The 576,716-nt window shown below is 44.0% G+C and overlaps 4 protein-coding genes and 1 long non-coding RNA gene across 22 annotated transcripts; 3 read left to right on the top strand and 2 right to left on the bottom strand.

Moving 5' to 3' along the window:
• Window positions 1-10,638: 10,638 nt before the first annotated feature.
• Window positions 10,639-163,094, top strand: LOC132396945 (GRB10-interacting GYF protein 2-like). 8 transcript variants are annotated; one of them, XM_059975085.1, is made up of 33 exons: window positions 10,639-10,767; window positions 14,892-14,964; window positions 15,294-15,456; window positions 38,823-38,903; window positions 51,093-51,154; window positions 71,305-71,367; window positions 72,818-72,947; window positions 75,354-75,449; window positions 80,610-80,721; window positions 83,040-83,148; window positions 86,581-86,621; window positions 86,890-87,063; window positions 87,483-87,703; window positions 87,964-88,099; window positions 90,332-90,523; window positions 93,071-93,228; window positions 94,566-94,731; window positions 97,494-97,660; window positions 100,123-100,220; window positions 101,999-102,106; window positions 111,219-111,319; window positions 111,847-111,935; window positions 113,991-114,125; window positions 116,804-116,947; window positions 119,944-120,150; window positions 121,797-121,883; window positions 133,969-134,130; window positions 135,525-135,721; window positions 141,597-141,754; window positions 143,795-143,964; window positions 148,867-148,926; window positions 150,570-150,717; window positions 154,807-163,094. In XM_059975085.1, exons 6-33 carry the CDS (start codon window positions 71,327-71,329, stop codon window positions 154,872-154,874), a joined length of 3,675 nt encoding a protein of 1,224 aa, XP_059831068.1. In that variant the 5' UTR covers window positions 10,639-10,767; window positions 14,892-14,964; window positions 15,294-15,456; window positions 38,823-38,903; window positions 51,093-51,154; window positions 71,305-71,326; the 3' UTR covers window positions 154,875-163,094. The 8 variants fall into 8 exon arrangements, with proteins under 8 accessions (XP_059831068.1, XP_059831070.1, XP_059831072.1 ...); XM_059975087.1 differs by having other exon boundaries at window positions 51,015-51,154; window positions 86,899-87,063; XM_059975089.1 differs by having other exon boundaries at window positions 51,015-51,154; window positions 121,824-121,883; window positions 133,972-134,130.
• Window positions 163,095-177,672: 14,578 nt separating this feature from the next.
• pop7 (POP7 homolog, ribonuclease P/MRP subunit) lies at window positions 177,673-183,332 on the bottom strand. Of its 2 annotated transcripts, none has more exons than XM_059975082.1 (2): window positions 183,086-183,332; window positions 177,673-179,208 (listed from the first exon to the last, which is right to left on the bottom strand). In XM_059975082.1, exon 2 carries the CDS (start codon window positions 179,204-179,206, stop codon window positions 178,754-178,756), a length of 453 nt encoding a protein of 150 aa, XP_059831065.1. In that variant the 5' UTR covers window positions 179,207-179,208; window positions 183,086-183,332; the 3' UTR covers window positions 177,673-178,753. The 2 variants fall into 2 exon arrangements, with proteins under 2 accessions (XP_059831065.1, XP_059831064.1); XM_059975081.1 differs by having other exon boundaries at window positions 177,673-179,211; window positions 183,086-183,331.
• A 13,349-nt stretch (window positions 183,333-196,681) lies between these two features.
• Window positions 196,682-437,127, bottom strand: LOC132396359 (erythropoietin-like). Of its 3 annotated transcripts, none has more exons than XR_009512962.1 (7): window positions 437,042-437,120; window positions 431,715-431,771; window positions 330,728-330,858; window positions 322,896-322,982; window positions 306,788-306,949; window positions 206,850-207,525; window positions 196,682-197,406 (listed from the first exon to the last, which is right to left on the bottom strand). XR_009512962.1 is itself a non-coding variant. In XM_059973872.1 (7 exons), the coding sequence occupies exons 3-7, from the start codon at window positions 349,544-349,546 to the stop codon at window positions 207,376-207,378; spliced, it is 609 nt and encodes a 202-aa protein (XP_059829855.1). In that variant the 5' UTR covers window positions 349,547-349,980; window positions 431,715-431,771; window positions 437,042-437,119; the 3' UTR covers window positions 206,826-207,375. The 3 variants fall into 3 exon arrangements, 2 of the variants coding, with proteins under 2 accessions (XP_059829855.1, XP_059829856.1); XM_059973872.1 differs by lacking the exon at window positions 196,682-197,406 and adding an exon at window positions 349,468-349,980 and having other exon boundaries at window positions 206,826-207,525; window positions 437,042-437,119; XM_059973873.1 differs by lacking the exons at window positions 196,682-197,406; window positions 206,850-207,525 and adding exons at window positions 301,525-301,863; window positions 349,468-349,980 and having other exon boundaries at window positions 437,042-437,127.
• On the top strand, window positions 203,868-309,619 carry LOC132396360 (uncharacterized). The gene is made up of 3 exons (XR_009512963.1): window positions 203,868-203,935; window positions 205,869-205,944; window positions 309,503-309,619. It is a non-coding gene; the product is annotated as an uncharacterized LOC132396360 (long non-coding RNA).
• Window positions 437,128-437,183: 56 nt separating the features above from the next.
• Window positions 437,184-567,393, top strand: LOC132396942 (nucleolar protein dao-5-like). Of its 8 annotated transcripts, XM_059975078.1 has the most exons (32): window positions 437,212-437,248; window positions 441,633-441,750; window positions 453,788-453,877; window positions 457,605-457,667; window positions 462,949-463,063; window positions 468,079-468,167; window positions 472,672-472,783; window positions 475,717-475,832; window positions 477,629-477,749; window positions 481,988-482,115; window positions 486,271-487,561; window positions 491,849-493,852; window positions 497,442-497,545; window positions 499,092-499,230; window positions 502,513-502,636; window positions 504,721-504,848; window positions 506,429-506,518; window positions 510,674-510,733; window positions 511,510-511,575; window positions 512,656-512,727; window positions 516,185-516,253; window positions 518,908-518,976; window positions 519,895-519,972; window positions 530,628-530,690; window positions 537,133-537,259; window positions 547,889-548,016; window positions 551,215-551,335; window positions 555,311-555,426; window positions 556,521-556,644; window positions 557,850-558,067; window positions 562,635-562,746; window positions 565,635-567,393. In XM_059975078.1, exons 3-32 carry the CDS (start codon window positions 453,869-453,871, stop codon window positions 565,639-565,641), a joined length of 6,063 nt encoding a protein of 2,020 aa, XP_059831061.1. In that variant the 5' UTR covers window positions 437,212-437,248; window positions 441,633-441,750; window positions 453,788-453,868; the 3' UTR covers window positions 565,642-567,393. The 8 variants fall into 8 exon arrangements, with proteins under 8 accessions (XP_059831058.1, XP_059831059.1, XP_059831055.1 ...); XM_059975075.1 differs by lacking the exon at window positions 441,633-441,750 and having other exon boundaries at window positions 437,184-437,248; window positions 468,082-468,167; XM_059975076.1 differs by lacking the exon at window positions 441,633-441,750 and having other exon boundaries at window positions 437,184-437,248; window positions 518,917-518,976.
• The last annotated feature ends 9,323 nt before the right edge of the window (window positions 567,394-576,716 follow it).

Below are 576,716 nucleotides of genomic sequence, written 5' to 3'. Positions count from 1 at the left end.
CACTAGAGCTTTTCTCTTTGGAGTGAAGGAGGCTGAGAGGTGATTTGATATAGGTATACAATATGATAAAAGGTATAGATCGAGTAGATAGCTACAGATCTTTTCCCAGGGTAGAAATGGCTAATATAAGGGGGCTTACAAGGGTGGTGATGAATCTGCTTACTGGAGGGGATTGAAAATTTGGTCTCCTGTACCTATCATATAAATAGAATTGTGAAGAAAGCACAACAGAGCCTCTACTTCCTCAGGAGTCTCTGGAGATTCAGCATGTCATCAAAAACCTTAGCAAATGTCTATAGGTATGTGGGGGAACGTGACTGGCTGCATTACTGCCTGGTACGGGAACACCAGTACCTTTGAGTAGAAAATCCTACAAAAGGTAGTGGATTCAGCCCAGTACATCATGGGTAAAACCCTCCCAACAATTGGACATATGAAACGTTGGCATAGAAAAGCAGCATCCATCATCAAAGATCCTTGCCACCCAACTCATGCTCTTTTCTCGCTGCTGCCGTCAGGTAGGAGGTGCAGGAGCCTCAGGACTCACACCACCAGGTTCAAGAACAGTTACTACCCCTCAACAATCAGGCTCTTGAACAAAAGGGGACAACTACTCTTGTTTAAGGACTCTTGTTTATATTGTTATTTCATGCTCATTATTTATTGCTATTTATTTATTATCTGCATTTACACAGGTTGTTTACAGTTTACATATCTTATTTACAGTTACTGTTCTATAGATTTGCTAAATATGCCCACAGAAAAAGAATCTCAGGGTTGGGTGCGGTGACATGTATGTACTCTGATAATAAATTTTACCTTGAACTTTGATCATTTTAAGGTGATTGGAGGAAAGTTGAGAGGAGGACGTCAGAGGGAAGTTATTTTACACTGATGGTAGTGGGTGTATGGAATGTGCTACCAGGGTGCTGGTAGAAGCAGATACATTAGTGACATTTAAAAGACTCTTAGGTAGACAAAAGGATGACAGAAAAGTTGAGAGCCGCGTGGGAGGGAAGATTTAGTTCGATTTTAGAGTAGACTAAAAGGATGGTACAAAATCATGGGACAAACTCCTGCACTATGCTGTAATGGTCTATGTCTATACTCTAAATATAGTCTGGATAATTGCTATCCAATAGTCTACTCTCAATATTCATCAAGATGATGAAAGATGTCATTGTCAGTGCTATCCAGTAACATTTACATAGCTGACACACAAGTTACTGTAGATACTGGAAATCTAGAGCGATACACACAATGTGCTGGAGAAGCTCAGCAGATCAGGCAGCATCTATGGATGGGAATAAACTGTTGCCAATTCAGGCCAAGACCCTTCATCAGGACTCACAACTGCTCCACCAACCGCTCAACAGACGACGCCATTGCCATCACCCTCCACCTGGCCCTAACCCACCTGGACAAAAAAGACACGTAAGGTTCGAATGCTGTTCATAGACTTCAGTTCAGCATTCAACACAATCATCCCTCAGAAACTGATTGGAAAGCTGAGCCTACTGGGCCTGAACACCTCCCCCTGCAACTGGATCCTAGACTTCCTGACTGGGAGACCTCAGTCAGTCCGGATCGGAAGCAGCATCTCCAACACCATCACACTGAGCACGGGGGCCCCCCAGGGCTGTTTGCTCAGTCCACTGCTGTTCACACTGCTGACCCATGACTGTGCTGCAACACACAGCTCGAACCACATCATCAAGTTCACCAATGACACGATCATGGTGGGTCTCATCAGCAAGAACGACGAGTCAGCTGACAGAGAGGAGGTGCAGCGTCTAACGGACTGGTGCAGAGCCAACAACCTGTCTCTGAATGTGAACAAAACAAAACAAAAAACAAAAGAGGAGGTCATGAAGCGACCACTCCCTGCTGAACATCGACAGCTCCTCATTAGAGATCGTTAAGAGCACCAAGTTTCTTGGCGTTCACCTGGCGGAGAATCTTAACTGGTCCGTCAACACCAGCTCCATATCAAAGAAAGCCCAGCAGCGTCTCTACTTTCTGCAAAGTCTGAGGAAAGTCCATCCCCCCACCCCCATCCTAGTTTTTGTACTGTGTCATGTAACACCATGGTCCTGAAAAACGTCTGGTTTTCACTGTGTACTATACCAGCAGTTATGGTCGAAATGACAATAAGAAGTGACTTGATTTGACTTGTCTAGCTTGGATTTAGCCAGAATTACTGAGCTGCAGAGCTCTTCACAGCCGTGTTCCAAACATGGACAAACAAGCTAAATTCCAGAGGTAAGGTGAGAGAGACCGACCTGGACGTCAATGCATCAAGGATTTCTGGTGGAACAGAAATGAACGGGCAAGAAGGAGAAAGCACTCAGCGGTTGAAGTTGTAGCTTGCACAAAGAAATTTGGTTGTGCTTATCAGAGTTAATCAGCCCAGCCCAAAGTTGCAGAGGCTCTTCAAGATCATTGCTGTCCATGAACCAAACATCTTCAGCTGCTTCATCAATGATCTTTCTTCCACCATAAGTAGGGATATTTGGCCCTCAATTGCACAGCATTCACTTCTACTCACAGCTCTCCACACCCACAGGCAATAGGACCTAAACAACTTTTCAGACATAGGGTGACAGCAGCAAGCAACATTGGGGCTATACAATTGTCAGGTTATGGCTATCTCCAACAAGAGAGACTCTAATCACCAACCTCTCCCCCCCCTTTTTTTGGGGGGGTTTTGTGGCTGCATGTTAGGAGACGAATCTCAACGTTGTATAACACATATATACTTTGAACTTTGACACTCAAATAGCATTACAATTGCCAAGCTCCTTATCGTTATCACCCTATGATTGTCCTTGGCCAGAAATTCAGTTTCACCAGCCAGAAAGTCTAGAGGATGTAGATGCATGAATGAAAAAGGGAACGAGGAAGGGAAACTGCTGAGAATATTGGGAGTTAACTCTCAAAAAGGTAAAAAGAACAAATTTATAGCCAGACAAAGCTTCATGCCCCAGGTACGGCTATTAAATGGTGGGAGGGGGTTGTGAGGTTGGTGATGTTAACATCAAGGAGGGTGAGGCAGTGTCCTAAGCATACCTTTACAAGGAGGAGGGGTACTTAGGGGTAACCTAAATATTCCCCATTGCATGAGTGCTTTACCTTCTGTTACATTTGTTTCATGTGGCATTTGATAGAATGTCTTTTGTCATTCCAAATACACTGTATCTACTGTGCCTTTTTATCCACCCTGCATGTTACAACAGAATTTCAGAAAGTGCCTGGCCTATGATTTGGAAACCAAGTAGAGTATTTGAAAATTGAGTCATAGCTGGAGAAAGAAACAACGTAGATCAGTGGGCACAGGGAACCGTGCATGAATCATCATGTAGTGCTGCAAAATTAACTGCCGGGTTTCAAATGGGATTGATTATAATACTTCCTAACCTCTGGTCTCAAACCTCCACTGCCTTGCAGCTTAGGGTGTCGAATTCTCAGAATCAGAATCAGGTTTATTATCACTGGCATGTGTCAAGAAATTTGTTAACAGCAGTTCAATGCAATCATAATATAGAAGAGAACATAATAAATAAATAGAATTCCGTATACATATAGTGAATAGATTAAAAATTGTGCAAAAACAGAAATAATATATAGTTAAAAAGTGAAGTAGTGCTCACGGGCAGAGGGGAAGAAGCTGTTCCTGAATCGCTGAGTGTGCGCCTTCAGGCTTCTGTACCTCCTCCCTGATGGTAGCAATGAGAAGAGGGCATGTCCCTGGGTGCTGGAGGTCCTTCATAATGGATGCTGCCTTTCTGAGACACTGCTCCCTGAAGATGTCCTGGGTACTTTGTAGGCTAGTACCCAAGATGGAGCTGACTAGATTTACAACCCTCTGCAGCTTCTTTCAGTCCTGTACAGTAGCCCCTCCTTACCAGACAGTGATTCAGCCTGTCAGAATGCTCTCCACAATACACCTATAGAAGTTTTATAAATATATCTGTGATGAATTACATATACCTGTCTGGACACGCCCCTCCCCCCCCTGCTGACTGCTCCTGTGGCTCCTCCCACAGACCCTGGTATAAAGGGGATTGAAGCCTGAGCCCTGTCCTCAGTCTCCAGGATGTAGCATGGTGGTCAATTGCTGCTTGTTCTTTCTTCCAGTCAATAAAAGCCAATATCTCACCTCACTTCTCAGAGAGTTATTGATGGTGCATCAATATCATAAATAAATAATATATTTTAATATAATTTACAGTACTGCAGAAAAGTCTTACACACACACACACACACACACACACACACACACACACACACACACTCCACCACCACCACCACCCCAGGTTCCGAAGACTTTTACACAGTACTGTAGTCATTTTATGTATTGTACTGTACCGCAGCTGCAAAAAAAGCTTCATGACATTTATGAGTGCTGATAAACCTGATTCTGATACAGGTCTCTATTGTGGACTGAGAGTGGGAAGGGGGCAGGGAGAGGGGAATCACGGTTGGGAAAAGGCGAAGGGAGAGGGGAGGGAGCTGGAAGCATCAGAGAGACATTCTGTAGTGATTACTAAACCCATTGTTTGGAATCAAATGGCCTTGTCTGTGTCTCCTGCTGCACCCACACCACCCTCCCACTCCGGGTACTCCTTCACTAACACCAGTCCCATACCCCTCCCTTGGCACTCTACCCTCACCATTCCCAACATTCTTTGCTCCTGCCTGATTTACAAACTCAATCTCCACATTGACAAATACAGTACTGTGCAAACATCTTAGATGCCCTAGCTATAGATATGTGCCCAAGACTTTTGCACAGTACTGTATATAATCATATAATATGTAATTGGTGAATTTTGCAGTAATCACTGTACAGTTGTTTCTAGAATCATCTTAGATTTCTTGAATTTGGCTCTTTTATAGGATAATTGTTGGCAGAATCTCAGAGATGAGAGGGCATAAAGAAACAAGATATATCAGCTAATTGAGTGATGTCACAGTAACAACCTTGCACACAATGTTGGTGCAACGAAAGAATTGGTTGTAGACTTCAGAATAGGTTAACACAAGGGAACACACACCAGTCCTCATAGAGGGAGTCAGAAGTGGGAACAGTAAGCAATTTTAAGTTCCTGGGTGTCAATATCCCTGAGGATCTATCCTGGACCCATGATGCAGCTACAGAGAAGGCACGACAGCGGGTATAGTTAATTAGGAGTTTAAGAAGATTTTGTATGTCACCAAAAACACTCAGAAATTTCTACAGATGTACCGTTGAGAGCATTCTGACAGGCTGCATCACTGTCTGGTATGGGGGAGGGGGCACTGCACAGGATCGAAATAATCTGCAGAGAGTTGTAACCTCAGTCAGCTCCATCATGAGTACAAGCCTCCATGGTATCCAGGACATCTCCAAGGAGCAGCGCCTCAGAAAGGTGGTGTCCATTATTACCCATCACCCAGATCATACCCTCTTCTCTTTGTTACCATCAGGTAAGAGGTACAGAAGCCTGAAGGCACACACTTAGTGATTTAGGAACAGCTTCTTCTCTCCGCTATTTGATTCCTAAATGGACATTAAACCCATGGAAACTACCTTACTTTTAAAAAATATGTATTATTTGTTTATGCACTATTTTTAATTTAACGATTTAATATAGAACATAAAGAACATAGAAATCTACAGTATATTACAGGCTCTTCGGCCTTGTGTCAACCATGTAACCTACTCTAGAAACTGCCTAGGATTTCCCTAGCACATAACTCTATTTTCTAAGCTCCATGTACCTATCTAAGAGTCTCTCAAAAGACCCTATTGTATCTGCCTCTACCACTGCCGCTGGCAGTGCATTCCACATACCCATCACTCTCTGTGTGAAAAACTTACCTCTGATATCCCCCTTGTACCTACTTCCAAGCACCTTAAAACTATGCCTCCTCGTGTTAGCCAATGTATCCATGGGAAAATGCTTCTGGCAATCCACATGATCAATGCCTCTCATCATCTTATACACCTCTATCAGGTCACCTCTCATCCTCTGTCACTCTAAGGAGAAAAGGCCGAGTTCACTCAACCTATTCTCATAAGTTACGTCCTCCAATTGAGGCAACATCCTTGTACATCTCCTCTGCGCTCTGTCTATAGTACCCATTTCCTTTCTGTAGTGAGGTGACCAGAAATGAACACAGTACTCCAAGTGGGGTCTGACGAAGGTCTTATATAGCTGTAACATTACCTCACAGCTCTTGATCTCAGTCTCACACTTGGCCAACACATCATATGCCTTCTTAACAATACTGTCAACCTGCGCAGCACCTTTGAGTGTCCTGTAGACACAGACCCCCACACTGCCATGAGTCTTACCATTAATATTATATTCTGTCTTCAAATTTGACCTACCAAAATGAACCACTTCACACTTACCTGAGTTGAACTCTATCTGCCACTTCTCAACCCAGTTCTACATCCTATCGATGTCCCGCTGTAACCTCTGACAACTCTCCAGACTATCCACAACAGCTCCAACCTTTGTGACATTAGCAAACTTACTAACCCACCCTTCTACTTCTTCACCCAGATCATTTATAAAAATCACAAAGAGTAAGGGTTCCAGAACAGATCCCTTCTGAACACCACTGGTCAGCGACCTCCACGCAGAATAAGAAGCATCTACATCCACCCTTTGTCTTCTGTGGGAAAGCCAATTCTGGATCCATAAAGCAAGATCTCCTTAGATCCCATGCCTCCTTACTTTTAGAAGGAGCCTTGCATGGGGAGCCTTATCAAATGCCTTATTGAAATCTATTTACACTACGTCCACTGCTCTACCTTCATCAATGTTTTGTTACATCCTCAAAGAATTCACTCAGGCTCTTAAGACATGATCTGATACCCACACACACACTTACTGCAGTTGATTTACTTATTTTTCTTCTATATTATCATGTATTCCATTGTACTGTTGTTGCAAAGTTAACAAATCTCACTATGTATGCTGATGATTTTAAACCTGATTTTGATATTTATTGCCCTTTTGAAGAAGGTGGTAACTCTTGACAGCAGCTGTGGCAGGTTGAAAATGACCTTGAATACTTCCACTAGTTGGTTGACACAAGTTTTCAGAGCCTTACCAGGTCCTCTATCTGGGCCTGCCACCTTGCAAGGGTTTACCCTCTTGAAAGACAGCCTGATCTCAGCCTTTGTGGCAGAGATCACTGGGTCACCGGATACAACAGGGAGCTTCACAGCTGTAGTTATATTCTTTCTTTCAAAGTGGTCATCCAAGGCATTGCACTCACGGTGGTAGTGAAGCATTGCTGCCATTCATGCTATTGGGTTTCGCTTTGTGGAAAGTAATGTCCTGCAAACCCTGCCATAGTTGACATCCATCTGATGTCACCTCCAACCTTGCTTGGAATTATCTTTTTTGTCCTTGAAATAGCCCTCAGCAAGTTGTATCTGTTTTTTTTTTGTACAGATCTGTGTCACTAGACTTAAGTGCCACAGTCTAGACCTCAAAAGACTCATGAAGTCTCGCTCTTGAGCAGGTAGAGCTGCAAGGCAGTGGAGGTTTGAGATCAGAGTTTTCCTTCTCTTAGAGAGCTGCCAATGGCAATCCTCATCTGCTCGAAGTGACTGGTTTTAAGGTGCCAGTAACCTGCTTTTGCCCCTTCCACTGTCAGTAGAAATGGTTCTGCCAGGCTAAGACACATGTGAAGGCCAGGAGTTAGACATGGTCGTCAGAGGCTATTTGAGATGCACACCATTGGGAGGATTTAATAGGCAGTGGGAGCTTATCTCCACTTTTACCCCTGGCTAGAACAACCTCTTTGTAATGGGGCATCAAAAACAAGAGGGCATAGTTTTAAGGTGAGACTAAATACAGGTAGTTTTAAGGGGGATCTGAATAGGTAAGCTTTTTGACACAAAGAGTGGCTGATATCTGGAGCATACTGGTAGACGAGGCGATGGAAATGGGTACAATTACTTCAATTAAGAGGAATTTAGACTGGCATTTAAATAGGCAGGGCATACCATCCTAATGTAGATGGGCAGAAGAGCTAATATGGACATGGTCGGCCAAAGGTCACTTTTCTGTTATATGACTCAATAACTCCATACAGCAAACCTGTCATTCCGGGACCAGATTGGTGAATCTTCAATAGGCTCCCACTTAAATGAAAAATATGAAGAAAGTTTACAATTGTGTATAATAACAAGGGGACTGCTAAGAGGATTCTCATGGAAGGGATAAGGAATATGAAGGAAACTTCAGAATAGATTGGAATAGTGGACTGGACAGGATGTGAGGCAAGGCTTGAAACAGAATGAGAAAAAAGCCCAAGGCCAAAGGGAAGCAAGATTTTTGGGAGGCTTCAGGCTGGGATTGAGAAGGTATGAGAGAGGAACTCTCAAGATTTCGGTGGGGTCAGTGATGATATATGATCTGAGAACCCTCCAGCCCTGGTGAGGGATGTTTCAAACAGGGTGTGGGTATTTTGTTCAGGGTTAGATGAATGAGGGAGGTCTTATGGTAACAGAAGACACAAGAGACTGCAGACTAAAGCAACAAACAATCTGCCGGAGGAACTCAGCAAGTTGACCAGCGCCTGTGGGAGGAAAGAAATTGCCAACATTTCAAGGTGAAACTCTACATAATGTTTTGAAGTAAGATGGAAGAAATAGATGAGGCAAGGCCTCAGGTCACTGTGTATGATAGGCGTGCCTTGGTTTGAGTTCGTCTGTGCCTTAATGCGCACGAGGGTGTTTTACCAATGCAAATTCCTTTATGCAGGGTCCTGGGGTGGAAGGTGTACTGTGCAATAGAGTTTTAAGTAGATTGACTGACACCTTATCCACTTATCCATACTGTGACTGGGAAGAGTCAGTGTACCATGCATACATGAAATGTGAAAGGTTGAATATCTGAAGGGGCTGCTCCTCAGGTTCTGGCTATATTTCAGCTCTGTGCTCCTTAAATATGGCACCCTCTACAGAAGGGGATGGGTTGCTTGGAGCATTTACTTGTAAGCTTGCTTCTGGACCTGGCCAAGATGGCCGTTTATGGGTCAAGATGGCAGAGAGAGGGATCTGCCAGGGCTGACTGCCTGCCCCTCTTCCAAGGATATGTTCATACCCGGATGTCCTTGGAGAGGGAGCATGTGGTCATGACAGGTATAGGGGGGAGCAGTGAAGCCCCCTTCTCAAAAAATAGAATGTTTTATAGTAATACTCACAATTTAATTTGAAGTTATTCACTGTCTGGTAAATATTTGATGTTTTTATTTAGTTTATTTTTGTGTAAATAAAATTTAGTAGTTTTGTAAAAAAGGATACCATCTTGGGCAGGATGTGTAGGGAGTCCAACATGGACTTAAGAATTTGATGGAAGCCACCTCAGGCTGTCACATGGAAGAGTCCATTGCCATATCAGCCATGATCTTATTGAATGACGGAGCAGGCTTGATGGGCCAGATGGCCGACTCCTGCTCCTATTTCTTCTGTTCATGATGTAACGGGCAGTGAGAGAGCAGGCTGGTTGTGGAAAGGCTGAGGAGTTGGGGTATGTCCTGTCACTGCGGAACACTGTTCAGGGTTCAATTCCTATGGGTTGTCTGTCAGGAGTTTGTATGTTCTCCCAGTGACTGCGATGGTTGCATTTCCACCCACGTTCCAAAGATGTACGGTTAGGGGTAGTGAATTGTGGGCGCACTTTGTTGGCACTGGAAAGCGTAATAACACGAGGGCTGCATCCAGGACAATCCGGGGACTGTGCTGGTGGTTAATGCAAATAATGCATTTCACGGTACGTTTGGATTTATGAACCGAGTAGAAGCAAATCTTTAATATTTTTATGGGGTGCCACAGCAGCATAGTGGTTAGCTCAACACTTTATTGTACTAGCAAACCAGGGTTCATTACCCACTGCTGCCTGTAAGGAGACTGTACGTTCTCCATGTGACTGCATGAATTTCCTCTGGTGTTCTGGTTTCCTCCACAGTCCAAAAGAAGTACAGGTTGGTAGGTTAATTCCTCATGAAAAATGTCCCGTGATTAGGCTAGGGTTAAATGGGGGGGGGGGTGTGATTACTAGGCTACCAGACTCCAAGGGTTGCAAGGGCCTACTCTGCCCAGTATCTCAATAAGTAAAAAAAAATCAATATACAAGCTGCAGATGAGATCGTGCAAGGTTCTGGCAACGTGAGGGAGGGAACTCGGGCTGAGGCTTAGAAAACATACAAAGGAATATGGGATCGACAGTGTACAAGGAGAAAACACGAGGAAATCTGCCGATGCTGGAAATTCAAACAACACACACAAAATGCTGGTGGAACACAGCAGGCCAGGCAGCATCTATAGGGAGAAGCGCTGTTGACGTTTCGGGCCGAGACCCTCCGTCAGAAACGTCGACAGCGCTTCTCCTTGTAGATGCTGCCTGGCCTGCTGCATTCCACCAGCATTTTGTGTGTGTTAAGTGTACAAGGAGACTTCAGGGCGGCGCGAAGCCGGTGAGGGCTCAAAGCCTTTGGGTGGTGGGGTGGTGGGGTGGCGGGGGCGTGGGCGGCAGGCGGGAGACGGCCCTTGCCCCCCACTCCGCTCGTTCCCGCGCGGCACGTGGCTCGGGACGGCCGACATCCGGGTCCCGGAGGCGGCTGCGCGTGGGGGTCACGTGAACGGGAGCGCAGCGGCCATCTTAGAATCGGAGAATCCGCAGAGAAGCGGCGGCGGCGATAGTGTGTGAGAGAAAGCGAGAAGGAGAGACGGAGGCGGACCACTCTGCTTTGTACCAGGTAATCAGTGCTCGCGTAGGTATCATCTTGGGCTCGGTGCGGAAGGGAAGAGCTGGAACCTCCATCTTGCTTACCCACTGGCCCGGCTCCGCCCCTTCTTTCTCCCCCCCCCCCTCTCTTAGGCCCCGTCGCATCCCCCCGACTCGAGTGACTGCGGCTCCCACTTTGGTCTTCAGGAGAGCTCGAGGCCTCCTACCTCTGACCGAGTGAAGCTCGTCGGAGCGAGAGAAGCAGCTGCCTGACAAGGTACTGGGCGGAGAAAGGGATGATAATCCCGGCCCTCAAGCCGCCGTTCAAAACTAACCCATTTCACCCCGAATTAATTCGGTTTGAATTTACTCGAACTAAAAATGAACGCGCAATAAATCTGGAGAGCGGTGGATGGAGATTAGACGTGGCAGCTCTGCTTCCAGGGTTGTTTGGCAACGAGGAACCTTCTCGCAATTTGAGATGTCAAATGTCGGGCTTTTTATTAATATTTCATTCATAATTAATAAACAACCCCCCCCCCCCGAAGAACGTCCCCGCTCCCACATCCAAACAGATGGCAGTTTGTGTTACTTGGGAAGTTCTAAATGGACATTTAACTTTTAAAAAATCTTTCTGAGATAATACATTGTATTATTATGCAAAAGGAATGGGTGTTTGCATTAGGCTGCCTGCAGACACTTTCTTCGGTGACCTTTGTCCCTGTATTTGAAGATGTCCCCATCCTTTTTCTGTTTGGGGTAGGTCCAAGTTACGACTTATTAACAACAGCGAGCGATCTTTGTGCGTTTTGATCACACCTCTCTTTGTATGACATTGATTTGTATATCTTTGGGGTGGGGTAGAAGGGGAAAATGTTGGTTTGTGGGAAGGTAAACACTTGTGCGATTTGAATCTTGTGCACTTGGGGAAATGTTTTGACGATCTGATACGGTCTTGTCAGTGGGGCGTGTTGCAGTCTTTGCAACAGACAAGGCCCAAAATAATATTGCATCTGTTTGTTATTGTTTTTGTGGGTCATGATGTGCTTTAAATTTAAAAAAAAATGCTAGCTTAACTGATATATTCTTTAACAGTTAATAGTCCATAGTCTGTTTGAAATTGAGAGTCATGTTTTGCACTTATTTTTGGCATTGCTCCATGTGACAGAGTATGCTTGTATGTTTAAAGCATTTTTCTTTTGTAATGTAATTGCCAAGTAAACTTTTGGAAATGCTATGCTGTTGAGCAAATTTTGTTTTTTTTTAAAAAATGTGGGCGTGCAATGATTTTGTGGTTTCAAAAGTGATATAGCAAAATGGCAATCCAAGCTGAATGGTTATTTGCCTGTTGTGTTAATGACGACCAGTAAGGTTTTTGTGTTTGTATTTGTTGTGCTGTCTTGTAGTTGTGAAATTGCAGTGCTAACCCATTTGAACCAGTGGAATTAGTTGCTTTTCTCATGGACCCGTTGTCCAAAGTGAAATACAAATGAACTGCTGGATATGTTCTGCAGAACTAGTTTTGACAAAGGGTCAATGATGTAAAATACTAACTTTCTTTTCTGCTTTAAAGATGATGTCTGACCAATTGAGATTTTTAAATTTCAGTTTTTAAGGTTTCTGGCAGCTGTAGTTTTTTTTAAAAGTTCAATGATTATCTCAAATGGGAAGTTGGTATATCTCATCACTTATAAGTGGGATGCTTGGTTTTGTGTATACTCTCACACATTACTGCCTGTTAACGCTGCTGGCATGTAGGTCCGTATTCTGCATTGCTGTTTCCGTCACAATTTTGTTTTATCAGTCAAGGTTGTTAGCCCTGAGTTGAACCTGGAGGAGGGACCACTCTTAGCCTGGCCTCTATCCTTTGACTTGTTTGGCATGGGTGACCCTACCAGGAGCCAAAACACAGGGCCCTGACTCCAGCCAACATAGCTCTCTGGGTCATTGGGGCATGCAAGCCTCCAAGTGCTACAAGGTTGTGGTCCTCTTGGAGGAAATTGATTTAGAGGAGCCGTGAATTTACTTGTTGATTTTGATGGAGATATTTAGAAACCCATAATCTCCAACCTGTCAATGACCCCTCAACAAACTTTCTCTTCTGTCCTTTCCTCCCTGTTCCATCCACTCTCAGTTCCCTGGAATTCCCTCCCTCTCCCTCCTTTCCATGCCACCATCTCTTGCCTCCACTCACTTGACAGCATCCCCCCTCTCCTTTCTCCCTCCATATTTCATCCATTTATTTTCTCCCCCTGCCTCTGCTTAGATACCATGGTTTCTGGTTTTCATTAGGTTTTGCATAATCCAATTTATAACAATGTTGCAACATTAAAGATGTATTATAGAACCAGAAGTACAGGTAGGATGATTCAGATACAAAAGGTTGTGTATCCCTATGATCCCATATGACTGAGGCACTAGTTGTCAAAGACTTGAAACAACCCATTCCTTCTTTGTAGGTGTCACTAGACAACGATGGTAATGTTTATTGTGTCTTGCACCTCCAGTTGAATGCACAAGTTGTTGAGGCCTTTCATTGATTCTATTATAGTTATTATTCTGTTATAGATTTACTGAGTATGTCCCCAAGAAAATAAATCTCAGGGTTGTGGATGGTGACATAGATGTACTTTGATAATAAATTCAGTTTCAACTTTTCAACTTTGGCTCTTTGCAGCTTGCCAAGACCTTTTGAGGCATTGGTAACATCAACATCTTTCCAATTTGCTTTGCCTTTAGACACTGACATTTATATAAACCCTTAAAATGGGGAAAATGACAAGTATAGAAGTATTAGGACCAATGATTAAAGTTTTGATATGATGGTAGGGTTTAATCAAGGATGAATTGAAGCAATTTTTCTTGTTCAGTGCCTTGGGGATCAGTGAACCAGAATCAGAGAGAGGCTATCTTGAAGAGTAATATAGTTGAAGAAATTTAACATTGAACATGGAAGAGTACAGCTGAGGAACAGGCCATTCAGCCCACAGTGTTGTGCTGAATCAGAATCAGGTTTATTGTCACTGGCATGTGTTGTGGAACCAGCTATAAAGCAAATCAAAAACACCCAAATGGTAATCTCTCTTATCTACACAATGTCCATACCCTCCATCTTCCTCACATTCAAGTGTCTATCCAAATGTCTCTTAAAAGCATCTAGTGTATTTGCCGCTTCCACCATACCAGGCATCCACAACCCTGAGTTAAAAAAAAACACCCTTCATATCCCCTTTGAACCTACCCCCTCCTCACCTTCAATGCATGCCCCTGGTATTAGACATTTCTACCATGGAGAACAGATGCTTCCCATTCACCCGATTTATGCCTCTTATAATCTTATAAGTCTCTATCAGATCTCCCCTCAGCCTCCACTGTTTAGAAAACCCAGTTTAGATAAAGCTGAGGCAAGAAAGGGTAGGGGGATGGGAGCTGTGAATTTGGGAATGAGGGTGGGAGTTTTAAAATTGTTTTGCTGTTAAACATCTAAATCTAGTTCAGCAAGTAAAGGAATTTAGGTGACCAGGAAATGTGCATGTTAATCTACAGTTGGCATAGTTTTACTGTTGAGAGGGGCCCTAATATCAGTCTGATTAAACTCTCCATGACTGAATAATTGAAACAATGGGGTCCATTCAAATGAAGTCTATTAGTCTTTCTCTCCTACTCTCCCACTCTGTTGCACTTAGTTTTCTTATCTGTGGGACTGTTTGATTACTGGGATAGTATTGCACAAGTGCCTGCAAGCCCTTGTAAGTTTTCTTTGAAGTGTGTGTGGGCTGTATAACAATGGAAAGTCCTACAGTAGTTGGCTTGTCCATTCAAATTAGGATGGTCTTGAGTCTGATTCTTGATCTATACTGCTATTTTGGGTAATCTGGCTGAATTAGTGACACCACTACCACCCAACCCACCCTACCCTTCAAACATCCTAACATCTCCTGAGTGTCTTTGGCAGCCTGCTGTGGTCAAACTGAAATATGGTGCTTAGGTTTGCAAATGAGAATGGCAGACATCTGTGATGTGCAACTAGATCCCGAGTTAATTTCGTGCTTTCAGAAGAACAAAAAAATCCCTCAGCTCAGGATACTGTTGGTTAAATTGCAATTTTTTTGGTTAGTTTGTAGGAAATAACATTTACTTTTGGGTCTCTTACAGATTTCTTTTAGGTGGTGGTGAGACATCAAGTCATCAGAATATACTCTGCATACCTATTCCTGTCTGTAGTACAGTAAGTTAATTTTAAATTTAGTTTTTATTGTACTAGCAAATCTTTAAATTCAGTATTATCAGTGGGAGTAGTGGAATGGGATTTTGTGAAATATTCATGGCTTGTACACTTAATTGAAAGCTTTCAGTTTAAGTTACTGCCTTTCCAAGCTTTGGGTTGTCACAGCAGCAAATACTTTGTAACACCATGATTAGTTGCATGGGAATAATTTTAATTTCTCCTCCCCATTACATGATGTACTTCATGGACCAGTTACGTGCATATATTTTAACCTGTGAAAGAAGAGAGTTCAAGCACATCTCATGAATTGTGTGTATTTCCTTTTAAAGGTTTCATTAACACTTGGAATACTGTCCTAATACAAGCTAAAAGGGCGCGGAGCTGGTATCCATAATCTTCTGATGTACTTGTCTCTATGGCTGCCAGCGCTAGACTTCGTGTCAGATGCTGTCCCCACCAATATCTGAACTAAAATACAAGCTACGAAAACACGTAAGTAGATATGGCTAAATTTCACAGTAAGATCAGTGCAGGCACATGACCAAATCTACAGTTGTTGTAACTTCACTAGTGTTCCATTGTCAAATAAACTCTTGGCTGGTTTCTGATTTTAAGACTCTCCGCCCCCACCACCTCTTTTACATGTGTTAAATTGACTGCTATGGATCAAGAGAACTTCTGTGGCCTGTCTCTTGATGAAATTTCATTCAGCAGCAGAGTTGTGTGGGCAGAGAATAAGCCAGGTTAATCCTTTTGCTGGGGTGGTGATAAGAAAAATTTGCAAAATTGAAAATGATGTGCTGTCATCTATAAATGAAGAAATGAGCAGCCTTCACTTGGCAGAAAAGGAACCTTTTATTTTTTTCCTTTTAATCTTATTTTAAAAAAATCACCCATGCTGAAACCAGACTCTGAAGATGTAAACACAGGTATCCTGCAAGTCCCTTGGATTCACATTTGGCATCAGAGCTACATGAGCAAGCTGTGAGTATGGAGAGTGATTTAGGGTACCTCATCATAGAAATTAAATGACAGTCATGGAGTTGCACAGCATGGATAAAGCCCTTCAGCCCAACTTATTCTCAGCTAGTCTCACTTGCTTGCGTTTCTCATATATCCCTGTAAATTAGAGGTTCACAACCTTTTTTTAATGCCATGGACCAACACCATTAAACAAGGCATCCATGGACTCGGGTTGGCAATTCCTGTCCAGATGTCTTTTAAGTGTTGTAATTATACCCACGTCCACCACTTCTGGCTGCCTGTTCCATTTTATTCACCATCCACTGGAAAAATTTGCCCCGCAGGTTCCCTTTAAAATCTTTCCTGTATCAACTGAAACCAATTCTCTGGAGTTTTTGACTCCTTCACCCTAGGAAAAAGACAAGTAGTCACCCACATGATCTGTGCCCCTCAGTTTTATAGACCTCTATGGTCACTTTCTCAAAGCAGTCCAAGCTTATCTAGTCTCTCCCTATGTCTTAAGCTCTCTAATCTCAGCAGCATCTTTTTGAATCTGGCTTAAATCACATTCTTCCAACAGTACGTGTTATTTATTATAAATTTTACATTTAAAGGTAAAGATTTTTACTCATGTATATGAAGGATGTAAGACAATTCAATTCAGTATGTTGACCCAGAACTGCTCACAGTATTCTAGAAGTGGGCTCAGTGGTGTCTGGTATAGATATAATGTGATGCCCCAGCTCTTTTATCTGATGGACTTTCTGATGAAGCCAAGTGTGCCACATGGCTTTTTCAGCACCATGTCTACCTATGTTGCCACTTACAGCAAACTGTAAACTTATACATGTAGGACTTTCTGTTCTGGAACACTCTCCAGGGCCCTGCCGTTCACTCTGTATGTCCTACCATGGTTTAACTTCCCAATATGTGGCACTTCACATTTGTTTGAGTGAAATTCCATCTGCTTTTCCTTTGCTTTCTTTCCCATTTCGTCTGTATTCTGGCAGCACAATAGTGTAGTGGTTATGGGAAGATTGGGGTGTATTTTCTGCTACTGTCTTTAAAGAGTTTGCATGTTCTCCTCGTGACCACTTCCTTTCCTCTGAGTGCTAGTTTCTTCCCACATTCCAAGAAGGGTTACGGTTAGTAAGTTGTGGGCGTGCAGTTTGGTGCTGGAAGTGTGGTGATATTTAGGGGTATTGGTCATTGATGTACAGGGTGCATTTTACTTTTAATTTTGACATGTAAAGCTACAGAAATCTGTTGTGACCCTGGACAACCTTCTTCACGCTGCACCATCAAGTTTGGTGTCATCCGCAAACTTACTAATCATGCCACTAATGTCCTCATCCAAATAGCTGATATGTATGACAAGCAGCGGGGCAGACAGCACTGATCCCTGCACATGCATCGGTCATAGACCTGCAATCTGAAAAACAGCCCTCCACTGCCACCCTTTGAAGTGCAAGCAAGTCACATTTCCCCCGTCTTGCAATCTCATTGCTGGCTCTCCCTTGCAGCTATGATAGAAGTCACATCCACTCAGAAAGCGGCTGGCCTATATAGGAGTCCCTTGATTGGGTTCAGAAATTGTGTGTCAGTCAACTGGCCACTGCCATTTTGAATTGTGAACCATGAGGATGTGAATTGTTCGCATGTAGAAGCCCTTTAAAGCAGTCAGATCACACCATATTACAAAGTACCTACTCTCCTGTCCCATCCCTGGAATAGTTTGTGAAGTTCCCTCAATGTCTTTATTAGTCACCTTAAAACCAGAGTGCAAGCAACCTTCAGGAATGTATAAGGAGTGGCAAAACAAGTGGGACAATGTAAAGAGCCAGCTCCTTTTCATGTTTATCTCAGTCTGATCCCAGATGTGGCATGGAGAAGTGAAAGTTGCTTAGAATTCTACCACAATTGTTATATATTGCCTTATTTCCTATTTCTTTGAACATGCTCAGTGCACTGTCATTGGGCAAGGACAGGGTGAAGTTTTGACTTTTGAGGTTTCATTAAAGCTTGGTAAGGAATGCCCACTTTTTCTCAGAGTTGTTGATGAGAGATTATTGGCTTGTTAGGGTAAGTATAAAATACCTTTAGAATTGATAGAACTGAGTTGAGTAGATTAGGAATCAGATCAGAAGATCATTCTCTTTTCCATAACTTTTTTGTACAAAATTAATCTTGTTCCTTGATGCTGTACCACAGCTGACCATAGGCTTCTGTAAAATGTCAGATTATTTAAAAAAAACACTCAAAGCTGCTGCATAGTTGCCTTTGTGGTTAAGAAAGCATATGGTGCGTTGGCCTTCATCAATCGTGGGATTGAGTTTAGGAGCCGAGAAGTAATGTTGCAGCTATATAGGACCCTGGTCAGACCCCACTTGGAGTACTGTGCTCAGTTCTGGTCACCTCATTACAGGAAGGATGTGGAAACTATAGAAAAGGTGCATAGGAGATTTACAAGGATGTTGCCTGGATTGGGAGCATGCCTTTATGAGACTAGGTTGAGTGAACTCGGCCTTTTCTCCTTGGAGCGATGGAGGATGAGAGGTGACCTGAGAGAGGAGTATAAGATGATGAGAGGCATTGATCGTGTGGATAGTCAGAGGCTTTTTCCTAGGGCTGAAGTGGCTAGCACGAGAGGGCACAGTTTTAAGGTGCTTGGAAGTAGGTACAGAGGAGATGTTAGGGGTAAGTTTTTTACGCAGAGAGTGGTGAGTGGGTGGATTGGGCTGCCGGCGACGGTGGTGGAGGTGGATACGATAGGGTCTTTTAAGAGACTCCTGGTCAGGTACATGAAGCTCAGAAAAAGAGGGCTTTGGGTAACCCTAAGTAATTTCTAAGGAAGGACGTGTTCGGCGTAGCTTTGTGGGCTGAAGGGCCTATATTGTGCTGTAGGTTTTCTATGTTCTATTTTTCTGTGTTCTATTGTTAGAAGCTGAAAAGCTGCTTCTGCTAAACACTTGATTTTTTATAAACTTGTCTCGTAAACTAGTTACTTTAGTGATTTATTTAAAACTTGTTATTACTCAAATGTTGTGTTTTGGGCATTAAAGTGTTTGGAAAATGTAACTCAGTTGCAAAATGCTTTCAAAGTCAGACTAATTCAAAGTAAGCTTTAAAACATGGTATGTATGCATCAAAATGTTAAGCCAGATGAAGCAGCGTTGGGATGTCACAAATCTGATGATAGTTTGCTCACGCAAATAAAATGCATAGTAAACCCAATCAGTTTCTTCTGCTCCACTTGTGTTTCATCTCGTTGTTTCTTCTCAGCTTATCCCTCTTCCCTTTAGTTTATTGAAGTTCATCTTAAATGCATCCATTCTTCTCGGCTATGTATGGCGCAGAAGCATGCCCGTACTTTTGACATGCACCAAGTAAAGAAACTTCTTAATCTGATTTGAAATTTTCTGGGAGTTCATCAAGATTCAAAAATTTTATTGTCATTCTAACCATACATCAGCTCTGCAGGGCAGAGTGAGACAGTGTTTCCCAGGAGCAGTGCAATCATAACATAACAAATGCACCACTAAATAGTAAAACACAACAGCCACATGTCAGTTAAAAACAAGTTATAAGTGTCCAGTGCAAGTTAAGTGTCCAAAACAGAGTCAGGTCGAGCAGCTATTTAGCAGTCTGACTGTCTGTAGGAGGAAGCTGTTTAGTAGCCTTGTGGTTTTAGTTTTGATGCTCCTGTAACATTTACCTGATGGCAGAACAACGAACAGTTCACGGAGAGGGTGTGAGGGGTCTTTAGTGTTGTTGGCCTTTGATTATTGTCTTCAAGAAAAACTGTTTGAGTGTCAATAGCAAATTCTGCAAGATCACATCTCAGACCCATTACTCAGTTCAATCCAATTGAGTTTGTCATTTCAACCTTGCATGAATACTTATGAATACAGCCTAAAGAAACAGAGTTACCAGACGGTCAAGGTGCAAAACATAGAACAGTAACATGTAGCACAAAGTGCCCAAAAAATAGTAACACAATCACAATAAAAAAAAAGAAAAAAAGTCACAAACCCGCGCCATCAATCCACTGTTGACTACAATAGAGCTAACTCCTCCAGCCTGGATGTGATTCAATTTTTGCAGGATAATGTGACTTTGTGGCGACCCACTTGCTGCGCAGGTGAACCGGCCCACAAATAGCCAGCGCGCCGGGGGAGACTTTGGTAATGCACCTCTGATGTCATTTCCACCCGGAGAGGGCGGGCGCTAGGGATTTAAATGCCAGCGCCGCGAAGTTTGAATAAACTAGTCTCGAAACGACTTACCGACTGTGTGTCGTTATTTCAGCGCTGTGTGTAGCACATCGCTACATTGGTGACCCTGATGGTCCGAACGGGATTTGGACCAAAGATGACCGACTCTTCATCTGTTCACGCAGTTTTGCTAAAACTGCTGACTTTCTGGACGCTGCGACCATGCGTGTGGTTTCGCCAAGCAGAAGCCCAGTTCCAGATTTTGCAGCTATCCTCTGATTCCACGCGTTACTCGTCACTACCACGTGGTGAGCGCCCTTGACCTGGAGATGGCTGCCCAGGTTGCGTATTTCATACAGTTGTCCCCAGAAGAAGGCAAATATGAAGCATTCAATGCGCTGCTCATTGGGACCTTTGGCCTCTCACGGCGTGAGCGGGGTGCCTGCCTGCTTCACCTGGATGGTTTGGGAGACAGACTGCCGTCAGCATTGATGAACGAGATGCTGTCCCTGGCCGACGGACACAAGCCCTGCCTCATGTTCGAGCAAGCGTTCCTAGAGCAACTGCCCGAGGACATACATCTGCTGCTGGCCTACGCAGATTTCAGCGACCCCCGGAAGGTGGCGGCCTGCGCAGTCGTGCTGTGGAAATCTAAGAGGGAGAGCGTGGCATCCATTGGTCAGATTACCAGACCAGGCCCAGCAGGGGGGTGCACACAACGTAGAGGCAGGAGTGAGGAGGCCAGTGAATAGTGGTGTTTCGCCCACCAGCGGTAGGGCACAAAAGCCCACTGTTGTCGCCTGCCCTGCAAGGGCCAGGGCCAGCTGCCGCTAATGACTATGGCAGCTGGCCACCGGGACAGCTTCTTGTACGTCTGGGACAAACAATTGGGATGCTGCTTCTCGGTCAACACTGGAGCAGAGATCAACATCTTGTTCCCGACGGGGTACGACACCAGCAACAGGAATCCAGGACCCACCCTGAGGGCTGCAAACGGCAGCACAATACGGACCTACGGCACCCGTACAGTGCAGCTGCAGTTCAGCGCCAGCTGGTTCACGTGGAACTTCACACTGGCCGCGGTGGCCCAACCGCTCCCGGGGGCGGACTTCTTTCAAGCTCACAACCTGCTAGTCGACTTGCAAGGGAAAAGACTGGTACATGCCGAGACTTTACAGACGTTCTCCCTGGGTGAAGCCAAGTTGCCGGCCCCACACCTGGACTCCATCTGGGTGGATGTCTCCTGAAATCCACTATCATCTCCTTTGTCTTGAGTGTGTTCAGCTCCAGATTGTTCCGACTGCACCAGAGCGCCAGTTGGTCCACCTGCTGTCGATATGCAGACTCATCACTGTTCTGGATGAGTCCGATGACGGTGGTGACGTCTGCAAACTTCAAAAGCTTCACATAGGGGTTGGAGGAGGTGCAGTCATTGGTATAGAGGGAGAACAGCAGTGGAGAGAGGACACACCCCTGGGGGGCGCCGGTGTTGGTGATTCGAGTATCCGAGGTGACCTGTCCCATCCTTACCTGCTGACTTCTGTTGGTCAGGAAGCTGTAAATCCAATCGCAGAGGTCAGGTCAGGAGATCTCCGCCAGCTCTACTCCCGCTTGAGTGATTTTGGCCTCACGATCAACCCGGCCAAATGCCAGTTCAGTCTTGATACCATCGACTTTCTTGGCCACAGGATTACCAAAGATGGGGCAACACCTCTGCCCGCCAAGGTAGACGCGATCCGCCACTTTGCCCGGCCCAACACGGTCAAATGCCTGTAGGAGTTCATTGGTATGGTGAACTTCTACCACAGTTTCCTCCCCTCAGCAGCCCGTATCATGCGCCCTTTGTACACCCAGATCTCGGGTAAAGGCAAGGACATTACTTGGGATGAGGAGGCTGCGGCCGCTTTCGTTAAAGCCAAGGAATCCTTGGCAGATGCCGCGATGCTGGTGGCATCCCAGAATGGACGTTCCGACTGCCCTCACGGTGGACGCATCCGACACAGCAGTCGGTGGGGTGCTGGAGCAGCTCATTGAGGGGCGCTGGCAACCCCCGGCATTCTTAAGCAAGCAACTATGACCATCCGAACTCAGGTACAGTGCTTTCAACCGGAAACTGTTGGCACTGTATCTGGCAATCCGGTATTTCAGGTACTTCTTAGAAGGCAGGCCGTTCACCGCGTTCACGGACCACAAACCGTTCATCTTCGCGTTCACGAAGGTGTCCGATCCCTGGTTGGCTTGCCAGCAGCGACATCTGTCCTACATCTCCGAGTACACGACGGACATCCAGCATGTCTCGGGAAGGACAACGTCGTGGCGGGTGCACTCTCCAGACCAGCTGTCCAGGCCCTGTCCCTGGGTGTGGACTATGCAGCACTGGCGGAGGCGCAGCAGGCAGACGACGAGATGCCCAGCTACAGGACTGCAGTCTTGGGTTTGCAGCTGCAGAACTTTCTCATAGGCCCAGGTGATAGGACCCTCCTGTGCGATGTGGCTACCGGCCAACCTTGCCCCATTGTCCCGGCAGCCTGGAGGCGGTGAGTTTTCGACTCCATACACGGTTTGGCGCACCCATCTATCAGGACAACCGTCCGGCTGGTCTCCAGCAAGTTCACGTGGCATGGACTTCGCAAGCAGGTCAGTGAATGGGCCAGAACGTGCGCGGTGCCAAACAGCCAAGGTGCAGCGGTACACTAAAGCCCAGCCGCAGCAGTTCGAACCCACCCACCGGAGGTTCGACCACATTCATGTGGATATCGTGGGCCCCCTACCAGTGTCCTGAGGAGTGCGGTATCTCCTAACTATGGTAGGCCAGTTCACGAGGTGGCCAGAGGTGGTCCCGCTCACTGACACATCTGCCGATTCCTGCGCCCGAGCACTGATTGCAACCTGAGTAGCACGCTTTGGGGTACCGGCCCACATTACCTCTGACAGAGGCACCCAGTTCACCGCCAGCCTGTGGTCAACTGTGGCCAGCCTGTTGGGAACGCAGCTGCACCACACAACTGCCTACCATCCACAGTCGAACGGACTGGTGGAACGTTTCCACCGTCACTTGAAGTCGGCTCTCATGGCCCACCTGAGAGGACCTAACTGGGTGGACGAGCTTCCCTGGGTCCTGCTTGGAATTCGTACAGTGCCCAAAGACGATCTGCACACCTCGTCGGCCGAGTTGGTTTACGGCACGCCCCTAGCCATCCCGGGAGAGTTCATACCAGCCCCAAGGGGGCAAGAGGAAGAACCCACAGCAGTCCTGGACAGGCTATGTGAAAGGCTCGGCAACCTGGCCCCCGTACCAACTTCACAGCATGGACGGATCCCGACCCATGTACCCAAAGATCTGCAGAACTGTAAGTTTGTGTTTGTATGAAGGGGTGGACCACTACAATGGCTGAACGAGGGGCCATTCAAGGTGATCAACAACAACGGGTCCAAGTACGTTCTGGACATTGGGGGGGAAAGAGGAGGTTTTCACGGTGGACCGACTCAAACCAACCCATGTGGACTTGGCGCAACCGGTCGAGGTTCAGGCACCGCGGCGCAGAGGCAGACCTCCCAAAGAGAGGCTGATCCAGACTGTGGGCATTGGGGATGTATTGACAGTTCTGGGGGGGGTTACGTGGCGGCCCGCTTTCTGCGCAGGCGAACCGGCTCACAAATAGCCAGTGCACGGGGGGAGACTTTGGTAATGCACCTCTGACGTCATTTCTGCCCAGAGAGGGCGGGTGCTAGGGATTTAAATGCCAGCGCCGCGAAGTTTGAATAAACTAGTCTCGAAACGACTTACCGTCTGCGTGTTGTTATTTCAGAGCTGTGTGTAGCACATCGCTACAACTTGACCAAAAAGCTAGAAGATAGCCAGTCTCTGGGGACTTTGCCTTTTTTCATTGTACTTTTGACTTGGGAAATATCTTGGGTTTGATTTTTTTCAAACTGATAGAGAGAAATCTCTGTCTAGTTTTGGTCCCATTTGTCATGTCTGAAATACTCATCTGCACTTTTATGTAGCTTAGTATTGAACAATGGAAACTCAAACCAAATGTATAATTCCCAAACTGCAGTATGAGATATTTGCACTTGTATCTAAGAAAATACAAGGGAGGCAAAAATTGCAGATGTTGGAAATATGAGCTAGTAAATGTGGGAATGTTCACTAGGTCATTTGGTGCTTTTAGCAATAAGCAACAATAATTTGGATTTATTACGTTTTGTCAGTGGCCCAAACTGGAGTAACCGAAAATTTAAAGTAAATTTTATTATCAAAATACATGTATGTCACCGTATACAACCCTGAGATTCCGTTTCCTGCGGGCATACTCAATAAAACTATAGAATAGTAATTTTAAAAGGATCGGTGACATATCAGCCAGTGTGTAGAAGACAGCAAACTCGTGTATACAAATATAAGTAATGAGAGCGAGATAGAGAGCCCGCAAAGTGAGATAATTGCTTTTGGGAACATTTCAGTGGTTGGGCAAGTGGGTGTAGTTATACCCTTTCATTCAAGAGTCTGATGATTGTGGGACAGTAACTGTGCTTGAATCAACTGTTGTGAGTCAGCAGTGAGAAAAGTGCATGGTCTGGGTGGTGGGAATCTCTGATGGATGCTTGTTTATAATGTAAATCAAGGTGATTTACTATTAAGCTGATTTTTGACTCCAGATTAAGAATAACAAAGTGCAGATATAGCAATGACTACTTGACTTGGACAATCGGAGAGTGGTTTTACAGCCAATTTGTCAATTGGCACGTTTGGTTGTGAAAGTGTGATCTCATATTTTAAATGATCAGCTGCAATTGTAGACGCCCATAACTTAGGCACTGGGAATTTTAATAGACCCATGGCTATGAATGTGGTAAACCTGAGTGTGTGAATGGTGATTGTGAGAAATTGCATTTTAAAGTTCAAAATAAATTTATTATCCAAGTGTTCACACCCAACTTTGAGTAGAGTGGACCTGTGTTTGAATCCAGACAGCTTATTGCACACTTTCCATCCATTCTGGGTTGAGTGTCGAGCTAGCAACTTGGCCTCGTAAAAAAAACCAGACAAAATGACAAGGAAACGGCAAAGGTTGTAGCCCTTTGCATCACAAGGCACAAAAAAAGAATGTGTTTGATACCGTATACTACCTTGAGAGGCATTTCCTTCCTTGCAGGCATTTACAGGAAAATAAAGAAATACAACAGAATTTACAAAAATACATAAACAAAGATTAACAAACAAATGTGCAAAAGGGGAAAAAAAGTGCAAATAAATGACAATAATACTGAGAATGAGTTGTAAAAGTGTCCTGGAAGGTGAGTCTGTAAGTTATAGAATCAGTTTAGAGTTGTGGGCAGTGAAGTTATCCATGCTGTTTCAAGAGCCTGCTGATTGTAGGTTCAAAGGGCAGACTGGCCTGCTTTTGAATCTGGTGGTATAGGACCTAAAGTGTGTCCACCTCCTGCCTGATGGTAGCAGTGAGAAGAGAGCATGTCTTGGATGGTGAGAGTCTTTGATGCATGCTTCTTTCCTGTGGCAGTGCTATAAGTGAATGAATTCAATGTGGAGAAGGCTTTGCCTGGGATAGACTAGGTTGTATCCACCACTTTTTGTAGTCTTTTCCATTCCTGGGTATTGATGTTCCATACCAGGCAGTGGTGCAACCAGTAAGGATACTCTGCACTGCATCTATAGAAATTTGTCAAATACTTTGGCTTGCCGAATCTTCATAAACATCTAAGGAAGTAAAGGTGCTGTTGTGCCTTTGTGCTGATATTTGCATGCTGATGCCAAGAAATATAAAGCTGCTGATGCTCTCCATCTCTGATCTTCTATGACTAGCTCATGCGCTTGTAGCTTCTTCCTTCTGTAGTTGTTAATCAATTCTCTGGTTCTGTTGATGTTGAGTTGAGAGTTTTTTGTTATGACACTACTCAAAAAGATTTAAGATCTCTGTCTTTTTATATATATGTGTGTGTGTGTGTATGTAAGTATGTTTAGATAGATCTCTGCCTGTAAAAATGCCTTTTTCTTCCAAATCTTCGAAGTGGCTCTGTTGGGGTTCTGTCTACAAACCACTACAACTGAAGCTTAATTCCTTTCTCTGTGTTAGATTTTCTGCCTTTATACTGCACATCTGACCTTGGAATTTTACCTAGTTCTCTTTGTTCTGATGAATCTTAGTTTATAGAAGGCAAGTAATAGTTTTGTTTGGAAGTTATTATTTTCTTTGCCTCCTAACACAACAATCCATGCTTATGGAGCAAGGACAACCCAGCCCCTTTGGGTGTTGTGCATTCTTCAGCAGATACTCCTGATGAGAATATCAGTCATCTTTAGCATTGGAGTCGGATGTAACTAAAAAGACTTGTCCTGATAGAATGCCTTTCACAACCTCCCTAACCGAGAGCATCAGGAATAGGAACAGACACTGGCAGTCCTTTACTGTGCTTCCTGCACCATTTATTGTGATGACAATATTCTATTTCATCTTTAGCTTTATATAGTTGAAAGCATTAGCTAGAGCATGAGAGAATTTTTCCTCATTCAAGGTAATGAAGAGTAACATAGGTCCTTTGTTAGTTTCTGAAAATAAGAACTGTTGAATGTTTCATCCAAAAAATGTACTGCTGTAAACTGTTGGTTTAGCACAGGGTTTCTTGACCTTTGTTATACCGTGGACCCTTTTGTCAGTCTGGTGAAACCTACAGACCCCTTCTGAGAATAATGTATTTAAATAAATAAAATACACAGGATTATAAAATAAACCAATTATATTGAAATAGTTATCAAAATAGTACTATAGCAGAAATTTGTCTTTAATGTGCTTCTTTATAACAAGACTATCTGTTTAAAATATAGGCACGTTTAAATTTTTTTTAAAGACGTATCAGTGTGAATGCTGTTGTTATTTAGCTCGGATAAGAACATTAACCTAGGGGTGTTCTTTGACAAAGCAACATGCATGTCATGTTGGACCTCCAATGGATTTTGATTACTTTTTTAAAAAAAATCTACAAGTGTCGAAAATCCTGATTCATAAATAGAATTAAAGCTTCCTTAGATGGTTTTACAAGGCAAGTATAGGCTTCTCTCAGGGAGCATCAGAATTCTCAAAGGCTTTTTGAGTTAAATTCCAATTGTAGTAAGGTTTTTTTGACCTAAGATCAATGAGTTGATCTTTGGCTAGAATGATCAACAGCTTTTGAATACAGTTCATATCAGAAAGAAAAGGATTATGAAATCCTTGGTTCAATTTAATGCCATTAAGCTGGAAATAACTTTTGAAAGAATTCTAACGTGTTTCCAGGAGTTTATAGTTGTCTCTCTTCAAAGTAATAAAGAATTACTTTATTGAATAGAGAACTCCATCTTGGTAGAGCACTCCCTCTAGCATTTGAAAATTTGCAAAGATGTCCTTCCTGTAATTTGGCTATTGTGCATGGAGTTGTGTGGTATTACAAAAGGTCATGTGGCTTTATGGAGAGTTAAGAATTCCCATTTGAACGGCCCAATTTTGCAAAACTTTAACAAACAATAAAAATGACTGTCCTCCTACTCGTTGATCAACAAGCAATTATAGATGGGGAATAATGTAGATGTCTGGGTCACAAATGTTAGTTCACACGACTTCACCATTTGGTGGCTGAACGGCTACTAGGCACAAGTCAGCTTGATAGTTGGCCAGCTACATCACACAAACATCTGCAGACAGGGAGACTGTACTTATGTTCGATCTAGCGACAGGTCTAATAACTACCATCATTTTGAAGTAAAGATGAGCATGCAGTAAACAATATTGAGATTTTTGTAACAACTGTAATGTGATATGAAAATATCTGATTTCTACTGGTGGCCAAGTCTCAGGTACTGCTAATAGTATTGTGGTTTGTCGCCTACATTCAGTCATCGACAGAAATGCAAAATTTCAGTTAGAGGTTAGTGAAAGTAGAGATGTAAATTTTTTTCCCCATCCAAGTTCACAGACCCCAGGTTAAGAACCCCTGGTCTAGAGTTTTGTGCTTGTATTTATTGGCTAAAACTCAGACCAGCAGCCTTATAAATTGGGTGGGCAAAAGAATGTCCACCATGAGCGTGTGGTCAACACAAGTATCCTAAAGCACTTCAGATAGTGAAATTCCGAAGGTTTAGTTGTTGATGTTACGTTCAACCCTTGGTACAAATAGTAATTTGGATTATTATCAGCTAATAACCATTAGTCCAAGCTGTAGATAAGATAAGTAAGTTTACCTGTAGGTAGTGATGGACATCAAATTTTTAAAAAAAGAAATTTTGAGTGGTCACTGATAGTATTGGTTTGTGTGGAGTTAGTTCAGCTTACTAGTTTCTGTGAAGAATTTTCACTTGCGTAGTGTAACTGGTGTGCAGTTGTACCTCGTGGTTGAAATAGGACTAAGTGAAATGTGTATCAGCTGGTGACCTTTTATGTTTCCTTTTTACTCGCGCTATTTTTATTCTAGTCTGTTTGTTCTTTGTAGCCTTGCCTGTAGCTGAAGCTAAAACATGATCTAAGGTACTTTCAAACTGGTGTTAGTATATTGCTCTAACCGGTGCTGTAAAACTGACTTGCCTCTGCTGAACGTGGTATGGGAATATGTCCTGCCTTTGTTTTGTTGATGTCTTTAAATGAAACCAAAAGTTTACACAGGCCTCATCTGTTTCTTAAAAAAAAGTCTCCTTCCTCCATTCCTCCTGCTCTGATTAACTATGACTCTTCCCCTCTATTGTGCTCCCCCCCCCCCACATTGTTGTGTAATGATTGTTTGTTTCCACAGTTGTTACTTTTTGATTTGTTCATGGGATAGGGGATGGTTATTAAGGCCACAATTTATTGCTTTTAAATTGCTCTGGCATAGGCTTCGTGAATGGTTGTTGACCTTGAGTGCAAGGATTTTGATCCAGTGGTAGCATTGACAACGTATTTCCAAGTCAGGATGCTGTATGCCTTGCACGTGGTGTTGCATTTTCTAGATGCTACATAACTGTATGTAATCTCATTATGCCAAAGGTGAAAAGATGTGATTGTTGGGTAACAGTGTGGATTGCTTGTTAGGGTTAAATTCAGCTCAACTTGACCTTACTTTGGCAATTTACTGTGAGCCTGTTCTCTGCAGTGCTACAAAGGTTTTGGGGAATCCTGAGGTGAATCACTCATGACAAACCTATTGAATGTTGAAAGGCCTCGACAGAGTGGATGTGGAGAGGATGTTTTCTATGGTGGCAAATTCTTAAGACCAGAAGGCGCAAACTCTGTAGAGGGATGTCCATTTAGAATTGAGATGAAAAATGTCTTTGGCCAGAGAGTAGTGAATCTGTGGTATTCTTTACCACAGGTAGCTATGGAGGCCAAGTCTTAGGGCATATTTAAGGCAGAGGTTGATAGATTCTTGATTGGTCAGGGCATGAAGGGATATAGGAAGAAGGCAGGAGATTGCGGCTGAGGGAGAAAATGAATCAGCCATGATGAAATGGAGGAGACTCCAAGGGCCAAATGGCCTAATTCTGCTCCTATATCTTGTGATCTTATGATAATGATACAAGATCAGCTAATTGGTTTAATCAGGGAGGGAAATGTTAGCAGGACATAAGGAGAACTTGCCTTTTTGACTAGTCTTTATTGTCTTGTATGTGAGCAAACAGTTGGACTCACGGTATGAAGTTTCATCCAAAAGCAGATACGGGTTCAAATTTCATTTCTAAATTCTTGAGTATACAGTATGCCTGAGATGACATCTTGCAGGTGAGAAGCTGTGTAAAGACTGTGCCTTCTTCAGTGGATAGAAACATAGAAAATCTACAGCACATTACAGGTGGCCTACTTTAGTAACTGCCTAGAATTTCCTTTCTGCATAGCCCTCTATTGTTCTAAGCTCCATGTACCTATCTAAGAGTGTCTATCTGTCTCTACCACCTTCACTGGCAGTGCATTACACGCAACCACCACTCTCTTGTGTGGAAAAACGTACTTTTGACACCCACCTTGTACCTACTTCCAAGCTTTTGTGTCATCAGCAAACTAACTTACTCATCCTACTTCCTCATCCAGGTCATTTATTAAAATTCCAGAGGAAGGGTCCCAGAACAGATCCTTGCGGAACACCACTGGTCACCGTCCTCCATGCAGAATATGAACCATCCACAACCACCCTTTGCCTTCTGTGGTAAAGCCAACTCTGGATCCACAAAGCAATGTCTCATAGGATCCCATACCTCATTACTTTCTGAATAAGCCTCACATGGGGAGCCTTATCAAATGTGTTATTGAACTCCATATGCACTGCATCCACAGCTCTACCTTCAATGTGTGTGTGTCTTTGGTGACATATCAAATTTCTCCAAACTCTTAATGAATTGTAAGTGCTTCATGTCACCTTTGTAACTGCATTGAAAAGTTGGGTCCAGGATGATCCTCAGATGTTGACACCCAGAAACTTGAAATTACTCACCCTTTCCACTTCTGATCCCTCTGTGAGGACTGTTGTGTGTTCCCTCATCTTACCCTTTCTGAAGTCCACAGTAAATACTTTGAACTTGCTGATACTGATGAAAGGTTGTTGCTGTGACACCTGTCAACCAGCTGAACAAATCACTCCCATATGCCCTCTCTTCACCATCTGAAATTCTACCAGTGATAGTTGTCTTATCAGCAAATTTATACATGGCATTTGAGCTGTGCCTAGCCACCTGCTGAAAATGCTGAAATCCTGCTGGAAAAAAATACTTCCCCTGTGATTTTGCAGCAGAATCATCAAGTTCTTTCTCCCGTTGTTACAAGAAGAAAAAATATCCATGAATTGCAGCCATCTATTATGTGTAGAATTTGTTGATCTGCAAGAGGTCTTTCATGTGAAAGGCAGGAATGGTATCCACGAGATCTGGTTGAATATTGCTCTCCAGAAAAAGATATTTTCCTTACTCTAGAAGTTCCATGTGAAATGAAGGCAGAGTGAGGATTAAATAATTATATTGTCTTGCGATTATAAGACATAGGTGTTGGCGCGTGGCCAAGTGGTTAAGACGTTCGTCTAGTGATCTGAAGGTTGCTAGTTTGAGCCTTGGCTGAGCTTGCATGTGTGTCCTTGAGCAAGGCACTTAACCACACATTGCTCTGCGACAACACCGATACCAAGCTGTATGGGTCCTAATGCCCTTCCCTTGGACAACGTCAGTGGTGTGGAGAGGGGAGACTTGCAGCATGGGCAACTGCTGGTCTTCCATACAACCTTGCCCAGGGTTGTGCAAATCCTTGGACTATCGAGACTAATGGAGGCCTATACTACACATAAGATATAGGGGCAGAATCTGGCCATTCAGATAATTGGGTCTGCTCCACAATTCCATCATGGCTGATTTATTATCCCTCTTAATCTGTAACCTTTGATGCCCTTACTAATCAAGAACCTATCAATCTATGTTAAATATACTAAGTGATTTGGCTGACTGTGACAACAAATTCCACAGATTAACCAACCTCTGGCGAAAGAAATTCCTCCTCATCTCTTCTAAAGTGCTGTCCTCCTATTTTGAGGCTGTGCCCTGTGGCCCTAGACTCTCACTATTGGAAATGTCTTCTCCAGATCTACTCTGTCCAGGCCTTACAATGTTTAGTAGGTTTAATTGAGATTTCCTCCTCCTCCACCCCCCCCCCCCCCCCAATTCTTCTGAACTCCAGTGAGTACAAGCCTAGAGCCATTAAATTCTCCTCCTGTTAACCCAAGAACTTCCTCTGGACATGCCAGTGCATCCTTAAATATAGAGATTCAAGATTGTTTAATGTCATTTCCAGTACACAAGTGTAAAAAGGAGCAAAATAATGTTTCTCTGGATCTGATGTGGCCCAAAAAAACACAATAAGATAAATATAATAAAAAGCACAAATATAAATAAATAGCTTATACTGATTGTATGTCCATAAAATGATGCTAGGCACAGGGGTATCTACACGTAAGATGACTCTGACAGGAAATGATAAAGTAGTGGTGGTGTGGATATGGAGAGGTAGGATAGTGGGTGGAGCTATAGATCAGCCTTCTGGAGAAACTGACAGTCTGAGTTTGGTGGTCCTGATGTGGATACTATGTAGCCTCCTCCCTGATGGGAGTGGGGCAAATGGTCTGTGTGTAGGCTGGATGGGATCCTTCATGACGTTACTAGCCCTTTTCTGGCACAGTAATGTGCAGTTTCTGTACCAAGCAATGATCAGCATGTTATGCTACTGTGCATCTGTAGAAGGACGTGTGAATAGTCCAGCTCTTTTCAGCCTCAAAGTAGAGGTGATCTTTCCCGGTTGTGTAGAATGTGTTTAGGGGTGTGCACTCCCAGGAGTTTGAAACTGCTCAGTTTCCACTATAGTGCTGTAAATGTAAAGAGGAGTGTGAGTTCTGAAGTCAATAATCATATCCTTTGTCTTATTGACATTGATGTTCTTTGACTGGCATCAGCCTTGAGCTCTTCAATTCCTCTCTGTAGGCTGTCTCATCGTTGTTGGCACACTTAATGAGATTAATCAAGTGTTTGGCTTTGCAATCGTGTGTGAGCAGCAGTGGGTTCAACACACAGAGGGCACCCATATTTAGAATGATGGAGAGGGAGAAGTAGTTGTGCATCATGACTATCTGGTTGGTTAGGAAGTTCAACATCCAGTTGCATGGTGGTACAGTGGTGGTAGAAAGTTTGAATTTTAGAAGTTTAAAATTTTCGCTATTTCTGCATAAGTATAACCTAAAATGTGATCAGATCTTCATGTAAGCCCTAAAATTAGTAAAGAGAACCCAATTAAACAAATAACACAAAAATATATACTTTTTCATTTATTTATTGAGGAGAAATGATCCAGGATGTTTCCAAGATGGCACAACATAATAAGGGCTTAAGTTTGTGGTTATTCGGCAAAGCCCAACAAGTACAAGTAGCTCCGCTATAAAGTGATTCAGAATCAGGTTTAATATCACCAGCATATACAGGCAGTCCCCGGGTTATGTACGAGTTCCATTCCTGAGACCGTCTTTAAGTCAGATTTGTGCATAAGTCGGAGCAAGTACATCCGGTATTATTTAGCGTCAGTTAGTCAAAAGTTTGTCTTGGTATATATTTTTACCTTTCTATGCATATAAAACACTTAAACATATGTGTTCCAATAATTAAACCACTGCATTGGTTAGTAATAATTGTAGCTTTCTTTGGGGCAGGGCCTTCACATGCTCCATTATTTTCACTTTATCCTTTAAAATTGTCCACATCGTTGACTGACTGTAGCCTAACACTTTTCCAATGATTGATGGCGTTTCAACTCTTTCCAATCACTTTATTGTTTCTACTTTATTTTCAATCAAGATCAGAACGGAAATGTGGCGGGTCCCGACCTCTGCTGGCTCCCGAGGTCCGCTGGGTGTTAGGGACCACCACACTGAATTCCCGGGTCCGAAACTCCACCGCACTGAGACAGGTTAAATGGGACAAGTGGGGGCTGTGCTGGGTTTGGGTACTGTATTTGATCCTCCACAATATTCCACGTGGGAATTTAAACTGGAGGTGGCAGTGTTTTTTTTACGAGGTCGAGTTGCGCACTGACATCAACCCGGCAGGGACGGTACAAGAGTCACTGGATCGACATCAACCCGGCACGGGAGTGGTCTGTCACTGGATCGAACTCAGGAACCTCCGTTATCCAGCCCGGCGCTGATCTCACTGCGCCACCAGCTGACCGGAACGGGGGAGGGCAGGGTCAGGGTGAATCTTGCTAAGAAAAATTTAAGCCAAATAGCAACGACTTAAAATGGCGGACAGCGTCGCGATCTGACTTAAAATGGCGGACGGCATTCTCCTTCCTCGGTTCATAAGAACGAGTTGTCTGTAAGTCAGATTTTTGTAACTCGGGGACTACCCATATCGTGAAATTTGTCTTTGCAGCAGTATAATGCAATACATAACAATAGAGGAAAAACATGAATTACAGCAAGTTGGTATATATAATAGCTGAAATTCATGTTAGATATACATTAAATAAGTGGTGCAAAAATAGTAATAAAAAAGTAGTGAAGTAGTGTTCATGGGTTCAATGTCCTTTCAGAAATTGAATGGCAAAGGGCAAGAAGCTGTTCCTGAATCATTCAGGCTTCTGTACCTCCTTCCCGATGGTAGCAATGAGAAGAGCATGACTTGGATGATGGGGATCCTTAATGATGGATGCTGCCTTTTCGTGGCATCGGTCCTTGAAAATGTCCTGGATGCTATGATGGAGCTAACTAAGTGTATAACTCTCTGCAGCTTACTTCGATCCTGTGTAGTCGCAACCCCCACCATCACCAGACATTGATGCAGCCAGTTAAGAATGCTCTCCATGGTTTTTCTTTGTAGCTGCATCGATATATTGGGTCCATGTTAGTTCCTCAGCGATACTGACACCCAGGAACTTGACATTGCTGGCTCTCTCCACTTCTGATCCCTCTGAGGACTGGTGTGCATTTCCTCATCTTACCCATTCTGAAGTCCACAGTCAGTTCTTTTGGTTTTGCTGATGTTGATTGTTGTATTCCTTGGAAACTTTGTGTTGTAGAAAGATAAAACCAAACAGGCTATAGTTGCTTTTAGAGTTTAGATTCAAGCTGGTTTACCCAATTGCAATCTTATTTGACCAATGCAGCCAGGATTATGCTAATAGTGTTCCTTATTCATTCATAATAAAACCAATTTACTTTATAGAAATGTATTATAGCAGAAGTATCTGAAATTATTTAGAACAGCTATTGTTTTAATGGATTTCCAGAGTAAGTCGCCTCAAACCACAAGTGCAGCTGGTTGGACAATGTGGTGATACAGTGGACACAAATCTAGAGAATCTTTGGCCTTTTCACTTTGGTTTTGTATGAGATGTCAAATCTTGGGGTGTAGAATAAGAACAGTAGGCTATGCATGCAGTATATTCCTCACTACCATGATACCCGTGTTCTGATTTGGGAGTTTGTAACCTTTTGGATGTACAGTAACAAATTGTTACACATGTTGCAAAGCCATTGAATTGGTGCCTGGTGTGTTCATTCAGATAATTTGTGCTAGGTAGCCTCAGTTGATTAGCATTCAATAAGTTCCCAAATTCTGGTTGATTTGTAGTAAAGCATCTTGACATTTTTGCCCTGAACCTACCAAAAGGATTGAAAGAAATTAGTATTCAATTGAGCTTTGGTACCTTTGTGTATGAATCACCGAGAGTAAATACAGGCAACTCTGCATTACTTTTTGTAGCAGAAATTTGCCCTTGCACCATTCATGAATCACTCCCCAGAAATTTAAGCTGCAGAATAGAATTCACTCTTAGAGAATTTACAGGAGGAAAATGTTATACTTTCATTAATTCTCTTGAAATGATGTGCATGCAGGTGACTTTACTTCAAGTCTTGGAAATTAGTGATATGCTCTGTTTTCTCAGAATGCCAACTTCTTATTGTAGGGATGGGAGGGTTGCCTATATTTCGATTAAGCAAGGAAACAGGACATTGTCTTCCACTGCAAGAAGAACGAGTATAAAAGAGATTGTGTGGTTACATATAGAGAACAAAGACAGCAACTGGAATATTGGGCACCTGGCTGGACTTCTGACTAAGGAAAGATCCCTGTCCCAGTTTGGCACATTGGGTGGCAACCTCGTTGTTTCTGCAGCGTTTGTTCTACGAGGCAGAGTTGTTAGCTCTACACTCAATGCAGCGGGCTGGATTTGAACCCAGGACCTCTCGTTCTGAAGTCTGGTGTAGATGTCACTGTACCACCAGTACAGGCAAAGAAAGATGCCGCTAAGATTCTCCAGGTTCCTTTCTGGGGTCGCAGGTTTATTATGAGAGAATAGACTGGGATTGCCTTGTAATGTTTAGAATAGTGATATGTGATCACATTGATGAAAGTGGTGGTGTGGCTGTAGTTGCAAAATAAGGAATGGCCTTTGTTGTGTAGAAGCAGGTTCACAGGTTTGTTGAGTGAGACAGAAGACACTGATTATGAATAAGCATATTAATCATTTATTTACTAACAGTAATAGATTCAGCCAAGATCTAAGTACAAAACTAAATATTCAACAAACATACTGAGTTAAGACTGCGCATGGGCCTTCAATGTCTGGAGCATGCTTTCCCAATGGTTCTTCAGCACTGGTCCCAATCTCAGTGTGATGCACACCCAGGGAACAAAAGGGGAGAGCGAGCCTTCTGCATGTGCTATTCTTGTACCCCAAGGTGTCGGTAACTGGACACCAGTTCAATGGCACACAACGCAACCATTGAGAAAGAGCTGCTCTATACGTCAAACCGGCCACTTGATAACCCACACAATTTCGACCGACAAGTAAACATTCTCATAACAGCCATTCAGGCAGCAAGGAGAATGTATGTTTGTTCACCCAGACTGAAGATGTGTTAACCAAAAGAGCTATAGAGACTGAATCACTGAATAGATAAATGGCATTCATGGATATTTAAATATTGTAGAATTGAAGGATGCGGCATTAGTGCAAGCAAGTGGAGATGATTAGCCTTGATATTACTGAATGGAAAGCAGGCATGCAGGACTTGAAAGCTGGTACTGGATTAACTTGATTTATCAGTGAATAATTCTGTTACTGACTGCTGTTCATGAACAGTGAATTCATGGAAGTACTGGCTTTGGAGTATTTAAGGGATTTCTGTGGTAGCAAAAATAACATGTAGGTTCTTCAACAACACACACAAAATGCTGGTAGAACACAGCAGGCTATGCAGCATTTATGGGGAGAAGTGATGTCGATGTTTCGGGCTGAGACCCTAAGTCAGGGTCTCGGCCCGAAACGTCGACATCGCTTCTCCCTATAGAAGTCCTGACGAAGGGTCTCGGCCCGAAACGTCAACATCGCTTCTCCCTATAGAAGTCCTGACGAAGGTCTCGGCCCGAAACGTCGACATCGCTTCTCCCTATAGAAGTCCTGACGAAGGGTCTCGGCCCGAAACGTCAACATCGCTTCTCCCTATAGAAGTCCTGACGAAGGTCTCGGCCCGAAACGTCGACATCGCTTCTCCCTATAGAAGTCCTTACGAAGGGTCTCGGCCCGAAACGTGGACATCGCTTCTCCCTATAGAAGTCCTGATGAAGGGTCTCGGCCCGAAACATCGACATCACTTCTCCCAATAGATGCTGCCTAGCCTGCTGTGTTCTACCAGCATTTTGTGTGTGTTGTTTGAATTTCCATCATCTGCAGATTTCCTCATGTAGGTTCTTCAGGCAGATTTTAATGTTCAGCAATTCAATAAAGGCAATGAATATGATTTCAACGTTGAGCTACAGTACATGGAGAGGCTAGTGTGTGTAGATCAACTTAATGTTTAGTATGGGAAATTATCTCATTGAGATATTCTAGGAGGACTTACCATGGTCACTACTTTATAATGTTAGCTATAAGCCGATAGCACATAGGCAAAGCTACTGTTGAATGGTAGAGCTGACCTGGGTGAAGTGGGGGGCTGAAAGCACTGGAGCTCAGTGCTACAAGGTTTACCTTGAATATGATCTTACTGCTAAATTACAAAATGGGCAGGAGGTTTGTCACAAATTTATCAACCAGGAAGAATATCACAGTGGGAGAAAATCTTGTTCAAAATTAATGGTCATTGCATGGGAAATTGCATGTTACATGTGTATTTTTGTAAATACAATTATAAAATTATACAATAAATAAAATTGGCTCATCATTGAGTAGCTGCGGGCCTACTGGTGATTTTAATTACTTGTGTCATTAGCTCCCAGTCAATCATTGGCCATTCAATACCTCCCATCTTCATTGTTCTCTGAAGTAGATGGTATGGTTGGAGTTCATCAACTCTTCTTCCCACTGTGCAGGGGATTGGCCTATATGGCTTCAGCAAAGTCCTGTTGACCAGCCTTAACTGTTTTCACCTCTCATGGTAGGTAGGGATGTAGCGTTGGACTTTGAAAGATTCTGATGATATTATGTTCAGCTTTTCTCATCTCTGCTGTATGTGTAGAAGAAATATCCATTTTCCCTATACAGTTTATTACTTTTTGAGATGTTTGTCTTACTGTTTTTGTTAGGGAATTGAACTTGGTAGAATTTTTGTTTGAAATTCAATTTGTTCCAAATATTTCCCAAACTATTCACTACTGGGAATTAAGAGTCAGTGTCAATTTTTAACACCCATGTCTGCCTTTAAAAGTTTTCCTCATTTTGTTACGTCATTGGTATTGCCTGACCCATGTTCTCAAGGTCCCTGTAGAACAGGGACCCCCTCAGTTATTGGTATGGGTCCATGGCTTAAAAGAAGTTGGGAGCCCCTGTTCTATAGTATAGAGTAAATAATGGGAGCGTTACATTATTTCATGTAATGATTTCTATTGGTTATTCAAGAAAAATTTCACTTTTTATAAAGCAAAGAATGCTATGACTTTTGACTGTTCTATTATGTGTTTTCACTTTTGAAAGTCCTGTTGTATATATCCCTTAGATCTTAAAATAGCAGTAATTTACACATTTTATTAATCTCTTATCCAAAATGTTTATAATTGTTTGCAGCTGAGTTAGCCTTCTCTGTTCCAATGTATTAACCTAGCTGCTTCACATGTTTCATTGCCAAACAACAATCTGCTTATTTGGAATTGCTTATTGTCCTGTTGCCAATATTTTTTTTCTTTCTCCAACCCAGTGATACTGAGACCAATTGTAGTATCCCTATCGCCATCCTAACTGACAAAAAAAATCCAGCTGAGCCTCTGGGGGAGATTGTGTGAGTATGGATTTAAATTCTTTCCTTTTAGAAAGAGAGAGTTGATTAGCTTTGCCATTGTTCCACAATATTCTTTTTGGCATTGTGTCAGTTACAAATTTCAGTGGAAATCTGCATTTAAGTTGCTTAAACCTTCTGCCATACGGCTCACTCTTCTTTACGCATGTAGTCTAATTTGACAACCTCCATATGTAGTTCTCCACCAATTCCTTTATAAGTGATTGGTTTTAGTTTCTTCCCTACCCCCATTCTTCTCTCTGTGTTATTGATAAATTGATTTGTAATCAAATTGAGGTATGTTAGTGCTCAGGGTGTTACTACTGTAATGCTTTCAGTACTTTTCAAACTGCAGGCATTCCTCATACTGAAAATTTACAGATCTTGTAGCTGTGTGTTTGAAGGTGCTGCATCTTTATGCTGAACATGCAGTTGAAGGTATTGACAAGGAAGGAAATGTCTCAATTTGATTTTCTGATGAATGCACCATTGATACGTATGCACACATGCATTTGCATACATACGCACAAGAAGCTTTTCCTGAATCGTTGAGTGTGCTTTCAGGCTCCTGTATTACCTTCCTGATGGTAACAATGAGAAGAGGGCATGTCCTCAGTGAATGGGGTCCTTAATGATCGATGCTTTTTTTTTTGTGGCATTGCTCCTTGAAGATGTCCTGGCTGCTGGGCAGGCTAGTACCCATGATAGATCTGATTGAGTTTACAAACTTACTGTGCCATAATATTCAAGGTTTAGAGCCAAGTACTGGAAAGTGAGATTATTGGAGCACCGCCACTAGTAGGTTCCCCTCTATCCTGAATTGGAAATGATCATTGCTGGAACTCTACTCAACAGCAATGTGAAAGTACTCTTGCCAGGGTTTCAGCTCTTTTAAGGGATTGTAATGAATGTTAGCTTCATCAGCCAGGCTCAGTGAATTTAAAAAAAAATTGTTTTATTAATCTTAATTGGCATCATGGTCATGTGTTGAATGGGCTCCTTCTGTTAATGCACAACAAAATGCTCTTGTTTGCAACACAAAGTAGATTCTGATCTCATTGCATAATATATAAGGTGATTGAAGACAGAACTTACGGTGCTTGTCCTTCATATTGGGGAAGGGGTTGGAGATGGGATGTTGTTGGATTATAGGTATCTTTTTAAAGTTGCTGATAATGTGAAGGAACTAATCAGACTGAAAACCCTATTCTTGGAGTTTCTGTGAGGTAAACTTGTGTGAGTTGCAAATGGGCATTCGGCTTGATGGGCTGAAGCTTGTTCTGATGGTCAGTGATTTTTTTAACTGCAGCTTGTGAGTGATTTCTCAATATTTTGGAAGGCTATAAGGAAGCAGAGTGCGTTGGAACTAGGAATATGGATCCACTTTGGTTGGAATGCAGTCAAACTTTGTATTCTAGCGTTATGCTGGCATGAAGCCATGAATGATCAGTTGGAGACCATAGGACTGTTTAGCTGCTTGGTGCTCTTGAAATGTGTTGTGTGATAGGCACACATTTGTTATGTCTCCCTGTTCAGGTAACGGAAATTCACACTCCTAGAATTCACAAGTCACCAGCGAAAAATTTGAGATGCAGGATAAAATTCAGAATCAATGTTTAATTTTTTTTCTGATCTCTAATTTCTTGATGCACACTCAGATGATGTGACTTCTTGTGTTAAGGAAAATTGCTATATGATGTTTTCTAGGAACCGTTTGCACCCTCCCCCGGGTAACGTGGTGATCACTTTTTTTTAATATAAGAATTAAGTCGAGAAATGTGGGCAGTTTCTCAACCAACCAAACGGTTCAAAAGGATTCAAAGTATATTTGTTATCAAAGTATGTATAAATTATACAATCTTCAGAGTTTGTCTGCTTGCAGGGAGCCATTAATGAAGAAACCCGAAAGAAACCAATTTTTTAAAAAAGAGACATACACCCAATGTGCAGAGAAAAACCCAAATCATGCAAACAATAGAAGCAAGCAACAGCATTTTGAACCAAATTGAGTGCAAAGGCTCAAATCCCTGGAGCAGCCAGAGTAGGCCCAAAGCCTTGGTCTCAGTTCATCATAGAGCAGGGCAAATCGCCGCAAAGCTTGCAGACATGAAGTGCATAGCAGCTGGAGTAGTCTCACAGCCTTAGAGCAGTGGTGAAAGGAGTGACTATCGTGGGAGAGGGAGCGAAATTGACCCGACCCTTAGCTCCAGTCCTGATACCATGTCTTTTCAGTCTTTCTTGTCCAAACACCAGGTTGTGTTACACAATGGGACCTGGGCCCAGCTGAAGTGATGCACTCTGGGCCTAGACTCTGCAACTCAACCTGAAGCCTTTCTCAACCCCTCCAAATTGGTGAAGCACTTAGAGCGATCCAACCGCATACCCACATTAGATGAATGGATATCAGAATTCTTCCGAATCGCCCACTTTTAACTCCATTGAGGACTAAGGGTTAGCAGAATCATGGAGGTAGTATGATAAGAATTGGTCTATGTTCCTTGTACTAATTTAACAATAAATCACGTCATCAATGAGGAACCAATTGTATAGGTGCATTTGAATTGTAACATTGTGTTGGCAGAGACATGAGGAACATCTCCCCATGATTTCATGAAATAAAGATGGTATCTAGTTTTGAGGTCTTTGCCTACTTTGTGTTTGGTGCTAAATTCTCTGAACAGAATCTGCTTTGCACTAGCACAGTTCATCCCTTGAGTCTGCCTTCACTTACTTCTTTGTTTGCAGTGATAGTATACCACAATTTACCTCCGAAAAGTGTTGTTAATGTTTTTAGTTGTATTTCTTTTGAACTACTAGTAAGCTGTTGCCCAACTTCCATAGTGCTGTAGCGGTATGCTACACGCAGCGCTAAAATTACGACATGGAGTCGGTAACTGCAGTCGAAGGAAAAAACTTTATTCGAAAACTTCAGCCTCACTTTTAAGCCTCTGTCAACCGGCCCCCCACGGCGCAGAGGCTCCAAAGCTCTGTGCTCGCAAACCCCCGTAGGCTATCTAATTGTGAGTCGGTTCGGATACGCTAGGAAATGTGTCGCCACATAACCCCCCCCCCCAGAACCGGCGATACACCCCCCAATGTCCACAGTCTGGGCCAGAACCTGCTTGGGAGGTCGGCCTCTGCGCCGAGGCGCCGGAAACTCGGCCGGTTGCGCCAGGTCCACATGGGCCGGCTTGAGGCGGTCCACCGTGAAAACCTCCTCCTTCCCCCCAACGTCCAGCACGAACATGGACCCGTTGTTCTGGAGCACCATAAACGGCCCCTCGTATGGCCGCTGCAGCGGTGGCCGATGCCCGCCCCTTCGTACAAACACAAACTTACAGTTCTGTAGGTCTTTGGGTACGCAGGTCGGGTGCCGCCCATGCTGTGAAGTGGGTATGGGGGCCAGGTTACCGAGCTTCTCGCGAAGTCTGCCCAGGACTGCTGCGGGTTCTTCCTCTTGCCCCCTTGGGGCTGGTAGGAACTCCCCGGGGACGACCAGGGGCGCGCCGTATACCAACTCGGCCGACGAGGCGTGCAGGTCGTCCTTGGGCGCTGTGCGGATGCCGAGTAGGACCCAGGGAAGCTCATCTGCCCAGTTGGCTCCTCGCAGGCGGGCCATGAGGGCCGACTTCAGGTAACGGTGGAAACGCTCCACTAGCCCGTTCGACTGTGGGTGGTAGGCAGTTGTGTGGTGCAGCTGAGCCCCCAAAAGGCTGGCCATAGCTGACCACAGGCTGGAGGTGAACTGGGCGCCTCTGTCAGAGGTAATGTGGGCTGGTACACCAAAGCGAGATATCCAGGTGGCGATCAGGGCTCGGGCGCAAGATTCGGAGGTGGTGTCGGTGAGTGGGACCGCCTCTGGCCATCTTGTGAACCGGTCCACGATAGTCAGGAGGTAACGCGCTCCGCGCGACACTGGCAGGGGGCTCACGATATCCACATGAATGTGGTCGAAACGCCGGTGGGCGGGATGGAACTGCTGCAGTGGGGCTTTGGTGTGCCGCTGCACCTTGGCCGTCTGGCAGTGCATGCACGTTCTGGCCCATTCACTGACCTGTTTGCGGAGTCCGTGCAAAACGAACCTGCTGGAAACCATCCGGACAGTTGTCCGGATGGAGGGATGCGCCAAGTTATGAATGGAGTCGAAAACGCGGCGCCGCCATGCTGTCGGGACGACCGGACGGGGCTTGGCCGGTGGCAACGTCACAGAGTAGGGTCCTCTCACCCAGGCCCACGGGGAGGTCCTGGAGCTGCAGACCGGAGACTGTGGTCCTGTAACTCGGAATCTCCTCATCCGCCTGCTGTGCCTCTGCTAGCGCCTCAAAGTCTACCCATTGGGAAAGGGCATGAACGGTAGGGCGAGAGAGCGCATCCGCCACGACATTGTCCTTACCCGAGACGTGCCGGACATCCGTCGTGTATTCAGAGATGTAGGACAGGTGGCGTTGCTGGCGGGATGACCAGGGGTCGGATGCTTTCGTAAACGCAAAGGTAAGCGGTTTGTGGTCCGTGAACGCGGTGAAGGGCCGACCTTCTAGGAAGTACCTGAAATGCCGGATTGCCAGGTAGAGCGCCAACAGTTCCCGGTCGAAAGCACTGTACTTAAGCTCGGGTGGTCGCAGGTGTTTGCTGAAAAATGCCAGGGATTGCCAGCGACCTGCGATGAGTTGCTCCAGCACCCCACCGACTGCCGTGTTGGATGCGTCCACTGTGAGGGCAGTAGGGGTGTCCATTCTGGGATGTACTAGCATTGCGGCGTCCGCCAAAGCTTCCTTCGTTTGAACGAAAGCGGCGGCGGACTCCTCGTCCCAGGTAATGTCCTTGCTCGGACCCGACATCAGGGCGAACAGGGGGCGCATGATCCGGGCAGCTGAAGGGAGGAAGCGGCGGTAGAAATTGACCATACCTACGAATTCCTGAAGGCCTTTGATCGTGGTGGGTCGGGGGAAGTGGTGGACCGCATCTACCTTAGCGGGCAGAGGGGTTGCCCCGTCTTTAGTAATTCTGTGGCCCAGGAAGTCAATGGTATCGAGTCCGAACTGGCATTTGGCAGGGTTGATTGTAAGACCGTACTCACTCAGTCGGGCGCAGAGTTGACGGAGGTGGGACAGATGCTCCTGACGACTGCCGCTGGCTATGAGGATGTCATCCAAATAGATGAACGCGAAGTCCAGGTCCCGTCCCACCGCGTCCATTAACCGCTGGAACGTCTGTGCGGCATTCTTCAGGCCGAACGGCATGCGGAGGAACTCGAAAAGGCCGAATGGGGTGACGAGAGCCGTTTTGGGGACGTCGTCAGGATGCATCGGGATTTGATGGTATCCCCGGACGAGATCTACCTTGGAGAAGATCCGTGCGCCGTGCAGGTTGGCCGCAAAGTCCTGAATGTGCGGTACAGGGTAGCGATCCGGTGTGGTAGCCTTGTTCAGCCTGCGGTAGTCGCCGCACGGTCTCCAGCCCCCCGTCGCTTTGGGCACCATGTGCAGGGGGGAAGCCCATGGGCTGTCGGACCGCCGGATGATCCCCAATTCCTCCATCCTCTGGAACTCCTTCGCCAGTCGGAGCTTGTCCGGGGGAAGCCGCCGAGCACGGGCATGGAGGGGTGGTCCCTGGGTCGGGATGTGGTGCTGTACGCCGTGCCTGGGCATGGCTGCTGTGAACTGCGGTGCCAGAACCGATGGGAACTCCGCCAGGACCCTGGTGAAGTCGTTGTCAGACAGTGTGATGGAGCCGAGGTGAGGGGCCGGCAACTGGGCTGCACCCAGGGAGAATGTCTGAAAGGTCTCGGCATGTACCAGTCTCTTCCTGGGCAGGTCGACCAGCAGGCTGTGAGCCCGCAAAAAATCCGCACCCAGAAGCGGTTGGGCTACGGCGGCCAGTGTGAAGTCCCACGTGAACTGGCTGGAGCCGAACAGTAGCTGCACCTGGTGGGTGCCATAGGTCCTTACAGTGCTGCCATTCACGGCCCTCAGGGGGGGACCCGGTGCTCTGCTGCGGGTGTCGTAACTCGTCGGAGGTAAAACGCTGATCTCAGCCCCAGTATCGACCAAAAACCGGCGTCCCAACCTTCTATCCCACACATACAGGAGGCTATCCCGATGGCCAGCCGCCGTAGCCATCAGCGGCGGCTGGCCCTGGCGTTTCCCGGGAACTCGCAGGGCGGGCGACAACGGCGGGCGTCTGCACCCCACTGCTGGTGGTAGAAGCACCAGTGTTCATTGGGCCGGGGGTTGGCGGGCTCTGCGGCCGGGCCTGGACTGGTTTGCTGCCGGGAGCGGGGCTGGGAGATCCGTGCGATGGACGCCCCGCTCACCTGTTTGGCATTCCACAGCAAGTCCGCCCGGGCTGCCTTTGAGGCAGGGTGTGTGTTCGCCGGCGAGAGACGACATATCATTCATTAAAGCCGATGGAGGTCTGTCGCTCAAGCCATCCAGGTGCAGTAAACGGGCAGCCCGCTCGCGCCGTGAGAGTCCGAAATTCCTGAGGAGCAGGGCTTTGAATTCCGTGTACTTGCCGTCTGCCGGGGGCGACTGTACGAACTCCGCGACCTGGGCCGCTGTGTCCTGGTCGAGGGAGCTCACCATGTAGTAGTAGCGGGTGTCTTCTGAGGTGATCTGGCGAACGTGGAATTGGGCTTCGGCTTGCTGGAACCATAGGTCCGGGCGCTGTGTCCAGAAACCTGGCAGTTTCAACGAAACCGCATGAACAGAGGCGGCGTCGGTCATTTCTGGTCCAAAAATCGTTTGGACCGTCGGGGTCACCAATTGTAGCGGTATGCTACACGCAGCGCTAAAATTACGACACGGAGTCGGTAACTGCAGTCGAAGGAAAAAACTTTATTCGAAAACTTCAGCCTCACTTTTAAGCCTCTGTCAACCGGCCCCCCACGGCGCAGAGGCTCCAAAGCTCTGTGCTCGCAAACCCCCGTAGGCTATCTAATTGTGAGTCGGTTCGGATACGCTAGGAAATGTGTCGCCACAGTGCCATATTAAACTGGGAGGAGCCAGTGTTTGTTGCTGCTCTATTTTGTCTCTGAAATCCATTGAGATTCCAGTGAGAGTGAATGGAGGCTGCCTGTTACCAACATCTGTTTCTCAGAGAGAGCTATAATTGGTGTATGGGTGAAGTGAGACTCCTCAGACTTCACTTGAGGGTGTGTTTGGTACAAAGTCTGGATTTTGAAAGTGAATTAAGAATGTGTGCTTGACCTTTCACTCTATTAATCTATCCAAAGCTAATGGTAATCTGCTTGATGCAAACCTTTCCTTTGTGTACCTTCCCAAAGTCAGTGAAAAAGGATGTAATGTGTTTCTGGCTATTTGAAGGTGCAGACACAACATTTTGATTTTGTTTTCTTCTTGCTCTTCTCCCTAACTGGTTTGATTGATAACTTACTGTGCCCATGAGTGAAATTTATTGCATGTTAAAGAAATTGCCAGCTTGTTTTTAAGCAGGAGTGAAATATCAGGCTTTCATTTTCTCTTCCTGCTTTTCTTCCCTCATCAAACCAACTCATTGCAGTAACTTTCTCTTTTTCCTGCCCCTCCCTTCCTCCCATTGCCAATCAGACTGAGACCAACAAACCCAGCAGAGAGCTCTTTTTAAATGCAAGACTTTCATGTCTTTATCGCCAAGGAGCTGCTACCTGTTGGTTAAGCACTTGATGAGGAGGGGACGTGGGAGGTGGCTTGTACTATTTTTAACTTCCCCTCTGGCTGATGCATCTATTTGACAGGTCTGCTAATGGTTCTGTAATGTGGGTGAATTGTGGGTGTGTTTGAATGGCCAGACCTCAATCCTTTATAAAAAGGAGTTGCTGACTCTAGTTTCATTTTTACATAATCAGTAATTTGTCTACTATGGAAAGTTGTATATACTATACTAAGTTACTTGGCCAGTTGTGTCCTTTGCTTATGCTCTTACTAAATGAGGCAAACAAAGGTCCGTGGCTTTCTGCCAGGCTTGGATAATTTCGCACAGCAACAGATTGCAGAATATCTGCTGATGTCATCTCAGCTTCTAATGCTTGCTATTTTAGTAAGAGCTTTTGGAGCTGTTTCCAAACTCAATTCCCGTGATGAAAAATTGCATGATTTTTAAAGTTCAAAGTAAATCTATTATCAAAATGTGTCTGTGTGTGTACGCACACAATAAATATTGAGAGTATGACATGAAGAATTCTTGAAAGTGAGTCCATTGACCATAAGACATGGGAGCAGAATTATGCTATTTGGCCCATTGAGTCTGCTCCATCCTTCAATCATGTCTTATCCCTTTTCTTCTCTCCTCAGCCCCACTTTGCGGCCTTCTCCCCATAACCTTTGATGTCGTGGCCAATCAAGAACCTACCAATCTCAACACTAAGTACACCCATTGACTACACAGCTGTTTGTGGTAACAAATTACACAAATTCACCATGCTCTGATTAAAGAAAATTCTCCATGTCTGTTTTAAATGATGCCCCTCTATCCCTCTAGTCCTGAACTCCTCAACCATGGGAAACATCCTTTCTGCATTTACTCTATCCAGGTCTTCAAAAGTTTTGAATGAGATCCCCCCTCCCCCCACCTTCCTAAATTCCAGCAAGTACATACCCAGAGCTGTCAAATGCTCCTCATGTGATAACGACTTTTATTTCTGGAATCATCCTTGTGAGCCTCCTTTGAACCCCCTCCACTGCCTGCACACCTTTTCTTAGATAAGAGCCCAAAACTGCTTGTAATATTCAAGGTGATGCCTCACCAGTGTCTTACGAGGCCTCAGCATCACATCCCTGCTCTGATATTCTAGACTTCTTGAAATATTTGCCTTCCTCACCACCAACTCAATTTGCAAGTTAACCTTTAGGGTGGTCTGCACAAGGACTCTCAAGTCCCTTTCCATCTTAATATTTTTAGAAAATAGTTTAACATTTATTTCTTCTACCAAGGTGCATGACCATGCATTTTCCAACATTGTATTTATTTGCCACTATCTTGCCCATTCTCCTAATCTGTTTTAAGGCCTTCTGCAGCCTTCCTGTTTCCCCTCCACTATTCTTTGTATCATCTGCAAACTTGGCAACGAAGCCAATCTATTCCATCATCTAAATCATTGATGTACAGCATAAAAAGCAGCAGTCCCAACACCGATCTCTACGGATCACCACTAGTCAGCTAACCAGAAAAGGATCCTTTTATTCCCACTGACTGCCTCCTACCAATCAGCCAATGCTCCAACCATGCTAGTAACTTTACTGTAATACCATGGGCCCTTAACTTGTTATATAGCCTGGTGTGACACCTTATCAAAGGTCTTCTGAAAATCCAAATGTACAATATCTACAGCATCCCTTTTATCTATCCTACTTGTAATCTCCTTAAAGAATTACAACAGGCTTGTCAGGTAAGTTTTGCCATTAAGGAAACCATGCTGATTCTGTCCTATCTTGCTCTGCATCACCAAGTACTCTGTAACTTAATCCTTAACAATTGACTTCAACATCTTCCCAACCGCCAAGGACAGGCCAGCTGGTGCCTCACTCCTTTCTTAAAGAGTAGAGTTAAATTTGCAATTTTCCAGTTCTCCGGAACCATGCTGGAGTCTAATGATTCTTGAAAGATCATTACTAATGCCTCCACAATCTCTACTGCTATCTCTTTCAGAACCCTAGGGGCAGTTCATCTGGTTTGAGTGACTTAATGAATCCTTGTGTCCTTCAGCTTTTTGAGCACTTTTTCCCTTGTAATAGAAACTGCGCTCACTTCTCTTGCTGCACACCCTTCACCTTGCACACTGCTGGTGTCTTCCATGGTGAAGGCTGATGCAGAATACTCATTTAGTTCATATGCCATCTCCTTGTTCCCCGTTATTATTTCTCCGGCCTCATTTTCTAGCGGCCCTATATCCACTGTCATTCTTTTTATTTTTTGTATACTTAAAGGCTTTTTCTATCCACCTTGATATTGTTTGTTAGCTTTCTTAAATATTTCATTGTTTCCCTCCTAATGATTCTTGTGGTTACTTTAGTTGTTTTTGTAGGTTTTTAAAAGCTTCATAAGCCGTTATCTTCCCATCTAATTTTTGCTTAGTTGTATGCCCTCTCTTTTGCATCAGCTTTGACTTTGCTTGTCAGCCATTGGGTTGTGGGAACAGTTCATTGATAGGGCTAGTGAAATTGAGTATAGTTATCCCTTTTGGTTCAAGAGCCTGATGTTTGAGAGCTAGTAACTGTTCCTGAACCTGGTAGTGTGAGTCTTAAGTCTCCTGCACCACTTACCCAACGTCAGCAGCTAGAAGAGCGCATGTTCTGGATGGTGGGGTCCCAGATGATGGATGCTGCTTTCCTGAGACAGCCCTTCATGTAGATGGGCTCAGTGATGGGGAGGGCTTTATCTATGATGACTGGACTGTATCCTCTGTTTTTCATAGGATTTTTCCCTTCAGATATGACACTGTTACGTGTAAAAAAAAATTTTCACCTCTTGGCAAGTCTGACTTTGTGGGATGTTCTTTAGGTGGAACCTGTACTACTGGGTTGTAGTTCATAGTTCATAACTCTCTGATCTGTTCAGTTCCACAACCACACTCACACTTTTGCTCCCAAACAAATCTCCAGTAGATACACAGCGACTCTAGCTTGGAATCTTGGTGGTTTGGCCTCATGCCAGGTTTGTACTTACGGTATTGCATGGAATGGAACATCTGGCCAAAGGTTTTTCCTCAGTTTTGCAGCAGCCAAGGCTGAAAATAATAGTGTGGAGAAAGAAGACTGTGTGTTTTATGAGCAACACACACACACAAAATGCTGGAGGAACTCAGCAGGTCAAGCAGTATTTGGGAATGAATAGATAGTAGACATTTTGGGCCAAGACAGTTTATCAGGACAAAAAAGGAAAGGGGAAGATGCCAGAATAAAAAAAGTGGGAGAGGGGAAGGAGGATAGCTTGAAGGTGCTAGGTGCAGCCAGGTGGGTAGGAAGGTCAAGGGCTAGAGAAGAAGGAATCTGATAGGAGAGGAAAATGGACTCAATGAAAAAGGAAAGGAGGAGGCTACTTCAGGGAGGTAATATGCAGATATTTACATAGTACCTTTTGTATGAATACATAGTCACTTAAGGCTGATTTATACTTGTGAATACGGGCTACTCCGTAGCCCTGATTTTTCACTTCTGCGTCGCTCTATGCTGTAGTGAGCATGCGTTGGTGTGCGCCAAAACGCTAGTTGGCGATGGGGTTTCTCTGCCACTGTGTTGAGTTTCTTTGTGAGAGACATGGACTAGGAAATGTGTTTCAAACATTTTTGCATGTCTGCAGGTAGGTTTGATGATTTGGTTCATCTATTTTGCATCAGTGCCCAGACATGGTGGAGAAGAAGCAACCAGAAATATGTAGGAGGAAATGCGATGCTACCAAGCGGACCAATCACAGTTGTTGCGGTCTGCGTCGCTGCGATGCGAGTTACTTTTCTGGGGAAGTGCACCTCATCCTACGGCATAGGGTACGTGGTACCTACAGTGTAGATGCGATGCACAAGTATAAATCAGCCTTTAGACTGTAGGACTTTTAGACAATTCTAAGATAAAATGGCAGACCTGTTTGTGTGGTATGTTATATACTAGTCATAGTCCTGACTTTGCATCAAACATTTTTGTAACATTCTGTGTGAGCTGGTTTTAATTTCTGTGCATTTTCCTTTGTACACATAACTGTTGGATCATTACCAGCCTTTGACCAGCAATTCTGTATAATTATGTTGCTAAATGAGTTCATCATTTCCTCTTCACGTATTTCATCTTGCTACTGGGTGGGTTGATTTAAGTTTTTCACTTGCATTGGATCTAAATGGTTGTTTCCTTACCTGCATCATGCCTCTGACAATTTGATGTCCCTACTTAAAACCTACCATATTCTATGTTCTCTCCAATGGTGCTGTAGAACTCTTACAGTTATTGAGTATTGATAGTTATAGATATTAATGTTTGCTGTCCCATCATTGGACAAGTTTGCTTGGATTTAAGAGGATGTGGTTACCATTAGTTTTATCTGGTGGTTTTTTAATTTCCATTTATAAATGTTTAGTAATGTAGGATGAGATGGGTTTGTTTCTAATTGAGAAATTTGTTCGTTTTTCAGTGAAGCAAGCAAGTATTTTTTTTTTTTTTGAACCATAAAAGGAATACAAGATTAATTCATCTATTGTTGACCTCTCAGAACAACATACCTTGGGAGTCTCCAACGCTGCTTGTAGGTTGGGGGCCTGACCGTGGGTCAAGGTACGTGACATTCTACTGTTACTTTAGTTTGTGGATTTTGTATGAATGTACTTGCATTGTCTGCGTAAACAAACTCAAAACGTTTTCCCCCCTTATTTTACAGCTCCTTCCTATTCCCCTGCAAATAAGTAGTGCATTTTGTAATTAAAGTTGATATGTAAGTTTGAAGTCAAACGTCGATCTTGTAGTTAAAATTTAAACATGGGGGCACTGCAACATACTGGTTGTGTTACTGAACTAGAAACCAGAGACTGGACTTTTGATCTGGAAATATATTTAAAACTCAGCACAACTGTGGAATTCAAGCTTGGTTATTGAATCTAGAATATAAAGTTACTGTTATGATGACAACTGGCGAATTATTCACTATTATTCAAGATAATTAATTTTACTCTTTTGAGTCATGTTATTATGTTTTATTGGACATGGTGCTTTTGAGGTTCCACTACTCTTTGCCTTTCTGTGCAAAAGTCTTAGGTAAATATGGAACTAATACAAAGCTAATTACCCTTATTTTCCAACCACCTTCGTATTTTAACCAATATACGGTACCATGCAAAGATCTTGGGCACCCTAGCTATATATATATATTTAAATATGACTTTTGCACAGTCCTCTATGCATATCTGATTTCAAATTTCCCCAGTATTCATCTCCTGTATCATCCTCAGTCTCTAGTTAATTTAACTGCTACCTTGCCTTGTTTTAATTAAAGTTTGCTACATAATCCAGAACATCCCATATTTTGATCAGATAACTCGGTTACTTTGTGGAGAAACATTGGCCCTTGGATTTACTAGTTCACTTCTAAAGGTCATTATACAACCACCTGATGTGTCATTCAAAATGTAAAACTTGCAAATCAGGCAGTGTCTGTAGTAAAGTAAAATGAAATTAGGTTGATGACCTCTGCAAGTTCATGCCCAGTTCTAATATTGACATTGTTTCCCTGACCATCTGTATTTCAATCTAGCATACACGATGTTTTGCTTTTGATGCTTTTCTCATATTTGGCAAATAATCTGTAGGAGGATGTTAAGGGAAGAATGTTTTATGTTGACTCTACTAGTGTTTTTACTTCCTTTATATTAAAACAAATGTAATAAACATCAGTAAAAGTTGAAGAAGATATTTGTGTTTGTATGTTAGCCCCAGAATCTCCAAAGTTTCCAAAATTAGAGCAACTAATTACTTTTGTAATGTGGTTAAATCTCTATCCAGCAACATTGATGGGAGTACCTGCAGCGCAATTAGACAATAAGATATAAGAACACAATTAGACCCATTGAGTCTGCTCTGCCATTTCATCACAGCTGATCCATTTTACCTCTCAGCCCCAATCTCCTGCCTCCTCCCCTAGGTCCCTTCATGCTATGACCAATCATGAAACTATCAGCCTCTGCCTTAAATATACATAAAGACAGCCTCCACAGCCATGTGGCAATGAATTCCACAGATTCACCACTCTCTGGCCAAAGAAATTCCTCCTCATCTCCCTTCTAAAAAGGATGCCCCTGGACTCTGAGGCTATGTCCTTTGGTCCTTGACTCTTCCACCATAGGAAACACCTTTCCACATCCACTCTCAAATGATGAAAGGCCTTGATATAGGTTTCGATTAGGTCATTCCTCATCTTCTGAATTGTAGTGAATACTGCACCAGTGCCATCAACTGCTCTTCATATAATAAACTGTTCAATCCTGGAATCATTGTCCAGCAAAATGGTTCACCACTTCTTTGTCTGGGATGATTAGGACTAGGCAATAAATTCTGACTTTGCATCCCACATATGAATTTTAAGTAAATGAATTATTGCAAAGCATGTTCCTCATTGTAGTCATCAGAAAAACAGGTAACTATTCTATTTCTGTGATGTTTAAAGTATTTGTATACTTTATATTTCTTTGTGACCTAGAAGGATGCTGTTTCAGGCCATTGAGCTTATGTTGGTTCACAGAGTTGTGTTCTCCCACTAATTTTCCTTGGACCCTATTCTTTCTAAATTCCAATCAACTGTTCCAAATTCTGGTTTTGATTGTCTTTCTCACCTCTAGATCTTTGTAACTGCTTGAGTTGATATTCATATTCAACCCTAAGGTGCTGTTCCTTAGTCTTGCACAGGAAAGCTAAATATAAGGAATAGAGGCAGCTCTAGGGCATTTGGCCCTATCATGGCGATTGGTTCTATCATTCAGTAAGATTGTGTCTGATCTTTTTCCTCAGCACTACTTTCTGGTATTAACATTTCGCTTGATTTCTAAAAATCTTATTTCTGTATTGATTAAGCCACTGACCAAGCCTCCATAGCCCAGTCTGGGAGTAAATTACAAATGTTCACTCATCCCTGGGTGAAGTAATTTCATCTAATTTATTGTGAGTGGATTGCTTTGATGTTGATCCCTTGGCTCTGGATGCCCAGCTAGGAAAGACCTCAACAAGCTGCTTAGAATCTTGTGCATTTTAGTGAGATCTTTCACGCTTAAGTGTAGGCTTAGTCCTATAACAAACCTGCTAGTTGGGTGAACCCTTGCAGCACTCACTCTGGTGAGAAAGATGTGATTGTGTGTGCGTCAGGCTTGGCACTCTGGGCAGTCAGAAGGTTAATCAACTGTAAAAGCTTGTAGTTGAAAAGGCCGCTTTGCTGGACAGGTCTGAATGAAATCTTGGGCACAATTGGTAACGCTTGAGGAGAGGTCAGCATTACAATTTATTTCTTGAATGAGACCCTGTCACCTCTGGTGCCACTCTGAAGCAGTGAAGAAATACTTTCTTGATTTCATCTTTCAGACCTGGAGCTTTGTTGGCCTCAAAGGTTCCATTTTGTTACTGTAAGAGCAGCAAGTTAATATTCCTGGTCAACTTCTCATCAATCGATGTGTATAAAAATAGGCTTTTCATTAATACGGTTGCTGCATTGTTGGGGCATTTATCCCTATAGCTCACTTCGGAGAATGAATCTCAGGAAATCTAACTCTTCCAAAGAGAATTTCTTGGCAAATATATTTTTAAAGGTTAACTTGTTTCACAAAATGGTTTGTTTTACTGCAACTCAAGGTTCTTTGTTCCATATGGATTTTATGTATTTGTGATGTGTTCAAGAGAATTATTTTTCTTCCATTCCCAGAATGCACCTGCCTCATGTCCTTTCTCCCCAACAACAATTTAAATAAAGCATTTGATTTTCTTGCCTTCAGACTTTGCATGGGTGGAGAAGTCTCAACTCAAATTTATTGTTATTTCACTGTATACATGTATATAACATGTATAACAACAGTGTATATAGAAACAAGACAATGTTTTTCCAAACTAGGTTGTAAAGCACAGTAGTACACATCACATGATAACTTATAAAGGTAAGAATAAAATCTACAGATGAATTGCACATACATAATAAACAAAAGTGCATAAATTAAATAGGTAAGAACAGATTAACCAGTGACTCTTTAAATGCAATGTAGCAGGGAGTTCAGAAGCCTTATGGCCTGAGGGGAAAAAACTGTTTTCCATCCTGACCATTCTTGTTTTAAATGCATCAGAGTCTCCTGCCTAATGGTAGAAAGTAAGAGATTGTTGGATGGATGTGTGGGATGGTTGACGATAGTAACAGCCCTGCTTATGCTGCACCCCTGATAAATGTCCCTTTTGGATGATAGGGAGATGCTGTGACCCTGTCAGCCAATCTCGCAGTTCTTTGGGGGACTTCTGATCCAGTGCTCGGCTACTCCAATAACAGATGGAGATGCAGCTTGTCAGGCACTCTCAGTGGTGCTCCTGTAAAATGCAATTAAGATAGTTAAAGTGGGGAATTTATTGTCGATGAGCTTTTTGAGTACTTTCCACAAGTTTTAGATTGGCCTTCATATCTTCGAGTCTGCTCCAGTGAAACACTGTTGGGTGGCAGAGAGGTTATTGCTTATCTCCCAGCCTTGTGACGTTTGTACTTTTGTCCTCTAGTTGCTGTCCAAGTTAAATATGTTTATCTTGACTACCTCTCTGTCATTCCTCATTTTAACTGCAGGTAATAATACAGCTATGGTCGGGGGCAGGGGCAACCCTTTCTGTCTGATTACTAGCATTCATGTAGCTTTTAACACTCAGAATGATGCAACACAGGGTGCTGCTAGAAAGTTATTTGCATGTGCATTTGTGTTTGGGAAAGGGTCCAATTTTGTTCAGTTTTGGTCACCTACCTACAGGAAAGATGTAAATAAGATTGAAAGAGTACAGAGACAATTACAAGTATGTTGCTGGATCTGAAAGAATTTAATTAGAATTTATTTAGATCTTGCATCTATCCCACAAAATCTCTTTTGTGTTATGACTCTGTCGCAATGTAAAAGCATGTGAATTTAAAGGTCTAATGGTTTGTAGAAAGAAGCTGTCCCATAGCCTGTTGGTTCTGGCTCTAATGCTGTGGTACCGTTTGCCAGGTGGAAGCAGCTGAAAGTGTGAACCCAATGATCTTCCAGGCATTCTTTCTGTACTTGCTGCTATAAATGTCCTCAATGGAGGAATGTTCACATCCACAGATGCACTGGGTTGACCATACCACTCTCTGCAGTGCCCAGCGATTAAGATTGGTGCAGTTCCGATACTAGATGGTGATACAGCCAGTCAGTATGCTCTCAATGGTACCCCTGTAAAGGTCTTGAGGATTTGGGGGCCTATGCCGAACTTCTTCAGTCACCTGAGGTGGAAGAGACAGTGTGCTTTTTTATTTGGCCACAAAACTGATGATATACAGTCCAGGTGAGATCATTGGTGATATGTATACCAGGGAACTTGAAACTATTTGTCCTCTCAACTGCAGACCCATTGATGTTGATCGGGGCAAGCCTGTCTCTGTTCCGCCTGTAATCCACAACCAGCTCTTTTGTTTTTTGCACATTGAGGGAGAGGTTATTATCCTGGCACTACTCTATCAGGACATCAGCCTCCCCTCCTGTAGGCTGTCTCATCACCACTAGAAATAAGGCCAATCAAAGTCACATCACCTGTGGATTTGATCAGAAGATTGTTGTATGTGGCAGTAAGTCGTGGGTTTAAAGCGAGTAGAGAAGGTGAGCCCATCCTTGTCACCTTTTGGCGATCTGATTTAAAAAGTCTAGGATCCAGCTGTACAAGGTGGGGTGCAGGTCGAGGTCTCTGAGCTTCCTGTCAAGACTGGAGGGAATTGCAGTGTTGAATGCTGAACTGTATTCCAGGAGCAACACTCTGATATGTATATCCCTCGTCTCCAGGTGAGTGAAGACGATGTGTAGTACTAGGTGCCTATGATGTTATCGGAAGACTGGTACCATCAGTAGGCAAGTTGTAGGGGGTCCGGTGTGGGTGGTAGCATACTGCAGGTGTAGTCCTGAGTTAGAAAGAAAGATTGAATGAGTTAGGACTTTATTCCTTGGAATGTTGAAGGTTGAGAGGAAATTTGAAAGAGGTATACAAAATTGAAGGGGTATAGGTGGGTAAATGTGAACAGACTTTTTCCATTGAGGTTGGGTGGGATAACCAGAGGACATGGGTTAAGGGTGAAAGGTGAAAAGTTTAAGGGGAATGTTATGGGAAACTTCACTCAGAGGATCGTGGGTGTGGAACGGCCTACAAGCTCTACTTCAACAGTTGCGAAGTTTGAAAGGGTACACAGATGATAGGGATATGAAAGGCTATGGTCCCAGTGCAGGTTGATGATAGTAGATAGTAGGCAGTTTAAATGGTTAGCTGAAGGGCCTGTTTCTGTGACAATTTTCTGGGGGGGATGATTGAGGAATTTCCCAAGTTCCTCTCTAAGCTTATTCATTTTGTAATGTATAAATAACTACAGTAGTTTAAATAAAACAAATGCTCAGCATTAGAGTGAAAAATGTGTAATTGAAACAACAGGTGACCAAGACTGATAAATGCAGAGCTTGGTGTGGGGTTGGTCGCTTCATTCGTCACCTTCCCCATGGGCAGTTTATGAAAATACACGTATTGTAGTTAAAATGTGCTTATCTTGGTACTTGTTCAAATCATGGATGAATTTGGATATCAGATATGTGTAGTATTTGATATGGTACCATCATCTCCAGCTAACTGCTTATGTTTGTAAGTGTCCAGAGGTTTAATAGCCTCTGTCCCTTCTGGAGAACCTGTCACAAGTTGCAAAAGGTGTTTTTTTTTGCAGTTATCTCTTTATTGCCTTGCAGCTTTTTCCTGATTATGCTTCCTTTAACATTCTCGTGGGGGGGGAAAGTAGGAAGTTATCTAATGCTTCATTTGCAATCCCAAATCCCTTGGGCAATTTGTTTAGAAATACTTTCAAATAGGAAATCTTAAACCATACTGCTGAATGGAGAGGTTGTAATTAGATCTGGTGACTGACATGTAGTTTTGAGTGCAGTAGTGGCCGGATTAGAATCCAGTTGATTGCATTTGTTATCCTGAACCATTGTGTGAACATTGGAGTCTTCTTGTTTCGAGTGGCTCAACACAGAACTGGACCCTGTGGCTTAACACTTTGTGCACCACCTCTTCCTATTCTGTAAGATATAGAAGCAGAATTAGGCCATTTGGTCCATCGAGTCTGCTCTGTCATTTCATCATGGCTGATCTATTTTCCTCCTTAGCCCCAATCTTCTGTGTTCTCCCCGTTAATTGCAAATCTTATCAACCTTAATGACTTGGCATCCTTTAATGCCTTAAATGACTTGGCATCCACAGCCATCTGTGGTAACAAATCCCACAGATTCACCATTCCTTGGCTCAAGAAATTCCTCCTCAACTCTATTCTAAATGCACACCCCTCTATTCTGAGGCTGTGTTCTCTGATCCTAGAGTCTCCCACCATCGGAAACATCCTCTCCACATCCAAGAAACTGCAGTCAGCTTCGATGTATCCCTGAAGAATGACAACTTTCACAATTACTAAAAGGATTGAATTTCTTAGCTCCAGTGCACAACCTTTATTGACTGCTGGTTCAAAAGCAGACTGGAGATCTGGAAATGTTCAAAAAGAGATGGTCAAAAAAAAACAATCATTTTGTATGGCTGCAGAGTTTGATGCATATTGCTTGATTCTCTTGTCACTTACCCAGTCAGCACTAGTGGGAAATTTCATCTGCTTGAATTTGGCTGGTGGAGTGATGTGGAGAATGTGATACTGAATGGTAGTTAACAGTGGATGCAGAAATACAGCATGGTATAATAGCACTTTTTTTATAACAAGAAAGGTCCATGTTCCTTGTCTGTCCATTGTAAGAGCTGTGGAGTGTAGGATTAACTGCACTTGGAGGATTTTGAGTAGTTTTGGGCCCGTTATCTAAGCAAGGTTCACAAGAATGATTCCAGGAATAAAGGGATTAACGTAAGAATAGCATTTGATGGTTCTGGATTTGTACTCACTGAAGTTTAAAAAAGTGAGGGCAGAATCTCATGAAGGCTTAGATAGAGTGGACGTGGAAAGGATGTTTCTTATAGTGGGACCAGAGGGTACAGCCTCAGAATAGAAGGACGTCCATTTAAAACAGATCTGAAGAGGAATTTCTTTAGTCAGAGTGGTGAATAGGTGGAATTCATTGCCACAGACAGCTGTGGAGGCCAACTCATTGGAGGCTGAGGGGTTCTTGATTACTAAGAACCTCAAAGAATATGTGGAGAAGGCAGGAGAATAATAAGGCTGAGAGGAATAATAAATTAAGCATGATGTAATGGTGGAGCAGATGCAAATGTCTTATGGTCTTGTCGACTGCTGGTAGAAAATTTAGTTCTGTTAAATGCAAGTTTGTTTCAATGCATGTTAATGCAGGAGCTTAGTACCAACACATTTGTGACAACTGATTAAACTAATGCTCAAAGCAGATATTTACTGTGTGATACAAATTCCTTATGTATGATTCAAAGGTCCCTCAGTAGGACCTGGAGTAACCAGAGATTTTTAATATCAGGACTGATATTTGCCCATTCCAAAATTTCACTGAAAGTTCATCTCCACTGTCTGCTGGTGGTGTTGCATTTCTCACAAAGCACTGAACTTAGTTCAGAATTAATTTACTGCACATTACCCTTTAGTGTGAAAGATGCCATATAAATGCTCACCTCTTAGGATTTAAATCGGGTGTACAGAATCCCATTAGAATGGTCTGTTGCATGTTCTGTGGCTGCAGCTGATATTCTATTCTGAAAGTGCTAATATGTTTTGTGTAGTACTTTTGACTTCAACCTCTGTTTTTTAACCAGCACTGGCTTTTGTATTCCACTGATACAGCCATTGTGGTCACCCTTTGCATACAAGCTATTTGAGCTTTGCAGCTCTTCCTCAGCTTTTTCCTGCTTTAGTGCCCTTACTAGTGCCTTAATTTCTGTTGTATTTTGCTTAGTAAATTCAGTTTGACTTCACTTGAAATTGCAATCTTCTCTTCTCCATTTATTCTCTGTCACTGGAGGCCTAATATTGAAAATATGGGGGGGGGGGGGGGGGGACCGTCACGTGTTGACATAGGATCGAGGCGTGGAAATCCAGCTCTCCCTTTTAAAAAAAAAACAAGTAAAATAATGTTTAAGTGAAGAAAAGTTAGTAAGTACTTTTTAAAAATTACTTATAAACTACTCAGGATTGTCTTAAGATATGTCTCCTAAACAGAAGCAGAAGAAAACTACTACTTTGAAGACAACACAAGTTGGAAAAGAATCAAGACCGGCCGCCATGAAAGAGCCTCGGGCTCAAGTGCATTTTACCTCCGGCGATACAGAACAGGAAACTGCGGCAATGTCAACCGTTGCAAAAAAAAGAGCAACAGGAATTGCGCATGCGTGAAGGAAGGGGCATGTGCAAACACGAGCAATCCAAACTACAAATCCCAGCTATGATCGGAACTGAAAGTGAATATGAGGTGGAATCAGATTCTCTGGATAAATCAGACGAGGATGAAGAGACAAACAAAGAAGAGCAACAGGAAGAGGTTGGAGGTGATATTGGAGACAAAAAAATCTTTGGTGCGAGTAATGAATGAATTAAAAGTAATTAAAAAATAAGATTATGTTTGATAAAATGATGAAAAGACAGGACAAAATGGACAAGAAAATTAAAAACTTGGAAGAAACAACGGGAGACACCATTGATAGAGTGAATAAAATGGAAGATAATATTTCTGCCTGGATATCAGAAAGAAAACGGTTGTTGGAAAAAGTGGATGTACTTGAAAATTTTAGCAGACGAAATAATATTAGGATTGTTGGACTTAAAGAAGGTATAGAGGGAGAGGATCCAATAAATTTTTTTCAGAAATGGATTCCGGAAATTTTGGAAATGGAAGAAGGAACCCAGTTAATTGAAATTGAAAGGGCTCACGGAGCCTTAAGATCAAGACCTCAAGTTGATCAAAACCCATGATCAATCTTGATAAAATGCTTAAGATATCAAGATAAAGAAAAGATCCTGAAGACGGCTGCCCAATGTGCCAGAAAGAGAAATGAGCCATTGGTGATAGAAGGGAAAGCAGTTCTTTTCTATCTTGATACAAGTTATGACCTTTCGAAGAGAAAGAAGGAATTTAACCAAGCGAAAAAAGTTTTATGGGAAAAGGGTTATAAATTTATATTGTGCCACCTGGCAACCCTGATAATTTTTTTGGATGACGGAAAAAGAATATCTTTTACTGATCATCGGGATGTGGAAGAATTTGCACAAGAACTCCCAAATATTCGCTAACCACAGCCAAAGATCTAAAAGTGAAACGGATTAAAGATGAAGACAGGGACAGTGAATGGAGTTGATGGATGTTTAAGGACAGAAGAATATTTAAATATATTCTTAATTATATGATACGGGGAGAAAGGTAAAAATTAGTCAAGAGTAGTGATGTTACTTTTTCTTCTCTTATATATACTTTTTTATGATACGGGGAGCTGGGGGAACTTCAGATCGATTGCTACGGGATTCACGTGTGTAATCATGGCGATTGCCATGACCCGTACAACGGAGGGGGTTAATGTGTTTTTTTTATTGACAACATTAGTAGGGGGGTATTTTGTTATTTTTTTTCTTTATCTATTTTTCTTTAATCTTTTTTTCTTTGCCTAGACAATCGGGGGCGGGGGGGGGGGCGGGGAGACACATATCAACACAGAGAATTTTAAAAAGATACCCTAAGGTACTACGAAAGTTGAAAAGTTAGGTATTACTATAGACTGGATTAACCCTGTTAAAAATAATGACTAATTTACTGAATTTTTAAAGTTTTAATGTTAATGGGTTAATGGACTGGTGAAAAAAAAAGATTTTTAACATACATTAAGAAAATGAAAATAGATATAGCTCTTAGCTGCATTCCACTTGAAAAAATTACTTTTAATTTAAGAGATAAATATGAAATATTTCTGAAAATTTGGTGCCCTTATATACAGAAGATAGGATTAAATATATAGGTGCTCCGAAGATAAAAATTATTGGTTATTTGGGGAAGAAAGAAGTATATATACTCAAGCTATTATGAACACCATGGAGCATGTGGGGATCTTCTGATATCCAGGCATTCTTCCTTTCTTTTTTTCTCTTTTTTTCCCTCTTTCTACAGGGATATGTTAGGGGGGAGGGGGGAAGGGTTGATAATTTTTTTTTCTTCTGTAACCATTTGAAAATTCAATAAAAAAATTTATATATAAAGAAAATATGGGTGATGCAGTAATCTGAAATTCAGGGTGTAAACTGAATTCACTTCTGTTTTCAGGTAGAAGATCCTCTTCTGGAGTCCTAATCAGCGATGTTCTGTTTTTAAAAAAAAATCAGTGAGAACCATTGTAATGCACGTAGAACCACAACAAGCTGGGTTTTTTTGTACGTTCCCATACAAGATGATGAATTATTGTATTCAAGTTTGTGGCACACTAGAGAAAGAAACCTGTGGAATAATGCTGGTGATGGCTATTATGCTTTATTTCCCCTATAGTGTAAAGTGGCACCTCTTGTGTATTTTTATTTGGCTCAGTAAACAGTATTCTTGACAATGAATCATACAGTAATAGAATTGGAAAAGGTTATTCATAGCCGGGTCTTTGAGGCAGCTACTAACAAGCCCTTCTGCTCTATTCTCCTTAGTTCTGTAAATTTATTCTTTAAAATAACAATCACTTTCTATTTTGAAAGTGTTATCTTTCTTCCATGTGAAAAATTCAAAAGTACATTTATTTATCAAAATATGTGTGCAGCATACAACCCTGAAATTAGTTTTCCCCACAGGCAAAGAACCATGAAACCAACTTGTTCAAAGAAAAACATCAAATCACCCCTCCCTGCACAAATAACAACACTGCTCACCCTTCACCCACTTCGATTTCTGTGTTCCTCAGCGCTTTAATTAGCGTAAGACAGAGTCGATCATAGGCTCATGCCCTGTCTTGTCTTCCTGGTCTCCATGTCACACGCTTTGCTTGCAGCCTGTACAACCCTCTTGGAGACAGCAAAGTGCTAGATCACCCAGTCAGCCAGGGAACACCAGAATGTAGATAACAGGCTCCAACAGTAGCAGAACCACATCTGAAGTACAAAGAAGATGTGAAAAAAGGTTGCTTCATAAGAATGTAACTTACGGTAGAGTTGTTTGTTGGTGTCATCTTCCTCCAAACTTTCAGGATTCTGTTTCAGTTTGCAGTACTGCATGATGTTCGTTTCCCTGGTTCTTTGGTAATTTAAGATCAGAAACAGTTGTCTAAATGTCCTTTCCAAGGAGAACAACCTCAACTTCTCATGGCAGCTTCCTGTCATTATCCCTATATCTTCATTTTCACAAGCTTCCTCAAGTACCGTGCCCTGAATTAAGTATCACGAATTTGAGAAATCATACATTACTGTTATATTAAATATTACCAGAAAACAGAGGTCTCTATTGCGACTTATGTGAAATTGAAGATCTCAAGAAGGCAGTAAGTTTACCTGATAGGCATCTATGGTTAGTGTTCCCCTCTCAATCCATTGCTATCCCCAAAGCACATGTGACTTACTATATCTAGTCATTGCTATCATTGTTTAGTGAACATTGTGACTTGGTTGTTTTTACTATATCACTGTACTAATACTTGTATTTATTGAATAGTTCAAATTTGTGTACCTCATGAAGGAGGTACAGGAGCCTTGGGTCCCATACCACTGTGTTCAGGAATAGTTATAACCCCTCAACTGTCAGGCTTCTGAACCAGAGTGAATAATTTTGTTCACCCCAACACCGAGCTGAATTCCAAAACCTGTGGATTCACTTTCAAGGACTCTACAACTCATGTTCTCAATATAATTATTACTTATTTATCTATTATTTTGTTTTCCTTTATTTGCACAATTTATTGTCTTTTGCATATTGGTTGTTTGTTCATCTTCGTGTGCTTTTTCATTTAGTCAAATGTTTCTTTGTACTTAATGTGAATGCCCACAATAAAATTAATCTCGGTAGTATATGGTGACTTATGTGCTTTGATACCTTACATTGAACTTTGAATTTTAATTTTAGGCAAAGGATCTCAATATATTGCTGAAATTATTTAGAAAACTCATGGAACTTGATCTGTAAAATATTAACTGTAACAGATTTGAAAAATATATTGGAAATGAATTCAAGACTCATGATTGAAAATGAACAGTACAAGAACATTCAAGACTTGCATTGCAAATGTGCAGAATGTTTTAATATTAGTGCTTAAGGTATTAAATGTAAAGCACCACACAGAGTGCTGGAGGAACTCAGCAGGCCAGGTAGCATCTATGGAAAAGAGTACAGTCAGCGTTCTGAGTCGAGATCCTTCAGCTGGTGGATAAAAAAGATGGAGTCAGAGTTGAAAGGTGCGGGGAGGGAAGGGAGAAACCAAGGTGATAGGGGAAACTGGGAAGGGGTGAAGTAAAGAGCTGGGAAGTTAAATGTAAAGCACTATTTAAGTGACTGATTCCATCGGATAGCTTCTTGATACTCCATATTTTAACCAAGCATACAGCCATTGTTCAGGTCTGAGCCAAATGTGTAGGTGTCCTTAAGCATGTGGCATGTGTTACAGCACATGAAAATGAGCTATGTAATCAGGACAGTATTGCAAAGTCAGATGGAGGCAGATATCTCATGGTGCAGCCCTGTGGATGACCTGATTCTTCACTGGTGTCGCTGACTAAAGTGTCGCAGGAGATTGAAGCATTGAGACAGCAGTGTATGTTGCTGTTGAAATAAGTGACGCTGCAGATTGAAACAATGAGCTTTTTGGTCTCCCTCTTGCTGTGGCAGGAGCGATATACTTCGTTGTCTCGCTAGAGAGAGAGAGCCTGTCGATGAGATTTTGAAGTGTCAGGATGGGTAGTAGTTTCTTGATGGACTCTAGATCATGGTCTCAGAGGGTCTTTGCTATTGCTTGCATGGTTGGAGGGTGATTCTTTTACTGGAGCAAGTAGGGAAGGGGCAGGGTGATTTTGCTGTTTGTGCGTGGGGGAGGTCTGTGATGTTATGATATCTGTCAATTACTCTTTAGGTTTTGCTTCTGCTTCATGATGACAGCGAAGAGTAAGGATTTAGGTTGTATATTGTACATGTTCTCTATTAAATTAAACTATTGAAGTAGACAGTACCAGGTGCAAAGTACACAACAGAATTTGAATTTGAGGGCCACAGTGTTTCCCATCGGATCATTGGAATTCCAAACCTGGAGGTGATGTTGATCTAAGGCAGCACAGACACCAGCAGATTATCAGTGAGGAATTAGAAGTTGCTGTCTTCACAGCTTAAAAGCTCTGCTGGATGTGAGCAGGATGGTAAAAGTGCAAACTGCCCAGTTCACTAGGAAATTGCATGTATTTTCCTCTGATGTAATTGATATTCAGCTTGTAGATCTGCTTTGGGTCTATAAACTCTTGTGTCTGAATCAGATTATTGTGGGATCAAGCTACACTCCAGGGCTTCAGGGTAATGCTTCACTGTGGTATTGAAGGAGTACTACACTGTCAGAACACCAACATTCTGATCAAATATTAAACTATGCACAGGTTGTCCTAAGTATAATGCATAATTCCCATTTTCGGGAGTTCTGCTTGATGCTTTGAGCAATATTTAACAGATTAAAGGAGATTAAATGGTCACTGTCTCACTGTTATTTTGGGTGTTTGCTGTGTGTGTGTGTGGGGGGGGATAATTTGCTGTCTCTTCTCCCCCCCCCCCCCAAAAGAATGACTGAATTTTCAAAACATGTAAACTTGAGTTGTCCTGAATTGTGAATGGGCTGTAAGTGTAGCAGACTGTAGTGGCATGGTAGCATTGTGGTTGACATGACACTTTACAGTACCAGTGACCTGCTGCTGCCTGGAAGAAGTTTGTAGGATCTTCCTGTGACATATGGGTTTCCTCCCACAGCCCAAAGAAGTACTGTGGTTGGTAGGTTAATTGGTAATTGTAAATTGTCCCCTGAGTAAGCAAGGGTTAAATTGCTGGGTGGCATGGCTGTAAGGACCGGAAGAGCCCATTCTGCACTGTATCTCAAACAGTAAATGTCACTTTAATTAATTGAAGTGGATGGTAACTCCCAAGGTATGGATAGAGTTAGTATTTCTCGGTTCTGTTGTTCATTTCTTATTTTCTAATCCCACAGTCTCACATTGGAAACAGTTGCAGATTATATGGTGACTGTCCCATTACTCAGATTTTAAGCTTGCATTCTTTGAATAGTTAACCAAAATTGTTTATTTTATCTACTCTAAATCAGGAAGATTGAAGCAAGCTACTGATAGAAAGGACGTAACAAATTTGTCACTATTTGGCCATGTGAGGTAAAATATGATTACTGTAGTTCAGGGGACCCTGTAATTGGGGAATTTAACTTTCACTTTCATATTGGGTTGAAATCCTTGGTTGTATCAGTTTGCAACTTGGTGTCTGAGATTTCATTGGAAAGCAGGAAATTTCCTTTTGTACAACTGTATGTCCCCTGTCCTTTGCACTTCTATGTAAATTAGTGGTCGCCAAACTTTTTAAGCCCAAGATCCCCTACCTCAGCCTTAGTGAAAGACAAGATCGACTTACTGAATCGTTTAGATACACACATGCGCACCGGCAGAAGAGACCAGAAGTGGAGCCCTGCAGCCCCAGAAGCAGTCTCTTTGCAGGCAGCTTTCTGTAGTGGGAGTGTTGCTATGTTACCATCATCTTAATTGGTATTACTTATTTTTATAATGCTCACTTTACAACACCTTTAGTTCTATGTTTCATTATTTTATTTCAGCACAAAAAATAAATGAATAAAAATTGACTGTTGCACTCAGTGTGATGACTGGGGCTGAATACTTTTTGCAAGTGACCTGAAATTTGGCTCATAACTACAGACAGCCAGTTTGAGACAGTCTGTGAGGTGTCTGTCAGTAAGACAGCTCCTATACTTAGATTTATTAATTTTCATCTGTTGCAGCCCAGTGCCCTCGCAAACCTCCTGACAGGCTGAATATTTGAAAAGACAGTTTCCTTTGTTTGACTGAATGTTGAATCTGCCACATTTTGCAGGTGTTTTGTATTGGTAAACTGTTACTGAGATATTAGTATAAGTTTCAGAGGTATGCAAGCTAATGACACCACTGCTTTTTGTTTCCCAGTTCTTTTACATTTGGGGAATGTTGGAATTTAAAGGGGCAGAAGTGTTGTAATGTTAGCATTATAAAGATAGGTTGATGTGGATTGGGATAATGCTTATGTAGCGCTGCTCCCGCTGCGGAGAGCTGTTTGTGGGGAGAAGAGATTAAAAAAAAGATACTGGGCAGTTTCTTCATGCGAAGGATGTGTGTATTTGGAATGAGTTGCCAAAGATGGTGGTTGAGATGGGTACATAATCAACATTTAATAACCATCTAGATAAGTGTTATGGATAGGAGAGGTTTAGAGGTTCATGGGTCAAATGTAGGCAGATTGGGCTAGTTTGCCAGACCACACAGGAAGAATGATTTGGTCTAAAGGGCTTGTTTCCATGTTAAACAACTCTGACTCATTTACTACATTACTTTATGATTTGGAAGTTGCTTGGGAAGAATGGTGTGAAATATTCACATTCAGTTAGGGCACTAATCATTAGAAAAATTTGATTCTTTTGGCCTCAAGTTAAGGTGACTTTTGAGTCATTTATAACAATCTACTCTACTCGTGCCTTTTACCTGCATCTGCACCCCACCCTTTCATTTTAAAATAGTAACTTGTGCTTGGCAAAAGTCATTTGGATATTTGCTATACAGGCAGTCCCCGAGTTATGAACATCTGACTTATGGACGACTCGTACTTACGAACGGCCTGCCATAAAGCCTATTACATTGAAAATCCAAGTTACTATAAATACAGTACAATGATTCATAGTAACGAACACATGCACTACGTTGTGACTCTCATGAAAACATTGCGCGACTTCAGCAGTTCGTCACCTCATGGAAAGCTGTCCCGCCATCTTAAGTCGGATCACATTGCCGTTGACACTGTGCTGAGTGTGTGACTTTATATTTGGCTTAAATTTTTCTTGTAATTACCCTCGTAACCATGTCTTCAAAGCGTAAATCGAATGCAAGTGTTGATGATGCATCAAAGAAAAGGAAAATGATCACGATTGGGGGGAAAAAAGTGGAAATAATAAAGCCATCTGAAAGAGGTGAGATGCTATCGGTCATTGGAAAAGCGTTAGGCTATAGTCGATCAACTATCGGAACAATTTTAAAGGATAAAGTGAGGATAATGGAGCATGTGAAAGGCTCTACCCCAATGAAAGCTACAATTATTACTAAGCAATGCAGTGGTTTGATTATTGAAATGGAAAGGCTATTGTTAATTTGGTTAGATGATCAAAAGCAGCATAATATTCCTATTAGCCTTACTTTACTGCAAGAAAAGGCTTGAAGCCTTTTCCATGATTTAAAAGCTGTACATACAGCAAGTGAAGGTGCTTGTGATGACAAATTTATTGTGAGTAGGGTTCAGTCATTTCAAACTGAGGGAGGGCAAATTTACATAATGTTGAAGTGCAAGGTGAAACAGCGAATGCTGATGTTAAGTGCTGTGAGTGATTTTCATGAAATGTTTAAAAAATTATTGAGGAGGGAGGTTATTTGCCAGACTAAATACTTAATGTGGACGAGACTGGCTTATTTTGGAAAAAAAGTGCCTGAAAGGATCTACATTTTGAAAGAGGAAAAAAATGCACCAAGGCATAAGGCATCAGAGGATAGGTTAACGTTATTGCTTGGGGGTAATGCATCCGGGGATTTCAAGCTCAAGCCTTTGCTTGTGTATCGCTCCTTAAATCTGAGGGCACTTCATTAAGGCATTTCTTCCCATTATTTGGAAGGCAAATTCAAAGGCTTGGGTTACAATTACCGTCTTTGAAAATTGGTTCTTGAACCATTTTGTTCCTGCTGTTGAACGTTATTGCTTGGCCAAGAAAATTCCTTTCAAGATTCTCCTTGTGCTTGACAACACACCTGGACATTCAAGCACTTTAGATGACCTTCACCCCAATGCAAAAGTCATATTTTTACCCCCCAGCACCACATCGCTACTTTAGCCCATGGATCAGGGAATCATAGCCTTCTTGAAGGCATATTATTTATGGCGGACCTTCTCACAAGCAGTCAGGGCTACCGAAGATGATGTGATGAGCTTAAGGGAGTTCTGGAGGAATTATAACATCTATGATGCCATCAGAAATATAGCTGATTCTTGGGATGAAGTGAAGCAGTCAAATATGAAAGGAGTGTGGTTTAAATTGTGCCCCCAGTTTGCGCATGCTTCTCAGGGATTTACAGCTGATGACTTTGCCGAAGCCGGGCAATCTGTGGTTGATATTGGTAATGAACTGTGGTTAGACATAAGTGAAAATGATGTTGTAGAATTGCTCGATTCTCATTCCGAAGAACTGACCAATGAAGACCTTATGGAACTAGAGCAGCAGATGATAGAGTTTGAGATAGAAGAAGACTGTGACCTAGGAACACTGGAACCGAAAAAGTTTGTGACGAACAAGTTAGCTGAAGCCTTTCATCTCATTGAAGCAGGGATGGCAAAGTTTGAGGAGCAAGATTCTAATACAGAGAGGTTCGCCAAAGTTTACCGTGCAGTTACCGAGAACTTCAGCTGCTACAAGGCCACTTATGACGGTAAAAAGAAAAGCTCTGTACAAACCTCCCTTGACGCCTACCTCAAGAAATTGACTCCAGTAGTAAACCTGCCCTCTCCAGCAGCAGAATCAAAACCTGACTCTCCAGCACCTGGTCCATCATAATGTTACCCCACGAATGCCCCTTCCAGTATGCAAGACATCGATGCAACCATATGTAGTTACTTTTATTATTACGGTATTATGTACAGTATTGTATTATTTTGTTTAAGATGTTTTAGTGTATGTATTTGGGTCAGCACCGCCCCCATTTGTCCCATTTAACCTGTCGCAGTACGGTGGATTTTAGAACCCAGGGCAGCTCAGGTCATGTCATCCGTGGAGTACAGTACAGTATGTACTGTTCTGTATCTGTTCCATTGACGGAATACGATCATGGTTGAAAATACTGTAAGGTGGAAATAATGAAGCGATTGGAAAGAGCTGAGTTGTATTCAGTCATTGGGAAAGCATTAGGCTGCAGTCGGTCACCAATCGGAACAATTTTAAAGGATAAAGTGAGAATAATGGACTATAGGAAAGGCCCTGCCCCGATGAAAGCTACAATTATTATTAAGCAACATAGTGGTTTAATTATTTAAATACATACTGTACATTTCTTATGTGTTTTATGTGCATAGAAAGGTAAAATATATACTATATACCAAGACAACATTTGACTAACTGACACTAAATAATACCGGATGCACCTAATCTGACTTGCGTACAAATCCGACTTAAAGACGGACTCAGGAATGGAACTCGTACATAACCCGGGGACTGTCTGTATTTTACAATACTGCCCTGCTTTGGAGGCAGCTTGTGTTGTTTCTGCTCAAGTCCAAGTCCAAAGCTCTTACTTGGTTCTTTCAGCTGGCCATTTGTATGTTTTGCTACTAAATCTAATACTTACCAAGGCTAATAGCTCTAGGAATTAATCATAACTTGTCTTTATTCTTCTAGCATTGAGCATACTTGTGCAGGCTACATTGGAAGGCCACGTGATGAATAGGAACCAAATCTTACAACTCTTCTTTAAGCATTATCTTAGTATTTCTGCATAATTTGGAATAATGTGAGTGTATTATCTGGGTTCATTATTGCAGCCTCCCAGTACCTGCATAAAAAGCACAGTGGTCTATATATTCTGACTGGTTGCATCACCATCTGGTATGGGAGGAGGGGTTGGCATGGCTACTAAACAGGATTGAAGTAAGTTGCAGAAAGTTGTAAAATTAGTCAGCTCCATCATGGGTACTAGCCTGTGTAGTATCCAAGACATCTTCAAGGAGTGATTCCTCAGGAAGATGGCATCTATCATTAAAGACCCCTACCACTCAGGCATGCCCTCTTTTCTTTGCTACTGTCAGTAAAGAGGTACAGAAGGCGCACACTCATGGATTCAGGAACAGCTTCTAACACTCTGCCATCCAATTTTTAAATGGATATTGAACCCATGAACACTACTGCACAACTTTTTAAAACTTACTGTCTTGCTCTACTTATTTTAACTTAACTATTTAGTATACATAATTACTGTAGTTCAGTTTTCTATATTTAGGATGTTTTTCTAAATTCAGTATGTTTGCCGGTGATATTAAACCTGATTCGGATCTCTCTATTTTTTTTTTAAAAATAAAGAATTGTATTGTTGGTGTTTTTATGGCTTCTTTAACATTATATCTGTTAACATAGCTTATTCTAGGGTTCTTAAGCTTTTCCTTTCCAGTATTCCCATTCTATAGTAACCCTTTTCCAGAAGTTATTTTGTGGATGTTGACTGGCATCTGGTACATAAGTCAGTTTTAATAGTGCAGTGAGACTAGTTTTAATTCTTGACTCTAGTGCCATCTGTAGCACTGTTATAGGCAAGGGAAGAAGTGGAGAATAGATAGTGTTGCCCAGGTGATGAATGATTATTCCAAAAAACAGCTAATGCAAATGCTCAATCACCAAAATGGCTATTGAAGCATTGTATTAAAGCTCGTCAACTTGCCTAATTTCTTAATAGAAATGTTATCTTTGTGTTTCTCATTTTGTAGAACTGTTGTCAAAGACAAGGAAATGGCAGCAGAGACTCAGACACTCAACTTTGGACCAGAATGGTAAGGGGTATCCTTTCAATGCTGCAGTTAGGATTATTAATGGGTATATGGAGTCATTGAGAATATGCAACAATCTGTGTGTCTGATGCGTGTTACCTAAAGTGGCGTAGTGGCATCAGCATCGAGTGGTCCTGGGTTTGAATCCAGCTGGCTCCTTGCACACTTTCCATCCATGCTGAATTGAGCATCGAGTTAGCAACTCGGCCTAATTTTTTTTTAAAAAGTGACAAAATGTTAAAGAAACAACAAGGCTGCCAGCTGATGCAGATAGAAATGACAACAGTAAATGTGTTAGCTTAAGTACCTTGAGATTAATTGCAATGGATTTCAGCCTGATTTTTAAAGATTAATTGAGTTATTTCTGTACAATTTCATAACATAAAATTAGTACTGAATATAGTCCCCTACTCATATCATTGTGGCGTCTTACTGAATTAAGTTTTCATCCAATTATCTTTGTGCAACCTAACCTGAGTCCAACATAAGCCTTCCTTCCCCCTGCCACACCAACCTTCCGTTTTAACTGCTTATAATTGAACAGCAGACTCATTAGTTCTGCAATCACGTTCTTGTCTCAGATTTATCCAAATGAGTGTTGAGGCACTTGGGAAATGTTGATATGGAGGAAGAGACCCTTTGGCCTATTGTGCTTTTGCTGGCTCTCCAGTTTGATCCAATTCTCATGTTCTTTGATTTTGCAGGTGATCTTTTCAGTTCTATGATTCCATTTAATATTAGAGAATGTATACAATATACCACCTGAAATTCTTACTCTCCACAGACATCCATTAAACAGAAGAAAAACCCCAAAGAATAAATGACAGGGAAAGCAAGAATCCTAATCTCCCCCTCAGTTATTCCAACAAAAAGCATCAGCCACCATCAACCACCAAGCAAACAATAGCAAAACCCTTAAAGGGACCGTGATCTAGAATCCATCAAAAACCACTGTTCACATGACAGTTCGACATACCACAGGCTCTCTGACTAACAAGGGAGAGAGAGATGTTGCTGCTGCCACTTTCAGTGTTACAATCTGTTGAATCGCTTTTATTTTTGAGTTCTGTGGAGAAATATTTGATGGGCCCAGATATTTTCTTTGGAATAAGAAAGTTGGAAGTCATAGATTTGGAGGGAGGTGGGGGGGGGGGGGGAGGTGCTGGTGGAACAAATAGCCATGGAGCAGTTCTTTAAAGGTTTTACTTGTCCTGCTATAATCTCATTTTAATAAAGACGCCAAAGAATTAGAGAAAGGGGAGCAGTCTAAATTGTGCATTTCATTCCTTCTGAGTTGTAGCAATGATTATTGTTTAATAGTTTAACATTACTTCTGCTTGTTCACTCATTATTGGATGGAATTTGAGTTTTCTCTGTACACTTTATACTTTAAGTTTCAGGATTTTACTATTATATATGTATCTTTTTGAATGCCTTTTTCCCTCTACTATAGGCTTCGTGCATTGTCCAGTGGTGGAAGTGTTGCGTCCCCACCTCCTTCACCTGCATTGCCAAAATACAAATTAGCAGATTATCGTTATGGACGAGAAGAAATGCTAGCACTTTATATGAAAGATAATAAGGTAATCACAACAGGATTCTAGAAGTTTATAAGTCCCATTTGTTGTGTGTCACCAACTTTGTCCTTTGTGGATCTGACAATTTCTGTTGTAAAAAGGTAACTAAATAGCTGGCTGTGTTTGTCAGGTTTTCAGTTAGTATGTTGAATGAACATTCAAAGATTCAAAGTACATTTAGTAGCAATGAATGTATAAACTATACAACCTTGAGATTTGTTTGTTAATGAGTAGCCACAAAGCAAGTAACCTGAAAGAACCCAATTAAAAAATAAATGACCAACATAAGCGAAAAGGGGTAAAAAAACAAATCATGCAAACAATTGAAGCAAACAGCAACAATCTGAACCAAATTGAACCCTCAGATCTGAAACCCAGAGTAGGCCCAAGGCCTCAATTATCAGTTCATCATATTAGAGCATAGCAGCCAGGGCAGTCTTCATAGCCTCGGTGCCATGGAGAGAGGAGCAGCCATCACAGAAAGAGCGATAAATCGGCTCTTGCATCTGATTTAGGCCGGCATTTAAATTGACCAAACAATGGAATATCAAAAGGCTCTGGCGCCCAGGAGAGAGGAGTGAACATGGTGGAGAGCAAACAAAATCAGCTCTTGCATCTGATTTGAGCTGGCATTTAAATTGCCTAAACAACAGATTATACAATTATGATATCCAGGAAGTGGATGAAAATTGTTTCATGAATTATAAGGGCCAGAGACAAAGAGTAGCAAGTACTGTTTGATTTGGTTTAGTTGAATGCCTCTTCATTTATTTTGGCTAAACCTTCCTTCACATGGTTAATTGGAATTAAAATAAAAATGTCCTCAGTTTTTAATTTGTGCATGAGCTCTGGGATTTGTTTTGCATTTGAAGTAAGTTCCTTAACAGCAGCTCTCTATGATTGTGATATTGGGCCTTTCAATCTAGGAAGCCGCTACACTTCCTTCTTTAACTGCAGTCCCGTACCAGCTCATTTGTTTTTTAAATTAACATGAGTAAAACTATTATTCCTGGACTATCTGAATGTAGATTGAAAAGATACAGATTGATTTAAACTGTTTGGAACTTGACAAAATTAGTGATTTGAAGGCAAAGGACTCCTTGACTCCAACATAGGATGTCACATTCCATTGTGTCTTAAAGGAATTGCAGCTAAGTTTCAGTACTTATACAAAAACTTAAGAGTAAGACATAGGAGTAAGATGAACTCATTGACAAGTGGTATTGACTGCCTATGAAAGAAGGAAAGACTGCATCCATTTGGCAGTAACAAGTAAAATAGCTCCCTCCCATCAGCAATGGTTGTACAAGTGGTAAAGGGCAAGATAAGTACAGAAATTAAAATGGATGACACAAAATATGGTTGAAGGTGCATTTTTGGATGTTGGCAATCTCCTTTGTGTATTGATGTACTTGCTGTGGAAAAATATTCCAATCATGTGCATTGGGTGAAGATCCAAGGTTGTAAGCTATATAACGCATTAGCACAAGTGTCCTTGGAAACCTCATATTGCAGGACGCTCTGACCCTAGAGGCCCTGGAGAATCTTTTGGTGTAACACAGTGATTCCTTACTGGCAACAAGTTAAACTACTAATTACTTTATTTATTCCGCTTTTTCTGGAGAACGATCAGTGCAATAATAGACTTTAACTTCCCTTTTGGAGTTGAGCTCTTGAACTATCTATATGACTTGGTAATTTTATGGTTTGAACTGAAGTCTGTAAGGTACAGGGTGGTCGTGCCATGGTGTGTACAGGCTGAATTGAGGCAGTGAGGCACAGGCCCTGAGAGTGCATCAAAGTGGTGGGGCCCAGGTCTGAGTGAGGAATGAGCCAATGAGGGATAGGCTGATTTTCTCATCTCTGCACTGCCCTGAAGCTGTGGCCTGCAACTAATGGGCTCCTGGACTGGCTATAGTGATGACTGGTTCGTGGCTGTGGACTCACTTTCGTGAACTTTTAGTTCAGAATGTTGTTTGGTTACTTTTCATTGTTTGCATGATTTACGCTTTGCTTTACATTGGGTGTTTGTTGGTCTTTTTTAAATGGGTTTTTATTGGGTTTCTTTGCCTGTAAGGTGACAAATCTCAAAGTTGTAAAAGGTATGCATTCTTTGATAATGTACTTTGAACTTGAAGGTTATTAGTTAAATTGTTTTACAACTGTAATTTTAATCTTCATCAGAACAGTAAAGCCACAGTATTGTTTCTCCATTCAATCTGCTGTTCTTAGTTTATCTCTAGACTCAGTGCATTTGCCTACTTGAAGCTTTGTGGTGCGAGGGGGCACTGAAAACTCTTCAGCCCTAGGACATGAGCGTGTAGGTCGTGCATTTCAAAGCAAATGAAACCAGAAGCAGGAGTTACATTAGCTTATATACAAATAACCAGATCCTCATTTTAATTTTACCAGGTTCCTGAAGAGTTGTCAGATAAAGAATTCCTGGCTATTTTACAGGATGAACCACTTCTGCCCTTGGCACTTGTACCTCTTACAGAGGAAGAACAGGTGGGTTATAATGTGGCTGATAGAAGGCTGCGGATATTGCTGGGTAAAGTGCTGAAATATTCTATATTTTTCCTGAGTGGAATTGATAATTGTGTAACAGCTAGACTTGCTGAAAGTCTCTTGTGTATTTAACCTAGGACATGGCTAATAAAACTTCAGCTATAAAAAAAAATGGAATAGAGGTAAACAAGTTGAGACATTCCTTCGTTTAATTCAATATATTGTGCACTTGAGCTGGAAGATTCCAGACTGCTGACAGCACAAACCTTCAAATAGCTTTTGATTGCTCTGGGCAAATACAAATGAAGTTTCTTTCCTACTTTTAGTGCACTTTAGGAAAGAATTAGGTTGCTCAATCTTAGTTATATTTTTGAGTATTTATTTAAATTCAAGCTGCCTGCGATTCATGGTATATAGAACAGTTACTATGCAAAAGATGATCTGATCAAGATAAAACTACATAATACGCAAAAAATGCTGGAAGAACTCAGCAGGTCAGACAGCATCTATGGAAAGGAATAAACAGCTGATATTTTGGGCCAAGACTTTTCATCAGAACTGAGAAGGAAGGGGGAAGAACCAAGGTGAGGAGGTGGGGGGGGGGGAAAGGTAAGGAGTACAAGTTGGGAGGTGATGTGTAGAAAAGGTAAAGAGCTGGAGAAGAAAGAATCTGATGGCAGAGGAGAGGAAAGACATGATGTAGTTTGAGGGAATGCTTTGTCGAGTATCTTCACTTCATCCACAAAACGCAGGATTTCCCGGTGGTCAGCATTTTAATTCCAATCTTCATTCCCATTTTGACGTGTTGGTCCATAGCCATCTCTACTGACAGGATGAGGCCACTCGGGTTGCAGGAGCAACATCTATCTGGGTAGCCTTCTACCTCATAGCATGAATATCGATTTCTCTAACTCCAGTCATTTCTTTATTTCCATTCTACACTCTGGCTCCACTCTTGCCTTTTTTCTTCTCGCCTGCCTATTACCACCCCCCATGCCCCTCCTCCTTTCTCCCATAATAACTCTCCTCTCCTATCAGCTTCCTTCTGCTGTCCTTTACTTTTCCATGTATCATCTCCAAACTTAATTCACCGCTCACCCCTCACCACCCATCATATCTTGCTATCAAAGTCTAGCCATTGCTCCTTCTCCTTCCCCTACCATCTTTCTGGCCTTTTCCTCTCTTCCTTTCAAGTCCTAATGAAATGGTCTCACCCCAAAATGTCAGCTGTTTATTCCTTTCCAGTATTGCTGCCTGACGCACCGAGTCCCTCCAATATTTTGTGCGTGTTGCTCTGAATTTCCAGCATCTGCAGTATCGCTTATGTTTACCATGGTTTTGTTCCACTCTTTGGAGAGTGGCGCAGTATCTTTTCCCCATGATTGATGAGTAGCAGGTTCAGAATTACAATCAAGTTCATTATCACTAACTTGTGCATCATGAATTTTGTAGTTTTTTCAGTTTTTTCATCTTTGGAAAGATGGGAATGTGTAGATGGGGATGTCTAGAAGCTTTGGAACTCTATCCAACTCGAGCTTTTTTTGGACATGTATTTAATTAGACATTTCTGTTCATTGCTGACCTTTATTTTTTGAGATTCACTGTGGAATTGGCCCTTTGAGCCAGGCTGCCCAGTAATCCTTTGTTTTATTGTAGCCTAATCATGGGAAATTTAGAATGACCAATTAACCTACCAACTGGTTTGTCTTTGGACTGTGTGAGGAAACACATGCAGTCATGGAGAATATACAAACTCCTTACAGGCAGCAGCAGGAATTGAACCCAGGTATCTGGTACAATAAAGCATTGTGCTAACTACTATGCTTTCATGTCACCCCACATTCTGCTTATTTTGCCCTTAATGAACAAATGGTGAATTCACTGTGATGTGATTTGGGATATGTTGAAGACTGTAGTTGAATGCTAATTTTTAAAGCAGATATCATTAATTGGAACTAGTACACCTCATCAGTTGATGACTCATGCCTCTGTAATTCCCTTTATTCCAGTGTAATGCTGATCAACTTTCAGGGTGAATTTGATCATTGCGATCACCTTCCCCTAAGGATTCTTTTACCTTAAGCTCTCTAATCAATTCTGGTTTATTGCACAACACCCAATCCAAAATAGCTGATCCTCTAATGGGTTCAACCATGAGCTGCCCTAAAAAGCCAACTTGCAGACACTATAAATTCCTCCTTCTGGAAACCAGCACCAACCTGATTTCCCCAATCTACCTGCATTTTGAAGCCCCCCGTAACTATTGCACCTTAGCCCTTTTGGCATGCGTTTTCTATCTTCTGTAATTTATAGGCCACATTCTTACTATTGTTTGGGGGTCTCAACTCTCATCGGGGTCTTTTTACCCTTGTAGTTCCTTAGCTCTATCCACAGTCATTCAACACCTTTTGACCTGATGTCACCTCTTTCCAATGATTTGATTTCATTTTTGCCCACAGAGCAACACCACTCCCTCTGCTTTTCTTTTTGTCCTTTCGATACAATGTGCACCCTTGGATATTAAGCTCTCAGTTATCTTCTTTTAGCCACTATTCAGTGATGCCTACAACCATACCTGCCCGTCCACAACAGTGCTGCAAGTTCATCTACCTTATTCTGTATACTGTATGCATTCAGATATAACACCTTCAGTCCTGTATTCACCCTTTTCAATTTTGTCCACCTTTTACATTGCAGCTCATCCTGTTGACTGCAATTTTACCCTATCAGCAGCCTTTCCTGACTACACATTGCGGGTTGTAAACCAGCTACCTCATCTTCAGCACTATTGTCTACCTTTCCTACGATACTATATATGCAGCTCAGGACACCAGTTGCACAATTCTCAACCTTTTGATTGCTAATTTTGAGGTCTTAACAGCATCTGCCTCCACAATGTCTTCACTAACTGTTCTGACACTCTGGTTTTCATCCCCCTGCAACCCCACACCATGCAGCATTAATAGACCTTCTGGCTAGGATGTTGTCTTCCCTTCTGTACAGCTCCTACCTTCCCTGGAAGGGAAAATCTTCCTAGTTCTGGCCTCACTAGCATGTGGAAGAGTTACCAATCCTGAGATCACTGCCCTGGAGGTTCTGCCTTTTAACTTAGCACCTACCTAACTCCCTGAACTCCCTATGCAGGACCTTGTCACTCTTCCTACATGGACCACGACTTCTGGCTGTTCACCCTCCCATTTAAGAAAGCTCAATCCAATACACCCTGGATCCTGGCACCTGGGTAGAAACTTGCCATCTGGGATACTTTTTTTCGCCCACAGAACCTTCTATCTGTTCCTGTATCACCTCTGTGTGCCTCTTCTTCCCCTTTCCCTTCTTAGTCATAGAGGCAGACTCAATGCCAGAGATCTAATCACTGTGACTTTCCTCTGTTAGGTCATCCCCAGCCCCTCTACCCTCCAACAGCATTCAAAGTGCTGCATAGGCTCCTTAACCCCTTTCCCCTTCCTGACTGTCATCCAGTTTTCTGTGTCCTGCACCTTGGGTGTAACTATCTCTCTGTATGCCCTATCACCCTTCAGCCTCCTGAATGATTTAGAGTCCATCCAATTCCAGCTCCAACTCCTTAATGCCGTTTGTTAGAAGCTGTAGCCTGGATGCACTTCTCACATTTGTGGTTGTCAGGGACACTGGAGATCTCCCTGCTTTCCCTGTCCCACAAGAAGAACATTTCGCTATCTTGCTTGTCATCCCTACTATTCTAGCTAAGCAGATATTTTGAGGTAAATGAAATGTGAGCAGGAATAAAATCTCAATTGTGGGAACTGGAATTATAACTAATGTTTCCAGGGCTGTAGGTTATCTTCACTTTTGTATTAATTTAATCCTTGCTGATGCTTACCGAATAGGGAAGTTTTTAATGAACAACTGTATCTCTTTTATACTTGTAAATCTTGGCTGTATGTAGTCAGGTTCATTGCATGCAAAGAATTAGGTGGGTGAGTGCTGGGACTTCGAGCAAAGAAGCATCGCAGTAGTGGATTCTGAACTTCTCACTCCCAATGGCAAAGCTTTAAACCTTAGGAGGAAGTGGCTGGATAGCACTACAAAAAAAAAACTAGTATTTGTAATAGCTTTGCATATCACTTTCAGGAAGTCTTGAGGCCAGTGAAGCACTTTTTGGGTGTAGCCACTGTTGCAATGCAATAATCTATGCCCACTTGATGGTGAAAGTGAGGTAGTTTGTCTTTCTTTTGAATGTTGAATTTGCACTTGTCCAATTAATTGCAGATTATTTTGTCATACTTCTGACTGTCCTCAAAAAGCTTCAGAAGTTTGGTCACTGTAGACACACCAGCCCCTGACCTGCACATAGAGCATCGGCATTATGTTGTTTCTGCAGTTCATCAGTGGTAATGCTATATTCAGAATGAGAATCAGGTTTAATACCACTGGCATATGTTGTGAAATTTGTTAACTTTGTGGCTGCGGTACAATGCAATACGATAAATAGAGGAAAAAACTGATTTTCAGTGTGTATGTATATGTGTGTATATTAAGTAGTTACATTAAAATAAGTACTGCAGAACAGAAATGAAAAAGAAAGTAGTAAGGTGGTGTTCATGGGTTCATTGTCCATTAAGAAATTGGGTGGCAGAGGAAAGAAGTTGTTCTTGAAAGTCTGAATGTGTGCCTTCAGTCTTCTGTACCTCCTTCCTGATGGAAGCAATGAGAAGAAGGCGTGTCCTTTGTTGTGGGGGTCCTTAATGATGGATGCTGCCATTCTGAAGCTCTGCTCCTTGATGTCATCTTGGATACTATGGAGGCTGGTACTGGATAGTGGGTTAGATGCTTGCTTTCTAAGGCAGAGGTTCCCAACCCGGGAACACAGTCCACATGGTTATTGATAGGGGTCTGTGACATATAAAAGGTTGGGAACCCCTGATCTAAAGTGATCCTTATTTGGTATTTTGTGGTGTGAATGCTACTTATTATGTACAGCCTTTGCTTCAGTATTGACTGAATTGTCTAGGTCCTATATATAGAGTGTTGGCAAATGTTTGGCTGAAATAGCATTCATTACTCGAGGAATTTATAGGTGACACCCCAGTATGATGCTGCTGAAAGATAGAGCTTGGTATTTGAAAGGACTTTTGAATTTCATTTTAACTGAGATCTTTTTTTTAAAATCCCATGCAGCGAAACTTTTCAATGTCTGTCAACAGTTCGGCAGTGATGAGATTGATGGGGCGGGGAGGAGGAGCCCCACCAGCAGGGGTGGTCAGAGGCCGAGGTGGTGCCAGGGGCCGGGGTAAGTAACCAGTTTATGCCAACCCAAACCTCCCAACAGTTAAAGCAATCTAAAAACCAGCTTAGAACCAAGGTTCAGAGTTGGTTCACAAGACCCCCTCATTAAATGAATTTATCCATTGTGTCATGTGGCTGTCCAGTTGATCTATAGCTCATCTTGTACACTAACAAATCACCTCTCATCCTCCTTCATGCCAAAGAGAAAAGCCCCCACATGTTCGACCTTTTCTTATAAGATGTGCTATCTTATCCAGGCAGCATCCTGATGAATCTTTTCTGCACCCTCTCTAAAGTATCTAGTTCATTTCTGGAGCAATGCAATGCCAGCATGTAAAGTTGTACATCTCTTCCCTTCTAGGTTGTTTGGTGAATTCCACCCCTCCCAACTCATTCAACACCCGTTTGATGACCTGGAACTTAGCACAGAGCAACATTCTGCAGCAGACTCTTGACTCTTATGTTCCAGGCTGTCTGATACAACCGTTAATGGTCTCTTTAAGATAAAAAGAAATTCAATGGTAACGGTTCACTTTAGGTTTATTAGGTTGATACCTGGAACGGGTAGATTAGTCTTGTGAGAAAAGGTCTAACAGGCTAGACTTTGAACCCCTATAGAGTTTAAAAACTGACATTGACATCTTTGGACATTTGACAAGGTGAATGAATGTGAAGAGGATGTTTCCTCTTGTGGGAGAATCTAGAAGTGGAGATTCATTGCTTTATAAAACACCCATCTAAGGCATGAAGAAAAATACTTATTGATGTCTGAGAGTCTTTGTAGCTTACAAAGGAAAGTAAATGGAGAATATTTGAATATTAAGGGAAAAAGATACAGTCAGCTCTCCTTATCCACAGATTCCGTATGCGTGGATTCAACCAATCACGGATCGGGAAAACCCAGAAGTTCTCTCTCCAGCACTCGTTGCTTGAGCACGTACAGACTATTTCTTCTTATCATTATTCCCTAAACAATACAGTATAACAAATAATTACATAGCATTTACATTGTATTAGGTATTCTAAGTAGTCTAGAAATGATTTAAAAGTACAGGCAGTCCCCGGGTTATGAATGAGTTCCATTCCTGAGTCTGTCTTTAAATCAGATTTGAGGTTGGAACAGGTACATCCGTTATTATTCAGCATCAGCTAGTCAAACGTTTTTCTTAGTATATAGTACATATTTTACCTTTCTATGCATATAAAACACTTGAGAAACATACGTATTCAATAATTTAACAACTGCATTGCTTAGTAATAATTGTAGCTTTCATCGGAGCAGGGCCTTTCACATGCTCCATTAAAATTGTTCCAGTCGTTGACTGACTGTAACCTAACGCTTTTCCGATGACCGATGGAGTTTCACCTCTTTCCGATTGCTTTATTACTTCCACCTTATTTTCAATTGCGATCGTGATGATTTTTGTGAACAGAAACACTACAGATTCAGAGCTGCACTGCCAGGTCCTAATGATACATGTTAAATAAGGGACTTGAGCATCCGCGAATCTTGGTATTCGTGGGGGTGGGGTGGTGTCCCCAGAACCAATTCCCCCGTGGATAAGGAGGGCCGATTATAGGTACTTGATTAACGAGGGCAGAAAGCTGTTAGGAGTACAGTTCACTTATCACCTTGTGTTTCTTCCCTCCCCTCCCCCCACCTTCTAATACTGAACTCGTTTTTTTCCTTCAGTCCTGATGAAGAGTCACGGCTGGAAACTTTGATTGTACTCTTTTCCATAGACGTTGCTTGGCCTGCTGAGTTTCTCCAGCATCTTGTGTGTGTTGCTAGGAGTACATTTGAGCTTGTATTTGAAGCAACCATGATCTTATTGAATGGAAGAGCAGGCTTGAGGGATTGAATAATTACTTTCTAATTGTTTTTAAGCACATTCATATGTTCCACAAGCAATTCTTAATTTACTATAAGCTGAATTTAATGCAAGAATCAATGACATTTAAATCAGAGGCTCAGAAGTTGACCAAAATAGATCAGTATGCTGCAAAATGTGAATACGTTTGATGTCAAATTATTTTTGGTTTTTTTTTGTTTTTATTGTCTTTAAACCTGGAGCTTGAAATTCAGTTTGTTTCAGTATCCTCTGCTCAGTTTCAGAAGCATTGTGTCCTGTTTGTTGCTCTACTGCAGACATTTCAGTGTAGCAAAAGTGGAAGAATATTGAGGTGCAACACAGTATTTTCAAACTCATTTGGGCTCGTGCTGAAGAGATCTTCAAGGAACACTTCTTTCATTTGTAAATGTATTTTGGCCATTGGTGTTCGATCTATCTGAGTACTTCTATCTTGCTCCTTTTCATGCAGGTCGAGGGAGAGGAGAAAGCGGTTATTACCAAAGAAGTTTTGAAGATGGAGAAGGGGGGTTTGGTCGTGGAGGACGTGAAATGCTAAGGAGTCAGAGCTGGGAGGAAAGGTAAGTTTCAGGGGGTTCAGTGTTTCATCTTGAGTATTAGAGCATCTATAACTTGGTGTTAAGGTGTAACAAGGTGTTGAAGCAGGATAGAAAAGTAATGCTTGATGTTGTTTAAACTTCACCTCTTAAACTGAAAGCTTTCCTTAGTATCTGTGGTGGTGGACTTGATGGACTACTTTGTTGTAAGAGAATAGGAAATTTTGGCTAGCATTTATTACGTGAGCAGCAAAGTATGTATTTGGGTGTCCATTGGGATTTTCTTCCAGGTTCAGTTGCCACTTGCATTTAACCCCTGATAAGGTCCAGCAAGCACAATACAAATGTTCATGAACAGTTTGTCTTTCGTCCTCAAAATAACCTCCCTTTTTTACGTTAATTTGTTGGTAGTGCCTTGTTTTCAAAAAGGTTACTGCCATTTTGATTTCTACATCTCTGGTAGCTCTTTTATAACTATAGCTATTCAGTTAGTAATGAGGTTGAATCAGAGTTGGAAAATGGAAGCCTTTCTTGCTATCCAGTAACAGTCAGTTCAAAAATTATGTAGAAGTCGAAGACCTACATCTTTTGATTTTTTCATTCATGGGATGTGGATGTTTTTGGCAAAGCTGACATTCATTGTCCATCTCGAAATGCTCCAGAATTAAGGCAGTTTAAAGACATCCTCATCAGTGGACCTGGATTCAGATTGAGTTGACACAGATGGCAGATTTCCTTCTTGAAGGGTATTAGTGAACTAGATGTAATTTTATGAGGCACCTTTAAGAGGCCGAGAGGTGATTTTGTAGAATTAAGGGGTACAGTTATATTTGCTGGCATTTATTGTTTGCACAGTTTTTTTTCACTGCATGTTTAGTGTTTGATTGTCTTTTTTTAAATGGGTTCACTTGGATCTCTTTGTTTCGTGGCTTCCTGTTAGGAGACAAATCTCAAGGTTGTATAATATATGCAAACTTTAATAAATGTACTTTGAACTAACCAAAAAGAAGCAGCAGAGTAAGTTCAATCTAGTGAATGACTGTCCAGACAATCTACTGTCAATCAGTGGCTAATTGCTATGAAGTATCATTGATAGGTCTCTTGGGTTCAGGAGTCCTGATGAAGGTTTTTGACTTGAAACGTCAATGATTCCTTTCCTCTCACTCAAGCTACTCAATCATTGAGTTCCTCTGGCAGATTGTTTATTTTATTGATTTTTCATTGGCTGCTTGGTTTTCATCTGCATAGGCTCGATGTTGGTAAGATCTGCAGGTCCCACTCCATGTCATTCTTTAGAACTTATTTCCTTATTGAGCTTTTTCTCATCTCTTGTTATATTCCTGACATGATTAGCATCAAATTCTTTGTTAACATTCATATGAAGTGCCTTGGAATATTTTGCTATATTAATGGTATAAATGCTAATTGTTATTTTGCATAATAATTTAAGTAACAGGACAAAAGTAAAAGAAAAATGAACATTTAATTCAATTATCTTGAATGTTTTGTATTATCAGGTAATAATTGCACAATATTATAAGTATTTTTAATTACCTGGAAATAATATTTGAACTTCATTGGTCCCACATAGACCTCAGCCAGGAGCTGTGCATTTAGTTGCCGTGCCTCGCTAGGCATTTCAACAACATTTCAAATAGTGAGGTGGTTCATTTTGGTAGGTCAAATATGATGGCAGAATATAGTATTAATGGTAAGACTTGGCAGAATGGAGGATCAGTGGGATCTTGGAGTCTGAATTCATAGGGCACTCAAAGCTGCTGCGCCGGTTGACTCTGGTTAAGAAGGCTTATGGTGTATTGGCCTTCATCAACCATGGGATTGAGTTTAAGAGCTGAGAGGTAATGTTACAGCTACATAGGACCCTGGATAGACCCCATTTGGAATACTGTGCTCAGTTCTGGTCACCTCACTACAGGAAGGATGTGGAAACTATAGAAAGTGCCCAGAGAAGATTTTCAAGGATGTTGCTTGGATTGGGGAGCATACCTTATGAGAATAGGTTGAGTGAACTTGGCCTTTTCTCCTTGGAGTGACTTGACAGAGGTGTATAAGATGATAGGCATTAATCACGTGGATAGTTGGAGGTTTTTTCCCAGGGTTGAAATGGTTAACGCAAGAGGGCACAGTTTTAAGGTGCTTGGAAGTAGGTACGGAGAGGATATCAGGAGCAAGTTTTTTATGCTGAGAGTGGTGAGTGCATGCAATGGGCTGCCGGCAACTGTGGTAGATGCGGATACAATAGGGTCTTTTAAGAGACTCCTAGACAGGTACATGGAGCTTAGAAAAATAGAGGGCTATGGGTAACCCGAGGTAATTTCTAAAGTCGGTACATGTTCGGCACAGCATTGTGGGCCAAAGGGCCTGCATTGTGCTGTAGGTTTTCTATATTTCTAAATAGTCAGAATCTTTTTGCCAGGGCAGGAGTGTCTAGAATTGGAAGGTGATTGAGGAGAAATTTAAAGCATATCTAATGGAGTAAGTTTTCCTCAGAGGGTGATGACAATCTTTAATAAACTGCAGAGGAGGTGGGTAGAGGGTTAGGGTTATAACAGTTTTAACCCTAACCCCCCTTACAAAGGTAGAGCATTCCTATGAAACCTTTCTTAAGCCGAAATAGCATAAAGCGAGGAACCATTTATTTATATGGGAAAAATTTTTGTAAAAGCAAAAATCCTCTTTGTAATTCAAAAACAGGTGACTAATGTAGGTCTGGTGTAAAAGTGAAGTGGCGTAAAGCGAACATTCATAAAGCGGGGGACACCTGTATTTAAAAGATGTTCTGGTAGGTAATTGGTTAGGAAATGTGTACGGGTAGTTACATGTGCCCAATGCAGGCACATGGGATTTACATAAGTCAGTGGGCTTGGATGAGGTGGAGTGGAAGGACATGTTTCTATGTTGTGCACTTCTGATTGTAACTGATGGTTCCATGATTACACTTGGCACTTATTTTTGTCACCAAGCTAATGGCAAAGGAAGAACTTCAACATAAAAAGGTTAAAATTTATACTAGAATGTATGATATCTAAATGACAAGTAAAAATGCAAAGTTTGATGGCAACACACCCCACCAAAGGAAATTCTGCTTAAAGGTGCCTCTCAGTATACTCAGAGAAGGAAGGGAGGTATCTCCAGACAAAGCTGAAGGTTCATTGATAAATGGCCAACAGTGTTACAGAATATTATAAAATATGGGAAGGAGAGATCAGCAATAGCCTAGTAAGTGCTGCTTAATATTAAAAGCCCAACGTTATCCTCAAACTATGTCAGTTTTTGAAAGCTGGTGTAAGTTTACATGTTTGCTGTGCAGACATCTTAAAAAAGACTTATTTCCTGTTAACTTGCCTGCTTGCATTGTGGGGGGGGGGGGGGTCCTTTACTTTCTCCGTTTCCTGTCTGTCTATTCACTAACCAACATTTTCTTACATTTTGCAGGGGTGACAGAAGATTTGAGAAGTCCGGCCGTAGAGATGGAGGTATGATTTGAAGTTTTAGGAAAATATGATCAAATCTAAAATTCTATTCCAGTAGTCAAATGGTGATCAGAAGCAAATTCTAACTTTCATTTTGAGGAAAACTAGTGCTATGGAAGTAATCACCTAATTTCAGTGAGCTAATACTAGGCAGCTAATTCCTTTGGGGGTGGGGTGGGGGGGGGGGGGGAGAAGTACCAAACCTGACATTTCTCGTTTTCCATTTCTCTTTCTCCTCTATCCTCCTCCCTTTTCTTTGCTTTCTGTTAAGTACGGGTAGGGTTTGAGGAAGTGGCTCCAACCTCGCGCAAGCAGGATTTTGCTCGCTCTGACAGTGAGAACTGGCGAGCCATCCGCGAAGAGCAGAACGGCGAAGATGAGGATGGAGGTTGGAGGACAGCTGGAGCAAGAAGAGAAGGTGATCGGTGGCGACCTCCTAGTCCAGGTGATTGGTCAAAATTTATTATGAAGTTATGCAGGGCCATTGAAGGAGCATTTTAGGGGGTGGGGAGGGGCGGTTTTTTAAAACTTTGAAGTGAATAAATGAGAAGGTAATTTGTAAAACGGAAAGCTTGAGGGATTAATGGGAAAAAGATGACACTGGTATTCATGACATGAGATTTCTTGAAGCTGACATCCATTTCTTGGAATTAAGTGTATTTGTTATGAAGAAATGTTATCATTTTGACTACCCTGAGTCTTCATTGAGCACCCTGAGCTTGTATGCTAAGATAGTGGTTTTGGCAAGTTCTTACTGGCTATAGCAGAGAGAAAAAGTTGCTTCCTTTGGTTTTGTTTATGAAGTGCTTATTGTGTCTCATCACTTGTATGTTCTGAAATTCTAAACCTCTCCCATTACTCCAGATGGTCCTCGCTCCGCAGGCTGGAGGGACCATGCTGATCAGCGGCGGCGCAGGTTTGACTTTGACTTCCGGGAGCGAGATGAAGAGCGTTCGTACAGGCGGGGCCGGACGGGCAGTGGCAGCTATGAAGACGAGAAGGATAATTTGCCCGAATGGTGCCTGGAAGATGCAGAGGAAGAGATGGGGACATTTGATTCATCTGGGGCTTTCATGTCTTTAAAGGCAAGGAGTGATTGTTCTGAAGTAAAATGGGCAGGAGTTTAGAGGAGGAACATGTTTTAGTGTGGGTAAGAGATTAAAAGAGAAACATGGAATTTTAATTTTTTTTCTTAATGTGATTCTGCTTTTCCAGTTATTACTTCCATTTCTACCCATCTGGAGATACTTTGGGCAGTGCAGGTTATTGAGTGATAAAATTCCTGATCAGTCATCTCCAGTTCTGTTTTTAATCCCCAACTTTTATTGATTGGTGCTTTAAGCAGAAGGGTTCCAAGGAGCCAATTCCTGAAGAACAGGAGCTGGAGTTCAGGGGAATGGATGAATTGGACGAGCGACCGGAAAATGAATACGATATGGAATTTTACAAGGAATCTGAAAGGACAGAAAATGGTGATGCAGGTAACTACAATCTCCATGCCTTTATCTTTACCAAACTAGTTTGATAGTATAGTTCTGATTTGTAGCAAACACTAAAAACACTTTTTAAAATTAAAAATAATGAGATGCTCGATCTTAAAATTTAAATCCTGGAAATCTGAAATACATAAATGTTGGGTTGAGTTGTTCTTTGATCTTGGCAATTTACTTGCAAGTGTATCATTACCAAGCGAGGAGACATTGTCAGTGCGCTGTCAATTGTGGTGTGTCTTTCAAATGCTTGGCCTTTATAGACTTTTCAATCCATTGTGGCAAGTATTATGTCAGCCAAACTAGGAGAGAAACTATCCACAAGGATCCATGAACATCAATAGGCTTTAAAGTGGCATGGCAAACTCCCCGTAGTCTCTACCCATGAAGATTGAGAGGGGCATAAATTCGACTGGGCATCACTGAAAGTTAGGGTGCAAATGAACATGTGGCATGCAAGAGAATTCTCGGAAGCATGTTTCCCACAAACAATTCTGTAAACCAATGTAGATCTCGATCCTATTTGTGAGCCGCTGCGGGCAAAATTTCTGACCACAATGCACAGAGTTTGCCATGCAACCAATCAGTGGTGCAATTTCTTCCCCACATTTCTTTTGAGTTTAGGAAATGATGTCTGATCAACTGATTCAAAAGTATGTAAAGAACAGGCATTTGGAAGGCTCGCCACAAACAGCGCACTGACAATGTGTTTCTCCCATGGTGACAAAATGTTTGCAGGTAAATTGCCAAGATCAGAGGACATCACAACCTGACCATCAAATACCCAAGCTACACATCTTCTGAATTATTTCCAACATAAATGTTGGATATACTTGGGTCAGTTATACATGAACTGTTTATTTACACAATTATTGCCTAGTGTTTCTGACATCTTCTGTTTTCATATTTAAAAATGTTTTTGCTCTTAAGGTGGTGAGTTCCCTGCTGGTGCATGAATACACAAGTGTATTCTTAGGAGAGAGGGAGAAATGCAGGCATCATGGTTGCCTGGCTGGAGGGCAGTCTAATGAAAATTGGACTGCAGTAAATGGGGATCTCTGATATACGTGATAAATACCAACGAATCTTTTTGACATAAACAATTCGTAATGCAATTCAGTGATAATTTGCTGAATTTCATTATATGAATTATGGCAAGGTATACGTTGGCAGGAAAAGGTTTCTTTCTATATCTGGTAGTGCTAATGTTTTTTTTTCCTAAGTGCATATCCAGTCCTTGGGCAGTTTTTAATATTGTTCCTGACCCCACCTTGACCTTTTGCTTTTATGGATTCATAGAATAATGCAGCATGGGAATAGGCCCTTTGGCCCAGGTAGTCACTGTCGACCATAGTGCCCAGTAAATGAGTCATTAGCCTATGTTTGGCTCATATCCTCTTAAACCCCTCACATCTATATACTTATCCAAATGTCTTTTGAATGTTGTTGCTTCACTTACATCAAATATTTTCTCTAGCAGCTCTTTTCATCTACACACCAGCCTATGAGTGAAGAAATTGTTCCTGGGCTGTTTTTTGAACTTTTCACTTCTCACCTTAAACCCTCTAGTTATAAGTTCCCCTTTCCTGGAAGAAAGTCAAAATTCATTCACCTTATCTGTGCCCTTGACTTTATTCACATCTGAGGTCTACCCTGAATCTCCCACACTCCAGTGAACAAAGTTCTACCTGCTCAACTTCTCCTATATCTCAGGCCCTCCAATCCTTGCAGCTTCCTTGTAAATCTTAAACACAAGAAATTCTGCAAATGCTGGAAATCTACAGTATTGCATACAGAATGCTTGAGGAGCTCAGCAGGTCAAGAAGTATCAACAGAAAGTAATAAACAGTTAACTCTTTGAGCTAGCACCTTGCTTGGCCTGAAATGACTGTTTATTCCTTTCCATGGATGCTGCTTAACCTGCTGAGTTCCTCCAGTATTTTGTCTGTTACTTATAAATCTTCTCTGCCCTCTTTCCAGTTTAATACTACCTTTCCTATAAAAGGGTGATCAAAACTACAAAAAGATGCAGAAGAGAGTAAGTTGGTAGGCACCTTGCTCAACCTTTTTCAGTTAGCCACTCTTGAGCACAAAGTTGGCTGACACCTGGACAGTGGTGTCCATGTTAGCTTTTCCACATGAACTAGGTTAAAAGCTAGTAGTTATTTTAAAATGCTTATTAAGTTTTAGATGTCAGTGACATTTTTTAAAAATCCAATATAGACAGAACAGATCTGCACACCGAAACATTCAACGGCAAGACCTCTCCATCATGCTCGTCTTCCTCTCCCTCGGAATCCCAGCCCCAGGAAGCATTCCTTCCAGTACCTGAAGAATGTGAGGCAGTTGTACATCGGGCTGAGACGGATGTGACTGATTCTGTGTCAGATACGCAAGGACACAAAGCTGTTGATGGTAGGGAAATGTCACTGGCACCTGTTAAATCATGCATGCATATTATAAGGAAACGTGTAGAATGTTGCAAATTGTGTGGCACAATAGAGTAGTGATCAGCACAGCACTTTACAGTCAGGAGACCTGGGCTCAATTCCCACTGCTGCCTGAAGGCTGCAGAGTCCTGTTCCTCACCATATTTTTATAAACAAAATAAATGAACGTAGAAATTGGAATTTGTGACTGCATATCTCATCCACATGAATTTTGGTAATTACTGCTCCATATTTCAAGCTGTATATCATCTTCAAGTCAAAATCATATAAAAATTGTAAGCCAATTCAGAGGGAAAGAACCACAGAAGGTTTCAAAACATTAAATGTAGTTGTTTCTGCACTTTTGTAAACAATATCAAAGTTAAACCTTTACTTTCCATATTGATTCTTTTGTGTATAGGAATAGCGTATAATTTCCCATGGTGTGCTTGTATCAAGCAATGCATGGTGTAATGTTTCTGTTTTAATGAGAAACTCAAAACATTTGCCTGATCTGGATATTTGGGAGACTGTCCTGAAGTTGGATGGATTGGCTAGTCAGTTGTATTTTCACCAAGCCATCAGCATTTGGCCTCGCCTCCCACTGTAGCACAGAAAAATAGGCAGCTGTGTTTCCTACAGTACTTGCGGAATATAAAGTGCTTTGAAATAGTCAGTGATCATAGAAGTCATCTTCTAAATGTCGGACTTTTCTTGAAGGGGCAGAAAGCATTATCTAATGCTACTAATAATCAGGGCTCTTAGAAACACTTCAGAAGTAGAAAATAAGATTCATGCAACACATCCAAAAGCACTTTAGAGTTAATTAGGTACTTCAGAGACAGTTGCTATTGCAATGTAAAACAAACAAAATGCTAGAGGAACTTAGCAGGTCAGGCAGCATCTCTATGGAAATGAATAAACAGTTAATGTGTCAGCTGAGACCCTTCATCAGGACTATTGTAAAGACTTGTTCTGGAGTAGGGCTACAGCATGGGATGTTCTGACCCAAAAAAAACCCCAGAGTATCTTCTGGCTATAAAGTGCTTTTTTGGTTTCAATTTCTCAACAAAAAAAGGATAATTTAATCTGAACGGTCATTTAAAATGTTTTTTCTTGCATGCTGCTTTTTAAAGCAGGGATTATTGGAGAGAATTTTATTCTGTGGATGGAGAATCGCAAGCTTCTGTCAAACAAAAGAAAGCCATTGGATCTATTGTCATTGTGCTGGTGTATTCAAAGAGCAGACAAATTGCTCTCCTGCTCCTGCAATTGCAGAAAGATTCTTGTACATAAAATTTTCAAGCAGTTACAGGGGCTGAGACCACATTAGCCCCTTTCTTTTCTTTAGATTGGGAGTGGATGATAAACAAGAACTGGAAGTAAAAGCAGGGCATGTGAGTCATACACCTTATTTAGTTCCATACCTGAAAGACTTCAGATGCACACTATTTATGACTGCTCTGATGAAATGCCCAAGCCAGAAATATATTGACTCTATTTCAGATAATGTGTCATTCTCTGATTAATTTTTCTTTCAATTGGGAGACTAACCTCAACAAGGAGATACAGATGCACTCTATTTAGAGCAGGGGTGGGCAAACTTTTTGACTTGAGGGCCACAAAGGGTTCTAAAATTTGACAGGGGGGCCGGACCAGGAGCAGATGGACGGAGTGTTTTGGTAATACACCTCATAAGAGAAAATAAAATATCATGGGATATGTAGAAAACATGTGCTTTAATTTCAATTGAAAATGAACAAATGCATTACAGCAAAATATCTGTCTTTGAAGTCCCATGGTATTTAGCTATTTATTGAAATGACTTTTAAAACACTGAAAATTAAATGAATAAAATACAGCTTTTTTAAATAGTAACAGTTATTATTTTAAAGCACTGAAAATTCTGTTATCCTTCAAGATATTATCATCATCATTCTCCTCCTGACTGTCTTTATTTCAAAAACGGTAGGAGATGCAGGTCTACTTGTCCTGCTCCTTCTTATTCAATTGTCCTCTGTGCCAAAACTCAACAACGACTTGCACAATGACAAAGTAGGGAGAGCGCGCTGGTATGCGGAGCTCTGTGCTCGCAAATCCCCGCAGGCGATCTCTCTTAGCCGGAACGCTGGCTAATTGTGAGCCGGTTCGGATGTGCCAGGAAATGGGTCGCCACAAGGTCACAAAGTAAAGTGCAAATGTGGAGTAATATGCTGCACCTCAACAAAGGTCAATGTATATAGAGTGCGTCATCTATTGGGAAAACGCCAGAATTGCGGGGAGAAAACATTAACAAGGTTTATTAATATAATTTCATCAAGTTCTGCGGGCCGGATTAAAAAGCTTAACGGGCCGCATATGGCCCGTGGGCCGTAGTTTGCCCATGCCTGATTTAGAGTGAAGTGTGTGATCACTGACTTGTGCAACTCTGCTGGTGTATTACTGAGCTGACGCTTGACTATGTTTCTAGAGTTGCTGGGTCACAGTGATTATTGAAACTCTTGACCCTTAATTCCTTTTTGCTTCCATGCAGAAGCTGTGAATTTGGGCCAGCCTGCTCAGCTGAGTCCAGCCACAGTCTCAACTTTATCATCCTCTTCACCTTCCTCATCTCCTCCATACCCTGGCACCGCTGCTGAATTCATACCAGCAGATAATGACGACGATGAAGGGATGAAACGGTTTGAGCAGGTAGCGATTAGAACATTTGTATTCTATTGAGATAACCGCTGTGATTTTTATAAAAGCAAGCCTTAGTCCATAAGCCTCTTGCTTTGGTTATGGTAACAGAATGAATAATGTGCAGCCATGTATTGTACTTCCGCCCTAATTGTTTGAAATTTTAGTCGTTCATTTTACTAAATATTATACTTCTATGGTTAACTTGATGTTATGGTGACTTTTCTGTAACTCTTCTATGGGGTTGCATTGCTGCAAGTTTAATTTTATAAGATGCTGGAAGGTTTCTAGTTTGTTTCTGTACATTCCATATGCTTGATATCAGAAGTGTACCTGCCTGCAGTGTAATGAAAATATCAGAATTTTAAAGAAAACACAAAGTACACTGCAGATGCTGGGGTTAAAGCAACACATACAACACGCCGGTGGAACACAACAGGCTGGGCAGCATCTGTGGAAATGAACAGTTAACGTCTCGGCTCGAAACGTTGACTGTTTGTTTCCACGGATGCTGCCCAACCTGAGTTCCTCCAGTGTGTTGTAAGAATTTAATAGACAGTCTAGAAATAACATCTACAGTCATAAAATAGTTGTGTTGAGTCGTTCTCCAATCTTGGCAAATTACTTGCAAGTGTTTTGTCACTATATGAGGAGACATTAGTGTGCTGTTAATTGGAGTGGCACAGTAGCGTAGTGGTTAGCATGACGCTTTACAGTACCAGTAAAGCACATTCAATCCCTGCCATTGCTTGTATGGAGTTTGTAGGTTCTCTCCGTTGCTGTGTGGGTTTCTTCTCACAGTAGGTTAATTGGTCATTGTAAAATTGTCCTGTGATGAGGCTGGGATTAAATTGGGGGATTGGTGAACGGCGTGGTTCGTAGGGCTGGAAGGGTTTGTTCCACACTGTATCTCAATAATTGTGGTGTGTCCTCCAAATGCTTGGCCTTTATATACTTATCAATCAGCTGATTATGGAAACTTAATTGTGATGTAAGGAGGAAATCTCATCCTTACATCCAAGCATTCTGAGGGCACACCACAATTAACAGCACACTGATGATGTCTCCTTGTAAGGGGTGAAAACATTTGCAAGTAAATTTCCAAGATTGGAAAACATCTCAACCCAACCATTGACCACCCAAACCATATATTTTCCAAATTGTTCATAAAATAACTTAAATCTATGGCCCAATAGCTGAGAGTCTATGCCAGCCCATGAAAAACTATCCAACTTATTCCCACTTCCTAGTTCTTGTTTTAAAGTATTGTAGGTAATGCCTTACTAAAATTGGTGCAGATTATCTTATAATTGGTATTTCTTTAATCTGTTGCTATTCCTCTGTGGTAGGAAGCTGAAAAAATGGTTGCATCGCTTCACGACAACTCATTAGACGATGAGCGGTTTGTCGAGATGATGCAGGATCAAAGGAGTCGAGCTGCTGCTGCTGCCTTGCCCCTCTCACATGAGGCAGCTATGAAATGGTTCTACAAAGATCCACAAGGAGAGATTCAGGGTAAGCTCAACCCACAGCATTCAGATGTGTCTGGCTGCACATGTTAGGATTGGGTGGACCTAATTGGAAGCAAAATTTTAACTGGTGACTAGAGTTGCAAAATCACAAGGGACAGTTGTTGAAATAATTATTTTGAAGTGGTTTTTGACAATAGAATCATAAGAAATTATTTTCATTGATTGACATAGTTTAAGTATTAGAGCTAGACCCTTACTGAAGTTGGGACATTGCAGTTGTAACTACAGTGACAGAAATGTGAATTGCTTTCCTCGAATGGCATTTGATGCCAGAATTGATCAATTTTGAACTGTAGTACAGATCTTTGCCAAAACAATTAAAGTAATGTGAACGTGGGTACAAGGAGTTGTACTGCAGATCAGCGATGGCAGATTTAAGGGCCTTAGATGGTGTTCTCCTGGCTCTGACCCATTTTTAACTTAAAGAGTAGGACAGTACAGCATAGGAATAGGCCATTCAGCCCACAATGTTGTGCCAAACCAGCTAAAAAGCAAATCAAAAAAACCCAAACAATATTCCCTCCTATCTATACAATGTCCATATCTTTCCATCTTCCTTGTATCTATGTGCCTATCCAAACGTCTCTTAATAGCCTACAATGTATTTTGCCTCTACCACCATACCAAGTAGTGCATTCCAGGCATCCACCACTGTTTATATATAAAAAAACTTGCTCCTCGCATCCCCTTTGAATCTAACCCCTCCCACCTTCAATTTCTACCCTGATTTTCCATGAAATACAAATTTCTATCAGATCTCCCCTCGGCTTCTGGCACTCCAGAGAAAACCACCCATATTTATCCAGCCTGTTGTAACAGCACATGTCCTCTAAACCAGGTGGTGTTCTGGTAAATCTCTTCTGTACCCTCTCCAAAACCTCAATATCCTTTCTATAGTGCGATGAGGACTGTATGTAGTACTTCAGATGTGGCCCAAACAGACTTTTATAAAGTTGACTGGCTTAATTGTAGTGTGTGATGTGCAAGAGCAAGCAATCTCAGGTGCCATTTCAAGCCGATGCTGAATGAGCTAATCTGGCCCAAGACAACATAAAAAGGGAGTTGGGAGTGATCCATAGCTTTATTGTCACTCAGAATGTGGAAGTGGTGAGGAGACTATAACTAGATTCTCCTTCCTTGGGATTCGGTGGAATAGTAATCTGCAGTTACCATTCCACCCCATTTCCAAGCGCTATATGATGATTGTTAATTGTAAACGCTCATAGTTGGATTGGTACTTGATTATTAAGTACAGGCAAAGGATATCTTTGTATGATTGTATTTACTCTTGTATTGGTGTTGGGGTGTGATGAAGAAGAATGAGGGCTATGAGTGTCTTGTTTTCTTTTTTTTTAAACTTTTTTTATTGCATTTTTAAATGATTACAAAGTATGAAAAAACAATGTATATAACCCTTACCCCCTCCCCTTAACCCCTCCCCCCTAACTGCCCTATAGAAAAAAAGAAAGAAAGAAAGAAAGAATGCCTGGTTGTTGGAAGATCTCCACATGCTCCATGGAATTCGTAATAACTTTAATATGTATATTTATTTCTTTCCCCTAATAACCAATTGTTTCATCTTCAGAGCATCTATATATTTAATCCTGTCTTTTGTAAATAAGGGCTCCAAATTTTCAGAAATGTTTCATATTTATCTCTTAAATTATAAGTAATTTTTTCTAATGGAATACAACCATAGATTTCTTTCTTCCAAGAATCTATACTTAAATGTGTATCCGATTTCCAAGTAACTGCAATAGCTTTTTTGGCTACTGCCAGTGCAATTTTTATAAATTCTTTCTGATACTTATTTAGTTTGAGTTTCGGTTTTATCCCTTCAATATCACCTAGTAAAAATAATATTGGATTATGAGGAAGTTGTGTTCCTGTAATTTGTTCCAGTAAAAGTCTTAAATTTGTCCAAAAAGGTTGAATTTTAGAGCAAGACCATGTCGAATGTAAAAAAGTACCAGTTTCCTGGTTACATCGGAAACACTGATCCGATAAATTTGGATTTAATTTTTTTATTTTTTGTGGTGTAATATATAATTGATGTAGAAAATTATACTGCACTAATCTTAACCGAACATTTGTATATAAAACCGAAGATTTTATATACAATTGGGAATCTAAATGGATACGGGAAAAGAAAGAATCTCCTATATTAAAACATTTGATTGATTTATGGAATAAGATAAATGTTGATGATGAGACAAAAAAATCTTTATTAGCAAAGAGATCTTTAATTCAAAATAGACTTATTCCTTTCACAATGGACAATCGACTTTTATATAATTGGATTCAAAATGGGATTAGATATATAGGGAATTGTTTTGAAGGAGGTATATTAATGTCATTTGATCAATTAAAGAATAAATATAAAATATCAAACAACACTTTATTTTGTTACTTTCAATTAAGGGCGTATTTAAGAGAAAAATTAGGTCAAACAATGTTATTGCCGAAATCTAATGAAATAGAAATTTTAATTCAAAAAGGAAATATTAAAAAATTTATATCTTGCATGTATAACTTGATTCAAAGACAGGTAATTAAACAAGGAGTCCATAAGTCAAGACAAAAATGGGAAAGTGATTTGAATATTAAAATTGAAGAAACAAATTGGTCAAGACTATGTCTTGATAGAGTGTCTTTTTTTCTTGATTATTTGCATTTTACCAAGAAGCCAGAGACTGAAAATAATTTCTCAATACTACATAAATAAATAATTTCTCATTTTTTAAGGCCCATTTACGACGCAGGAAATGGCTGACTGGTTCCAAGCTGGATACTTTCCCATGTCCCTGCTGGTCAAACGGGGTTGTGATGAGGGTTTCCAGCCTCTGGGAGACGTGATAAAAATGTGGGGAAGAGTGCCTTTTGCTCCTGGACCCTCCCCGCCACCATTGCTGGTATGTAACCCAATCATTGTCCTCTAGGCATAGTTATTAGCTGGGTCTGATTCTGACACTTTGTTGCCATCCCTTATTTTGCCCCGCTTGCAGCAGTTCTGGCCTGACACAGCCCCACACTTAAAATGTGGTTGGGATATACGTGTAGCCTAACCCAAATTCAGCGTTGTAGTCAGGGCATCTCAGGCACATAACCAGTCTTGTGCTGGTTTCAAGCTGTTACGCTTGAAATATAGCAATTTGTTAACAGTGACATGATTTGTGCCGAAAGGCCCTGAAATACAGGCTTTTTTTTTAAAGAGATTTATTTTTATATATAACTAAGTATCATAGATTGTTTCCAATGAAGCAGGAATGTGGGCCAGCCTAGCAGCATTCCTGCTTTGTCTATGCTCCTTGGGCAGAATACTTGGTGTTTTAGAATCAGAATCGGGTTTATTATCACTGGTTTGTTTCGTGAAATTTGCCAACTTAGCAGCAAAAGTTCAATGTAATACATAATCTAGAAGAAGGAAAAATAATAAGTCAACTACAGTATACGTATATTGAATAGATTAAAAATCATGCAAAAGCGAATAATATATATTTAAAAAGTGAGGTGGTGTTCACAGGTTCAATGTCCATTTAGGAATCAGATGGCAGAGGGGAAAAAGCTGTTCCTGAATTGCTGAGTGTGTGTCTTCAGGCTTCTGTACCTACTGTTAATCTGCCTGTTTTGTTTGGATGGGTTTGCGATGAAGATTGCCCTTTCGTAGCATATCCTGTTGAAGAAAAATGAACAATTTTTTGTGTATTGAAGTTATTAAAATACTAAGTTATTAAAATCATAGAGTAATCCCACTTTTAGATTGGAGGAAATATTACACCTTCTGTAAATACTGAAGTCACAATGAACTACAATGATTATAAAGGCTTGGCTTGCTCTAGTCATTATGTTTTAAGATTTCTCAACAAGCTTTATTGATAGAGCAGACTGGAATCAATGGTAAGGTTCTTAAAAGCTATCAAAAACAAAGCAATTTGTACCGAAGTCTGTCTTATCCCTTCCAGGTTTTACAGGCAGTGTGATAAAATGTTTGGAAGCAGATTCATATCTTTAATTCCTGTTAATTTTCAACCTACTTTCCCTTGCTGGATTTAATCAAAGTTCAGTTTTTCTTGACCTCTGCATTGATGCTCTCAGAGGCATTTGTGAAGTGAGCTGTCCTCCCATTTTACCTGTATTATTAGTGAGTGGTTGCTCTTTGATCGTCCCTCTGCCATAGTAGACAACCTGGTTCTTTCTCCATATCTGCAGTGTACTAAAGCATAATTATACTTATCTAAATCCCTTAAAACACTGCCTTTTAGTAATTTGACATTCTAAATTGTTACTTGATTAATGCATTTTTCCCACAAGGAGTTTAGTTAAGGATAAGATGTTTTGGGATCCTTGTCCACCCCTAACAGTTTGTCCCTGTATTCTCTAAGTGACCAACCAAGAGGGTGAACTCATGGAATTGTGATAGCCTCACCTTCAAGTGGGACGTACATGTCAGTAGTCTTTGTTTATTTTCTGATCTTTGGGGTTCTTCTGGGAGTCAGGAATGATGAGCAGTCTTAATTCTACCAATCGTTTATTTTAAAGTATAAACACACAAATATTAAGCAAACTAACTAAAGAGCTGAGAAACAATGCTAAGAGGTAAATGAATGGCAAAGAATGTAGAGGCAAAAAGAATAAAGATGGCACTAGTGAAAAATCCATCACGTTATCATTGAGGTAAAGAAAATTCCTTGGATAGAAATAAAATAGCAGGTGACATACTTAGCCAGTGAAAAGGAGAAAAGTGATAAACTGCTAGTTTAGATGCTATACCATTTTCTCTTAGTAATTGGGGATGAACCCCATGCTATGAAAAATACATGAGTTTGTTTTAAAAAGTACAAATCTTATAAAGTATTGTTTTTTTAAAAAACAGTGATTTTCAACAGTTGTAAACTAAAGTGTTAACATGTGATTGGCCACTTTACTCCAGAGATTAAAATTAAAGCTCTTCCCTGCTGTTCTATTTTAATTCAAAGAATGATTGCAAATGGAACTGGCTCTATACCTAGTGACTGGAATAAGGACATTGATTAGTGGGCTATAACTGGGCAACTTCCAAACTAGCGACCAAGGGAAATTCAGTCCTCTTTCCCTCCCATATTAGGTTTCACATTGAGCTCTAGGTGAAATTCTGACTTTTTTCAGAAGAATAGGTATGTATTACTGTTTGCCATTTTTTCATTTTATTTTTCTCCCTATTTGCATTTCACAGATGTCTCTCAAGATTAACCAGTGCAAATGTTTGTCTGCAGTTAAAACCTAAACGTAAAGGTGACCGAGCAGTCTATTTGCAGAATTGGTTTTACAGAGTACATGTTTATTTGAAAGTAAGAGAGGTCAGATTTTTTTCAAATGGTTTGTTTGGATTTGATAGGGCGATATGGACCAAGGGAGATTGAAAAAACAGCGAGAGTTGGCAGCTGCCCTGTATCATCAGCTTCAGTACCAGCAGTTTCTACAGCTCATAAACAGGTAAAGAACAAAAATACTCGCTCTCCGTGGACTACAAGAGGCACAGAGACCAGCAGTGCTTATTATCTTGCACCTCTCCTCTGTCCTCCCCCCAACAGCCCCCTCCCAGTACAAATCATGACCAAAGCACATTCCTTCCAACTCCAGTCATCAGTTTGAGGTGTTTTCTCCTTGAAGGTCAAATACTTGAAATATGTAAACCAACCAACCCAGACGCATCTGGTATGTGATGTGCTAGATTCAACCAGGGCCCACATTAGAGTCTGTTTTTTGTCTACTGTCTGCTTCCCCTTATCTGCTTCTACCCAATCACAGGTGATACCCTGTTTACGGAGCACATTAGATTCTTGGTCTCAGGTGAATTTCTGACAGGTCCCTACAAAATAATGTTATTTTCTCAGCAGTGTGCTTTGCGTTATTGTCCTGCTGAAAGACGAACATCCTTCTCAGTTTAAGCTCTCTGGCAGAGGCTAGCAGGTTTTTAATCCATGATCTCTCTAAATTTAGCAGCATTCATCTCCCCATCAATCCTGACAAGATTTTCACTCCCTGCTGTTGAAAAGCATTCCTGTACCATGAAGCTATCTCCATCATATTTTACGCTATGGATAGTGTTACCTGGCTAATGTGCAGTATTAGATTTACACCACACATACCCCTTATAGTTGAGGCCAAAAAGTTCCATATTGGACTCTGATCACAAGACCTTCTTCCATGCACACACTCACACACACACTCTCTCTCTCTCTCTCTCTCTCTCTCTCTCTCTCTCTCACTCACACACACACACACACACACACACACACACACACACACACACACACTCTCACTCACACAGAGTGATACTTTTCATTATGGGCAAGGATATGCGTTTTATTTAGCTGTATGTCTGGTATAAACTTAATACTGCACATCAGCCAGTTAACACTATCCCCATTGTAGTAGCTGTGAGAGGTGAGGTGGTTCATAGAGGGATGAATATTTCTGAACTGCTGACATATCAATTTCTAAATTTTTAGTTTTTCATGCTTTAGTTTCCCCTGTTTTTTTTTTGGGGCTCTTCTGGGGGTGGGGAGGAGCATGTCATTCACAAATAAAAATTCTCAGTTAAATTAATCAAATTACCTGGTTGTAATACTCACTCATTTATGTGAACTAAGGGCTGAGGGTTGAATACTCCTACAAGGAATTGTATATAGTTGGGTATCCATTACCAAGATCAAAATTCATTTATTACTAAATATTTTGTAAGAAACAGGTGGGAAACTCCTGTGTTTGCAATTTAGCTTGTGTCCAACCCAGATTAACAAACTAATTGTCTCAGAGTGGAGTGCTTCTGTGAATGTTTGCATTAGATAAATTTGTTAAAATAACTGATGTTGATAGACCATTGAGTTTTATAAGAAAGGATGGATGATTATTTCACTATTTGGTTCCTTTATTGTTTCATATTCCTTGCATTGGCCTTGTTTGGTGGCCATCTTTATTTGGCTAAAGCCTAGGAATATTTACATGCTGCTTTTGGATGTTTGTCTCATCAACCATCCTCAGCAATTGTAACCTGTTCCCAGTAGCCATGTACCTTGAATTGAGATTAATTGTACTCTTTGGCATTTGGGCTATTTTTTTTAATAGATTAAAGGGAATTTTACTTGTCAACCTAAAGTGATTTACTTGGCTATGTCATTTTGTGTGATCCAGAAATGACACCGAATTTCATGGAGCAGAAGTATAAATGATAATTGAAGACAAAATTCTAATTTCTCTTGTCTCTGTAGTCGGCAACAGCTCTTACAGTGTGCACTGCAGCAGAAGGCAAACATGACACCCCAACAGCAGCAACAACTTGTGCTGTTCCTGCAGCAGATCCAGAACCTCAAATCCAGGTGATGATGTTAATTCCCTTAAACATAAGTACACTCTGAAATAAATACAGTGGAACTACTGTCTTTCAAAAGTTAGTGTTGTCAGCTGATTCCAGTAAAATCAATAGATATGTCAGGAATTTGAATTTAATCCAGAGTTCTTCAACATGTGTTACCCTTAATTCATAAATGCAAGTGGAGTGGTTGTATCTTAAAAATATTGGAAGTGCTGGTCAGCAGGTCACGCAGCATCTCTCAACAATGGAGTCAGTGACCTTTTATCAGAATCCCACCGCTGTCTGTCAGGAGTTTGTATATTCTTCCTGTGACCACATGAGTTTTTTCCAGGTACTCTGGTTTCTGAAAACATAATGGCTTATAGGTTCATTGGTCATTGTAAATTATCCCGTGGTTCGGCTAGAGTTAAAGCGGGTTGCTAGACAATACAGTTCGAAGGGCCAGAAGGACCTATTCCAACCAGTGCCTCAATTAAATATAAACATTTTAAAAAATTGTTTAAGTTATTTCCAGCTCTTTGTTTCTGTTTTCTGTACAATAATGTAGTTTAATTTACCACCTACTTTGTAATGGGCCAGGCATTTTTGACATTGTATTTTATTCTTCCTCCCTCCAGTCCCAATCCCACTGAAGAAGAGGTTGAGGGTATATGACTACATTCTGGCAGAGGCATCAGGTCCTTAAGCAAATGGAAAAATGGGATAAATGAATATTTTCTCCTAATTTTGTGGAAACCGTATTCATGGTGGAAGTTGCATGTACAAAACCATGACCTCCCATTAGGATAATAGTACTCTGTTGTGATTGGAATTGAAGTGTTATTAAAAGAGAGGAAAATGCTCTTAACTAATTAGTAGGTTATGCAACAGAAATAGGGAAGGAAAAATTATCTTTCATGAGTAAGTTTGAAAGATGTTCTGGAAGGTCATCCACCTAAAATTCCTACAAACACAAGAAAATCTGCAGATACTGGAAATCCAAAGAAACATTCACAAAATGCCTGAAGAATTCAGCAGGCCAGGCAGTATCTATGGAAAAGAGTAAACAGTGAACGTTTTGGGCCGAGACCCTTCAGGACTGGAAAGGAAGGGGGAGAAGTCAGTCAAAACGTTGGGCGGGTGGTGTGGGTGGTGCAATTACTGGCCACAATGAGGCCACACTCAGGATGGAGGAACAATACTTTATCTTTCATCTTGGTAGCCTCCAACCATATAGCATGAACAGCTATTTTGCTAACTTCAGGTAATTGCCCCCACTCTCACTTTTCCCCCTCTCACCTTATCTCCTTGCTGCCCATCATCTCCCTCTAGTGCCCCTGCCCCTTCCCTTTCTTCCATGGTCTCCTATCCTCTCCTGTCAGTTTACTCCTCCTCCAGCCCTTTATATCTCTCACTAATCAACTTCCCAGCTCTTTACTTTACCCCTCCCCCCTTTTTCCTACTGCCCTGTACTACTTCCTTCCCTCCCCTCACACCCCCCCCTTACTTTGACTTTGCCTCTTCCTTTCCAGCCCTGATGAAGGGTCTTGACCCGAACTGACTCCATAGCTGCTACCTGGCTTGCTGAATTCCTCCAGCTTTTGTATATGTTACCTAAATTTCTCATTTATTTCTCATTCATAGATTCTGCACAAAACATGCACCATCTGTAGATAGAAATAAAAGTTCCAAGTTGATGACCTTTTTGAAAATCTTTCACAGAATCTTGCCTGTATATGTCTGTGTGTTCAAGGCTACTACTTCTCAGAACTTAGAAACTTAATGGTGATTTAGTCAAAGAAAAATTGAGTTAGAAACTCTCCACTAGATGAGGATGTGGCCTACAATCAATCTAGGGCTTCAGAAATTATGTGAGGAAATATTCTTTCAAAGAAGGTGGTTGGAAATTTGGGACACTTTCAGAACTGGTATTTTATGTTAAGAGGTGTTTGTTGTTTTTGCTGCCTTGTCAACTAAGTACTTCCAACATTTTTAACCAGCTGTTGAGTAATATGGGGAAATGGGTGTGTAGAATTGGATCACAGACCTTGAACTAAGTATCCCACTTCTGTCCATGTATGTCATGTCATGTACAAAAGGAAATGAATGGATAGATACAGAAGTCTATTGACTTTTGGGACAAAAAAAATCAGACTTTGATCATCCTCTGCCTGTGCCATTAGCTGCAATCCCACAAATTTAAAAAGCTTTTTATTTGGATCCTATTGCTGTGTATTTCTTATATCAGGATTCATTCATTGTGTGTTACAGCTATATTTGGATAGGCTTTTGGTCATTGTTAACATACATGATAAATTTTTCCTGAAGTTGAAACCAAGAATGAATGACCTTTTAAATGTTGCTTTGATATACTGCTAAGATCATCCAATAACACTGGACAGCAAATTTTTTCAAAAGTGTTGCTTTCTCAGAAATTTGTGTGATTATGATAGACTGCTTGAAGCTGAACAGAAATATAATTTCAGGTTACTTGCATCACATAGGAATTTGGAGAAACAAGAAATTAACTTTTATTGAATATAATGCATTTTATTTACACAACAGTGATGCTTTGCAAGAGTTCAACTAAGCTAAGAATGTTTTATTGATGATTTTCATTTGTACTCTGTGTCTGAGGCTTCTCACTTAAGTGTCCCAACAATAATCAGCCAGCATTGATGAATTCCAGTTGTCCTGATACAGTTTCTCCATGACTGCAATGTCCTGGTGAAACCTTTAACCGTGCTTGTCACTGATAGCGCCAAGATTTGCAAGAACTAAGTCTAAATGGGAATGTAGAAAATGAATCTTTAGTGACATGTTGCACCTCATGGTTTTGTCTGCTTGAAGCATGTTGTCAACCAGCTGCACGTAGTTTGTTGACAAGGACATTTTTAACAACGTCCTTGAACGACCATACAATTTTCTTCAGTCCCACTAGAAGTTTTTCGAATTGCCTGACATTGATGATCAGTTTTATTTGTGGGCCTGTGGCGACCCATTTCCTGGCACATCCGAACCGGCTCACAATTAGATAGCCTACGGGGGTTTGCGAGCACAGAGCTTTGGAGCCTCTGCGCCACGGGGGGCAGGTTGAGAGAGGCTTAAAAGTGTGGCTGAGGATTTCGAATAAAGTTTTTCCTTCGACTGCAGTTACCGACTCCGTGTCGTAATTTTAGCGCTGCGTGTAGCACACCGCTACAATTGGTGACCCCGACGGTCCAAACAATTTTTGGACCAGAAATGACCGATGCCGCCTCTGTTCATGCGGTTTCGTTGAAACTGCCGGGTTTCTGGACACCGCCCGGACCTATGGTTCCAGCAAGCCGAAGCCCAATTCCACGTTCGCCAGATCACCTCAGAAGACACCCGCTACTACTACATGGTGAGCTCCCTCGACCAGGACACAGCGGCCCAGGTCGCGGAGTTCGTACAGTCGCCCCCGGCAGACGGCAAGTACACGGAATTCAAAGCCCTGCTCCTCAGGAATTTTGGACTCTCACGGCGCGAGCGGGCTGCCCGTTTACTGCACCTGGATGGCTTGGGCGACAGACCTCCATTGGCTTTAATGAACGAGATGTTGTCTCTCGCCGACGGACACACACCCTGCCTCATGTTTGAGCAGGCATTCCTGGAGCAGCTGCCCGAGGACATATGCCTGCTGCTGTCCGACACGGATTTCAGTGACCCCTGGAAGGTGGCAGCCTGGGCGGACTTGCTGTGGAACGCCAAAAAGGTGAGCGGGGCGTCCATCCCACAGATCTCCCAGCCACGCTCCCAGCAGCAAACCAGTCCAGGCCCGGCCGCAGAGCCCGCCAACCCCCGGCCCAATGAACACTGGTGCTTCTACCACCAGCGGTGGGGCGCAGAAGCCCGCCGTTGTCGCCCGCCCTGCAAGTTCCTGGGAAACGCCAGGGCCAGCTGCCGCTGATGGCTACGGCGGCTGGCCATCGGGATAGCCTCCTGTATGTGTGGGATAGAAGGACGGGACGCCGGTTTTTGGTCGATACTGGGGCCGAGATCAGCATTTTACCTCCGACGAGTTACGACACCCGCAGCAGGGCACCGGGTCCCCCCCTGAGGGCCGTGAATGGCAGCACAGTAAGGACCTATGGCACCCGTCAGGTGCAGCTACAGTTCGGCTCCAGCCAGTTCACGTGGGACTTCACACTGGCCGCCGTAGCCCAACTGCTTCTGGGTGCGGATTTTTTGCAAGCTCACAGCCTACTGGTCGACCTGCCCAGGAAGAGACTGGTACACGCCGAGACCTTTCAGACGTTCTCCCTGGGTGCAGCCCAGTTGCCAGCCCCTCACCTCGGCTCTACCACGCTGTCGGACAACGACTTCACCAGGGTCCTGGCGGATTTCCCTTCGGTTCTGGCACCGCAGTTCACAGCGGCCATGCCCGGGCACGGCATACAGCACCACATCCCGACCCAGGGACCACCCCTCCACGCCCGCGCTCGGCGGCTTCCCCCGGACAAGCTCCGACTGGCGAAGGAGGAGTTCCAGAGGATGGAGGAATTGGGGATCATCTGGCGGTCCGACAGCCCATGGGCCTCCCCCCTGCACATGGTGCCCAAAGCGACGGGAGGCTGGAGACCGTGTGGCGACTACCGCAGGCTGAACGAGGCTACCACACCGGACCGCTACCCTGTGCCGCACATTCAGGACTTTGCAGCAAACCTGCACGGCGCACGGATCTTCTCCAAGGTAGACCTGGTCCGAGGGTACCATCAAATCCCGATGCATCCTGACGACGTCCCCAAAACGGCTCTCATCACCCCGTTTGGCCTTTTCGAGTTCCTCCGCATGCCGTTCGGCCTGAAGAATGCCGCACAGACGTTCCAGCGGTTAATGGACGCGGTGGGACGGGACCTGGACTTAGCGTTCATCTATTTGGATGACATCCTCATAGCCAGCAGCAGTCGTCAGGAGCATCTGTCCCACCTCCGTCAACTCTGCGCCCGACTGAGTGAGTACGGTCTTACAATCAACCCCGCCAAATGCCAGTTCGGACTCGATGCCATTGACTTCCTGGGCCACAGGATTACTAAAGACGGGGCAACCCCTCTGCCTGCTAAGGTAGATGCGGTCCGCCACTTTCCCCGACCCACCACGATCAAAGGCCTTCAGGAATTCGTAGGTATGGTCAATTTCTACCGCCGCTTCCTCCCTTCAGCAGCCCGGATCATGAGCCCCCTGTTCGCCCTGATGTCGGGTCCGAGCAAGGACATTACCTGGGACGAGGAGTCCGCCGCCGCTTTCTTTCAAACGAAGGAAGCTTTGGCGAACGCCGCAATGCTAGTACATCCCAGAGTGGACGCACCTACCGCCCTCACAGTGGACGCATCTAACACGGCAGTCGGTGGGGTGCTGGAGCAACTCATCGCAGGTCGCTGGCAACCCCTGGCGTTTTCCAGCAAACACCTGCGGCCACCCGAGCTCAAGTACAGTGCTTTCGACCGGGAACTGTTGGCGCTCTACCTGGCAATCCGGCACTTCAGGTACTTCCTAGAAGGTCGGCCCTTCACCGCGTTCACGGACCACAAACCGCTTAACTTTGCGTTTACGAAAGCGTCCGACCCCTGGTCGTCCCGCCAGCAACGCCACCTGTCCTACATCTCTGAATACACGACGGATGTCCGGCACGTCTCGGGTAAGGACAATGTCGTGGCGGATGTGCTCTCTCGCCCTACCATTCATGCCCTTTCCCAAGGGGTAGACTTTGAGGCACTGGCAGAGGCGCAGTAGGCGGATGAGGAGATTCCGAGTTACAGAACCGCGGTCTCTGGTTTGCAGCTCCAGGACCTCCCCGTGGGCCCGGGTGAGAGGACCCTACTCTGTGACGTCGCCACCGGCCAGCCCCGTCCGGTCGTCCCGACAGCCTGGCGGCGCCGTGTTTTCAACTCCATTCATAACTTGGCGCATCCCTCCATCCGGACAACTGTCCGGATGGTTTCCAGCAGGTTCGTTTGGCACGGACTCCGCAAACAGGTCAGTGAATGGGCCAAAACGTGCATGCACTGCCAGACGGCCAAGGTGCAGCGGCACATCAAAGCCCCACCGCAGCAGTTCCATCCCGCCCACCGGCGTTTCGACCACATTCATGTGGATATAGTGGGTCCTCTGCCAGTGTCGCGCAGAGCGCGGCACCTCCTGACTATCGTGGACCGGTTCACAAGATGGCCAGAGGCAGTCCTGCTCACCGACACCACCTCCGAATCTTGCGCCCGAGCCCTGATCGCCACCTGGATATCTCGCTTTGGTGTACCGGCCCACATTACCTCCGACAGAGGCACCCAGTTCACCTCCAGCCTGTGGTCAGCTATGGCCAGCCTTTTGGGGACTCAGCTGCACCACACAACTGCCTACCACCCACAGTCAAACGGGCTAGTGGAGCGTTTCCACAGTCACCTGAAGTCGGCCCTCATGGCCCGCCTGCGAGGAGCCAACTGGGCGGACGAGCTTCCCTGGGTCCTACTCGGCATCCGCACAGCGCCCAAGGACGACCTGCATGCCTCGTCGGCCGAGTTGGTATACGGCGCGCCCCTGGTCGTCCCCGGGGAGTTCCTACCAGCCCCACGGGGGCAAGAGGAAGATCCCGCAGCAGTCCTGGGCAGACTACGCGAGAAGCTCGGTAACCTGGCCCCCATACCCACTTCACAGCATGGGCGGCACCCGACCTGCGTACCCAAAGACCTACAGAACTGTAAGTTTGTGTTTGTACGAAGGGGCGGGCATCGGCCACCGCTGTAGCGGCCATATGAGGGGCCGTTTATGGTGCTCCGGAACAACAGGTCCACGTTCGTGCTGGACGTTGGGGGGAAGAGGAGGTTTTCACGGTGAACCGCCTCAAACCGGCCCATGTGGACCCGGTGCAACCGGCCGAGTTTCTGGCACCTCAGCGCAGAGGCCGACCTCCCAAGCAGGTTCTGGCCCAGACTGTGGACATTGGGGGGTGTATTGCCGGTTCTGGGGGGGGGGGGGGGTTATGTGGCGACCTATTTCCTGGCACATCTGAACCAGCTCACAATTAGATAGCCTACGGGGGTTTGCGAGCACAGAGCTTTGGAGCCTCTGCGCCACGGGGGGCAGGTTGAGAGAGGCTTAAAAGTGAGGCTGAGGATTTCGAATAAAGTTTTTCCTTCGACTGCAGTTACCGACTCCGTGTCGTAATTTTAGCGCTGCGTGTAGCACACTGCTACAGGCCAATAAAAATACCTTCCATAATTTTGGCATCAGTTACCCTGGGAAACATCGGTCTCAAATACTGAAATCCTTCATGGAAATTTTTGTGCCTGGTGACAGCAGATCCCATCATTGCAGTCTTGAACCCAGTAATTCTGCTTTTGCCTTTGACAAACCCAAGTCTCTGACCAGGTCATTTAACTCAGATTGAGTTATCAGATGAAGCTCACTTGACATAAAGGGTTCAAAATCTGTATCAGTATCTATCTTTTTCCATTCCTGGTTTGTGCATCATGACATCTTTGTCTGACTCCTCTAGACCCCATGTCTCTGGTGACTTTGGTACTGGAAGATTATCAACATGTGGCATGGGACTCATGGATGAAGGGGGATTGGGGTATTCAGTGGATTTCTTGTTTTTAGCAGAGAAACCAGACGCACTGGCCGGACAGAAGAGGCGGTCTGTCATATCACTGGGGCAGTGAATGACATTGACTTCTGAGTACCTTTGAGCCAAGGTCCAAGATCAACAGCGCATACTGCACAACAAATATGAGGTCCATGCTTTGTCTTGGACCCCAATTTTACACCCAAATTGGAGCTCATAGGATTTCTTAATATGAGGAGTCATGCTTCATCTTTGAGATTTAAGCAAATACTCGTCACAAATATAACAAAGTATTGCAGCTGCTGCAACACTGGTGAGACGTCTTACTGTCCCAAATACAGTTACTTTATTATGAGTACATACAATATGCTATGAGCGTAGAGCATGTGCATCACTGTGATCGCAAACTGATATACAAGTAAACGCAATGCACAGAACGGTGTGTGTGATGCTTTTATAGCCTTTCTAAAACCTGTCCTGCCATGCAGCAATCACCCTGCCTAAGACCACCCAGGAATGCCTGGACAGGACAGAAAACTTTTCAGTTTACATTGTGGGCAACATTTTAATTAACTTGAATTATGAGTTTAAATAATAAATATAGGTGATTTCAAAAAAAGGGGTGTAATGGGGAGATTTCATGGTGATTAGCAGCCCAAAATCCATAAGATAACTCCCAAGAGTATTCAGGAAGCAAAATGTTTGTTGTCCAGTGTAATTGGTCTCCTTATTTGAATTTAAAACATTTAATCCATCACATTTATGCTGGTCCATTTTTCCCTGTAACCAGTTCTTCCCATGTTTCCATGAACTCCCCACAGTTACTTCCGCTAACCCTCACTAGGCACAGTTTATATCAACTATTTAACCTATCAGCCTACATGTTGGAGGTAAGCAGGAGTATCCAGGAGAAGCCCATACAGTCACGGAGAAGATGTAAATTTCACGTGGATGGACATCCAGTTCACTGGAAATTTGAGGTCATTGTTCTGCTGGAATGAAGCTAGCAACATCTTGTAGTTTACAAGAATTCCTGACAAAGGGTACAGTTGTAAAGGGGAAGTTAGGAAGTCAAATTGTGAATTGCCAACTGTAGTTTCTGGTAGAAAAGTAATTTCCATTTGGTTAATGCTGTACCAGCAATGAGAGAGGGAATTTACATTAAGCAAATTTTAACATTTTATCTATGTTGTTGTTAGATTTTTGCTGTTGGGCTGTATGTGGGCGAGCCCAATATAATTAATGGGAAGCTTGAATAGCTTCCCAGTAAAGTGGAAGCTCTTAGTCTCCCAAGCAGGTTGCTGATTTGAACTGGCACCTGAGGATGGTGAAATACGATCCCAGATTTCAGTTGATGATAAAAAACCATTTAGTGCTTTCATTCACCATAAAAACCAGTGCAGATTATTTAGCTTTCAGTTTCGGCTTTAGAACTGTTTGCAATAAATGTATTTCTTGTTACTGTTTGGTACCTTTGTATATAGTGACTTCCCTCCCACTCTTCTACAAAAAGTAGAAATCACTGAAGATATTTCCCCCACAACTTTTGTCCCCCCAGGTGTGCAGAACAAAATTTGATTCCTCCTATCAACAGATCTGTGTCAGTTCCCGAAACTGGGTCCCTCTGGGACCTTCCAACCTCTGCTTCACAGCCCTCAGGTGAGGACCCACTTTTAACGCTTAGTGGTTCAGGTAGCAATTGCTCCAGATTGCTGTGGCCTAAACTGAAGAGAAGCAATGTAATAAGTGACATTGTAGACTGGTTTGGATAAGTATATGTATATTGGATACATGTTAACAGGATAATATTCATTGTGCAGTGATGTTCATTCTCTCTTTCTTCTGAAGCTTTCTCTTGCTATCCTTGTGTCTGGCACAGTTTTTATGCATTGACAACTCCTTCATGAAAGGGCTTACTGCATTTGTCTTTTATTTCCATTTTCAATAATCCAAAACAGTTTTTGTGTTACTGTATCTTTTAGAGGTTGCTTCCTAGAGCAATCAGTCACAGCTGCAATGTGATCTATAGGTCCCACTGTGTTCACAACAGTGCCTGTTTCAGGATGCATGCCAGTGATGGTTCAAGAGAAAAGCTTTGGTATTGCATGAGTCACCGTAATAGTTTGTTTAATGTGTGCTCTTCAGCTGATGATTTCCTCTAAAACGTGTGCTTTTTCTGTTTGTAGGCTGTGAAGCAAGTAGTTTGTGGGATTCAGCATCTCAGGGTCCGCTACTGGAACAAATTCAAAAGCTGGAGCGAGAGAAGGCTACAAAAGTAAGACTATTATTTTATTGATAATTTTATGATACTGTTCACCCACTTTCTGTATTGTTTCACAGTAGGAGTTGCATGAATTTCTACTAATGGTAGGTTTGCCCAGTGCGATTCCTGGACTGTCATTTCCCCAGGGATTTACAAGCATTCCTATTTCATGGAAGGCATTACATCGTGTCCTCAAGCTCCTCAGGCTCATGTCCCTATTACTTATGGGTTATTTAATAAATCAGATTTTGTCATCTCAGAAGGTTGAGTGTTCCAGATCTTAATGAGATGTAGTATGAAAACAATACTGCTCCCTTCAGGTATTTCAGTGATTTTAAACCTGTAACCTCTGGTTGTTGAACACTTGAATGAAAAAGCAGCATGGCTAGAGCATGCTGGGTAATGAATAGCTAATGTGTGGTGGCCACTTAGAGCAACTGGTCAACATTGGAACATGGGATCTTGTTGGCTCTGATGGTTAATTGCTACTTTAACAGTTGAACTAAATCAGTATGAATATATTTATCACTTCTACAAAAAAAATTGTCAGTAAAATTTTAATCTTATAAACTTAGATAAAATGAATGTGTAACAGAAATCAAATGCTTCAATTTGAAGTGCAGGTAAGGGAAGGACATCCAAGTACATTGATTATCCAATTTACAAGCTCAAAGGTATCTCTTTTTGCCCCCAGCATCCCCTGCCCCCTTTCTGATATCGTATCTCTAATGACAGGTGAAAGCAATTGGGCCTTTTGGGGTATATTTGGGAATTATGCATTATAGCAAATACTAATCTCCACGGCAATCAGTCTTCACATCTAATTGCAGATTGAGTTCAAAATGCAGCTCAAAATACTGGTGTTCTTGGAGCTCCAGACTGGGTTTAATTAAAGGCAAGAAATATTCATTGACCTGAGACATCTGTATCTGCATGAATTCAGCCCAGAGACAAAGATGATTAACATTCATTTTGGGTGTCTGGCGTGAAGGTCTAGGTGTTTGAAAATTGTAGATACATTCTAACTATGGAATTGTCCTGTTACCTTTTGATCTTTAGCATATAAAAATATCCTGTAATATTGGATCAGGGAGCCTCTTCTTAGAGTGTCGCCAATATGATGCCTAGTCGTGTGCTGAATAAAGACTTCTATATCATCAGCTTCAATGTCTCCCAGTGACCAATCACAAGGCCGAGCAGGTTTCTGCCAGTTCTCAGAACAATTTCGTTAGTTCTATTCCCTCAGCTGTTTCCCTGTAACCTATTTTCTCTCACATGACCATCAACTCTACCCTGGTTCTTCAACCTTCCTCCCATTCTCCAAGGGAAATTTACAATAGACAATTGATCTAGCAGCACATCATTGAATTTGGGCATTTAGGGGAGAGGGGGAAACATGCACAGTCACAGGGAGGACATGTCAACTCCGCTCAGACGGCTCCTGCGGTTAAGATTAAACCTGGGTTGTTGGAGCTGTAAGCAGCTGCATTGCTGAACTGTCATGCATATACTTAAACACTGCATTTTACAGCAGCCTGTTTTCTCTCTCCCTCCCATTCCCTCTAAATTGTGCATCATTCAGTGATTCATCAAAGACTATTGATACTCTGGCTGTACTAGAATTGTGCTCTTGGTCTTTGTTTTGCCAACTTTTAGTTGTGGTGCCATGTTGTGTAAAACAGACCACAGAGAGCAAAACTACCTTGCTTATCCCATTGTTTTTAGGTATGTACAGTTTTCAGAGGTAGAAACATAAACATAAGTGATTCTGGAAATCCAAATCAACACACACAAAATGTCTGTTCAGTCCTGGTAAAGCGTCTCTGCCTGGAACATCATCTATTTATTTCCCTCCATAGATGTTACCCAATTCATTGAGTTCCTCCAACATTTGTGAGAGGTAAAACATGCAAGTTTGATGTCAAATCTGAAAGGTGCTTTAGATCTGGGTGGCCTCCATTGCTTTGTTTTTATATCCTTGAGATGATGCTGGCTGTGGGCTCTGGGAATGGTGTAATAAACTAAGGTGCTCCCCAGGCAGTCTCAGGTAATTTGTTGTTCACTCAGCTGAAGCAGGACCGAAGAGATGTGGAGCTAAGGAACAAAAGGGAAGAGGATGATAGAAAGCGACAGGATGAAATCCGATGGCAAGAGGAAGAACGCAAACGTAGGGATGAAGATGAGCTAACAAGGAGGAAACAGGTAAAATGTCTGCGTAGTTCATCATTGCCTACTCTGACCCCATGTTCTTCACCCAGATTTCTTTTACACCAGTTAAGTGGTTTAGGAATCTTTCCACTTGTTTGATAAAACTTAAGCAATCCAAAGTATTGCATTCTTTGGAGATTTGTATAATAATATATGTGCAGCAGAATAATTACTGGGCTAGTAACGAGAAACCTGAGAATGATCCAGAGGAGCAATTAAAATCCACCATAATTCAGATTCGGTTTATTTGTCATTTAAAAACCACAAATGCAATGCAGTTAAAAAATGAGTCAACGTTCCTCCAGAATAATATCACAAGAGCATATGACAAAACAGACTACACCAGAAAATCGATATGACATTTGGCTATCCCCAATCCAGAGTCTGGAGAGGCTGCTGCGTATTAATATCGCGCTACCGTCTTGGCGCGTTCCCCGGAAAGGAGCTCCAAATCCACCAGACAAAACAAGACCAAAAACTAAAGCTACAAGACCTGCACAAAACCACATAGTTACAACAGTGCAAACAATAGCATAATTGATAAAAAAAAACAGACCATGGGCACAGTAAAAATAGTCCAAAGATGTTAAAAGACTAAGTTCAAAAGAAATCATCACAGAGTTTCCACAAGTCCCCAGGGTCCCGACAGACTCGCCATCCCACGCCGGCGGCAGAAGGGAATACCCCTGCTATGGACTTCACTGGTGCCGCCCAACTCAGCCTTGCAGATGCAGCACACAATGAAAGCTCTGTCGAACCCAGCCTTGCAGACGCACCACACACCGAAAGCGACCTGACCGCAGCGGACTCCGAGTCTGTCGAACCTCTGAGCCGACAGCCATCCCCTCTGGCACAACTTCTCCGAGCACCATCCTCTGCTGAACGTATTAAGATGGCCCCGCCAACGGCCATCGGCAACGAGACCCCGAGGACTGGGGGCCTGTTCTTCCCAGCAGAGTCCTCGACTTCACAGCAGCAGCAGCAACGAAGAAGGTTTTCCTGGACGTTTCCCGATGTTCCTCCATGCTCCCACGTCCGTTTTCAATTGATTATGATTGTGCATGGCACCCCATTTCACAAATAACAGATAATCAGCTCTGGAGTGGCCGCTGCAAGCTGTGTCACACCGCCATCTTGGAAATAAAAAAAATAGTTTGCAAATTTATGTTCAAGTAATTTAATAAATCTGCAAAAGAAATGGTTGGTTAAAAAAACCCACTTATGGTATGCTAATGTCATTCAGGGAGGAAAGCCTGCCATCTCTCCCTGATCTGTCATAAATGAGTCCTGGCCCAGCAATAAAGCCAATGCTTAATTGCCTTCCAATATGGCCCAGTAGTGGGTGATTAATAATGGGCAACAAGTACTGTTCTTAATAGCAATTTCCACATCAAATGAATAAATAAAATAATTTTAAGGCACAGAAATACAGTTTCACTGATTATTGGATTCCTGTAGATGAGTGAGAATGATTAAGTGCAAATTGTATGGAAACTGTTCTCCACTCCGTATGGCAAAATTTTCTTCTCCCATTTGAGAAAAGTTGCTGTACTTTGTCAAAGATTTATTTCCTCTGCTTTTTTGTTTAAACTGATTTTATTTTCTGTACATTCTTCTGTGATCCCCTCTTCTTAGTTCATTAGCTGACAAACTGGTCAGTAGAGTTGCAGTTGGAATATTATGTTGAAATCTTGCAGATTGGAATGCTGTCACCATGTTTCACAATAATTCATGGGCCAAATCCAGAAATAGGGCAGGCAGTTGAATGTATATAATTGATATTAGATTGGACTAGACTACTGAACTTTTTCAAATAGCCTGTTGATATTATTTTGGCCTGTTCCATGAGGACATGCTGCATTTCAGAATTCCTGTGGCATTTTTCCTCCTGGGGGGTGGGGGGGTGGAGGGAGAGAGAGTTAGAACTTGCGACCATGTAAAATGGAATCTAATGGTGATTGGAAATATTATTGAAAGAAAAATATACCCAGGGGATAAAAAGATGCAAGACCTTTTAGTTGGACTTTGGTGTTCTTTCTGTGTGACTGCAGTCTTTGAGCTGATGTCACTCTTGCAACAATGCTCAAGGATTGAAGTCCCAAAATTCTTGGGAGGCAAAATACCACAGGAATTCTGAAATGCAGCATGTTCTCATGGAACAGACCAAAATGATATCAACAGGCTATTTGATAAAGTTGAGCAGTTTGGTCCCAGGATACTGGTAAAAGACTGACAGTAAACTTGCAAATCTGGTTGATGTGTAATTTGGAAAGGAGCTTTCTGGTAGTGCTCCCATTGCATTTGTAGAGACGGTCTGGCAGTGCTCATTGGATGGCTGTACATGGCTTAAGCAGTACTGAAGTGAACTTGTCAAGTTTTCTGTGATGCATCATGTAAGCTACTTTTCCCCACCAAAATATCGAGTCGGTACATCTTATTTAATTTGTGGTCATATTGTTGCTGGATTTATGGCTTAGTTGAGTTATTTCACCGCAGTCTAACCTCACTCCCCAAGTTTCCTTGTGATTCTGTCACTTTATTGATTGGCTTTGTTTGTACCAAGGCTTCACTATACAGCATGTAAATATGCTTGTTGTTTGATTTCTGATCTGAAAGTCAGGTTTCCAGACTGTGTTCTCTAGCTTGAAATAACATGCTCTGTTTTCTTCCAGGAAGAGGTGGTCCGATTTCAAAGGGAGCAGCAAGAGGAAGCTGCCCGGCGCCAAAGAGAGGAAGAGGATCGAAGACAAGAGGAGGCCCTGAGAAGACGCGATGAGGAGGAAAGGCGGCAGATGGAGGACATCCTCCGAAAGCAGGTAACTTAAATCATTCGGATCTGACCATTTGCTCTGTGTGTGGCTCTTAGTTTGTAAAATAATTTATATATTTTCTTTTACAAGGAAGTTGATAACTGTTCTCATTGTATAATAATCCTGAGCAGTTTTTGATGCAATGTTGTGTATCTGTTTCTCTAGAGCACGGGTTTCCAGTTGTTTTATGCTGTGCACCCTACCATTAACCGCGGGGTTCCGTGGACCCCGGGTTGGGAGCCCTTGCTCTGGAGCTTCCCCTATTTTCACACTGTCTCCAACTCCTCTCCAGTTTCCCATCCTCTGCATTTCCAGGCAGTTTATTGAGGTGAATTAATGGTATAATTTGTACCACTATTTCATACTGTTTTTAAGGGTACACAAGCTATAATATCAAATGTACAATTGAATTTTGTAACCCTTGGATCTTTTGCCAATAATATTGGATCTGTGACTCCTGTTGGGTTGACTTACAAGCTGGAAGAAATGGCAGTGGTATAATGATTAAATTACTGAACAAGTAATCTGAAAACTTGGACTAACTTTCCTGTCTGTAAATCATAAAGTAACCTATCATCACTCTTCTCTGTGGCCAAACCAGTTTTGGATTTGATTTGCTAACTTTAAATAATTCAATGGCCCTAACCTTTAGAATCAGTCTCCCACGTGGTTCTAACCTACTGCACTGCCCTGGATACATGTAGCTATCTCCTCAAAGAATTAAATCAAGTTGGTCGAAGAGAATCTGCCTTTGAGAAGGCCAGTTTGGCTGTTTGATATTAGTCCTTGCAAGATGGAAGTGATCAGTTCTCTTTCCAGTATCTTCCTACTACTAATGCTAGGCTAGCAGGTTTCCTCTTCAAAATGTGAGCCACATCTACGATCCTGCAGTCACCTGCTACCTTGCTGTGTCCAGTTAAGATTTTAAAATTTCTGCCAAAGCCCCAATAATCTTGTTCCTTGCATACTGAGACACATCCAATGTAGTCTTGGGGATTTATCCACTTTTAAGCATGCCAAGTCACTGAGAATCTCCTTTATTTATGGAAACCTGCATTAGATTTTCCACTGAATTTTCAATTACTAAGTCTGTTTTCTTTATGAATACTAACTTGGAGATAGGTACTTGGAGTATTCATTTTGGACCTCATTTATACCCCTTGATCCACACACCAATGGCTCTGCTGCCCCTTATGGCCCCTACTCTTTTCTTTGTTATTCTTTAGTGTTTAATATACTTGCAGAAAGCCTTGAGGTTTACCTTAATATAGACTGCTATTGTTTTTTCCTATACCTCCCACAGCCTTTGTAATTTCCTTTTTTTATGTGTAATAAGCCTTCCTCACCCTTACTTCCATTTACCTGTCATAAATCTCCCTTTTTCTCAATGTCCCTTGATGTACCGTGTTCCCTATTCTTGTTATTTATTGTTTACTCTTATAGAAATGTGATGGCCATGAAGTCTTATTATTTCTCATTTAAATACTTCCAACTGCATGCAAGTAGAAGCTCCTAATCTATGTTTGCCAGGTCTTTGCCTATAGTAATAACATTGCCTTTCCCCAATTTAAGACCTTTCATTATTGGTCCATCCTTATCATCATCCATAACTAGTTAAAGTGGTTACTGGCTTCAACATGCTCCCCCCTCCCCCCCTGCAAACACTACCTCCACTTAGCCACCCAAAATTCCCCAAGATAAGACCCAGTAATGCTCATTCAATTGTTCGTGTAGTAAGATCAAAAAGTTTTTCTTTATGTGCCTCAATATTTGTTCCCTCTGAGCTATAACACTATTGTAACCCCAGTTAATATTTGGGAAATTGAACCCCAGCAGTTCAGTAACCTTATTGTTTTTTTATCTCTCTGGTATCTGCCTACACATCTTTTGTTGACTGTTGGGAAGATTGTAATCCACCCACAACAAAGTGACAACACCTGTTTAGTTTCTTGACTTTACCACCATAATATTGATTGCAGAGCCTTCTGATGTGCAGTTGTGTAAGATTTGATTCACTATTCTTTCCCCACCCCCATCCACTTCTCAGCTGAAAATTTCTACCCTGGGATATTGAGTTGCTAGTCCTGCCCATGCTTTAATTATGTATCAGTGTTGGCAACAATATTTTGGGCCCCTGTGTTCACCTACTAGTTATTATAGACATTGCATTAAAATAGATTTGATTGAGAATTTGGAACTAAAACCATTGGTTTTGATTTGAGGCAAATGATGCATTTCACTGTATGTTTCGAAGTACGTGTGACAATTAAAACTAATGTTTAATCTTTAAATGTGTAACTTCCAGCTGAGTGGTTTGACTGGTCTACGTTGTGGATTGGCTAAATTTTTATAGAGAAAAGACTGAAGCTGTAACTAGAGCAAAAAGAAAAAAAGCTAAAGGAACTCAAGGGTTCAGACAACATCTGTCAGCTCTGGGGGTCAGGCACTGTTAAGAACTATTATTTCAGTATAGAGGGAAGATATCTTGGGTTTCTCAATCTTTACCGCATGGGTAGAGATTAGGTTTTTTGTGAAAGTAAGTACCTTCTGTACTCGTACTGCTGTATTGTGTTTTATGCTCATATTCCACATTTTCAGCATGATGTGAGAGATTGGAATAGCTTCCCAAACCTCATTAATTGCTGCGCCTCATCTCAATGATGAATGACTTGGTGCTGTTTCAGTTTCCATCTGCTCCTGAAAAGGGTTGTTGATGTGAGGATGAGAGTTTATTTCACAGAGGGGATTGTTGCTAATTACCCCATACAAGCAGAAATCATAGGGTAAACATTTGCTTCAGGTATTGAACCCCTTTTAGTTCCTCCCAACCTGCTGAAAAATTACAACTTGCAGCAGAAAAACTGCCAGATCAGTCCAGTTGAATTGTGCTATTTTTCATGCTTGTCATAAGCAGTTTCATACCTAAATGCTGTTGACCTGCGCATGTGTGTGTATTCTCCTTGACAACATCCAAACCGCTTACTTCCCTGATGTCGTTGCAGGAGAAGGATCGGCGATGGATGGAGGAAGAGGAGAGCAGGCGCCAGCTGGAGGAAGAGGCCAGGCGCAGGCTTGCTGAGGAGGAGGAGCGGAAGCGCAAAGAGATGGACCTGCAGCTTCAGCGGCAGCAGGAAATGCTGAGGCACAGGCAGCAGCAGCAGCAGGAGACACTGAGGCGCTTGCAGCAGCATCAGTTGGCTCATATAAAGGTACTGTTGATGTGTTTTCATCTAGGTTTTTCTAGAGTAATTCTATAGCTGGTGATTTGCCTTGTCTGATGGATACAGATTTGTTTGCAACATTTAAGAGTATGTATGGGAGGAGATGGTCAGGTATAGGTTGATTGGACTCGCAGTTCAGCACAGACTTGATGGCCTGTTCCTGTGCTGAACTTTCTAAGTTTATTAGATTTTCAATTGAGTTTTAAGTACAGCATCATAGATTCCTGGGCTGGTGTCCAGACTGTTGGTTTGATTCCAGTCTACAACAGCTTGTAGATTTGTTCTGTTATTAAATTAAAAATGCCGCATCAGTAATAACCCACCTGAGTTACTGGCATCTTTACAGGAAGGATGTTTTGGTCTAAGTTGTGCAATATTCCATTTCGGGAGCAATGAAAGAAGAGCAAGCAAATGAAGCCCACATCCCATGAATTAATAAAAAAAAAATTGAATTTGACAAGTCCCACTCTAATGGAAATGTATCTTCATCTTTATGCGTGTTCCTTGGCAGAGGTGCTGTTAAAAATGTATTGCTGAGCCTCCATTTGTGGGTTTGCTTTCAGAGTTGATGTGGCGCTTCTCTGCAGGGCTGTGGATGTTCCAATTAACTTAGAACAAGAGAAAGTCTTGCTGTTCAAAGTCTTTTTTATTATTCTTTCTTCCTCCCAACCTCCCCCACCTCTTCCAGCTGGCTGCCCTCTTTCCTGGTAACTGTCTTTACAGTTCTGAGAATCTTGGTCTTGACTGTTAGAAGTGACTGGTGAAGTTTGCTGGATACCTTCTTTTGAACCTCCTTGTGTTGTTTGACATTAAGGCAACAGCATAGTACCTGAAACTATTAAAAAGCTGAGACAACTGATATGCTGTGCAAAAGCAGGCCCTTTGGTCGGTCAAGTCTGAATTGACCATCAAATCACCCATTTAGATTAATCTCAACATTTTTCTCTCTATTTTATCACCAGCTCCTCCCCAGAGTCTGACTTGAACTTGTTTCCCTAGTACTCTAAGGTTGTAGTTATACTGGCTGTGCCGTTACACCACTGATCTAGACATTGAATCAGACTCCGGTAGTTTGAAATCCCTAGGTTGTCACTGTTTCCTCTTTCTTCTTCTTTTGCACACAGTGTAGGTGTTCTAAGTTGTCCAATTGTTGGGCTCGGTAATGTACCGCCACCTCTCTATTAATACTTATTGCAATAGTGCCCATCAGAAATGCTAATCTGTCCAGTGTATCATTTTGGTGGTCTGCACATTTAAGTGTGAATGGGGGTGATGATATGAAGCAGTAGTAGGGACAATTCTCTGACTAAGCCCCATAGGATAGTGACATATCTAAAACTGCAATCTGTGGTAGATGCTTGGCTGTGGCTGAATGTGGAAGACCTCTTCCTCCTGGTCAAAAATGAGGGAGAATAAGATTGGGGGTATCGCTATTAGTTCATGTTAAATCCAGAAAGGAATTGGGTGAAATTTCTTTGAGAGTTTTTAAAGGCTTAATGACCACGACAGAGGGATATGGTGGGGATAGAAAGGAAAGTAGGAGAAAAAGCTATTAATGCCAGCATAGAATAGTTGAGATGAATGGCTGTGGTTTTTGGAAGTTGCAGAGCACAACTGAATTGTTTTTTCATTAGATCCCTTCTTCCACTACATGGGGGCAGCAATCCAACTCGGTACCACCTCTTCAGAAGTTGGAGGAGGAGCGGCAACGCAGGGAGGAGGTAAGTTCAACTTTGGGTTTTTTTAAACAAGAACAATATTTCCTTGTTGGTATAAGATTGAAGAGTATTAAGAAAATTTACAAGGATATTGCTGGGACTTAAGGACCAGAGTTATAAGGAAAGATTAAATGAGTTAAGACTTTATTCCTTGAAATGGAGAAGATTGAGGGGAGATTTGATAGAGGACTACAAAATTATGAGGGGTATAGATAGGTTAAGTGCAAGCAGGTTCTTCCACTGAGGTTGGTGGGGCTACAGCCAGAGGCATGGGTTAAGGGTGAAAGGTGTATAAGGGGAACATGATGGGTTTACTCGGAGTTGTGAGAGTGTGGATCAAGTTGCCAGTGTAAGTGGTGTACATGAGCTTGATTTCAGCATTTGAAAAATTTGGATAGCTACATGAGCGATAGTGTTATGGAGTGTGGGCAGTTTAAATGGCTTGGTGCGGTCTAGATTGGCTGAATGGCCTGTTTCTATACTGTTCATTTCTAAGACTCTACGGTACCATTCCATCTTGAAAATCTGTCTGTGACACTGCCTCTTATGAACTGAGAATTGTATGGCATCAGTTCCTGTCTGTCCTTAACATATCTGGTCCATCCATTTCATGTTGCAATGTGAATAGTGTGGTCAATTTTACTACCACCCTATTCTGTCCTGGCTTAGATTATGTAAATAACAGTGCAGGATGAATATCCAGAGGAGACTTCAGTGTTGTGCCAAGTGAAATACATTTTGGAGCGCTCTTAACCTTAATAAGGACTGCTGTACCTTCTAATGTATTCCTTGTTTGTAATTGTTTATAAAATCCTGAATTTCAGCCTTCAAGAATGTGGTTTAATTTCTGTTTCTTGGATGTGATGCTCTTGGGGTACTACAGATATTGTGCAGCCTGGCACAATGCTCCTTTGAATTGCTCCATTTTGCTCACCTAGCTCCATCCCTATTCTAAAATATTCTGACTGAGCACCAGTCCTCATGTCCCTGGCCTAAATCACAAGCACAAAAGAAGTCTGGACTCATGAACACTGAATTTCCTGTACTGAACTATGAAACTCTACTGTAGAATTAAAACAAATGGAAGTCGGTCACTTCATCTCTTCCTAATCCACCATTCTCTTAGACTTTGGTTGTTGAAAAGCAATCTCACCCTTCTGTATTTGGTATATTGTGAGAAATCTGGACTGGAAGAAGTCGTGTCATTTCCAGGCCTGACCCACACAGTTCGCTACTCTAGTACAGTGTCATATTCCCATCATCTAATCACACAGCGCAATTCCTGTGATTTAAGCTTGGCATTCCCCCATAGGGTAAGGTTCAGAATCTGCCTTTTCAAATGATCTTGACCAAACTTCTCTAGGCCACAGCCTAACCAAGATATTCCTGCCCTACTGCATGGCAGTAAGTCAGGTTTTACCAAAGCTATGGTGACATCCTAACTTTCTCCTTTTATTGATCACAGCATTTGAGAGTATACTTAAAAATAGGTGATTGACCACGGTTGTTAATCTATAACAAAAATGGTAGAGGCAAACTAAATGAAAATGAAGTATCGACAATAATAGTGTGGAGTATCTGAAAGATAGATTTACAGCAGCACCAAAAATAGCCAGTGTGTCTGTTGTGTGAGAAAGTTTTTTCAAATGAAGCAACGAGTCCATCCAGGCTCCTTGAACATTTGAAGAAAATACACTGTGATATAGCAAACAAGAGCTTGGCTTGTTTTCATTCACTTTATGAAAACTTTTAGAAATGTAAAGCACTTCAAAACAGGTTTGCCAGTATTTCACAACTAAACAGTGATTATTTGCATGCTTCGTACAACATTTCATTGCTCATTGCTAAATCTGGAAACCCCATACAATTGGAGATGAGCTGATTCTGCCAGGAGTAAGAGAGGTTCTGGTCGGGGGAAGTGGCGGACCGCATCTACCTTAGCGGGCAGAGGGGTTGCCCCGTCTTTAGTAATCCCGTGGCCCAGGAAGTCAATGGCATCGAGTCCGAACTGGCATTTGGCGGGGTTGATTGTAAGACCGTACTCACTCAGTCGGGCGCAGAGTTGACGGAGGTGGGACAGATGCTCCTGACGACTGCTGCTGGCTATGAGGATGTCATCCAAATAGATGAACGCGAAGTCCAGGTCCCGTCCCACCGTGTCCATTAACCGCTGGAACGTCTGTGCGGCATTCTTCAGGCCGAACGGCATGCGGAGGAACTCGAAAAGGCCGAAAGGGGTGATGAGTGCCGTTTTGGGGACGTCGTCAGGATGCATCAGGATTTGATGGTACCCTCGGACGAGATCTACCTTGGAGAAGATCCGTGCGCCGTGCTGGTTTGCTGCAAAGTCCTGAATGTGCGGCACAGGGTAGCGGTCCGGTGTGGTAGCCTCGTTCAGCCTGCGGTAGTCGCCGCATGGTCTCCAGCCCCCCGTCGCTTTGGGCACCATGTGCATGGGGGAGGCCCATGGGCTGTCGGACCGCCGGATGATCCCCAATTCCTCCATCCTCTGGAACTCCTCCTTCGCCAGTCGGAGCTTGTCCAGGGGAAGCCGCCGAGCACGGGCGTGGAGGGGTGGTCCCTGGGTCGGGATGTGGTGCTGTACGCCGTGCCTGGGCATGGCCGCTGTGAACTGCGGTGCCAGAACCGATGGGAACTCCGCCAGGACCCTGGTGAAGTCGTTGTCGGACAGCGTGATGGAGCCGAGGTGAGGGGCTGGCAACTGGGCTGCACCCAGGGAGAACGTCTGAAAGGTCTCGGCGTGTACCAGTCTCTTCCTGGGCAGGTCGACCAGTAGGCTGTGAGCCCGCAAAAAATCTGCACCCAGAAGCGGTTGGGCTACGGCGGCCAGTGTGAACTCCCACGTGAACTGGCTGGAACCGAACTGTAGCTGCACCTGACGGGTGCCATAGGTCCTTACGGTGCTGCCGTTCACGGCCCTCAGGGGGGGACCCGGTGCCCTGCTGCGGGTGTCTTAACTCGTCGGAGGTAAAACGCTGATCTCAGCCCCAGTATCGACCAAAAACCGGCGTCCCGACCTTCTATCCCACACATACAGGAGGCTATCCCGATGGCCAGCCGCCGTAGCCATCAGCGGCGGCTGGCCCTGGCGTTTCCCGGGAACTTGCAGGGCGGGCGACAACGGCGGGCTTCTGCGCCCCACCGCTGGTGGTAGAAGCACCAGTGTTCATTGGGCTTGGGGATGGCGGGCTCTGTGGCCGGGCCTGGACTGGTTTGCTGCTGGGAGCGTGGCTGGGTGATCTGTGCGATGGATGCCCCGCTCACTTTTTTGGCGTTCCACAGCAAGTCCGCCCGGGCTGCCACCTTCCGGGGGTCACTGAAATCCGCGTCGGACAGCAGCAGGCGTATGTCCTCGGGCAGCTGCTCCAGGAATGCCTGCTCAAACATGAGGCATGTGTGTCCGTCGGCCAGAGACAACATCTCATTCATTAAAGCAGATGGAGGTCTGTCGCCCAAGCCGTCCAGGTGCAGTAAACGGGCAGCCCGCTCACGCCGTGAGAGTCCGAAAGTCCTGAGGAACAGAGCTTTGAATTCCGTGTACTTGCCGTCTGCCAGGGGCGACTGTACGAACTCCGCGACCTGGGCCGCTGTGTCCTGGTCGAGGGAGCTCACCACGTAGTAGTAGCGGGTGTCTTCTGAGGTGATCTGGCGAACGTGGAATTGGGCTTCGGCTTGCTGGAACCATAGGTCCGGGCGCTGTGTCCAGAAACCCGGCAGTTTCAACGAAACCGCATGAACAGAGGCGGCGTCGGTCATTTCTGGTCCAAAAATCGTTTGGACCGTCGGAGTCACCAATTGTAGCGGTGTGCTACACGCAGCGCTAAAATTACGACACGGAGTCGGTAACTGCAGTCGAAGGAAAAAACTTTATTCGAAAACTTCAGCCTCACTTTTAAGCCTCTGTCAACCGGCCCCCCCATGGCGCAGAGGCTCCAAAGCTCTGTGCTCGCAAACCCCCGTAGGCTATCTAATTGTGAGTCGGTTTGGATACGCCAGGAAATGGGTCGCCACAACCCCATACAATTGGAGATGAGCTGATTCTGCCAGGAGTAAGAGAGGTTCTGAGTACAGTTTTGCATAAGTCATCAGACTAAACAATTAAAGAGATTCTGCTCAACAACAATTGTGTTTAAAGGTGAATAGATGAAATGCTTGAGAATGTGGAAGACACATTGTGCAACATACTTAGGGAACAGAATTTGTTGTGCTCTGCAGTTGGATGTGTCAACTTTGCTAGGCAACAAATCTTTGCTTCTTGGTTATATTTGCTTCATAAAAGATTGAAAGCATGGTTCGAGTTATTTGCCAGGAGACTAGAAACAGATACGAAGGGGGAGTCAATATTGCAGACTGATGTGCACTTTTTCAAAGGACATTTTGCTCATCAACATTCTTGCTTATGCAACATGTGGGGCATCATCAATGACAGGACACCACCGTAAGGTTATTAGTTTTTTGAAAAAAGCTTTACCTAACATATTTACCATTCACTGTGTAATTCACAGGCAGCATCTCTCAGAAACTCTTTGTGATCAATTGCACAAATTATTAAATACTGTTATCACAGCAGTAAATAAAATCCAGTGCCATGCTCTCAATTCTTGACTATTTCAGCAGCCTTGCTGTCGTGTACAAGAGGAAACTACCTGACCCTTTTATGCATTTTTTGAAACTGATTATAATTCTTTGATGATTCGAATGCTTCATTCAGTAATCAACTCAAGAATATTAGGCATGACATTTCTTATTTGTCAGAAATATTTGCAAAGTTTAATGAAATTATTTTTTGTTTACAAGGAAATGATGTGAATCTTATCAAAGGTAAAGCAATTTTCTCCACATTTCTGTCCAAGTTAACCCTATTAAAGTGTAATGTTGGTTGTTGTGACATTTTCCAATTTTCAAGTCTCTGAGTTGGACGAGAAAGCAAGAATCCTAAGTTTCCTCTGCCCACTTGAGTGAGCTGTATAAAAACACATCAGAGAGATTTCAGGGTTTTCTCTTAATCCAAACTCCAGATTGGGTAAAAATCCATTCCTGAACACTTGCAGTTGAGCAATTAACAGGAAGGATGAGGGGAAGATTTTATCTCGCTACAAAATAACTTTGCACTGAAGCGGAAGTTGAGAAAAATCATATCAAGACTTTTAGTTGCAGAGTGAAATCTCTAGTCACTATCCTGCACTGGAAAAAGCTCTAGGTATTCTTGTTTCCTTTTCTAACATATTTAGTGGAGCATGGTTTCAGTGCATTCATCCAGTTTCTTTCAAAGCAACGAAACAGATTGCAAATTAATTACTCAACGCGGGCATCTTAGACTCCTTCTGAATGACATTCAGCCTGTTGAGAAGCTGATAATCATCGCACCAAACACATCCATCTTATTGAAAGGTGAAAAAGCAATCAAGTCATGAATAATTGGACTATTAATGTATGCTTTAAAATTGTTGATAAAAATTGTTTTACTGTATTTAAATAAAGAAATGATTTTATTTGTAATTTTAAATAGATTTGAATAACTTTTACAATTACCTAAATTTTTTCACTATGCGTCATAAATCAAAATTCAAGATTTAAAGTATGTTTATTATCAAATAACGTATAAATTATAAAACCTTGGGATTTGCCTGCTTACAAGCAGCAACAAAGCAAGAGACCGAAAAGAACCCAATTTTAAAAATCAAAGACCAACAACCGGTGGGGGGGGGGGAACACAGATCATGCAAGCAATAGAAGCAAGCACAGCATTCTGAACCAGCTTGAGTCTTGGGTACAAATGTCCAGAGTAGGCCCAAACCTTGGTCTCAGTTATTAGCGGGGCAAATTGCCACGTAGCACAGCAGCCAGGGCAGTCTTGCAGCCTCAAGGTCAAGGAGAGGGGAGAGAAATTAACCAGAACCTCACCTCCAGTCCAGTCACTCTGCCCTTCCTGTCTGTCTGGGCCGACGTTTAAATTGTCGAAACAGTGGATCGTGCCTCGCATTAGGACCCAGGCCTTGCCATAATGAACTGCTCCCAGCGTAGCATACACCACCCAGCAATTCACTCTGGGCCTAGACTTCGTCACCCTGCCTGAAGCCATTTTCGACCTCTCCAAATGTGCTCAGTGCTTAGAGCGATCCAACAACCTCCTGCCTAGGTTAATTGGATGGCTATTGAAGCTCCTCTGCCTCAACAACCCCTCTCCTATAAAATTCTTTAGTTTTTAATGTAATGATTGGAAAGGGAGAGGAGGGCACTGAGGATGTGGTCTGGGATCCAAGGGAGTAGTAATCAAAAAAAGTTTGGGAACCGGCCATCTAAATGGTAAGAGATAGCAGAGGTCTGTTATGTCAAGAGATTAGGTGCCACTAGTGTACAATTCTCAAACTGAGAATGCAAGTGGATATGGAAAAAAGTTTGAATATGCTAGACTGGACTCCAAAGGAGTAGGAGAGGATGATTGACGTGAGATTGAGGGGTCTTGACAGGCAAACATGGAAAGAGTGTTTCATGGTTAAAAATCTAGAATAAGGTTATATTGTCTTAATAATGACTTGCCCTTTTAAGGCAAGTAAGAGACTGGTTGGGTTGAGTTACACTCCGATCTTTGCAATTTACTAGCAAACGTATTGTTAGTGCACTGTTGATTGTGGTGTGTCCTCCGAATGCTTAGCCTTTATGTACTTTTCAATCAGCTGGTCAGATGTCATTTCAGAAACTCATTTGTGATGTAGGGAGGAAATCTCATCACTGATTGGCTGTGTGGTGAAGGTCGTGCATTGTGATCAGGAACTTTGTCCACATCAATTCATAAATAGGATTGAGGTGTATGTGTTTGTTTACAGAATTGTGCACAGAAAACTATGCTTCTAGGAATAATCTTGCATGCCGTGTTCGCTTATGACATGACTTTCACTGATGCCCAGTCGAATCTGTGCTCTCAGTCTTCATGGTTAGAGACCAGTGAACTGGTCATGTCACTTTTCAGCCAGTTGATGTTCATGGATCCTTGTGGATAATTTTCTTCCAGCTTGGCCAGTGTAATATCTTGCTGCAGCTTGGTTTGTTCTTTTGATCTTGAAAGTACTGTAAATTGCGATTGGCTTGTGCATGGCTGAAATTCTAGTTATTGGAGCAGTCAGGCCAACGTTTCTGAGGTATTTCAAATGTATGGAAGGACAACCTGTTTGGCCACTTCTTGGTTGGTGTGTTGTCAGTCTGGTTGGCATCTTTGTATGAAGTACAGTGGCTATTTGTTTTGTGTAAATACGTTAAAGCGATGAGACTATTATTTTCTGAGCTTGGTGTCAATGTGTGATAGAAGCAGAATTTTGAATTTTTAGAAATGCTTGATAAATTGATTAGTTTTTGTACTGTTATGTAACACCATGGTCCTAAAAAATCGTCTCATTTTTACTGTGTACTGTACCAGCAGTTATGGTCGAAATGACAATAAAAGTGACTTGATAAGAGGTGAAAGTTTCCTGCGGGAATGCAGTTAATGATTGTCAGATCAGCAATCATCTTAAATGGCAGAGCAGGCTCAGGGCTTGAGTGGCCTAATTCACAGGTTTGTAGTTAGTTTGAACCTGCTGCACTGTTTGATGTGGGTTCCCTCCATGTTGCTTTTACAAAGCTGATGTGCAATTTTAATATTAAAGCTGCTCCTACGTCATTCAACGTGGCCTTTAATTTAGTAAAACATCCATGGTCCACTGCAAGAATGGCATGAGGCACAACATGATACTGAGTACAAAAGCTTGATTGATGGTGAAGTAAGGGGCAGGCAGTTATAGAGTGCACATTCTAATTCTTCGGGAGTTATCCACTGGTGGAATAGGCAAAATCAAGGATCCACTGGAAGTAGAATTAAAGGAAGACGACGACAATAATTGGGGGTGGAAGAAGATGACAGTGGATAACCAGTTAGGCTGTAGAGGGATATGAAAACTTGAATAACTAGATCCCAATGCCAATCCCAAAGCCACTTTTATTATCTTCTGAGGGAAGAATCTAGTCCATGATAAGAAAGATCTTTAAGTGTTGCTGAACAAAGACATCTTGGGTTCCAAGTTCATAACTCCTTGAAGGTGGCTAAGAAGGCTTATGGAATGCTTGCTTTTATTAGTTGTTGCATTGAGTTCAAAAGTCAAAAAGTTATGTTGCAACATTATAAAGTCTGGTGATTATTGCATACAGTTCTGGTTGTCCCAGTACAGGAAGGCTGTTGAGGCTTTGAAGAGGTGCAGAAGAGGTTTACCGGGATGCTGTTTGGTTTAGAGGGCATGTGCTCTCACGAGAGGCTGGATAAACTTGGGTTGTTTTCTCTGGAGTGCACAAGGCCGAGGAGAAATCTGGTAGAAGTTTGTAAAATTGAGGTGCATAGATAGAGTAGACAGGGAGTATCTGTTTCCCAAAGTGGAAATATCTAATACTAGGGGATATGCATTGGAGGTGGGAGGGGGTATGTTCAAAGAGGATGTGAGGGGTAAGTGTCTTTATTCAGTAGTGGATTCCTGGAATGCACTGCCTGCTATGATGGTAGAGGCAAATACATTAGAGGCTTTTAAGAGATGTTTGATAGGCACATGACTATGAGGGATATGGACGTAGTGTATAATTAGGAGCAAATAATGTTTGGGTGTTATTGATTTGCTTTTTAGCTGGTTCGGCGCAATGTTGTAGGCTGAAGGAACTGTTCCTGAACTGTTCTATAAAAGGTATTGAGTTGATCATAGTGAATTTTCTTGCCTGAAAGATTTGCTCCGTGGAATTGCTGCATTGTATAATGAGGATGGATGAAGGTTTATCCTTACAACTACCAACAAAAGTTCAGGTCTTTTAGGCTCTGTGTTGATTAATTTGCAAACCAGCATGAAGTATCGACAAATTTTGATAGGTATACTTGTAGGGATGACTGGAGAAGCATTCCTCCCTGGATAGCCTGCTGGAAATGACTGCATAAGTCAATAAGGTGGTAAAGAAGTCATATGGCATACTTTTCTTTATTAGTTGGGGCTCTGAGTTTGAATTGGAAAGTAGTGTTGAAGCTTTAAAAATTGTAGTTAGACTACATTTGAAGTATTTAATTCAATTCTGATTGCCCCAATATAGGAAACAAAAAACTGGTTTTTGAGAGGGTGCAAAAGAGGGCATGTGTTATAGAGAGAGGTTGAATGAACAAACTGGTTATCTCTGAAGCAGCAGAGACTGAGGGGACACATGGTAGATTATGAAAGGCATAGATTAAGACAGCTGATATTCCCAGGGATGAAATACCTAATACTAAAGGGCATATAAGGTAAGGGGTGTGTTCAAGGGTAATATGTGGGGCAAGGTCTTCTTTACATGGTGATAGGTGCTGGGAATGCAGTGCCAGGGGTGGTGGCGGAGGGGCAGATATAGTCGTGGTGTTAAAGAGTTTCTTAGATAGTTATATGTACAGTTGCAAAAAAAAAAGTTTGTAAAGCATAAATTGGGCACAGATGTTCTCAGGGAAATGTACGGCAGAAATGTGACAAATGTTCAGGGGATATTTCTGGCATTTTGCTTGGGTACGTTTTAAGGAGATGGAAAGGATGGTAGGGTACAGGAACTGCGGTGTACAAAGGCTGTTGAAAACCTAGTCAAGAAAAAAGAAAAGCTTACGGAAGGTTCAAAAGGCTAGCAAGAAGGAGCTCAAGGAAGAAATTAGGAGAGCCAGAAGGGGCCATCAGAAGGCCTTGACAGACAGAATTAAGGAAAACCCCAAGGCATTCTACAAGTATGGGAAGACTTGAGAGAATAGGATGAGTCAAGTGTGACAGTGGAAAAGTGTGTATGAAACCAGAGGATATAGCAGAGGTACTTAATGAATACTTCAATATTCACTACTGAAAAGGATCTTGGTGATCGAAGGGATGACTTACAGCGGTTTGAAAAGCTTGAGCATATAGACATTAAGAAAGAGGATGTGCTGGAGCTTTTGGAAAGCACCGAGTTAGATAAGTTGCTGGGACTGGACAAGATGTATCCTAGGCTACTGTGGGAGGCAAGCGAGGAAATTGCTGAGCCTCTTGCAATGATCTTTGCATTATCAATGGGGACAGGAGAGGTTCCAGAGGATTGGAGGGTTGTAGATGTTGTTCTCTTATTCAAGAAAGGGGGTAGAGATAGCCCAGGAAATTATTGACCAGTGAGTCCTACTTTAGTTGTTTGGCAGTTTGATGGAGAAGATCCTGAGAGGCAGGATTTATGAACATTTGGAGAGGCATAATATGATTAGGAATAGTCAGCATGGCTTTGTCAAAGGCAGGTCGTGCCTTACAAGCCTGATTGAATTTTTTGAGGATGTGACTAAACATGTTGATGAAGGTAGAGCAGCTGATGTAGTGCATATGGATTTCATCAAGGCATTTGATAAGGTAACCCATGCCAGGCTTATTGAGAAAGTAAGGAGGCATGGGATCCAAGGGGACCTTGCTTAATAGATCCAGAATTGGCTTGCCCACAGAAGGCAAAGAGTGGTTTTAAACGGGTCATATTCTGCATGGAGTTCGGTGACCAGTGGTGTGCCTCAGGGATCTGTTCTGGGACCCTTTATTGATTTTTATAAATGACCTCGAGGAGGAAGTGGAGGGATGGGTTAGTTAGCACAAAAGTTGGGGGTGTTATGAATAGTCTGGAAGGCTTTCAGAGGTTACTGTGGGACATCCCAGATAAGTGTGAGGTGGTTCATTTTGGTAGGTCAAATATGATGTCTGAATATAGTATTAATGGTAAGACTGTTGGCACTGTGGAGGATCAGAGGTATCTTGGGGTCCGAGTCCATAGGACACTCAAAGCTGTTACACAGATTGACTCTGTGGTTAAGAAGGCTTGCGGTACATTGGCCTTCCATCAACCATGGATTGAGTTTTAGAGCCGAGAGGTAATGTTACAGCTATATAGGACCCTGGTCAGACCCCACTTGGAGTACTGTACTCAGTTCTGGTCACCTCACTACAGGAACAATGGATCTTGCCTGGATTGGGGAGCATGCCTTATGAGAATAAGTTGAGTGAACTCGGCCAAAAAAGGAAAGAAGTCTTTGAGCGATGGAGGATGAGAGGTGACCTAATAGACGTGTATAAGATGATGAGAGGTATTGATCGTGTGGATAGTCAGAGGCTTTTTCCCAGGGCTGAAATGGCTGACATGAGAGGGCACATTTTAAGGTGCTTGGAAGAAGATACGGAAGAGATGTCGGGTAAGTTTTTTACGCAGAGAGCAGTGAGTGCGTGGAATGGGCTGCTGGTGACGGAGGTGAATACAATAGGGTCTTTTAAGAGACTCCTGGGTGGGTATATGCGGCTTAGAAAAATAGAGGGCTATGGGTAACCCTACGTAATTTCTAAGTAGGTACATATTTGGCACAGCATTGTGGGCTGAAAGGCCTGTTTTGTGCTGTAGGTTTTCTGTGTTTCATGTTTAACCGTATGCAATTGCCTGGTTTTCTGCATTAATTACTCATAAAATGTGGTCTGATCTTCATGTTAGTCACAATAATGGACAAACACTATCTACCTAAACAAGCACACAGAAATTGTGCTTTTCATTTCTTTATTGAATGCATTGTTTAATTATTCACAGTCTAGGTTGCAAAAATTATGTGAGCCCTTGTATTTAATAACTGGTAGAATCTTCTTTAGCAGCAATAACATCCACCAAACGTTTCCTATTGTTGCTGATCAAACTTGCGCAATGGCGAGGAATTTTAGACCATTCCTCCATACAGAACTGTTTCAATTCATCAATATTTCTGATATACTTTGCATGAGCAGCTCTCTTCAGGTCATACCACAGTATCTCCATTAGGTTAAGGTCAGGACTCTGACTTGGCCATTCTAAAGCACAAATTTTCTTCTTAAATCATTCCTCTTGATTTCCTCTTGTGCTTCTGTAATTGTAAAAGGTTCACAAACTTTTTCTTGCAAATGTATGTGCAAAGAATGGAGGAATGTGGGCATTGTGTAGCCAGATTAGTTAGGCAATTAACTACTGATTAGTTCAGCACATCATTGAGCACATTTTTTGAAAGAGTAAAAATGAACGTTGCTTGCTCCAGCAGTGTCGTCAGCAGCAGGAGATAATGAAGGCACTCCAGCAGCACCAGCAGAAGTCACCTGGCTGGAACAGTATTCCCAAGCAGTCTATGTCTGTAAAATCACTACTGGAGGTGCAGCAGGAACTACAGAAACAGCAGCAGCAAAGGGCGCAGGCACGAGCTGTAAGTATTCAGCATGACCAAATTCAGTTTCCACAATTTTTCCCTGTCAGAGTGACTCTTCCCTTTGATGCAGAATCAAGGTGCTTCCACAGAGGGGTTTGTATGACAATGAGGTATTCATCTTTGTGATCATTACATTTAACCCATTCTCTTCACAATTTCCCAGTCAAAGACACCAGTTGGTTGTCCACAGGAGTTGCCATCTGGAAAGATGTAGGGAAGTTTTTCCAGCAAATGTAATTTTTCTTCAGAAATCCAGCCAAATCCCTGAAAGATATTCATTCGTAAAACATTATCAGTCAGTACCTCTCCTCCAACTGCTCCCATGTCAACCTGACCCAAGATAAATCATAGCTGCCCCAGCACCGGCAGTTATATTCTCTTGTGGGATGGGATGTTATTGGTAATGCTGGCACTTTGTGTTAACTGAATACATAGATGAGAGTTTAACCTCATTAACCAAATTGGGACAGTAGTTTTCCTATAGTGAAGAACATTTAGCAAATCAGATGAGACTTGCAGCAATCTATTTCTATCCCAGATAACAGAATTTCATTTTGATTTCTTGGCTTCCTTGGTGATTCCTTCAAAGTGATGGATGTAGCTATATTTACAATGTTTAAAAGGGATTTAGATAGGTACATGGATAAGAAAGATTTAGAGGGATATATGCTAGACTCAGCAAATTTGGCAAACTCGGGAGGGCATGTTTCTCGGCATGGACGAGTTGAGCCTAAGGGCCTGTTTCCATGCTTTATGACTTGATTAACAGATATTAATGAACTACAGTGATTCTACAGAAAGAGCATACAGACTGATTTCTATTCTGCTTCTCTGGGCCACTTCTTCTTTTGAGTTCGTTATAGTAACTTCCTAATTTCAAAATTCAAAGTATTTATACGTTATACAACATTGAGATTTGTCTAATGTGCAACCATGAAACAAAGAAACTTAAATGAACCCATATATAAAATAAAGACCGAATGTTCAATGTTCAGAGGGAAAAAACACATGCCCATTAAAAAAATAAAAGAACCTATGAAAAAAGACCATCGAGCACCTAATGTACAAAGAGGAAAAAAAAACATATGCAGACAATAGCTGCCAGCAGATAACATTCTGAACTGAATTCTGCAAAGCGTCCCATAGTTCAGCGTAGAGCCAAGTTGTGGAATAGTGACTCCACTTGAGAGTTGATCTTTTTCGTCTGGACTTCTCCCATTTCTAACTGGGTATGCTCAAGATTGTTCCTGTAGTCTATTAAGTTGATCCACCCATGACAGTGACCAGGTATATTTATGACCTTATGGATAATGGCTAGGTTATGTTACCATGTTTTTAATCTGTCTCTGAAACATTTCCTCCTTTTTCTCCCCCCTCATGTCTGCCACTAGCATTCTAGTATACCTATCAACAACTCTTCAGTATGGGGATTGCCTGGTCAATGGGGATCTGACATGAACAGCATGTGGAGTGTGCACGAAACCAAGAACTCTAACATAAGCCTGTGGGGGGACGAAGCTGTGAAGAGCACAGGCCCTGTGATCAGGAATGCAGGGTTGAAGAACAGCAGGAGCAGTCCTTCACTAAGGTTTGTGCCTCCAATCTCCCAGGCTCTACTCAGTTTTCAGGTCTTTTTGTGTGTGGGTGTTCCTCTTATGGATGTTCGAAATTCAAAATTTATTATCAAAGTACATATATCACCATATACTACCTTGAAATTTATTTTTTTTCTGGGTATTCACAGTAAATACAAAGAAACACAATAGAATCAATGAAAACTGCACACAAAAGACAGATGAACAACCAAGGTGCAAGATAACAAACTGTAAACACAAAAAAGATAACCAAAATAATAATGAATACGCAATAAATATTGAGAACTAGAGTTAATGAATCCATAGTTTGTGAAATCAGTTGAGTGTTGGGCTGAGTGAAGATATCCCCTCTGGTTCAATAGCCTGATGGTTAGGGGGGGTAATAACTGTTCCTGAACCCGGTGGTGTGAGTCCTGGGGCTCCTGTACCACCTCCCTGGTGGAATCAGTGAGAAGGGAGCAAAATCTGGATGGTGGGGGTCCTTGATGCTGTTTTCCTGTGACAGTGCTCCTTGTATGTCTGCTCACTTGTGAAAGACTGAGCTGTATCCACCACTTTTTGTAGGTTTTTCAGTTCAAGTGAAAAGTTGGGGGTAAAAGAAAAGCTTGCAGTGTGTGGTTTCCTGTGAAGGGCAGTGCAGGATGAATGCACAGAGGAGAGTTCTGTATTGTGCTGTTGTGAAATAAATTTTGGAGTTTCAGAATATAGGACAGCTCTCTTAATAAGGACCAACCTATCCTCTGAGGATTACCTTACTTTTAATTGTTAGGAATCTTTTAATTTCACCCCTTGAGAATGGTATTCATTTGCAATTTCTTGATAATCAGAGAAATGAAAATAGTCCTCTTTGGGTTTCTCAGATCTTGTGAAGCCCTGCGTGGTGGCTCTTAGAATTACTAAAATTTGCTCACTTAGCTACATCCCATTGCTTAAATAGTCTGACAGCATGGTGTGACAGGAGCCCTCAAGCCCCTTGTCTGAATTGTAGGGTGATAAGTTCTTGATTAGTAAGTGTATTGAGTATTTCCTGCAAGTTCTCTTTTATTTGTACCTTCATACTTTGAACCTATTTCAAAAGCTGTTTATCTCTTGTGGCTTCCTTGAGATTCCATGGGTGGCCTGATGTTGGAATTCGATGTCAGCTAATCAATATAGAACTGTTCTGATGCCTCCATCTTCTCTGTGTGCCTGTGCCTTAGATGATTGCAATCTGAGATCTGTGTAAAACCTAGCTGCTTGTTCATAAGCACAGAAAAGCTTACGAAAGGTTCAGAGAGCTAGGTAATGTTAGAGATCTAGAAGATCATAAGGCTAATAGGAAGGAGCTTAAGAATGAAATTAGGAGAGCCAGAAGGGGCCATGAGAAGGCCTTGGTGGGCAGGATTAAGGAAAACCAAGGCATTCTACAAATATGTGAAGAGCAAGTGGATAAGATGTGAAAGAATAGGTCCTATCAAGTGTGACAGTGGGAAGGTGTGTACGTAACCGGAGGAATTAGCAGAGGTACTTAGTGAATACTTCATATTCAGTATGGAAGAGGATCTTGGTGATTATAGTGATGACTTGCAGCAGTCTGAAAAGCTTGAGCATGTAGATATTAAGAAAGAGGATGTGCTGGAGCTTTTGGAAAGCATCAAGTTGGATAAGTCACCGGGACCAGATGAGATGTACCCCCAAGCTACTGTGGGAGGCGAGGAAGGAGATTGCTGAGCCTCTGGCGATGATCTTTGCTTCATCAATGGGGACAGAGAGGTTAAGGCATTGCCGTCCCCTAACAATGATGTTGTGTATATCAGCGGGTCACCAGCGCTGGCAGTGGACCCCACTGCCATATCTTTTTCTGACCTTGGAGACATCTTTACTAGCTCTATAATCTGATCAACAGTCAGATTGGTTAGACTGGGCACCGATGAGGTGAGAGATTGTGTGTATGCTGTCATTCATATGTTTTCCTTTCAGGTTTTTTTGGACACTGCCTCCATCCATGTCCCAGCAGGCCAGGCCGCACCTGCAGCATATCAACTCCTTAACCCTCCCACATCAATTCCAGCGATTCCTTGCTTCGTGCTCTGGCAATCAGCAAACAAAATAAACACTGGGACATCACAACAGCTGCATACACTACAGCTACTTTATGATTTCTCTTGCACTTTCTTCAGTCTATCTCACTGGCCTACAAAACTATCGCAGAGTAGGTCGACCCCACCGTTATGCCTAAATCTAAATCTTACTGGTGGGCTGAGCTCAGTCCTTCTTTCGTTTACAGGAAGATGTGGTCATCCCTCTCTGGATTATCCAACCCACAATACTCTTCGTATGCTCAGTATTTATATTCTGCATAATCCATTGCTGTTTCATCAGTTATCATTATTGTTTCCCAGTTACTCTCACCTTGTCCCCCTGTCGCTGCCCCACTTCCCCTTTAAAAGAGCAATTGCTCTATTGCTGGCATTTCCAGTAGTTGCCCAGGTACCACCCTGCAGCCCCTGGGCCATCCTATCCCAAATATTCTTTGGGCACTTTGCTTTTACCAACACATGTATATCTTTAGGGTGCATCTGGTGAAATTCAACCATTTCCTTGAGCTTGCGCCGGAATTCTAAATTCCCATATGTGACTTTAAGTGAGGGCAACTCTGTCAAAATGCTCTTTCTTCTCGGGGGTGAAGGGCTTATAATCAGATTTATGGGCTGGCTCAGATCATCAGGGTTCTCGACCTGACGTTGCCTGACCTCGATAGGTGCCATCCTAACAGTTATCTCTGGGTAAAACCTTTCCCTGAAATATCTCCACACTAATTCCCACGCTATGCAAGATATATAAATTTTGTTAAACAGCAGATTATGTGCTCTGCAATCTGCCACTTTTGAGCACCTGAACTCATGATGCCTGCTCTATTCCTTTGCATCATGCCTGCAAAATGTGTATGCTCCTCTAACGAGTAGACTTGGTTCCCTCCCCCCCCCCCCAACATCCCAAACCGTGAAAGTTTCCTCTCTTACATAAACACACATGCACGCATACATGCCTACCAGTTCAGCTGTCCGTGTTCGTGATTGCTTGTGCTCCTGTGCAGCACTGACCTGAACAGATCCAAGTGTGAGTGCTAATTTTTAAAAATACCCTTTTAGTCTACTAAGCTTGCTGGCCACATGATCATGAAAGTATCCCACTTCTGACACCAAATGTTGTGTGAATTAAATCACCGGAGAAAATTACTGGTAGATGCAAAGCAGCTTTTTTATTTGGCAAAGCAAGGTATAAGCAGACATCATATGGAGATGCTTTTGGTGGAAAGGTCTCACTAGCCCAACATGGGGTTCAATATTTTATGTGCCAAACATTAAAGGATAACTCCGTATTTACAATGTATAGACAATGCTTTTTTTTGACACTACATTCATCCTTCATACCTTATTCAATTCCCTACCACAGACATGCAAATAAATTTTAATCAGTGTTGTCTGGACTGGGATTCACAGCTTTTAAGAACCCATTGTTCAGAGCTGCACTCAAAGTTAAATGCACAAAACATTTTCAGATGTGAACACTGGTAGCCAAAGTCAGTTGCTAAATGTATTTTGTCCTAAACCCAAAAATCACTGTAACAATCTGTAATAAAACTACAAAAATTAATTTCTATATATTTTTAAGAAGTGAAGATTTTTTCTTTGTACCCTGAAATAGTTTCTGTTGGACATCCAGTGTGTAGGAAAATGACCATTGTACAGTCTGACTTTTAATTCATTACTGTACTAAACCTTAATCCAAGACCTTCGTGTGTGTGTGTGTAGCAACACCACCCAGCAAACCATTTAATACTATTTAATACTAACCTAATCACAGGACAATTTACAATGACCAATTAACCTACTAACCAGTGCATCTTTTGGACTTTGGGAGCAAACCAGAGCACCTGGCAGAAACTCACATAGTCAGGGGGAAAAACATACATACTCCTTACAGATGGCTCCAGAATTGAACTGTGATGCACAGAGTTGTAATAGCATTGCACTTAGAATTAAAAGTCTTGGGGTGTCCGGGGGTACTGTCAGGGTTTAACCAGTGATAACACAGCGCTGCTGCCACATAGCTCTGGCATCTTGTGTTCACTCCTAATATCAGGTGCTGTGTGGTGTTTATGTGTTCTCCCTGTGGCTGTATGTGTTTCTGTGGGTTGCTCGGTTTTTCTTTCATATATTTCAAGCAATTGGTTGCTGTAAATTTACTCCTGAAGTCATAATAAGCAAGTAATTCCTACACAGGGACCAGTGCAGATTTCTGTTTTGCATGGTAGAGCATTTGTTTATAAGACTGTGTTGAAAAGTGTGGGTGACAGGACAGTGGAAAGGGTGAAGTTGATGTGCACGTGAAAGAGAATAGATTTTTAAGGAAGTAAATGGGAAATGGATCTGATATGAATGTACCAGAAGCCAGCACAGACTTGATGTGCAGACTGACTTCCTCAGTTTAATAGAAGTATGAGGAAGAGAAGACTTACTCCCCACACCCACATCCACTAAAAGTAACAAAAATGAAGCCAAATGAAAAGCAATTTCCAGCATCTAGTAGTGAACTAATAAAGGTTTTTAAGAGGCTTTGTTAGTTGAGATATTTTTGCCCAGTTCCAAAGGTCTGAAACGATTGCTGTCATCTGAAATGGTATCAGAATTTCATTTAATATTACTGGCATATAGGTAATTTGTTAACTTTGTGGCAGCAGTACAGAATGCAATACATAATAAATATAGGGAAAAGAATGACCAAGTATATGTGTATTAAATAAAATAAGTGCAAATTAGAAATAAATTTTGAAAAGTAAGGTAGTGTTTATGGATTCAATGTCCATTTAGAAATCGGATGGCAGAGGAGAAGAACGTGTTCCTGAATTGCTGACTGTGTACCTTCAAGCTTCTGTATGGTAACAATGAGAAGGGGGCATCTCCTTGGTAGTGGGGATCCTTAATGATGGATGCTACCTTCCTGAGACATCGCTTCTTGACAACGTCTTGAATACTATGGAGGCTAGTACCAATGATGGAGCTGATTAATTTTACAATTTTCTGCAGCTTGCTTCGAACCAATGCAGTAGCCACACCTCCCCCCCCCCCCCACCACTACCCCCAATACTAGACATTGATGCAGTCAGTCAGAACGCTCTCCACAGTACATCTGTAGAGGTTTTTGAGTGTTTTGGTTGACAAAACAAATCTCAAACTAATGAAATATAGCCACTGTCTTGCCTTTATGGCTGCATCAGTATGTTGGCATCAGGTTAGATACTCAGAGATGTTGTCACCCAGGAGCTTGAAGTTGCTCACTGTTTCCACTTCTAAACCCTCTGAGGATTGGTTTGTGTTCCCTTGTTCTACCTTTCTGAAGTCCACAATCAGCTTCTTGGTCTTAATAATTTTGAGTGCATGGTTGGTGATACGACGCCACTCAATTAGCTGGTATATCTCACTCTTGTCACATCACCATCTGGTATTCTGCCAACAATATTTGACATTCTGGGTGGGATCCCATCGGGGCAGGTGACAGGCCCCAGTGTTAGTGCCTGCAAGAGCTAGGGGAAGGTGGTTGCAGTGGTTCCAAACAAAGCTGCTCAGTACTTCCTGTATCTTTCTATGATCTGCTGCACTGTTGCTTTACACTGGTGAGTCAAGTTGATAAGCAGTTCCTTCTAGCAAGGGTTATTTTGAGTGCCATCTGCAAGTTGCTCTTCCAAAGTAGATTAAGGTGCCAAAAGTGTTGATCAAAATTTCAGTCACGTATGACCCTTCTTATACAAGAAATTATTTTTTAAAATCCAACCGTCACACTTTATTTTGAACTTTAAATTCTGATTTTGTTTATTATCTTGTGCAGTGACTCGTATGGAATTCCCACCCGACCAAGCAAGAAGAAGACTGAAGACGAGGAAAAGTTACTGAAGCTCTTCCAGGGAATGAGCAAAACTCAAGATGGCTTCACACAGTGGTGTGAACAAATGTTGCATGTCCTCAACACAGCCAACAACCTGGATGGTGTGTGTCATTTGAGTCGTCTCTTTAGTCTACTCCCATTTGAGGTTCTATGGAGCTTAACAAGATGTTGAGACTGCTTCATTTTATTGCATCCCTTAATTGAGGAACTGTTTTGTGACCTGTGGACATAGTTGTCTTTATACTGACAAATGAACGTACATGCCAGGTAGCAAAGATTGTTTCCCTGGTATCTTATTAGATTACTTCGAAGAATGGGTAACCTACATTTACCCTACACAACTTCACCAATAAGATAGTGTAATGGGAGAATTGGATTTGAACCCATTTGTAGCATATCATTCCATGCTTGTCTTCATATAAGAACACACGAAGAAGCAAGAGTATGCCTGTTGCCTTTCACTAAGATTGCAACTGATTTTTTTATTTCTGCATTAATTCCTTGTTTCCCATGGTATCAAAGAATCTTATCAGTTTATCTTGAACTACTCTGTGACTAAGCTTTTTTCAAATCTCTTGTGGAAGAATAGTTGAGTAATTGTCCTCTGGTTGAAGAAATTTCTCCTTGCTTCAATCATGAATAATCACCAATCCACCCCCATCCCCATTAATTTGAAACAATAACCCCTGGTTTTAGGCACTCCTGGTTTTTTCTCTCCTAATCAAGGGGAAATGCCTCTGCATTTATCCTATTAAGCCACACATGGTTTTTGTATATTTCAATGAGATCAGTTTGTTCTCCTAAACTCTCAACAATATAGGTCAGTCTTCTTAATCTTATTGGTGAGTATTCCAATGCCAGTGGTCAGTTTGATGAACCTTTGTTGTATGTATCTCCTTCCCTTGATACCGCATTGTTCCACGCAGGATTCCACCAGGGCCCTACATAACGTGTCTTTACTCTAGTATTCAAATCCTCCTTCAATATAGATTAGTGAATTGTTTGCCTTCCTAATTGCTTGCTTGTACCTACATGGAAGATTTCATTTCAATTCCTTTAATATTAAGAGACTGTATACAGTATACCACCTGAAATTCTTAACTTACTCTTCACAGACATCAGTGAAACGAGACCCCATAAGTGAATGAATGATATTTGGAACTTGATCCCCTTATCCAAATCATTTGGTTTTGAATGTGAGCTGCTAGAGCCCCAGCAATCCTACAGGTCACAGCCTTTGAACCTCAAGTTGACTCATTTCTCCTGCAGTTGGTTTTCTATCTATTAACATTGGTATATTGCCTGGAATCCTATGTTCTCATTTGCAACTGCTTATGTGGCATTTATTTTAAGGCTTTCTAAAAGACCAAATACTGCACACCCTCTAGTTTCCTTTTATCTCTTCCACTAATTTGAACATCTTAAAACTTTGTCAAATATATTTGCTTATCATAAGTATTTGTGCATGCTTGCTACTTCCAGCACTGGTAGACTCTTGCAGTTTTGCTGCTACAGATATCAAAGTAATAGATCAATCCCATTATCTCTATGCAACCTACAAGAGGTAATGTTTTGTAACCTCTGAAAGACCTTGGGTAGGATAGTATGGAATTCTAGCTAATGATTGCACAATAATCAAGGGATTGGCATTGATGAGGAAACATTTTTCCTTGGATTATTCCACCAGGTTTTCCTTGACTCTATAATTGCGACCTTCTCAAAGGGCATGTATTAAGGCCATGATGCATGTATTTAATTCAGGAGGAAAAAAATATTAACATCTGAAAGACTCGTTTGCACCCTTGTGTTTGAGACCATCAGTCCCTGGATCAAAAAAAAATCCTAAGCCTTTCATAAAGCAAAAGTTCGTATGCCTCAAAGCAACCTCTGAATACTAGATTTTCTGCTTCTAGCTGGTCTGAGTGAGGTGAGCTTAACTAGTTTTGATTGCATTCAGGGACTGGCTTGTGTTACTATTCCATTCCCACATAAAGTTGCCACTGGGGGTGGGGATGTTTAGATCAGAGTTTTTCAGCCTAGAAAGAGGAAACTTTCATATTTTTAAACACATCAAGCCAAAATACCTTAATTCAGTAATTGTATTGGTCTACTTCTGACTTCATTGCCTGGCTTTGTTGTAGTTCCTACGTTTGTGTCCTTCCTTAAAGAAGTGGAATCGCCATACGAGGTGCATGATTACATTCGTGCATACCTGGGTGACACCCCTGAGGCCAAAGAGTTTGCCAAGCAGTTCCTGGAACGTCGTGCCAAACAGAAAGCCAATCAGCAAAGGCAGCAGCAGCAGCAACAGGTAGTGTACAGATAAATGTGAAAGGCTTTGCACATACTTGTAATGAGGATGGATGCTAGGGCAGCATTGTGGTGCAGCTAGTAGAGCTGCTGCATCACAGGTCTGGAGGGTTGGTTTAATCCTGACCTATGGTGTTGTCTGTGGGGATTTAGCACGTTTTCCCTGTAGCCACGTGGGTTTCCTCCATGTACTCTAGTTTCCTCCCAAATCCCAAAGATATACTGGTTGATTAACAGAACACTGTAAATTGCCCTAGTGCGTGGATAAGTAGTAGATTTGAGAGGGGGTGTGGGGTTAGGATAGGATTCATGTGTATTATTTTAAACAAAGCTGAGTGATGGTCCAGACTTGATGGGCCAAAGAGCTTGGTTCCATGCTGTATCCCTGAGCCTACAGCTTTATGATCACAATGGCACAAATATCAATGTACATAAATCCACTGAGTTGACTTATAATTAATGTTCTTGTTATATTGAAACTACTTTCCCCTTCCATGCCATAAACTTTTGATGGGATACTCTTGGACTGGTTATCCATTCCTTGTTGAAATTACATCATTCCTTGAATCCTCATCTGATGCATATTACAAGAACGTAGAATATTTTAATGGTTTCCCAAGACACCCTGGTGTCAGTGTACATGCTCAGAATTATCAAGAAGCCTACAGTTAACACTCCCCTCGACTCCACCTGTTTGCTGTGGTTGTCAGGTTTGGGCTACAAGTCTATCACGGTAATCTATCCAGCATACTTTTGTTTTCTTAACAGAGTTGATGGCATTAACAAACTATTACTTATACCCAAGTGGCTTGGGTTAGCATAGAATAAGTACGCAAGTAGATTCTACAGAAACACTGCTGCAGCCCTAATCGTGCATTAATGAGAAGAACAGCTAATATTGGAATTACCCTCATGCACAACTGCATGTATGCACAGATGCAATGAAAACCTTACTTTCAATGCTTGACTATTCAAAGTAGTGTATGGTGATGTATACTGTACATAGTTTGATAATAAGATTATTGTGGCTTCGGCATCACATATCATATCATATTTTACATGGATGTACAAATTTACAAGGATGTTGCTGGGACTGGAGATCCTGAGTTATCAGGAAAGATTAAATAAGTTATGACTTAACTCCTTGGAATGTAGAAGATTAGGAGGACATTTGATAGAGGGATACAAAATTGGGGGCTGGGACTACAACTGGAGGTCATGGGTTAAGAGTGAATGGTGAAATGTTTAAGGGGATCATGAAGGGAAACTTTTTCATTCAGGGTTTTGAGAACGTAGAGTGAGTTACCAGCATAAGTGGTGCATTGGAGCTCTATTTCAGTGTTTCAGTGAAGTTTGGATAGGTACACAGATGGTTGTGCTTTTTGGTTCGGTGGAGTGCTTGAAAGGAAGCAGTTGTTCTTGAACTTGGTGGTGTGGGACTTTGGGCTTCTGTAGTTCCTGCCTGATGGTAGCTATGAGAAGATGGCACAGCCCAGATGGTAGAAGTACTTAGGTGTCACCTTGAGGTAGTTCCTCTTGTAAATGCTACCAGTGGTGGTGGGGGGGAAATGTGCCTATGATGTATTGGGCTGAACCCACTACTCTCTGCCGCAGCTTGCGTGAGACTCTACATTTAAATGGGATTTGAATGCTGGAACTGGGTTAAAATAAGCCCAATCCATCCAAGGTGGTTACTTGGTCCAGAAACGCAACCACCTTTGCAGTTTCATAAGGCAGAAATCAAGAAATTGCCCATATTTCCCTGAATGAGGGCAGCTGCAGCTGCATTGAGTTCAGCATCAGTCAGAGTAAAATGGCCTTAACCAGCAGCTGAACAGCACTGACAGACCAATCACCATGAGCTCTGTGCAGGGATCCACAGTAACTCACCAGAGCTGCTTCATAATGTCTCCCAGGCTTGATATTGGCAGTGGATGCACAGAAATATATTTGTTTCCAAGTGACACACCATGGTAGTGTAGACAACCCACTTCTCCACTATCAGAATCTTGATACTCATTGCTAGTAGCACCGTAGGATTACTTTCACCACACAGATTACAGATTCACAAATCTTCACCACCACTCTTTAGGGGGAGATAATATCAACGTGCTGGATATTTCAATCAATAATCCTAAATATTAATTAATTTAAAATTACATTGGTCAAACTTGTAAGTGTTGCTTCCTCAGAATTGTTTTTTGTTTAAGATAGACCACTGAAGCTAAACACAAATTTAATTTCAGACTACTTGTATTACAGAAGAATTTGGAAGAATGGGAAATTAACCTTTATTGAATATAATGTGTTTAATTGCATAATGGTGCTGATGCAATAATTTAACTAAGGTAAAAAAAAATTGTTTTTCGTTTGCACTCTGTGTACGAGTCTTCTCTCAAGTCTCCAACAATAATCAGCCAACATTGGTGGATTCCATTGTCCTGATACTCTTTCTCCATGAAACCTCTCACTATGCTTATCACCGACGGCACCAAGATTTGCAGAGAAGTAGTCTAACTGGGAATGCAGAAAATGAATCTTTAGTATCATGCTGCGCTTCATAGTTTTGTATGCTTGAAGCATGTTGTCAACCAGCTGCACATAGATTGGTGTTCTGTAGCTCCTGCAAAAGTTTTCAACAACATCCTTGATTGTCGTTGACTTGTTTGATTTGTGGACCAACATAAATTACTTCCTTAGTCTTGGCATAAGTAATTGACTTGAATTATGAATTGAAATAAAACATATAGGCAATTTTTTAAAAATGGTGTGTGATAGGGAAATTGTATGGTGATTTTCATGATCAGCAGCCCAATATCCATTAGATACACCTAAAAGTATTCAGGAAGCAAGATCTTTGTCCAGTTTAATTCCTCGAGGGACCTTAAAATATCTCCAAATAACTTCAAGCAACGCACACAAAATGCTGGTGGAACACAGCAGGCCAGGCAGCATCTATAGGGAGAAGCGCTGTTGATGTTTTGGGCCGAGACCCTTCGTCAGGACTTCCAAATAACTTCCTTCTCTAAGCCACCAAGACAGCAGAAACTTCTATACCAATAAATAAAGGTGTTCAAGGGCTGTCATTTTCAAATAAATAATGCACCTTTATTTTCTGTTGATGATAAAGTATTCTTAAGCTCGTCACCCCTACTCAGGCTTTGGACACCGTCAGCAGATCACCAGAGATCTGCTTTGGGCCAGTCTTTCCAGTAATGTAGCTCATCTTCAAAGATCACTCCTCTCCCAGGGATGAGGTCTTTGGAGCTTCTGTTGGTGTTTCTGCAGCACTGTGTTTTTATAGGATGGGGTTGTTAGCCACATGCCCAGCCTTCCTCTTGAGGGCTTGGGACTGTCAGTGGCAGAGTTAGATGAGGGATTACCAAGGATTATCTATTGTATCTTTATGCTTCAAAAGGTTTTTTGGAATCACTTGCTCAGAGCAATTCAAATCCATGCTCATGGTGGCAGCAAGTTTGTTTAGTTGATTGGATTTAATGGGCCTTGACTCTCTCAATATGTGGTAAAACAAAATATGAGAGTCACTTGACAGATCAGGTATTATCTGTGGAGAGGGAGCAAGTTAGTGTTCAGGATCTTGAACAGAGCTGTTCTCGTCTTTGACTTGTAACATGAGCTGACCCTTTTCTCTCCATAGATCGTACTAGTGAGCGAGCGTGTGTGTGTGTGTGTGTGTGTGTGTATATATATATAGAGAGAGAGAGAGAGAGTTATATATCACACTATAGAACTATGTATATGTTTATTTCTATAGTGAGCTTATGTACATCTATGCTTTGGTTGCTTGCTTTCCCACTTGTCAGTTTTATGCATTGGTAGTTTTTGTTTGATCTCAGTTGAAATAATTGGTGCAGCGGGGTCTTGACATATTCAGGGGTTAGGAGGCCCAGTTGTTTCCCTCCCCATTATTTATTCACTCAGCATCTGAGGTTTAGAAGAATGAAGACCAGTGAAGTGGAGAATCGGCACTGATACCACAATCTTGAGAGTTGGTTGTATTTTACTTCTGATTTCTGCTGTGCCCATGCATAAACTTTCCTGTCAAGTTTGTTCGAAATAACAACCAAAAAACAGGGTATAGTGTAAGTAATTACCTTTCCAATAGTGTCTCAGAGGTACAGCATGGATACAGGCCCTTTGGCCCACCAATTCCATGTCAACCTTCATGCACTCACTTTTACACCTGTTTTATTCTCCTCACTTTCCCATGGGTCCCCACCCTTAGATTCTGCCTCTGGAGCAATTTACCGTGGCATTTACTTTACCAACCTGAAAATCTATAAGATCTGGGAGGAAACCAGAATATCTGGTGGAATCCATGTAGCCACAAGTAGGATGTGCAAATGCCGCACAGACAGGACTGGAGGTTAAGATTGAACTCTGGGGGCCGGAGTTGCATATACTGCACTGAAGTACTAAGACATCAGCTTACCTTTGAATTTATCTGACTCTTTGGTATGGGATGGTTTGGGGAGCCGAGAGTAAAGTACTTGACCATTGGTTGGCTGTAAGTTACTGATGTCCTCATTCAAAGGCAGCTGTAATGTGCAACCTGACCAAATAAGTCACTGTGACAAATTACCTTGATATTGAAGGACTTTCTGATGGCCTTTTTCTGACTTTGTGAGACAGTGAACTGTGCAATTCATAAGTTTCAGCCACAAATAACCATAATAGCATAAGCCATGTTCCTTGACCATTTAAGAATGTAAAGATGAAAGCTGCAATTGAATGCAGAAGAGGAAGTTTCTCCTCTATATGTATTTATATCACAACTTTACCAACCAATAGAAAATGTGTCTTTTCTCAAAATCAGTGTTCTTGATTCATTTTGTATGAGGGTCCAGTTCTTGGTGATTTCGTTTTTCCTTTTTCTTCCCAGTTAACGAAGGAGCTTTTGGGCCTCACTGGGAATCTCTCTCTGCAGCCTGACAGATTACAGGTCAGTATAGAACTTTCCTGGTTCCTTTCGCACCATAAGAGCAGTAGTGAAGTGGTTGTTCACCAAAGGTTAAGAACATTGTAACAGAAGCACCAAGGTATAATCCATGCCTTTTTCCTATAATTCCTTTATTAGATACATACCAGTCTATTTTGGAGAAATATCTGATTAAACTGCGTAAAGAATTCTAAAGATTCAACAGCGTCTATGTGAAGAAATTTCTCCTTGTTTCTTCTTGATGGAAATGGTCCATCACTTATTCTAAGACTGTGGCCCTTGGTTATAGACTTTCAACAGAAGTACCCTCCCTGCATCTGGCCTTTTGGAGCTGTTGGAAGATAATGGTGATTCTTCTTAAATCTAGATAGCGCATTTCCAGTCTCTATCAAACCCCTTAAGTGGCTAATCCACCAACCCTGGAACTAATCCAATAAATCTGCTACTTCCTTCCTTTAAGTAAGAAAACTGGAACTGCAGCAGGTGTGCTTTTATCAAGATTGTATGGCTCACATGCTAAAATGATAGTGGAAAGAAAGTTACTGCTGTTCCAATTGCACTGATGTAGTACCCATCCCATCTCCAGTCTGAGTCCCATTACTATACCATACCACCTTTGTGTTCTTTTGTTTTGGCTCTCTTCTCAACAACTTTCCAGCTTACAATCCTTACTACTTTCTCTTCCACCTTTTCCATCTCTCCCACGAAATGCTTTGAGTTGCGTGCAGGATTCATGTTGAGAGGACTAAAACAGAAATGAATAGAACCAGAAATTCATTGACACAGATGGCTGTGGAGGCCAAGTCTGTGGACATATTTAAAGCAGAGTTTGATAGTTACAGAGAGAAGGCAGGAGAATGGAGTTGAGAGGGATAAGAAGTCAGCTGTGATGAAGTGGCAGAGCAGACTCGAGAGGCTGACTGGCCTAATACTGCTCTTATGTTTTGAAATCACTACAGGCACTAATCCCTATTCAAAGAAGAATTTGAAAGAGATACCCTAGAGCTAACTCACAAATACTAGGCACAAACAAAACTGCCCACCAGATTGGAATGTGCAAGGACGAAGTGTTAAAGAGAAGTTGCAGATGGTTTTTAAGGACTTAGGGTGGCACAATAGAGATTTTGCCACTTAAAGTGATACTGTTTCTATAATGGAAATTGGATTCAATACTATTTCTATAAATTGAAATTGGGGAATGGGGTGAGGCTAGTCCATTTGCCTTGTTACTGTTCAGTTGAGTTTTGCTTCTGGGTCCTGCAAGTGATATTTTGTATTGGATAGGAATTTTCACTGATTCCTCATCCATGGCCCACTCACCTCTTTACTTCTGTACTGAAGGTTCTGGATTGTGGTTCCATGTGAGCACGTGTTCCTTGAGTATTTTTACAAGGAGGCAACATAAGGGATGTTCTGAAGCCAAGACAATACATCTTGAGGTACACTTTCTGGTTGGAGATGTTGCAGTTGGGGGAGGGTGTGAGATTCAGCAGTTAGAACAGTAACTAGTTTTCCTTCTCTGAACCACTCTCAGCCCAGAAACACTACAGACATTTGCTGACTGACTTCTGCCCGGCTGGTGAGCCCGATTGCCTCTTCGAACATTATGGTAGATTAATTGTGTAATGGCTTCTCTTTATGTTCAGGACTCCATCTGGGGGCTCGGTTCAAACGGCTTACAGTCACTGTTCCAGGCTAATCACAATAGCGCACAACAGTCATCTTATGAGAGCTCCCAAGCTGGGAAAAAGAAAAAAAAGCAAAAGATGGTGAGGGCTGATCCTAGTATCCTGGGTGAGTCGCACTGCATTTTAACACCATTGTTATTTTTGTGGAATTACTGGAACATGCAAGGTCTCCTCTGTCTTCAGTTTATTGTAGTTTAGAGGGTCCAAAGCAGGCACTCAAGAATGATCTTGGGAATTAAAGGCTTAATTTCCTCTTCCCACCCTGTCATTTGCAAAAATGCCATCCCTTTCTATCAATTCCTCCTTCAAAGAAAGGGGCTTCCTTCCCTCCACCATCAATGCTGTCCTTAACCACATCTTTTCCATTTTGGACACATCTACCCTCATCTCATTCTCCCTCCACCCCACAGGGATAGAGTTCCTCTTGTCCTCACCTACCACCCTACCAGCGTTAACGTTCAGCATATAATTCTCCGTAACTGCCACTATCTCCAATGGGATCCCACCACCAAGTACATCTGTCCCTCGCCCTCACTTCCTGATTTCTGTAGGAATCGCTGCCTTCACTACAGCCTGGTCCATTCGTCCCTCCCACTGATCTCCCTCCTGGCACTTACCCTTGCAAGCGGAGTAATTGTCACACATGCCCCTATACCTCCTCCCTCACTACCATTCAAGACCCCCAAACGATCCTTCAGGGTGAGGCAACACTTCGCCTGTGAATCTTTTGGGGTCAGCTACTGTATCCAGTGTTCCTGGTGTGAGAGCCAATGTAGATTGTGAGACCGCTTTGCCGAGCACCTACGCTCCATCCACCAGAAAAAGCGGGATCTCCCAATGGCTACCCATTTTAATTCCACTTCCCATTCCTATTCCAACATGTCCATCCATGGCCTCCTCTACTGTCATGATAAGGCCACACTCAGGTTGGAGGAGCAATACCTTGTATTCCATCTGGGTGACCTCCAACTTGATGGGATGAACATTGATTTCTCGAATTTCCGGTAATCTTCCCTCACATCCCCTCACCATTCTCCATCCTTTTCCGTCTTATCTTATCTCCTTGCCTGCCTATTGTCTCCCTCTGGTGACCCCCTGCCTCTTTTCTTTCTTGCATGCCCTTCTGTCCACTTACATTTCCCCTTCTCCAGTCCTATATCTCTTTCACCAAACAACTTCCCAGCTCTTTACTTCACTCCTCTCCCCTCCCAAATTTACCTATCACCTTATTTCCCCCACCCCTCCACCTGCCTTCTAACTCTGAGTCATCTGCTTTTACCCAGTCCTGCTAAAGGGCCTCTGCCCGAAACATTGACTGTACTCTTTTCCATAGATGCTGCCTGACTTGCTGAGTTCCTACAGCATTTTGTGTATGTTATTTAGTTCATGAGAAGTATTTGTCGGCTCTGGGCCTGTATGCACTGGTGTTTAGAAGAATGGCGTGGGGAAGGGGAATCTTATTGAAACCTACCGAATATTGAAAGGCCTAGATAAAGTGGACATTGAGACTTCCCGATAGAAGTCTAGGACCAGAAGGAATAGCCTCAGAATAGTAGGGAGTTTCTTTAGAACAGAGATGAGGAGGCCAAGTCTGTGATGGCTATGGAGGCCAAGTCATTGGATTTGTTTAAAGTGGAATTGAATGGTTCTTGATTAGTAAGGTTGTCAGTGGTTACAGGGAGAAGGCAGGAGAATGGGGTTGAGAGGGATAATATATCAGACATGATGGAATAGTAGAGCAGACTTGATGGTCCAAATGGCCCATTGGACTCAAGACTGTGGCATGATTCCAGAGGGAGGCCACTGAAAGGGAATTATAGATCAGTTAGCCTAACCTCAGTGGTTGGGAAGATGTTGCAGTCGATGGTTAAGGCTGAGGTTATGAAGAATTTGGTGACACTGGATGAAGAACAAAGTCAGCACGTTTCCTTAAGGGGAAAACTGCCTGACAAACTGCTGTAATTATTTGAGAAGATTACAAGTAGGATAGATAAAAGTGAATGTTGTATACTTGGATTTTCAGAAGGCCTTTGACAAGGTGCCACCCATGAGGCTGTTTAAGAAGTTAAGAGCCCATGGTATTTACAGGGAAGTTACTAGCATGGTTAGAGCTTTGGCTGATGGTTAGGAGGCAGCAAGTGGGAATAAAAGGATCCTTTTCTCCTTGGCTGCTAGTGACTGGTGGTGTTCTGCAGTGGTCGGTGTTGGAACCGCTTCTTTTTATGCTGTATCTCAATGATTTAGATGATCGGCTTTGTTGCCAAGTTTATAGATGATAGGAAGATTGGTGAAGGAGCATGTAGTGTTGAGGAAACAGGAAAGCTGCGGGAGGACATACAAATTGGGAGAATGGGCAGGGAAGTGGCAAACGAAATACGGTGTCATCCACTTTAGTAGAAGAAATAAATGTGCAGACTATTTTCTAAACGTGGAGAAAATCCAAAAACCTGAGATAGAAGGAGACTTGGGAGTCCTTGTCCAGAACACTGTAAAGGTTAACTTGCAGGTTGAGTCGGTGGTGAGTATGGCAAATGCAATGTTAGCATTCATTTCAAGAGGTCTAGAATGCAAGAGCAGGGATGTGACCCTGAGGCTTTATAAGGCACTGGTGAGGCCTCGCCTTGAGTATTGTGAACAGTTTTGAGTTCTTCATCTAAGAAAAGATGCGCTGGCCTTGGAGAGGGTTCAGAAGAGGTTCATAAGGCTGATTCTGGGAATGAAAGGCTCATCATATGGGAAAAATTGATGGACCTGAGTCTGTACTTGTTGGAATTTAGAAGGATGGGGGGGGGGGGGGGCTGGATTTCATTGAAACATTTTGAATGTTGAAAGGCCAAGGCAGAGTAAATGTGGAAAGAATGTTTCCATTGGTAGGGTCTAGGACAAGAGGGTACAGCTTCAGGATAGAAGGATGTATCTTTAAAACAGATGCGGAGAAATTTCTTTAGCCAGACAGTGAATTAGTGAATTTATGGAATCTGTTACCACAGGCAGCTGTGGAGGCCAGGTCACATTTAGGGTGGAGGTTGATCGGTTTTTGATTGGCCATGGCATCAAAGGTTACAAGGAGTGGGGGGGGGGGAGGGTAAATGGATCAGCTATGATTGAATGGCGGAGCAGGCTCGATGAGCCAAATGGCCTAATCCTCCTATGTCTTAGTCTGTGACAGTTTCTCCTCCTATGTCTGCTCGCTTGTTCAGTGGTTATTCCATGAAACATTCCCTTCCTCTCAATTTACAGATTTGTTATGGGCTGTATGGAAAATGACACCTGGCTGAGGAAAGGCCTCAATTCAAGTGCCATATTATCCCCAAATATTATTATGAGCTTTTGTTTCCTTGTGAAAGCCAGTCCCATTGCTTCTGTTTTTCTGCCTTCGCTTCTCAACCCCTCTTTGTCTCTCACCTCCCATTGCCCCTTCCAGGATGTACGTATTTTTTGTACAGATGTTCGTAGTTTTGTCCTGAGCTGGCACCGTTGTGGTGCAATGTTGCCAATTTCTTTAGAGACTTGTTACTTCAAGTTTTATCAAAGGGCCTTTGAGAGTTATCTGGGGACTTGTGTCATATAAGCCAGACTAGGTAAGGCTGGCTCTTTCTTTCATTGAGACTTTGAGCCCATTGTCTTTTCGCAACACTCTGGCAGCTACTTGGTATTTTAATAATATTTTATAGTTATTAATTTGAAATTAGTTTCCTAAACTGCCGCTCTTAAATCTGAGCTCTCTTGATTAATATTGAACATCATCATAGTAGTTTACTGTATCTTTCCTGCCATGTCTTCATTGGCTGTTTGAAAGACATATAGTGTATCTACCCAAAATTTTCTTCATAACATTTAAATTCATCTTTGCAAGACCCTGTCCACAGGTATTTTTGTGTGATTTATGGAATTGGTTGAGAGCATTCCAAATCCTATTAACTCTTTGGGGGCTGGCAGGAGGAAATCCCTTCAGATCCTGAATGGCTTACTGACTCGTTCTTCAGAAGGAGTGATTTACTTCATTTAATGTAGAAAATACTCACTCCTTTCTCACAGGCATCTGGATCATAATGCCCAGTATCATTATTGCTGTATCCAACTGTGATTTTGCATTTAAGCTAGGGACGTAGCATTTAGAGCTCGGGGACCTCGCTAATTTATAGCTGGAAAATATCCCGTTTAATATGTGTCCTTTTTTTTTTAAACACAACAGGCTTCTCTGTGAACGCATCATCAGAGCGACTGAATATGGGAGAGATAGAGACGATGGATGATTTTTAAACAAGGTTTTTTTTTAAGTTCCTAAAAGCTGCCTTTGACTCCTTATTGACCGTACCTGGAACATGCTTCATGGTAGGCGTCCGCAGTGATGAATCCAGGATCTCCGCTCCCTGTGCTGGCAAGAAGTGTGAAAATTCACTTAATTTTTGTTTTGTGAACCCTCTGGGTACTTCTACTCTTCATTGGATGAAGCACCTTAATAACCATGCACTTTATCAGACATTGTACATAGACTGAAACTGGAGGTTTTCTTGAATATAAAGTTCCTTTTTTTTTGGAAATATATCTGCAAAACACTGTTACTGTTTTTAAAAAAAAGTGTTTTTTTTCTTTGAAAGGATGTGGAACCTGAAGAAATGCACTTAAAAGACTGAATCCAGAACTGGAACTTATGGTGTGCTATAGTTTGGACAATGTGATTTTTGAGTGTTTAGGTCCCTTTTTAAACAAAAAAAAAGGCAGAGAGGATCAGGAGGCCACTTACTCAGTTTTACTTTGGTTGCACATAAAGCACCGAGCTACATTGGACTAACCCGGACAGCACTGCGCAAGAGTGGATTTTCAGCATTTACGTGGTGCTTTATACAAGGAATGTATAAAAAAAGACAATAAATACATACTTGGACAGAGTAGTTCAAGTGGACTGCTGCGTTGACAGCTTTTTTTGTTTTTTATTTTTTAAAAGAAGCTATTTTCCCCACCCCTTTCCTAGGTTAAGTACTTGTTAACCCAGGAATCCAAGCTCACCGGCAGTAACGCAGAACTCATGCTGTCTTGTCAGCCACGTGGACTGCAATGCACCCGGAAACGGATGGCGGCTGACGAGTCGGAAAAAAAGAGGAATGGAGAGAGACCAGCCCTCCAGTTCGCTTTGTTCTTCAAAAGGTTGCGAGACAGCGGCAAACCGCTACAAAGAACTAGTTTTTTTCATCACCCCCCCACCCCTCCCCCCACCTTAGTCCACTGAGGTGACTTAACAGCTGTGCAAGGGCTGTACGCTATAATTACCACTATTCATGTGGGACCATTTCAGTCTTGTGTCTTTTTGTTTAAGAGGATAGTTGTACTTTGGTCTGTTTGTGTGTGTGTGTATTTTTTTTCCCAAATATAAACTTCTGTTCCCTTTCGGAATAGATCTAGAGTGGTAGGACTGAAGTGCATCTTTGAAAGTCAGCTGCTTTGTATTTGGACTCTGGTGGAATGGCTCCCACTGATAATGCATGTGTTTTTTTAAAATTCTTTGTTTTATCAAACCACAACTTGTCTTAAAGCTTTAAGAAATGAAGCAAACCACAAATTAGCATCCAGAAAGTCTGGGTGAAAAAGTGTGCATGCTTCACAGGTGACTCTTTGGGAAGATTGGAACCACAGCGATGTCTAGTTGACTTGTGACAAGACAGAGTAAAATCAATAAATGTTTGTAGAGTATATTTTTTAAAAAAAACCTTTGAGGAGAGACAACAAAAGGAACAGGGGTTCAGGTTTGATTTGAAAGCTACATCAGCTGGGCACAGAGCTTTACAGTGCAGAATTATCCCAGGTTGCAAACTCTGGTGCCTCCTGGCTAAGGCAGCAGTACATTTCTTCAGTTCCCCCCCCAAACCAAGGTCAACAGTTTCTGCTAGAATTATCCATTCTGCCCCAGTGGCTTCTGGTATATGGCATCCAGTGGATCTGGAAGTGGGATTAGATATGATTGCATGTCTGCTTTCCAGATTTATGGATGTTTGAATCAAGATGTTTGTGGGATATTGGAATGGGACCTGCAGAGAGTTTGTTTGCAGTACCAGAGAAGGGAACCTGGGTTGGACACAGTGGTTTGGAATTGATTGCACGTCATTTACTCATTGTGGTAACCATGGTTATAATGTAATTGAGTGTAAATGTAAAGACCATTTCAGTATTAACAGACCTCAAGTGTACTTTCACAACTCAGTGAGTGCATCTCAGAATTTGTTGGCGTGAAAAGGCTGTTTGCATCTCTCTAAAAGCTTTGTCTCTCATTCCCCCCCCACCCCCATCCCTTCATTAAATGCATTCAACTAGCAAACACACTCCAGAACACTGTTTAAAATAGGAAATGGGCATGAGGAAAGTAAATGTGCAACTGGTTACTGTGTCACCCACATATGCGTGTCCACTTTCCCTACAGCAAACAGAGGCAGCAGCTTTAAACCCTGGTGTCATCAGTTTTATGCCCACCCCACTCAATACACCAATGGTGCACCCGTGCATTGGTTAATTCCTGCAGTGGATGCAAGGAGGGAAAGTGAGTTTTGTTGTACATGATGGTATTTTCCTTTTCTAATTGAAAGCTTATGAACTACATTGTGCCTGCTTTGAGATTACTGATTCTGTTTTTCTTTTTTTAAAAAAACCCAAGCATTTGGGGAAAGAAATGTTATCCTCGTAATTGCCCTAAAGTAAGTTAATTGGATTGTTTGTTTTTAAGGCTAAATTTGTTTAAATTGGCATAAGTTAGAGGCGCTTTTTTTTATTGAATGGGCTGTGCTGCATTAAGTCTGAGTTGCACTTTTGAGAATCCAGTTTGTAAACAGTGTTTTTAATTGTGTGCTTATTCACAGGTCAGCACTTCCTTAATCGCATATGCTGAGGGAAATATACACACAAAATTAAGAAAGTAAGAAAGGACTGTAGCATTAGATGCAGCCAGAAGGCACAACTTGTCCTTTACCAAGGTACCCTGAATTTGAATTTATCCCCATGTAAATCTCCTGTTCCCCACACTCCCTGCATCCAAAGCCGGTAATTGTTGTAAGTGGTAACCTGGTTGGAGTATGCACACTATTCATAAGTTTACTTACCTTCTACATGTAGGTTAGCATTCAAGTGGTGTCTTTTGACAAGCAGGCTAGCACTACTTCCAAATTCGGGAAAATACGCACAATATTCTTTTCCAAGTGGGTTGGGCACAGTGAGTCAGTAACAGTCAGTGACTTCAAACCCACTAAAGATATTTTTTTTACTGTCCATTTCTCCCAGCAATCATAATGTATACTTTTTTTTAATATAAAGTTCTCCTGGGTAGACTGGTTGGTTGCAATTTGCAAAACGTGATCTTCCCTGTGAAAGAGTTCACTGCTGCCACCAAGCTAGTTTACTTCTAATTGTGGTGTGGTATGTTCTGAATTGGTTCCTTCAAATGACTCCACCTTCATCCACCATGGCAGTGTAACAAAGCTCGAGGCCCTTTCTTCCACCTGTGCCCCAGAGTTGAGATTGCAAAATAGGTATTTGTACTGGTGGGTGTTCCTCAGATGAATGTGCTTTTTCTGGTCATGGTTGAGAAACGTGTGGCCTTGGTTAATGTTCCTAGGTCTCAAGTGTGGTTTAATTTAATCCTGATGATAGCAATGTGGTCAATAGGATTGAAATCCACCAAGAGTGATGGAAAGATAAGCATAGGACAAATGCATCAGTTGCTGCAATGGTTGGACTCCAGAGCATTGCATTGACTCCTGGCTCCAGTGTGGTTGTTTTTTTTTAAAAAGCATACTCCCCTTCCCCAGGCCATGGCAGTCTGCAATGCTCATTTCGGGGTAAGCTTCACTGCAACACTTACTCATTTGTGCCCATTTGTGTTTGGCTGCTATTGAAAGGAACGAAGATTGTATGACTATAAAGCCATGAGCTATCTTATTCAGCCTAGGCTGTACTGGTCCAGATATGAAGCACCATTTATTGCATAAGCTAAATTAATTCTGCACTCTTCTCAGTGTAGATGTGTATATTTTAAACCATGTCGAGGTTTTTTCTTTTGCGCAATGCCACGTATTGCTTTCTGGAGAACATCCAGGAATGTAGGCAGATGAAGGAGGTATATTTTTTGGCTTGGGCAGGGAGGGACATTGGAAGAGTTATTGCAAGTTGGATGACTTATTTGCACAATTGTTTCATTTGATTTTACAACCAATATCTGTTGTTGGGAGGTGGGTTGGGTGGGGTATGGGTGTAATGTACTTTTTTTAATTGTTGTGCATAATCCCGAGCTTTGTAGATACTTTGCTTACCGTATAAATAACTTGTACTTTTGGTTGGAAGCCTGACTACAGAGTAAAATTTAAACCTCCCTCTGCTAAACACAAGATATTATTTTCCAGGTTGGGGAGCTCTGTGAATACTGCCTTTTCACAAGTCTTTCAAGCTTTGCATTCTTTTTGTGGATGTAATAAGGGGAGGGGCGGGTGGTTAAAATAAGACAAGTGTACATAGTTTGAGATGTAAAAAAAAACAGAATAAATTCGTACTGGGTTTCTGAACTGAAATGGCTTTTTTGTGGTTGTACATTTCTCACCTCATATTTAGATATCACTGAACCTTACACCCTTTAAACCGTTTACCTACAAATTGTTCCATTTTTAACCAGCTTCTACACCCCTGTGGTTATGGAGTCAAAATGTCTCTCAGAATACAGCCAACTCTGGAAGAGCCAGTTGAAGAATGACACCAGCTGATACTATTTCACTACATGGGAATGAAAAGAGAATGTCTTGTCCTTGAGCCATCTTTCAGGCGAGACATTACACTACATTGCCAGAGCAATATGGGTAATCCTCTCAGAAGGGCAGGTGAGATTTCTGTCCAGTTTTGGACTGTATTTCTCCAACACCATTGGAAAAAATTCACAAACGTGAAAATCTGCTGGAGATCCAAGCAACACACACAAAATGCTGGAGGAACTCAGCAGGTCAGGCAGCATTTATAGAAAAGAGTAATGTCGATGTTTCAGGCTGAAACCCAGCATTAGTCCTGCTGAAGGGTTTGGGCCTGAAACATTGACCATACTGTACTCTTTTTCCATAGATGCTGCCTTGCCTGTTGAGTTCCTTCAGCATTTTGTACTGGAAAAATATGATCTGGTCATTATTCCGTTATTAGCTGCCACATTCATGCATTGCAACACTGCACTTCAATTTATTGCTTGGTTGAAACACTTTGGGCAGCTTGGTTTCAGGAAAGCTACAGAAACGTGAGTCTTTTTTAAAGAAATGTTTAACTTTTATTTATCCTGTATCAGTATGATAATATCCAGGTTTTAATATCCCTTCTACCATCAAATTTCTGAAACGTCCAAGAACAGAATCTCAAAGTCCTCTTCTGCACTATATTTATTATGTTGTTCCTTTCTGTGCCTAATGATGCATCAGGCAGTAACCTTACCATGTCTTTAGCACTTTTTTTTATTGAGGCAAGGTTACTAGCTCAATGCTCAACCCAGCACAGATGGAAGGAGCTGGACAGATTCAAACCTGGGACCACTCTCCTTGAAGTTGGGTGTAGATGCCATTACACCACCGGCTGGCTCTATTTATTATACTTGCAATGATTTTTTTAATGTCATGCATTGTTAACTGCTACTACGAAAAATGCACGTTCAGACGGAGACATAATGTAAAGATTCTTACTCGAATGTATGTGAAGGATGTAAGAAATAAACTCAATTCAATTCAATTTTGTGACATATATCAGTGATAATTAACCTGATTTTGGTTACCTATGATGGATAGCTCTTAAGAAAGATATCCTTGTCTCATATCCCCACTCATGTTCGGTTTTAAAATGTAATTACTTTCAGTTTTCATAGTAGGCAAAAAGACAAGATCTTGATCATTTGGGTTGAGGGATGTTAACAATTCTGCATTAGTCATGGCATGGATAGTAAATGCAGTTTTAGAATTTTGTTACATTTTACAGATCAGTTTCTGGACTGAATCTGTCGATGTAGGAATAATAGAGTCCTTTCCAATAAAAAGATTTCTCCAGACTTGGATTTCCACTGACTAGGAAGAAATCTTTCTTGAAGAATATTAATTTAGTTTGCAGCTCCCTTCAAGTAGCAGAGTTGGTGAACAAAGCACTCAGGTAATGTGCATGTGCTGAGGTACTTGAGAATGAGTGAAATGATGGTAGCTGGAACTGCTGTCTGTTACGGTTAATTGCACACACAGTTCTGAATCACCTAATGGTGCAAGTCCTACTCTGAGACTTGAATACTTAATCCAGGCTGACATTACCCCCAAGGGACTATCACACTGCTGGTGATAAGGTTTATAAAAATGAGATGTGAACTCTCTCAGGTAAATGTTTTGAGGAATTCTGCTTCATTATTATCTGTGTTGACATTGCTAACATCTGCAGATCATGAAGACCCCTATATGTCTTGGAATGTAGAAAATCAGCAAAGATTCCTACTGCTAAGAGCAGGGAAGGTTCAGGCATAAAAGGGATATACTGCTTAGTAGAGCAGTCATCGACGTAGTGATCTGAGGCAAAGCAGTAGGACTTTGGCAATAACGGGTCAAGGCAAGGTAAGTTACCTGTGAGGAATGGACGCAAGAAATATGTTTGTGAGGCCGGTGTTCTGTGCCAGGTGCATTGAGTTGCAGGTCCTTAGGGACCGGGTTAGGGAACTGGAGATGCAGCTTGATGACCACCTTCTGGTCAAGGAAAGTGAGGAGGTGATAGAGAGGAGCTATAGGCAAGTAGTCACCCCGGGGACTTGGGAGACAAGTAAGTGGGTAACAGTCAGGAGAGGGAAGAGCAAGAGTCTGATACCAGAGAGTGTGCTAGAGGTGCGGCCACTGTTGCTTCCTGCAGGTAGCCCTCCCCCCAAACAGGGGTACTTAGTTAAGGGAGACAGCCACAGAGATACAGTCTGGCCCTGTGGCTCAGAAGTGTAGGAAAAGGAAGGAGGCGGCAGTGATAGAAGACTCTAACAGGCAGTTTTGTTGTTGCATGAAAGAAACAAGTGGTAGTTTGCCTCCCAGGTGCCAGGGTCCGGGATGTTTCTGATCACATCCACAGTATCCGAATGTATCAACAACATAGCTAGGAAAAGGGAGGAGGTATTGAAAACAGACTACCAGGAGTTAGGAAGGAAGTTGAGAAGCAGGACCTCAAAGGTAGTAATCTAAGGATTATTGCCTGTGCCACACAACAGTGAGTACTCTATAGGAATAGTGTGTGAAGGATAAATGCATGACTGAGGGATTGGAGTGGGGGCAGGGATTCAGAGTTCTGGATCATTGGGTCCTCTTGGGGCAGGTGTGACCTGTACAAAAAGGACAGATTGCACTTGAATCCGAGGGGGACCAATATCCTGGCAGGGAAGTTTGCCAAGGCGATTGGGAGAGTTTAAACTAGAATCGCTGGGGGGTGGGAACTGAACCGAAGAGACAGAGGAAGGGGCAGTTGGCTCACAAATAGAGAAAGCTTGGAGATAGTGCAGGAGGGAAGCTAGGCAAGTGATGGAGAAGGGATACATTCAGACCGATGGTTTGAGATGTGTATTTTAATACAAGAAGCATCACGAACAAAATGGATGAGCTTAGAGCTATGATGTCATTACAGAGACTTGGATGGCTCGGGCAGGAATGGTTAGAGTGCCAAGCTTTAGATGTTTGAGACAGGACAGGGAGGGAGGCAAAAGAGGTGCTGATCAGAGGTAGTGTTACAGCTGCAGAAAAGGAGGAAATAATGGAGGGATTGTCTACTGAGTTTCTGTGCACGGAAGTTAGAAACGGGAAGGGGTCAATAACTACTGAGTTTTTTATAGACCACCCTGTAATAACAGGGACACTGAGGAGCAGATAGGGGGACAGATTCTGGAAAGGTGTAATAACGGCTGTGGTAGGAGATTTTAAATTCTCAAATATTGATTTGCATCTCCCTAGAGCAAGGGGTTTAGATGGGGTGGAGTTTTTTTAGTTCAGGAAGGTGTCCTGACACAAAATGTAGATAAACCTATAAGCGGAGAGGCTGTATGTGATCTGGTATTGGGAAATGAACCTGGTCAGGTCTCAGATCTCTCAGTGTGAGAGCATTTTGGTGATAGTGATCACTATTCTATCTCCTTTACCACAGCATTGGAGAGGGATAGGAACAGACAAGTTAGGAAAGGGTTTAATTGAAGTAAGGGGAAATATGAAGTTATCAGGCAGGATCTTGGGAGCCTAAATTGGGAACAGATGTTCTCAGGGCAGAAATGTGGCAAATGTTCAGGGGATATTTGCGTGGTGTTCTACATAGGTACATTCCAATGAGACGGAAAAGGATGGTAGGGTATGGGATGGTGTACAAAGGCTGTTGAAAATCTAGTCAAGAAGAAAAAAGCTTACAAAAGGCTCAAAAAGCTAGATAATGACGGAGAGCTAGAAGATTATAAGGCTAGCAGGAAGAAGCTCAAGAAAGAAGTTAGGAGAGCCAGAAGGGGCCATGAGAAGGCCTTGGCAGACAGGATTAGGGAAAACCCCAAGGCATTTTACAAGTATGTGAAGACATGGGAGAATAGGACCATTCAAGTGTGACGGTGGAAAAGTGTGTATGGAACCGGAGGATATAGCAGAGGTACTTAATGAATACTTGGCTTCAGTATTCACTACTGAAAAGGATCTTGGCGATTGTAAGGATGACTTACAGCAGTTTGAAAAGCTTGAGCATATAGACATTAAGAAAGAGGATGTGCTGGAGCTTTTGGAAAGCACCGAGTTAGATAAGTCGCTGGGATTGGACAAGATGTATCCTAGGCTACTGTGGGAGGCAAGCGAGGAGATTGCTGAGCCTCTTGCAATGATCTTTGCATTATTGATGGGGACAGGAGAGGTTCCAGAGGATTGGAGGGTTGCAGATGTTGTTCCCTTATTCAAGAAAGGGAACAGAGATAGCCCGGGAAATTATAGGCCAGTGAGTCTTACTTCAGTGGTTAGTAATTTGATGGAAAAGATCCTGAGAGGCAGGATTTATGAACATTTGGAGAGGCATAATATGATTAGGAATAGTCAGCATGGCTTTGTCAAAGGCAGGTCGTGCCTTACAAGCCTGATTGAATTTTTTGAGGATGTGACTAAACATGTTGATGAAGGTAGAGCAGCTGATGTAGTGCATATGGATTTCATCAAGGCATTTGATAAGGTAACCCATGCCAGGCTTATTGAGAAAGTAAGGAGGCATGGGATCCAAGGGGACCTTGCTTAGTGGATCCAGAATTGGCTTGCCCACAGAAGGCAAAGAGTGGTTTTAAATGGGTCATATTCTGCATGGAGTTCGGTGACCAGTGGTGTGCCTCAGGGATCTGTTCTGGGACCCTTTATTGATTTTTATAAATGACCTCGAGGAGGAAGTGGAGGGATGGGTTAGTAAATTTGCTGATGACACAAAGGTTAGGGGTGTTGTAGATAGTGTGGAAGGCTTACAGAGTTTACAGCAGGACATCAGTAGGATGCAAAACTGTGCTGAGGAGTGGTAGATGGAGTTCAACCCAGATAAGTGTGAGGTGGTTCAATTTGGTCTGTCAAATATGATGTCAGAATATAGTATTAATGGTAAGACTGTTTGCAGTGTGGAGAATCAGAGGTATCTTGGGGTCTGAGTCCATAGGACACTCAAAGTTGCTGCGCAGGTTGACTTTTATAGAGCTTTATAGAGGACCCTGGTCAGACCTCACTTAGAACATTGTGCTCATTGCTGGTCATTTCACTACAGGAAGGATGTGGAAATGATAGAATGTTGCCTGGATTGGGGAGCATTCCTTATAAGAAAAGGTTGAGTGAACTTGGCCTTTTCGCCTTGGAGCAGTGAAGGATGAGAGGTGACCTGATAGTTGTGTATAAGATGATGATGAGGCATTGATCATGTGGATAGAGGCTTTTTCCCAGGGCTGAAATGGCTAGCATAAGAGGACGTATTTTTAAGGTGCTTTGAAGTAGGTACAGAGGAGATGTCAGGTAAGTTTTTTACGCAGAGAGTGGTGAGTGTGTGGAATGGGCTGCTGGCGTAGGTGGATGCAATAAGGTCTTTCAAGAGACTCCTGGACAGGTACATGGAGCTTCGAAAAATAGAGGGCTATGGGTAACCTTGGTAATTTCTAAAGTAAGTACATGTTCAGCACAGCATTGTGGGCCAAAGAGCCTGTATTGATTGTGCTGTAGGTTTTCTATGTTTTAATCAATGACCTCTGCTGGAAGCATCTATGTATCTGCCAAAGGTCAATTTATTAACGTTATATACGTAGGTGTGTGTGTGTCTATATATATATATATGTGTGTATATAAATATTTCCATCTTTTACAGTTCCAAAATCACAAAAACAGGAAAAAGGCCTGAAGCAAAAGTTCGGGCACCCTACATGGTCAGTACTTAGTAACACCCCCTTTGGCAAGTATCACAGCTTGATACTTGCTGTAGCCAGCTAAGTCTTTCAATTCTTGTTTGGGGGATTTTTGCTCACTCCTCCTGGCTTCTAGTTCTGTGAGATTCTTGAGCTGTCTTGCATGCACTGCTCTTTTGAGGTCTATCTACATATTTTTCAATGATGTTTAGGTCGAGGGACTGTGAGGGCCGTGGCAAGACCTTCAGCTTGTGCCTCTTGAGGTAGTCCATTGTGGATTTAGAGGTGTGTTTAGGATCATTATCCTGTTGTAGAATCCATCCTCTTTTCATCTTCAGCTTTTTTACAGACGGTGTGATGTTTGCTTCCAGAATTTGCTGGTATTAATAGAATTCATTCTTCCCTCTACCAGTGAAATGTTCCCTGTGCCACTGGCTGCAACACAAGCCCAAAGCATGATTGATCCACCCCCATGCTTAACAAATGGAGAGGTGTTCTTTTCATGAAATTCTGCACCCTTTTTTCTCCAAACATAACTTTGCTCTTTGCTGCCAAAATTCAGCATAAGAAGTTTGCAAAGGAACATCGAAACAAGCCTGATGCATTTTGGAAACAAGTCCTGTGGGCTGATGAAGTCAAAATAGAACTTTTTGGCCGCAATGAGCAAAGATATATTTGGAGAAAAAAGGGAGCAGAATTTTATGAAAAGAACATGTCTCCAACTGTTCAGCACAGTGGTGGATCGATAATGCTTTGGGCTTGCGTTGCAGCCAGTGACACGGGGAACATTCCACTGGTAGAGGGAAGAATGAATTCAGTTAATCACCAAGAAATTTTGGAAGCAAACATCATACAGTCTGTTCAAAAAAAAAAGCTGAAGATGAAAAGAGGATGGCTTCTACAACAGGATAAAGATCCTAAGCACCTCAAAATCCACAATGGACTACCTTAAGTGCAAGTTGAAGGTTTTGCCATGGCCCTCACAGTCCCTCGACCTAAACATCATCGAAACTCTGTGGATAGACCAAAAGAGCCAGTGCATGCAAGGCAGCCCAAGAATCTCACAGAACTAGAAGCCTATTGCAAGGAAGAATGGGCGAAAATCCCCCAAACAAGAATTGAAAGGCTCTTAGCTGGCTACAGAAAGTGTTTACAAGCTGTGATGCTTGCTAAAAGGGGTGTTACGATGTACTGACCATGCAGGGTGCCCAAACTTCTGCTTTGGGCCCTTTTCCTTGTTATTTTGCAACTGTTAAAGATGGAAATAAAAAGGTAATCTTGCTTATAATATTAAAGAAATGTGACATCTTTAACTTTATGCCTTTTGGAAATCAGGTCATCTTTAACTCACTTGACTATTCACAGTAACAGAAATTTTGACCAGCAGTGCCCAAACTTCTGCGTGCCACTGTATCTCATATAGTACCTTGAGATTGATTTTCTTGCAGGCATTTACAGGGGGAAAACAAATACAATAATAGAACTTTGTATTAAAATGACACAGTCAAAAGCACCCAACGTGCAAAAGGAGGTAAAGTACAAATAAAATACTGGAATCTGCATCATCAATGGGGAAGGGATAGGTTCCAGAGGATTGGAGGGTTGTGGTTGCTGTTCCTTTATTCAAGAAAGGGAGTAAAGATAGCCCAGGAAATTATAGACCAGTGAGTCTTACCTCAGTGGTTGGTGAATTGATGGAGTAGATTTTGAGAGGCAGGATTTATGAACATTTGGAGAGGCATAATATGATTAGGAGTAGTTAGCATAGCTTTGTCAAGGGCAGGTTGTGCCTTACTAGCCTGAATGAATTTTTTGAGGATGTGACTAAACACATTGATGAAGGAAGAGCAGTAGATGTAGTGTATATGGATTTCAGCAAGGCATTTGATAAGGTACCCCATGCAAGGCTTATTGAGAAAGTAAGGAGGCATGGGATCCAAGGGGACATTGCTTTGTGGAACCAGAACTGGCTTGCCCACAGAAGGGTCATATTCTGCATGGAGGTCAGTCACCAGTGGAGTGCCTCAGGGATTTGTTCTGGGACCCTTACTCTTCGTAATTTTTATAAATGACCTAGATGAGGAAGTGGAGGGATGGGTTAGTAAGTTTGCTGATGACACAAAGGTTGAAGGTGTTGTGGATAGTGTGAAGGGCTGTCAGAGGTTACAGCGGGAATTTAATAGAATGCAAAACTGGGCTGAGAAGTGACAGATGGCGTTCAACGCAGATGAGTGTAAGATGATTCATTTTGGTAGGTCAAATATGATGGCAGAATATAGTATTAATGGTAAGACTCTTGGCAGTGTGGAGGATCAGAGGGATCTTGCGCTCCGAGTCCATAGGATGCTCAAAGCAGCTGTGCAGGTTGACTGTGGTTAAGAAGACGTATGGTATATTGGCCTTCATCAATCGTGGAATTGAATTTAGGAGCTGAGAGGTAATATTACAGCTGTATAGGACCCTGGTCAGACCCCACTTGGACACCTCACTACAGGAAGAATGTGGAAACTATAGAAAGGATGCAGAGGAGATTTACAAGGATGTTGCCTAGATTGGGGAGCATGCCTTATGAGAATAGGTTGAATGAACTCAGCCTTTTCTCCTTGGAGAGAAGGAGGTTGAGAGGTAACCTGATAGAGGTGTACAAGATGAGAAGCATTGATCATATGGGTAGTCAGATGCTTTTCCCCAGGGCTGAAATGGTTGCCGCAAGAGGACACAGGTTTAAGGTGCTGGGGAGTAAGTAGGAGGAGGAGATGTCAGGGGTAAGTTTTTTTACGCAGAGAGTGGTGAGTGTGTGGAATGGGTTGCCGGCAACAGTGCTGGAGGCGGATACGATAGGGTCTTTAAAGAGGCTATTAGATAGGTACATGGAGCTTAGTAAAATAGAGGTCTATAGTAAGCCTTGTAATTTCTGAGTAGGGACATGTTCGGCACAACTTTGTGGGCTGAAGGGCTTGTATTGTGCTGTAGGTTTTCTATGTTTCTAAAAGTTGTAAAGAGACCTTGAATGAGAGGCTGAAAGTTGTAGGATCAATTTAGAGTAGTGTGGTTGAAGTTGGCCATGTTGGCTCAGGAAAATAATCGTTTTAGAGTAATAACTGTTCTTGAACAACACACAAAATTATGGAGGAACTCAGCATGGGAATGAATGAACAATTGACGTTTTAGGCCAAGACCCTTCTTCAGGACTGGAAAGAAAGGAAGAAGATACCAGACTAAAAAGGTGTGGAGGGGGAGATAAGAAGGCCAGCTGGAAGGTGATAGGTGAAGCCAAGTCAGTAGGAAAAGTAAAGGGCTGGAGAGGAAGGAATCTGAGTGGATCACAGGAGAAAAGGAAGGTGAAAGGGACACAGGGGCAGTGATGGGCAGGTGAGAAAAGGCCAAGGTGGGGAATAAAAGAAGAGTGGAGGTTTTTTTATATTGGAAGGAGAAATGAAAATTCATACCATCGTGTTGGAGGCTACTTAGACAGGATAGGAGAGCCATGGACTGACTTGGGGAATGGGAACTGGAATTAAAATGTTTGGCCATTGGGAAGTTCCACTTATGGTGGATCGTGCAGAGGTCCCCTAATTTATGATAGATGTGGCTAATGTGGAGTAGGCAGTATCAGGAGCACTGAACACAATAGACGACCCTAGGTGACTTGGAAGGACTATTCGAGATCCTGAATGAAGGCTAGGGAGTGAATGAACAGGCAGGTGTAGCACTTTGGCCATTTGCACAGATAAGTCCTGTGAGGGAGATCAGTAGTGAAGGACAAATAAATGAGGGAATCATGGAGGAAGCAATCCCTTTTGGAGATGATGGAAGTTGCAAAGAATGATGTGTTGGAAGCTGAGGCTCGTGGGTTGATGGGTAAGATCAAGAACTCTCACTGTTAATGCAACAGAAAGATGGGGTGGGCATGGATGTTCATGAAATAGATGTGGGGGAGGGCAGCATCAATGGAGGAGTGAGGGAGCCCCCATCCTTTAAAAGAGCCTAGAAAGGAAGGTGCCACCCTGGGAACAGATGCAGCAGAGATGAAGGAACTGAGAAAAGGAAATAGTATCTTTACAGGAGAGGGGGTGGGAAGACAAATAGTCGAGATAACCTTAGGAATTGGTAGGTTTATAAATGATGTTGGTTGGTAGTTTGTCTCCAGAGATCAAGGGGATGGAGGAGTCAAATGGGCCAAGGAATTTAAGGGTAGGGTGGAAGTTGGAGGCAAATGATGAAATTAATGAGCTCAGTAGGGTTGCATGAAACTGCACCAATGTAGTGGTGGATGAGTTGGGAAGCATCTGAACATGGACTATTCTACGTAGCCAATGAAGACAGGCATAGCTGTGGTCCATGTTATAGAAAGTGGAAACAGCCTGGGAAGAATTGCTGAGGACTGTTTATATCACACAGAGAAGGTGGTGGTTGAGGGAGACTGGTTGGTTCTTTTATTGAGAAAGAAGCAGAGTGTTCTAGGGTCTTTTTGAGGGGGGGGGGTGGGTAGAAGTGTATAAGGACTAGACAACCATGGTGAAAATGAGGCAGTCAGGGCCAGGGAGCTGAAAGTTAGTGAGAAGTATCACTGATGTAGGTGGGAAGGGTCTCAACCAAAGGGGATAGAATGGAGTTGAGGTATGAGGACTTGTATTCAGCTTGTCAAAAAAAGGCAGAGACAATGGGCCTACCTGGTCGGTCAGGTTTGTAGGAGGAAGAAGCAAACAGTGCAGGGTTTGGAAACTGAGTTTGGTGGCAATGGGTGGGAGTAGTCCATAGTTGATGGTGTCAGAGACAGTTTTCTGATGGTCTGGAGTAGGGTCCTCTTCAAGGGGTAGGTGTGAGGAGGTGTCTGAGAATGCCACCTGGTCTCAGCAAGGTGGAAGTAAGCCCACCACCCTACAACAGCAACCCTTTTACAGATTTGATGGTATGATTGAATGCACTGACCTCCATTCTCTGCACCAATTCCAGAGGGAGTAAGTTGAGGATTACTGAAGTCAAGCTGGTTGATGTCCTGTCCCCACAAAATGCTGGAGGTATTCAGCATTTATGGAAATAAATAAACAGTCAACATTTTGGGCTGAGATCACCTTCAGGACTGGAAAAGATAGGGAAAGAGGATAGCTAGAAGATGATAGGTGAAGCCAGGTGGGTAGGAAATGTAAAGGGGTAGATTGTTCCTGAACCTAATGGTGTGGGATCCAAGGCTTCTGTACTTCCTTCCTAATGGTAGTAGCAAGCAGGGAGCAAGATTGGATACTCTCCACTGTGCATCGAAAGAAGTTTGGCAATTTTTAGTGATGTGCCTTCTCTGTGCAAACTTCTAAGAACATAGAGACACTGTCAAGTAATGTTAATGCACAGGTTGGGAGCAGATTAAGTCCTTCAGCTCTGCTTTGCCATTCAGTTGGATTGTGATTGATGTACACTTACCCTCTCCCTGTACATAGTTTACATCGAGATATGAAATAAAATACTATCTCCTTAAATATACTCTGACTTTTGGCCTACATCCCACTGTAACCAAGTTCCACAGGTTCACCATCCTTAAAATCTCTGAGTTTTTGCTCTGTAACCCATATGTCATTCCAAAACCCCATAACCAAGAGAAGCATGCTCCCTGTCAAACTTTTGTAGGTTTTAATTAGAAGCTACTCACTTTTCTAAACATTGAAGAGAAATCTAATGGATTTTCTGAAGCGGTCCTTAAATCCTAGTCACCGGGTGGTGAGCTGCACTGCACTTACTGTATGAGGAGTGCCCTTTCTTCAGTTAGTAGAACAAAGGTTATCCATGTAATAATGTGGCATTCTTGCTCCCCTACCCACATTCTCATGATATATACAGACAGCTGCTGGAAAATCACGGTCATCCTCTGGGAGCTGGTCTACATTTGTAATGTCCTGATACACCTTTACAAACCAGCTACCCGTGCAGACTGAATGTTGAACAATGCAGAACAGGAACTGGCCTCTTGGCTCGTTTCCTGTGCTAAACTTGATGCTGTATTAAACTAATCCTTTCTGCCTGCACATGAGCCTTATGGGGCAGCACAATAGCATAGTGGTTAGCACACCACTTTGCAGTACCAGTAGCCCGGGTTCATTTCCCACCATTGTTTTTAAGGAAATTGTATGTTCTTCCAGTGACCTCCAGGTGCTGTGGTTTCCTCCAATAGTCCAAAGACATGGTGGTTGGTAGGTTAATTAGTCATTGTAAATTGTCCCGTGGTTAGGCTAGGATTAAATCAGGTTGCCAGGCAGTGCAGCTCAAAGGGCCAGAAGAGCCTATTCCATGCTATAATTCAATAAATAATTAATTTAATTCTTTGTATAAAGCAACACTGCTATCATAAGAGGGGTGATTGATAAGTCGTGGCCTAAGGTAGAAGGAGTCAATTTTAGAAAACCTAGCACATTTATTTTTCAACACAGTCCCCTCCTACATTTACACACTTAATCCAGCGGTCGTGGAGCATACGGATCTTGGACCTCCAGAAAGTGTCCACAGCAGGGGTGATTGATAAGTTTGTGACCTAAGGTATAAGGAGATGAGTTATACAGCTCTGGTTACATGCACATGCAGTTCAACTCTTTGATTATGCAGAAAGTTTGAAGTTAATAACTCAGGTGATTGATAGGTTCATGGCCTAAGGTAGGAGATGAGTTATTAACTTTAAACTTTCTGCATAATCACTCAAAGAGTTGATCTGTGTATGCATGTAACGAGAGCTGTATAACTCATATCTGCTTTCGTCAGCCCTTAATATTAGTTAAGCCATACTCGTGTAAGAAGAGAGGGACAGGACTTAGTACAGGGGGTGTGTGGACCTCAGGTTAGGGACCCCTCTCTTGAGAGGGTCCTGTTGTTGAGAGATTGGTTCTGGAGAATGATGAGAGAACAAAGTTTATGCAAACTCTCCTCAAAGAAAATGCCCTCTAATTGAGACATCTTACAAATCTTTTCAACACTCCATTTTCTGCTCTAAAAAGGATGTTCTTGTATATTATGAGGCTGTGCCGTCTGGTCTTAGACTCCCCCACAATAGGAAAAGTCCTCTTCACATCCATTCTATCTAGGTCTTTCAATATTTGATACTTTCAATGAGATTCCCCATCATTCTTCTAAACTCCAGTGAGTACGGGCTTAAAGCCATCAAATGCTCCTTGTACATTAACCCTTTTCTGGGATAATTCTTGTGAACCTCCTCTGGACCTTCCCCAATACCAGCACAACCTATCTTAGATAAGGGGCCCGAAACTGCTCACAATACTCCAAATGAGGTCTCTCCAAAGCCTCAAAACTACATCCTGCTTTTATATCCTATTTCTCTTGAAATGAATGCTAACAGGTTATTGGCATTTTACTGTAATTAACTTGGATGAAGGCACCTTCTGATCAGTACTGGAAAAAGACTTTGTGAAGAGGACGTAGAGGCAATTTCAAAATGTAGATGGTTCAAGAGATGAATGACTTGGCAAGAGGTGTAGAGTAGAGGAATTGCAAAATTGTCCATTTGATATAGACAGTCATTTAATGTGGAAAAATTTCAGAACTGTGAGATGCAGAGGAGTGTGTGTGTCCTAGATGTTTGGTATGTATGTGAAGCAAATAATTGTTAAAGTTTATGGCCAGAGGGATTAAATGCAAGTGCAAGAAGATTGTCCTTCATCTTGTAGGACATTAGTAAAACAACACCTGGTATACTACTGAGTCTTCTCATTCACCGATGTTAAGGTTTTCCACAATGGGGTTATTTTAATTAGCCTGCATCAAACCAAGCATCATTTTGCAGCATTTGTGACTGCTTTCAAGCTGGCACACCAGACTGAATATGTCTCTTAGCACATTAAACACAGTCACGGGATATAGTTGGGATGCTTGAGTACTCAGGATCCCTAACCCCACAAACTTTTAGGTCATCTGTGTGAATTACTTAGTCCTAGCAAAGGTGTCTGAAAAAATCATAAGTGTCTCCCATTGGAGATATGTAATTCAAAGGAAGCAGTTTCAACCCAAACTATTGAATCCCCTGCTGCTTTTAATCTTAAGGGTATAAAAATGTGATGTACTGTTCAGGAAACTCTTATCAAGAGGGTCTCCAGGAGAATGCCTGCTTGTCATAGTCAAAGAATCAGAGCACTTCAACACATAAACCAGGCCCGTTGGTTCATCTAGTCCATGTCAAACTATTATTCTGTCTAATTCCTTCAGCCTGCACCTGGACCATAACTCTCCAATCTTAAGCTGCAATTGAACCTGCATCCTCCACTTCTGCTGACAGTTCATTCCACTCTCTCACTACCCTATGAGTGAAGATGTTCCTTAAATATTTCATCTTTCACTCTTAACCATGACTTCTACTTCCAGTCTCGCCCAACCTCAGTGGAAAAAACCCTGTTTACATTCACCCTACCTATGCCCTTCATAATTCAACCTTGCCCTATAACTCAGGCTCTTAAGTATCAGCAACATCCTTATTGTCTGTTTTTCTTTCAATCATAGTCATATCTTTCCTGTAGATAGGTGACATCACACAGTAACTCAATTTGGTCTCACCTTACACTATTTCAACATGTATCCCAATTCTTGTACTCAGTACTTTGATTTATGAATGCCAATATTCCAAAAGTGCTCTTATCTACCTGTGATGCCACTTTCAAGGAATTATTGGTATGTATACCTAGATTCCTCTGTTCTACTGCATTCCTCAGTGCCCTATTTCTCTGCAGAAATCCTATCTGCTTTGACCTTTGCAAGTGCAACAAACAGATCATTAAATTCCTTCTGCCAATTTTCCGCCCATTTTCCCAGCTAGTCCAGATCTTGCCGTTAGCTTTGATAGCCTTTCTACCTGTCCACTCTTCCCCAATCTTGCACCATCCTTAAATTTGCTGATCCAGATCATTAGTATAGATGACAAACAACAATGGACCCAGCACCAGTCCCTGGGGCATGCCACTAGTCACAGGACCAACCATCTCAGTAACTTAGTGGTTAGCATGATACTATTGCAGCTCAAGTCATCAGACTTCAATTCTAATGTCTGTAAGGTGTCTATGTCTTCCACATGGAATACATGTGTTTTCTTCAGGTGCTCTGGTTTCTTCCCACAATCCAAAGACTTACTGGTTAGTAGTTTAATTGGTCATTGTAAATTGTGTCCCGTGATTATGCTTGGATTAAGTCACCTGTTGGATGATGCAGCACAAAGGGCTGGAAAGGTCTATTCTCTGCTGTATTCAACCACTCTGCCTTCTCCAGTAAAGTTAATGTAGAATCCTGAAAGGCAAGTGACTGAACCTTCTTGACCAATCTCCTATGTGGGACCTTGTCAAAGGTCTTCCTTAAAAAGCATGTTGTCGACATGGGCTTATCAACCTTCCAGGTATCCTCCTCAAAAAAAGTTGGTTAGACACAAAACCATGGTGACTATCCAAATACTTAGATATCTCATGTCTATAAGATCATAAGATATAGGAGCAGCAGTAAGCCATTCAGCCCATCAAGTCCACTCTGCCATTCAATCATGGGCTGATCCAATTCTTCCAATCATCCCCACTCCCCTCCCTATTCCATACCCTTGATGCTATGGCTAATCAAGAACTTATCTATCTCTGCCTTAAATACACCCAATGAATTGGCCTCCACAGTTGCTCACGGCAACAAATTCCACAGATTTACCACCCTCTGACTAAAGTAATTTTTCCAGAGGGATCTGTTCCACACTGTGTCTCAATATATTTTTTAAAAAAAAACAAACAAAATACTAGAGGAATTCGGCATCTACGGAGAAGGAATAACTAGACAATGTTTTGAGCTAAGATCCTTCATCATGAAAAGGTGACGAAGCTGTTCTCACTGTATTGTATACTTATGACCAAGTACAGCTACAATGTCATTTGCAAGTTTGTTCATGGCACCACTACCGGCTGAATCAAAGGTGGAGACAGAGGGAGATCGAAAACCTGGATGAGTTGTAGCACAACAGCAACCTCTCACTGAACATGAGCAGAAGAGTTAATTATTGACTACAGGAGGAAGAAATTGGGGGTTCATGGAGAGGCTCAGTAACTTTAAATGCTGGGGAATATATATGCCACTTCAAAGACAGAAAGCCCCTACTCTTTTTTTGAAGTTTGTGAAGATTTGCATGTTATTTAAAACTCTGACAAACTTGTATCAATGCAGCAGTGGAGAGTATCCTGATTGGTTGCATCACACTAGCCTGGCATGGAAACACTAGTGCCTAAGAGTGGAAAATCCTACAGAAAGTGGCAGATACAGCCCTCCGCAGCACTGAGCACGTGTACAAAGAGGACACTCACAAGAAAGCAGCCTCCATTTGCAAGGACTCCCACAATCTAGACCATGTTCTCTTCTTGCTGCCACCATCAGGAAGTTGGGGCAGAAGCCTTGAGTCCCACCCTACCAGGTTCAGGGATAGTTCAATCATCAGGCTCCTGAACCAGCATGAACATCTTCACTCACCACAACACCAAATGGATTATTGAACATAACCTAGACTCTCTTTCAAGGGCTCCACAACTCATGTTCTCAGTTTTATTTAACTACTCATTTATTTATTCTTTCTTCTGTATTTGCACAATTTGTCTGTGTAGTTTTCATTGATTCTATTGTACTTTGTTCTGTTGATGCCCACATGAAAATTAATCTCAGGGTAGTAATTGGTCACACACACACACTTTGATAATAAATTTACTTTGCATAAGTTGGGGCGGGGGGAGATGATGTGTAGACTGGAATAATCTACATGGTTTCACACCAGGAGAATGAAGCCTGTAGTTTAATCAGCTACAATGATTAAAAAGTTATACTACATAGAACAATATAGCACACAAATTACTCTATTTCATAGCATCTCTTGCAATATTTATTTTAGAACACTGCTGCAAATACATGGCTCCTCCATACTGAGAGTCAAGTGCACCAAGTTCCTGGGAGTCCACATCACGAACAAGGCACAGTAGCCTCCTATTCCTGAAGAGATTGAGGAAAATGTGGCTTCCAACAACCGCCCCCCCCACCAACCATCTTAACAGCATTTTACAGGAGCACCATTGAGAGCATCCTGACAAGTTGCTTCTCCATCTGGTATGGGAGCAGCTGAGTATCAGACCAGAAGTCCCTACATAGGGCTGTAAGAACAGTTGAGAGGATTATTGGGGTCTCCCTACCATCCATCAGGGACATTTATCAAGAGCACTGCATACACAGGGCTCTTAGTATTATTAAGGATCTCACCCACCCATTCATCATCCTCTTTGACTTTCTACCATCAGGCAGAAGCCTCTGATGCATTAAAACAAGAATGGTCAGGATAGGAAACAGTTTCTTCTCTCAGGCCATTAGGCTTCTTAACTTCCTACCACATCCCATTCAAAGTGTCACTGGTTAATAAGTTCTGTACCTTACAATATTTAATTTATGCACTTCAGTTTGTTATTTATGTGATTCACATGTAGATTTCACCCTTACTTTCATTAGTTATTGTATGTACTACAGTGCCTTATCCCTGGATCAGCAAAACTTCATCTCGTTTGACAGTATGCATGTATATAGTTAAATGACAATAAAGTTGACTTGACTTGAACCTCTCAGAATATCTTGAAGTGTTTGACAGACAAGCAGTACATTTGAAAATGTAAGGTGTGGAATGGTGCGCATGAAGATCCAGCAAACAGTAAGATAAATTACTAGATCTGGTTTATTGGCATTGATTCCTTAGCTGTGGGAAGAGTGGGCAACCTCATCAGCGTGCAGCACTCCTGTAGTGATGCAAGTCTCCCATTTCTTTGGAGCCAAACTTAACTAGAGAGGGCCAGCAGCTGAGCCAATTGTATACAAAGAGCATAGTTAAACCTGACCTAAGAGGAGGTGGAGCCTGAAGCTCAAAGGATAGTGACAGAACCAACCACTGGACTAATAAATTAATAGAACAGCTGTGGATTAATAACAAGGCAAAAAATAATGTCCTTGGCACGAACACAAGTCCCTACTTCCCTTAGGAAGATTTCTCAGTAGAGCCATGCCTGCATTTAACAGTTAAATCTACAGCAAGGAGAATCTGATACTTGAGAGTCAGGGAGAGATTTAATTGAGAAACTGCAAGTTAGTACAAAGAATCTAAAGCTTGAAGAGAAGAAAATTTTGGGAGCTGAAGTCTGTTTGAGTCATGGAGTCAAATGAATGGAAAAGGCCCTTTGGCCCACCAAATCTATGTTGACCACCAATTTACATTAATCCAGCAGATCTCCCCATTGTCTCCAAGTGCCCACCTGGACACAAGCAGTGATTCACAGTGTCCAATCAGCCTACTGACTGGTTAAAATTCCACAGAGGCTAAACTAGAAGAGCCAGGAGTGAGATCTGGTACCATAATGGGGGAGATTATAAACAACCTCTGTCAAGGGCAAACAATGAGCAGTGTAACACCCACAAAATAATGGAGGAACTGAGCAGGTCAAGCAGCATCTGTGGTCAGGAATAAACAATCAATGTTTCAGGCCAAGGCCCTTCATTAGAACTTGATGACATCAGGAAATGGATGATTTTAAACCTAAGACTAGAAATATTTGTTAACCAAGGACACAACGGAAGAGTACACAGGCAAGTGGAAAGAAATCATAGAGGCAGTGAAGACAATATAGGCACAGGCTCAAGGGGTTAAGGAGTTTATCGGTCAAGTTTACTAGTTGCATTGTCCCAAATAAATCAAAATATTACCGTTACCCATCTCACTCATGGTAAACAACAGTACATTGTACTTTCAAAACAGAAAATAATCTGAAGGAAAAGGATCTGGGCAAGTGGAAAGAGGTGTTAGAAGCAATGAGGACAATATACACTTAGTGGCCACTATTAGATACACCTGCTCATTAATGCAAATATCTAATTAGCCAATCACTAGGCAGCAACACAATGCATAAAAGCATGCAGACAGGGTCAAGAGGTTCAGATCAAACATCAGAATGGTGAAAGAAATGTGATCCAAGTGACTTTGATTGTTGATGCCAGGCAGGGTGGATTAAGTATCTCAAAAACTGACTTCCTGGGATTTTCTCACTCAAGGAGCAGTAGTTCGCAACCTGACCCCCTTAGTTACTGACAGGGGTCCAGGCATTAAAAAAAAGTCACTCTAGCGTTTACAGAGATCGGGGTAAAAAAAATCTCTAGTAAGCAATTCTGTGGGTGAAATCACCTTGTTAATGAGAGGTCAGAGGAGAATGGCCAGACTAGTTCAAGCTGACAGGAAGGCAACAGTAACTCAAATAACCGCATGTTACAACAGTGGTGTGCAGAAGAACATCTCTGAATGCACAACATGTCAAGCCTTGAAGAGGATGGGCTACAGCAGCAGAAGGCTACATCGGTTTGCACTCCTGTACCTAGTAAAGTGGCCACCGACTGTAATTTGAAGGAAAAGTACCCAGCCAAGTGGAAAGAGGCCACAGAGAAGCAACAAAGACAATATATGCATGGGCTTAATGGGTTAAGTACCTTCTCCTATTTCAATGTCTTAAATGATTTAAAATGCAAATCACTTCTACCCATTTCAGTCATGGTTTAAAATAAAACACATTGTACTTACAGAAAATAATTTGAAGCAAAACACCACACAAAAAAAATAAGTCAGTCTGGTCACATCTAGTGCACACTGAGCTGGTCCTGAATGAATTCATAGGGAGGTTCAGATTGGGGTGTGGTGTGGGTGAGTGAAAAGAACAATTTTCCGTGTCCCTCAGTTTCAGGGGTTAATTGCTTCAGCTTTCTCACCCTTGGGGAGCACCAGGAAGACCCGAATGTGGATGGCAGAGTTGTTCCTGGTGCGAGTCACTGCTTCACCCTCGTCCAGCTCAGGCTCCAAGTCATCGACTAGCTCAACGGTGGAGGTGTTGGCCGCAATCTGCAGCGCGCCAAAGCTGGCTGCCTGCAGCTGCAGGGCGATGTTGATGGCACGGTTGATGGCCAGCCCCAGGCCGTGGATGCAGATCTCGCTGAAGCCGCCACTCTCCAGCATCTTCTGGCAGCGCGCCAACTGCGCCTTGAAGTCCGTCTTCATGTTGATGTAGACGTCGTTCTTGCGCCTGGGCAACTTGTGGGGAAGGCGCTTACGGAGCGTGTACTCCACCGGGTCCATATCCACAGCGCTATCTGATACTGGCCCCAGGTGTGGAGTCCCGGTGGTTCGGTCCGCCATGACTGCTGGAAGGAGACAGGCTTAGTGAGTTGGACACAACATCCCATTTCCTGAAATATTTCTATATAAATGTACCAGGAGCTGGTAGAACAGTGCCAGAGACAGGGGTGGAGGGCACAATGCGAGCCTATAGAGGTGGGGTACAGGGATTTTGCTGGCTACTCATGCTGCAGAACCTACTCTCTCCTTGGATTTACAGGGGCTGCAAAGAAAAGAGCCATCAGTACCATTGGGCTGCAGAGCGAACTTCCAGATGGCTATCGATCTAGAGGTATGATCTGTGGACCAATGCTGCTGGGACACAAGCCAGGGCCTGATCAACCCTGACTGAGTCACATGGGCTGGGGAGTCTGATGTTGAAAAACCCCACGATACTGAAACACTAACCCCTCCTACCTACAAAATATCCATATCCCTCCATCTTCCTCACATCTATGTGCTTATCCAAACGTCTCTTAAAAACCTCGTGTATTTGCCTCTACCACCCTACCAGGCAGCGCATTCCAGACATCCATCACTTTCTGACCAGCAGCATTGGGTCATAGATCATACTTCTAGATCCTTAGCTATCTGGAAGTTCGCTCAGCAGCTTGAGTAAAAAAAACACTTACCCCTCAATCCCACTTCTCACCTTTAATGCATGCCCTCTGGTAATCAGAATTTCAACCCTGGGAAACAGATACTCTCTGTCCACTTTACCTAGGCCTCTCAAAATCTTATAAACCTCTATCAGCTCTCCCCTCAGCCTCTGCTAAGGGGTAAACCCAAGTTTATCCAGCCTCTCATGATATCACATGCCCTCTAAACCAGGCAGCATCTTGGTATAAACCTCTTCTGCACCCTCTCAAAAGCCTCAGCATTCTTCCTATAGTGGGGAGACCAGAACTGCATATAATACTCCAGATGTGGCCAAGCCAGAGTTACATCGAGCTGCAACATCACCTCTTGACTTTTGAACTCAAAAGAATCCCAACATCATAACAATTAAAATTAAATCTTTATAAGACAGGCAAGTCAGTGGAGCAACTCGAGCCTCAATCCATCAAAGACATACAACACAACAACTGGCTGCCCAGCCCACAGAATCCATGCCAATAAACTAACATGCCTATAGCCTGTCTAGGTCCAAACACATTGACACCATAGCCAAGAAAGTTCACTTCCTCAGGACAGAGAAAGTCAGCGCACGTGACCTTTGAACGGCGTCAATTTTTATTGATGCATCTTATCTGGACGCATCACGGCCACCTGCAGAGGGTTGTGGACACAGTTCAGCACATCATGGAAAACAGTCACTATAAGCACCCCATCCACCCTGGATGTTCTCTCTTCTATCCCCTCCCCATCAGGCAGAAGATTCAAAAGCCTGAGAGCGCCACCAGGCTCAAGGAGGCCGTGTACTCCACTGTTACAAGCTTACTGAATGATCTCCTAGTACAGTGAAAGGGAGTCTTGACATCGCACTCTGGTGCACCTTGTTATGATCATGCATGTTACTGTCTAGCTTTACTACATTTTCTTTGTAGCTGGTACACTTCGCCTGTTCTGTTAGTCTCTACCTTCTTCTACCTCAACCCATTATGTAACCATCTGAATTAACAAAACCATAAGATATAGGAGAACTAGGCCATTTGGTGCTCTGAATCTGCTCTGCCATTTCATCATGATTGTTCCATTTCCCTCTCAGCCCCAGTCTCCTGCCTTCTCCCCATATCCCTTCTTGCTCTGACCAATCAAGAATTTATCGACCTCTGTCTCAAATGCACACTATACCTGGGCTCCACAGCCGCCTTCAGCAACAAATTCCACATATTCACCACTCTCTGGCTAAGAGAATTCCTCAATATCTCCATCCTAAATGGACACCCATCTTTTCTGGCCTTTATAAATCAGAGCATTGAGTATAGGAGTTGGGATGTAATGTTAAAATTGTACAAGGCATTGGTGAGGCCGAATTTGGAGTATTGTGTACAGTTCCGGTCATCAAATTATAGGAAAGGTGTCAACAAAATAGAGAAAGTACAGAGAAGATTTACTAGAATGTTACCTGGGTTACAGAGAAAGGTTGAACAAGTTAGGTCTTTATTTTTTGGAGCATAGAAGGTCAAGGGGGGACTTGATAGAGGTATTTAAAATTATGAGGGGGATAGATAGAGTTGACATAGATAGGCTTTTTCCATTGAGAGCAGGGGAGATTCAAACAAGAGGACATGAGATGAGAGTTAAGGGGCAAAAGTTTAGGGGTAACACGAGGAGGAACTTTTTTACTCAGAGAGTGGTAGCTGTGTGGAATGAGCTTCCAGTAGAAGTGGTAGAGGCAGGTTCGATTTTGTCATTTAAAAAAAATTGGATAGGTACATGGACAGGAAAGGAATGGAGGGTTATGGGCTGAGTGCAGGTAGGTGGGACTAGATGAGAGTAAACATTCAGCACGGACTAGAAGGGCTGAGATGGCCTGTTTCCGTGCTGTAATTGTTACATGGTTATATGGTTATTCTGAGGCTGTGGCCTCTCGTCTTAGACTCCCCCACCATAGGAAACATCCATTCCACATCCACTCTATCGAGGCTTTCAACATTCGATAGGTTTCAATGAGGTTATCCCTCATTTTTCTGAATTCCACTCAGTACACAACCAGAACCATCAAACACTTCTCACATAAAAAGCTCTCCAATCAAGCATATCCCTTCTTAGATAAGGGGCCCAAAATTGCTCACAATACTCCAAGTGAGGCCTCACCAATGCCTTATAAAGCCTGAACATTACATCCTTGCTTTTATATTCTAGTCCTCTCAAAATGAATGCCAACATTGCATTTGCCTTCCTCACCACAGACTCAGCCTGCAAATGAACCTTTAGGGAATCCTGCATGGGGACTCCCAAGTCCCTTTGCACCTCAGAGTTTTGCACTTCCTCTCCATTTAGAAAATAGTCTACAACTTCATTCCTTCTATGAAAGTGCATGAACATACACTTCTCAACTCTGTATTCCACATGCCACTTCTTTGCCCATTTCCCTAATCTAAGTCCTTCTGTAGTCTCACTGCTTCCTCAACACTACCTACCCTCCACTTATCTTTGCAAGACAAACTTTTCACTGTATCTCAGTATATGAACATAATAAGCTAAAATTCTAAACATTTGCAAGGAAGTCTCTATCCTCAGTGAATATCCTCACTGCCACACTCTTTGTCACACTACCAAAGACTCCCTTTTCTCCCCTTCCCCACAACAAGCATCCAACGTTTCCCATTTCCGGACATAGGAGCAGAATTAGGTCATTCAGCCCATCAAGTCTGCTCTTCTACTCCGTCATGGTTATTCCCAGATCCCACTCAACCTCATACATCTGCTTTCTCACCTTATGATTTGATACCCTGGCCCATCAGATAACTGCCAACTTCTGTTTTAAATACACCCCTAGATTTGGCCTCCATCACAGTCAGCGGCAGAGCATTCCACCGATTCCCTACTCCCTGGCTATAAAAAAAATCCTCCTTACCTCTGTTCCACAAGGTTGCCCGTCAATTTCGAGACAGTGCCCTCTATTATCAATGGTTTGGTTTAATATCAGAGAATGTATCCAGTACATAACCTGAAATTCTTACTCTTCACAGGCATCCACGAAACAGAAGGGGGCACAAAAACAACGAATGAATGACAGAAAACGCTAAAACCCTGAAGCCCCCACCCCTCCCAGGGACAAGCAGTAGCAAAAACGTCAACCCTCCTCTCACTTGCCCCAGTAAACGCATCAGTCTGAAAATATCAACATTATCAACCCAGTTCCTCCCTGCACAGACACCACCGGCCCTGCCGAGTAGAAACAGCATTTGTCTCAGACTTTCAGCATCTTCGGGATTTTACTTTTCTTCCCACCTGATCACGTGACCTAGCAGCCGCCAGTCAGACTCCCGGTGAATTGGTGCCTTCAACTAACGAATAGCCAATGCCCACCGGAGACCAGTGATGCCTTCTGTAGACGATCGCAGCCGGATAACAGTCGACAGTGTACACAGTTCGGTCCGCGGAGTTGCCGGCCGGCCGGGCCCGCACTACCACCCGGGACTGCTCGCCTCCCCGCCGGCCCGTAGCGCGCCCTTAACAAGATGGCGGCAAGAAAAAGTCAGCCAATCAATTGCTGCGCGCCACACAAGACAAGGAGCACTGCAGCTCGACAAGAGAGCACCAACTGAATCTCTTGCCTACACTGCAGATCGGATGTTTGCAAATTGCTTTTCAGACTCTTTATGTGGAAAAAGATACCTAGTTTATCTTCTCCCAGCTCCACACATTATAGAAACATAGAAATACAATACAATACAGGCCCTTCGGCCCTCAAAGTTGTGCCGAACATGTCCCTACCTTAGAAATTACTGGGCTTATCCATAGCCCTCTATTTTTCTAAGCTCCATGTACCTATCCAAAAGTCTCTTAAAAGACCCTATCGTATCCGCCTCCACCACCATTCCTGGCAGCCCATTCCATGCACTCACCACTCTCTGAGTAAAAAACTTACCCCTGACATCTCCTCTGTACCTATCCCCCAGCACCTTAAACCTGGGTCCTCTTGCGGCAACCATTTCAGCCCTGGGAAAAAGCCTCTGACTATCCACATGATCAAGTTATTCAAAGAAATAATACCATATAGTGAAAATAAATATGAAAAAGCAAGACCTTTTCAAAAACAAAAAGACACAATAGGTCACAAGTCCAAGGTAGTAGAATGTTTGAAGTAGATTTATTATCAAAGTACGTGTATGTCAGCACATACAACCTTAAGATTCGTTTTCTTGCGGCATACTCAGCAATCCTATAGAAAGATAACCATAACAGAATCAATTAAAGACCGCGCAAACTTCAGGTTTAACTGGAGTGCAGAAGACAACAAACTCTGCAAATATAAAGAGTTTGAGCTGTCATTTCATCCTGACTAATCTACTTCCTTCTTGTTTTCTCCACATAATCTTTCACATTCTGACTAATCAACCTCTGTGCCTTAAGTACGCCCAATGGCTTGGCCTCGGCAAGGCATTTGATAAGGATCCCCATGCAAGGCTCCCTCAGAAAGTAAGGAGGCATGGGATCCAAGGAGACTTTGCTTTGTGGATCCAGAATTGGCTTGCCAAAGGGTGGTTGTAAATGGTTCGTATTCTGTATGGAGGTCGGTGACCAGTGGTGTTCCGCAGGGATCTGTTCTGGGACCCCTCCTCTTTGTGATTTTTATAAACGACCCTGGATGAAGAAATAGAAGGGTGGGTTAGTAAGTTTGCTGATGACACAAAGGTTGGGGGTGTTGTGGATAGTCTGGAGGAGTGTCAGAGGTTACAGCGGCACATCAATAGGATGCAAAACTGGGTAGTGGCAGATGGATTTCAATCCAGATAAGTGTGAAGTGGTTCATTTTGGTAGGTCAAAATCTGTAGACAGAATATAGTATTAAAGGTAAGACTCTTGGCAGTGTGGAAGATCTGAGAGATCTTGAGGTCTGTGTCCATAGGACACTCTGCTGCTGCCCAGGTGGACAGTGTTGTTAAGAAGGCTTATGGTATGTTGGCCTTTATCAATCGTGGGATTGCGTTCAAGAGCCGTGAGGTCATGTTACAGCTGTATAAGACCCCACTTGGAGTACCGTGTTCAGTTCTGGTCACCTCACTACAGTTGTCCCTCGGTATCCCCAGGAGATTGGTTCCAGGACCCCCCGCAGATACCAAAATCCGCGGATGCTCAAGTCCCTTATATAAAAAGGCGTAGTATTTGTATATAACCTACGCACATCCTCCGGTACACTTTAAATCATCTCTAGACTACTTATAACACCTAATAAATGCTATGTAAAATAGTTGTTATACTGTATTGTTTAGGGAATAACTACAAGAAAAAAAAGTGTGTACATGTTCAGTACAGATGCAACCATCGTAGCTCTTCTGGGAATGACTGATGAGTCGATGCCGATTCTCCCGTGATCTTTAAGTTCTTGAGGCTGTAGCGCTTTACATACCTAGCCAGCCATCCCTTACTAGCCTTAAACTCCTTCCTCTCGTTCACAGCACAAGTAGCGAATGAACGAGACGCGAGGCGAACTATGCTCAAACAATGAGTGCTGGAGAAAGACTGAGGATCTGTGAACTGGCGGGAGGCTACAGCAGGGTATGCCTACACATCACTTCATTCGCGTGGATTCAGCGTAGTGCTCGGCGCGCAGCAAATTCAAGTTTTGCTTTTTGGAACTTTCTGGAATCTTTTTTCGAATACTTTCGATCCGCGGTTAGCTGAATCCGCGGATGTGGAACCTGCAGATATGGAGGGCTGACTGTACAGGAAGAATATGGACACTATAGAGAGAGTGCAGAGGAAATATACGAGGAGCATGAGTGAACTCAGCCTTTTCTCCTTGGAGAGACGGAGGATGAGAGGTGACCTGATAGAGGTGTATAAGATGAAGAGAGGCGTTGAATGTGTGGATAGCCAGAGGCTTTTTCCCAGGGCTGAAGTGGCTAACACGAGGGGGCATAGTTTTAAGGTGCTTGGAAATAGGTACCAAGGGGATGTCAGATTTCCACACAGAGAGTGGTGGGTACATGGAATGCACTACCAGTGAAGGTGGTAGAGGCGGATACATTAGGGTCTTTTGAGAGCCTCTTAGATAGGTACATGGAGCTTAAAAAAGCAGAAGGCAATGTGCTAGGGAAATTCTAGGCAGCTTCTAGAGTAGCTTACATGGTCGACACAACATTGTGGGCCGAGGGGCCTGTAATGTACTGTAGATTTCTATGTTCTGTGTTCTTCCACAGCTGCCTGTCGCAATGAATTCCACAGATTCATCACCGTCTGGCTAAAGGAACTCATCCTCATCTCTGTCCAAATGGGCATCCCTCTATTGTCAGGCTATGCCTTCTGGTCCTAGACTAGAGGAAAGAATCTCTCCACATCCAGTCTGTCTATCGCTCTTCATACGATAACCCTTTCATTCCTAGAATCATTTTTTGTGAACCTCCTCTGAACCCTCTCCAATGTCAGCACATCCTCTCTTAAATGAGGGGCCCACAACTGCTCACAATACTTCATGTGACACCTCACCAGTGCTTTAGAAAGCCTCAGATTCAATGAGAGGTACACTCCCTGTATTATATGTCATCTCCAAGTTGCTGCTGTTGGGTTGGCCAGAGAATGGGACAACATTTATTCACCACAGAAAGTGGTGCTACTCTACCAAGAGCACTGTAGTAAGGCTTGTACTGAATATATCGATCACAAAGATCCTTCGATGTCGAAGCATTACAGAGGTTAGTATAACATATAACCATATAACAATTACAGCATGGAAACAGGCCTTCTCAGCCCTTCTAGTCCGTGCTGAATGCTTACTCTCACCTAGTCCCACCTACCTGCACTCAGTCCATAAAACCTCCATTCCTTTCCTGTCCATATACCTATCCAATTTTTTTAAAATGACAATATCGAACCTGCCTCTACCACTGCTACTGGATGCTAGTTCCATACAGCTACCACTCTCTGAGAAAAGAAGTTCCCCCTCGTGTTACCCCTAAACTTTTCCCCCTTAACTCTCAACTCATGTCCTCTTGTTTGAATCTCCCCTACTCTCAATGGAAAAAGCCTATCCATGTCAATTCTGTCTATCTCCCTCATAATTTTAAGTACCTCTATCAAGTCCCCCCTCAACGTTCCAAAGAATAAAGACCTAACTTGTTCAACCTTTCTTTGTAACTTAGGTGCTGAAATCCAGGTAACATTCTAGTAAATCTCCTCTGTACTCTCTCTATTTTGTTGACATCTTTCCTGTAATTTGGTGACCAGAACTATACACAATACTGCAAATTTGGCCTCATCAATGCCTTGTACAATTTTAACATTACATCCCAACTCCTATACTCAATACTCTGATTGATAAAGGCCAGCAAACCAAAAGCTTTCTTCACCACCCTATCCACACGAGATTCCACCTTCAGGGAACTATGTACCATTATTCCTAGATCACTCTGTTCTACTGCATTCTGCAATGCCCTACTATTTACCATGTATGTCCTATTTGGATTATTCCTACCAAAATGTAGCACCTCACACTTATCAGCATTAAACTCCATCTGCCATCATTCAGCCCACTCTTCTAACTGGCCTAAATCTCTCTGCAAGCTTTGAAAACCTACTTCATTATCTCAGTATCATTTGCATACTTATTAATCCAATTTACCACCCCATCATCCAGATCATTAATGTATATGACAAACAACATTGGACGTTAGTGTAGGACGGGGGTCGGCAACCCGCGGCTCCGGAGCCACATGTGGCTCTTTTACGTCTGTGCTGCGGCTCCCTGTTGCTTTGGGAAATAATTGGTTGTGGCGACCCTTTTCCTGGCACATCCGAACCGACTCACAATAAGATAGCCTACGGGGGTTTGCGAGCACAGAGCTTTGGAGCCTCTGCGCCATGGGGGGGGGGGGGGGCAGGTTGAGGGAGGCTTAAAAGTGAGGCTGAAGATTTCGAATAAAGTTTTTTTCCTTCGACTGCAGTTACCGACTCCGTGTCGTAATTTTAGCGCTGCGTGTAGCACACCGCTACATGGTCAGTATTTAATTAATATGTATTTTATGTTAGTTTGTTAGTTTTTGAAATGTAAATCTAAATTTGAAGATTATGGTGATCTTGTACAATCTAAATAAGACGTTGTGGCGACCCATTTCCTGACACATCCGAACCGGCTCACAATTAGCCAGCGTTCAGGCTAAGGGAGATAGCCTACGGGGGTTTGTGAGTACATGTCTTTTGCAGCATCCGCGCCCATGGGGGGCGGGTTGAGGGAGGCTTAAAAGCAAGGCTGTTTAGTTCGAATAAAGCTATCTTTGACTGCAGTTTACTGACTGCGTGTAGCAACCGCTACAACGTGTTTTTATCGCTGGCTGTCCAGAGAGGAGGTGCTGAAACGCTTTGTCGCGCGTCTGGAAGAAGTGAAAACTTTCCTGGGCAGCAAAGGGCTCAACTTTCCTGAGCTGGAACAGCCAGAGTGGCTGGAAAAGCTACACTTCATGGTAGACATGACAGCGCACCTGAACACGCTGAACACAGCTCTTCAACGGGGTAAGGACGTACAGCCCTGCACATGTTGGAGGATGTTTTGCATTCGAGCGCAAGTTGACGTTGCTTGCCAGAGATTTACAGAAAGGCACATTGTCTCACTTCCCCAATTTGAGAGAGTTCAAACAATGTCACGACATGATAAATTCGGAGTATTTACATTCTGCAATCATCGCAATGCAAACATCGTTTGGGAAACGCTTCTGTGAGTTCAGAGAGGAAAAAAACACATTATCCTTCCCGGTCACTCCCCTAAGCATCGATCCATCCCTACTGAATACGACTGCATTGTCAGGTGTGAGTCAACCAGAAGAAGTATGATAAATATTTTAATTGCGTATTATTTTACGTATATTCATATGTTTTCATTGTTCAGTGAAATAGTCCTTTTATTTTTCAGGTTGACAGCTGGCTGATGTTATTTTTGGTTTGCTGCTGGCGGCAAATTTAAGTTTGGCGTTTTTCATAAATACAAGAAGGACTCAAATAGACGTTGAGTATTTTACTTAAAAGTAACCTTCAACCCAACGTCTTTTTTTCGGAGTTCAAAATGTTTTTGTTGCATGCAGAAATGTAATTTCGTTTTCTCTGCAGGAGTTCATCAATTTCATAAATGCAACACATTATAGTTTATTTATACATAGCATAAAGGCAAAACAAAACGTTGTATGCAGTGTTATTTCATTTTAAATGTCAAACGGGTTTTGCGGCTCCCAGTGTTTTCTTTTCTGTGGGAAACGGGTCCAAGTGGCTCTTTCAGTGGTAGAGGTTGCTGACCCACCTCTTTTGATGGTGGGTGAGAGCCTGTCAGTCTTGTGTCGGGGGATTTGGAGAAGTGCCATGGCAGATTGTAAAATCGAAACAGCCATCACTTGATCTGCTCTCGTTTTTAGCAGGAGTGAGCTCTTTCTTTCTCGCTAGTGAGAGAGAGCTGCCTGAGATATCAGAATGTTGGGATGGACTGTAGTGTTTTGATGGACCCTTTGGGAACTTTGTTATTGCTTGCATGGTGGGGAGTGAAGAGGGGAGGTCACTACTTTTGCTGGGGGTCACTGCCTTTTTGAGACACCGCTCCTTGAAGATGCCCTGGATTCTGCAGAGGCTAGGGCCATGATGGAGCTGACTAAGTTTATTTCGATCCTGTTAACCCCCCCCCCCCATACCAGACACTGATGCAGCCAGTCAGAATGCTCTCCACTGTCCATCTGTAGGAATTTTTGAGTGTTTTGATGACACACCAACTGAATATAAGAACTGAACTGTGGGGCTGAATGGCGATAGTTTAGTCTTGTGGAATGTACCGTGGTACAGTAATTGCATCCCATTCCACATAAATCATTTCGAAACAGAAGCACAGTGGAAAAGCTGGAGCAGTGCAGAATGAAGTGTCACAGTGGCAGTGAAGTGCAGCAGGTTGTCAAAAAGGTTTTCTCGGGCTGTAGTTCCTATGCATAGAGTGGGTTTGTTGTGCCCAGGCTATAGGTGTTGGCAGCTGATGCCCAGACCGGCTGGCGAGATCTCAGTCACATCAGTGGTGGTGGGCAGAATGTGTTCGACCGCGTGGCACAAGATGTACTGCAGGTGCTGGAAATCTAGAGCAATGCAGCCAGTGAGCTGCAGGAACTCAGCAGGTCAGGCCGCATCTACAGATGGGAATAAACAGTCAGGGTTTCGGGACAAGGCCCTTCATCAGGAATGGAAAGGAAGTGGGGGAGTCAGAATAAGAAAGTGGGTGGAGGGGAGGAAGAAGTACAAGGTGGCAGATGATAGGTGAAACCGGGAGAGGGGGAGGAGGTGGAGTTGATTGGAGGAAGAGATAAAGGGCTGGAGAAGGCGGAATCTGATAGGAGAGGACAGAAGACCATGGAAGGAAGGGAAGTGGGGTGGAGCACCAGAGGAAGGAGATGGGCAGGTAAGAGAAGTGTGAGAGGGAAACAAGAAAGACCATGTGGTCTTTATACCTGCCGCTGGAGTTGTATTGGTGGGCAGTGTGGTGAACTACGTGTGCCTGTCTGGACACGCCCCCTGCTGACTGCTCCTGTGGCTCCTCCCACAGGCCCCTGTATAAAGGCGATCTGAGGCCTATGCTCGGCCTCAGTCTCCAGGACGTAGTATGATGGTCACTCACTTCTAGTTCCTTCTTCCTGTCAATAAAAGCCGATATCTCGCCTTATGTCTCAGAGTGAGTTATTGATGGTGCATCAGGCAGTGAGTCCCCTGTAACCATCTTCCTGCCCCTCCGCCCCTTAGCTGCATTCCTGAAATCTGCGGGTGGCAGGTAGGAGCCTTGGTCCGGGCCAGAGGGTGCAAGGTGGGGGTCCCAGCTTTCCACCTCCACCGGGAAGCCGTCAACATTCAGTACCCCTGCTGTCCAGTAGAGGGTGCTGCCTGACCAAAGTCGGCTGAGATGGCTCAGGGACCTTGAGGCAAGGGATTCCAGGAATTGCTCAGGAACGTTGCAGGGGTTAATATCCAAATCGCCCTTGGGCAAGTCTCCAGCGCCCACTGGGATGGAGGAGCACCGCCACTCCCACCTCTTCCTACCCCATCACCACCCTTCCTCGGAAATATCCCCCATTGATCCTTCGGCACATTTCCTGGAGCTCCTGGCCGACGCACCACAGTAGCTCCCTCAGCAGTAAGGAAGGGGTGACGGCGGTTCAAGATGACAGCTCTTTTTTTATTGCATTTTTAAATGATTACAAAGTATGAAAAAACAATGTATATAACCCTTACCCCCTCCCCTTAACCCCTCCCCCCTAACTGTCCTATAGAAAAAAAAAGAAAGAAAGAAAGAATGCCTGGTTGTTGGAAGATCTCCACATGCTCCATGGAATTCGTAATAACTTTAATATGTATATTTATTTCTTTCCCCTAATAACCAATTGTTTCATCTTCAGAGCATCTATATATTTAATCCTGTCTTTTGTAAATAAGGGCTCCAAATTTTCAAAAATGTTTCATATTTATCTCTTAAATTATAAGTAATTTTTTCTAATGGAATACAACCATAGATTTCTTTCTTCCAAGAATCTATACTTAAATGTGTATCCGATTTCCAAGTAACTGCAATAGCTTTTTTGGCTACTGCCAGTGCAATTTTTATAAATTCTTTCTGATACTTATTTAGTTTGAGTTTCGGTTTTATCCCTTCAATATCACCTAGTAAAAATAATATTGGATTATGAGGAAATTGTGTTCCTGTAATTTGTTCCAGTAAAAGTCTTAAATTTGTCCAAAAAGGTTGAATTTTAGAGCAAGACCATGTCGAATGTAAAAAAGTACCTCGAATGTAAAAAAAGTACCAGTTTCAAAAAGTTTAAAAAAAAAGATGACAGCTCTTTCTCCTCTTCAGGAGGCTGAGCTCTACGTTAGCAGTGGGCTCAGCCCAATGCATCACGGGCACACTCCTCCCCATCATCAGTAGTACCTGCAGGTACCGCTCATCACCGAAGACCCCCGCCATCTGGTTCATGTCATTTCACAGCTACCATCGGGCACGAAGTACAGAAGCCTTAGATCCCAGGCTTTATAGCTATACTTCTGTGTCTCAGTAAAGCAGCAAGCATAATCAAAGACCCCTGTCACCCCGGACAGGCTCCCTTCTGCCATCTCCCACCAGGCAGAAGATACAAACGCGTAGCACCGTAATCTACCTCGTTATGATATTTATTTGCACTGCACTTTTCCCTGTAAATACCTGCAAGGAAATGAATCTCAAAGCGGTATATAATAATCCGTATCTACTTTGATGATAAATTTACTTTGAACTTGTTAGACTTTTGCATTGTTGCTGTACCCTGTTCTACCTCAAAGCACTGTGTAATGATCTGATCTGTATGGACAATGTGCAGGACAAGCTTTTCACTGAGTCTTGGTGCACGTGACAGTAATAAACTATCAACATTCCAATTCCAATTCATTCTATGTTAAATTCACCTTACACAGTTGGGGACTGCAATTTGAGCTTTGAGGCTAAGTAAGGCTGCGTGATGTCAGAGATTGACTGGGTTATGGGGCAAACAATGAGAGACAAGCAGAGAGGCATTAGGTGGACTCTGTTCTCTGCTTCAGAAGACCTTGACTGTGCAGATGACCTTGTATTTCTATCACATACACACCAGAAAAAACTCAGCACCTGTGTACCCTTAGTGGACAGGTTGGACTCAGTCAGCCAGAGAAAGACTGAGACCACGACCCTCAATGTAGAGTCTCCTCCTCCCATATGGGATCGACTTACCCAGCAAAGGGAGACATACCTACCTGACCAGCATCATTCAGCAGGACACCATCCAGTGCAAACTCAGCCAAGCTAGAGACATCTTCAGGTCAATGAGAGACATGTGGGGATCAAACAAGTACAGCGTCCACACCAAGGTGAAGCTGTACCAGAGCTGTGTTCTGTCCACACTCTTGTACGGGTCAGAATGCTGGAGTATGACAGAGGACAACCTTGCTAAGCTGTCGTCATTCCACACCATGAGCCTCTGGAAGACCCTCCATATTTTCTGGCCAAGAAAATTCTCCAATCATGTCCTACTCGGTCAGTGACACCAAGAGGACACGGCCACAATCATCACGAGGAAATGTTAGAGATGGATTGGACACGTGATGAGCAGAGAGGCCAACTCCATCATTAAGACAGCACCTCACAGGATCCCTGAGGGATGGAGGAAACTCAGGAGACTAGAGACAACATGGCTCTGTACCATAGAAGCAGAAATTAGAACCCTGAATCACAATAGAGATGGACAACCTTCATTGCTGCCCAAGTACAGCAATTCCAATTCTATCTACTTCCAATTCCCTTCAACTGCTCAATCCTTGAACCAACCGGCACAACCCTAGTAACTACACTTTATCAACACAGTGAGCACTCTTTCATCACTTTGCACTGAAATGGACTTCGTTACTGTTATTCTGTCTTCTTTCTTGTAGTAATTGTACTATAATTTTGTTTTTCTCATGAATTGTGCTAAGTGCTTGTGTTGCTACTGTAAGTAATTCATTACATCTATGCATATATAAGACATAGGAGCAGAATTAGATCATGCGGGCTGATGTTTTTTAATCCCTCTCAACCCTATTCTCTTGCCTTTATGCCTTTATGCCTTGATTAATCAGGAATCTATTAGCTATAAATTATAAATTTATATAAATTATAAAATATAAATTAAAATTATAGTGAGGTGATCAGAACTGGATACAGTACTCCAAGTGTGGCCTAACCAGAGTTTTATAGAGCTGCATCATTACCCCGTGACTCTTATCCCTCGACTTATGAAAACTAACACTCCACAAGCTTTCTTAACTACCCTATCTACCTGTGAGGCAACTTTCGGGGATTTGTAGACATGTACCCCCAGATCCCCCTGCTCCTCCACACTCCCAAGTATCCTGCCATTTACTCTGTACTCTGCCTTGGAGTTTGTCCTTCCAAAGTGTACCACCTCACACTTCTCCAGGTTGAACTCCATCTGCCACTCCTCAGTTCACTTTTGCATCATATCAATGTCTCTCTGCAATCTCCAACAATCCTCTACACTATCCACAATGCCACCAACCTTTATGTCGTCTGCAAACTTGCCAACCCACCCTGCTACCCCCACATTCAGGTCGTTAATAAAAATCACGAAAAGTAGAGGTCCCAGACCCAATCCTTGTGGGATACCACTAATCACAACCCTCCAATCCAAATGTACTCCCTCCATACGACCCTCTGCTTTCTGCAGGCAAGCCAATTCTGAATCCACCTGGCCAAACTTCCCTGGATCCCATGCCTTCTGACTTTCTGAATAAGCCTACCATGTGGTTCCGTGTCAAATGCCTTCCTAAAATCCATGTAGATCACATCCACTGCACTACCCTTACCTATATGCCTGGCCATCTCCTCAAAGAACTCTATCAGGCTTGTTAAGTACGATCTGCCCTTCACAAACCCATGCTGACTGTCCCTGATCAGACCATGATTCTCTAAATGCCCATGGATTCTATCTCTAAGAATCTTTTCCAACAGCTTTCCCACCACAGATGTAAGGCAGATAGAAGTGGAGAGAGTGAACAATTTCAACTTCCTGGGGTCAACATCTCCGAGGATCCATCCTGGGCCCAATGTATCAATGCAATTACAAAGAAGGCATGACAGCAGCTATATTTCATTAGGAGTTTGAGGAGATTTGGTAAGACACTTGCAATTTTCTACAGATGTACTGTGGAGACCATTCTTGACTTCCAGTCAAGATGGCGCCAACAAACAACGATTCCTCAGGCAACAACTTCCAGGTAGGCAATCTCTTCAATTATTTCACTCTCTCTACGTCTTCTGCTTGTTTTTTTTTGTCTTGATTGTGTTACGGGAAGCCAGTGACATGCAGTTTGGAATTTGATCTGGCACTCTGCTGTGCTCGGAGAGGATTGGGAACATGAGCTGTCTCGTGAGAAGACCAGAGATAGGCTGCGGGGTCATGAACGACTCCATTTCGAAGCATCGAGGCCAATGTGGAGGATATCAGTGGTCGCTCTCAACGGAGGCCACAGTGGTTGGTAGCCGGGTCAGTGATGTTTGGACTCGGCGTGGTGGTCGCTCTTAGTGGAAGGACTGAGTTCATGTGGCCGCTATCCTCAAATGCTGACAGGAAGATATTTTTGAAATTCTGAAATGAATGTGGTAATTGGGCTGTACTTTACATTGGTCTGCTTCTGTCTTCGGTGTTATTTTTAACTTGTTCCTGATTGGCGGGTGGGTGATATGTGAGGGTGAGGGAAGGGGTTGGGGGTTTTGATGATATTGTTGCTGTTCTTACCTGCAAGGGAGGGGGTTGGGGGGATTTGATGTTTCTGTCGCTGTTCTTTTGCAAGGGAGAAGGTTGGGGCTTTGAGGTTTTTGATGTCAGCTGCCATTCTCCATGTGAGCGATCTGTTTGATTTTTCTGCAAGGTGGGGGTGGAGGGTTGGGGATTGTGAACTTTGTTTCTTTTTCTTTTTCATGCCGGGGAGGGAGGGAAGTTGATGTATTTTCTTTCAACAACCCCATGTGTTTTCTACTTTTCATGACTATCTGGAGAAGGAGAGTATCAGAGTTGTATTGTACACGCATAGTTTGTCAATAAGATGAACGTATGAACTGGCTGCATCACCATCTGGTATTGTGGGGGGGTGGTGAGGCCACTGCACAGGATGGAGGTAGGCTGCAGAGAGCTGTAAAATCAGTCAGCTCCATCATGGGCACTAACCTTCCCAGCATCCAGGACGTCTTCAAAGAGCGATGCCTCAAAAAGCTGGCATCCATCTTCACCCGGGACATGCCCTGCCTCAGGGCTTTTTTTAAAATCTCTTTTTGCACTACTTATTTAATTTAACTTAAAGATCCTTCTTACTGTAATGGCAAATACGAGTGGGAATAGTTTTAAGGTGATTGGAGGAAAGTATGGGGGGGGGGCGGGGATGTCCAAGATAGGTTATTTTGCAGCCCACTGTTGTAATGTGTGGTTATTTGAGTTACTGCATCATTTCTATTAACTTTAACCAGTCTGGCTATTCTCCGTAATCCAGATACAGGAGAAAAATTAGGCCATTTGGCCCATCAAGTATTCCACCATTTCATCATGACTGATCCATTTCCGTCTCAGCTCCAATCTCCTGCCGTTTCCCTGTATCCCTTCATGCCGTGACTCATCAAGAACCTATCAACCTCTGTCTTGAATACAACCAATAACTTGGCCTCCACGGCCGCCTGAGGCAACGACCTTTGGATCTCTGTCTTTAACAATGGATTTTCATTCACAGATCTGCCACTCACAGTATGCTTTTTGTTTTACACACCATTCTCTGTAAGTTCTGGAGACTGCTGTGTGTGAAAATCCCTGGAGATCCCTGGAGTACAGGGTTCTGAGTTGGATGATCAGCCATGATCATACTGAATGGCGGTGCAGGCTCGAAGGGCCAAATGACCTACTCCTGCACTTATTTTCTATGTTTCTATGAGATTAGTAGTTTCTGAGATACTCAAGCCACCCCATCTGGCACCAACAATCATTCCATGGTCAAAGACATTTAGATCACATTTCTTCCCCATTCTGATGTTTGGTCTAAACGACAAATGAACCTCTTCACCACGTTTGCATGCTTTTGTGCATTGAGTTGCTGCCACGTGATTGGCTGATCAGATATTTGCATTAAGGAGCAGGTGTACGGGTGTACCTAATAAAGTGGCCTCTGGATGTACGTTGTGAAATCAGTTGCTTTACAGCAGCAGTACAATGCAATACATAATAACAGAAAAAAAACTGTGAATTACAGTAAATATATACAAAGCATAAAAGTTAACGATGCTACAAAAGCAAACAAATAGTGTAAAAGAGGAACAGCGAGGCGCTGTGGGCTGCCCTGTGCCCATCCTCAGACCGTGTTGGTCGTTGACACAAACAACACATTTCATTGTACGTGTGACAAATAAAGCTAACTTAACCTAATCCAAAATTAGTTCAACCTGATGAAGCGTCTCAGCCAGAAACATCGACTGTTTATTCCCCTCTATAGATGCTGCTTAAGCTGCTGAGTTCCTCCAGCAATTTGTGTGCGTTGCTCTGGATTTCTAGTTTCCGCAGAATCTCGTGTGCACAGAATCAGAATCAGGTTTAAATTCACTGGGATATGTTGTGAAATTTGCTTATAGCAATTGTACAATGCAATACATAATATAGAAAAAAATGTGAATTACAGTGAGAACATATATTAAAAAGTTAAATTAAACAAAGTAGAAATTAAAAATTCATGAGGTAGTGTTCATGGGTTCAATGTCCATTCAGAAATCTGATGGCAGAGGAGAAGAAGCTGTTCCTGAACTGTTGAGTGCGTGCTTTCAGGCTTCTGTATTCTGTACCTGCTTCCTGACAGTAGCAATGAAAACAAGGCATGACCTGGGTGATGGGGGACCTTGATGATGAACTCTGCCTACTTAAGGAATCACTTCTTGGAGTTGCTCTTGAAAGATTCCATGTCACTGTGTTTGCAGTGGCGGGGGTTTCCCATGGTTCCATTGCTTCTGGCATGGATGGTAAACCAGTTGTTTCACATCTTCAGCAACCCTGGTTCGATCCCCAACTCTGGAAGAGAGAGAGAGAGAGAGAGAGAGAGAGAGAGAGAGAGAGAGAGAGAGAGAGAGAGAGAGAGAGAGAGAGAGAGAGAGAGAGAGAGAGAGAGAGAGAGAGAGAGTGTGTGTGAGTGATTTGCACACCCTCCCTCTGGCCATGTGAGTTCCCTGTGGCTGCTCCTCTTTCCTCCCACATCCCAACAACGTGATGGGTTGATGGGTTAACTGGCCACTGTAAATTTGCCCCGGTGGGCAGGTGAGCTGTGGAATCGAGGAGGGCTTGTTCGGAATGTAGGAGGATTGGATTAGTGCAGATGAGCACTTGGTGATCCAAAGATCCTGTTTCTCTTCTGTAAAACTCAATGGCCAGCCATCGGACCATAATACATAGGAGCAGAATCAGGCCATTTGGGCATTGACTCTGCTCTGCAATTCCATCTGGCTGACTTTATTATCCCTCTCAACCCCGATCTCCTGCCTTCTCCCTGTAACCTTTGATGCCCTGACTAATTAAGAACCTACCAACCTATCAAATATATCTGATAACTTGGCCTCCACAACCGCCTGTGGTAATGAATTCCACAGGTTCACCACCTCTAGATCAGGAGTTCCTAACCTTTTTTATGCCATAGACCCTACCATTACCCAGGGAGGCTGGGAATCCCATGCCCTGGCTAAAGAAATTCTTCCTCATCTCTGTTCTAAAGGGCCATCCTATTCTGAGCCTGTGCCCTCTGGTCCTAGACTCCCCCACTATAGGAAACATCCTCTCCACTTCCACTCTATCTAGGCCTTTCAATGTTCAATAAGTTTCAGTGAGATCCCCCCCCCCATTCTTCTAAACTCCAGCAAGTACTTGCCCAGAGCCACCAAACGTTTCTCATATATTCACCCTTTAATTTCCTACCCTACCGTACCCTACATCCCTCGCCAGCCAACATCACTGGGAGAACACTTCTCATCATTATTGCATTCCTTAGCATGAACAGGTGCCTGTTTTGTGCATTGCAACCATAACTTCATCAGATCAAAGTCCCAAAGGTCACTATATAAATGCAATTCTTTTCATTCTTGAGCCCCTTGTTTCTGTCCGTCAGCAAAACTATGGGTTCTCCTTCCAGACTGACTAAACCACCCCTTCCCTTCCAATGCCCCCCGGTGCTGGTGGGAAAGTTTGTCTAGCATTTTGTGTGTGTTGCTCAAGTTTACCAGCACCTTCAGAATCTCTTGTGTTTATGGTGGTGGGTGGCTGGGCTTGTTGCTGACTCGAGAAGGTCATCGCTTGCAGGACTTGTTTGTCTCCAGGACAAAGAAGTGGGCAGAAAAATCATTACGGACACTACCCACCCTGCAAGCTGCCTTTTCCAAGAGCTCCCTATTGGTAAGTGCTACAGGGCTATTAAAACAAAATGACTTCATGTCCAAATTCCATAAGATACACCCAAAAGTATTCAGGAAGCAAAATCACTCTTCTAAAATGTCAATACACCAATTTCAAATTGCTCTGCTTTGGATGGTAATTGACCTGAAATGCTCTTACCAGTCTCAGGGTTCTATATGGTGACATATATGTACTTAAGATAATAAATTTACTTTTAACTTTGAACTTTGGATGTTCCCTGACTGTTGAAAGTATCCTGACTGGTTGAATCACTGTCTGGTTTGGCAATTTGGATGTGCAGGAACAGAAAAGGATGCAGAGAGTGGTGAACACAGCCCACTACATCACAGGCACATCCCTCACATATCTACAGAAGGCTCTGCCTCAATGAAGCATCATCCATCATTTAAAGTCCCCACCATCCGGGCCATGACTTCTCTCAGCTACCATCGGGCAGGAGATACTGAAGCTTGAAGTCCCACACCACCAGGTTTGAGAGCAGTTATTTTCACCTGTTCGGTCTTAAACCGACCAGTAAAACCTGGTTCACCACTCCAATTTAGCAACACTTTGATCACTCTGACAATTCTGCCCTGGAGTGGACCTTGTCGCTTTGTTTTTTTTTCATGTAAAAATTGTGCATAAATTAGATTTATGTTTTTCTTGGAATCAGAATCAAATTTAGCTTTAATATCACCGGCAAATGTTGTGAAATTTGTTAACTTTCCAGCGACAGTACAATGCAGTACATGATAAATATAGAAAAAAACAAATGACAGTAAGTATATATATGTATATTAAATAGTTGAATTTAAAAAAGTAGTGAGGTGGTGTTCATGGGTTCAACGTCCATTCAGAAATCAGATAGCACAGGGGAGCGTGCTGTTCCTGAATCATTGAGTGTGTGCCTTCAGGCTCCTGTACCTCCTCCCTGATGCTAGCAATGAGAAGAGGGTATGTCCTGGGTGGGGGGGATGTTTAATGATGGATGCCGCCTTTTTGAGGCATCGCTCCTGGATACTATGGAGGCTAGTGAGCATTACGGAGCTGACTAATTTTACAACTTCCTGCAGCTTACTTCGATCCACTGATACGATGTGGTGTGCCTGTGAGCTGCTGCAAGTAAGGTTCAGGTTTAAATTTGTTTATTTATTGCATATACATGGAAATGGAGAGAAAATTCAAAAATCTGAGGTGCAAAGGGAATTCTTGTGCAGGATTCCCTAAATGTTAACTTGCATGTTGAGTCTGTGGTGAGGAAGGCAAATGTGATATGAGCATTCATTTTGAGAGAACTAGAATATAAAAGCAAGGATGAGGATGTAATGCTGATAAAGCACTGGTGAGGCCCCACTTGGAGTACTGTGAACGGTTCCGGGTCCCCTATCTAAGGAAGGACGGGCTGATATTGGAGAGGGTTCAAAGGAGATTCACCAAAATGACTGCAGGATTGAGAGGCTGCTTTTATGAGATGTGATTGATGGCTCTGGGACTCTACTTACAGTAAGTTCAGAGGAATGAGGGGTGGTCTAATTGAAATCTATGAAATATTGAAAGGCCTCGATAGAGTGGACGTAGAGAGGACGTTTCCTATAGTTTGGGATCCTAGCAAGCATCAGAGGACCCAGCCTCAGAATAGAGGGACGTCCTTTCAGAATGGAGATGGGAAGGAATTTCTTTAGCCAGAGAGTGGTGACTCTGTAGAATTCGTTGCCACAGTCAGCCATGGAGGCCAAGTCATTGGGTATATTTAAGGCAGAGGTTGATTGATCCTTGATTAGTCCAGGGATGAAAGGATCCAAGGAGAAGGCGAGAAATTGGGGCTGAGAGGGACAATGGATCAGCCATGACGAAATGGCGGAGCAGACTTGATGGGCCAAATGGTCTAATTCTGCCCCTATATTTTACAATCTTATAAAATGCAGTACCATCATTGACTCTTCCTTGTCGTTTAGGGATTATTCTGGAGTTATGAATGCAGTAGCTATTAATTCAAGTGAGAATCAGTTCTGAATGTAATGTAACGGCTGCTGACAAGCTTTCTTTATACCATCTGTACTTCCGTACCCATTCCCATTCCCATTCCTTTTCATTCGCAGGCCTGCTTCCATCATGAGTGGTCAGATGTGAGGCAATAGGCTGGTGTTCATCACTTAAATTCTCTGCAATAACATTGTTTTTGGGTGGACCTAGTCCCTTGTTCTGCCTGTGCCGGTGACCAGAAGCTGAGTCATACAATTTAACCTGAGTCCAGTGATTCCGCTTGCTGCCTCGCCAGATTTGCACACAAATACAACCGCTTGTGGTCCTGTCCACCTAGGAGAGAACCCTGTCTTTTCGGGCACTTCCCTCGTCATGGCTTGGCTGCCTGGTTGTGTGAGGTTTATCTTCTCTCCCTCTGGTCAGCAAACTGACCAATGCTGCTGCATTGCTCTCTCATAGTTGCAATGGTCCTTTGTATCTTCACACAATACCACTGCGTTCTAATTGGCTGCATCACTGTCTGGTATGAAGGGACCGCTGTAGACCCAGCCAGCTCCATCACTAACCTCCCCACCAGCAAGGACATCTTCAAATGGCAACGCCTCACTAAGGTCCCCCACCATCCAGGACATGCCCTCTTCTCATTCTTACCACCAGGGAGGAGGTACAGAAGCCTGAAGACACACCCTCAATGTTTTAGGAACAGCTTCTTCCCCTCCTCCACTCGAGCTCTGAAATGTCCATGAACACCACCTCACTGTTTTTGCTCTTTTTGCACTACTTAATTCATCTTAAAAATATGTATTTCTTATTGTAATCTATATATTTTATGTATTGCACTGTACAGCTCCCACAGAACAACAAATTTCATGACATACTCTTGGTGGCTAGTTTATCAGGTACACCTGCTCATTAATGCAAATATCTAATCAGCCAATCAAGTAGTAACAACTCATTGCATAAAAGCATGCAAATATGGTCAAGAGGTTCAGTTGTTGTTCAGACCAAACATCAGAATGGGGAAGGAATGTGAACTAAGTGACTTTGACCATGTTATTGGTGCCAGATGGGGTGGTTTGAGTATCTCAGAAACTGCTGACCTCCTGGGATTTTCATGCACAACAGTCCCTAGAGCAGGGGTTCCTAACCTTTCTAATGTCATGAGCCGAGAGGTAATGTAGCAGCTATATAGGACCCTGGTCAGACCCCACTTGGAGTACTGTGCTCAGTTCTGGTCACCTCACTACAGGAAGGATGTGGAAGCCATAGAAAGGGTGCAGAGGAGATTTACAAGGATGTTGCCCGGATTGGGGAGCATGCCTTATGAGAATTGTGTGAACTCGGCCTTTTCTCCTTGGAGCAGCAGAGGATGAGAGGTGACCTGATAGAGGTGTACAAGATAATGAGAGGCATTGATCATGTGGAAGTCAGAGGCTTTTCCCCAGGGCTGAAATGGTTGCCACAAGAGGACACAGGTTTAAGGTGCTGGGGAGTAGGTACAGAGGAGATGTCAGGGGTAAGTTTTTCACTCAGAGAGTGGTGAGTGCGTGGAATGGGCTGCCAGCTACGGTGGTGGAGGCGGACACGATAGGTTCTTTTAAGAGGCTTTTAGATAGGTACAGGGAGCTTAGTAAAATAGAGGGTTATAGGTAAGCCTAGTAATTTCTAAGGTAAGGATGTGTTTGGCACAGCTTTGTGAGCTGAAGGGCCTGTATTGTGCTGTAGGTTTTCTATGTTCTATGTTTCTAATACCAATCAGCAAGGGGTGTGTGAACACCAGGTTGGGAACCTCTGCTCCAGAGTTTACAGAGAATGGTGCAAGCACTAAAAGTATTTAGTGAGTGACAGTCCTGTGAGTGAAAATGCCTTGTTACTTTGAGAGGTCAGAAGAGAATGGCCAGACTGCCAGAGAGGTGACAGTAACTCAAATAACCACATGCTACAACAGTGGTGTGCAGAAGAGCATCTCTGAACGCACAATTCGTCAAACTTTGAAGTGGATGGGCCACATCAGCGGAAGACCTTTAGGTACATGGGGTACCTAAAAAACAACAGGCCACTGAGTGCGTATTTCTGATTATAATTTATAATATATTATGTATTGCATTGTACTGCTGCCACAAAACAACAGATTTCATGACATATGTCAGTGATAATGAACTTGATTCTGATTCGCTAAATTGGCCGTTATAGTTCCTTTTTCACATTTTCAATTTTTGTCATCTCAGGATCTCCAGTGCTTTCTTTGCCCCATGATCTGCCCACTCATTCCCTTTCTGTTTCACACTTTCCTCTTCTTTTACCGTAACTGCTGCCACCAGCTGCACTACTTTGATATCTCCCAGTTTGGCTCTCCGCCATGTTACCTGGTACTTCATGGGTCATTGACCTGAACAGATCTAAGCATGAAGTGACCATCTTAAAAATATTCACCCCCCTTAGACTGCTGAGGCCACAGGCCATATAGTAGATTGTTAATGTATCCCAGGCAAGCTCCCAGATGTTGTAACTGACTAAAACTGAGCCACACAGAAGCTGGGAAATATAAAAGTCTTCGTTTGCATAGCAGGAGAAATTAATAGAATAGGAAGGATGTGGAAGCTTTTAGAGGATGCAGAAAAGTTTCACCAGGATAGTATGTGGATTAGAAGGATGTGCTACAAGGAAAGGTTGAACAAACTTGTTTTCTCTGGAGCGGTGGAGGCTGGGGGAAGATCTGATAGAGGTTTACAGAATTATGAGAGGCATAGATAAAATTAGACAGGAAATATCTTTTTGCCCCAAAGCTGAAATGTGTGTTAACAGAAGGCAAGCATTCGAGGTGAGGGAAGAAGTGCAGGACAAGATTTTTTTACACAGGAAGTGGTGGGTGGTTGGAATGCAGCACTGGGGGTGGTGGTGGAGGCAAATACGGTAGAGGCATTTAAGAGGATCTTAGGCAGGCATATGAAAATGTTTAAAATGGTGCTTGTGAATCTCAGCAGCTTCTGGCTGGTGGCCAATGAAATGAGATAAACAACTAAATACTTTGTTAATCACTTTTTCTGGCAAATGATCATCGCAAACAATAGTCTGTAACTCCCTTTGGACTTGGAAACAAATCGATTATGGCAGAACTGAGGGGAGGCAAGGCAGCGGGCCTGAAACTGAGAGCGAGGAATACCCAGGTCAAATCCATGTAAGTGCTGGGCCAAATCAAGGCGGCGGGGTACTCTGAACTTTGAAAATGGAGAGCTATGGACATTGTGTAGACAGAAGGGGTTTTTAATGCTAGTTTGGCACAACATTGTGAGCTGAAGTACCTTTTCCTCTGCTGTACTGTTGCTTTGTTCTAAGACAAGTGTTGTCCACACTCTGATAGCAGGTTACGGGATCCTTCCAGGGCAGAACAGGACTGGGGATCTGCTTTGTGCCATCGCTGGGACTATCCCCTCCAACAGACTGCCGCTCAGTGGTGTGAAGCAATGCTTTAAAAGCCCAAGGCCACAACTCCCCGTTCGGAATAGATCAGAGCAAAAGCAGACATGGTTGGCAAACATTAACACTTCCGTCAAGTGCAAAGGTCATCATTGCCTAACCACAGGGTCACAGGGTCAAACCTATCCCAACTGACTGTTTGGAGGGGGGACTGACTCACTTTCTGAGAGGGTGTTGCATTAGCATTCAAGGTAGGCTCATATGCATTTCCCAAGTTGTGGGCTTTGGCTCTCTGCCGAGATGGGCGCAGAGTAAATTTCGGACAATTCCCTGCTGTAAGTATATCCTGGCACCTTCTGTGAACGTGCAACATTGAGGAGGAGTGGGCAGAGTTAAAGGATAAAACGGCTTCTGTTTAGAGGTCACAGGAGTTCATTTTCATTGGTGGAAAATGGATGATAGAGATATAGAGTCATAGAAAAGTACAGCACTTGCCAGGCCCTTCAGCCCATCTAGTCCATGCCAAACCATTTAAGCAGCCTACTCCCCTCAATCTGCACCCAGACCACGTCCCTCATACCCCTCCCATCCATGTACCTATCCAATCTTCTCTTAAACATTGAAAGTGAAATCGCTTGCAACACTTCTGCTGGCAGCTCATTCCACATTCTCACTAACCTCTGAGTTCCCCCTCAAGTTCCCATTAAACTTTTCACCTTGATGTTAGCTGGCCTCCAATAAATACATCCACCAACTATGGAGTTACATCAGAATAACTTTCAGCAGTTATCCCAACTAGTACAAAGTTCACGTTATTACTGAAAGACAAAATTATCTTACTCTCTCGACTGTTCCAAGGAGTCAATGAGAGAAATTATAAATCAGAGTATTGAGTACAGGAGTTGAGATGTTATATTGAAGTGGTATAAGATGTTGATGAGACCCAATTTAGATTATCATGTATAGTTCTGGTTACCTACCTACAGTAATATATCAATAAGATTGAAAAAGTGCAGAGAAAGTTTACAAGGATGTTGCCAGGACTAGAATAGATTAGGATTTTATTCCCAGGAGTGTAGGAGACTGAGACAAGTTTTTTTTAGAAGTATACACAATTTTGAGAGGTATAAGCAGGGTAAATGCAAGCAGGCCTTTTTGATTGAGGTTGGGTGTGACTGGCACTGGAGGTCATGGGTTAAGGGAGAATGGTGAAATGTTTAAGAACATGAGGGGAACACGACTATATCACCATCTGGTATGGGGGGAGGCTACTGCACAGGGTCAAAATATGCTAACGTTAGCCAGCACCATCATGGCATTAGCTTCCACAGAATCATCAAGGAGGTACCCCCATAAAGACAGCATCCGTCATTAAGCAACCCCTGGCCATGCCTTCTTCTTATTTCTACCACCATGGAGGAGGTACAGAAGCCTGAAGGCACATGCTCAACAATTCAAGAACAGCTTCTTCCCCTCTGCCACCTGATTTCTGAATGGACATTGAACCCATGAGCAATACCTCACTACTTTTTTATTTTTACTTTTGCACTACTTACTTAACTATTTATATATACTTACTGTAATTCACGGTTTTTCTATTATCATGTATTGCATTGTGTTGCTGCTGCAAAGACAACAAATTTCATGACATCTGCCAGTGCTATTATACCTGATTCTGATTCTGATTCACTCAGAGAGCAGTGCGAGTTGAGAGTGACCTGCCAGGAGAAGAGGGCAGTGTGAGTTGGGGATGACCTGCCAGGTGAAGAGGTAGATGTGAGTTTGATTTCAATATTTAAGAAAAGTTTGGGTAAGTACATGGATGGAGGGCTATGGTCCAGGTCCAGGTCAATGGGACTAAGTAGCATGGACTAGATGGGTTGAAGGGCCTGTTTCTGTGCTATAGTGTTGTATGGCTCTACAGACATTTTTTTTAGACTGTATGCATTCTCAATATAATGATTCCTCACAAATCCCTTTGCCCAACAGTTTCCCTCTTTACAGTTCCCAGTGTAAACCAATCGTGACCTTATTCATCTCCATTACACCTGGTAAACCTTTTCTGCAGCCTCTCTGGGACTTCCTTACCCTTCCTAATCTGAGGTGATCAGATTTCAACCTGTGGAATGCTTTCTGTACATTTACTAACCTCTAATAGACTGCAGGATGTGCCTGGGTTGGTCTAGCTCCCTGGGTAGTGAGGCATGGCTTTGAGAAAGCAGATTTAAAGCCAAATTTTGTGCTTCGGATCACCAAATAACAGGACCATGCCACTGGTGTATTTACATTGTAACCAAAACCCCTGTAATCCACTTTCAAACTAAGTTTACACCGCTCTCTTCCCACTCACTGAGACTCCAGTTGGTGCACTCCCAGAATTCCTTTTCTTATAATTCTGCGTTACATCTTTAAAAATAAACAAGTTAAAAGTGTGTTCATCTGACAGTGCTGAACATCTGCCAGCCCAATAGACCAAAGTCCTGAATGTTCCAGATTTTCAGAACTTTACTATACTGTGACGAGTGAACTACTGGCAAGTTGAAGGACTTACACTTAAGACAGAGAAATGAAACTGTTGAAAGTCAGAGCCTGGACAGATTTATGCTTAAATATATATAATATTTAATGTTCAGAGAGATGAACGTCAGTGACTTGGCAGCAGTGTTTGAACTCACCATCCTCACAAAACACTTGACTGAAGTCGCCCATTTTTATCAGGTTGCTGGTGAACTTTAATCCGCAAGCTAAGCAATAACAACGGCTTGAGGACTATTAGGTGACAGAGCTACAAACATTAAAATCTTACGTCCCATACTCACAGACACTCTAAAGAACAAAACAGCGCCCTCGACAGCAGATTGCGCCATCAATAAAAACAAGACACTTCCAGTCAGAGAGGTTTGTCACATTCAAATGGGTCCTCGGGTGCAGTTCTCTCTCTCGCTCTCTACTGAGCGCCTTTGAGTTCAAACCATTGTAAGTTTCTGAGCACTTAATAGAGTCTCTGATCAAGTTCCCCAGAGCTGGGTGTCTAGCTTTCCTCATCATTTCCCATAGGAACTAGCCATGCTCGTTTCCTTCTCCCTCTCTCACCATTCCTTGTTGGTGCTGTACATTTTTGTGCTCTTACTATGCAAAGGTTACAGTTTATAATTTGAATGGGAAGCGGCTGTCAGAGTCTTCTGGTGTTGATCTGGGCTGTCAGCTTGTGGCCAGATTACAAGCTTCTGTGTCGAGGAAAAACAATCTGACCTTCCCTTGTAAGAAGTTTAGGTAGACGTGAAAGATGGTTCTCACTGTCCTGCTGTTGAAGGTGGTCTGTACAGGAGGCTGTTCCCCATTAACGAAAACCTGCACAGAAGCAAGAGTATTACACACAGTGTCACCAAAGTAACGACTAGAAAGACTTAGTTTCCAACTTCCACCTCTGGTAACTGGCTTTTGTGTCTGACCCAAACTTGGCCTGGAAGGTTGGAGTGTTGGAAGCTTCACTCTCTGTTGGACAACAGAGTTAGTCCATATCCTGACATTCTGCCCCCTGGGTAATTTTACCCCGGGGTGCTTTGCTGCCATCTCTTTCTCTCTCTGCCTCACCACTGGTGATTCGGAATTCAGAGAGGGTTGCAACAGCAGTTTTAAGTGGCGGTGTTCAAATGTTGAACAAGAATGACAACAGATTAGGAAAATGAATACATTCTCTTCCCCGTACCAGTATCAGATTTATTGTCACTGAGTTATATCTCAAACTTAAACCTCTGGATCAGTTGTAAGCTCAGCGAGTTCCACCATGGGGACAAATCTCTCCACCATCTAGGATGTCTACAAATGCCTCTTACAATGTGTCAAAATGGCAGTATCCATCATTGCTTCCTTCTGGGCAGTGTCTTTACAAGACGGGTGACCCCAGCCATTATCACTACTCTTCAGAGATTGTCTGCCTGGCATCAGTGGTCGCATAACCAGGACCCGTGATATGCAGCAACTGCTCATACGACTACCCAGGACGTGCCCGCTTTTCATCAGGAAGGAGCTACAGGAGCCTGAAGGCACATGCTCAATGTTTTAGGAACAGCTTCTTCCCCTCTGCCATCATATTCCAAATGGACATTGAACCCATGATCACTACCTCACGTTTTTATTTCCTTTTCATGCTACTTTTGTTTATACTGTATATCTTATTATGACCTGAAGTTTTAAAAAAAAATATATATTGCACTGTACTGCTGCCATAAAACAACAAATTTCAGGACACAAGTCAGTGATGTAAACCTGATTCAGTTTCTTTTCCTGAATACAGCCATTATTTCTGTTTTGCTTCTCTGACCCTGAGTTTGGATTATTTATTCATTATGTTCTGTGTCATACGACGTGGGTGATCACAGTCTTTCCATGACCGTGGTTGTCCTTGGCAACCTTTTCTACAGCAGCAGTTTGCCATTGCCTTCATCTGGGCAGTGTCTTTTCAAGATGGTGACCCCAGTCTTCAGAGATTGTCTGCCTGGTGTCAGTGTCGCAGAACCAGGACTTGTGATCTACACCGGCTGCTCATACGACCATCCACCACCTGCTCTCATGTGACCCTGAATGGATGACTCAACACCTTGCCCAAGGGCGACCTGCAGGAATGCAGAGGGATGGAGAGTCTCACACCTCCTTTGGTAAAGATGTACCTCCAGCCTGCCACCGAGTTTGGATATTTCCTTCTGTAGCTGTGTGTGCGTGCGTGCGTGTAAGGGGTTTGTTTTGCTGCTGTTGTTGCTCTGCTGAACATTGTGGACATGTTATGTTGACGCTGGAACACAAGGTGACGCTTGTGGACTGCCCCCAGCGCACTCTTGGGTGCGTTGGTGGTTAAAACAAACAATGCATTTCACTGCAACACACACAAAATGCTGGAGGAACTCAGCAGGTCAGGCAGTATCTATGGAAAGAGTAAACACTCCACAGTTTGGGTTAAGACCCTGCTGAGTTCCTCCAGCGGTTTGTGCGTGTGTTGCTTTGGATTTCCAGTGTGCAGATTTTCTCATGTTTGTTATAATGCATTTCTTTTGAAATTCTGATGCACATGTGATAAATATATCAGAATTTGAAAGCTAAATTGTAACACAAGAGATTCTGCAAATGCTGGAAATTTAGGCTAACCCACACAAAATGCTGGAAGAACTCAGTAAGTCAGGCTGCACCTACGGAAAGAAATAAGCAGTCAACGTTTATGGCTGAGACCCTTCATCTGGACTGAAATTAAAATACGAGTTGTTGACTATTGAAAGTACGATAGACTTATACCAACTAATCAATCAAGTTTCAGTTTGTTTCATTCTGACACTACATACGAGGTCAAACCTGAGGTAAACAGGGAACAGTGAAATGAAAGCATAGACAGCAAAGTTGACGATGTGATGAAGAAGATCATTTGGTGACCTTTCCACCCTCCCATCACAGATCATTCAATTGTTTGTTCCGCTTCACAAACACGACAAAATCTAACGATGCTGGAAATGCAAAGCAACACACAAAAATGATGGAGGAACTCAGCAGGTCAGGCAGCAGCTATGGAAAAGAAAAAGAACAATACATATTTCAGGCTGAGACCCTGACAGGTTTCGGTCAGTATAAAGAAGGCAAAGGAAACAAGACCTTGATCAGTTGAATGGGGCATGAAAACTGGGAGTTGCAGCAAATGAGACAGGAGGCTGAGTGGAAATCTGATCCCGGAGACGTAGAGAGGAGTGTGGAAATCTGGTCCCGGAGACGTAGAGAGGAGAGTAGAAATCTGGTCCCGGAGAGTTAGACAGGAATGTGGAAATCTGGTCCTGCAGACTTGGAGAACAGTGTGGAAATTTGGGCCCGGAGACGTAGAGAGGAGTGTGGAAATACTGTCCCGGAGACGTGGAGAGGAGTGTGGAAATCTGGTCCAGGAGACGTAGAGAGGAGTGTGGAAATCTGGTCCCGGAGACGGAGAGAGCAGTGTGGAAACCTGGTCCCGGAGACTTAGAGAGGAGTGTGGAAATCCGGTCCAGGAGACTTAGAGAGGAGTGTGGAAATCTGGTCCCGGAGACTTATAGAGGACTGTGAAAATCTGGTGCCGGAGAATTAGAGAGGAGTATTGGAATCTGGTCCTGGAGACTGAGTGAGGACTGTGGAAATCTGGTCCCGGAGGCTTAGAGAGCAGTGTGGAAATCTGGTCCCGGAGGCGTAGAGAGGAGTGTGGAAATCTAGTCCCGGAGACTTCGAGAGGAGTGTGGAAATCTAGTCCCGGAGACTTCGAGAGGAGTGTGGAAATAAGGTCCCGGAGACGTAGAGAGGAGTGTGGAAATCTGGTCTGGGAGACGTACAGAGCAATCTGGAAATCTGCTCCCGGAGACTTAGAGGGGGTAGAAATCTGGTCCTGGAGACGTAGAGAGGAGTGTGGAAATCCTGTCCCGGAGACTTAGAGAGGAGTGTGGAAATCTGGTCCCGCAGGCTTAGAGGGGAGTGTGGAAATCTGGTCACTGAGACATAGAAAGGTGTGTGGAAATCTTGTCCCAGAGATATAGAGAGGTGGATATCTGGTCTTGGAGACGTAGAGGGGACTGTTGAAATCTGGTCCTGGAGACTGAGGAAGGACTGTGGAAATCAGTCCCGAAGGCTTAGAGAGCAGTGTTGAAATCATGCCCTGGAGTCTTAGAGAGGAGTGTGGAAATCTGGTCAAGGACACTTAGAGAAATCTGGTCACGGAGACGTAGATGGGAGTGTGGAAATCTGTTCCCGGAAACTTCGAGAGGAGTGTGGAAATCAGGTCCCGGAGACTGAGAGAGGTGTGTTGAAATCTGGTTCCCGAGACTTAGAGAGGAGTGTGGGAATCTGGTCCCGGAGACGTAGAGGAGAGTGTGGAAATCTGGTCCCGGAGGCGTAGAGAGGGGTGTGGAAATCTGGTCCAGGAGGCTTACAGAGGGGTGTGGAAATCTGTTCCCGGAAACTTCAAGAGGAGTGTGGAAATCCTGTCCCGGAGACGTGGAGAGGACTGTGGAAATCTGGTTCAGGAGACGTAGAGAGGAATGTGGAAATCTGGTCCCGGACACTTAGAGAGGAGAATGGAAATCTGGGCAAGGACACGTAGAGAAATCTGGTCATGGAGACGTAGAGGGGATTGTGGAAATCTGGTCCCAGAGACGTAGAGAGGATTGTGGAAATCTGGTCCCGGAAACGTAGAGAGGAGTGTGGAAATCTGGTCCCGGAGACTTAGAGAGGAGTGGGGAAATCTGGTCCCGGAGACTTAGTGAGGAGTGAGGAAATCTGGTCCCGGAGACTTATAGAGGACTGTGAAAATCTGGTGCCGGAGAATTAGAGAGGAGTATTGGAATCTGGTCCTGGAGACTTAGAGAGGAGTGTGGAAATCTAGTCCCAGAGACTTCGAGAGGAGTGTGGAAATAAGGTCCCGGAGACGTAGAGAGGAGTGTGGAAATCTGGTCTGGGAGACGTACAGAGCAATGTGGAAATCTGCTCCCGGAGACTTAGAGAGGAGTGTGGAAATCTGGTCCCGGAGACTTAGTGAGGAGTGAGGAAATCTGGTCCCGGAGACTTATTGAGGACTGTGAAAATCTGGTCCCAGAGTCTTAGAGAGGAGTGAGGAAATCGGGTCCCAGAGATTTTGAGAGGAGTGTGAAATCCGGTTCCGGAAACTTCGAGAGGAGTTAGGAAATCTGGTCCTGGAGACATGGAAAGGAGAGTGGAAATCTGGTCAAGGACACTTAGAGAAATCTGGTCACGGAGACGTAGATGAGAGTGTGGAAATCTGGTCCCGGAGACTCAGGGAGCAGTGTGGACATCTGGTCCAGGAGACGTAGAGAGGAGTTTGGAAATCTGGTCCCGGAGAAATAGAGAGGAGTGTGGAAATCTGGTCCCGCAGGCTTAGAGGGGAGTGTGGAAATCTGGTCACTGAGACATAGAGAGGTGTGTGGAAATCTTGTCCCAGAGATATAGAGAGTAGTGTGGATATCTGGTCTTGGAGACGTAGAGAGGATTGTGGAAATCTGGTCTTGGAGACGTAGAGAGGAGTGTGGAAATCTGGTCCCGGAGACTTAGAGAGGAGTGGGGAAATCTGGTCCCGGAGACTTAGTGAGGAGTGAGGAAATCTGGTCCCGGAGACTGATAGAGGACTGTGAAAATCTGGTGCCGGAGAATTAGAGAGGAGTATTGGAATCTGGTCCTGGAGACTGAGTGAGGACTGTGGAAATCTGGTCCCGGAGGCTTAGAGAGCAGTGTGGAAATCTGGTCCCGGAGGCGTAGAGAGGAGTGTGGAAATCTAGTCCCGGAGACTTCGAGAGGAGTGTGGAAATCTAGTCCCGGAGACTTCGAGAGGAGTGTGGAAATAAGGTCCCGGAGATGTAGAGAGGAGTGTGGAAATCTGGTCTGGGAGACGTACAGAGCAATGTGGAAATCTGCTCCCGGAGACTTAGAGGGGGTAGAAATCTGGTCCTGGAGACGTAGAGAGGAGTATGGAAATCCTGTCCCGGAGACTTAGAGAGGGGTGTAGAAATCTGTTCCCGGAAACGTAGACAGGAATGTGGAAATCTGGTCCTGGAGACGTAGAGAGCAGTGTGGAAATCTGGTCCCGGAGAAGTAGAGAGCAGTGTGGAAATCTGGTCCCGGAGACATAGAGAGGAGTGTGGGAATCTGGTCCAGGAGACGTAGAGAGCTGTGTGTAAATCAGGTCCCGGAGACGTTGAGAGGAGTGTAGAAATCCAGTCCCGGACACGTAGAGAGGAGTGTGGAGAACCGGTCGCGGAGACGGAGAGAAGTGTGGAAATATGGTCCCGGAGGCATAGAGAGCAGTGTGGACATCAGGTCCCAGAGACTGAGAGAGGTGTGTTGAAACCTGGTTCCCGAGACTTAGAGAGGAGTGTGGAAATCTGGTCCCGGACACTTAGAGAGGAGTGTGGAGAACCAGTCGCGGAGACGGAGAGAAGTGTGGAAATATGGTCCCGGAGGCATAGAGAGCAGTGTGGACATCAGGTCCCGGAGACTGAGAGAGGAGTGTTGAAACCTGGTTCCCGAGACTTAGAGAGGAGTGTGGAAATCTGGTCCCGGAGACTTAGTGAGGAGTGAGGAAATCTGGTCCTGGAGACTTATTGAGGACTGTGAAAATCTGGTCCCACAGTCTTAGAGAGGAGTGAGGAAATCCGGTCCCGGAGAGTTTGAAAGGAGTGTGAAATCCGGTTCCGGACACTTCGAGAGGAGTTAGGAAATCTGGTCCTGGAGACTTGGAAAGGAGAGTGGAAATCTGGTCAAGGACACTTAGAGAAATCTGGTCACGGAGACGTAGATGGGAGTGTGGAAATCTGGTCCCGGAGACATAGAGAGGTGTGTGGAAATCTTGTCCCAGAGATGTAGAGAGTAGTGTGGATATCTGGTCCCGGAAACGTAGAGAGGAGTGTGGAAATCTGGTCCCGGAGACTTAGAGAGGAGTGGGGAAATCTGGTCCCGGAGACTTAGTGAGGAGTGAGGAAATCTGGTCCCGGAGACTTATAGAGGACTGTGAAAATCTGGTGCCGGAGAATTAGAGAGGAGTATTGGAATCTGGTCCTGGAGACTGAGTGAGGACTGTGGAAATCTGGTCCCGGAGGCTTAGAGAGCAGTGTGGAAATCTGGTCCCGGAGGCGTAGAGAGGAGTGTGGAAATCTAGTCCCGGAGACTTCGAGAGGAGTGTGGAAATCTAGTCCCGGAGACTTCGAGAGGAGTGTGGAAATAAGGTCCCGGAGACGTAGAGAGGAGTGTGGAAATCTGGTCTGGGAGACGTACAGAGCAATCTGGAAATCTGCTCCCGGAGACTTAGAGGGGGTAGAAATCTGGTCCTGGAGACGTAGAGAGGAGTGTGGAAATCCTGTCCCGGAGACTTAGAGAGGAGTGTGGAAATCTGGTCCCGCAGGCTTAGAGGGGAGTGTGGAAATCTGGTCACTGAGACATAGAAAGGTGTGTGGAAATCTTGTCCCAGAGATATAGAGAGGTGGATATCTGGTCTTGGAGACGTAGAGGGGACTGTTGAAATCTGGTCCTGGAGACTGAGGAAGGACTGTGGAAATCAGTCCCGAAGGCTTAGAGAGCAGTGTTGAAATCATGCCCTGGAGTCTTAGAGAGGAGTGTGGAAATCTGGTCAAGGACACTTAGAGAAATCTGGTCACGGAGACGTAGATGGGAGTGTGGAAATCTGTTCCCGGAAACTTCGAGAGGAGTGTGGAAATCAGGTCCCGGAGACTGAGAGAGGTGTGTTGAAATCTGGTTCCCGAGACTTAGAGAGGAGTGTGGGAATCTGGTCCCGGAGACGTAGAGGAGAGTGTGGAAATCTGGTCCCGGAGGCGTAGAGAGGGGTGTGGAAATCTGGTCCAGGAGGCTTACAGAGGGGTGTGGAAATCTGTTCCCGGAAACTTCAAGAGGAGTGTGGAAATCCTGTCCCGGAGACGTGGAGAGGACTGTGGAAATCTGGTTCAGGAGACGTAGAGAGGAATGTGGAAATCTGGTCCCGGACACTTAGAGAGGAGAATGGAAATCTGGGCAAGGACACGTAGAGAAATCTGGTCATGGAGACGTAGAGGGGATTGTGGAAATCTGGTCCCAGAGACGTAGAGAGGATTGTGGAAATCTGGTCCCGGAAACGTAGAGAGGAGTGTGGAAATCTGGTCCCGGAGACTTAGAGAGGAGTGGGGAAATCTGGTCCCGGAGACTTAGTGAGGAGTGAGGAAATCTGGTCCCGGAGACTTATAGAGGACTGTGAAAATCTGGTGCCGGAGAATTAGAGAGGAGTATTGGAATCTGGTCCTGGAGACTTAGAGAGGAGTGTGGAAATCTAGTCCCAGAGACTTCGAGAGGAGTGTGGAAATAAGGTCCCGGAGACGTAGAGAGGAGTGTGGAAATCTGGTCTGGGAGACGTACAGAGCAATGTGGAAATCTGCTCCCGGAGACTTAGAGAGGAGTGTGGAAATCTGGTCCCGGAGACTTAGTGAGGAGTGAGGAAATCTGGTCCCGGAGACTTATTGAGGACTGTGAAAATCTGGTCCCAGAGTCTTAGAGAGGAGTGAGGAAATCGGGTCCCAGAGATTTTGAGAGGAGTGTGAAATCCGGTTCCGGAAACTTCGAGAGGAGTTAGGAAATCTGGTCCTGGAGACATGGAAAGGAGAGTGGAAATCTGGTCAAGGACACTTAGAGAAATCTGGTCACGGAGACGTAGATGAGAGTGTGGAAATCTGGTCCCGGAGACTCAGGGAGCAGTGTGGACATCTGGTCCAGGAGACGTAGAGAGGAGTTTGGAAATCTGGTCCCGGAGAAATAGAGAGGAGTGTGGAAATCTGGTCCCGCAGGCTTAGAGGGGAGTGTGGAAATCTGGTCACTGAGACATAGAGAGGTGTGTGGAAATCTTGTCCCAGAGATATAGAGAGTAGTGTGGATATCTGGTCTTGGAGACGTAGAGAGGATTGTGGAAATCTGGTCTTGGAGACGTAGAGAGGAGTGTGGAAATCTGGTCCCGGAGACAGAGAGGAGTGGGGAAATCTGGTCCCGGAGACTTAGTGAGGAGTGAGGAAATCTGGTCCCGGAGACTGATAGAGGACTGTGAAAATCTGGTGCCGGAGAATTAGAGAGGAGTATTGGAATCTGGTCCTGGAGACTGAGTGAGGACTGTGGAAATCTGGTCCCGGAGGCTTAGAGAGCAGTGTGGAAATCTGGTCCCGGAGGCGTAGAGAGGAGTGTGGAAATCTAGTCCCGGAGACTTCGAGAGGAGTGTGGAAATCTAGTCCCGGAGACTTCGAGAGGAGTGTGGAAATAAGGTCCCGGAGATGTAGAGAGGAGTGTGGAAATCTGGTCTGGGAGACGTACAGAGCAATGTGGAAATCTGCTCCCGGAGACTTAGAGGGGGTAGAAATCTGGTCCTGGAGACGTAGAGAGGAGTATGGAAATCCTGTCCCGGAGACTTAGAGAGGGGTGTAGAAATCTGTTCCCGGAAACGTAGACAGGAATGTGGAAATCTGGTCCTGGAGACGTAGAGAGCAGTGTGGAAATCTGGTCCCGGAGAAGTAGAGAGCAGTGTGGAAATCTGGTCCCGGAGACATAGAGAGGAGTGTGGGAATCTGGTCCAGGAGACGTAGAGAGCTGTGTGTAAATCAGGTCCCGGAGACGTTGAGAGGAGTGTAGAAATCCAGTCCCGGACACGTAGAGAGGAGTGTGGAGAACCGGTCGCGGAGACGGAGAGAAGTGTGGAAATATGGTCCCGGAGGCATAGAGAGCAGTGTGGACATCAGGTCCCAGAGACTGAGAGAGGTGTGTTGAAACCTGGTTCCCGAGACTTAGAGAGGAGTGTGGAAATCTGGTCCCGGACACTTAGAGAGGAGTGTGGAGAACCAGTCGCGGAGACGGAGAGAAGTGTGGAAATATGGTCCCGGAGGCATAGAGAGCAGTGTGGACATCAGGTCCCGGAGACTGAGAGAGGAGTGTTGAAACCTGGTTCCCGAGACTTAGAGAGGAGTGTGGAAATCTGGTCCCGGAGACTTAGTGAGGAGTGAGGAAATCTGGTCCTGGAGACTTATTGAGGACTGTGAAAATCTGGTCCCACAGTCTTAGAGAGGAGTGAGGAAATCCGGTCCCGGAGAGTTTGAAAGGAGTGTGAAATCCGGTTCCGGACACTTCGAGAGGAGTTAGGAAATCTGGTCCTGGAGACTTGGAAAGGAGAGTGGAAATCTGGTCAAGGACACTTAGAGAAATCTGGTCACGGAGACGTAGATGGGAGTGTGGAAATCTGGTCCCGGAGACTCAGGGAGCAGTGTGGATATCTGGTCCAAAAGACGTAGAGAGGACTTTGGAAATCTGGTCCCGGAGAAATAGAGAGGAGTGTGGAAATCTGGTCCCGCAGGCTTAGAGGGGAGTGTGGAAATCTGGTCACTGAGACATAGAGAGGTGTGTGGAAATCTTGTCCCAGAGATATAGAGAGTAGTGTGGATATCTGGTCTTGGAGATGTAGAGAGGATTGTGGAAATCTGGTCTTGGAGACGTAGAGAGGAGTGTGGAAATCCGGTCCCGGAGACTTAGAGAGGAGTGGGGAAGTCTGGTCCCGGAGTCTTAGTGAGGAGTGAGGAAATCTGGTCCCGGAGACTTATAGAGGACTGTGAAAATCTGGTGCCGGAGAATTAGAGAGGAGTATTGGAATCTGGTCCTGGAGACTGAGTGAGGACTGTGGAAATCTGGTCCCGGAGGCTTAGAGAGCAGTGTGGAAATCTGGTCCCGGAGGCGTAGAGAGGAGTGTGGAAATCTAGTCCCGGAGACTTCGAGAGGAGTGTGGAAATCTAGTCCCGGAGACTTCGAGAGGAGTGTGGAAATAAGGTCCCGGAGATGTAGAGAGGAGTGTGGAAATCTGGTCTGGGAGACGTACAGAGCAATGTGGAAATCTGCTCCCGGAAACTTAGAGGGGGTAGAAATCTGGTCCTGGAGACGTAGAGAGGAGTATGGAAATCCTGTCCCGGAGACTTAGAGAGGGGTGTGGAAATCTGTTCCCGGAAACGTAGACAGGAATGTGGAAATCTGGTCCTGGAGACTGAGGAAGGACTGTGGAAATCAGTCCCGAAGGCTTAGAGAGCAGTGTTGAAATCATGCCCTGGAGTCTTAGAGAGGAGTGTGGAAATCTGGTCAAGGACACTTAGAGAAATCTGGTCACGGAGACGTAGATGGGAGTGTGGAAATCTGTTCCCGGAAACTTCGAGAGGAGTGTGGAAATCAGGTCCCGGAGACTGAGAGAGGTGTGTTGAAATCTGGTTCCCGAGACTTAGAGAGGAGTGTGGGAATCTGGTCCCGGAGACGTAGAGGAGAGTGTGGAAATCTGGTCCCGGAGACTTAGAGAGGTGTGCGGAAATCTGGTCCCGGAGACTTAGAGAGGAGTGCGGAAATCTGGTCCCGGAGACTTAGAGAGGAGTGTGGAAATCTGGTCCCGGAGGCGTAGAGAGGGGTGTGGAAATCTGGTCCAGGAGGCTTACAGAGGGGTGTGGAAATCCTGTCTCGGAGACTTAGAGAGGAGTGCGGAAATATGGCCACGGAGACTTGGGGAGAATTGTGGAGAACCGGTCGCGGAGACTGAGAGTAGTGTGGAAATCCGATCCCGGAGACTTAGAGAGCAGTGGGGAAATCGTGTCCCGGTGATATAGAGAGTAGTGTGGGAATCTGGTCCAGGAGACATATAGAGGAGTGTGGAAATCCTGTCCCGGAGACGTGGAGAGGACTGTGGAAATCTGGTCCAGGAGACGTAGAGAGCAGTGTGGAAATCTGGTCCCGGAGACATAGAGAGGAGTGTGGGAATCTGGTCCAGGAGATGTAGAGAGCTGTGTGTAAATCAGGTCCCGGAGACGTTGAGAGGAGTGTAGAAATCCAGTCCCGGACACGTAGAGAGGAGTGTGGAGAACCGGTCGCGGAGACGGAGAGAAGTGTGGAAATATGGTCCCGGAGGCATAGAGAGCAGTGTGGACATCAGGTCCCGGAGACTGAGAGAGGAGTGTTGAAACCTGGTTCCCGAGACTTAGAGAGGAGTGTGGAAATCTGGTCCCGGAGACTTAGTGAGGAGTGAGGATCTGGTCCCACAGTCTTAGAGAGGAGTGAGGAAATCCGGTCCCGGAGAGTTTGAGAGGAGTGTGAAATCCGGTTCCGGACACTTCGAGAGGAGTTAGGAAATCTGGTCCTGGAGACTTGGAAAGGAGAGTGGAAATCTGGTCAAGGACACTTAGAGAAATCTGGTCACGGAGACGTAGATGGGAGTGTGGAAATCTGGTCCCGGAGACTCAGGGAGCAGTGTGGATATCTGGTCCAAGAGACGTAGAGAGGACTTTGGAAATCTGGTCCCGGAGAAATAGAGAGGAGTGTGGAAATCTGGTCCCGCAGGCTTAGAGGGGAGTGTGGAAATCTGGTCACTGAGACATAGAGAGGTGTGTGGAAATCTTGTCCCAGAGATATAGAGAGTAGTGTGGATATCTGGTCTTGGAGACGTAGAGAGGACTGTTGAAATCTGGTCCTGGAGACTGAGGAAGGACTGTGGAAATCAGTCCCGAAGGCTTAGAGAGCAGTGTTGAAATCATGCCCTGGAGTCTTAGAGAGGAGTGTGGAAATCTGGTCAAGGACACTTAGAGAAATCTGGTCACGGAGACGTAGATGGGAGTGTGGAAATCTGTTCCCGGAAACTTCGAGAGGAGTGTGGAAATCAGGTCCCGGAGACTGAGAGAGGTGTATTGAAATCTGGTTCCCGAGACTTAGAGAGGAGTGTGGGAATCTGGTCCCGGAGACGTAGAGGAGAGTGTGGAAATCTGGTCCCGGAGACGTAGAGGAGAGTGTGGAAATCTGGTCCCGGAGACTTAGAGAGGTGTGCGGAAATCTGGTCCCGGAAACTTCGAGAGGAGTGTGGAAATCTGGTCCCGGAGTCTGAGAGAGGTGTGTTGAAATCTGGTTCCCGAGACTTAGAGAGGAGTGTGGGAATCTGGTCCCGGAGACGTAGAGGAGAGTGTGGAAATCTGGTCCCGGAGACTTAGAGAGGTGTGCGGAAATCTGGTCCCGGAGTCTTAGAGAGGAGTGCGGAAATCTGGTCCCGGAGACTTAGAGAGGAGTGTGGAAATCTGGTCCCGGAGGCGTAGAGAGGGGTGTGGAAATCTGGTCCAGGAGGCTTACAGAGGGGTGTGGAAATCTGTTCCCGGAAACTTCGAGAGGAGTGTGGAAATCCTGTCCCGGAGACGTGGAGAGGACTGTGGAAATCTGGTCCAGGAGACGTAGAGAGGAATGTGGAAATCTGGTCCCGGAGACTTAGAGTGGAGTGAGGAAATCTGATCCCAGAGACTTCGAGAGGAGTGGGGAAATCCTGTCCCGGACACTGAGAGAGGAGTGTGGAAACCCCGTCCCGGACACTTTGAGAGGAGTATGGAAATCTGGGCAAGGACACTTAGAGAAATCTGGTCATGGAGACTTAGAGGGGAGTGTGGAAATCTGGTCCCGGAGACTGAGAGAGATGTGTGGAAATCTGGTCCGGGAGACATACAGAGGAGTGTGGAAATCTGCTCCCGGAGACTTAGAGAGGGTGGAAATCTGGTCCAAGAGACGTAGAGAGGAGTGTGGAAATCCTGTCTCGGAGACTTAGAGAGGAGTGCGGAAATATGGCCACGGAGACTTGGGGAGAATTGTGGAGAACCGGTCGCGGAGACTGAGAGTAGTGTGGAAATCCGATCCCGGAGACTTAGAGAGCAGTGGGGAAATCGTGTCCCGGTGATATAGAGAGTAGTGTGTATATCTGGTCCAGGAGACATATAGAGGAGTGTGGAAATCCTGTCCCGGAGACGTGGAGAGGACTGTGGAAATCTGGTCCAGGAGACGTAGAGAGGAATGTGGAAATCTGGTCCCGGAGACTTAGAGTGGAGTGAGGAAATCTGATCCCAGAGACTTCGAGAGGAGTGGGGAAATCCTGTCCCGGACACTGAGAGAGGAGTGTGGAAACCCCGTCCCGGACACTTTGAGAGGAGTATGGAAATCTGGGGAAGGACACTTAGAGAAATCTGGTCATGGAGACGTAGAGGGGAGTGTGGAAATCTGGTCCCGGAGACTTAGAGAGCAGTGTGGAAATCTGGTCCCGGAGGCGTAGAGCGGAGGGTGGAAATCTAGTCCCGGAGACTTCGAGAGGAGTGTGGAAATCAGGTCCCGGAGACTGAGAGAGATGTGTGGAAATCTGGTCCGGGAGACATACAGAGGAGTGTGGAAATCTCCTACCGGAGACTTAGAGAGGGTGGAAATCTGGTCCAGGAGACGTAGAGAGGAGTGTGGAAGTCCGGTCCCGGACACTTAGAGAGCAGTGTGGAAATCTGGTCCAGGAGATTTGGAAAGGAGAGTGGAAATCTGGTCAAGGACACTTAGAGAAATCTGGTCACGGAGACGTAGATGGGGGTGTGGAAATCTGGTCCCGGAGACTTAGAGAGTAGTGTGGAAATCTGCTCCTGGAGACTTAGAGAGGGTGGATATCTGGTCCTAGAGACGTAGAGAGGAGTGTGGAAATCCTGTCCCGGAGACGTGGAGAGGACTGTGGAAATCTGGTCCAGGAGACGTAGAGAGGAATGTGGAAATCTGGTCCCGGAGACTTAGAGCGGAGTGAGGAAATCTGGTCCCAGAGACTTCGAGAGGAGTGTGGAAATCCTGTCCCGGACACTGAGAGAGAAGTGTGGAAATCCCGTCCCGGACACTTTGAGAGGAGTATGGAAATCTAGGCAAGGACACTTAGAGAAATCTGGTCATGGAGACGTAGAGGGGAGTGTGGAAATCTGGTCCCGGAGACTTAGAGAGCAGTGTGGAAATCTGGTCCCGGAGGCGTAGAGCGGAGTGTGGAAATCTAGTCCCGGAGACTTCGAGAGGAGTGTGGAAATCAGGTCCCGCAGACTGAGAGAGATGTGTGGAAATCAGGTCCCGGAGACTGAGAGAGGTGTGTTGAAATCTGGTTCCCGAGACTTAGAGAGGAGTGTAGAAGTCCGGTCCCGGACACTTAGAGAGCAGTGTGGAAATCTGGTCTCGGAGATTTGGAAAGGAGAGTGGAAATCTGGTCAAGGACACTTAGAGAAATCTGGTCACGCAGACATAGAGGAGAGTGCGGAAATCTGGTCCCGGAGACTTAGTGAGGAGTGTGGAAATCTGGTCCTGGAGACTTAGAGAGGAGTGTGGAAATCTGGTCACGCAGACGTAGATGGGAGTGTGAAAATCTGGTCCCGGAGACTTAGAGAGGTTGGATATCTGGTCCTAGAGACGTAGAGAGGAGTGTGGAAATCCTGTCCCGGAGACGTGGAGAGGACTGTGGAAATCTGGTCCAGGAGACGTAGAGAGGAATGTGGAAATCTGGTCCCGGAGACTTAGAGCGGAGTGAGGAAATCTGGTCCCAGAGTCTTCGAGAGGAGTGTGGAAATCCTGTCCCGGACACTGAGAGAGGAGTGTGGAAATCCCGTCCCGGACACTTTGAGAAGAGTATGGAAATCTGGTCTCGGAGATTTGGAAAGGAGAGTGGAAATCTGGTCAAGGACACTTAGAGAAATCTGGTCACGCAGACGTAGAGGAGAGTGCGGAAATCTGGTCCCGGAGACTTAGTGAGGAGTGAGGAAATCCAGTCCCGGAGAGTTTGAGAGGAGTGTGAAATCCGGTTCCGGACACTTGGAGAGCAGTGTGGAAAGCTGGTCCCGGAGATTTGGAAAGGAGAGTGGAAATCTGGTCAAGGACACTTAGAGAAATCTGGTCACGGAGACGTAGATGGGAGTGTGGAAATCTGGTCCCGGAGACTTAGAGAGCAGTGTGGATATCTGGTCCAGGAGATGTAGAGAGGAGTGTGGAAATCTGGTCACAGAGACTTAGAGAGGAGTGTTTAAATCCGGTCCTGGAGACTGAGTGAGGACTGTGGAAATCAGTCCTGAAGGCTTAGAGAGCAGTGTTGAAATCACGTCCTGGAGTCTTAGAGAGGAGTGTGGAAATCTGGTCCCGGAGGCTTAGAGAGCAGTGTGTAAATCTGGTCCAGGAGTCATAGACAGGAGAGTGGAAATCTGGTCTGGGAGACAAACAGAGGGTGGATATCTGGTCCTAGAGACGTAGAGAGGAGTGTGGAAATCCTGTCCCGGAGACGTGGAGAGGAGTGTGGAAATCTGGTCCAGGAGACTTAGAGAGGAATGTGGAAATCTGGTCCCGGAGACTTAGAGCGGAGTGTGGAAATCTGGTCCTGGAGACTTAGTGAGGAGTGTGGAAATCTGGTCCAAGAGACTGAGCGAGGACTGTGGAAATCAGTCCCGAAGGCTTAGAGAGCAGTGTTGAAATCAGGTCCTGGAGTCTTAGTGAGGAGTGTGGAAATCTGGTCCCGGAGGCATAGAGAGCAGTGTGTAAATCTGGTCCAGGAGTCATAGACAGGAGTGTGGAAATCTGGTCTGGGAGACAAACAGAGGGTGGAAATCTGGTCCAGGAGACGTAGAGAGGAATGTGGAAATCTGGTCCCGGAGACTTAGAGCGGAGTGTGGAAATCTGGTCCCGGAGACTTAGTGAGGAGTGTGGAAATCTGGTCCAAGAGACTTAGAGAAGAGTGTTGAAATCTGGTCCTGGAGACTGAGCGAGGACTGTGGAAATCAGTCCCGAAGGCTTAGAGAGCAGTGTTGAAATCAGGTCCTGGAGTCTTAGTGAGGAGAGTGGAAATCTGGTCCCGGAGGCATAGAGAGCAGTGTGGAAATCTGGTCCCGGAGGCTTACAGAGGGGTGTGGATATCTGTTCCCGGAAACTTCGAGAGGAGTGTGGAAATCAGGTCCCGGAGACTGAGAGAGGTGTGTTGAAATCTGGTTCCCGAGACTTATAGAGGAGTGTGGAAATCCGGTCCCGGACACTTAGAGAGCAGTGTGGAAATCTGGTCCCGGACACTTGGAAAGGATAGTGGAAATCTGGTCAAGGACACTTTGAGAAATATGGTCCCACAGAAATAGAGGGGAGTGTGGAAATCTGGTCCCGGAGACTTAGAGAGGAGTGTGGAAATCTGGTCCCGGAGGCATAGACAGCAGTGTGGAAATCTGCTCCCGGAGGCTGAGAGAGCGGTGTGGAAATCCGGTCCCGGACACTTAGAGAGGAGTGTGGAAATCTGGTCCCGGAGACTTAGAGAGGAATGTGGAAATCTGGTCCCGGAGACTTAGAGCGGAGTGTGGAAATCTGGTCCTGGAGACTTAGTGAGGAGTGTGGAAATCTGGTCCAAGAGACTGAGCGAGGACTGTGGAAATCAGTCCCGAAGGCTTAGAGAGCAGTGTTGAAATCAGGTCCTGGAGTCTTAGTGAGGAGTGTGGAAATCTGGTCCCGGAGGCATAGAGAGCAGTGTGTAAATCTGGTCCAGGAGTCATAGACAGGAGTGTGGAAATCTGGTCTGGGAGACAAACAGAGGGTGGAAATCTGGTCCAGGAGACGTAGAGAGGAATGTGGAAATCTGGTCCCGGAGACTTAGTGAGGAGTGTGGAAATCTGGTCCAAGAGACTTAGAGAAGAGTGTTGAAATCTGGTCCTGGAGACTGAGCGAGGACTGTGGAAATCAGTCCCGAAGGCTTAGAGAGCAGTGTTGAAATCAGGTCCTGGAGTCTTAGTGAGGAGAGTGGAAATCCGGTCCTGGAGGCATAGAGAGCAGTGTGGAAATCTGGTCCCGGAGGCTTACAGAGGGGTGTGGAAATCTGTTCCCGGAAACTTCGAGAGGAGTGTGGAAATCAGGTCCCGGAGACTGAGAGAGGTGTGTTGAAATCTGGTTCCCGAGACTTATAGAGGAGTGTGGAAATCCGGTCCCGGACACTTAGAGAGCAGTGTGGAAATCTGGTCCCGGACACTTGGAAAGGATAGTGGAAATCTGGTCAAGGACACTTTGAGAAATATGGTCCCACAGAAATAGAGGGGAGTGTGGAAATCTGGTCCCGGAGACTTAGAGAGGAGTGTGGAAATCTGGTCCCGGAGGCATAGACAGCAGTGTGGAAATCTGCTCCCGGAGGCTGAGAGAGCGGTGTGGAAATCCGGTCCCGGACACTTAGAGAGGAGTGTGGAAATCTGGTCCCGGAGACTTGGAAAGGCGAGTGGAAATCTCGTCAAGGACACTTAGAGAAATCTGGTCACGCAGACGTAGAGGGGAGTGTGGAAATCTGGTCCCGGAGACTTAGTGAGGAATGAGGAAATCTGGTCCCGGAGACAGAGAGGAGTGTGGAAATCTGGTCCCGGAGACTTAGGGAGCAGTGTGGATATCTGGTCCAGGAGACGTAGAGAGGAGCGTGGAAATCCTGTCCCGGAGACGTAGAGAGGAATGTGATATCTGGTCCCGGAGACTTAGAGTGAAGTGAGGAAATCTGGTCCCAGAGACTTCGAGAGGAGTGTGGAAATCCTGTCCCGGACACTGAGAGAGGAGTGTGGAAATCGCGTCCCGGACACTTTGAGAGGAGTATGGAAATCTGGGCAAGGACACTTAGAGAAATCTGGTCATGGAGACGTAGAGGGGAGTGTGGAAATCTGGTCCCGGAGACTTAGAGAGCAGTGTGGAAATCTGGTCCCGGAGGCATAGAGAGGAGTGTGGAAATCTCGTCCCGGAGACTTCGAGAGGAGTGTGGAAATCAGGTCCCGGAGACTGAGAGAGATGTGTGGAAATCTGGTCCAGGAGACATACAGAGGAGTGTGGAAATCTGCTCCCGGAGACTTAGAGAGGAGTGGGGAAATCGTGTCCCGGTGATATAGAGAGTAGTGTGTATATCTGGTCCCGGAGACATATAGAGGAGTGTGGAAATCTGGTCCCGGAGACTTAGAGAGCAGTGTGGAAATCTGGTCCCGGAGGCTTACAGAGGGGTGTGGAAATCTGCTCCCGGAAACTTCGAGAGGAGTGTGGAAATCAGGTCCCGGAGACTGAGAGAGGTGTGTTGAAATCTGGTTCCCGAGACTTAGAGAGGAGTGTGGAAGTCCGGTCCCGGACACTTAGAGAGCAGTGTGGAAATCTGGTCCAGGAGATTTGGAAAGGAGAGTGGAAATCTGGTCAAGGACACTTAGAGAAATCTGGTCACGGAGACGTAGATGGGGGTGTGGAAATCTGGTCCTAGAGACGTAGAGAGGAGTGTGGAAATCCTGTCCCGGAGACGTGGAGAGGACTGTGGAAATCAGGTTCCGGAGACTGAGAGAGGTGTGTGGAAATCTGGTCCAGGAGACGTAGAGAGGAGTGTGGAAATCTGGTCCGGGAGACATAAAGAGGAGTGTGGAAATCTGCTCCCGGAGACTTAGAGAGGAGAGTGGAAATCTGGTCCCGGAGACTTAGAGAGGAGTGCGGAAATATGGCCAAGGAGACTTGGGGAGAATTGTGGAGAACCGGTCGCGGAGACTGAGAGTAGTGTGGAAATCCGGTCCCGGAGACTTAGAGAGGGTGGAAATCTGGTCCAGGAGACGTACAGAGGAGTGTGGAAATCCTGTCCCGGAGACTTAGAGAGGAGTGCGGAAATATGGCCACGGAGACTTGGGGAGAATTGTGGAGAACCGGTCGCGGAGACTGAGAGTAGTGTGGAAATCCGGTCCCGGAGACTTAGAGAGGAGTGGGGAAATCGTGTCCCGGTGATATAGAGAGTAGTGTGTATATCTGGTCCCGGAGACATATAGAGGAGTGTGGAAATCTGGTCCCGGAGACTTAGAGAGCAGTGTGGAAATCTGGTCCCAGAGGCTTACAGAGGGGTGTGGAAATCTGTTCCCGGAAACTTCGAGAGGAGTGTGGAAATCAGGTCCCGGAGACTCAGAGAGGTGTGTGGACATCTGGTTCCCGAGACTTAGAGAGGAGTGTGGAAGTCCGGTCCCGGACACTTAGAGAGCAGTGTGGAAATCTGGTCCAGGAGATTTGGAAAGGAGAGTGGAAATCTGGTCAAGGACACTTAGAGAAATCTGGTCACGGAGACGTAGATGGGAGTGTGGAAATCTGGTCCCAGAGACTTAGAGAGGAGTGTGGAAATCTGCTCCTGGAGACTTAGAGAGGGTGGATATCTGGTCCTAGAGACGTAGAGAGGAGTGTGGAAATCCTGTCCCGGAGACGTGGAGAGGACTGTGGAAATCAGGTTCCGGAGACTGAGAGAGGTGTGTGGAAATCTGGTCCAGGAGACGTAGAGAGGAGTGTGGAAATCTGGTCCGGGAGACATAAAGAGGAGTGTGGAAATCTGCTCCCGGAGACTTAGAGAGGAGAGTGGAAATCTGGTCCCAGAGGCTTACAGAGGGGTGTGGAAATCTGTTCCCGGAAACTTCGAGAGGAGTGTGGAAATCAGGTCCCGGAGACTGAGAGAGGTGTGTGGAAGTCCGGACCCGGACACTTAGAGAGGAGTGTGGAAATCTGGTCCCGGAGGCGTAGAGAGGGGTGTGGAAATCTGTTCCCGGAAACTTCAAGAGGAGTGTGGAAATCAGGTCCCGGAGACTGAGAAAGATGTGTTGAAATCTGGTTCCCGAGACTTAGAGAGGAGTGTGGAAGTCCGGTCCCGGATACTTAGAGAGCAGTGTGGAAATCTGGTCTCGGAGATTTGGAAAGGAGAGTGGAAATCTGGTCAAGGACACTTAGAGAAATCTGGTCACGCAGACATAGAGGAGAGTGCGGAAATCTGGTCCCGGAGACTTAGTGAGGAGTGTGGAAATCTGGTCCTGGAGACTTATTGAGGACTGTGAAAATCTGTTCCCAGAGTCTTAGAGAGGAGTGAGGAAATCCGGTCCCAGAGATTTTGAGAGGAGTGTGGAAATCCGGTCCCGGTGATATAGAGAGTAGTGTGTATATCAGGTCCCGGAGACATATAGAGAAGTGTGGAAATCTGGTCCCGGAGACTTAGAGAGCAGTGTGGAAATCTGGCCCCGGAGGCTTACAGAGCGGTGTGGAAATCTGTTCCCGGAAACTTCGAGAGGAGTGTGGAAATCAGGTCCCGGAGACTGAGAGAGGTGTGTTGAAATCTGGTTCCCGAGACTTATAGAGGAGTGTGGAAATCCTGTCCCGGAGACGTGGAGAGGACTGTGGAAATCTGGTCCAGGAGACGTAGAGAGGAATGTGGAAATCTGGTCCCGGAGACTTAGAGCGGAGTGAGGAAATCTGATCCCAGAGACTTCGAGAGGAGTGTGGAAATCCTGTCCCGGACACTGAGAGAGGAGTGTGGAAATCCCGTCCCGGACACATTGAGAGGAGTATGGAAATCTGGGCAAGGACACTTAGAGAAATCTGGTCATGGAGACGTAGAGGGGAGTGTGGAAATCTGGTCCCGGAGACTTAGAGAGCAGTGTGGAAATCTGGTCCCAGAGGCGTAGAGCGGAGGGTGGAAATCTGCTCCCGGAGACTTAGAGAGGGTGGAAATCTGGTCCAGGAGACGTACAGAGGAGTGTGGAAATCCTGTCCCGGAGACTTAGGGAGGAGTGCGGAAATATGGCCACGGAGACTTGGGGAGAATTGTGGAGAACCGGTCGCGGAGACTGAGAGTAGTGTGGAAATCCGGTCCCGGAGACTTAGAGAGGGTGGAAATCTGGTCCAGGAGACGTACAGAGGAGTGTGGAAATCCTGTCCCGGAGACTTAGAGAGGAGTGCGGAAATATGGCCACGGAGACTTGGGGAGAATTGTGGAGAACCGGTCGCGGAGACTGAGAGTAGTGTGGAAATCCGGTCCCGGAGACTTAGAGAGGAGTGGGGAAATCGTGTCCCGGTGATATAGAGAGTAGTGTGTATATCTGGTCCCGGAGACATATAGAGGAGTGTGGAAATCTGGTCCCGGAGACTTAGAGAGCAGTGTGGAAATCTGGTCCCAGAGGCTTACAGAGGGGTGTGGAAATCTGTTCCCGGAAACTTAGAGAGGAGAGTGGAAATCTGGTCCCGGAGACTTAGAGAGGAGTGCGGAAATATGGCCAAGGAGACTTGGGGAGAATTGTGGAGAACCGGTCGCGGAGACTGAGAGTAGTGTGGAAATCCGGTCCCGGAGACTTAGAGAGGGTGGAAATCTGGTCCAGGAGACGTACAGAGGAGTGTGGAAATCCTGTCCCGGAGACTTAGAGAGGAGTGCGGAAATATGGCCACGGAGACTTGGGGAGAATTGTGGAGAACCGGTCGCGGAGACTGAGAGTAGTGTGGAAATCCGGTCCCGGAGACTTAGAGAGGAGTGGGGAAATCGTGTCCCGGTGATATAGAGAGTAGTGTGTATATCTGGTCCCGGAGACATATAGAGGAGTGTGGAAATCTGGTCCCGGAGACTTAGAGAGCAGTGTGGAAATCTGGTCCCAGAGGCTTACAGAGGGGTGTGGAAATCTGTTCCCGGAAACTTCGAGAGGAGTGTGGAAATCAGGTCCCGGAGACTCAGAGAGGTGTGTGGACATCTGGTTCCCGAGACTTAGAGAGGAGTGTGGAAGTCCGGTCCCGGACACTTAGAGAGCAGTGTGGAAATCTGGTCCAGGAGATTTGGAAAGGAGAGTGGAAATCTGGTCAAGGACACTTAGAGAAATCTGGTCACGGAGACTTAGAGAGGAGTGTGGAAATCTGGTCCCGGAGACTTAGTGAGGAGTGAGGAAATCTGGTCCCGGAGACTTATTGAGGACTGTGAAAATCTGGTCCCAGAGTCTTAGAGAGGAGTGAGGAAATCGGGTCCCAGAGATTTTGAGAGGAGTGTGAAATCCGGTTCCGGAAACTTCGAGAGGAGTTAGGAAATCTGGTCCTGGAGACATGGAAAGGAGAGTGGAAATCTGGTCAAGGACACTTAGAGAAATCTGGTCACGGAGACGTAGATGAGAGTGTGGAAATCTGGTCCCGGAGACTCAGGGAGCAGTGTGGACATCTGGTCCAGGAGACGTAGAGAGGAGTTTGGAAATCTGGTCCCGGAGAAATAGAGAGGAGTGTGGAAATCTGGTCCCGCAGGCTTAGAGGGGAGTGTGGAAATCTGGTCACTGAGACATAGAGAGGTGTGTGGAAATCTTGTCCCAGAGATATAGAGAGTAGTGTGGATATCTGGTCTTGGAGACGTAGAGAGGATTGTGGAAATCTGGTCTTGGAGACGTAGAGAGGAGTGTGGAAATCTGGTCCCGGAGACTTAGAGAGGAGTGGGGAAATCTGGTCCCGGAGACTTAGTGAGGAGTGAGGAAATCTGGTCCCGGAGACTGATAGAGGACTGTGAAAATCTGGTGCCGGAGAATTAGAGAGGAGTATTGGAATCTGGTCCTGGAGACTGAGTGAGGACTGTGGAAATCTGGTCCCGGAGGCTTAGAGAGCAGTGTGGAAATCTGGTCCCGGAGGCGTAGAGAGGAGTGTGGAAATCTAGTCCCGGAGACTTCGAGAGGAGTGTGGAAATCTAGTCCCGGAGACTTCGAGAGGAGTGTGGAAATAAGGTCCCGGAGATGTAGAGAGGAGTGTGGAAATCTGGTCTGGGAGACGTACAGAGCAATGTGGAAATCTGCTCCCGGAGACTTAGAGGGGGTAGAAATCTGGTCCTGGAGACGTAGAGAGGAGTATGGAAATCCTGTCCCGGAGACTTAGAGAGGGGTGTAGAAATCTGTTCCCGGAAACGTAGACAGGAATGTGGAAATCTGGTCCTGGAGACGTAGAGAGCAGTGTGGAAATCTGGTCCCGGAGAAGTAGAGAGCAGTGTGGAAATCTGGTCCCGGAGACATAGAGAGGAGTGTGGGAATCTGGTCCAGGAGACGTAGAGAGCTGTGTGTAAATCAGGTCCCGGAGACGTTGAGAGGAGTGTAGAAATCCAGTCCCGGACACGTAGAGAGGAGTGTGGAGAACCGGTCGCGGAGACGGAGAGAAGTGTGGAAATATGGTCCCGGAGGCATAGAGAGCAGTGTGGACATCAGGTCCCAGAGACTGAGAGAGGTGTGTTGAAACCTGGTTCCCGAGACTTAGAGAGGAGTGTGGAAATCTGGTCCCGGACACTTAGAGAGGAGTGTGGAGAACCAGTCGCGGAGACGGAGAGAAGTGTGGAAATATGGTCCCGGAGGCATAGAGAGCAGTGTGGACATCAGGTCCCGGAGACTGAGAGAGGAGTGTTGAAACCTGGTTCCCGAGACTTAGAGAGGAGTGTGGAAATCTGGTCCCGGAGACTTAGTGAGGAGTGAGGAAATCTGGTCCTGGAGACTTATTGAGGACTGTGAAAATCTGGTCCCACAGTCTTAGAGAGGAGTGAGGAAATCCGGTCCCGGAGAGTTTGAAAGGAGTGTGAAATCCGGTTCCGGACACTTCGAGAGGAGTTAGGAAATCTGGTCCTGGAGACTTGGAAAGGAGAGTGGAAATCTGGTCAAGGACACTTAGAGAAATCTGGTCACGGAGACGTAGATGGGAGTGTGGAAATCTGGTCCCGGAGACTCAGGGAGCAGTGTGGATATCTGGTCCAAAAGACGTAGAGAGGACTTTGGAAATCTGGTCCCGGAGAAATAGAGAGGAGTGTGGAAATCTGGTCCCGCAGGCTTAGAGGGGAGTGTGGAAATCTGGTCACTGAGACATAGAGAGGTGTGTGGAAATCTTGTCCCAGAGATATAGAGAGTAGTGTGGATATCTGGTCTTGGAGATGTAGAGAGGATTGTGGAAATCTGGTCTTGGAGACGTAGAGAGGAGTGTGGAAATCTGGTCCCGGAGACTTAGAGAGGAGTGGGGAAGTCTGGTCCCGGAGTCTTAGTGAGGAGTGAGGAAATCTGGTCCCGGAGACTTATAGAGGACTGTGAAAATCTGGTGCCGGAGAATTAGAGAGGAGTATTGGAATCTGGTCCTGGAGACTGAGTGAGGACTGTGGAAATCTGGTCCCGGAGGCTTAGAGAGCAGTGTGGAAATCTGGTCCCGGAGGCGTAGAGAGGAGTGTGGAAATCTAGTCCCGGAGACTTCGAGAGGAGTGTGGAAATCTAGTCCCGGAGACTTCGAGAGGAGTGTGGAAATAAGGTCCCGGAGATGTAGAGAGGAGTGTGGAAATCTGGTCTGGGAGACGTACAGAGCAATGTGGAAATCTGCTCCCGGAAACTTAGAGGGGGTAGAAATCTGGTCCTGGAGACGTAGAGAGGAGTATGGAAATCCTGTCCCGGAGACTTAGAGAGGGGTGTGGAAATCTGTTCCCGGAAACGTAGACAGGAATGTGGAAATCTGGTCCTGGAGACTGAGGAAGGACTGTGGAAATCAGTCCCGAAGGCTTAGAGAGCAGTGTTGAAATCATGCCCTGGAGTCTTAGAGAGGAGTGTGGAAATCTGGTCAAGGACACTTAGAGAAATCTGGTCACGGAGACGTAGATGGGAGTGTGGAAATCTGTTCCCGGAAACTTCGAGAGGAGTGTGGAAATCAGGTCCCGGAGACTGAGAGAGGTGTGTTGAAATCTGGTTCCCGAGACTTAGAGAGGAGTGTGGGAATCTGGTCCCGGAGACGTAGAGGAGAGTGTGGAAATCTGGTCCCGGAGACTTAGAGAGGTGTGCGGAAATCTGGTCCCGGAGACTTAGAGAGGAGTGCGGAAATCTGGTCCCGGAGACTTAGAGAGGAGTGTGGAAATCTGGTCCCGGAGGCGTAGAGAGGGGTGTGGAAATCTGGTCCAGGAGGCTTACAGAGGGGTGTGGAAATCCTGTCTCGGAGACTTAGAGAGGAGTGCGGAAATATGGCCACGGAGACTTGGGGAGAATTGTGGAGAACCGGTCGCGGAGACTGAGAGTAGTGTGGAAATCCGATCCCGGAGACTTAGAGAGCAGTGGGGAAATCGTGTCCCGGTGATATAGAGAGTAGTGTGGGAATCTGGTCCAGGAGACATATAGAGGAGTGTGGAAATCCTGTCCCGGAGACGTGGAGAGGACTGTGGAAATCTGGTCCAGGAGACGTAGAGAGCAGTGTGGAAATCTGGTCCCGGAGACATAGAGAGGAGTGTGGGAATCTGGTCCAGGAGATGTAGAGAGCTGTGTGTAAATCAGGTCCCGGAGACGTTGAGAGGAGTGTAGAAATCCAGTCCCGGACACGTAGAGAGGAGTGTGGAGAACCGGTCGCGGAGACGGAGAGAAGTGTGGAAATATGGTCCCGGAGGCATAGAGAGCAGTGTGGACATCAGGTCCCGGAGACTGAGAGAGGAGTGTTGAAACCTGGTTCCCGAGACTTAGAGAGGAGTGTGGAAATCTGGTCCCGGAGACTTAGTGAGGAGTGAGGATCTGGTCCCACAGTCTTAGAGAGGAGTGAGGAAATCCGGTCCCGGAGAGTTTGAGAGGAGTGTGAAATCCGGTTCCGGACACTTCGAGAGGAGTTAGGAAATCTGGTCCTGGAGACTTGGAAAGGAGAGTGGAAATCTGGTCAAGGACACTTAGAGAAATCTGGTCACGGAGACGTAGATGGGAGTGTGGAAATCTGGTCCCGGAGACTCAGGGAGCAGTGTGGATATCTGGTCCAAGAGACGTAGAGAGGACTTTGGAAATCTGGTCCCGGAGAAATAGAGAGGAGTGTGGAAATCTGGTCCCGCAGGCTTAGAGGGGAGTGTGGAAATCTGGTCACTGAGACATAGAGAGGTGTGTGGAAATCTTGTCCCAGAGATATAGAGAGTAGTGTGGATATCTGGTCTTGGAGACGTAGAGAGGACTGTTGAAATCTGGTCCTGGAGACTGAGGAAGGACTGTGGAAATCAGTCCCGAAGGCTTAGAGAGCAGTGTTGAAATCATGCCCTGGAGTCTTAGAGAGGAGTGTGGAAATCTGGTCAAGGACACTTAGAGAAATCTGGTCACGGAGACGTAGATGGGAGTGTGGAAATCTGTTCCCGGAAACTTCGAGAGGAGTGTGGAAATCAGGTCCCGGAGACTGAGAGAGGTGTATTGAAATCTGGTTCCCGAGACTTAGAGAGGAGTGTGGGAATCTGGTCCCGGAGACGTAGAGGAGAGTGTGGAAATCTGGTCCCGGAGACGTAGAGGAGAGTGTGGAAATCTGGTCCCGGAGACTTAGAGAGGTGTGCGGAAATCTGGTCCCGGAAACTTCGAGAGGAGTGTGGAAATCTGGTCCCGGAGTCTGAGAGAGGTGTGTTGAAATCTGGTTCCCGAGACTTAGAGAGGAGTGTGGGAATCTGGTCCCGGAGACGTAGAGGAGAGTGTGGAAATCTGGTCCCGGAGACTTAGAGAGGTGTGCGGAAATCTGGTCCCGGAGTCTTAGAGAGGAGTGCGGAAATCTGGTCCCGGAGACTTAGAGAGGAGTGTGGAAATCTGGTCCCGGAGGCGTAGAGAGGGGTGTGGAAATCTGGTCCAGGAGGCTTACAGAGGGGTGTGGAAATCTGTTCCCGGAAACTTCGAGAGGAGTGTGGAAATCCTGTCCCGGAGACGTGGAGAGGACTGTGGAAATCTGGTCCAGGAGACGTAGAGAGGAATGTGGAAATCTGGTCCCGGAGACTTAGAGTGGAGTGAGGAAATCTGATCCCAGAGACTTCGAGAGGAGTGGGGAAATCCTGTCCCGGACACTGAGAGAGGAGTGTGGAAACCCCGTCCCGGACACTTTGAGAGGAGTATGGAAATCTGGGCAAGGACACTTAGAGAAATCTGGTCATGGAGACTTAGAGGGGAGTGTGGAAATCTGGTCCCGGAGACTGAGAGAGATGTGTGGAAATCTGGTCCGGGAGACATACAGAGGAGTGTGGAAATCTGCTCCCGGAGACTTAGAGAGGGTGGAAATCTGGTCCAAGAGACGTAGAGAGGAGTGTGGAAATCCTGTCTCGGAGACTTAGAGAGGAGTGCGGAAATATGGCCACGGAGACTTGGGGAGAATTGTGGAGAACCGGTCGCGGAGACTGAGAGTAGTGTGGAAATCCGATCCCGGAGACTTAGAGAGCAGTGGGGAAATCGTGTCCCGGTGATATAGAGAGTAGTGTGTATATCTGGTCCAGGAGACATATAGAGGAGTGTGGAAATCCTGTCCCGGAGACGTGGAGAGGACTGTGGAAATCTGGTCCAGGAGACGTAGAGAGGAATGTGGAAATCTGGTCCCGGAGACTTAGAGTGGAGTGAGGAAATCTGATCCCAGAGACTTCGAGAGGAGTGGGGAAATCCTGTCCCGGACACTGAGAGAGGAGTGTGGAAACCCCGTCCCGGACACTTTGAGAGGAGTATGGAAATCTGGGGAAGGACACTTAGAGAAATCTGGTCATGGAGACGTAGAGGGGAGTGTGGAAATCTGGTCCCGGAGACTTAGAGAGCAGTGTGGAAATCTGGTCCCGGAGGCGTAGAGCGGAGGGTGGAAATCTAGTCCCGGAGACTTCGAGAGGAGTGTGGAAATCAGGTCCCGGAGACTGAGAGAGATGTGTGGAAATCTGGTCCGGGAGACATACAGAGGAGTGTGGAAATCTCCTACCGGAGACTTAGAGAGGGTGGAAATCTGGTCCAGGAGACGTAGAGAGGAGTGTGGAAGTCCGGTCCCGGACACTTAGAGAGCAGTGTGGAAATCTGGTCCAGGAGATTTGGAAAGGAGAGTGGAAATCTGGTCAAGGACACTTAGAGAAATCTGGTCACGGAGACGTAGATGGGGGTGTGGAAATCTGGTCCCGGAGACTTAGAGAGTAGTGTGGAAATCTGCTCCTGGAGACTTAGAGAGGGTGGATATCTGGTCCTAGAGACGTAGAGAGGAGTGTGGAAATCCTGTCCCAGAGACGTGGAGAGGACTGTGGAAATCTGGTCCAGGAGACGTAGAGAGGAATGTGGAAATCTGGTCCCGGAGACTTAGAGCGGAGTGAGGAAATCTGGTCCCAGAGACTTCGAGAGGAGTGTGGAAATCCTGTCCCGGACACTGAGAGAGAAGTGTGGAAATCCCGTCCCGGACACTTTGAGAGGAGTATGGAAATCTAGGCAAGGACACTTAGAGAAATCTGGTCATGGAGACGTAGAGGGGAGTGTGGAAATCTGGTCCCGGAGACTTAGAGAGCAGTGTGGAAATCTGGTCCCGGAGGCGTAGAGCGGAGTGTGGAAATCTAGTCCCGGAGACTTCGAGAGGAGTGTGGAAATCAGGTCCCGCAGACTGAGAGAGATGTGTGGAAATCAGGTCCCGGAGACTGAGAGAGGTGTGTTGAAATCTGGTTCCCGAGACTTAGAGAGGAGTGTAGAAGTCCGGTCCCGGACACTTAGAGAGCAGTGTGGAAATCTGGTCTCGGAGATTTGGAAAGGAGAGTGGAAATCTGGTCAAGGACACTTAGAGAAATCTGGTCACGCAGACATAGAGGAGAGTGCGGAAATCTGGTCCCGGAGACTTAGTGAGGAGTGTGGAAATCTGGTCCTGGAGACTTAGAGAGGAGTGTGGAAATCTGGTCACGCAGACGTAGATGGGAGTGTGAAAATCTGGTCCCGGAGACTTAGAGAGGTTGGATATCTGGTCCTAGAGACGTAGAGAGGAGTGTGGAAATCCTGTCCCGGAGACGTGGAGAGGACTGTGGAAATCTGGTCCAGGAGACGTAGAGAGGAATGTGGAAATCTGGTCCCGGAGACTTAGAGCGGAGTGAGGAAATCTGGTCCCAGAGTCTTCGAGAGGAGTGTGGAAATCCTGTCCCGGACACTGAGAGAGATGTGTGGAAATCTGGTCCGGGAGACATACAGAGGAGTGTGGAAATCTCCTACCGGAGACTTAGAGAGGGTGGAAATCTGGTCCAGGAGACGTAGAGAGGAGTGTGGAAGTCCGGTCCCGGACACTTAGAGAGCAGTGTGGAAATCTGGTCCAGGAGATTTGGAAAGGAGAGTGGAAATCTGGTCAAGGACACTTAGAGAAATCTGGTCACGGAGACGTAGATGGGGGTGTGGAAATCTGGTCCCGGAGACTTAGAGAGTAGTGTGGAAATCTGCTCCTGGAGACTTAGAGAGGGTGGATATCTGGTCCTAGAGACGTAGAGAGGAGTGTGGAAATCCTGTCCCAGAGACGTGGAGAGGACTGTGGAAATCTGGTCCAGGAGACGTAGAGAGGAATGTGGAAATCTGGTCCCGGAGACTTAGAGCGGAGTGAGGAAATCTGGTCCCAGAGACTTCGAGAGGAGTGTGGAAATCCTGTCCCGGACACTGAGAGAGAAGTGTGGAAATCCCGTCCCGGACACTTTGAGAGGAGTATGGAAATCTAGGCAAGGACACTTAGAGAAATCTGGTCATGGAGACGTAGAGGGGAGTGTGGAAATCTGGTCCCGGAGACTTAGAGAGCAGTGTGGAAATCTGGTCCCGGAGGCGTAGAGCGGAGTGTGGAAATCTAGTCCCGGAGACTTCGAGAGGAGTGTGGAAATCAGGTCCCGCAGACTGAGAGAGATGTGTGGAAATCAGGTCCCGGAGACTGAGAGAGGTGTGTTGAAATCTGGTTCCCGAGACTTAGAGAGGAGTGTAGAAGTCCGGTCCCGGACACTTAGAGAGCAGTGTGGAAATCTGGTCTCGGAGATTTGGAAAGGAGAGTGGAAATCTGGTCAAGGACACTTAGAGAAATCTGGTCACGCAGACATAGAGGAGAGTGCGGAAATCTGGTCCCGGAGACTTAGTGAGGAGTGTGGAAATCTGGTCCTGGAGACTTAGAGAGGAGTGTGGAAATCTGGTCACGCAGACGTAGATGGGAGTGTGAAAATCTGGTCCCGGAGACTTAGAGAGGTTGGATATCTGGTCCTAGAGACGTAGAGAGGAGTGTGGAAATCCTGTCCCGGAGACGTGGAGAGGACTGTGGAAATCTGGTCCAGGAGACGTAGAGAGGAATGTGGAAATCTGGTCCCGGAGACTTAGAGCGGAGTGAGGAAATCTGGTCCCAGAGTCTTCGAGAGGAGTGTGGAAATCCTGTCCCGGACACTGAGAGAGGAGTGTGGAAATCCCGTCCCGGACACTTTGAGAGGAGTATGGAAATCTGGTCTCGGAGATTTGGAAAGGAGAGTGGAAATCTGGTCAAGGACACTTAGAGAAATCTGGTCACGCAGACGTAGAGGAGAGTGCGGAAATCTGGTCCCGGAGACTTAGTGAGGAGTGAGGAAATCCAGTCCCGGAGAGTTTGAGAGGAGTGTGAAATCCGGTTCCGGACACTTGGAGAGCAGTGTGGAAAGCTGGTCCCGGAGATTTGGAAAGGAGAGTGGAAATCTGGTCAAGGACACTTAGAGAAATCTGGTCACGGAGACGTAGATGGGAGTGTGGAAATCTGGTCCCGGAGACTTAGAGAGCAGTGTGGATATCTGGTCCAGGAGATGTAGAGAGGAGTGTGGAAATCTGGTCACAGAGACTTAGAGAGGAGTGTTTAAATCCGGTCCTGGAGACTGAGTGAGGACTGTGGAAATCAGTCCTGAAGGCTTAGAGAGCAGTGTTGAAATCACGTCCTGGAGTCTTAGAGAGGAGTGTGGAAATCTGGTCCCGGAGGCTTAGAGAGCAGTGTGTAAATCTGGTCCAGGAGTCATAGACAGGAGAGTGGAAATCTGGTCTGGGAGACAAACAGAGGGTGGATATCTGGTCCTAGAGACGTAGAGAGGAGTGTGGAAATCCTGTCCCGGAGACGTGGAGAGGAGTGTGGAAATCTGGTCCAGGAGACTTAGAGAGGAATGTGGAAATCTGGTCCCGGAGACTTAGAGCGGAGTGTGGAAATCTGGTCCTGGAGACTTAGTGAGGAGTGTGGAAATCTGGTCCAAGAGACTGAGCGAGGACTGTGGAAATCAGTCCCGAAGGCTTAGAGAGCAGTGTTGAAATCAGGTCCTGGAGTCTTAGTGAGGAGTGTGGAAATCTGGTCCCGGAGGCATAGAGAGCAGTGTGTAAATCTGGTCCAGGAGTCATAGACAGGAGTGTGGAAATCTGGTCTGGGAGACAAACAGAGGGTGGAAATCTGGTCCAGGAGACGTAGAGAGGAATGTGGAAATCTGGTCCCGGAGACTTAGAGCGGAGTGTGGAAATCTGGTCCCGGAGACTTAGTGAGGAGTGTGGAAATCTGGTCCAAGAGACTTAGAGAAGAGTGTTGAAATCTGGTCCTGGAGACTGAGCGAGGACTGTGGAAATCAGTCCCGAAGGCTTAGAGAGCAGTGTTGAAATCAGGTCCTGGAGTCTTAGTGAGGAGAGTGGAAATCTGGTCCCGGAGGCATAGAGAGCAGTGTGGAAATCTGGTCCCGGAGGCTTACAGAGGGGTGTGGATATCTGTTCCCGGAAACTTCGAGAGGAGTGTGGAAATCAGGTCCCGGAGACTGAGAGAGGTGTGTTGAAATCTGGTTCCCGAGACTTATAGAGGAGTGTGGAAATCCGGTCCCGGACACTTAGAGAGCAGTGTGGAAATCTGGTCCCGGACACTTGGAAAGGATAGTGGAAATCTGGTCAAGGACACTTTGAGAAATATGGTCCCACAGAAATAGAGGGGAGTGTGGAAATCTGGTCCCGGAGACTTAGAGAGGAGTGTGGAAATCTGGTCCCGGAGGCATAGACAGCAGTGTGGAAATCTGCTCCCGGAGGCTGAGAGAGCGGTGTGGAAATCCGGTCCCGGACACTTAGAGAGGAGTGTGGAAATCTGGTCCCGGAGACTTAGAGAGGAATGTGGAAATCTGGTCCCGGAGACTTAGAGCGGAGTGTGGAAATCTGGTCCTGGAGACTTAGTGAGGAGTGTGGAAATCTGGTCCAAGAGACTGAGCGAGGACTGTGGAAATCAGTCCCGAAGGCTTAGAGAGCAGTGTTGAAATCAGGTCCTGGAGTCTTAGTGAGGAGTGTGGAAATCTGGTCCCGGAGGCATAGAGAGCAGTGTGTAAATCTGGTCCAGGAGTCATAGACAGGAGTGTGGAAATCTGGTCTGGGAGACAAACAGAGGGTGGAAATCTGGTCCAGGAGACGTAGAGAGGAATGTGGAAATCTGGTCCCGGAGACTTAGTGAGGAGTGTGGAAATCTGGTCCAAGAGACTTAGAGAAGAGTGTTGAAATCTGGTCCTGGAGACTGAGCGAGGACTGTGGAAATCAGTCCCGAAGGCTTAGAGAGCAGTGTTGAAATCAGGTCCTGGAGTCTTAGTGAGGAGAGTGGAAATCCGGTCCTGGAGGCATAGAGAGCAGTGTGGAAATCTGGTCCCGGAGGCTTACAGAGGGGTGTGGAAATCTGTTCCCGGAAACTTCGAGAGGAGTGTGGAAATCAGGTCCCGGAGACTGAGAGAGGTGTGTTGAAATCTGGTTCCCGAGACTTATAGAGGAGTGTGGAAATCCGGTCCCGGACACTTAGAGAGCAGTGTGGAAATCTGGTCCCGGACACTTGGAAAGGATAGTGGAAATCTGGTCAAGGACACTTTGAGAAATATGGTCCCACAGAAATAGAGGGGAGTGTGGAAATCTGGTCCCGGAGACTTAGAGAGGAGTGTGGAAATCTGGTCCCGGAGGCATAGACAGCAGTGTGGAAATCTGCTCCCGGAGGCTGAGAGAGCGGTGTGGAAATCCGGTCCCGGACACTTAGAGAGGAGTGTGGAAATCTGGTCCCGGAGACTTGGAAAGGCGAGTGGAAATCTCGTCAAGGACACTTAGAGAAATCTGGTCACGCAGACGTAGAGGGGAGTGTGGAAATCTGGTCCCGGAGACTTAGTGAGGAATGAGGAAATCTGGTCCCGGAGACAGAGAGGAGTGTGGAAATCTGGTCCCGGAGACTTAGGGAGCAGTGTGGATATCTGGTCCAGGAGACGTAGAGAGGAGCGTGGAAATCCTGTCCCGGAGACGTAGAGAGGAATGTGATATCTGGTCCCGGAGACTTAGAGTGAAGTGAGGAAATCTGGTCCCAGAGACTTCGAGAGGAGTGTGGAAATCCTGTCCCGGACACTGAGAGAGGAGTGTGGAAATCGCGTCCCGGACACTTTGAGAGGAGTATGGAAATCTGGGCAAGGACACTTAGAGAAATCTGGTCATGGAGACGTAGAGGGGAGTGTGGAAATCTGGTCCCGGAGACTTAGAGAGCAGTGTGGAAATCTGGTCCCGGAGGCATAGAGAGGAGTGTGGAAATCTCGTCCCGGAGACTTCGAGAGGAGTGTGGAAATCAGGTCCCGGAGACTGAGAGAGATGTGTGGAAATCTGGTCCAGGAGACATACAGAGGAGTGTGGAAATCTGCTCCCGGAGACTTAGAGAGGAGTGGGGAAATCGTGTCCCGGTGATATAGAGAGTAGTGTGTATATCTGGTCCCGGAGACATATAGAGGAGTGTGGAAATCTGGTCCCGGAGACTTAGAGAGCAGTGTGGAAATCTGGTCCCGGAGGCTTACAGAGGGGTGTGGAAATCTGCTCCCGGAAACTTCGAGAGGAGTGTGGAAATCAGGTCCCGGAGACTGAGAGAGGTGTGTTGAAATCTGGTTCCCGAGACTTAGAGAGGAGTGTGGAAGTCCGGTCCCGGACACTTAGAGAGCAGTGTGGAAATCTGGTCCAGGAGATTTGGAAAGGAGAGTGGAAATCTGGTCAAGGACACTTAGAGAAATCTGGTCACGGAGACGTAGATGGGGGTGTGGAAATCTGGTCCTAGAGACGTAGAGAGGAGTGTGGAAATCCTGTCCCGGAGACGTGGAGAGGACTGTGGAAATCAGGTTCCGGAGACTGAGAGAGGTGTGTGGAAATCTGGTCCAGGAGACGTAGAGAGGAGTGTGGAAATCTGGTCCGGGAGACATAAAGAGGAGTGTGGAAATCTGCTCCCGGAGACTTAGAGAGCAGTGTGGAAATCTGGTCCCAGAGGCGTAGAGCGGAGGGTGGAAATCTGCTCCCGGAGACTTAGAGAGGGTGGAAATCTGGTCCAGGAGACGTACAGAGGAGTGTGGAAATCCGGTGCCGGACAATTAGAGAGAGGTATGGAAATCTGGGCAAGGACACTTAGAGAAATCTGGTCATGGAGACGTAGAGGGGAGTGTGGAAATCTGGTCCCGGAGACTTAGAGAGCAGTGTGGAAATCTGGTCCCAGAGGCGTAGAGCGGAGGGTGGAAATCTGCTCCCGGAGACTTAGAGAGGGTGGAAATCTGGTCCAGGAGACGTACAGAGGAGTGTGGAAATCCTGTCCCGGAGACTTAGGGAGGAGTGCGGAAATATGGCCACGGAGACTTGGGGAGAATTGTGGAGAACCGGTCGCGGAGACTGAGAGTAGTGTGGAAATCCGGTCCCGGAGACTTAGAGAGGGTGGAAATCTGGTCCAGGAGACGTACAGAGGAGTGTGGAAATCCTGTCCCGGAGACTTAGAGAGGAGTGCGGAAATATGGCCACGGAGACTTGGGGAGAATTGTGGAGAACCGGTCGCGGAGACTGAGAGTAGTGTGGAAATCCGGTCCCGGAGACTTAGAGAGGAGTGGGGAAATCGTGTCCCGGTGATATAGAGAGTAGTGTGTATATCTGGTCCCGGAGACATATAGAGGAGTGTGGAAATCTGGTCCCGGAGACTTAGAGAGCAGTGTGGAAATCTGGTCCCAGAGGCTTACAGAGGGGTGTGGAAATCTGTTCCCGGAAACTTAGAGAGGAGAGTGGAAATCTGGTCCCGGAGACTTAGAGAGGAGTGCGGAAATATGGCCAAGGAGACTTGGGGAGAATTGTGGAGAACCGGTCGCGGAGACTGAGAGTAGTGTGGAAATCCGGTCCCGGAGACTTAGAGAGGGTGGAAATCTGGTCCAGGAGACGTACAGAGGAGTGTGGAAATCCTGTCCCGGAGACTTAGAGAGGAGTGCGGAAATATGGCCACGGAGACTTGGGGAGAATTGTGGAGAACCGGTCGCGGAGACTGAGAGTAGTGTGGAAATCCGGTCCCGGAGACTTAGAGAGGAGTGGGGAAATCGTGTCCCGGTGATATAGAGAGTAGTGTGTATATCTGGTCCCGGAGACATATAGAGGAGTGTGGAAATCTGGTCCCGGAGACTTAGAGAGCAGTGTGGAAATCTGGTCCCAGAGGCTTACAGAGGGGTGTGGAAATCTGTTCCCGGAAACTTCGAGAGGAGTGTGGAAATCAGGTCCCGGAGACTCAGAGAGGTGTGTGGACATCTGGTTCCCGAGACTTAGAGAGGAGTGTGGAAGTCCGGTCCCGGACACTTAGAGAGCAGTGTGGAAATCTGGTCCAGGAGATTTGGAAAGGAGAGTGGAAATCTGGTCAAGGACACTTAGAGAAATCTGGTCACGGAGACGTAGATGGGAGTGTGGAAATCTGCTCCTGGAGACTTAGAGAGGGTGGATATCTGGTCCTAGAGACGTAGAGAGGAGTGTGGAAATCCTGTCCCGGAGACGTGGAGAGGACTGTGGAAATCAGGTTCCGGAGACTGAGAGAGGTGTGTGGAAATCTGGTCCAGGAGACGTAGAGAGGAGTGTGGAAATCTGGTCCGGGAGACATAAAGAGGAGTGTGGAAATCTGCTCCCGGAGACTTAGAGAGGAGAGTGGAAATCTGGTCCCAGAGGCTTACAGAGGGGTGTGGAAATCTGTTCCCGGAAACTTCGAGAGGAGTGTGGAAATCAGGTCCCGGAGACTGAGAGAGGTGTGTGGAAGTCCGGACCCGGACACTTAGAGAGGAGTGTGGAAATCTGGTCCCGGAGGCGTAGAGAGGGGTGTGGAAATCTGTTCCCGGAAACTTCAAGAGGAGTGTGGAAATCAGGTCCCGGAGACTGAGAAAGATGTGTTGAAATCTGGTTCCCGAGACTTAGAGAGGAGTGTGGAAGTCCGGTCCCGGATACTTAGAGAGCAGTGTGGAAATCTGGTCTCGGAGATTTGGAAAGGAGAGTGGAAATCTGGTCAAGGACACTTAGAGAAATCTGGTCACGCAGACATAGAGGAGAGTGCGGAAATCTGGTCCCGGAGACTTAGTGAGGAGTGTGGAAATCTGGTCCTGGAGACTTATTGAGGACTGTGAAAATCTGTTCCCAGAGTCTTAGAGAGGAGTGAGGAAATCCGGTCCCAGAGATTTTGAGAGGAGTGTGGAAATCCGGTCCCGGTGATATAGAGAGTAGTGTGTATATCAGGTCCCGGAGACATATAGAGAAGTGTGGAAATCTGGTCCCGGAGACTTAGAGAGCAGTGTGGAAATCTGGCCCCGGAGGCTTACAGAGCGGTGTGGAAATCTGTTCCCGGAAACTTCGAGAGGAGTGTGGAAATCAGGTCCCGGAGACTGAGAGAGGTGTGTTGAAATCTGGTTCCCGAGACTTATAGAGGAGTGTGGAAATCCTGTCCCGGAGACGTGGAGAGGACTGTGGAAATCTGGTCCAGGAGACGTAGAGAGGAATGTGGAAATCTGGTCCCGGAGACTTAGAGCGGAGTGAGGAAATCTGATCCCAGAGACTTCGAGAGGAGTGTGGAAATCCTGTCCCGGACACTGAGAGAGGAGTGTGGAAATCCCGTCCCGGACACATTGAGAGGAGTATGGAAATCTGGGCAAGGACACTTAGAGAAATCTGGTCATGGAGACGTAGAGGGGAGTGTGGAAATCTGGTCCCGGAGACTTAGAGAGCAGTGTGGAAATCTGGTCCCAGAGGCGTAGAGCGGAGGGTGGAAATCTGCTCCCGGAGACTTAGAGAGGGTGGAAATCTGGTCCAGGAGACGTACAGAGGAGTGTGGAAATCCTGTCCCGGAGACTTAGGGAGGAGTGCGGAAATATGGCCACGGAGACTTGGGGAGAATTGTGGAGAACCGGTCGCGGAGACTGAGAGTAGTGTGGAAATCCGGTCCCGGAGACTTAGAGAGGGTGGAAATCTGGTCCAGGAGACGTACAGAGGAGTGTGGAAATCCTGTCCCGGAGACTTAGAGAGGAGTGCGGAAATATGGCCACGGAGACTTGGGGAGAATTGTGGAGAACCGGTCGCGGAGACTGAGAGTAGTGTGGAAATCCGGTCCCGGAGACTTAGAGAGGAGTGGGGAAATCGTGTCCCGGTGATATAGAGAGTAGTGTGTATATCTGGTCCCGGAGACATATAGAGGAGTGTGGAAATCTGGTCCCGGAGACTTAGAGAGCAGTGTGGAAATCTGGTCCCAGAGGCTTACAGAGGGGTGTGGAAATCTGTTCCCGGAAACTTAGAGAGGAGAGTGGAAATCTGGTCCCGGAGACTTAGAGAGGAGTGCGGAAATATGGCCAAGGAGACTTGGGGAGAATTGTGGAGAACCGGTCGCGGAGACTGAGAGTAGTGTGGAAATCCGGTCCCGGAGACTTAGAGAGGGTGGAAATCTGGTCCAGGAGACGTACAGAGGAGTGTGGAAATCCTGTCCCGGAGACTTAGAGAGGAGTGCGGAAATATGGCCACGGAGACTTGGGGAGAATTGTGGAGAACCGGTCGCGGAGACTGAGAGTAGTGTGGAAATCCGGTCCCGGAGACTTAGAGAGGAGTGGGGAAATCGTGTCCCGGTGATATAGAGAGTAGTGTGTATATCTGGTCCCGGAGACATATAGAGGAGTGTGGAAATCTGGTCCCGGAGACTTAGAGAGCAGTGTGGAAATCTGGTCCCAGAGGCTTACAGAGGGGTGTGGAAATCTGTTCCCGGAAACTTCGAGAGAGTGTGGAAATCAGGTCCCGGAGACTCAGAGAGGTGTGTGGACATCTGGTTCCCGAGACTTAGAGAGGAGTGTGGAAGTCCGGTCCCGGACACTTAGAGAGCAGTGTGGAAATCTGGTCAGGAGATTTGGAAAGGAGAGTGGAAATCTGGTCAAGGACACTTAGAGAAATCTGGTCACGGAGACGTAGATGGGAGTGTGGAAATCTGGTCCCGGAGACTTATAGAGGACTGTGAAAATCTGCTCCTGGAGAATTAGAGAGGAGTGTGGAAATCTGGTCCCAGAGAGAGGAGTGTGGAAATCTGGTCCCGGAGACTTAGAGCGGAGTGAGGAAATCTGGTCCCAGAGACTTCGAGAGGAGTGTGGAAATCCTGTCCCGGACACTGAGAGAGAAGTGTGGAAATCCCGTCCCGGACACTTTGAGAGGAGTATGGAAATCTAGGCAAGGACACTTAGAGAAATCTGGTCATGGAGACGTAGAGGGGAGTGTGGAAATCTGGTCCCGGAGACTTAGAGAGCAGTGTGGAAATCTGGTCCCGGAGGCGTAGAGCGGAGTGTGGAAATCTAGTCCCGGAGACTTCGAGAGGAGTGTGGAAATCAGGTCCCGCAGACTGAGAGAGATGTGTGGAAATCAGGTCCCGGAGACTGAGAGAGGTGTGTTGAAATCTGGTTCCCGAGACTTAGAGAGGAGTGTAGAAGTCCGGTCCCGGACACTTAGAGAGCAGTGTGGAAATCTGGTCTCGGAGATTTGGAAAGGAGAGTGGAAATCTGGTCAAGGACACTTAGAGAAATCTGGTCACGCAGACATAGAGGAGAGTGCGGAAATCTGGTCCCGGAGACTTAGTGAGGAGTGTGGAAATCTGGTCCTGGAGACTTAGAGAGGAGTGTGGAAATCTGGTCACGCAGACGTAGATGGGAGTGTGAAAATCTGGTCCCGGAGACTTAGAGAGGTTGGATATCTGGTCCTAGAGACGTAGAGAGGAGTGTGGAAATCCTGTCCCGGAGACGTGGAGAGGACTGTGGAAATCTGGTCCAGGAGACGTAGAGAGGAATGTGGAAATCTGGTCCCGGAGACTTAGAGCGGAGTGAGGAAATCTGGTCCCAGAGTCTTCGAGAGGAGTGTGGAAATCCTGTCCCGGACACTGAGAGAGGAGTGTGGAAATCCCGTCCCGGACACTTTGAGAGGAGTATGGAAATCTGGTCTCGGAGATTTGGAAAGGAGAGTGGAAATCTGGTCAAGGACACTTAGAGAAATCTGGTCACGCAGACGTAGAGGAGAGTGCGGAAATCTGGTCCCGGAGACTTAGTGAGGAGTGAGGAAATCCAGTCCCGGAGAGTTTGAGAGGAGTGTGAAATCCGGTTCCGGACACTTGGAGAGCAGTGTGGAAAGCTGGTCCCGGAGATTTGGAAAGGAGAGTGGAAATCTGGTCAAGGACACTTAGAGAAATCTGGTCACGGAGACGTAGATGGGAGTGTGGAAATCTGGTCCCGGAGACTTAGAGAGCAGTGTGGATATCTGGTCCAGGAGATGTAGAGAGGAGTGTGGAAATCTGGTCACAGAGACTTAGAGAGGAGTGTTTAAATCCGGTCCTGGAGACTGAGTGAGGACTGTGGAAATCAGTCCTGAAGGCTTAGAGAGCAGTGTTGAAATCACGTCCTGGAGTCTTAGAGAGGAGTGTGGAAATCTGGTCCCGGAGGCTTAGAGAGCAGTGTGTAAATCTGGTCCAGGAGTCATAGACAGGAGAGTGGAAATCTGGTCTGGGAGACAAACAGAGGGTGGATATCTGGTCCTAGAGACGTAGAGAGGAGTGTGGAAATCCTGTCCCGGAGACGTGGAGAGGAGTGTGGAAATCTGGTCCAGGAGACTTAGAGAGGAATGTGGAAATCTGGTCCCGGAGACTTAGAGCGGAGTGTGGAAATCTGGTCCTGGAGACTTAGTGAGGAGTGTGGAAATCTGGTCCAAGAGACTGAGCGAGGACTGTGGAAATCAGTCCCGAAGGCTTAGAGAGCAGTGTTGAAATCAGGTCCTGGAGTCTTAGTGAGGAGTGTGGAAATCTGGTCCCGGAGGCATAGAGAGCAGTGTGTAAATCTGGTCCAGGAGTCATAGACAGGAGTGTGGAAATCTGGTCTGGGAGACAAACAGAGGGTGGAAATCTGGTCCAGGAGACGTAGAGAGGAATGTGGAAATCTGGTCCCGGAGACTTAGAGCGGAGTGTGGAAATCTGGTCCCGGAGACTTAGTGAGGAGTGTGGAAATCTGGTCCAAGAGACTTAGAGAAGAGTGTTGAAATCTGGTCCTGGAGACTGAGCGAGGACTGTGGAAATCAGTCCCGAAGGCTTAGAGAGCAGTGTTGAAATCAGGTCCTGGAGTCTTAGTGAGGAGAGTGGAAATCTGGTCCCGGAGGCATAGAGAGCAGTGTGGAAATCTGGTCCCGGAGGCTTACAGAGGGGTGTGGAAATCTGTTCCCGGAAACTTCGAGAGGAGTGTGGAAATCTGGTCCCGGACACTTGGAAAGGATAGTGGAAATCTGGTCAAGGACACTTTGAGAAATATGGTCCCACAGAAATAGAGGGGAGTGTGGAAATCTGGTCCCGGAGACTTAGAGAGGAGTGTGGAAATCTGGTCCCGGAGGCATAGACAGCAGTGTGGAAATCTGCTCCCGGAGGCTGAGAGAGCGGTGTGGAAATCCGGTCCCGGACACTTAGAGAGGAGTGTGGAAATCTGGTCCCGGAGACTTAGAGAGGAATGTGGAAATCTGGTCCCGGAGACTTAGAGCGGAGTGTGGAAATCTGGTCCTGGAGACTTAGTGAGGAGTGTGGAAATCTGGTCCAAGAGACTGAGCGAGGACTGTGGAAATCAGTCCCGAAGGCTTAGAGAGCAGTGTTGAAATCAGGTCCTGGAGTCTTAGTGAGGAGTGTGGAAATCTGGTCCCGGAGGCATAGAGAGCAGTGTGTAAATCTGGTCCAGGAGTCATAGACAGGAGTGTGGAAATCTGGTCTGGGAGACAAACAGAGGGTGGAAATCTGGTCCAGGAGACGTAGAGAGGAATGTGGAAATCTGGTCCCGGAGACTTAGTGAGGAGTGTGGAAATCTGGTCCAAGAGACTTAGAGAAGAGTGTTGAAATCTGGTCCTGGAGACTGAGCGAGGACTGTGGAAATCAGTCCCGAAGGCTTAGAGAGCAGTGTTGAAATCAGGTCCTGGAGTCTTAGTGAGGAGAGTGGAAATCCGGTCCTGGAGGCATAGAGAGCAGTGTGGAAATCTGGTCCCGGAGGCTTACAGAGGGGTGTGGAAATCTGTTCCCGGAAACTTCGAGAGGAGTGTGGAAATCAGGTCCCGGAGACTGAGAGAGGTGTGTTGAAATCTGGTTCCCGAGACTTATAGAGGAGTGTGGAAATCCGGTCCCGGACACTTAGAGAGCAGTGTGGAAATCTGGTCCCGGACACTTGGAAAGGATAGTGGAAATCTGGTCAAGGACACTTTGAGAAATATGGTCCCACAGAAATAGAGGGGAGTGTGGAAATCTGGTCCCGGAGACTTAGAGAGGAGTGTGGAAATCTGGTCCCGGAGGCATAGACAGCAGTGTGGAAATCTGCTCCCGGAGGCTGAGAGAGCGGTGTGGAAATCCGGTCCCGGACACTTAGAGAGGAGTGTGGAAATCTGGTCCCGGAGACTTGGAAAGGCGAGTGGAAATCTCGTCAAGGACACTTAGAGAAATCTGGTCACGCAGACGTAGAGGGGAGTGTGGAAATCTGGTCCCGGAGACTTAGTGAGGAATGAGGAAATCTGGTCCCGGAGACAGAGAGGAGTGTGGAAATCTGGTCCCGGAGACTTAGGGAGCAGTGTGGATATCTGGTCCAGGAGACGTAGAGAGGAGCGTGGAAATCCTGTCCCGGAGACGTAGAGAGGAATGTGATATCTGGTCCCGGAGACTTAGAGTGAAGTGAGGAAATCTGGTCCCAGAGACTTCGAGAGGAGTGTGGAAATCCTGTCCCGGACACTGAGAGAGGAGTGTGGAAGTCGCGTCCCGGACACTTTGAGAGGAGTATGGAAATCTGGGCAAGGACACTTAGAGAAATCTGGTCATGGAGACGTAGAGGGGAGTGTGGAAATCTGGTCCCGGAGACTTAGAGAGCAGTGTGGAAATCTGGTCCCGGAGGCATAGAGAGGAGTGTGGAAATCTCGTCCCGGAGACTTCGAGAGGAGTGTGGAAATCAGGTCCCGGAGACTGAGAGAGATGTGTGGAAATCTGGTCCAGGAGACATACAGAGGAGTGTGGAAATCTGCTCCCGGAGACTTAGAGAGGAGTGGGGAAATCGTGTCCCGGTGATATAGAGAGTAGTGTGTATATCTGGTCCCGGAGACATATAGAGGAGTGTGGAAATCTGGTCCCGGAGACTTAGAGAGCAGTGTGGAAATCTGGTCCCGGAGGCTTACAGAGGGGTGTGGAAATCTGCTCCCGGAAACTTCGAGAGGAGTGTGGAAATCAGGTCCCGGAGACTGAGAGAGGTGTGTTGAAATCTGGTTCCCGAGACTTAGAGAGGAGTGTGGAAGTCCGGTCCCGGACACTTAGAGAGCAGTGTGGAAATCTGGTCCAGGAGATTTGGAAAGGAGAGTGGAAATCTGGTCAAGGACACTTAGAGAAATCTGGTCACGGAGACGTAGATGGGGGTGTGGAAATCTGGTCCTAGAGACGTAGAGAGGAGTGTGGAAATCCTGTCCCGGAGACGTGGAGAGGACTGTGGAAATCAGGTTCCGGAGACTGAGAGAGGTGTGTGGAAATCTGGTCCAGGAGACGTAGAGAGGAGTGTGGAAATCTGGTCCGGGAGACATAAAGAGGAGTGTGGAAATCTGCTCCCGGAGACTTAGAGAGGAGAGTGGAAATCTGGTCCCGGAGACTTAGAGAGGAGTGCGGAACTCTGGTCCAGGAGGCATAGAGAGCAGTGTGGAAATCTGGTCCCGGAGGCTTAGAGAGGGGTGTGGACATCTGGTCCCGGAGACTTCAAGAGAAGCGTGGACATCAGGTCCCGGAGACTGAGAGAGGTGTGCTGAATCCTGGTTCCCGAGACTTAGAGAGGAGTGTGGAAATCCGGTCCAGGAGACGTAGGGAGGAGTGTGGAAATCTGTTCCGGGAGACGTAGCGAGCTGTGTGTAAATCTGGTCCTGGAGATGTAGAGAGGAGTGTAGAAATCCAGTCCCGGACACGTTGAGAGGAGTGTGGAGGTCAGGTCCAGGAGACGTCGAGAGTAGTGTGGAGAACCGGTCGCGGAGACTGAGAGAGGAGTGTGGAAATCTGGTCCCAGAGACTTAGAGAGGACTGTGGAAATCAGTCCCGAAGGCTTAGAGAGCAGTGTTGAAATCAGGTCCTGGAGTCGTAGAGAGGAGAGTCGAAATCTGGTCCCGGAGGCATAGAGAGCAGTGTGGAAATCTGGTCCCGGAGGCTTAGAGAGGGGTGTGGACATCTGGTCCCGGAGACTTCAAGAGAAGCGTGGACATCAGGTCCCGGAGACTGAGAGAGGTGTGCTGAATCCTGGTTCCCGAGACTTAGAGAGGAGTGTGGAAATCCGGTCCCGGACACTTAGAGAGGAGTGTGGAAATCTGGTCCCGGAGACTTAGTGAGGAGTGAGGAAATCTGGTCCCGGACACTTATTGAGGACTGTGAAAATCTGGTCCCAGAGTCTTAGAGGGGAGTGAGGAAATCCGGTCCCGGAGAGTTTGAGAGGAGTGTGAAATCCGGTTCCGGACACTTCGAGAGGAGTGTGGAAATCAGGTCCCGGAGACTGAGAGAGGTGTGTGGAAATCTGGTCCAGGAGACATAGAGAGGAGTGTGGAAATCTGTTCCGGGAGACTTCGAGAGGAGTGTGGAAATCTGGTCCTGGAGACTTAGAGAGGAGAGAGGAAATCTGGTCACGGAGACTTAGAGAGGAGTGCGGAAATATGGTCACGGAGACTTGGAGAGTAGTGCGGAAATAGGGTCCGGCAGACTTGGAGAGGAGTGTGGATATCTTGTCCCGGAGACTTAGAGAGGAGTGTGGAAATCTGGTCCCAGAGACTTAGAGAGGACTGTGGAAATCAGTCCCGAAGGCTTAGAGAGCAGTGTTGAAATCAGGTCCTGGAGTCGTAGAGAGGAGAGTCGAAATCTGGTCCCGGAGGCATAGAGAGCAGTGTGGAAATCTGGTCCCGGAGGCTTAGAGAGGGGTGTGGACATCTGGTCCCGGAGACTTCAAGAGAAGCGTGGACATCAGGTCCCGGAGACTGAGAGAGGTGTGCTGAATCCTGGTTCCCGAGACTTAGAGAGGAGTGTGGAAATCCGGTCCCGGACACTTAGAGAGGAGTGTGGAAATCTGGTCCCGGAGACTTAGTGAGGAGTGAGGAAATCTGGTCCCGGACACTTATTGAGGACTGTGAAAATCTGGTCCCAGAGTCTTAGAGGGGAGTGAGGAAATCCGGTCCCGGAGAGTTTGAGAGGAGTGTGAAATCCGGTTCCGGACACTTCGAGAGGAGTGTGGAAATCAGGTCCCGGAGACTGAGAGAGGTGTGTGGAAATATGGTCCAGGAGACGTAGAGAGGAGTGTGGAAATCTGTTCCGGGAGACTGAGAGAGGAGTGTGGAAATCTGGTCCTGGAGACTTAGAGAGGAGAGAGGAAATCTGGTCACGGAGACTTAGAGAGGAGTGCGGAAACATGGTCACGGAGACTTGGAGAGTAGTGCGGAAATAGGGTCCGGCAGACTTGGAGAGGAGTGTGGATATCTTGTCCCGGAGACTTAGAGAGGAGTGTGGAAATCTGTTCCTGGAGGCTTAGTGATGAGTGAGGAAATCTGGTCCTGGAGACGTAGAGAGGAGTGTGGAAATCCGGTCCAGGAGACGTAGGGAGGAGTGTGGAAATCTGTTCCGGGAGACGTAGCGAGCTGTGTGTAAATCTGGTCCTGGAGATGTAGAGAGGAGTGTAGAAATCCAGTCCCGGACACGTTGAGAGGAGTGTGGAGGTCAGGTCCAGGAGACGTCGAGAGTAGTGTGGAGAACCGGTCGCGGAGACTGAGAGAGGAGTGTGGAAATCTGGTCCCAGAGACTTAGAGAGGACTGTGGAAATCAGTCCCGAAGGCTTAGAGAGCAGTGTTGAAATCAGGTCCTGGAGTCGTAGAGAGGAGAGTCGAAATCTGGTCCCGGAGGCATAGAGAGCAGTGTGGAAATCTGGTCCCGGAGGCTTAGAGAGGGGTGTGGACATCTGGTCCCGGAGACTTCAAGAGAAGCGTGGACATCAGGTCCCGGAGACTGAGAGAGGTGTGCTGAATCCTGGTTCCCGAGACTTAGAGAGGAGTGTGGAAATCCGGTCCCGGACACTTAGAGAGGAGTGTGGAAATCTGGTCCCGGAGACTTAGTGAGGAGTGAGGAAATCTGGTCCCGGACACTTATTGAGGACTGTGAAAATCTGGTCCCAGAGTCTTAGAGGGGAGTGAGGAAATCCGGTCCCGGAGAGTTTGAGAGGAGTGTGAAATCCGGTTCCGGACACTTCGAGAGGAGTGTGGAAATCAGGTCCCGGAGACTGAGAGAGGTGTGTGGAAATCTGGTCCAGGAGACATAGAGAGGAGTGTGGAAATCTGTTCCGGGAGACTTCGAGAGGAGTGTGGAAATCTGGTCCTGGAGACTTAGAGAGGAGAGAGGAAATCTGGTCACGGAGACTTAGAGAGGAGTGCGGAAATATGGTCACGGAGACTTGGAGAGTAGTGCGGAAATAGGGTCCGGCAGACTTGGAGAGGAGTGTGGATATCTTGTCCCGGAGACTTAGAGAGGAGTGTGGAAATCTGGTCCCAGAGACTTAGAGAGGACTGTGGAAATCAGTCCCGAAGGCTTAGAGAGCAGTGTTGAAATCAGGTCCTGGAGTCGTAGAGAGGAGAGTCGAAATCTGGTCCCGGAAGCATAGAGAGCAGTGTGGAAATCTGGTCCCGGAGGCTTAGAGAGGGGTGTGGACATCTGGTCCCGGAGACTTCAAGAGAAGCGTGGACATCAGGTCCCGGAGACTGAGAGAGGTGTGCTGAATCCTGGTTCCCGAGACTTAGAGAGGAGTGTGGAAATCCGGTCCCGGACACTTAGAGAGGAGTGTGGAAATCTGGTCCCGGAGACTTAGTGAGGAGTGAGGAAATCTGGTCCCGGAGAGTTTGAGAGGAGTGTGAAATCCGGTACCGGACACTTCGAGAGGAGTGTGGAAATCAGGTCCCGGAGACTGAGAGAGGTGTGTGGAAATCTGGTCCAGGAGACGTAGAGAGGAGTGTGGAAATCTGTTCCGGGAGACTGAGAGAGGAGTGTGGAAATCCTGTCCCGGAGACTTAGAGAGGAGTGTGGAAATCTGGTTCCGGAGACTTCGAGAGGAGTGTGGAAATCTGGTCCTGGAGACTTAGAGAGGAGAGAGGAAATCTGGTCACGGAGACTTGGAGAGTAGTGCGGAAATAGGGTCCGGCAGACTTGGAGAGGAGTGTGGATATCTTGTCCCGGAGACTTAGAGAGGAGTGTGGAAATCTGGTCCCAGAGACTTAGAGAGGACTGTGGAAATCAGTCCCGAAGGCTTAGAGAGCAGTGTTGAAATCAGGTCCTGGAGTCGTAGAGAGGAGAGTCGAAATCTGGTCCCGGAAGCATAGAGAGCAGTGTGGAAATCTGGTCCCGGAGGCTTAGAGAGGGGTGTGGACATCTGGTCCCGGAGACTTCAAGAGAAGCGTGGACATCAGGTCCCGGAGACTGAGAGAGGTGTGCTGAATCCTGGTTCCCGAGACTTAGAGAGGAGTGTGGAAATCCGGTCCCGGACACTTAGAGAGGAGTGTGGAAATCTGGTCCCGGAGACTTAGTGAGGAGTGAGGAAATCTGGTCCCGGAGAGTTTGAGAGGAGTGTGAAATCCGGTACCGGACACTTCGAGAGGAGTGTGGAAATCAGGTCCCGGAGACTGAGAGAGGTGTGTGGAAATCTGGTCCAGGAGACGTAGAGAGGAGTGTGGAAATCTGTTCCGGGAGACTGAGAGAGGAGTGTGGAAATCCTGTCCCGGAGACTTAGAGAGGAGTGTGGAAATCTGGTTCCGGAGACTTCGAGAGGAGTGTGGAAATCTGGTCCTGGAGACTTAGAGAGGAGAGAGGAAATCTGGTCACGGAGACTTAGAGAGGAGTGCGGAAATATGGTCACGGAGACTTGGAGAGTAGTGCGGAAATAGGGTCCGGCAGACTTGGAGAGGAGTGTGGATATCTTGTCCCGGAGACTTAGAGAGGAGTGTGGAAATCTGTTCCTGGAGGCTTAGTGATGAGTGAGGAAATCTGGTCCTGGAGACGTAGAGAGGAGTGTGGAAATCCAGTCCCGGACACGTTGAGAGGAGTGTGGAGAACCGGTCGTGGAGACGGAGAGAAGTGTGGAAATATGGTCCCGGAGGCATAGAGAGCAGTGTGGATATCAGGTCCCGGAGACTTAGAGAGCAGTGTGGAAATCTGGACGCGGAGACTTTGAGAGGAGTGTGGAAATCTGGTCCCGGAGACTGAGAGAGGAGTGTGGAAATCTGGTCCCGGAGACTTATAGAGGACAGTGCAAATCTGGTCCCGGAGACTTAGAGAGGAGTGTGGAAATCTGGTCCCGGAGACTTAGAGAGCAGTGTGGAAATCTGGACGCGGAGACTTTGAGAGGAGTGTGGAAATCTGGTCCCGGAGACTTAGAGAGCAGTGTGGAAATGTGTTCCCGGAGACTGAGAGAGGAGTGTGGAAATCTGGTCCCGGAGACTGAGAGAGGAGTGTGGAAATCTGGTCCCGGAGACTTATAGAGGACAGTGCAAATCTGGTCCCGGAGACTTAGAGAGGAGTGTGGAAATCTGGTCCCGGAGACTTATAGAGGACAGTGCAAATCTGGTCCCGGAGACTTAGAGAGGAGTGTGGAAATCCCGTCCCGGAGACTGAGAGAGGAGTGTGGAAATCCGGTGCTGGACACTTAGAGAGAGGTATGGAAATCTGGGCAAGGACACAGAGAAATCTGGTCATGGAGACGTAGAGGGGAGTGTGGAAATCTGGTCCTGGAGACGTAGAGAGGAGTGTGGAAATCCTGTCCCGGAGACTTAGAGAGGAATGTGGAAATCTGTTCCCGGAAACTTAGAGAGGAATGTGGAAATCTGGACCTGGGGACGTAGAGAGCAGTGTGGAAATTTGGTCCCGGAGACGTAGAGAGGAGTGTGGAACTCTGGTCCAGGAGACGTAGCGAGCTGTGTGTAAATCTGGTCCTGGAGACGTAGAGAGGAGTGTAGAAATCCAGTCCCGGACACGTTGAGAGGAGTGTGGAGATCAGGTCCAGGAGACGTCTAGAGTAGTGTGGAGAACCGGTCGCGGAGACTGAGTGAAGTGTGGAAATCCGGTCCCAGAGACTTAGAGAGGACTGTGGAAATCAGTCCCGAAGGCTTAGAGAGCAGTGTTGAAATCAGGTCCTGGAGTCGTAGAGAGGAGAGTGGAAATCTGGTCCCGGAGGCATAGAGAGCAGTGTGGAAATCTGGTCCCGGAGGCTTAGAGAGGGGTGTGGACATCTGGTCCCGGAGACTTCAAGAGAAGCGTGGACATCAGGTCCCGGAGACTGAGAGAGGTGTGCTGAATCCTGGTTCCAGAGACTTAGAGAGGAGTGTGGAAATCCGGTCCAGGAGACGTAGGGAGGAGTGTGGAAATCTGTTCCGGGAGACTGACAGAGGAGTGTGGAAATCTGCTCCCGGAGACTTAGAGAGAGTGGAAATCTGGTCCTGGAGACGTAGAGAGGAGTGTGGAAATCCTGTCCCGGAGACTTAGAGAGGAGTGTGGAAATCTGGTCCAGGAGACGTAGAGAGGAGTGTGGAAATCTGTTCCGGGAGACTGAGAGAGGAGTGTGGAAATCTGCTCCCGGAGACTTAGAGAGAGTGGAAATCTGGTCCTGGAGACGTAGAGAGGAGTGTGGAAATCCTGTCCCGGAGACTTAGAGAGGAATGTGGAAATCTGGACCTGGGGACGTAGAGAGCAGTGTGGAAATTTGGTCCCGGAGACGTAGAGAGGAGTGTGGAACTCTGGTCCAGGAGACGTAGCGAGCTGTGTGTAAATCTGGTCCTGGAGACGTAGAGAGGAGTGTAGAAATCCAGTCCCGGACACGTTGAGAGGAGTGTGGAGATCAGGTCCAGGAGACATCGAGAGTAGTGTGGAGAACAGGTCGCGGAGACTGAGAGAAGTGTGGAAATCCGGTCCCAGAGACTTAGAGAGGACTGTGGAAATCAGTCCCGAAGGCTTAGAGAGCAGTGTTGAAATCAGGTCCTGGAGTCGTAGAGAGGAGAGTGGAAATCTGGTCCTGGAGGCATAGAGAGCAGTGTGGAAATCTGGTCCCGGAGGCTTAGAGAGGGGTGTGGACATCTGGTCCCGGAGACTTCAAGAGAAGCGTGGACATCAGGTCCCGGAGACTGAGAGAGGTGTGCTGAATCCTGGTTTCCGAGACTTAGAGAGGAGTGTGGAAATCCGGTCCCGGACACTTAGAGAGGAGTGTGGAAATCTGGTCCCGGAGACTTAGTGAGGAGTGAGGAAATCTGGTCCCGGAGACTTACTGAGGACTGTGAAAATCTGGTCCCAGAGTCTTAGAGGGGAGTGAGGAAATCCGGTCCCGGAGAGTTTGAGAGGAGTGTGAAATCCGGTTCCAGACACTTCGAGAGGAGTGTGGAAATCTGGTCCCCGAGACTTGGAAAGGAGAGTGGAAATCTGGTCAAGGACACTTCTAGAAATATAGTCACGGAGACGTAGATGGGAGTGTGGAAATCTGGTCCCGGAGACTTAGAGAGCAGTGTGGAAATGTGTTCCCGGTGACTGAGAGAGGAGTGTGGAAATCTGGTCCCGGAGACTGAGAGAGGAGTGTGGAAATCTGGTCCCGGAGACTTATAGAGGACAGTGCAAATCTGGTCCCGGAGACTTAGAGAGCAGTGTGGAAATCTGGTCCCGGAGACTGAGAGAGGAGTGTGGAAATCTGGTCCCAGAGACTTAGAGAGGACTGTGGAAATCAGTCCCGAAGGCTTAGAGAGCAGTGTTGAAATCAGGTCCTGGAGTCGTAGAGAGGAGAGTCGAAATCTGGTCCCGGAAGCATAGACAGCAGTGTGGAAATCTGGTCCCGGAGGCTTAGAGAGGGGTGTGGACATCTGGTCCCGGAGACTTCAAGAGAAGCGTGGACATCAGGTCCCGGAGACTGAGAGAGGTGTGCTGAATCCTGGTTCCCGAGACTTAGAGAGGAGTGTGGAAATCCGGTCCCGGACACTTAGAGAGGAGTGTGGAAATCTGGTCCCGGAGACTTAGTGAGGAGTGAGGAAATCTGGCCCCGGAGAGTTTGAGAGGAGTGTGAAATCCGGTACCGGACACTTCGAGAGGAGTGTGGAAATCAGGTCCCGGAGACTGAGAGAGGTGTGTGGAAATCTGGTCCAGGAGACGTAGAGAGGAGTGTGGAAATCTGTTCCGGGAGACTGAGAGAGGAGTGTGGAAATCCTGTCCCGGAGACTTAGAGAGGAGTGTGGAAATCTGGTTCCGGAGACTTCGAGAGGAGTGTGGAAATCTGGTCCTGGAGACTTAGAGAGGAGAGAGGAAATCTGGTCACGGAGACTTAGAGAGGAGTGCGGAAATATGGTCACGGAGACTTGGAGAGCAGTGCGGAAATAGGGTCCGGCAGACTTGGAGAGGAGTGTGGATATCTTGTCCCGGAGACTTAGAGAGGAGTGTGGAAATCTGTTCCTGGAGGCTTAGTGATGAGTGAGGAAATCTGGTCCTGGAGACGTAGAGAGGAGTGTGGAAATCTGTTCCTGGAGGCTTAGTGATGAGTGAGGAAATCTGGTCATGGAGACGTAGAGGGGAGTGTGGAAATCTGGTCCTGGAGACGTAGAGAGGAGTGTGGAAATCCTGTCCCGGAGACTTAGAGAGGAATGTGGAAATCTGTTCCCGGAAACTTAGAGAGGAATGTGGAAATCTGGACCTGGGGACGTAGAGAGCAGTGTGGAAATTTGGTCCCGGAGACGTAGAGAGGAGTGTGGAACTCTGGTCCAGGAGACGTAGCGAGCTGTGTGTAAATCTGGTCCTGGAGACGTAGAGAGGAGTGTAGAAATCCAGTCCCGGACACGTTGAGAGGAGTGTGGAGATCAGGTCCAGGAGACGTCTAGAGTAGTGTGGAGAACCGGTCGCGGAGACTGAGAGAAGTGTGGAAATCCGGTCCCAGAGACTTAGAGAGGACAGTGGAAATCAGTCCCGAAGGCTTAGAGAGCAGTGTTGAAATCAGGTCCTGGAGTCGTAGAGAGGAGAGTGGAAATCTGGTCCCGGAGGCATAGAGAGCAGTGTGGAAATCTGGTCCCGGAGGCTTAGAGAGGGGTGTGGACATCTGGTCCCGGAGACTTCAAGAGAAGCGTGGACATCAGGTCCCGGAGACTGAGAGAGGTGTGCTGAATCCTGGTTCCAGAGACTTAGAGAGGAGTGTGGAAATCCGGTCCAGGAGACGTAGGGAGGAGTGTGGAAATCTGTTCCGGGAGACTGACAGAGGAGTGTGGAAATCTGCTCCCGGAGACTTAGAGAGAGTGGAAATCTGGTCCTGGAGACGTAGAGAGGAGTGTGGAAATCCTGTCCCGGAGACTTAGAGAGGAGTGTGGAAATCTGGTCCAGGAGACGTAGAGAGGAGTGTGGAAATCTGTTCCGGGAGACTGAGAGAGGAGTGTGGAAATCTGCTCCCGGAGACTTAGAGAGAGTGGAAATCTGGTCCTGGAGACGTAGAGAGGAGTGTGGAAATCCTGTCCCGGAGACTTAGAGAGGAATGTGGAAATCTGGACCTGGGGACGTAGAGAGCAGTGTGGAAATTTGGTCCCGGAGACGTAGAGAGGAGTGTGGAACTCTGGTCCAGGAGACGTAGCGAGCTGTGTGTAAATCTGGTCCTGGAGACGTAGAGAGGAGTGTAGAAATCCAGTCCCGGACACGTTGAGAGGAGTGTGGAGATCAGGTCCAGGAGACATCGAGAGTAGTGTGGAGAACAGGTCGCGGAGACTGAGAGAAGTGTGGAAATCCGGTCCCAGAGACTTAGAGAGGACTGTGGAAATCAGTCCCGAAGGCTTAGAGAGCAGTGTTGAAATCAGGTCCTGGAGTCGTAGAGAGGAGAGTGGAAATCTGGTCCTGGAGGCATAGAGAGCAGTGTGGAAATCTGGTCCCGGAGGCTTAGAGAGGGGTGTGGACATCTGGTCCCGGAGACTTCAAGAGAAGCGTGGACATCAGGTCCCGGAGACTGAGAGAGGTGTGCTGAATCCTGGTTTCCGAGACTTAGAGAGGAGTGTGGAAATCCGGTCCCGGACACTTAGAGAGGAGTGTGGAAATCTGGTCCCGGAGACTTAGTGAGGAGTGAGGAAATCTGGTCCCGGAGACTTACTGAGGACTGTGAAAATCTGGTCCCAGAGTCTTAGAGGGGAGTGAGGAAATCCGGTCCCGGAGAGTTTGAGAGGAGTGTGAAATCCGGTTCCAGACACTTCGAGAGGAGTGTGGAAATCTGGTCCCCGAGACTTGGAAAGGAGAGTGGAAATCTGGTCAAGGACACTTCTAGAAATATAGTCACGGAGACGTAGATGGGAGTGTGGAAATCTGGTCCCGGAGACTTAGAGAGCAGTGTGGAAATGTGTTCCCGGTGACTGAGAGAGGAGTGTGGAAATCTGGTCCCGGAGACTGAGAGAGGAGTGTGGAAATCTGGTCCCGGAGACTTATAGAGGACAGTGCAAATCTGGTCCCGGAGACTTAGAGAGCAGTGTGGAAATCTGGTCCCGGAGACTGAGAGAGGAGTGTGGAAATCTGGTCCCAGAGACTTAGAGAGGACTGTGGAAATCAGTCCCGAAGGCTTAGAGAGCAGTGTTGAAATCAGGTCCTGGAGTCGTAGAGAGGAGAGTCGAAATCTGGTCCCGGAAGCATAGAGAGCAGTGTGGAAATCTGGTCCCGGAGGCTTAGAGAGGGGTGTGGACATCTGGTCCCGGAGACTTCAAGAGAAGCGTGGACATCAGGTCCCGGAGACTGAGAGAGGTGTGCTGAATCCTGGTTCCCGAGACTTAGAGAGGAGTGTGGAAATCCGGTCCCGGACACTTAGAGAGGAGTGTGGAAATCTGGTCCCGGAGACTTAGTGAGGAGTGAGGAAATCTGGTCCCGGAGAGTTTGAGAGGAGTGTGAAATCCGGTACCGGACACTTCGAGAGGAGTGTGGAAATCAGGTCCCGGAGACTGAGAGAGGTGTGTGGAAATCTGGTCCAGGAGACGTAGAGAGGAGTGTGGAAATCTGTTCCGGGAGACTGAGAGAGGAGTGTGGAAATCCTGTCCCGGAGACTTAGAGAGGAGTGTGGAAATCTGGTTCCGGAGACTTCGAGAGGAGTGTGGAAATCTGGTCCTGGAGACTTAGAGAGGAGAGAGGAAATCTGGTCACGGAGACTTAGAGAGGAGTGCGGAAATATGGTCACGGAGACTTGGAGAGCAGTGCGGAAATAGGGTCCGGCAGACTTGGAGAGGAGTGTGGATATCTTGTCCCGGAGACTTAGAGAGGAGTGTGGAAATCTGTTCCTGGAGGCTTAGTGATGAGTGAGGAAATCTGGTCCTGGAGACGTAGAGAGGAGTGTGGAAATCCAGTCCCGGACACGTTGAGAGGAGTGTGGAGAACCGGTCGCGGAGACGGAGAGAAGTGTGGAAATATGGTCCCGGAGGCATAGAGAGCAGTGTGGATATCAGGTCCCGGAGACTTAGAGAGCAGTGTGGAAATCTGGACGCGGAGACTTTGAGAGGAGTGTGGAAATCTGGTCCCGGAGACTGAGAGAGGAGTGTGGAAATCTGGTCCCGGAGACTTATAGAGGACAGTGCAAATCTGGTCCCGGAGACTTAGAGAGGAGTGTGGAAATCTGGTCCCGGAGACTTATAGAGGACAGTGCAAATCTGGTCCCGGAGACTTTGAGAGGAGTGTGGAAATCTGGTCCCGGAGACTGAGAGAGGAGTGTGGAAATGTGTTCCCGGAGACTTATAGAGGACAGTGCAAATCTGGTCCCGGAGACTTAGAGAGGAGTGTGGAAATCTGGTCCCGGAGACTTATAGAGGACAGTGCAAATCTGGTCCCGGAGACTTAGAGAGGAGTGTGGAAATCCCGTCCCGGCGACTGAGAGAGGAGTGTGGAAATCCGGTGCTGGACACTTAGAGAGAGGTATGGAAATCTGGGCAAGGACACAGAGAAATCTGGTCATGGAGACGTAGAGGGGAGTGTGGAAATCTGCTCCCGGAGACTTAGAGAGAGTGGAAATCTGGTCCTGGAGACGTAGAGAGGAGTGTGGAAATCCTGTCCCGGAGACTTAGAGAGGAATGTGGAAATCTGTTCCCGGAAACTTAGAGAGGAATGTGGAAATCTGGACCTGGGGACGTAGAGAGCAGTGTGGAAATTTGGTCCCGGAGACGTAGAGAGGAGTGTGGAACTCTGGTCCAGGAGACGTAGCGAGCTGTGTGTAAATCTGGTCCTGGAGACGTAGAGAGGAGTGTAGAAATCCAGTCCCGGACACGTTGAGAGGAGTGTGGAGGTCAGGTCCAGGAGACGTCGAGAGTAGTGTGGAGAACCGGTCGCGGAGACTGAGAGAAGTGTGGAAATCCGGTCCCAGAGACTTAGAGAGGACTGTGGAAATCAGTCCCGAAGGCTTAGAGAGCAGTGTTGAAATCAGGTCCTGGAGTCGTAGAGAGGAGAGTGGAAATCTGGTCCCGGAGGCATAGAGAGCAGTGTGGAAATCTGGTCCCGGAGGCTTAGAGAGGGGTGTGGACATCTGATCCCGGAGACTTCAAGAGAAGCGTGGACATCAGGTCCCGGAGACTGAGAGAGGTGTGCTGAATCCTGGTTCCCGAGACTTAGAGAGGAGTGTGGAAATCCGGTCCAGGAGACGTAGGGAGGAGTGTGGAAATCTGTTCCGGGAGACGTAGCGAGCTGTGTGTAAATCTGGTCCTGGAGATGTAGAGAGGAGTGTAGAAATCCAGTCCCGGACACGTTGAGAGGAGTGTGGAGGTCAGGTCCAGGAGACGTCGAGAGTAGTGTGGAGAACCGGTCGCGGAGACTGAGAGAGGAGTGTGGAAATCTGGTCCCAGAGACTTAGAGAGGACTGTGGAAATCAGTCCCGAAGGCTTAGAGAGCAGTGTTGAAATCAGGTCCTGGAGTCGTAGAGAGGAGAGTCGAAATCTGGTCCCGGAGGCATAGAGAGCAGTGTGGAAATCTGGTCCCGGAGGCTTAGAGAGGGGTGTGGACATCTGGTCCCGGAGACTTCAAGAGAAGCGTGGACATCAGGTCCCGGAGACTGAGAGAGGTGTGCTGAATCCTGGTTCCCGAGACTTAGAGAGGAGTGTGGAAATCCGGTCCCGGACACTTAGAGAGGAGTGTGGAAATCTGGTCCCGGAGACTTAGTGAGGAGTGAGGAAATCTGGTCCCGGACACTTATTGAGGACTGTGAAAATCTGGTCCCAGAGTCTTAGAGGGGAGTGAGGAAATCCGGTCCCGGAGAGTTTGAGAGGAGTGTGAAATCCGGTTCCGGACACTTCGAGAGGAGTGTGGAAATCAGGTCCCGGAGACTGAGAGAGGTGTGTGGAAATCTGGTCCAGGAGACGTAGAGAGGAGTGTGGAAATCTGTTCCGGGAGACTGAGAGAGGAGTGTGGAAATCCTGTCCCGGAGACTTAGAGAGGAGTGTGGAAATCTGGTTCCGGAGACTTCGAGAGGAGTGTGGAAATCTGGTCCTGGAGACTTAGAGAGGAGAGAGGAAATCTGGTCATGGAGACTTAGAGAGGAGTGCGGAAATATGGTCACGGAGACTTGGAGAGTAGTGCGGAAATAGGGTCCGGCAGACTTGGAGAGGAGTGTGGATATCTTGTCCCGGAGACTTAGAGAGGAGTGTGGAAATCTGTTCCTGGAGGCTTAGTGATGAGTGAGGAAATCTGGTCCTGGAGACGTAGAGAGGAGTGTGGAAATCCCGTCCCGGACACTTAGAGAGGAGTATGGAAATCTGGGCAAGGACACTTAGAGAAATCTGGTCATGGAGACGTAGAGGGGAGTGTGGAAATCTGCTCCCGGAGACTTAGAGAGAGTGGAAATCTGGTCCTGGAGACGAAGAGAGGAGTGTGGAAATCCTGTCCCGGAGACTTAGAGAGGAGTGTGGAAATCTGTTCACGGAAACTTAGAGAGCAATGTGGAAATCTGGACCTGGGGACGTAGAGAGCAGTGTGGAAATTTGGTCCCGGAGACGTAGAGAGGAGTGTGGAACTCTGGTCCAGGAGACGTAGCGAGCTGTGTGTAAATCTGGTCCCGGAGACTTCAAGAGAAGCGTGGACATCAGGTCCCGGAGACTGAGAGAGGTGTGCTGAATCCTGGTTCCCGAGACTTAGAGAGGAATGTGGAAATCTGGTCCCAGAGACTTAGTGAGGAGTGAGGAAATCTGGTCCCGGAGACTTACTGAGGACTGTGAAAATCTGGTCCCAGAGTCTTAAAGCGGAGTGAGGAAATCCGGTCCCGGAGAGTTTGAGAGGAGTGTGAAATCCGGTTCCGGACACTTCGAGAGGAGTGTGGAAATCTGGTCCCGGAGACTTGGAAAGGAGAGTGGAAATCTGGTCAAGGACACTTCTAGAAATATGGTCACGGAGACGTAGATGGGAGTGTGGAAATCTGGTCCCGGAGACTTTGAGAGGAGTGAGCAAATCTGGTCCCGGAGACTGAGAGAGGAGTGTGGAAATCTGGTCCCAGAGACTTCGAGAGGAGTGAGGAAATCCCGTCCCGGAGACGGAGAGAGGAGTGTGGAAATCCGGTACCGGACACTTAGAGAGAGGTATGGAAATCTGGGCAAGGACACTTAGAGAAATCTGGTCATGGAGACATAGAGGGAAGTGTGGAAATCTGGTCCCGGAGCAGTAGAGAGGAGTGTGGACATCTGGTCCCGGAGACGTACAGAGCAGTGTGGAAATCTGGTCCTGGAGACTGAGAGAGGTGTGCTGAATCCTGGTTCCCGAGACTTAGAGAGGAGTGTGGAAATCCGGTCCCGGACACTTAGAGAGGAGTGTGGAAATCTGGTCCCGGAGACTTAGTGAGGAGTGAGGAAATCTGGTCCCGGAGAGTTTGAGAGGAGTGTGAAATCCGGTACCGGACACTTCGAGAGGAGTGTGGAAATCAGGTCCCGGAGACTGAGAGAGGTGTGTGGAAATCTGGTCCAGGAGACGTAGAGAGGAGTGTGGAAATCTGTTCCGGGAGACTGAGAGAGGAGTGTGGAAATCCTGTCCCGGAGACTTAGAGAGGAGTGTGGAAATCTGGTTCCGGAGACTTCGAGAGGAGTGTGGAAATCTGGTCCTGGAGACTTAGAGAGGAGAGAGGAAATCTGGTCACGGAGACTTAGAGAGGAGTGCGGAAATATGGTCACGGAGACTTGGAGAGTAGTGCGGAAATAGGGTCCGGCAGACTTGGAGAGGAGTGTGGATATCTTGTCCCGGAGACTTAGAGAGGAGTGTGGAAATCTGTTCCTGGAGGCTTAGTGATGAGTGAGGAAATCTGGTCCTGGAGACGTAGAGAGGAGTGTGGAAATCCAGTCCCGGACACGTTGAGAGGAGTGTGGAGAACCGGTCGTGGAGACGGAGAGAAGTGTGGAAATATGGTCCCGGAGGCATAGAGAGCAGTGTGGATATCAGGTCCCGGAGACTTAGAGAGCAGTGTGGAAATCTGGACGCGGAGACTTTGAGAGGAGTGTGGAAATCTGGTCCCGGAGACTGAGAGAGGAGTGTGGAAATCTGGTCCCGGAGACTTATAGAGGACAGTGCAAATCTGGTCCCGGAGACTTAGAGAGGAGTGTGGAAATCTGGTCCCGGAGACTTAGAGAGCAGTGTGGAAATCTGGACGCGGAGACTTTGTGAGGAGTGTGGAAATCTGGTCCCGGAGACTTAGAGAGCAGTGTGGAAATGTGTTCCCGGAGACTGAGAGAGGAGTGTGGAAATCTGGTCCCGGAGACTGAGAGAGGAGTGTGGAAATCTGGTCCCGGAGACTTATAGAGGACAGTGCAAATCTGGTCCCGGAGACTTAGAGAGGAGTGTGGAAATCTGGTCCCGGAGACTTATAGAGGACAGTGCAAATCTGGTCCCGGAGACTTAGAGAGGAGTGTGGAAATCCCGTCCCGGAGACTGAGAGAGGAGTGTGGAAATCCGGTGCTGGACACTTAGAGAGAGGTATGGAAATCTGGGCAAGGACACAGAGAAATCTGGTCATGGAGACGTAGAGGGGAGTGTGGAAATCTGGTCCTGGAGACGTAGAGAGGAGTGTGGAAATCCTGTCCCGGAGACTTAGAGAGGAATGTGGAAATCTGTTCCCGGAAACTTAGAGAGGAATGTGGAAATCTGGACCTGGGGACGTAGAGAGCAGTGTGGAAATTTGGTCCCGGAGACGTAGAGAGGAGTGTGGAACTCTGGTCCAGGAGACGTAGCGAGCTGTGTGTAAATCTGGTCCTGGAGACGTAGAGAGGAGTGTAGAAATCCAGTCCCGGACACGTTGAGAGGAGTGTGGAGATCAGGTCCAGGAGACGTCTAGAGTAGTGTGGAGAACCGGTCGCGGAGACTGAGAGAAGTGTGGAAATCCGGTCCCAGAGACTTAGAGAGGACTGTGGAAATCAGTCCCGAAGGCTTAGAGAGCAGTGTTGAAATCAGGTCCTGGAGTCGTAGAGAGGAGAGTGGAAATCTGGTCCCGGAGGCATAGAGAGCAGTGTGGAAATCTGGTCCCGGAGGCTTAGAGAGGGGTGTGGACATCTGGTCCCGGAGACTTCAAGAGAAGCGTGGACATCAGGTCCCGGAGACTGAGAGAGGTGTGCTGAATCCTGGTTCCAGAGACTTAGAGAGGAGTGTGGAAATCCGGTCCAGGAGACGTAGGGAGGAGTGTGGAAATCTGTTCCGGGAGACTGACAGAGGAGTGTGGAAATCTGCTCCCGGAGACTTAGAGAGAGTGGAAATCTGGTCCTGGAGACGTAGAGAGGAGTGTGGAAATCCTGTCCCGGAGACTTAGAGAGGAGTGTGGAAATCTGGTCCAGGAGACGTAGAGAGGAGTGTGGAAATCTGTTCCGGGAGACTGAGAGAGGAGTGTGGAAATCTGCTCCCGGAGACTTAGAGAGAGTGGAAATCTGGTCCTGGAGACGTAGAGAGGAGTGTGGAAATCCTGTCCCGGAGACTTAGAGAGGAATGTGGAAATCTGGACCTGGGGACGTAGAGAGCAGTGTGGAAATTTGGTCCCGGAGACGTAGAGAGGAGTGTGGAACTCTGGTCCAGGAGACGTAGCGAGCTGTGTGTAAATCTGGTCCTGGAGACGTAGAGAGGAGTGTAGAAATCCAGTCCCGGACACGTTGAGAGGAGTGTGGAGATCAGGTCCAGGAGACATCGAGAGTAGTGTGGAGAACAGGTCGCGGAGACTGAGAGAAGTGTGGAAATCCGGTCCCAGAGACTTAGAGAGGACTGTGGAAATCAGTCCCGAAGGCTTAGAGAGCAGTGTTGAAATCAGGTCCTGGAGTCGTAGAGAGGAGAGTGGAAATCTGGTCCTGGAGGCATAGAGAGCAGTGTGGAAATCTGGTCCCGGAGGCTTAGAGAGGGGTGTGGACATCTGGTCCCGGAGACTTCAAGAGAAGCGTGGACATCAGGTCCCGGAGACTGAGAGAGGTGTGCTGAATCCTGGTTTCCGAGACTTAGAGAGGAGTGTGGAAATCCGGTCCCGGACACTTAGAGAGGAGTGTGGAAATCTGGTCCCGGAGACTTAGTGAGGAGTGAGGAAATCTGGTCCCGGAGACTTACTGAGGACTGTGAAAATCTGGTCCCAGAGTCTTAGAGGGGAGTGAGGAAATCCGGTCCCGGAGAGTTTGAGAGGAGTGTGAAATCCGGTTCCAGACACTTCGAGAGGAGTGTGGAAATCTGGTCCCCGAGACTTGGAAAGGAGAGTGGAAATCTGGTCAAGGACACTTCTAGAAATATAGTCACGGAGACGTAGATGGGAGTGTGGAAATCTGGTCCCGGAGACTTAGAGAGCAGTGTGGAAATGTGTTCCCGGTGACTGAGAGAGGAGTGTGGAAATCTGGTCCCGGAGACTGAGAGAGGAGTGTGGAAATCTGGTCCCGGAGACTTATAGAGGACAGTGCAAATCTGGTCCCGGAGACTTAGAGAGCAGTGTGGAAATCTGGTCCCGGAGACTGAGAGAGGAGTGTGGAAATCTGGTCCCAGAGACTTAGAGAGGACTGTGGAAATCAGTCCCGAAGGCTTAGAGAGCAGTGTTGAAATCAGGTCCTGGAGTCGTAGAGAGGAGAGTCGAAATCTGGTCCCGGAAGCATAGAGAGCAGTGTGGAAATCTGGTCCCGGAGGCTTAGAGAGGGGTGTGGACATCTGGTCCCGGAGACTTCAAGAGAAGCGTGGACATCAGGTCCCGGAGACTGAGAGAGGTGTGCTGAATCCTGGTTCCCGAGACTTAGAGAGGAGTGTGGAAATCCGGTCCCGGACACTTAGAGAGGAGTGTGGAAATCTGGTCCCGGAGACTTAGTGAGGAGTGAGGAAATCTGGTCCCGGAGAGTTTGAGAGGAGTGTGAAATCCGGTACCGGACACTTCGAGAGGAGTGTGGAAATCAGGTCCCGGAGACTGAGAGAGGTGTGTGGAAATCTGGTCCAGGAGACGTAGAGAGGAGTGTGGAAATCTGTTCCGGGAGACTGAGAGAGGAGTGTGGAAATCCTGTCCCGGAGACTTAGAGAGGAGTGTGGAAATCTGGTTCCGGAGACTTCGAGAGGAGTGTGGAAATCTGGTCCTGGAGACTTAGAGAGGAGAGAGGAAATCTGGTCACGGAGACTTAGAGAGGAGTGCGGAAATATGGTCACGGAGACTTGGAGAGCAGTGCGGAAATAGGGTCCGGCAGACTTGGAGAGGAGTGTGGATATCTTGTCCCGGAGACTTAGAGAGGAGTGTGGAAATCTGTTCCTGGAGGCTTAGTGATGAGTGAGGAAATCTGGTCCTGGAGACGTAGAGAGGAGTGTGGAAATCCAGTCCCGGACACGTTGAGAGGAGTGTGGAGAACCGGTCGCGGAGACGGAGAGAAGTGTGGAAATATGGTCCCGGAGGCATAGAGAGCAGTGTGGATATCAGGTCCCGGAGACTTAGAGAGCAGTGTGGAAATCTGGACGCGGAGACTTTGAGAGGAGTGTGGAAATCTGGTCCCGGAGACTGAGAGAGGAGTGTGGAAATCTGGTCCCGGAGACTTATAGAGGACAGTGCAAATCTGGTCCCGGAGACTTAGAGAGGAGTGTGGAAATCTGGTCCCGGAGACTTATAGAGGACAGTGCAAATCTGGTCCCGGAGACTTTGAGAGGAGTGTGGAAATCTGGTCCCGGAGACTGAGAGAGGAGTGTGGAAATCTGGTCCCGGAGACTTATAGAGGACAGTGCAAATCTGGTCCCGGAGACTTAGAGAGGAGTGTGGAAATCTGGTCCCGGAGACTTATAGAGGACAGTGCAAATCTGGTCCCGGAGACTTAGAGAGGAGTGTGGAAATCCCGTCCCGGCGACTGAGAGAGGAGTGTGGAAATCCGGTGCTGGACACTTAGAGAGAGGTATGGAAATCTGGGCAAGGACACAGAGAAATCTGGTCATGGAGACGTAGAGGGGAGTGTGGAAATCTGCTCCCGGAGACTTAGAGAGAGTGGAAATCTGGTCCTGGAGACGTAGAGAGGAGTGTGGAAATCCTGTCCCGGAGACTTAGAGAGGAATGTGGAAATCTGTTCCCGGAAACTTAGAGAGGAATGTGGAAATCTGGACCTGGGGACGTAGAGAGCAGTGTGGAAATTTGGTCCCGGAGACGTAGAGAGGAGTGTGGAACTCTGGTCCAGGAGACGTAGCGAGCTGTGTGTAAATCTGGTCCTGGAGACGTAGAGAGGAGTGTAGAAATCCAGTCCCGGACACGTTGAGAGGAGTGTGGAGGTCAGGTCCAGGAGACGTCGAGAGTAGTGTGGAGAACCGGTCGCGGAGACTGAGAGAAGTGTGGAAATCCGGTCCCAGAGACTTAGAGAGGACTGTGGAAATCAGTCCCGAAGGCTTAGAGAGCAGTGTTGAAATCAGGTCCTGGAGTCGTAGAGAGGAGAGTGGAAATCTGGTCCCGGAGGCATAGAGAGCAGTGTGGAAATCTGGTCCCGGAGGCTTAGAGAGGGGTGTGGACATCTGATCCCGGAGACTTCAAGAGAAGCGTGGACATCAGGTCCCGGAGACTGAGAGAGGTGTGCTGAATCCTGGTTCCCGAGACTTAGAGAGGAGTGTGGAAATCCGGTCCAGGAGACGTAGGGAGGAGTGTGGAAATCTGTTCCGGGAGACGTAGCGAGCTGTGTGTAAATCTGGTCCTGGAGATGTAGAGAGGAGTGTAGAAATCCAGTCCCGGACACGTTGAGAGGAGTGTGGAGGTCAGGTCCAGGAGACGTCGAGAGTAGTGTGGAGAACCGGTCGCGGAGACTGAGAGAGGAGTGTGGAAATCTGGTCCCAGAGACTTAGAGAGGACTGTGGAAATCAGTCCCGAAGGCTTAGAGAGCAGTGTTGAAATCAGGTCCTGGAGTCGTAGAGAGGAGAGTCGAAATCTGGTCCCGGAGGCATAGAGAGCAGTGTGGAAATCTGGTCCCGGAGGCTTAGAGAGGGGTGTGGACATCTGGTCCCGGAGACTTCAAGAGAAGCGTGGACATCAGGTCCCGGAGACTGAGAGAGGTGTGCTGAATCCTGGTTCCCGAGACTTAGAGAGGAGTGTGGAAATCCGGTCCCGGACACTTAGAGAGGAGTGTGGAAATCTGGTCCCGGAGACTTAGTGAGGAGTGAGGAAATCTGGTCCCGGAGACTTACTGAGGACTGTGAAAATCTGGTCCCAGAGTCTTAGAGGGGAGTGAGGAAATCCGGTCCCGGAGAGTTTGAGAGGAGTGTGAAATCCGGTTCCGGACACTTCGAGAGGAGTGTGGAAATCTGGTCATGGATACTTAGAGAGGAGTGCGGAAATATGGTCACGGAGACTTGGAGAGTAGTGCGGAAATAGGGTCCGGCAGACTTGGAGAGGAGTGTGGATATCTTGTCCCGGAGACTTAGAGAGGAGTGTGGAAATCTGTTCCTGGAGGCTTAGTGATGAGTGAGGAAATCTGGTCCTGGAGACGTAGAGAGGAGTGTGGAAATCCCGTCCCGGACACTTAGAGAGGAGTATGGAAATCTGGGCAAGGACACTTAGAGAAATCTGGTCATGGAGACGTAGAGGGGAGTGTGGAAATCTGCTCCCGGAGACTTAGAGAGAGTGGAAATCTGGTCCTGGAGACGAAGAGAGGAGTGTGGAAATCCTGTCCCGGAGACTTAGAGAGGAGTGTGGAAATCTGTTCACGGAAACTTAGAGAGCAATGTGGAAATCTGGACCTGGGGACGTAGAGAGCAGTGTGGAAATTTGGTCCCGGAGACGTAGAGAGGAGTGTGGAACTCTGGTCCAGGAGACGTAGCGAGCTGTGTGTAAATCTGGTCCCGGAGACTTCAAGAGAAGCGTGGACATCAGGTCCCGGAGACTGAGAGAGGTGTGCTGAATCCTGGTTCCCGAGACTTAGAGAGGAATGTGGAAATCTGGTCCCAGAGACTTAGTGAGGAGTGAGGAAATCTGGTCCCGGAGACTTACTGAGGACTGTGAAAATCTGGTCCCAGAGTCTTAAAGCGGAGTGAGGAAATCCGGTCCCGGAGAGTTTGAGAGGAGTGTGAAATCCGGTTCCGGACACTTCGAGAGGAGTGTGGAAATCTGGTCCCGGAGACTTGGAAAGGAGAGTGGAAATCTGGTCAAGGACACTTCTAGAAATATGGTCACGGAGACGTAGATGGGAGTGTGGAAATCTGGTCCCGGAGACTTTGAGAGGAGTGAGCAAATCTGGTCCCGGAGACTGAGAGAGGAGTGTGGAAATCTGGTCCCAGAGACTTCGAGAGGAGTGAGGAAATCCCGTCCCGGAGACGGAGAGAGGAGTGTGGAAATCCGGTACCGGACACTTAGAGAGAGGTATGGAAATCTGGGCAAGGACACTTAGAGAAATCTGGTCATGGAGACATAGAGGGAAGTGTGGAAATCTGGTCCCGGAGCCGTAGAGAGGAGTGTGGGAATCTGGTCCCGGAGACGTACAGAGCAGTGTGGAAATCTGGTCCCGGAGGCGTAGAGAGGAGTGTGGAAATCTGGTTCCGGAGACTTCGAGAGGAGTGTGGAAATCAGGTCCCGGAGACTGAGAGAGGTGTGTGGAAATCTGTTCCAGGAGACGTAGAGAGGAGTGTGGAAATCTGTTCCGGGAGACTTCCAGAGGAGTGTGGAAATCTGCTCCCGGAGACTTAGAGAGAGTGGAAATCTGGTCCTGGAGACGAAGAGAGGAGTGTGGAAATCCTGTCCCGGAGACTTAGAGAGGAGTGTGGAAATCTGTTCACGGAAACTTAGAGAGCAATGTGGAAATCTGGACCTGGGGACGTAGAGAGCAGTGTGGAAATTTGGTCCCGGAGACGTAGAGAGGAGTGTGGAACTCTGGTCCAGGAGACGTAGCGAGCTGTGTGTAAATCTGGTCCCGGAGACTTCAAGAGAAGCGTGGACATCAGGTCCCGGAGACTGAGAGAGGTGTGCTGAATCCTGGTTCCCGAGACTTAGAGAGGAGTGTGGAAATCCGGTACCGGACACTTAGAGAGAGGTATGGAAATCTGGGCAAGGACACTTAGAGAAACCTGGTCATGGAGACATAGAGGGGAGTGTGGAAATCTGGTCCCGGAGACTTAGAGAGGAGTGTGGAAATCCCGTCCCGGAGACTGAGAGAGGAGTGTGGAAATCCGGTGCCGGACAATTAGAGAGAGGTATGGAAATCTGGGCAAGGAGACGTAGAGGGGAGTGTGGAAATCTGCTCCCGGAGACTTAGAGAGGAGTGTGGAAATCTGTTCCCGGAAACTTAGAGAGGAATGTGGAAATCTGGACCTGGGGACGTAGAGAGCAGTGTGGAAATTTGGTCCCGGAGACGTAGAGAGGAGTGTGGAACTCTGGTCCAGGAGACGTAGCGAGCTGTGTGTAAATCTGGTCCTGGAGACGTAGAGAGGAGTGTAGAAATCCAGTCCCGGACACGTTGAGAGGAGTGTGGAGATCAGGTCCAGGAGACGTCTAGAGTAGTGTGCAGAACCGGTCGCGGAGACTGAGAGAAGTGTGGAAATCCGGTCCCAGAGACTTAGAGAGGACTGTGGAAATCAGTCCCGAAGGCTTAGAGAGCAGTGTTGAAATCAGGTCCTGGAGTCGTAGAGAGGAGAGTCGAAATCTGGTCCCGGAGGCATAGAGAGCAGTGTGGAAATCTGGTCCCGGAGGCTTAGAGAGGGGTGTGGACATCTGGTCCCGGAGACTTCAAGAGAAGCGTGGACATCAGGTCCCGGAGACTGAGAGAGGTGTGCTGAATCCTGGTTCCCGAGACTTAGAGAGGAGTGTGGAAATCCGGTCCCGGACACTTAGAGAGGAGTGTGGAAATCTGGTCCCGGAGACTTAGTGAGGAGTGAGGAAATCTGGTCCCGGAGACTTACTGAGGACTGTGAAAATCTGGTCCCAGAGTCTTAGAGGGGAGTGAGGAAATCCGGTCCCGGAGAGTTTGAGAGGAGTGTGAAATCCGGTTCCGGACACTTCGAGAGGAGTGTGGAAATCTGGTCATGGATACTTAGAGAGGAGTGCGGAAATATGGTCACGGAGACTTGGAGAGTAGTGCGGAAATAGGGTCCGGCAGACTTGGAGAGGAGTGTGGATATCTTGTCCCGGAGACTTAGAGAGGAGTGTGGAAATCTGTTCCTGGAGGCTTAGTGATGAGTGAGGAAATCTGGTCCTGGAGACGTAGAGAGGAGTGTGGAAATCCCGTCCCGGACACTTAGAGAGGAGTATGGAAATCTGGGCAAGGACACTTAGAGAAATCTGGTCATGGAGACGTAGAGGGGAGTGTGGAAATCTGCTCCCGGAGACTTAGAGAGAGTGGAAATCTGGTCCTGGAGACGAAGAGAGGAGTGTGGAAATCCTGTCCCGGAGACTTAGAGAGGAGTGTGGAAATCTGTTCACGGAAACTTAGAGAGCAATGTGGAAATCTGGACCTGGGGACGTAGAGAGCAGTGTGGAAATTTGGTCCCGGAGACGTAGAGAGGAGTGTGGAACTCTGGTCCAGGAGACGTAGCGAGCTGTGTGTAAATCTGGTCCCGGAGACTTCAAGAGAAGCGTGGACCTCAGGTCCCGGAGACTGAGAGAGGTGTGCTGAATCCTGGTTCCCGAGACTTAGAGAGGAATGTGGAAATCTGGTCCCAGAGACTTAGTGAGGAGTGAGGAAATCTGGTCCCGGAGACTTACTGAGGACTGTGAAAATCTGGTCCCAGAGTCTTAAAGCGGAGTGAGGAAATCCGGTTCCGGACACTTCGAGAGGAGTGTGGAAATCTGGTCCCGGAGACTTGGAAAGGAGAGTGGAAATCTGGTCAAGGACACTTCTAGAAATATGGTCACGGAGACGTAGATGGGAGTGTGGAAATCTGGTCCCGGAGACTTTGAGAGGAGTGAGCAAATCTGGTCCCGGAGACTGAGAGAGGAGTGTGGAAATCTGGTCCCAGAGACTTCGAGAGGAGTGAGGAAATCCCGTCCCGGAGACGGAGAGAGGAGTGTGGAAATCCGGTACCGGACACTTAGAGAGAGGTATGGAAATCTGGGCAAGGACACTTAGAGAAATCTGGTCATGGAGACATAGAGGGAAGTGTGGAAATCTGGTCCCGGAGCCGTAGAGAGGAGTGTGGGAATCTGGTCCCGGAGACGTACAGAGCAGTGTGGAAATCTGGTCCCGGAGGCGTAGAGAGGAGTGTGGAAATCTGGTTCCGGAGACTTCGAGAGGAGTGTGGAAATCAGGTCCCGGAGACTGAGAGAGGTGTGTGGAAATCTGTTCCAGGAGACGTAGAGAGGAGTGTGGAAATCTGTTCCGGGAGACTTCCAGAGGAGTGTGGAAATCTGCTCCCGGAGACTTAGAGAGAGTGGAAATCTGGTCCTGGAGACGTAGAGAGGAGTGTGGAAATCCCGTCCCGGAGACAGAGAGAGGAGTGTGGAAATCCGGTACCGGACACTTAGAGAGAGGTATGGAAATCTGGGCAAGGACACTTAGAGAAACCTGGTCATGGAGACATAGAGGGGAGTGTGGAAATCTGGTCCCGGAGACTTAGAGAGGAGTGTGGAAATCCCGTCCCGGAGACTGAGAGAGGAGTGTGGAAATCCGGTGCCGGACAATTAGAGAGAGGTATGGAAATCTGGGCAAGGACACTTAGAGAAATCTGGTCATGGAGACGTAGAGGGGAGTGTGGAAATCTGCTCCCGGAGACTTAGAGAGGAGTGTGGAAATCTGTTCCCGGAAACTTAGAGAGGAATGTGGAAATCTGGACCTGGGGACGTAGAGAGCAGTGTGGAAATTTGGTCCCGGAGACGTAGAGAGGAGTGTGGAACTCTGGTCCAGGAGGCATAGAGAGCAGTGTGGAAATCTGGTCCCGGAGGCTTAGAGAGGGGTGTGGACATCTGGTCCCGGAGACTTCAAGAGAAGCGTGGACATCAGGTCCCGGAGACTGAGAGAGGTGTGCTGAATCCTGGTTCCCGAGACTTAGAGAGGAGTGTGGAAATCCGGTCCCGGACACTTAGAGAGGAGTGTGGAAATCTGGTCCCCGAGACTTAGTGAGGAGTGAGGAAATCTGGTCCCGGACACTTATTGAGGACTGTGAAAATCTGGTCCCAGAGTCTTAGAGGGGAGTGAGGAAATCCGGTCCCGGAGAGTTTGAGAGGAGTGTGAAATCCGGTTCCGGACACTTCGAGAGGAGTGTGGAAATCAGGTCCCGGAGACTGAGAGAGGTGTGTGGAAATCTGGTCCAGGAGACGTAGAGAGGAGTGTGGAAATCTGTTCCGGGAGACTGAGAGAGGAGAGAGGAAATCTGGTCATGGAGACTTAGAGAGGAGTGCGGAAATATGGTCACGGAGACTTGGAGAGTAGTGCGGAAATAGGGTCCGGCAGACTTGGAGAGGAGTGTGGATATCTTGTCCCGGAGACTTAGAGAGGAGTGTGGAAATCTGTTCCTGGAGGCTTAGTGATGAGTGAGGAAATCTGGTCCCGGAGGCATAGAGAGCAGTGTGGAAATCTGGTCCCGGAGGCTTAGAGAGGGGTGTGGACATCTGGTCCCGGAGACTTCAAGAGAAGCGTGGACATCAGGTCCCGGAGACTGAGAGAGGTGTGCTGAATCCTGGTTCCCGAGACTTAGAGAGGAGTGTGGAAATCCGGTCCCGGACACTTAGAGAGGAGTGTGGATATCTGGTCCCGCAGACTTAGTGAGGAGTGAGGAAATCTGGTCCCGGTGACTTACTGTGAAAATCTGGTCCCAGAGTCTTAGAGGGGAGTGAGGAAATCCGGTCCCGGAGAGTTTGAGAGGAGTGTGAAATCCGGTTCCGGACACTTCGAGAGGAGTGTGGAAATCTGGTCCCGGAGACTTGGAAAGGAGAGTGGAAATCTGGTCAAGGACACTTAGAGAAATATGGTCACGGAGACGTAGATGGGAGTGTGGAAATCTGGTCCCGGAGACTTAGAGAGCAGTGTGGAAATGTGTTCCCGGAGACTGAGAGAGGAGTGTGGAAATCTGGTCCCGGAGACTGAGAGAGGAGTGTGGAAATCTGGTCCCGGAGACTTATAGAGGACAGTGCAAATCTGGTCCCGGAGACTTAGAGAGGAGTGTGGAAATCCCGTCCCGGAGACTGAGAGAGTAGTGTGGAAATCCTGTGCCGGACACTTAGAGAGAGGTATGGAAATCTGGGCAAGGACACTTAGAGAAATCTGGTCATGGAGACGTAGAGGGGAGTGTGCAAATCTGGTCCCGGAGACTTAGAGAGGAGTGTGGGAATCTGGTCCCGCAGACTTAGAGAGGAATGTGGAAATCTGGTCCCAGAGACTTAGAGAGGAGTGTGGAAATCTGGTCCCAGAGACTTGGAAAGGAGAATGGAAATCTGGTCAAGGACACTTAGAGAAATATGGTCACGGAGACGTAGATGGGAGTGTGGAAATCTGGTCCTGGAGACTTAGGGAGCAGAGTGGATATCTGGTCCCGGAGACTTTGAGATGTGTTTGGAAATCTGGTCCAGGAGACTTTGAGAGGAGTGAGCAAATCTGGTCCCGGAGACTGAGAGAGGAGTGTGGAAGTCTGGTCCCAGAGACTTCTAGAGGAGTGAGGAAATCCCGTCCCGGAGACGGAGAGAGGAGTGTGGAAATCCGGTACCGGACACTTAGAGAGAGGTATGGAAATCTGGGCAAGGACACTTAGAGAAATCTGGTCATGGAGACATAGAGGGGAGTGTGGAAATCTGGTCCCGGAGCCGTAGAGAGGAGTGTGGGAATCTGGTCCCGGAGACGTACAGAGCAGTGTGGAAATCTGGTCCCGGAGGCGTAGAGAGGAGTGTGGAAATCTGGTTCGGGAGACTTCGAGAGGAGTGTGGAAATCAGGTCCCGGAGACTGAGAGAGGAGTGTGGAAATCTGGTCCAGGAGACGTAGAGAGGAGTGTGGAAATCTGTTCCGGGAGACTTCCAGAGGAGTGTGGAAATCTGCTCCCGGAGACTTAGAGAGAGTGGAAATCTGGTCCTGGAGACGTAGAGAGGAGTGTGGAAATCCCGTCCCGGAGACGGAGAGAGGAGTGTGGAAATCCGGTACCGGACACTTAGAGAGAGGTATGGAAATCTGGGCAAGGACACTTAGAGAAATCTGGTCATGGAGACATAGAGGGGAGTGTGGAAATCTGCTCCCGGAGACTTAGAGAGAGTGGAAATCTGGTCCTGGAGACGTAGAGAGGAGTGTGGAAATCCCGTCCCGGAGACGGAGAGAGGAGTGTGGAAATCCGGTACCGGACACTTAGAGAGAGGTATGGAAATCTGGGCAAGGACACTTAGAGAAATCTGGTCATGGAGACATAGAGGGGAGTGTGGAAATCTGGTCCCGGAGACTTAGAGAGGAGTGTGGAAATCCCGTCCCGGAGACTGAGAGAGGAGTGTGGAAATCCGGTGCCGGACAATTAGAGAGAGGTATGGAAATCTGGGCAAGGACACTTAGAGAAACCTGGTCATGGAGACGTAGAGGGGAGTGTGGAAATCTGCTCCCGGAGACTTAGAGAGGAGTGTGGAAATCTGTTCCCGGAAACTTAGAGAGGAATGTTGGAAATCTGGACCTGGGGACGTAGAGAGCAGTGTGGAAATTTGGTCCCGGAGACTTAGAGAGGAGTGTGGAAATCTGTTCCTGGAGGCTCAGTGATGAGTGAGGAAATCTCGTCCCGGAGACTTAGAGAGGTGTGTGGAAATCCTGTCCCGGAGACGTAGAGAGGAGTGTGGAACTCTGGTCCAGGAGACGTAGCGAGCTGTGTGTAAATCTGGTCCTGGAGACGTAGAGAGGAGTGTAGAAATCCAGTCCCGGACACGTTGAGAGGAGTGTGGAGGTCAGGTCCAGGAGACGTCGAGAGTAGTGTGGAGAACCGGTCGCGGAGACTGAGAGAAGTATGGAAATCCGGTCCCAGAGACTTAGAGAGGACTGTGGAAATCAGTCCCGAAGGCTTTGAGAGCAGTGTTGAAATCAGGTCCTGGAGTCGTAGAGAGGAGAGTGGAAATCTGGTCCCGGAGGCATAGAGAGCAGTGTGGAAATCTGGTCCCGGAGGCTTAGAGAGGGGTGTGGACATCTGGTCCCGGAGACTTCAAGAGAAGCGTGGACATCAGGTCCCGGAGACTGAGAGAGGTGTGCTGAATCCTGGTTCCCGAGACATAGAGAGGAGTGTGGAAATCCGGTCCCGGACACTTAGAGAGGAGTGTGGAAATCTGGTCCCGGAGACTTAGTGAGGAGTGAGGAAATCTGGTCCCGGAGACTTACTGAGGACTGTGAAAATCTGGTCCCAGAGTCTTAGAGGGGAGTGAGGAAATCCGGTCCCGGTGACTTGGAAAGGAGAGTGGAAATCTGGTCAAGGACACTTAGAGAAATTTGGTCACGGAGACGTAGATGGGAGTGTGGAAATCTGGTCCCGGAGACTAAGAGAGGAGTGTGGAAATCTGGTCATGGAGACGTAGAGGGGAGTGTGCAAATCTGCTCCCGGAGACTTAGAGAGAGTGGAAATCTGGTCCTGGAGACGTAGAGAGGAGTGTGGAAATCCTGTCCCGGAGACTTAGAGAGGAGTGTTGAAATCTGTTCCCGGAAACTTAGAGAGGAATGTGGAAATCTGGACCTGGGGACGTAGAGAGCAGTGTGGAAATTTGGTCCCGGAGACGTAGAGAGGAGTGTGGAAATCAGGTCCCGGAGACTGAGAGAGGTGTGTGGAAATCTGTTCCAGGAGACGTAGAGAGGAGTGTGGAAATCTGTTCCGGGAGACTTCCAGAGGAGTGTGGAAATCTGCTCCCGGAGACTTAGAGAGAGTGGAAATCTGGTCCTGGAGACGTAGAGAGGAGTGTGGAAATCCCATCCCGGAGACAGAGAGAGGAGTGTGGAAATCCGGTACCGGACACTTAGAGAGAGGTATGGAAATCTGGGCAAGGACACTTAGAGAAACCTGGTCATGGAGACATAGAGGGGAGTGTGGAAATCTGGTCCCGGAGACTTAGAGAGGAGTGTGGAAATCCCGTCCCGGAGACTGAGAGAGGAGTGTGGAAATCCGGTGCCGGACAATTAGAGAGAGGTATGGAAATCTGGGCAAGGACACTTAGAGAAATCTGGTCATGGAGACGTAGAGGGGAGTGTGGAAATCTGCTCCCGGAGACTTAGGGAGGAGTGTGGAAATCTGTTCCCGGAAACTTAGAGAGGAATGTGGAAATCTGGACCTGGGGACGTAGAGAGCAGTGTGGAAATTTGGTCCCGGAGACGTAGAGAGGAGTGTGGAACTCTGGTCCAGGAGACGTAGCGAGCTGTGTGTAAATCTGGTCCTGGAGACGTAGAGAGGAGTGTAGAAATCCAGTCCCGGACACGTTGAGAGGAGTGTGGAGATCAGGTCCAGGAGACGTCTAGAGTAGTGTGCAGAACCGGTCGCGGAGACTGAGAGAAGTGTGGAAATCCGGTCCCAGAGACTTAGAGAGGACTGTGGAAATCAGTCCCGAAGGCTTAGAGAGCAGTGTTGAAATCAGGTCCTGGAGTCGTAGAGAGGAGAGTCGAAATCTGGTCCCGGAGGCATAGAGAGCAGTGTGGAAATCTGGTCCCGGAGGCTTAGAGAGGGGTGTGGACATCTGGTCCCGGAGACTTCAAGAGAAGCGTGGACATCAGGTCCCGGAGACTGAGAGAGGTGTGCTGAATCCTGGTTCCCGAGACTTAGAGAGGAGTGTGGAAATCCGGTCCCGGACACTTAGAGAGGAGTGTGGATATCTGGTCCCGCAGACTTAGTGAGGAGTGAGGAAATCTGGTCCCGGAGACTTTGAGATGTGTTTGGAAATCTGGTCCAGGAGACTTTGAGAGGAGTGAGCAAATCTGGTCCCGGAGACTGAGAGAGGAGTGTGGAAGTCTGGTCCCAGAGACTTCTAGAGGAGTGAGGAAATCCCGTCCCGGAGACGGAGAGAGGAGTGTGGAAATCCGGTACCGGACACTTAGAGAGAGGTATGGAAATCTGGGCAAGGACACTTAGAGAAATCTGGTCATGGAGACATAGAGGGGAGTGTGGAAATCTGGTCCCGGAGCCGTAGAGAGGAGTGTGGGAATCTGGTCCCGGAGACGTACAGAGCAGTGTGGAAATCTGGTCCCGGAGGCGTAGAGAGGAGTGTGGAAATCTGGTTCGGGAGACTTCGAGAGGAGTGTGGAAATCAGGTCCCAGAGACTGAGAGAGGAGTGTGGAAATCTGGTCCAGGAGACGTAGAGAGGAGTGTGGAAATCTGTTCCGGGAGACTTCCAGAGGAGTGTGGAAATCTGCTCCCGGAGACTTAGAGAGAGTGGAAATCTGGTCCTGGAGACGTAGAGAGGAGTGTGGAAATCCCGTCCCGGAGACGGAGAGAGGAGTGTGGAAATCCGGTACCGGACACTTAGAGAGAGGTATGGAAATCTGGGCAAGGACACTTAGAGAAATCTGGTCATGGAGACATAGAGGGGAGTGTGGAAATCTGGTCCCGGAGACTTAGAGAGGAGTGTGGAAATCCCGTCCCGGAGACTGAGAGAGGAGTGTGGAAATCCGGTGCCGGACAATTAGAGAGAGGTATGGAAATCTGGGCAAGGACACTTAGAGAAACCTGGTCATGGAGACGTAGAGGGGAGTGTGGAAATCTGCTCCCGGAGACTTAGAGAGGAGTGTGGAAATCTGTTCCCGGAAACTTAGAGAGGAATGTTGGAAATCTGGACCTGGGGAAGTAGAGAGCAGTGTGGAAATTTGGTCCCGGAGACTTAGAGAGGAGTGTGGAAATCTGTTCCTGGAGGCTCAGTGATGAGTGAGGAAATCTCGTCCCGGAGACTTAGAGAGGTGTGTGGAAATCCTGTCCCGGAGACGTAGAGAGGAGTGTGGAACTCTGGTCCAGGAGACGTAGCGAGCTGTGTGTAAATCTGGTCCTGGAGACGTAGAGAGGAGTGTAGAAATCCAGTCCCGGACACGTTGAGAGGAGTGTGGAGGTCAGGTCCAGGAGACGTCGAGAGTAGTGTGGAGAACCGGTCGCGGAGACTGAGAGAAGTATGGAAATCCGGTCCCAGAGACTTAGAGAGGACTGTGGAAATCAGTCCCGAAGGCTTTGAGAGCAGTGTTGAAATCAGGTCCTGGAGTCGTAGAGAGGAGAGTGGAAATCTGGTCCCGGAGGCATAGAGAGCAGTGTGGAAATCTGGTCCCGGAGGCTTAGAGAGGGGTGTGGACATCTGGTCCCGGAGACTTCAAGAGAAGCGTGGACATCAGGTCCCGGAGACTGAGAGAGGTGTGCTGAATCCTGGTTCCCGAGACATAGAGAGGAGTGTGGAAATCCGGTCCCGGACACTTAGAGAGGAGTGTGGAAATCTGGTCCCGGAGACTTAGTGAGGAGTGAGGAAATCTGGTCCCGGAGACTTACTGAGGACTGTGAAAATCTGGTCCCAGAGTCTTAGAGGGGAGTGAGGAAATCCGGTCCCGGAGAGTTTGAGAGGAGTGTGAAATCTGGTTCCGGACACTTCAAGAGGAGTGTGGAAATCTGGTCCCGGTGACTTATAAAGGAGAGTGGAAATCTGGTCAAGGACACTTAGAGAAATTTGGTCACGGAGACGTAGATGGGAGTGTGGAAATCTGGTCCCGGAGACTAAGAGAGGAGTGTGGAAATCTGGTCATGGAGACGTAGAGGGGAGTGTGCAAATCTGCTCCCGGAGACTTAGAGAGAGTGGAAATCTGGTCCTGGAGACGTAGAGAGGAGTGTGGAAATCCTGTCCCGGAGACTTAGAGAGGAGTGTTGAAATCTGTTCCCGGAAACTTAGAGAGGAATGTGGAAATCTGGACCTGGGGACGTAGAGAGCAGTGTGGAAATTTGGTCCCGGAGACGTAGAGAGGAGTGTGGAAATCAGGTCCCGGAGACTGAGAGAGGTGTGTGGAAATCTGTTCCAGGAGACGTAGAGAGGAGTGTGGAAATCTGTTCCAGGAGACTTCCAGAGGAGTGTGGAAATCTGCTCCCGGAGACTTAGAGAGAGTGGAAATCTGGTCCTGGAGACGTAGAGAGGAGTGTGGAAATCCCGTCCCGGAGACAGAGAGAGGAGTGTGGAAATCCGGTACCGGACACTTAGAGAGAGGTATGGAAATCTGGGCAAGGACACTTAGAGAAACCTGGTCTTGGAGACATAGAGGGGAGTGTGGAAATCTGGTCCCGAAGACTTAGAGAGGAGTGTGGAAATCCCGTCCCGGAGACTGAGAGAGGAGTGTGGAAATCCGGTGCCGGACAATTAGAGAGAGGTATGGAAATCTGGGCAAGGACACTTAGAGAAATCTGGTCATGGAGACGTAGAGGGGAGTGTGGAAATCTGCTCCCGGAGACTTAGGGAGGAGTGTGGAAATCTGTTCCCGGAAACTTAGAGAGGAATGTGGAAATCTGGACCTGGGGACGTAGAGAGCAGTGTGGAAATTTGGTCCCGGAGACGTAGAGAGGAGTGTGGAACTCTGGTCCAGGAGACGTAGCGAGCTGAGTGTAAATCTGGTCCTGGAGACGTAGAGAGGAGTGTAGAAATCCAGTCCCGGACACGTTGAGAGGAGTGTGGAGATCAGGTCCAGGAGACGTCTAGAGTAGTGTGCAGAACCGGTCGCGGAGACTGAGAGAAGTGTGGAAATCCGGTCCCAGAGACTTAGAGAGGACTGTGGAAATCAGTCCCGAAGGCTTAGAGAGCAGTGTTGAAATCAGGTCCTGGAGTCGTAGAGAGGAGAGTCGAAATCTGGTCCCGGAGGCATAGAGAGCAGTGTGGAAATCTGGTCCCGGAGGCTTAGAGAGGGGTGTGGACATCTGGTCCCGGAGACTTCAAGAGAAGCGTGGACATCAGGTCCCGGAGACTGAGAGAGGTGTGCTGAATCCTGGTTCCCGAGACTTAGAGAGGAGTGTGGAAATCCGGTCCCGGACACTTAGAGAGGAGTGTGGATATCTGGTCCCGCAGACTTAGTGAGGAGTGAGGAAATCTGGTCCCGGTGACTTACTGTGAAAATCTGGTCCCAGAGTCTTAGAGGGGAGTGAGGAAATCCGGTCCCGGAGAGTTTGAGAGGAGTGTGAAATCTGGTTCCGGACACTTCGAGAGGAGTGTGGAAATCTGGTCCCGGAGACTTGGAAAGGAGAGTGGAAATCTGGTCAAGGACACTTAGAGAAATATGGTCACGGAGACGTAGATGGGAGTGTGGAAATCTGGTCCCGGAGACTTAGAGAGCAGTGTGGAAATGTGTTCCCGGAGACTGAGAGAGGAGTGTGGAAATCTGGTCCCGGAGACTGAGAGAGGAGTGTGGAAATCTGGTCCCGGAGACTTATAGAGGACAGTGCAAATCTGGTCCCGGAGACTTAGAGAGGAGTGTGGAAATCCCGTCCCGGAGACTGAGAGAGGAGTGTGGAAATCCGGTGCCGGACACTTAGAGAGAGGTATGGAAATCTGGGCAAGGACACTTAGAGAAATCTGGTCATGGAGACGTAGAGGGGAGTGTGCAAATCTGGTCCCGGAGACTTAGAGAGGAGTGTGGGAATCTGGTCCCGCAGACTTAGAGAGGAATGTGGAAATCTGGTCCCAGAGACTTAGAGAGGAGTGTGGAAATCTGGTCCCAGAGACTTGGAAAGGAGAATGGAAATCTGGTCAAGGACACTTAGAGAAATATGGTCACGGAGACGTAGATGGGAGTGTGGAAATCTGGTCCTGGAGACTTAGGGAGCAGAGTGGATATCTGGTCCCGGAGACTTTGAGATGTGTTTGGAAATCTGGTCCAGGAGACTTTGAGAGGAGTGAGCAAATCTGGTCCCGGAGACTGAGAGAGGAGTGTGGAAATCCTGTCCCGGAGACTTAGAGAGGAATGTGGAAATCTGTTCCCGGAAACTTAGAGAGGAATGTGGAAATCTGGACCTGGGGACGTAGAGAGCAGTGTGGAAATTTGGTCCCGGAGACGTAGAGAGGAGTGTGGAACTCTGGTCCAGGAGACGTAGCGAGCTGTGTGTAAATCTGGTCCTGGAGACGTAGAGAGGAGTGTAGAAATCCAGTCCCGGACACGTTGAGAGGAGTGTGGAGATCAGGTCCAGGAGACGTCTAGAGTAGTGTGCAGAACCGGTCGCGGAGACTGAGAGAAGTGTGGAAATCCGGTCCCAGAGACTTAGAGAGGACTGTGGAAATCAGTCCCGAAGGCTTAGAGAGCAGTGTTGAAATCAGGTCCTGGAGTCGTAGAGAGGAGAGTCGAAATCTGGTCCCGGAGGCATAGAGAGCAGTGTGGAAATCTGGTCCCGGAGGCTTAGAGAGGGGTGTGGACATCTGGTCCCGGAGACTTCAAGAGAAGCGTGGACATCAGGTCCCGGAGACTGAGAGAGGTGTGCTGAATCCTGGTTCCCGAGACTTAGAGAGGAGTGTGGAAATCCGGTCCCGGACACTTAGAGAGGAGTGTGATGTGTTTGGAAATCTGGTCCAGGAGACTTTGAGAGGAGTGAGCAAATCTGGTCCCGGAGACTGAGAGAGGAGTGTGGAAGTCTGGTCCCAGAGACTTCTAGAGGAGTGAGGAAATCCCGTCCCGGAGACGGAGAGAGGAGTGTGGAAATCCGGTACCGGACACTTAGAGAGAGGTATGGAAATCTGGGCAAGGACACTTAGAGAAATCTGGTCATGGAGACATAGAGGGGAGTGTGGAAATCTGGTCCCGGAGCCGTAGAGAGGAGTGTGGGAATCTGGTCCTGGAGACGTACAGAGCAGTGTGGAAATCTGGTCCCGGAGGCGTAGAGAGGAGTGTGGAAATCTGGTTCGGGAGACTTCGAGAGGAGTGTGGAAATCAGGTCCCAGAGACTGAGAGAGGAGTGTGGAAATCTGGTCCAGGAGACGTAGAGAGGAGTGTGGAAATCTGTTCCGGGAGACTTCCAGAGGAGTGTGGAAATCTGCTCCCGGAGACTTAGAGAGAGTGGAAATCTGGTCCTGGAGACGTAGAGAGGAGTGTGGAAATCCCGTCCCGGAGACGGAGAGAGGAGTGTGGAAATCCGGTACCGGACACTTAGAGAGAGGTATGGAAATCTGGGCAAGGACACTTAGAGAAATCTGGTCATGGAGACATAGAGGGGAGTGTGGAAATCTGGTCCCGGAGACTTAGAGAGGAGTGTGGAAATCCCGTCCCGGAGACTGAGAGAGGAGTGTGGAAATCCGGTGCCGGACAATTAGAGAGAGGTATGGAAATCTGGGCAAGGACACTTAGAGAAACCTGGTCATGGAGACGTAGAGGGGAGTGTGGAAATCTGCTCCCGGAGACTTAGAGAGGAGTGTGGAAATCTGTTCCCGGAAACTTAGAGAGGAATGTTGGAAATCTGGACCTGGGGAAGTAGAGAGCAGTGTGGAAATTTGGTCCCGGAGACTTAGAGAGGAGTGTGGAAATCTGTTCCTGGAGGCTCAGTGATGAGTGAGGAAATCTCGTCCCGGAGACTTAGAGAGGTGTGTGGAAATCCTGTCCCGGAGACGTAGAGAGGAGTGTGGAACTCTGGTCCAGGAGACGTAGCGAGCTGTGTGTAAATCTGGTCCTGGAGACGTAGAGAGGAGTGTAGAAATCCAGTCCCGGACACGTTGAGAGGAGTGTGGAGGTCAGGTCCAGGAGACGTCGAGAGTAGTGTGGAGAACCGGTCGCGGAGACTGAGAGAAGTATGGAAATCCGGTCCCAGAGACTTAGAGAGGACTGTGGAAATCAGTCCCGAAGGCTTTGAGAGCAGTGTTGAAATCAGGTCCTGGAGTCGTAGAGAGGAGAGTGGAAATCTGGTCCCGGAGGCATAGAGAGCAGTGTGGAAATCTGGTCCCGGAGGCTTAGAGAGGGGTGTGGACATCTGGTCCCGGAGACTTCAAGAGAAGCGTGGACATCAGGTCCCGGAGACTGAGAGAGGTGTGCTGAATCCTGGTTCCCGAGACATAGAGAGGAGTGTGGAAATCCGGTCCCGGACACTTAGAGAGGAGTGTGGAAATCTGGTCCCGGAGACTTAGTGAGGAGTGAGGAAATCTGGTCCCGGAGACTTACTGAGGACTGTGAAAATCTGGTCCCAGAGTCTTAGAGGGGAGTGAGGAAATCCGGTCCCGGAGAGTTTGAGAGGAGTGTGAAATCTGGTTCCGGACACTTCAAGAGGAGTGTGGAAATCTGGTCCCGGTGACTTATAAAGGAGAGTGGAAATCTGGTCAAGGACACTTAGAGAAATTTGGTCACGGAGACGTAGATGGGAGTGTGGAAATCTGGTCCCGGAGACTAAGAGAGGAGTGTGGAAATCTGGTCATGGAGACGTAGAGGGGAGTGTGCAAATCTGCTCCCGGAGACTTAGAGAGAGTGGAAATCTGGTCCTGGAGACGTAGAGAGGAGTGTGGAAATCCTGTCCCGGAGACTTAGAGAGGAGTGTTGAAATCTGTTCCCGGAAACTTAGAGAGGAATGTGGAAATCTGGACCTGGGGACGTAGAGAGCAGTGTGGAAATTTGGTCCCGGAGACGTAGAGAGGAGTGTGGAAATCAGGTCCCGGAGACTGAGAGAGGTGTGTGGAAATCTGTTCCAGGAGACGTAGAGAGGAGTGTGGAAATCTGTTCCAGGAGACTTCCAGAGGAGTGTGGAAATCTGCTCCCGGAGACTTAGAGAGAGTGGAAATCTGGTCCTGGAGACGTAGAGAGGAGTGTGGAAATCCCGTCCCGGAGACAGAGAGAGGAGTGTGGAAATCCGGTACCGGACACTTAGAGAGAGGTATGGAAATCTGGGCAAGGACACTTAGAGAAACCTGGTCTTGGAGACATAGAGGGGAGTGTGGAAATCTGGTCCCGAAGACTTAGAGAGGAGTGTGGAAATCCCGTCCCGGAGACTGAGAGAGGAGTGTGGAAATCCGGTGCCGGACAATTAGAGAGAGGTATGGAAATCTGGGCAAGGACACTTAGAGAAATCTGGTCATGGAGACGTAGAGGGGAGTGTGGAAATCTGCTCCCGGAGACTTAGGGAGGAGTGTGGAAATCTGTTCCCGGAAACTTAGAGAGGAATGTGGAAATCTGGACCTGGGGACGTAGAGAGCAGTGTGGAAATTTGGTCCCGGAGACGTAGAGAGGAGTGTGGAACTCTGGTCCAGGAGACGTAGCGAGCTGAGTGTAAATCTGGTCCTGGAGACGTAGAGAGGAGTGTAGAAATCCAGTCCCGGACACGTTGAGAGGAGTGTGGAGATCAGGTCCAGGAGACGTCTAGAGTAGTGTGCAGAACCGGTCGCGGAGACTGAGAGAAGTGTGGAAATCCGGTCCCAGAGACTTAGAGAGGACTGTGGAAATCAGTCCCGAAGGCTTAGAGAGCAGTGTTGAAATCAGGTCCTGGAGTCGTAGAGAGGAGAGTCGAAATCTGGTCCCGGAGGCATAGAGAGCAGTGTGGAAATCTGGTCCCGGAGGCTTAGAGAGGGGTGTGGACATCTGGTCCCGGAGACTTCAAGAGAAGCGTGGACATCAGGTCCCGGAGACTGAGAGAGGTGTGCTGAATCCTGGTTCCCGAGACTTAGAGAGGAGTGTGGAAATCCGGTCCCGGACACTTAGAGAGGAGTGTGGATATCTGGTCCCGCAGACTTAGTGAGGAGTGAGGAAATCTGGTCCCGGTGACTTACTGTGAAAATCTGGTCCCAGAGTCTTAGAGGGGAGTGAGGAAATCCGGTCCCGGAGAGTTTGAGAGGAGTGTGAAATCTGGTTCCGGACACTTCGAGAGGAGTGTGGAAATCTGGTCCCGGAGACTTGGAAAGGAGAGTGGAAATCTGGTCAAGGACACTTAGAGAAATATGGTCACGGAGACGTAGATGGGAGTGTGGAAATCTGGTCCCGGAGACTTAGAGAGCAGTGTGGAAATGTGTTCCCGGAGACTGAGAGAGGAGTGTGGAAATCTGGTCCCGGAGACTGAGAGAGGAGTGTGGAAATCTGGTCCCGGAGACTTATAGAGGACAGTGCAAATCTGGTCCCGGAGACTTAGAGAGGAGTGTGGAAATCCCGTCCCGGAGACTGAGAGAGGAGTGTGGAAATCCGGTGCCGGACACTTAGAGAGAGGTATGGAAATCTGGGCAAGGACACTTAGAGAAATCTGGTCATGGAGACGTAGAGGGGAGTGTGCAAATCTGGTCCCGGAGACTTAGAGAGGAGTGTGGGAATCTGGTCCCGCAGACTTAGAGAGGAATGTGGAAATCTGGTCCCAGAGACTTAGAGAGGAGTGTGGAAATCTGGTCCCAGAGACTTGGAAAGGAGAATGGAAATCTGGTCAAGGACACTTAGAGAAATATGGTCACGGAGACGTAGATGGGAGTGTGGAAATCTGGTCCTGGAGACTTAGGGAGCAGAGTGGATATCTGGTCCCGGAGACTTTGAGATGTGTTTGGAAATCTGGTCCAGGAGACTTTGAGAGGAGTGAGCAAATCTGGTCCCGGAGACTGAGAGAGGAGTGTGGAAATCTGGTCCCAGAGACTTCTAGAGGAGTGAGGAAATCCCGTCCCGGAGACGGAGAGAGGAGTGTGGAAATCCGGTACCGGACACTTAGAGAGCGGTATGGAAATCTGGGCAAGGACACTTAGAGAAATCTGGTCATGGAGACATAGAGGGGAGTGTGGAAATCTGGTCCCGGAGCCGTAGAGAGGAGTGTGGGAATCTGGTCCCGGAGACGTACAGAGCAGTGTGGAAATCTGGTCCCGGAGGCGTAGAGAGGAGTGTGGAAATCTGGTTCGGGAGACTTCGAGAGGAGTGTGGAAATCAGGTCTCGGAGACTGAGAGAGGAGTGTGGAAATCTGGTCCAGGAGACGTAGAGAGGAGTGTGGAAATCTGTTCCGGGAGACTTCCAGAGGAGTGTGGAAATCTGCTCCCGGAGACTTAGAGAGAGTGGAAATCTGGTCCTGGAGACGTAGAGAGGAGTGTGGAAATCCCGTCCCGGAGACGGAGAGAGGAGTGTGGAAATCCGGTACCGGACACTTAGAGAGAGGTATGGAAATCTGGGCAAGGACACTTAGAGAAATCTGGTCATGGAGACATAGAGGGGAGTGTGGAAATCTGGTCCCGGAGACTTAGAGAGGAGTGTGGAAATCCCGTCCCGGAGACTGAGAGAGGAGTGTGGAAATCCGGTGCCGGACAATTAGAGAGAGGTATGGAAATCTGGGCATGGACACTTAGAGAAATCTGGTCATGGAGACGTAGAGGGGAGTGTGGAAATCTGCTCCCGGAGACTTAGGGAGGAGTGTGGAAATCTGTTCCCGGAAACTTAGAGAGGAATGTGGAAATCTGGACCTGGGGACGTAGAGAGCAGTGTGGAAATTTGGTCCCGGAGACGTAGAGAGGAGTGTGGAACTCTGGTCCAGGAGACGTAGCGAGCTGTGTGTAAATCTGGTCCTGGAGACGTAGAGAGGAGTGTAGAAATCCAGTCCCGGACACGTTGAGAGGAGTGTGGAGATCAGGTCCAGGAGACGTCTAGAGTAGTGTGCAGAACCGGTCGCGGAGACTGAGAGAAGTGTGGAAATCCGGTCCCAGAGACTTAGAGAGGACTGTGGAAATCAGTCCCGAAGGCTTAGAGAGCAGTGTTGAAATCAGGTCCTGGAGTCGTAGAGAGGAGAGTCGAAATCTGGTCCCGGAGGCATAGAGAGCAGTGTGGAAATCTGGTCCCGGAGGCTTAGAGAGGGGTGTGGACATCTGGTCCCGGAGACTTCAAGAGAAGCGTGGACATCAGGTCCCGGAGACTGAGAGAGGTGTGCTGAATCCTGGTTCCCGAGACTTAGAGAGGAGTGTGGAAATCCGGTCCCGGACACTTAGAGAGGAGTGTGGATATCTGGTCCCGCAGACTTAGTGAGGAGTGAGGAAATCTGGTCCCGGTGACTTACTGTGAAAATCTGGTCCCAGAGTCTTAGAGGGGAGTGAGGAAATCCGGTCCCGGAGAGTTTGAGAGGAGTGTGAAATCCGGTTCCGGACACTTCGAGAGGAGTGTGGAAATCTGGTCCCGGAGACTTGGAAAGGAGAGTGGAAATCTGGTCAAGGACACTTAGAGAAATATGGTCACGGAGACGTAGATGGGAGTGTGGAAATCTGGTCCCGGAGACTTAGAGAGCAGTGTGGAAATGTGTTCCCGGAGACTGAGAGAGGAGTGTGGAAATCTGGTCCCGGAGACTGAGAGAGGAGTGTGGAAATCTGGTCCCGGAGACTTATAGAGGACAGTGCAAATCTGGTCCCGGAGACTTAGAGAGGAGTGTGGAAATCCCGTCCCGGAGACTGAGAGAGGAGTGTGGAAATCCGGTGCCGGACACTTAGAGAGAGGTATGGAAATCTGGGCAAGGACACTTAGAGAAATCTGGTCATGGAGACGTAGAGGGGAGTGTGCAAATCTGGTCCCGGAGACTTAGAGAGGAGTGTGGGCATCTGGTCCCGCAGACTTAGAGAGGAATGTGGAAATCTGGTCCCAGAGACTTAGAGAGGAGTGTGGAAATCTGGTCCCAGAGACTTGGAAAGGAGAATGGAAATCTGGTCAAGGACACTTAGAGAAATATGGTCACGGAGACGTAGATGGGAGTGTGGAAATCTGGTCCTGGAGACTTAGGGAGCAGAGTGGATATCTGGTCCCGGAGACTTTGAGATGTGTTTGGAAATCTGGTCCAGGAGACTTTGAGAGGAGTGAGCAAATCTGGTCCCGGAGACTGAGAGAGGAGTGTGGAAATCTGGTCCCAGAGACTTCTAGAGGAGTGAGGAAATCCCGTCCCGGAGACGGAGAGAGGAGTGTGGAAATCCGGTACCGGACACTTAGAGAGAGGTATGGAAATCTGGGCAAGGACACTTAGAGAAATCTGGTCATGGAGACATAGAGGGGAGTGTGGAAATCTGGTCCCGGAGCCGTAGAGAGGAGTGTGGGAATCCTGTCCCGGAGACGTAGAGAGGAGTGTGGAACTCTGGTCCAGGAGACGTAGCGAGCTGTGTGTAAATGTGGTCCTGGAGACGTAGAGAGGAGTGTAGAAATCCAGTCCCGGACACGTTGAGAGGAGTGTGGAGGTCAGGTCCAGGAGACGTCGAGAGTAGTGTGGAGAACCGGTCGCGGAGACTGAGAGAAGTATGGAAATCCGGTCCCAGAGACTTAGAGAGGACTGTGGAAATCAGTCCCGAAGGCTTTGAGAGCAGTGTTGAAATCAGGTCCTGGAGTCGTAGAGAGGAGAGTGGAAATCTGGTCCCGGAGGCATAGAGAGCAGTGTGGAAATTTGGTCCCGGAGGCTTAGAGAGGGGTGTGGACATCTGGTCCCGGAGACTTCAAGAGAAGCGTGGACATCAGGTCCCGGAGACTGAGAGAGGTGTGCTGAATCCTGGTTCCCGAGACATAGAGAGGAGTGTGGAAATCCGGTCCCGGACACTTAGAGAGGAGTGTGGAAATCTGGTCCCGGAGACTTAGTGAGGAGTGAGGAAATCTGGTCCCGGAGACTTACTGAGGACTGTGAAAATCTGGTCCCAGAGTCTTAGAGGGGAGTGAGGAAATCCGGTCCCGGAGAGTTTGAGAGGAGTGTGAAATCTGGTTCCGGACACTTCAAGAGGAGTGTGGAAATCTGGTCCCGGTGACTTGGAAAGGAGAGTGGAAATCTGGTCAAGGACACTTAGAGAAATTTGGTCACGGAGACGTAGATGGGAGTGTGGAAATCTGGTCCCGGAGACTAAGAGAGGAGTGTGGAAATCTGGTCCCGGAGACTGAGAGAGGAGTGTGGAAATCTGGTCCCGGAGACTTATAGAGGACAGTGCAAATCTGGTCCCGGAGACTTTGAGAGGAGTGTGGAAATCCCGTCCTGGAGACTGAGAGAGGAGTGTGGAAATCCGGTGCCGGACACTTAGAGAGAGGTATGGAAATCTGGGCAAGGACACTTAGAGAAATCTGGTCATGGAGACGTAGAGGGGAGTGTGCAAATCTGCTCCCGGAGACTTAGAGAGAGTGGAAATCTGGTCCTGGAGACGTAGAGAGGAGTGTGGAAATCCTGTCCCGGAGACTTAGAGAGGAGTGTTGAAATCTGTTCCCGGAAACTTAGAGAGGAATGTGGAAATCTGGACCTGGGGACGTAGAGAGCAGTGTGGAAATTTGGTCCCGGAGACGTAGAGAGGAGTGTGGAACTCTGGTCCAGGAGACGTAGCGAGCTGTGTGTAAATCTGGTCCTGGAGACGTAGAGAGGAGTGTAGAAATCCAGTCCCGGACACGTTGAGAGGAGTGTGGAGATCAGGTCCAGGAGACGTCTACAGTAGTGTGGAGAACCGGTCGCGGAGACTGAGAGAAGTGTGGAAATCCGGTCCCAGAGACTTAGAGAGGACTGTGGAAATCAGTCCCGAAGGCTTAGAGAGCAGTGTTGAAATCAGGTCCTGGAGTTGTAGAGAGGAGAGTCGAAATCTGGTCCCGGAGGCATAGAGAGCAGTGTGGAAATCTGGTCCCGGAGGCTTAGAGAGGGGTGTGGACATCTGGTCCCGGAGACTTCAAGAGAAGCGTGGACATCAGGTCCCGGAGACTGAGAGAGGTGTGCTGAATCCTGGTTCCCGAGACTTAGAGAGGAGTGTGGAAATCTGGTCCCGGAGACTTAGAGAGGAGTGTGGAAATCTGGTCCCGGAGACTTAGTGAGGAGTGAGGAAATCTGGTCCCGGAGACTTACTGAGGACTGTGAAAATCTGGTCCCAGAGTCTTAGAGGGGAGTGAGGAAATCCGGTCCCGGAGAGTTTGAGAGGAGTGTGAAATCCGGTTCCGGACACTTCGAGAGGAGTGTGGAAATCTGGTCCCGGAGACTTGGAAAGGAGAGTGGAAATCTGGTCAAGGACACTTAGAGAAATATGGTCACGGAGACGTAGATGGGAGTGTGGAAATCTGGTCGCAGAGACTTAGAGAGCAGTGTGGAAATGTGTTCCCGGAGACTGAGAGAGGAGTGTGGAAATCTGGTCCCGGAGACTGAGAGAGGAGTGTGGAAATCTGGTCCCGGAGACTTATAGAGGACAGTGCAAATCTGGTCCCGGAGACTTAGAGAGGAGTGTGGAAATCCCGTCCCGGAGACTGAGAGAGGAGTGTGGAAATCCGGTGCCGGACACTTAGAGAGAGGTATGGAAATCTGGGCAAGGACACTTAGAGAAATCTGGTCATGGAGACGTAGAGGGGAGTGTGCAAATCTGGTCCCGGAGACTTAGAGAGGAGTGTGGGAATCTGGTCCCGCAGACTTAGAGAGGAATGTGGAAATCTGGTCCCAGAGACTTGGAAAGGAGAATGGAAATCTGGTCAAGGACACTTAGAGAAATATGGTCACGGAGACGTAGATGGGAGTGTGGAAATCTGGTCCTGGAGACTTAGGGAGCAGAGTGGATATCTGGTCCCGGAGACTTTGAGATGTGTTTGGAAATCTGGTCCAGGAGACTTTGAGAGGAGTGAGCAAATCTGGTCCCGGAGACTGAGAGAGGAGTGTGGAAATCTGGTCCCAGAGACTTCGAGAGGAGTGAGGAAATCCCGTCCCGGAGACGGAGAGAGGAGTGTGGAAATCCGGTACCGGACACTTAGAGAGAGGTATGGAAATCTGGGCAAGGACACTTAGAGAAATCTGGTCATGGAGACATAGAGGGGAGTGTGGAAATCTGGTCCCGGAGCCGTAGAGAGGAGTGTGGGAATCTGGTCCCGGAGGCGTAGAGAGGAGTGTGGAAATCTGGTTCCGGAGACTTCGAGAGGAGTGTGGAAATCAAGTCCCGGAGACTGAGAGAGGTGTGTGGAAATCTGGTCCAGGAGACGTAGAGAGGAGTGTGGAAATCTGTTCCGGGAGACTTCCAGAGGAGTGTGGAAATCTGCTCCCGGAGACTTAGAGAGAGTGGAAATCTGGTCATGGAGACATAGAGGGGAGTGTGGAAATCTGGTCCCGGAGACTTAGAGAGGAGTGTGGAAACCCCGTCCCGGAGACTGAGAAAGGAGTGGGGAAATCCGGTGCCGGACACTTAGAGAGAGGTATGGAAATCTGGGCAAGGACACTTAGAGAAATCTGGTCATGGAGACGTAGAGGGGAGTGTGGAAATCTGCTCCCGGAGACTTAGAGAGGAGTGTGGAAATCTGTTCCCGGAAACTTTGAGAGGAATGTGGAAATCTGGACCTGGGGACGTAGAGAGCCGTGTGGAAATTTGGTCCCGGAGACGTAGAGAGGAGTGTGGAACTCTGGTCCAGGAGACGTACAGAGTTGTGTGGGAATCTGGTCCCGCAGACTTAGAGAGCAATGTGGAAATCTGGTCCCAGATACTTGGAGAGGAGTGTTGAAATCTGATCCTGGAGAAGGAGTGAGGACTGTGGAAATCAGTCCCGAAGTCTTAGAGAGCAGTGTTGAAATAAGGTCCTGGAGTCTTAGAGAGGAGTGTGGAAATCTGGTCCCGGAGGCATAGAGAGCAGTGTGGAAATCTGCTCCCGGAGGCTTAGAGAGGGGTGTGGAAATCTGGTCCCGGAGACTTTGAGAGGAACGTGGAAATCTGGTCCCAGAGACTTAGAGAGGAGTGTTGAAATCAGGTCCTGGAGACTGAGTGAGGACTGTGGAAATCAGTCCCGCAGGCTTAGAGGGGAGTGTGGAAATCTGGTCACGGAGACATAGAGAGGTGTGTGGAAATCTTCTCCCGGAGATATAGAGAGTAGTGTAGAAATCTGGTCCCGGACGCTTAGAGAGCAGTGTGGAAATCTGGTCCTGGAGGTGTGGACAGGAGTGTGGAAATCTGGTTCCGGAGAATTCGAGAGGAGTGTGGAAATCAGGTCCCGGAGACTGAGAGAGGTGTGTGGAAATCTGGTCCAGGAGACGTAGAGAGGAGTGTGGAAATCTGCTCCTGGAGACTTAGAGAGAGTGGAAATCTGGTCCTGGAGACGTAGAGAGGAGTGTGGAAATCCTGTCCCGGAGACTTAGAGAGGAGTGTGGAAATCTGTTCCCGGAATCTTAGGGAGGAATGTGGAAATCTGGACCTGGGGACGTAGAGAGCAGTGTGGAAATTTGGTCCCGGAGACGTACAGAGGAGTGTAGAAATCCAGTCCCGGACACGTAGAGAGGAGTATGGAGATCCGGTCCCGGAGACTTCGAGAGAAGTGTGGAGAACCTGTCCCGGAGACTTAGACAGGAGTGTGGAAATCCATTCCCGGAGACTTACAGAGGAGTGTGGAAATCTGGTCCTGGAGACTTAGAGAGGAGAGTGGAAATCTGGTCCCAGAGACATACAGAGGAGTGTGGAAATCTGGTCACGGAGACTTAGAGAGGAGTGCGGAAATATGGTCACGGAGACTTGGAGAGTAGTGCGGAAATAGGGTCAGGCAGACTTGGAGAGGAGTGTGGATATCTTGTCCCGGAGACTTAGAGAGGAGTGTGGAAATCTGGTCCTGGAGACTTAGTGATGAGTGAGGAAATCTGGTCCCGGAGACTTAGAGAGGAGTCTGGGAATCTGGTCCTGGAGGCATACAGAGGAGTGTGGGAATCAGGTCCCACAGACTTAGAGAGCAATGTGGAAATCTGGTCCCAGAGCCTTAGAGAGGAGTGTTGAAATCTGATCCTGGAGAAGGAGTGAGGACTGTGGAAATCAGTCCCGAAGGCTTAGAGAGCAGTGTTGAAATAAGGTCCTGGAGTCTTAGAGAGGAGTGTGGAAATCTGGTCCCGGAGGCATAGAGAGCAGTGCGGAAATCTGCTCCCGGAGGTTTAGAGAGGGGTGTGGAAATCTGGTCCCGGAGACTTAGAGAGGAGTGTGGAAATCCGGTCACGGAGACTTCGAGAAGAGTGTGGATATCTGGTCCCGGAGGCTTAGAGAGGAGAGTGCAATTCTGGTCCCGTAGACTTAGAGAAGAGTGTGGAAATCTGGTCCCAGAGACTTCGACAGGAGTGTGGGAATCCCGTCGCGGAGAGTGAGAGAGGAGTGTGGAAATCCTGTCACGGACACTTAGAGAGGAGTATGGAAATCTGGGCTAGGACGCTTCGAGAAATCTGGTCACGAAGATGTAGAGGGGAGTGTGGAAATCTGCTCCCGGAGACTTAGAGAGGAGTGTGGAAATCTGGTCCCGGAGACTTAGAGAGGAGTGTGGAAATCTGGTCCCGAAGGCTTAGAGAAGAGTGTTGAAATCTGGTCCCGGAGTCTTTAAGAGGAGTGTGGAAATCTGGTCCTGGAGGCTTAGAGAGGAGTGTGGAAATCCAGTCCCGGAGACTTAATGAAGCGAGTTGAAATCTGGTCACGGAGACGTAGAGAGGGGTGTGGAAATCTGGTCCCGGAGACTTAGAGAGGAGTGTGGAAATCTGGTCCCGGAGACTCAGCGAGGAGTGTTGAAATCTGGTCCCAGAGACTTAGTGAGGAATGTGGAAATCTGGTCCCAAAGGCTTAGAGAGGAGTGTGGAAATCCGGTCCCGGGGAATTAGAGAGGAGTGTGGAAATCCAGTCCCGGAGACTTAATGAGGCGAGTTGAAATCTGGTCACGGAGATGTAGAGAGGAGTGTGGAAATCTGGTCCCGGAGACTTAGAGAGGAGTGTGGAAATCTGGTCCTGAAGGCTTAGAGAAGAGTGTTGAAATCTGGTCCCGGAGTCTTTAAGAGGAGTGTGGAAATCTGGTCCTGGAGGCTTAGAGAGGAATGTGGAAATCTGGTCCCGGAGAGTTAGAAAGGAGTGTGGAAATCTGGTCCCGGAGACTTAGAGAGGAGTGTGGAAATCTGGTCCCGGAGAGTTAGAAAGGAGTGTGGAAATCTGATCCCGGTGACTTAGAGAGGAGTGTGGGATTTTTCGGCATTGGGGAAATGGAAGGAAGCATAGGGACTAAGGCCTTGGCAAGTGGAAAGACATCAGGGAAAATCCAGGGCCATTGTGGATAGAAAGGATAACATTTCCATGTGTGCATGGGTTTCCTCTGGGTGCTGTGGTTTCCTCTCAAAATCTAAAGATGTATTGGTTTGTTGGTTAATTACTCATTGAAAATTGTCCCGTGATTTTGCTATGGTTAAATTGGTGGGTTGCACAACACAGCTAGATGGTCTGGTCAGTCCTCTTCTATACTGTATCTCTAAATAAATAAACAAACACTTCCAGATAAACCAGTTGCCAAACCACTGGGATATCCAAGTACTCAGATAGCAGAGAATCTTAGCTTAAACCATTTTCTTCTGCATCTTTCTTCTTCAGGAAAAGATCAGAAGAGACGGATATAATTCCAATGCCATCCACTGGACAAAATTATCAACAGGGAACTATTTTTACAGAGAATCTCCTTTGTGAATGTTTACACGGGGAGTCTATGTTTGATGCTGAGACTGCTCCTTATATATTAGCCATCTGAATGATGGATTTGTTGGCTTTGTGGCCAAGCTTGTGGATATACGAAGGTAGCTGGAGGGGCAGGTAATGTGAAGGAAGCAGGGAGTCTGCTAAAGGACTTGATCAGAGTGAGAGAATCGGCAAAGAAGTGGCAGATGGAATAAAGTGTAGGGAAGTGTATGGTCATGCTCTTTGGTACAAGGAATAAACAAATTGACTATTTTTCTAAATGGAGAGTAAATTCAAAGATTGAATATGCATAGGGAATTAGGATTTCGAGTGTAGGATTGTCAGCGGTGAGGAAGGCAAGTGCAGTGTATTGTTAGTATTAATTTCAATAGGAGTAGAATTTAAAAGCAAGGGTGTAATGCTAAGGTATTTGCACAGGTGAAAGTTCTGAGTAAGTTTATTATCAAACTACATATATGTCACCATATACAACTCTGAGATTCATTTTCTTGAGGGCATACTCAATAAGTCTACAGAATAATAACCATAATAGAATCAATTAATGAATTCGCAACTAGGGTGTTCAACCAGGATGCAGAAGGTAACAAACTGTAAATACAAAAATATAGAAATAATAATAATAAATAAGCAATAAAGATCACCTGATCACCTAGACAATCATAAGGTTTTTATGAAGTCACAAATTCAACTGTTTCCATGTACACTTTCACCCAAAGAGCATCAGCCTTATTGTATGATTTTATTTTTCTTTTCCATTTGTCCTTTTACCTTTCTTCATTGTTCTCAATATTTGTTTTGATTTGTACATCTTCAAAGTTTTTCTTCCATACAATTCAAGCCAAATGCAGAACATTTTATGTATCTGTAAACTAATGTGGCCATTCCTGTCTGCTTTACTTCCTCTTTCATCATGATTTTCTTTGTGTTCTTATTGTTATGTATACTATCTATGTCCATCCTGTTTACTTTTCCAGGACTGATTTGAAGTTTGCATGGCTCTCATCTTCATCTATCAATAGTCGCAATGTATTTGAGCAATGGCTGTACTTTGAATTTGAAATATGGTGAGTTACTCCTGTTTAATCTGAGCTCCCTGGGTGTCTGGATATACCTGAGTTGGTCCACCAGCCTTTCCTCCATTTCCTGGAATTATCTTTGCTGGCTATGTTTCTATGTCTTACAAGTAAACAATTGATATGCTCACCTCGTTCCTGCCCCAGGCTTGGAACTTAGAACATTTGGACTTTTGTGAGCAGTTTTGGACCCCATATCTAAGAAAGGATGTGCTGACATTGGAGGTGGTTCATGAGAAAGATTCCAGCAGTGAAAGGTGTGGGTTGGGGTGGAGGAAAGATCTCATTGAAAGCTATAGAATATTGAAAGGCCTTGATAGAATGGACGTGCAGAGGACGTTTCCTGTGTCTAGAACCAGAGGGCACCTCCTTAGGATACAAGGATGTCCCTTTAGAACAGAAACAAGAAGGAATTTCTTCAACACACACAAAATGCTGGTGGAACACAGCAGGCCAGGCAGCATCTATAGGGAGAAGCACTGTCGACATTTCGGGCCGAGACCCTTTGTCAGAATTTCTTCAGCCAGAGGGTGGTGAAACTATGGAATTCGTTGCCACAGTCACTTGTGGAGGCCGAGTCATTGGGTATGTTTAAAGTAGAGGTTGATAGATTCTAGATTAGTGAGGTCATGAAGCGATACAGGGAGAAAGTAGGAGACTGGGGCCGAGAGGGAAATGGACCAGCCATGATGAAATGGTGAATCTGTGGAATTCATTGCCGCAGACAGCTATGGAGGCTAAGTCATTGGATATAGTTAAAGCGGAAGTAGCTACAATAGGTTCCCAATTAATAAAGGACATTAAAGGTAAAGGCTGGAGATTGGGATTGAGAGATAATAAATTCATTATGATCAAATGACAGAACAGATTTGATTGTCCGAGTAACCTAATTCTGCTCTTGTGACTTCTGGTCTTTAATGGAAACGGAAGTTGGGCAGCATGGGGTTGGAGATTAACATAACTTAAGATTGTCCCTAGTGCAAAAACCATCAGCACGCAGCAACGTCACTCTTTTAACATTAAACACTTAACTTCCCAGCTGCACTGATATCTAAATCATTGACTAATTAAAACCATATTCTTAATTAAGTACTCCTGATCCCCTTTTGGCTTGGTTATGCATTCATCCTCAATTATTTTAAAACAATCAGTAATCACTGTCTAAACCTCCTTCAGGATAAAAGCCATCAGAGAGCTTTGGTCTTTAAAAGCTCATAATGATCACTGTTAATGAAGATTAAACAGTTCTCAGAGCGTTTGACATTTTACCATTTCTTATCTATGAGCTGTGTTCCATTAGAAAAGACGAGGTTTTCGAATCTTATCTAATGGTAAAAATGGATACAGTTTTGGGAAGTGTCATTGTACACACAGACACATTGTTCTCTCAGGCCTCCTCTAGCTCCTCCCTGTTGCTTTGCTCTTTCAATTTTATTGGTCTTTGATCCGTCAAAAATTCTCCACTGTGCCCATGTGCTGAACACCATCTCACGGCATTCTGCAGTGCTGCTATCCAATATCTGCATGCACCACACACAGTGTCATACAGTCACACAACACAGAGACAGGCCATTCAGCCCATCTAGTCCATGATGAACTAATTGTCCTGTCTTGTCCCATTCACCTTCACCCAGACCGGTGCCCTCCATACCTCCATATCATGCACCGATTCAAATTTCTCTTAAATGTTGAAGTCCAACCTGCATCCACCATTTCCACTGGCAGCTTGTTCTGCCCTCCTACTATCCTCTGAGTGAAGAATCTTCTCCCTCATGCTCCCCTGAAACATTTCACCTTTCACCCTTAACCCAAGACCTCTCGTTCTCATTTCATCCAAAACTTAATTGAAAAAACTTGCTTCCATTTACTCTATCTATACCCCTCCTAATTTTGTACACTGTTCTCAAATCTTCCCTCATTCATCTATGCTCCAGGGAATAAACCTTTCCCTATAATTCAGATCCTCAAGTCCTGGCAACATCCTCGTAAATGTTCCCTGCACTTTTTCAAGCTTATTCACATCTTTCCTGTAGGTAGGTGACCAGAACTGCATGCAATACTTCAAATCAGGCCTCACCAACATCTTATACAACTTCTACATAACATCCCATTTCCGGTAGCAATACTTTGGTTTATGAAAGTCAATGTGCTAATGTGGAAACCTCTAAACCAGGAAAACGCAGATAATAAAACCAAGACTGTACTCCAGCCATGTTCCAAGTATTCACAGCACCTCGTGTTTTATTTTTGCACTTATGTAAACTTGACCCAGTCAAGAGCTTCCATGCAAGTCAGACTGTTCCGTTCCACACTGGTTCCTGAGCATCAGATAGTGTTTGCTGATGGTAAACATGTTCTATACTATCAACTCACCAGTGACTTCAATAGGAGGATCAAGAAAATTGTGTGAAAAGGTTCATGGACACAGATCAATTTTATTCATCATATACATTTACATGTATTAGGAAGTTGCTGTGGTGCATTGGTCAGGGCACAACATGCAACAAAAACAATATTCAGTATCTGTGTACTTTTATTTACTTATTTATTGAGATATAACGTGCAGCCACATTGCTAAGCAGTCCCGCAATTTAATCCTGGCCTAATCATGGGACAATTTACAATGATCAATTACCTACCAACTGGTACACCTTTGGACTGTGGGAAGAAACCAGAGCACCCAGAGGAAACACAACTATAAAGAATAAAGAATTATATATAAGAACATAAGAAGATAATAATAGGAGGAGTAGGCCATCTGGCCCGTCAAGCCTGTTCCACCATTCAATAAGATCATGGCTGATCTGACCATGGACTCATCTCCGCCTACCCCCCTCTCCTCCGTAACCCTTAATTCCCCTACTATGTAAAAATCTGAAGTAAAACAAATAAGAACTGAGTAAAGTTAAAAGTTGAAGGACAGATATGGAATAAAATGCACAAATAAATACCAGCATGTACTTACAAAGTTAACAGTATTATAAAAAGTGCATTAAAGTGTTTACAGTGCAATGATGTGGATAATAGATAGAGGAGGTGGGAGCTAACAGGAATGGTTGATCAGATTAACTGACTCCAGTTCCAAAATACTGTAAGTGCTACATGCTAAAAGCCAAAGATGAATTTTTACTTCAAGCTCTTCAATGGCTTACTGAGGGAATCCAGAGATGCTGTTTACACTGGGACCTTGCTATGATGATTAACACAGATCTCTCTGAACTACACTAAGTATCTGAGCAAATACATCCGCCTCAACGTGCATCATTAAATAAGTACAACTTGTAACTTTTGCAATTTTGCTAGATCAAATATGGCTGCTAAGTGTTTCCTAAAACATTTAGGAATTTTTTCTAAACCTAAAACTAAAATATTTTTTGAAAAACAGTTCGCTTTTCTGAACTGTAACAGTTTCTTAATCATAATTAAAATTTCTAGAAGTAGTCAATTTATTACATTATCTGAATTACAGATTTTAAAAGCTACAATTCACTGACAAACCACAACAAGGTATTACGTTCTGAAGAGGAAACTGCAATGGGAGTGAAATTAACCACAGACTGAACTTCATCCTTAAACTCCATAAAGTTTGTCTCCCCTCTCACTGTGGAAGGAGAGACACCTCTCTCTCATATCAAAGTGCTGAGTTATGAACTGTGGTTTTTGATGGACCTAGATCATGGTCTCTTTTGGGCTTTTGCTATTGCTTGCATGGTGGGTGGTGAGGCCTGATGCTTCCAGCCAGAACAAGTGGGGGAGGGCTGATGTTTTGCTGCTGTTTGTGCTTGGGAGGGGGGAAGAGGGGCTTTGGAGTTCTTTCTGTCATTCATTCTTTGGGATTTTCTTCTGTTTTGTGGATGTCTGTAAGAGTAAGAATTTCAGGTTATATACATTCTCTGATAGTAAATGGATCCATTAACCACTGAAGTTGTCTCAAATTTTGCAACTGATATGGGAATGTTTTAAGATTTAGGACAATTAGTGCAAGTTTCAGTATTGTCCTGTAATGTTGTGACAGTTGGAATTTACTCCCTGTGAGCAGAGCTGTACAGCTTAGGAGGGGGAGCAAGTGGAATAAAACCAGGAAATCCATTGGACCTGGTTATAATCAGTAACACATAATAACATACACATTAGTTTGATTTGTCTAATATCTTTGTGTATGTTATTATACAGTATGTCTAATTAACTCCATGTCCTTGTAGGATTGTTTAGCAAATGCTAACACACAATTGACTACTTGTAGGAGTGGTGGAAACAGAATTTGGTGTACGTCACTAATGACTCTAGCAAATTTCTACAGACGTAGCGTCGAGAACATCCCAATTAGTTGCATCGCCCTCTGCTACGGAGGTACCAATGCACAGCATTGAAAGAGGCTGCAGATTGGTGTTCCCAGTGGGCGAAAGGTCCTCTTTCCATGCTAAATCACTGAACTAGTTGCGGTATTAATGAAAAGAGACAATGAGACTATTTAAACCAGGTGTAATAAATATTGCAAAGTACATCAGTAGGGATCATTGATGAGTTCTGTGAACTAATACCCTGAGGCTTGACACCTACATTCCGACACTGCATGAACTTCCTAAACCTCAAGAATCTCATTACAGTAAATCTAAAATTGACACAGAAAGTTGCTGTTCATCCAAAAAAAAATTGCCGTTTTGCATGTTAAGGCCAGTATCCTGTGACCTCGAGCAAACGACAGGATGGGATACGTGACAAAGAGCAGAAGGGAGCCTCATGATGTTTTACTTCGCTATCTTTCCCAGTGTTAATATTTCAAGATTGCTGCTGGTTTCAATGACATGATATAATTGGCTTTTATTAGAAACGGATATGGCAGAGTCACCGAAACAGGCTGCATTGTTGTGTTGCACTTGACGTTGGAAAGCCACTGAGATTTTTTAGGTCACCACATGCCTCCCCCCCCCCCCCCCCACCACCACAATCTTAGAAGACAAGAATCAAAACACTTTGGGAAACCATGCTACTCAATGATTTTTCCATTCATTAGCTTTTGACATTGGTGTGGAGGATTTTCTGAATCTGACAGCGGGGTAGAGACTGTAAATGCAGTCACTCAAGGATAAAACTTGATGGGCTGGGTGGCCTAATTCTGTTCTTATGCATTATGGTTTACCCTTCAGTACTTTGTTAGTGTAGTGTGTGGGCGTTAGGCTGCACAGCGCCACTCATTCTGATGATATAGATCACCTTTCATGTTAATCTAGTTACCTCAGTTCCAGCTAAAACTCCAATTCAGCCAACTCACTCCCCTGAACATTCTGACTCCTGCTTCTCAGTGGCTTCTTGCTCCCTGAACCTCATCATCTTTCTGCGGAAGAACTGTAGAATGAATAAGGCCAATCAGCTCCTAATGCAATCGCTGAGGCTGTGTCCTCTGAAAACTTGGCCTTTATGTAGTTACAATCAGCTGATACTCAATTTAAAGGCCAAGCATTCGGAGGACACACCACAGATGAACAGTGTACTGATTACATCTCCTCGTGTGGTGACGAAACGTTTGCAAATAGAATGCCAAGATCGGAGAACAACTCAACCCAACTGATACTGGTATTTCTAATGTAGAAACAGATTGCTGGGTCTATAAACCAATCTCCATTGAACCCCATTAATGGGTTCTTCTTCCTCTGTCACAAGTTTACTCAATGTCTTCTTGAACGTAGCTTCTCACACTACTGGGCCAATAACCTTTACCCAGCCATTTTGCCTTTGTTTACCAAACATATTTTTACATAACTTGCTCGGAAAATTAGACCAGTGGATCTTCCCAGCCCATGTGTGGCATTGCTGGTCACTGTCTAGAGCATTTATAGTAAGCCAACAAGGGAAGATGAACAAACTATGTGATCACACTGCTCCAAGACAGAATGCCTCTAGATAACACAGGTAGACAACACTACTGCTATCACTGCCTACTGTGCAAAAGTCTTAAGCACATATATAGCTGGATGCCTAACACTTTTGCACAATACTGTATCTGTCAATGTGGAGTGGAGACTGAATCTGTAAATCTGGCTGGACAAAGGATGTTGGGAATGGAAAGGGTGGGGAAATGTGGGACCGGTGGCAAAGAAGGAGTGCTAGGTGGCACAGGTGCAGACACACCCACCTCTGAGACACCAGGCAAGGTCATTTGATTCCAAACAACTGGATTGTTGATCATTACAGAATGTCTCTCTGGTGCTTCCCACTCCCTCTTCCCTCTCTTCCCTTTTTCCCAAACCATGATTTCCTTCACCCTGTCCCTTTCCCATTCTCAGTCCACAATAGAGACCCATGTCAGAATCAGGTTAATCATCACTCACATGTCATTAAAGATATATATATATATATATATATATAGCTGCCTACGACCTTTGCACAGTACCGTACATGTGACTGAGGGATGCGCACTTTGCAAGGCTTGGCATTAGGGTGTATTGGGGTGACTGGATAGGGGAAAAAAGATCAAGTAGAAGATCCTCAGCCACCTGTCAGCTGGTCCAGAGCTGATATGATGAAGGTGGACTCAGATGCAATACTTGTGGAGTGTGACAGTGTTGAAAGAGGGACTATGTAGCACTTTTTGACACGCCCGCTCCAAGGACTTCAAAGGCTAGTTCACAAATGGAAGATCGAGGAGTTTGGTGAAAAGATAGGAAGAACATGCAGTAGCTAGGTTTGGAATGTATAGAATCTGGTTAAGCACAGGATTAGGTTCAATCATGATGGCTTCATTGATTAAGCATCTCACTGGCACTTGTCTGACTGGGAAAGACACAGAATGGCAGATGCTGTTTATTGGGCTGACCGCAAGACATAGAAGCAGAATTAGGCCCATCAAGTCTACTCTGCTATTTCATCATGGCTAATTTATTATACCTCTCACCCCCAATGCCCTGCTTTCTTTCCATAACATTTTTTTGCCTTCCTAATCCAGAACCTAACATCAGCTTTAAATACACTCATTGACGTAGCCTCCAAAGCCATCTGTGGCAATGAATTCCACAGATTCACCTACCTCTGGCCAAAGAAATTCCTTTTCATCTCTGTTGCCAAGGAATGCCCTTTAATTCCGAAGCTGTGCCCTCTTGCCCACATAGGAAACACCCTTTCCAAATCCATTCTTTCAGAATTCAATGGATTTCAATGAGATTCTCCGTCAGGGTTCTGAAAGAGGTAGCTGAAGAGATTGTGGAAGCATCAGTTATGTTCTTTCAGGAATGGTTCCAGAAGACCGGAAAATTGTAAATGTCACTTCACTCTTTAAGAAGAGAGGGAGGCAGAAAAAAGAAAATTACAGGCCAGTTAGCCTGACCAGTGGTTGGGAAGATATTGGAGTTCATTATTAAGGATGAGTTTTCGGGATACTTACGAGGCAGATGGTAAAGGAGGCAAAAGTCAGCATCATTTCCTTAAGAGGAAATCTTGTCTGACATATCTGTTGGAATTCTTTTGAGAAAATAACAGACAGGATAGACAAAGAAGAGTCAGTGGATATTGCTTCCCTGGACTTTCAGAAGGCCCTTGACAAGGTGCTACACGAGGCTCTTAACCAGATACGAGCCCATGGTATTACAGGAAAGATATAGGAGCATGGATAGATGACTGGCTGACCGGCAGGAGGGAAGGAGTGGGAATAAAGGGAGCCTATTCTGGTGACTAGTGGTATTCTACAGTTGTTGGTATTGGGTTCACTTCTTTTCACATTATATATCAAAGATTTAGGTGACGGAAATGATGACTTTGTGGCCAAGTTTGCAGACAGTACAAAGTTAGGTGGAGGAGCAAGTAGTGTTGAGGAAGCAGAGAGACTGCAGAATGACCTAGACAGATTGGGAAAATGGAAAAGAAGTGGCAGTTGAAATATAATGTAGGGAAATATATAGTTATGCACTTTGCTAGAAGGAATAAAGGCTTACATAGACTATTTTCTAAATGGTGAGAAATGGGGAGTCCTGGTACAGGAATCCCTAAATGTTAACTTACAGTTTGAGTCGGTGGTGAGGAAGGCAAGTGCAATATTAGCACTTATTTCGAGTGGATTAGGATATAAAAGTCAGCATGTAATGCTGAGGATTTATAAGGGACTTGTCAGACTGCACTTGTGAGCAGTATTGTAAGCAGTTTTGGAACCCTTAACTAAGAAAAGATGTGCTGGCATTAGAGTGGGTGCAGTGGAGGTTCATGAGAATGATTCCGGAGAGGAAAAGGTTAATGTATGAGATGTGTTTGTTGTCTCTGAGCCTGTACTCCCTGGAGCTTTGAAAAATCAGGGGGGGAATCTCATTGAAATCTATTGAATTTTGAAAGGCCCATAGAGAGTGGATGTGGAGAGGATGTATCCTATAGTGGGGGAGTCTTGGACCAGAGGGCACAGCCTAGGGACAGAGGGACATCCCTTTAGAGATGAGGAGGAATTTCTTTAGCCGGGGGGGCGGGGTGTGAATCTGTGGAATTCATTACCACAGAAGGCTGTGGAGGCCAAGACATTGAGTATATTTAAAGTGGAGGTTGATAGGTTCTTGATTAGTTAGGGCACCAAAGGTTACGGAAGGCAGGAGGATTGTTTGGGAAGGGGAAAATAAATCAGTCATGATCAAATGGCCTAATGCTGTCTTATGTCTTATGGTCATCTTCTTCTAAACTCTGGTACAGGCCCAGAGTCACCTCTCTAGTCCCCTGCCCTACACTGCCACCCTCTTGGGATGGCTGCAGAGATTTCCCCCCACCCCTCCGGGCCCCCATTTGCTCTTGTAAACACATCAGCACTACTCACAGGAGCAAAGCTCTTCACCATCTGTGCAATGCTGCGGATGTTACTGTAGCTCCTCTCTATTACATACAGCATGTTGCCGCTGACTGTCATGTTCTGGACCTTCTGGACCGCAGCTGCCAGCAGCTTGAGACCACCCTGGACCTCCTTGGCTTTCGTCCCCATCTACCAAGAAACAATAAAGGTTAAAGGAGGGTTAGTTTTTCCCGATGAAACAAAGTGTTAGTTCTCATTAATATAGGAAAAGAGGCTGTGAACTTGCATCTTCTTGACCTTCACTTCCTCCATCCCATCCTTTGCCAGAAAGACCGGTCTTTCTGTTTTATGATACAGTAAAAGTTTTCATAAAGTAGCCCTTATTGTGCAATTATTACTAATAATGAGATAACATTTGACACAAATAGTTTTATTATTCTCTGTGCTATTTCCTCTACATTCTGAAATCTGGAGGCTGTTTTAATTTCTTCATCGTTAGCAGCAATTGAGATTCTTGATTTAAGCTTATGCTATTTTGCACAAACTGGAGCACACTTCTGAGCTTATTAGATTAGTCTTATCAGCGATTACTATCTGTATCACTACACTTTAGGCTGAGACCCCTCATCAGCACTTGAAAAGTTGACTGTCTATTCCTCTCCATAAGTGCTACCTGAACTGCTGAGCTCCTCCAGCATTTTGTGTGTGTGTGTGTGTAAGTCTAGATTTGCAGCATCTGCAGAATCTCTTGTTTATAGTTTGGCGACATGCATAGTAATTGTTGATAAGACCGATCAGAGGTTCCCTGGACACAGATGACAGAGGTGTAGGAATACTGTAGCAGCTGTTCTTGATTCTTCAAGATTCTCTTTTCCTCCATGAGCGAGCACTGCTTTTTATGCGGATATGAAACAGGCGGGGTGGACAATTGCTGAAGATTATTGATAATGGCTGGAGTCACCCGTCTTGTAAAGGCACTGCCTGGAAGACAATGGTGGAGTAGTGGAAATAAGCTCCCACTATCTATTAAATGCTCCCAATGCTGTCTACTAATAGGAGAAGAGGCAAAGGTGGGTTACTGATACATTAAAACCAGTTGCTTCAGGCTGATGGGGCTCGTCAGCTGTGGTTGGCAGCTCATGTAGAAGGCCTATGTCCTTTTAAAACAGATGAGGAGGAATTTCTTTAGCCAGAGGTCAGTGAATCTGTGGAATTCATTGCCACAAATGGTTGTGGAGGCCAAGTCATTGGGTAAACTTAAAGCAGAGTTTGATAGGTTCTTGTTTAGTGGGACTGTCATATATTACTAGGAGAAGGCAGGAGAATGGGGTTGAGAGGTATAGTAAATCAGCCAAGATGGAATGGCAGAGCAGGATCGATAGGCCAAATGGCCTTATGGTCTTATGTACCCCAGACTTTAGCAGCAGAATAATGTTAACATTGGATCTACAATAACCATATCATACAGGAATAGAGTCTGGACACTGGTCCTTGGTACCCACCATTGTAGCTGCCTTAAACACATCCCCTGACAGCTCATTCTCACAACCCCTTAATAACAAGCTCACCACCCTATCTCCATTTGTAGCTAGCCACAATCCTATAGAAATGAAAGGCCATCTCTAGTAACAGATGAACTTCATCTACCCAACTTTAAAGGGTGATGGGATGCAGATAAGTCTCTACCAAAGGAAGTTTAAGGTGCTCCTTCCATCTGCTAGCCTGCAGGTCATCCTTGGGCAAGGTGTGGCACCTGCTTAGATCCCCCCACCCCCACCCTAACCAGGATCACATGAAGCCATGGGAGCAGATGGCGAATGGTTAAGTTAGTAGCCGGTGCACATGACAAGTCCTGGTTATGTAACCACTGATGCTAAGTAGACAATCTGTGAAGAGTATCGATAATGGCTGGGGTCATCTGTCTTGTAAATACACTGCCTAGAAGAAGACAATGGCAAACCACTTCTGTAGAAATATTTGCCAAGAACAATCATGATCAAGACCATGATCGCCCATGTCATACAGCACAGCACATAATGAATGAATAAACCCAACTTTATACAACACCCTATAACTCTCTCACCAAACAAAAGTACTTTTATGTTCTATTGTTGATTAAGAATACCTTCTGCCAATTTGCTCAACAACTCTACAGTGTTCAACAAAGTTGCATCTTCAGCCCCCAATTCTGCTCCCTAAACACTCATGACTGTGGTCATAATCAGGTGTAACTCCATCTGCAAGTTTGGAGATGATCCCATTGTACTGAGCTGCATCTCAATTAACAATGAGTCAGAGAAAATGAAGGAGATAGAGAGCTTAGTAACATGGTGTTGTGACAACAAACTTTCCCTCAATGTCAACAAAATAAAATGCCTTGTCATTGACTTTAGGGAGTGGGGGGTGTACATGCTCCTGACTACATCAACGGTGTTAAGATTGAGAGGGTTGAGAGCTTCAGCTTCCCAGGAGAGAACATCACCAATAGCTTGTCCTGGTTCAACCATGTAGACATAATGGCCAAAAAAACTCTATGGACTCTGTCTACACTTCCTAACACTTCAGTAAAGCAGCTGGGGGACTTCCGGTAAGGTGGCGATTAATTAGCTGCTCCAAACTTTTGCTCCGATATTCTCCCTATCTTTGCACTATATGTCTCCATTCTTAAACCTTAGTTAGGAATTTTATTAGGTCTCTTTTACTTGCCTGCGAACACATCTATCTTATAATGTCTACCAAAAGTTCTAAATCCAGGAAAAAGGAAGCTACGGCTCTGCCGGCTGAGATCCTCGCTGTTCTGGAACAACATCGAGAAGATATTTTAAAGGAATTTAGAACTTCTTTCAACCAGCTGGATGCCAAATTGGATCGGATCAACGCTAGAGTGGACGAACATGCTGAACATTTATCTCGCATCGACTCGACCTCTGAAGATTTAAAATGTCGTGTCCAATACCTTGAGACCCTCAATTCCAGCCTAGAGGAGAAGAATAGTAAACCTTTTTTCCAAAATGGTGGATCTTGAAAACCGGAGCAGACGTTGCAATCTACGAATTCTTGGTTTGCCAGAGGCCACCGAACAGGGTTCCCTCGTTAAGTTTTTTTCCGATTTTCTCTGTGAGATTTTCGGAAACGAATTTCTTCTGAATCCACCTGAGCTTGAAAGGGCACACAGGGTCTACGTTCCCCGTGCAATTCTGGGTTCCCGCCCACGGCCGGTAATTTTGTGCTTTCATCAATACCAGGTGAAAAACCATTTGATTATGGAGGCACGCTGCAGAGGGATTTTTGCTTTTCAAAATTCAGTCATTCGTTTTGTGGAGGATTTTGCCCCCCAGGTTCTGAAGAAGTGTGCTGAGTTTAAAGGTGTAAGGAAAGTGCTTTTTGATAGTGGACTTAGACCCTCCCTTCATAACCCAGTCGACCTCCGAATTACACTTACTACTGGAGAATATAAGTGGTTTAAGTCAGTGAAGAGGCTGAGGCATTTGTTGGAAGTCTTCCGGCTATCCAGTCTTCTTCAGTACCCGGTCAGACCTCCTAAAATGGTGGATAAGTACCTCCCGTAGTAAAATTATTTTTCCCGGACTCAGAGTTTACTTGAATAACTCAGACATTAACTATTGAAACTCTATGGGCTGTAGGCAACCTCTCCCTGGACTTGGTGCGTTTTTTTCTAAATAGATATTCTGTGCTTAATGTTTCCCTGCAGACGTTTAGATTGTACTTGTGTAATCTATTTTATTCTTGTATAACTTTATCTATAGAGTTCTACAATTGACTTTAACTTGTTTTGGAGGTTTGGAGTTTTTATTGAAGGCCTCCCTGTTGGTTGATTCACAGTTTAAGTTTTGCTGCTTTTTTTTTTCTGCAAATGGTTGATAAGTACTCTCCTCGAATCTATAATTTCCCCCTTTATTCCCCTTTATACATAAATGATCTGGATGATGGGGTGGTAAATTGAATTAGTAAGTATGCCGATGATACTAAGGTAGGAGGTGTTGTGGATAATGAGGTGGATTTTCAAAGCTTGCAGGGAGATTTATGCCGGTTAGAAGAATGGGCTGAACGTTGGCAGATGGAGTTTAATGCTGAGAAGTGTGAGGTTCTACATTTTGGCAGGAATAATCCAAATAGAACATACAGAGTAAATGGTAGGGCATTGAGGAATGCAGAGGAACAGAGAGATCTAGGAATAACTGTGCATAGTTCCCTGAAAGTGGAGTCTCATGTAGATAGGGTGGTGAAGAGGGCTTTTGGAACGCTGGCCTTTATAAATCAAAGCATTGAGTACAGAAGTTGGGATGAAAGTTGTACAAGGCATTGGTAAGGCCAAATTTGGAATATTGTGTGCAGTTCTGGTCACTGAATTATAGAAAGATATCAATAAATTAGAGAGAGTGCAGAGACGATTTACTAGGATGTTACCTGGGTTTCAGCAATTAAGTTACAGAGAAAGGTTGAACAAGTTAGGTCTCTATTCATTGGAGCGTAGAAGGTTGAGGGGGGATTTGATCGAGGTATTTAAAATTTTGAGAGGGATAGATAGAGTTGACGTGAACAGGCTGTTTCCATTGAGAGTAGGGGAGATTCAAACTAGAGGACATGATTTGAGAGTTAGGGGGCAGAAGTTTAAGGGAAACACGAGGGGGTATTTCTTTACTCAAAGAGTGATAGCTGTGTGGAATGAGCTTCCTGTAGAAGTAGTAGAGGCCATTTCAGTTGTGTCATTTAAGGTAAAATTGGATAGGTATATGGACAGGAAAGGAGTGGAGGGTTATGGGCTGAGTGCAGGTAGGTGGGACTAGGTGAGATTAAGGGTTCGGCATGGACTAGGATGGCCAAGATGGCCTGTTTCCGTGCTGTGATTGTTATATGGTTATATGGTTATATAATTTTTCGCGGGTAGGTTAGTTTTGGTTTTCTCCTGCTTTTCTTTGTATTAAGTTTTATACTTCTGCAGAAGTTGTTCCTATTTGTAGTTATGTTTTCTAGTGCATAAACTAGTTACCATTTGCTATAGTATTTATACGGAACTGTTGTTAATGACACAGAACTGGAAGTCATATTTGGGTTAATTTTTTTGGTAGAACTAGCTGCTTTTTTTGGTAGCCGTCTAGTTTCGGGTTGCGTGGGTGGGGTGGATTTTCCAGTTCTAACACCACTCACTGATTCTTTTGCTTTCCTTTGTTACTCAGGACATGTTTATGGTTTGATTCTACGAATCTATGTTTGCATTTCTGCTACCAGACTATTATTGTACTGCTTGACTTTTTATATGCCTGCTGCCTTCTATGCATTAATAATTGATAATGGTTAGTACACTTAAATTTGTGAGCTGGAATGTAAAGGGATTGAATCATCCTGTTAAAAGAAGGAAGGTACTCTCACATATTAAACAACTCAAAGCTGACATTGCTTTCCGTTAAGAAACTCATATTCGTTGTTTTGATAACTCCCGGCTTTTGTCAAAGTGGGCGGGTCAGCATTTTCATTCATCCTTTGCCGCTAAAGCTAGGGGGGGGGGGGGGTCTCCATCCTTATTAACTCAAATATTCCTTTCGAACTCCATAATGAGATATCTGATACAAATGGCTGTTTTATTATTGTTTCTGGTAAACTATATAATACTAAAGTTGTACTAGCAAACCTGTATGCCCCCAATTTTGATGATGTTAATTTTTTTCCCTCACTACCAGACTTAAACTCATACTCTCTTATACTGGGCAGTGACTTCAATTGTTGGTTAGATCCTAATTTGGATCGATCATCCTCTGTTATTAGACCATCTACTAAATCTGCCTTAGCTATCCAATCGTTTCTCTCTAATTAAAGTATCTCTGATATGTGGCATTTCCTTCATCCTACTGAGAGAGATTATTCTTTTTTTTCACATGTTCACCATACCTTTACCAGAATTGACTACTTCTTACTCGATAACCAACTCATTCCATTTGTCTATTCTTGTGATTATCAGAGTATACTGATTTCTGATCATGCCCCAATTACTCTCTCTTTAAACTTTCCTGGTCTCCCTCAGAGGAATAAACACTGGCGGTTTGATTCGACTTTATTATCGGATGATGATTTTCTAAAATTTATTGAGGATCAGATAACCTTTTATTTTAACACCAACACATCACCTGAAGTTCATCCCAGATTGTCTGGGATGCCATGAAAGCATATCTGAGGGGTCAAATAATCTCCTATACAGCAAATCTTAATAGAAAGTCCTGTGCAGATCGATTAGACCTCATTAACCAGATTAAAGAATTGGATCAACTGTATGCTTAAACTAAGAATTCCAAACTATACAAGAAGCATGTAGAACTTCAAACTAAATTTAATCTTCTGTCTACTCAACCTGTCGAACACCAACTTCTCTAAAGTAAGAGTCACTTTTACATTCATGGTTTCAAATCTGGTAAATTTCTAGTCAATCAGCTGAGTCATTCCAAAGCCAAACAACATATTACAAAGATCCGGAAGGAGAACGGAGACTTTACATCGGATCACTTAGAAATTAATGACGCATTTAAAAATTTCTATTCTCGACTTTATTCCTCTGAATCTTTGAATGACAATATCTCTGTTGATCATTTTTTAAATAATCTGAATATTCCTTCACTTTCATCTGATTTTAAAGCCAAACTTAATGCACCTATATCATCATCAATTTCTGCACTGTCCTCAGGGAAATCTCCTGGACCTGATGGGTTCCCCGTAGAATTTTATAAATCATTCTCTTCACTTCTTTCTCCTCAGTTACTCTCAGTATTATCTGACTCGTTCAATTATGGTGAATTGCCACCCTCTTTTAATGAGGCATCTATTATTCTTTTATTAAGAAAGGGTAAAGACCCAACAGAGTGTTCCTCGTATAGGCCGATTTCTTTGCTTAATGTTGATGTTAAAATCTTGGCTAAAGTTTTGGCTTATAGATTAGAAACTGTTATTCCCTCTATTATTTCTGATGACCAAACTGGTTTTATTAAAAACCGTCTTCCTTTTTTTAACATTCGGCATTTATTTAATATTTTATATTCACCTCCAACTGGGATTCCTGAATGTGTTATTTCCCTCGATGCAGAGAAAGCATTTGATCGTATAGAGTGGAACTACCTTTTTGCAGTCTTAGAAAAATTTGACTTCGATCAAAGTTTTATCTCTTGGATCAAATTGATGTATTTGTGTCCTACTGCCTCTGTTTTAACTAATTTTCAGAAATCCCAGTTATTTAACCTCAAACGTGGCACCCATCAGGGATGCCCTTTAAGTCCCTTTCTCTTTGATTTGGCTATAGAATCTCTGGCGATAGCATTTCGAAATTGTCCTGAATTGACAGGGATTTGGAGAGGGGGTGTTAAGCATAAAGTTTCTGTTTATGCTGATGACTTATTACTTTTTCTTTCAAATCCGTCTACATCCTTACCGCCAATGTTTTCACTTCTTGATCAGTTTAGCCAGTTCTCTGGCTATAAACTTAATTTACATAAGAGTGAACTTTTCCCAATTAATAAAGAAGCACAAGAATTAACATTTCGTGATCTCCCTTTTAAAGTAGTCCATAATCAATTTACCTATCTTGGGATTACAGTCACAAGGAAGTTTAAAGATCTTTTTCATGAAAATTTTGCCAATCTTTCATATACTATAAAACAGAGTCTGTTACAATGGTCACCTCTATCTATGTCTTTGGTAGGTCATATTAATGTTGTTAAAATGTATGTTCTCCCTAAACTTTTATACTTATTTCAATCAATCCCAATTTTTATTCCTAAATCTTTTTTTGATTCCTTAGACTCTATTATTTTGTCATATCTGTGGAAGAATAAGCGCTCTAGAATTAATAAAGTCTATCTCCAAAAATCTAAAAAAGAGGGTGGCATGGCTTTACCTAACTTTCGTTTATATTATTGGGCAGCCAATGTACGTTGTGCTACCTTTTGGTCTTTTTTCCATGGCCAACCCTAGTGCCCTAATTGGGTGGCAATGGAGTTGAGCTCCACTAAAGAATTATCTATCTCTGCACTTCTTGGCTCTGCACTCCCTAGTAGTTTGTCCAGATTAATAGCTAATCCTCTTGTTAGACACACTTTGCATATATGGGCTCAGTTTAGGAAATTTTATGGTTTCCATGGTTTTTCCGTTTCCAGCCCTGTCGTACATAATCACCTTTTTTTACCTACTACGTATGGCTCAGCATTCCATGATTGGTATAGTAAGAGCATTAGACATTTTGAAGATCTTTTCATTGATAATCGCTTCGCTTCTTTTCAACAGCTCTCTTGCTAAGTTCAATCTGCCCAATGCTCATTTTTTTAGATATCTCCAAATTAGACACTTTATTGTTCCTTTAATTCCTAACTTTCCTGAAATGCCTGAGAAAAATGCTATGGACTTATTTCTTTCCATTAATCCACTAGGTAAAGGTTTAATATCAATTATTCGAGATAAATTAGCAGCCTTACGACGTGCCCCTGTGGATAAAATTAAAATGGCATGGGAGCAGGATTTAAATATCTCCTTATCTGATGAGATTTGGGACTCGATTCTCAAATCAGTTAATTCAACTTCTCTTTGTGCTCGCCATTGCCTTTTACAGTTTAAGATTGTTCATAGAGCCCATATGTCTAAATCTAAATTATCTCAATTTTACCCTAACATTAGTCCGCTTTGTGATAAATGCAAAAGGGGCAAGGCCTCTCTCATTCATATGTACTGGTTTTGTCCTAGCTTGGAGAAATTTTGGAAAGATGTCTTCATAATGTTATTGTATATTCTGAATCACCACCTAGAACCAAACCCTTTAATTGCTTTGTTCGGTTTCTGGGGTGAGACAGATTTACATCTGAGTTCGACGAAGTGTCGAATATTATCTTTTGCCTCTCTCCTGGCTAAATGTTTAATCCTCCTTAGATGGAGAGATGTTGCCCTGCCCACGCATGCTCAATGGCTTAACGATATTATGGCCTGCTTGGACCTCGAAAAAATTCATTATTCAGTTCTTAATTTGGATTTAAAGTTCCATAAGGTCTGGGGACCTTTTATTGAGTACTTTCATAACCTTCCTCTTAACTAAGATTTTTTTTTTCAGTCCCTTGCTTTCAGCTCCTTTTTTTTGGTAGTAGGCATTATTATCTTCTGTTGCTAAGTGTATTCACAATTTGGGGGTTTGATTGTCTTGATTTATATTCTCTATATTGTGTTGTGGTTGGTCTGGAGTTTTTTTGTGTTGTGGGGCTTGGGGAGGATACTAATTTTACTTGTCTTCAATTTGGGTGCTTTTTCAATTATCTTTCTTTGTATCATATTGTTATTGTATGCCTATTTTTGCACAGTGTCAATGTTCTTCATTTTGATCTGGGTTTTTTTAAAATCTGTAGTTATGTAGAAAATGTATAAAAAACTAATAATAAAAAAAAGCAGCTGGCATAATCAAAGACCCTACCTACCCCAGACATACTTTCTTCTCCTCTCTCCCATCAGGCAGAAGGTACAAAAGCCTGAAAGGACATTCCACCAGGCTCAAGGACAGCTTCTACCCCAGTGTTACAAAACTATTGAAAGACCCGCTAGGGCAATAAAATGGAGTCTTGATCTCACAATCTACGTCATTATGATCTTGCACCTTACTGTTTACCTGCACTGCGCTCTCTCTGTAGCTGCTGCACTTTATTCAGCGTTGTTATTGTTTTACCCTGTTCTAGCTCAAAGCACTGTGTAATGATTTGATTTGTATGATCAAATCATTGTATTTCACTATATTGTGGTACACATGACAATAATAATCCAATTCTGATTCCAATTCCAATTCATGTCAAAAGCCTATTCCTGATATTTTACTTACTTTTCCTTACTTGCCATGTGATATTTGAAACTATATTTTAATAAACAATGCACTTCAATGAGCCTTTTCGACTCCTTTGTAAATTTTAATGAAACTTAACAAGGTTAACCTGATTTTTTATTATAAAACCACTCCCCCCAAATTATTCTGGCTTCTTCCCCCTTTCCAGTCCTTTTGGAGGGTCTTGGCCTGAAACGTCCATTGTTTATTCCTCTTCATAGATGCTTCCTAACCTGCTGAGTTCGTCCAGTATCTTGTATTTGTTTCTCTGGATTTCCAGCAACTGAGAACCTTCTGTGGTTATGATTAGGCTGACTATATTTTTTCCTCACATCTATGATGCTTAGAACACGTTCAGACCAGTTACTTGTCTCCATGGCCTTTAATGGGCACTGAGATCTCTCAAATAGGTCTGCCATCAACCCCCACATACCAGCATGTCATCAAGATACTAACACATCCTCAACTGTAGCTGCACTATCTCTGCTATAAAAAACTTCATCAAATGTTTTTGTAACCTAACATTTTAATGATCTTTAACCACAACAATACATTGAATGGTTTTATCAGTTTTATTCACCATGCCTCAGAAACTCTACCCCATCTCTACACAGCACAATTCAACTTCTTTTATTTTGATGATCAACCTTACTTGCCTTATACAATTACATGTTTTTAGAATTTGTTAAGGTGTGTTGGGCAGGGTGTGATATGCAACAAAAAAACAACTTTCAACAATCATAATAAAGAATTATATAAAAATTAAAGTTAGAGATTAAAGTATGGATATGGAATAAAATGTGCATAATTACATAAATACTAATGTGTATTTCCAATGTAAATCATTCATTTGTTATGTGCCTTGTCATATGTCGTGGGTGGTCATGGTCTTTCCATGATCATGATTGTTCTTGCCAAATTTTTTTCTTACACAAGTGGCTTGTCATTACCTTCTTCTGGGCAGTGTCTTTACAGATGGGTGACTCCAGTCATTATCACTATTTTTTCGATATTGTTTGCCTGGCGTCAGTGGTCACATAACCAGGACTTGTGATATGCACTGGATGCTCATTCAACCATTCACCACATACTCCCATGGCTTTGCATGACCCTGATCGGGGGGAGGGGGGCAGGGGCTAAGCAAATGCCACACTTGCCCAAGGGTGACCTTAAGGCTAGCAGAGGGAAGGAGCACCTTACACCTCCTCCGGTAGAGAAGTAACTCCACCCCGCCAACTACAATGTAAGTAGCATTGTAAAAAGTGATTCTGTGAGGTGACTGATATAAAAGATGGGGGTGGGGGGAGTTAACTAGAATGGTAGATCAGATTAACTGCCTTAGGGAAGATACTTTTAAATTGGTGCAAAGATTTTGTTTTTTTACGGTGCCTTCCAGAGGGATATTTTAGGAAAAGGCATTTTGCAGGGGTGGTAGTGTCCACAATTATATTTTCCAGCCCATTTCTTTGTCTTGGACACATATGTTGTAATTTGTAACTTCAAAACATTAAAATAATTGTAAGTAAGAGAGCCAAGAGATACCAGCCTTTTATTTGTTCTTTGAGGGAGGCAGGCACTTATCATGTGGTAGCATCATGATGTATGCAATTCATGTATTTTTATTGGTGAATAAAATTGATAAAACATTCAAAGTGTTGTTGTGGTTAAAGACCATTAAAATATTAGGTTATGAAGATTGTTATAGCAGAGATTGTACCGCTGTGGTTGAGGAGCCACACCATAATAGTCAGAGGAACAGACAGGAGATTTTGTGGATGTGAATGGGATACCCAGATGGTATGCTGCCTCCCAGGTGCCAGGGTCAGGGACATCTCAGATCGTGTCCACAGCATTTTGCAGGGTAAGGATGTCTTGGTACCAATGACATAGGAAAGAAAAGCAAAGAGGTCCTGAAGAGAGGAATTGGAGAGCTAGGAAGAAAGCTGAGAAGCAGGACCTCCAAGGTAGCAATTTCTGGATTGCCAGTGAGGGTAAAAACAGGGTGACTTGACAGATAAATGCATGGCTGAGAAGCTGGTTCAGGGGACAGGGCTTCAGGTTCCTGGATCATTGGGATTTCTGGGGGAGGTATGACCTATACAAAAGTGACAGGTTATACCTGAACTCGAGGAGAACCAATATGCTCACAGGCAGATTTGTTACAATTGTTGGGGAGGGTTTAAACTAATTTGGCAAGGGGATGGGAACCAGAGTGAAGGGACTCAGGACAGGATGGATGGTAAAAAAGCAAAGATAGCATGTAGTCAGACTGTCAGGAAGGGCAGGCAGATGATGGGACAAAATTGCAGCCAGCAGGGTGAATATTAGTGCATTAGGGATGCAGAATCAAGAAGGGTAGCAAATACAGTGTTATTTCTCAATGCATGGAGTATAAGAAATAAGGTGGATGATCGTGTTGCACTTTTACAGATTGTTGGGTATGATGTTGTGGCCATCACTGAATCATAGCTGAAGGATGGTAGTAGTTGGGAGCTGAATGTCCAAGGTTACACATCGTATCAGAGGGATAGGAGTTTCGGCAGAGGGGATGGTGTGGCTTTGCTGATAAAGAATGGCGTCAAATGTGACATGACGTGACATAGAATTGGAAGAGGTTGGATCCTTGTGAGTTCAGTTAAGAAAATGCAAGGGTAAAGAACTCTTATGGCAGTCATACACAGGCCTCCAAACAGCAACTGGGATGTTGGCTACAGTATACAATGGGAAATAGAAAAGGCATGTCAAAAGAACAATGTTATGATAGTCATAGGAGATTTTAACATGCAGGTAGATTGGGAAAATCAGGTTCAAGAGAGTGAATTGGTTTAATGCCTACGAAATGGCTCTTTAGAGCAGCTTATTGTTGAGCCTACTAGGGAATCAGCTCTACTGGATTGAGTGTTCGGTAATGAACCAGAGGTGATTAGGGAGCTTAATGTACAAGAACCCCTAGGAGGCAGTAATCACAATATGATTGAGTTCAGCTTGAAAGCTGATCGGGTGAAAGTAAAGTCTGACAGCTGTATTTCAGTAGAGTAAAGGAAATTACAGTGGTATGAGAGAGGAGTTGGCAAAAGTAAATTGAAAGGAGATTCTAACAGGGATGACAGCACAGCAGCAATGGCTTGAGTTTCTGGGAAAAGTGAGGAAGGTGCAGGACAGATTTATTCCAAAAACAAAGAAATATTAAAATGGATAATAGTACAACAGTGGCTGACAAGGGAAATCAAAGCTAATGTAAATGCAAAAGAGAGGGCACACAACAAAGCAAATATTAGTGAGAAGATAGGGGATTGGGAAGCTTTTAAAATACCCACAGAAAGCAACTAGAAGAATCATTAGGAGGGAAAAGATAAAATTTGAAAGCAAGTTAGCAAACAATATCAAAATGGATCAAAAATGAGACCAGAGAAATAAAAAATGGGGACACAAGGAGATGGAAAATCAACCAAATGAATATCTCACATCAGTCTTCACTATGGAAGACACTAGCAGTGTGCCAGGTGTTGAAGGGTGTGAGGGAAGAGAAATGAGCATAGTTACTATTACAAGGGAGAAGGTGCTCGAAAAGCTCAAAGACCTTAAAGTGCATACATTACATGGACCAGATGAACTGCACCCTGGGGTTCTGAAAGAGGTAGCAGTAGAGATTGTGGTGGCATTAGTAATGATCTTTCAAGAATCATTGGACTAGCATGGTTCCGGAGGACTGGAAAATTGCAAATGTCACTCCACTCTTTAAGAAAGGAGGGAGGCAGCAGAAAGGAAATTATAGACCAGTTAACCTGACTTCAGTGGTTGGGAAGATATTGGAGTCAATTGTTAAGGATGAGGTTATGGAGGGTGACACAGACACAAGATAGGACAAAGTCAGCATGGTTTCCTTAAGGGAAAATCTTGCCTGACGAACCTGTTGGAATTCTTTGGGGAGATTACAAGTAGGATAGATAAAGTGGATGTGGTGGATGTTGTATATTTGGATTTTCAGAAAGCCTTTGACAAGGTACCAAACATGAGGCTGCTTACCAAGTTTAGAGCCCATGGCATTATAGGAAAGCTACTAATATGGTTGGACCAGTGACTGATTGGTAGGAGGCAGTGAGTGGGAATAAAAAAATCCTTTTCTGGTTGACTAGTGGCGATCCACAGGGGTCGGTGTTGGAACTGCTTCTTTTTATGCTGTATATCAATGGTTTAGATGATGGAATAGATGGCTTTGTTGTCAGGTTTTCAGATGAAACAATGATTGGTGGAGAGGTAAGTGGTGTTTAGAAAACAGGAAGATTGCAGAAGGACTTAGAAAGATAAGGAGAATGATCAAGAAAGTGGAAAATGAAATACAATGTTGGTAAATGCATGGTCATACATTTTGGTAGAAGAAATAAATGTGCAGACTGTTTTCTAAACAGGGAGAAAATCCAAAACTCTGAGATGCAAATAGTTTTGGGAGTCCTTGTGCAGAACACCTTAAAAGTTAATTTTCAGGTTGAGTTGGTGTTGAGGAAGGCAAATGCAATGTTAGCATTCATTTCATGAGGTCTAGAATATAAGAGCAGGAATGTGATGGTAAGTCATTATGAGGTACTGGTAAGACCTCACCTTGAGTGTTGTGAGCAGCTTTGGGTTCCTTATCTAAAAGATGTGCTGGCATTGGACGGGGTTCAAAAGAGGTTCACAAGGATGATTCCAGGAATGAAAGGATTATTATATGAGGAGTGTTTGATGTCTCTGGGCCTGTACTCACTGGAATTTAGAAGGATGGGGTGGGGGGGGGGAATCTCATTGAAACCCTAGACGGAGTAGATGTGGAAAGAATGTTTCCCGTGGTGGGGGAGTCTAGGACAAGAGGGCACAGCCTCGGGATAGAGGGCATCCATTTAAAACAGAGGTGCAGAGAAATTTCTTTAGCCAGAGTGTAGTGAATTTGTGGAATTTGTTACCACAGGCAGCAGTAGAGGCCAGGTCATGGGTGTATTTAAGTCAGAGACTGATAGGTTCTTGATTGGCCACAGCATCAAAGATTGTGGGGAGAAGGACAGGGAGTGGGGTTGAGCAGGGGAAAAAAGGATCAGCCATGATTGAATGGGAGAACAGACTTGATGGGCTAAATGACCTAATTTTTCTCCTATGGTCTTAATACTAGGCTAATCTTGAGACAATTTACAGTGACCTATTAACTTACCAACCAGTACATCTTTAGCCTGTGGGAGAAAATCAGAGCATTCAGAAGAAACCTATGTGGTCACAGGAGAACATACGATCTCCTTATAGGCAGCGGTGGGAATTGAACCCGGGTTGCTTGTACTGTAAAGCATTGTGCTAACCACTATATTACTGTGCTGCCTATATTCCCTCTCCTAAAATAGAATGCTAAAAGTGCATGATACAGGGGAGGCTATTTGCCCTACCAGGACTATACCAGCCCTCAATACAGTAATCCCAGCAATCTGTTTTTATCATGTCTCCTTTGAACTTTTTGGCCCATTTTCCCCCCCAAAATGGTGATATGATGGCCTAGTGGCTAGAATAACATTCTACAGTGTTTCCTCTGGGTGCTCCATTTTCCTCCTGTATTCCAAAGACAGTTGGGTTGGTAGGTTAATTGGTTCACCCGGATGTAACTGGATGGTGTAAGTTTGTTAGGACAGGTTGGCTGGCTGGTTGGTTGGTTGTTTTGTTAGACCAAACATGAGGAAATCTGCAGATGCTGGAAATTCAAACAACACACAAGCACAGTGCTTCTCCCTATAGATGCTGCCTGACCTGCTGTGTTCCACCAGCATTTTGTGTGTGTAGGGTGTTTTGTTGATTGGTTGGGTGGATGGAGGGACAGACGAACAGATGGATAGATGGATGGGTGTAATTTCTGCCCCATGTGCCTTTCCCTTCTGTCCACAATTTTGAATCTGTGTCCTTTCCACTTCTCTGAATAAAATTCAAATGTCCCTGGAAGATCAAGATTCCAGGAAGTCAAGTAACTTAATTGGGTGCAGGAATTGAGGCCTGGTGTAGATAAACTACGACCAAATTGAATGGTGGAGCTGGCCTGGTGGCCTAGTCCTACTCCAGTTGTCTTGTTTTCTTCCAATCAGCCATTCAGCTACTCAACCCTACTCTGCCATTAAAGAATATCTTGGCTAACCTTCAACCTCAACTCAACCTCCTTGCTATTTCTTTATATACTCCTTGATTCCTCTGATGTTGACATGCTAAAGATTGGTGCTGGGTAAGATACCCTTTCGTTCTTTGCTGATCAGTGCAACCATAGAAAAAGGATACACTTACATCCTTTGCTGCCCATTCTCTGTAGCTGACACTGGTTTTCGGAAGGGTGAAATTTCCTGCGAGTGCACAGGTCTCCTCACACTGTTTCTAAATGGAATCACACATCACAATGAGACAAGGGTCAGTATTCAAAGTACATATATGTCACCGTTTACCAGCCCGAGATTTGTGCGGGCATTCACAGTAGGACAAAGAAACACAATAGAGTGAATGAAAAGCTTACACATAAATAATGACTGAAAAACAACCAATATGCAAAAAATATGAAATAATAATAAATAAATAATATTGAGAACATGAATTGTTGAGTCCTTGAAAGTGTGTCCACTTTCACTATTGTGGTTATCCACTCTGGTTCAGGAGCCTGACGGTTGTAGGGCAATGGTCCCCAACCACCAGGTCACAGACCGGTACTGGGCCGTGAGGAAATGATATGATTTGGCGGTATGAAGCGATATGAGTCCGCTGCACGGTCGCTGACTCATATCGCTTCATACCACCAAATCATAGTTTCCTTGCAGCCCAGTAGCACATGCTTTGCAGCCCAGTGGTTGGGGACCACTGTTGTAGGATAATGATATTTCCTGATCCTGGTGGTTGGGAAGCTAAGGCTCCTGTACCTCCTTCCCTTTTGAACCTTACCTACTGAGATTACAACCAGAAGGAACAAAAATATTGAGATGGGGATGGGTTTGGTATCATTAGCAGAGCTGGAGGTCCTGCTAATGTTGGAGGTTGGAGAGGATGGCATTGTTGGTGCCATCTTTACACATATACAGAGAACAAACTCACTATATGGCAACAACAGCAAGTGGACAATGGCAAATTAGATGCTAATTTTACATGATGTTCTGTTTAATTCTCCAAAGAAGTGAATGGATTTGCTTTCAATGGTTTTGTGCTACAAAATAAACAGTTCTTCCTTGACTAATTGTCGACTACAACAAGTTGACCAATAGGCAAGAGAGGTGGTTAGTAGCAGCAGAGAGAAAGGGCCAGAGTTGGCACATTTCACACAATTTGTAGCCCACTTGTTACTTGGAGGGGGGTTACTTTGCAATGCTAAACTACATCTATTGTCCCACGCAGGGTAATAAACTTCCCAGCCTTTTCCTAGGGCATCAGAGCAGGTTTTTATGTAACCTCTACCATGCAGAATGGCATTTCAAGGTACTTTATGGAGCAGCAAAAGGGAACTGAAACTGAGCAGAGAAGGGGATTGTGGTAGGTGGGTGGTAGAGTTTTAGATGTGCCGGAGTAATCTGCTCAGCTTCACGAGCCTCTTCCACAATTATTTAAACCTTGGCTCATCTGTTAGATTGTTACTGTCTGTTATACCACTAGCGTTTAGGGCAACAATGAAGGTTCTCCATCTCTGTCTGTCCTTGGCCATCTTCTGTATTGTGCCCCAAGTATGGTTCAGGGACCTCATGTTTACCTCTACAGTACGGTGCCAAGTTGCCTTTGGTCTCCCGTGTTTCCTCTGCCCTTCAGGGATCCCATAAAGTGCTGTCTTGATGACAGAGTGGGTCTCTTTTCTCATCAGGTGCCCAATCCATCCTCACTATTTCCTCATGATGACTGTGGCCACGTCCTCTTGGTGACACATACTCGTCTGTGCTCAAATCTATTTCTCTAACCTCTGACATTCCTCATTATGAAACAAAATCACTATAAACCCTGGAAGTTTAATTTACCATCCCAGACTCCTGGTGGCATTACCTGTGGAACTGGGGGGGGGGGCAGGGGATGTCAGTAGGCAGTGCATATCAGATTTGCACGTCCCTTCTTTGGAATTCCTATGGAATAGATGGGCTGAAGGGCCTGTTGTGCTGTAGTGCTCTACGAATATCCCAGCTCTAATCTTATACCCCTTTATTCTGAATCTACTGGCTCAAATCCTTTCCTATGTCCTCTTTGTGGCTTTTGACTCAACTCTCCTGTCCACCCACCTTTATGTTTAACAGCCTCATTCCTCTAATCTTGAAGGAATACCAGATAAACTGATGGAACCTGTCATCTTTACCTAACTGCTTAAGCCTTGCTATCAATCCAGTGCTTCTGGATTGCATCTAATCTATTGAAGATGTAACCTGTCATCTTAATCTAACTATTTAAACCCTGCTACTAACTGGTGTATCTGGACTACACCTAATCCCATGAGTGCATACTATAAATAGCTGGAATAATCCAGGCAGGCTCAATATAAATACAGTATAATCTTCCCTTTAATCATCATCATTATGTGCCATGTCATATGATGCAAGCGATCATGGTCTGTAACCACAATTGTCCATGGCAAATTTTTCTACACAAGTGGTTTGCCATTGCCTTCTTCTGGGCAGTGTCTTTACAAGATGGGTGACCCCAACCATTATCAATACTCTTCAGAGATTGTCTGCCTGGCATCAGTGGTCACAGGGTGGCACAGTGATTAGCACAACACTTTACATTACCAGTGACGCGGGTTCAGTTCCCGCTGCTACCTACAAGAAGCTTGTGCATTCTCCCTGTGAACACGTGGGTTTCTCTGGGTGCTCCAGTTTCCTCCCACATTCTAAAGGTGTACCGGTTGGTAGATTAATTGATCATTGTAATTAGACGGTTTAAATTGGGGGGATTGCTGGGTGGCACGATTCAAAGGGCCAGAAGGGCCTATTCTGCACTGTACACCAATAAATAAATAAATAAACAAGCAAACAGGCCAGGTCTTGCGATATGCACCAGCTGCTCATACGACCATTCACCACCCACTCCCATTACTTCACATGACCCTGATTGGGGGGGTGGAACAGGTGCTACACCTTGCCCAAAGGTGACCATCGGACTAGCAGAGGGAAGGAATGCCTTACACCTCCTTTGGTAGAGACATATCTGCATCCTGCCACCCAAAAGTATACAAGCAAAATACCTATTCCATCAGTCATCTTCATCAGTTTGCGTGCTTAAGGAAGAACGTTTAGTGATTAATACACATCCCATTCCTCTCCTCCTCCACAAATCCTATTTGAGTACTAATAAGAGAACACTAATGTGAACACTTTATTTCTCTTTGTAAATGCTGCCTGACCTGTTGAGTTATTACAACATTTTGTGTGTTAACACTTGATTCATCCTTCTTATATTCAAAGTGGATGACAGACTGATGTGTAGGAAATGCAGAGCAAAGGAGATCCAAAGCGTGACACAGAGATGCAAGCTGAATTTGGAGGAATGCAAGAGGGGTTCAGAGGTTTTTGGTGCGAAGGTGGGGTGGGGGGGGTGGTAGAGGCGAATAAACGCACGTAATTCTGGAGAAACTCGGCAGTCAACACTTCAGGAGAACTTTTGTCAGTCTAAGACCAGAGGTCACAGCCTCAGAATAGAGGGACATCCATTCAGAAGGGAGATGAAGAAGAATTTCTTTAGCCAGAGAGGGTGAAGCTGTGGAATTCATTGCCCAGGCAGCCGTGGAGGCCAAGTCATTGGGTATATTTAAGGAATAGGTTAATAGATTCTTAATGCTTCAGGGCATGACAGATACAGGGGATTAGGGCAGGAGATTGGGGCTGAGATGGAAATGGATCAGCCATGATCAAATGTTAGAGCAGACTCTATAGGCCAGTTAGCCTAATTCTGCTCCTATATATCCTATGAAACATCTATTGCTTATTCCTTTCCATGGATGCTGCCTGTCCCGCCAAGTTCCTCCATCATGTTATATGTGTTGCTCTGGATTTCCAGCATCTTTAAGACTCCACAAAGACTTGAGTGGGAACAGGAAACAAGAAACCAGATAAGGATAAGGCTGATGGAAATCTGGACCTCAGCATGGGCAAGAAGACATTCTGGGTAGCTTCAGAGAAGCCAGTAAAGGGAAGTGTAATTCAGAATGTCATCAGAATCAGGCTTAATATCACTGGCATATATCGTGAAATTTGCTAACTTTGCAGCAGTAGTACAATGTAATGCATAGTAATAGAAAAGAGAAAAACTGAAATACAGTAAGTATATACATATTAAATAGTTAAATTAAATAAGTAGTGCAAAAATAGAAATAAAAAAGTAGTGAGGTAGCATTCATGGGGTCAATGTCCATTCAGATGGCAGAGGGGAAGAAGTTGAACAATTTTGAGTGTGTGCCTTCAGGCTTCTGTACCTCCTTCCTGATGGTAGCAATGAGAAGAGGGTATATCCTGGGTGATGGGGGTCCTTAAAGCTGGATGCTGCCTTTTTGAGGCAACGCTCCTTGAAGATGTCCTGGATGCTACAGAAGCTAGTGCCCATGATGGAGCTGCCTAAGTTTACAACTCTCTGCAGCTTACTTTGATCTTTGCAGTAGCTCCCCCCCCCCCCCCATACCAGACGCTGATGCATCCGGTTAGAATGCTCTCCAAGGCAATCTGTAGAAATCTGTGTTTTACGTGATGTACCAAATCTCCTTAAGAAGAGACAGACCACAAGGGGTCTGGGGTGAGAGAAGTTAATGTGGCGTTGCAGTAACAGATGGATTGATGGAGAGCTGCTACAAAGGTACTACATCCATCATTTAAGTGCCAACAGGGGTAAAACTGATCTATTTGGTGGTAATCCGCTATACACATCTAAAAGAATTAGTCAGCACTAGCCTGCTGTTTCAAAAATCATTGCAGGCTGCTGGTGACAGTAAGGCATGTTATCAACCAAACACTTAACATACTGGTGTGAAATTCCACTCTCTGCTTTTTTAACAGAGGTGCTAACTGCTTTCACAAACACCAAGTTAGGCATTTACAGAAATAGTGGGAAGTGGAATCTGACTACAGGCCCACTGACGGTGTGAAATGATAACTAGAGTCCCTTATTGATGGGGCATGTTCAAAATAAGGCGATGCAATGTGGTTGCGTGATGACTGTCCCCTCTCGAGCTCTTCCTGCCTACGTCACTTATACCATTACTGTACAGCCTGGAGAGCAGAGAGAGGTGGGCAGTGGGTCCAATAAGAAGACCAATAACCAGACTGGGTTCAAAGTTCAAAATAAATTTTATTATCAGACTATATACAACACTGAGATTCATTTTCCTGCAGGCATATTTACTCAGTAAATCTATAGAATAGTAACTATAAACTGGATCATTGGAAGATCAACCAGAGTGCAGAAGGCAACAAACTGTGCAAATACATATATAAATAAATAGTAATAAATAACGAGAACAGGAGATATTGAGTTAAAAGAGTCCTTAAAGTGAGATCATTGGTTGTGGGAACAAGCTCAATGGATGGGCAAGTGAGTGTAGTTATCCGCTTTTGGTTGAGAACAGTAACTGTTCTTGAACCTGGTGATGCGAGTCCTGAGGCTCTTGTACCTTCTAACTGATGAGAAAAGAGCACGGGTGGTGCGGCCCTCGAGGGAAGCTTGCCATCTCTGTTTCCTAGTTAGAGGTAACCTGTCCCTCTTTCAGAATGGCTATCATTAGAACAGGGAACTGAGACTCATTCTAGGTCATCATGCCTCGTGTCAGCAACTGGAATTTCTGGGAAGCCTGGCATTACTTACAATATTCCCCAGTATGCTGTCACTTAGTTCTAGGAGGATGCGTCATAGTTGCACTTACTCACCCTCCACTGGATATTATCAGGGCCATAACACATGAAGCCCCATCCTAAATTCCTCTCCCCGGCATTCTATTCACATCCACTGTCCTTTGACTCTCTGCCCGAAATAGTTGTGAGGACAAACTATGTTAAGACTTATATGGTGTGCAGTAGAACTGGGGAATCTGGGAACACAAATCCATAATTCTTTTAAAGTGGCATCACGGGTAGATAGGATTGTAAAGAGAGCTTTTGGCACATTGACCTTCATAAATCAAAGAATGGAGTACAGTGGTTGAGATGTTATGTTGGAAATTGTGTAAGATGTTGATGAGGCCTAATTTGTAATACTGTTTGCAGTTCTGGCCACTTAACTACAGGAAAGATATTAAGATTGAAAGAGTACAGAGAAATTTACAAGGGTGTTGCCAGAATTTGTGTACCTGAGTTATAGGGGAAAAGATTGAATAGGTTAGGACTTTATTCTGTGCAGCATAAGAGAATGAGGGGTGATTTGATAAAGGTATACAAAATTGAGGGGTATAGATAGAGTAAATGTAAACTTTTTCCCGAGGTCGTGTGAGGCTAAAACTAGTGGTCATGGGTTAAGGGTGAAAGGTGAAATGTTTAAGGGGAACATGAGGGGAAACTTCTTCACTCAGAGGGTGGTACGAGTGTGGAAAGAACTGCCAATGGAAATGATGGACGGAAGTTCAATTTCAGCATTTGAGAAATTTGAGCAAGTATATAGATGTGAAGAGTATAGAGGGTTATGATCCAGGTGCAAGTTGATGGAACTAGGCATAATAATAACTGGGCTGAAGGGCTTGTTTCTGTGCTGGAGTGTTCTATGACTAGGTGAAGTTTTATAGGCCATTTTGATTCTTTAGTGAGAGAGTGTGATGCAAACTAAACCTTATTTTCACCTGGCATTCACTTCCTAATGGCAATAGAAACCTGTCTGATCTCCTGAGGTGAAGTGAGGCAGGTTAGCAGACTCGGACGATGGGGAATGGATCATGGAGGCTTCCTGATTCATGAACATCAATGACACTGCTAAAACAAATCACACTATCAAGAGATATGAAATTATATCGGTATATATGATTGATTGACACCCATCAGCAAAAGCTAAAGTAATTTTTTTCACGTCTCTAGTTAGAGGAAAGGTACGTACTTTGGGACTGACTGACTCTCATGGTTGTATATGGTGATATATATGTAATTTGATAATAAGTACACTTTTGAACTTTGAATCTTGGGATAAAGACAATGACCCAGATCTAATTTTATAGAATGCACAAATGAATATGATTTAAAAATTAGTTACTACCCTATATATTAAAAAAATCCCTTAAAAATTGTCATCAACAGAATGTGAGTTATACAGTCATCTACGGTATATCAACTTTGACCCATCACCGATTATGCAATTTCTCCAGGATATTCACAAATTTTTCACAACTTGTAGTAGAAGAGCTCATGGGAGGATAAACGACAGTTCTCTACAGGGTTCTTGAGTCTTTTGAAGCAGACTCACCAGGTCGGAAACATTGCCCTATTATCCCAAGTTAAACTTTGTTGTTTTGATTAATGCATCATATAAAGCATTAAATATTATTGGAGTTGGGTTGGGTATATTTTGATCTTTTCTCTCTTGTTTTTCTTCTAAGATCATTAATTTCTAGTATTATAGCTTTTTAAAAAATATATATATATATTATTTTGCCTATTTCTGAGAGCAGTTAAGAACCAAGCCAGAGTTTGTCATCAGAATGTCAGTTATATTTAATACCTGTAACCAGCTGGAAGCCTAAGGCAAGTTTATTCATGGTACATTTTCTTCCCAAAATAATATTCATGATCAGATGGACGGTGACAATGTACGTTTGCCGGGTTTGTAGTGCAGGCCCTTAAATTGCTAGTACAGAAACTTAACTATTATTGTTATTAAATAGATTGAGAACAGTACGTACAGGCTTTTATTTTTCCCTGCACGTAAAAAGAACTGTTGTCAATTGTAGGTATACCACCACCCCCACCCACCCCACCCTCAGCCTCAACTTTCCCCTATTATGGTATCTCCAACTTGGAAAGGAACTTTCAAAGTTTTACCGAGACATTAAAATGTCTATTAAGAAATATAAAAATTAATCAGATGCTACGTCTCTCCAATTTCGGAAGTGTCTCGTATTAATCTATTGTTGAGGACAATGGTCAGTCTCAAGCATAAATGAAACACTGCGTTATGCCACAGAAATTCACATAATGGCCTACCGCTGTATTTGCAGCATTCTTTGCTTCTCTAATGTAATTGTCCAGGACCCGGATGTCACAGACTGGTTGGAGAGGAGTTGACTTTGCAGGTTTTATGTAACCGAATAACATCATTAGAACTGCAAGAAGTCCTAAGTTGGAGTAAACATAAAGAACATAGAGAACATAGAGTTAACATAGAATCATAGAGCACTAGAGCAGAGAAACAAGCTGTCAAGCCTATCTAATCCATGCTGAACTATTAATCTGCCTATTCCCATCGTCTTGTACCTGGACCGTAGCCCTCATAACCCTCCCATCCACGTACCTATCCAAACTTCTCTTAAAATGTTGCAATTGAACCTGCATCAGAATCAGACTTTAATCGCCAAGTACCTGTGCACATACAAGGAATTTACTTCCGGCAGATGTTGTCTCTCTGCTCATAACAATAATAATGATAAATATAAATAAAAAATATAGATTATACATACAAGTAGTGCAATCCAAGTAATAGTTAGCCGACAGTTAACCGGCAGTTAACTGTTCAGCAAAGTGACCGCAGTAGGGAAAAAACTTCTCCAGTGCCTATTAGTCTTAGTCTGGAGGAATCTGAAGCGCCTACCAGACGGAAGCAGTTCAAACAGTCCGTGCGCAGGATGGAAGGAGTCCTTTATGATGTTCCCCGCCCTCTTCTTCAACCTGGAAGAGTACAGGTCCACAATAGAGGGCAGGGAGGCTCCAATGATGCGCTTGGCAGTCCTCACTGTGCGCTGTAGTCTGGTTCTATCCTGCTTGGTGGCGGCTCCAAACCACACAGTGATGGAGGTGCACAGGACAGACTCAATGACTGCAGTATAGAACTGCAGCAGCAATACCTGAGGCAGACCATATTTCCTCAAGAGCCGCAGGAAGTACATCCGCTGCTGGGCCTTCTTCAGGATGAAGCTGATGTTCTGCTCCCACTTCATATCCTGAGAGATGGTGGTTCCCAGGAACCTGAAGTTCTCCACGGTGGACACAGGGCTGCCGAGGACTGTGAGGGGGGACATAACGGGGGGATGTCTCCTAAAATCCACTATCATCTCCTTCGTCTTGAGCGTGTCAGCTCCAGATTGTTCCGACTGCACCAGAGCGCCAGTTGGTCCACCTGCTGTCGATATGCAGTGGATATGCATCCACTGCTTCCACTGGTATTTCGTTCCACACTCTCACCTCCCTCTGAAGAAGTTCCCCTTAAACATTTCACCCTTCACCTTTAACCTATTCTCCTCCCAACATGTGGTAATATCTGTGGCAAAAACAAAACTTCCTGTTATACGTGAGCCGCTCAGTGGTGGGCTTTGCAATATCATTTTAGGGAGGGATCTAATGGAAACTGAATGCTCTGTTGTAAGAACAATACAAAAACCAAGCTGAATGTGCAGATATCTGACACCAGCAGAAATCTGGCCATCGGTCATCTAAAGATAAGAGCAGTATCTGAATAGGAAACAAACGTGTGTCAGGGAGGTTAGGCTAACTTTCAGGGACAGTAAGTAGATCAACTGGAATTTTATCAACTGAATCCATGGGGTCTTGTGCTTCAGTTATCCAAGTTAGCAATGCCAGAAACAGGGGTGGAGGGAATGTTGTGAGCCTATAGAGGTGGGGTGCAAAGGTTTTGCTGGCTGCTCACTCTCAAGAACCTATTTTTTCCTTGGCTGCAAAGAGAGGAACCATAGGACTGTCGCAAACGCTACTGAGCGAGCCTGCAGATGGCTATGGATCAAGAGGTACGACTGGTGGACCAATGCTCCCGGGACACAAGCCTGGGGCCTGATCAGCTCTGGCTGGGTTGCCTGGGAGAAGGCGTCTGATGTTGAAAGACCTGAAATACCCAATGACCCCATACTGATGATGTGTCCCACCTCATCCTAGCATGCACTTCTGCATCATTAGATTTTAAAAATGCTTCTCATTGTCTAATTGACGCAGGTTGTGGGTTGGACTCTGTAGTTCACGTTATAATGTGTATCTGGTTTCTGGTCACTCCTTTTGGGCGATTTTGGATCAGAGTGGCCTGCAAATAATACGCTGAACTGAATATGCCTGGACTCTTTCAATTTTGTGTTTTATATTCTGCATTTTTTGTTCTTTTTTTTGTTGCCATTTACGCAACTTTTTTGTGTGTTGAGGAGGATTGATGTTTCTCTTTGAATGGGTTTTATGGGTCTCTGTGGGAAGACCAATCTCAGGGTTGTATGCTGCACATATACTTTGATAATAAATGTACTTTGAATCTTTTGGATTTTATTGGCATTGCCTCTTTAGCCTCTTTGGAATGATTAGGAAAATTTTGGAGTGCCTGACAAACTACTTGTGGTTCAGTGGGAAAAATACGTTTTTAATGGGTTAAAAACTCTTTTTCATTCATCCCTTTCTGACTAATCAAACAAAGATGAAGATTAACGAATTCACAATAAATCCTCCAAACTAGGGATTCTCCACCACTTATCCACACCCTCTACTACCTCCCACCCCTCTCGGGGTCTGTGGGGAAATTTTACTACAGAAACAAAGCTTCAGTGGGGTGGAGATAGATCTCTGCCAAAGGAGGTGTAAGGCACTCTTTCCCTCCACTAGCCAGCAGGTCACCCTTGGGCAGGGTGTAGCACCTGCTCAGCCACTGCAGGACCCCAGCCCTATCAGTGTCATGTGAAGCCATAAGAACAGGTTGTGGGTGGTGGATTTGCCAAGAATAATCAGGGTCATGGCCAGGATTGCCCACATCATACAACATGATACATACTGAGTTGTAAATTCAGTCAGCTCCATCATGGACACTAGCCTTCCCAGCATTCAGGACATCTTCAAGGAACGATGCCTCAGAAAGGTGGCATCCTTTAATAAAGACCCCTGTCACCCAGCACATACCCTCTTCTCATTGCTACCATCAGGAAGGAAGTATAGAAGCCTGAAGGCACACACTCAGCGATTCAGCAACAGCTTCTTCCCCCCCCCCCCACCCCCCGCGCCATCAGATTTCTGAATGGACACTGAACCCATGAACACAACCTCACTATTTTTGCATTACTTATTTAACATACAGGTAATTCACAGTTTTTATTATTATGTATTACAATGTACAGCTGTCACATAACAAATTTCATGACATATGTCAGTGATATTAAACCTGCTTCTGATACTGATGATGATCAAAATCAAGGATGTCATGTTGAGACTTTATAAAGCTCTGGTGAGGCCTCACTCAGAGTATTGTGAGCAGTTCTGGGCCACTTATCTTAGAAAGGAAGTACTGAAATTGGAGAGGGTTCAAAGGAGGTTCACAAAAATGATTCCAGGATTAAATGGCTTGTCATATGAAGAGTGTTTGATGGCTCTGGACCTGTATTCACTGGAATTCAGATGAATGAGGGGTAACCTCAGTGAAACCTATTAAATGGTGAAAGGCCTCGATAGACTGGATGTGAAGAGATGTTTCTAAGACCAGAGGACACAGCCTCAGAATAGAGGGGTATTCTTTCAGAATGGAGATGAGGAGCAATTTCTTTAGCCAGAAAATGGTGAAATCTGTGGAAATCTTTGCCCCAGGCAGCTATGGAGGCCAAGTCTTTAAGTATAGTTAATGCAGGGGTTCATAGATTGGTCAAGGCATGAAGGGAAGAAGGTAGGAGACTGGGGTTGTGAGGAAAATTGGATCAGCAATGATGAATTGACAGAGCAGACTTGATGGGCCGAATGGCCTAATTCTGCTCCTCTATCGTATGGTCTTATGACAAAACTACTTCTAAAGTAGACAAGCAGCAAAATGAAAGGAATTTGGCAGAAGGTCACAGTGTTATAGGAAAATAAGGAGGTGGGGTTGAGGTGGTAGAAATGTGTCTGAACAAATGCTGTGCTGGGAGCCAGCCACGGACTAATGGGCCTCCTCTGTAATAAAAAGTGGTAGGAATTGAGGCTGTCAATTTTGTAAGTGGATACATAGAGATAAGGAAGAGAAAATACTGTTGAAAATTGAAAGTGGAGGGATGTAATTATAATGAATCCTTGATGCAGGATCCTGGTCACATGGCCAGGATCTGTGATATGTACCAACTACTCATACGACCATCCACCATGGCTTCATGAGACCCTGATAGGCAGTGTTGGGGGGTGGGGGCTAAGTAGATGCTACACCTTGCCCAAAGGTGACCTGCTGTCTTATCTGCCTCCACCACCGTCACAGGCAGCCCATTCCACTCTCTGCATTAAAAATTTACCCTTGACATCTCATCTGTACCTACTTCCAAGCGCCTTAAAACTGTTTCCTCTCGTGCTAGCCATTTCAGACCTGGAAAAAAGCCGCTGACTATCCACACGATCAATGCCTCTCATCATCTTATACACCTCTATCAAGTCACCTCTCATCTCTGTTACTCCAAGGAAAAAGGGCCATGTTCACTCAACCTTTTCTCATAAGGCACGCTCCCCAATCCAGGCAACATCCTTGTAAATCTCCTCTGCACCCTTTCTGTGTTTTCCACATCCTTCCTATAGAGAGGCAACCAGAACTGAGCACAGTACTCCAAGTGGGGTCTGACCAGAGTCCTATATAGCTGCAACATTACCTCTGGCTCCTAAACTCAATCTCATGATAGATGAAGGCCAACGTACAAAATCAGTGCAAGCCCCTAGTGCAAATAATGCACTGCCTTCATATGAGAGGTGATTGATAAGTTGTGACCCAAGGTAGAAGAAGTCAATTTTAGAAAACCTAGCACATGTAGTTTTCAACATAGTCCTCTCCCGCATTCACACACTTAGTTCAGCGGTCGTGGAGCATACGGATCTTAGACCTCCAGAAAGTGTCCACAGCAGGGGTGATTGATAATTTCGTGGCCTACGGTAGAAGGAGATGAGTTATACAGCTCTCGTTACATGCACATGCAGTTCAACTCTTTGAGTGATTATGCAGAAAGTCTGGTTAATAACTCATCTCCTTCTACCTGAGGTCATGAACCTATCAATCATCCCTGATGAGTTATTAACTTCAGACTTTCTGCATAATCACTCAAAGAGTTGAACTGCATGTGCATGTAACGAGAGCTGTATAACTCATCTCCTTCTACCGTAGGCCACGAAATTATCAATCACCCCTGCTGTGGACACTTTCTGGAGGTCTAAGATCCGTATGCTCCACGACCGCTGAACTAAGTGTGTGAATGCGGGAGAGGACTATGTTGAAAACTACATGTGCTAGGTTTTCTAAAACTGACACCTGCTACCTTAGGCCACGTACTTATCAATCAGCCCTCATACAGTGCTTTTGACAATTGCATCCTCCAAATTTTCATTTTCATTGCAACATTCAAAATGATTGTTGATACCTTCAAATTCTTCATAGTTCCTAACTTAGTGAAATGGTTTCATTTTCACTCCTAGCCACTCTTGACAACTCTGATCCTGAATGCTCGAAACCGTGGTGAGGAAAACAGTTCAGAATTGCCTTACTACTTATTTCTCACCCACTATCAGTGATAAAATATCACTGCTTTTCAAGCACAAATACACGCAACAGCCGTTATTTAAAAATGGTTTGCTCTAAGCATGGTCTAGTGTTTAACAATCGTACTAGTGCATGTAACCAGTTAAAACATTCAGCTATTGTCTCTGTCCAATTAGCAGCATATTTTCTCAATTAGTTTTTGCTTTCTAAGGGACGTTCCAAGTAAGTGGCTGCCCCGATTAACTGATGATCCAATTAACCAGAATCCACTGTACATGAAAGCATACAAGTGAAATATGCTAAAGGTAGCTCACAAGAGTCACCAATATAGTGTGTCCACAATGTCCATCAATCAAATTAAAAATTAAAAGTCCACCATTGTCAACCTGCAATAGGTTTGATATTATGACTATTTTCTACCCCAAATAAAATCAAAGGAGACGTGTAACATAAAGCTAAAATAAATAGAAAGCATTTTCCAACCCCACATTTATGAACATGGGCTTCCATGGGAATTTTGTGCCATTTTTCAATAGTTGTGATGAAGGAACTCAGCCAGGGATGTTGACTGTTTTCATTTGCTTAAACACTGCCTGACTTGTTGAGTTCCTCCAAGATTTTATGTGTTACTCTGGATTTCCAGTATCTGCAGAATCTCTTGTGTTTAGCAAAACATTTTCATTGTTTCTCTTTTCTTTCTCATATACTGATCTTCCCCTTAAAGGCATTTGGTGTGCACCCTAGAACTGTATACCAAGTACGCAAAACTGGCTATAGGCCAAAATTTGGAAGATGCTCTACTGGGGTGGTGAACACGTGAATGAATGCCCAAGATGGCACGTGGAAATTGTTTTGTTGGCATAAAGCTTGCAGTGCTTCCCCTTGATTCTTTAAAGCCCACCCATAACAAAAGAAACATGATTATTATCTTTACTGCCAAATGAAACAGTGAATGAAGATGTGCCCACCATTGAGCACATCTGCACAAAGCGTCATTGCAGGAAAGCAGTGTCTATCGATCAGGGACCACCCCCCATCCCCCAGCATCAACCAGGCCATGCTCTCTTCTCACTGCTGCAATCAGGAAGAAGGTACAGGACCCTCAGCTCTCACACCATCAGGATCAGGAACAGTTCTGACTTCTTCACCATCAGGCTCTTGAACCAAAGGGGATAACTTCACTCAACTTTTGCATATTGGTTGAACACCCAAACTGGTGCACTCTTGTTCTGTTATGGCTATTCTATTATGGATTTATTGAATTATATGTACTTCGATAATAAATTTACTTTGAACTTAGAATACTTTTTTATAACACAAGAGCAGTGAGTTGTTCAAAGTTCAAAGTAAATTTATTATCAAAGTACTGTAAATACATGTCACCACAGACAACCCTGATATTCATTTTCTTGTAGGCATATGCAACAATCCAAAAAACACAACAGAATCAATGAAAGACCGCACCCAACAGGACAAGCAAACAACCAATATGCAAAAGACAACAAACTATGCAAACACAAAAAAAAGAGCAATAAGTCTCGAGAATATGAGATGCAGAGCCATAGAAAGTGAGTTCACAGTTTGTGGGAACAGCTCAGAGAAACTGAGTGAAGTTATCCCCTCTGGTTCAAGAGCACTGTTGAGGGGTAGTAACTGTTCCTGAACCTGGTGGCGTGGGTCCTGAGACTCCTATGCCTTCTTCCTGATTGTAGCAGTGAGAAGAGAGCATGGCCTGGGTGGCAAGCTTCCTCGATGATGGATGCTGCTTTCCTGCAACAGTGCTCCGTATAGATATGTCTAATGATAGAGAGGGCTTTACCTGTGATGGACCAGGCTGTATGCACCACTTTTTGTAGAATTTTCCTATCAAGGGCATTGGAGTTTCCATACCAGGCCGTGATGCAATCAGTTAATATACTCTCCACCACACATCTATGGAAGTTTGTTGGATATCATGTTGAATCTTCATAATCTTCTAAGGAAATAGAGGCACTGTCATCCTTTCTTCATAATCAACCAGAATAGGTAATTTGAAATGATAACAGAGGAATTTAAAGTTGCTGACCCTCTCCACCTCTGATACCCTGATGAGGACTGGCTAACAGACCTCTGGTTTCCTGCTCCTCATTTTGCAGGTAACATCTAAAGCCACATTGGACATATAACGTTGGGTGATACATTTTGAAATCCTCACAAACTTGGAGTAGACATCAGTATTTAGATAATAAATGGTTCCAATAACTATTCAGAAATGATGTTATTTTTCAATTTTTTTAAAAAAGATTAATATTAATAGTTTTGAACAGATTTTTTTAAAATGCTTCATTTATTTCAATCTGTCTCTGTTATACTTCAGTAGTAGTACAACAATGAATACAGTCTTATAGTTTTTTATATTCTATGCTTTTGTCCATTCTTTCTCTTTGTTTTTTTTTGCATGGAGAGAGGCAGATTTGGGTTCAAAGTTCTTGTGGCTTTTTGCGTGGGGTGAGGGGAGTCTGGGTGCCAAAGTTCTTGTGTTTCATGTGGGAGGAGAGGGTTTGAGGGTTTGAAGATCAGGTTGCAGTTTTTTTTTTGTTCAGGTGGGAGTGGTTTGCTGTTTCTCTCTGTGTGTATACATCCACTGATGCTTCTGAACACATCATCAGTGATGTTCCTGGAATCATCGTGTGTTTCGGGTCTTTCAACATCATACACCCTCCTCCAGGTGACCCTGCCGGGGCCAATCAGACCGCAGCTTGTGTCCAGATGGCTAGCTACATATGACTCCATGGCTCCCCTCTCTTGAGCCACAGCCATCTTGATGCCCTCTCTGCCTCTACCTTGCAGAGGTCAGGATACCTGCAGATGTTCTTTTGACGGGTATTGGCTGCTCCCCAGCTCTTACACAGGCAACGGTCTGCTTGGAGGGTCGGGACCGCTTCGCCCACTCAACTCCTGCATTGATGGCTTCAGCGATGGTCTTCAGGACCTGATCATGCCTCCATCGGTACCGTCCCTCACCAAGTGCCCTTGTGCAGCCACTGAGGATGTGCTCCAGGGTTTCTCACTTGGAACACAGTGGGCACACTGATGACTCTGCTTTGCCCCATGTATGCAGATTTGATGGGCTTGGAAGCACATCATACACTGCCTGGATGAGAAACTGAATGCGGTGTGGCTCAGCTTTCCAAAGCTCAGCCCAGGTCACTTTTCTCTCCACCGCATTCTCCCAACTTGTCCGAGCTCCCTGTTGCTTCATTCCCACTGCCTTGCAGGTTCTCCTCTCCTCCACTGCTGCTCTCACCTCCTCCTGAACTAGGTGGCACCTTTCTCTCCCTCTGATGGTGTCCATTTGGGGAGTTGGAAAGGATCCTGGCCCTGCTCTGCCTCATGTGACCACTCCCACCAGCCTCCTGTGACGCAGCCATTCCTCTGCTTCCTGATCAGCTTCCTCTGCCCTCCATTTCCTGTCAGTCCTCACTTCGATCCCTGTTCTAGCCACCTTCGGATCTCTTGAGTCCTTGTATTGTATCACTTCCCTGGCTCTTGTTACTTCATATTCCTCCTCCAGGGATTTGAAAGGCAGTTACAGTTTGTTGTGGTGCCCCAGCCATCTCCTGAGGTGCTTACTGACCCTCCTCTCTGAGGTTTCGACCGTCGAGATCGGAACTGTAAAGACGAGGAGAGGCCGCAGGATTCTGGGAAGAATGCCATGCTGATACACCCAGGCTTTGAAATTCCCAGGTAAGCCAGACTTGTCCATGGATTTCAGCCAGCCATCCAACTCTGTGCAGGTCGCCTGAATGGATGCCGTGTCCCTTAGAGAACTGTTTAATGAAATATAGCAGCTGTTTTGCCTTCTTTATAGCTACATTGATAAGTTGGGACCAGGTTCGGTCCTCAGAGATATTGACACTCGGGAGCGTGAAATTGCTCACACTCTCCACTTTTAATCCCTCTAGGAGGACTGGTTTGTGTTCCCTCGTCTTACCCTTTCTGAAGTCCACAATTTTCTCCACTAAATGTTCACCTTAAATGTACATCTTATTTACATCTTTTCTGAGGTAGATGACCAAAACTACACACAATATTCCAAATTAGGCCTCAAAGTCTTATACAGCTTCAATACAACATCCAATATCCTGTACTCAATACATTGATTTATGAAGGTTAATGTGCCAAAAGCTTTCTTTCCGACCCATCTACATTTCAATGAATTATGGACCTGTATTCCCAGATCCCTTTGTTCTACTGCACTCCTCAGTGCCCTAATGTTCACTGTGTAAGACCTACCCTGGTTGGTCCTATTGAAGTGCTCACCTCACACTTATCTGTATTAAATTCCATCTGCCATTTTTCAGCCCATTTTTTCATCTGGTCCAGATCCCGCTGCAAACCATGATAGCTTTCCTCACCATCCGCTACACCCCCAATCTTGTTGCCATCGACAAACTTACTGATCCAGTTAACTACATTATCATCCAGGTCATTTATATAAATGACATACAACAGACACAACACCAATCCCTATGGCACTCCACTAGTCACAGGCCTCAGTCAGAGAGGCAACCATTTACTACCATTCTCTGGTTTCTCCCACAAAGCTAATGCCTTTACTATCTCATTGTGAATGCCAAGGGTCTGAACATTGGCTAAGTTTTTTCAACAGCATTGCAACTCCAAAACCCTTGAGCTCAGATATGCACCAACTTCTCTTTCAGGATGCACACTGCCTAGATTTGGAAATATATTGCTGTTTCCTCATTGTTGCCTAGTCTAAGTAACGGAACTCCTTATCCACCACACTGTGGGAATACCTTCTCCAGAACAACAATGGTTCAAAGTTGAATATTCAAGCTCAAAGTACGCATTTGTTACCATATACTGCCCTGCAATTCATTTTCTTGCAGGCACTTACAGGAAAAAAGAAATACAATAGAATTTTACAAAAAAACTATGCATAAACAAAGACTGACAAACATCGATGTTCAAAAGAAGACAAAAATAATACTGAGAACATGAGCTATAAAGAGCCCTTGAATGTGAGTCTGTAGGTCATAGCATCAGTTCAGAGTAGTGGTGATTAAAGTTATCTGCGTTAGTTCAGGAGCTTTATGGTAGCAGGATAATGAGAGGGAAGAGGATCCAGAGGAGTTCAGATTTCAATGTTAAAAGCTGAAAGTACATTTATTATCGAAGAATGTACATTTTATACAACCTTAAGATTCATCTCCTTACAGGCAGCCACAAAACAAAGACCCCAATAGAACCCATTAAAAACAAAAGGAGACTGTAAAATATCCGGTGTGCAGAGAGGAAAAAAAAATAAATTGTGCTAACAATAAAAGCAAGCAAACAGCACTCAGAACTGAAGTTCGCAAAGCCAGGCATCACTTCAGCTGATCCAGAAGTCTACTAGGTGCAGGCCACAGCTTTATTAGAATGATCCCAGAAAGGAAAGGTTAATGTACAAGGAGTATTTGATGGCTCTGGGCACTGTATTCACTGAAGAATAAAGGGGGATTTTATTAAATATTGAAAGGCAGAGATCGGAGGTTCCTTTTTAATGCCATGGACCAATAATATTAAGTGAGGAGTCCGTGGAACCCAAGGGAACCTCAGGCCTAGATAAAGAAGGTGTTTCAAATAATGGGAGTATCTAGGACCAGAGGGCACAGACATTGAGTAAAAGAATGTCCATTTAGGACAAAGATAAGGAGGAATTTGTTAGCCAGACGGTGGTTAATCTGTGGAATTCATTGCCACAGAAGGTCATGTCATTGGGTATATTTAAAATGGAGTTTGATAGGTCCTTGATCAATAGGGGCATCAAAGGTTATGAGGAGGTTGAGAAGGAAATAAATCAGTCATAATCAAAAGGCACAGCAGACTCGATGGGCCAAATGGTCTAATTCTAACTGTTCTTAAACCTGGTGGTGTGAGACTTAAGGCTTCCGTACCTCTAGGTTGACAGTGGTGGCGAGAAAAGAGCATGGCCTAGATGGTGGATGTCTTTCATAAAGGCAGCTGCTTTCTTGTGGCAGCTCTCCTCGTTAATATGCTCAGTGGTGGGGGAGGGCTTCAAGCTGATGGGACATTAATGACTTTCTAAAAGCAGTAAGGGATGACTTGGCATGATTGACAATACATGAAGTCTAGACCCCAAGGCCTGGAACTGTATTTCTCAATCTGACTGACTCCTGAGTCCTCCTTTAAATGCTCTTGTAAAGTGTGTTGCTTAAATTCGGGGTCCATGGACCCCTTGGGGAAGTCTGTACATTGATTCCAATCCAGGGAGTCTGTAAACCTGGAGGGGGAAAAATTACATCTTTATTTTCACTAACCTGGGACTAAAATTTTACATTTCCATTATGGGCACTAGACTCCGTAGTATTTGAGACATTTTCGAGGAGCGATGCCTCATCATTAGGAGCCCCATCACCCAGGACATGCCTTGTTCTCATTGTTACCATCAGGTAGGAGGTACAGAAGCCTGAAGGCACACACTCAATGATTCAGGAACAGCTTCCCCTCTGCCATTGGATTCCTGAATGAACAGTACCTCACTAATTTTTATTCCTATTTGTTGCACTGTTTATTTAACTAATATACACACACACACACACACATACACTCTGTTTTTACTGTTTTTTCCTCTACTATTATGTTAATAAATTTCACGGCATATTCCGGTGAAACTAAACCTGATTTTGATTCCGGAATGATGAATGTAGACAACGAACCTCAGTAGTAATAGCAGTACCTGTCACTTTGTCACAATAGAAATCACAGATGTTTTCAAATCACATTACTTCAAAATCACATCAAAACACATAATCAAATATTCTTACTCAAGCTAAGCAACAACAGCATTCACACTGATATGCCTTAAAAATAAAATAATTTTAAACTTGCCTATATGAAAAGGCAACGTAACTTCATTGGACATGTGATTCGGAAAGAGGAGTTAGAATGCATGGTAATTATGAGAAAGATTGAAGGGAAGAAAGCAAGAGGAAGGCAAAGACAAATGATGATGGAGAAAGCAGCCAGAGAACTGGAAATGAATACCAATGAATTGATCCACTTGACCCGGAACAGAAGTGTGTGGGCCATGGCAGCCAAAGCTCAAACTGGGCACGGCACCTGATGATGATATTTTAAATGTATAGTTCTGTTATTTAATGAGTGAATAAAGAAAAACATATGTTACTATATCACAATTAGTTTTAATATATTGATAACTGTATTTCTATATAATTGGTTTCTTTTATAACCCTATGTATTTTATTTTACTTTAACATTGTTTGATTTTGCTCCAGGGAAATTTTGCTGTTACAGGCGATATACAGTTTACGTTGGCACTGTTGAGCTGCCTGACAATTCTATTTTACACAGTGAAGCCAGGACAGACAGGGAAGGTCATGCCTCCCAATAACTTGGCAAATTTATCCTGTAGCCAAAACATGCACTACAATGAGCCTTAACAACCTCGCGGTTAGAAATATAACCAGGGTATACCCATCTCATCTGCTGTTCAGATGGGTGGCCTTCTTGCCTGAGGCAGATGGTTGTGGGATTAAATCCCAGTTCAGTGGCTGAAATCTAAATTCCAGGCTGAAGCTGGTACTTCTGAAGGTAGTACTAAGGAATTACTGGACAGAATTAGAATTAAGTTTAATCATATGTCAGTGATATATTTGTTGTTTTTGCAGCAGCAGTATAATGCAATACATAATAATAGAAAAAACTGTGAATTATTGTATATATAAGATAACCAAATTAAGTAATTGGTGCAAAAATAGAAATAAAAATACAGTGAAGTAGTGTTCACAGGTTCAAAGTAATCAGAAATTGGATTGCACAGGGGAAGAAACTGTTCCTAAATCATTGAGTGTGTGACTTAAGGCTTGGCTTCTGTACTCCTTCTTGATGGTGGTAATGAGAAGAGGGACGCAGGCCCTCAATGATGAATGCTGTCAGGCATCGCTCCTTGAAGTTGTGCTGGATGCTACAGAGGCTAATGCCCATGGTAGAGCTAAATTTGCAAATCTCTGCAGCTTACTTCGATTCGGCTGTCGGAAGTGGCAGCTTTTAGGTGTTATGTTGAATCGAAGCCCTGTCTGGTGTACCATATCACAACTTCAATAAGGGTTCTTCCTTGTGTATGAACCACTATTTTCCCTCTACTGACAACATAAATTTTTTTATTACTGCATTCCATTTCATTCTGACAGCTTTTGTCCATCAGTTTGCTGCAAGGTTTTCAACATTAATCATTTTCAACAGCTACGTGTCAGAGGTAATGGCATTGTTTAAAAATGGCTTGGGACATCCTGAGGGTGTGCAATCCTTCACAGAAATGCAAACTTTTCTTTTTCTTTGTCACTCCCTGCATGAAACATCATGGCTGGGAAATCATCCTTTGCTGTTACTTCCGTTGGTATCAGTTACACGATCAGAAACAGAAACAGGTTTAACACTGGCATATGTTGTGAAAATTGTCATGTGGCAGCAGTACACTGCAATACATAATAATAAAACTGTAAATTACAGTATGTATTGTGATTGATACCAATGGAAGTGACAGATATATAATTCAGACCAGGGTGTACCGCACAGTGGTACAGATAACACACATATAACTCACAATAATTTAGAAAAGTAAGAATTAAATCTACAAATGAATGATGCATAAATAAACAAAGTAAAATCCACAAATTAAATATTCAGGCTCCTGTAATTTCTCCCTGATGGTAGCAATTAAAAGATTTTGAATGATAGACCTACCAATCGCTTCAGGTTTGCATAGCACTGTGCAAAACACATGTATAGCTGAGGAGCCTAAGTCCTTTCACTGTAGTAATTTTATGTATTGCACCGTACTGCTGCCACACAAAAAAAAACAAATTTCATGTGAGTGATGATAAACCTGATTCTGATATGGGTGTATTGTGAACTGAGAGTGGGAAGGGTGCAGGGAGAGGGGAATCACGGTGGGGAAAATGGGAAGGGAGAGGGGAGGGAGCAGGAAGCACCAGAGACACAATCCGTAATGACCAATTAACCAATTATTTGGAATTAAGTGACCGTGCCTGATATTTCAGGGCTGGGTGTGCCTGCAGCCGTCCCATTCCCTGTCCCCGGCACCTCTTCTCTGCCACCAGTGCCACACCCCCCCAGCGGTGCTCCACCCTCACCATTCCCAACATCCTCTGGGGGGTAAGAGAGAGAGGGAGATATATATATCTCTCTCAAGCTGATGCAAAAACCCTGGCTGATTTACCCCACCATCCCCAGACCAATAAACCGAGGCCATTTGTAACTCGTTTTCCACTTTAACCAAAAACCATGCAAATAATAAAGTTTTTGCTCTAAGTAGCTTAAATTACATATTGTGACATGTTTAAGCTAATTACATACTTAAGCAAGAGATAATTACTATAAATATTACATAATTAATTGTGAGTTTTCCACCGGGGCTCCAAGAGGACCACAACCTGATGTAGGGTTTAGTGGTTTGCAAACCTCAGTGACCTAGAGAGCCATGTTGGCTGGAGTCAGGGCCTTCTGCTTTGACTCTTGGTAGGGTCACCCATGCTAAACAGCTCAAAGGGTAGATGCTAGACTAAGAGTGGTTCACTGGTCCTCCAGGTTTGGGGGTTCAAATCAGGGCTAACAACCCTGACTGGTCAAAAAAAAAGTATTACAGAAACAGCAATGAAGAACTGCCAGCGGCATAACGAGCAGTAAGTAAGCTCCATGGGGAAAATTAATGATTCACTATACATTATATGAAGGGAAAATTATTAAATTCAGAGGTGAAGACTTGGCTCAGCTATATCCTGGTCCTTGAGTTCACCAAAGACTGTATCCCTGTCTCTGAATTTACTTGCATATAATGTAAAAAAAAACAGCAAAGAAGCTCTATTGAACAAATTCATACACAGAGCTACATAATGGAGTTATTAAAAGTTTAGAAAACGAAGAAGAATTTAAACAGCACCTGAATGAAAGGAACCAACAAGAGGACCATAACCTTATTGTTGTGTTTGAAGGCTTGCGTGTCTCAATGACTTGGAGAGCAATAGTGGCTGGAGTCAGTGCCTTGTGCTTTGACTCTTGGTAGGGTCATCCATGCCAAATAGGTCAAAGGGTAGAGGACAGACTAAAAGTGGTCCACCGGTCCTCCAGGTTTGGGGGTTCAGTTCAGGGCTAACAAGCCTGACTGGTCAAAAAAGAAATTGTTACGGAAACAGCAATGATGAATCCTTCTATATCTGTGTGCAACTAAGGACAGACAGAGATGGAGACCCTTCACTTCTGCCCTAAACACCAGTGGCATAATGGGCAGTAAATAGGTAAGAATTAAAGGAAGTATGGTAATGAGGCAGACCAGTTTATGGACGACCTATAGGAATGACTGAATCAGTTCAGATTCGGAGGAGAAAGATAAAAGGCTAGAAGAAACTATGTAATTACTAAGATTTAATGGCAAGAAATAGTACAATAAAGCTTTACCAAGCAACTACTGGCACATTGACAATTTCCATTGCAATAATAAGTACTTTATTGATCCTGAGTGGGGGATTCTTTTGTTTCAGCAGTAACTTTAGAAACACACTTAGCAGTGTGATGACTTTAATAATAATAATGTACAGAATAATAATATTCACAATAATGTGCAAGAATAATGTACAAAATAATAAAGCAGAGACTATTGTACTGTGATTTGTGTTCTCCTATCACACAGAGATGAATTGTATATGCTTATTGCATTTGGTAGGAAAGATCCTTGTGACAGCAGAGCAGAATGAGTCTGTTCAAAAGGGTGCTCCGCTGCTTATTCAGTAGGTCATGGAGAGGATGTGTCAGATTGTCCATAATGGATAACAGTTTGTTTAGTGACCTCCTCTCCATCATTAAACCAAAGGAGTCCGTATTGTAGCCAAGGACGGATCCAGCCTTTTTGATGAGTTTATTTAGTCTTTATGCATCACCAGCACTGATGCTGCTCCCCAGCATAAAGCAGCAAAGACTGCACTCGCTACGGCAGACCAGTAAAACATCTCCAACATCCTGCTGCACACATTGAAGGTTCTCCGCTTCCTTAGAAAATAGAGTCAGCTCTTCCCCTTCTTATAAACAGCTTTGTTGTTCGTTTTCCAGTCAAATCTGTTGTCAAGGTGAACACCCAAGTATTTGTACTCCTCCACCATCGCAACTTCTTCCCCCAGAATATATACAGGACTCATCACAGTCCTCTTCCTCCTAAAATCAATCACCATCTCCCTGGTTTTGGCCACATTCCGGAGCAGGTGATTCCTAATGTAGTACTCCACAAACCTGTCTACCAGTCCTCTGTACTCTGAGTCCTGCTCATCTCTGATACTCCCAACCACTGCAAAGTCATCAGAGAATTTCTATAAGTGGCAAGACTCAGAGTTGAATTGAAAGTCTGTGATGTGCAGTGTGAACAGAAACGGAGGCAGGACATTCCCTTGTGATGCTCCAGTGCTACTCACCACCGCCTCAGACAGAGAACTACCCAGCCGTACAAACTGGGGTCTACCTGTTAGACTTCAGTAATCCAAGAGATAGGGGCACTTGCTTACGCTCATCCTTTGCAGCTTCTCACTCAAAAGAAATGGCTGGATTAACCAAGCATATGTTACTTTACTGACACAATGGCTCAAGTACACTCAATGGCCATTTTATTAGGTACACTTGTAAACCTGTTTGTTAATGCAATTCATGATCAAGACGTGATCAAGAGGTTTAGTTGTTGTTCAGACCAAACATCAATATGAGGAAGAAATGTGATCTAAATTACTTCGACTGTGCAATGATTGTTGGTGTCAGACAGGGTGGTTTTTGTATCCCAGAAATTGCTGATCTCCTGGGATTTTCATGCACAACAGTCTCTAGAATTTACAGAGAATGGAGCAAAAACAAATCCAGCAAGCAGCAATTCTGTGGATGAAAATGCCTTGTTAATGAGAAATGTCAGGCTGATTCAGGCTGACATAAAGGAAGGCGTCAGTAACTCAAATAACCATGTGTTACAACAGTGGTGTGTGGAAAAGCATCTCTGAACGCATAACATATCCAACCTTGAAGTGGATGGGCTACAGCAGCATCAGACCATGAACGTACACTCAGTGGCCACTTTATTAGGTACAGGAGGTACCTAATAAAGTGGCCACTGACTGTACACTCAAAACATATCTGCTGATATCTTGATTATCATCATCATCAAGTTAACTGATCACTCATCTCATTTGATGCTTGTGGGTGCGATATGTACTTCTGGGGATGAGAAATCAAAAATTCATTACTTGAGAAATGTTTTGACATGTTCTGAAGGAGTTAACTATACAAGAAATGTGGATTTTTAGGTCATGCCTGGGGTCACCTTGCCCATCTCCCAGAAGAGGGGCAGGTGCCAAGCATTATAAACTGATGTGCCTTCTCAGACTGACTGGTAGACTCCATGCCACTGGGGCAGAACTTATTCCATTAGCATCACCAGGACAAGGAACTCCAAGCAACAGTTTACCAAGTCAACACCATTGATTACACTTCAGAAAATATTAATGACCTCAATGATAATTTTATAAACGGTCCACCCCTCCTTTACTTTCCAGGCTGTCCTCGCTGTTCTGGCACCTACACATTAGTTTATCAAACGAAAAGGGCAGTCTAAATATAAATTGTTATTGTCACAATTGGCAGGTTTGCTCGTTGCACCAGACCAAAATTAGATGGTTCCCTACACTTCAAATTATATTCCACTGGCCATCCGTGGTACAATAAAATTTACTTCTCTTGCATTTACGATTTACTTTAAAAATCGTTTGTTGGAGTTTGATTCCAACCATATAAGCAAAGGCTTTCCCACACATAACTCCCGGTTTAGTTCCTGCTCCACGACATAAAAGTGTTAAATCACAAACACTAGAAAATATGCAGATGCTGGAAATCCAAAGCAACAGACACAAAATGCTGGAGGGAACTCAGCAGGTCAGGCAGGATCTATGGAAAACAATAAACAGTCCACTTTTCGGGCTAAGACCCTTCTTCAGAACTGTTTACCTTTTTCCATAGATGCTGCCTGACCTGCTGAGTTCCTCCAGAAAACAGTTTCCGAGCACGAGTTTGGGTGCTTGGACAGGTTGGGGTCAGTGTATGCTGCAATCAAGGTGGACAATCGATTTTGTAAATAACAGATTGCATTTGGCGCCTATCGTTATCGAGAGTCTGAGCGAAGCTCTCATTTGAAACCACTTACCCGGTATCCCCATATCCAAATCTTCATAGTCCTCTTCAGTCACATTTCTTGAACTTTCATGTGTTAATCTATTTCCCATTGGGTAATATTGAACGTTGAAAAGGAGAAATAAATAGACAATGTTTGTCCCGGTTTACATCCAATTCACGGAAAATCGTTGGACCGTTTCCCCTTCCAGATTGGTCAACCAAGTCACAGTACAGCAGAGGTTCGCCGGTGGTTTAAGAAGCGATGGGGGTAAGATAAAGGAGTCGTCGGGTCGTTTCTGCTCCACCTCTCTTACTCCCTCCTCCCAGCAGAGCTGCCGTCGCAGTGTTCCTTCAGATGAACGGCGGCGGGGCAGACAGGATGGGGTAATGCTCTCCCACCGCGTCGGCGCTCCAAGAATCGGAGATTTAATGTGCGGAAGCGGAGATTTCCCTCGGAAATCCGAGCGCTGCTTTTTGAGTCGCCAAACTCATTCACCACGCAACTTCGCGCACGTTTCTCCCCGGTCACACAAAGCGCATGTGTCTGGAACAGACAATTTGGATGTAAGTCTCTGCATTAGTGTTAGTAACTCTCTTTCTTTCTGTAGGGCAGATTTAATGAGTGGTGGCGGGTGTGACTTTTAAAAAAGATTTGTTTGATGGATAATAGCTGTCAGGGCAAAATACTTTTATTTCATGATAACTGGTTTGCAAATTTTATTGTGTGAGTAGCAGCAGCCCAAGTGAATGCACAAATCCAGTCCGCATTTGAGCACTCCTCCAAAAATTGCTGAAATCCCCAGGATCCCAGAGTTGTAAAGTTAATCAGCTCCATCATGGGCACCAGTGTCCGTAGTATCCAAGAGATCAAGGAGCGATCCCTTCAGGAAGACGGCCTCCATCATTAAGGACCCCTCACCCAGGGCATGCCCTCTTCTCATTGCTACCTCAGGAAAGCCTGAAGCCTGAAGGAACAGCTTCTTCCCCATCCGATTTCCAAATGGACATTGAACCCATGAACGCTGCCTCACTGCTTTTTTACTTCTGTTTTTGGCACTACTTATTTTAACTATTTAATATACACGTATACTGTAATTCAGTTTTTTCTATATCATGTATTGCTGCCACAAAGTTAACAAATTTTACAACATATACTGGAGATATTAAACCTGTTTCTGATTCTGAACTCTTTTCAAAACTTCTGGCTCATTGCTAGGCCCTCTTGTAGATATTGACAATTGCTTGCCCCTTAGAAATGAACTCTGAACTTCCTAGTCCAAGGCTGGTTAAGTGGCGTTGTTTGCATACATTGTTTATTTAAATCTTTCCTTCATTTTAACAATGCCGAAACCCTTTATTTTCCTGAAGGATGCACCCCCACCCTGCTCATGAATGGTTTGTCCCACTCCCATCAGGGAGGAGGCTAGGCAGCATCCACACCCGGACCATCAAACTCAAAAACAGTTACTTCCGCATTTGGTCAGGCTGATCAACACCTCCACCCATTAGCCCACCTTCCATTAACCCACCAGCTAAATCACAGGTGAAAGCCAGGAACTGGACTAGGTTGTCAGAGGCTATTTCAGGTGCATGCCTTTGGGAGTATTTAATAGGTAGTGAGAGCTTGTTCCCATTATTGCCCTTGGCTATAACAACCTTTAGGAACCATTTATCTTTATACTACTTCAAGATTCCTTAAGAACTGCCTGAGAATAAATCTGCATGATTTTGTCATACTACTTAAGAACTATAATTGTTATTGCACTTTGCATCAGTGATGAATATTTGCTCTCAAGACAAACAACATGTCAGCCAGCATTTTGTATGAAAAACCCTCTCGACGGGTGATACTCGTTCAGCTGAACATCTATGGAATGTTCGCTTTACTCAGATTTCCAGAATTTGCAGTACTTTCCTTCTGCAGAAGTTGTTGCTGCTGGTATGAGATTAATTCTACACTGCAGTGAATTAGCACCTCAGTCCTTTATGCTCTGTGATCAACAGCAAACTGTCATTAGAAACATACACCAAAAACGGACCCTTGGGCCCACCATGATCATAACATCAAAAAACAAAGGAGTAGTATTAGGCCATTTTGCCCATCAAGTCTGTTCCTCCATTCGATCATGGCTGATTTATTTTCCCTTCCGCACACAATTCTCCTGCCTTCCCCCCTTAACGTATGACACTCTTACATATCAGAACATATCAATCTCCACTTTCATTATACCTAATGACGGCCTCCGTAGGCACCTGTGGCAATAAATTCAACAGATTCACCACCCTGTGGCTAAAGAGATTCTTCCTTATCTCCGGTCTATAGGGATATCCTTGTATACTGAGGCTCCGCCCTCTGGTTCTAGGCTGTCCCACAATTGGAAACAACCTCTCCGCCTCCACTTTATATAATCGTGCAGCAAGCTGACTAATGCACTTATCTATAATAGTCCTGTTTAAAGTTCAAAATAAATTTATTATCATATATATCATATGCATATAGTGCATATATATCAGGCTGAAATTGATCTTCTTGCAGCCATACTCAATAACTCCATAATAGAATAATAACCAAAGTAGAATCAATGTAAGACCTCACCAACTTGGATGTTCAACCAGTGTTGAAAGGACAACAAACTGTGCAATTACAAAGAGAAAGAAATAATAATGATAGTATCAGAATCAAGTTTGTTATCACCAGCATGTGATGCGAAATTTGTTAACTTAGCAGCAGCAGCAGTTCAATGCAATATATAATCTATCAGATAAAAAAGTAATAATAAATAAAATGAGAAAAAAAGTAAATTAATTACAGTATATGTACATTGAATAGATTTTAAAATGTGCAAAAACAGAAATACTGTGTATTAAAGAAGTGAGGTAGTATCCAAAGATTCAATGTCCATTCAGGAATCGGATGGCAGAGGGGAAGAAGCTGTTCCTGAATCGCTGAGTGTGTGCCTTCAGGCTTCTGGTACCTCCTATCTGATGGTAACAGTGAGAAAAGGGCATGCCCTGGGTGCTGGAGGTCAATAATGGAAGCTGCCTTTCTGAGACACCACTCCCTGAAGGTGTCCTGGGTATTTTGTAGGCTAGTACCCAAGATGGAGCTGACTAGATTTACAACCTTCAGCAACTTCTTTCGGTCCTGTGCAGTAGCCCCTCCATACCAGACATTGATGCAGCCTGTCAGGAATCCACCTTGCAAGGGTTCACTCTCTTTAAAGACAGCCTAACATCGGCCTCTGAGATGGTGATCACAGGGTCATCAGGTGGAGTAGGGATCCTCGCAGCTGTAGTTGTGTTCTCCCTTTTGAAACATGCATAGAAGACATTGAGTTCATCTGGTAGAGAAGTATTGCTGCCATTTAAGTTATTGGGTTTTGCTTTGTTGGAAGTAACGTCTTGCAGACTGCCAGTGTTGCCGTGTATCCGATGTCGTCCCCAACCTCGTTCGAAATTGTCTCTCTGCCCTTGAAATAGCCCTCCACAAATCATACCTGGTTTTCTGGTACAGGCCTGGGTTGCCGGACTTAAATGGCACAGATCTAGCTTTCAGCAGACGATGTACCTCCTGGTTCATCCACGGCATTTGGTTTGGGTACGTACAGTAAGTCTTTGTGGGCACACATTCATCCACACAGGTTTTAATGAAGTCGGTAACAACTGCAGCATACTCATCCAGGTTCAAAGATGAATCCCTGAATATAGTCCAGTCCACCAATTTAAAGCAGTCCTGTAGGCGTTCCTGTGCTTCCCTTGTCCAAACCTTCTCGGTTCTCACTGCTGGTGCTGCAGTCTTCAGTCACTGCCAATGCTCAGGGAGTAGAAGTACAGCTCAGTGATCAGACTTCCCGAAGTGAAGGTGTGGAATAGCACGGTAGGCATTCTTGATAGTGGTTTAGCAATGGTCCAGTGTGTTGTTTCTTCTGGTATTGCAAGTGATCTGTTGATGGTAGTTGCTTAATGATTTTTTTCAGACTGGCCTGGCTAAAATCTCCCAGAATGATGGTGAAGGCGTTAGGGTGCGCTGTTTCATGCATGTTGATCCCATTGGATCATATAAAGCCTGCTTGACATTGGCCTGAAGTGGAATGTAAACTGCGACCAAAATGACCCTGGAGAACTCCCATGGTAGGTAAAAAGGATGGAACTTTACTACTAGATATTCCAGGTCTGGTGAGCAGAATTGGGACAGCACTAATATGTTTGTGCACCAAGAAGAGTTGATCATGAGGCATACTCCTCATAAGTAAGCAATAAATATAAAGAACATAAGATTAAATCTATGAAAGTAAATAGATTGCATGAACATTTCCTTTGTTTGATCCATAATATAATTATGGCAATTCATATGCTTATTTAGATGCTTCTTAAATATTGTAAGAGCACTTACTTCCTCAGACAGTACATTCTCTGATCCTCCCTAAACCTCCTACCTCTCAACTTGTACTTATGCCTTAATGCTTTAGATACCTTCAGCATGGGGAGAAGATTCTCTCTATTGCCCATTATACTGTTGGTGTTCAGAGCAGCAATGTTGGTCTTCCATCTCTGGCAGTGTTCAAGGCTTCCTTCATTGTGTCACTAGCTCGGTTTTCACCACTGTCAGTCATGCAAATCCCGGGTGGAGACTCAGGAATACTGTCACATTCAGATATAGAAGAATTCTTCATTGCTGTTTCCAAAACAACTTTGTTTTACCAGTCAGGATTGGTAGCCCTGAGCTAAATGTTCGAACCTGGAGGACTGGTGGACCACACTTAGGAAACTTCTGCACAACCTGAAAACTGTGTGGCACTTTAAATTTTTTTTAAAATATGCATACTATGAATAATTAGAATGAAATTTGAAAGATCATATACTTTTGATTTCATTCATTAATTGAAGGGTATAATGAAATCTTCCACATTTCGTAAACGTTTTTCTTGTGTATCTTTATTACAAATCCATTGTCTATAAACGTGTATGATGTTCTTGTGGCCATTTTGCATGATTTTTTATTTGCACATTTGTGGTTAATATTTTTCTTTGAACAGCTTTAATGGTTTTCTTTGTTTTGTTTTATGGCTGTCTGGAGAAGACAAATCTCAGAGTTGTATACTGCATACATACTTTGATAACTAATTTACCTTGAACCTTGAAACCACAGTCATGCAAACAATTAAAAAGCAAACTTTTATCCTGTTGTAACAATTTTTAATTAAATTAATCTTATTAGATTATGATTTCTTTGAAAGATTACTGACCAAAAAAGTCAGAATATAGAATTTTTCACATCGAACAAACACAAACCACAACTCACGATACAAGTAAGCTATGCCAGGCCATCAAGACAACTAACTGACAGGGAGAATTGCAAAAGTAACACGTTTTGATTAAATGGTGTTGGTGTTCTGTAGAGCGGCGGTTTATTAAAATAAACTCCCAACCCTTATGGTTACAATTTGTGACAGTGTTGTAAATTGAAACAATGTAAATACATTGAAGTTCTAAAGTGTTTCAAAGTAAAGGCTGTGGTACATTTTTATTTAGAAAATTTATGAATTCTATTAATACAAGTAACTAATTACTGGTATTTCACAACTATATTATATAGATTATATTAGCATCAGTTCAAACTTATACTTATTTTCTATAAAAGAAAATTCGAGCTGCGTGGCAACGAAGGTTATGTGCATGAAGGAGGTCATTTCACTTACTGTGCACCTGCGCACTTTAGAGGGAACAGTCACCCATAGACACAAACTTACAATCAGAAAAGTAACTCTCCTCGAGGTAGCAAAAGCATTTTTTGTAGTAACATCATTAAATTTATCTATAGTATTCCCTTTTATATATTTTAACACTTTGCAAACCTGTTGGAAGACCCAATCTCTCACAGATGCTATTTTTGTTTTCTTCAAAAGGTCCAAAATACAAATTTACCAACTTAGTGGATCAAAGGAAATTAAAACTGAATTTTAAACATGATTAATAAATCTGCTTCTTAGGTAATTTAAGTAGAAGAAATCAAAATTCAAAGTAAGTTTATTATCGAAGTACATGTACAACACTGAGACATATTTTCTTCTGGACAACAGAAACTCAAATGTGATTTGTTGCATGTATGAGATAGAAAAATTCATATGTACATACATGCAATAAAAAGCATGGAAACAAGCCCTTCGGCCCAACTTGTCCATGCTGATCGTGATGCTTATTTAAACTAATCCCGTATCCCTGCATTTAGCCCCCATGTCTCTAAATCCTTCCTATCCATGTGCCTGTCCACTTTGTTTATGTTTCATATCATCCTCTGTCTCTTCCTCTGGCAGCTCATCCAATATATAGCACCCACCATCCTCTGTGTGAAATTCACCCCCCCCCCAATCTTAAGCCTATGCCCTTGGAAAAGAGACTGTGACCAACTACCATTTCTACGCCCCTCCATTTTATAAATCTTCATAAGAATGTAAGAGGGGATGACACAGATCTTAAGTAACTGTTTTCTAACATTAGAGCTGTTATCAACAGAATGTGACAGAAAAGTGTAATCGGGGTAAGTGTTAGAAAGGAAGTGAGGCCAGGATACACCAGCATCCTGGAAGGCAAAATTCAGCTCCTTGTTTGTTCGAGGCTGCAGAGAAATTGAACCTCAATTACAGGTCAAAAAAGATCTGCCTTTCAGTTGGGCTTCTGAAAACTTGAAGTCGAATGAAGGCAATGATATATTTTTGAACCTATGAACTCTCTTTGTCACATTAAATTATTGAATCATAAATTTCATTAACATTCATCAGAGGAGAATTTTTCAAACCCTCTTCTAAAGTGAAGTTTACCATGATAACCTGCACCTCAGGGAATTGGAAGAACCCTGTCTTAATTATTTATCTTCCAGGTAGATTGAAATTACTGGGGAAAATAAATGAGATCGTTTGTGATATTTCCCTGAGTAAAATAAATCTGTTCTTTTAGAAATCAGCACTTCATCAGGAGATCATTTAGTAACTGTATCAGTCCGCTTCAAAATTAGTCTCACTCCTATGATTTATGGTCCTGAAAAATGTTGTCTCATTTTTACTATGTACTGTACCAGCAGATATGGTTGAAATAACAATAAAAGTGACTTGACTTGATTTCCAAAATATTGCATATTTCTCCTTTTCATATCTTCAATTCTCTTTTGAAGATTTCCATTCCTCCCACTGATGGTTTCCAGTTATAGCAACTTTCTAATTTCTTCTCTGAGCACCTGTATGCTTGCTCATTAATGCAAATATCTAATTGGCCAGTCATATGGCAGCAACTCAATGTTTAAAGTAATACCGACATAGTCAAAAGGTGCAGTTGTTGTTTAGAGCAAACTTCAGAATGGAGAAGAAATGTGGTCCAAGTGACTCTGACCATGGAATGATTCTCAGTGCCAAATGGGGTGGTTTGAGTATCTTCTGGGATTTTCATGCACAACAATCTCTAGAGTTTACAGAGAATGGTGTGAAAAATCAAAAAATGTCCAGTGAATTGCAGTTCCTTAGGTGAATATGCCTTCTTAATGAGAGAGGTCAGAGGAGAATGGCCAGACTGGTTCAAGCTGACAGGAAAATGACAGTAACTCAAATAACCACATGTTACAACATTGGTGTGCAGAAGAGCATTTCTGAACTCACAACGTGCCAAACCTTGAAATGGATGGGATACAGCAGCAGAGAATCATGAACATACACCCAGTCGCCACATTATTAGGTACAAGAGTTACCTAATGAAGTGGGCACTGTATGCCCTCTGGTTATTGCCTCTTGTGCCAATGCAAACAGTTTCTTAACATGTTAGGTTTTTGATAATATATTGACACAGTTATAAGCATGGAAACAGGCCTTTCAGCCTAACTACCCTTGCCTACTGTCTTGCCCTAGTGAGCTACTCTCATCTGACTCCATTTGGCCCATACCTCTGTTCCACTCCTATCCACGTATCTAAATGGCTTTTGAATGTTGCTAATGTGCCCTCTCAGCTCATTCCAAACATGCACCACACTTTGTGAGAAGAAACAGCCCTGAAATCTAATATAACACACACAAGATGAAGCCACCTTCAGGGAGGAGGAGCAACACCTTATATTCCATCTGGAAAGCCTCCAACCTGATGCCATGAATATTGATTTCTCTTTTCAATTTAAATAAAATCCTTCACCTTTCCCTCATCTTCTATTCCCCATTCTGGCCTGTTACATCTCCTCGTATACTAATCACTTTCCCCGGGTCCCTTTCTCATTGCCCTTTCTCCAAAGGTCCGTTCCCTTTTCCTATCAGATTCCTTCTCCAGCCCTTGACCTTCCCCACCCACCTGACTTCACCTATAACCTTCTAGTTATCCTTCTTCCCCTACTCCCACCTTTTTATTCTGACGTTTTCTGCCTTCCTTTTCAATTCTGAATAAATGTCAACTGTATACTCTTTTCCATAGATTTTGCCTGACCTGTTGAATTCCTCCAGCATTTTCTGTGTTACTTTATATCTCCTTACCTTGATTCAGATAGTCCGTACTTTTATCCGAATCAAAGTTCAAAGGTAAATTTTATTATCAAAGTACATTTATGTCATCATATGCAACCCTGAGATTTATTTACTTGTGGGCATACTCTGCAAATCTATAGAAGAGTAACTGTAGCAGGATCAATGAAAGATCAACTGGAGTGTTCAAAGTTAAAGTAAATTTATTACTAATAAATCTATAATAGAGTCAATGAAAAACTGCACCAAATTGGGTGTTCAACCAGTGTGCAAAAGACAACAAATTGTGCAAATACAAAAAGAAAGAAATAACATTAATAAATAAATAAGGAATAAATATTATTTATCAGTATGTACAGTATTGATTAAAAATTACACTGAGGAGAGGCAATATTTTGCAGGCAGCAGAATGCTTTTATATCAATGTTCTGATCTTCTTATTGAAAGAAAGATGTTAATGTGTTGGAAGTAGTTCAGAGAATGTTTACTAGACCAGTATTTATAACTGTTGTCATATGACAGTCTCGGGAACTAATTCACCATAAATATTTCATCCTTAACCTATGACTTCCAGTTCTAGTCTCACCCAACTTAAGTGGAAAAAGCTTGCTTGCATTTACTGTCTCTATGCCTGTCATAATTTTGTATATGTTGATCAAATCTCCTGTCATTCTCCTACACTCCAGGGAATAAAGTCCTAACCTATTCAACATTTCCCTATAACTCAGTCCTCAAGTCCCAGCAACATCCATGTAAATTTTCTTTGTACTTTTTCAATATTATTATTAATCTGGAGATACAAAACTGATTTTTTGGTTGTTTGTCCAGCCTGCTGTGTGCAGTCTATTGTGTTTCTTGTGATTATTGATTACCTGACTGGCAGACCACAGTACGTGCACTTTCAACACTGTGTGTCAGACAGAGAGGTCAGCAGCACTGGGGCTCCACAGGGGACTGTCCTATCTCCCTTTCTCTTCACCATCTACACCTCGGACTTCAACTACTGCAGAGTCTTGCCATCTTCAGAAGTTTTCTGATGACTCTGCCACAGTTGGATGCATCAGCAAGGGAGATGAGGAGGAGTACAGGGCTACGGTGGGAAACTTTGTCACATGGTGCGAGCAGAATCATCTGCAGCTTAATGTGAAAAAGACTAAGGAGCTGGTGGTGGACCTGAGGAGGGCTAAGGCATCGGTGACCCGTTTCCATCCAAGGGGTCAGTGTGGACATGGTGGAGGATTACAAATACCTGGGGATACGAATTGGCAATAAACTGGACTGGTTAAAGAACATTGAGGCTGTCTACAAGAAAGGTCAGAGCCGTCTCTATTTCCTGAAGAGACTTAGGTCCTTTAACATCTGCCAGACAATGCTGAGGATGTTCTACGAGTCTGTGGTGGTCAGTGCTATCATGTTTGCTATTGTGTGCTGGGGCAGCAGGCTGAGGGTAGCAGACACCAACAGAATCAACAAACTCATTCATAAGACCAGTGATGTTGTGGGGGTGGAACTGGACTCTCTGACATTGGTGTCTGAAAAGAGGATGCTGTCCAAGTTGCATGCCATCTTGGACAATGTCTCCTATCCACTCCATAATGTACTGGTTAGGCACAGGAGTACGTTCAGCCAGAGACTCATTCCACTGAGATGCAACACTGAGTGTCATAGGAAGTCATTCCTGCCTGTGGCCATCGAACTTTACAACTCCTCCCTCGGAGTGTCAGACACCCTGAGCCAATAGGCTGGTCCTGGACTTATTTCCACTTGGAATAATTTACTTATTATAATTTAATTATTTATGGTTTTATATTGCTATATTTCTACACTATTCTTGGTTGGTGTGACTGTAACGAAGCCCAGTTTCCCTCAGGATCAATAAAGTATGTCTGTCTCTTGAACTCAATCCCACAGTTGATGAAGGCCAATACACCCTATGCCTTCTTAACCACACAGTCAACCTGTGCAGCAACTTTGAGTGTCCTATGGACTCAGACCTCAAGATCCCTCTGATCCTCCACACTGCCAAGAGTCTTACCATTAATACTATATTCTGCCGTCATATTTGACCTAATAAAATGAAACACTTCAAACTTATCTGGGTTGAAGTCCACCTGCCACTTCTCAGCCCAGTTTTGCATCCTATTGATATCCCGCTGTAACGTTTGACAGCCCTCTACACTATCCACAACACCCCCAACCTTTGTGTCATCAGTAAATTTACTAACCCATTCCTCCACTTCCTCATGCAGGCCATTTATAAAAATCACGAAGAGAAGGGTTCCCAGAACAGATCCCTAAGACACTCCACTGGTCACTGACCTCCATGCAGAATATGACCCATCTACAACCACTCTTTGCCTTCAGTGGGCAAGCTAGTTCTTCATCCACAAAGCAATGTCCCCTTGGATCCCCCTCCTTACTTTCTCAATAAGCCTTGTATGGGGTACTTTATCAAATGCCTTGCTGAAATCCATACGTACTACATCTACTGCTCTACCTTCATCAATGTGTTTAGTCACACAAAAAATCCTCAAAAAATTCAAACAGGATCATAAGGCATGACTTGCCTTTGACAAAGCCATGCTGACTATTCCTAATCATATTCTGCCTCTCCAAGTGTTCATAAATCCTGCCTCTCAGGATCTTCTCCATCAACTTACCGATCGCTGAAGTAAGACTCACTGGTCTATAATTTTCTGGGCTATCTCTACTCCCTTTGTTGAATAAAGGAACAACATCTGCAAACCTCCAATCCTCTGGAACCTCTCCCATCCCCATTGATGATGCAAAGATCATTGTCAGAAGCTCAGCAATCTCCTCCCTTGCCACCCACAGTAGCCTGGGGTATATCTCATCTGGTCCCAATGACTTATCCAACTTGATGCTTTCCAAAAACTCCAGCACATGCTCTTTCTTAATATCTATATGCTCAAGCTTTTCAGTCCACTGTAAGTCATCCCTACAATTGCCAAAGTCCTTTTCCATAGTGAATACTGAAGCAAAGTATTCATTAAGTACCTCCACTACCTCCTCTGATTCCATACACACTTTTCCACTGTCACACTTGATTGGTCCTATTTTCTCATGTCTCATCCTCTTGCTTTGGTGTTTTCCTTAATCCTGCTCACCAAGGCCTTCTCATGGCCCCGTCTGGCTTTCTTAATTTCATTCTTAAACTCTTTCCTGCTAGTCTTATAATCTTCTAGATCTCTATCATTACCTAGTTTTTTGAACCTTTCATAAAATTTTCTTTTCTTCTTGACTAGGTTTTCAACAGCCTTTGTACACTACGGTTCCTGTACCCTACCATCCTTTCCCTGTCTCATTGGAACGTACCTATGCAGAATACCACACAAATATCCCCAAACATTTGCCACATTTCTGCCATACATTTACCTGAGAACATCTGTTCCCAAGGTATGCTTTCAAGTTCCTGCTTGATAGCTTCATATTTCCCTTATTCCAATAAATGCTTTCCTAACTTATCTGTTTCTATTCCTCTCTGCTATGGGAAAGGAGATAGAATTATGATCACTATCTTCAAAATGCTCTCCCACTGAGAGAGCTGACACCTGACCAGGTTCATTTCCCAATACCAGATCAACTATAGCCTCTCCTCTTGTAGACTTATCGACATATTGTGTCAGGAAACCTTCCTGAACACCCCTAACAGACTCCAACCCATCTAAACTCCTTGCTCTAGGGAGATGCCAATCAATATTGGGGAAATTAAAATCTCCCATCACCACAACCCTGTTATTATTGCACCATTTCAGAATCTGTCTCCTTATCTGCTCCTCGATGTCCCTGTAACTACTGGGTGGTCTATAAAAAACACCCAGTAGAATTATTGACCCCTTCCTGTTTCTAACTTCTACCCACAGAGACTCAGTATACAATCCCTCCATGACTTCCTCCTTTTCTGCAGCCATGATAATATCTCTGATCAATAGTGCAACGCCCCCAACCTCTTTTGCCTCCCTCCCTGTCCTTCCTGAAACATTTAAAGCCTGGCAGTCTAAATAGCCACTCCTGTCCCTGCACCATCCAAGTCTCTGTAATGGCCACAACATCATAGATCCAACTACTGATCCACGCTCTAAGCTCATCTGCTTCGTTCATGATACTCCTTGCATTAAAATAGACACATCTCAAACCATCAGTCTGAGTGCATCCCTTCTCTAACACCTGCCTATCCTCCCTCTCACACTGCCTACAAGATTTCTTTATTTGTGAGCCAACCGCTTCTTGATGGCAGCAGCAAGAACAGAGCATGACCTGGGTGATAGGAGTGCCTGATGATGGACGCTGCTTTACTGTGACAGTGTTTCATGCAGATATGCTCAATGGTGGGGAGGGCTTAATCAACTGGGTCATATCCATTACTTTTTTTCCATTTATGGGCATTGTATAAAGAATAGGCTGCACTATCCCAACCATTACCATGATTTTAGGAAAACATAGAGTCATAGAAAAGACACAAAACGATGGCAGAACTCAGCAGGCCAGACAGCATCTATGGGAGGTGGTAATAACAATGTTTCGGGCCGAAACCCTTCATCAGGAGTGAAGTAACATGGGATGGTCAAGGGGAGATAAGAAGTGGGGGGAAGGATGAAGTAGAGAGCTGGGAAGTGATAGGCTGGAGGGAAATGGGCTGGGGGGGGGGGAAGGTGGAGAATTATGGGAAATAAAAGAGAAAGAAAGGTAGGGTTGGGGGGAGAAATTATAGTGGGGGGGGGGAAGAGAAAGAGAACCAGACCAAAATAATAGATAGGGATGGGAGTAACGGGTGGGGGGCAGGGGTATCAATTGAGGTCAGTGAGTTGGATGTTCATGCCGGCAGGTAGGAGGCTACCTAGGCGGGAGATAAGGTATTGCTCCATCGACCTGCATGTGGCCTCATCTTGACAGTAGAGGAGGCCATGGACAGACATGTCGGAGTGGGAGTGGTCTGTGGATTTGAAGTGTGTGGTCACAGGGAGATCCCGCCACTGCTGGAGGACTGAGCGCCGGTATTCGGCGAAACGGTCTCCCCAATGTATAAATGGCCACATCAGGAGCACCGGATACAGTATATCACCCCAGCTGACTCACAGGTGAAGTGGTGCCTCACCTGAAAGGACTGTCGGGGGCCTGGGATGGTGGTGAGGGAAGAAGTGTGGGGGCAGGTGTAGCACTTCTTCCGTTTGCAGGGATGAGTGCCCGGAGGGAGGTCGGTGGGGAGGGATGGGGTGGGGGATGAATGGACAAGGGAGTCACGTAGGGAGCGATCCTTGCGGAAAGCCGAGAGTAGGGGGGGGGAGGGGAAGATGTGGTTGGTGGTGGGATCACGTAGGAGGTGGCGGAAGTTACGGAGGATTATACGTTGGATCTGTAGGCTGGTAGGGTGATAGGTGAGGACCAGGGGGACTCTATCCCTGGTGGGCTGGCGGGGGGATGGGGTGAGGGCAGAGGTGCGTGAAATACGGGAGACATGATGGAGGATAAAGGTCCTTTCACTCTAGGACAAAGGAGATGTCTTCCTTTTTTAAAGAAAGGGGCTTCCCTTCGTCCACTATCAACTCTGCCCTCCATCGCGTCTCCCGTATTTCACGCACCTCCTACGTGATCCCACCACCAATCATATCTTCCCCTCCCCCCCCCCCACTCCTGGCTTTTCGCAGGGATCGCTCCCTACGTGACTCCCTTGTCCATTCATACCCCCCATCCCTCCCCACGGACCTCCCTCCGAGCACTCATCCCTGAAAACGGAAGAAGTGCTACACCTGCCCCCACACTTCTTCCCTCACCACCATCCCAGGCCGCAGACAGCCCTTTCAGGTGAGGCACCACATCACCTGCGAGTCAACTGGGGTGATATACTGTATCCGGTGCTCCCGATGTGGCCACTTATACATTGGGGAGACCGTTTCGCCGAATACCGGCGCTCAGTCCTCCAGCAGTGGCGGGATCTCCCTGTGACCACACACTTTAATCACACAGACCACTCCCACTCCGACATGTCTGTCCATGGCCTCCTCTACCGTCAAGATGAGGCCACACGCAGGTCGATGGAGCAATACCTTATCTTTCACCTAGGTAGCCTCCTTCCTGCCGGCATGAACGTCCGACTCACTGACCTCCATTGATACCCTTACCCCCATCCCTATCTATTATTTTAGTCTGGTTCTCTTTCTCTCTCTTTTCCCCCCTCACTATAATCTCTCCACCCAGCCCTACCTTTCTTTCTCTTTTATTTCCCATAATTCTCCACCTTCCCCCTAGCCCATTTCCCTCCAGCCTATCACTTCCCAGCTCTCTACTTCATCCCTACCCCCACTTCTTTTCCCCCCTCGACCATCCCATGTTACTTCACTCCTGATGAAGGGTTTCGGCCCGAAATGTCGTTATTACTTCCTCCCATAGATGCTGTCTGGCCTGCTGAGTTCTGCCAGCTTTTTGTGTTTTTTATTTATTTCCAGCATCTGCAGATTCACTCGTGTAGTCATAGAAAAGAATTGCATTGAAAAGGCACTTCAGCCCATCTACTCCATGCTGAACCAGTTAAGCTGCCTACTCCCATCAATTTGCACCAGGACCTACCATCCAAGTACCTATCCAAACTTAAATGGTGAAATTGTGCTCACTTGCATCACATATAAAATGTATTAATATTTTCATCAAATGGAAAATTCTGAAAAAACAAAGTTAGATGGTTCTTATCTCTTGAAGTTTATCCTGTGCAATAGGACAGGGAAGAAAGTCACTGTTTTTTTATGTGAGTGAGTGGATGTCCATGGCAGGCACCGTCGGTCAAGAATTATACAAATGTTCAGCATTCCACTGTTGTATATGTCGCAGGCGTCAGTCAACAAAACACGGCGCCTGTGATTGTCAACTCTAGATAGCCTGGCACACCCAGGGTTAAAGGTTAATCCCATTAGACTTTTGTTTTTTTAATAGTATTGATAGCAGAGTCTGAGATTAAGTACATGTGTGATACCTATGGACTGCAGCCAGTTTATACTTCCCAGGATGTCTATTCAGATATTTAACCTCCTCACTGCTGCAATTTTGAAAATATCCACCATATTCTTCTGTGAGTTTTCCCACTGCCCAACATTCCCTTACCACCCCCACTCTCCCCAGTCCGTATTTTCTCTTCCTTTTGCCAAAGCTCCTGACTGATGTGAGGATTGAACTCCAAGGGCATAGGACACTCTTAATTCTTCAAGTTCAGCTTCATGGGTCATGAGTCTCATTCTCTGTACTAACTGCATGAGGCACTGTGTTAACAAAAATTATCTTGGATATCTCTTAAAACTTTTTTAAATTTTAGAGAATGTTTGAAGAAAAGCAGTTAGCCAAAACCAGCACAAAATACAAATCTAATCATAGAGTCATAAAGAACTACAGCTCAGAAAAAGGCCATTTGGTTCATCTAGTCCATGGCAAAACCACTTTCACTGCCTACGCCCAATGACCTGCATCAGGGACCATTGCTCTCCATACTATCCATGTACCTAGCCAAACTTCTCTTCAACGCTGAAATTGAGCTTGCATGAAATTGTGCTGGCAGCTCGTTCCACACTCTCACAACCCTCTGAGTGAAGAAGTTTCCCTTTATGTTCTCCTTAAACTTTTCACCTTTCACCCTTAAGCCATGACCTTGGCTGTAGTCCCACCCAACCTCAGTCAAAAAAGCCCCTTACATTTACCCTATCTATACCCCTCATAATTTTGTATACCTCTATCAAATCTCCACTCAGTCTTCTACATTACAAAGAATAAACTGTTCAATCTTTCCTTATAACTCAGGTCCTCCAGAACCAGCAACTATGATAAAATTTAACACTGATGTTAAAGCATTGCTAATTTAGCTGATCCTTTTAAACTCAAAGGCTAAACCAAACCTTGAATTTACCTCTCTACTCCACTGATAGGTATAAGCACTGATAAGAAAAACAAGACAATACACAAATAAAAGCATGAACCAAATTAAAATGGTAGCTCCCAGTGACATAAAGGTATGACAATATTAACACAAGCCACAAAGACAAGGTTAATCTCCAAAATGAAACCAGACTCTGAATGTTCTGGAGAGAACCCAAAAGTCTATTCATGGTTGAAAGATTCCAAGTAGCAGATAAAAAACAAGATAGTAAATAGGACTGCCGTAGATTTTAAAGGTTCAGAAAGAGCAGTATTTTGAAGTGGGTCTAGAAGAGCTGTTTGAAAACATTATGCAATGGCCTTAGGAGAGAAGGAGCATGACTGGATCTAATCTTGGGAACATAGCTGATGAAGTGTATTGATTGTTACTGGGGTATCATTTTGGAAAGAATAATAACTGTACATTTTAAACTGGTTATGAAAAGGTCATGGATAAACCAATAACACTGGACAACAATTTTTTTTCAAAAGTTGCTTCATCAGAATTTTTTTTGTTTATGATAGACTGCTTGAAGTGAACACAAATATAATTTCAGACTGCAGTATCACATAGGAATTTGGAGAAACAAGAAATTAACTTCTATTGAACATTATGCATTTAATTGCATAATGGTGCTGATGCTTTGTTCAACTAAGCTGAAAATGTTGTGTTGATGATTTTCATTTGAGCTTACTTTCTGAGGCTTCTTGCTTAAGTGTCTAACAATAATTAGCCAGATTAATAGATGCCCTTATACTGGTTCTCCATGACTGCAATATCCAGAAAATGAATCTTCAGTGACATGTTGCACTTCAAGGTTTTGTATACTTGAAGCATGTTGTTAATCAACAACAGATAGTTTGGTGCTCTGTTGTTGCCAAGAAAATTTCAACAACATCCTCAAACACCTTCCATGCGATCCTCTCTGGTCCCTCTAGAATTGTCTGTCATTGATGACCTGTTTGATTTGTGGACCAACAAAAATGCCTTCCTTAATCTTGACATCAGTTATTCAGATTTGAATTATGAATTGAATAAACAAATGTAGGCGATGTCAAAAAATGCTGCATGATAGGAAAAATTCATGATGATTTTCATGACCAGCAGTCCAAAATCCATAAAATACATCCAAAAATATTGAGCAAAATCTTTGTTGTCCAGTGTAATGTTGGCTTTATGTCAGGAATAAGCTTTCATCAACATTAGCGAGGAACTGGCAAAGGAAGATTGGAAGCATCCACTTGCAAGTAAGTCTATATTTGCATACTGGGAAACATTCAATGGAGAAATAACAAGAATTCCAGGCCAACATAAGAGTATATGCCAGGGGTAACCCTCACACTAACCTTGGACATCAAGGGATATCGAGGGTCGGATAAAGAGAAAAATGAAAGCTTCATTGAGCACCTGTGCTCCATATGCTAAAAGCAGAACTTACTGGTGGCCCAAGATTTTATTCCGATTCCCTTTCCTATTCTGACATGTTGGTCCATAGCCTCCTGTTGTGTCATAAAATGGCCACCCTTGGGGTGGAGGAGCAACACCTTATATTCTGCCTGGGTGGCCTCCAACTTGATGGCATGAATATTGATTTCTCCTTATGGTAAAAAAAATTCCCTCCCCTCCCCTCTTCTATTTCCCTCTGTGGCCTCTTAGCTCTATCCACCTACCTATCATCCTCCCTCCCCTCCCCCCGTACTCCTCCTCCTTCCCTTTCTCCTATATTCCACCTTCTTCTCCAATCAGATTCCTTCCTCTCCAGCCCTTTACCTTTCCTACCCACCAGGTTTCACCTATCACCTTCCAGCTATCCTCCTTCCCCTCTTCCCACATTTTTATTCTGGCATCTTCTCCCTTACTTTTCAGTCCTGAAGAAGGGTCTTGGCCTGAAACATCAACTGTTTGTTCATTTCCATGGATGCTGCCTGACCTGCTGAGTTCTACCAGCATCTTGTGTGTATTGTTTCTTCTTAAGGCAAGTCCAAAGGCATACTATAAATATATTAAGGAGAAAAGGATAATCAGAGAAAAAGTGGGGCCAATTAGAAACAACAGGGGCAATTTGGATATAGTTGTGGTCCTAAATTAATACTTTCCATTTGTATTCACAAATGGAACAGACTTTATAAATCAATAACTCATTGAAGGGATAAGTGAAAATCTAGCGTACGTCCCCATATTTAAAGAGGAGGTACTCAATGCCATGGAGGCTTTGAAGTGGAAAATGCTCAGGACTGGATGGGGTTTATCCTAGGCTGCTAATGGGAGAGAACGAAGAGTTCATTCCTGGGGCTCTGGCTGTGTTTTCTGAGTTTTTGCTGGACATAAGTGAGGTACTAAAGGACAGCAAACATGGTCCACCTTTTTAAGAAAGGCATCAGGGAAAAACCTGGAACAGACCTGTGAGCCAAACGTCAGTAGTAGGGAAAAATCTCAGGGGCAGGATAAATGATCATTTAGAGAGAAAGAGTCTAATCAAAGACAGCCAATGGGTCTTTGTCAAAGGAAAATCTTGTCTGACCAATTTGACTGAAATCTTTGAAGAGAGTGCAACATATATCGATGACGGCAGGGCAGTAGATATGACTTACATGGACTTTAGTAAAGCCTTTGATAAAGCTCCACACAGAGACTGGTTAGGGGCTATGGGATCCAGAGCAAGTTGGCAAACTGAATGCAAAACTGGTTGGCATTAGAAGACAGCAGCTGATGGTAGGGGAGGTTGGTTTTGTACTGGATATTTGTAACTATTTATGTCCCACAAGGAATGGTGCTGGGACCCCTGCAGTATGTGCTTTTTGGATGAGGATGTGGGCATGGGAGGCAAAATCGGTAAGTTTGCAAATAAAATGAAGGCTGGCAGAGTTGTTGTTAGCATGGGAGGTAGTTTTAGGCTACAGAGAGATAGCAGTGCATTGGTGAAAAATATAAAATGGAGTTTAACCCAAACCAATGTGAGCTGATACATTTTTGGCAGTATTAATGAATAACTACATCATGTTTGGTAGGGTCATTGAGGAACACAGGGACTTTGTCAACAAATCCCAGAAGATAGCAATGCAGATAGATAACATGTTTAGGCTTTCATTAGTTGCCAGATTGAATATAGATGTAGGGAGATTATACTCCAACCTTATGAAATCTTGGTCAGACCTTAGCTGGAGTACCACATGCAGATTTTGTGACCAAAGTTTAGTAAGGATATGATAACACAGGAGGAAGTGCAGAGGAGATTCACCACTTGCCAGGGATGGAACATTACAGTTAGATTGGAGAAGCCAGGTCTGTTCTTCTTAAATCAGAGAGGGTCAAAAGGGGACATAGTTGAGGTATATGACATTACGAAGGGTACAGATAGACCCTATCTGTTTTCCCCTTATCAGTAGTAGATAAAACAGAGGGCATAGGTTTAGAGTAAGGGGAAGAGAGTTAGAGATGATCTGAAGGGGACCTAATTCACCTAGAGAGTGGTGAGTGCGTGGAATCCTTTGCCAGAGAGAGTAGTGAAGCAGAGTCGCTGATAGCATTTAAGAATTATTTAGATGAGCACAGGAATAGAGGACAATGGATCAAGTGCTAGGTGATGGGATTAATACAGAATAGTGCCTACCGGTCCATGTGGACAATGGTTTGAATGGACTGTTTCCATGTTGTGCATCGGGATCTGGACCAGCTAGAAAAATGAGCTGAAAAATGGCAGATGGAACTTAATGCAGATCAGTCAGTTTGAGGTATTGCACTGCAGTAGGATCAACTAGGGTAGGACTTACACAGTGGATGGTAGGGCACTGAAGAGTGCAGTAGAAGAAAGGGATCTGGTAATACAGGTCATTGAAAGTGGCGTTATAGGTAGGTAGGGTCATAAAGAAATCTTTTGACACATTGACCTACATGAAAGTACTGAGTACAGATGGGCTGTTATGTTGAAGATGTCTGAGATGTTGGTGAAGCCTAATTTGGAGTATTATGTGCAGTTTTGGTCTCCTACCTACAGGAAAGATGTAAATAAGGTTGAAAGAGTACAGAGAAAATTTACAAGGAGTTTATAGGCATTGTGTAGGCAGAAGAGACAAACAAGAGAAAATCTGCAGGTTCTGGGAATCCAAAATGCTGGAGGAACACACACAAAATGCTGTACAAAAAGAGTACATTTGACATTTTGGGCTGAGACCCTGAAGAGTCTTTTCCATAGATGCTGCCTGGCCTGCTGAGTTCCTCCAGTATTTTGTGTGTGTTGCGTAGACAGAAGATACTAGTTTAGTTGGCCATTTGATTACTAACTTAGTTGGTTCAGCACAATACTGTGGGCCAAGGGACCTGTTCCTGCACTGTACTGTTCTATTTTCTGTGTTAACTGGTAATTATCATCTTGTTATGTGCAGGGGCTTTCTGTTTGCAAACTGGTTGCTATGTTTTAAGCGATGTTCAGAAGGAGTGAAAAGTATGATATAAATCCAAATGTTCCTTCCGCCTTACCATCTGAAAATGCCTTTCAGTGGTAGCACATCCAGGTGGATCATCATTATATGTATGTACAAAGTAAATAGTTTCATTTAGACCACCACATCTCTGTGCCAAGACAGCGAGATTACAATTGTAGATCTTACAGGCATGTAATAAAACATTTCCACAGGGAGCTTTGAAACCCAGCAGCACAAAACAGTCAAACAAGGACAGACTGCGGCTTTGGAAAACACGGTGCAAAATGGTCAAAATGATAAATAGGGTTTGAAAAATAAAAATGAGATGCTGTACATTGCAGCCAATCCAGTACAACATCAGCATCTACAAGGGGCACAAATCTCAAAGACCCTTTTATTATTTATTATTTTTATTTATTTAGAGATACAGTGCAGAACATGAGATAAAAGGTGACCTGATAGGGGTGTATAAGATGAATTGAATTGAATGAACTGAATTTATTTCTTACATCTTGGGGGCCCATACCAAACTTCTTCAACTGTCTGAGATGTAAGAACCGCTATTGTGCCTTTTTTCATCGCACAGCTAGAGCGTATAGACCACGTGAGGTCCTCAGTGATGTGGATGCCAGTGAACTTAAAGCTGTTTACCCTCTCAACCCTAGATCCATTGATCTCAATAGGGGTTAGCCTGATTCTTTTCCTTCTGTAATCCACAACCAGCTCCTTGATTTTTTGCGACATTGAGGGACAGGTTGTTTTCTTGACACCACTATGTCAGAGAGGTGACTTCTTCCCTGTAGGCCACCTCGTTATTATTTGAGATTAGGCCAATCAATGTAGTGTCGTCAGCAAATTTAATTAGCAGATTAGAGCTCTGGGTGGCAACGCAGTCATGGGTATACAGGGAGTAAAGGAGGGGACTTAGTACACAGCGCTGAGGGGCTCCTGTGTTGAGAGTCAGAAGAGTGGAGGTGAGGGAGCCCACTCTTACCACCTGCTGGCGATCTGACAGGAAGTCCAGGATCCAGCTACAATAAGGCAGAGGTCACTGAGCTTCTTGTCAAGCCTGGATGGAATTACAGTGTTGAATGCTGAACTGTAGTCCAAGAACAGCAATCTCACATAAGCATCCTTCTTCTGTGGAAGGACAGTATGTAGAGCAGTGACTATTGCGTTGTCTGTCAATTAGTTGTGTCGATAGGCGAATTGTAGGGAGTCCATTTTGGATGGTAACAAGCTGCAGATGTAATCCTTGATCAGCCTCTCAAAGCATTTGCTTATTATTTAGGTGAGTGCGACAGGACGCCAGTCGTTCAGGCATGTTACCTTGGTATTTTCTGGACGATGGTGGATAATTTGAAGCAGGAGGGCGCTCTACAGTGGGAGAGGGAGAGATTAAAAATGTCTGGAAATACACCTGCCAGCTGAGCTGCGCACATCCTGAGTACTCACCTTGGGATGCCATCCGGTCCCGCAGCTTTGTGACTGTCCAGTTGTTGGAAACATCTGCGTACCTCAGCCTCAGAGATGACCAGGTTGCAGGCTGTAACAGTGGCTTTCCTCAGAGGCTCAGAGTTAGCGACATTGAACCGGGCATAAAAGTGATTGAGCTCATCTGGGAGGGAGGCTGCGATGTTGGCAGCACCACTACATTTGGCTTTGAAGTCTACGATGGTATGCATCCCCCGCCACAAATCACATGTGCTATTCATTGGGAATCCTGACTCAATCTTCTCCCTATATTGGTGTTTTGCAGCCTTGATAGCTTTGCGCTGATCATAGCTGCTTTTCTTGAGCTCTAGCTGATTGCCAGCAATGTAAGCTCTGTGTCACGTGGTAAGTGCTGCTCGCACAGAACTATTGATCCAGGGTTTCTGGTTTGGGAATACCCTGACCATCTTCAGGGGGACAATATCATTGATGCACGTCCGGATGAAGCACGTGACTCCATCCGTGAACTCAGAGACACCCTCATCATGGAAGACATTCCAGTCGACATCATTGAAGCAGTCCTGCAGATTGAAGGCCGATTGGTCGGATCAACAGTGGGCGATTTTAACTATCGCCACCCCTTGATTCAGCTACTGTCTGTATGTTGGCAAAAGCAGAATCAGAGTGGTCTGATTTTCCAAAAGCTGGGCGAAAGAGAGCTTTGTAAGCGTTGTGGAAGGGAGTGTAACAGCAGTCAAGTATCTTATCTCCACCAGTGCTCACCTGGATGTGCTGACAAAACTTTAGAGAGACTTTCGTCAGCGATGCTTGATTAAAGTCACCGGTGACAATGAAGGCAGCCTCTGGGTGTGCAGACTCCAGTGTGTTGATGGTGAGATGATGAGAGGCATTGATTGTGTGGGTAGCCAGAGGCCTTTTCCCAAGGCTGAAATGGCTAACACAAGGGGGCATAGTTTTAAGGTACTTGTAAGAAGGTACAAGGGGGATGTCAAATGTAAATTTTTTACACAGAGAAAGGTGGGTGTGAGGAATGCACTGCCAGTGAAGGTGGTAGAAGCAGATACTTTTAAGCGAACCTTAGATAGAGTGTCTTTTAAGTGACCCTTAGATAGGTACATGTAGTTTAGAAAAATAAAGGGCTAAGCAGTAGGGAAATTCTAGGCAGCTTCTAGAGTAGCTTACATGGTTAGCACAACATTGTGGGCCTGTAATGTGCTGTAGACTTTCTATGTTTCTAATAGACCTTTCAAGCCACTCTATCCAGCAACCCACCTACTTAACTCCATCCTAATCATGGGACAATTTACTATGACCAGTAAACCTACCAACTGTGGGAGGAAACTGGAGCACCTGGGGGAAACCCACATGGTCACGGGGAGAACTTACAAACTCCTTACAGACCTCAAAGTTCAAAATAAATGTTATTATCAAAGTACATATATGTCACCACATACAACCTTGAGATTTAATTTCCTGTGGGCATACTCAGCAAACCTATAGAATGGTAACTATAATGGGGGTCAATGAAAGATCATCCAGAGTGCAGAAGTATAACAGGACCCCAAGATTGGGGGGAGTGTAGTGGACAATTGGGAAGGCTAACATGGCTTACAGAAGGATCTGCATCAGCTGGAAAAATGGCAGATGAAATTTAATGCAAACAAGTGTGACTTTACTGGGACCAACCAGGGTAGGTCTTACACAGTAAATGGTAGGGTACTGAGGTGTGTGTAGAACAGAGCAATCTAGGAGTACAGATCCATAATTTGTTGGCAGTGGCGTCACAGGCAGATAGGGTTGTAAAGAAAGTTTTTAACATATTGGCCTTCATAAATCAATGTACTGAATACTAGATGTTACGTTGAAGTTGTATAAGATGTTAGTGAGGCCTAATTTGGGGTATTGTGTGCAGTTTTGGCACACAAGATGTAAACAAGGTTGAAAGAGTGCAGAGAAAACTTACAAGGATGTTGCTGGGTCTGGAGGACCTGGAGGAAAGATTTAATAGATTAGGACTGTATTCTTTAGAATGTAGAAGATTGAGAAGAGATTTGATAGGGTTATACAAAATTATGAACGGTATAAATAGGGTAAATAAAAGCAGGCTTTTTCCACTGAGATTGGGTGGGACTACAACCAGAGGTCATGGGTTAAGAGTAAAAGATGAGAAATTTGAGGGGAGCAAGAGGAGAAATTTCTTTACTCAGCGGGTTGTGAGAGCATGGAAAGATCTGCCAGCGCGAGTGGTCCACGTGAGCTTGAATTCAATGTTGAAAAAAAGTTTGGATAGGTACATGGATATTAGGGATATGGATTGCTATGGTCCTGGTGCAGGTCGAGGGGAGTAGGCAGTTTAAATGGTGTCAGCATAATCTAGATGGGCTGAATGGACTTCTGTGCTATACTTCTCTATGACTATGACTCTAGATAATTTACACACAGAGTATGCTGTCAGCTGACATCCATAAAATTTAACTGTCTTGACCATCTGCTTTAAATTTGAGATTCATGATAGTTGGCAAAATGGAAGGAAAATGGTGTTTTGGTGCCAGCTTTGCTCCATGTGAATACTAAAAAAAACTTCATAATCTTTAATGTCAAGAGGAAATGTTAAAATCTTTATAAACTTTGAACAAGATCTTTTACAGTGATTGTAACATACTGCCAGTTTGTGTTGACAAGGTTTAAACAATCAGTAAATTATTCAGCTAGCTACTTCTATTTTTTCAACAGTGGGAAAGATAACCATAAAACTTTTGAAAGACTTAAAAAGATTTTCTATTCTATTAAGCATACAAGTAGTCCCAGATACTCCTCTGAAACTTACTTACCCATTGGTGTTTAAGTCAGCAATGAAGGTCCTCCATCTGTGTTTGCACTTGGCCCCAGGAATGGTTCGGGGTCCTCACTTCTGCCTCTACAATTTGGTGGCAAGTTGTCTTTGATCTCCTGTGTTCCCCCCACCCTTCAGGAATTCAGTGAAGTGCTGTCATGTTGATAGAGTTGGCCTCTCTTCTCATCACATGCCCAAACCATCCCCACTGCATGATAACTGTGGCCATGTTCTCTTGATGAAACTGAAGGAGTAGATTAGGGCATGGTTGGATTCTTGGTCAGAAGATATGGAGCAGTTTCCAGAGGCTCATGGTGTGAAATTATGACAGTTTAGCAAGGTCATTCTCTATCATGAGCCAGCATTCTGCTGCTTTTAGTGACACACAGAATATGTAGGCTGTAACAGCACATTTCTGCAGTTATTTATGCTAGCTTGCCAGTGATGTACATGGTTTGTACATTCCAGAAACCAATTTTGGCCTTGGTCTTGGTGGTGTTCAGGGCTTCCTTCATTGAGCTAGTAGCTTCCTCTCAGTTTTCACTACTGTCAGCAATGCAAGTCTCGGGTGAGACTCTGAAATACATTGCACACAGACGTAGAAGGATTCTTCATTACTGCTTCCATAACAGTTTTGTTTGAAGGTCAGGGTTGTTAGCCATGAGCTGACTTTGAAAGTTAGATCACTAATTGACATCTTCCTTTTAAGATGAAAACACAAAATTCTGGGGGAACTTGGTAGATCAGACAGGCCTGAAATGGCGACTGCTTATTCCTTTCCAGAGAGACTGCCTGATCTGTTGAGCTCCTCCAGCATGTGTTACTGTGTTACTATGGATTTCCAGCCTCTGTACAATCTGTAGTGTTTATGATTTCCTCTGAAGGTGACTTAGAAGGCAACTTAGAAGCCTATAATTTTGATGTAAAATTCATTGACTCCTTTGGATATCAACGCAGTCAGACAATGAAACCAATGTTGAAGCATCCCAAGATTGAAATAAGAGACAGTAGTATATGTTGCTGTTGAAAGAAGGCTCTCTCTCTCACACACACACACACACACACACACACACACACACACACACACTCACACACACACACACACACACACACACACACACACACACACACACACACACACACACACACACACACACACACATCCTCGAGTTGGGGGAACTCGAATAAGCGATGCTGCATACTGTCACATCGAAACGGCGAGCTGTTGGTCTCACTTTCACCTGTTGCAGGAGTGATATTTCTCTCTCACTTAATAGTGAGAAAGAGAGAGAGAGGGAGCCTGTCTGAGATGTCGAAGTGTTGGGATGGACAGTAGTTTTTGATGGACTCTAGATAATGGTCTCTAGGGGTTTGGTATTGCTTGCCATTAGGTGGTGGAAGTTGATGTTTTGCTGGACCAAGGGGGAGGGAGGAGGGGGGAGGGTTGATGCCTTTGCTGCTGCTTGTGCGTGGGGGGGAAGGGGCTTTGAGGATCTAAACTTTTTCTGTCATTTATTCTTTGGGGTTTTTCTTCCGTTTTGTAGATGTCTATGAAGAGTAAGGATTTCAGACTGTATACTATATACATTCTCTGATAGTAAGTTAACCATAGAACCATTGAATAATCAGTAAAAAAAAGGTTTCAATACTTCTGTATAACATCAGTAAATTACTGTAATTGCCGTAGGTACATTGCAAATGTTTTTTAAAGAACTGGAAGAACGGTTTAGTCTCAAAGATAAGGCAACAAATGATTTTTAAACAGTATTTTGTGATTCAATCACAGGGTACCATCTTTAGTTAAAAAAGCTATTAAACTTTGATCTCCTCATGATGTGGTGTATGATTTGATACCGATCTAAAACCCTTTTCACCTACTCCACAAGTGTTAATACTCAAATAGCCTGACTTTTAAAACTTTTTCGTTTTTAACTTCACAGGTTTCACAAAGCTCTTTTGGTTGTATTCTATATATAGTTAAGCCTGGACAAAACAGATAACTCTCTTTCAACACAGACTAAATCAGGCAACAGCATTACAAAAGAAAATCTGCAGACACTGGAAATCAAAGCAATACACACAAAGCATTGGAGGAACACAGCCAGGCACGTCTATGGAAAAGAGTGAACAGTCAATGTTTCAGGCAGAGACCCTTCATCAGGACTGGTAAAAAAAGACAGAAAGTCAGAGTAAGAAGGTAGGGGAGGAGAGGAAGAAGTACAAGGTAGTAGGTGATAGGTGAAACCGGGAAAGAGGGAAGGTCGAAATTAAGAGCTCCGATGCATTCATTTCCAACGGTTGAATAGTGTTGTTCGTTGCATGGAGGAGAACTATTGAAAATCCGATGTCTGTTTTTCCTACAATTCTCCAGCATTATTCTGAAAAATTTGCTCTTCTGATCCTATACCAGTCAGATCTGGCTTAGGATTGGAGATTTAATGTTCGTTTGGGCTGGAGAATGGTCAAAGTAACCTGCTATCAAATCTTGGCATGGTGATCCAGGGGCAGGCCCTCTATTTGCTTTTGAGGCTTTGCTACCTAACTCTCAGATGTGTAAGGTCAGCAGGATCAGCCATCCCACCTCTCAGCCAGTCATCATCATCATTATCATTGTGTGCCATGTTGTATGATGTGGGTGATCATGGTCTTTCCATGACTGTGATTGTTCTTGGCAAATTTTTCTACAGAAGTGGTTTGCCATTGTTTTCTTCTGGGCAGTGTCTTTACAAGACAGGTGGCCCCAGCCACTATCAATACTCTTAGGAGATTGTCTGCCTGGCATCAGTGGTCACATAACCAGGACTTGTGATCTGCACTGGCTGCTCATACGACCATCCACCATCTGCACCACATGAATTCATGTGACCCTGATTGGGATATGGGGTGGGGGGCTAAGCAGGTACACCTTACCTAAGGGAGACCTGTAAGCTAATCAGGTGGAAGAATTGCCTTCCACCTCCTTTGATAGAGATGTATCTCCACCTCGCCACTCATCTCTCAGCTAGCAGGCAGTAGATTTATTCACTACCTTTGAACAGACACTCTTAACCAACACCTCATTGTTATGGTGAGAGAAATTCTGTTACTAAATATGATATAATATCCTGTCTGCTCAGAAGAACATCTTCAAAAGATGTTCTTTTGAATATTAAAAGATTGAATATTTAAAGATGTTCTCCTTTAAATATCACGGAGAAAGCAGACATGTTTAATTCACATGCTGTTTACTAACCTTACTGTGCACAAAGTAGATGCTGTGCTTCCTAACTCAACAAGTTGACTAAGTTTCAGAAGGGAACTGATCAAATGCCATCGATAAATTTGCTGATGATACAACCATTGTTGACAGAATCTCAGATTGTGACAAGAGGGCGTACAGGAGCGAGGTATGCCAGCTAGTTGAGTGCTGTTGCAGCAACAACCAGCACACAACATCAGTGAGACCAAAGAGCTGATTGTGGATTTCAGGAAAGGTAAGACAATGGAACACACACCAACCCTTATAGGGAGATCAGAAGTGGAGAGAGTGAGCAATTTCAAACTTCTGGGTGTTAATATCCCTGAGGACCTAACCTGGCCCCAACATATCAATGCAGCTAAAAAGAAGGCAAGACAGTGGCTATATTTCATTAGGAGTTTGAGTTTGAGATTTGGTGTAAAACACTCGCAAATTTCTACAGATGTACCTTGGAGAGCATTCTGACAGGCTGCACCACCATCTGGTATGGGGTGGCTGCTACTGCATAGGATTGAAATAAGCTGCAGAGAGTTGTAAAATTAGTCAGCACTATCATGGGCACTAGCCTCCGTAATATCCAAGACATTTTCAAGGAGCGGTGCCTCGAAAAGGTGGCGTCCATCATTAAGGACCTCCACCACTCAGGAAATTTCATCTTCTTACTGTTACCATCTGAAGGAGGTACAGAAGCCTGAAGTCACACAGTCAACAATTCAGGAACAGCTTCTTCTGCAAACTAATTATCCAATTTCTGAATGGACATTGAACGTATATATAAAAATGGCAAAGTTAACAAATGTCATGATATAAACTGGTGATATTAAACCTAATTCTGATTCTGTTTGTGTAAAAGGAAAGGAAAGGTAACAGCCAATGACTAGCTACTGAAAGCAGTCATTCTGATCAAAAATATGGATTCAGCCTAATCCATCCTAGTAAATTATTATAAAAAAAGAGTCAGACTCAATTTCTTGAATCTTCCCATGTTTCATAATGGCGTATTCTGAGGAAAATGCAACATAGATTCTCAACAAATTTTTTTCCAAGAAAATGTAGCACGGTTAACATTTTAATTTGTAACCTAATCTTCATCCCAACCAGCATTGTCAATATTCCCAGTCTAATGTCACTAAAAGAATTGTTGAAATCAGTGAGTTGGCAAAGAATACAGTTTCCAGCTTTGTACGTCATTGGCTCCATTGAGACACAAAGATTCCGTTTTCACAGATTGGGAGATGGAATTGGAACACAGTGGTGCAACAACATTGTTAATTATAGTTGGAGTCCTACTTGGTTTTTATTTATGTTGCTTAGCAATGCTCAAGTCACTCAGGATGCTTCTAATCGGTAGACTCACATGGTCTGCTGCTGCTAACGGCACCATTACCTCAAACACAGTCACTAAAATGATTCTGTATCAACGTTATTCAGATAAAGAGCATTTCTGAAATTTCTGTGCAATTTATCCTTAACCCCATCTACTCTTGTATAAAACCTGGATGTGAGAGTTAGTGTCCAATGCCCTGGGGGCTATGGTTTCTGGACATCTACACTCAGTGGCCACTTTATTAGGTACCTCCTGTACTTAATAAGGTTGCCACTGAGTGAATGTTTGTGGTTTTCAAGGTTCGACGTGTTGTTCTTTCAGAGATGCTCTCCTGCACAGTATTGTTGTAACACATGGTTATTTGAATTACTTTCACTTTCTTGTCAGCTTGAACCAGTCTGGCCATTCACTTCTGACCTCTCTCTTTAACAAGGTGTCTTTGCCCACAGAACTGCTGCTCGCTGGAATTTTTGCACTATTATCTGTAAACTCTATAGAGACTGGGGAACCCAGGGGGATCAGTAGTTTCTGAGGTACTCAAGACCAAAAAAAGTAAAAAGGGCCCAAAGGATCATTGGGGACCCAAGTCACCCCAACCACAAACTGTTCCAGCTGCTACCATCCAGGAAACGGTACCGCAGCATAAAAGCCAGGACCAACTGGTTCCGGGACAGCTTCTTCCACCAGGCCATCAGACTGATTAATTCAAATTGTATTTCTATTGACTGTCTAGTTGTACATACAATTACAAATTACTATAAATTGCTCATTGCAGATTTAGATGGAGATGTAACATAACAATTTTTACTCCTCATATTTATGAAGGATGTAAGTAACAAAGTCAATTCAATTTAATACCCTGTTTGGCAGCAACAATCGTTCCATGGTCAAAGTCACTTAGATCGCATTTCTTCCCCATTCTGATCTTCGGTCTAAACAACAAATGAACCTCTTGACCAAGTCTGCCTGCTATTATGCATTAAGTTGCTGCCACATGATTGGCTGAACAGATATTTGTATTAACAAGCAGGTGTGCAGGTGTACATATGTACCTAATAAGGTGGCCACTGAGTGGATATTTTAAGAACTGTGCATTCTATGATAAATTCACAAAAGCAGATTTCTTTTTTTATAGCTTGCTTTGGTTGGAAATGAAAAAAAAATCACTATTTAAGTACATTTACCATTGAGCACATCTATATTAAACACTGTCGTAGGATAGCAGCGTCCATCACCAGAGATCCCAACCACCCATGGGTGTTGCCATCAGGTAGAAGGTACAAGAGCCTCAGGACTCACACCACCAGGTTCATGAACAGTTACTACCCCTCAACCATCAGGCTCTTGAATAGAAGGGGATAACTGCACTCACTTCCCATCCATAGAATTGTTCCTACAACCAATGATATCACTTTAAGGACTCTTTAATTCATTTTCTCATGTCTTCATTATTTATTACTATTTATTGATATTTGCATCACACAGTTTGTTGTCTTTTGAACTCTGGTTGATCTTTCATTAATCCTGTTATAGTCACTATTTATAGATTTGCTGAGTCTGCCCACAGGAAAATGAATCTCAGGGTTGTTTCTGGTGACATATATGTACTTTGATAATAAAATTTACATCAAACTTTATATTTTTGTCCTGTATTGAGTTTGTACTGAGAAAACCAAGAGAAGTTTAAATTGATTCAAAACTAGATTAGTGCTTTTGCATCAGGAAAGATGAGTTAATATGCAGGAAATCATATAGTGTGTATCAGTCAATTTCACTTAATAATCTAAGAAAAAAATATTCAAAATGCAATAATGACATGTGCAAGGTAATCAGAATCAAGTTTAATATCACTGGCATATGTTGTGAAATTTGTTAACTTAGCAGCAGCAGAACAATGCAATACATGATAAATGTAGATAAATAGATAAATTACAGTAAGTATTTATATGTGTGTATGTATAGTAAATAGTTAAATTAAGAATAGTAGTGAAAAAACAGAAATGAAAAACAAAAGTGAAGTAGTGTTCATGGGTTCCAAAGTCCATTTCAAAATCGGATGGCAGAGGGGAAGAAAGCTGTTCCTGAATTGCTAAGTATGTCTTCAGGCTTCTGTACCTCTTTCCTGATGGTAACAATGAAAAGGGGCATGTACAGGTGATGGGGGTCCTTAATAATAGACACCGCCTATCTGAAGCTCTGTGCCTTGAAGATGTCTTTGAAACCATGGAGGCCGTGATGGGGCTGACTAATCTTACAACTTTCTGCAGCTAAGCATCTTCCTGCAAAAGAAATAGAGCAAGTAGAGTTTGGGGTTGTGAGCTCTTTTTTACTTTGGTACAGTGGCAACACTTCTGAAGAACCTCCTCATGTGTAAAGTTATTCTACACATATTCTGCTCTTTCTAATCCTCTCAAAGCTACTAGATGGGTAATTTATATTTCTAATGAAAGTTGCTTAGGCAGTTCAATGTTAATAGCAGTGGCTCCTGGTGGCTTTAAACTATTCCAAAATTCGAGTGGAAGGATCCCTCAAAGAGATCAGTAATAACATTGTCTTCCCTGCTGAATTTCTTAAAATTAGTGCTCTACTGAGAGTGTTTAGATAACATTTCTCTGTCACCTCCAGACCTTGTCCTGTGCAACACTGTGACAAATCCTCAGGGACTCCCCCACCACTCAGGCCATGCTTTCTTCTTGTTGCTGCCATCAGTAAGGAGGTACAGCAGCCTCAGGGCTCACACCACCATGCTCAGGAACAGTTAGTATCCCTCAGCTATCGGGCCGAGAAACATATGTGAATCAGCCAAGTACAGTGTCCAAAGGTGAAGTTGTACTGGAGTTATGCTCCATCTACACTCTTGTATGGGTCAGAATGCTGGCATGTGCCAAAGAACGACCTTGCTAAGCTGTTGTCATTCCACAGCATGAGCCTCTGGAAGATCCTCCCTATTTTCTAACCAATAAAATTCTCCAGTCATGCCCTACTCCTTCTGTGTCATCAAAAGAACGTGACTACAATCATCAAGAGGAAGTGTTGGAGATGGATTAGGTGATGAGAAGAGAGGCCAACTCCATCAGCAAAATAACAGTTCATTTGACCCCTGAGGGATGGAGGAAACTCGAGAGACCAAAGATAACATGGCACCATACCACAGAGGCAGAAATAAGGACAACTGGGGCACAGTAAAGATAGCTAAGGACAGAAAGAGATGGAGGACCTTCATTGCTGCCCTAAATCAGGCTTTTGAACTAAAGGGGATAAAGAGGAGGACCTCATTCAACTTCATACTTGTCCCATTATTGAAATGTTCCCACTACCTATGGACTTAGTTTCAAGGACTGTTCAACTCACGTTTTCATATTTATTGCCTATTTATTTGTTATTATTATTTCTTTCTTTTTGCATTTGCAGAGTTTGTTGTCTTTTCCACGTTGGTTGAATGCCTAAGTGGTCTTCCATTGAATTGTTATGTTTATTAATCTAATATAGATTTATTGAGTATGCCCACAAGAAAATGAAACTCATGGTTGACATATATGTACTTTGGTAACAAATTTACTTTGAACTTTGAATTTATGATTCTCTAGAACGGGGTTTCCCAACATTTTTTTCATGTCATGGACCTTAACTGAGCAGTCTATGGACCCCAGGTTGGGAACCCCTGCTCTAGAATCTCTGCCCTTCCCCAGTCTTGGTAACTCACATGTAATTGCTTTAACCATTCCTTCATGCCAACTCCCAATTCCCAAACCTCATTACTTCTCTCTCCTCGTTTCAATGCTCTTTAACATCTCCCTCTTTGACAAAGCTTTTGATCACCTTTTCTAACCTTACCTAACTCAGTGTCCTTAGTGCCACTTTTTGTCTGATTAATTTCCTGTGAAGTACCTTGGCACATTTTACTTTATTTACCTTGGCACATTTTACTTTATTAAATGTGCAGTACACTTGCAAATTCTTCTCTTTGGGAAGTTTCAATTATCAAGTCATTTACTGATATCAATGAAGATCACAAGGATTTTCTGTTACTACTCCGAACTCCAGCTGAATCAGAATCAGCATCAGGTTCAATGTCAATGGCATATGTCATGAAATTTGTTATAGCAGTATAATGCAATATCTGATAACATAGAAAAAATGTGAATTGCTGTCTAAGTGTGTGGGGGTATATATATATAGAAGAAACTGTTCCTGAATCATTGAGTGTGTGTCTTCAGGCTTGTGTGTCTCCTTCCTGATGGTAGCAATGAGTGCAAGACACATCCCGAGTGGTAGGGGTCCTTAATGATGGATGCCATCTTTTTGAGGCATCACTTCTTGAAGATGTCTTGGATATTACGGAGGCTAGTGCCCATGATGGAACTGACTAATTTTACAACTCTCTGCAGTTTATTTCCAACCTGTGCAGTAGCAGCCCCTCCCCCGTCCCAGATGGTGATGCAGCCACTTAGAATGTTGTGTAAATTTAAATTCTCTTTACTTTTAAATTTTGGATATGAAGCTCATCGGAAAACGTTGCCTTCACATGAATGTTTTAATTCATATGACTTGTTTGAAAGGCCACTGCAGAGGGCAGTAAAGATTCAACCATGTTGATGTAGCTCTGTGGTTGTGTAGAACATTGGAATACAATAACAAAGAAATGGGAGAAGCTGTTTCACTCCTTGAGATTGTTTTATTACTCATGCCTGACTTGTGATCTGCCTCTATGTCCACTCTTTTAGCATCTATCCCTTATCATAGTTAACAGAAGTCTGACAATCTCCTCTTTAAAATTAACACTTTTAAATTAATTACTCTTTACTTAAGAGATTTCAAAATTTCTAATGACCTCTGTGTGTAAAAATTCTTCTTAACTCCACTGATGTGAAATGTCTGGTTTTAATTTTTAAGAGTCTCTTGTCTAGACTGTTCAATTAGTTCTAGCAACCTGATCAGTTCCGTTAAAGACCCTGAAAAACTCAATCATTCACCCCTTCACCTTTTACGTTCCAGGGTTTGTAATCTTAGATGACATAGTTTTTAACTCGTGCCCTTCAGTAATCATTCTGGTAAAACTTTACTGTGTTACCTCCAAAACCAACATAATCATCTTAAGGTGCAGTGTACTGAACAGTTATAGTTACCCAGTTATGACCTAACAGGGGCTTTGTAGAGATGTAGCATAATTTCTCCCGCGTGCAAGTATGTAGCATAATTTCTCCCTTGTGTATTATTTTATGTCCCACATCATTTTAATGGTCTTCAATCTCCAAGTCTCCCAGCTTTAGTTTGACAAAAATGGGCTGCACAGGTTTCAATTAAAGTTTGAAGTAAATTTATTATTGAAGTACATATATGACACCATAAAGAACCCTGAGATTCATTTTCTTGTACGCATACACAATAAATTTATGGAATAATAACTATAACAGAATCAATGAAAGACTAACCAACTAAGGCATTCAACCGGAGTGCAGAAGGCAACAAACTGTGCAAATAGAAATGGAAGAAATAATAATAATAAATAAATAAGCAATAAATATCAAAAACATGAGGTGAAAAGTCGTTAAAAGTGAGTCCATTGATCGTAGGAACATTTCAATGATAGGGCAAGTAAAGTTGAGTGAAGTTAGCCCTTTTGTTTCAAAAATCTGATGATAGGGAATGTTCCTGAATGTGGCTCCTGTATCTTCTTCCTGATGGCAGCAGTTAGAGGAGAGCTTGGTCTCAGTGGTGGGGGTCCCTGTGAATGGATGCTACTTTCCTTCAACAGCGTTTCATGTGGATAGGCTCAGTGATTGGGAGGGCTTTACCCTTGAAGGACTGCTGTGCTTTCTTCGTAATTCCATTTACATGCTGGGCCCAGGACAGGTCCTCTAAAATATTAACACCAAGGAATTTAAAGTTGCTAATCCTCACCATCTCTTATTCTCTGTTGAGGACTGGCTCATGGACCTCCAGTTTCCTTCTGCTTAAGTCAATAATCAGCTCCTTGGCAGCACGAGTGAATCTGCAGATGCTGGAAATAAATAAAAACACAAAATGCTGGCAGAACTCAGCAGGCCAGACAGCATCTATGGGAGGAGGTAGTGACGACGTTTTGGGCCGAAACCCTTCATCAGCTCCTTGGTCTTGCTAACATTGAGTAAGAGGTGGTTTTTATAGCACCACTCAGCCAGATTTGTAATACAAGGCAAAAAGGGGAACCTCTCTTTAGGGACAGCGAGATCAGTGGTGGATTATTAGCGAAACCTGACAAGGGAATGAGAAACCTCAGGCACCCCCACCCAAACAGAATGGATGAGCCCTGCTGATTAAGTTATGGGTGCTTTATATTGATAGATTGCATTGTCTGGACTGTCCCCAAGCACAAGAATGCTTGAGACCTTGGCCTGATAATCCTATCTTTAAATCCTCTGGATTGTGGTGCCTCGAGAAGGGACTATGCACCTGCTATAAGGCAAGCAGACACTCTGTTTAAGGGTTCTGTTATTGAATTTTTTCTATCATGAAAAATGGTGTACTGTATGTGTTTGTTGACACTATGGTACACAAAAGTTATGTGTTACACCTAATTTTCAGTAATGTAACATTTTCATAGATATTTCAATCTGCAGGAATACAAAGACCTAAAAATATATGGTTTTAAGATTGCTGACTTAGAAGTAATCTTCCAGCTCTTTTATTTAGATACATTCTGAACCAGATGTTTGGAGGATGATTTCAGTGCCAATTGAATCAGACAGACAGACATACTTTATTGATCCCGAGGGAAATTGGGTTTCCCCAATCACTAAGTATAGGTTAATCAAGGTGGCAGGGTCCAGGCCCCAGAGCATATCGAAGCAATTGGACCTGATGATTGGCTGCTGAATAAGGTGCCGGGCCAGATTGAAAAAGTCAGGGTGTCAAGGCTTGAGACAACATGATGCTCAGCTCTGCACTAAACTAAAGGTCTGTGGCTGGACTCTGTGGACTTCAGTTCGGAACACTATTTGCTTGTGTTTGTTGTTTGAATGGTTTGTTTTATTTCCTCTCTTCTGCGCATTGGGTGTTCAATGGACTTCTCTTTTTTGAATGGGTTCTTTTGGGTTTCTTTGTTTCGTGGCTGCCTGTTAGGAGACAAATCTCAAGGTTGTGTTTTATATCTATATATATATTTACACACACTTTGATAATAAATGTACTTTGAACTTTGATTTACTGTGTTATTACATTGATGAAATTTCAAACTGGTGATAAGGAAAGCAGTTTCCCTCTATATTAGTTGAATGATCAGAGTGAGAATCAGACTCAGTTCTAATATAGCATATGTTGTGAAATTTGCTAACTTTGTGGAATACATGATAATGTAGGAAAAAACTGTAAATTACAGTAAGTATATATATGTGTATATTAAATAGTTCAATTCAATTAGTGCAAAAACAGAAATAAAATAAAACAGTGTTATAAAATGTAGTTTCTAATCAGTAATTGGATAGCAGAGGGGAAGAAGCTGTTCCTGAATCGCTGAGTGTATGTCTTCAGGCTTCTGTACCTCCTTCCTGATGGTAATAATGAGAAGAGGGCATGATAATGTAGACTGTTGCTTGCTGTATGTTGTACTGAAAATGATTGTTCATGGTGCTCTCCTTCAACCTTATTTGTTGAAGGTTTTCTTTGCTGGAGATCTCTGCACGTACCGACAGGAGAGCACAGGAGAACAGAGCTGCCTTATCATTGGACTTTCGCTCTCACTGTTAACTGTGTTAACATTGTATAGTGTTGGCATAATACACCTCTCTGATTGTCTATGTCAGGAGCTCATGCACAAGAATCACCGAGCTCATATATTAACAGAATGTAGTCCTCTAAAGGAAATAAACTGCTGGAGGGTAAAAGTAAAGGTGATAATGTGATATGGTAGGGCAAATGTGAAGAAGGCATATGACAAGCTATTGTTAAAAGTATGAGACAAGAAGCCGAGGAGGATGAGAAAGTTGGTGTTTAAAGAAAGTTGGTCATTAAAGAATTTATCCTAACATTGTAAGGATCCTTACATTGCAATTTTCATGCCTCATTAGATTGCATAGACTGGTGGTTAAACTATCTCAGTAAATGCTGTTGAGAATTAGAAACAGAATCAGGCTTAACATCACTGGAGTATGTCATGAAATTTGTTGACTTTGCGGCAGTAGTACAATGCAATACATGATAAATAAACAAAAAAGAGAACTGAATTACAGCAAATATATTAAATAGTTAAATTAAAATAAGTAGTGCAAAAAACAAATTTTTTAAAAAGTAGTTAGATAGCATTCATGGGTTCAATGTCCATTTAGAAATCGGATGGCAGAGCTGTTCCTGAATTGTTGAGTGTGTGCCTTCAGGCTTCATGATGGTAGCAATGAGAACAAGCATTGTCCTGGGTGGTAGGGATCCTGAAAGATGGACGTCACCTTTTTGAGACATTGTTCCTTGGAGATGTCTTGGATACTAAGGGGGCTGGTACCCATGATGGAGCCGACTGATTTCACAACTCACTGTAACTTCTTTTGATAGCATAGAAAGCCTATCATTTCAACTTGTAAATATGGTATCCAATGTTGCTGGAGAACTGAGTCAACTGCAGCCCATTGGTATCTGTTCAGTCCATTGTCACAAAGCCATAGCAAAATCTAAGGAAACAGATCCAAGTCCACAGCTTATTGGTGAGACACACTCAGTCCGTTCACATTACTGCACTGACCATCAGTGAACTTGAACTTGTCAGTTTCGAAGTGTTTCATTGGTAAAGGAATGGCACACTTCACAGCCTGCTGAATCAATGACATTCAAAATCACATCAGAAAATATGACTTATTTTTGTTTGGAAGTCCTTTCAGATGGGAATGTGTGGTATCTACTCCACATGCAATAATGGCAGCAAACATGCAGACTTCTGCATAGTAGTATAGTGGTTAGCACAATGCTTTACAGTACCAACAATCTGGGATTCAATACCCACTGCTGCTTCAAGAGAGTGAATCCAAAGAAAGCATCCGGTCCAGACAGAGTACCTGGACAAGTAGTGAAAACTTGTTCCAGCTGGTGTATTCGTGAATATCTTCAACCTCTTGCTCCAGCAGTGTGCTTCAAGCAGGCTTCAATTGTACTGGTGTCCAAGGAGAGAGTGGTAACCTGTCTAAATGATTGTCACCCAGAGCCACTTAAGTTCACAGTGATGAAGTGTTTTGAGAGGCGATGTTGAAGCACATCAGCTCCTGTCTGAATGGTGACTTGGGTCTGCTCCAATTTGCCTACTAAATCAGTGGGTATACAGCAGATGCTATCTTGTTAGCTCTTCACACAACCCTGGGATATCTGGACAGCAAAGATGCATACATCAGGATGCTCTTTATCGATTACAACTCAGCATTTAACACCATCATCTTATCTAAAATAATCATTAAACTCTAAGACCTTGGCCTGAATATCCCATTATGCAATTGGATCCTAGATTTCCTCACATGTCCGCCCCAGTCTGTTCAGATTGGCAAAAGCCACAATCTCCTCCACAATCTCCATCAGCACAGGAACACCACAGGGATGTGTACTTAGCCTGCTCTTCACCTATAACTGACTGTGTGGCTATGTTCAACTCCAACACCATATACAAGTTAGCTGATGACACCACTTTTGTGGGCTGTATCAAAGGTGGTGATGAATCAGCATACAGAAGGGAGATTTAAAATTTGGCTGAGTGGTGTCATAACAACAAAAGTCCTGCCGAAGGGTCTCGGCCTAAAACATCAACTGTACTTTTTTCCACAGATGTTGCTGGCCTGCTGAGTTGGCCCAGTTCCTCCAGCATTTTGTGTGTGTAACCTTTCACTCAATGTCAATAAGACCAAGGAACTGGTAGTAAGTAGACTTCAGGAGAGGGAAACCAGAGGTCCATGAGCCAGTAGTCATTGGAGGATCAGAGATGGAGAAGGTCAGTAACTTTAAATTGCGAAGATAGCGTGACAGCACCTCTACTTCCGTAGGATTCTGCAGAGATTTGACATGTCATTGAAATCCTTGGCAAACTTCTATAGATGTGTGGTGGAAAGTGTGCTGACTGGCTGCATTATGGTCTGGTATGGGAACATAAATGCCTTTGAACAGAAAATCCTACAAAAGGTAGTGGATTCAGTTCAGTATATCACCGGTAAAACCCTCCCAACCATTGAGCACATCTACATGAAACGTTGCCGTAGAAAAGCTGCATCCATCATCAAAGATCCTCACCATCCAGGCCATGCTCTTTTCTTGCTGCTGCCGTCAGGTAGGAGGTACAAGATCCTCAGGACTCACACCACCAGGTTCAAGAACAGTTACAACCCCTCAACAATCAGGTTCTTGAACAAAAGGGGATAACTACACTCATTTAAGGACTCTGTTATATTGAAATTTCATGCATTATTTATTGCTATTTATTTATTATCTGCATTTGCACAGTTTGTTTATAGTTTACAATTCCTGATGTTCATAGTTTATAGATCCTGTTTGCAGTTACTGTTCTATAGATTTGCTAAGTATGCCCAGAGGAAACAGGAATCTCAGGGTTGTATGTGGTGGCATGTATGTACTATGATAATAAATTGTACTTTGTAAGGAATTTGTATATTCTCCCTGTGACTGTGTGGGTTTCTTTCTGGGTGCCCCAGTTTCTTCCCACAGTCCAAAAATGTACTAGTTGGTAGGTTAATTGGTCATTATAAATTGTCCTGTGATTAGGCTGCAGTTAAATTAAGGGTTGCTGGGCGGCACAGCTCAAAGAGCTGCAAGGGCCTATTTTATGCTGCATCTCAATCAATAGATAAATAGATGATAGATAGATAGATAGAAAGATGTTAACTTAGAACCCAAGGGTTGACAATTGAATTGATATTGTCACAGACTGCAGCGAGTCAAAACATTTCTCAAATTCAGCCTGATAAACAGACAGTGGGTACAGCTACTCATCATTGTAGCAAACTGTGGAGATGGCCCAACTCTAATGGAGAAGAGACTGCTCAGACAAAATACTATATTGAACAATATATTCAGTGGTTGATGCTTCAAAGTTATGTCAATGCAATCTTTTCAAAATATTAAAGGAGAGCTTCCATAAGACACAGAATTAAGCCATTTAGCCCATCAAGTCTGCTCTGCCATTTCATCATGTGCAATCCATTTTCCCTCTCAGTCCCAATCGCCCGCTTTCTCCCTGTATCCCTTTGTGCCCTGACTAATTAAGAATCGATCAACCTCTGCCTTAAATATAACCAATGACTTGGCCTCCACAGCTACCTGTGTCAATGAATTCCACAGATTCAACACTCTCTGGCCAAATAAATTCTTCTTCATCTCCATTCTCAAAGGATGTCACTCTATTCTAAGGCTGTATCATCTGGTCTTAGACTCCCCCACCATAGGAAACATTCTCTCCATTTCCACAATATTGATGCCTTTCAACATTCAATAGGTTTCAATATCACCCCTCATTCTTCTTAATTCCAGTGAGTAGAAGCCCAGAGCCATCAACTGCTCCTCATGATAAGTCTTTCAATCCCGATATAATTTTGGTGAACCTCCTTTGAACCCTCTCCAATGTCAGCACATCCCTTCTTAGATAAGGAGCCCAAAACTGCTTACAATTTCACTGTGTAACAGGAGATACAACGAGGCTACACTTAAGTCCCAACCTAGATTGGGAGACCGCTTTGGCAAGCACATATCTGCCAGAAAGAGTGGGATCTCCTGGTGATGCACACATTTCAGTTCTACTTCCTATTCCCATTCTAACATGTCAGTCCATGGCCTCCACTACTGCCGCAATGAGGCCACACTCAATTTGGAGGAGCAACACCTTATATTCCGTCTGGGGGGCCTTCAACCTGATGGCATGAACATTCATTTCTCGACCTTGTGGTAATTGTCCTACTTTCACCATTCCCCCATTTCTGTTTCCCTCTCTCACCTTACCTCCTTACCAGCCTATCACCTCCTTCTGGTGGTCCTCCCCCTTCCCCTTCTTTCTTGTTATTCTACCCTCTTCTATCAGATTCCCCCTTCTCCAGCCCTTTATTTCTTTCACCAATCAACTTCCCAGCTCTTTACTCCACCTCTCCCCCTCCTGGTTTCACCTATCACTTACCCCTTGTACTTCTTCCCCCCCCTCCCCCCACCTCCTTACTCTGACTTTGCTCTTTCCAGTCCTGATGAAGGCTCTTGGCCCAAAATGTCGACTGTTTAACTCTGCTTCATAGGTGCTGCCTGACCTGCTGAGTTGCTACCACATTTTGTGTGTGTTGCTTTGGATTTGCATCATCTGCAGATTTTCTTGTACAGTATTTGTTATTTGCTTTTGTACTACTTATTTATTCTTTTTACACTATTTACTATATATTTTGCTTATATGCACTCAACAGCCAATTTATTAGGTAAACCTGTTTACCAGCTTGTTAATGCAAATATCTAATCAGCCAATCATGTGACAGCAAATCAATTCATAAAAACATTCAGACATGGTCAAGAGGTTCAGTCCAAACATCAGAATGGGGAAGAAATGTGATCTGAGTGACTTTGACCATGGAATGATTGTTGGTGCCTGATAGGGTGGCTTGAGTATTTTTGAAATGCTGACCTGTTGGAATTTTCATTACACACAACAGTATCTAGGCTTTACAGAGAATGGTGTGAAATCTAAAAAACATCTAGTGAGCAGCGATTCTATGGGAGAAAACACTTGGTTAATGTGGTTAATACAAAGGTCAGAAAAGAATGGCCAGACTGTTTCAAGCTGACAGGAAGGTGACTAACTCAAATAGGAAGATGACTAACTCAAATAACCACGCATTACAAAAGTGGTGTGTAGAAGAGCATCTCTGAATGCACAACATATCGTACCTTGAAGTGGATGGGCTACAGCACCAGAAGACCATGAACATACACAATGTTTATATTTCTAATTGTAATTTATAGCAATTTTTATGTATTGAATTAGAATCAGGTTGAATATTAATTGTCATGAAATTTGTTGTTTTGCGGTGGCAGTACATTGCAAAGCATAGTACTAAAAGCCATAAATTACAATAAGTAGTATATATAAAAAAGAAAATTAAGTTAAATAAATAGTGCAAAAAGAGAGAAAAAAATTCTGAGTTGGTGTTCATGGATTGTCTGTTCAGAAATCGGATGGCAGAGGTGAAGAAACTGTTCCTAAAACATTGAGTGTGTGCCTTCAGGCTCCTGTACCTCCTCCTTGATGGTAGCAATGAGAAGAGGGCATGTCCTAGGTTTTGGGGCTCCTTAAAGATGGATGCTGCCTTTTTGAGGCATTTTGAAGGTGTTTTGGATGCTGGGGAAGCTAGTGAGCACGATGGAGCTGACAGAGCTTACAACTTTCTGCAGCTTTTTCTGATCCTGTGCAGTAGCCCCTCCATATCAGACTGTGATGCAACCAGACAGAATGCTGTCCATGGTATATCTGAAAAAATTAGTGTCTTTGCTGACAAACCAAATCTCATAGAACCATAGAACACTACAGCACAGTACAGGCCCTTCAGCCCTCCATGTTGTGCCGACCCATATAATCCTTAAAAAAAAGTACTAAACCCACACTACCCCATAACCCTCCATGTTTCTTTCATCCATGTGCCTGTCCAAGAGGCTCTTAAATACCCCTAATGTTTTAGCCTCCACCACCATCCCTAGCAAGTCATCCCAGGCACTCACAACCCTCTGTGTAAAAAACTTACCCTTGATGTCTCCCCTAAACTTCCCTCCCTTAATTTTGTACCTATGCCCTCTGGTGTTTGCTATTGGTGCCCTGGGAAACAGGTACTGACTATCCACCCTATCTATGCCTCTCATAATCTTGTAGACCTCTATCAAGTTCCCTCTCATTCTTCTACGCTCCAAAGAGAAAAGTCCCAGCTCTGCTAACCTTGCTTCATTTGACTTGTTCTCCAATCCAGGCAACATCCTGGTAAATCTCCTCTGCACCCTCTCCATAGTTTCCACATCCTTCCTATAATGAGGTGAGTGACTAGAATTGAACACAATAAGTGCGGTCTCACCAGAGATTTGTAGAGTTGCAACATGACCTCTCTACTCTTGAACTCAATGCCCCCATTAATGAAGCCTAGCAACCTATAGGCCTTCTTAACTACCCTATCAACCTGTGCAGTGACCTTGAGGGATGTATGGATTTGAACCCCAAGGTCCCTTTGTTCATCCACACTCTTAAGTAACTGACCATTAATCCTGTACTCAGTCTTCTGGTTTGTCCTTCCAAAATGCATCACCTCACACTTATCCAGATTGAACTCCATCTGCCATTTTTCTGCCCAACTCTGCAGCCTGTCTATATCCTCTTGTAACTTGCGACCACCTACAGCTCCATCCACAACTCCTCCAATTTTCGTGTCATCTGCAAACTTACTCACCCATCCTTCCACCTCCACATCCAGGTCATTTATAAAAATCACAAATAGCAGGGGTCCCAGGACAGATCCCTGCGGCACTCCACTAGTCACCGACCTCCAGGCAGAATACTTTCCTTCCACAACTACCCTCTGCTTTCTTCCTTTAAGCCAATTTTTTATCGAAACAGCCAAGGTTCCACTTATCCCATGCCTCATGACTTTCTGGATGAGTCTCTCATGAGGGACCTTGTCAAATGCTTTGCTAAAGTCCATGTAGACCACATCCACTGCCCTACCCTCATCAATTTCTTTTGTTACCTCTTCAAAAAACTCAATCAGGCTCATGAGGCACAACCTTCCCTTCACAAAGCCATGTTGACCACCCTTGAGTAGACTGTACTTCTCCAAATGCTCGTAGATCCTATCCTTAAGAATCCTTTCCAGTAGTTTGCAGACCATTGACATAAGACTCACCGGTCTATAGTTCCCAGGTGTCTCCCTATTACCTTTTTTAAACAAGGGAACTACATTTACCATTCTCCAGTCCTCCGGCACTTCCCCTGCAGCCAAAGAGGATTCAAAGATCATAGGTAATGCTCCTGCGATCTCTTCTCTCAATTCCCACAACAACCTGGGGTGTATCATATCCGGCCCTGGGGATTTATCAATCTTAATGTTTTTAAGAAGATCCAGCACTTCTTCTTCCTTAATCTCCACATTGTCCAGCACACAGGCCCGTTCTACTTCAACCTCATCCTGATCAAGATCCTTTTCACTTGTGAATACTGAAACAAAGTATTAATTTAGGATCTCCCTCCCCAACCTCCTCCACCTCCAGGCACATGTTGCCCTCTTTATCCTTTAGCAGTCCCACCTTCGTTCTCGTCATCCTCCTATTCTTCACATACGCATAGAACGCCTTGGGGTTCTCCTTAATCCTACATGCCAAGGCCTTCTCATGCCCCCTTCCAGCTCTCCTAAGTCCTTTCTTTAGCTCCTTCCTGGCTACCCTATATTTCTCATAAGCCCCTCCTACTTCCTGCTTCTTAAATCTAACATATGCTTCCTTTTTCCTCTTGACGAGTTGCCTCATGTTTCGTCAGTCACGGTTTCCTTTTCCTACCATTTTTTCCTTGCCTCAGTGGGACAAACCTATCCTGAACCCAGCTCAAGTGGTCCCTAAACTTCTCTCACATTACTTCTGTGCTTTCCCCTTTGAACATCTGTTTCCAATTTACTCTCGCTAGTTCCTGTCTCATCCCTTCAAAGTTAGCCCTTCCCCAGTTAAGCTCTTTACCATTTTGTCTGATTTTATCCCTTTCCATAGCTATGCTGAAGCTAAGGGAGTTGTGGTCACTCTCATCAAAATGCTCCCCCACCAAGAGGTCTGTCACCTGACCAGGTTCATTACCCAGAACTAGATCCAGTATAGCCTCCCCTCTCATCAGCTGGTCCACATACTGTGTCAGGAATCCTTGAACACATCTGACAAATTCTGCCCCGTCTATCCCCCTTGCACTCAGGAGGTGCCAGTCAATATGAGGGAAGTTGAAATCACCCATAACCACTACCCTGTATTTCCTGCACCATTCTAAAATCTGCCTCCTTATCTGCTCCTCGGTGTCCCGAGGGCTATTTGGGGGCCTATAGACTACACTCAGCACAGTGATTGATCCCTTCCTATTCCTGACTTCCATCCAGACTCTCCGTGGACACTCCTTCTGCAGCGACCTCCCTTTCTATAGCCATGATACTATCCCTGACCAGCAATGCCACTCCCCCCTTTTCTACCCCCCATCCTATTCCTTTTAAAACATCTGAACCCTGGGACCCCAATCCTGCCCTTCGTCCAACCATGTTTCAGTAACGGCCACAACATTGTAATTCTACATACTAATCCATGCTCTAAGTTCATCCTCCTTGGTCCTAATACTCCTATCATTGAAATAGACACATTTCAACCCCTTTAACTGGCTACAATTATGTTTTGTCACCTGCCAGTCCTTCCTCATCAACTCAGAACTCTTAGCATCATGCCCTTGTCCTTCTACCTTAATCCCTGCACTCACATTCTGATTCCCATCCCCCTGCCAAACTAGTTTAAACCCTCCCCGACGGCTCTATCAAACCTGCCTGCCAGGATATTGGTCCCCCTGGGATTCAAGTGCATCTCCTTGAACTATAATGAAATATAGCCACTGTTATGCATTCTGTACTACTTTTACAAAACAACATATTTCCTAATATACAGTGTATCAGTGATAATAAACCTGATTCTGATAACTTGGTTTATGAGCTGTGATGCTTTAATGATGGCTAATAATTTACCTTCACTGGTGGTAGACTATTGACATTAACCTACAAATCAAGGTATACTATTTTTATTGGAAAATCACTCATTTTCTTTATTTTAACTTCATACTATGCTTGTGTAATCACCTCCAAAATGTGAAGGTTGTTATGATGCTGCGCTCATGGTAATCAGCAGATCACTTTGGTTATATGAGCAATGATCCAGTCCTTATAAGATTGTATCCTCTGTTGTCTAGGAAATATTGAGCCAAGAGCTGATTTGATGTACAGTATATAAATAGAACGAGTGTGTCTTTATGATGAGATACTGCTTTTCATCAACATTCATTTGTGTACCCTGATGAAAGAGGCCCAACTTTATGAACTTTCTCAATCTTGCTGATTCTATACACATTTTGATGTGGATAACTAATATTGTTGACTATCAACAATGTGATTTGTTATGAATCCTTAGTCTCAACAGAACTGCTGTTTTGTCTATCGGATACTTACTTACCACCTGTTACACCGCTGGCATTTAGGGCAGCAATGAAGGTGCTCCGTCTCTGGCGGTGTTCAAGGTGTTCAGTATTCATCGTGTCAGTAGCTTCCTCTTGGTCTCACTACTGTCAGTCATGCAAGTCCCAGGTGGAGACTCAGGAATACCATTGCACTCAGATTCTTCATTTTTCTGTTTTCATTACAATTTAGTTTTACCAGTCAGGGATGTTAGCCCTGAGCTGAACCCCCAAACCTGGAGGACCGGTGGACCACTCTCCACTCTTAGTCTGGCCACTATCCTTTGACCTGTTCAGGATGGGTAATACTACCAAGAGCCAAAGCATATAGCCCTGATTCTAACCAACATAGCTCACCTGTTCATCAGGTTGGAGGCTACACAGATAGAATATAAGGTGTTGCACCTCCAACCTGAATGTGGACTTATCCTGGCAGTAGAGGAGGCCATGGTCTGACATGTTGGAATGGGAAAAAAAATATTTGTTTTCTTATGGATTCGCGTTATCATGCATTTTTCCATCTCTCAATTCAGTGCTTACACCATTCAATCACTTGCCTTAGGGTTAATGTTAAAGTTGAAAATGGAATGGAAATAGAATTTTAGAAGGAATAACAAATGCTGAGATTGAATGCATGAAAATATTAGCAAGAGAAGCTCTCTTTGTACATAAAGACGCTACCTATGAGTTGAAGCTGACATGTGATAGTTCAAGTAATAAGCCACATTGCAGGTTATGACCAAGAAATTCATCCATTTCACATCTTGCACAACACACATGTACAATAAGTGAGCACAGTTATCTACAGAATGAGAAGGAAACACATAGGAAAGTATTTGGAATCAAGTTAAGTCTGTGGAGCTCCTGCTATCTGTGATAGATATTCAGTCTGTAACATAGAGCATGTTAATGATTCAACATGTGAACTGTTTTGTGGATGATTTCTAAAATAATACCTCTACCTTTCTTGTATTTCCTCCAAGAGGACCACAATCTTGTCACTGGGTTTGGAGGGTTGTGTGCCTCAATGATCCGGAGAGCTATGTTGGTTGGAGTCAGGGCTTTTAGCTTTGGCTCTTGGTAGGGTCACCCATGCCAAACAGGTCAAAGGGTAGAGGTCAGACTAGGAGTGGTCCACTGGTCCTCCAGGTTCAGGAATTCAGCTGAGGGCCAATAACCCTGACTTGTAAAAAAAATTGTTACAGAAATAGCAATGAAGAATCCTTCTATATCTGTGTGCGAAAGTACATGGCCAAGGATAGACAGATATGGTGGATTTTCATTACTGCCTTAAACGCCAGGGGAATGACAGGCAGCAACTAACCTATTGTTTCTAAATATATATGTCTCATTTCATTCATGAAGACTATATTTTGGAAGATTTTAAGTGAATTCTGTTCTGCTCAGACGGACAACAGTCAAGGTACTTAGAAGTGAAGCTAAAAGAAAAGGGAAGATTTACATTTTATTGTCAGTTTATTGTCATTTAATTATATACATGTATACAGTCAAACGAGGCAACATTTCTCCAAACCAGGGTGTAAAGTAGTGGTCGTCAACCTGTCGATCACGATCAACGGGTTGATCTTTGAGACTTTCCCAGTAGATCCCGGAAAAAAAAAACGAAAAATAAATCAAATAATATTGAGAGATTGTTTCCGGGTTGCGGGGTTTTAGTTCCATTCTTTCTGCCCAATGCGCATGTGTGTGGCTCCCCCCGCACTACACAGTGTAACTCAATGGTCCTCAACGACTGGGCCGCGAGGAAATGATATGAGTCAGCTGCACCTTTCATGCCACTGTTGAATTTGAACCCATGTGAGGTCATCAGTCGCCTAAATGCAGTGATACCCTCGCTGGCCAGCTAGAAGTGGCGTTGCTACGGGCCTGGAGCACAGAAAGATTGGCGCCGCCTCTAAACCTGTTCACCACGCCGAATGTTTGTGGGGAACCCGGTGCTAAAATATTCACAGGCAACCTAATTTGGGCTCAAGGTTTTGTAAGTATCAGAGCAGCTACCGCGCTGAGATCTAATAAACAAACTTTAGTCGGCTGATAGATCCTACAAGGGGGCGGGTACAGGCCTGTCGCACTCCTTGCTCAGTTGGCCGCTCTCTCCGGACTGCGACCGCCGCGGCCCCAGTACGGGGACTTCCAGCCCTGACCTCATCCTCTCACCCCAACCTGCGACCAGCCGCACCTGGCCAGGGCGTCTGGCGGCAGGCGGGTGGGAGGCTGCAGTTCAGGCCGGGAGGCTGTCCAAGGCAATGAAGCCCTCAAAACGGCTTCGGCACCTTGAGTCCAAGCATCCCGCACTTAAAGACAAATGTGTTGAGATTTTTCAGCAGAAAAAATGTGAGCAAGCGGGACAGAAACTAAGTGCCAAGAGCCACGAAAACTAAATTGCGGAATAGACTGGACATAAGGAACCTGTATCGGTGTATTCTGGTCATGTTTAACACCAACCCCCCCCCCCCCCCCCATCGGCCAGTCCGCAAGAATATTGTCAATATTAAACAGGTCTGCGGTGCAAAAAAGGGTGGGCACCCCTAGTGTTTGTACATTATTTCTACTTCCGGTCTTTTCTGCCCCGGTGCGCGTGTGTGCAACTAGTCGATCTTGCCTTTCACTAAGGCCAAGGTAGGGGATCTTGGGCTTAAAAAGGTTGGTGACCACTAGTGTAAAGCATTGTAGTGTAGATAACACACATAACACATAACTTATGAAAGTAAGGATGAAATCTACAGATTGATTACGTAAATAAACAAACTAAAGTGCATAAATTAAATATTGTAAGGTACAGAACAGATTACCCAGTGACACTTATAGAGTGCTTCTTGTATGGTATCATAATGGTTAGTATCAGTGATCAGGGTTCAAAAGCCGACTGCTGCCCTGGAGGAGCTTGTATGTTCTCCCCGTGACCACGTGTTTCCTCTGGGTGCTCCGGTTTCCTCCTACAGTCCAAAGATGTTCTGGTTGGTAGATTAATTGGTTATTGTAAATTGTTCCATGATAAAGCTCGGATTAAATTGGGAGATTGCTGGGTGGAGTGGTTTAAAAAGCCATAACAGCCTATTCTGTGCTGTATCTCAATAACAAGAAAAACGCTAGACATTCTAAACTAATAAAATGATTTTTTGAGGTTTTAGACACTGCTGTAACATTGGTGAATCAATTCCAATCTGCCATAAAAAGGAATGAGATAATACTCAGATAATCTGTATCAGGGCAGCTGGTTAAAACTAAATATTGGTCGTGAACTCATGCTGGGTGACTTTGGCATCATCTGAAATGAGACAGGGAGCCAGGTTTCAGTGCAATAAAAGTGTCTGTCTGGATTCTGTGTTATGGTCTTCTAAAAGAGCCTTGAATCTGCAGTCTCCTGTTTTAGAGATGAGTGTGCTATCAGCTGATAATGTGTCTTGGAACGATGTCAATATGTTTGTAACTGACTCCTCTTTTAAAGAGAGGTGAAAGAAGTCAAATACAAAAACATACTTATTGGAAAGTTTAGTACCACTGTTGATAGTATACCTGACGCCACATTGCCTGGTCTATAAATAATATTGAATAGAACCCCTAATTACAGACGATTTATCCTGAGGTTGTATTGGGACAAACTTTGTCACTGGTGCCTGTTTCATCACTACAACCACCCAGAGAGACGCCAGATCGTTGATGTAAACTTTCCAGAAAGTCCTTTGTCTCACAAAAACGACAAGCCATTATGTCAGTTCAATCAAGGGTCATTTTAAGTAATCACTCCTGGAGAAACATACATCTTATAGAGCCTTGTGGGGGGATTTTGAAATCCTGAGGTGGATTTAGAATTACCTTTTGACTTTGAAGAGCAGCAGGCTTTGTTATTCATTATCAGTGTTCCAAAGGCAGGAAACCTAGTTAACGCTTTAGTAGAAGTATGGCTAAAGGCCAAAGACAGCACTCTACGTGCTGTATTACATGTCTCACTGCCAGAGACCTCAATAGACACATGCACTCAACTTATTGACCAGTGTGTTTATTCGCAGAACTGGTCCAATCAGTTAAGGACAGAATTGGCACAGAAGTGACCAAGGCAATGAAGAGTTGTAAATAACAAAGGCTACATAATGTGATGCTGTGCATAGTCGAGTCAGAGAAGCTGAAAGGTTAGTCAGTTGGTGAAAATCTATGCAGATAATAAGAACTAGTTAAAGATGGGGACAGTTTAAACATGAGAAAAGTTTGTTCAAGTTTAATATGTGAGGACAATTACTTGGAATCATAGACTCCTACTATATAAGGAGGCCATTCAACCTCTTGTGTTTGTGCTAGCTCTTTGAAAGAAAGATTAAATGTCACACAATTCTGCTTACTACTTTAATGAGCCTAAGATACTTCAGTCTGAATAAGTGCTGATTTTTAATATTCTATTTCTGATGGGATTTTAACTCCTGCCTAATTTTTCTCCATACCTCAGCTGACGGAACTGCATGGGGTCATTGGAGGCACGCTTTGGCGCATCGCCCAATTGGCTATTGTAAATGAGTCAGTTCCAACAGAGTGTTTCTGAGATGTTTGATCAGAGTGATCTACATACATCGCCTCTGACTTGGCTGAGCTATGAGACTTCAAGAAGGGCAAGTTGAGGAAACACACAGCAATGGAAAGGGTGAACAGTTTCAAGTTCCTGGGTGTCAACATTTCTGAAGGTCTAGCCTGGGCCCAACAGATTGATGCAATTACAAAGAAGGCACAACAGTGACTATATATATTTGGAATTTGAGAAGACATGGTATGTCACCAAAGAGTCTTGCAAATTTCTAAAGATATACCGTGGAGAGCATTATACCTGGTTGCATTACCATCTTGGTATGAAGGGTCCACTGCACAGGATTGGAAAATTCTGCAGAAAGTTGCAAACACAGCCAACTCCATCATGGACACTAGCCTCCCCAGCATCAAGGACATTTTCAAAAGGCGATGCCTCAATCATTAATGACCCCCAGCACTCACGGCATGCCCTCTTCTGAGCTGCCATCAAGGAGGAGGTACAGGAGCCTGAAGGCACACACTTAACATATTCGGAGCAAGTTCTTCCCCCATAAACGGATTTCAGAATGGACCATTAACCCATGTACACTACCTCATTACTTTTTTCTCTTTTGTTGCTCTCCTTTCACACGACTTAATATATTTCTTATTGTAAATTATAGTTTTACTGTGTAATTGCAAAGTACTACTGCTGCAAGACAATATTTTTCACAACTTATGCCAATGATATTAAACTTGAATCTGATTCAAAAAAAAATTACAATAGCTTGTTAAAAAGATATTCTATTAAGTCCTGGCCATCAGGTTTTCAAGTAAATGAGTATTTTCCTGGAATAGTTTACTCAGCATGCACTCTGATGACAAAATAAATAAATATAGTAATTAATATTTAACTGTATGTTCCCCTTTATACACCAAACTCCAGGAATACTCTCCGTCTCACTTTACACTTTGCATGGGTAATGACCTGGATTTGATCTCTATCAAAAACACAAGAGATTCTGGAGAGAGAGAGAGAGGGAGAGGGAGGGAGAGAGAGGGAGAGAGGGAGGGAGGGAGAGAGGGAGAGAGGGAGAGAGGGAGAGAGGGAGAGAGGGAGAGGGAGAGAGGGAGAGAGGGAGAGAGAGAGAGAGAGAGAGAGAGAGAGAGAGAGACCAAGGAACTCAGTAAGTCTGGCAGCTTCTATGGGGGGAAATGAACAGCTGATGTCTTTTCATCAGGACTGGAAAGGTAAAGTGTAGAAGCCAAAATAAAAAGGTAGGGGAGAGGATGAGAGAGAGGTGCACGTTTAATTTCCTCTCTTCCCACCCCCCTTTACTTTCCTTCATTCCTGTAGCCCCTCACCACTTCTCTTCCCCTCTCCCAGCTTCACAACCTGTCCATCACCTCCCTCTAGTTCCCCATCTCTTTTCCATTATCTATCATCCTCTTCTATCTAATTCCTTCCTTAGCCCATAAGACAGTCTGCAGATGCTGGAAGCCTTGAGTAATACACAAGGAAGTTGGCAAGTCAGGCACCATCTATGGAGGGGAATAAAAATTTCAAATTGCAAAGTATATTTAATTATCAAAGTATGTAAGCAATATACAACCCCGAGAATCGTCTTCAGTACTGGAAAAAAAGAGGGCGGATGCCAAAATAAAAAGGTGAGGAGAGGTGAGATGCGAATCCAGTGAGGGGGAGAAATGGGAATGATATAAGATGCTGGGAAGTGAGAGGTGTAAGAGGTAAAGGGCTGATTCTGTTAGGAGATGAGAGTGGTCCAAGGAATAAGGGAAAGAAGGTGGGGAAACAGAGGGAGGAAATGGCAAATCATGAGGGCAGGGGAGAGGAAGAGAATGGGTGAGAGGGCCACCAGAAAGAGGCAAAACAAAAATGGGGTGTAGGATAACAAAAGAGAGTGTGGTGTCAGACAGTTATAGAGCATGGAAACCCAAATCATCCATGCCAACCATGGTGACTTCCTGAGCCATTTTCACTTGCATATAATTGGTCGATATGTGAGGGAGGCCAGGTTGGCAGTCGTTCTCCAAGAAGGACGGAGTTTGAACTCTCCTCGATGCTGATGAAGAATGTTTTCAAAATTCTGTGATTTCTGTGATTATTGGTGTGGACTGTATTAGCCTCCTTCAGTTTTCTGTGTTTTTCTTTCTTGTTGATGATTGGTGAGTTGAGGGTTTGGGGTTTACTGGGTGCGCGACGTTAGTTTTTGTGCAAGGGAGGGGTTGGGGATTTGGGATCTGATGTTCTTGTTAGTGTTTTTCCATTTGGGCAATCTATTAGTTGTTTGTGTGCGATGGAGGAGGTTGGGGGTTTGATGTTATTGTCACTTTTTTTCTCTTGTGGCTGATGCTAGTTTTTTGCAACAGAGCGGTCTGGGGTTTGACATTCCAGCTGCTGTTTTCTGGGTGGGCGATCTGTTAGTTTTTGTGCAAGGGATGGGCGGCTTTGTGAGTTCTTTTTTCTTTTTCGTGCATTGGGGGATGATGTCTTTTCTTTCAACAACTTCCATCGTTTTTCTGTATTTCATGGCTATCTCAGAGTTATATTCTGTATTCATACTTTGATAATAAAATGAACCTTTGAATCGTTTTGAAGCTTTGATATTCTTCTAAGTCCTTCCTGTCCATGACTCTATCCAAACAACTTTTAATTGCACCCACCTGGCCTACTTCCTCTGGAATTTAGAGAAATCAATGTTCTTGTCACCAGGTTGGAGACTAACAGATGGACTATGAAGTATTTCTCCTCTAGTCTGCATTTAGCCTTATCTTGGAAGTATAGGAGGCAATGGAGAGATATGTTAGTGTGACAGTGGGAACTGATGGGAATTTGAGGTGAATAAAATGTGATCAGTGCAAAAACTTATTTAAAGTTTCCCTTGGAAGCTGCCCCTCTTGGTGATAATTTTTAAGTTTGAATTCCTGAGCAGTAAAATCCTGGAGAATCTATCCTGGGCTCAATACATCAATGTTATCATGACAAAGGCACACCAGCAGCTCTACTTCATTAGGAGTTTGAGGAGACTTGATATGTTATCAACTCTCTACTACCACTGGCGTTTAGGGCAGTAAGGAAGGTCGTCCATCTCTGTTGGCATTCAGGGTTTCTTCATCGTGTCAGTAGCTTCCTCTCAGTTTTCACTACTGTCAATCTTGCAAGTCCTGGGTGGAGATTCAAGAATATTGTCGCATTCAGATGTAGAAGGATTCTTCATTGCTGTTTCCATAACAATTTTGTTTTACCAGTTAGGGTTGTTAGCCCTAAGCGGAACCCCCAAACCTGGAGGACTGATGACCACTCTTAGTATAACCATTACCCTTTGACCTGTTTGGGATGGTTGATGCTACTAAGAGCCAAAGCATAAAGCCCTGACTCCAGCCAACTTAACTCTCTGAGTCATTGAGGCACTTGGGCCTCTAAACCATTGTGGTCCTCTTGGAGGATATGTCACCAAAGCCTCTTACATATTCCTATAGATGTACAGTGGAAGAATCTGACTGGTTGCATCTCAGCCTGGTATGGAGGCTCCAAGGCACAGGATCACAAAAGGCTGCAGAGGGATAGATACAACCAGTTCCATCACAGCACCATCCAGGACATGCCCTCTTCTCATTACTACCATCAGGGAGGAGCCTGAAGACCTGCACTCAATAATACAGGAACGTCTACTTCCCCTCTGCTGTCAGATTCCTTAATGGTCCATGAACCCATGAACATGCATTAGTTATTCCTATTTTGCACAAGTTGTGTATTTTATAATCATTGCAGTTTCTATGTCTTTCCTCTGTACTGCTGCCACAAAACAACTCATTTTATTATTGATGCACCATCAATAACTCTCCGAGATGTGAGGCGAGATATAGGCTTTTATTGGCTGGAAGAAAGAACAAGCAGCAAGTGACCACCATACTACATCCTGGAGACTGAGGCCGGGGCTGTGCCTCCAATTGCCTTTATACCGGGGTCCGTGGGAGGAGCCACAGGAGCAGTCAGCGGGGGGAGCCGAGTCCAGACAGGTATATGTAGTTCACCACAATTATGTATGAGTCAGTGATAATAAACACAATTCTGAAAAGCTATGTTTAATGTCACCATGGACCTTGCTGTCTGAAGAACTTGTTACCGTGCTGGTTAACTCTGTGACTTTATTGTAGGGAATGGATTGTCTTGGAAATCCATCAGACCCTCCTGTACTGAGCCCCAGGCTTTCTGTACATAATCCTGAGTACATAATCCAAGCTGAAACTTCAGAATATTACTGAGGGAATGCTGCGCTATTGGGATAAGGTGAGGCAAAGTCTACCACATGTGCCATTAAGCCACTCAGAGTTATAGAATCATCACAGCATTAATTAAAGATTAGCTTTATTTGTCATCTATAGATTTAAACATACAGTGAAATGTGTCATTTGCAGCAAATCAAATTGGTGAGAATTGTACTGCGCAGCCCACAAAGGTTCCTGTGTATCTGATGTCAACAGAGCAAGTCCACAACCTGCACGTCTTTTGGAATGTGGGAGGAAACCGGAACACCTGAAGCAAACCCAAACGGTCATGGGGAGAACGTACAAACGGCAGGAATTGAACCCTCCTATCTTATAGCTCACACTGTAAAATGTGGTGCTAACCTCTACACTACAGTTGATGTCTCTGTTGCAGCTCTCTGTGGAACAAATCAGTCAGTTACAGTTAATGTTTTAGATTTAGATCCATGCAAAAGATCCATTTTCTCTACCTGAAGGATAGCAAAGAGTTCCCTCAGTCTCCTCATACTGTTCTGAATTTGAACCATGTTGGCAAGTTCTCTCTTGTTAACAGCCTTAAGATAATACCATTATGGAGACACCCCAACTCAAAAATAGCTATGGATACTGGAAATTTTAAATCAAAACAGAAAATGGGGTATATAGTGTACTCAGTAGATTAATCTCTCCAGAGATTCTGCCTAATGTTTCAGGTCTGTGCCAGTAATCATGCAAGTATAGTGCCAGGAAATAAAGGGTTAGAGCAACAAATAAGCTGCTGGAGGAAGTCAGTGGGTTGAGCAGCATCTGTAGGAGAAGGGCATTCTCAGCATTTTGGGTCAAATCCTACATCAGGACAGAGAGGCGAGAGCAGATCAGAAAGGCAAGATGATCAGTGTAAAGAGGAGAAGGGGAGTGGTGAGAAAGGATTCCAAGCGATTGAGGAGGATGTAAGACGACTGGCAGATCTCCCAGGTAGAGGAGGTGAGTGGGTATGGAATTGAGCAGCAGATAGGAGAGAAGACTCCCAAAAGATTAATTCACAGGTTGAGTCTGTGGTAATGAAGGCAAATGCAATTTATTTCAAGGGGAAAAGAATATAAAAGCAAGGAGATAATGCTGAAGCTTTATAAGACACTAGTCAGGCTGCACTTAGGAGTATTGTCAACAATTTTGGGCTCCATATCTCAGAAAGGATGTGTTGCCATTGGAGAGAGTCCAGAGAAGCTTCTCGAGGATGATTCCGGGAATGAAGGGGTTGACATATGAGAAGTGTTTGGCAGCTTTGGGCCTGTACTAACTGGAATTTAGAAGAATGCGGAGGATCTCATCTAAACCTACTGAATGTTGAAAGGACTAGATAGGGTGGATATGGAGAGTATGTTTTCTATGGTGGAGGTAGCCAGAACTAGAGCGTACAGTCTCGGATTTGTGGAGGCGAGCCTTTAGAACAGAGGTAAGGAGGAGTTTTATTTAGCCAGAGAGTAGTGAATCTGTGCAACGCTCTGCTACAGACAATGGTAGAGGTCAAGTCTGTGGGTATATTTAAGATGGAAGTTTATAGTTTCCTGATTGGTCAGGACATCAAAGGATATGGCGAGATGGTAGGTGTATGGGGTTCCGGGATAAGACATGATGGAATGGCAGAGCAGACTCAATGGGCTGAATGGCTTAATTCTGCTCCTATGTCTTATGGTCGTAAGGTAGAATACAGCTGCTGGAGTGAGATAAGCAGGAACACAAAGTGCTACCAATGCAGGATCCTCATACTGTAAGTCAGGGGTTCCCATCCTGGGGTCCACGGACCCCACAGTTAATGGTAAGACTCCCTGGCATAAAGAAGGTTGTAAGTAAAGGAACTTAGAATGGGAAACTTTAGGGGAGATATGAATGGCATCAGAACCAGAAAGGGGGAGGGTGGGAACCTGCATGTGGTGTGTGGATGGAACACTAAGACAGAAACATAGAAAACCTACAGATCAATACAGGCCCTTCGGCCCACAAAGCTGTGCCAAACAAGTCCCTACCTTAGAACTACATAGGCTTACCCATAGCCTATTTTTCTAAGCTCCATGTATCCATCCAGGAGTCTCTTAAAAAAACACTATCGTTTCCACTTCCACAGCCGCCGCCAGCAGCCCATTCCGTGCACTAACCACTCTCTGCATAAAAAACTTAACCTTGACATCTTCTCTGTACATTCTTCCAAGCACTTTAAAACTATGCCCTCTCATGCTAGCCATTTCAGCGCTGGGAAAAAGCCTCTGACTATCCACATGATCAATGCCTCTCATTATCTTGTACACCTCTATCAGGTCACCTCTCATCCTCTGCTGCTCCAAGGAGAAAAGGACAAGTTCAATCAATCTACTCTCATAAGGCATGATCACCAATCCAGGGAACATCCTTGTAAATCTCCTCTGCACCTTTTCTATGGTTTCCACATCCTTCCTGTAGTGAGATGACCAGAACTGAACACAGTACTCCAAGGGGGGTCTGACCAGGGTCCTATATAGCTGCAACACTACCTCTCGGCTGTTCAACTCAATACCATGACCGATGAAGGCCAATGCACCATATGCCTTCTTAACCACAGAGTCAACCTGCGTAGTAGCTTTAAGTGTCCTATCGACTCAGACCCCAAGATCCCGCTGATCCTCCACACTGCCAAGAGTTGCCATTAATGCTGTATTCTGCCATCATATTTGACCTACCAAAATGAATCACCTCACTCTTATCTGGATTGAACTGCATCTGCATCCTATCAATGTCCCGCTGTAACCTCTGACAGCCCTCCACACTATTCACAACACCCTCAATCTTTGTGTCATCAGCAAATCTACCAACCCATCCCTCCATTTCCTCATCCAGGTCATTTATAAAAATCACAAAGAGTAGGAGTCCCAGAACACATCCCTGAGGCACACCACTGGTCACCAGCCTCCATGCAGAATATGATCCGTCTAGAACCACTCTTTGCCTTCTGTGGGCAAGCCAGTTCTGGATCCACAAAGCAATGTCCCCTTGGATCCCATGCCTCCTTTCTTTCTCAATAAGCCTTTCATGGGGTACCTTATCGAATGCCTTGCTGAAATCCTTATGCAGTACAGCTACTGCTCTACCTTCATCAATGTGTTTAGTCACATCCTCAAAAAATTCAGTCAGGCTCATAAGGCATGACCTGCCTCTGACAAAGCCATGCTGACTATTCCTGATCATATTATGCCTCTCCAAATGTTCATAAATCCTGCCTCTCAGAGTCTTCTCCATCAACTTCCCAACCACTGAAGTAAGACTCACTGGCCTAAAATTTCCTGGGCTATCCCTACTCCCTTTCTTGAATAAGGGAACAACATCCACAACCCTCCCTCCAATCCTCCAGAACTTCTTCCATCCTTATTGATGATGCAAAGATCATCACCAGAGGCTCAGCAATCTCCTCCTTTGCTTCCCACAGTAGCCTGGGGTACATCCCATCCGGTCCCGGTGACTTATCCAACTTCATGCTTTACAAAAGCTCCAGCACATCCTCTTCCTTAATATCTACATGCTCAAGCTTTTCAGTCTGCTGCAAGTCATCCCTACAATCGCCAAGATCCTTTTCCATAGTGAATACTGAAGCAAAGTATTCATTAAGCACCTCTGCTATCTTCTGCGGTTCCATACACACTTTTCCACTGTCATACTTGATTGGCCCTATTCTCTCATGCCTTATCCTCTTACTCTTCACATACTGTAGAACGCTTTGGGGTTTTTCTTAATCCTGTCCGCCAAGGCCTTCTCATGGCCCCTTCTGGCTCTCCTAATTTCATTCTTAAACTCCTTCCTGCTAGCCTTATAATCTTCCAGATCTTCTAGTTTTATGAACCTTTTGTATACTTTTCTTTTCTTCTTGTCTAGATTTACAACAGCCTTTGTACACCATGCTTCCTGTACCCTGTCATCCTTTCCCTGTCTCACTGGAATGTACCTATGCAGAACCCCACGCAAATATCCCCTGAACATTTGCCACATTTCTTCAATACCTTTCCCTGAGAAGATCTATTTCCAAGTTGTGCTTCCAAGTTCCTGCCTGATAGCCTCATATTTCTCCTTTCTCAATTTAAACATTTCCCTAATTTGTCTGTTCCTATCCCTCTCCAATGCTATGATAAAGGAGATAGAATTGTGATCACCATCTCCAAAATGCTCTCCCACTGAGAAACCTGACATCTGACCAGGTTCATTTCCCAATACCAGATCAAGAACAGCCTCTCCTCTTGTAGGCTTATCTACATATTGTGTCAAGAAACCTTCCTGAACATACCTAACAAACTCCACCCCATCTAAACCCCTCACTCTAGGGAGATGCTAATCAATACTTGGGAAATTAAAGTCTCCCACCACAGCAACCCTGTAATTATTATTACACCTTTCCAGATTCTGCCTCCCTGTCTGCTCCTTAATGTCCCTGTTACTATTGGGTGGTCTATAAAAAACACCCAGTACAGTGATTGACCCCTTCCTATTCCTAACTTCCACCCAGAGAGACTATGTAGAAAACCCCTCCATGACTTCCTCTTTTTCTGCAGCCATGACGCTATCCCTGATCAGCAGTGCCATGCCCTCGCCTCTTCTGCCTCCCTCCTTGTCCTTTCTGAAACATCTAAAGCCTGGCACTTGAAGTAGCCATTCCTGCCCCTGCACCATCCAAATCTCTGTAATGACCACAACATCATAGCTCCAAGTGCTGATCCATGCTCTAAGCTCATCCACTTTATTCATAATAGTCCTTGCATTAAAATAGACACATCTCAAACCATCGGTCTGAGTGCGTCCCTTCTCTATCACCTGCCTATCCTTCCTTTCGCACTGTCTCCAAGCTTTCTCTATTGTGATCCAATCTCCCTTTCCTCCATCACTTCAGTTCAGTTCCCGCCCCCCAGCAATTCTAGTTTAAGCTTCCTCCAGTAGCTTTTGCAAACCTTCCCAGCAGGATATTGGTCCCCCTCATATTCAAGTGCAACCCGTCCTTTTTGTACATTTCACACCTGCCCCAAAAGAGGTCCCAATGATCCAGAAATCTGAATCCCTGCCCCCTGTTCCAATCCCTCAGTCACGCATTTATCCTCCACCTCATTCTATTCCTATACTCACTATCACGTGGCACAGGCAGGAATCCCAAGATTACTACCTTTGAGGTCCTGCTTCTCAACTTCCTTCCTAACTCCCAGTATTTTGCTTTCAGGACCTCCTCCCTTTTCCTATCTATGTCATTGGTACCAATACATACCACGACCTCTGGCTGTTCTCCTTCCCACTTCAAGATATCATGGACGCAATCAGAAACATCCTGGACCCTGGCACCTGGGAGGCAAACTACCATCCACATTTCTTTTCTACATCCACAGAATCGCTTGACTGACCCCCTAACTATAGAGTTCCTTATCACTGCTGCCATCCTCTTCCTTTCCCTACCCTTCTGAGCCACAGGGGTGTGATCACTGTTGCTTCCCCCAGGGGCGCAACCACTGTTGCTTCCCCCAGGTAGGCTGTCTCCCCCAACAGTACTCAAACAGGAGTACTTATTGTTAAGTGGGACAGCTACCGGGGTACTCTCTAGCACTTGCTTCTTGCCCTTCCCTCTCCTGACTGTTACCCACTTACCTGTCTCCCCAGGCCCCGGAGTGACTACATGCCTATAACTCCTCTCTATCACTTCCTCACTCTCCCTGACCAGACGAAAGTCATTGAGCTGCATCTCCAGTTCCCTAATGTGGTCCCTAAGGAACTGCAGCTCAACGCCCCTGGTGCAAATGTGGCTGTCCGGGAGGCTGGGAGTCTCCAGGACCTCCCACATCTGACTCCGAGCACAGAAAACTGGCCTCACACACATTCTTTCTGTCTGTATTCTAAACAAATAACCTACCTCGCTTCCACCCTTTATCACTGAAGCCCTGTTGAGCCAAAGCCTTCCTACTCTGTCTCCCTCTATTCTGTCACCTGCTCTATAATGCTGTCTCCTTTTAAAATTCGTCCTGCTGTTCTCACTGGCTGACCTCCATGTGCTTGCGCAGACATGCCCCGTTCAAACTGCTAAAGAAATAACCGTCACCTTTTCAACTCTGCTCACTTTTAAACTCTTCCCGCTGTTCTCACTGGCTGACATCCACGCGCTTACGCATTCGTGCCCCATTCAAACTGCTGAAGAAATAAGATGTGTGAAAGAGAACTGGGGATCGTGTGAGACAAGAGAGAAAAAATTGAGAAGACAGGAAGAAGATCAAAAGGGGGAGACAGGAATCAGGAAAAAGAGTGATTACCTAAAATTAGAAAACATATTATTTATGTTATTGGGTCATAGACTACCCAGGTGGAATATAAGGTGGGATCCTTGATCAGCCATGATGAACTGACAGAGCAGATTCAATGAGCTGAATGGCTTAATTCTGCTCCTATGTCTTATGGTCTTATAAGGTGTTGTTTCTCCTGTTTGCTCTAGGCTTCATCCTGGCAGAAGTGAGTGGCAAGGATGGGCAAGTCTTTGTTGTAATGGGATGGGGAGTTGAAATTGGAACTTGAGATGGTCACAGCAGGCTAAATGTAAGTGTTCTGTGAAATGTTTACCTACTCTGTGTTTAGTTTCACTAAGACAGAGGAGGCCACATTGGGAACACTGATTGCAGTAGATGGGATTATATACAGAGGAGGGGCTTGTGTAAGTAAGCTGCAGAGAGTGGTAAAATTAGTCAGCTCCATCATAGGTACTAGTCTCTGTAGTATCCAAGACATCCTCAAGGAGAAGTGCCTCAAAAAGGTGCGTCCTTCATTAAGGACCCCTACCACTCAGGACATGCCTTCTTCTCACTGTTACCATCAGAAAGGAGGTACAGGCCCACTCTCAGCGACTCAGAAACAGCTTCTTCCCCCTGCCATCAGATTTCTGAATGAACATTGAACCCATGAACATTACCTTACCAGTTTTTTTTAAATTTATGTTTTTATACTTACTGTAATTCACAGTTTTTCCTCTATATTATCTGGATTGCATTGTACTGCTGCCACAAAGTTAACAAATTTCATGACATATGCTGGTGATATTAAATCTAATTGTGAATCTCATTCTGGTGATTAATGGGACTGGTAGTGATGATGGAGTTGCTATGGTGGGAAGATCAAAAGAAAGGTATGAGAAAGGACGGAATACAAGAGGGATTAAATTACAAAAGCATTGAGAGTGCAAGACGACTAGGGTGAAAGGCAACAAATAAAGAAACAAGAGTGGTGTCTGAAGGAGCTGTAATGAACCACAGCCAAATTCATTGCCAAAATGATCAAGCATCAACCCATTATCACACAGGTTTGCCAGTCAGTTACTTCATTACTTTCTATGGAATCCTTCTGTGCATAAGGTAAGTGTCACATTTACCGACAGGATTCTCATTGTATTTTAAAACTACATTATTAGTAATGAACTGTGTTCAGATGTCATTGTGTGAAAGACATGTCTTTTATCCTTGGAAACCAAAATGGCTTACTTATTGGTCCCAGAATCTACATATTTACAGTACTGTGCAAAAATCTTAGGCACAGATATACAGCTAGTGAGTCTAAGCCTTCTGTACAGTACTGAATTTGTCAGTGAAGCAGAGAGCAAGTTTGTAAATCTGGGCAGAGCAAAGGACGTTGGGAATCATGAGGGTGGAGAGCTGCGGGAAGGGTGTGGGACAGGTGGTAGAGAAGGAGTGCTAGGGGCAGGGGCAGGGGCTGGCAGGTGCAGACAGACCCAGCCCTGACTCACCAGACAAGATCAACTGATTCCAAAAAATTGGTTTATTGATCATTACAGTGTCTCTTTGGTGCCTCCCATTCCTTCCCCTCCCACTTCCCCTTTTTCTCAACCATGATTCACCTCTCCCTGCCCCCTTCCCACTTTCAGTCCACAATAGAGACCCATATCAGAATTGGGATTATCACCACTCACATATGTCATGAAATTTGTTATTTCTTTGCAGCAGCAAAACAGTGCAATACATAAAATTACTACAGTGCAGTGCAAAGGTCTAAGGCACCCTAGCTATATATGTGCCTAAGACCTTTGCACAGTACTGCACATTTTCTAATGAGGTAATTTAATCCTTACTGGACTTTTGTCATGGAATGATGATAATTCCTTTTCAATCACAGATGCTGCTCGATCCATTGAGTTTTTCCAGACTTTTTGTTGTTCCAGATTCCAGCATCAGCAGTCTCTTGAGTTTTCAGAATTATTTGATACCATTCAAGACTGGGAAATCCATCCCTCACCATACATTACTGATGCCCAAAGCAACCTTCTGCTAAGTTAAAGCCAAAACCCGGATAATGAGACTGTCCTGTCGAAGGGTCGCAGCCTGAAACGTCGGCTGTACCTGGCCTGCTGCGTTCTTCCAACATTTTGTATGTGTCTCCCGGTCCTTGTAGGTCAATGCTACACATGAGGATTACTGCTTTTAGTAATGACCGAAGAATGATCTTCATTCTCCAGACTTGAGAGCAATATTTATTTATTGACACACAGCATGGTATAGGCCCATCTGGTCCTTAAGGCCACGCTGCCCAGTAATCCTCCAATTTAATCCCAGCCTAGTCACACAGCAATTTACAATGACCAATTAACTTCCCAACTGCAACATCTTTGGACTGTGGGAGGAAACCCAAGCACCTGGAGGAAACCCACATGGTCAGAGGAAGAATGTACAAATGGCAGCAGGAGTATTTTATAGCCAATTGGGAATGTTAGCAAGACTAACATTTAACACCTATTGTATTGTCCATGAAAAGGTGACAGTGAGCCATCCTCTTGAACCTCTGTAACAATTCTGTACAAGTCCTCCCTTAGTCTTTTGTGCAGGGAGATGTGCGACCCATCTCTATAGAGTAATAGAAAAGTACAGCACATAAACAGGCCCTTTGGCCCATCTAATTTGTGCTGAACCATTTAAACTGCCTACATCCCATCAACATGAATGGTAGGGTTACTGAGGGACCATTGCCTCCATAACCCTACCATCCATGTATCAACCTCACATGCACCACTCATGCCAGCACCTCATTCCATATTCTCACCATCCTCTCAGTGAAGAAGTTTACTTTCATGTTCCCCCTTAAACTTTTCACCTTTCACCATTAACCCTGGTTGTAGTCCCACCCAACCTCAGTGGAAAAAGCCTGTGCGCATTTATCCTACCTATACCCGTCCTATTTTTGTTTAGCTCTATCAAATCTCCTCTCAATCTTCTACATTCCAAGGAATAGAGTTCTAACCTATTTCATCTTTCCTTATAATTCAGGCCCTCCAGACCCAGCAACATCCTTGTAAAATTTCTCTCTGCTCTTTCAACTTATTTACATCTTTCCTGTAGGTAGGTAACCAAACTGCACAAAATACTCAAAATTAGGCATCATCAATGTCTTATACAACTTCAACATAACATCCTCATTGTCTGTACTCGATACTTTGATTTATGAAGGCCAACGTGCCAAAAGCTTTCTTTACGACCCTATCTACCTGTGACACCACTTTCAACAACTGTGGACCTGTATTCCCAGATCCTGCTATTCTACTGCACTCCTCAGTTCCATACCATTCACTGTATGCAAGAAAGGACAAATAGTTCTAAACAGGAGTGGTGTGAAGGATTAAGAGGGAATTATGCAGATAGCTGGGCTCAGCTGCACTGGAACCCTTTGTGCCTCTGGCAAAGTAACTGCAGAATAATTTATAGATGCTGCACACTGCTGGTGGAAGAAATTATTGTTCAGGCGGTAGATTGGTTGTCAATCAAACATTGCTTCAACTGGATTGTTGCAAGCTTAACTTATCCAAGCAAGTACAGAGCATTCAATTATATTCCTTACTTGTGCATTATAGATCATTGAAAGGGACAGGTGTGTTTAACCCTGCTATACGTTCTGTTGCCACTTTATCAGGAACACCAGTACACCTGCTCATTAGTGCAAATATCTAACCAGCCTATCATGTATCAGCAACTCAATGCATAAATGCAAACAGACATGGTAAAGAAGTTCAGTTTTTGTTCAGACTATATATCAGAATGGGGAAGAAATGTGATCTAAGTGGCTTTGACTGTGAATGATTGTTGGTCCCAGACAGGGTAGCTTGAGTATCTTCAACATTGCTGATCTCATGGGATTTTCACACACAACAGTCTCCAGGGTTTAAAGAGAATGGTGTGAAAAATCTAGTGAGTGGCAGTTCTATGGGCAAAAATGCCTTGTAAATGAAAGAGGTCAGAGGAGAATTGCCAGTCTGATTCAAGCTGTCAGGAAGGTGACAGTAACTCAAATAACCATGCATTGCAACAGTGGTGTGGAGAAGAGCATTGCTGAACATACAACATGTTGAAGCGGATGGCCAACAGTAGCAGAAGACAATGAACATACAGTCAATGTTCTCCTGTAGCTAATAAAGTGGCCACTGAGTTTACATTCAACATTATTTCTTGTATATAAATGTTCTTGCTGCTGCTGAAGCCCCAAATCTAAGCCAGTTGTCATATTAGAGCCTAGTAGTATCGTCAGTCTGCATGGGGTGCTGTCTATGCTTTGCAATGAAGAGCAAACTAAAAAGAGCAAACCCTAAGCACTTTAAATTGCTATGGGCCACAGGAGAATTCTCTGGATTACTCTGGAGTCAGCTGCTCTAATGTTAGGATGAATGGCCTGTTCCATGTGTGGATCTAGTTTCAGCTGTTTGCACGATGGCTTGAAGGGGAAAGTGAAAGAAAGAGAAAGGCAGTTTGAAGAGAAAGGTTTCTACTGAAGCAGTAGCTTAATGCTTAAAGCAGTAGTGACTTGGGTTCAATTCTGCCTCTGTCTGTGAGGAGTTTATATGTTCTCCTATGATCACATGGGTTTCCTCCACATGCTCCAGTTTCCTCTCGTATTCCAAAGATGTATGGGTTAGGGTTAGTAAGTTGTGGGCATGCCACGTTGGTGCTGAAAGCTTGCTGACATTTTCAGGCTGTCCCCAGCACATCCTTGAACTGCACTGGCTGTTGACAAAAATGATGCATTTCACTGCATGTTTCAATGTACATCTGACAGATTAAATTAATCTTTAAAAGTCTTATTTTAATAATCTGTTTCCTCTATTCTCAACTCCTGAAGATACCACTATGTAGTGTTGGCTCCTTAAGTTCTATGAACTTCTGCTTACCCATGAAGCTGCCATACATCAAACACAAGATTAAATTCAAGCCTGCTTTGTTGAATGTAAAATAAGCCATGGAGCTACATAGTTGAAAAATTTTCCCAGTGTCTCTGTGAACATTTCCTTCTCAAACAAGCATTTCCAAAGAAACAGAGTAAGCAGACATTAAATTTACTAAAGCTAATGAAAGCTACACGAAGCTGCCAAATTACTCAGCTCCCTCTTGGGTACTATCCTCCATCGTATCCAGAACATCTTCAAGGAGTGGTGCCTCAGAAAGGTGGTGTCCATTATTAGAGACCTCCATTACCCAGCACATGCCCTCTTCTCATTGTTACCGTCAGGAAGGAGGTACAGAAGCCTTTAAGAGTCTATACATGGCCCGGCCAGAACAAGACACATTTTTGCGCCTTGTTGTTGAATTCAGCACGATCTGCAACAGTACAGGGTTCCTCTAGCAATGGGCATTGCAGGAGATGTTGCATAGTTTGTGGCTCAGTTCCACATTCACAAGTTGTGGGGCTGGTTGTATATTCCCATTTGCTTAGTGACACCTTTGAATGACCCACACCAGTCCCAAGTCTGTTAAGCCACTTCCAGGTTGCCCAGTTGCAATTAGCTCCTGGGGGAAGGCTTTCATCCAGTGGAATTTCCATCGTTGGGGGTTGTTTGAGACTGGTGAGCCAGTCTTTCCACAAGGTGATGCGGGCTTCAGATGGGGTTGATCGTAATGGAGCAACACTGTTCATGAAGCTCTTCCTTGACTTTAGGCGGCTGGGTGTCGGTGTATGACCAGAGGGTGCCTCTCATCTGATGTTTGACAGAGTCATTCTTTCTTTCTGACTACCGTTCTTCTTATACCAGGAGCCTGAAGGCGCACACTCAGTGATTCAGGAACAATTTCTTCCCCTCTGCCATATGATTCCTTAATGGACATTGAACCCATGAACACTACCTCATTTTTATTATTTCTGTTAGTACACTATTTTTCATTTAACTATTTAATACATATATGGTATATACTTACTGTATTCAATTTAGTTTTTTATTCTATAGTTATCATGTATTGCATTATTCTGCTGCCACTAAGTTAACAAATTTCACTACATATGCTGGTGATTTGAAACAAAAAAAATGATCCTACATTAATTTACAGTGGCTGAAGCATTATGTAGCAGTTTTGGCTCCATTATATCATTGATACAGTGTTTATAAAAAGTATTAGGCATCACTGAGTCGTGGCTGAAATAAGGCCATAGTTGGGACCTGAACATCAAAAGATATAGTTTGTATCGAAAGGACAGGTAGGAAGGCAGTGGCAGTGGGTGTGACCCTATTGGTAAGAGATGTAATTACTGTAAATCTTTAGAAAGAGGTGATATAGGGTCAGAACAATGTTGAATCTTTATGGGAGGAGTTAACAAATTGCAAGAGTAAAATATCCATTATGGGAATCCATATAGGCCTCCAAATAGTAGCCAAGATGTGGGGTTGAGATTGCAAAGGGAGCTGGAAAAGGCACTTAATAAGGGGAATGACACAATTGTAAAGGGGAACCTCAATATGCAAAGGATTTGGGAAATCAGGTTGGTGTTAGATCACAAGAGAAGAAATTCGTTGAATGCCTACAAGATGGCATTTTAGAGATGCTTGTGCTTAAGCCAACTTGGGGAAAGGATATCTTAGATTGGGTGTTGTATAATAACCCAGATCTTAATTAGGGAGCTTAAAGTAAAGGAACCCTTAGGAGGCAGATCATAAGGGTTCCCTAACACCTTCACCATTGTTTTGGGAGATTTTAACAAGGCCAGTCTGAAGAATTCACTAACCAATTACCATCAACATATCACTTGCAATACCAGACGAAACAACACACTGGACCATTGTTACACCACCATCAAGAATGCCTACCTTGCTATTCCACGCCCTCACTTCGGGAAGTCTGATCATCTGGCTGTACTTCTACTCCCTGAGTATAGGCAGAGACTGAAGACTGCAGCACCAGTAGTGAGGACCAAGAAGTTTGGACAAGGGAAGCACAGGAGCGCCTATAGGACTGCTTTGAATCAATGAACTGGACTGTATTCAGAGATTCATCTTTGAATCTGGATGAGTATGCTGCAGTTGTTACCAACCTCATTAAAACCTGTGTGGATGAGTGTCAGCCTACAAAGACTTATTGTACATTCCCAAAACAAAACCCATGGATATACCAGAAGGTACGTTGACTGCTGAAGGCTAGATTTGTGGCATTCAAGTCAGGCAACCCAGGCCTATACCAGAAAATCAGGTATGATTTGCTGAGGGCTATTTCAAGGGCAAAGAGACAATTTTGAATGAGGTTGGAGGCAATATCAGATGCACAGCAACTCTGGCAGGGACTGCAAGACATTACTTCCTACAAAGCGAAACCCAATAGTATGAATGGCACTGATGCTTTACTACCAGATGAACTCAATGCCTTCTATGCATGCTTTGAAAGGAAGAAAACAACTACAGCTGTGAAGATCCCTGCTACACCTGATGACCCTGTGATCTCTGTCACAGAGGCCGATGTTAGACTGTCTTTAAAGAGAGTGAACCCTCGCAGGGCATAAGGTCCCGATGGAGTACCTGGTAAGGCTCTGAAAACCTGTGCCAACCAACTAGCGGGAGTATTCAAGGACATTTTCAACCTCTCACTGCTATGAGCAGAAGTTCCCACTTGCTTCAAAAAGGCAACAATTATACCAGTGCCCAATAAGAATAATGTGGGCTGCCTTAATGACTAACGTCCAGTAGCACGCACATCAACAGGGACGAAATGCTTTGAGAGGTTGGTTATGATGAGACTGAACTCCTGCCTCAGCGAAAACCTAGTCCCATTGCAATATGCCTATTGCCACAATAGGTCAACAGCAGACACAATCTCAATGGCTCTCCACGTGGCTTTAGACCACCTAGACAACACAAACACCTACCTCAGGATGCTGTTTATCGACTATACCTCAGCATTTAATACCATCATTCCCACAATCCTGATTAAGAAGTTGCAGAACCTGGGCCTCTGTACCTCCCTCTGCAATTGGATCCTCGACTTCCTAACCAGAAGACCACAGTCTGTACAGATTGGTGATAACATATCCTTACTGGCGCACCTCAGGGGTGTGTGCTTAGCCTTCTGCTCTACTCTCTGTATATGCTAGGCATAGCTCAAATATCATCCATAAATTTGCTGACGTTACAACCATTGATGGTAGAATCTCAGGTGGTGATGAGAGAGCATACAGGAGTGAGATAGCCAACTAGTGGAATGTTGCCGCAACAACAATCTGGCACTCAAAGTCAGTAAGATGAAAGAGCTGATTGTGGACTTCAGGAAGGGTAAGATGAAGGAGTACATAATCCTCATAGAGGGATCAGAAACGAAGAGAGTGAACAGCTTCAAGTTCCTGGATGTCAAGATCTCCGAGGATCTAACCTGGTCCCAACATATTGATGTAGTCATAAAAAAGGCAAGACAGCAGTTATACTTTATTAGGAGCTTAAAGAGATTTGGCATGTCAACAAATACACTCCAAAACTTCTATAGTTGTACAGAGGAAAACATTCTGACAGGCTGCATCACTGTCTGGTATTGAAGGGCCGAAAGAAGCTGCAGAAGGTTGTAAGTCTAGTCAGCTCCATCTTGAGCACTAGCCTACAGAGTACTCAGGACATCCTTAGGGAGCAGTGTTTCAGAAAGGCAGCGTCCATTATTAAGGACCCCCAGCACCCAGAACATGCCCTTTTCTCACAGTTATCTTCAGGTAGGAGGTACGGAAGACTGAAGGCACACACTCAGCGATTCAAGAACAGCTTCTTCCCCTCTGTCATCCGATTCCTAAATGGACATTGAAGCTTTGGACACTACCTCACTTTTAATATACAGTATTTCTGTTTTTGCACATTTTAAAAATCTATTCAATATATGTAATTGATTTTCTTGTTTATTTATCATTTCATTTTATTTATTATTATTATTTTTTTCTCTCTGCAAAATTATGTATTGCATTGAACTGCTGCTGCTAAGTTAACAAATTTCATGTCACATGCTGGTGATAATAAAACTGATTCTGATAATATGATTGAATTCATACACAATTTGAGAGGGAGAAGCATAACTCACATGCATAAGTATTGCAATGGAATAATGGGAATTACAGAGGCATGAGAAAGGAGCTTACCCAGATGGATTGGAGGAAGATACTGGTGGGAATGACGGCAGAGCAGAGATGCCTGAAGTTTCTGGGAACAGATATTGCTATTACAAAGGAAAAAGTGCTGGGCAAACTCAAAGCTCTGAAGGTGGATGTCACCTGGACCAGATAGACTACATCCCAGAGTCCTGAGAGAGGTTGCTGAAGAGATGCATTGGTCATGATCTTTCAAGAATGACTTGATTCTGGCATGGTCCCGGAGGACTGGAAGATTGCAAATATCACTCTACTCTTGTCTTGCTTATAATTAATTAATTATTGTACTGCCCTGCACTGTTTTGCGCACTTTATGTAGTCCTTTGTAGGTTTGTAATCTAGTGTAGTTTTTGTGTTGTTTTACGTAGTCTAGTGTCTCATAGTCTAGTGTAGTTTTTGTGTTGTTTTATGTAGTCTAGTGTCTCATAGTCTAGTGTAGTTTTGTGTTGTTTCATGTAGCACTATGGTCCTGGAGGAACGTCGTTTTGTTTTTACCGTGTACTGTACCAGCAGCTTATGGTTGAAATGACAATAAAAAGTGACGACTTTAAGTACAGAGGAAGACAAAAGAAAGGAAATTATAGGCCAGTTAGCCTAGACTTAGTGGTTGGGAAAGTATTGGAATTTATTATTAAGGATGAGGTTTCGAGGTACTTGGAGACTAATGGTAAAATAGGTCAAAGTCAGCATGGTTTCTGTAAAGGGAAATCTTGCCTGATAAATCTGTTACGAGTTCTTCGAGGAAGCAACAAGCCAAGGAGAGGCAGTGGATGTCATCTACTTGGATTTTCAGAAGATGTTTGATAAGGTGCCACACATGAGGCTGCTTAACAAGATAAAATCCTATGGTGTTACAGTAAAGTTACTAGCATGGATAGTGGAATGGTTGGAAGGCAGGAGGCAGCGAGTGGGAATAAAAGGGCCTTTTCTGGTTGACTGCCAGTGACTCGTGGTGTTCCTCAGGAGTCAGTATCGGGACCACTACTTTTCACATTGTTTGTCAATGATTTAGATAATGGAATTGATGGCTTTGTGGCACAGTTTGCAGATGATACAAAGATAGGTGGAGGGGTAGCTAGTGCTGAGGAAACAATGTGACTGCAGCAGGACTTAGACAAATTGGAAGACTGAACAAAAAAAGTGGCAGATGGATCAGAGTTGGAAAATGTATGATAATTCAGTTTGGTAAAAGGAACAATAGTGCAGACTATTATCTAAATGGGGAGAAGGTTCAAACTTCAGAGGTGCAGAGGGACTCGTGTAAGACTCCTAGAAAGCTAATTTACAGGTTGAGTCTGTGGTAAAGAAGCAAATGCAATATTGGCATTTATTTCAAGGGGAATTATATATAAAAGCAAGGAGATAATGCTGATGCTTTGTAAGACATTGGTCAGGCCGCACTTGAAGTATTATCAACAGTTTTGGGCCCCATATCTCAGAAAGCATGTGTTGTCATTGGAGAGGGACCAGAAGAGGTTCACGAGGATGATTCCAGGAATGAAGGGGTTGATATATGAGAAGAATTTGGTAGCTCTGGGCCTGTACTCACAGGAATTTAGAAGAATGTAGGGGGATCTCATTGAAATCTACTGAATGTTGAAAGGTCTAGATTGGGTGGATGCGGACAGGATGTTTCCCATGGTGGGGGTATCCAGAACTAGACAGCACAGTTTCAAATTTGAGGGGATGAATTTTTAGAACAGAGTTAAGGAGGGATTTGTTTTAGTCAGAGAGCAGTGACTCTGTGGAATGTTCTGCCACAGACAGTGGTGGAGGTCAAGTCCATGTGTGTACTTAAGGCGGACGTTGATCATTTCTTGATTGGTCAGTGCATCAAAGGATATGATGAGAAGGCAGGTGTATGGGGTTGAATAGGATCTGGGATCAACCATGATGGGTTCCCACTTCAAAAACTTAAGCCCAAAAGATTAGCTGATACTTTCCGGCAGCATTTATCAGATGCTGGCCTGTTGGAGATTATATTGTTTTAGACAAATGTTTAATTAAATATAATGATCCCTCTGCATTATTTCAGAGCAGAGCAGCCACAGCTCACGTTCAGTGTTGACACTTTTTCCTTAGAACCCTGGTGCTTCCTGGATTAGAAGGCATATAATTGGACAAACTTGGGTTGCTTTCTTTGGAGTGGCATAGGCTGACTGGAGGCCTGATAAAGATGATGAGAGGCAGAGATAGGGTGGTGTGCTGGTATCTTTTTCCAGAGTCAAAATATTTAGAGGTCAAAATACTAGAGGGCATGCATTTAAGTTAAGAGGGGGGAAAATTCAGAGGAGTTGTGTAGGATAGTTTTTTTTAAATGATATAGTGAGTGGTGGGTGCCTGGAATATGCTGCCCACATGTGATAGTGGAGGTGAATACGAAAGAGGCATTTAAAACATCATAGATAGGCATGTAGCAGCTACATTTCTTTAGGAGTTTAAGGAGATTTGGTATGTCCCCAAGGACACTCACAAATGAGTACAACGTACTGTGGAGAGCATTCTAACTGGCTAGATCACCATATGCGGGGGGTGGGTAACTAATTGCACAGGATCAAAAGAAACTGCAGAAAGTTGAGAAGTTAGTCAGCTCCATCATGGGCACTAGCCTGTATAGTATCCAGGACATATTCAAGGAGCAATGCCTCAAAAAGGTGGCATCCGTCATTAAGGACCACCATCACCCAGGACATACCCTCTTCTCTTTGCTGCCATCAGGGAGGAGGTACAGGAGCCTGAAGCCACACACTCAATGATTCAGGTACAGCTTCTTCCCTTCTGCCATGTGATTTCTGAATGGACATTGAACCCATGAAAATATTCTGAGTAGTTTCTTATTTTTGCACCGCTTATTTGGGGGGGGGGGAGGGAGGGAGGGAGGGAGGGAGGGAAGGAGGGAGAGAGAGAGAGAGAGAGAGAGAGAGAGAGAGAGAGAGAGATTTTATGTAGGCAGGATTAGTTTAATTAGGCATTTAATTATTAGATTAATTAATGTAGCACAACATTGTTCCTGCTCCTGTGCTGTACTGTTCTATGCAATCCCACCCCACCCCCCCCCCCAACCATTCATTTGGTGTTTGATCCTTATATCTTATGTGGCTGTCATTACTTTGTTTGAAGGTACATATGTCAAGCCCCTTGAGATGATTTTTCTCAGGTTAAAGTCACCAGATAAATGAAGATTCATTATCAGATCTTGGGGTATTCATAATTTCTGGACTTACTGTCCCTGTGACTCAGCAATTCCTCAATTAATATCTGAGAAACATAGTAATTAATTACAGTAATTATAACTACACCATTCTGTGGGACCTTGCTGTATGCAACTCAGCTGCCATATTTCCTGTATTACAATATTAGAATAGGGATTTTGCTTTTAGCAAACAATCTGCCAGAGGAAATCAGCAGATCAAGCAGCATCTGTGGGAGGAAAGCAACCGTCAATGCTTCAGGTCAAAACTCTTCATTAGGACTTTGCTTTAATTTGCTTGTAAAGCACCTTGGGGAAAATGCAAAGTAAATACAATTCTTCTGTTAATCTTTTAGGAAATAAATAGTGCCACCAGTTAACAGCTGTCTCAAAGGCAGTACATCCAATGGTACAGACTGTCCAGTAATGTGCTCATGTGCTATGAAAGGTATTCAAGCCTATAACCTTCTCAACTGACCACTGAGCAAAAATTAACTTTGAGCAAAAGTATAGCAAGTAACAGAAACAAACCAAAACAAAAAAAAAATTTGAATAGTGGTATTCTTTGATTTTTTGTAAATCTTGGGTCTAATTATAATAGTTTGCTTATACGTGAGGAAAATGTAAAAACAAGATTTTTATCTTCAAGTATGCACCATTTGGAAAAAAATTCAGAATGCCGGCAATCTGTATTTCAATAATGACCAGTAATAAATTCCATTGATCCAGTAATATAACAAATAATCCCAAAGCATTCTTCCACATCCAAAACCACATTAGGGCATAATAATAGGTTGCTGGAAATCCAAATTTGGTAAAAGACTATTAGCAAAGAGAGAAAAAAAGAATTATGTTTCTGGTTGATCCTTTACATCAGAACTTAAGCACAGCAAATTCCACAAAATAGAACTGTCGTGTGGAATCTTCCATTGACATGGCTATGTATCAGAATCAGAATCAGATTCAAGGTTAATATCACTGGTGCATGTCATGAAATTCATTGTCTTTACTGCAGCAAGTACAATGCAATACAGTGAAAAAATATGATTTACAGTAAGCAGTTAAATTAAATAAGTAGTGCAAAAATAGAAATAAAAAAGTAGTGAGGTAGTGTTCATGAGTTCAATGTCCATTCAGAAATCGGACAGCAGAGGGGAAGAAGCAGTTCCTGAATCATTGAGTGTGTGCCTTCAGGCTCCTGTACCTCCTTCCTGATGGTAGCAATGAGGACTGCATGACCTAGGTGATTGGGGTCCTCAATGATGGATGAGGTGTTGCTCCTTGAAGATGTTCTGGATACTATGGTGCTATATACTATAGTGCTCATGATGGAACTGACTAAGTTTACAGCTCTCTGCAACTTACTGCAGAAAGTTCAGAAATCTCAAGACTATGAAGCTGAATGTCAACGCTTTAACATTAACTGTGAACTTCACCTAAATGAACATGAATTTAACACAGGAAGGGTTAAAGTAAAGTACGCTTGACTGTGTGGTAAATGGTTGCTACAGTATTCATCAGGTTGACAACAGCTTCCCCTACAGGAGGGAGAATCATGTAAAAACAATTATATGAAATTTCTGACTTGCTGATGTGTTTGTTTCAGTTCAATTGATCCACGCCAGGTTATCAGTTGCTCTGCAATTGTCCTCAAATGCTTGGATAGAATTTTAACAAGAATCCCCACTCTTTTATCTCTATCCTGTGAGTTATTTCTAAAAAAAGAAAGGCACACCATTAATGCGGGTGAGGCTCACATTAAGGCTCACTTACACTGTCTTACTATTTTACTAAAGGGCAGACGTGGCAAAACCTTTGGTCTACTACTGCTTGAATACAACTATTGCACAGAATGACAAAGCCAACTAGTCAGTCAATGGCAATAACAGGCAAATCACTAAAGACAGAAAGTGGCATAAGTGCAATATAAGAAACAAATATGATACAACTATTGTTGGCAGAATTTCAGATTGTGATGAGAGGGCATACAGGAGCGAGAGCGAGATACATCAGCTAGTTGAGTGGTGTCACAGCAACAACCTTGCATTCAGTGTCAGTAAGACCAAAGAACTGATTGTAAACTTCAGAAGAGGTAAGTTGAGGGAACACACAGCAGTCCTCACAGAGGGATCAGAAGTGGAGAGTGTGAGCAATTTCAAGATCCTGGCTGTCAATATCTCTGAGGACCCAACCTAGACCCAACATATCAATACAGCTACAAAGAAGACACAACAGCGGCTATATTTGATTCGGTTTGAGGAGATTTGGTATGTCACCTAAGACAACAGCAAATTTCTACAGATGGAGTACATTCTATTTGGCTGTATCACTGTCAGATGGGGGGGGGGGGGGAGGTGGCTACTGCACAGGATTGAAATAAGCTGCAGAAAGTTGTAAACTCAGTCAGCTCTATCAGGGGCACTAGTCTCCGTAATGTCCAGAAAATCTTCAAGGAGTGATGCCTCAAAAAAAGTGGCATTCATCACTAAGGACTTCCATCATCTTTGTCCTCATGGCTACCACCAGGAGGGAGGTATATAAGCCTGAAGGCACACACTCAACAATTCAGGAACTGCTTCTTTCCTTTGCCATCCGATTTCTGAATGGACATTGAACCCATGAACACTACCTCACTATTTTTTAATTACTATTTTTGCATTACTTACTTAATTTAACTATTTAATATACAATTCATGTTTTGTTTCTATTATTCTGTATTGCATTGTACTGCTGCTGCAAGAGAAGAGATTTTATGGTATATGCTGGTGATATTAAACCTGGTTCTGATTCTGAAATAGCTAGGCCCAGAAAGAAATAAAATACCTCAGAAAATATCGCCACTTTTGATGGAGGACAATTCATGTTGTTTGATTACCGGTAAAACAGGATCAAGAGTGTCAAAGAGTATCATAAAATTAATACTCAATAAGACCCTACATAGGAGTTACCCACTGTCGGCTTATACAGAAGGTGTGCTGTTGTGCTCAATTGCATTTAAACAATATATAGCAGGTTTCACAGTATCCACCAAAAATTAAGGAGACATCTTTCAACAAATGTAGTAAAGTGGAATTTGCTGATTATGAATCACTGTTCTCTATACAATTCCAGAGGAAGTCTTATTGCTAAACATCAAAGCACCTCCTGGACTGGGCGGTAATGTTCTATGTTCTATGAGATGGTGGAGGGTGTTCAGACAGTCAACAAAATAAATAAAGAGCAGGGAAAGGGAATTGGAAATAAATAGTTATACAATGAGAGAGAGGGAGAAAAGGAGAAATACATGCAAGAGACAAACAGAAATAAAGAATCAGAAAGAGATAGAGGCAACAGACTATGAGGTAGCAGATGAAGAGAGTGTCTGAAAGAGAATAATCATCATTATGTGCTGTGTCATTTGAAATGGGTGAATAAGGTCCAATCACCATGATTTTTATTGGCAAATTTTTCTACAGAAGTGGTCCGCCATTGCTTTCTTCTGGGCAGTATCTTTACAAGATGGGTGACCCCAGCCATTATCAACGCTCTTCAGAAATTGTCTGCACGGCAGAGGTCGCACAATCAGGACTTGTGATATGCACCAGTTGCTCATACGCCCGTCAACCACCCATTCCCATGGCTTCACGTGACACTGATTGGGACGGGGGCTAAGCAGATGCTTCACTTTGCCCAAGAGTGACCCGCAGGCTAGTGGAGGGAAGGAACTCCTTGTACCTCTTTTGGCAGAGGCATATCTCTACCCCACAACCCAAAGAGAATAGGAAGGCTTAACATAAACTGGAACTAATGTCAGTCATAGAGGAATACGGTATGGAAACAGGTCCTTCAGCCCAACTTCTCCATATTGACCAAGGTGTCCCATTTGTCTATATCCTCCTAACTCTTCCTGTGGATGTGAAAAGGAAACACGGATGGTAGTTTGCTGCCCAGGTGCCAGGGTCCACAATGCTTCTGAACATGTCCACAATATCCTGAAAAGGGAGGGTGAGCAGCCAGAAGTCATGGTATATATTGGTACCAACGACATAGGTTAAAAAAAAAGGAGGAGGTCCTGAAAACAGAATACAGGGAGTTAGGAAGGAAGCAGGACATCAAGGGTAGTAATCTTGGGATTCCTGTCTGTGCCACATCACAGTGACAATAGGAATAGAATGAGGTTGCAGATAACTGTGTGGCTGAAGAATTGGAGCAGGAGGTAGGGAAACAGATTTCTGGATAATTGTGACCTCTTCTGGGCAGGTGTGACCTGTACAAAAGGGACAGGTTGCACTTGAGTCCAAGGGAGACTAATATCCTCGCAGGCATGTTTGCTAGAGCTGTTGGGAGTAACTTAAGCTAAGATGGCAGGGGAATGGGAACCAATATGATAGAGTTGAGGATGTGCCAGCAGGTTTACAAGTAGATAATGTAATATGAATGGAAGGAAGGAAAACCAATGATTGGGTAGAACTGCAGACAGAGCAAAGAGTTAAGTTGTACCACAGAAGCAAAATTCATAAGGGCAAAGAATGCAGGACTGATGGTGCTGTATTTAAATTCATGTAGCATTTGGAATAAGATTGTTGAACTCATAGTGCAATTAGAATTTGGTTGATATGATGTTGGGGCATCACTGATTCGTGGCTGAAAGAAGGCCATAGTTGGGAACTTAGCGTCAAAGGATATACTTTGTATCAAAAGGACAGGCAGGTAGTCATAGACGGTGGTATGGCTTTATTGGTAAAGATGGAATTACATTTTTTGAAAGAGGCGACATAGGGTCAGAGTGAGTCAAATCTTTATGGGTGGAGTTAAGAAACTGAAAGGGTGAAAAAAGAACATGATGGGAATCGTATATCGGCCTCCAAATAATAGCCAATGTGGGGTTAAGATTGCAAAGAGAGCTGGAAAGGGCACGTTATAAGGGTAATGTCACAATTGTAATAGGGGACTAAAATCAGGTGGGTGTTGGATCGTAAGAGAGGGAATTTGTTAAATGCCCACAAGATGGCTTTTTGGAGCAGCTTGTGCTTGAGCCTAATGGGGGAAAGGCTGTCTAAGATTGGATATTGTGTAATAACCCAGATCCTATTAGGGAACTTAATGTAAAGGAACCTTTAGGAGGCAGAAATCATAACATGATTGAATTCATACAGCAATTCGAGAGGGAGAAGCATAACTCACGAGTATCAGAATCACAATGAATAATGGGAATTACAGTGGCATGAGAGAGGAGCTTGCCCAGGTGAATTGTAAGGGAGATATTGGCGGAGATGACAGCAGAACAGAGGTATATGAAGTTTCTCGGAATAGTTCACAAGGCACAGGATAGCTATGTCCGACAAAAGAAGTTCTCAAATGGCAGTGTTAGGCAACTGTGGCTGACAAGGGGAGTTAAGGACTGCATAAAAGCCAAGGAAAGGGCAAATAAGGTAGCAAAAGTGAAAGGGAAATTGGATGATTGGGAAGTTTTAAAATCCAACAGAAGGTAACTAAAAATGCTATAAGAACGGAAAAGATGAAATATGAGGGCAAACTAACTGATAATATAAAGCAGGATACTGAAAGCTTATTAGTAATATAATGAATAAAAGGGATGTCAGAGTTAATATTGGACCACTGGAAATTGGTGCTGGTGTGGTAGTAAAGGGGGACAAAGAAACAGCAGATGAACATAATAAAGCTTTTCTGTGGAAGACACAGGTTGTATGCCAGAGATCTGAGAGTGTCAGGGAACAGGAGTGAATGCCATTGCTATTACAAAGGAAAAAAAAGTGCTAGGCAAACTAAACTTAAGGTGGATAAGTCACCTGGAAAAGACGGAGGACATCCCAGAGTCCTGAAGAGATTGCTGAAGAGATAACAGATGCATTGGTCATGATCGTTAAATAATCACTTGATTCTGACATGGTCCTGGAGGACTGGAAAATTGGAAATATCACTCCATTTTTTGAGAAGGAAGGAAGAAAAAAGAGAGGAAACCACAGGCAAGTTAGCCTGCTATCAATGGTTGAGGAAGTGTTCTAGTCCATTAAGAACAAGGTTTCAGGGTACATAGAGACTAATGATAAAACAAGTGAAAGTCAGCATAGTTTCTGTAAAGAGAAACCTTGCCTGGCAAATCTATTAAAAATATTCAGGGAAGTAACAAGCAGGGAGAACAAGAGAGAGGCAGTGGATGTCATTTACTTAGATTTTCAGAAGGCATTTGATAAGGTACCTCACATGAGGCTGCTAAACAAGATTAAATCCTACTGTGTTACAGAAAAGATACTGGCATGGATAGAGGAATGGCTGATAGTCAGGAGGCAGTGAGTGGGAATAAAAGGGGCCTTTTCTGGTTGGCTGCCTGTGACTATTGGTATTACTCTGGGGTCAGTATTGGGACAGGTACTTTTTGCATTGTTTGTCAGTGATTTAGATAGTGGAATTGATCACTTTAAAGAAGGCAAATGTATGTTAGCGTTTATTTCAAGGGAAATAGAATATAAAAACAAGGAGATAATGTTGAAGCTTTATAAGGCACCAGTCAGGCTGTAGTGCAGTATTGTCAACAGCTTTGGGCCCTTTATCTCAGAAAGGATGTATTTTCAGAGGAGGTTCACTAGGATGTTTCTGGGAATGAAGAGGTTAACATACGAGGAGCTTTTGGCAGCTTTGGGCCTATACTCACTAGAATTTAGAAGAATGCTTTGGGATTTAATTGAAACCTACTGAATGTTAGACCATAAGAATTAAGGCATTTAGCCTATTCAATCACGGCCTGTCCTTTTTTTTGGCCTTCTCCCTGTAACCTTTGATGCCATGTCTAATCACGAACCTTTCAATCTCTGCCTTAAATACACACAACGACCTAGGCTCCACAGCTGCATATGGCATCAAGTTCCACAAATTCACCACCCTTTAGCTAAACTAACTTCTCTACATCTGTTTTGAAAGGGAACCCCTCTATTCTGAGACTGTGCCCTTGTCTTAGACTTTCCCACCATGGGAAACATCCTTTCCCATCTACTCTGTCTAGGCCTTTCAACATTCAAAAGGTTTTGATGAGATCCCCCCCTTATCCTTCTGAATTCCAGTGAGTACAGACCCAGAACCATCAAATGTTCCTCTTATGATAACCCTTTCATTCCTGGAATTATCCTTGTGAACTTTCTCTGGATCCTCTCCAATACCAGCATATTTTTCTCAGATGAGGAGCCCAAAACTGTTCACAATACTCAAGGTAAGGCCTCACCAGCGCCTTATAAAGCCTCAGCATCACATCCTTGCTCTTGTATTCTAGACCTCTTGAAGAGTGCTAACATGGCATTTGCCTTCCTCACCACCAACTCACCACCAACTCAACACCCTCAGGGTGTTCTGCACAAGGACTCCCAAGTTCTTTTGCATTTCAGATTTTTGAATTTTCTCCCCATTTAGACAATACTTCACACATTTATTTCTACTACCAAAGGTATTGACAATCATCTTGAATATTACAATGAAAGTGAAGATTTTGGAGACGTAATTGTCTAAAGCATTGAATGAAGGCAATGTATTATCTGTACTAGGTATCTGTGCTGATTTTGTCATTAACAATCTATCAAAAGAACATGGCAGATGAATTCTTCTGTCGATAAATATTAGGAACTAATACAGTTTTATAGTACTGTACGTGTATTGCAGTGCTCTAATTTGTTCTGTATTTCATTTAAATACAAACATTATTACTCAGTTAAATGGTAGTTTGTCTTTAGTTACATCTTTTAATTATTTCCTTGAAAATTTAGCTAATTGGAGCAGCTGCTTGATTGGGCCAAAATGTACCCATCCTGATGTGTCCCAATTAACTAGAATCCTGAGTATAAATCACAACAAAATGATGAAAATCTTTGTTTTAAAACAAAAAAAGGTAAAGAAAAAGAGTGGGAGAGAAAATTCCTGTAGTTACTATTTAGACAGCTATCAGCTTTAGGAATGGTTATGAGACCAAAATTGAAGAAGATAGTAGAGCCACAAAAGATTCAGAAGTAGGAAGCAGTTGGACTTACAAAATGCCTTTCAGTAACTTGTCAACTCTTCTTCTTTCTAAGCCATACCTCTGTCACCTAAGGATGAAATATCATACATTAGAAATATACCATTCTTTCATCAGAATCAGAATTATTATCACCGGCATGTGACATGAAATTTGTAAACTTAGCAGCAGCAGTTCAATACAATACATAATCGGGGGGGGGGGGGGAAGAAAACAAGAGAGTGAGAGAGAAAATAATAATAAATAAATAAAATAAGACATAATAAATAAATAAATAAATAAACAAGTAAATCAATTACGTGTATTGAATAGATTTTTTAAAATGTGCAAAAACAGAAATACTGTATATTTAAAAAAAGTGAGGTAGTGTCCAAAGCTTCAATGTCCATTTAGGAATCAGATGGCAGAGGGGAAGAAGCTGTTCCTGAATCACTGAGTGTGTGCCTTCAGGCTTCTGTATCTCCTATCTGATGGTAACAGTGAGAAAAGGGCATGCCCTGGGTGCTGGAGGTCCTTAATAATGGACGCTGCCTTTCAGCTCCTTGAAGCTGTAATGGGTACTTTGTAGGCTAGTATCTAAGATGGAGCTGACTAGATTTACAACTTCAGCAGCTTCTTTTGGTCCTGTGCAATAGCCCCTCCATACCAGACAGTGATGCAGTCTGTCAGAATGCTCTCCACAGTACAACTAACATGCCTACCCAACAGCATGATTTAAGATCAGCCATGATTTTATTAAATGGTAGAGTAGGCTTGAGGAGCCAAATGGCTTACTTGTATTTCTAATTCTTACCTTTATACACTAGTGGACATTTTATCAGTACAGAAGGTATCTAATAAAGTAGCTGCTGAGTGTACTTCTGTATGCCTGTGGTCTGCTGCTGTTTGCCATCGATTTCTTGTTGTGCATTTAGAAATGCTCTCCTATGCACAACTGCTGCAACACATGATTATTTGGGTTACCGCCTGGTATGGGGTTACTGCACAGGATTGGAGTAAACTGCAGAGAACTTAATCAGCTCCATCATGGGCACTAGCCTCCATAGTATCTAGGGCATCTTCAAGGAGCGATGCCTTGATAGGGTAGCATCCACTATCAAGGACCCCATCACCCAGATCATGCCCTATTCTACCATCAGGAAGGAGGTTCAGAAACCTGAAGATACACTCTCAACAATTCAGGAGCAGCTGCTTCCCCTTGCCATCAGATTTCTGAATGGACATTGAACCCATGAACACTACGTCACTACTTTTTTTTGCACTATTTATTTATATTGTTTAATTTTCATTATGTATTGCAATGCACTGCTGCTGCATAACAACAATTTCATGACATATGCCAGTGATATTAAACCTGATTCTGATTCTGTTGCCTTCCTGTCAGCTTGAACCACCCTGGCCATTCTCATCTGCCCTCTCTCATTAACGCCCACAGAACTGCCACTGACTGGATTTTTTTTTTGTTTGTTGCTCATTCTCTGTAAACTCTAGAGATTGTTGTGCATGAAAATCTCAGGGGATTACCAGTTTCTTAGATACTCAAACTACCCCGTCTGGCATCAACAATCATTCCATTTCTTCTCCATTCTGATGTTTGGTCTGAGCAACAACTGAACCTCTTGACTATCTCTTCATGCATTTATGTATTGAGTTGCTGTCACATGATTGGTTGTATTAACGAGCTGATGCAAAACAACTAATTTCAGTGAACTAAACCTGATTCTGATTCTCAGGTGTACAGGTGTACCTAAAAAAGTGGTTAGTGAGTGTATATGACGCTATACAGACACCAGACATTAAGAATTGTCGGGTTAATGAGAGAGGTCAGATGAGAAAAGCCAGAGTGGTTCAAGCTGACAGGAAGGTGACAGAATCAGCTCACCACCAACTTTACAAGGGCAATTAACTTGCATATTGCTTTGATTACAAAATGTTTGTGCAAAGCGATAAAAGGGTCGATAAAGAGGCTTGAAACAAAGTACATTTAGTATCAAAATATATATACTATATATAACCTTGAGATCCATCTCCTTACAGGCAGTCCACAAAACAAAGAAACCCAATAGAACCCATTAAAAAAAAGACCGTCAAACGCCTATTGGACAGAAAAAAAACAAGTGGTGTAAGCAATAAAAGTCAGCAATTAACATTCAGAATTCAAGTTCACTAAAGTGAGTCCACAGCCACAAAGCCAGTCATCACTGCAGCCGATTCAAGAGCCCATTAGCTGCATGGGCCACAGCTGCAGCTCAGCGCAGAGACGAGTAAACCTCATGGAGCAGTGAGCAGTGAGTCCCTTGCCATATGCCCTGACACCCTGACTTTTTCCAATCGGGCCCAGCGCTAAAATGCCCAAACCTTGGGTCATTCCTTGCTCTTGGCCCTGGATCCTGCTGCTTCAATATGCGCTTGGGCCCGGGCCCCACTGTTCTGATTTGGCTTCGTTCAAGATCAAGCCTATCTTAAAGGAAGAGGGCCAGAGTAGATTAGAAAATGAATTCCTTAGCATAAGGGCCAAGGAAGTAGAAAACAAAGACATCAATGGTGGAGCATCTAAAGTAGGAATTGGTTTTGTTTTTTTTTTCCAATTTGCAGAATATATAGGGTAAGGGTTCCTCCAAAAGGATGACAACTTTGTCATTGGGTTTGGAGGCTGGCGTATCTCAAGGACCCAGGGCATTGTCTGGAGTCAGGGCTTTAGGCTTTGGCTCTTGGTAGGGTCACCTGTGCCAACAGGCCAAAAGGTAGAGATCAGACTAAGAGTGGTCCACTGGTCATCCAGGTTTGGGGGTTCAACTCAGGGCTAACAACCATGACTTGTAAAACAATATTGTTACAGACACAGCAATGAAGATTCCATCTACATCTGCTTGAGACAATAGTCCGAAGTCTCCAACCATGACCTGCATGACTGACAGTAGCGAAAACTACTGACATGATGAAGGCAGTAACTAAAATCATTATGGGGTAGGGGTTATAGCCCAAAAATGAGGTTGAAGTATGTCAGGAATGAGAGGATGGGTGACAAGTCTGGGCACAAACAACAGAATTCTGAATAACTTCAACAGCAGGGAAGGTAGAAGTAGGACATTGGGATGGCCAAAGGCATATGCAAGCTTTCAGCACCTGGCGAAATAAAACAAAAACAAATTGCTGGACATTAATGTTGCAGCTATATAGGACCCTGGTCAGACACCACTTGGAGAACTGTGCTCATTTCTGGTCACCTCACTACAGGAAGGATGTGGAAGCCATAGAAAGGGTGCAGAGAAGATTTACATGGATGTTGGTCAAGATCTAAGGCAAGTATGGTGCATCTGCTTCTCTTATGCAATCTTGCTATCACTGTCAGCTATCATTATGGCATTCACTGGCACTGTGATCAATGTCATCATGATGTCAAAGCCAAATTTATTGTCGTATGCACAAGTACAGGTACACAGAGATTAAATTATATACTTGCTTGCAACACACCATCATATGCACATAACAACAAATAAGCATGATCACAAGAAATAAACCATAGATTAAACTGAAGAAAGTATACAATTAGATCAAGAAAAAAAAATTTTAATTCTTGACAGAATGGATATGGAGAGGATGGTTCCGTTAGTGGAAGAATCTAGGATACGAAGTGCACAGCCTCAGAATAAAGGAAACTTTTATTTAGAAAGTCCTTTTAGAATAATTCCATTACTTCGGGAGGATAATAACATCTGATGGCAGGGCTGATTAGAGGGAGGATTGGGATTGCTAAATGCACATTCGAGTGTTTGAGCAAAATACTAAAGAATAACATAATTTCGATGGGTATGGAATTCATAATTTTGGGGGGCTACATTTATTCCACACTAACACATGGAAGCAAATGTTGGACAATATCAAAACAAAATGAGGGAAAAAACTCAAAGTGGAGAAATGTGGTTTCTGAGAATATTGAGGAAAATATTGTGGAAGGACAGAGTAACATGTGAGGAAGTGTTGTGAAAAGCCAGAATAAGAAGAGAACTGATATCAATCAGGAAACGGTAGCTGGAATTTGTGGGACATGTACTGAGGAACGAAAAGCTCGAACATCTTGCAGTGACAGGAAAAAGTGATGAAAGGAAAAAGTCGCAGTCAAAAGCGCATGGCATTCATGAGTTACAACAAGGGATGGATAGGCAAAAGTTTTGAAGAGTTTATTAGAAGTTCTCAGATTGAAGAAAGATGGCAAACAATGATGGCAAAGTAGGGCACACCTTGCCCTACTGTCCTGTTTATTATTTATTGTAATGCCTGCACTCATTTTTGTGCACTTTATGCAGTTCAGTGTAGGTCTGTAGTCCAGTGTCGCTTTCTCGGTGTTTTTTTTATTATGTAGTTCAGTCTAGTTTTTTGTACTGTATCATGTAACACCATGGTCCTGAAAAGCGTTGTCTCATTTTTACTATGCACTGCACCAGCAGTTATGGTTGAAATGACAATAAAAGTTGACTTGACTTGACTTGATCGCCCAGATCATACAACGTGGCACGTAACAATGATGATGACGGTGATTTTAGAACCGAGTTTAGGAGAAATTTCTTCAGTCAGAAGCTGGTGAATCTATGGAAATCATTGCTGGGGGTGGGGAGGGGGTTGTCAAGGCCAAGTCATTTAGAGTATTTAAGGGAGAGATTGAGGTTCTTGGTTCATAAGAGGTTAAATGTTACTGGGATAACAGGGTTGAGAAAGCAAACAACCACAATTAAATAATGGAGCAGATTGGATGGACTGATTGGCTATTCCTACTGCTACATCTTACGGGTTTTATGATACAAGGAAATAATATCAATGTCGTTATTATTCATGCAACACACTAAAATGCTGGAGGAACTCAGCAGGCCAGGCATCATCTATGAAAGAAGTACAGTCCATGGTTCGGGTAGAGACCCTTTTAATATATATCTTATAATGCCTTGGTGATTAATTAGTTGAGTCAATTTACTTTGAACAAATGCCAGAAGTGACTTTAGAGAGAATTTCAGAGTAACACACACAAAATGATAGGAAACTCGGCCGGAAACGTTATAGGTTTATTCCCCTCCATAGATGCTGCTTAACCTGTTGAGTTACCTCAATATTTTGTGTTTGTTACTCCGAAATTCTCTTAAGTTATTTCTCATATTTAATTTGCGTGCGTTGCTCCGGATTTGCAGAATCTAATGTTTAGAGATAATTTCGGCCTCCCACCACTGAGGGCGCCACATGACAGTCAGCCGTCCAGAAAGGATAATTCTTCATGCATAGTACGAGAATACATCAAAAAACATCATAAATCCCCAGCTAGTCCCGTCCCGAGTTAAAAATAAACCAAACCTGACTGCAGATATTTGAGATAAACCACAAGTCCCAGCCAGAGCCGATCATTTGCCCCCAACAAAGATGGCAACGCCCCGCAGCGGGCCGGGGGAGGGTGTTTGAGCCTAACGGCCGGAAGTCGATTTGAAAAAAAAAGGGCGGGGATTGAGGACCTTTCACCTTTGAGACGGGGGCCCTCGTAGTCGGCGCGTGGCGCGGAAAATGGTATGTACTTTGACAGACGATAGTTCTTATTGCAAGTTTCTTTTGGCTCACTTTAAAAACCTTTTTCCGAAAAGAAAAAGAAGATAATTAATGCTGCGTTGCTGTTAAGGATGCGTAATTTGGTCGAGCTGCACGTGCACGGCTTGTAAATAGCATCGATGTCCCATTGCGGTAGCGAAATATCCTGTTGCATTAGAAAGTTAAGTGTTGACGTACAAATGAACAAAGTATGATTGCTGTGGTTTTGTGAGCAGCACGCTGGGGTGTGAGCATAAGATCTAGATTTTGCAAATGGTGCACATCTTGAGCCACAGGCATGCACACAAACTGCAGGAGGAACTCAGTACGTCAGGCAGCATCTGTGGAGAGGTACAACAGGTATCGGGCCAAGATTCTTCATCAGGGCTGGAAAGCCAGAATAAGAAGATGGGAGGAGGGGGAGGAATCAAGGTGATAGGTGAGAACAGATAGTGGGGAGGAGGGAAGGTGTGGCGGGGATGAAGAAAGAAGCAGAGGGGTGATATAGATGGGGGTGATTTCACCTATCACTTCTCAGCTTCCTACTTCAAACCATTTCCTCTTCACCTGCCAGCTGGTACTCCTTCACCTCTGCCTACTTTATCACTTTGGCTTCTGCAACCTCCCCTCCCCCCCCCCCCCCCCAGTCTTGAAGGTTATCGACCCAAAGCATCAACTATTTACATTCTTCATAGCTGCTGCCTTTGATTTGCTGAGTTCCTTTAGTGTTTTGTGCACATTACCTGTACATCGAGGTGAGAGGGGAGTGCTGAGGGGAGCCTTGTATTGTCAAAGCCGCTGTTCAGAACCAGGTTTAATATCACCGGCATATATTGTGAAACTTGTTTTGTGGTGGCAGTACAATGCAATAGTAGGGGAATTGAGGGTTATGGGGAAAAGCCCAGTAGATGGAGCTGAGTTTACGGACAGATCAACCATGACCTTCTTGAATGGCAGGACAGGTTCGATGGGTCGGATGGGCTACTCCTGCTCCTATTTCTTATGTTTTTATGTTCAATACATACTACTAGAGGTAAAAAAAAACGTGATTTACAGTTAAGTTAAATAAGTAGTGCAAAAATAGAAATAAAAAGTGAGGTGGTGTTCATGGGTTCAATTTCCACTCAGAAGTTGATGGCAGCAGGGCGGGAGCTTTATTTACCTATTTATTGAGGTACAGCATGGAGTAGGCCCTGCGAGCCTAGTCTAGTCACAGGACGTGACGATGACCAATTAACTTATTAACTGGTATGCCTGGGCGGTGGGAGGAAACTGGAGCACCCAGAGGAAACTGAAGTGCTCACAGGAGAACGTACAAACTCATTCCAAGAATCGTTGAGTGTGTGTCTTCAAGCTCCTGTACCTCCTTCCTGATGGTAGCAATGCGAAGAGGGCATGACCTGGGTGAAGGGGATCATTATTGATGGATGCCACCTTTTTGAGGCATTGCTCCTTGAAGTTGTCCGGGATACTATGGCGGGTAGTGCCCATGTTGGAACTGACTAAGTAAAGGCTCATTTTTAAGACGAGACCCTTTGAAATTTGGTAGGTACCTAGAACCAGTGGGAAACCTTTGTTTGCAAGTCATGCAGGCATATCATTCCATAGATAAGTGTGACTGTGCGCCTAGGTACAGCTCAAATGCCATCTATAAATATGCAGAATCTGAGACAGTGACGAGAGGACATACAGGAATGAGATATATCAGCTAGTTGAGTGGTGTTGCAGCAACAGCCTTGCACCCAGTGTCAGTAAGACCAAAGAATTGATTGTGGACTTCAGAAAGGGTAAGATGAGGAAACACACACCAGTCCTCATAGAGGCGTCAGAGGTGAAAAGAGTGAACAAACCCAAGTTCCTGGGTGTCAGTATCTCTGCAAATGCACCCTGGGCCCAACATATTGATGTGGCTACAATATTTCATTTGGTGTTTGAAGAGATTTGGCATGTAACCAAAGGTTACAAGCTTTGCAAGCTTCTAAGATGTACCATGGAACGTATTCTAACTGGCTGCATCACCGTCTGGTATGGGGGGGGGGGGGGTGCGGTGCTACTGCACAGGATCGAAGTAAGCTGCAGAGAGTTGTGAACCTCCGTAGGTTCCGGACATTTTCAAGGAGCGATGTCTCAGAAAGGCTTTGTCTACCATCAGGAAGGAGGTACAGGCGCCGGAATGCACATGCTCAACGATTCAGGAATTTTTTTTTACTGTATTTCTCAGTTTTTTTCCCCTTTCTTGCTATATATTGCATTGTACTGCTGCCTCAAAGTTAAGAATTTCATGATTTATGCCGGTGATAACAAACCTGATTCTGAACTGATGAGTATATCAAGGTAGAACAGGAGGAAAACAGAATGGAGAACTTAAGTGTTGTAGTTACTGAGAGACTGCGGCGCAGGTACATCCAAAGGCCGTGATAAAGGAGATTGAGCGATCAAGAGTACAGATGTGGTGTACTCGAATGTCTTATAACAATGGTAGCAGCTGATCATAAATATCAGAAAGTCTGCAGAAGCTGGAAGTCCAAACCTGCGCACACAAAATACTGGAGGAACCTGGCTGGTCAGGCAGCATCTGTGGAGAGGAATAAACAATTGATGTTTCAGGCTGAGATCCTTCTGCAGGACTGAGAAGGAAGGGGGGGAAGACATCAGCATAAAAATGCAGGGGGAGGGAAGGAGGATAGCTGGAAGGTGATGGGTGAAGTCAGGTGGGCTGGGGAAGAAGGAATCTGAGAGGGGAGTGGACCATAGGAGGAGGGGACCCAGGGGAGGTAAAAGGTCTAAGTGGGGAATAGCGGGAGGGGAAGTGGGGGGTGTAGATTCCCTCCATCCCTGTCCTTGTTGATGATGGCACATGTTCTCAAACTTTGCATTTTCTACCCAATTGGTTTTTTATGGGGGGGGGTAAAAGTTAAGTATGGGTGGGAGGTGTTTTTGTTTTCATGAGGCACTGAAAAGTATACACGCTGTCACTGGAAGTGCGGTAGCATAGTGGTTAGTGCAATTGCTTTACAGCACCAGCGATCTCCGATTGGGGTTCGATTCCTGTGGCTGTCTGTAAGGAGTTTGCATGCTATCTCATTGGGTGCTCTGGTTTCCTCCCACGTTCCAGGTTGGACATACGGTTCGGGTTAGTGTGTTGTGGGCGTGCTATGTTGGCACGGATGCATTGCAACACTTGTAGGCTGCCCCTGGACAATCTCAGTACTATGTATGTTTGTCGTTGAAGTAAAACGACGCATTTCACTGTACGCTTTGATGTTGCCATGTGCTAAACCTCTTTTTGTGATAGACTGGGTTACATTCACTACTCTGCAATTTCTTGCGATCTTGGGCAGAGCGCTTTGTGAGATTTACAGAAATGAAGGGATAATCTTATTGAATCATGTGGAATCCTGGGGAGGCCGGATGGAGTTGATGTTGAGATGTTTCCACTAATAGAAGAATTTAGAACTAGCAGATGTTGTTACAAGATAAAGGACAGTCATTTAAAACTAAGGTTCTGACCAAATTAATGAATCTCCTAGATTCTCTGCCCCAGTGATTTGTGGAGATAACTTTGTAAGTATAGATTGTCCTTGGGTTACAAATGCCTGACTTATGGACACCCCTTACATTCAAAATTAGTTTATCAAGTGTTCAGTATGTAGTTACTGTATACTACTTTTAGATAAATAACTAGTGCGAGAAGAGAGCAAAAAAATTAAGTTTCATGGCCTATTCAGAAATCTGATGGTTAAGCTGTTTCTACAATGTCTGTCTTCAGACTCCTCTACCCCCTCTCTGATGGTAGCAATGAGAAGAGGGCATGTCCTAGATTAGTGGTCGCCAACCTGTCGATCGTGATCGACTGGTCGATCTTTGAGACTTTCCCAGTAGATCACGAAAAAAAAAGAAGAAAAATAAGTACACATATACTGTTGAGAGATTGCTTCCGGGTTGAGGGGTTTTAGTTCCATTCTTTCTGCCCAGTTCACATGCGTGTAGCTCCGCCGCCACGCACTGGTCCCTAACCACCGGGCCGTGAGGAAACGATACGAGTCAGCTGCACCTTTCCTCATTCCCTGTCACGCCTGCTGTTGAACTTGAACCCATGCGGGGTCATCAGCTGCCTAAACGCAGTGACGTTCTTGCGCCAGGGGTCACTGGTTGGCCTTGGGCGGCCGGTGGGAAGTGCCGTAGCTACTGGCCTGGAGCACAGACAGATGGGCGCTGCCTCTAAACCTGTTTAGCACTCCGAATGTTCATGGGGAACCTGGTGCTAAAATATTCGCAGACAACCTAATTCGGGCTCAGGGTTTCATAAGTAGCAGAGCCACTACCACGCTGCGATCTACTGAAACAAACTTCTGTCGGCTGATAGATCCTACAAGGGGGCGCGGGCGCATCCTGTCGCACTCCTCGCTTGGACAGTCACTCTCTCTGGACTGCGACCGTCGCGGCCCAGGTACGGGAACAGACGCACCTGGGCAAGGCAGCAGGTGGGTGGGAGGCTGGAGTTTGGGCCCAGAGGCTATGTAATGAGGCAGTGAAGCACTCAAAACTGCTTCAGTACTCTGAATCCAAGCACCCTGCACTTAAGTGCAAACCTGCTGAGTTTTTTTTCCAGTGTTTAAAAACGTGAGCAAGTGGGACAGCAGCTGAGAGCCACGTAAACTAAATTGCAGAATAGACTGGACATAAGGAACCTGCTTCGTGTATCGCTGTATTCCGGTCATGTTTAAACCCCCCCCCCATCGGCTGGTCCACGAGAATATTGTCAATATTAAACCGGTCCGCGCTGCAAAAAAAAAGGATGGTGACCCCTGGTGTTCATACATTATTTCTGCTTCCGGGTTGTCCGGTCTTTTCTGTCCCAGTGTGCATGCGTGTAACTAATAGCTTGATTTTGCCTTTCACTAAGGTCGAGGTAGGGGATCTTGGGCTTCAAAAGGTTGGTGACCACTATCCTAGATGGTACTTACTTAAGCCCATCAGTCCGACTGGGTGGGACAGGATCAGAAGGATAAAGAGGATTCTTAAATATCTGATAGGGTTTAAGTCACGGATTCCTTAGGATAGCCAGATTTAAAAAAGTTAAAAAGTTAGGGCAGCACGGTAATGTGTTGGTCAGTGTAGTGCTCTTTACAGCACCAGTGATAAGGGTTTGATTCCGTCGCTGTCTGTAAGGAGTTATTATGTTCTACCTGTGACCATGTAGCTTTCCATTGTGTGCTCCAGTCTCCTCCCACATCAGAATCAGGTTTAGTATTTGAGTAGTGAGGTAATGTTCATCGGTTCAATGTCCATTCAGAAATCTTATGGTAGAAAGGATGGATCTGTTCCTGAATCGCTGAGTGTGTGTTATCTGCTCCTTTAACTCCTCCCTGATGGTAGCAATGAGAAGCACGTCCTGGGTGATGGAATTCCAGGTTAGATCCTCAGAGATATTGACACTCGGAAACTTGAAATTGCTCAATCCCTCCACTTCTGATCCCTCTATGATGATTGGCGTGTGTTCCCTTGTCATGTCCTTTCTGAAGTCCACAATCAGTTCTTTGGACACTAAATGCAAGGATGTTGCTGCGACACCACTCAGCTAACTGACATATCTTGCTCTTGTATGCCCTCTCCTCACCATCTAAAATTCTTGCAACAGTAGGTATGTCAGCAAATTTATAGATATCATTTGAGCTGTGCCTAGCCATATAAGCATGGGTGTAGAGAGTAGAGTAGTGGGTGAAGCACACTTCCCTGAGGTGAGTCAGTATTGTGGTGAGGTGGAGATGTTATTTCCAGACCACACAGAAGTCGAGGATCTAGTTGCAGAGGCCCAGGTTTTGGAGCTTTTCAATAAGAACTGTAGGAATGATGGTGTTAAACGCTGAGCTGTAGTCAATAAACAGCATCCAGACATGGGTATTAGTATTGTCCAGGTGATTCAAAGCTACGTGAAGAGCCAATGAGATGGCATCTGCCATTGGCAAATTGTAGTGGGTCCATGTCCTTGCTGAGGCTGGAGTTGATTCTAGCCATAGCCAGCCTCCCCAGGCACTTCATTGCCGTAGATGTGAGTGCGACTGGACAATAGTCATTAAGGCAGCTCACAATGCTCTTCTTAGGCACTGGTATACTTGTTGCCCTTTTGAAGCAGGTGGGAACATCTGCTTTTGCTAATGAGAGACTGAAAATGTCTGTGAACACACCCACCAGTTGGTTGGCACAGGTTTTCAGAGCCATACCGGGTATTCCGTCAGGGCCCGTCATCTTGCAAGAGTTCATCCTCTTCAAAGACAGTCTGATGTCAGCCTACAAGACAGAGATCACAGGGGCACCAGGTGCTGCAGGGATCCTCATAGCTGCAGTTTTATTCTCCCTTTCAAAGTGATGTTAGGTGTCACTTAGTAGGAAGTAATGGCCTGCAAACCCTGCCAGAGTTGACATGCATCTGGTTCTGCCTCCAACCTCGTTCGGGGTTGTTACCTTGCTTGAGATAGTCCCCTGTAAGTAGTACCTGGTTTTCTTGCACAGTCCTGGGTCACCAGACTTGAATGCCACAGATCTAGCCCTCAGCAGATAACGAACCTTCCAGTTCATCCACAGTTTTTGATTTGGGTACGTACCTGTTCTTGTAGGCACACACTCGTCCACACAGGTTTTAATGAAGTCAGCTGTGGCTTAGTCATTCAGACTCAAAGATGAATCCCTGAATACAGTCCAGTCCACCAATTCAAAACAGTCCTCTAAACGCTCCTGCGCCTCACTTGTCCATACCTTCTTGGTCCTCGCTACTGGTGCCAGCCAAGTCTTTTTTTCCAGAATTTCATTCAGCCTGTCATTCATCATTCAGAATCAGGTTTATTATTATTATTGGCTGATTATTCATTTCCTTAAATGCTGCCTGACCTGCTGATTTCCTCCAGCATTTTGTGTGTGCTGTGAAGTTCCCTGCAAGCAGCCTAAGTACTACATTTGCCCATACACCTCTTCCCTCACCTCCATTCAGGGCCCCGAGCAGTCCTTACAGGTTTGGCAACTCTCCGCCTGCAAATCTGCTGGTGTGGTCTATTGTGCCCAGCACTCCCGACACGACCTCCTGTACATTGGTGACAACCGTCATAAATTGGGGGAACCATTTCATCAGGCACCTCTGCACCATCTGCCACAAGTGGCCAAACATTTTAACTCCGATTCCCAATCCTGTTTCAGTGGGTCAATACACGGCCTCCTCTTGTGCTGAGAAGAGATGACCCCTCTATTTTGCCTGGGTAGCCTCCAATGCGATGGTGTTGATTTCTGCTTCTGGTGAACAAATTCCTCCCCCCACCATTCCCCACTCTGACTTTACTTCTCACCTGCCTGTTACTTCCTCCTGGGTCCTCTCCTCCTTCCCTTTTCTCCTTTTGTCCACTGTCCTCTCCTATAAGTTTCTTTCTTCCCCAGCCTTCCCCATCCACCTGGTCTCACCTATCACCCTCCAGCTTGCCTCTCCCCGCCCCCACCATTTTATTCTGGCATCTTCCTCCTTCCTTTCCAGTCCTGAAGATGTGTCTCGGCCCGAATGTCTACTGTATACTCCTTTCCATAGATGCTGCCTGACGGGCTGCGTTCCTCTAGTGTTTTATGAGTTTTGTGAAGTTTGTTGTTTTCTCTTATGGCAGCAGGACGGTGTAAAGACATGGAAATTACTGTAAGTTACAAAAATAAATAAATTGTGCAAAAAATATCCAAGTAGCATTCATGAACTATTCAGAAATCTGATGGCAGAGGGGAAGAAGCTATTCCTAAATTGTTGAGTGGGGGTCTTCAAGCGCTTGTACAGGTAGACCCTGAGTTACGAACATCCGACTTACGGACAACTCGTACTTACGAACCGAGGAAGGAGAACACCATCTACCATTTTAAGTCAAATCGCGACGCCGTCTGCCATTTTAAGTTGTTGCCGTTGATACTGTGTTGAGTGTTTAACTTTGTATTTGGCTTAAATTTTTCTTAGTAAGATTCACCCTGACCCCCCCCCCCAATTCCGGTCGGCTGGTGGTACAGTGAGATCAGCACTGGGCTAAGAACGGAGGTTCCCGAGTTCGATTTGGTGACAGACCGCTCCCGTGCCGGGTTGATGTCGATCCAGTGACTCCCGTACCATCCGAGCCGGGTTCATGTTGAGCTCACAACTTGATCTCGTAAAAAAAGAACCACTGCCACCTCCAGTTTAAATTCCCACATGGAATATTGTGGAGGATCAAATATCCTAACCCAGCACAGCCCCCACTTGTCCCATTTAACCTGTCTCAGTGAGGTGCAGTTCAGGACCCGGGGAATTCAATACTGGGTCCTTAGGACCCAGTGTACCTCGGAAACCGGCGCAGGTCGGGACCCGCCGCCCACAGTTTTTCTGTTCCATTGATGGGAAGCGATCGTGATTGAAAATAAAGTGGAAATAATAAAGCGTTTGGAAAGAGGTGAAACGCCATCGGTCATTGGAAAAGCATTAGGCTACAGTCGGTCAACGATCAGAACAATTTTAAAGGATAACGGATGAAGTGAGAATAATGGAACATGTGAAAGGCCCTGCCCGGATGAAAGCTACAATTATTACTAACGCAGTGGTTTAATTATTGGAATACGTTTGTTTCTTAAGTGTTTTATATGCATATGTAAAGGGGGTTTCTTCTTTTTTCTTTGTTACTGTTGGGAAAGGGTTTCTTTTTGTTAACTAGCAGGAATGCTAATTTACTGATAACGAGAATGGTATTCCTTTGTAAACCAAATGGGGATTAATGTTCTTTCTTCTGAGTCTGTAAGCTTTTGTTGACGGGCTTTTGGGCAGATCGGCGCGAGGGGGTCGAGAGAGAGGACGCAATGCTGTAAGCTGGGTGAGGATCGGACCCCAAAGGGGGGTCCGAGGCCGGGAGATTCTCCGGGGGGGGGGGGATGAAGCTAGATGTGCTTGGTTGACCACTCGGAGGGTCCTGAGCTGTTTGGAGAGTCGAGGAGTTCGGAGGGTCCTGAGCTGCGAGTCGAGGAGTTCGGAGGGGATCGAATGGTGGCCAGAAGACTTCAGTAATTGAGCTCCAACGGCTGTGCACGAAGTGGTTTGGACTTTGATAAGTTTGGCGCCTTTTCTTTAATTTTCTCTTCATATATACTGTATCGTTATTAATCACTTAGTTATAGTAACCTTTATAAATTGTACTCAGTTAATCGCATATGGTGTACTGTCTGTTTTTGGGCGAGGCGGGGACATCACACAGCATCCACACCAGCTGATTACCCAGTTTGGCGGGGCCGAAGGCTGCTCCCCCTAGACCAGGGGTCGGCAACGTTTACCACTAAAAGAGCCAATATGGACCCATTTCCCACAGAAAAGAAAACACTGGGAGCCACAAAATGAAATAACACTGCATACAACGGGGTTTTTTTTGCCTTTATGCTATGTATAAACAAACTATAATGTGTTGCATTTTTGAAATTGATGAACTCCTGCAGAGAAAACGAAATTACATTTCTGCATGCAACAAAAACATTTTGAACTCCGAAAAAAAGACGTTGGGTTGAAGGTTACTACATAGGTAGCCTACCTTGGATCGAAGAATTAAAAGAAAGCGCGCACTGGCGGGTGTCAGGCATTGGCAGTGGTGATGTATATTAATAGCGATAAAAAACACGTTGTAGCGGTGTAGCGCTACACGCAGCGCTAAAATAAAGACTGCAGTCAAAGGTAACTTTATTCGAACTAAACAGCCTTGCTTTTAAGCCTCCCTCAACCCAGCCCCCATGGACGCAGATGCTGCAAAAGACGCGTACTCACAAACCCCCGTAGGCTATCTCCCTTAGCCGGAATGCTGGCTAATTGTGAGGAAATGTGTCGCCACACTTAGATCGTACAAGATCACCATAATCTTCAAATTTAGAATTACATTTCAAAAGCTAACAAACTAACATAAAATACATTTTAATTAAATACTGACCAATTATTTCCCAAAGCCACAGGGAGCCGCAGCACAGAGGTGAAAGAGCCACAAATGGCTCGGGAGCCGCAGGTTGCCGACCCCCGCCCTAGACGAAACGAGCTGAGCCAGCCTGAGGCGACCCAGGGGGTTACATTGTGGGGGCTCGTCCGGGATTGATTTCTGTGGAGGCTGTGTGATCACCCTATTTAAATTGTGTCTGCGGCGAAGAGCTGGTGTGCCTCTGTGGGTGTGCGATTGCTGGTGATCGCTGCGTGTGTGTTGGGTGGGGTGGCTGCTGTTGGTAGCCTGGAGGTCGTTGTTCGAGTTCCGACGAAATGGTGGTGGGACCATGGGTTGTCCGTACTGTTTGGAGAGTGAGGAGTGACAGGTTGGGATGTTTCAGCAGTGGTGAGCTCCGCCCAGTTATTGGAATAATGTCCAACCCTAAAGGGGCGGAAGCGTGGGCGGAGCGGACCCCTCAGTTATTGGGTGAGTGGCAGTGCTTGGCTGAGGAAAAGCGACAGGGACGGGTTGAAAGTTTGAGTAGGCGGGCTGGTGACTTTGTTAGAACTGTCAGGCGCAATTACCTCGAAGTGACCACTGCCAGTTCTGGGAAAGTGTGGGAAAATGCGTGTGGTTCGACTGGAAGTCAAATGCCGCAGCTGGGGGGCTTAACATACCCGTGGCAGGAGATTGGTGGGAAGTTTTTAGGGTATCCCTTTTTGCCTAGGGGGGCAGATAAATTGCTTGTGGTGCCAAGGGGATCTGTCAAGGGGATCAGTTGTTCCTTTGATTCGAGAGGTGTCGGGAAACTTAGAGGAGGCCCAGTGGGGGAACGGCTTGGGGTCTCTGGGGGAGCACGTTCCCAGCAATGTACCAAGGAACTCCCGAAAGGAACAGACTCTATTCCTGAAGGCTTAGAGGGGCCACGCGCACAGGTGTTGTTACAGATGGATGGAAGTCAAGTTAAAGCCATCCTCGGCACCGGGGCGCCGGTTAAGTTGCTGTACAGTTTGTTTCATAACCATTATTGGAAGCATTTACCCTTGACGACATTGAGGACACTGGAGATTCGGGGTACCAGTGCCGGTGATTATCCAGACGACGGTTGTTGGTCAGTGAAAATGGAGTTCTTAGAGGCAAATGTGGAGGAGACTGAGGTTCGTGAATCGTTAATGCTGATGTGTCCGGACCCTGTTGAGACGGGCAGCGTTTCTGTTCTAGAGAGAACCAATATCCTGCTGGTGCGCTTGGGGGCCTGCCCGGAGGAGGCGGGTGAGCGTTGTTTGGAGGCATTGTCGATGCACCCAGAGTTTCGAGCTGCTTGTGCGGACGTGTGTAGCAGCATTGGGCCGATACCGAATTCAAACAAGAGCCAGTGGTGGTACGGCCTGGGGGAAGTATCTGAGGATGAGACCCTCTTAGTGGACGCTGCGAAATACCACGAGAGAGGGGAGTTGACTGCTGAAGACACCTTGGAGAGAGAGAGGTTGCGGCGACTGGCCCCTGAAGCCGTGGAAGACGTAGGCAGCGTGTGTGTGGATTGTATTGCGTTGAAGAGGCGCACTGTCAGTGACCAGAATATGGCCCTGAGGGCCGGAGAGGCGATGGCCTGTCTGAATGGTGCGATGTGGTTTAAGGTGCTCGATCTGAGGAGTGGATGTTTCCAGATCCCGATGAGTGGGGCCGACAAGGACAAGACGGCCATTATAAATTCCCTAGGAGTCTTCTGGTCCGAAAAGATGCCACAGGGCATATCTGGAGCCCTTGCAACCTTCCTGCGGGGCAGGTGGAAGACCATAGGGGATATGGAGGCGTTTGGGGTTTTGGTGTATGTGGATGATCTCTTGGTACTTGGATTTGCCTCAGGAGAATATGAAGTGAGGTCGTTGCAGGAGCAGCTGAGAACTACCGAGTTAAAGTGTTTTCTGGACACGTGCCAGGGCTGGCGAAGGTCGCAACTTGTGAGTGACTGTCTCTACGGAATCAAGTTTGAAATGAAGACGGAGAGACTGGAGAAAGCGATCTGGAACCAGTCGGAAGACTTACAAGTTGGAGAGAATGAAGAAAGTTGTCTGACTGAGGGTAATAGCAAACTGAGAACCCGGAGAGGGGAGTTTGCGGAGGTGAAGAAATTACAGACGAATCTCAGAAGAGAGAAGCGGAAGCTTGAAGGGAACCTGAAGATGACCATCGACAGTTCAAATGAAGTGCAAAACCTGAAAGTTGATCTGGAAGAAGTCATGAGGAAGAAAAATCTGGAGAGAAGTGCAGTGAATACTGAACAGGAGGCTGAAGAGACTGCGGGAGCAGTGCAGGCCACGTGTTTCCGTTTGGAGAAGATCAAACAACAGCTACCGATCACAGGAATGAGGAAGAATACAGATTCGATGGATGATGTGCTGGATGTGTGGTACATGCTGCCTTTTGCTGACTTTCCCTCGATTGAGGAAGAGACCTTTGGCCCTTCTCCCATTGAGTCAGGTGTAGCGGGGAGGGTTAGCTGTGTGCAGTGTGGGGCATCAGTGAGAGGTTGAGAGAGGAGTTGGTAGTGGGCCCAAGGTATCCCCAGTTGTGTCCGAGCCTGAAGGGTTTAGGTGAGGGGGTACGGAGGCCTCAGAAGGGTTAGGGAACTCCCAGATAGTTGGCCTAAGTAGTGCCTGAGGAACAGGGCGTGAGGGTTACTGTGTGGGGAGGAGATGTCACTGTTTGTGCTTGGGTTACGGTGTGTTGGCAGGAAAGGTGGCGAGTTATTTAGTAGTCATGAGGACATGACTTTTATTTGGTGGAGGGAGAGTATAAAGGGGGTTTCTTTTTTCTTTGTTACTGTTGGGAAAGGGTTTCTTTTTGTTAACTAGCAGGAATGCTAATTTACTGATAACGAGAATGGTATTCCTTTGTAAACCAAATGGGGATTAATGTTCTTTCTTCTGAGTCTTTTGTTGACGGGCTTTTGGGCAGATCGGCGCGAGGGGGTCGAGAGAGAGGACGCAATGCTCTAAGCTGGGCGAGGATCGGACCCCAAAGGGGGGTCCGAGGCCGGGAGATTCTCCGAGGAGGGGGGGGGGATGAAGCTAGATGTGCTTGGTTGACCACTCGGAGGGTCCTGAGCTGTTTGGAGAGTTGAGGAGTTCGGAGGGTCCTGAGCTGCGAGTCGAGGAGTTCGGAGGGGATCGAATGGTGGCCAGAAGACTTCAGTAATTGAGCTCCAACGGCTGTGCACGAAGTGGTTTGGACTTTGATAAGTTTGGCGCCTTTTCTTTAATTTTCTCTTCATATATACTGTATCGTTATTAATCACTTAGTTATAGTAGCCTTTATAAATTGTACTCAGTTAATCGCATATGGTGTACTGTCTGTTTTTGGGCGAGGCGGGGACATCACACAGCATCCACACCAGCTGATTACCCAGTTTGGCGGGGCCGAAGGCTGCTCCCCCTAGACGAAATGAGCTGAGCCAGCCTGAGGCGACCCAGGGGGTTACACATAGAAAGGTAAAATATATTCTATATACTAAGATAAACGTTTGACTAACTGACGCTAAATAATACCGGATGTACTTGTTCTGACTTACGTACAAATCCGACTTAAAGACGGACTCAGGAACGGAACTCGTACATAACCCAGGGACTGCCTGCATCTCCTTCCTAATGGTAGTGAAAAGAAGAGGGCATGTTCTGGGTGGTGAGGGTCCTCAGTGATGGATGTCACTTTCTTGAATACTGTCATAGGCCCAACATATTGATACACCTAGAGAGAAGGTACATTTGCTATATTTCATTAGGGGGTTGGAGGAAATTTGGTATGTCACCGAAGGCACTCTCAAATTTCTACAGTGTACCATGGAGAGCTTTCTAACTGGCTGCATCACCGTCTGGTATGGCGGTGGGAGGGGAGTGGGTGCGGTGCTACTGCACAGGATCAAAGTAAGCTGCAGAAAAGTGGTAAAAGCTCCATCGTGGACACCAGCCTCCATACCATCCAGGACAGCTTCAAACAGTCCTGCTGCAAGCAGGCCATCCAATTTCTGAAAGGACACTACCTCACTACTCTTTTGTTTTATTTTTGCAATAGTTCTTTAATTTAACCATTTTATAACATATGCCAGTGATATTAAATCTGATTGTGATTTGTACAAGCGAACTGATACAGTGACTTTGTCGGTCATGGAAGGGATAAAAAAATAATAAAGGAGAATGGGAGATGATAATGAAAAATTCGCTAAACCAAAAAATTTTCTAAATTGAGACCAGATCCTTAAACTTTGCTTAACAATTATGTTATCTGTTGTTTTATTTGCTGAAAAAGAAGAGTATGATCCAAGAAGAGAGACTTTTGGGGTCTTTGATTATGCTCGCTGCTTTACTGAGGTAGCGAGAAGTGTAGGCAGAGTCAATAGAGGGGTTTTCTTGATGTTTCCACAACTCTGCTGTTTTTTGTGACCATGGACAGAACAATTGCCATGCCAGTTTGTGATGCATCCTTTTAGGACACTTTCTATGCTATATTGAGGGGATTCAAAGGGGACATGCTATATTTCTTTCGCCATCTGAGGAAGTCGGGGCATCATTGAGCTTTCCAGGCCATGCTGTCTGTGTGGTTCAACCCGGACAGACTACTGGTGATCTCGCTCCTCGCAGTTTGAAGCTCTTGATGTCCAGCACTGTTGACGTAAACAGGAAGATCTGCACCATCCCCCATCCCGAGTTCATTGGCCAGCTTCTTTGTTTTGCTGACATTGAGGGAAAAGTTAGTGTTATTGCCTCACTCACTCAGGCTACGTCCACACTAGACCGGATAACTTTGAAAATGCCAGTTTCGCATAAAAACAATAGGCGTCCACACTAGGTGTTTTAAAAGATAGCTCTGTCCACAATGAAATGGATATTTTGGAGAATCTCCCCCTACTGCGCATGCGCAGGACACGTCTACTGAAAACAAGCGACATGATTGGTGTCAAATCTCGCCGTGAAAGACTTGGTGCGCGTTTGTTTAGTTACAGACTAGAAACGCTTAAACGACGGACAGCTGGTGGCTCTCACGCAGGAAGATTTAAAACTAAACAAAAACAAATACTGGAGCATATGGAGACAACCGACAGTGAGTTCATGGACAGTATGACCCGGCTGACGACGAACATTGAAAAACTGATGAACTCTGTTGCATTAATAAAGTTCCTTGTTAAATGTATAAAACATGTCTGCATCGGTATTATCTTTTAGTTCCATACAATGTTACATTAAGCTGTTACACATCTATTGTCAGAGAAGTACTTGTGTAAATAGGTAAACCACCTTCATACGAGCAAGTTCAGAAAACAGGTCAAAGTGAGTACAGGTGCCCACCCCCCTTTACAAAGGTAGAGCGTTCCTATGAAACCTTTCTTAAGCCGAAACGGCGTAAAGCGAAGAACCATTAATTTATATGGGAAACATTTTTGTAAAAGCGAAAATCCTCTTTGTAATGTGAAAACAGGTTACGAATGTCAGTCTTTTGTAAAAATGAAGCGGTGTAAAGCGAACATTCGTAATGCGGGGGACACCTGTATATTTATTTATTCAGTAAGTTATGGGTCAAAGTATTTGGTGAGTACATTTCTAACTTTTGGCTTCAGTCTCGTGACCGTCTGTTCTGAAATTGTTAGGTTGTGTTCAAGAAAACAATGCAATGGCGCTGTCGTCACCATCTGTTCTAGCAAGTCATGACAGCGTTTTTAGATTTCTCCGATTACCCCGTCCACACTGCTCCGGCCAAGCGGCGTTTTCAGAACTTGCAGATCCTGAAGAGCGTTTCTGAAAATCTCCATTTTCGGGGGACGAGAATGCCATTTTAGTGTGGACAGAGGGTAAAAACGAAGAGAAAAAGCTTCGGTTACGGATTTATCCAGTGTAGTGTGGACGTAGCCTTAGGCTGCTGAGATCGCTGGACACACAGGGGGTATGAATGTACCCCAGATGAGCACCCAGATGTTGTAACTGTGAACAGAGTTACTGGAGAGACACTGAAGCTAGTGGGTATATAGAAGTTTATTCAGCACAATGAGCAGCTATTCGAGACAATCTTGGAAGATGAGGTCTGTTCGATCCAATGTTACGTGACATTTTAGAAGCCTAGGGTAACAGCAGGGCAATTCTACAGTTGAAGTGTATCTACAAGGCTTCCTTTGAACTACATATAATTTTCAAACACCACCTCCTTTGTACCCACACTCCAGACACCCAAGTGAATGTTAATCCCCGCTGCCTTTAGGAGGTGTTCATGTATACGCAGGCATCTGAGGTCTAAGTGGAGCGTTTCTTTATGATTCACCTCAACCTGTAGCTCCATGAAACCCATTGTTCTGAGCTGTGTTTTAAATTCCATCTGCTGTCCACATTCAAATCTGAAGAATGGCTGCTGTTGAATTTAATATTTGCTGCATACCCTAACTCCAGAATACTCCCCAACATCATGACATTGTGTCACTGTCTTATTTCCTTCCTGTACTCCTAACTCACCATTATTTGCGATACGGCCCACTGTGGTGTTAGCTCCAGGTAATGGTCTTGTATTTGCTGCATGTTAAAATAAAATGTCTTCATTGTAGTTAACCAGAAGGCGAACGCTGCGCAGCGGAGGTCCTGTGAGTGCCAGAGAAGAAGAGGCACAGGAGGATGATTTACCTAAAATGCAACAGGTAATGTAAACATGAGTGATCTTGACTCATTTAGGTTCAAACTGATGACCTGAGTTATCTGAAAGGGGGCACGTGACTGCAGTGCTGCCCTCTATGTAGGAGACTTGCATGGTATTACATCTGTGGGGATGATGATCAGACAAAATTTGACACTCAGCCTTTAAGGGTAAGGAGGTATTAAAGAATTGCCATAGGGTTTATAGTGGGGCTACTGGTCTGTTCTTCCATAATTTTACAAACCAGCCTACCTTGGAAACTGCAAAATTGGAACTAAATCCCACAGGACATAACTGTCTTTGGTGAATCTTCTGAACTGTCTGTTTTTGGTTCTTTGATCATTTCTGAAATTTTCCTCTTCAAACCACACTCACTTGTACCTCAGCTTGAAGATGCTTCTTAAAAACCTAGCAGTCGGACCTAACAAACTGTTATTATGTAGTTAGAGCAGATAGGATTTGTTTGTTCATTATGTGAAAAGTTGTATGACCTAGGCGTTCATGGTCTGTCCATGATTGCTCTTATGAAGTTTTTCTATAGGCTGGTTTGGCATTGCCTACTTCCTGACAGTGTCTTTACAAGACGGGTGACCCCAGCCATTATCAATGCTCTTCATACATTGTCTACCTGGCATCAATGGTGGTATAACCAGATCTCATGATATGCGGCAGCTGCTCATACAACCATCCATCATCTGCTCCCATGGATTCATGTGACCTAAATGGGGGAGGGGGTGGAATGGTGGCTAAGCAGTGGCCAAGCCTTGCTCAAGGGAGACCTGTGGGCTATCGGAATGAAGGAGTGCCTTATACCTCGTTTGGTAGAGATGTATCTCCACCCTCCACCAAGTTCAATTTACAGTGGTCAATGAATCTACGAACCCACACATCTTTGGAATATGGACGAAACTTGAACTCCCTGAGTGCAGTCATGGGGAGAGTATGCAAATTTGGAGGGCAGGATTGAATTGTGAGGCAGTTGGAAAATTTAGGCTGACTCATTGGTGCAATGACACATGGTGGTGTGCATAGGCCAAAAGTGCCCACGCTTGCTCCCATGCATGCCAGTAATGGTACATTGTTGGGTCCTAGTGCCCAAGGGTTGAGCAGGGCGTATCTCCTTATGGCCTTTCATGGATCTATGCTGGAAAGTGCTGAAGGTGCAGGACAAAAGATAGCCTGTGATGCCTATATTGCCATGTCTGAGGGATACATGAATGTATCCTAGCAGGTTAGATAAGCAAGCCTGGGCAGTACAATATGGAGAGCAAGCTATAGCCCAAGCAGCAAGCTCCCCCTCTCCAAGCATCTGATGAACCAAAGCAACAGCAGGGAGTGATAGTTTGTATCTGTAATGTAATGCTAGAACTTAAAGCGTAATTAGAGTCCTTGTTGAACCCTGTTGCTCTTGCAAATCAAAGGTTCTTCAGAAGTTAAGAAAGAGGCATAAAACTCGTTGCTTACAATCATCTTGTTGAGTGCTACAGGAGCAAAGAAGACGGAGAGAGAAGCAATGGACACAAAATGCTGGAAGAACTCAGCAGGCCATGCAGGATCTGGAAAAGAGTAAACAGTTGCTGTTTCGGACCAAGACCCTTCATTAGATCCTACTTTACTCTTTTCCACAGATGCTGTCTGGGCTGCGGAGTTCCTCCAGCATTTTATGTGTGTTGCTTGAATTTCCAGCATCTGCAGATTTTCTCAAAAGGAGAAGAAGCCTGGTGAGAGACAACAAAGAAAAAGGGAGGGTGGACAAAAGGAAGCACGTTGAAAGAAAGAAGAATCAGAATCAGGTTTATGTCAATAATATCATCAGCATATGTCGTGAAATTTGTTAACTTTGTGTCAGCAGTACAATGCAAAACATGACAATATAAAAAAATTCAGTGAAAAAAATATAAAATGCTACCCAGCGATCAAACATTGTCAATAGAGGATTGAATTGGAAGATGTACGTACAATCACGATGCACCACAGTAACATCACTGCAGAGCCGAGCCGATCGGGAAACTCAAATTCAAACCCCACCTCCACAACTCTCAGATGGCACAAAGGTAATAGCATTTCCTTGTACATAGGAAATGCACGTTTGAATCTCGCTTCGGGGCATATCGTCACTGGCTGCTGCAATCAAAGAGAAGATCATGTGACTGTCTCAATGAACTAGGCTTCCCAGACTTGGTGGTAAAATTCCATCAGACAGCATGCTAGTAGCAGCCAATGAAGCACGACTCACAATTGCAACCTCCAACATAATTGAGACCAATAACCTGATATATGCATTAGAAGCAGCAATTCTAGAAATGCTGGGCTACCAAATGAAATACAGTGGAGAGTACTGACATAACCTGCCCCCACTCCCTCCCCCAAAGACGACAATTGGAATCCAAGATGATAACCACAAGGGCGAAGTCAGCAGACTAACTGAGCTGAAGAAAATTGTGAAGCTCAAAGACTCTCCCAGTTACTGAGGAAGTACAGAGATATGTCTGTAGCCAAAGCTCTGGAAGCTGTTAACAGCTCCGGCGACCAGAGGTACACTTGGGACACAGGCCGAGTGAGTAAAGAATCCGAAGAATCAGGACATGTGTTTGCACAGTTTCCGAGTAACATCATGGCAGTACCTGAACCAACCAAAACAGCAACTGAGGAGTACTAGAAGAGTATGTCAGAGAAAGCAGTTTGCCATCTGTCAGAGGAAGAACCAATCACCATCACAACAGTAGATACTCAGCAAGGGGTAGCAAGTATGAAGAGCTGGACATAACCAGGGCACAATTTGATCCACATCTATTGGCTGAAGAAATTAACAGCATTATATACACAGCTGGCAGCTTTTTATATATATAAAAATCAGATCTCTCCTCATTCCTAAACTATTCCACCTTATCCTGTAACACCTAAATTCCAGCAACATGCTTGTAAATAAATCAATTTCCCCCTTGACCCGCCCTCCCCCCCCCCCTTCACTCTGACCCCTCCTTGGTCACCCTAATTAGTATATGTGCCTAAGATTTTTGTATAGTACCGTGTAGGTGATTATTTAAACATTCAAAGAAGCATAAGAAACATAAACTACTAGAAAAATAACAATTCTACAGCTCAATCGAATTTTGCCCTTAGCTGGTACACAAGGTTGCTAAAATACCAGCCTACAGGAAAGATATCAATAAGCTTTGAAAGAGTGCAGAGAATATTTACAAGGATGTTGCCAGCACCTGAGGTTCTGACTTATAGGGAATGGTCGAATAGGTTAAGAGTTTATTCCCTGTAGTGCTGAAGAATGAGGAGAGATTAGAGAGCAGTGTAGACAATTATGAGAGCTATAGATAGGGTAAATGCAAGCAAGCTTTTTCAACTGAGTTTTGGATGAGACTAGAAGTAGAAATCATGCGTTAAGGGTGAAAGGTGAAATGTTTCAGGGGAGCATGAGGGGGAGCTTCTTCACTCAGAGTAGTGAGAATGTGGAACAAGCTGCCAGTGAAACTGGTGTGTTTGGAAAGGTGTGTGGATGGGAGGGGTATGGTCCCCAGGTGAAGGTCAATGGGACAAGCAACACGATTAGGTCAGCACGGACAAGATGGGCCAAGGGGCCTGTTTCTGTGCTGTGTGACTGTTTGTATCTAAGTATCCAAGGGAGCGCTTATCACTAGGAGATGAATTGGACTGAAGTTGGGGTTTAGACTGCAGAGTTATGCTCTATAATTATCCATGTTCTGTTTTGATTTCAGCCTCAGCGTGGTGTCTTGCAGTCTACCCCCTTTACAAGAAGTAGGTACAGGAAAGTGGAACAGGTATGTGAACCATCGTGACTTTCTTAATTTACATTGTTCCATTCATATTTTCAAAGTTTCCCATTCACTTGTTGGTGGCTCTCATTGCAATCCCATTTCTCTATTTGATGAAGTCCATCCGATGCCATACTCATATACTCATACTCCATACTCATATACTGGAATACTCATATTCCTTACTCATGGAAGGAATGATTTGCATTGACCAATTAACTGCTCAGCATACCTTTAAATGTGTGAAGAAGCTGGATCACCCTGAGGAAGTCCACACAGTCACAGGCAGAATGTCCAAAGTTCAAACTTCAAGATCAAAGTAAATTTATTAACAAAGTGCATCTGCGTCACCCTGAGATTCGTTTTCTTCTGACATTCAAACTTCAGAACTGCAAAGTAAAATTTATTATCTGAAACCACACATAGCCCTAAGATTTTTTTCCCCTGCAGGCATATTCAACAAATCTATAGAGTAGTAACTAAACGGGATCAGTGAAAGAGCAGGAACACAGAAGATCGCAAACTGTGCAAATGCAAATATAAGTAAATAGCAATAAATAACGAAAGCATGAAATAACAAGATAAAGAGTTCTTATAGAAAGATCATTGATTGTGGGAACACTAGAAATGGAATGAGTGTAGTTATCCTCTTTGGTTCAACAGTCTGATGGTTGAGGGGTAGTAACTGTTCTTGAACCTGGTTGTGCAAGTTCTGAGGCCGTTGTATTTCTACAAAGAAATGTTTTTTTTATTTTATTGAGATACAGCGCAGGATAGGCCCTTCCATCCCTTCGAGCCACACTGCCCAGCAATACCCGATTTAACTGTAGCCTAATCACGGGACAATTTACAATGATCAATTAACCTACAGATTGGTACGTCTTTGGTCTGTGGGAGGAAACCCATGTAGCTCTTATTGAAAAATTACACACAAAGACTGACAACCAATATACAAAAGAAATCATTGTGTAAATACAGAAAAACAAAGTTATACAAATAATAAGTAAATAGTATACAAGGAATACTGAGAACATGAGTCTTAGAGTCATTGAAAGGGAGTCCATAGGTTGTGAAATAAGTTCAGTTTTGAGGTGAGTGAAGTTATCCACGCTGAGACTGATGGTTGACAGGTAACAATGGTCCCTGACTCAATCTGGTGGTGTGGCACCCAACATAAACTCTACATACAACACAATCTACAGGAGAGACTCAGCAGGTTATGCAAAATCTGTGACTGGGAGGGAAGGAATTATTGATGTTTCAGTCAGGATTACTGATGCAGAGTTCTGACCAACAGTGCAGCAGCCCTACCCCCTCCATACAGCCCAGATGGATTCTGCTTTTCGCTGAGTTCCTCCAGCACACTGTTACTCCAGATTACAACATGCACAGTTTCTTATGTCTCAGTGCAATTGACAACTGGGGTCTGGACTGTTTGCTTGTGCTGAGACATTACACTACCTATTGCAATGTGCACAGCATGAGATCACATTATTTAACCCAGCATTATTCAAGTTTCTTCTTGTGCTTTTTCATTAAACTCCATTATAATACGCTTCAATTTTTTTCATGTTTATCTTGTTTTCTTAACTGTGTTTGCTAACACAGTGTGAGCCGCTCTCTGAGATAGTGAACTCCATTGTCTCATCAGCCTCTGGCTAAAGAGGTTTCCTCAGATAAATCCAAGAGGATGTTGGGTCTGTTTAATTTCTGATCCCTGGGGTTCTTCCAGGATTCAGAAATAATGAACAGTCTTAATTCCAAGATTTCAGTTTAATTTAGAGTACAAACAAACATACAAATACTAAACAAACTAAATAAAGAGCTGAGAAACAATGCTATTCATGCAAAGACAAAGGAATAAAGAAGCAAAGATGTTGCCTCTGAAAAATCCATCACATTTAGATAAGGTAAGACACTCCTTGGATAGGAATAAACTAGTTAAAAGGCTGCATAATTAGACAATTAGATCAGGTTAGCTAATGAAAAATGAGAAAGGTGATAAGCCATTAGTTTAGCTGTTATACCACTTTATGCCAGTGAGTGGGGATAAACCACCACGTACTCTGAAAAATACATGAGTTTGTTAAAAAGTACAAATCTTATAAAAAGTTATTTTTTTAAAAACTGTGGTTTCCTACAAGAGAGATTAGTATTTTTGGCATCTTGATTCTGGACACAATGGCAATTTTGAAGCATTCTCTCAACCTTTACTCTATCAAATAATTACAGAGCAATCTCATATTCCCTGCCCAGTCTCAGTAAATTTTTCCAGATAGAGTAGTCTTCTAAGTGTATAATTTCACACGCCAATAAAGTTAGCAAAAATATGAGTAAAGTAATTTTTATTATCAAAAAAAAAATATCACCAAATAAAACCCTGAGACTTATTTTTCTGTGGACATATTCAGTAAATCTATAGAATAGTAACTATAACAAAATCAATGAAAGATCAACCAAAGTGCAGAAGACAACAAACTATGCAAATGCACATATAAATAAATAGCAATAAATAACAAGAACATGAGATAACAAAACAAAGAGTCCTTAAAGTGAGGTAATTGGTTGTGAGAACATTACAATAGATGGAGCAAGTGAATGCCGTTATTTACTTTTATTCAAGAGCCTGATGTTTGAGGGGTAGTAACTGTTTCTGAACCTGTTGGTGTGAGTTATGAGGCTCCTGTGCCTTCTCCCTGATGGCAGCAGCGAGAAGTGAGCATGTCCTGGGTGGTGGGGATCTCTGAGGATCGGCAGATTAGATGTAGTAGGCATCATTGAATCTTGGCTGAAATAGTATAGCTGGGAGCTTAAAGGATACACATTGAATTGAATGGATAGGCAGGAAGGCAGAAGGAGCAACGTTGCTCGGTTGGTTAAAATGAAAATCAAATCATTAGAAAAAGTGTCAGAAGGTGTTGAATTATTGTGGAACTGCTAAGGTAAAAAGATTCTGATGGGTGTTGTATACAGATTCCCAAATAGTAGTAAGGATGTGGCCTACAAATTACAACGGGAGATAGAAAATGCATGCCAAAGGCCAATGTTATAATAGTCATGGGGGCCCACTAGAGGATCAGCTATTCTGGATTGGGTGTTGTGCAGTGAGCCGGAACTGATTAGAGAGCTTAAGGTAAAAGAACGCTTGGGGGAAAGTGATCATAATGTGATCGAATTCGCCCTGAAATTTGAGAAGGGGGTACTAAAGTCAGATGTATCTGTATTATAGTGGAGTGAAGAAATTACAGAGGCATGAGAGGGAAATTGGCCGGAATTGATTGGGAAAGAACTCTAGCAGAATTGACGGTCTTTGACAAGGTGCCACACATGAGGCTGTTTAACAAGCCATGAGCCCATGGTATTATAGGAAAGATTCTAGCATGCTGATTGGCAGGAGGGAAAGGTTGGGAATAAGGGAAGCCTTTTCTGACTAGTTGCTAGTGACTAGTGGTGTTCCATTGGGATCAGTGTTGGGCCCAATTCTTTTTGTGTTACATGTCAATGATTTGGATGATGGAATTGATTGCTTTGTTGCAAAGTTTGCAGATGATATGAAGCTAAGTGGAGAGGTAGGTAGTTTTGAGGAAGTAGAGAGGATATAGAAGGACTTAGATTAGCAGAATGGGCAAAGAAATGGCAGATGGAATACAGTGTTAGAAAGTCTATGGTCATGCACTTTGGTGGAAGAAATGAAAGGGTTGACTATTCTCTAAATAGAGAGAAAATACAAAAAGCTGAGATGCAAAGGGACTTGGAGCTGTTGTGTAGGATTCCCTAAAGGTTAATTTGCAGGTTGAGTCTGTTATAAGAAAGGCAAATGCAATGCTAGCACTCATTTCAAGAGGACTTGAATATAAAAGCAAGGCTGTAATGTTGAGACTTCATAAAGACCTCACTTGGAGTATATTGGACTCCTTATCTTAGAAAGGATGTGCCGAAACTGGAGAGGGTTCAAAGGAGGTTCACAAAAATGATTCCAGAATTGAATGTCTTGTCATATTAAGAGCGTCTGATGGCTCTGGGCTTGTATTCACTGGAATTCAGAACAATGAGGGGCAACCTCATTAAAACATATTGAATGGTGAAAGGCCTCAGTAGAATGGGTGTGGAGAGGATGTGTCCTGTGGTGAGAGAGTCTGTAAGATCAGAGGACACAGCCTCAGAATAGAGGGGCATTCTTCTGGAAGGGAGATGAGGAAGAATTTCTATAGCCAGCAAGTGGTGAAACTGGAGGCAGAGTCTTTATGTATACTTAAGACAGAAGTTAATAGATTCTCGATTAGTCAGGCCATGAAGCAATATGAGGAGAAGGCAGGAGATTGGGGTTGATAGTAGTGTAACACCCAAGGTGGGGGGCTCATATGGAGCAGCAGTCGTATTGGTTTTAAGGAATGCAATAGAATTGTAATGTAAATATTGACATATAACACAAAAATGAAAGAGATTGCATGATTTACTTTATATTATCTATTTATACTTGCTAAGGTACAGTGCTAAATAGTCCCTTCCAGTGCTTTGAACTGTGCCTCCCAGCAATCCCCCTATTTAATCCTAGTCTAGACATTGGCAATTTGCAATGACCAATTAACCTTCTAACTGGTACATTTTGACTTCAGGAGGAAACCCACAGTTGCATCAAAAACAATGGTATAATGAGATGCCAGTCCTACCCCTCCTGCAACCGTCTCACTAATGGATATGATATCGAAATTCCATGTGTTCATCCATGCACTGAGCTCACTTGCTTTTCCTGCGATACTTCTTGTATTGAAATATACGCAGCTCAGGACCCTAGTTACACCTTGTTCAACCTTTTGATTCCTGACTTTGTCTGAGGTCTTAACAACGCCTGTCTCTACAACCTCTCCACTATCTGTTCTAGCACTCTGCAACTCTCGTTTTAAGCCCCCTCCCCCAATACAGCACTAGCAAACCTTCCCACTAGTAAATTAATCCTCCTCCAGTTCAGGTATAAACCATCTCTTCTGTACAGATCTCCCCTTCCTTGGAAGAGAGCTCAATGATACAAAATTCTTGTGCCCTCCCTCCTACACCAATTCTTTCCCCACGTGTTGAATTGTATAATCTTACTATTTCTGGCCTCGCTAGCATGTAGCATGGGTAGCAATCCCGAGAGGTCCTGCCCTGTAACTTAGCACCTTACCATTCTTGTAAATTTTTAAAATTATGAATAAAGTGTATTTTAAAATTTTAAAAAAATCTCAGTTAAACTTAAGTATTACAATTAATGGTTCCGTTTTTAATTTTATCCATCTGTAATTGATAGGTTTCAGAGGATATTTCTCCAAGGAGGTCGCCATGTGTCACGAGTGCAGGGAAATCGCCAAAAGCTCTTCAGTTGAAGGAGAAAGCTATCTGTGGTATACCCCTCCCACAGGAAGGTACGGAGTGTGAATGAGACAACCAGTGACAGTCCAAAGCAGAAATGTATGGACATTCTCCTCGAGTGTGGCGTTTTCCTTAATGTCCTACTTAATCTAGAGCAGTTGTTCCTTTCTGTGCATTGGGCCGCAACATTGCGGTTTCTTTAGCATTATTGTCTTTTTTTTATAAGGCTTGGGGAAGGCAGTGGTTCATTGAACATGGAAGGTTAGTGAGGTTAAAATGTACATCAGCCAATTTTCTTCAATTCAAAGTTCAAAGTAAATTTTATTATCAAAGTACATATACAACACTGAGATTCCTTTTCCTGTAGGCATGCTCAGCAAAACTATGGAATAGTAGCTACAACAGGATCAGTGAAAGATCAACCAGTACAAAAGACAACAAACTGCAAATATAAATAAATAGAAAGTAAATAACAAGAACATGAAATAATAAGATAAGAGTCCTTAAAGTGAGATTATTGGCAGTGGGAACAGCTCAATAGATGGGCAAGTAAGTGTAGTTATCCATTTTTTGTTCAGGAGCCTGTTGGTTGAGGGGTAAAACTGTTCTCAAACCTGGTGGTGCAAGTCGTGAGGCTCTTGTACCTTCTACCTGATGGCAGCAGTAAGAAGAGAGTATAGCCTGGATGATGGGGATCTCTGATGATGGTTGCTGCTTTCCTACAACAGCATTTCATGTAGATGTATTCATTGGTTGGGAGGGCTTTACCCCGATGTACTGAGCTGAATCCACTACTTTTTGTATGACTTTCCATTCAAAGGCGTTGATGTTTCTATACCAGGCTGTGATGCAGCCAGTCAATATACTGTCCACCACAAATCTATAGACATCTAAGTTTTATATGCCAAGCCCCATCTCTGCAAAGTCCTAGGGAAATAGAGGCGCTGCCATATTTTCTTCACAATGGCACTTACGTGCTGGGTCCAGGACAGGTCCTCGGAAATAGTGATTTCCAGGAATTTAAAGTTGCTAACCCTCTCCACCTTTGATCCTCCGATGAGGACTGGTTCATGGACCTCTGGTTTCTCTCTCCCGGTCTATAGTCAGTTCCTTGGTCTTACTGACATTGAGTGAGAAGTTGTTGTTTTGACACCACTCAGCTAAATTCTTAATCTCACTCCTGTATGCTGGTTCATCACCCTTTTGATTTGGTCCAGAGAGTGGTGTTATCAGCAAATTTTACAAACTGTGGGTATCGTAGGAAGGACCACGATGTAACGTCGCTATTACAGTGACAGCAGCCCAAGTTCAATTCCCACCACTCTCTGCCAGGAGGTTTTATGTTTTGCTAATGACCGCGTTTCTCCGTTTTCCTGCCACATTCCAAAGACGTACAGGTTAGTAGGTTAGTTGGTCACATGGGTGTCTTGACGACAGGTCTTGCCCCAAAACGTCAACTGTTTATCCCTTTCCATAGACGCTGCCTGACCTACTGAGTTCCTCCAGGATTTTGTGTATGTTTCCCTGGATTTCCAGCATCTGTAGAATCTCTGTGTTCATCACATGGCTAGAATTTGGCAACACAGGCTCATTGAGCCAAGACGGTACCATGCTGTGTCTCTTGGAGGGTGACAAAAGATAACCCTTGTGACGGTGGTGGAGCTGATGCTATAAGCCAATACAGTTTGGGTGGACAGGGAACTGTTAAGTAGGGGTTGTGTAATTGCCCCAGGGGTTAGGTTTGTTATGCGCCGTTTCGTATGATGTGGGTGATCGTGGTCTTCCCCTGACCATAATTGTCTTTGGAAGATTTTTCTACAGAAGTGGTTTGCCATTTCCTTCTTCTGGGCAGTGTCTTTATCAAATAGATGATCCCAGACGTTATCAATATTCTTCTGAAATTGTCCGCTTGGCATCAGTGGTCGCATAACCAGGACTTGTGATATGCACCAGCTCCTCATAGGACTATGCATCACCTGCTCCAGTGGCTTAACGTGATCCTTTTTCAGGGGCTAAGCAGGTGTGAAACCTTGCCCATGGGTGACCAGCTGGCTAGTGGAGGGAAGGAGTGCCTTACACCTGCTTTGGTAGAGACTTAACTCCACCACATCACCCAAGTTAGGTACTGCTGGGTCAAAATTTTTTTTTAAACTGCAAATGCTGGGCAGCTGAACTATACTCAGGACTCAAAAACAATTAACAGTCAGATATAAGACACTTTGTCAGCATTGGATATGATTATGTGCTTGCTAATCCATTTTCTATTGTATTTATAGTATGCAAGTGTCTTGAGTGAAAGGAGTTGGAGCAGATCCAACTATTTCTACGAGCAAAAGTCCTTATTTTAGCGTTGATCCTAATCTGTTGCTAATTAGTGCTAATCTCACAGAAGCTGTCAGAGATAGAGGAATGTTTCACCACTGTAGTTCTGCAGACACTTTATGCCACTGCTGTTGAGGCACACTGAGGGTACTTTGTGTTCAGCCTAAATTTAGGATCTATAGAAAAAGCACTCTTGAACAGAGTGATTGGGGTTCAGATCATACAATATTGTGCAAAAGTCTCAGGCACATATATATAGCTAGGGTGCCTAAGACTTTTGCACTGTACCACTGCCATTGGAAAAGAAAATCTAATTCCATGACATGCGAGTGATGATGAACCTGATTCTGATATAGGTCTTTGTTGGGGACTGAGAATGGGAAAGAGGCAGGAAGGAGAAGAGTTGTTGTTGGGAAAATTGGAAGGGAGATGGGAGGGAGCAAGTAGCACCAGAGGGACATTTTGTAATAATAAGTCACTTGTTTGGAATCAAATAACCTCGCCTGATAACTCAGGGCTGGGTGTCACGCCACCCCCACCCCCCCACCTGCCTTTGGCACTCCTTCTCTGCCACCTGTCCCACACCACTCCCGTGGCGCTCCACCTTTGCCGGTTCCAAAATCCTTTGCTTCTGCCAGATTTACAAATTTGCTCTCCACTCCACTCCACATTTACAAATACGTTATGAGCAAAAGTCTTAGGCACACTGTCTATGAATTATGTGCCTAAGAATTTTGCACAGTACTGTACGCCCTGTGAAGATGGCATTCTAGGGAAATTTTGAATATTAAAACATGTACAGTGATTAAATTAATGGAGGAAAACACCTCGGTAATAATTCAGAAATAAGTTCAGATCTCATAAAAGCAGCTGACTAAGTTTAAATAAAATAGATTATTCAGAATTTATCGTTACAACATAGTATCATTAACATTTGGGTGTTGGGATGGAGATGAGACTCTATCAAAGGAAGCCTGAGGACCTCCTTCCATCCACTAGCCTGCAGGTCACCCTTGGAAAAAGTGAAGCAACTGCTTAGACCCTCCACCCCGATCAGGGTAATTTGAAGCCACGGGAGCAGCTGGTTCATATCATAAGTCCTGCATTATGTGACTAGTGATGCCAGGCAGATAATCTCTGAAGAGTATTGATAATGGCTGGGATCACCTGTCTTGTAAAGACACTGCCCAGAAGGCAATGGTGAACCACTTCTGTAGCAAAGTTTGCTGAGAACAATATTGGTTATGTAAAGACCGTGATCACCCACATCATACAACAAGGCACAAAATGAATGAACAAGTGTTAACAATGGTGGTCATGAAATTAGGGTGGCACAGTAGTGAAGTGAGTAGCATATAATCTCAGCTGTAAGATCAGGATTCAACTACTATTGCCGTCTGTGTTTGTAGGTTCTCCCTGTGGGATTCCTCTGGCTAGTCCAGTTTCCTCACACAACCCAAAGATGTATAATTTTGGTTTGTAAGCTATTGTCATGCTCTGTTGGTGCTGAAGGCTACCCCATGCATATTCTCAAGTCAAGTGATGCCCTTCACTATATGCATCATAAATTTCTACAGATACTGTGGAGAGAATTCTAATTGGCTGCATCATCGTCATTGGTATATGGGGGTGGGGGGGTGCTATTGCACAGGATCAAAGTAACCTGCAAAGGGTTATAGAATTAGTCAGCTTTATCATGGGCACTATCCTCCATCGTATCCAGGATATCTTCAAGGAACAGTGCCTCAAAGTGGCGGCATCCATCATTATCTGAATCTGAATTAAGGGCCCCATCAACTGGACATGCCCTGTTCTCATTGTTGCCGTCAGGAAGGTGGTACAGGAGCCTGAAGGAACTCACTTAACGATTCAGAAACAGCTTCTTCCCCTCCGTCATCAGATTTCTGAATTGACATTGAACCCATGACTGCAACCTCACTACTTTCTTTATTTCTATTATTTTGCGCTACTTATTTAATTGATATATATGTATGTATTTACTGTAATCACAGTTTTACAGGTATTTTTCTCTATTATGTATAGTTTTGCACTGCTGCTGCAAAGACAACAAATTTCATGACATGTGCCATTTTATTTGACAAATGAAGCTGTTATTTATCTTTAGAAATTAGAGGATCCCCATTAAAAACTAAAAGGGTTAATGTGTTTTCTCTACAGGAGGTCTTACAACTTTGGCTTTGTTTAACCAGACTGCCAAATGTTGCTGAAGTAACATAGCAAGTTACTTGGTTCAAAGGCAATTACAGATGCGCTAAAATCTGTTGGCAGTGCCAGTGACTTCTGTGTTGGGTGAACAACATCGTGGTTTAACTTTGTTAGAAGGGAGATCAAGAGCAGAGATATAGAAATACAAATCATATAAATCTTTGATTAGATCACAAAAGTCTTAAAGGAACTTAAGTTGTTGAGAATTTGCATCATTCACTTAACACTTGAAAAATTATTGCCACAAGAATAGAGAAGGCCTGGAAACTTTATCAATATTGATGCTTGCTTTAAAGGTTGAAAATTGAATTAAAAATGGCCACAGCTAACCCCATGGGCGTTACCCCTCCCTGGACACCCATAGCCCCCCAAAGGGTTGCTGTAGAATCAACTTGTAAAACAGAATTAACTTGCTGATCTGAATGACTACCTCCTGCTCCTGTGTTTTTCCTATCATCTTAAGCTGAACCATTTCTGTCCGATGAAACATGTTAAAGCCTGATATCTTTTGTTTTTGAAGAAGATGTGAACGGAAACTCCACGCTGACTGAAAACAACGATCTTCCCAAGCTGTGGCTCACTGAAACACCTGCTGCAAAATTGGAGAAGGTGAAGTGTCGATTCATTTGCTCTGTTGACTTTCATACTCCAACATGTCTGTGTCTTTAAAAAAAAATTATAAGCAGATTAGGCAATGTCCTTGAAGAGAGAACTCTAATTAATGTTTTGGGGAACTGACCTTTCATTGATGATTGTATACCTGGCAGACTTAATTGCCACTCATGCCTGATGGCTCTCTCTTTTGCTTGCTGTTTTTTTTCCCTTCCTCCACCTATTCTCCCTTTCGTTTGCATCACTTGTGCTTTTTAAATTCTTCCCTGCAGTGTGATGGTATTGAGTTCACCATCCGCAAAGCCCTAACATCCGAAAGGGATTTTAAGCCCCATCCAGTGTAGGTATTTGCGGATACCTTTACTATCAGGAAGTTATTATGTATCAGCCCTACTCTTCAAAGGCTAGTTTACTTCCCTGTCCAATTTCTGTGGTGAGGCCTAACTGTCATCGTCCACTATTTGAGCAGAGGGTCTCCGTGCCCCCCCCCCGCCCCACCAAGGAGGACATACTTACAGCAATGAAGTAGTTTGACATACTTCTAGCTAATGAGTAGTTTGATCACAGTTTATTGTTAATGATACACATTTAAATTTAGGCAACTAAACTCTTTACACACATTTAAAACTCGCAGAGGATTTCTGGTTTATAAATTGTTTCCAGATTACACAAGGTTTATAAACTACAAAGGAATTCCAAACACGGGTACAATTCTTACAAACTAAGAGAACGTACCAACGAGTTGCTGACAAATGAGTCGTCTGTTGCAGAAACTGAAGAATAAATTTTAGCTCTTCTTTCTGTCATTCTGTCTTTCTGTCATTGCTAAAAAACCTCAGTTCTTTCTAATATTTATATTGTTTTGCTGTGACGTTTTTTTCAGTTTCCTTTGCTGGGAGAAAGTAATTCACACAGATGATATAAAAGCTACTGGATAGAGATCCCAGACACCCAAGATTAATGCTGTGAGGCTGACTCTCTCTGTACACAAATATCCTGACTATTGATTGATCAACTATACCTGTGAACATGTCTGATACATTCAGACTGATTTTGCAAGCTTCTTCGAATTCAGTCACAATGGCGCAAATAACTTGGCAAACTTTGTCTGGTTTGATGTAAGCCAATTAACATAACCCCATTGTCTTGTGTTGATTAAACATGGGCCTACAAGACCTCACTGTCTACTTGTTTAAAAGAGGCTGAACGAGCAGTATTGGTTAGAAGTTTAACTTTATCACAAACAATTCTGACTCTTTGGAAGGGTCATGTCGCTGTGCTAGAAAGCTGAGGTTAGCAGTAACACCCTCAGGCCCTGGAAGGTGAATATCCAACACACCAGCAGTCTCAATTGATCATTTGGCACTTGTTATGAAAGCTGATCATCATCATTGTAACTGTGTACCAAGTTGTATGAAGTGGGCAATCATGGTCTTCCATTTCTTTAATCTGAGAAGTTTTGTCCATCCCTCGATGTAACTTATGAATGTCATGTGCTGTCACTTGCAATTCTTTTCTTCCATCAGTTTTCCCTTCAATAGACAATAGGTGCAGAAATAGACCATTCGGCCCTTCGAGCCTGCACCGCCATTTTGAGATCATGGCTGATCATCTACTATAATACCCGGTTCCTGCCTTGTCCCCATATCCCTTGATTCCCCTATCCATAAGATACCTATCTAGCTCCTTCTTGAAAGCATCCAGAGAATTGGCCTCTACTGCCTTCCGAGGCAGTGCATTCCAGACCCCCACAACTCTCTGGGAGAAGAAGTTTTTCCTTAACTCTGTCCTAAATGACCTACCCCTTATTCTCAAACCATGCCCTCTGGTACTGGACTCTCCCAGCATCTGGAACATATTTCCTGCCTCTATCTTGTCCAATCCCTTAATAATCTTATATGTTGCAATCAGATCCCCTCTCAATCTCCTTAATTCCAGCGTGTACAAGCCCAGTCTCTCTAACCTCTCTGCGTAAGACAGTCCTGACATCCCAGGAATTAACCTTTTGAATCTACGCTGCACTTCCTCTACAGCCAGGATGTCCTTCCTTAACCCTGGAGACCAAAACTGTACACAATACTCCAGGTGTGGTCTCACCAGGGCTCTGTACAAATGCAAGAGGATTTCCTTGCTCTTGTACTCAATTCCCTTTGTAATAAAGGCCAACATTCCATTAGCCTTCTTCACTGCCTGCTGCACTTGCTCATTCACCTTCAGTGACTGATGAACAAGGACTCCTAGATCTCTTTGTATTTCTCCCTTACCTAACTTTACACCGTTCAGATAATAATCTGCCTTCCCGCTCTTACTCCCAAAGTGGATAACCTCACACTTATTCACATTAAACATCATCTGCCCACTCACCCAGCCTATCCAAGTCACCCTGAATTCTCCTAACATCCTCATCACATGTCACACTGCCACCCAGCTTAGTATCATCAGCAAATTTGCTGATGTTATTCTCAATGCCTTCGTCTAAATCGTTGACGTAAATCGTAAACAGCTGTGGTCCCAATACCGAGCCCTGTGGCACCCCACTAGTCACCACCTGCCATTCCGAGAAACATCCATTCACCGCTACCCTTTGCTTTCTATCTGCCAACCAGTTTTCTATCCATGTCAATGTCTTCCCCCCAATGCCATGAGCTTTGATTTTACCTTCACTGCAAGGTGTTCATGTTTCTCATTCCTCGGTACATCCCAGAAATTCCAGTTGCTGTTTCTTGATTAATATCTTCTTTTCACAGCTCTTCTTTACTTGTTAGTCTGTCCTTCCATAATATTGTCATCATTCTTCTCAAAGAGCTAATCTAATGGGCTAAACGTTCACTTTCTTTGGTGGTACCCAAGTGCTTTGGGAATGTAAAATAATTGTGGAATTTTCAAATCTAAATGCACTCATTGTTAATGTAGATATCTAATCAGCAAATCGTGTGGCAGCATCTCAATGCATAAAAACATGTAGACGTGATCAACAGGTTCAGTTGTTGTTCAGCCCAAACATTACAATGGGGAAGAAATTTTCGTCTAAGTGACTTTGAACATTGGTGCCAGACAGGGTGGTTTGTTAATCTCAGAGACTACTGATCTCCTGGGATCTTCACGCACAAAGGTCTCTAGAATTTACAGAGAATGGTGCGAAAACCGAAAAAACAGCCAGGGAGTGGCAGTTCTGTGGGCAAAAATGCCATGTTAATGAGAGTGGTTAGAGGAGAATGGCCAGAATGGTTCCTCTTGATAGGAAGGCCACAGTGTACAACTGATACTCTGGCCATGGCTCTACTAAAATAAATGGGCAGCTATTGCTGTTACATTTGGCATGAGAACTGAGATATAAAGAAATGATTGTATTGCTTTCTGTAAATAAATTCAGATTGTGTCTGCGTGCTAGAGCAAGAAATGATTAGAATGTATTGCACTAAATTGTATTGGTTTTATAGGAATCTGGGTCCAAGATGTTCTCAATGTTTTTTTTTAATGAAACTATACAGGATTGGCCTGAGACAATCTCCTTGTGTATACTTCACCCATCTTTCCTGGGAGTTCTCGTGCAGGATTCCCTAAAGGTTAAAATGCAGGTTGAGTCGGTGGTGAGAAGGCAAATGTAGTGTTAGCATTCGTTTTAAGAGGACTAGAATTTAAAAGCAAGGGTGTAATGTTGAGACTTTATAAAGCAGTGGTGAGATCTCACTTGGAGTATTGTGAGCAGTTTTGCACCCCTTATCTAAAGAAGGATATGCTGCCATTGAAGAGGGTTCAAAGGAGGTTCATGAAAATGATTCTGAGATTGAAAGGCTTGTCATGTGAACAGCATTTGATGGCTCTGGGCTTGCATCACTGAATTCAGAAGAATGAGGGGTGACCTCATTGAAACTTATTGAATGTTGAAAGGCCTCGATAGAGTGAATGTTTCCTGTGGTGGGGGCTTCTAAGACCAGAGAACATGACTTCAGAATAGAGGGACTTCCATTTAGAATGGGGATGAAGCAGCATTTCTTTAGCCAGGGAGTGGTGAACCTGGAATCCGTTGGCACAGGTGGCTGTGGTGGACATGTCTTCGGGTATATTTAAAGCAAAGGTTGATAGATTCTTGATTAGTCAGTGCATGAAGGGATATAGGGAAAAGGCAGGAGATCGGGGTTGAGAGGAAAAATGGAACAGACATGATGAAATGGTAAAGCAAACTGGATAGGCCAAATGGTCTAATTCTGCTCCTGTATCTTATACTGTCCATTCCTGAAGGAATGTACTTTGAGCTGATGTTGTGTTGTTCCCACACATCTGGAGGAGTGAGGAGTGCTGCAGGAACAAGGTTGCAAGATGGTGCCAGTGAACCACGGCAACGTTCTGCCTTAGAGTAAGGTGTAAACACAGGTCTAGCCACGCCACATTGATTATATTGGAGCACGCTTATGCAAAACATATTTAGATTTGTGTTGACACCAAAGATTTACAAAAGACAAATAATGGTGTATCCTGCTTTGATTCATTGTTTCTGTAGGACGTAAAGAAGCCTGTTCCCAGAAAATCACTGCGTATTGCCAAGATGCTGAACCTAAGCACATCAGTTAACATTGACTCCAGTTGTATGCCTGGTGGTGGCACCAAATCAGGTAGGGGAATCCGCTGAAGGACCTCTCTGACCAGTTGCTTGATTGTGCGACTCCACCTAGTACACTTATTTCACCTTCAAAGCATTGGTCATCTGGACCCCGGGCTCTGCTGAAAACTCCCTCTGCCGTCACAGTGGTCCCAGTCTATTCTTCCCCTCTGTCACCGGTTTCTGAATGGTCCAACTCAGTATTCTCACTATTCCTCTTCTGCACTCCTTATTTTTTCAAATTTCAAAGTAAAATTATTATCGGAGTATATATACGTCACCATATATGCTAGAAAATCTGCAGATACTGGAAATCCAAAGCAACACACACAAAATGCTGGAGGAACTCAGCAGGACAGGCAGCATCTATGGAAATGTATAGACAGTTGACATTTTGGGTTGAGACCCTTCTTCAGGACTGAGAAGGGAGGGGGCAATTTGCCAGAATAAAAAGGTGGGGCGAGGGGAAAGGAAACCAGCTGGAAGATGATAGGTGAAGCCAGATGGATGAGAAAGGTCAAGGGCTGGAGAAGAAGGAACCTGATAGGGGAGGAGAGTGGGCCACAGGAGGGGGGGGCCCAGGGAGAAGTGTTAGGCAGGTGAGAAGAAGTAAAAGGTCAGAGTGGGGAATAGAGGAAGTGTGGGTGTGGAATTTGTTTACTGGAAAGAGAAATGAATATTCATGCCATTAGGTTGGAGGCTACTAATTTTTTGCCCCTGCACCCTGAGGATGGCCTCCTCATGAGGCCATAGACAACATGTCAGACCGGGAATGGGAATTAAAATGTTTGGCCACTGGGAAGACTCGCTTATGGATGATGGCGTGAAGGTGCTCACCATATATTACCTTTTCTTTGTTGGTGGTGGAGGGGAGATGGTTGCTTTGCTGCTGCTTCTGCTTGGGAGGGGGAGATGTGGGGGCTTTGGGGTTCTAACATTTAACTGTAGTTCGTTCTTTGGGGCACTCTGTTCTCGTAGATGGTTGCAAAGAAAAAGAATTTCAGGATGTATATTGTATATATTCCTCTGACATTAAATGTACCTTTGAAACTTTTGAGATTCATTTTCCCCCAGGCAAGGAACAGGAAAGCAAATGCAATAGAGTTGAGGGAAAGCTCTACGCAAAGACAGGCGAACAACCAATGTACAAAAGTTATTGTAACTTAGAGCAATTTATTTTAACCTATAGCACTGAACTGAGGCCACAAAACAAAAGATTTCATGACATGTGTCAGTGATAACAAACTTGATTCTTATTCCAATTCCAGTTTTGTTGCACCTCCCAAAGGTTAATTGGCCCTTGTAAATCCTCTTGTGTAGGTAGGTGGCAGGAAAATCGGAGGGGAGGGGAGAGCTGATTGCTACATGAGGAATGACAGATTACAGAGATGCAGGAGACTGCAAAACACACAAAAACCAGGAAGAACTCAACGGGTCAGGTAGCATCTATGGGAGGAAGTGAACAATGTTTTGGATTGAGACCCTTCATATCATGAGAGAGAATAGGTTACATGGATCCATCGTAGAACATCTTCAAGTGGTGGTGCCTCATAAAGGCAGCATCCATCATTATAGACCACCCCCCCACTATGGGAGATGCTTTCTTCTTGTCACTACCATCAAACAGGAGGTACAGAAGCCTGAAGATACATACTTAACAATTCAGGAACAACTTTTTCCTTCTCTACCATCATTTTTCTGAACCCATTACCTCACTATTCCTCTTTTGCATTATTTATTTGTTTTATGGTAACGTGGAGTAACTATTTCTTGCACAGTGCAAAACAACAAATTTCACAACATTGTCAGTGATAAATCTGATTCTGATTCCATTCTTGAGCAAGATGAAAACTGTGCTTCCTTTCCCTTTGTCTTTATTTATTGAGTCAGAACCTGGGCACTACAGTTTTGTGGATTTTAGGTGATCTCAGCATTAAAAAGAGATTGTTGTTATAAAGTGGCTCAGCAGAACTCTGTATGGAATGAAATGATTTAGAGCAGTGTAACAGGAGATACCCTTGGGCAAAGTGTAGCACTTGCTTAGCCCCCTCCCACCTCCGATTAGGGCCATGAGAAGCCTTGGGAACAAGTGTTTGATGTTACAAGTCCTGGTTATACCACTACTGATGCCAGGCAGATAATCTGAAGAGTATTTATAATGTCTGAGGTCACACGTATTGTAAAGTCACTGCCCAGAAGAAGGCAATGGCAAACCACTTCTGTAGAGAAAAAAAACTTGCTAAGAACGATCATGGTCAATGTGATCGCCCATGTCATAGAACACAGCACATTACGATGCTGATGTCAAAGGTTCTTGAACTGGTTACAACACAGCAGTTTCTAGGATGTTTTAAAGTGATTTCCCATTCAGTATAGGTGGATTTATATGATTTATTAAAATGTGCATTGTTGCATATTTAAAGAAAATCTGTTCCATTGGTGAAGAAAATTCACATTAATTCACATTAATGGCGTCTTCTGGTAATTGACCCCCTCCCTTCCAGCTTTGCTCTCATACCTTCTCTTACCTGCCCATCACCTCCCTCTGGTGCTCCTCCCCCTTTCTTCCATGGTCTTTTGTCCTCTCCTATTAGATTCCCTCTTCTCCAGCTCTTTATCTCTTCCCAGCTCTTTACTTCACCCCTCCCCCCTTTCTGATTTCACCCGTCATCTACCACCTTGTATTTCTTCCTCCCTTCCTTCCATCCTTCTTACTTTGACTTCTCTTTCTTGCCAGTCCTGATGAAGGGTCTTGGCCCAAAATGTTGACTGTTTACTCTTTTCTATAGATGCTGCTTGACCTGCTGAGTTCCTCCAGCATTTTGTGTGTATTACTTAACGCTGTTGTGTAATTTTTTAAATTCTGCATTGGCTAAGGTAGCTTTGAGCATTACTACTTGTTGCTTGACTGTGTGATGGAGACCTTGTTCTTGCTTTGCTTTGAAGAGGAACATGTGGATGCCAGTTGTGAGCCAGCTGTGATGAAGCAGACTGAAATGCAAAGTCCAAAGAAGAAAGAGAAGACTGAGGCAGTCAAAGTTGATCAAGAAAGCCTGGATGAGGTAACATGAATAACTGTAGGGGTGAGACCAAAATTAATATCATAACTGATCTGACCTTGACTTCATATTATTTTCCAACCCATAAGTTTACACTCTGCTCCAGTCCAAATACCTCTCTATCTATGCCATGTAAATATTCTGAGTCCTCTATCGATCAGGGTTGACCACGGATGTTGCTTCCTAGCTGTCTAGATATGCAAGCCAAGGCAGTACAATATGGAAAGTAAGGTGTTGCACGTGTAACAAACTCCCCCTCTCCGTGCACCTGATGAACCTAAAGGAAGGGCAGGGTCCGATACAGTTTGGCACCAGCAACATCGCAGGAATTGCCACTCAGTGTTGAATTCAATGTAGGACTGCCTTAGGGACTAAAGTTCCAGATTTTTCCCTTGTGGTTTACTCCTGAAAACCTCTCCCATGAGTGGGTTATAGCCCCAAGGCAACAGAGGTTTGAGATCAGAGTTTTACTTTTAGATGAGCTGACAACCACAGTGGACAAGCCCCATCTGCCCGAAGTGACTGGTTTTAAGTTGCCAGTAACCTACCTTTGCCCCTTCTCCTGTCAGTAGAAATGGTTTTGCTAGGCTTAGTAGCTAAACCACACGTGAAGGCCAGGAGCTGGACGTGATTGTCAGTGGCTGTTTGAGCCTCACACCATCGGGAGTATTTAATAGGTAGGGGGAGCTTATCCCCACTACCACCAAACCCCATCTTGGCTATAAGAAACTTTTAATATAGGTAATAGCTTAACATGCAGTAACAGTGCCATGTGTGTACGTATTAGGTTTAAGAGTTTTTGCTTTCTATTATAACTCCATGCTTTGAGAATCAGCTGCTCTTGGACCTCTTGCTTGGTATTGGTTGTAAGTCAATGCAGGATGGTGCATGCATCCTTGGAAGTGAAGAGCACAGGAATAACTTGCTGTCTCACTCTGGTATGTTTATTTCCTTCCTATTGAAAGATGGCTTTGTTTCCCGAGAGTCCCAAAAGCTGGAAGGTGCAGTTATTGTTCTTTGGATACTTGGCAGCTGTCAAACAACGTAATGAACTTACAACATACAAAAGTTACAGTGCCAAGCATACCTATCTCATTGAAGCTGGCTCTGTGTTCAGCTACCATACTATTCCACATGTTGTGTTAGTCATGAATCTGCAGATTCCTCAGTGACTGAGTGTGGGTCCTGATGAAAGGTCTTAGCCCGGAACATCAACTGTTTACTCCTTTCCATAGATGCTGCCTGGTCTGCAGAGTTCCTCCAGCACTTGTGTGTTATGCTTTGATTTCCAGCATCTGCAGATTTTCTCTTGTCCTTGTGCTCTGAGGCTATCCCTTCTGGTTGTAGACTCCTTCACTATAAGAAACATCATCTCCACATCCACTATGCTTAGGCCTTTCAATATTCAATCCGATTTCCCCTTCCCCACCTTCATGTATTCTTCTTCAGCAACTACAGGCCCAAAGCCAGGAAGCACTCGTATGTTAACCCTTTCATTCCTGGGATAATTCTTGTGAACCTCCTCTGGACTATCTCCAATTCGAGCACATTCTGTCTTAGATAAGGGACCCAATTCTGCTCACAATACTCCAAGTGCGGTCTGACCAATGTCTTATAAAGCGTCAGCATTACATCCTCACTTTAATATTCTAGTCCTCTCCAAATGAATGCTAACATTGCATTTGCCCAGTTATGCACAATTCAGCCATTTTTCTGTAATATCCATGTCGATATGTTTGTAATGCCAAACTGTTCAGGTATTTTGATGTAACTGTGCAGTGTACTTTGTTCTCTTTCAGGGTAAAGTCGTAAGGCGATCGTCCCGCGTCACTGTCACTAGCCCCAGCTCTGTGCGTGAGCGTGAGTCTTCGTCAGCAAAGTCCAAGTGTAAAAAAGAGTTGCACAGTGAAAGTGGCTCAGGTAAAGCAAATGTCACGGCCTTCACAATTCTACTGAAGTGCCATTCTGTCCATTCACCTACGCTACATTGTGAGCAATTTTGGGCCCCTTATCTAAGAAAGGGTGTGCTGACATTTGGAGAGGGTTCAAAAGAGGTTGAGGAAAATTATTATGGGATTGAACAGCTTGTCATATGAGGAGTTTTTGATGGTTCTTGGCCTGTATTCCCTGGAATTCAGAAGCATGAGGGGTGACCTTATTGAAACCTATGGAATGTTGAGGTGCCTTGATAAAGTGGATTTGAAAAGGGTTTTTCCTATGACGGGAGAGTCCAAGACCAGAAGGCACAACCTCAGAATAGAGGAGTGTCCTTTTAGAATGGAGCAGAGGCATATTTTCTTTAGCCAGAGAATGGTGAATCTATGGAACTTGTTGGCAACTTGTTGCCAAGTCATTGGGTGTATTTAAAGTAGAGGTTGATAGATTCTTGATTAGTCAGGGCATGAAGTAATATGGGGAAATGCAGGAGGTTGGGACTAAGAGGGAAAATGGGCAGCCATGATTAAATGGTGGTGCAAACTCAATGGGCCATATGGCCTAATTCTACTTCTATGTCTTATGTTAACATCTAATCAGATTTCCACTTGTCCTCCCCTCCAGAGAAAGCAATCCAGATTTCTCTAACTTCTCTTTGCACCCATTTCCCCTTTGATTGATGTGCAAATGTGTGGCCCCTCTCTCTCCACTATCTAATAAAATCATGGCTGAAGGGATTGTAAGTTCAGTTTTTCAATCTTTCCTACCCTTGCTTATCAAGAATCTTTGCGAGATTGCTGCTTGCAACTCCATTTGAAGAAGAGAACTCCAAAGAATTTCTGAGAGGGGAAAATGTTGCCTAACCTCTATTTTGAATAGGAAACGCTTTACTTTTAAACTGGTACATCCAGATCAGGGGTTCCTAACAACATTAAGCAAGGGGTCTGTGAACCACAGGTTGGGACCCCCTGTTTTGGATATCCTAGTGAAAGGAAACACTCTCTCCACATCCCCAAGATATTATGCGTTTCATCTAAGTTGCTTCACTATTCTAGACTTCAGTGGACTGTCTAACCTTTCCTCTTCAGACTATCAATTCCTGCCTGGTGTTGGTCAAATTAATTTTCTTTGAATTGCTTTACGTGGTCCCTTAAATGATAGTTACACAGCATGGAAAGGAATTTGCACCAATTCCATTTTCTTCTGTTGCCTGCTTTTGACACCCCCCTACACAGAAGGGACAGTTTGGAGTCACCAAAGTTCAAAGTAAATTTTATTATCAGAGTACATATATGTCACTACATTCAACCCTGAGATTCTTTTTTCTGCGGGCATTCTCAGCAAATCTGTAGAATAGTAACTATAACAGGATCAATGAAAGATCAACCAGAGTGCAAAAGGCAGCAAACTGCAAATGCAAATATAAATAAGTAGCAATCAATAATGAGAACATGAGGTACAGAGTCCTTAAAGTGAGATCATTGGTTGTGGGAGCATCTCAATGGATGGGCAAGTGACTGCAGTTATCCCCTTTGGTTCTAGTGGCTGATGGTTGAGGGGTAGTAACTGTTCTTGAACCTGGTGGTGTGAGTCCTGATGCTCTTGTACCTTCCACCTGATGGCAGCAGCGATAAAAGAGCATAGCCTGGGTGATGGTGATCTCTGACGATGGATGCTGCTCTCCTACGACAGTATTTCAGTGGTTAGGTTCCAGTTAATCTACTCTCATTAGTTACTTTATTAGATACCTCCTGTATCTAACAAAGTGGCCACTGAGTGTACGTTCATGGCCTTCTGCTGCTGTAGCCCACCCACTTCAATGTTTGATGTGTTGTGCGTTCAGAGATGCTCTACTGAATACCACTGTTGTGACGTGTGGTTACTTGTGTTATTTCTGTGTCAGCTTGAACAAGTCTGGCCATTCTCCTCTGACCTTTCACATTAACAAGGCATTTTTCACCCTCAGAACTGACGCTCATTGGATTTTTTTTTTGTTTTTTTGCACCATTCTCTGTAAACTCTAGAGACTTGTGCATGAAAATCCCAGAAGATCACCCATCTGGTATCAGCGATAGTTCCACCTTCCAAGTTACTTTGATCACATTTCTTCCCCATTCTAATGTTTGGGCTGAACAACATTTGAACCTTTTGACCCTGCTTTTATGTATTGTGTTGCTGTCATATGATTGGCTGATTAGGTTATTACATTAATGAGTAAGTGTACCCAATAAAGTTGCAACTGAGACATAATCCAGACCTGAGACTGCAGATGCTGGAAATCCAGAGCAACACATGCAAAATGCTGAAGGAACTCAGCAGGTTAGGCAGCATCTATGGAAATGAATAAACAGTCGATGTTTCAGGTCAAGACCCTTCTTCAGGACTGGAATGAAAGGGGGAAGATGCCAGAACATAAAGATGGAAGGGGAAGTAGGCTTGCTGGAAGGTGATGGGTGAAACCTGGTGGGTGGGAAAGGTCAAGAGTTGTAGATGAGGGAATCTGATTGGAGAGGAAAGTGGAAGAAGGAGAGGCCCCAGGGGAGGTAATAGGCAGAGGAGAAGGGGTAAGAGGCCAAACACAGTGATAAATGAAGAGGGAAGAAGGGGAAAATAATTAGTGGACGGAGAAATATATATTCATGCCGTCAAGTTGGAGCATAACTAGATGGAATACGAAGATCATGTTGACTAACTAAGCTGTCTTCCCCTGCCCCCACCTTTTTATTTTGGTGTCTTTCCCCTTCTGTTCCAGTTCTGAAGAAAGGTCTCCGCCTGAAACGCCGACATTTCCTTTCCTTCCACAAATGCTGTTTCTGGCAGATTGTTGCTGAAGCAGAATCTCTGAGCACTTATGTTCAGTTTCCATTGTAACAAGCAATATACTCACTGCCCTTTATTCAGAACATAATACATTGGAGCAGAATTAGGCCATTTGCCACATTGAGTCTGCTCCGGCATTTAATCATGGCTGATTTATTTTCCCTCTCAACCTCATTCTCCTGCCTTACCACTATCACTCTTGACACCCTTTCTAATCAATAACATTTCAACTTCTGCTTTAAATATATTCAATGACTTGGTTTCCACAACTTCTACAATAAATTCCACAGATTCACCCTCATGCTCAAAGAAATTCCTCCTTATCTCTGTTCTAAAGGGATATCCTTGTTAACTCTCTCAAATATATACAGTCGGCCCTCCTTATCTGCAAGAGATTGGTTCCAGGACCCCTTGCGGATTCCAAAATTTGCGGATGCTTAAGTCCCTTATTCAACCTGTCTCAATGCGGTGGACCTTAGGACCCAGCGGAACCCACGAACTTATGTAACCCGTCTCAGTGCAGTAGACGTTAGGACCCAGCGGTAGAGATCTGAATCTGCAGTGTTTCTGTTCATGAAAATAATTATGATAACGATTGAAAATAAAGTGGAAATATTAAAGCGATCGGAAAGAGGTGAAATGCCATCGGTCATTGGAAAAATGTTAGCCTACGTTGGTCAACAATCAGAGCAATTTTAAAGGATAAAGTGAGAAAGGCTGTGCCCCGATCAAAGCTACAATTATTACTTAGCAATGCAGTGGTTTAATTATAGGGTTTTGGGTTTTTGATCCTCCACATCAACCTGGCATGGTGGAGAGCTCATTTAATAACGATCTGTCACTAGATCGAACTTGGGAACTTCCTGAGCCCGGCGCTGAAACATACATCCTTAAGTGTTTTATATGCACAGAAAGGTAAAATATATACTATAAATGAAGGCAAACATTTGACTAACTGACACTAAATAATACCGGGTGTACCTGTTCTGACTTACTGAGTAAGAGAACTTCAGATTTTTTTCGATCCCGATCCACGATAACCCACACACATCCTCCTATATACTTTAAATCATCTCTAGATTACTTATAATAGCTAATACAATGTAAATGCTATGTAAAATAGTTGTTATACTGCATTGTTTAGGGAATAATGACAAGAAAAAAAGTCTGTACATGCTTGAACAACAAGTGCTTGGAAGAGCACTTTCGGGTTTTCACGATTCGCGGTTGGTTGAAGTCGCGGATGAGGAATTCGCCAGTAGGGAGGGCCGACTGTATATCTTTATTATGTGAGCATTAGGATCATAATGGCTTTCTATGCAAAAACTTTTAAGCTGTGGATAAACCAAAGGCAACTCGCTCACCCAGTTTTTATTGAAACCCTTTCCTTTTTGTTTCAAAAGATGGTGCCATGGCCGCAGACTCCAAGAACAGTTACTCAGATAAGGAAGTCCAGACGGTGATTTGGAAAATCACATTAGGAGCTGAGGAAGAATTGACGCCCCACGACCCAGAAACGAAAGACGGACTGGTAATGTTACTCAGAAGAACCGCTAGTTATTTGCTTGACCAGTGGATGTCTTGTGTAGTTTGGATGGGTTTCTCTATCAAGCTAGACTAAGAGGAAGTGTTTGGAACTGGATAAGAGTTGCTGCATGTGGTGATTGTTTCCTCTTAAGCTGCTTGAAGAGTACGTGAAATTGGACTGCATTTGCTTAATGAAGGCTTCTTGGGGATGGCATCTCAGCAATCACAGACTGTCAGAATGATACCAAGTGACTGCCTTTCTCAGCTTGCTTCCCTTCTTTTCTGTTTCTCTTGAGAGTCTCATTTCTCTCCAGAACAGTACAGCACAGCCTTCAGCCTATGATGTTGTGCTGAGCTAATAGGTAATTAAATGCTATACTAAATGTTAAAATCTTTAAACTAATCTGTTCTGCCTGCACAATGTCCAATTCCCCCAATCTCTTTCTATTATTGTATTTGCCTCCGCTACCACCCTGGCAGCACATTCCAGGCCCCCATCGCATTTGAACTTGCTCCTTCTTGCCTTCGTTGTAAGCCCTCTAGTATTTTGGCCCTGGGAAAAGGATACTGACTGTCAACTTTATTTCTGCCTCTCATATTCTTGTAAACTTTCACCAAGTCTCCCCTCAGCCTCTGATGCTTCAAAGCAAATGCCTCTAGTGTGTCCAATCTCATGCTCTCTTATTTATTTATTGAGATATAGCACAGAACAGGCCTTTCCAGCCCATCAAGTTGCATCACCTAGTAATCCCTCAATTTAATCCAAGCCTAGCATTGGATAACTTACAACAACCAATTAAACTACCATAAACAATCAGTACATTTTTTGACTGTGGGTGGAAATAGGACCACCCGGAGGACACCCATGCGATCATGGGGAGAACATGCAAACTCCTCATGGAGCAGCAAGAATTGAACCTGGGTAGGCTTTATTTGCAAGGCGTTGTGCTGGCCAGTTCACTACCATGCTGCCCGATCTAGGCTGTATCCTGGTAAACCTCTTCTGCCCCCACTCTACATCTTTATTATAATGTGCAACTAGTGTTGAATGCAATATTCCAGATGCAGCCTAACTGGAATTTTATAAAGCTTCTACATAACTTCCTGACTCTGAACCCACTGCCTCGACTAATAAAGGCAAGCATGCTGAATCCTTCTTTACCACTCTGTTTACTTGGGCAGCCACTTTCTAGAAACTATGAATAGGACCTCTCAAAATCTCTATATACTCAAGATCTCAACCACTGTTTTATAGCTTGTATGACTTAATATGCTTTGTGAGGGTGCTTGCTTTCCTGACAACAACCTTACAACCAAGTTGTAACACATTTTAATTCCACGTCCCATTCCCATTCTGATATGTCTATCCATGGCCTCCTATACTGTCAAGATGAAGCCACACTCAGGTTGGAGGAATAACACCTTATATACCGGCTGGGTAGCCTCCAACCTGATGGCATGAACATTGACTTCTCTAACTTCCGATAATGCCCCTCCTCCCCTTCGTACCCCATCCCTGAGATATTTAGTTGTTTGGTTTTTCTCCCTCTCTCTGCCCATCACTCTGCCTGTTCTCCATCTCCCTCTGGTGCTCCCCTCCCCCTTTCTTTCTCCCAAGGCCTCCCGTCCCATGATCCTTTCCCTTCTCCAGCTCTGTATCACTTTCGTCAATCACCTTTCCAGCTCTTAGCTTCATCCCACCGCCTCCGGTCTTCTTCTATCATTTTGCATTTCCCCCTCCCCCCACTACTTTCAAATCTCTTACTATCTTTCCTTTCGGTTAGTCCTGACGAAGGGTCTCGGCCCGAAACGTCAACAGCGCTTCTCCCTATAGATGCTGCCTGGCCTGCTGTGTTCCACCAGCATTTTGTGTGTGTTGTTTGAATTTTCAGCGTCTGCAGATTTCCTCGTGTTTGCACAACCAAGTTTTGTTCCTTCTCACCTCCTACATGGAACATTAGAACAGTAGATTCTGGAGTGGGTTCAGAAGATGGAAAGTTGCAAATGTCACTCCACTCTTCAAGAAGGGAGAGAGGCAGAAGAAAGGAAATTCTAGGCCAGTTAGTCTGACTTAAATGCTTGGGAAGATGTTGGAGTCAATAAGGATGAGGTGTTGGGGTACTTGGAGACACATGATAAAATAGGCTGTTTCAGCGTGTTTCCTCAGGAGAAAAACCTTGCCTGACATATCTTTTGGAATTCATTGAAGAGGTAACAAGCAAGACAGACAAATGAGATTCAGTTGATGTTGTGTACTTGAATTTTCAGAAGGCCTTTGACAAGGTGCCACACATGAGGCTGCTTAACAAACAGAAGCCCATGATGTTATAGGAAAGGTTCTAACATGGATGAAGCTAGGGATGATTGGCAGAAGGCAGAGAGTGGGAATAAGGGGAGCCTTTTCTGACTGGCTGCCGGTAACTAGCGGTGTTCCACTGGGATCTGGGACCGATTGGGACCGATTCTTTTTACATTATATTTCAGTGATTTGGATGATAAAATTGATGGCTTTGTTGCAAAGTTTGCAGACGATATGAAGATAGGTGGAGGGGCAGGTAGTTTTGAGGAAGTAGAGAGGCTACAGAAGGATTTAAACTGATGAGGAGAATGGGCAAAGAAATGGCAGATGGAATACAGTGTTGGGAAGCGTATGGTCATGTACTTTGGTAGAAGAAATACAAGTGTTGACTCTAAGTGGAGAGAAAATACAAAAATCTGAGGTGCAAAGGGACTTGGGAGTGCTTGTGTGGGATTCCCTAAAGGTCGGTTTGCAGGTTGAGTCTGTGGTGTGGAAGGCAGATGCAATGTCAACATTCATTTGAAGAGGACTAGAATATAAAAGCAAGGATATAATGTTGAAACTTTATAAAGCACTGGTGAGGCCTCACTTGGAGTATTGTGAGCAGGTTTGGGCCCCTTATCTTAGAAAGGATGTGCTGATTCCAGGATTGATAGGCTTGTCATATGAAGAGTGTCAGATTGCTCTGGGCTTGTATTCACTGGAATTCAGAAGAATGAAGGGTGACCTAATTGAAACCTATTGAATGGTGAAAGGCCTTGATAGAGTGGGTGTGGAAAGGACGTTTCCTATGGTAGGAGAGTCTAAGACCAGAGGACACAGCCTCAGAATAGAGGGGCATCCTTTTAGAAAAGAGATCGGGAGGAGTTTCTCTAGCCAGAGGGTGGTGAATCTGTGGAATTCTTTGCCACAGGCAGCTGTGGAGGCCAAGTCTTTATGTATATTTGAGGCAGAGTTTGATGGATTCTTGATTGGTCAGGGCCTGAAGGAATGTGGGGAGAAGGCAGGAGATTAGAGCTGAGAGGAAAATTGAATCAGCCATGATGATATGGTGGAGCAGACTCGATGGACTGTATCTTATGGTCTTGTTGCAGCACATTCAGGCCCTTCCACCCACAATGTTGTGCCATCCTTTTAACCTATTGTACGATCAATTTAAACCTTCCTCCTCCACCGCCCTACATTTTTCTATCACCCAAGTATTTATCTAACAGTTTTTAGAATATCTGTAATGTATTTGACTCTGCCACCACCCCTGGCCTGGTGTTCTACACACCCAGATTTACCTATGACTTCCCGCAGTCACCTGATCATAATGCTCTTTGGTAATGCTCATTTCCTCCCTGGCTATCCACTCTTTCAGTGCCTCTTATTGTCTTGTACACCTCTGTCAATCACTTCTGATCCTCTTTCGCTCTAAAGAGAAATGCCTTAGCCTTTGGGTGCCCTGATAAGACACTCTAATCCAGGCAGCGTCTTGGTAAATCTCCTCAGCACTCTCTCTAAAGCTTCCACATCCTCCCAATAATGAGGAGACTAAAACTGAGCATAATATTCCAAGTCTTAACATTCCAACCATTTACTAATTCCTTTATAACTACCTGTGTTGGTTTCCTCAATACATCCTGTTCTTCCTAGGAAACCTACCCAGGGCATCAAGAAACCAAGGGAAAAGATGGCGTAGCCCAACTCTAGTGTAATTGCCCTTTCCTCCAAAAAAAATTTCTGGATTCTGCAGAATTTATCTTCTTTCTGCCCCCATCAACCATCAAGGATTGGGGACCTTAACATGTTTTTTGGGCTGAAAATGTTGCTGATACTTAAACTAATCATCAGTGTTATATCTTTATTCTGTTTTAGTTGCTGCAAGATACCGGGGACACAACCTCCACCTCTTCTGCCCTCAGAAATGGTGGGGACATCTCCTCCCCCAGGAAGGCCAGGGGCACTTCCTCTTCCCCCTCCCCTAGAAAGGCTGGGATCAGTTCTTCCTCCTCCCCGTCGCCCTCCATCAGCAAGGTTGTGGTCACCTCCTCCTCTCCCAATAAGGCCATAGATGTTTTCCTCTCCTCCACTCACTCCACCAGGAGAACCAGGGTCATCTCCTCCTCCTCCCCCTCCCTCAGGAACGCCAAGGATGTCTCCTCCTCCCCTTCCCTCAGAAAGGCTGAGGATGTCTCCTCCTCCCCTTCCCTCAGAAAGGCTGAGGACGTCTCCTCCTCCCCCTCCCTCAGAAAGGATGAGGATGTCTCCTCCCCCTCCCTCAGGAAGGCCAAGGACGTCTCCTCCTCCCCTTCCCTCAGGAAGGCCAAGGACGTCTCCTCCTCCCCCTCCCTCAGGAAGGCCAAGGATGTCTCCTCTCCCTCCCTCAGGAAGGCCAAGGACACCTCCTCCTCCCCCTCCCTCAGGAAGGCCAAGGACATCTCCCCCTCCCCCTCCCTCAGGAGCGCCAAGGACATCTCTTCCTCCCCCTCCCTCAGGAAGGCCAAGGACATCTCCCCCTCCCCCTCCCTCAGGAGCGCCAAGGATGTCTCCTCTCCCTCCCTCAGGAAGGCCAAAGATGTCTCCTCCACCCCCTCACCCAGGAAGACCAGGGAAGCTGCTTCCTGCTCACCTAGGAAGGCTGGGGACACCGCCTCTCCCTCTTTCCCCCCGAAGGCTGGGAAAACTTCCTTTCCCTCTCCCTCCCCCATGAAGGCTGGGGACACTGCCTGTCCCCTCTTCCCCCAGAAGGCTGGGGAACCCCCCTTTTCCTCCCCCTCACCCCTAATGGTCGGGGATACTGCCTCCTCCCCCTCACCCCTAAAGGCCGGGGATACTGCCTCCTCCCCCTCACCGTTAAAGGCTGGGGATGCTACTTCCTCCCCCTCGCCCCTAAAGGCCATGGGCACCACCTCCGACAACTCACCCCTAAAGGCCGGGGGCACCGTCTCCTCCCTCTTGCCCCTAAAGGCCAAGGGCACTGCCTCCACCCCATCGCCCCTGAAGACTGGGCTCACTGCCTCTTCCCCCTCCCCCCTGAAGGCCAGGGACACTGCCTCCTCCCCCTCCCCCAGGAAGACCGACTCCCACAGGAAATCTCAGGAATCTGCTGCTAAGGAAATGCCCCTCATCAAAACCTGGAACCTCAGACGTCAGAGTCTTAAATTAGGTAAGGACTTGGGATTTTAGTGCCAAAACTATAATTTCCCTAAAGCTACAAACACAAAATGCTGGTGGAACACAGCAGGCCAGGCAGCATCTATAGGGAGAAGCACTGTTGACGTTTTGGGCCGAGACCCTTCGATGCTGTGTTCCACCAGCATTTTGTGTGTGTTGCTTGAATTTCCAGCCTCTGCAGATTTCCTTGTGTTTCCCTAAAGCTTTCCACTTTCAGGAGCTCATTCAACTAATCTCAATAGTTAAAAGCCTTGAGTATTTTTGGGTTTGTTGCAGTTCCTTAACCTTCCCCTCTCCAAAGCCAAGCAGCACACACAAAATGCTGGAGGAACTCAGCAGGCCAGGCGGCATCTATGGAAAAAAGTGCAGTCGACATTTTGGGGCAAAACCCTTCAGCATTTGTCTTTTCAGAGGAACAAATCAGGAGCAGATGTAGTCCATTTGGCTGCTTTGAGTATATTCAGCCATTCATTAAGCTGGTGGCTGACACTTCACCCTTTGCACCTTTTACACCCTCACTCAATCTATAAACCTCTGGCTCAAAAATATTCAAAGATTCTGCTTCTGCAGGCCTTTCAAGAATAGGGATCCATACTCTTTTCTTGGTACTGCCATTCGGAAGAAGGTACAGGAGCCTTGGGTCCTACACCACCAGGTTCTGGAACAGTTAATACCCTTCAACCATCAGTTTCCTCAACTAGCATGGATAACTTCTCTCCACTCAGTACTGAACTGACTTCAACCTATAGACTCACTTTCAAGGACTCTACAATTCATGTTCTCTGTATTTATTCATTATTTACTTATTTATTATTATTTGGGGTTTTGCACATTGTCAGCATTTGTATATAATATTTAATTAACTATTTATTTGTTCTCTGTGAATGCCTATAAGAAGATTAATCTCAAGGTAGTATATGGTGACAATTCACTTTGAACTTGGAAAAACTCAGAAAGTAAGGGGGATTCCTGATCTCTAATAAACAGACAGCCCCTGATTTTAAAACAGTGACCCTTAGTATTATATTCTCCCTTTAAAGGCAAACGTCCTCCCCATGTCCACCACCAGTCATTTTGCATTCAGTTTGCACCTTAAGCCACTTCCATCAGAGTCAGGTGGGGTAAGGAGGAGGGTCGATGCTTTGTTGCTGCTTGTGCGTGGGAGTGGGGAGAGGAGGGAGCTTTGGTGTTCTAACATTGTTCTGTCATTTATTCTTTGGAGTTTTTTTCAGTTTAATGGATGTCTGCAAAGATTAAGAATTTCAGGTTGTATACTGTATACATTCTCTGATATTAAACAGAACCATTAAACCATTCCCATCACTTTTGTGAACTATCCAACATAACAAGCACAGGGATATTATAACACTATTTTCCCAATTGGTTCGGTTGTTCCCCTGCAACTCAACAAGATAATGAACTTTCCTGCCAAGCTTCTAGAGAGGTGTTACTCAGTGATCTGTTCCTAAAAGAAGAAAGTTGGGGAAATGCAGGGGCTATCAGTCAAGATCAGTATGGGTCTTTCTTTGCAATGAATGGTCAGGGACCATTGTTCATCAGCAGAACTGGGATACTTGACATTGCCCAAGCTACTGAGTAGAAAGGAGCCCTCTTCTAGAGTTTAGATGAATGAGCAGTGATGTTGAGTGTACTTCTCGAGAGTTTGAATGGTGAAGTGTCAAGAGAATGGTTCCCTTGGCAGGGGAATCTCTGGATACAATAATCACCATCTCGTTTAATATCACCAGAATATGCATTGAAATTTGTTGTTATGTGGCAGCAGTACATTGCAATACATAATATTAAAAATATATATTTACAGTAAATATATATGTGTTTAAAAAGTTAAATAGTGCAAAAAAGGGAATCAGATGTAGTGAGGCAGCGCGCATGGATTCAATACCCATTCAAAAATGTGATGGTCGAGGGGAAGAAGCTGTTCCTGAATCATTGAGTGTGTGTCTTCAGCCTTTTGGATCTCGTTCCTCATGGTAGCAATGTGCATCAGTTACTGGATTTGTGTACTGAATTAGCGGGTTCTTTAGATAGATAGATAGATACTTTATTCATCCCCAAGGGGAAATTCAACATTTTTCTAGTGTCCCATACACTTATTGTAGCAAAACTAATTACATACAGTATTTAACTCAGTATAAATATGATATGCATCTAATATCACCCTCCCAAAAAACATTAATAAATAGCTTTTAAAAAGTTCTTAAATAGTTTACTGAAGTGCATTGAGTGGTAACTTAAGCTCAGTCCTAACCCTGGCACTTTAACATGTCTTGCCCCTGGTGGTTGAATTGTAGAGCCAAATAGCGTTGGGGAGTAATGATCTCTTCATCCTGTCTGAGGAACTCCTTTAGGAGTTTTCTCTCTGTTTCATGAATGTCTGCGGTTTCAGGTTGTAAACTGTATACATACTCTGACATCAAATTGAATGATTGAACACAAAAGATCCTGCAGATGCTGTAAATCCATTGTACCACACACAAAATGCTGGAGGAACTCAGCAGGTCAGGCATCTATGCAAGAGAATAAGTATGTCGTTTCAGGCAGAGACTCTTCTTCAGGATCGTTTATTCATTTCTGTAGATGCTGCCTGACCTACTGAGTATCTACAGCATTTTGTATATGTTCCTTGGGATTACTGAGTTACTGAATTCATATGCCAGAGTGTCAAGGAGCAGAGTGAGAGTGGTCGCTATTACTAAGGACAATTTGATTTGGAAGGCTGAAAGGTCTGAAGGTAGATAAGTCACCGAACTAAATAGATATATTTAAAGTTCTGAAAGAGGAGATTGTAGAGGCATTTGTAATGAATTTTCAAGTATCACTAGATTTTAGAGTGGTTCCAGAGACTGGAAAATCACAAATATCACTTCACTCTTTAGGAAGGGAAGGAGGCGAAAGACAGGAAATTACAGGCCAATTAGCCTGACTGCAGTGGATTGGGAAGGTCTGGAGTCCATTATTCAGGATGAGGTTTCAGAGTACTTGGAGGCAAATGATAAAATAAGCTGAAAATCAGCATGGTTTCCTTACGGGAAAGTTTTTTTGAGAAATCTGTTGGAATTCTTTGTGGAAACTACAGGCAGGATAAGACAAAGGAGTCAGTGGATGCTATGGAGGCCACATCATTGGGCATACTTAAAATAGAAGTTGATCAGGTTTTGATTAGTAGAGGGATCAAAGGTTAAGGAGAATGGGGTGAGAGGGAGATTATATTGAATGGTGGAGCAGACTCAATGGGCCGAATGGCATTTTCTGTTCCTATATCTTATGGTCTAAGATATCACAGTCCATTATTTAGGATGAAGTTTTGGGGTACATGGAGGCACACAAAAATTAGGTTGATAAATCTGTTGGAAATTGTTGAGGAAACAATAGGTTGGATAGTGAGTTTCTTGATGTTTACTTGCCACATGCTTTATTTGAAATAATAAAAGTTACTTGTCGATAAATAGATTTTCTTGTGGCTCACTGATCATTATTACGAGGGGTAATTCTTGTAACAATTCCCTGGAGCACAGGAAAATGAGGGGAGATGGATTTTCAGAAGGTCTTAGACCATTTGCCACACGAGGCAGCTAAACAAGATGAGAGCCTATGGTATTTTCTGGTTGGCTGCCAGTGAGAAGGGAAGTGTATGGTCATGACTGTTTATTCTCCATAGGTGCTGCCTGCTGACCTGCTGGGTGTATGTGTGTGTGTGTTTCTCAAGATTTCCAGCTTCTGATGTTTAAGTAAAAATTCTATGCCTTGGGTAGTTTTAAAAAAAAAATTCCACATAGTAATTTCATTCTGCTCAACTCCAAAAACTTCTTGTTTTAAAAAGGCCCTCTTTTCCTGCCCTTTATTAAAATGAACTGCAAGGGAGAAGGCCCTTTGTTGGAGCATATTCTGACTGCCTGATGAAAAGTGACAGGCGGCAGTGTTGCATGCAACATGGGATCAGCCGAGCCTTAGTGCCGAAGGCTCATCATGCTGCTGATTGGTCCAGGAACTGGGTGCGGCTGGGTCCTTGGAGCATGTAATCGGTTGCCATTATCTGGAAGCTAAGCAAGAGATTTGACCAAAAAGTATGGGAGAGCATGAAACACGACAGCAAATTGTCGGATGGAGGTTTAGTGCCCGTTGAGGTGAATTCCTTGGTCCGAGTTGTTTAAGGGCATCACTTCACTAGAACCTAACTGCAAAGCTTTTCCAGCAGGTTCGGCTGCAGGATTGTACTGTGGGTAAGCATTTAAAATCTGGGAGTTTGCTTATGCAACAGGGTTTGGAAGACAGGAAGAAGAAACAGAGAGAATGGAAGCTGAATGCTCTGCAGAGACACTGACTGCGTCTGAAAGCCATGAGGATGGAACAGATGTTGCAGCTTCTGAATATCTGCCTCTGGGTGCTGAATGTGGTCCGAGTACTGATGGTTTTGTAAAGAAGCCAGAGAATGGAGAGAAGCCAGTTATGCATACTAACAGTAGTTATGGTGAAAATCATGAACTGCTGAATGAAGCAAATGGAAATCCGAAATCCATGGCAGAATGGACACAGTTTGCTGGGGAAGTTGGGACGTTCTCTGTCAACGTGTCACCCACCACCAAGCCAGCAGATTCCGGACCATCGGCAAGCAGAGGGAATCTTCAGAGTGTTTCCCCAGGCAGATGCATATGCAGGAAGGCATACACTCTTGAGGCATGTATAACCAGAAGTAAAATGGATGAATCAAATTCTTCTGGGTCACAAGTCCTTAAGACTGAAGCAGCACAGACAGGTGTGCATGAGTCAGTCATCTCTATGCCTGAATGTGGAGGGACAGCACTTCCTGAAGTGGCCATTTCTAAGCTTGGGGCTGAAGAGTCAAACCTTCCTGAGGCAGCAGTCTCTCACCTCAAAGCTGAGGGTAAAGCCCATCCTAAAATCTCCAAACCTGAAGATGGAGAAGCTAATGTGCCAGGATCACTGACTTTAATTGCTGAAGGTAAGGGACTGGATTGTGCAAAGTTGCCCATTTCTGGGTCCGAAGATGAGCATTTGAACCTTCCTGAAGCACCAGTCACCGACTCTGAAACTGAAAGAAAAGCTCATCATGGAATGGCAGTCTCCAAGCCTGAAGATGGAGGAATAAAACATGAAGTGTGTACTATGCCTGGAGAGTTGAACTATCTTAGGACAGCAATCCCTGAACCTGGAACTGGAGGATCATTTCACTCAGGGAAGACCCTCTCTGTGGCTGAAGATGTAGAATTGATCTTTACTGAGTCAGATGCTGCTGATCCTGAGTCTGAGAGGAAAAACCCTTTTAACTCATCAGTGTCCAAAGATGGTACCAACGCACCTGTGCCTGTGACATCTGGGAATAAAGATGAAGGGTCAAACTGTGCAGAGTCACCCAGCACTGCAGGATTGAACTTTCCTGTAGTTTCTGAAAGTGAACCCGATCCAAGTTTAAAACTGCCGCTCCAACAAAAGCATGAGTTAGTGAGCAAGACGATTTCTAGTATGTCCCAACAAGAATCTGAATGTCAGAGCACAGAGGCTTCTAGTGTACAAAACTCAGATGCTGTGGCAGGTTTACTCCATTTGTCTCTGGATGACTGTGAATTTAAAAGTGCGGGGATTGATTATCAATCTGTGGAGAATTTTGCCCCTGCTGAGGAAACAGCTATCAAGTTCAATCCGTCTGAAGATTTGCTTGTAGCTGAGTGTGTGGAAGAACAGGTGAACAGTTCGGTATTTTGCTGTGATACGCTTGCCCTTGAAACGGGGAGAGATTCCCTGTTAACGTTCAAAGAGTCTTCCTTGCTGACTCAAACTGGGGAGGGTGTTACAGTGGCACTTCCAGTGGTCACTGAGTCTACAGTCCAACTGGAAATGCAGGATCAAAACAGTGCCAGTAAGCTGCAGGACTTGCAGGAAGAGCAAACTACCTACACCAGTAAAGTTGACGACCCTCCCAGGCTAACAGGCTCAGAAAATAGAGAGGGGCCTGTGGATTCTGTGACCCGAAACTGCACAAGAAGGAGGAAGAGGAGGAGGAGGAGGAAAAAGAAATCCCATGGCGCTGCTCAGGTAGATTTTGCCTCAGGCCACATAGCTAACTCAGCAGCTTGGAGTCCTTTGACTAGAGAGAGTGCTGTTCCTCTGCCGTGTGTCAGTGCAGCGACGAGTTCTGCTGAGAAAGGAACAAATGAGTTAAGGGTTGAAGAGCTACGAGTTGATACGAAAGATGTTTACAGACTGGAGACGGTGGGCTGGGATCAACCTAAAGAATACACTGAAAGTAAGCACATTTTCTGTACCAAATTAGTCTTTCGTTAGTCATCAACTTCAAAACACATCATTATACTAATGTTAAGGATCCAAGTGTAGGAGTAGGCCATGTGATCCCTCTACACACCAAGAGGGTGCTAAACTGTTCTGTTCTCTCAAGAAAAGTTAAAAGTAAATTTATTTTCAAAGTACCTAAGACACTGTACAGAAGTCTTAGGCACACATATATATAGCTTGGATGCTGAAGACTTTTGCACAGTACTGTACTTGTCAATGTGGAATAGAGAGCAAGTTTGTAAATCTGGCAGGAGCAAAGGTTGTTGGGAATGGTGATGGTGGGACCAATGTTGGCGGATGGCAGAGAGGAGTGCCAGTGGTGGGTGCAGACACACTCAGCTCTGATTCACTGGGTAAGGTAATTTGATTCCAAACAATTGGTTTATTGATCATTACAGAATGTCTCTCTGGTGCTTCCTACTCTCTCCCCTCTCCCTTCTCCTTTTCCCAACCATGATTCCCCTCTCCCTACTCCCTTCCCAATCTCAGTCCACAATAAAGACCCATTTTAGAATCATCACTCACATATGTCATGAATTTGTTTTCCTCTGCGGCAACAGAGCAGTGCAGTACATAAAATTACTATAGTACTGTGCAAAAGTTTTAGGCAGCCTAGCTATACGTGCCTAAGATATGTCATCATGTCCAATCTTGAGGTTGATTTTTCTTGCTGGCACTCACTGTAGGCACCATGTATCTATTTTCTGTCTGTCTGTATAGTATTTTGTGTTTATTTCATTTATTGAGATACAAATCCTTAGGCCCTTCGACCCACACTGCCCAGCAACCCATCTATTTAACACTAGCCTAATGACAGGGGAATTTACAATGATCAAATAACCTACCAACTTTGGACTGTAGGAGGAAACTAGAGCACTCACAGGGGAGAACGTACAGACTCCTTACAGGCAGCAGCAGGAATCAAATCTGGGTCGCTGGTACTGTAATGTGTTGCGCTAACCACTATGCTACCATGTTGTGTGTTTTATGTGGGTTATGGTCATTTGTCTTGTCATTTTGAGGATAGTAGAAGTAAGAGTATAGTTTGTATTCACTCTTTGTGCCTCTCATTTAGTTAGAGAGACTTAGTAGGGGGTGGATATTGTTTATTGAATGATAAATCTGCAAACTTCATTAATATTGCTGATTTCGCTATTGCTATTTTTAAGCATTCATCTTTGCCGGTTTCGTAATAAAGGATTGAATGCACTTTTTTCGACTTTTTATTATTAGTTGTCTGTTATACCACAGTGTTTAGGACAGCAGTGAAGATCCTCCATCTCTGTCTATACTTGGCCACATAGAAGAAATTTTCATCACTGTTTCCATAACAATTTTGGTTGACCAGTCAGGGTTGTTAGCCCTGATCTGAACCCCCAAACCTGGAGGAGTGTTGGACCACTCTTAGTCTGACTTCTCTCCTTTGATCTGTTTGGCATGGGTGACTCTACCAAGAATCAAAGCAATAAAGCCCTGACTCCAGCCAACATAGCTGTCTGGGTCATTGATGCATGCAAGCCTCCAAACCCTACAAGTTTGTGATCTTGGAGTTTTATTCAACTTGGAACTCAGTTATTTGGAAGTGCATCATACTGTGTCAATCCGCTTGCTCAGTCTCTCAGTAGTTTTGGTTTGTTTAGCCAGTACACTCACAGTAAGAACAGTGAAATACAATAGAATCAATGAAAAGCTACACACAAACCATGTGCAAAAGAAGACAAGCTACAACAACTTAATCATTAATTAATACTGAGAACCTGAGACATTAAGACCTTGACAGTGAGCCTTTGCAGGGATGCCAGTCTCTCAGTATTCCTGCTGTTAAAACCTGTAATAATTTGATGCATATTAATAAGATTGCTTCTGTTTTAAATTCATGGGAATGTACAGTAGTCTGGTCTACTTGCTCTTTCATCGTAGACTTGCCTCTCATTTTCGCAATCATTCCCATAAACAAATTCTCATTTGTTGCATCCCTCTATGACAAATGTATCCTTTATTTCGTAAGGGCAAAACATGTCGGAAGCTGTCAGCAGGTTAGGCAACATCTGTGGAGCAGGAATGGAATTAGTGGTTGCAGGTCAATTACTCTTTATCAAAAACAGAAACATGAGAAAACAAGTTTTTAAAAAAAATTTCTGGGAGGGAAGAAGATGCACAGAAACAAAGGAAGTGTCAGAAAGTTTGCTGAAATGGCAATGCTTTCAGAGTAGTGTAGTTTGGATGAGGGCTGTCCCAACAGTGTAAAACACGCAAAACGTTGGAGGAACTCATATTAGGCAACATCTGAGGAGAGGAATTAGTGGTTGATGTTGTAGACTGAGACCCTTCACCGGGACTGGGTCCGAAATGTTGACTGTTAATTCATCTCCTCAGCTGCTTCCTGAACTGCTGAAGCCTGAAGAACAGCATCACCAGGTTTAGGAACAGCTGCTTCCCATCTACCATTTAGTTCTCAAACCAACCAGTGAAGCCCAAATCACCATGACCACTTTGTTCTAAGATTAGCTTTGTTTTGTTTTAATTGTGTTCTTTCCTGTAGAATTCGTGTTTGTTTGTTTTTCTATGAATCCTGCTTATATGATTCTATGTGTCTGTGATGTTGCTGCTTTGATGCATTCATATCCATGTGTCTATGACTATAAACTCAGCTTTAACTTTGTTTTGGCTCATCTAGACCAGATAACACCACCCCAAACTATGTAGGGAATATACTCAGTGTTGTTCAGTGTAGAATTCTCAGATCCCACTCATCTTCCCCCCCCCCCCTTCACCATTCCCCATCCCCCTTTCCCTCTATAACCATATCTCTTTGCCTGTATAATCTGGTGGTCCTTCCCCTTTTCTTTCTTCCATGGCCTTCTGTCCTTTCCTATTACATCCCCCCTTCTCCAGCCCTGTATCTCTCACCAATCAACTTCCCAGCTCTTCACTTCACCCCTCTCCCTTCCCAGTTTCACCTATCACCTCATGTTTCTTTCTTCCCTCACCCAGCCTTCTAACTCTGGCTCCTCATCTTTTTTTCTCCGGTCCTCAGGAAAGGTCACGGCCCGAAAGGTTGACTATACTTCTTTCCATAGATGCTGCCTGGCCTGCATTTTGTGCGTAGATAGCACAGTGTTAGTCTTGCTGGACGAGCAAGGCAGAAATCTAGATGAATGATCTTGAGGATCCAGTGATCTCCTGCTCTGCAGACAAGCCTGTTCACTTTTTCAGCATGGCATGGAATATGGGAGGAAACCCACATGGTCACAGGGAGATCATGCAAGCTCCTAATGGACAGTGGCGAGAATTGAACCTCAATCTTCCGATTGCTAGCCACTACGCTTCTGTGAGGCCTAGATGGACTGCAATTTTTGAAATTTGTAAAAGATTTCTAAATCAAGCGGTATTAACTTTTGAAATTGATCCATTGTTGCACCTATTTATGGGCAAGTCATTAAAGAAAGGTACTTGCTTTAGAGGGGAAGTACATTGTTTTAGTTGTATGAGATGATCATGCTGTTGAGGTTTGGCTTGTTAATAATGAGCTTTGCATCCAGGAGATGTGCCATCAAACGTTGAGGAGAAAGTTAACACAGAACCTCCAACTACGGGTGTAGTAAGCTCAAAAGAAGAGGTGGCGGACAAGGAGGAAAGGGAGAAGGTAATGTTGACAAATAGTTCTTTTTTACTCTTTCTTAAAAAGCCATTCAAAATTTTTCCAGAGAACAGTATCTATTAATGCTTACTTTCTGAATCCCTCCCGTGGTTGCACTTTCACAAGCATGAGGAGATGGGGTGGTGGGGGACATGCTGTATGAAAATTTTTGATCTGCTCCTGAGAGCAGCACATCAGTCAGATGGCTCTTATGACCTCCATGATGACTACTGGTTTGAGATGGGAAAGGGGCTTTCTCCCTCTTTCTTGAGCCAAGGGACAATGGGTTGACCCAGTAGCATAGCAATAGTTGAGACCAATGAGAAGCATTTCATTTACTTATCCATCTACTTACGAACTTGCTCTCCACCATCAGTATCCTTATTTCTCTTCCAAAACCTTTCCCAATCCCACATTCTCCTTTCACCTACCTCCCCCTTCACCTGGTCTCACCTTATTCTGGCTTCTTTTCCACTTCCTTTCCAATCCTGTTGCAGGTTTTGGCCAGAAATATAATTGTTTATTCAATTCTATGGATGCTGCCTGCCGTGTTCCTCCACCATTTTTGTGTGTGTTACTCTGGATTTCCAGCATCTGCAGAATCTCTTATGTTTGAGTTGAGAAGGGGATTTTTCAGTAAAGAGGATTGGCCGAAGTGATCTTAAAATTAAATTTTGGCACTGTGCATGCCATATGACACCTATAATTTTGCTGATTTGAGCAGTTATGATGTGCTGGTCATGGCACAGTGTAGTGGTATAGATACACCTTTTTTATTTTTAATCTTTTTATTAATATCAAAATAGTGAATATATATAATATTGCTATACAATTGTTGGGATTACATTGTTAATAAGTAACATATATAATTACATATTCAGTTAGTACAAAGGTAATAAACCTCCCAAAGATGTTCAAATACTTTTTGACCAGTTAAGTTTGTTAGCCCTGAGCTGAACCCCCGAACCTGGAGGACTGATGGACTTTTCTTAATCTGGTCTCTAGCCTTTGACCTATTTGGCAATGGTGACCCTACTGAGAGCTAAAGTATAAGGCCCTGACTCCAGCCAACAGAGTTCTCTGGGTCATTGAGGTACGCAAGCCTCCAAACCCTATGACAGAGTTGTGATGGTCTTGGAGGTTCATTCTTCTATCCCACTCTTTTTTTAAGTTACTATATCTCCCTACCTGTTGAGCCTCTTGCGCTAATGCTCTCTTTCGTTCTCCTCTATACCCTCCTCCCGTTTTGTACCCGTGCATTCTGCAACTCCAGGCAGTGTACTCCACGTCACATCTTCAGATTGCCATGGCTAATTATCATGTCTCCACTCACACAATGGTTCAGAGAGATCAAATCATCACTGACAGAGTGGCTGAGTTTCAACTAACAATTGTTATGCAGAGAGCAAGCTTCTTATTTAAAGATGGATTAGGGCTACTTCTATGTAAAATTCCATGGTGTGGCTTCTTCAAGTATCAGTAACACTGTCAAAATGAGTAAATATTTCTCATGAGGTAAAAAAGTTGGCTTTCACTCTTGTCTGTGTTCAAGGTTGAAGTAAAGGAAGCTGATAAGATCATCAAAAAAGCAGATGACCAGGTGACAGAGGTTCCAGAAGATTTGGGTCAAGAAACACAAGAGAAACCCATGGAAAAGCGCAAGAAGGCAACCAAATCAGGTGACAAAGCGAGTAAGTACTCTCTCGTCCGACTTCTGATGTTGATTTTCTCCTGCTGAGTTTTCCAGCATCCTATATACATTGTTCTGGATTTCTGTAGAATAGCTTGTGCTTTTGATTTTTCTCCAGCCTCCATTGGCCTATCAGCAATTTATTTCTGTGTTATAGTAATTCAAGTTCAAGTTTATTGTCATTCAACTGTACACATAGATACAGCTAAATTAAACAATGCTCCTCTGGGACCAAGGTGTATAATACCAGAGGGCATGCGTGAAGGTGAGGGGGGTAGGTACAAAGAGGATGTGAGGGGTCATTTTATTACTCAAAGTGCTGGATGCCTGGAATATGCTGCCTGGTGGTGGAGGCAAATACATTAGAGGCTTTTAAGAGACATTTAGATAGGCACATGGATGTAAGAAAGGAGAAGGGATAAGGACATGGTGTATGTAGGTAGGAGGAATTAATTTTTTTTTTAAATTTACTTCAGCACAACATTGTGGACCAAAGGTCCTTGTTCCTTGTTCTTCTATGTTCTATCTATCACATACAGCACATAAAGTAATATTAAGTGATATTAAAAAATATTCTGTAGGTGTACGAATTGCCATAAAGTGGATATAGTTGAATATTCAGCAGTTATAATGCTAGTGGCACTGTCATAAAAAATGTGCACTAGGGTGGTAGTAGGGTGTTCTGAAGCCTCAAACCCAGCTTAGCAGTCCTTGTTTTTATGTTGCGGTAATTTCTGCCTAAGGTTAAAGAGATTGTGGGATGGAATAAAGGAGTTCTTGACAATGCTGAAGTGTCTGTGAACACAGTGCTTCTGGAATATATCCTGAATGATGGAGGGAGATTATTCACCACAAATGTGTGGCTATCTATTGGAAGAAAATGCAGGGCTTGTGAAAGTGCAATAATTGTAGACAAATTCTGTGCCCCAACGCCCACTTATGGCAGTTGAAAAAGCATCTTTGGCTGAACTGTCAGAGACCTCTCAATTTCATCTGATAATGCCTTGCTTGGGCTAGTGATGCCTCCAAGGAGGGCAGGGGAGGGCACTCAGTGGTTCGATATAGTATCAGAGAATGTGTACATTATACAACCAGAAATCCTTACTCTTCACAGACATCCATGAAATAGGGGGAAAAAAACAAAGAATAAATGACAGAAGAGATGTTAGAACCCAAAGGCCTACCTTTCACTCACCAAGCAGCAGCAAAAGCATCACGCTCCCCCTCTACCCCCACTTGCTCCAGCAAAAGCATCAACCCTCACCACCACTGCCACCCACTGTGCAAGCAATAGCAGAGCCCTCAGAGACCATGATCTAGAGTCTAGTGAAATCTGACGTCCATCCCAGCACTTCAACATCTCAGGCAAGCTTTCCCACACTAGCGAGGGAGAGGAAGGTTGCTCCTGCTGCAACGAGGGGTTTCAGCACTACAATCTGAAACTTCACTTGTCCAAGTGCCCTAACTCAAAGACCAGCAGAGGGAGTGAGGGAGGCCAAAAAGAGATCCCGATAAGAGATTGCTCTGCTGTTACCATCAGGTAGGAGATGCAAAAGCCTGAAAGCACACACTCAGCGATTCAGGAACAGCTTCTTCCCCTCTACCATCCAATTCCTAAATGGACATTGAACCCTTGATTATGACTTATTAATATATAGTATTTCTGTTTTTAGCATGGTATTTATCTATTCAATATATGTATACCGTAATTGATTTACTTTATTATTATTATTTGATTTTATTATATATTTTTTAATATATTATGTATTGCTTTGAACTGCTGCTGCTGAGTTTACAAATTTCACAACCCATGCCGGTGATAATAAACCGGATTCTGATCTGATGGGTTGAAAGGCCTATATCACAATGAACAATTCATCCACATTCAAAGTCAAAATAAATTTATTGTCAAACCGTTTGTCATTTAACTGTATACATGTTTCCCGTCAAACAAGACAGCATTTCTCCAAACCAGGAAGTAATGCAGAGTATGAATATAACACACAGTAACTTATGAAGTAAGGATAAAATCTACAAACAAATTGCTGCATAAATAAACAAAGTGAAGTACAAAAATTAAATACGTACAGAACAGATTAACTGGTGACATTTCAAATGCAATGTGGCAGGGAGTTCAGAAGCCTAATAGCCTGAGTGAAAAAATTGTTTCCCATCCCATTCTTGTTTTTATGCATTGGAGTCTCCTGCCAGATGATAGAAAGTTAAAGAGGATGCTGGATGGATAGGTGGGATCCTTAATAATACTAAGGGCCGCATGTACGCAGCACTTCTAAATAATGTCCTACGTGGATGGTAGGGAGCCCCCTATGATAATCTTGGCTGTTCTCACAGCCCTTTTCTAGGGACTTCAGGTCTGATGCTCAGCTGCTTCCATATCAGATGGAGATGCAGTTCCATCTGCAGCTTGTCAGGATGCTGTCAATGGTGCTCCTGTAAAATTCAGTTAAGATGTGTGGGGGGGGGGGTGGGTGTGGAGCCTCACTTGCCTCAATCGCTTCAGGAAGCCCCTATGCTGCCTTATTCAGGGAGGTCTTGTTGAAAGTATGTATATGTCACCATTTATTACCTTGAGATTCATTTTCTTGCTGGAATTTACAGGAAAATAAATGCAAAAGGATTTATGAAAAACTATACATAAACATAGCCTGACAGACAACCAATGTGCTTAAGAAGACAAATCATCCAAATAATAGAATTAAATAAATAGATAGTGCTGGGAACATGAGTTGTAGAATCCTTGAAAGTGAGTCCGTAGGTTGAGGAATTAATTCAGAGTTCAGATGAAGTTATCCACGTTGATTCAGGAGCCCATTGGTTTGTAGAGTAATAACTTTCCTGAATCTGGTGGTGTGGGTCCTAAGGCTCCTCCCTGTTAATAGAAGGGAGAAGAGAGCATGCCAGTGATGTGTAGACTTGTACCACTTTGTGTAGACTTTTCCATTCCTGGGTATTGGTGTTTCCATGGTATACACCAAATTTCCAGTCATATACCAGAGATGTTAAACCTGATCCTGATGAAGCAATCAGGATACTGGTTCGCTGTGCAATTAACATAGAATGATACAGCAGAGGAACAGGCCATTCAGCCCACAGTATTGTGCTAAACACCTAAACACTAATCCCTCCTGCTCACACCATGTCCATATCCCTCCATCTTCTTTACAGATGTAAAGGGATTTATGCTGGTTGCCCATTACAGTGTGCAATGTTTGGGTATTACAGTAGGGCCTGGTGTTTTATTCTCTCATTCTTTTTCAAATAGGGCACGAGCTGATTATGAGTAACCTGGATTCCTCAAAGTCATTCAGTGAGCTTCAAATTGCTGTCATACGTTTCTTCGTGGAGAAACAGTTATCCATCACTTCAGTCGGCATCAGGAAATCCAGGTAGAGGCACACGATCTTCATTTGAATTATTCAGTAGTTTTGCTTGTCCTTGTGACCTCAGGTAGCCTCAACAAGTAATGGTTAGCAGATTTCCCTATTTGGAGGTGTCTGTAATCTGGTTTAATTAAAAACCAGCCAATTTCTTCAGCTTGCTTTGGTGGGGTTTTAATTTTCAGTCTCTTGTTTTGTGGTGCCAACAGATTTCAGTTATTTATCCTCAAACAGTTTGTTCCAAAGCACTGCACAGCTACTTCAAACAAAGCTTGAGATGGAGCATCATATGGAAATGTTGTGACTAAAGTATCACCCGTAGGGTAGGTTGCAAGGAGTACCTTAGAGTAGAAGGAGATAGTTGGGAAGTGATTTTTTTTATTATTCATCCACTGCATGTGAATAACATTGGCAATGCTGGAATTTATTGCCCTTGCTAATAGCCCCTGAACTAAGGCAATTAAGAATAACTTGCATAAGTGGGTCACACAGAGGCCAGATCAGATAAGGGTAGAAACCTTCTCTCCTGAAGGAGATAGTGAACCTAGTCTATTTCTAAGACATTCCAATTGTTTTACAGTTTCTGTTATTGCTATTTCTTGTTTAATTATTTGAACATAATTTTCCCAGTAGTTAGGTGGGATTTGGACATGTGTCTTCAGATTAATGACTCAAAGTTTAAAGTAAAGTAAATCACCATATATAACACTGAGATTCATTTTCTTATGGGCATCCTCATAAATCTATAGAATAATAACCATAACAGAATCAATGAAAGACCATCCACCTAGAGTGGGTGTTCAACCAGAGTGAAAAAGGTGACAAGCTGTGCAAATACAAAATGAAAGAAGTTATAATAATAAATAAATAAGCAGTATCTAGAACATGAAATGAAGACTCCTTGAAAGTGAGTCCAATAATTGTGGGAACATTCAATGATGGGAGCAAGTGAATGGTGGTTCAAGAGCCTGATGGTTTTAGGGGGTAGTCACTGTTTCTGAATGATGGTGTGAGCCCCGAGGCGCTTGTCATTCTTTCTAATAGCAGCAGTGAGAAGAGAGTATGTCCTGGGTGGTGGGGGTCCCTGATGATGGATGCTGCTTTCCTGCAACAGCATGTTGTGTAGATGTGTTCAGTAGTTGGGAGGGTTTTATCTATGATAGATTGGGCCGTATCCACTTTTTGTAGGATTTTCTGTTTAAGGACATTGGTGCCTCCATACCAGGCTGTGGTGCAGCCAGTCAATGAACTCTCTACTACACATCTATAGAGGTTTGTCAAAGTTTTAGATATCATACCACGTTTCTGCAAACTCCTAAGGAAGTAGAGATGCTTTCTTCATAATTGCTGTTATGATCTGGGTCCAGGACCTGTCCAGGACAGGTCCTCCGAAATAATAACACCCAGTAATTTAAAGTTGCTAAACTTCTTAACCTCTGATTCTCCAACGAGGACTGGATCATGGACCTCTGGTTTCCTTCTCCTATAATCATCTCCCTGGTCTTGTTGACATTGTGTAAGAGATTGTGGTTACGACACCACTCAGCCAGATTTTCTTAAACGCCACCTTTGATTCAGCCTATGACAGTGATGTTGTCACTAAAAAAAAAGCACTTAAATATGACAATATCACAATTCCAGAGATTAGAAGAGAAGCAGATGCCCCTTGTTCAATTAAATGTGGAAATGATCGTGAAAATAGAATTGGAAGAGTGTAGAATGTTTGTAGAATTGTAGTGTTGGCGGAGGTTCCAGAGAAATCTGGGGGAAATCTTGGTAATTGGTGCACCAGCAAACTGGTTGGAAATTGCCAGAACTAGCAGGGAAAGGTTTGATTGACCTTTGAATAGATTAAAGTGTGGGTCAAAGGGTTTGTACTGTTCTATGTTTTTGTTCCTTTAATGAAGAAACACTTGCAGGTTGACAATTTAACGAACGGCTTGTCTGTACCTGGTTGTATAATTAAGCTGTTGAGTGTCTAATGTGGGACAATAGTCCATCTCTTCATCTTGATGCTACTCATGCAGTGACAATAATATTATAGACAACTTCCTTGTATCTAACTACTGGATTTGGTTTCTCTTTCCTTTTAGAAAGCTTGGCCAAGTAACATTTCTCACCAGGAAAGATCTTATCCAGGCATTGCAAAGCAATGGCGAGGAATTATTGGGCCGCCCTTTGCAATTGATTAGACCTGAATGGATTGAGAAGTCTTTGGCAAGTATGATGGCCTAATTTCTTTTTTGGCAGCTACAATTAACGTTGGGTTTCAGCACAGTTATGCTCCAACTGCTACTTAGCCATGTTCCTCTCCATTAGATTGTTCCATCTTGCCTTTGGCATTCCCTTCTACATGGTTGTGCTATCTTGGTAACCTCTTGTCTGATTTGGCACGTCGACAAATACACTCAAAAACTTCAATAGATGTACCATGGAGAGCATTCTGACAGGCTGCATCACTGTCTGGTATTGGGGGTGGGGCGACTGCACAGGACCGAAAGAAGCTGTAGAGGATTGTAAATCTAGTCAGGTCCATCTTGGGTACTAGCCTACAAAGTACGCAAGGTATCTTCAGGGAGCCATGTCTCAGAAAGGCCATTATTAAGGACCTCCAGCACCCAGGACATGCCCTTTCTCACTGTCACCATCAGATGGGAGGTACAGAAGCCTGAAGGCACACACTCAGTGATTCAGGAACAGCTTCTTCCCCTCTGCCATCTGATTGCTAGATGGACACTACCTTGGATGCTACCTCACTTTTTAAAATATACAATATTTCTGTTGTTTGCATGTTTCTTAATCTATTCAATATACGTATACTGTTTTTTATATATATATATATTTATTTATTATTTATATTTTATTATGTATTATGTTATGTATTGCATTGAACTGCTGCTGCTAAGTTAACAAATTTCATGTCACATGCCGGAGATAATAAACCTGATTCTGATTTAATATCTATGTTACTTTTAACGTGGACCATAGAACACCACTGCTTAATAAAAGCTCATCGGTCCACGACTTGTGCTGACCTTATAACCTACTCACTCGATTTAACCTTTCCCCCCTGTATAGTCCTTCATTTTCCTATGACTCATGTGCCTATCCAAGATTTCCTTAAATGTCCGGACTGTATCTGCCTATACTACTGTCTCTAGCAGTGTATTTAATAAGGTGGCCACTGCTGCTGTAGCCCATTCTCCGGGGGAAATATTAGCCATTTGTGAAGATGTTGATGTTCCAGTCACAGGCAGGCTCCAGTATGCCTGACACCAACTGGTCTGTCCTGTGGTTCTTCCAGTCATATGGGGCTTAGAGTTGTTGTTCAGTCTTTGCTTCTCTGCAATGGATGCCAAACATCTGAGAACCTTTAACTTTAGAGACTGTTGTGCCTGAAAATCCCAGGAGATCAGCAGTTTCTAAGATACTCAAACCACCCCATGTGGCACCAGCAATCATTCCAAGGCCAAAGTCACTTAGATCAAATTTCTTCCCCATTACAATGTTTGGTCTGAATAACAATTGAACCTATTGATCATGTCAGTATGCTTATAGGCATTGAGTTCCTGCCACGTGATTGGCTGATTAAATATTTGTATTAATGAGCAGGTATACCTAATAAAGTGACCACAGAATATATACATAACTATCCTCAAATCACTGCATATTTCTGACTAAGGTCCCTTGATTTTATTGGTAGATGTTCTTGTAATCACTTATGCTTCACTTCATCACCGGGTAATAGTTTTATTACTAAGTATTCTTGTCATGGTTAACATATTTCTTTGTGTTTAAAAGCTGACCATGGGAAGAAACGAAAGCTGACAGAATTAGACCAGGACTCTGCGGTCCCTTCACTGGCAAAGAAAAAACGAATTCAGAAGTCGTGTATGTAACTGTTTACTTGAATATTTAAAATGGTGTTGTTGTGCCATAGGCAGACATTACAGTTGAAAGCATTGTACTGCAAGCGTATTTTGTGGCAGGGCTATGGTGAAGATTCAAGGTTCAAAGTAAATTTATTATCAAATTAGTTTTCACAGCTGCTGCAAGGTTCGCCTGGGCAACTAGAAGCAGAGTATTTTGTAAGGTGACTGTACACCCCCCACAACTTGCGCTGGTGGAGGGAATGAGGATTTAGATCGCTGGTGAAATGAGTCGCTTTGTCCTGGATGTTGTTGAGCTTCTTCAGATTTGGTGGAGCTGCACTCATCAAGGCAGACAGAGATCTGAGAGCAAGCATATCGAAGTTCAGAGGAAACTTATTATCAAAGCACCTATATGTCACCATGTACTACCTTGGAATTCATTTTGCCTTAGACATTAACAGTAGAACAAAGAAATACTGTAGGATCAGTGGATAACTACACACAAAGATTGACAAAAAAAGACATCCATTGTGCAAAAAAAGACAAACTGCAACTTGTTTTAAAACTATGAAGTAATTAATACAGTGAACACGAGTTGTAGTGTCCTTGAAGTGAGTCTGCAGATTGTGGAAGGTGTGCTTCTTGTGGGCAGGACTTCCACCAAGATAAACAGAAAAGAATACTCACTGCCCATGCTATCAGGCAGCAGTTTCCAGAAATAACTGTTAAAGGGATCATTCAATTAATTCAAAGGTCAGTGGTCTTGAGTAAATTTTTTAAATCCTCGGACGCCTGATGTCAGAAATTGAAGTGAAGTTCCCTGTGCTTGTGTTGAGCTTTTTTGGAAAGCTCAGTATGTTGAGCTTCTTGGTGTCTATATCTCTGAGGATCTAACCGGGATCCAACTGCAGCTATAAAGAAGGCATGACAGTGGCTATATTTCATTAATAGTTGGAGGAGGTTTGGTATGTCACCAAAGGCACACAAATTTTTACAGATGTACCATGGAGAGCATTCTGACTGGCTGCATCACCGTCTGGTATTGGGGTGGTGGGTGGTAATGCACAAGATCAAAATAAGCTGCAGAGATTTGTAAGCTCAGTCAACTCCATCATGGGCACTAGCTTCTGTTGTATCCAGGACATCTTCAAGGAGTGATGCCTCAAAAAGGTGGCCTTCATCATTGAGGACCCCCATCACCCTGGACGTGCCCTCTTGCTACCATCAGGAAGGAGGTACAGAAGTCTGAAGGCACACATTCAACGATTCAGGAACTGTTTCTTCCCCTCTGCCGTCTTGATTTCTGTCTGGACATTGATCTCATGAACACTATTACCTCACTACTTTTTTATTTCTATTTTTGCAGTGCTTATTTAATGTATTATATACTTACAGTAATTCCATTTTTTTCTATGTATTACATTGTGCTACTGCCTCAAAGACAACAAATTTTACAACATATGCCAGTGATATTAAAACTGATTTAAATTCTAATAGAAACAGAGATGTAGACAGTTAACCTGAAGTGTGAGGTTATTGACCTGCAGAGAAGATGCCAGAATAAAAAGATGAGGTGGGAGGAGAATTGGGGTAGCTAGAAGGTGATAGGTGAAGCCAGGTGGGTGGGAAGGTAAAGGGCTGGGGAGGAAGGTACCTGATAGGAGAGGAGAGTGAACCATAGGAGAAAGGGAAGGAGGTGGATCCCAGGGGAAAGTGATTGGCAGGTGAGAAGAGGCCAGAGTGGGGAATAGAAGAAGTGGGGGGGGGGGATTTTTTATTGGAAGGAGAGGTCAGTAATCATGCCGTCAGGTTGGAGGCTACCCAGACGGAATATAAGGTCTTGCTCCACCACTCTGAGGGTGTCCTCATCTTGGCACAAGAGGAGGACAGGGACTGGCATGTCGGTGTGGGAGTGGGCATTAGAATTAAAGTATTTAGCCACCGGGAAGATCCGCAATTGGCGGATGGATGGAAATGCTTGACAAAGTGGTCCTCCAATTTACAACAGGTCTCACCAATGTGTACAAAGTTCAAAGGTTAGGTAATCGTGTTGTAACTGAACAAAACTTTTATAGGGCTGGGTTCGATCTTGACAAGTGCCATCTGTGTGCAGATGACACCTTATCCCTTTAGGGTACTTCTTGTCCTCCCTTTCCAAAGACATGCAGGTTGGGGTAGGTTAATTGTTTGTAAATTACCCCTAGTGTGCAGGTAAGTGATAGAATCTGGGACAAGTTGAATGCTTAACTTTATTAAAGAGAGTTGGCTTTATTTGTCACATGTACATTGAGATATATAGAGCAGTGCATCGCTTTGTATCATAAATGACCAACACCATGGTCACGGGATTGTGCTGGGGGTAGCCTGTTCCTGGCATCAACCTGACATGCTCACAACTCACTAATCTTAACCCGTATGTCTTTGGGATATTAGATTCAACTTTATTGTCATTGTGCCGATGAACAAAGCCAATGAAATGCAGTTAGCATCTAAACAGAAATGCAAAGAATAGTGTTATTTACAAAATAACTATGACATAAAAAGTAAGTGCTACAGTACACAAATATAGAAGTACTGAGACAGTACAATATGGGTGCAATACTGCTTAGTGCTGTGATGTGAGGTTCAGCAGGGTCACAGCCTCAGGGAAGAAGCTCTTCCTGTGCCTGCTGGTGTGGGAGCGGAGGCTCCTGTAGTGCCTACCGGATGGGAGGAGAGTAAAAAGTCCATGGCTAGGATGAGGTGATTCCTTGATAATGCTTTTCACCCTGCCTAGGCAGTATTTATGGTAGATGTTCTCAATGGTGGGCAATTGGGTGCTGATAATCTGCTGGGCAGTTTTCACCACCCACTGGAGAGCTTTGCGGTCCGATATGGGACAATTGCCATACCACACTGAGATGCAGCTGGTGAGTATGCTCTCAACGGTACTGCAGTAAAAGTCCGACAGTATCCTGAGACAAAGGTGAGCTTTCTTGATGCTCTGCAGGAAATGAAGGAGCTGTTGTGCCTTTTTGATCAGGATGGAGGAAACCCATGCAGTCATAGGAAGAGTGTACTACTTGAAGCAGCAGAAATTTATACAACATGGAATAGGCCCTACCAACCGCAACCCCGCCACCCTTCCTCACCCGATTTAATCCTAACCTAATCATGGGGCAATTTACAATTTACAACCGGAAGCCTTTGGTCTGTAGGGGAAACCGAGCACCTCAAGGAAGCTCACATGGTCACCGGGGGGACATTTAAGCTCCCTACAGGCGGAGATGGGAATTGACCCTGGGTTACCAATACTGTAAAGAGTTGTGCTATCCACTGTGCTATTGTGATTCTATTGTATTTACCTGTTCTTCTGTGAATCCATGCAAGAAAATTACTCCTAAGGTAGTATGTGGTGTAGGTACTTTGATAATAAATCTATTTTGAATTTTAAAGTTCAGATGAAGGATCTCAACCCAAAGTATCAACTGTCCATTCTCCCATCCCATAGGCCCGCTGAGTTCCTCCAGTTCTTTCTGCATTTTTCCGACTTCTTGAAACAGGTAACTGGCTTATTACTTACTGCCCATTATGCCACTGGCATTTTGGGCACCATTGAAGATCCTAAATCTCTGGCAGAGTCCGGAGTTTCCTTCAGCGTGTCAGTTGCTTCCTGTCAGTTTTCTCTACTGTCAGTCATGCAAGACCCAGGTGAGACTTAGATGTGAAAGGATTCGTCATTACTGTTTCCTTAACAGCGTTGTTTGATGTATCAAAGTTTTTAGCTGTGAGCTGAACCCTGAACCTGGAGGACCAGTGAACCACTCTTAGACTGGCCTCTACCTTTTGACCTGTTTGGCATGGGTGACCCTACCAAGAACCGAAGCACAAGTCTCTGACTCCAGCCAATGTAGCTCTCTGGGTCACTGAAGCACACAAGCCTCCAAGCCACAACAACACCCCCACCCCCATCCCATGGCCCACTGAATTCTTCCAGTGTTTTGTAAGTTGCTCCAGTTCTTTATGTATGTCAGAACCAACTTCTTGAAACAATAACTGGATCATTATCACCCGTTTATTTATGGGATCTTGCTGTAAAGCAGCTTGTGCACTGGGAGGAGGGTGAAGAAAAAGCTATATGAAAATCTTTATCATAATTTGTTCAGCAAGTTCTTCATTTTTTGTTTTTCAAAAGCTGTTTTAATTAAGAGCAGGAAGAACTCTACATTTCTCATAAGGAAGAGAAAGTCATCAGGTATGCTTTCAAACCTTTAATGAAATGAAATTGTGTTCCTCTAGCCCAAGGATTCCCAGTCAATCTTATGCCATGGACCAATACCATTAAGTAAGGGGCCTGTGGACTCCAGGTTGGGAACCCATGCTGCTAGCTAGATTCAATAGAGTCATTTACTGCAGGGTATTCAGGCGGGCGCCAGATGTTCTGTTTTAGCTGAGGGCTGACCAGACATGCACTTTAGTTCATATACTACTGACCCACACTGATTAGGGCAATATGGTGGATTTTATTAAATGATCTAAGTTGAAGTTCATCTTTGAATTTCTCAGTGCAAAATGTAATGTCTTAAGCCGGCTGACGGCTTAGTGGCATCGGCATTGGGTTTTGAAACAAGTGGTCCCGGATTCGGATCCGGCTGGCTCCTTCCATGCTTTCTATCCGTGCTGGGTTGAGTGTCGAGCTAGCAACTTGGCCTCGTAGAAAATAAAAGAAAACCGCTAAAGAAATGGCAAGGTTGCTGCCTGATGTGCCACAAGGCATGGAAAGGAATAACAACAACAACTTAGACCCAAGTGACTTCTCGGATAGATAATCATTGTTATGCCATCTGATAGACAAAACATTATGCTATTATATGTTGGATAGTGCTGTGCACTATTGATTTGCAGTGATAGAACTGTGACAAAGTGTTTCACCTTTGATTATAAAAATACTTTGAGAGGTTGTGGAGGGAAGTTATATAAATGGATGTCTTCTTCTCACTGTTCACACTGTTCCCTTTCATTTCTCAACAGTTGTTTCAACAAAGAAAAGCAGGAAGAATTCTCTCTCTCCCATTGAGAGGGAAAAATCAATAACAGGTAAACCGAAACCGTTCCTGGAATAAAACTGTACTGTTCTAGCTACTTCAGTGGTTTGGAGGCTTTAAGTGCTCGAGTTTGTTCTGAAAGCTGACATCAGACCTCCACTGATCTATGAAGAAGACTTAGAAAATAAGGTGGAATTTGCTGAGTGTTTGAGTTGAAGTGAATTTCAGCAAGGTGCACACAAATTGCTGGAGTAACTCAGCACATCAGGCAGCACTCTGGTGGGGAATTAACAGTTGATGTTTAGGGCTGAGACCCTTCATCAGGACCCAAAGCGTTAACTGTTTGTTTAATAATAATTTAATTATATTTAGTAGTGAATTCTGTAACTGGCTTGATGTCATGAAATGTTTTCTCTGCTTAAACTTGGCTGATCCATTTTCCCTCTCAGCCCCAATCTCCTGCGCCTTCTCCCTGTATCCCTTCATGCCCTGACTAATCAAGAATCTCACCCTCTGCCTTAAATATACAAATGACTTGGCCAACACAGCCACCTGTGGCAACAAATTCCTAGATTCACCACCGTCTTGAGTAAAGAAATTCCTCCTCGTCTCCATTCTAAAGAGCACCCCTCTATTCAGAGTCTGTGTCCTCTGGTCCTAGATTCTCCCACCATAGGAAACATCCTCTCCGTCTCTCTATTGAGGCCTTTCATCGTGCCATATGTTTCAGTCAGGTAACCCCTCATTCTTCTGAATTCCAGTGAGCAGAGGCCCAGAGCCAGCAAACGCTCCTCATATGACAAGCCTTTCAATCCCGGAATCATTTTATGAACCTCCTTTGAACCCTCCCCAGTGTCAGCACACACTTTCTTAGATAAGGGGCCCAAAACTGCACTTTTGTTTCTGTCTTAATTGATTCTTGGACATGGCCTGCACTTAATTAAACCTGGCTTGTTGAGCCTCCTGAGAGAATAGTAGCTGTAAATCTAGGGTCCGTCATAGACCCAGACTGATTAGGGATAGTACATTTCCTTTCTGCTTGTTCACAAACTAAGTTGTCAAAAGATAAAAGAATCAAAATTATTCAAACATCAGATTCATTTCTTGAGCTCGGTTTCTTCTTTTTCCTTAGGAGTGGAGAAAGACGGTGAGCTGAATAAACCTCTTCAAAAGAAGAAGAAAAAGAAGAAAATGCAGGAAGAAGGTATGGAAATTCTAGCTTGCCACTTGTACCTTCCCTGTCCAAGGCAACCAAGACTCACCAGATCCTGGATTCTGCTGCCTACCAAGGCATTCGTATTAGTCAATGGTCTTTCCATCTGGGAATGGGAGCACTGTTTCAAGTGCAGGCTGTGTAATCCTGAGATAGTGGGACATTTGAGGGGTTTGCTGGGCTTCTATGAAGGATGTCTGTGTCAAGCCACTTTGATGTGACACGAGCTTCACACGCAAGGCCAGGCTAGGTTTATGGCAACACATACACAGAAAATGTTGGAGGCACTTGGCATCTGTGGAAATAAATAAACAGTCGTCATGCCAAGCTGAGACATATTGTGAAGGACCCTTCATACAAACTCTTCTCCCTCTTGCCATCTAGCAAAAGGTACTGAACCATTCGGGCTCTTGCTACCAGATTGTGTAACAGTTTCTTCCCGCAAACCATTAGACTCCTCAATTCCCAGAGTCTAGTGTGACACCAGCTGTTATACACACACACTCTCTCTTTTGCTCTGTATGCACCTCCCCCCCCCCCCCCCCCATCCTCTCTGTCCTTAATAGAGCTACAGTCCAGTGACCAGGTTCAATCCCATCGATGTCTGGAAGGAGTTTGTACCTTCTCCCCATGACCATGTGGGCTTTCTTTGGGTGCTCCAGTTTCCTCCCACATTTCAAAGGAGTATGGGTGAGTAGGTTAGTTGGTCTGATGGGTGTAAATGGCAGTATGGACTCATAGTGCTGGAAATGCCTGTTTCCGTGATGTATCCCTACATAAAATAATGCTGCTCTTGATCAGCTAAGATGCATCATTAGAGCTGTAGACTTGCCTTCACAGTTTATGTTAAGTGCTTTCAGGTCTTGTAAATTTTTTAAGTAGTTCAAGCGTGAGTGAGAAAATTTGATTCTTCATGAACGTTTATTTTAAAGTTTAAACAAAGGAACAGATAATAAGCAGACAAAGAAACAGTGATTCAAAGCAGTTGAAAAACAGGGAAGAAAAGAGATTAAAGATGGCACTTTAGAAAAACTCACCTTTATAGTCCAGATAACCAAAATTCCTTAGATAAGGAAACCTAATCAATGGTTGCACAATCGTCACACGGGGGTAATGTGCTAGTACTTAACTAATTATAAGTGGAGAATGCCCACCACATGCTGTACTGTTAAAGATTAAAATTGTTTAAAATGTCAGTTAAAAAAGAATATATGATTTTAATATTGCATTAATTCAACTAATGCCTTGTAAAAAAGTATTGAAAAAGCAACTGATTCCAACAGTGCCTTAACCATAGATTGAAACACCAACCCAGATAGACCGACAAGGCAGAGGTGAGGGTTGGACCATTTTCACTCGTTTTCCCACGATGTTCACTTCTCAACTGCAGCACTAAGGCTGTGAGAGTGCTCTGGTGCTACTAAACACTTCATATCTGTGAGTTTGGCGGAGATTTGCCCTGCTCTGTGATGAACTGAGACCAAGGCTTTGGGCCTACTCCAGCTGCTTTGGAGATTCGGATCCACAGACTCAACTTGTTTTGGAAAGATATTGCTTGCTTCTATAGGCGAGGGAGAAGCTTGCTGAGCCTCTGGCAATGATCTTTGCATCATCGATGGGAACAGGAGAGGTTCCGGAGGATTGGAGGATAGTGGATGTTGTTCCTTTATTCAAGAAATGGAGTAGAGATAGCCCAGGAAATTATAGACCAGTGAGTCTTACCTCAGTGGTTGATAAGTTGGTGGAGAAGATCCTGAGAGGCAGGAATTATGAACATTTGGAGAGGTATAATATGATTAGGAATAGTCAGCAAGGCTTTGTCAAGGGCAGGTCGTGCCTTACGAACCCGATTGAATTTTTTGAGGATGTGACTAAACACGTTGATAAAGGAAGAGCAGTAGATGTAGTGTAAATGGATTTTAGCAAGGCGTTTGATAAGGTACCCCATGCAAGGTTTATTGAGAAAGTAAGGAAGCATGGGATCCAAGGGGACATTCCTTTGTGGATCCAGAACTGGCTTGCCCACAGAAGGCAAAGAGTGGTTGTAGACTGGTCATATTCTGCATGGAGGTTGGTCACCAGTGGAGTTCCTCAGGGATCTGTTCTGGGACCCCTTCTCCATGATTTTTATAAATGACTTGGATGATGAAGCGGAGGGATGGGTTAGTAAGTTTGCTGATGACACAAAGGTTGGAGATGTTGTGGATAGTGTGGAGGGCTGTCAGAGGTTACGGCAGGACATTGATAGGATGCAAAACTGGGTTCAGAAGTGGCCGATGGAGTTCAACCCAGATAAGTGTGAAGTGGTTCATTTTGGGAGGTCAAATATGATGGCAGAATATAGTATTAATGGTAAGACTCTTGGGAGTGTGGAGGATCAGAGGGATCCATAGGGTGCTCAAAGCATCTGCGCAGGTTGACTCTGTGGTTAAGAAGGCGTATGGTATATTGGCCTTCATCAATCGTGGAATTGCATTTAGGAGGTGAGAGGTAATGTTACAGCTATATAGGACCCTGGTCAGACCCCACTTGGAGTACTGTGCTCAGTTCTGGTCGCCTCACTACAGGAAGGATGTGGAAGCCATAGAAATGGTGCAGAGGAGATTTGCAAGGATCATGCCTGGATTGGGGAGCATGTCTTATGAGAATAGGTTGAGTGAACTTGGCCTTTTCTCCTTGGAGCGACGGAGGATGAGAGGTGACCTGATAGAGATGTACAAGATGATGAGAGGCATTGATTGTGTGGATAGTCAGAGGCTTTTTCCCAGGGCTCAAATGGTTGCCACAAGAGGACACAGGTTTAAGGTGCTGGGGAGTAGGTACAGAGAAGATGTCAGGGGTAAGTTTTTTACTCAGAGTGGTGAGTGCGTGGAATGGGCTGCCGGCAACGGTGGTGGAGGCGGGTATGATAGGGTCTTTTAAGAGACTTTTGGATAGGTTCAAGGAGCTTAGTAAAATAGAGGGCTATAGGTAAGCCTAGCAATTTCTGAGGTAGGGACATGTTCGGCACAACTTTGTGGGCTGAAGGGCCTGTATTGTGCTGTAGGTTTTCTGTGTTTCTATTGTTTGCATGATTTGTATGTATTTTTTCTCTTACTCTGAGTTGGTCTTCTTTTAAAACTGGGTTATTTCGGGTTTCTTGGTTTGTGGCTGCCTGTAAGCAGACAAATCTCAAGGTTGTATCATTTATACATACTTTGATAGTAAATGTACTTTGAATTCTTTGAAATACACCAGTACAATGTGTTCTTATAATTTAGTTTCACCCTATTACTTGTACCCCTAATATCCACTCCCGAAGAATAGTCATGTCTTCTATGATTGTGAAGATAGGCACAAACTAGAAACTTCTGTAAGGTATACTGGTGATGACCAATTTGTTAGGTGGAAGTTAAACTTGTTCACCTTCATCGTTTTGTTGTCATAAAAGTCTTTACTGCTTCCTCAGGAGAGAAAAAGCAAGCCGAGGAATCCTGTACTCTTTCGTCTCCACAGAAGAAAAGAAAACTGGAAGAAAGTAAGTGCATAAATCTTTTTCTTTGCAGCTTGCTCTTCCTTACCCTTGTCAGCATTGCTTAGCATTCATTCAGAAGGTGTGGGAATCATAGGCAAGAACAGCCTTGTGTAGAAACCAAAAAGGTGGAAATATGTAAATTTTTTAAAAATACAGGAAGTACTCAGTAAAGCTGGCAGCATCCATCCAAGGAGAGGGACACTGTTTGATGAGCTGTCATCAGATTTAAAAGCTTAAAAACAAACAGTTGTTTTTAACTTTGAGGCGGAAGAGAGCGTGGAAGAGCAAAAGGGGTGTCTATTATCAGGTGGAGTCCAAGATAAATGTAGCGTGCCAGCTGCGAGACGGTGCTGAGGGCATTTTAATAAAGTATAACTTTCCTGGAAGGAGAATGAAAAGGAAGGAGAGGATACTGGCTGTGGAGGAGTAGTGCTGGCACTGTAAGATACAAAGTCAAAGAGAAAACATTCCAGCCACTGAATTTCCATAAAACAGAGGAAGAGAGTTCAGCCATCAAGTCTGCTCCATCATTCCATCATGACTGATTTATTTTCACTCTCAACCCCATTCTCCTGCCTTCTCCCTTTGACCTTTGACATCCTTATTAATCAAGAGCCCATAATCTCTGCTTTAAGTATACCCAATGGCTTGGCTCAACAGGCATCTGTGGCATTGAATTCCACAGATTCACTACCCTCGAGCTAAAGAAATTCCTCCACATCTCTCTTCCAAATGATATCCATCTGTTCTGAGGCTGTGGTTCTTCCACTATTGAAGTATTGGAAATAAAAATAGAATGCAGAAAAGAATAATTATTTCCCTGCCTGATTTCCTTGAGTGAATTCCTAATCCAATTCATACAATCCAAGGCAGCGGAGGTGGTGGATGCAGGTTCGATTTCAACACTTAAGATAGGTAGGATCTGGAGGGCAGGTAGATGAGACTAAGTAAAATAATAGTTTTGCACAGGCTGGATGGGCTGAAGGGCCTGTTTCTGTGCTTTAGTGGTCTATGACTGTATGATAGTTCAGAACCAACCATATTGAATGGATATGGAATCACATAGGCTGGAATGGGTAAGAGCAACAAATTTCCACCAGAAGAAGTATATTAATAAACTCTCTATCATTACTCTTTCATATTTGTTTGATTAACAGACTATAATTTCCCGTGATGCCATGTTGGGATGTGTGCTCCTGCCTTGATTACTGGTCCAGTTACATGACTGCCATTTTAACTGTGCAGTTATGTCTAGGTATATTATTCTGGGTTATTGGGAGAGAGGAGGATGCGGAGTGAGTCCTCCTTTGAGAGAAATAGCATGCAACTGCATATAATGAGGCCATTCAGCCCATCAAATTTGATTAGGGTGCTTTTTTGTTCTGTTTTTGTTGCATAAGATTATAAAGTTCAAAGTACATTTATTACCAATGTATGCGTACATTATACAACCTTGAGAATCATCTCCTTACAGGCAGCCACAAAACAAAGAAACCCAAAAAAACATTAAAAAAGACAGTCAAACACTCAATGTGCGTAAAGAATAAACACAAGCAAGTCGCATTCCAAGCTGAAGTCCACAGAGAGTCTATCCACAGACCCTTAGTTCAGTGCAGAGCAGAACACTGGGCTGAACCAGTCTAACCCTCACCTCCAGTCCTGACACCCTGACCTTACACCTGACCCTGACACCCTGTAATGCCTGCACTGTTTTGTGCACTTTATGCAGTCCTGGATAGGTCTGTAGTCTAGTGCAGTTTTTTCCCCCTGTATTGTTTTTTAAGTAGTTCAGTCTAGTTTTTGTACTGTCATGTGACACCATGGTCCTGGAAAAAAAAGTCTCATTTTTACTTGACTTGATTTGGCTTGACTTTTCAATCTGGCCTGGTGCCTAAATCATCATCCAAGCATCATATTCAGTCGCTTTGATGTGCTCTGATACCTGGACTCTGACACCTTGATTTGGCCAGTGCCCGACCTTTCTGATTCGGCCAGGAGCTTAAATCATTTTCTATGCATCAGATTTAGTTGCTTCGATATGCTTTGGTGCCTGGACCCCACGGCCTCAATTCAGCCTGTACATGACCTTCCCGATTTTGGCCCGCCGCTTAAATCTTTGTCCAAACATCGTGTTCTGTTGCTTCGATACGCTTTACGGCCTAGGCCTGCACTGTGATTCAGCCTGTGCCTGACCTTTCAGAATTGGCCTGGCACCTTGGGTCTTCCTCACTCTCAGCAACAGACCCACTGCTTCACCTTGCCACAGTTCTACCACATCTAATTGCCTCCAAGTCCAAAGGGAACTTGCAGACTAGTGTTTGTGATGGTCATTTTCCAGAAAAAGTGTGATTAACAAAGTATTTAGTTGTTTTCCTTGTTTAATTGGCCACCACCCAGAAATCACTAAGCTTCACCAGCACCATCTTAAACCAGATCATTCATTGTTGCTAGAAAGAAATGGTGAGGTTACATTACTGGAGAAGTTAATGGAAAATGAAATGGGTTTCAGGAGAAAGGTGGGTGAAATTTTGAGGTTTGGAAGGACTCAGAGGCTATGGTGGAGGAAGAAGGAGCAGGAGAGCAAAGGGCCAGTGAGCTGAGTTTGCCCACATTCTGCTGCAATCACCAAACTCATTTTATTTTTTGTTCCTTTGGAGCAATTTTAGATGACAGCGAGGACAAAGCAGCTGTGCTTCAAAAGAAAAAGAAGAAAAAACTAGAAAAAGGTAAATAAATGCAATATAATACTTGCTTCATGGTTGATGGATGCTGGATTCCTAGCCTCCCAGTACATGCGTCTTCCACAGACCCTGCACATTGCTGAAAAAGTTAATTGATTGGATATTTCAGCATCAGGTTTATTATCACTGTCTTATGTTAAATTTGTTTTGTGGCAGTAGTACAGTGCAATACAGAAACAAATTACTAGATACAATAATAAATAAATAATCAGAAAGCAAAATAGTGACTGGGTTTCCAACATCTGCTGACTCTCTTGTGTCTATGCCCTGCTGAGTCCCTCCAGCATTTTATGTGTGTTTGTGTTTCTGTAGCAAAATGGGGAGGTTGCATTCAAGGACCATTCAGAAATCTGATGACAGAGGGGAAGGAAACTTGAGTGCGAGTCTTCAGATTAATGAGAAGAGGGCATGTCCAAGGTGCTGCCTTGTTGATGCATCACCTTCTGAAGGTGTCCTATATGATATACTGATTTTCATTTAAGTGGGCTTATATCTGATTGTCCTTGATGTCTAGATGTCACAATTTACATATTAGACTGCTTGTGTACTTTGGGCTTCTGAACTCAGGGGCTCCCATTTATTGTACTGCAAGTGAGTTTGAACTGTAGTTTCACAAACATGGAAAAAAATCTGCAGATGTTGGACATCCAAAGCAACACACAGAAAAATGCTGAAGGTACTCAACAGACTGGGCAGCATCTATGGAAAAGAGTTAACAGTCGAAGTTTCAGGCCGAGACCCTTTCTCAGGTTGACTGTTAACTCTTTTCCATAGATGTTGCCTGACCTGCTGAGTTCCTCCAGCATTTTGTGGTGAAATGTAGTTTGAATAAGTTTGAAAGCTTTGTTATGGACAATCTGTTGTTAAGTTCTGTCATTAAGTCCCTTGGTTCTTCTCCTAAAGCTCTTGTAAAAGAGGAAAGAGAAGTGGAAAAAGAGGATGCTTGCCTTCCACCGAAAAAGAAAAAGCATCAGGAGATGGGTAGGTAGATGAAGCCATATAAAAAATAATTTTGAAATTGTATATTTTCCTGCCATTCATTCAAATCTTGAGCAAGGGGCCTGTCAAATATGAGACCCAGGGTATAGCAAATACTCTGGGTTTATTCCCGAAGCCTTCCCCATGAGTGAACAAGGCAGTGGAGGTTTGAGATCCGAGTTTTCCTTCTTTTAGCTGAACTGCCAACCCCAGCCTCATCTGCCTGAAGTGACTCGTTTTAGGATGCCAATAACCTGCCTTTGCCCCTTCTCCTGTCAGCAGAAATGGTTCCAACAGGTTTAGTAGCTAATCCAGACACGAGGGCCAGGAATTGGACTTGGTTGTCGGAGGCTGTTTGAGATGTACGCCTCTGGCAGCACTTAATAGGTAGTGGGAGCTTATCCCCCCATTACTACCCACAGCTATAACAACCTTAAGGAACCAAAGAGCCTGTCAACCTCTGCTTTAAATGCACCCAGTGACCTGTCCTCCACAGCCACCTGTGGCAACAAATTCCACATACTTACCTTTTGGCTAAAGAAATTCCACATTTCTGTTCGAAATGGACGTGCCCTCTGGTCCTAGACTCCCCCTTCCAAAGGAAACATCCTCTTCACATCCACTCTATCTAGGCCTCTCAACATTCAATAGGTTTCAGAGACCCCTCCCCCCCACCCAATTCTTCTAAATTCCAGCGTTGCCAAATGTGACAGATGATGCCACAGCTTGTCACTAAATCAGACCTTGGAGCCATTTGAACTGGCATGTATTTTTCACCATATTGGATCAATTGTGATAGTTCCCTAATACCTTGTTAAAGGCATACTCCAGGCAGACAGAATTGTTGTCATTTGTGGAGCTGCACACCAGCAAAAGTCCCTGAATACTCCAGCACATCTGAGGTGGTTTGTCCCATCTGGAATCAGAATTGGGTTTAATAAATAGTTCAAAAATAGAAATTAAAAAGGTAATGGGATTGTGTTCATGGGTTCAATGACAATGCAGAGGGGAAGAAGCTGTTCCTGAATCACTGAGCGTGTGCCTCCAGGCTCCTGTACCTTCTTCCTGATGGTAATAATGCGTAGAGGGCATGCCCTGGTGGTGGGAGTCCTTGGATGTCGCCATTTTGAGGCATCAAATGAAGATGTCGTGGATGTTACAGAGGCTCGTGTCCATGATGGAGCTGACTAATTTTACAGGTCTCTACAGCTTACTTCAGTCCTATGCAGTAGCCCCTCCTCCTCCATACCAGACAATAATTGTTCTAGCTCAAAGGAGCAGCCCATTTGAACCACTTTCCCCAATCATTTTTCCCTTCCAATTGTTTATTCAATTCTTTTTTCATAATCTCTGCTACTCTTGTAATGCAGAAAAGAATTGCTTATAATTTTCACTTTTTTTTGTCAGACATCTTTAATGTGTGCTTCTCAATTCTTATGTGAATTGGCCTCCCGTGATATTTCAACACCATCTTATTTATTGTGATACTGCACAGAATAAGCCCTTCTGGCCCTTTAAATCACAGCAATCCCCCAGTTTAACCCTAGCCTAATCACAGGACAATTTACAGTTGCCAGTTAACTTATCAACTGGTATACCTTTGGACTGTGGGAGGAAACTGGAGCACCCGGAAGAAACCCACGTGGTATGGAGAGAACGTACAAGCTCCTTATGGGCAGCGGTGGGAATTGAACCCCAGTCACCTGTACTGTATATTGCCCATCTGACATTTTTTTTCTCTGAAGAGAACAGTTCAAGTCTATTCCTAAGACAGAGAAACCTGGAAATTTTTTATTGAATCTCTTCTATGCCTATTGAAGCCTAACATCTTCCCTCTGGTTTATGTCTTCTCAACTTGAAGAGGAAGATTTGACAAATTTTAAACTGCACCTCTTTTGACTTGAAAAGGTTTCCAGTATGAGCAACCTGTTTGAGTAAGGTCACTAACGCTCTCCCTGGTAATGCTCCTCAACACTTCCTCTGCAACATTGACAACTGCATTGGTGCTGCTTCATGCACTCATGCTGAGCTTGTCAATTTCAGGGGATAGAGTTTGTCAGATATGTTCAGGGAAGTTTTCTTAATTGGTACATAGCAGAGCACTCTCTCGAGACTTCTGTTAGGGAATGAGATGGGACAGGTGACAAGTTTGTGTAGGTGAACACTTTGCACCTAGTAATCCCAATGCCGTTAGTTTCAAAGTAAATATGAAAAAAAAGATAGGTCTGGCTTGTGGGCTGAGATTCTAAGTTGGAGAAAGGCCGATTTTGGTGGTATCACAAAGGATCTGGCAAGTGAAGATTGGGATGGGCTGTTTTCTGGCAATGGTGAGAGGGAGGCCTTCAAAAGTCAAATTTTGAGAGTACAAAGCTTATATGTGCCTGTCAGAATACAAGGTAAGGGTAACAGGTGTAGACAAACTTGGTTTTCAAGAGATATTGAGGCCCTCAATAGGGGAAAAAAGAGAGATGCATTGCAGATACAGGCAGAAGAAAGAAATGAAGTGTACGAGAAATTCAAGATGAACACTTTAAAAAGAAACCAGAAGGGCTAAAAAAATAAGGCATAAAGTTCCCCTAGAGACAAGGTGAAAGAGAATCCTAAGGGCTTCTACAGATATATTAAGAGCAAAAGGATTGCAAGGGGCAAAATTGGTCCACTGGAAGATCATAATGGTAATCCATGTATGGAGCTAAAAGAGATGGGGGTGATCTTAAATGCATTTTTTACATCTATTTACACAGAGCCTATAGAAGTACGGTAAAACAGCATCAACTTCGTGAACTCAATACAGATTACAGAGGAGGAGGTGTTCTCTGTCTTGAGGCAAATGAGGGTGGATATATCCCCAGGGCCTGTCAAGGTGTTTCCTTTGACCCTGTAGGAAACAAGTGCAGAAATTGTCGTGCCCCTAGCAGACATAGTAAATCATCCTTAGTGACTGGTGAGGTAGCAGAGGATTGGAGGATAGCCAATGTTGTTACGCTGTTTAAGAAAGGCTTTAAAAATAAACCAAGAAATTATACTGACATCAGTAGTGGGAAAGTTATTGGAAGATATTCTAAGGGACTACATATAAAAGTATTTGGATAGACATGGATAAATTAAAGCATAGTTAGCATGGCTTTGTGCATGGTAGATCCTGTCTAATCAATCTTACGGAGTTTTCTGAGAAAGTTATCAGGGAAGTTGATGAAGGCAAGGGAATGGATGTTGTTTATATGGACTTTAGTAAGGCATTTGACAAGGACCCTCATGGAGGTTGGTCAATAATGTTCAGTTACTCGGCATTCAAGATGAGGTAGTAATTGCGAGGTGTTGCACCTTGATTGGACCAACCAGGGTAGGTCTTACACAGTGAATGGTAGAGCACTGAGGAGTGCAGTAGAACAAAGAGATTGGGGACACAGGTTGAAAAGGTCATAAAGAAAGCTTTTGGCGCATTGATCTTCAACCAAACTTACTATTTACTGTACTCAATGCATTGATTTATGAAGTTGTATAAAACATTGGTGAGACCCAATGTTGGAGTATTGTGTGCAGTTTTGGTCACCGACCTATAGGAAAAATGTAAGTAAAGTTGAAAGAGTACAGAGAAAATTTACAAAGATGTTGCCGGGACTGGAAGGCCTGAATTATAAGGAAAAATTGAATAGAATTCCTTGGAACATAGATGATTGAGAGATTTGATAGAGGTATACAAAGTTAAGAGGGGTATAAATATAGTAAATACAAGCAGGCTTTTCCCACTAAGGTTGGGTGGGGCTACAACTAGAGCTCATAGATTAAGAGTGAAAGGTGAGAAGTTTAAGGGGAACATGACATGAAACTTCTGCATTGAAAGGGTTGTGAAAGTGTGGAATGAGCTGCTGGCGCAAGTGGTGCATGCGAGCTTGATTTCAACATCAAGGAAGAGTTCGGATAGATACATGGTTGGGAGGTGCATGGAGAGCTATGGTCCTGGTGTAGGTCGATGGGAGTAGGCAGTTTAAATGGTTCGCCATTTTCTAGATAGATGGAAGGGCCTGTTTCTGTGCTGTACATATCTATGACTTGACTGTTTGTCTCTTCTCACTAATCTCACTCCTGTAACTTATCCCTGCAAGCGGCCAAATGCTACACTTGTCCATTCGTGTCCTCCCTTACCTCCAGTCAGGGCCCCATACAGTTCCTCCAGGTGAGGCAACACTGCACCTGTGAATCTTGGGGTCGTCTGTTTTATCCGGTGCTCCCAATGCAGTCTACATGAGTGAGACCCATCAGAAATTTGGGGACCACGTCATCCGCCAAAAGTGGAAGTTCCTGGTGGTAACCATTTTAATTGCTATTTCCATTTGCTTTCCAACATGTCAGTCCACAGCCCCCTCTTGTGCCATGATGAGGCCACCCTTGGGGTGGAAGAGCAACACCTCATATTCTGACTGGGTAGCCTCGAACCTGATAGCATGAACATTGATTTCTTCTTCTGGTTTAAAAAAAAGAAATTATGGCCCTCTTGTATTCCCCAGTCTGGCCTCTTCACAGCAGCCTATCACCTCCCCCTGGTGCCCCTCTTCCCTTTCTCCTATGGTCCACTCTCCTCTCCTATCAGATTCCTTCCACTTCAACCCTTTACCTTTTCCGCCCACTTGGCTTCACCTACCACCTTCCAGCTTGCCTCCTTCTCAGTCCTGAAGAAGGGTCTCAGCCTGAAATGTCAACTGTTATACATTTCTTTCTTTTCTTTCTAAATCTTTTTATTATTAGTAGTAATATGGACAGAATACAAATGATATATTGATAAAGAAATTGCCAACATACAAATTCCATTACATATGAAAAAAAACATACATAATAGTTACAATATAAATGAGTTTACCAAGACATAAGCCATAAAATATATGTATGAACATGGTAAATCTAAATATTTCATAATATATGATATAAAGAAAACAGAAAAAAGAAAGAAAAGAAAAAAAAATATATATATATAATGCAAAACTAGCTAGTCTACTAATCTAATAACTAATATAGAAGAAAAAAGAAACAAAAAAAGAGAGAAAAAAAGGGGGCTGTTTATAATATCTCACAAAAATAAGTATTCATCAATGCCGTCACTTCCGGTCCTCTCAACATACATAAGCTAAAAGCTGGGAAATCAAATGAACTTGGCACAGGGTAATATTACATCATATGAAAATGTTGAATAAATGGTCTCCATAACTTTTCAAATTTAATAGAAGTCTCAAAAGTACCACTTCTAATTTTTTCTAAATTTAAACATAACATAGTTTGAGAGAACCAATTAAATACAGTGGGAGGATTAATTTCCTTCCAATTCAACAATATAGATCTTCTAGCCATCAGAGTTAGAAATGCAATCATTCGATGGGCAGAAGAAAATAAATGCAGTGAGTCTAACATTGGTAAACCAAAAATTGCGGTAATAGGATGAGGTTGTAAATCAATATTCAAAACCGCAGAAATAATATCAAAAATATCTTTCCAATATTTCTCCAAAAATGAACAAGACCAAAACATATGAGTTAAAGACGCAATTTCAGAATGACATCTATCACAAATAAGACTAATATGAGAGTAAAAATGAGCTAATTTATCCTTGGACATATGGGCCCTATGTACGACCTTAAATTGTATTAATGAATGTTTGGCACATAACAATGATGTATTAATTAATTGAAGAATTCTATCCCAATTCTCACTAGAAATAATAAGACTAAGCTCTCTTTCCCAATCCTTTTTAGTCTTATAAAGAGGCTCTGAACGTATCTTCATAGTTATATTATAAAGTTTTGAAATAAGCCGTTTTTGAAAAGGGTCTAATTCAAATAAACTCTCCAAAATATCTGAAGGCACAAAATTTGGAAACGTAGGAAGTACAGAACTTAAAAAATGTCTAATCTGTAAATATCTAAAAAAATGAAATCTAGGCAAGTTATATTTGTTGGATAATTGCTCAAAAGACATGAAACAATTGTCTAAAAATAAATCAGAAAATCTTAGTAATCCCTTAGTTTTCCAAGCCGAATAAGCTTGATCTATAATGGAAGGGTGGAAAAATCAATTAGATACATTAGGACTATTTAAAGCGAATTGAGTCAACCCAAAAAATCTCCGAAATTGAAACCATATACGCAAAGTATGTTTAACTATCGGGTTGTCAATTTGTTTCGGCAATTTAGAAAGAGCAAAAGGGAGAGAAGTTCCTAAAATAGAACCCAGAGCATAAGCTGATACAGATTTAGTTTCTAAACTCACCCAACAAGGGCCGAAAGATCCACCCCCATCTTTCAACCAACATAACAAATATCTAATATTAACTGCCCAATAGTAAAATCTGAAATTAGGTAATGCTAACCCGCCTTCCTTTTTTGTCTTCTGTAAATATATTTTACCTAACCTGGGATTTTTATTCTGCCATATGAAGAAATTTTAGAGTCAACATTAGTAAAAAAAAAGATTTCGGGATAAAAATTGGTATCGCTTGAAAAATATATAAAAACTTAGGTAAAATAACCATCTTAATAGCATTAATCCTACCTATTAGGGATAAAGATAAGAAGACTCACTAAATTGAGCCAATAATGATAAAACTGCTGGGATGGATTTCTCCGGGTTAGAAATGAATATAATAAATCATCTGCATACAAAGATAACTTATGAATATCTGTCCCATGATTAATACCCAAAATATCCTGTGATTGTCTGATGGCAATTGCCAAAGGTTCTAAGGCAATGTTAAATAGTAATGGACTAAGAGGACATCCTTGTCTAGTGCCCCGAAATAGGCGAAAAAAGGGAGATCTTTGATTATTGGTAAACACTGAGGCTACTGGAGTATGATAAATCAATTTAATCCATGATATAAATATCGGACTAAAATTAAACTTCTCCAACATATTAAATAAGTAAGGCCATTCAACTCTATCAAATGCTTTCTCTGCATCTAATGAAATCACGCATTCTGAAGTGTCATGTGAGGGAGTATAAACAATATTCAACAATCTCCTAATGTTAAAAAAAGAATAACGATTTTTAATAAAACCGGTTTGATCATCTGAAATAATTTTGGGTAATACCTTCTCCAATCTAGATGCCAGTAACTTGGAAAAAATCTTGGAGTCTACATTCAATAAAGATATAGGTCTTTAGGAAGCACAGTTAGTAGGGTCTTTATCTTTCTTCAATATTAGAGAAATGGAAGCTCTATAAAAAGATTGTGGCAAATTCCCCAATCTAATGGCTTCCTCAAAAACCTTACCTAACCAAGGGGAAAGAGTAGTGGAAAAAAATTTTAAAAATTCAACTGTATAACCATCTGGACCCGGTGCTTTCCCAGAATTCATTGAGGAAATAGCCCCTTTAGTTTCTACATCCGTAATAGGAGTATCCAATATCAAAAGATCATCAGATGATAATCTTGGAAAATTTAATTTCCCAAGAAAATCAGACATGGTATTATGATCTTGAGGAAATTCAGATTGATACAGGGAGGTATAGAAGTCTTGAAATGCCTTATTTATCTCATCATGATTAACTGTCAGATTCCCATTCTGCTGACCAATCTTAGTGATCTGACGTTTAACCAAAGCATTCTTCAATTGACTAGCTAACAGTTTACCAGATTCATCACTATGTATATAAAAATCAGATTTAGTTTTCATTAATTGATTTTCAATCGAGGATGTAAGTAATAAACTATGTTCCATTTGAAGTTCAACCCTTTGTTTGTAAAGCTCCTTACTAGGAGCAATCGAATATTTCTTATCAATGTCTTTAATTTTATCAACCAATAAAAGAGTTTCCATCTTAGTATGTTTCCTCAAACCAACAGAATAAGAAATAATCTGTCCACGTATATACGCTTTAAAAGTGTCCCAAAGTGTTCCGCAGGAGATATCATCTGTAGAATTAGTTGAAACGAAGAAGTCGATCTGCTCCTCCATAAATTTTATAAAGTCAGAGTCTTGCAGGGTCTTGTCTGGCATTAGAAGCTGTATCCGTAAATTTCATAGAAAGTAATAATGGAGCATGATCAGAGATAGCTATAATATCATAGTTACAACCGATTACCAATGGAATAAAACAAGAGTCTACAAAAAAATAATCAATTCTCGAATAAGAGTGATAAACATGTGAGAAAAAAGTAAACTCTTTGTCTTTAGGATGCCGGAATCTCCAAATATCAAAAACTCCATTGTCAGTCAAAAAAGAGTTAATACAAGTGGCCGACTTATTAGGTAAAGTCTGAATAGATAAAGATTTATCCATCAGAGGATTTAAACAACAATTAAAGTCACCACCCATTCTTAACTTATATTCATTTAGATTGGGTAAAGAGGTAAATAAGGACTTAAAAAAGTCAGGACAATCCACATTTGGAGCATAAACATTAACCAAAGCAACCTTTTTATTACAAAGTAAACCCATAATTAACAAAAATCTACCATTCGGATCCGAAAAAATATCATGTTGAACAAATGGAATAGAGGAGTCAATAAAAATTGAAACTCCTTTTACTTTAGCATTCGAATTTGCGTGATACTGTTGACCCCGCCAAAATCTAAAAAAACGAAATTTGTCCTCCTTCCTCACATGAGTTTCTTGTACAAAAATGATATGAGCATTAAGTCTTTGGAATACTTTGAAAATCTTCTTTCGTTTAATTGGATGATTTAAACCATAGTATTCCAAGACACAAAATTAATGGTCTGAGCCATAATTCTAAAATCAACCCTTTGGTATAGAAAGGGTTAACCAACTTATAAACTCATGCACCCAGAAGAGGAACAAAAGTAATGAGAAGACCCGGAAGTGATGACAACACAGACATATTTGAAGTTCAAAAACAGCCCAAATAAAAAAAACTAACACAAACTGGTGTAAAAAGAATAGAATTAGAAAACAGACCATCCCCCCACCCCCCAAGAGAAAGAGAAAAGGCCAAAATATGACTTAAAAAGGGAAAAAGTAAGACTAATCCTACCCCCATGTCAGCTGGAGAACACTTCATATATAAAGGATATATATAAAAGAATCACCCCAACTTTAAAAATTAAAATCGCTATAATAAAAACCATATTTCTAAGTATAGTTAGTTGTAAAAAAAATATAATCACTAAAAAAAAAATTATAAATCGGGCTCTAGCCCAGACAAAACAAAAAATATTTAAGCTATGATAAGCGATGCATTGTAGGAAAAAGACGAAAGAAAGAAAAAAAAACGCCATCTTAAGCAAAACCAAAAATCTTTTTCAAAAACCCACCATCTTAATCAAAGAAAAATTCACCTTCAAAGAATTAAAAATATACCTTCGAAGGAACAAAGTTAATGGACAAGTATGTAGTATAATGGTTAAAGTGTATAAGGCAGAACAATTAATATGGAAAACACACTTTAACTTAAGTATAAAGTATAGGATGAACCTACACCAATAACCAGATTTTAATTCTGGTTTAAGAGATCGAGAACCATCTTACACGATCAGAATCGTTCATTTATTAGAGACTGGTGTCTGTAGCAGTAGGGAAGTTCTCCTCCAGATATTTTCTCGCTTCTGAAGTTGAAAGGAAAACCTGTCGTGGAGCATTTGACAGAGAAATTTGAAGCTTCGCAGGGTATAGGAGCGCAGGTTTCAGATTTTTCTCATAACATTCAGCCATCAACGGTTTAAAAAGAAGCCTTTTTAAAAGGTCAGGGCTAAAGTCTTCGACCAGGCAGAAGCAGAATTCTTTGAATTTAATCATTCCTGCCCGACAAGCTGCTCTTATAAGTTGTTCTTTGACATGTACATAATGGAACCGGACAATTACCACCGAAGGTTTGTCTGTAACACTCGGTGATCGACACCGAATTCTATGTGCCCGATCCAATAAAGGGGGGTTATTCGGGAAAATCGTCGGAAACGTTTCTTTTAAAAGTTGAGCAAAATATTTCGAAGGGTCATCTTTTTCAATGCCGTCTGGAAGACCAAGTATACATAAGTTCTGTCTTCTGGACCGATTCTCAAAATCGTCACTCTTAGCTTTAAGGGCTTCCATCAGCTTAATGGTCGAAATTAAATCCTGTTGCAGTTTTTCAATAGTCAAATCTCGCTTCCGAGCATCTTCTTGCAAAGACGCAATAAGAGCTTGTTGCTGCTTATTAAATCCATCTTAACCATGTACTCTTGAAAAGCCTTTATATCTTCTTTAAAAAATTGTTGTAGTTCAGCAAATTTTTTATCCAAAACCTCCATAAACACTTCAAAAGTTAATTGAGTTTGTTGTGGCGGAGCCTGCTTCTTTCCGTTACCGTTCTGATTGCGTCCGGGGTCCCGTCCCTTAGACCTGAGAGACATTTCTGTTTGCATATCTTCAAAAGTTCACAACAAACTCTTGGCAGTAAATTAAAAAAAAATTAACAAAGAAACTTTCGGTATAGGTAAAAATAAGCTGAATAAGGGTGATCAAAGGTTAAAAAAAAAAGTAAAGGTTATGGAGCGAATCCAAAACAGTACTCACTCCATGACCATCTCCAGCTGACTCCCCTATACATTTCTATAGATGTTGCCTGACCTGTTGAGTTTCTCCTGCGTTTAGTGTATGTTGCTGTAGATTTCTCGCATTTGCAGAATCTCTTGTCTTTATCACTAATGCTCTTGATTCTTTTCTTAAAGCTGTTTTAAACAAGGAAAAAGACAGGAAAAAGGAAGCTGCCCCCCAAAAGAAGAAAAATAAGGGTGAGTTATTTCAAAAAATGGTTAAGTTAGAAAGATTAGTATTCAGAGGCTTGATCTGGAAAAGAATTGCTATTCTGCTGTGAAAATCAAAAGAGACGTCGATATTAGACATCGGAAATGAAGCAAAATTCTTAGCAGATCATTCAGTATCCATGGAATGCAAAGGCAGAGTTAACATTTGAAGTTGAAGACCCTTCAGCAGAAACAAGAAGGAGATAAAGGTCCAGATAAGAGACCAAGAGGGATGGAAAGAACAAAGGGAATATATAAAACAACACATTCAAAATGCTGGAAGGAAAGGGGAAGACTCCAGAATAAAAGGTGAGGAGGAGGGGAAGGAAGATGGTGAGAAGGTGTTCGGTGAAGTCATGTGGGTGGGAAAGATGAGGGCTGGAGAAGAAGGAATGTGATAGGAGAGGAGAATGGACCATTGGAGAAAGGGAAGGACGTAACACCAGTGAGAGGTGATAGGCAGGTAAGAGGCAAGAGTGAGGAGCAGAAGAAGGCAGGAGGGGAAAGGGAAAATTACCGGAAGGAGAAATAGATATTCATGTAGTCAGGTTGGAGGCTACACAGACAGAATAGAAGGTGTAGCTCCTCCGTATCCAACAAGTCGGCAATATATACAGTAGGGTAAGACCAGGGTTGCTATGAGGATCAGTCATCCTGTCAGATGGGTTAATGAAAACAAGTTAGTGATTATGTTTCTGTGACATGTGTCAAATTCCATCAAGGCAGCTGGAAAATTCAGATTCAAGTTCCATAAAAATTTGGTGTACAAGTTGCTCCTGTGTTCCAAGTCACTTCTGTTTGTGAACTTCCAGGTTTTCCTGTATGTTTTTTTTTCTTGCAATATGTGCATCTTTTTCCAATCTGTTCTCAATGTGATTGCAAGCAGTATATGAATGGCACTTTGAGAAAGCTTGTTTCCTTATCTGCTGACCGTGGTCATTAATTAGCAGAGTAGGCCGGTGAACAGAAGAGGAGCATTCAGAATGTGGCCGTGGTAGGAGGGGAGCGTCCACCAATAGTGGGAGAGACATTGCAATCCGATTGCAAGGCAGTCTGATGAGGCTGATGTGACCCCGGCGAATATAGTATCACACAGCTTGGAAATACGTATTTGGTATACGTAATTGATAGTATTACAGTTAGCCTAACACTATTGCAGCACTGGTGACCTAGGTTCATTTCCTGCCGCCCTCTGTGAGGAGTTTATACGTTCTCGCTGCGACCATTTGGGTTTCCAGCGGTTGCTCCAGTTTCCTCCCACATTCCAAAGATCTGCAAATTAATAGGTTAATTGATCACGTGGGTGTAATTCAGTGGCATGGTCTCATTGGCTAGAAGTGCCTGTTACCCTGCTGGATCTCTAAATAAAATAAAATTATAACACGTACTCCCAATTTCTTGTCGTCAATATCATGAGAAATGTAATGAGGATATTCAGCCTGTTGAGAGTGCGTGCAAACTTGAATCAATCCCATTCCCCCACTTCTTTCCTAGTGACGTTTTCTCTCTCACCTGCTCAGTAACTCCATCCTGATTCTCTGACCAGTCAGCTACATGAGAGATAATTAACTACCAATCAGCACAACTAACTGGAGCACCCAGAGGAAGCCACACATTCTCAGGGGAAATGTGTAGACTCTGCTCAGCCAGTATCTCGAACCTGGCTTGCTGCAGGCAGGAGAGCCACTGTGTCATCATCCCTTTGCTTGCTCACTCACCTCGATGCTGAACTGATTTCACAACTTATGGGCTCATTTTCAAGGACTCTGCAACTCATGCTCTCACTATTATTTACTTACTTATCTACAGTTTTTATCTTTTATTTACACGGTTTGTCGTTTTGCACATTGGTTGGTTTGTCAGTCTTTGTGTGTAGTTTTTCGTTGATTCTATTGTATTCCTTTAAGATGTTGAAAAAGATTTGTAGCTCGGGATTGGGATGTTGTTGAGTAGCTCACCGAGCTGGCTTGTTAGCTTGCAAACGTTTCATTACCCAGCTAGGCAACATCACCAGTGCAACTTCAAATGACGTGTTGGTAATTGTTCATCTTTTGTATGTCCTGCGATTAGTCCGCGCGTGTGTGTTTGTGCCATTTCTATTGGTTATCGATTATGTAATCCGTGATTGGTTCATTAAAATCCGATTAGGTGATAATTATTGTCCAGGCCAAGTTAGTTGACCATTATATAGGATCAGGGATCCTGATGTAGAGGAATATAAAATAAAATACATACAATTACAAAAGAAACCAATTACATTGAAATACAGCTATCTAAATATTTATGTATGTGATTATAGTAATATATGTGCTTCTTAACATTAAATAACACAACTGTACATTTAAAATATAGTCAAGTTTAAAATTAAATTTATTTTTAAGACAGATCAGTGTGAATGCTGTTGTTGCTTGGCTTGAATAAGAACATTAAACTGTGGGGCAGTCTTTGACAAAGCCACACGTGTGTCATGTTGGACAGCCAAACGCAGGGCTGCCCAAGAGCGACAGGAAGACTGCGATCGCGTTCGACCTAGCAGTGGGTCTAATAACTACCATAATTTTGAAGTCATGATGAGCATGCATTAAGAGTATTTTGAGATATTTGTAGCAACTGTAATGTGATATGAAAAAATCTGTGATTTCTGTTGGTGACAAAATTACAAGTACTGCTGATACTACTGTGGTTTGTTGTCTACATTCATCATCAATGGAAATGATAATTTCCAGTTAGAGGTTAGTGAAGATGAAGATGTAAACTTTTTTCCATCCAAATTCACATCCCCTCAGTGACTCTTCTGAGAATGGTGGAGAAAAGTGATCTAAGTATAACCCTTGGGTTCAGCCAGCACGTGTTTGTCTAGGAGAAGACAACCTCTGGCCCAGCCAAACTGAGAAATCTCATTGGTGTGGATGCTGCATAATGTGTTGCCCGGTTACAAATCCGAACCGCAAAATATCAGACGGTACACCATATGCAATTAAACAAGTGAACTTTATAAATCTTAATCTGACTATAGGGTTAGTAAAGAAAATAAAAAGAAAAATGGTTTTAATGAACAGTCTAATGTGCACGTTGGAGCTCACGATTTTGTCCCATCGATTCTTGTCGACCTCCTCTGGGCATCGCTGACCTTCAGACCCTCGTTCCGAGTCCACTCCGTCCGGCAATCTACCAACTCTTTCCGCTCACATCTTCTCTCTTCATCTCTCCCCGACAAAAGACTGTGCAATCACTGCTCCCAAACCCACAAGAAAGAACAACATGCCTCTCATTGGCTAACATACATTCTAAAGCCTCTGTTATCTTTAGTCATAACCCAAACATTGCTGTTAAAGAGAAACCATTACCTTAGCAGTGAAACATTACACAGAGGTCATTACATTAGCAGTGAAACCTTTCAGAGCATTACATAAGAGAACATTAACAGTGTTGTCTCTGCTTCTAGTCTGAAGGCGAAATTTTTTTTGTGGCTTTTGCAATTTTAAATCAGGAGGGAAAGGAATAAATTTAGCTCATTTGAACAAAATTTAATAACAAAGTGAGTTAATTTTTAGAGTCACAAAATGCTGAAGGAACTCAGGCAGCATCTATGGAAATGAATAAACAGATAGCGTTTCGGGCCGAGACCCCTCATCAGGACTGGAAAGAGGGAAGAAGAAGCCAGAATAGAGGTTGGGAAGGTAAAGGAGTACAAGCTGGCAGGTGATAGGTGAAGTTAGGTGTAGGAGCCATGATATCGACTTTCTATCTATATTTTGTGTTGTGTGTTTATTATGGGGTAATCTGTTACGTGGGTTGGGATGTGGTAGAAGTGAATTTAGGTATGTATTTATGCTTTGTCTTGAGTCAGTTTAGTCTAGGTAGAACCAGGAGGCAGCCAGAATGATATTTCTTTGTTGACCACTTAAATATGTTAAGATCACAAATGCTTAAGAACCTTTAAGACCGCTTACTTCATTATATTGCTGGTTTCGTTTCAGTAGTTTTTTTCTTATCGTTGCAAGATTGCTCATCTTTGGTTTCTTAATAAGGGATCAAACATGCTTTCTTTGACTGAGAACTTCATTATTGTAGATAGTGCATCGTACAGCGTCAAACCCCCTTCACCCCCTCGTACCTAGTCTCAGTGGTTTTGGTGTGTTTTCAAGTGACTTCTACATTAGGTGAGGGAGAAGGTGGGTAGGTAGGTATGCAAAATAAAATTTGAAAAAGGCTTAGAAATTTAGACAAGAAGTATTTCTTTTGTTTAAGGTGATGTAAATGAAAACCTGTTGTTTCAAGAATGCAATGTGATTACAATCATTAAGCATAAGAAATGGGAACAGAATTAGGCCATTTAATATTTGCTGATTTATTATCCCTCTCAATCCTATTCTGCCTTCTCCTCATAACCTTTGACGCCTTGACTAATTAAAGAACCTATCAACCCCTGCTTTAAATATACCCTATGACTTGGCCTCAACAACTGTCTGTGGCAGTGAATTTCACAGATTCACCACCTTCTGGCTAAAGAAGTTCTTCCTAATCTCTTCTAAAGGGTTGTCCTTTTCTTCTGAGGCTGGGCCCCTGGTCCAAATGTTGTACCATGAATTTGGGAGCCTAGCTACAAATAATTTTTGCACCAGAGATGAGTTTTCACCATCAGGCTCACACCCTAATGGCATAATTTCTTGAGCAACGCGCCATTAGAGCATTTCCAGAGGAATATAAGCGCGCCGTTCTCCAATGCTCTGCCATTGCCCATAGTCAGGGCAATAAGGTTTACATGGTGCTGTCTGATCTGCAGCTGCACAGCTTAAAGGATATCACCCTCTGTAGTTTACAGACTGGCGTTGGGATCATTACAATATAGGTACACCAGTTTTCCTTGTGTATAGGTAGGTGAACATTCCAACCCAACACACAACAACAGCCCCTGCCCACCACCACTACCTCTCCATTAACAGGCCCCATTCTCACTTTTCACACTCGCATCCTCTGAGCCTGCTTACACCAGCCTCACTACAATGACCCTTCTCTTGGGTTGATGCTTCACATTGATTCATCTCCACTCTAGATCCACACCTACTCTGAACCCCAGGTTCTAAATCTTAAAGCCAGTTTGACACCAACTCATGGTTCTGATTCCAATTCCATGTCTTGCCCATTGATGCCAGTCATCAGGCTCTCCTCTCCCTCCAGATTAAGATTGGTTTTACTTGCCACGTGTACATCAAAACATGCAGTGAAATGTGCAAGGGATGTACTGGGAGCAGTCGCAATTATCACCAGCCTACCACGTCCACAACTTACTAACCCTAAACACGAGGAAGTCTGCAGATAATCGAAATCCAAAGCAATATATTCAAAATGCTGGAGGTACTAAGCAGATCAGGCCACCCCGCCCCAAGGACCTGAAGGGAAGGGAGAAGATGCCAGAGCAAAGAGATGGGGTTAGGGGAAAGAAGCTGGCCAGAAAGTGTTGGGTGAAGCCCGGTGGGTGGGAAAGATCAAGGGCTGGAGAAGAAAGAATCTGACAGGAGAGGAAAGCAGATGAGAAAGGGAAGGAGGAGGAGACCCAGAGGGAAGTAACAGGCAGGTGAGGAGAAGTGAAAGGTCAGAGTGGGGAACAGAGGAAGGGGTGAAAAGAAACTAACCCTAACTCATCCTATGAGAGGAAAGTGGAGCACCCGGAAAAAACCCTTGCAGCCACAGGGAGCACGTGCAAACTCCTTATAGATACCAGCGGGAAATGACCCCTATCTTACAGCTGCCGCTATAAAGCATTGTGCTAAATGTCCTCTCAATCTTGTGATTTTCTTTTACACCCAGTTCCATCATAGCCTCTACTGAATTATCAAGTGACAGTACTACTTGCTGAAATAATTGTGAACTGTGAATTTCTAAGCACATTTTCCAGTGCCCTGCATGGGTTCATGGCACAAAAAAAGCTGTTCAGCTCATCATTTTTCTGCCAGCTCCTTTCATGCAACTATCCAACTGATCCCACTATTTTTCTGCCCTCCTGTTATTATTGTTTCTTTTCTTTAAGGTGTTTAATTCTGTTTCGAATATTACTTCAAAAAAATCTACAATCAGTTGTCACTTTATTAGGTACACCTGCACACCTGCTAGTTAATATGCATATCTAATCAGCCAATCATGTGGGAGCAACTCAATGCATAGGAGCATGCAGACACGGTCAAGAGGTTCATTTGTTGTTCAGATACAAAGACAGAGTTCTCACATTATTCAGGTTGAACTCCCTCCTTAGAGCATATCTAATAAGGTGGAAGCTTTGAAGTTTAAATTTAAAATGGGCTTGGATTTCTTTGAGTCTTGAAACTAATCCTATCACTGTTTGAATACATGTAAGAAAGGCTTGGTGAAACTACTTTGTTGGGGCAATTCACAGTGGACTGGCACTAAACATGTTTCGTTCTTTCGGCAGCTTCCTGGTGCCTTTACCTGCAGAACATTGGATTCCAGCAGAAACATTCTAAGATAAAGGCATCTATTGGCAATTTTCTAAAGGAAAAGTCTATTAGCTACAAAGAGATTGTACTCCATCCTTCCAGGTGAGTGCTGGGGTTGCTACCAAATAAAGTGGTTTAACATTTAAATCTAAGTGATTTTTTTCCCCCCACAAGCATTTTAACTGCTTTTTCTGTAGGTGAGATTTGCAAATTGGTTAATAAATACTGCATTCTGTGCCAAAATGGTTATGGTGAATGAAGTCTGTTCAAAGTGGGATCTCCCGGTGGCCACCTATTGCAATTCTACTTCCCATTCCCATTCCAACATGTCAGTCTGTGGCCTCCTGTCCTGCCAAGATGAGACAGTACTCAGGTTGGAGGAGCAACACCTTATATTCCATCTGTGTAACCTCCAGCCTGATGGTATGAACATCGATTTCTCCAACTTCTGGTAATGGACCTTCTCGATTACCCCCCCGCCCCTTTACAATTCCCCAATTCCCTTTCTTCCATAGTTTTCTGTCCTCTCCTGTTCTTCTGCCCCCTTCTCCAGCCCTTTATCTCTTTCACCAATCAACTTCCCAGCTCTTTGCTTCCTCCCCCTCTCCCGGTTTCACCTATCACCTACCACCTTGTACTTCTTTCCCCCCACCTCAAAATTTTTACTCTGACTTCTCTTCCTTTCCAGTCCTGGTGAAGGGTCTTGGCCCAAAACGTCAACTGTTTACTCTTTTCCATAGATGCTGCCCGATCTGCTGAGTCCCCCTGGTATTTTATGTGCATTGCTCTGGATTTCCAGCATCTACAGATTTTCTCGAGATTTGCATACCCATAGACAATACTTGATCATAAACAATTGCTTCTTTTATAGTGATGTTGAACAGTGGCTAAGAACAGTGTTAACCCCACAGCTCTTCTGAATAGTGTGCTAAAATTGGATTATATCAATGTAAAAAAAAAATGAGGGATCCATTTTGTTTCCCACTGGAAGGGCAAAATTACAGTGCAGTGTTACCGAAAATACACTCAGATGCCACTTCACTCAGTGGAGTTTTTGGCGTAGTCTTCTGCTGCCTATCCACTTTGAGGTTCGACATGTAGTACATTCAGCGATGCTGTTCTGCACGCCACTGTGGTAACACCTGGATATTTGAGTAACTGTCACCTTCCTGTCAGGTTGAAGCAGTCTGCCCATTCTTCCCTAGCCTCTCTCATTAACAAGGCATTTTCGTCCACAGAACTGCCACTCACAGGAAGCTTTGTGCTTCGCGCACCAATCTCTATAAGCTTTAGGGATTGTTGTGCATGAACGTCCCAGGAGATCAGCTGTTTCTGAGACACTCCAACCACCCTGTCTGGCACCAAAAATCAGCCCACAGTCAAAGTCACTTAGATTCTGATGTTTGGTCTTAACAATTGAACCTTTTGTCCATGTTCGCATGCCTTTATACATTGAGTTGCTGTCACACGATTGGCTGATTAGATATTTGCATTAATGAGTAGGTGTACCTAATAAATTAGCCACTGAGTGTACTTCTGCCAGGGAGAGATGTGGAGGATGGGATTGTTCTTGGAACCAGCATAGATTTCAAGATTTAGGATTAGTTATTGTCATTCTTCAGTACACAAGTGTAAAGAGAATGATCTACAGTACTGTGAATATTTATATAGCTAGGGTGACCAAGGTTTTTGCACAGCACTGTACTTTTCAATCTGGATCAGAGACTGAGTTCGTAAATCTGGTGGGAGCATGAGAAGATAAGTATTTACTTGATTGGAGCTCACTCCCAAACTTCAACACAAGGGTGCTAGTCATTGAAGTACTGCCTACTTAGTAGTTGTCAGGAATAAAATGCTTTCCTCCAATCTACTGCCAGCATTGAGTGTTATCAGATCATGGTTTAGGAACAGCAAAGCTCTTTCAGTATTCAACAGAACCCATTGCTCACCACTTTCCACATTGCCCCAGCACCACCAACATGCAGGCATTGTCTGTATGAGTGAAGTTGGTTTGCTTGGATTGGTGGGCATTTCTTGTGGGGAGGGTTGGAACAGGCTGGGGTTTTCTCTTTGGAGTGGCGAATGGTGGAGGCAGTGTGAATGATGAAGGTTTGTAGGATGATAGGAGATGTGGATAGGTGGACAGCCAGCAACTTTTTCCCAAGACAAGTGCAGATGTGTGTGGGGTGGGGGAAGATTTTTGGGTAGTGTAATTTGCCACTGGCCCTTATTTGGTGGCAAGACAGAAGGCATGGGAGCTGCATAGCCCCAGTTGTAATGAGGACTAGGCCCCTAGCCGTGGGCTTGCCTGCTGCTGCTGTCCAGGTAAGGACTATCAATTTGCAGGACCTGTCACTCAGGGTCTTGGACTATATATATGTTATTTTTTTGTGGGACTATGTCTTTTTTGGCTTGCTATTTTGAATGAGCTGTGTGTGTTTTGCATCTTGGCCCCAGAGGAATGCTGTTTCGTTCGGCTGTATCCATGTACGGTTGAATGAAAATTAAAGTTAATTTGATTTGAATATAGCTGTAGGAAGGTGTAGTGGGGGGGGATGTCGGAGGTATGTTTTTTGAATGGAGAATGATGTTCCCTGAGACGTGGTGCTGAGTGTTGTGGTGGAAGTGGATGCACTAGGCATATGGATGAAATAAAAATTGAGGCCTGTGTGGGAGAGAAGGATTGGATTGGAATAGATTAAAAGATCAGCACAACACTGTGGGCCAAAGGGTCTGAACTGTGCTCTGCTCTTCTAGAGTAGATTACAGAAGTCTCAAACCAGGCACAGCATCAATAGATTATAGTAAATGTATTTATTGATTTTTAGAATGATACAGCACCGTAACGGGCCCTTCTGCTCCATATGACCAATCACCCTACTAACATTTGGAACGTGGGAGGAAATCGGAGCACCCAGAAGGATCCCACACAGTCATAGGGGAAATGTTCACACTCCTTACAAACCGCTCTGAGAATTGAACCCAGGTCGCTGGCGCTGCAGGAACATTAGCTACCGTGCTGTCTGCCTTGCATTCTTAAACTTCTTAATAATTAACACTCACACATCGCCTCAAATTAGTATTGGAGAACACGTATTAGGCTCAAATCCAGTGTTATGACACCATTTAATCTACTTGTGGTGTATTTCAGCCGATTTAGATCTTTCCGCAGCTAGCAAATTAAATACCACTAATGATGAAACCCGCAGTTAAAAGATCAAAGTTCAAAGTAAATTTTTTTATCAGAGCATATGTATGTCACCACATACAACCCTGAGATTCATTTTCCTCTGGGCAGACTCAGCAAATCTATAGAACAGTAACTATAATCGCATTAATGAAAGATCAACCAGAGTGCAGAAAGACAAACTGTGCAAATGCAAACATAAATGAATAGCAATAAATAACAAGAACATGAGATAGAGTCTTTAAAATGACATCATTGGTTGTGGGAACATCTCAATGGATGGGCAAGTGAGTGCAGTTATCCCCTTTGGTTAAAAGCCTGATAGTTGAGGGGTAGTAACTATTCTTGAACTTGGTGGTGTGAGTCCTGATGCTCTTGTATCTTCTACCCGATGGCAGCAGCAAGAAAAGAGCATGGTCTGGGTGGTGAGGATCTTTGGTGATGGATATCCTACGTTTTGTAGGATTTCCATTCAAAGGCATTGGTGTTTCCATACCAGGCTATGATCTCCACTACACATCTTTAGAAGTTTTTCAAAGTTTTTGGTGTAGAACATAGAACATTACAGCAGAGTACTGGCCCTTCAGCCCACTACATTGTGCCAACCTGCTTCAAGATGAATTTTACTCTTCACTCCCACGTAGCACATTGAAATCAGTGTCCCGTTAGGGAAGGAACTAGAAGTCTCTACATCATTCAAAACACACATCCTTTCAAACATCTTCAGAATGTTGAAAGGTCTTGATAGAGTGGATATAGAGAGGATGTTTCCTCTGGTGGGGGAGCCTAGGACCAGAGGAGACATTCTCAGAATAGAGGGACCAACTTTTAGAATGGAGATGAGGAGGAATTTCCTCAGCCAGACAGTGGCGAACCTGTGGAATTTGTTGCCACAGGTGGTTGTGAAGGCAAAGTCGATGTGCTGCACTGCTTCCAGGTATAAGGAACTTTTGGTCAATGTTCAGCCAGAGGAGCTGGTTCATCACCATTGAACAAAGTTTGGGAACGGGATTAGATGAAGATCTGCAAGGTCACGACAAATAGAAGGAGGGTAAATAATTAAGGTGCTCTGGTGGTGGACTGTTAATCCAAATACAGGTCCCACCGTGACAGCTGTAAAATTTTAAATCACAATAATCTAAGTGACTTCAAAACTACCGATTTGTCATTGAAACCACTTCTGGTTCACTTGTTCCCCCTTCATCGGACTACTTGTTATACTTTATGTTCTATGTATGATTCCAGGCCCACATTCTTGAATGTCCTCTGTTAAAGGGCAGTAGGAAATGTGGGATAATTGCTATCCTTCAGAATTAGAAACAGAATCAGGCTTATTATCACTGATTATACAGTAATATTTAGAAGTCTTAGGCACAAATATATAGCTAGGATGCCCAAGACTTTAGCACAGTACTGTATGAGGAGTGGAGATTGAGTTTGTAGATCTGGCAGGAGCAAAGGATGTTGGGAGTAGTGAGGATGGAGTGCTGCAGGAGGGGTGTAGGACAGCTGGCAAAGGAGCAGGGGTGGGGGATGTGGGTGCATACACACCCAGCCCCAAGACACCAGCGAGATCATTTGATTCCAAGCAATTGGTTTATTGATCATTACAGAATGTCTCTCTGGTGTTTCTCGCTCCTTCCCGTCTCCATTCCCTTTTTCGCCAAACAGGATTTCCCTCTCCCTGCCCCCTACCCACTCTCAGTCCACAGTAGAGACCCAGATCAGAATCAGGTTTATCATTGCTCACATATGTCATGGTTTTTTTTTTCTGGTCGCGGCAGCAGTACAGTGTAATACATAAAATTACTACCATGCTGTGCCAAAGTCTTAGGCAATCTAGCTATATATATATGTGCCTTAGACTTTTGCACAGTATTGTACGTTTTGAAAGTTGTTGCTTTGTGGTAGTAGTAAAGTGCTATACATGAAGGTGTACTACAAATTATAATATGAAGTATATATTAAAAATCAAATTCAATAAATAGTACAAAAAGAAAGGAAAATAGTGAGGTAGTGTTCATAAGTTGATTGTCTATTCAGAAATCTGATGGCGGAGGGGAAGAAACGTTGCCTGAGTGCCTTCCAGCTGCTGTACCTCACTTTGGATGGGAGCAACAAGAAGAGAGCACGTCCCGGGTAATGGGGGCCCTTAATGATGGATGCTGCCTTTTTGAGGAATGACCTTTTGAAGATGTCCTCGATGGTGGAGACATCTATCCCTATCAGTGAGGCTCTGGTTCTGCAAAGTAAATTAGTTCCTAGCTCATTTGAAACCTAGGAACCACAGGATAAAAGTGGAGAGCAAATGGAACAGGCAGATGAAAGCTTTTATTTAGACGGTGTGGTAGTGATGTGGGGGGTGAAAGGGAATTGGGTAGACATGAGAGAAAATAATTATAACAAGCAAGGAATTGGGACTGACTAGAACATTTTATTGGAGATCGTATTGACTCAATGGGCCAAGTAGCCAACTGTATCTGATTCTGATTTCATGAAATTGCCTAAGAAGCCAAAAGCAACTGTTGAGCTGAAGAAATTTTTAAAATCTGCAGACCAGCTGATTAAAACCAGTCAAGGACAGTGGACAAGTAGACAAAACAAATGTCCCAGTTCTTGCCAGCTGGTGGAAGAAGTGGAGGCCGTCCTGGATTGAAGGACTGACTGATAACCCGATAAATCAGAGATCATTTTGAAATAAGTTACTTGTGGGATGCTCTTTGATAAGGCGGAAGAATCAACACAGGCTTGTAAAAAGAATAGTCTCTGTCTGTAAATGAAATAGCCTAAGCCCAGTGTCTGACCTACAGAAATGGCCTGATTCAAGGAAAGGCAAAGGACTCTACAATTCATCTCAGTATCATTTATTTAATATTACTTTTTTTTTGTACTTGTGCAGTTTGCCTTTTGCACAATGGTTCTTCGTCCGTCTTTGTAGTTTTTCATTGATTCTATTGTATTTCTTTGTTCTGCTGTGAATGCTTGCAAAAGTGCATCTCTGGGTAGTAGATGGTGATATATACATACTTTAATAGCAAATTGACTTTGAACTTTAAATATCAGAGCCCTACCCTTATTTGGGAGAAGAGAAATGAAAATCTGAATCAGGTTTAATATAATCGGTTTGGGGTGCAGCAGTACAATGCAATACATAATAATAAATGAATTACAGTAATATATAATAGTTAAAATAAGTTGTGCAAAAAAAAATAGTGAGGTAGTGTTCATGGGTTCATTGTCCATTCAGAAATAGGATGGTAGAGGGGAAGAAGCTGTTGCTGAATCACCCAGTGTGTGCCTTCAGGTTTCTGTACCTCCTTCCTGATGGTAACAATGAGAATAAGGCAAGTCCCTGGTGATGGGGGTCCTTAATGATGGATGTTGCCATTTTGAGGCATCACTCGTTGAAGGTGTACTGGATGCCGGGGAGGCTGGTACCCATCTTGGAGCTGACTGAGTTTACAGCTTGCTGCAGCTTTTTGCAATTCTGTGCAGTGGCCCCTCCATACCAGACGGCAATGCAACCAGTTAGAATGCTCTCTGTGGTACATGTGTAAAAATTTGCTGCAGTCTTAGGTGATAATTGAAATCTCCTCAAACTCCTGATGAAGTGTAGCCACTGATGTACCTTCATAATTGCATCACCCAATATGTTGGGCCCAGAATAGGCAGAACTAAGGATAACAAATGTTGACCTTCACACTGACACTCAAATTTTATGAATTTTTATGAATGTATATCTGCATATAATGAGCAGAGAATTTATCAACTGTCCCATAAGGATAGTTTGCATTTGTATTTAAGATGAAGAAAAAAGTAAAAACAATGTAGTTTTGACCACTTAAGGAAATCTGTTGCCTAGCTCTCCCCGGAGTATTCACAACTTGACTGAGTTGAAGAATTCATTGACAGACAATCTGAGCTCACAATCAGTGGGATTGTGGGACTTAGAGTAGCAGATGACAAGGATCAGTGCTTGGGAGGGACTACCCTCAGTGGCCACGTTATTAGGTATACCTGCTTGTTAATTCAGTTATCTAATCAGCTACTCACGTGGTAGCAACTCACTGCATAAAAACATGCAGACATGGCCAAGAGGTTCAGATGTTCTTCAGGCCAAGCATCAGAAAAGAGAAGAAATGTGATCTAAGTGACTTTGACCATGGAATTATTGTTGGTGCCAGACAGAGAGGTTTGAGTATCTCAGAAACTGATCTCCTGGGATTTTCACATATAGCAGTCTCTAGAGATAATAGAGAATGGTGCAAAAAACAAAAAAAAACATGCTGCGAGTGGCAGTACTTTAGGCAAAGTCGCTTTGTCAATAGAGTTCAGAGGAGACTGGCCAGACTGGTTCAAGCTGAGAGGAAGATGACAGTAATTCAAATAGCCACACATTGCAACAATACTGTGCAGAAGATCGTCTCTGAAATACACAATACATTGAACCTTGAACAGCAGAAGACCACACTCGATTTCACACCCATACTCAATAAAGTGGCCACCGAGTGTATATAGCAATGATTTGAATGGGGGAACACAATATAATATTGCTGAGTCTGTAAAAAACACAAAAGGATGTAATGCTGAGGCTTTATAAGGCATTGGTGAGGCCTCACCTGTAGCATTCTGAGCAGGTTTGTGCCCCTTATTTAAGAGAGGATGTGCTGACGTTGGAGAGAGTTCAGAGGACTTTCACAAGGATGATTCCGGGAATAAAAGGCTTCATATACGAGGAGCATTTGATGGCTCTGGGCCTGTACTTGCTAGAATTTAGAAGAATGGATCTCATTGAAACCTATCAAATGATGAAAGGCCTAGATAGAGTGGATGAGGAGAGGATATTTACTATAGTGGGGGAGTCTAGAACCAGAGGGCACAACCTCAGAATAGAGGGACACACGTTTAGAATGTAGATGAAGAGGAATTTCTTTAGCCAGGGAGTGGTGAATCTGTGGAATGTGTTACCGTAGGTGGCTGTGGATGCCAAGTCATTAAGGCAGAGGTTGTTAGATTCTTGATTAGTAAAGGCATGAAGGGTTATGGGAAGAAGACAGGAGATTGGGGCTAAGGAGGAAAATGGATCAGCCGTGATGAAATGGTCAGGGGTGGTGAATCTGTTGCCACTGGTGGCAGTGGGGCCAGGTCATTGGGTATATTTAAGGCAGAGGTTGATGGATGCTTGATAAGTCAGGGCGAAGACAGCCGAAAGAGGTTGAGAGGGAAATGGATTAGCCATGATGAAATGCTGGAGCATACTTGGTGACCTAATTCTGCTCCTATGTCTTATTGCCTAAAACTGGATGAGATTGTGAGCTTTGAAGGAATTGGACAATTCTATTGAGTGGGCAGTCAAACGGCAGATGCAGTAGAAAGTGGATTGTGAACTTACTCGCTTTGGTTGGAAAACCAAAAAGACAAAATATTATTTGAATGGCAAAAGGTAGGGAAATGCTGCTGCATAAAGGAACCTGGGTATTTTGAACACTAGTCACTGAAAACAAGCAATTAAAGAGCAGTTAAAGAGGTGGTTGGTATATTGCTTTATGCAAGAGGTTTCATGTAACTGTCATAAAAGTCTTTGGTCAATATTTGGCGCAGTTTTGACGTATTCTCCCTAGAGAGAGCGCAGTGAAAGTTCACCTGAAGGATTCTTCAGACTGCAGAGTTGATTAATGATACAAAACTGTTTCAGGTTCATTCAAGGTTAGAATAATGAGAGTGGAGTTAACTGAAACATATAAGGTTCTATTTTTACTGTTTGGCTAGGTCTTCTAATATAGAGTGACAAATTACAACAAATTAAGAGTGGATAAAATTATAGGCTTATTTTATTTATTTACAAGGGAAGCTACCTCCACACATTATCATCTGGAAAATAACCTTGCTTAAACAAATCACTGTTGTACTTTTAATGGCATTAATCCATTACCTGCATCCATCTCTAGTTCCTGCATCCATTTGTCTTTAGAGGCTTCTTCCCTCATGACAGCCATGTCCTGATTTCCTCAAAACATCCCCCCCCCCCCCAGGCATAAAACACATCTTGATAAAACACACACATACAGAGTCTTTATAAGCCTCCATCCAAACAAAAAAAAACAAATCAGCAAAGCACTCTGGGATCACAGAGGTTCCATTTTGTCACATTACAGTTTACAAAAGTTATAAATTCATAGATAATTCAGGATACAGATATAATTCCACAATTCTGACAGATATGACAAGGGCGTTTCCCCAGATGGGATTTTTCAATCAAGGGAGTCACAGTTTCATGGTACAGAGATAAGACATTTAAGGCTGAAGCGGGGAGAAATTTCTTCACTCGGTGAGGGCCCAGTCACTAAATATATTTAGGAAAGAAGACTATGAGGATCATTTGATGGCTCTGAGCATGTACTTGCTGGAATTTAGAAGAATGAGGGGGGAACCTCATTGAAACCTATCAAATGTTGAAAGACCTAGGTAGAGTAGATGAGGAGAGGATGTTTTCTATAGTGGAGGAGTCTAGGACAAGAGGAAATAACCTCAGAATAGGCCAGCATCCATTTAGGACGGAGATGAGGAACTTCTTTAGCCAGAGGGTAGTAAATCTTTGGAATTCATTGCCACAGGTATGGAGGCCAAGTCACTGGGTGTATTTAAGGCAGACGTTGCTAGGTCAGTGCGTGAGAGGTTACAAGGAGAAGGCAGGAGAATGGAGTTGAGAGGCAAATGGATCAGCAATGACCAAATGACGGAGCTTACACAATGGCCCCACTGGCTAATTCTGGTCCAATGTCTTGTATAGATCACTAGACAGAAGCAGCCTAGTAGTATAGCAGTAAGCATAAAGCTTTCCAGTTTCAGCAACCCAGGTTGAATTCTGCCTGCATCTGTATGGAATTTGTACCTCCTTCCCATAATCGTGTGGGTTTCCTCCCACGTTCCAAAGATGTAATTGGTCATTGGACTGCAAGGGCCTTTTACGGAGCTGTATCTCTAAATTATATAAAATAATATCGATACGTGGCATGGTATTCAGATAATGGATTAGCTGGGGTTTGGCTGGTGACGCAAGCTTAAAGGGCCCAACAGCCTGTGACTTAAGATGGCCATCACTAGAGTGGGCTTTGAGGTATTTCTATGTTGCGGAACAAAGGTGGAGCCCGGGCCCAAGAGCAAGGAAAGACCCAAGGTTTGGATGAATTAAGCGCGGGGCCAGATTGAAAAGATCAGGATGTCGGGGCTGGGGGCGAGGGACATGCCTGCTAGATTTACTTGTCTCTGTACTGAACTGAAGCTATGGCCAGCAACTAACTGGCTTCTGAATCTACCTGGCTGTGGACTGGCTTTTGTGAACTTCAGTTCTGAATGCTCTAAGCTTTCTTTTAACGTTTGCGCAAATTTTTTTTTTTCCTCTCTGCACATTGGGTGTTCGGTCTTTTATTTTAATGGATTCTATTGGGTTTTTCTTACGTGGCTGTAGTTGTAAACAAATCTAAAGGTTGTAAAAGTTACACATTCTTTTTACTTTGTTTGATTGACATGTACATTTCTTTCAGATGTTCTGCTTGCATTGAACTGCATTGTGAGGAAGATGTGGACAAGGCATTGAAATTTGATGAGTGCACGATCATTGGGGAAGCAGTAAAGCTGAACAAAGTGGTGAAACTGGGAGCTCTAGAAGCTGGTAATTACCCCTCGTTATTTGACTTTTTTTTTTAATGCTTTGAGGGCATCGTCTCTTCCTGGCATAGGGCGCCGTGTTCTTTGCATAAGCTTGGATGTGTTCCAGAAGCACTTTGAAGAGCGTAAAGATATCACAGAGCAGCATCAATCCTTACCATCTCCTGCAGCTAGTACCCCTATTGCCTCATGCAGAAGAATGTCCAGTTAGAATCAGAATCAGGTTTATCATCTCTGAAATTAAAAAATATAGTAAATACATTCAGTGGTCACTAAGTATATCCTCTTCCGCTGATGTAGCCCATCCACTTCAAAGTTCGAGGTGTGCGTTCAGAAATGCTCTTCTGCACACCACTAGGCTCTCTCATTAACAAGGCTTTTTCGCTCACAGAACTGCTGCTCGCTGGATATTTTTTGTTTTTCGCACCATTCTCTGTAGACTGTTGTGTGTGAAACACCCAGAGATTAGCAGTTTCTAAGATACTCAAACTAACCCATCTGGCGCCAACAAATATTCCCTGGTTAAAGTCGCTTGGATCACATTTCTTCCCCATTCTGCTGTTTGGGCTGAACAACAACTGAACCTTTTGACCATGTCTGCATTCTTTTATGCATGAGTTGCTTCCACCTGATTGGTTGATTAGATATTTGCATTAATGAGTAGGTATATTCAATAAAGTGGTTACTGAGTATATATATATAAAAAAGCTAAGTAAGTAGTTCAAAAAGAGAGCAAAACATAGTGAGGTAGTGTTCATGGGTTCACTGTCAATTCAGAAATCTGCTGGTGCAGGGGAAGAAGCTGATACTTTGTCTTCCATTAAGTCCATATTCCTTGATTTCCTTAGCATGCAGAAATCTATCAGTCTCTGTCCTTACAGTTCAACAGTTATACCTCCAGTCTCCTTGTGTAGGGACGAAGGAGTTTCCTTTTATCTATACTAAATGGCTGTCCCCCGTTTTGAAATTGATCCCTGGTTTAGAATATAGAACAGTACAGCACAGGAAAAGCCTGCAATATCGTGTCGAACCAATTAAATAAATAATCAAATGACTAACTAAACCTTGGGAAAAAGATATTGTCTGTCTACTCTATCTATGCCTCTCATAATCTTACAAACCTCTTTCCGATCTCCCCTCAGCTTCCACCGCTCCAGAGAAAACAGTCCCAAGTTTGTCCAATCTCTCGCTATAGCACTTAATCTCTAATCTTGGTAAACCTCTTCTGCACCCTCTCCAAAGCCTCGACATCCTATAGTGGTGTGACCAGAACTGTATGTAATACTCCAGGTGTAGCCTCTAGAGTTTTATAAAGCTGCAGCATAACATCCTGACTTTTGAATTCAATGCCTCGACAAATAGAGACGAACATGCCACATGCCTTTTTAATCACCCTGTCAATCTGTGTAGCGACTTTCAGGGGGTTATAGACTTGGACTGTGAGGTCCCCCTGCTCAGCAGCACTGTCTTGCCCTTAACAGTACACTGCTTCTTTACATTTGACCTGCTAAAGGTGCAACACTTCACATTTGGCCAGGCTAAATTCCATCCAGAGAAAACATCCTTACAGCTACTCAAAAACCTTCTAAGAACCTGGTACGTTTCATAAGATCACTTCTCCTAAACTCCTGAGGGTACATGTCCAGTCGGCTTTCCCCTCTCGAGGACTCTGCCTTCCATTCCAACAATCAATCTTGTGAACCGTTATTGCTTTCTTTCCATCATAACTATATACTTGCTTGGGTGGAGAGACAAGATCAACACGATACTTCAGACACATTCTCACCAGAGACCTACATAAGACTGCAAGATCATAAGACATAAGAGCAGAATTAGGCCATCTGGCCTGTCTAGTCTGCTCTGCCATTCCATCATAGCTGACATTTTATCCCTCCCAACCCATTTTCCCCATAGCCTTTGATGACCTTACTAATCAAGAACCTGTCAACCCCTGCTTTAAATATGCCAATTGACTGGGCCTGCACAGCTCCCTGTGGTATTGAATCCCATAAATTCACCACCCTCTAGCTAAAGAAATTCCTCATCTCCATTCTAAAGGGATGTCCTTCCATTCTGAGGCTGTACCTTCTGGTCTAATCAAGAAACTATCAACCTCTGCTTAAAATATACCCAATGACCTGGCCTCCATGAGTGCATGGCAATGAATTCCACAGATTCACAGTCCCCTGACTTAAGAAATTCCTTCTGTAAAGATTGGAGATTAAAGAGGGAGATTGTGCCCTCTCCCTCTAATGGAAATATCGACTCCACATCCACTCTATCTAGGCCTTTCAATATTTCATAGTCTTCGATGAGATCTTCCTCTGTCATAAACCTCTGGACCCTCTCCAATGACAGCACATCCTTTCTGCCAAGAACATGGGGTCCCAAACTGCTCACAGTATTCAATGTGGTCAGACCAATGCCTTATAAAATCTCACTTTATAACAACAGTAAAGGTAACTTTAGCCTTGCGCTCAAATCCTCTTGCAAGAATGATTAACTTACCATCTATCTTTTAATTGCTCCCTCAACCTACATGTTAATTAATTTTCACAGGTTCATCTCCAAGGATACCCAGATCCCTCTTGAACATCAGCATCTTTGTCTTGTATTGTTTAAATAATATTCTACCTTTCTGTTTCTTTTACCAAAATAGATGACCTCATAATTGTTCATGTTAAATTCCATCTGTCATGTCCTTGCCAATCGTTTATCCTTAGTTGTTGAGTAACCCAAGAGTTTTTCAGATCAAGTGGTGTTTTTGGCATCTTGTGCTCCATTTTCCAACCTTTGTTCAATAATCCCTGGTGTCTTGACCTAACAAATGTCCATCTATCTCTTTTTATTGATTGACTGAGATACAACGCAGAATAGGCCCTTCTAGTCCTTCAAGCAGCGCATCCAGCAACCCCCAATTTAATATCACAGGACAATTTACAAAGACCAACTAACCTACCAACCAGTATATCTTTGCACTCTGGGAGGAAACCCATGCGGTCATGGGGAGAACATGCAAACTCCTTACAGGCAGCATCGGGAATCGAACCTGGGTCGCTGGTACTGTACCACCCTTAGACTGGGAAGTTTCAATTAACCAACAGTCCTTGATTTTATTGCCATCAATACTCCTCAACTACGCATCACTGTTGGGTATTCAAATGGATTACTCATTTGCAGCTTAACTTTCTTCGCATTGCAGAAAGTCGAAGGACACTCTACATTAGAAGTCTTCCAAGAGAAGTGTCTGCCAAGAACCTTAAAAAGCTGTTTGAGAAAGTTGCTGGTGTTTGGATACAGGAGAATCAGAAAAGCACCAAGAGGTATTTAAAGATTAAAGTTTAGCTTTATTTGTTTTATGTACATCAGGGCTCACAATTTGCTGTGCTGCCAGTACCAACAGTATACCCACAATCTACTAACCCCAACCTGTAAATGGGAGGAAACCAAGGCATCTGGAAGAAACTAGAGTGGTCACAGGGATAACTTATATACTCCTTTTAAGACTGTTAGACAGGATTTCCCAATATTTATATGCCATGAAGCTTACCATTAACCGAGGGGTTCGTGGACCCCAGGTTGGGAACCCTTACAATCAGACATCAAAGCAAGCCATTCTGCCTGTCGAATCGCCTCAGCTATTCCATAATGGCTGATTTATTGTGTCTCTCAACCCCATTCTCTTGCCTTCTCTCTGCAACCTTCGACACCATTACTAATCAAGAACCTGTCAACTTCTGCTTCAAATGTACCCAATGACATGGTCTCTATAGTCGTCTGTGGAAATGAATTCCACAGGTTTACCATGCTCTGGTTAAAGTAATTCCTCATCTCTGATGAAAAGGGATGTCCTTGTGTTCTTGTCCTAGACTCCTCAACTACTGTATAAGAAATATCCTCACCACGCCCACTCTATCTAAGCTATTTAATATTCGGTAGGTTTCAATGTGATTCTGTCTTATTCTTATAAAGCCCAGCGAGTACAGGCCCAGCACCATCAAACAGTGGTGGGAATGGAATGCTGGTTGCTGACTGCTGGCATTGTAAGATGTTGTACTAACCACTACGCTATTGTGCCACCCCACAAGCTGTGTATTCAGTCCAAAAGCTGTTGTGATCCAGAATGCTCAGTATGGAATATGGTTTCTTTTAAGTTACTACATACCTGGTGTATATAATTTCTTCAGGTACTTTGTCAAAGTGCCAAAAAGATGGGAGGTGTGTACGCTGGTATCTTTACTGGCACGACTGCCACAAACTGGGTAACATTGTCAAGTGGGGACACATTTCCCCCTTTCCAGCACTTCTGTGGGGCATTAACCGGGTCTTGGCCCAAAATGTCGACTGTTTATTCCAACCCATAGATGCTGCCCACCCTGATGAGTTCCTCGAGCATTTTGTGAATGTTGCCCTGCAGTATCTGCAGAATCTCTTGTGTTTAACATTCTTGTAAATTTTCTCTGTAGTCTTTCAATCTTGTTGATATTTTTTCTTTAGATAGGTTACAATAGGTAGATTTAATGTCAGAGAAATGTATACAATATATATCCTGAAATTCTTTTTCTTTGCAAACATCCACGAAAACAGAGGAGTGCCCAAAGAATGAATTTCAGTTAAATGTTAGAACCCCAAAGCCCCCCCCCAACTCCCCCCATGCATCATCAGCAGCAAAACAATGAAGCCCCCCACCCCCCAATCAAAAAACATCAGCACTCAAAGCGTCAATAATGGCACAGGCTTGCAGTACACCAAAGACTACTTGTTCACCCAGTATTCGACATACCACAGACTCTCTCTGTCCCTAACAAGGGAAAAATAGGTGGCCCCGTTTCACAACGAGAGGGGAGACAAAGCAACTCACTGATTTATGGTGTTAAAAGTCTATTGCATCGCTTTTTCCAAGCTCTGTGCCCAAAGAACTCGGGTCCCTGGGCACACAGCCAGCAGCTGGCTCACTGCGTTTGATCTTCTGTGTACTTCCAGGACACATCAGGTGGCAGCACCGGCCTCAAATTAGCCCGTCTCCAGAGCCACGAAAATCCGGCACCCTGAAGGCTCACTAGTCTTCCAGGCTGCGTCCTGGTCATATCAAAAAGCAGCTGGTTATGAGACCCATTTCCATAAAGAGCCATAGTCAGCGTATAACTCCGGGTCAGGGTCTTCAAAAGAACCTTAACAGGGAAATAAAGAGATATTAAAGATAGAAATAAAGCTGTTTCTGAAGATGCAAGCAAAGGAATCACTGTTAGGCAACATCAACCTCTGAAGCTCCAAATATGTGACCAAATTTGAATTCACCAATGTCTTATAAGCACCTTCCGTTAAGGTGGTGATGCATTCGATCACAGCAGTTTCTGCAGGGTCAGAGATGGAATTCAATGCAGACAAGTGTGAGGTTTTGTGCTTCGGTAGGACCAACTAGGTTAGGCCTTACACAGGGAACAGGAGGGCTCTGAGGAGTGTGGTAAAACAAAGGGATCTGACAATACAGGAATATAATCTGTTAAAAGTGTTAAAATCCATGTACTGAGTATAGCAGATGGGATGTTATGCTGAAGGTGAGGCCTAATTTGGAGTATCATGTGCAGTATTGATCACCTACCGACAGGAAAGATGTGAGCAAGGCTGAAAGAGTGCAGAGAAAATTTACAAGGATGTTGCCGGGTTTGGAGGACCTGAGTTATATGGACAGATTGGATTGGGTAGCACTGTATTAATTAGAACGGAGAAGATTGAAAGGAGATTTACGGGTGAAAGATGAGAAGTGTAAAAAGAAACTTCTTCACTCAGAGGGTCATGAGGGTGTGGAATGAACTGCCAACACAAGTGGTGCATACAAGCTCAATTCCAATGTTTAAGAGAAGTTTGGATAGGCATATAGATAGAAAGGATATGGAGGGCACTGGTCCTGGTGCATATCAATTGGAGTAGGAAGATTAAATAGTCTTGGCATGGACTAGATGGCTGAAGGGCCTGTTTCTGTGCTGTACTTCTCTCTGGGGTCAACCAAAAAGTCCATTGTCCTTTTTTAAGCTTTTCTTTTACAATTGCAAGATCCTGCTGTACATTAAGAATTTAAATTGCTGCAGGTCTACCCCATCAGCAAGTTGCTTGCTGGTGGAGAAGATGAGGGAGCTGGACTTGCTGCAGGTCCTACTACTGCCAGCGTCAGTAAGGCGATGTCAGTCAGCAGGAGAGCTGTGTGGCCTCAGTCGTAGCGAGGGCGAGGCCTCAAGCTGTGCTGTCGCCTGTTTGCAGCCGCTCAGGAAAGCGGCGACAGAGGTGGTGCGCCCTATTGTGGTGATGCAGCCAAGCTGGAGTTGTGGTCCCCCTAATGTTCACTCAGCAGAAGACAAGCTGTATTGTGTTCGATTGCTGCAACATTCATGGACTTGGGGTTTTGGACTATATGTGACTGTATTTTACTGTTATTTTATATGTGCTATTGTGGCGACCCATTTCCTGGCACATCCGAACCGACTCACAATTAGATAGCCTACGGGGGTTTGCGAGCACAGAGCTTTGGAGCCTCTGCGCCATGGGGGGCAGGTTGAGGGAGGCTTAAAAGTGAGGCTGAAGATTTCGAATAAAGTTTTTTTCCTTCGACTGCAGTTACCGACTCCGTGTCGCAATTTTAGCGCTGCGTGTAGCACACTGCTACACTATATACAATTTGTGCTGTGTGACTGTTGGTATTGAATTCTACTGACTCCAGCTTGGATGTCACACCACAGCACTTCCGGTTTTGCACACTGTCTCCGACACCTCTCTCCTGGGCAGCTGTAAACAGGCAACACCACGGCTTGAGGCCTAAGTCCTTGCTACAACCGAGGTCACACAGCTCCCCCGCCAGCTGCCAATAAATTATTGAATCAGACTTGTGACATTCCACATTAACATTGTCCAACAAGGTCTTGCAATCACAAGAAAAGTGACCGACCATCACTGGCTGTTAGACTGCACGACGACGACTCCTCTGATGCCTCACTGGCGCAGGCAGCAGCCCGAGCCCAGCTCCTTCACTTTCCTCGACAACAAGCAACTCACTGATGGGGTAGACCTGCTGTACTTTTAAGTCCTTACTGTCCAGCAGTATCTTGTGATCATAAAAAAATACTTTTTGAAAGACAATAGCGCCCTTTGGATAAAAAGGTAGAAGCAGTGTTTTGCACCTTGGACCCAGAGCAACACTGTTTCATTCGGCTGTATTCATGGGTATTGATGGTCGACAGTTAACCTTGAACTTGAATAACTTGAACATAAAATCCTAACAACAAATTTGCTTTTGTTTTGGTCAGGTTTGCCTTAATTGCATTCAAAACAACAGAAGCAGCAGATGGTGCCCTAAGTAAAAGTGAAATTGAATGCAAGGGAAATCTAATCCAGTTGCAATCCGTGCATCAAAGGAGCAAAGGTACGCCTGTGATTAACTGTGCAGTTCCGAGAATAACCCATTCAGCCCATCGCTACAGCCACCTCCTTTTGATTAAAAGGTTTCTGTTTTAACTTATTCTGTTTGGGAGTGCATTCCATGAGTTTAGGTGTTACTGAAAAGCACCTTAGGAACTTTATTTAAACAGAAAACACAGAACAGTACAGTATGGGAACTGGCCCTTCGCCCACAAAGTTGTGGTGAACCAGCTAAAAAGTAAATTTTTTAATAATCCAAAAATCCAATCCCTCCTACCTAACGCAATGTCCATTTCCCTCCATCTTCCTCGTTCATGTGTTTATGTAAATGCTTTGAATGGATTTGCCTCTACCAGCATACCAGGCAGCACATTCCAGGCATCCACCCCTCTCAGAGTGATTAATCTTAATCCTCACATCCCTTTGAACCTACCCCACTCACCTTCAACGCATGCCCTCTGGTATTAGACATTTCTACCCTGGGAAGCAGGTACTCGCTGTCTACTCTGTCTATACCTCTCATAATTTTATAAATCTCTGTCAGATCTCCCCTCAGAATTCATGAATCACTACCCCAAAATGTGGAATACAATTTGCTGTCAAAGAATTTATCGGGGGGTAGAGGTAAAAAGGTACATCCACCTTATTTTTCTCAACTAGCATGTAGGCAGGTGACTCCGCTTCCTGTTATGGAAAATCATGAAATGGGTCACTTTCCTAGAATGTAAATCCAGAGTAAGAGGGGTGTGGGGTGTGTGGGTCATGTACTCAGTAAAGGAGCCAACTTCTGGAGAATCAACGTTTCGTGTTAATTACAGCAGTTTTTATGCTGCTCGTCAACTCGAAGAATTGACTGTATTTCTCTACTGGTGCTGTCTGACCTGCCAGGAATTTCCTGCATTTTGTGTATGCTTCAGGCATTCAGTCTCTACAATTTTACAATATTGTTGAAATCACTATAACTTCTCAGTCGGTCTCACCCATCTTGTGTTTTTAACATTTTTAATAAATTGTGTTGTAGATGGATGGGGAGTTATAGATTCTATTTTAAAATGCAGCCTCCAGAATGCAGAAACTATCACGATGTTTTTTCTTCAGAGAAAAAGAAGATTCTTATGGTGAATAACCTACCTCGTCCATTGAGTAAGACGTATCTGAAGTCTCTGTTTACTGATGCTAAGGATATCCGAATCTCTGATGAAAGTGACTGCCCAGCACACGGGTAAGTAAATTGTAAGCACAGTACTGATACAGCACTCCAGCAGAGTAAAACATCCCTGCTGCCTTACAAGAGTATTACACCCTGAGCCACATGATGTAATAACAGAAGGTTTGCCTCAGAGGTAGATTTTTAAGCAGCATCTTTTTATTTAATAAAAAAAGGGACTAGAGATTTAGAGAAGGAATTCCAGTACTACTTATAACGAGGCAACTGAAGACATAGACTATAAGAGATAAAAGCAAAATTAGGCCATTCAGACCATAGAGTCTGCTCTGCAATTCCACCATGGCTGATTTATTACTCTCAACCCCATTCTTCCACCAGGGGTGGCATGGTAGTACAGTAGTTAGCACGATGCTTTACAGCACAAGGAGTTTGTACATTCTCTCCGCGATTGTATGAATTTCCTCCGCGTGGTCTAGTTTCCTCCCACAGCCCAAAGATGTCTCTTCGGCTGTCCATCGATTGCATTTGCCCATGCTGCAAGTCTCCCTTCTCCATGCCACCGATGTTGTCCAAGGGAAGGGCACTAGGCCAAAACAGCTTAGCACCAGAGTCGTCGCAGAGCAATGTGTAGTTAAGTGCCTTGCTCAAGGACACAACACGCTGTCTCAGCTGAGGCTCGAACTGGTGACCTTCAGGTCACTAGACCAACGCCTTAACCACTTGGCCACGTGCCAACACAAAGGTATGCTGGTTGGTTGGCTAGTTGGTCATTGTAAATTGTTTCGTGATTAGTCTGAGATTAAATTGAGCGAATGCTGGGCAGCATGGCTGTGCTGTATTCAATTAAAAAAATTGATTAAGATTAGAAATATTTAATAAGAGCTGGCGTAAACACACAAAACCAAATAGCCTTCAATCTCTGCTTTATTCTGCGGTGTCCCGCCACTGAATTTGAATCTGTGGAACTCATTATCACAGATGGTTGTGGAGGCCAAGACATTGGGTATATTAGAGTGAAGGTTGGTTGGTTCTTGATTAGTAAGGTCATCAAAGGTTACAGGGAGGAGGTAGGAGAATGGGTTGAGAGGGAAAATAAATCAGCCATGATGGAATGGCAGAGTCGTCTAGGAGGGTCGAATGGCCTAATCTGCCCGTATGTCTTATGGTCTTGAAAGCACAAATATGAAGGAGTCATGGACTTCTAACTGACTATTACCTTGTCTCTGTTTCTCTTATGACATTTAATGTTTAATTTACAGAGTTGCTTATATAGAATACAAGACAGCCAAGCAAGCCAAGGCAGCCCTGAAACGGTTCAAGAAAAAAGGGGTTCAGGGGCAGGTGATTCAAGTCGACTCTCTGGAGGCAAAAAAAGAGAAGCCAGAAAAGAGTCTCATTCAAGGGGCAAAGGAAAAGAAACAAGGAAAGAAAATCACCGAGGCAAAGAAGGAAGGAAGCTTAGAAAGGAGACTCCCTGGTAAGACGAAAAAGGGCAAAAAATGCAGGGCAGATTTGCTGCATATGTACAGTAGGCTTCATGTTTGCTCATTGAATGTGATTTAAGCTGTCTGCACTGCTTTGTGCTTACTAGTTATTGTGGAGCCACTGTGATTGCTACAATACCAGCCGTAAGATCGGATTTCTATTCTTGCCACTGTCTGTAAGGAGTTTGTACATTGTCCCCATAACTGCAAGCATTTCTTCCGGCTGTTCTGGTTTCCTCCCAAACACGTATGAGTTAGGGTTAGTAAATTGTGGACGCATTATTTTGACACTGGAAGCATGACGATACTTGTGGGCTGCCCTGCACAATCCTCGCCATTTAGCGGTAGTAGGAAGGCTAAACTTCTGGTTGACGTGAGCGTACATTTAGGGGGAACAGAACAGAGTGGAGCCTCCTGATGTCAAAGAGGTTGCCATCTAATCTGCCGCACCGCTGCTATCCTCAATCTTCTTGTGGAGAAGCTTGGTAACACACAGGAGGAAGATGTTAAAGAGCACTGGTGCTAGCACACACCCCTGCCTCACCCCTGTGCGTATAAGGAAGGGCTCGGACTCTTGTCCTCCTATAGTCACCCGAGTAGTCATCCCATCATGGAACTGGTGGAGGATGTTACCAAATTTATTGGGACAGCCAAACCTGAGGAGTACATCCCATAAAAGCTCTCTTTTGCACAGTATCAAATGCTTTGGAGAGGTCAACAAAGGCCATAAACAGGTCCTGATGTTGCTCCCTGCTCTTTTCCTGAAGCTGCCGGGCTGTGAAGATCATGTCGATCGTGCTCCTGTTCTTCCTAAATCCACACTGCGATTCAGGCAGCATCGACTCGGTGATGTTGCTGATGAGCCTCTGAAGCATCACCTTAGCCAGGACCTTTCCAGCAATAGAAAGGGGTGATATGCCCCTACTATTGCCGCAGATGGCATTGTCACCCTTATTCTTATAAATGACAATAATGTTTGCATTTCTCCATTGCTATGGGATGTTCTCGTCAGTCCAGGCCTTGGTGATGTATTGGTAGACGGTGCGCATACACATGTACCCTCCGTTCTTCAGTAACTCGGCAGGGATATTGTCAGTACAGGGGACTTGTTCTTAAGGGAATGGACAGTAAATAGAACCTCCTGGAAGGTTGGTGGTAGACTGACGTCATGGATAGGAGTAAGTTCAGGCAGTTCGCCCAGGATGGTGGGGTCTGTGTCAGAATACTGATTAAGCAGAATGTTAAAATGCTCAGCCCACCTCAGCAAAATGGTATTCTGATTCTTCAGAAGTGTTTGACCATCTGCTGTTTTCAGGGGAGTAACGCATTGATTTATGGGGCCATAGATGGTTTTGACAGCATTGTAAAAATTATACATGTCATTACTATCAGCAAAGGACTGGATTTCATGTGCCTTTTCAGTTCATCACTCATTTTGTATGGCCCGTATTGCCTTTTGCACTTTCCTCCGAGCTGCCTGCCAGTTCTGCCTGATACTGATGGATGATGTGTTATCTAAAGTTGCCCGGTGTGCTTTCTGCATGTCCTTAAGCAAGATGTGGATGATGTCTGAGTTACCGTCAAACCAGTCTTGGTGGTTTCTGCTCTTATGGCCAATGGATCGGGCTGCTGCCTCATAGAGCGCAGAGCTGATATTGGTCCACGGTTGTTCCTGGTATTTTCTGAACTCAGACAAGGTTCCAGCTCCCTTAGTTTCTCAGCTAGGATGCATTGAAACTCACTTCTTGCTTCTGTGTTTCTCAGGCAGTTGCAATTTAGCCACTTTTTATTGGGTTTTTGCAGCTGCAAGGGGGACGCGCTTTCATATGAAGCTTGGCCACAATCGTACGATGGTCAGTCCAGCACTCTGCACCTCTCATGGCACGGATGATGAGAGCATCCTTGATGTCACTATGTCTCACAATGATGAAGTCCATCATGTGCCAATGTTTAGAGTGAGGGTGCATCCACGAGGTCTTATATTTTGCCTTCTGCTGGAGATGGTGTTGGTTATGGTAAGGTTATGCTCAGAGCAAAGAGTAAGTCTCCTCATGCCATTTGCATTGACCTTGCCAATACCATGCCTACCTAGCACTCCACTCCATATCCTGTTGTTCTGTCCCACCCTAGCGTTGAAGTCCCCAAGCAAAAGGATCTTATCATTCATGGGGATCCGGCAATAAGCTTCATCCAATGTTTGATAAAAGCATTCCTTGGCCTCATTCTCAGATGGCAAAGTTGGTGCATAGGCACTGAGAAGCGTGGCATAACGTTTCTTTGCCAGGGGGATACGGAGGGTCATTGGTCTTTCACTAATGCCAACAGGTGTTTCTGTGAGACTTGGAAGAAAGGTGTTCTTGATGGCCAATCCTACTCCATGGAGATGTTGTCCACCTGGGGGGAAACCTTTCCAGAAGAAGGTGTACCCCATCCCTTCCTGTGGTAAAGAGCCTCCATCCAGGAGCCTGGTCTCACTCAGGGCAGCAACGTCGATGTTGTAGCGCCTCAGCTCAGCAGCGATCAAGGCTGTTCTCCAGTGAGGTCTGTCAGAGATGCCATACGAGTCCAGGAGAGTCCTTACATTCCATGTTGCCAGTTTTAGTTTGTATTGTTTCTTATTTCGACCGCAGTAGTGGAATAGCCCGATAGGCACGGTAACCTATCCAGGTGAGTGACTGAATGGGCAATTTTTAGGCCACCTTTTCTAGGCCCTTCCCCAGCTGGGGTGAGCAGTGCGGTCCCTAATTAGGGTTGTTCAGTCGCACAGGGGCCTGCTGAAAACAGATGCCACTCAGTCCCAGTTGCTAGCGACCAAATGCCCTGTACCGCTACTGTGCAGGGTTCTGACTAGGAGCTCCCAGTCCATTCGTACCTGCTCCCATTGCCAGACGCCCCATCACCGTCAGACTTCAACCCTATGTAAGGTCCAGGTATTGTATTGTTCACCATGGTCAGAGGTGGAGACCTGCACATGGAAGATATTAAAGTGCCACAGGGGGTGCGCCATCCCCAGTAGCACTATCTTCACCATGATGAGGTAAATCCCGGTGGCAAGGGTGAACCCAGGACAACTGGTCCCATGTCTTGGCTGCAGGAAGCTGCTGGGTCCTTGGTCTGTTAAGGCCCGCCTATTGCGCGCCACCAGCGCATTGCTTTTCTGTCAGGGTGTGCTCCCTTAGCCTTGTCTCAACAAACTTACCACAAGGCAGTGGGGCTTTTTACCCATAGCCGGGACAGTGGTTGACAGGCACCAGGGCGTGACCACACAGTGGTGGGCCTGCACGCCACATCTCTGGGGCCCAGTGCTGCTCTGAGATCCCCTGTAGTTTAGCCTGAGCCTGTAAGGTACCTCATGTGGCCCCGAGGAGGCACTGCAGGAGTCTTGGTGGTGGAGAGGCTCTGTACCGGCTGGAGGAGGCTTACACACTTGGCTCCTCTTTTCACCCACTGTAGAGAAGGCTAGCCAGAGGCAATAGCTGCAAGCAGAGAGCATTATGCGGCCTACAGCGTGCAACATGCACTAATTACAAGCACTACTGCACTAGACGCTTCACACACACCCTGTGAGCAAATACTGCACCCACACACATAAAGCACTGTAGTACATATAACACACTATAACTTGGGAATGTAAGGATTAAATCTACAAATGAATTATGTATAAACAAAGTAAAGTGCATAAATTAAATATTATAGGATACAGTACAGATTATCCATTAACACTTCAAATGCAATGCAGCTGGAAGTTCAGAAGCCCAATGACCTGAGGGAAGAAGCTGTTTCCCATCCTGACCATTTTTATCTTTCTCCATCTGAGTCTCCTGTCTGGTGGTAGAAAGTCGAAGAGGATGCTGGATGGATGGGTGGGATCCTTGATAACACTAAGGGCCCTGCATAAGCAGCACTCCCGATAATATCCCCAATAGGTGGTAGGGGATCATCCTCTCGGGCATTCTCACAGTCCTTTGTAGGGACTTCCCAGTCTGATGCTCGGCTGCTCCCATACCAGATGGAGATGCAGCTTATCAGGACGCTCATGTAAAAGGGGGGAGGGGTGAAGAGGCCTTGTTTGCCTCAATCTCTTCAGGAAATGGAGGCGTTGCTGTGCCTTCTTGTTCTGGGAGGTGATATTGAGGGACCAGGTGAGGTCATCCATGATGTGAACTCCCAGGGACCTGGTGCACTTAATTCTCTACAGAGGAGCCATGTATGTGCTGGGGGGTGGGGGGGGGGTGCTCATCTGTAGCCTCCTAATGTCCACAATCATTTCCTTGATCTTCTCCACTTTCAGACTGGGGTTACCCACCAGTCCACCAGCCGTTCCACTTCCAGATGCAGCCTGTAGCTGGCTGCCCTTCGTGGCTCAGGTCCCTGGAAGAGGTAGGTTAACATATGAGCAAAAAGTTGGACATTACTCAGTTAACTATCACTGCTTGTCCCCCTCACATTAAAAATCATAATGCTGCTGTGCACTGTAGTGAGGCATGTGTACCTGAGCTTAACTGAGAGCCAGAGCAGTTTAATTGAATTCATCACTGACTTGTTTTTCTCTCGTTTCAGCTCCCTGTGACTCCCTGTTTGTGCAAAACTTATCATCAAAAGCAGCTCTGGACGATTTGAGGTCAACCTTCAAAGGTTCCATAGGTGCCAAGATACAGTCTTCAAAAAAGCAGTGAGTGAGTACTCCTGGTTTAATCTATTGTGCTGGCATTGAGTACTTTGCCCTGCTGTCCCCTCCCAAATTCTAGCCAGTACTGTGGAGGGGCCGCACCTTTAGGGTGGTTGGCGTAGCACTTTACGGCGCCAGCCATCACTCTAGGTGTTCAGTTCCTGCCACTGTCTGTAAGGAGTTACATTCTTCCCATGACTGCATGGGTTTCTTCCAGGTTCTCCGGTTTCCTTCCGTATCCAAAGGTGTGGGGTTAGGGTTAGTCAGTTGTGGTCATGCTGTGGCGACATTTGGGGCCCATCTCCAGCACAATTCTCAGACTGTTGGGCATTCACATAAACAACAAATTTCACTGTCTGTTTTGATGTACATATGACAAATAGAATTTTATCTTAATAAAATCTTCAGAATCTTATCCAGCTGGCACCTTACAGATAGGATACTAAACCTGTGTAGAACACAGAACAGTACAGGCCCTTCAGCCCATGAGGTTATGCCGACCATTTAATCTACTCCAAAATCAATACAAACCTTCCCTCCTACATAACCCTCCAGTTTTCTTTCATCCATGTACCTGAGTCTCTGACATGTAACTAATGTACTCGTCTTTGTCACCACTCCTAACAGTGTTTTCCATTTACTTACCACTGTCTGTGTAAATAAAAACTTATCTCTGACATCCCCCTGTAGTTTCCTCCAATCACTTTAAACTTATGCCCTCTCGGTCATGTAATCTCTGCTTCTTGAGATGAGCATAGGAAGTCCCATTGTTCTAACATAAAACCTATATAGATTCAATAGGCCGACTAAACTCCTTGCATTCAGTAATTTCTCTGCTATTCAGATACAGCCTGGAACTGGACAGGTCCTTTGTGGCTCAGATCCCTGGGAGAGGGGGTTAACTTATGAATGGAAGGCTGGCTAACTTACATTTTGTCCCCACTGACTAGAATTGAGAAGGACAAACATACGGGATCCAAAGTGGCCTGAACAGGATGGATGTGGAAGGAGTGTTTCTTTTCCAGGTTCTCCTTTTGTGGGAGAACTTGGAAGTAGGGATCACTGTTCTTAAGATAAGTGGTCGCCCATTAAAGACAGAAATACAGCACAATTATCTCCCAGAAGATTGAGAGTCTTTGGTGTACCCTTTTCCGAGGGGGGTGGGTGGAAGCAGAGGTTTGATAGGAGAAGTTGATAAGCTATAGTCACTGAGAAGAAGTGGGAATGCAGTGTTGTCAAATAGTGGTGTAGCTGAGTTGTCCATTCCTCCTCCTCCTCATTTTTATACAATTTGAGTCCTGGTGAAAGATCTCAGACCAAAATGTCAGCTGTTCAGTCCCCTCCATAGATGCTGCCTGACCTACTGCGTTCCTTCAGTTGCTTAAGATTTTCGGCATCTGTAGAATATCTTGCATTCCTAATTTGTATATTTGTTTTTTGCCCAGTTAAACCAACACAAGTCTCCAATCCTGTCCAAGGTGGGCCAGAGTGAGCCTCCACCAGAACAGCCCCGTCAAGGTCAAGTCAGTGAGGGTCAAATTACATCTCTATGTGGGTTTGTAGAGATGCTCTGCCCAACATCTTAATGATGCAAGATTTTGGAGGTCCCCATTTCCTTTTCCAGTTACTGTATAGGGTACATACAGGAATGATGTTCCCATGCCTGGGGTGTCCAAAACCATGAGCCACAATCAAAATAATTATTCAGCCATTAATCACTGAGATGAAGATAAATTCACTGAGGGTGGCAAAACTTGGAATTCGCTGTCCAAGAGGGGGTTTGTGGGATCTTGGTTACTGTATTCAAGACAGAAGTAAATACATACTGACAGATGAAAAGATTCAAAGAATATGGTGTTAATGCAGGAAAGTGATGTCGTAGGTGGATCGTCATAGTTACATAGTGTATAGTGTAATGCAATTGCAGCTCCAGCGGCCCCGATCCAATTCCTGCCACTGTCTATCAGAGGTTTGTAAGTTCTCTCTGTGACTGTGTGGGTTTCCTCCAGATGCTCCAGTTTCCTCCCATATTCCAAAGTTAGTACATTAGTCACAAAATCAGAATCAGGTTTAATATCACAGGAATATGTAGTGAAACTTGCTGTCTTTCCGGCAGTAATACAATGCAATACATTATACATAGAAAAGTATGTGAATTACAGTAAGAATATATAATTGTTAAATAGTTAAATAAGTAGGGTAAAAATAGAAATTTAAAAAGTGGTGAAGTAGTGTTCATGGGTTCAATGTCCATTCAGAAATCGGATGGCAGAGGGGAAGAAATTGTTCCTGAAGAAGCTGAGTGTATGCCTTCAGGCTCTTGTACCTCCTCCCTGATGGTAGCAATATGAACAAGGCACATCCTGGGTAGTGGGTGCCCTTAATGATGGATGTTGTCTTTCTGAGGCACCAGCCCTTAAAGATGGATACTACGGAGCTAGCGTCCCTGATGTAGCTGACTCATTTTACAACTCTCTGCAGCTTACTTCAATCCTGTGCAGTACCCCCTACCTCCCCCACGACAGATCAAATCGCCTCAAACTCCTAATGAAATATAGCCGCTATTTGCCTTCTTTATAGCTGCATCGATATGTTGGGCCCAGGATAGTTTCTCAGAGATATTGACACCCAGGGACTTGAAGTTTCTCACCCTTTCCACTTCTGATCCCGCTGACAACTGCTGTGTGTTCCCTCGTCTTACCCTTTCTGAAGTCCACAGTCATTTCTTTGGTCTTACTGATGTTGAGTATCAGGGGTTGAATGACCTCATGCTGTTTTCTTCTATCTTGATTATTGATCGTTAGTGCATAGCCTAGCCATTCCCTCTGTCTAATTGATAATGGATTTGAATACCGTAACTTACTCTTGTTTCCTCTGTGATATCATTCCAGGTATTAGCTGAATAATGGCCCAAGACAGAAGGAAGTGAAAAGTCAAGCTTGTAACCAATGCTCAAATTATGTTTGTGCTCCCAACTGTGAGACATTTGGGGTCTTGCTGCTTGTCAGCTGGAACCCTGTTTTCAATTGAGATCTACAATGAGGACTCCTCTGAATCTGAGGTCATCTTATTTCATCCCCATGTTTTTATGGTTGTGTGACATGCCCGACTGGTTGTGTTCTTACCTGTAATTTCTCCAGTTGCCTTTTCTCTATTTACAGAAGGGCATGTTCCTGGAAAAATGCTTTAAGCAAAACTTTGTAAATTGAGATGGCAAAATGTGCAACAGGCATTTTGCCCCAGTGGATTCTTGCGTACAGAGAGCAGTGCATTGTTTATAGTAAAAGGCAATTTTCTTAAATAGAAGACCAAAGAGTCGTGGCGTCATAGTGAGAATTTGTAAATCAAGGAATCACTATATTGCAATCTCTATAGAACAGCCCGGGTGCATTGTTTGGGGATCTGTCCCAGATGGTGAAAGTTGTGGGCTGGCATTGGCACTTGGGTTTAACGATTGCTGGCTCGTACAGATCCCATCAACAATATTTACATTGACAGTTTGCAAATCAGAAATGATTATCAAGATCAAAGATTGATATCCTTAGGGGAAAACTCATTTTCTACCAGCACTCGGAGTTGTTTTCAGTTCAGGTTCTATTTCACTGGCAAAGTGGATTAGTAAACCTGATATTACGGTCCACGTACTGGAGATGATAGCATCACAGATCAAGAAGGATGTATTCCTGATTCCCTCCTTATGAGGTGAAATGTGAGCCAGGGAACCCCTCTTGGTTGGTATCTGGTCAAGATTAACTTACTTAAACCTATTGTCCTGACTGGGGCATAGGCCGTTGACAGCAACTTGCCACTGAGTCTTCTGTCCTGAGCCGGTCTTTCAAGTTGTACCCATCTTTGAAGATCCTTTCTCTCCCAGGGATGAGGTCTTTGGATGTTCTGTTGGGTTTTTATGGGATGGGGTCACTAGCCCCATGCCCAGCCCTTCCCCTCTCACAGCCGAGCTTGGGACCTTCCATATTGGAGTTGGTCAAGATTAAACATGACTTATAATATTGTTTAGGTTCAATGATGGATGGGCTAATAGGTGATTGGTTAAACCCTTACTTTATTTTCTGTGGTTTTATTTTCCCGGAAGTATTTGTTTCTCCCCAAGAACCTTTGTCTTTTCCCACCGGCGTTCAAAGCTCAGTTCACTTAATTTTGATGTATTGGACCACACCTTAACATCAATCACTTTCATCCATCGATCTGTATTTAATAAGCTCTTTTCAGGATCACTGCCTAACCCTGGGACAGTGTGTGTAGAATTTGCATGTCATTCCTACGATCAAGTGAGTTTCTCCAGTTTCTACACACATCTCAAAGACATTCAGGTTGGTTGGTTAATTGGCTACTGTGTAGTGTTGGTGAGTAGTAAAATTGATGGGGACAATAAGCTATATGATAAAATTTGTGTGTGTGTTTGGGGGAGTTGGAATTAGTATTGCTTTGTGAGCTGGCAGAGACTGATGGGCTGAATGTCATGAGAAATACAAATTAAACGATTTCTTAAAGGTTTTTAAAAAGATCATGTAAATTTATTTTATGATTGACTTAACATTGTCTAGGTTATTGAACTAGATCAACAATTATGGTTATAGATGGAAAACTAATTAGAAACTGGTTTCATTAAAAATAAATTGATGCATATTGTCTTTTTTTACTTTTATTTCAGAAAGATCATCAAATAAGGAACCAACTGTTAAAGCAATGTCAGGCAGCATCTATGGAAATGAATGAACAGTTGACGTTTCAGGCCGAGACCCTCATCAGGATTGGGAAGGAAGGGGGAAGACACCAGAATGAGAAGGCCTAAAACCAATCCCGACGAAGGCCCTTGTTTCCAAGGGCCTTCCAAGACGTTTCCATGGATGCTGCCTGACCTGCCGAGTTCCTCCAGCATTTTGTGTGTGTTGCTTTGGATTAGCTTACAACATTGTGTAGTTCAGAAATGGTTACTCGATCTTATTTCATTAATCGGGCAGGTAGGGCCCATCGGCCTTGGGTGGCAGCCCGCCTAGGAGAAGGAAAACTCTGATTTTACATCTCCGCTGCCTTGCAGCCATACCCACCCATGGGAAAGGCTTTGGGAGTAAACCCCGAGGAAGAAATGTGGAGCCGGGATCCCTAAAGCAGTTTGATGTTGTTTACAACTTCACTCTGTCAACCTCTGTAACGACACTGGTGCCATGCTGTATCGGTGCTTGCCCTTCCCTTGCACTACATCAGTGATGTGGAGAGGGAAAACCCGCTGCATGGGCAACAGCCGGTTCTTCAAATCTTCCCTCCCAGGCTTGAGAAGACACAGTCCACCAGAGGCACAAACCCCATGCTCCCCTGGGATCGATGGCTGCCTACATATTTCATTAAGGGTTGGTGTTCTGAAGTAATCTTGGTTTTCCAAGAAGTTGCAAAGTTAAACAAATGGGTTAAAAGATTATTGTTGAAATAGAACATGGTAAGAAAGCTATTTTAGTCACTCACTGAAATGAGAATTTTTTTTAAGCTGTACCGTTTAAATAGTGGAAGTAGGATGTTTGGGTATTTGGAGAGATTTAGATGTACTAATTCAAGTATCAGTTTGTATAAAGGTAGAATAAATAACGGCAAAAGTAGATACATTAAAGTCACGGCCCGAAACATTGAATGTTTACTCTTTTCCATAAATGTTGCCTGACCTGCTGAGTTCCTCCAGTATTTTGTGCGAGTGTGTGCGTGTGTATTGTTCTGGATTTTCAGCATCTGCAGAATCTCCTGAGTTTATGAATAGAATCTTGGATTTTAGAGGCGATGGAGTATAATGGTAATCGACCATGAACTTGGCGAATGGCACAACAGAGCAGAGCTCAAGTGGAGATATTGCAATACATTCACTGCACAGAAACAAGTCCTTCAATTGTCTGATCAGTACAAGTGTGTATGCTCCACGGAAACCTCTTACATCTTAAACCAGGGATTCCCAACCTGGAGTAAAGAAGATTGGGAACCCCGTTTTAGACCATAAGGCATAGGAACTGAATTAGGCCATTCGGCCCATCATGTCTGCTCCACCATTGCTTCATGGCTGATTTATTATTCCCTTCAACTCCGTTCAATGGCTTCTTCCCATAACCTTTGACACCATTACTCTCAAGAACCTATCAACCTCTGCTTTAAATATACCCAATGACTTGGCCTCCACAACCGTCTGTGGCAATGAATTCCACAGATTTACCACCCTCTGGCTAAAGAAATTCCTCCTCATCTCTGTTGCTAAAGTGACATTCTTGTATTCTGAGGCAGTGCTCTCTGATCCTGGACTCTCCCACTAGAGGAAACATCCTCTCCATGTCCACTCTAAATAGACTTTTCAGTATTCATTATCATTCTCCATCTCAGTCTGTCAGTGTATTAATCTGACTTTCTAGCAGAGAAATAATAATAATAAATAAAATCAAAATAATCCATTATGTATATTGAATAGGTTTTTTAATATGTGCAAAAACAGAAATACTATATATTTTTTAAAGTGAGATCCATTTAGGAATCGGATGGCAGAGGGGAAGAAGCTGTACCTGAATTACTGAGTGTGTGCCTTCAGGCTTCTGTACCTCCTACCTGATGGTAACTGAGAGAAGAGCATACCCTGGGTGCTGGAGGTCCTTAATAATGGACGCTGCCTTTCGGAAACACCACTCCCTGAAGATGTCCTGGGTACTTTGTAAGCTAGTACCTGAGAGAGCTGGCTAGATTTACAACCATCTGCAGTTTCTTTTGGTCCTGTGCAGAGCTCCTCTACACCAGACAGTGATGCAGCCTGTCAGAATGCTCTCCACGGTACAACTATAGAACTTTTTGAGTGTATTTGTGGACACATCAAATCTCTACACATTCCTAATAAAGTATCGCTTCTGTCTTGCCTTTTTTATATCTGCTTCAATATGTTAGGATCAGGTTAGATCCTCAGAGATCTTGACACCCAGGAACTTGAAGCAGCTCACTCTCTCCACTTCTGATCCCTCTATGAGGATTGGTATGTGTTCCTTTGCCTTACCCTTCCTGAAATCCACAAAAAGTTTAAGGGTAACATGAGGGGGAATTTCTTTACTCAGAGAGTGGTAGCTGTGTGGAACGAGCTTCCAGTAGAAGTGGTAGAGGCAGGTTCGGCATTGTCATTTAAAGTAAAATTGGATAAGTATATGGACAGGAAAGGAATGGAGGGTTATGGGCTGAGTGCGGGTCAGTGGGACTAGGTGAGAGTTAGTATTTGGCACGGACTAGAAGGGCCGAGATGGCTTGTTTCCATGCTGTAATTGTTACATGGTTATAAGGAACCAGACACCAAAGATCTGCATAACACATTCTGAAATCTTTTTGCTGCCATTTTGACCATGAGACCACAAGATATAGGAGCAGAAGTAGGCCATTCGGCTCATTGAGTCTACTCGGCCATTCAATCATGGCCTGATCCAATTCTTCCAGTCATCCCCACTCCCCTGCCTTCACCCCACACCCTTTGATTCCCTGGCTAATCAAGAACCTATCTATCTCTGTCTTAAATACACCCAATGACTTGGCCTCCACAGCCATTCATGGCAACAAATTCCACAGTTTTACCACCCTCTGATTAAAGTATTTTCTCCGCATCTCAGTTCTAAATGGACTTTTTAAATGTTGTTATTGGACCTGCCTTCCTTTGGCAGCTTGTTCTATATACTGACCATCCTGGATTAGGGTCCACTGACATGGCATGCAAGATGACTGGGATTCCTTCACTGCTGCAACCCTCCTCTGTCTTCACTGCCATTGTGTCTCGTTATCTCCTGGCAGCGTCACCGTTGAGGCCTTGGTTGGATCACTCTCTATCTAGAATCACCCACTTCCTCCCCCTCCCTCTGGACCTTGCCACCATGGGTGACCCTACCAGGAGCAAAACTCCAGATGGTGAAGATCCAGACTGCATTGTTCTCGGGATCACAGGAAATCACAAGCCTCTCCATCGTGGCAAGCTGACACTCCTCGGCAAAGTGTTCCCCTAAGTGAGTTGTCAAAAAGCAGAGGAGAGGGCTTTAAAATAGAACAATTGCGGTGGAGGGAGGGAATAGAGGAAATTGTTTCCCCTAGAGAGGAAGATGGCGCCAGCGAGACTGACAGTGTCGTCCTTTAGGTAGTTCACGAAACTACTTACTTTTCTAAATGTGATTTATCTGCTGTTGGAACCTGCGATTTACATTTTGATAGTGTGTTTGTAGGTTGATTGAGCAATCTGGCATTTTGCTGTCTCAGAGGGAATTGGGTGAGGTTTTGAGCAGAGCATGCAGCCTGGAGGTTAAGAAACCTGGAAACGGGGCACCAGCCTATGATCAACTCCATTTCTCACTGATTAAGGTGTTGAGCAAGATTGAAATCAGTGAGGACGAGAGCAGAGGGCGAGTGGGTGCTCAGTGCCATCCTCCTGGGTCAGAACAGTTTCTCTCTGGTGCTCGCTTGCTGGTCCCAGAGCAAGGTGCCTGCATTTGACCCACCTCCCTCCCTCTCTATTCTGCCGGAGTCTTGGGCAAGATTTAACCAACGTGGTGTGTGAATTGGACTCCGTAGTTTGTGTTATGATGTTTTTCTGGTTTCTGGTTACCCCCTTTTTTTAAAAAAAAATTGCCTTTTTGTGTGATTTTGCTCGGGGCAGACGAGCTCTGTGACCTGCAGTCAACCAACAAATGAGACAGCACTAACTTGAACTGAACAGAACCAAACTGAACATTCCTAGACTGTTCCAATGACTTTGTGGTTTGATGTTTTATATTCTGTGTTTCTGCTCAGTTTCTTTTTGCCGTTTGTAAGATCTGTTCTTTTTTTCCCTTGTTGGGGGCTCCATGTTTTTCTTTGAACGCGTTCCATGGCATTCCTTCGTTTCGTGGCTGTCTGTGGGAAGATGAATCTCAGGATTGTATACTGTGTACGTGCCCTGATAATAAATGTATTCTGCATGTTTGAATCATAGAGATTGGTGAAGGTCTGGATCTCACTGCTTGAAAGGGTGGAAGAGGCAGATGCATTCCCCATGCTGTGTACCGTAACAGCGTGGTCCTGGAAGGTGGCAGTAAGTTGGAAGCTCTTTCCCACAATGGGCTGAATGGTCTCCTAAATTTAGGGTCTTCAATGAAACGTAGAAGAGTTGAGCACAGAAACAAGCTACTTGGCCCAAAGTGTCTGTACTGACCACGGGGCCAGTGCAAACTAATCCCATCTGTTTTTCTCCATTTCATGTAGTTCACATGCCTGTCTTAAACGTTGCTCTCGTCTCTCTTCCTACCACTTCCCAAATCAGTGTGTTCCAGACACCTATCACACTCTGTGCAAGACTCCTTTGAACTCCCCCACCCTCATCTTCAAGCAATGCCCTCTAGCAAAAGAACTGGCCTACCCAATGAATCTGTCTAAACAGTTGGGTGGCAGGTTGGAGATACGTCTCCACCATAGGAGGTGGAAGGCACTCCTTCCCTCTGCTAGCCTGCAGGTCACCCTTGGGCGAGGTGTAGCACGTGCTTAGCCCTACCCCCAATTAGGGTGACGTGAAGAGTTGGTGGTGGATGGTTGTATGAGCAAGCCCTGGTTATGTGACCACTGATGCCAGGCAGACAATCTCTGAAGAATATTGATGATGGCTGAGGGGTCACCCATCTTGTAAAGACACTGCCCAGAAGAAGGTAATGGCAAACCACTTCTGTAGAAAAATTTGCCGTGAACGATCGTACTCATGGGAAGACTATGATTAACCACATCATATGACATTGCACATAACGAACCCTCAGCTTAGAGCAATGCCTTCTAGTATTTGACATTCCCACCCTAGGAAAAAGAATCTGCCTACCCAATATATCATTATCATCATCATTATGTGCTGTGTTTTATGAAGTGGGTGAACTTTGAACAACACCAACAATATTTACTTTCAGCAATTACACTTTATGATCATAGAAAGGATGGGTGGCAATAATATATGCTGCTGTTCTTATTTTCAATTTCTCGGGCACTCTCCCCTTCTTCCACTTCCTGCAATATGACCTCTTTGTAAAATTCCACCCTGAGATTTCTGTGTCCCTCTGCTCTGAGTTTTGAATATCCCCCACCCCTCTCACCCTTCCCCTCTCCCCCACCTCTCTACCCCCTCCCCTCTCTGCCCTTCCTCTCCCCTCCCCTCTTCCCCTTTTCCCCCTCTCCCCTCTTCCCACTTTCTTCCCGGCTCTCCCCTTCTCTCTCCCTTCCCTCCCCCCTCTCTCCCTCTTCTCTTTCCCTCACCCTTTTTTAGCCAGTAGATGGTGAATCGAAGGAATTCATTGGCCATGGAGGTCATCATTAAAGCAGAGGCTGATATGTTCTTGATTAGGGCATCAAAGGTTATGGGGGAATGGGGTTGAGAGGGGTCATAAATCGGCCATGACAGAATGGCAGAGCAGACTCGATGGGCCAAATGGCTCAATTCCATGCCTATGTTTTATGATCCTGTCATGAGGTGCTTCAAGAGAATGGTATTGGCACGTCAATTCCAGCCTCCCTGACAACCTTGACAGAGTGGAATTTGCCTGCAGCTTTAACAGGTGGATGGCCTAATTCTGCTCCTCTGTCTTATGCCAGGGGTTTCCAACCTGGGGTCATGGACCCCTTGCTTAATGGGTCTTGGTCTATGGCATAAAAAAGGTTGGGAACCCCCTACGATATTGTCTAATTAAAACCAGCTTCTGAACTGACTCTCAGTCACCATTGTACACCTTACTCCTGCAATGCACCTTTATCACATTAAAGGCGCTATACAAATGCAAGTCCCCCACGTACAAGTCAGTAAGCCATTTATCCCCTTGAGACTGCTCTGCTGGTAAGGAAAAGCAAGAGGTTCTGCAGATGCTGGAAACCTTGAGGAGCTCCGCGGGCTTTTAAGGTTGTGCTTGACTCTGTATCTTGTACAAGCAACACAGGTATTGAGTGGGGGAGGGGGCAACTATTTGCAGGAAAGGGGAGCCAATCACTGACTTGTCAGGAACAATGCATGCAATGCAACTTGTATTATTATAGTCCGTCTTGCAGCCTTTTGGATTTCCCAATTGCTTTGCAGCAAATCATTTTGCTGGAACTCAGCACAGCAGTGATGCAGTCCATTTGGTCCAACTGACCCTTTACACTCCAAGCCTTCTTCTATAAGAAGGATGTAGAGGCTTTGGAGAGGGTGCAGAAGAGGTTTACCAGGATGCTGCCTGGTTTACAGGGCGTGTGCTATCACGAGAGGCTGGATAAACTTGGGTTGTTTTCCCTGGAACACCGGAGGCTGAGGGGAGATCTGTTAGAGGCTTATAAGATTATGAGATGCACAGATAGAGTGGACAGAGTATCTGTTTCCCAGGGTAGAAATGTCCAATACCAGGAGGCTTGCATTGAAGTTGAGAAGGGGTAGGTTCAGAGGGGATGTGAGGGGTAAGTGTGTTTTAAGTCAGCGAGTCATGGATGCCTGGATTGCACTGCCTAGTATGGTAATAGAGGCAAATACATTAGAGGCTCTTAAAAGATGTTTGGATAGGCACATGTATGTAAGGAAGATGGAGAGATATGGACACGAGGTAGGTAGGAGGGATTATTGTGGGCTGAATGGCCTGTTCCGGTGTTGTATCTTTCTACGTTCTAAAAGTCAGACTCCACCATTCTTTCTTCACCTCAACACACCAGCTCATCTTTTCCATTTCCCTCATATCCATATCCAGGCTGTGTTCTCTTCTTGCTGCTGCCATCAGGAAGAAGGTACAGGAGCCTTAGGTCCCACACCACCAGGTTCAGGAACACCTTTCAACCATCAGGCTCCTGAACCTGTGTGAATAACCTCAACACTCAACTGATTCCACAACCTATGGAGTCACTTTCAAGGACTCTACAATGCTTTCTCGGGTTTCTTTCTTTATTTCTCTTTATCTATTTTTCTATCTATCTGTTTCTCTCTCTCTACCTCTCAGTTTATTTATTGTATTGTATCGTCTCTATTTCCTGAGGAGACTGAGGTCCTTTAACATCTGCAGGACGATGTTAAACATTCTAACGATGTTCTACGAGGCTTTGGTGGCCAGTGTTATCATGTTTGCTGTTGTGTGCTGGGACAGTAGGCTGAGAGTAACAGACACCAACAGAATCAACAAATTCATTCATAAGGCCAGTGATGTTGTGGGGGTGGAACTGGACTCTCTGACGGTGGGGTCTGAAAAGAGGATGCTGTCCAAGTTACATGCCATCTTGGACAATAACTCCCATCCACTCCATAATGTACTGGTTAGGCACAGGAGTACATTCAGCCAGAGACTCATTCCACCGAGATGTAACACTGAGCGTCATAGGAAGTCATTCCTACCTGTGGCCATCAAACTTTACAACTCCTCCCTCAGAGTGTCAGACACCCTGAGCCAATAGGCTGGTCCTGGACTTATTTCCACTTGGCATAATTAAATTATTATTTAATTATTTATGGTTTTATGTTGCTATATTTCTATGCTATTCTTGGTTGGTGCGGCTGTAATGAAACCCAGTTTCCCTCGGGATCAATAAAGTATGTCTGTCTGTATTTGCACATTGGATGTTTGTCAGTCTTTGTGTGTAGTTGTCCACTGATCCTATTGTATTTCTTTGTTCTACTGTGAATGTCTGAGGCAAAATGAATCCCAAGGTAGTACATTGTTGTTTTCATAATAAGTTTCCTCTGAACTTTGATATGCATATCCAGCTTGCTCTCAGATCTCCGTCTGCCTTGATGAGTGCAGCTTCACCAAATCTGAAGAAGCTCGACAACATCCAGGACAAAGTGACTCATTTCACCAGCAATCTAAATCCTCATTCCCTCCACCAGCACAAGTTGTTGTGGGGTGCGTCACCTGCAAAATACACACAGAGGCCGCTTTATTAGGTATACCTGCACACTGGCTCATTAATGCAAATATCTAACCAGCCAATCACGTGGCAGCAACTCAATGCACAAAAGCATGCAGACAGGGTCAAGAGGTTCAGTTGTTGTTCAGATCAAATTTCTTGGTGTTCACCTGGCGGAGAATCTCACCTGGTCCCTCAACACCAGCTCCATAGCAAAGAAAGCCCAGCAGCATCTCCACTTTCTGCGAAGGCTGAAGGAAGTCCATCTCCCACCCCCCATCCTCATCACATTCTACAGGGGTTGTATTGAGAGCATCCTGAGCAGCTGCATCACTGCCTGGTTCGGAAATTGCACTATCTCAGATCATCGGGGTCTCTCTTACCACCATCACGGATGTTTACACTACACGCTTCCTCCACAAAGCAAACAGCATTATGAAAGACCCCACGCACCCCTCATACAAACTCTTCTCCCTCCTGCTGTATGGGAAAAGGCACCGAAGCATTCGGGCTCTCACGACCGGACTATGTAACTGTTTCTTCCCCCAAGCTATCAGACTCCTCAATACCCAGTGCCCGGCCTGACACCTTGCCCTTTTGTCCTGTTTATTATTTATTGTAATGCCTGCATTGTTTTGTGCACTTTATGCAGTCCAGTGTAGGTCTATAGTCTAGTTTTTTTTTCTGTTTTTTTTTTACTTAGTTCAGTCTAGTTTTTGTACTGTCATGTAGCACCATGGTCCTGAAAAACATTGTCTCATTTTTACTATGCACTGTACCAGCAGTTGTGGTCGAAATGACAATAAGAGTGACTTGATGACTTGAGACCAAACACCAGAATGAGGAAGAAATGTGATCAAAGTGTTTTTGGAATGATTAAATGTGCCATATGGGGGTGACTTGAGTATCTCTGAGACTGTTGATCTCCTGGGATTTTCATGCACAGACAGCAGTCTCTAGACCAGGGGTTCCCAACCTTTTTTATGCCACGGACCCCTACCATTAACCAAGGGATCTGTGGACCCCAGGTTGGGAACTCCTGCTCTAGGGTTTACAGAGAATGGTGTGGAAAAACAAACAAAACAAATCGGGTGAGCGGCAGT

This window comes from Hypanus sabinus, chromosome 7, assembly GCF_030144855.1.
Source record: "Hypanus sabinus isolate sHypSab1 chromosome 7, sHypSab1.hap1, whole genome shotgun sequence".
In the NCBI taxonomy this organism is placed as follows: Eukaryota; Metazoa; Chordata; class Chondrichthyes; order Myliobatiformes; family Dasyatidae; genus Hypanus; species Hypanus sabinus.
The sequence above is the reverse complement of the archived record's forward strand: the minus strand, read 5'-3'. Positions and strand labels throughout refer to the sequence as shown.

Coding starts and splice junctions, on each gene's coding strand:
- LOC132396945 (XM_059975085.1), top strand. CDS start 71,327: ATGGCAGCAGAGACTCAGACACTCAACTTTGGACCAGAATG. Junction 88,100..90,331: donor GACAGAAAATGGTGATGCAG/GTAACTACAATC, acceptor AATCCAATATAG/ACAGAACAGATCTGCACACC. Junction 150,718..154,806: donor GGCTGATCCTAGTATCCTGG/GTGAGTCGCACT, acceptor TAAACACAACAG/GCTTCTCTGTGAACGCATCA.
- pop7 (XM_059975082.1), bottom strand. CDS start 179,206: ATGGCGGACCGAACCACCGGGACTCCACACCTGGGGCCAGTATCAGAT.
- LOC132396359 (XM_059973872.1), bottom strand. CDS start 349,546: ATGGGAAATAGATTAACACATGAAAGTTCAAGAAATGTGACTGAAGAG. Junction 322,983..330,727: donor AGAATGCTGCAAATACAGCG/GTAGGCCATTAT, acceptor GATTCCATTTAG/AAACAGTGTGAGGAGACCTG. Junction 207,526..306,787: donor TGGTGAAGAGCTTTGCTCCT/GTGAGTAGTGCT, acceptor GCTTCTGTGCAG/GTTTTCGTTAATGGGGAACA.
- LOC132396942 (XM_059975072.1), top strand. Junction 502,637..504,720: donor GTCGGCATCAGGAAATCCAG/GTAGAGGCACAC, acceptor CTTTCCTTTTAG/AAAGCTTGGCCAAGTAACAT. Junction 551,336..555,310: donor AATCAGAAAAGCACCAAGAG/GTATTTAAAGAT, acceptor TGTTTTGGTCAG/GTTTGCCTTAATTGCATTCA.